At 47.4% G+C, this 561,197-nt stretch overlaps 33 protein-coding genes and 4 pseudogenes across 76 annotated transcripts in view; 32 read left to right on the top strand and 5 right to left on the bottom strand.

Moving 5' to 3' along the window:
- Positions 1-615, bottom strand: part of LOC128421966 (zinc finger protein 160-like) — a 2,250-nt gene extending 1,635 nt beyond the window's left edge. Inside the window, exon 1 of the mRNA XM_053405361.1 lies at positions 1-615. This exon is cut by the window's left edge and continues 1,635 nt beyond it. Coding sequence (XP_053261336.1) covers positions 1-565 — 565 coding nt within the window. The 5' untranslated portion in view covers positions 566-615.
- A 3,781-nt stretch (positions 616-4,396) lies between these two features.
- LOC128422021 (lithostathine-like) lies at positions 4,397-13,353 on the bottom strand. The gene is made up of 8 exons (XM_053405471.1): positions 13,070-13,353; positions 10,946-11,024; positions 10,179-10,254; position 9,675; positions 8,122-8,157; positions 7,219-7,356; positions 6,657-6,768; positions 4,397-4,969 (listed from the first exon to the last, which is right to left on the bottom strand). The coding sequence occupies exons 1-8, from the start codon at positions 13,160-13,162 to the stop codon at positions 4,890-4,892; spliced, it is 615 nt and encodes a 204-aa protein (XP_053261446.1). The 5' UTR covers positions 13,163-13,353; the 3' UTR covers positions 4,397-4,889.
- A 9,745-nt stretch (positions 13,354-23,098) lies between these two features.
- On the top strand, positions 23,099-29,151 carry LOC128422532 (C-type lectin lectoxin-Thr1-like). Its single transcript, XM_053406626.1, has 4 exons — positions 23,099-23,144; positions 25,939-26,016; positions 27,847-27,941; positions 28,975-29,151. The coding sequence occupies exons 2-4, from the start codon at positions 25,959-25,961 to the stop codon at positions 29,149-29,151; spliced, it is 330 nt and encodes a 109-aa protein (XP_053262601.1). The 5' UTR covers positions 23,099-23,144; positions 25,939-25,958.
- Positions 29,152-30,880: 1,729 nt separating this feature from the next.
- On the bottom strand, positions 30,881-38,486 carry LOC128422013 (C-type lectin lectoxin-Thr1-like). The gene is made up of 6 exons (XM_053405462.1): positions 38,367-38,486; positions 36,565-36,642; positions 34,525-34,619; positions 33,401-33,541; positions 31,851-31,965; positions 30,881-31,156 (listed from the first exon to the last, which is right to left on the bottom strand). The coding sequence occupies exons 2-6, from the start codon at positions 36,620-36,622 to the stop codon at positions 31,089-31,091; spliced, it is 477 nt and encodes a 158-aa protein (XP_053261437.1). The 5' UTR covers positions 36,623-36,642; positions 38,367-38,486; the 3' UTR covers positions 30,881-31,088.
- A 2,942-nt stretch (positions 38,487-41,428) lies between these two features.
- Positions 41,429-46,168, top strand: LOC128422531 (lithostathine-like). Its single transcript, XM_053406625.1, has 4 exons — positions 41,429-41,435; positions 41,695-41,930; positions 42,373-42,484; positions 45,596-46,168. The coding sequence occupies exons 1-4, from the start codon at positions 41,429-41,431 to the stop codon at positions 45,673-45,675; spliced, it is 435 nt and encodes a 144-aa protein (XP_053262600.1). The 3' UTR covers positions 45,676-46,168.
- A 1,872-nt stretch (positions 46,169-48,040) lies between these two features.
- Positions 48,041-63,956, top strand: LOC128422016 (zinc finger protein 208-like). Its single transcript, XM_053405467.1, has 4 exons — positions 48,041-48,281; positions 51,352-51,496; positions 52,035-54,581; positions 62,364-63,956. The coding sequence occupies exons 3-4, from the start codon at positions 52,196-52,198 to the stop codon at positions 63,257-63,259; spliced, it is 3,282 nt and encodes a 1,093-aa protein (XP_053261442.1). The 5' UTR covers positions 48,041-48,281; positions 51,352-51,496; positions 52,035-52,195; the 3' UTR covers positions 63,260-63,956.
- Positions 63,957-72,274: 8,318 nt separating this feature from the next.
- LOC128421951 (zinc finger protein 850-like) lies at positions 72,275-74,790 on the top strand. The gene has a single exon (XM_053405328.1). It carries the CDS (start codon positions 72,472-72,474, stop codon positions 74,698-74,700), a length of 2,229 nt encoding a protein of 742 aa, XP_053261303.1. The 5' UTR covers positions 72,275-72,471; the 3' UTR covers positions 74,701-74,790.
- A 7,489-nt stretch (positions 74,791-82,279) lies between these two features.
- LOC128421985 (zinc finger protein OZF-like) lies at positions 82,280-84,607 on the top strand (annotated as a pseudogene).
- Positions 84,608-86,877: 2,270 nt separating this feature from the next.
- Positions 86,878-113,120, top strand: LOC128421952 (oocyte zinc finger protein XlCOF6-like). Of its 3 annotated transcripts, XR_008332409.1 has the most exons (3): positions 88,502-88,607; positions 89,960-92,393; positions 112,842-113,120. XR_008332409.1 is itself a non-coding variant. In XM_053405331.1 (2 exons), exon 2 carries the CDS (start codon positions 90,087-90,089, stop codon positions 92,229-92,231), a length of 2,145 nt encoding a protein of 714 aa, XP_053261306.1. In that variant the 5' UTR covers positions 86,878-87,489; positions 89,960-90,086; the 3' UTR covers positions 92,232-92,502. The 3 variants fall into 3 exon arrangements, 2 of the variants coding, with proteins under 2 accessions (XP_053261306.1, XP_053261304.1); XM_053405331.1 differs by lacking the exons at positions 88,502-88,607; positions 112,842-113,120 and adding an exon at positions 86,878-87,489 and having other exon boundaries at positions 89,960-92,502; XM_053405329.1 differs by lacking the exon at positions 112,842-113,120 and having other exon boundaries at positions 89,960-92,502.
- LOC128422019 (zinc finger protein 729-like) lies at positions 88,546-129,930 on the top strand. Its single transcript, XM_053405470.1, has 4 exons — positions 88,546-88,607; positions 111,457-111,601; positions 118,638-119,707; positions 127,703-129,930. The coding sequence occupies exons 3-4, from the start codon at positions 118,882-118,884 to the stop codon at positions 129,838-129,840; spliced, it is 2,964 nt and encodes a 987-aa protein (XP_053261445.1). The 5' UTR covers positions 88,546-88,607; positions 111,457-111,601; positions 118,638-118,881; the 3' UTR covers positions 129,841-129,930.
- Positions 120,480-153,651, top strand: LOC128422530 (oocyte zinc finger protein XlCOF6-like). The gene is made up of 4 exons (XM_053406624.1): positions 120,480-120,607; positions 132,676-132,765; positions 142,658-143,615; positions 151,887-153,651. Exons 2-4 carry the CDS (start codon positions 132,713-132,715, stop codon positions 152,949-152,951), a joined length of 2,076 nt encoding a protein of 691 aa, XP_053262599.1. The 5' UTR covers positions 120,480-120,607; positions 132,676-132,712; the 3' UTR covers positions 152,952-153,651.
- Positions 153,652-157,833: 4,182 nt separating this feature from the next.
- LOC128421943 (zinc finger protein 91-like) lies at positions 157,834-210,587 on the top strand. Of its 10 annotated transcripts, none has more exons than XM_053405293.1 (4): positions 201,440-201,690; positions 202,855-202,895; positions 205,402-205,546; positions 206,083-210,587. In XM_053405293.1, the coding sequence occupies exon 4, from the start codon at positions 206,267-206,269 to the stop codon at positions 209,282-209,284; it is 3,018 nt and encodes a 1,005-aa protein (XP_053261268.1). In that variant the 5' UTR covers positions 201,440-201,690; positions 202,855-202,895; positions 205,402-205,546; positions 206,083-206,266; the 3' UTR covers positions 209,285-210,587. The 10 variants fall into 10 exon arrangements, 9 of the variants coding, with proteins under 9 accessions (XP_053261274.1, XP_053261268.1, XP_053261267.1 ...); XM_053405292.1 differs by having other exon boundaries at positions 206,059-210,587; XM_053405297.1 differs by lacking the exon at positions 202,855-202,895 and adding an exon at positions 202,519-202,754 and having other exon boundaries at positions 206,059-210,587.
- On the top strand, positions 161,391-163,385 carry LOC128421973 (zinc finger protein 160-like). The gene has a single exon (XM_053405379.1). It carries the CDS (start codon positions 161,435-161,437, stop codon positions 163,112-163,114), a length of 1,680 nt encoding a protein of 559 aa, XP_053261354.1. The 5' UTR covers positions 161,391-161,434; the 3' UTR covers positions 163,115-163,385.
- On the top strand, positions 167,939-184,381 carry LOC128421950 (zinc finger protein 850-like; annotated as a pseudogene).
- On the top strand, positions 170,696-172,480 carry LOC128421981 (oocyte zinc finger protein XlCOF6-like). Its single transcript, XM_053405391.1, has one exon. The coding sequence runs from the start codon at positions 170,750-170,752 to the stop codon at positions 172,388-172,390; it is 1,641 nt and encodes a 546-aa protein (XP_053261366.1). The 5' UTR covers positions 170,696-170,749; the 3' UTR covers positions 172,391-172,480.
- Positions 190,969-196,271, top strand: LOC128421956 (oocyte zinc finger protein XlCOF6-like). Its single transcript, XM_053405336.1, has 3 exons — positions 190,969-191,124; positions 192,708-192,843; positions 194,078-196,271. The coding sequence occupies exon 3, from the start codon at positions 194,205-194,207 to the stop codon at positions 196,179-196,181; it is 1,977 nt and encodes a 658-aa protein (XP_053261311.1). The 5' UTR covers positions 190,969-191,124; positions 192,708-192,843; positions 194,078-194,204; the 3' UTR covers positions 196,182-196,271.
- A 4,223-nt stretch (positions 210,588-214,810) lies between the features above and the next one.
- On the top strand, positions 214,811-253,698 carry LOC128421994 (zinc finger and SCAN domain-containing protein 2-like). Of its 4 annotated transcripts, none has more exons than XM_053405419.1 (4): positions 214,811-214,985; positions 215,959-216,094; positions 251,750-251,894; positions 252,411-253,698. In XM_053405419.1, the coding sequence occupies exon 4, from the start codon at positions 252,559-252,561 to the stop codon at positions 253,627-253,629; it is 1,071 nt and encodes a 356-aa protein (XP_053261394.1). In that variant the 5' UTR covers positions 214,811-214,985; positions 215,959-216,094; positions 251,750-251,894; positions 252,411-252,558; the 3' UTR covers positions 253,630-253,698. The 4 variants fall into 4 exon arrangements, with proteins under 4 accessions (XP_053261394.1, XP_053261395.1, XP_053261397.1 ...); XM_053405420.1 differs by lacking the exons at positions 214,811-214,985; positions 215,959-216,094 and adding exons at positions 247,348-247,572; positions 248,828-248,868; XM_053405422.1 differs by lacking the exons at positions 214,811-214,985; positions 215,959-216,094 and adding an exon at positions 247,348-247,572.
- On the top strand, positions 218,434-220,555 carry LOC128422015 (zinc finger protein 782-like; the record flags this gene model as incomplete). Its single annotated transcript, XM_053405465.1, has 1 exon — positions 218,434-220,555. A coding segment is annotated over one exon (948 nt), but the record flags the coding sequence as incomplete, so codon positions are not given.
- Positions 225,990-232,976, top strand: LOC128421957 (zinc finger protein 850-like). Of its 2 annotated transcripts, XM_053405337.1 has the most exons (3): positions 225,996-226,056; positions 229,029-229,164; positions 230,518-232,976. In XM_053405337.1, the coding sequence occupies exon 3, from the start codon at positions 230,750-230,752 to the stop codon at positions 232,703-232,705; it is 1,956 nt and encodes a 651-aa protein (XP_053261312.1). In that variant the 5' UTR covers positions 225,996-226,056; positions 229,029-229,164; positions 230,518-230,749; the 3' UTR covers positions 232,706-232,976. The 2 variants fall into 2 exon arrangements, with proteins under 2 accessions (XP_053261313.1, XP_053261312.1); XM_053405338.1 differs by lacking the exon at positions 229,029-229,164 and having other exon boundaries at positions 225,990-226,056.
- On the top strand, positions 234,998-245,696 carry LOC128422011 (zinc finger protein 239-like). Its single transcript, XM_053405460.1, has 2 exons — positions 234,998-235,093; positions 245,078-245,696. Exons 1-2 carry the CDS (start codon positions 235,041-235,043, stop codon positions 245,532-245,534), a joined length of 510 nt encoding a protein of 169 aa, XP_053261435.1. The 5' UTR covers positions 234,998-235,040; the 3' UTR covers positions 245,535-245,696.
- LOC128421962 (oocyte zinc finger protein XlCOF6-like) lies at positions 238,229-267,432 on the top strand. Of its 2 annotated transcripts, XM_053405351.1 has the most exons (3): positions 238,229-238,528; positions 239,497-239,669; positions 264,238-267,432. In XM_053405351.1, the coding sequence occupies exon 3, from the start codon at positions 264,365-264,367 to the stop codon at positions 266,255-266,257; it is 1,893 nt and encodes a 630-aa protein (XP_053261326.1). In that variant the 5' UTR covers positions 238,229-238,528; positions 239,497-239,669; positions 264,238-264,364; the 3' UTR covers positions 266,258-267,432. The 2 variants fall into 2 exon arrangements, with proteins under 2 accessions (XP_053261326.1, XP_053261327.1); XM_053405352.1 differs by lacking the exons at positions 238,229-238,528; positions 239,497-239,669 and adding an exon at positions 262,871-263,002.
- Positions 267,433-273,912: 6,480 nt separating this feature from the next.
- Positions 273,913-285,830, top strand: LOC128422529 (zinc finger protein 208-like). Its single transcript, XM_053406623.1, has 3 exons — positions 273,913-276,316; positions 284,272-284,953; positions 285,818-285,830. Exons 1-3 carry the CDS (start codon positions 274,096-274,098, stop codon positions 285,828-285,830), a joined length of 2,916 nt encoding a protein of 971 aa, XP_053262598.1. The 5' UTR covers positions 273,913-274,095.
- Positions 282,264-336,394, top strand: LOC128421997 (zinc finger protein ZFP2-like). 2 transcript variants are annotated; one of them, XM_053405429.1, is made up of 3 exons: positions 282,264-282,289; positions 332,353-332,475; positions 335,112-336,394. In XM_053405429.1, exon 3 carries the CDS (start codon positions 335,260-335,262, stop codon positions 336,148-336,150), a length of 891 nt encoding a protein of 296 aa, XP_053261404.1. In that variant the 5' UTR covers positions 282,264-282,289; positions 332,353-332,475; positions 335,112-335,259; the 3' UTR covers positions 336,151-336,394. The 2 variants fall into 2 exon arrangements, with proteins under 2 accessions (XP_053261404.1, XP_053261403.1); XM_053405428.1 differs by lacking the exon at positions 282,264-282,289 and adding an exon at positions 328,438-328,740 and having other exon boundaries at positions 332,331-332,475.
- On the top strand, positions 296,720-307,768 carry LOC128421949 (oocyte zinc finger protein XlCOF6-like). Its single transcript, XM_053405327.1, has 3 exons — positions 296,720-296,793; positions 303,855-303,990; positions 305,239-307,768. Exon 3 carries the CDS (start codon positions 305,366-305,368, stop codon positions 307,676-307,678), a length of 2,313 nt encoding a protein of 770 aa, XP_053261302.1. The 5' UTR covers positions 296,720-296,793; positions 303,855-303,990; positions 305,239-305,365; the 3' UTR covers positions 307,679-307,768.
- Positions 314,918-356,486, top strand: LOC128421947 (oocyte zinc finger protein XlCOF6-like; annotated as a pseudogene).
- Positions 315,127-321,867, top strand: LOC128421980 (zinc finger protein 160-like; annotated as a pseudogene).
- On the top strand, positions 338,982-382,381 carry LOC128421948 (oocyte zinc finger protein XlCOF6-like). Of its 6 annotated transcripts, none has more exons than XM_053405324.1 (4): positions 338,982-339,038; positions 366,768-366,912; positions 371,305-371,486; positions 379,232-382,381. In XM_053405324.1, exons 3-4 carry the CDS (start codon positions 371,432-371,434, stop codon positions 381,493-381,495), a joined length of 2,319 nt encoding a protein of 772 aa, XP_053261299.1. In that variant the 5' UTR covers positions 338,982-339,038; positions 366,768-366,912; positions 371,305-371,431; the 3' UTR covers positions 381,496-382,381. The 6 variants fall into 6 exon arrangements, with proteins under 6 accessions (XP_053261299.1, XP_053261295.1, XP_053261296.1 ...); XM_053405320.1 differs by having other exon boundaries at positions 338,984-339,038; positions 371,281-371,486; XM_053405321.1 differs by lacking the exon at positions 338,982-339,038 and adding an exon at positions 362,867-363,176 and having other exon boundaries at positions 371,281-371,486.
- On the top strand, positions 375,363-404,999 carry LOC128422014 (zinc finger protein 239-like). Of its 2 annotated transcripts, none has more exons than XM_053405463.1 (3): positions 375,363-375,865; positions 378,369-378,513; positions 379,050-379,145. In XM_053405463.1, exons 1-3 carry the CDS (start codon positions 375,663-375,665, stop codon positions 379,143-379,145), a joined length of 444 nt encoding a protein of 147 aa, XP_053261438.1. In that variant the 5' UTR covers positions 375,363-375,662. The 2 variants fall into 2 exon arrangements, with proteins under 2 accessions (XP_053261438.1, XP_053261439.1); XM_053405464.1 differs by lacking the exon at positions 379,050-379,145 and adding an exon at positions 404,435-404,999 and having other exon boundaries at positions 375,364-375,865.
- Positions 388,954-432,222, top strand: LOC128421945 (zinc finger protein 845-like). Of its 17 annotated transcripts, XM_053405319.1 has the most exons (5): positions 423,472-423,739; positions 425,183-425,345; positions 427,541-427,685; positions 428,665-431,113; positions 431,234-432,222. In XM_053405319.1, the coding sequence occupies exons 4-5, from the start codon at positions 428,790-428,792 to the stop codon at positions 431,271-431,273; spliced, it is 2,364 nt and encodes a 787-aa protein (XP_053261294.1). In that variant the 5' UTR covers positions 423,472-423,739; positions 425,183-425,345; positions 427,541-427,685; positions 428,665-428,789; the 3' UTR covers positions 431,274-432,222. The 17 variants fall into 17 exon arrangements, with proteins under 17 accessions (XP_053261282.1, XP_053261284.1, XP_053261280.1 ...); XM_053405307.1 differs by lacking the exon at positions 423,472-423,739 and adding an exon at positions 388,954-389,066 and having other exon boundaries at positions 428,665-432,222; XM_053405305.1 differs by lacking the exon at positions 423,472-423,739 and adding an exon at positions 400,871-401,076 and having other exon boundaries at positions 428,665-432,222.
- On the top strand, positions 393,137-394,490 carry LOC128422429 (zinc finger protein 345-like). The gene has a single exon (XM_053406454.1). The coding sequence runs from the start codon at positions 393,137-393,139 to the stop codon at positions 394,226-394,228; it is 1,092 nt and encodes a 363-aa protein (XP_053262429.1). The 3' UTR covers positions 394,229-394,490.
- Positions 407,977-413,045, top strand: LOC128422528 (zinc finger protein 25-like). The gene is made up of 2 exons (XM_053406622.1): positions 407,977-408,025; positions 411,555-413,045. The coding sequence occupies exons 1-2, from the start codon at positions 407,977-407,979 to the stop codon at positions 412,169-412,171; spliced, it is 666 nt and encodes a 221-aa protein (XP_053262597.1). The 3' UTR covers positions 412,172-413,045.
- A 7,123-nt stretch (positions 432,223-439,345) lies between the features above and the next one.
- LOC128422007 (zinc finger protein 239-like) lies at positions 439,346-441,244 on the top strand. Its single transcript, XM_053405452.1, has one exon. The coding sequence runs from the start codon at positions 439,581-439,583 to the stop codon at positions 440,244-440,246; it is 666 nt and encodes a 221-aa protein (XP_053261427.1). The 5' UTR covers positions 439,346-439,580; the 3' UTR covers positions 440,247-441,244.
- A 5,976-nt stretch (positions 441,245-447,220) lies between these two features.
- Positions 447,221-487,233, bottom strand: HDAC8 (histone deacetylase 8). 3 transcript variants are annotated; one of them, XM_053405417.1, is made up of 11 exons: positions 487,094-487,233; positions 485,851-485,903; positions 484,790-484,920; positions 483,271-483,412; positions 480,837-480,949; positions 477,669-477,746; positions 475,802-475,910; positions 474,371-474,543; positions 472,497-472,591; positions 465,212-465,317; positions 447,221-447,469 (listed from the first exon to the last, which is right to left on the bottom strand). In XM_053405417.1, the coding sequence occupies exons 1-11, from the start codon at positions 487,193-487,195 to the stop codon at positions 447,447-447,449; spliced, it is 1,125 nt and encodes a 374-aa protein (XP_053261392.1). In that variant the 5' UTR covers positions 487,196-487,233; the 3' UTR covers positions 447,221-447,446. The 3 variants fall into 3 exon arrangements, with proteins under 3 accessions (XP_053261392.1, XP_053261391.1, XP_053261393.1); XM_053405416.1 differs by lacking the exon at positions 447,221-447,469 and adding an exon at positions 461,995-462,380 and having other exon boundaries at positions 487,094-487,232; XM_053405418.1 differs by lacking the exon at positions 447,221-447,469 and having other exon boundaries at positions 472,497-472,595.
- LOC128422008 (lithostathine-like) lies at positions 453,839-460,559 on the top strand. The gene is made up of 6 exons (XM_053405453.1): positions 453,839-453,961; positions 454,885-454,963; positions 456,541-456,653; positions 457,679-457,816; positions 458,912-459,023; positions 460,417-460,559. Exons 1-6 carry the CDS (start codon positions 453,872-453,874, stop codon positions 460,488-460,490), a joined length of 606 nt encoding a protein of 201 aa, XP_053261428.1. The 5' UTR covers positions 453,839-453,871; the 3' UTR covers positions 460,491-460,559.
- A 5,073-nt stretch (positions 487,234-492,306) lies between the features above and the next one.
- LOC128422006 (outer dense fiber protein 3-like) lies at positions 492,307-505,849 on the top strand. 3 transcript variants are annotated; one of them, XM_053405450.1, is made up of 8 exons: positions 492,307-492,554; positions 493,217-493,359; positions 495,991-496,263; positions 497,556-497,759; positions 499,669-499,770; positions 502,415-502,536; positions 504,818-504,958; positions 505,664-505,849. In XM_053405450.1, the coding sequence occupies exons 3-8, from the start codon at positions 496,155-496,157 to the stop codon at positions 505,742-505,744; spliced, it is 759 nt and encodes a 252-aa protein (XP_053261425.1). In that variant the 5' UTR covers positions 492,307-492,554; positions 493,217-493,359; positions 495,991-496,154; the 3' UTR covers positions 505,745-505,849. The 3 variants fall into 3 exon arrangements, with proteins under 3 accessions (XP_053261425.1, XP_053261424.1, XP_053261426.1); XM_053405449.1 differs by having other exon boundaries at positions 495,988-496,263; XM_053405451.1 differs by lacking the exon at positions 492,307-492,554 and having other exon boundaries at positions 492,788-493,359; positions 495,988-496,263.
- An 8,087-nt stretch (positions 505,850-513,936) lies between these two features.
- Positions 513,937-543,624, top strand: TYMP (thymidine phosphorylase). The gene is made up of 9 exons (XM_053405398.1): positions 513,937-514,182; positions 516,367-516,569; positions 516,778-516,876; positions 518,636-518,765; positions 520,638-520,756; positions 522,052-522,214; positions 530,005-530,235; positions 534,538-534,678; positions 543,158-543,624. Exons 1-9 carry the CDS (start codon positions 514,065-514,067, stop codon positions 543,325-543,327), a joined length of 1,374 nt encoding a protein of 457 aa, XP_053261373.1. The 5' UTR covers positions 513,937-514,064; the 3' UTR covers positions 543,328-543,624.
- Positions 543,625-550,606: 6,982 nt separating this feature from the next.
- Positions 550,607-558,492, bottom strand: LOC128422005 (outer dense fiber protein 3-like). The gene is made up of 7 exons (XM_053405447.1): positions 558,413-558,492; positions 556,907-557,047; positions 555,761-555,964; positions 555,301-555,402; positions 553,624-553,745; positions 551,871-552,011; positions 550,607-550,751 (listed from the first exon to the last, which is right to left on the bottom strand). The coding sequence occupies exons 2-7, from the start codon at positions 557,013-557,015 to the stop codon at positions 550,671-550,673; spliced, it is 759 nt and encodes a 252-aa protein (XP_053261422.1). The 5' UTR covers positions 557,016-557,047; positions 558,413-558,492; the 3' UTR covers positions 550,607-550,670.
- Between the last annotated feature and the right edge of the window lie 2,705 nt (positions 558,493-561,197).

Raw genomic sequence — 561,197 nt, 5'->3', positions numbered from 1 at the left:
TGTGAGTCCGTTGATGTCTTCTAAGCTTTCTATTATCACTAAAGCTCTTTCCGCACTCCATACATTTATATGGTTTTTCCCCTGTGTGAATCCGCTGGTGTAATTTAAGGTATCCATTATCACTAAAGCTCTTTCCGCACTCCATACATTTATGTGGCTTCTCCCCTGTGTGAGTTTGTAGATGAATATTGAGGTGGCCACTCTGACTGAAGCTCTTTCCGCACTCCATACATTTAAATGGTTTCTCCCCTGTGTGAGTCCGTTGGTGTATTCTAAGGTCTCCATTCTTACTGAAGCTCTTTCCGCACTCCATACATTTAAATGGTTTCTCCCCTGTGTGAGTTTGTAGATGAATATTGAAGTGTCCACTCTGACGGAAGCTCTTTCCGCACGCCATACATTTACATGGTTTCTCCCCTGTGTGAGTCCGTTGGTGTATTCTAAGGTCTCCATTCTTACTGAAGCTCTTTCCGCACTCCATACAGTTATATGGTTTCTCCCCTGTGTGAGTCCGTTTGTGCTCTTTAAGGTGTCCACTCTGACTGAAGCTCTTTCCGCACGCCATACATTTATATGGTTTCTCCCCTGTGTGAGTCCGTTTGTGCCCTTTAAGGTGTCCACTCTGACGGAAGCTCTTTCCGCACTCCATACATGTAAATGGTTTCTCCCCTGAGTTGATGTATTCTAAGTTTTCCATTTTCACTAAAGCTCTTTCCGCACTCCTTACATTTAAATGGTTTTTCCTGTTGGAGTTCGTTGATGTGAGCTATGTATGCTCATTCAGTGAAGCATATCCCCAATTTGACACATTTTAATTTCTATTCCTATTTAAACTGAAGGTGCCCGATCCCCTGAAGTTTTGACTGTCTTCTCCTTCACCTTCTTCAGAGTGGTAGGAAAGGAAATCCTGTTTGGGTTTCAAGGAAGAGAACAAAGGAAAAGAGAGCACATCAGATGTCATTAGCACCACCTCATATTTCAACATATCCTACATTTCCCCGCATCCTACCCATGTTCCAAACTTTTAGAAAATGAAAATGCAATGTCATCAAATGATAGTAATGCATCAGCAACCTTTCATAATCCTCAATCATTGTTAATAAATCAGAATGATCAAGGAATACAGACTTTTCAAACCAATTGTTTCCTCACAGGAAAGGCAGCTGCTCTCTGTCCATGAAAAGGCCCTCTGTTTCTCTGGTTCATTGTTCCTTTGGACATTCCCCATCCTCTGCATCATAATCCTCCATCCACCTCTGTCTCTTAATGAATCACCTGCACAGTCCCATTGGCCTCTGGAGGTCCATATGGACTATTATGTGAGACCTAGGTCTATGTCTTTTCCAGGGACTGTGGTCTGGGTTAGTCAGAGAACTAGTGACAAGTCTTGGTGTTTCGGGTCAGCTGAATGGGTGCTCAGGGAAGCTCCTGTTTTTGGAGATGGACCTCCATCTAGAAAGCCTTGCATTGCATGGAAAGAGAAGGAGAAGCGAAAGGAAAGCAGCTGGCGCATGGGAATCCCAGGCGGAAAAACCCACCCCCATTGCTCCTTATAAGAATGAGGTGCAGCCTGATCTTGTGCCTGTCTCCTGACGCAGGACTATCCTAAAATGACACTTACAAATCTGAATACTAAAGGCAAATAGATAACTGTACTTAATGGAAACTTCATCCTTGAATATGTAGTATTGATTCATTAACAGCCTGAAGTTATGTTGTTTCTTGAGAAATAAATTTATTCCTGATCTGTCTTAAATATCATAATTATAGGATGGCTTGGGGTGTTAGGGTAGTACCTTTCGTGGACGACATGTAGTCCACCTTGTGGGGTAATTTTTCCACCATTGGTCCCCACCCTGCACTCAGCTCTCACCTTTGGCTTCCAGAAGCTGTCAGCATGCAACAGGGGCAGCGATCCAAGCAACGGCTTCAACGGGCTGGCTAAACCAGGTGAGGATATCTGCTGGGTCTCAAATTCTTGGTGGGTTGGGGAATTCTGCTGCAGGTGAAGGCAGACCCTGGTGGATGGAGAGGAGGAGAACAACAGTGAATCCCACAGTCAAAAAGGCAGATTCCGCCCATGCTGCAGAGGAAAGTGAAGGGCTGATGTGATTGTCAACCAGGGAAGGAAGCCCATCGAGAAGGAAAACTCTGATCCTAAACCTTCACTGCCTTGTGAGTTGTCTTCAGGAGAAGAGAAGGCTATGGGGGAAAAGGAAAGTCTTGGGCCTGAAACTTTTGGAGGTGCAGGACCAGGAAAGCTTCTGCCACCATTATCCTTCCAATTGGGATTCAGGCCTCATCATGGGATGGAAACTGCCTTGGTTGCACTGCTTGATGATCTCCGATGGGCTAGAGACCAAGGGGGGAAAAGCTCTTTCCTGGTTCTGCTGGATCTGTCAGCGGCTTTGGGGACCTTTGACCATGGTATGTGCACCTTTGACCATGTGCAGTGGTTCCCCTCCTTCCTCCTGGGCCATGTCCATAAAGTGGTGTTGGGGGATGAGTGTTCAGACCTCTGGGCTCTCACTTGTGGGGTTCCTGAGGACTCCGTCCTCTCCCCCATGCTTTTTAATATCTATACGAAGTTGCTGGGAGAGATCATCAGGGGGTTTGGGCTGGGTGTTCCCCAGTATGTGGATGATACCAAGCTCTACCTCTCTTTTAAATTGGAACCAGTGAAGGTACTGTATGAGTGTCTGGAGGCAGTTGAAGGATGGATGGCAGCTAACAGACTGAGGTTGAATCTTGATAAGCCAGAAATACTGTCCCAGGGGGAAGGGGGCAGGCAGGTGTGGGAGACTCCCTAGACCTGATGAAGGTAACTGTGCCTCAAAAAGACCAGGTGCACAACCTGGGGGTCATTTTGGACTCACAGCTGTCCATGGAGGGGCAGGTCAATTCTGTTCCAGGGCAGTTGTCTGCCAGCTCCATCTGGTATGCTGGCTGAGACCCTCCATGCCTGGAGACTGTCTCCCCAGAGTGGTGCATATTCTGGTGATCTCCTGCTTGGACTACTGCCATGTGCTACATGGGGCCATCTTTGAAGGTGACTCGTAAACTGCAACTAATCCAGAATGTGGCAGCTAGACAACAGAATGAGAGCAGCCGCTGAGACAACATAACACCAGTCCGAAAGGATCTTCACTGATTTCCAGTACATTTCTGAGCACGATTCACATTGTTGGTGCTGACCTTTAAATTGCTTCGGTTGCATTTTTCAGGCATAGATTCCTGTTATGCCTTCAGTCACAAATTTATTTGCTGAAGGAATTTTTTGCTGTCTCTGAGCTTTCTTTCCTACTCTGCTAATTGTATGTTGGACTTGCTCTGGAGATCATTGTGGAGGAGCAAGATCATTGACCTAAAGCCCCACAGCCTCACTCGCTGTAGACCTGAAGGAGCGTCTCCACCCCCATCGCTCAGTCTGGACACTGAGGTCCTCCTTCGAGGGTCTTCTGCTGGTTCACCCCCCCACACCCCGTGAGAAGCGAAGTTACAGGGAAGCAGGCAGAGGGCAAGGAAATGGGCAACTATCTGACATTTAGAAGACAGCTGAAGGCAGCCCTGTATTGGGAGGTTTTGAATGTCTGATGTTTTACTGTCTTTTATATGTATTGTAAGCTGCCCAGAGTGGCTGGTGAAACCCAGCCAGTTAGGTAAGGTAGAAATACTACAATCATTTTTATTATATTGTTGTTTTTTTGTAGTTATATTGGAATTCGTACTGCAATATCAGTTCATGAAATGTTATGGGTGGAGAAAATCACAGGGATGCCGTAAACTGTAATCCCACCCTCAAACTCTCATTCACACACAGTCTGTAAATTTGGGGAGGTCAGAAATATTGCTTCAGGTTAAGAACTTTGCTTCAGGATGAGAACAGAAAACGTGCTCTGGCAGCGTGGCAGCAGCAGGAGGCCCCATTAGCTAAAGTGGTGCTTCAGGTTCAGAACAGTTTCAGGTTAAGAACAGACCTCTGGAACGAATTAAGTACTTAATCCGAGGTACCACTGTACATTAAAATGTATTGATGGCTGGTTGGGGATCCCTACAGAAGTAGCAAAGGCAGGACTTCAGGTTCTTGTGCTGGTATCCTAAGGCTGGAACACCCGCCCCCCCCCATGGCCTGTGTCCGTGTGGCATTCTGTCTCTAGCACTCATAGGACATGGGAGATGAGGGTTCGAATCCCCACACAGCTACGATGCTCCTGCTGGGTGATCTTGGACCAATCGTGATCTTTCAGCTTGGCCTACCTCACAGGGCTGTAGTGAGGATGGAATGGGGTTGAGGGAGAACCATGCCTGCCACATGGACCTTTGGAGGGGGGAAAGGTGGGATCTGAATGTCACAATAAACAACTATTTCAAGAAGACAGAGGACATGATCACAGAATTGCTTGCACAGAAAGAGGTTTATTGTCACTACGGAGGAAGACGGGAGCTGGCCAGAGAGGGGGGGGCAGACAGCTTGCAAAGGTTTGCATTTCAATGATGTGGTCTGGGAAAAGAGGGTTCCAAAGTTGGCCCCATCACTTTGCAAAGCACAAGGAAAGCTTTGTTTACTCAGCTAACCAGTCCACAAAAGCATCTCATCTCTTTGCAGAAAAGTGAGACAGGTTTCATATCTCATGGGGCAAACTTCCTACTCTGGAGAGATGTACTGTTGCTCACAGCCTCAAGCTTTGGATTAGGCTAGGTCTTAGTGGAATCAAGAGTCCAAACTGGATTTATTTGGGGAAGCCCCTCTTGTTTTTTCTGCTCCAGGCCAATAGAGGAGGGGAGGGAATAGATTTCCTGCAGGTGGACAGAGCAGGTGGGAAAGGGGGCTGGCCTTGGACCTGTTGGGAAGCTGGAGGTCTGTGGGTGTGCCTCTCAGGCCCAGGGTTTCAGGCATAATCGGTGGCCTTGTATTTGCAAAGGTATGGCAAGGTAGTCGTACAGGAACGCTGGATCCATTTCTGGGAACCTGCAGGGCAGAAGGTTGAGAGAGAATGTTAGGGAGTGTCCAGAAACTGAGAGAAAATGTAGACTTCCTTTTGGGTAAATCAAGTATTTCCTTCCCTGTTTTGGAGAGGGAGACAATTACGAGGAAAAGCAATGAAGAGATTTGATAAAAACGTAAGCAGAAGTATTTTGAACAAGCCATTCTGCTTTTGCCAGTAGGGTGTCTGTCTGTCTGTCTGTCTGTCTGTCTGTGTGTCATACAGAACCCTTGGTTTGTGAGATCTTTGTGATGGTTGAGATGTTTTCTAGCATTCCCCATGCCTGCATGAATGAAACTTCACTGAAGCCACCCATCAAAAAGCTGAATTCTGCATTTAAATTAAGTTCCAACTTTTTCCATGGGGCAGAGTTCCCTGTGCCCTATTCTGGGCCAAAGAACCACTCTATACTTTGCCCACCGACCCCAATGGAGGTAACAGTTCTAAAACAAAAATGCAGCCCAGGTGATACGAAGTGCCAAGTGTAAAGAGGAAACTAGTGGAGTTCTCTCTCTGGGGCCCCATCTCTCCCTGTCCTCAGTTTCCTTGCCAAGTCCTTTCTGTACAGGAATAAGTAAGTCTGTCCTTTTCATTTTTTGCCCGTTTCCCATTTCCCCATTCTTGAGTTCTCTATATTTCCACATCAGTTTGTGATTCTTGGTGGGTTTGATTATTTAGCTCCTCCTGAACATTCATCAACATTTTAAGGCCACATGACCCAGAAGCTGTATGCCGGCTCCCTCGGCCCGTAAAGCTAGATGAGCGCCGCAACCCCAGAGTCGGCCACGACTGGACCTAACGGTCAGGGGTGGGTCCCGTTACCTTTACTATCAACCAGTCAACACACTTTTGCAACACAATTTCCCCATATTCTTTTTTTTTTAATAATTTTTTATTGATTTTCCAACATGAATTAAAACACATTAAAACTGACAATACATAGACAAACAAACATATAAACACGTATAATTTCATAACCTCTTTTTCTTAAGCCTTATTTCAACGACTTCCCCATACCTCCCTTTTCTGCATCCCTGTTTTAAACTTTCTCAGCAACCCCTAATTTCAATTTCTTATTATTCACTTTCTTTAATCCTTTTTCTCTTACCCAAGCAATTTCCCCATATTCAACGGACCTTTGCATGTTACTTTTGCAGATGTTAGCATTTTAAAGCACACTGTGGTCTAAACCACAGAGCCTTGGGCTTGCCGATCGGAAGGTCAGCGGATTGAATCCCCACGACGGAGTGAGCTCCCATTATTCTGTCCCAGCTCCTGCCCACCTAGCAGTTCGAAAGCACATCAGTTGCAAGTAGATAAATAGGTACCACTGCAGCAGGAAAGTAAATGGTGTTTCTGTGCACTGCTTTGGTTCGCCAGAAGCGGCTTAGTCATGCTGGCCACATGACCTGGAAGCTGTCTGCGGACAAACACCTGCTCCCTCAGTCAGTAAAGTGAGATGAGCACCGCAACCACAGAGTCGTTCATGACTGGACTTAAATGTCAGGGGTCCTTTACCTTTACCTTTATCCAAGTATATGTGTTTTTGCACACACTTGGTTGGAGAACTGCATTGCAAAATTCAGAGTGTCTGAGGATGGCTTTGTTTTAGTTCCCCTCAATTCCTTGAATGGAATGGGGTTTCCTTCCCCAGTCTCTCTTCCTGCATACCTGAATAAGAAACGGAGACACATTCGTCTGAAGAGATTGAGTTGCTGATGCTCCGGCCATCCCAGAGGGGTTGAGAGAAGACAGATCCATCGCTCCATTTCCAGATCATATTCTGGAGAGAGAGAAGGAGAAAGGAAGGTCTTGTGGTAAAGGGGGAATGCAAGCCCATTGCTCCCCACATCCCCAGAGAGGACACAGCTGGGGAATCAGCACAACTGACAAAGCCAATGAGTTGATTTGAGTATCCAGCAGCTGGAGCCATAAAGATAAAAGGGGACTGACAATTAGTACGGTTTTGGGCAGAATCTGTGACTTTATAGATAGCACAATGAGAGTTGGGAAGGAGGAAAGGCAATGAGGATCTGGAGCTGGAGCTTCTGAACCTCCCACAGAGCCACTCCGAGAAATAATCCCATCTCCAATTGAGGACTTCAAGGTTTGACGTTTGGGGAAGAAGTGGTTTCAGAGTGAAGTGAGAGCCGGTGAGCTACATCTGAAGGACCTCAAGGGAGCTGAGGAGCTCGTACAGTCAGCATCTTCAGAGAGTCCTAAAGGCACCTACCAAGGTACCACGGTCAGCTACCAGGCCGACCCAGACGTTGCTGGAGCCATATTGTCGCAGGTAACTGTAAACCACATTTGCTTCCCTTGCAGAAAGAATGGAGGCCAGCTGGGACCCATGTTTCCTCTGGCAACTGACCTGCAGGGAGAAGAAAGGGGGAAACCAGTGAGATGCTGCCCAGAGCCAGGATTCCCAAGGAGTCGGCCCTTGCTCCTCTCTCTCTCTCTCTCTCTCTCTCTCTCTCTCTTTTAAAACTCTTTTTATCATTATTGCAAAATAAATACATCAATACCAAACCATGCATAAAGAACAATATAAAGAGGGAAAAATAAAGAAGAAAAGGGGGGGGGGAATGCAAAGAAAAGTAGACAGTAAAAGAATAAAGAAAAGTATAATATTTCAATACAATAAACACCATTTTACAAAATAATAGTAGTAATAGACTTCCATCACTCTCACAACATTTACTTTCACATTTAATATTTTATCTGTATTTCAGTATTATTTCATCATAATATATAGGTATGCATATATGTATGTTTCCCCTTTTCCATTCTCAAGGGTCATTCTAGGCACAGCCAAATTTTTACATTAGAACCTTGTCTTTCTAAATAATCATTCAAGCGCTTCCATTCCTTCTTGACTGTAATCACTGGCTTTAGTCTTATTATGTCCGTCAATTTGGCCAGTTCCAAATATTCACATAATTTACATAACCATTCCTCTTTGGTCGGTACCTGGTTCCTCTTCCAGTACTTAGCCACCAGGATTCTCGCCACAGAAAGAATTTAGTATTTTCTCTAGAAATATCACTATTCAATATTCCCAAAAGGTATGTTTCTGGTCTTTTGCTATGTGAAGTTCTTAGTAACTTTCTTATTTCTTCTCATTCCCCCAACTTACCTCAGCATCATCCCATGAGCGGCTGGAGCTAAAATACTCGTAGCAGCATTTGCAGATGATCTAGTCTTGACCTTACAGGAGCCAGAATCTAGTACTAAAAGAGTTTTAGAACTAATTCAAGAATTTGGCCAAGTGGCAGGATTTAAACTGAATAAGTCAAAAACTAAGGTTTTAGAGAAAAACTTAACACCGATTGAAAGAGAGAAGTTTCAGAATGAAACAGGTTTAACGGTTGTGAATAAAGTGAAATACCTGGGGATCATTATGACAGCTAAAAATGGGAATTTGTTTAAAGATAATTATGAAAAATGTTGGATGGAAGTGAAAAAAGATTTAGAAATTTGGTCAAATTTGAAGCTTTCCTTGTTGGGTCGAATTGCAGTTATAAAGATGAATGTATTGCCTAGAATGTTATTTTTGTTTCAAACATTGCAAATTGTGGACAAGATGGACTGTTTCAAGAAGTGGCAGAGAGACATTTCTAAATTTGTCTGGCAGGGCAAGAAACCAAGAATAAAATTTAAGATATTAACTGATGCAAAAGAAAGGGGTGGATTTGCCCTGCCAGACTTAAAACTTTACTATGAAGCAGCAGCATTTTGCTGGCTGAAAGATTGGCTACTTCTTGAGAACACAGACACTTTGGATTTAGAAGGTTTTAACAATGTTTTTGGGTGGCATGCATATCTGTGGTATGACAAGGTTAAAGCACATAAAGCATTTAAAAACCATATTGTCAGGAGAGCATTGTTTAATGTTTGGATAAGATACAAAGACCTATTGGAAAATAAAACCCCAAGGTGGTTGTCACCAATGGAAGCGAAAGCTCAGAAAAAGCTCAATATGGAGGCCAAATGGCCGAAATATTGGGAGATTTTGGAACAAGGAGATAGATGGAAACTTCAGAGTTTTGAGAAATTAAAAAATAAAGTGCGAGACTGGTTACATTATTTTCAGATAATGGAGGCGTTTAATTTGGACAAGAAAATTGGCTTCCAGGTGGAAAAATCAAAATTAGAAACAGAACTGTTAGAACCCAAAACTAAGATTATGTCAAAGATGTATAACTTGCTGTTGAAATGGAATACTCAGGATGAAACGGTGAAATCTGCTATGATTAAATGGGCACAAGATGTTGGACATAACATTATATTTGCTGACTGGGAACAGTTGTGTACCACAGGAATGAAATTTATGGCATGTAATGCCTTAAGAGAAAATATTATGAAAATGATATACAGGTGGTACATGACCCCAGTCAAGCTTGCAAAAATATATCACTTGCCCGATAATAAATGTTGGAAATGTAAAGAAAATGAAGGTACATTTTTTCACCTTTGGTGGACGTGCACTAAGATTAAGGCTTTCTGGGAAATGATTTATAATGAATTGAAAAAGGTATTTAAATATACCTTCCTGAAGAAACCAGAGGCCTTTCTCTTGGGCATGGTCGGCCAATTGGTGTCGAAAAAGGATAGAACTTTCTTTATGTATGCCACAACAGCAGCAAGAATACTCATCGCAAAGTATTGGAAGACGCAAGATCTACCCACTCTGGAAGAATGGCAAACGAAATTGATTGACTTTATGGGATTGGCAGAAATGACTGGCAGAATCCGTGACCAGGGAGAAGAGTCGGCAGAAGAAGAATGGAAGAAATTCAAGGACTATCTACAAAAATATTGCAATATTAATGAATGTTGAATGATGCAGGATTGAAATTAATTGGTTTCTAGCTGTAATGGTAATAAGATTATGAAAAAATTGTCCTTTTTTTCTTGGTATATAATCAAGACTTTAAGATACAATAATATAAGAGGATGGTTAGAAAATAAGGGGTTTAATTGTAATGCTGGGAGATAAGGATTTGCTGGATAAACAATTTGAACTGGAATACAAGAAGGGGAGGTATGAGGAGGTCAGTGAAAGATGTGATTGAAAAATAAGTTTTGAACGTTGTGTGTTTTTTTATTATTTTTTCTTTTTAATTTTTTCTTTTTTATTGTTTGTAAAAAATGGAAAATGCTAATAAATATCTTATAAAAATAAATAAATACTCGTAGCAGTACTTTCTGTAGAAGAGGGCTCCTGCAGGGCAGTGAGCGCGAGGGCTCTGGGTGCGATTGGCGGCACCTGTGAGGAATTGGATTGAGACTGGAATAGATGCCGCAGACCACCAACCCTTTCCTTGACAGATGGAGCCCCTCGAGGAAGCCCTGGCGTTAGGAATCGGGAGGTAACTTCTGGCTCTTTCCAAACTAAGCTTTCCCCCTTGACCTGACATTGGCTCACACCCCTCTTTATGGGAACCCAGACGTTATTGCCAAAATGGTTGCAGCACAGTGTTGTCTATGCCGCTCCAGCAGGGGCTTTTCCACATCTGATTTGTGATATAATAATAATAATAATAATAATAATAATAATAATAATAATAATAATTTATTATTTATATCCCGCCCATCTGGCTGGGTTTCCCCAGCCACTCTGGGAGGCTTCCAACAAAATATTAAAATACAATAGTGTGTCAAACATTAAAAGCTTCCCTAAACAGGGCTGCCTTCACATGTCTTCTAAAAGTTTGGTAGTTATTTTTCTCTTTAACATCTGGTGGGAGGGCGTTCCACAGGGCAGGCACTGCCACTGAGATGGCCCTCTGCCTGGTTCCCTGTAACGTGGCTTCTCACAGCGAGGGAACCACCAGCTGGACCTCAGTGTCTGGGCTCAACAATGGGGGTGGAGATGCTCCTTCAGGTATACTGGACCGAGGCTGCTTAGGGCTTTAAAGGTCAGCACCAACACTTCTTCCCCTTCTACTAATGCTCACCTTCTGCCAAAGGGTTCAGGATAAGGCAGCCCAACAGGCAGAGTCCAAGGTAGACCACTTGCCCCATCTTCTGCTTCTCCTGGGAAAAGAAAGTGTCAGCAACATTCATCCCAGCTAAGGGCATGGCATTTCCAGAAATGATGGGTCCATTGTGTGGCACAGGGTGTGTGTGTATTTTTTGGGCTTTGAGCTTGTGATCATTCAAAATTCAAAAAACAGGCAATGCTAAGTTGCTTATAAGACCCAAACTATCTCATCTGCTTTGACAACATCAAATATTGCTGCAGCACAGCAGCCAGGTTCAATATTTTTCAAGTCATATGAAAAGCAAAGTTAGCTGTGTTGCGGTTTGTAAGAAAAATCTCCAGATGCTTTTGGGGGCAATACCATTTTGAACACTAGGACCCTAAACTGGAAGAAGAGGCTTTTACACCCCCTGAATATGGTACTTTATATTCCACGAGAGAACATCTACTGGGAAAAGTAACCCAGTTTGGTTTCTGTTTCTGGAACACATAAAATTAATTCCTGCCTTTGCTAAAATACGGACTGCCTCTTTCCTCCCCTTTCTGCCTCTCTTTTCTACCTTTCAGGGGACAGAGAGAGACCTAGGGAACAACAACCACTTCTTGTGTTTCCAGAGAGGGGGGAGCAGCCACAGTTATGCGTCTTTCTCCCCAGTGGAACAGTCCAAAATGGTCGGCTTACACTGTGCCTTGGCTCTGCACTGAGGTTATGGGGCTCAGTGTGGGATCATACAAGCCTTTGCAGGCAGCGGCGGAGCAAGCCAATTGGGCACCTGGGGCGGCGTGCATGCCCTGCGCCCAGGGGTGGGGCCAGCGGCCCATGAGACTGGGTGAGCCAGGGCAGGATGCTCCATGGGGCCTCCGAGGAATCTGTCGGACTTGCGTTCGGCCGAGCTATTCCTCCGGTCGAGTCCTCCGACTTTGATTAACGACCTGAGCCTTTGATGAGGCTCCAGGCACGCTCCCCCATTATGCAGAGTATACAGCAGAATGCGGAAGGACGAGAAATATGAGCTACATGCTAAGAGTTTTATTTTCTAACTATGCAGACAGAAAAGAAAAATACATCCTCTCTCTGTGAGAACAGAGAGGCAACGGGAACAAAGGAACAGGAAACCAGTAATATAAACATCCGTCTCCCGTGAGACTTCCAACAGCCTGGAGTCTCTGGAATGTAAACAGAGTCTTGTGACTCCAAGCACTGCACAGTGGCAATAAATAGAAACCTATCAGAATCTGCCTGCCTCCCCCCATTCAGCAGCCTTACAGCTGAGGGGGAGGCAGCGGGCGGACCGTTTGGGGCAGCATGGAGCCCGTGGATGCCCAAGCCACCGTGTCACTCCCAGGAGAGATGCGTGGCTCAGGCGTGCTGCAAGCCCTCCGGTGAGTGTCGCATGCCATTTTGTCACCCCCCTCAGTGGTGATACGCGGGGCGGACTGCCCCCGCCGCCCCCTTCCTCCTCCCCTGCCTCCTCAGTCTTTGTGTTTCAACCTTTCTTTTGCCGCCCCAAGCCCTGCCCAGTGATGCCAGAGAACTCTGCCCAATACAGAAAAGGAATCAGAAATTGCTGCCGCTCCTGAGATGGTTTGTGGTCAGGAATAGCAACCAGTAAAGCAAATGTGAATGATATATTCAGTATTTTTTTTTAAGTTCACAAACGATATGAAACGATGTTTGTGAGGTTTTCCTTTTTTTCTTTTACACTGTTTTGATGTTTCCTTCACATTGGCATGGATGTAAGTTGCATAAATAGTTACACAGCTGACGCTAAAAAGCGGACGGCGAGAGGAACGACAAAAACTGAGACGGAACTGCAGCAGAATGGAAACAGGTCTGCTTGCAAGGAATGCAGGCTATAATAGAAATCGCTGCCATCTTACATTCCCAGTCCTGCCCCGTTCCTGCTGGCCCAGAAGGGGTGCCCATTCGGTTATTGGCTTGCTCTTCCTTCCAGTAAAATACATTCTAGGCCAGTGGAGAATCCTTTTCTCCCCAAGGTCTGTGGCGCTGCTGACCTGTTTTCACGAACCGTTTCTCTGCTAGGAAACGCAAGACTGTTTTGAGGGTTGCAATGGCAAAGAGGTAGATGGGTCTCACCTGTGTCCTTCTCTCCAACTGTCTTGCTGTGGCTGATCTGGAGTCAAGGGCGAATCTTGCAGCCTGTGCAAAGTGCTGTCCACCCCATGGCATATTTATAGGAAGAGGACAATGCAGAAGGTAGACAAAGGTGAAGCCAACAAACCCTACACAACTGACCACAAAGCAAAAAGGGTTGGCTGATGAGCCATTGGGTGTCTTTTCATGAACCTGACAGATGATAAATGAAGGTGTCAAGTGGTCATTAGCCCAGGGAGAAAGGGTGGGGTTCAATTCATTTATTTGATTTGATTGCATAGCCTTTTTTCTAATAACCCTTGGCAGCCCAACCATCACAGCCCAGGGATAACGAGAATCAAGACGTCATTTCCTTGTTCCTTGTGTTGGAGGAACAAAACAGTACTTTGTGCTGTTGCTGGCTTTGTGGTGGTTTTCTTCTTCTGCTTCGCTATTGATACCTCTGACCAGATATTTGCACTGGGGCTCTGTCTATGTTCCCATGGCATAACCACACAAGACATGACATTTCTGGACGCCCAAGTTACGAGAAGTAGTAGGCAAGCAACAGAAGCAATGAATCAAAATTAATGAGCAGCGCCTTCAGCAACAACACTTGCCTTTGTCTGCCTTGGGTCTTCCAACATTCGGTTTCGTTGGATACCTGGCATTCTAGTTTTAGGAGAGAGGCAGAAAAGCTGTTCTCTATCCACTTTCTCTTTACCATTCATAGTTTTATAAATTTCTATCCTGTTACCTCTTATTTGCCTTTTTTACAAACTAGAAATTCTCATATGCACAAGCTTTGTTATTTATTGTTTATACCCCACCCATCTGGGGGTTGTATTAAAATACAATAAAACATCAGACATTAAAAACTTCCCTAAACAGGGCTGCCTTCAAATGTCTTCTAAAAGTCAGATAGTTGTCTATTTCTTTGACATCTGATGGGAGGGTGTTCCACAGGGCGGGTGCCACTACCGAGAAGGCCCTCTGTCTGGTTCCCTGTAACTTGGCTTCTCGCAGGGAGGGAACTGCCAGAAGGCCCTCGGAGCTGGACCTTGGTGTCCGGGCTGAACGATGGGGGTGGAGACGCTCCTTCAGGTATACTGTGCCGAGTGGTTGTGGAACAACTCCAGGCATGGACCTGGAGAATGTGGATCATTTGAATCCCTTTCAGTCGGGATTCAGGCCTCACCATGGGACTGAAACTGCCTTGGTCGCACTGGTCGATGATCTCCGGTGGGATAGGGACAAAGATGAAAGCTGTTTCCTAGTTCTGCTGGATCTCTCAGTGGCCTTTGATACAATCGACCATAACATCCTTCTGGACCGTCTAGAGGGGCTGGGAGCTGGGGGCACTGTTATACGGTGGTTCCCCTCCTTTCTCCTGGGCCGTGTCCAGAAAGTGGTGTTGGGGAATGAGTGTTCGGACCCCTGGGCTCTCACTTGTGGGGTGCCTCAGGGCTCCATCCTCTCCCCCATACTTTTTAACATGTATATGAAGCTGCTGGGGTTTGGGCTGGGTGTCCATCAGTATGCAGATGATACCCAGCTCTATCTCTCCTTTAAATCGGAACGAGTGAAGGCGGTGAAGGTCCTGTGTGAGTGTCTGGAGGTGTTTTGGGGGGACAGGGGGCAGGAGTATGGGGGTGACTCCCTGGTCCTGAATGGGGTAATTGTGCCCCTAAAGGTCCAGGTGCCCCTGAAGGACCAGATCTGCAGCCTGGGAGTCCACCAGGGAAGTGATAGCATGGATGTTAAAATCCCCTAGAACAACCAAACCAGGTGTCTCCAGGAGCACATCCTCCACGACCTGAAGCAGCTTGGCCAGGAAATCCTTGGTGCAGCGGGGAGGTTGGTACACCAGAAGGCATCCTGTACTGCTTCTATTGCCCAACTTCCAGAACATGCAATCTGAAAACTGGGTCTTCCCAATAGGATGCCTGGTATAAACTTGTTGTTTTTATTGTTGTTTAGTCATTTAGTCATGTCCGACTCTTCGTGACCCCATGGACCAGAGCACGCCAGGCACTCCTGTCTTCCACTGCCTCCTGCAGTTTGGACAAACTCATGCTGGTAGCTTCGAGAACACTGTCCCACCATCTTTTCCTCTGTCGTCCCCTTCTCCTTGTGCCCTCCATCTTTCCCAGCATCAGGGTCTTTTCCAGGGAGTCTTCTCTTCTCACGAGGTGGCCAAAGTATTGGCGCCTCAGCTTTAGGATCTGTCCTTCCAGTGAGCACTCAGGGCTGATTTCCTTAAGAATGGAGAGGTTTGATCTTCTTTCAGTCCATGGGACTCTCAAGAGTCTCCTCCAGCACCAGAATTCAAAAGCATCCATTCTTCGGCGATCAGCCTTCTTAATGGTCCAGCTCTCACTTCCATACATCGCTACTGGGAAAACCATACCTTTAACTATAAACTAGTGACTTCCTGAAAATCACTGCAACCCCCCTTCCCCGCCCGTATGACCTGGGCTGCTGTGTGTATGAGAAACCTGGTGGACAAGCAGCGGCAAGGACAGGCCCATCTGCTTCATCCAACCAAGTTTCCATCACACATGTCATAAGGGAGTCTTTCGATCATTTTGTAGATAAAATGCACGGCGCAATCTCATTTCTCAATCACCTAGGTACTGGTCATTGTTATAGGTTTTTTTACAGAAGCAACATTGGAGAATGCAAAAGGGGATTGGGAAGGAATGGTGGTACTTCCTGTATGCCATTTGACTGTTCACAATATCTATGAATTCATTTTATCATCCTGTTGTATTAGCACTCCACACAGCCACCTCCATAGAAACGTGTTTTAAGCCATGTACCTGAACTAATAATCTTCATTAGCATCTGGTATTTGCACAAGTTAATTCCTAGCATTAGCTGAAAATACATACTTTGTCATAAAGTTAACCACAAGTCTGGGCATGGAATGTTTCCCCATTTTAAGGGTCAACACTTAATTTTTTTATGAAGATTGAAAAATCATGATTGTCTTTCAAAAGTGGCAGTGCTACGAGAATGTGAACCTGGAGCACATCATTTTGATCATAAATATCTGAACTTTTCCCAACTCTACAATGTCCTTTTTCAGGCAAAGTCACCTGAAGACCATGCCAAGCATCTGGGAGGATTGGCAGAGTACCAGGAATGTGACCAGGAGATTAGGACTTGCCACCAAGCCTGCGAGGGAAGCCCTGGTGAGTTTGGGGACTGGCACTTCCTCCTTCCTCCTCCATTTCTGCATGTTGGTTCTTTACATGCTCTATTCAGATTCGAAAGCTGGCAGGTGTCCAAGGAGTGCCCAGGTCTCTTTTTACAGCAGCCTGAGTTTTGCATTGCTTATTCCTAATCATAGCATTGCACACCTATTTGCACAGCACTTAGGTAAGGTATTTCGCCTATTTTCATTGTAGAAAGTTTTACCTATCCTTAAAGAAACTGAGGCATGTTGCACATGTGTTCTGCTTGCAGATTTGCCATAACGGGCATCTGGTTGGCCATTGTGAAGAACAGATTGCTGGACCAGATGGGCCCCCTTTGGCCTGATCCAGCAGTCAGGCTCTTCTTAGGTGCAGGGGGACCTGGAAATGGCTTCAACTTTACCTTCCCTGCCCCTACAGGCAGGGCACTCATCTTCCACTCACGTGACATTAATGTTGTCAGGTGAACCAGTTCTGTATAGCACTGTGCATGAAACAGAAGCCCTAAGGTGCTGGGAATCCAAAGTAGCAGAAAGTTGCCCCCAGTTCCAGTTGCCTCACAGAGGCAGCTTAAGGTTCAAAAATGTTTACTGCTACAGAAGATAAGGCTTCAGTAATACAGTTCCGGACGTTGATCTATACATACAGCTTTGCAGATACAGATATAGTGAGGGGGAAAACATATTTGATCCCCTGCTAAATTTGCCCGTTTGCCCTCTGGCAGGTTTTTTTTTGGGGGGGGGGTTCCTGTTATTCTGTCTTTCACAGCTACAGTAAACCTACCATTAAAATTATGGGCTGGTCATTTCTTTGTCAGTGGGCAAACGGGCAAATTTAGCAGGGGATCAAATACTTTCCCCCCTCACTGTGTATACAAGTAGAAAGCATTTCTGTTGCTCCAGCAATCCAAGAGACTCTGACTCACAGATGGATTCACTGACTGACAAATGAGCAGATTTGCCTTAATCATTTATATAGCAACTGGCTTGGCTGATCTTGTACAGGTTGGGTTATATTAGGTGATTTGTGCCCAGGAAAGAGATTACAGTGGTGCCCCGCAAGACGAATGCCTCGTAAGACGAAAAACTCGCTAGACGAAAGAGTTTTTCGTTTTTCGATGTGCTTCGCAAGACGAATTTCCCTATGGGTTTGCTTCACAAGACGAAAACGTCTTGCAAGTTTGTTTCCTTTTTCGTAAAACCTTTAATACCCAGGGTGCATTGCTTGAAGAGGTGCAGTTGCGACTTGACTTCGAGGAGCAACTCATAGCACGCGGTGTGGTAGCCTTTTTTGAGGTTTTTGAACACTTTGCTGATTTTTGAAGATTTTCCAAAACTTCTTTTGCAGCCATTTGGTAAGTTAAACTTTTAAAACTTTTTGGGGGGCTTTTGGATTTTGGGTTGGGGTGTTTGGAATTCAAGGACTTGGTGTTGGGAAGGGGTTTGCAAGAATCTGGGAGCTTGTGTGGTTTTTTTCTGCATTTTTATGATTTTTTGTGACCATTGGGCCACTCTGCTGTTTTTTTTAAAAAAAAATTCTGGGTTTGAATTTCTGTGTGGTGGCTGGCTGGGGGAACAGTTGAGGAGGGGTTTGCAAGAATCTGGGAGCTTGTGTGGTTTTTTTTTTTTTTTGAATTTTTATGATTTTCTGTGACCATTGGGCCATGTTGTTTTTTTAAAAAAAAAATTCTGGATTTGGATTTCTGTGTGGTGGCTGGCTGGGGGAACAGTTGAGGAGGGGTTTGCAAGAATCTGGGAGCTTGTGTGGGTTTTTTTTTTTTTTGAATTTTTATGATTTTCTGTGACCATTGGGCCATGTTGTTTTTTTAAAAAAAAAATTCTGGATTTGGATTTCTGTGTGGTGGCTGGCTGGGGGAACAGTTGAGGAGGGGTTTGCAAGAATCTGGGAGCTTGTGTGGGTTTTTTTGAATTTTTATGATTTTCTGTGACCATTGGGCCACTCTGCTGTTGTTTAAAAAAAATTCTGGATTTGAATTTCTGTGTGGTGGCTGGCTGGGGGAACAGTTGAGGAGGGGTTTGCAAGAATCTGGGAGCTTGTGTGGGTTTTTTCTGCATTTTTATGATTTTCTGTGACCATTGGGCCATGTTTTTTTTTTAAAAAAAAATTCTGGATTTGAATTTCTGTGTGGTGGCTGGCTGGGGGAACAGTTGGGGAGGGGTTTGAAAGAATCTGGGAGCTTGTGTGGTTTTTTCTGCATTTTTATGATTTTCTGTGACCATTGGGCCATGTTGTTTTTTTTTAAAAAAAATTCTGGATTTGAATTTCTGTGTGGTGGCTGGCTGGGGGAACAGTTGGGGAGGGGTTTGCAACAGTTGGGGAGGGGTTTGCAATTTCTGTGTGGTGGGTGGGTGCTGGGGGAACAGTTGAGGTTTTTGAAGACTTTGCTGATTTTTGAAGATTTTCCAAAACTTCTTCTGCAGCCATTTGGTAAGTTAAATTTTTAAAACTTTTTTTGGGGTTTTTGGATTTTGGGTTGGAGTGTTTGGAATTCAAGGACTTGGTTCTGTGTTTGAATTTCTGTGTGGTGGGTGGCTGGGTGTTTTGAATTTTTTGGATGTGAAGCACTGATTCTTTTTTTTCTTTCTGAGTTTGCGAAGGTAGGAGCTGTGCTGCCATGGGACCCAAGAAGACTGCTGCTGCAGAGGCCGGCGAGAGGAAGAAGGAGAAGGTGACGCTGGAAATGAAGAAGGAGATCATCCGGAAGCACGACGGTGGAATGCGTGTGACAGACCTCGCCAGGGAGTACGAGAGGAATCCATCGACCATCGGGACCATCCTGAAGATGAGGGAGAAGATCCTTGCGACTGATGCAGCCAAGGGAGTCACCAGGATCGTGAAGAACCGCCCAGCTGTTCTGGAGGAGGTCGAGAAGTTGCTGCTCATCTGGTTAGAAGAGAAGCAGCATGCAGGGGACACAGTGACTGAGGCCGTCATTTGTGAGAAGGCCAAGGCCTTGCACGCAGACCTCGTCCGGGAACAGCCAGGAACCTTAGGCGAGCCAGAAGTCTTCAAGGCAAGCAGAGGTTGGTTTGACCGGTTCAAGGCAAGATCTGGAATCCACAGCATGGTCAGGCATGGAGAGGCTGCCAGTTCTGATGTTCCTGCGGCTGAAGACTTTGCAGCGGAGTTCCTGGAGGCTGTGAAGACGGAGGGCTACGTTCCACAGCAGGTCTTCAACTGCGACGAGACTGGGCTGTTTTGGGAGAGGATGCCCAAAAGGACTTTCATCACACAGGAGGAGGCCAAGTTGCCTGGCCACAAGCCCATGAAGGACCATCTGACCCTGGTCTTCTGTGCCAACGCAAGCGGCGACCTGAAGATCAAGCCCCTGCTGGTGTACCACTCGGAGAACCCACGGGCCTTCAAGAAACACAAGGTCGACAAGGAGCAGCTGAGTGTCATGTGGCGATCCAACAGCAAGGCTTGGGTCACACGTGTGCTGTTTGTGGACTGGGTCAATCTTGCTTTTGGCCCTGCTGTCAAACAGTACCTGCTGGACAACGACCTGCCGCTGAAGGCTTTGCTTCTGATGGACAATGCTCCTGCTCATCCTAAAGGCCTTGAGGAGGACTTGTTGGAGGAGTTCAGCTTCATCAGATTCATGTTCCTGCCGCCTAACACCACGCCACTGCTCCAGCCGATGGATCAGCAGGTCATCGCCAATTTCAAAAAACTCTACACCAAGGAGCTTTTCAGGCGATGCTTCGAGGTGACTGATTGCACCACCATCACCCTGCGGGAATTCTGGAAGGACCACTTCGACATCGTCACCTGCTTGAAGATGATCACCACGGCCTGGAACGGGATCAGCCAGAGAAATTTGAATTGCGCTTGGCGCAGCCTGTGGCCGGACTGTGTGGCACCAAGTGACTCTGATGCACCAGAGTCAACAGTGGTGCAGGACATTGTTGCCTTGGGGAGGACCATGGGCCTGGAGGTCACAGAGGAGGACGTCAGCGAGCTGGTGGAGGAGCACAACCACGAGCTGACCACCCAGGAGCTGGTCGAACTGCAGGCAGAGGCTGCGCAGGAGCAGGCCTCGCTGGAAGAGGAGGAAGCAACTGAGGAATGGCTGTCCTCCAAAGAACTGAGGGACATTTGCATGAAGTGGAAGGATGTGCAGGCTTTTGCAGAGCGGCAACACCCTGACAAGCACGTGGTACATGACCTCGCGAACTCTTTTGATACGAGGGTCATGTCGCCTTTCAGGGAGGTGCTGAAAAGGCAGATGAAGCAGCAGACCATGGACAAGTTCTTCAGCAAGAAGCAAAGAGTGGAAGAAGAACCTTCTTTGAGTGGTCCCCCAGAATCTTAGAAAATGTACTGTTCACTTTGTTGATTTTTAAATGTTTTTCTGTCATGTTTAGAAACTTAATTTATTGTTCCTTCAGTTTTTGAAATGCTCTTTACAGTATGTGTGACTTTAAAGAGCAGTTAATAAACTCTTGTTGTACCAAATTTGGCTTTGTTTGGACTTTTTTTGACCATAGGAACGCATTAATTGATTTTCAATGCATTCCTATGGGGTTTCGTGCTTCGCAAGATGAAAAATTTGCTAGACGAAAAAACTCGCAGAACGAATTAATTTCATCTTGCGAGGCACCACTGTATCCCCTTCCTCTGTGTCCAGTTCCTCCAACATAAAAATAAGAATCAAGCACAGAAGCCTCCGAGATCAGCTGACTCCTCCATGCCCTTTTCTAACAACCAGGGTGAGCTCAAAACAGCTCATTAGAGCAACAAAGGATTAACAAATTAAAACACTTCCTGGTACAAAATAAATATATAAGAGAGGGGATGTTGGGAGCTGCGATGCAGAGCTCAGGCCTCCAAGAGGGGTGGGGTGAGGGTGCTGCTGACTGGTGATGGGGTTGGGGGGCAGGCTTGGTAAGAAGAGCCGGCTGGATCAGGCCAATGTCCCATCAGGATCTGAGCACCAGAGCAACGCTCTCCCCTCCTGCAGTTTCCAGCAGCTGGAATTTGGAAGGAGCTGTGGGGCAGAACATAGTCTTCATGGCTAGTAGCCATCAATACCCCTTCCAAAATTCAGCTCTGTTGGATGCTCATGAGTTCTAATGTCATGAGAGAGCAGAGAAACTTTCCCTGATTCACTCTCCCCATGCCCTGCGTAATTTCATGAACTTCGACCACATCATTGCTTGCCTGTTCTCTAAAGTGAAAAGTCCCGAATATTTCTCCCTTTTGTCATAGGGGATCTGGAAGCTGAGCCTTATGAGGAATGGTCGAAGGAGCTGGGTATGTTTAGTGTGGGAAAGGGCTGTCGTGTGGAAAAGGGAACAAGCTTGTTTTCTCCTGCTCTGGAAGGGAGGACTCGATCCAATGGCTTCCAGCTACAAGAAAGGAGATTCCAACGACAGTGGTACCTCGGGTTACGAACGCTTCACCTTACGTTTTTTTTGGGTTACGAACGATTGTAACCCAGAAGTAAGTTGTCCGAGCTCTCAGAGGCTGCCGCCGCCTGGCAGCAAACCCGGACATCCACAGGGCCTACGGAGCTCTCAGAGGCCTCCGCGAATGCTGGGAACCAAGCCGATTGTGATTGTGGAAGAGGACCCTGAGTCCCCTCCAAACAGTAAGTGCACGTAAGAAAAGAAATAAATGTTAATTTTTTTCATCTGAAATACTGTCTTATTTATTTTATAGTACAGCACATTGATTATTGCCTTCATTTTATGGGTCACTGGTCTCATTGGACATTAAATTAGTGTTAAATTGCTTTTTTGGGGGTGTTTTTCATCATCTGGAACGGATTAACCCACTTTCCATTACTTTCAGTGGGAAAGTCCGCTTCAGGTTAAGAACAGACTTCTGGAACCAATTAAGTACTTAACCTGAGGTACCACTGTAAACATCAGGAAGAACTTTCCGACAGTAAGAGCCGTACAGCAGTGGAACAGACTCCCATGAGAGCTGGTGGCCTCTCCTTCCTTGGAGGTTTTTAAGCAGATGTTGGGTGGCCAGCTGTCCTGGATGCTTTAGCTGAGATTCCTGCATTGCAGGGGGTTGGACTAGATGACCCCTTCTGACTCTACAATTCTGTGATTCTATGATAGGGGAGTTGCTACATTCCCTAAGGATTTATTTGTTTATTTATGTGCCTCTTTCTGCAGGCTGGTGTTCAGCTTGCTTACTTCAGTGATCTGTTGTGGGCATCAGAGAGCAGTGAGAATTAAGGTGAGAGGTCTCTCCTCTCCCTCTTTCTCTTGGTGAGGAATGTTTGAATAGTCTGGTATGTTTTCCGGGAAAGCCCCAGGCTGCCATCTAGGAAGAATATGCTAAAATTTTGTTAGGCAAATTATTTCAACGGGACTTTGATGTCAGTGGTTGGGACAAGTCTGAGGCATCCACTCACTCAGTTAATTGCCTACAATTGAGACGAACCAAAGGTTTTTCAGGCCACATTTCAGGAAACTATGAGTATTCATAATAATAATAATAATATATTTATAACCTGCCCATCTGTCTGGGTTTCCCCAGCCACTCTGGGCGGTTACCAAAAAAAGATTAAAAATACATTAAAACATCAGTCATTAAAAACTTCCCTAAACAGGAAACGTTATTCATACACTCGTGTTTGTACAACATAAAACTCGTTTGAAGCACACTATTGTCCCACTACAAACAAAATGTTTCCTTATTTCTGGGTCATGTTTGCCCTTAAACAAAAGCCAACTGTGTCCTTTTGTACTTCCTCCTATCTATGCAAATGCAAACCCCCTAGACTCTCACTAAACCCTCAGGAGGATATAAATGACTCGGAACAGTTTGTTTTTGCCTCAGGAGAAGCGTGAGTTGCCACCACAGCAGATACATCATCCATTCGTCCAGGTGGACAGGTGAGTAGCCAATCTGGTCCCTTTGTCCAGGGTTCAACAGCAGCCAAATCCCTGCAGAAGAATCCTACTGCCCTGTGCAAGTGAATTCTCTCAACCTGGGTATGAGTTTTGAGGGCACCTCAATGCCCTAAGATCAGTGGTTTTCAACCAGTGTGCCATGGCACCCTGGGGTGCCTTGAAGGATGGTCGGGTTTCCCGGGCAACACTGGTCTCTGTCCCTCTGTCCTTCCCTTCCTCCCCTGATGCCCTCTCGCGTCTCTGCCTCCCAAAGGCTTGCATAGCTGTTAGTTGCAGCAGCCATGGCTACAAGATCCACAGGCTAATGGTGCCTCTGGGGCTGGCCAGGGGGTGCTGGGTGCCAGAAGCTGAGGTGGCCTCGGAGTAAGCAAGCAAGCGGGTGAGGGAGCACAGCCAGCCAGTCCACCAGCCCTTGCTGTTGTGAATGGATAGACAAGTCCCAGGCCCCTGTGGGGCAGTGTGAGGAGGCACCTCTCCTTGGGGCAGGTGGGGCAGCTCAGAGACCAGGGATGGCAGCAGCAGCAGCTACCCAGAGGACTCCCAAGGAGAGGAGAGGAGATAAGAAGCTGAGGGATCACTCCACAAAGGAGGGTGGGCCCTCAGGTTGGATCTGGCAATTGTCATAACAGATGGGGGGCATTCCAAAGGTTGGGCACCGATCGCCTGTCTCAGCCCCATCTCCTCTTTCTCCTTGACGCGGGACACGGGTGGTGCTGTGGTCTAAACCACGGAGCCTCTTGAACACTTTCAAGAATGTATAACTTGCTGCTAAAATGGAATACGCAGGATGAAACAGTTAAATCTGCTATGATTAAATGGGCACAAGATGTTGGTCATAACATCATGTTTGCCGACTGGGAACAGTTGTGGACCACAGGTATGAAATTTACGGCATGTAGTGCCCTAAGAGAGAATATTATGAAAATGATATACAGGTGGTACATGACACCAGTCAAGCTTGCAAAAATCTATCATTTGCCCGATAATAAATGTTGGAAGTGTAAAGAAAACGAAGGAACATTCTTTCACCTTTGGTGGACGTGCCCAAAGATTAAGGCTTTCTGGGAGATGATTTATAACGAAATGAAAAAAATATTTAAATATACATTCCTTAAGAAGCCAGAGGCCTTTCTCTTGGGCATGGTCGGCCAATTGGTGCCAAAGAAGGACAGAACTATCTTTATGTATGCAACAACAGCAGCAAGAATACTCATTGCAAAGTATTGGAAGACACAAGAGTTACCCACCCTGGAAGAGTGGCAGATGAAGCTGATGGACTATATGGAATTGGCGGAAATGACTGGCAGAATCCGAGACCTGGGAGAAGAGTTGGTGGAAGAAGACTGGAAGAAATTTAAAGACTATCTTTGGAAATATTGTAAAATTAATGAATGTTAAAATTATGCTTGGATTGGTAATAAGTGGTAACTAGTGACAAAAGCTAATAAGATTATGTAAAAAAATGTATTGATAAATGGTTGAAAATATTGGGGTATAATATGTTATGACACAAAGTTAAGATATTTGAAAAAGGATAAGAATTTGCTGAATTAAGTATGTAAATGGGAACACAAAAGGGGGGAGGTGTGAGGAGGTCAAGGATATAAGCATATGACTTTGAGGATATTCAGAAAAATGGATTTGTTTTATCTTTTTAATTTCTTTTTTTTCTTAATTGGCTGTTTTTTGTGTGTTTTATGCGGTTTTTTTTTTGTATTGTCTATTTTTATCTGTGGTTTCTCTTTTGTTATTCTGTAAATCTTTACTTTTTTCTTTTGTAAAACTCTAATAAAAATTTATTTTTTAAAAAAAAAACAACCACGGAGCCTCTTGGGCTTGCCGATCAGAAGGTGGCGGTTCGAATCCCCACGATGGAGTGAGCTCCCGTTGCTCTGTCCGAGCTCCTGCCAACCTAGCAGTTCGAAAGCACACCAGTGCAAGTAGATAAATAGGTACCATTGTGGTGGGAAGGTAAACGACGTTTCCATGCGCTCTGGTTTCCGTCATGGTGTCCCATAGCGCCAGAAGCAGTTTAGTCCTGCTGGCCACATGACCCGGAAAGCTGTCTGTGGACAAACTGTGATAGCCTGGGAATCTGATTCAGAGGCTGAACCGGAGGAATCCCAGCCTGCACAGGAGTCCCCGCCTCCAGGGCCGGCTGAGCTGGGGCAGGGCCTTGAATCTGAAGTGCCTGCACCTGTGCCGGATCCTCAGGAGCAGACACCAGATGAATCCACTCTGGCTCCTGGGGTGATTGAGAACCCATTGCCTACAGGTTCGCCTCTCCTGGCCCTGTCAGGGGAAGGTGAGCCTCCCCCTGGGTCCAGTAACCCTCCAGCCTTTCCTGAGCTGCAGAGGCTCAGGGCACAGAGGCGGAGGGAACTGGTTTCTCTCAGGAGGAGTGCTCGCCTTGAGGCCAGGAGAGGCGGGTCACCTGTGAGCCGGGACCGCCCCTGGCCTCAGAGAAGATAAAGGCCAGTCAGCCCTGTCCCAGGTTACGGGTGCAACGACGTTGGAAACCTGTTTCTGCCAGCACCCAGACCTGTCTTTCCGGAGTTCCCGACCACGCAGCTTCCCCCTTGGTGGACAGTCTCCAGACCCTCGGCCCAGGACCGGACTTTGACCACGCCTCACGGTAACCCCCCCCCCCGGGACCAGCACACAAATGCTGACTCCCTCAGCCTGAAAGTGAGATGAGAGCAGCAACCCCATAGTCGCCTTTGTCTGGACTTAACTGTCATGGGGTCCTTTACCTTTACCCTTTTTCTCCCCACAGAAAAGGAAGGAAAACTGAAGATGGGGCTTTTGGCTTTCTTTGGTCTCAGCTTCCTAATTGCTGCTCCATTTTTGAGAGGTGAGTTCCTTCCTTCCAGACAGAGCTAGGGAGGAACCTTGGGCTCCTTGAGGAAAAGGTGGGATAGAAATGCAACAAACAAACAAGCATTCAGGTCTGTCATGCCAGTTTGGGAAGTGCAGAGTTGCCTCTCCAACTCCAGTTAAGTACAGTTGTGGTGTGCATAAACATTTTGGATTATTATTCCCACAGCTATAGGCGTAGAAAGCCTTATGTCAGCCTGATGATTCTGGGAAAGTCCCAGGAGGAGGATTTTGCCATCTCCCAAATGATTCACGAGATCATTCCAGAAAATCTTGTGCTGCTGAACTGTCTCTGCACAGCCACCACCAATTATGTGCTGCCACAGAAAGAAATCTGTGGGCACAGGGATCTGCAGGAATTTCCCTCTCAAAACTTTGAGAGGGGGGAGCAGGCCAGTTTCTCACACAAAAAACGAGAAGAATGGCACCTGAAACATTTGCCTCATATCTGAGGTGGCCCCATGCAATCCAGGGATAATTTCTTTTGAAAGGGCAAGTTTCTAGCATTCCTAAAACCTTGCTCTCTCTTCAAACATCCATGTCCTTGGATGAAATTATTAAACTGGAAGAAATTCTCTGCTCTTCTGTCCCCACAAGATCACAGGATTCTTCGCTGGTTTCCCTGCACCACTTTCCCGTCTCCTCCACCTGCTTCTCACACCCGCCTGCTTTGTGCAAACCTGGGTGTCATTCCATGGACACCCCTCCCTCCCGTATCACGCCAACATTGCAACCCTCAAGAACTGATTCCTTATGTTTCGCTTCGATCTGTGGGGTCCTTTGATGATTCTGGTGATTCCCCATGTGGCCCTCGAGCTTCAGTCGACCTTCACTGGCTGACTGGGTATTTGGTGTGGCAAATCCTGCCCTGTGGAACTCCCTGCCATTAGAGGCTTGTCAGGAACCACCCCTGCCTTCGTCTGAAAACTGTGCTGCTTTGGCAGGCATTCCCAGTGTGAATTTCTCCTCCCTCTCTCTCCCTCTCTCATTTTTTTATTGGTTTTCCAAATTATTACAGATCAGACCAAATTACTTTAATTTAATACAATTTCTTAGAAAAAAATAGGTTTCCCACTCCTGTTGCAAACATATGTCCATCACTTCCTCATGTAGCCACTTCATCTCTTCTAAGTTGTTGTTTAGTCGTTTGTCGTGTCCGACTCTTCGTGGCCCCCTGGACCAGAGCACACCAGGCACTCCTGTCTTCCACTGCCTCCAGGGAGACTCCAGGGAGTCTTCTCTTCTCATGAGGTGACCAAAGTCTTGGAGCCTCAGCTTCAGGATCTGTCCTTCCAGGGAGCATTCAGGGCTGATTTCCCTCAGAATGGATCGGTTTGATATTCTTGCAGTCCAAGACATCTCTTCTTAATCCTTCTCTTTATGTTAGACCATTCTCGCAGCTGACCATAATTCTTTCCTTACATGCAGCACCTCTGTTATTTCTCATAAATATAAAACCCATTTCACCTGTGTAGTCCTTCATAGACCTTGTTCTCAGACCTGGTGTGTTGAGCCATTTAATTGCTATCTTCCTTTCTTCAGTTCACCACAGTGTTTTCAAGGTCAATTCACATTCCATTCCCTTAGCTCTTTCTCATCTTTAACCAACTGCTATCTGCAGATGTTTCCTTTATGTTTTTAGTTACATTTTATGGATATTCATGGACTGATTTCATTCCGCTTTGTGTGCCGTGAGCTTCCTAGATACAGATGCATGAAAGTGAGGATTGAAAATATCTAAACAAATAAATGAAAATCAATCCCAGGCCAGGTTCTGACTGGGCTTTTCCTTTGACTTCCTGAGCAGGTGCTGAGGCTGCCTGCTGCCACATGGACTGGTTGCCGTACGGTTCCTACTGCTACAAACTCTTCAGCGATAAAGTGAGCTGGGCTGAGGCAGAGGTAAGTGTGGCCTCTTGGCTCTGATCAAGGGCTGATGGATTGATTGATCGGTTTACTTATATGCCGATTTTGCACAACAAGCCCATAATGTCCTGCAGCAAACCTTAAAAACATCCAAACACAGAGCACTAGAAATAGAAATATCTTCATCATCATCATAATAATACCTTTATTGTCAATGTACAAACTGTGTACAATGAAATTAACCAAGCCTCCCCCCCCCATACACTCAATCTCATTGCACTCTGTGCGCTTGTCTCACAACACTCCAACCCTGAAAGTCAGTTGCACTATATTATTTTCCATTCAGCAGCCTAACAGCCCATGGATAGAAACTGTTTTTTAGCCTGTTGGTACGACTGATACTTCTATATCTCCTGCCCGAGGGTAGAAGATTAAAGAGGCGCTGGCCGGGGTGTGAACTGTTCCTGAGAATTTTCCTTGCTCTCCTAAGGCAAAGATCCCTTGCGATGTCATCTAGTGGGCTCAGGGGGCAGCCCATGATATCATGTGCTGTGTTCACCACCCTCTGTAAAGACTTTCTGTCCGTGGCTGTCAAGCCAACGTACCACACTGTGATATAATATGAGAGGACACAAATATACAAATATACAAATATACAAATATGCAAATATACGAAATACAGAATGGGGGGGGGCTGGAAGAGCAATGGTGCAAGCCCTTGTCGCAAATCTGCATATGCTAATTCATAGGTATTGTGGTGCCGAGTAGTGGGGGCTTATGGGTCTTCATCCCCCCATATTTTTCAAGGAGGGGGCTGTCCCTGTCCTTGGCGGGGGGGGTACAGGTCATGTGACATCAGTGCACCAGTTAGGTATACATGCAATTTTAGACGGAGGGCAGGAAAGGCTTACTCTGAGTTTTGGGGTGCCACGAAAGAGCCCAAGATCCTTTTTCACACCTGGAAACTCTTTGGGCTTCCATGCATGTTCCCTCATCCCTTCCCTTTACGGAATCCTCCCTGATTTCCTGCTCTCTGGGTAAAAATGATGTTTCTCTTGCCCTCTCTCAGATTGCCTGCCAAGATTACTTCCTCGGCGGTCACCTGGCCTCCATCCACAGCGCGGAACAATCTGCCGCGCTGGCCAAGTACATCAATAAATACCGCAAAGATGGAAGTTGTGTCTGGATTGGACTGTGTGACCCCCTGAAGGTGGGGGTCTTATTGCTGGCTTATTTTGGCTTCTAAGGTGCTTTTGGACTCCAATGCAGGTTGCGGGGGGGGAGGGGCTTGTAGAAAGATGCTGAACTTAATAAGAGGGCAGGGTGCCCCCAGCCCTGGAATGTCGGTATTTTTCGCTCCATAAGATGCACCTGACCATAGGATGCACCTAGTTTTTAGAGGGGGAGTGCAAGAAAAAAATGTTCTTTAAAGGGGGCGCTGAGCAGAGCCTATATGCATCCCAGGCTCTGCTCAGCACTCCCTTTCACGAGCCACGTGGAGCGTGTGTGTGGCGCTTGCAGGCTTTTCCCCGAGGAGGGAAAGGGCAGCCCATCTCCCTCATTGGGGAAAGAGCCTCCAAGAGCCGCACATACGCTCCGCGTGGCTCTTGCTGGCTTTTACGGGAGGTGGGGGAAGGGGCAGAAGGCGACTAAGCCAGAAGCTAGAAAAGCGAGAGGGAGGCCAGCAATCCCTCTCGGTGTTCTGGCTTCTGGGATAGCTGTGCAGCCTGCATTCGCTCCATAAGACGCACACACATTTCCCCTTACTTTTTAGGAGGGAAAAAGTGCGTCTTATAGAGCGAAAAATACGGTATTTGGAAATTCATTGGGATTCTTCCTTGTTGTGAACCATTTTCATATCTATGTATCAGTAGCAGAATAATTTAACTCTTAAAAATACTATGCACTGCGGCCACACTGGCCGAGTGGTTACTATTTAATTTATTGCATTTGTATCCCGCTTCTCCTCCAAGAAGTGGAAAGTGGTGTACATCACTCTCCTCTTCCCCATTTCATCCTCACAGCAACCCTGTGAGGGAGGCTAGACTGAGAGTGTGTGGCTGCCCTAGAGGGAATGTTCCGTCGCATGTGGTAAAAGAGTATTGGGAAATGATCCATAATGAATTGGGGGGGATGTTTAAAAGTACTACCCCCCCTGCCCCCAAAAAACCCCAGAGTCCTTTCTGTTGGGGATAATTCAGTCAGAAATTCCCAGGTGTCAAAAAAGGTTATTAATGTATGCAACAACTGTGTTTCATTAGCCCCTAAATGGAAAACGAATGGGGTCCCAACTCATAGCTGTCAACTTTTCCCTTTTCTCACGAGTACAGTTTCTGGGTCATGTGGCCAGCATGACTAAGCCGCTTCTGCCGAACCAGAGCAGTGCACAGAAACACTGTTTACCTTCATGCCGGAGCGGTTCCTATTTATCTACTTGGACTTGACATGCTTTCAAACTGCTAGGTTGGCAGGAGCAGGGACTGAGCAATGGGAGCTCACCCCATCATGGAATTCGAACCTCCGACCTTCTGATCAGCAAGTCCTAGGCTCTGTGGTTTAACCCACAGCGCCACCCACTTAAGGGTACTTAAGGCTTAAGTGCTTAAGGGTGATTATTTGTGGTGTCAGTGCAACTGTTATCTGGCTGCATGCTAATGCCTCTGGCTTCAAAGGGGGGTTTATTGGGGACCCACGTGGGCTTTCGACATTTGCTCACCGAGCTGAAGACTTCTTTTGATTTGGCAACCTAACCCACACGTGTCATTTTAACACGCATTTTCATATATTATGCAAGTTTTGCTTCTATTTTGATAAATTTGATAAATTGACTTGCCTTCAGTATTTTTAATGAGCATTTTATATTTTACGTAAATATACATAAGAGGTATGTACGTTAGAAGTCATGGAGGATTAAGTCTTACACAACTCCTTTGAAGTACAGAGAAAGCAGTAAGTAAAATCTTATTCAATGAACAAAGAGATAAAGATGAAGTTTATTGGACGTTACATTTTTCTGATCAACAACCAGGAGACGTAAGCAAGCAAACTAACCACCAATCAACAAGGAGAGATGATAAAAGGATGTAGAGATGGGGTCCTTGCAGGAATATCCCCTTTCCTTTATCTGAAGGGTGTGTCTTCCTGACCCTGCCTTCTCAGGTGATGAGAAACGGGGACTCCATCCTAGAGTTTGTACTGACAGAGGTACGAAAGAGCAGAGTTGCAGTTCTCATCGTTCCACTTCATGTATCCTGGAAAGCAAAAGAGAACCTGTGTCTTGTGCTCCACTCTGAGATTTTCCAAGGTTTAATATTGTAATGGATGTCACTGAGATATTGCTAGGGATATTGGAGAACTCAAGCAAAAACGTGGTCAGTTTTTGCTGCTGCTGCTTCCAAGTCCAGTGTGAAGGTAAACGCCATTTCTGTGCTCTGCTCTGGTTTGCCAGAAGCAGCTTAATCATGCTGGTCACAGGACCCAGAAGCTGTCTGCGGAAAAACGCCGGCTCCAATCAGCCTATAGAGCGAGATGAGTGCGCAACTCCAGAGTTGTCCACGACTGGGCCTAATGGTCAGGCATACCTTTACCTTTACCCTGATGGTTAATAAGATTCAAAGAAATCTCTCATTCTGCAAGCACACCCTCCATTCCTAGCAGGTCCCACAACTGGGCTGCTCAGTTCATTGCCCTCCCCCCGCTCTCGCCAACATGCCCACGTCACCTGGTCTCACCCACTGCACTGGTGGAGGAAGGGGGGTGCGGGGGGTGAGGTTCGCCCCGGGTGTCATTCTGGGGGGGGCGTGATATCACTCGGTGCCCCTGGAATACATGCCACTCACCACGCACCCCCCACGTGCGCCACGCCCCCTGAGACGCGCACAAGCCACATCCCCGCATGTGCGCTGCTCTGGGTGCCAGAGCAGGAAGCTCTCCCTCTGGGCTCACCTGTGTCAGCCCAAAGATCGACGCAGTTCTCGTTGTTGTTGTTGTTGTTGGGTTCTCCAGCATTCCAGTTCTTGTAGCTGTTTGAAGACCGATCCGTCCACTGCCACTGCCGGTTCTGTGTGGACAGAAAAGCAGTTTGTTTGTCAGGGAAGAGAGCAAAGATGCCCAGGCAAGGCTCTCGTTAGGCAGATGGGAGACCTGGAGTCTCCTTGCAGCAGCTGCTCACACTCTTTTTTACATATACGTATATATAATTAAATTTTCTGTTTTACAATTTAAAATACTCATTTTTACATCCTTAAGACGTCAATGGCTTCCCTTCTTCTCTTTCCATGGTTCATTCTGCAAATCATAAACCCCTGCATATTTTACAGAAACTGTACCATTCAGTATTCCATTATTGCATCCATCAAAACTTGTTTACACTGTTGAATTAATCTTAATGCTGCCAGCGTTTTCAGTTGTACACAGTTATTTCCCATATATTCAATCAACGTTTTCCAATCTTCTCTAAACGTGTGTCCTTCTTGTTCTCTTATTCTATACGTTAAGTCTGCAAGCTGCGCATATTCTGTCAACTTAAGTTCCCATTACTCTTTAGTTGGGACCACTTTCCACTCCTTGGAGGAGAGGTGGAATACAAATGCAGTAAATTAAATAGTAACCACTCAGCCAGTGTGACTGCAGTACATAGTATTTTTAAAAGTTAAATTATTCTGCTACTAATGAATAGATATGAAAATGGTTCACAACAATGAAGAATCCCAATGAATTTCCAAATACCGTACTTTTCGCTCTATAAGACACACTTTTTCATTCCTAAAAAGTAAGGGGAAATGTGTTTGCGTCTTATGGAGCGAATGCGGGCTGCGCAGCTATCCTAGAAGCCAGAACAGCGAGAGGGATTGCTGCGCAGCGCTCCCTCTCACTGTTCTAGCTTCTGGCTTAGCCGGGCGCAGCCTCTTCAGGATAGGGGGAGCCTTCATCCTGCTGCCCTGAAGAGGCTGTGCAGCTATCCCAGAAGCCAGAACAACAAGAGGGATCGCTGCGCTCCCTCTCGCTGTTCTAGTTTCTGGCTTAGTCACACTCTGTCCCTTCCCCCACCTCCCGCAAAAGCCAGCAAGAGCCACACTCCCTTTAAAGAGCGCGCGGAGCGTGTGGGGGGCTCTTGGGGGCTTTTCCCTGAGGAGGGAGAAGGGCAACCCATCAGTGATGGGCTGCCCTTCTCCCTCCTCAGGGAAAAGCCTGCAAGTGTCACACACGTGCTCCACGCGGCTCGTGAAAGAGAGCGCTGAGCAGAACCTGGGATGCATACAGGCTCTGCTCAGTGCTCCCTTTAAAGAACATTTTTTTCTTGCATTCCCCCTCTAAAAACTAGGTGCATCTTATGGTTGCGTGCGTCTTATGGAGTGAAAAATACCGACATTCTGGGGGTGGGGGCACCCTGCCCTCTTATTAAGTTCAGCATCTTTCTACAAGCCCCCCCCCCACCGCAACCTGCATTGGAGTCCAAAAGCACCTTAGAAGCTAAAATAAGCCAGCAAACCCACCTTCCGGGGGTCACGCAGTCCAATCCAGACATGGCTTCCAACTTTGCGGTATTTAATGATGTACTTGGCCAGCTCGGCAGATTGTTCCGCGCTGTGGATGGAGGCCAGGTGACCGCCGAGGAAGTAATCTTGGCAGGCAATCTGAGAGAGGGCAAGAGAAACGTCATTTTTACCCAAAGAGCAGGAAATCAGGGAGGATTCAGTAAAGGGCAGGGATGAGGGAACATGCACGGAAGCCCAAAGCGTTTGCAGGTGGGAAAGAGGATCTTGGGCACTTTCGTGCCACCCCAAAACTCAGAGTAAGCCCTGAATGCTGGCGGCAGAGCTTGTTTTCCTACCCTTTGTCTAACATTGCACATATACCTAACTGGGGCACTGACATCACGTGACCCGTTCCCCCCCATCCCTGCCAATAATAGTAATAACTCAGGTGGTTAGGAAGGCCCAACAGAGACTCCATTTCCTCAGGGTCTTATGAAAGAACAATGTTAAACGACAATTGATGACCTCCTTCTACTGGTCCACAATAGAAAGTGCCCTCTCATATTGTATCACAGTGTGGTACTTTGGCTTGACAGCCACGGACAGAAAGTCTCTACAGAGGGTGGTGAACACAGCGCATGATATCATGGGCTTTCCCTGAGCCCGCTAGATGACATTGCAAATGATCGTTGCCTTAGGAGAGTAAGGAAAATTCTCAGGGATGATTCACACCCCGGCCAGCACCTCTTTAATCTTCTACCCTCGGGCAGGAGATATAGAAGTATAATCAGCTGTACCAACAGGCTAAAAAACTGTTTCTATCCGTGGGCTGTTAGGCTGCTAAACAGAAAATAATAATATAGTGCAACTGACTTTTGGGTTTGGTTTGTTGTGTGACAAGCACACAGAGTGCCATGAGACTGTTTGTGTGGTGGGGCTCAGTTAATTTTAGTGTACACAGGTTGTACATTGGCAATAAAGGTATTATTATGAAGAAGATATTTGTATTTCTAGTGCTCTGCGTTTGGATGTTTTTAAGGTTTGCTGCAGGACGTTATGAGCTTGTTGTGCAAAACTGGCATATAAGTAAACTGATCAATCAATCCATCAGCTCTTGACCAAAGCCAAGAGGCCACACTTACCTCTGCCTCAGCCCAGCTCACTTTATCGCTGAAGAGTTTGTAGCAATAGGAACCGTATGGCAACCACTCCATGTGGCAGCAGGCAGCCTCAGCACCTGCTCAGGAAGTCAAAGGAAAAGCCCAGTCAGAACCTGGCCTGGGGTTGATGTTCATTTATCTCTTTAGATATTTGCAATCCTCACTTTCTCATCTGTATCTAGGAAGCTCACAACACACAAAGCGGAATGAAATCAGCCCATGAATATCCATAAAATGTAACTAAAAACATAAAGGAAACATCTGCAGATAGCGGTTGGTTAAAAATGAGAAACAGCTTAGGGAATGGAACGTAAATTGACCTTGTAAACACTGTGGTGAACTGAACAAAGGAAGATAGCAATTAAACGGCTCAGCACACAAGGTCTGAGAAAAACATCTATGAAGGACTACACCGGTGAAATGGGTTTTATATTTATGAGAAATAACAGAGGTGCTGTATGTAAGGAAAGAATTATGGTCAGCTGCAAGAATGGTCTAACATCAAGAGAAGGATTAAATGGTTATTAAAGAAGAGATGTCTTGGACTGCAAGACGATCAACCCTATCCATTCTGAAGGAAATCAGCCCTGAGTGCTCACTGGAAGGACAGATCCTGAAGCCGAGGCTCCAAGACTTTGGCCACCTCATGAGAAGAGAAGACTCCCTGGAAAAGACCCTGATGTTGGGAAAGATGGAGGGCACAAGGAGAAGGGGATGACAGAGGACGAGATGGTGGGGCAGTGTTCTAGAAGCTACCAGCATGAGTTTGACCAAACTGCGAGAGGCAGTGGAAGACAGGAGTGCCTGGCGTGCTCTGGTCCAGGGGGTCACGAAGAGGCGGACACGACTAAATAACTGAACAACAACAAAGAAGAGATGAAGTGGCTACATGAGGAAGTGATGGACATATGTTTGCAACAGGAGCGGGAAACCTATTTTTTTCTAAGAAATTGTATTAAATTAAAGTAATTTGGTCTGGTCTGTAATAATTTGGAAAACCAATAAAAAAAATGAGAGAGGGAGAGAGAGGGAGGAGAAATTCACACTGGGAATGCCTGCCAAAGCAGCACAGTTTTCAGACGAAGGCAGGGGTGGTTCCTGACAAGCCTCTAATGGCAGGGAGTTCCACAGGGCAGGATTTGCCACACCAAATACCCAGTCAGCCAGTGAAGGTCGACTGAACCTCGAGGGCCACATGGGGAATCACCAGAATCATCAAAGGACCCCACAGATCGAAGCGAAACATAAGGAATCAGTTCTTGAGGGTTGCAATGTTGGCGTGATACGGGAGGGAGGGGTGTCCATGGAATGACACCCAGGTTTGCACAAAGCAGGCGGGTGTGAGAAGCAGGTGGAGCAGACAGGAAAGTGGTGCAGGGAAACCAGCGAAGAATCCTGTGATCTTGTGGGGACAGAAGAGCAGAGAATTTCTTCCAGTTTAATAATTTCATCCAAGGACACAGGTGTTTGAAGAGAGAGCAAGGTTTTAGGAATGCTAGAAACTTGCCCTTTCAAAAGAAATTATCCTTGGAGGGCATGGGGCCACCTCAGATATGAGGCAAATGTTTCAGGTGCCATTCTTCTCGTTTTTTGTGTGAGAAACTGGCCTGCTCCCCCCTCTCCATGTTTTGAGAGGGAAATCCCTGCAGATCCCTGTGCCCACAGATTTCTTTCTGTGGCAGCACATAATTGGTGGCGCTTGTGCAGAGACAGTTCAACAAGACAAGATTTTCTGGAATGATCTCGTGAATCATTTGGGAGATGGCAAAATCCTCCTCCTGGGACTTTCCCAGAATCATCAGGCTGACATAAGGCTTTCTACGCCTATAGCTGTGGGAATAATAATCCAAAATGTTTATGCACACCACAACTGTACTTAACTGGAGTTGGAGAGGCAACTCTGCACTTCCCAAACTGGCATGACAGACCTGAATGCTTGTTTGTTTGTTGCATTTCTATCCCATCTTTTCCTCAAGGAGCCCAAGGTTCCTCCCTAGCTCTGTCTGGAAGGAAGGAACTCACCTCTCAAAAATGGAGCAGCAATTAGGAAGCTGAGACCAAAGAAAGCCAAAAGCCCCATCTTCAGTTTTCCTGCCTTTTCTGTGGGGAGAAAAAGGGTAAAGGTAAAGGACCCCATGACAGTTAAGTCCAGACAAAGGCGACTATGGGGTTGCTGCTCTCATCTCACTTTCAGGCTGAGGGAGCCAGCGTTTGTGTGCTGGTCCCGGGGGGGGGGGGGGTTACCGTGAGGCGTGGTCAAAGTCCGGTCCTGGGCCGAGGGTCTGGAGACTGTCCACCAAGGGGGAAGCTGCGTGGTTGGCAACTCCGGAAAGACAGGTCTGGGTGCTGGCAGAAACAGGTTTCCAACGTCGTTGCACCCACAACCTGGGACCGGGCTGACTGGCCTTTATCTTCTCTGAGGCCAGGGGCGGTCCCGGCCCACAGGTGACCCGCCTCTCCTGGCCTTAAGGCGAGCACTCCTCCTGAGAGAAACCAGTTCCCTCCGCCTCTGTGCCCTGAGCCTCTGCAGCTCAGGAGAGGCTGGAGGGTTACTGGACCCAGGGGGAGGCTCACCTTCCCCTGACAGGGCCGGGAGAGGTGTACCTGTAGGCAATGGGTTCTCAATCATCCCAGGAGCCAGAGTGGATTCATCTGGTGTCTGCTCCTGAGGATCCGGCACAGGTGCAGGCACTTCAGATTCAAGGCCCTGCCCCAGCTCAGCCGGCCCTGGAGGCGGGGACTCCTGTGCAGGGTGAGATTCCTCCGGTTCAGCCTCTGAATCAGATTCCCAGGCTATCACAGTTTGTCCACAGACAGCTTTCCGGGTCATGTGGCCAGCAGGACTAAACTGCTTCTGGCGCTATGGGACACCATGACGGAAACCAGAGCGCATGGAAACGTCGTTTACCTTCCCACCACAATGGTACCTATTTATCTACTTGCACTGGTGTGCTTTCGAACTGCTAGGTTGGCAGGAGCTGGGACAGAGCAATGGGAGCTCACTCCATCGCGGGGATTCAAACTGCCACCTTCTGATCGGCAAGCCCAAGAGGCTCCGTGGTTTAGACCACAGCACCACCCGTGTCCCGCGTCAAGGAGAAAGAGGAGATGGGGCTGAGAGAGGCGATCGGTGCCCAACCTTTGGAATGCCCCCCATCTGTGATGACAATTGCCAGATCCAACCTGAGGGCCCACCCTCTTTTGTGGAGTGATCCCTCAGCTTCTTCTCTCGTCTCCTCTCCTCTCCTCTCCTCTCCTCTCCTGGGGAGTCCTCTGGGTAGCTGCTGCTGCTGCCATCCCTGGTCTCTGAGCTGCCCCACCTGCCCCAAGGAGAGGTGCCTCCTCACACTGCCACACAGGGGCCTGGGACTTGTCTATCCATTCACAACAGCAAGGGCTGGTGGACTGGCTGGCTGTGCTCCCTCACCCGCTTGCTTGCTTACTCCGAGGCCACCTCAGCTTCTGGCACCCAGCACCCCCTGGCCAGCCCCAGAGGCACCATTAGCCTGTGGATCTTGTAGCCACGGCTGCTGCAACAAACAGCTATGCAAGCCTTTGGGAGGCAGAGACATGAGAGGGCATCAGGGGAGGAAGGGAAGGACAGAGGGACAGAGCCCAGTGTTGCCTGGGAAACCCGACCATCCTTCAAGGCACCCCAGGGTGCCACGGCACACTGGTTGAAAACCACTGATCTTAGGGCATTGAGGTGCCCCCAAAACTCATACCCAGGTCGAGAGAATTCACTTGCACAGGGCAGTAGGATTCTTCTGCAGGGATTTGGCTGCTGTTGAACCCTGGACAAAGGGACCAGATTGGCTACTCACCTGTCCACCTGGATGAATGGATGATGTATCTGCTGTGGTGGCAACTCACGCTTCTCCTGAGACAAAAACAAACCGTTCCGAGTCATTTATATGCTCTTGAGGGTTTAGTGAGAGTCTAGGGGGTTTGCATTTGCATAGATAGGAGGGAGCACAAAAGGACACAGTTGGCTTTTGTTTAAGGGCAAACTTGACCCAGAAATAAGGAAACATTTTGCTTGTAGTGGGACAATAGTGTGCTTCAAATGAGTTTTATGTTGTACAAACACGAGTGTATGAATAACGTTCCCTGTTTAGGGAAGTTTTTAATGACTGATGTTTTAATGTATTTTTAATCTTTTTTTGGTAACTGCCCAGAGTGGCTGGGGAAACCCAGACAGATGGGCAGGTTATAAATATATTATTATTATTATTATGAATACTCATAGTTTCCTGAAATGTGACCTGAAAGACCTTTGGTTCGTCTCAATGGTAGGCAATTAACTGAGTGAGTGGATGCCTCAGACTTGTCCCAACCACTCACATCAAAGTCCCGTTGAAATAATTTGCCTAATAAAATTTTAGCATATTCTTCCTGGATGGCAGCCTGGGGCTTTCCCTGAAAACATACCAGACTATTCAAACATTCCTCACCAAGAGAAAGAGGGAGAGGAGAGACCTCTCACCTTAATTCTCACTGCTCTCTGATGCCCACACCAGATGACTGAAGTAAGCAAGCCGAACCCCAGGCTGCAGAAAGAGGCACATAAATAAACAAATAAATCCTTAGGGAATGTAGCAACTCCCCTATCATAGAATCACAGAATTGTAGAATCAAAAGGGGTCATCTAGTCCAACCCCCTGCAATGCAGGAATCTCAGCTAAAGCACCCAGGACAGCTGGCCACCCAACATCTGCTTAAAAACCTCCAAGGAAGGAGAGGCCACCAGCTCTCATGGGAGTCTGTTCCACTGCTGAACGGCTCTTACTGTCAGAAAGTTCTTCCTGATGTTTACAGTGGTACCTCAGGTTAAGTACTTAATTGGTTCCGGAAGTCTGTTCTTAACCTGAAGCAGACTTTCCCACTGAAAGTAATGGAAAGTGGGTTGATCCGTTCCAGATGATGAAAAACACCCCCTAAAAAGCAATTTAACACTAATTTAATGTCCAATGAGACCACTGACCCATAAAATGAAGGCAATAATCAATGTGCTGTACTATAAAATAAATAAGACAGTATTTCAGCTGAAAAAAATTAACATTTATTTCTTTTCTTACGTGCACTTACTGTTTGGAGAGGACTCAGGGTCCTCTTCCACAATCACAATCGGCTTGGTTCCCAGCATTCGCGGAGGACTCAGAGAGCTCCGTAGGCCCTGTGGATGTCCAGGTTTGCTGCCAGGCGGCGGCAGCCTCTGAGAGCTCGGACAACTTACTTCTGGGTTACAATTGTTCGTAACCCAAAAAAAACGTAAGGTGTAGCGTTCGTAACCCGAGGTACCACTGTCGTTGGAATCTCCTTTCTTGTAACTGGAAGCCTTGGATCGAGTACTCCCTTCCAGAGCAGGAGAAAACAAGCTTGTTCCCTTTTCCACATGACAGCCCTTTCCCACACTAAACATGTGCAATGCTATGATTAGGAATAAGCAATGCAAAACTCAGGCTGCTGTAAAAAGAGACCTGGGCACTCCTTGGACACCTGCCAGCTTTCGAATCTGAATAGAGGATGTAAAGAACTAACATGCAGAATTGGAGGAGGTAGGAGGAAGTGCCAGTCCCCAAACTCACCAGGGCTTCCCTCGCAGGCTTGGTGGCAAGTCCTAATCTCCTGGTCACATTCCTGGTACTCTGCCAATCCTCCCAGACGCTTGGCATGGTCTTCAGGTGACTTTGCCTGAAAAAGGACATTGTAGAGTTGGGAAAAGTTCAGATATTTATGATCAAAATGATGTGCGCCAGGATCACATTCTCGTAGCACTGCCACTTTTGAAAGACAATCATGATTTTTTCAATCTTCGTAAAAAAATTAAGTGTTGACCCTTAAAATGGGGAAACATTCCATGCCCAGACTTGTGGTTAACTTTATGACAAAGTATGTATTTTCAGCTAATGCTAGGAATTAACTTGTGCAAATACCAGATGCTAATGAAGATTATTAGTTCAGGTACATGGCTTAAAACACGTTTCTATGGAGGTGGCTGTGTGGAGTGCTAATAAAACACGATGATAAAATGAATTCATAAATATTGTGAACAGTCAAATGGCATACAAGAAGTAGCATCATTCCTTCCCAATCCCCTTTTGCATTCTCCAATGTAGCTTCTATAAAAAAACCTATAAAAAGACCAGTACCTAGGTGATTGAGAAATGAGATCGTGCCGTGCATTTTATCTACAAAATGATCTAAAGACTCCCTTATGACATGTGTGATGGAAACTTGTAAAGTAAAGTAACTTTCCTCCGTCCTGATACTGGAGCGGTGGTTTCAGGACCGACGTTTGAAGTTCACTGACCAGAAATAAGTGTTTTTGACAGATAGTGAAAAGAAGAGAAACATAGTGATTCCACTGTTCCTCTTCGCATTTGAAAGGAATTAATATTGACAAAGTATCTTAAAAGGGGAAACTCTGTTGCAAGAACATATAGAAGTTTTCCCCCTAGAAGGAGACTGTGAAACTGTAACCAACTCCAGGGAGTCGGCAGCTGTTATAGATTACAATCGTGGGAACAGACATTTGACCTTGCAGGACAATGTATTCAGAAACCTTGTTGTGTGTCTTTTATAAAACAAATGCCCTACTGGAACAATTACACGAAAAGGTGAATTGGATGGCGACCTCGGCTAGAAATTTGGAACAGGCAGTGGGAAACTTTGAACAGGCAGTGGGAAAATATGTGGAGCCCACTCAGGAATTAAATCAGGAGTGTGTCTTGACAGAACAGGCCCAACAGGAATATGAGCTTTCGGACTTGACAAATGAACTTGGAAAAAGCCACATTTGGAAAGAAAAAGCTTGGTTTGGCTTGGAAATGGGGGGCTGGATTGACCCCCTATGCTGAGATGTCTGGACTTTTCAAATATGGCAATGGGCCGTGAGATGTTTGGGATTGTGGGGGCTCCTAATCTTGGAGGGAAATGTTGTGAGAGTGATGGAAGTCTATTACTACTATTATTTTGTAAAATGGTGTTTATTGTATTGAAATATTATACTTTTCTTTATTCTTTTACTGTCTACTTTTCTTTGCATTTCTCCCCTTTTTCTTCTTTATTCCCCCCCCCCTTTATATTGTTCTTTATGCATGGTTTGGTATTGATGTATTTACTTTGCAATAATAAAAAAGGAGTTGTGAAAAGAGAGAGAGAGAGAGAGAGAAGAGCAAGGGCCGACTCCTTGGGAATCCTGGCTCTGGACAGCATCTCACTGGTTTCCCCCTTTCTTCTCCCTGCAGGTCAGCTGCCAGATGAGACATGGGTTCCAGCTGGCCTCCATTCTTTCTGCAAGGGAAGCAAATGTGGTTTACAGTTACCTGCGACTATATGGCCCTAGCAGCGTCTGGATCGGCCTGGCAGCTGACCGTCGTACCTCAGTAGGTGCCTTTAGAACTCTCTGAAGATGCTGACTGTACGAGCTCCTCACCTCCCTTGAGGTCCTTCAGATGTAGCTCACCGGCTCTCACTTCCCTCTGAAACCACTTTCTTCCCCAAACGTCAAATCCCATTTGGAGATGGGATTATTTCTCGGTCTGGCTGTGTGGGAGGTTCTGAAGCTCCAGCTCCAGCTCCTCATTGCCTTTCCTCCTTCCCAACTCTCACTGTGCTATCTATAAAGTCACAGATTCTGCCCAACACCCTACTAATTGTCAGTCCCCTTTCACCTTTATGGCTCCAGCCGCTGGAGACTCAAACCAACTCATTGGCCTTGTCAGTTGTGCTGATTCCCCAGCTGTGTCCTCTCTGGGGATGTGGGGAGCAATGGGCTTGCATTACCCTTTTATCACAAGACCTTCCTTTCTCCTTCTCTCTCTCCAGAATATGATCTGGGAATGGAGCGATGGATCTGTCTTCTCTCAACCCCTCTGGGATGGCCGGAGAATCAGCAACTCAATCTCTTCAGACGAATGTGTCTCCGTTTCTTATTCAGGTATGCAGGAACAGAGACTGGGGAAGGAAACCCCATTCCATTCAAGGAAGTGAGGGGAACTAAAACAAAGCCATTCTCAGACACTCTGAAAGTTGCAATGCAGTTCTCCAACCAAGTGTGCGCAAAAACACATATACCGTATTTTTCCCTCTATTACACGCAGATTTTTTCTCCTAAAAAGTAAGGGGAAATGTCTGTGCGTGTTATCGAGCGAATGTGTGGTCCCTGGAGCTGACAAGCGCGAGTGAAGGCAAAAATCAGGCAAATATCAAATAGTCCAGAGAAGGGAGGAAAGGAGGAAGTTGCTGCTTTCCTGCATTCTGCCTCAGGGTCTTACTGCCCACCCGCTTCTGTTTCCTTACTGTGTTTGCTCAAACGGAACAAAGAGCAGAGAAAACCCCTCCCCTCCAGGCAAGCAGAGTGGAAAGCTCCTCTCCGTGCGTCTGGGACTCGAAGGCAACATGCAGGTTGGGGGGGGGAGAGAGAGAGAGCTGGCTGGCTTGTGGGGGGGGGGGACTTTTGCCTTCCTTTCCTCCCTCCGGTAAAACCCCTCTCCTGCATTCTTAGCCAGCTGCTTCTCTGCACACCCCTCTCCTTGTCGCTTCTATGTTTTTCCTTCCCTCCCTACTTAAAACGTGGTTCCAATCACGGATCCACATGGATCCTCAGGATCTTTGCATTGAGTCACCCCAAATTCACCATCAGATCACATAGCAATGATCTGATGCAAAAACAGGGCTGCAATGGTGCAAAAACATGGTTACAAAGCACGGATCCACATGGATCCTCAGGATCTTTGCATTGGGTCACCCCAAATTCACCATCAGATCACATAGCATGTCCATGGCTACAGCCTGCACCAAAAAAATCACGCACCCACTGTTGCCTGGGGCTGCAATGGTGCAAAAACGTGGTTACAAAGCATGGATCCACATGGATCCTCAGGATCTTTGCATTGGGTCACCCCAAATTCACCATCAGATCACATAGCATGTCCATGGCTACAGCCTGCACCAAAAAAATCACGCACCCACTGTTGCCTGGGGCTGCAATGGTGCAAAAACGTGGTTACAAAGCACGGATCCACATGGATCCTCAGGATCTTTGCATTGGGTCACCCCAAATTCACCATCAGATCACATAGCATGTCCATGGCTACAGCCTGCACCAAAAAAATCACGCACCCACTGTTGCCTGGGGCTGCAATGGTACAAAAACGTGGTTACAAAGCATGGATCCACATGGATCCTCAGGATCTTTGCATTGGGTCACCCCAAATTCACCATCAGATCACATAGCATGTCCATGGCTACAGCCTGCACCAAAAAAATCACGCACCCACTGTTGCCTGGGGCTGCAATGGTGCAAAAACGTGGTTACAAAGCATGGATCCACATGGATCCTCAGGATCTTTGCATTGGGCTACCCCAAACTCACCGTCAAATCACATGTCTGTGGCCGCAGCATGAAGCACAAAAATGATACATCCACTGTTTCATTCAGAATTTTTTTTTCTTGTTTTCCTCCTCTAAAAACTATGTGCGTGTTATGGTCAGGTGCGTGTTATCGAGCGAAAAATACGGTACTTCCAGTGTGCTTTAAAATGCTAACATCTGCAAAAGTAACATGCAAAAGTTCCTTGTATTGGGGGAAATTGCTTTGCAAAAACACGCTGATTGTTTGGAAATGGCCTTAAAATGTTGATGAATGTTCAGGAGGAGCTAAATAATCAAACCCACCAAGAATCACAAACTGATGTGGAAATATAGAGAACTCAAGAATGGGGAAATGGGAAACGGGCAAAAAATGAAAAGGACAGACTTACTTATTCCTGTGCAGAAAGGACTTGGCAAGGAAACTGAGGACAGGGAAGATGGGGCTCCAGAGAGAGAACCCCACTATTTTCCACTTTATACTTGGCACTTTGTATCACCTGGGCTGCATTTTTGTTGTTGAACTGTTACCTCCATTGGGGTCGGTGGGCAAAGTATAGAGTGGTTCTTTGTCCCAGAGTGTTGTTGTTGTTGTTTAGTTGTGTCCGACTCTTCATGACCCCCTGGACCAGAGCACGCCAGGCACTCCTGTCTTCCACTGCCTCCCGCAGTTTGGTCAGACTCATGTTTGTAGCTTCAAGAACACTGTCCAACCATCTCGTCCTCTGTTGTTCCCTTCTCCTTGTGCCCTCCATCTTTCCCAACATCAGGGTCTTTCCAAGGGAGTCTTCTCTTCTCATGAGGTGGCCAAAGTATTGGAGCCTCAACTTCATGATCTGTCCTTCCGGTGAGCACTCAGGGCTAATTTCCTTAAGAATGGATGCATTTGACCTTCTTGCAGTCCATGGGACTCTCAAGAGTCTCCTCCAGCACCATAATTCAAAAGCATCAATTCTTCGGCGATCAGCCTTCTTAATGGTCCAGCTCTCACTTCCATACATCATTACCAGGAAAACCGTGGCTTTAACTATATGGACCTTTGTTGGCAAGGTCATGCCTCTGCTTTTTAAGATGCTGTCTAGGTTTGTCATCACCTTCTCCCAAAGAGCAGGCGTCTTTTAATTTAGTGACTGCTGTCACCATCTGCAGTGATCATGGAGCCCAAGAAAGTAAAATCTCTCACTGCCTCCATTTCTCCCCCTTCTATTTGCCAGGAGGTGATGGGACCAGTGGCCATGATCTTCGTTGTCCCAGAGTAGGGCACAGGAACTCTGCCCCATTGCAAAGGTGGAACTTAATTTAAATGCAGAATTCAGCTTTTTGATAGGTGGCTTCAGTGAAGTTTCATTCATGCAGGTGTGGGGAATGCTAGAAAATATCTCAAACATGACAAAGATCTCACAAACCATGTGGAAAGGGTTCTGCATCACACACACACACACACACACACACACACACACACACACACACAGACACCCACCCTACTGGCAAAAGTAGAATGGCTTGTTCGAAATACCTCTGCTTATGTATTTATCAAATCTCTTCATTGCTTTTCCTTGTAATTGTCTCCCTCTCCAAAACAGGGAAGGAAATACTTGATTTACTCAAAAGGAAGTCTACATTTTCTCTCAATTTCTGGACACACCCTAACAATCTCTCTCAACCTTCTGCCCTGCAGGTTCCCAGAAATGGATCCAGCGTTCCTGTACGACTACCTTGCCATACCTTTGCAAATACAAGGCCACCGATTATGCCTGAAACCCTGGGCCTGAGAGGAACACCCAAAGACCTCCAGCTTCCCGACAGGTCCAAGGCCAGCCCCCTTTCCCACCTGCTCTGTCCACCTGCAGGAAATCTATTCCCTCCCCTCCTCTATTGGCCTGGAGCAGAAAAAACAAGAGGGGCTTCCCCAAATAAATCCAGTTTGGACTCTTGATTCCACTAAGACCTAGCCAAATCCAGAGCTTGAGGGTGTGAGCAACAGTACAACCCCCCAAACTGGGAAATTTGCCCCATGAGATATGAAACCTGTCTCCCTTTTCTGCAAAGAGATGAGATGCTTTTGTGGACTGGTTAGCTGAGTAAACGAAGCTTTCCTTGTGCTTTGCAAAGTGATGGGGCCAACTTTGGAACCCCCTTTCCCAGACCACATCATGGAAATGCAAACCTTTGCAAGCTGTCTGCCCCCCCTCTCTCTGGCCAGCTCCCGTCTTCCTCCGTAGTGACAATAAACCTCCTTCTGTGCATGCAATTCTGCGTCCATGTCCTCTGTATTCTTGAAATAGTTGTTTATTGTGACATTCAGATCCCACCTTTCCCCCCTCCAAAGGTCCATGTGGCAGGCATGGTTCTCCCTCAACCCCATTCCATCCTCAGAACAGCCCTGTGAGGTAGGCCAAGCTGAAAGATGACGATTGGTCCAAGATCACCCAGCAGGAGCATCGTAGCTGTGTGGGGATTCGAACCCTCATCTCCCAGGTCCTATGAGTGCTAGAGCCAGAATGCCACATGGTCACAGGCCATGGGGGGGCAGGCGTTCCAGCCTTAGGATACCAATACAAGAATCTGGGGTCCTGCCTTTGCAACTTCTGTAGGGATCCCCAACCAGCCATCAAAACATTTTAATGTATTTCTTAATCTTTCTTATTCCTAATCATGATGATGATGATGATGATGATGATCATATTATTATTATCTTATTATTATCAAACATACCCTCCTAAGATTCAGGGTTTGGGAGCACTTCAGTCTGAGGAAAAGAGGCACTCCAGCAACCACAAAATTCCTTCCACACCAGCCTAGTTGCTCCAAACTCAGTCTAGCTAAGTGGCGGCGAACCTACAGTACGCATGCCAGAGTGGGCCCTCTCTGTGGGCACGCTAGCCATCTCCCCTGCAGTGCCATTCCTGGGTGGCTACAAAGTGGGCTCGCCCCCTCACGCTCTCTGGGTGGGAATTGCCGCTCACATAATCGTCAGGTGCAGTTCCGCGTCTGCCAATCAGCTGATTTCCAGCCGTTCTGCTCCAAACCCCCCTTGTGTTTGGTGTGATTGGTCAGTGCCACTATCAGGAGATAGTAAGCAACGTTAGCGTTAGTTGGCTGCGTCAAGGACTTTTCTGTAATACAGTGGTACCTCAGGTTACGGACGCTTCAGGTTACAGACTCCGCTAACCCAGAAATAGTTGTTGTTTAGTCATTTAGTCATGTCCGACTCTTCGTGACCCCCTGGACCAGAGCACGCCAGGCCCTCCTGTCTTCCACTGCCTCCCACAGTTTGGTCAAACTCATGCTGGTAGCTTCGTATCATAGTAAGAAATGACGAAGTTGTCCGTGGTGACCCAGCGCCATCCACTGAGTCCACAGTGTACACACACCAAATCACAAGTTGAATGACCTTATTCCAGTGGTTTCCAAACTTTTTTCAAAGAGGGCCAGATTTGATGAAGTGAAGGGCTGTGAGGGCCAACCAAACTTGTTGACCTTTTTTAGGACTGAAGTTCTTGAGCTTTTTTTTCTTCTTCTTAGGATTGAAGTTGTTGAGGTCTCTTTTTTTTAGGATTTTACCCCATAAAATAAACTGCCACAGAGACTGGATTACTTTATTCCTTGCATGGGCGGGGGGGGGGAAGCCTCTGCCCGCAAACAGATCAACAGCTGGCCTTGCTTTCTTACTGGCCTCATTGTGTTACCTCTGACGGGAGACACAAGGGATGAATTTTACCTGGATGTCTCGTGTGTGTGTGTGTGTGTGTGTGTGTGTGTGTGTGTGTGTGTGCAAAAGTCAGAGCCCCATTTTTCCCCGTAACACAGGAGTCACAGAGTCCAAGCCGCTGCTCAATGTGCACCAATACCTAAAACACGGACGGATCTAATCTCGCGGCGTGGGGTGGGGGAGGGAAGGATTTTGCAATGTAAACATTTTGGGGTGCGAGACCCTACTTTGCGAGTGGATTGCCGGGATCAGCCCCTCCCCCCTCTCCTGATCCACAGACGGAAGAGGGGAGGGGAAAAACCTTCCTGTCTCTCCCCCCAATTCCTCCCCTCCCCTCCCGGCACATCCTTCTCTCACCCCACCCCCCACAACCCCAAATCCCGCCCCCATCCGTTGCACCCATTTCTTCTACTCCTCCTCTTCCTCCTCACCACCATTCGGCTTCTGTTCCGGGAATAAGGGAGGGGTGAGCTCCCTCCCAAACGGCCTGCTTCTCCCGCAAGTGGAGCTTCTGCGCCGGATTGCTGCTCTGCCCGAAGATCTAGGGGCGCGCTCTTTTGGAAAGGGGGGGCGGGGCGTCATGGGAGGGGACCCCCTCCCCCACGTCGACGTTGCAGGGAAGGAAAGGAGAATCGGGAGCGAGGACAAAGAGGTAAAGGGCTCGCGGGGGGGGGGAGAAAAGGACCCAGAGACCCCTCCAGCTCCCCCGAGCGCCTTCCGTGGGGCCTGGATCCCTGCACGTGTGCTGCGAAGGGGGCTTTCCTTGGCCCCTTAGGCGCCTTGGCAGCGGCGGACATGGGGAACCTACGCAGGGGGTCCCTACGAGGGCCCCCTTGCCCCGTTACCCCCGCAAAGCCATCCCTGGGGTCCTGTAGGCTCCGCACGGATACAGGCGGGCCATGAAAGGGTTAACGGGCATGAGGGACGCCTGGATAGAGACCCCCCGTCCCTAATCTGCGCGTCTTGGGGTGGCCCCTCAGGATGGAAAGATGGGGGGGATGAGGAGTGAGCCGCGCCAAGGGGGCCTCTGGGTGCAGGGGAGACTCTGGGACAGAGGGATGGAGTTGAGGAAGTGGGGAGGGGGAGCATTCCTGGGGCAGGGAAGGGCAGCAAATTGGGGGGGGGGGATAAGAAACCGTCTTTGAGCAGACTTCTCCATGGTGGCGCCTGCGGGGATTCTCTGGAGGGGCCGCCTCGCTTCTCCCTCCCACCCAAGAATCGGCCACCCCTTCAAGGTGACCAGAGAGGGATCCCTGGAAAGTGAGGGGTCCAGTCCCCCCACCCCTTCCTTCCTGCAAGCTCCATCCTCTTCCCACCCCATGAGCCCCCATAAGCCCCTGCCCTGTCCAGGAAGAGGGGAAGGGAGAGGTCTTCTCAGAAGCAGCTCTTCGTTTCCACAATCCCACCCAGGAAGCAGCCAGAAACCTTTTCCTCTCTCTCAGGCTTCCATCTTTAAGTTTCTCTTCCACTGCCTGGTTCCAGTACAAATAAAAGGCAGTAAAACATCAGACATTAAAAACCTCCCGAAACAGGGCTGCCTTCAGCTGTCTTCTAAATGTCAGAATGTTGCCCATTTCCTCGCCCTCTGCCTGGTTCCCTGTAACTTCGCTTCTTGCAGGAGGGGAATCAGTAGAAGATCTTCGAAGGAGGACCTCCCTGTCCAGACTGAGCGATGTTGGTGGAGATGCTCCTTGAGGCCTACAGGGTCGAGGCTGTTGAGGGCTTTAGGTTGCAGATCTTGCTGCTCCATAACAATCTATTTCAGCAAATAAATTTATTACTGAAGGCAAAGAAGCATAACAGGATAAAAAAATAGCAAAAACTTAACTTACATAAAACCATAACTTAGCATACCAAAAGCACTCAAGTAAGAATCACAAAAGCAGAGTAGAAAAATAGCAGACTAGGAAGTGGGACCAGGCGCCTTTCAATACTGTAATTTATAAACAATTAAATGTCAGAGTAACCTTGGGACTGGATAGCAAGCCTGGCTCACTCCAGTTTAAACCAGCTTCATCTGGTTCCCCAAAACAAGAAAGGTTCTTCATAACCTCATAGCAACTTATCCCACCACCAGCTCTCAGCAGAAAGGAAACTGCCGAGTTTCAGGAAGCCTGCATTAGATCAATAGTTTTCTATGCCTGGAAAATGCAGCCATGCCACTTAAAGGTCAGCACCAACAGTTTGAATTGTGCTTGGAAATGTGCTGGGAGCCAGGGAAGGTCCTTTAGGGGCAGTGATATGTGGTCTTGGCGGCTGCTCCCATTCAGTAGCACTTTCTGGGTCACCTTCAAAGGTAGCCCCATGTAGACCACATAGCAGTAGTCCAAGCCGGAAATAACCAGAGCATGCACCACTCTGGTGAGACAGTCTGCAGGGAAGGAGGGTCTCAGCCTGCATTCCAGATGGAGATGCTAGACAGCTGCCCTGGACACAGAAGTGATCTGCACCTCCTTGGTCAGCTGTGAGTCCAAAATGACCCCTAGGCTGCACACCTGGTTATTTAGGGGCACAGTTGCCCCATCAGGACCAGGGGGTCCCCCACACCTGCCCATCCCCTTGTTCCCCAGGGACAGTTCTTCTGTCTTGTCAGGATTCAAGCTCAATCTGTTAGCCACCATCCATCTTCAAACCACCTCCAGGCACCAACACAGTGCATTCACCACCTTCACTGGTTCTGATTAAAATGAGAAGAAGATCTGGGTATCACCCAAATATTCGTGAACACCCAGCCCAAAACCCCTGATGATCTCTCCCGGCAGCTTCATATAGATATTAAAAAGCATGGGGGAGAGGACAGAGCCCTGAGGAACCCAACAAATGAGAGCACAGGGGTCTGAACACTCATACCCCAACACCACTTTGTGGACATGGCCCAGGAGGAAGGAGGGGAACCACTGCATAACCATTTCCCCAGCTCTCCTAGAGGTTCCAGAAGGACACCATAGCCAAAGGTCTCCAAAGCCACTGAGAGATCCAACAGAACCAGGAAACAGCTTTCCCCTCAAACTCTAGCGCATCGGAGACCATCAACCAGCACAACCAGGGCAGTTTCTGTCGCATGATGAGGCCTGAATCCCAATTGGAAGGATAATGGTGGAAGAAGCTTTCCTGCTCCTGCACCCCCAAAAGCTCCAGGCACAATATTTTCATTAGCTTTGAAGGGGCCACCGGATACTTGGTGGTCTTTTCTTCAAAAGGCAAATATTTTGAATACTTTTAGAGTGACATATGATGTACATAGGGCTTCTGTATTCCTTGTTCCACATCGGAGAGACTTTGATACACAGGTCTGAGCTCATCTCTCCCGCTGAAACTGCTGTGTTAGCAACATTTCCTGGGCAGTGTGTTTGGGGGGTCCTGGGCTGCCTAGACAACAAGACCCCCTTCTCAGCCTGGCTAATATGTTCCCAAGGAAAGCAGAGCAGTCCGTTAGGCACCAGCGTGGCTGCAGGAGTGGCTGGAAGGAGGTGTGCAGGACACCATCCAACCACCTTAGAGACTCCACTCTGGATTTGTATAGGTTTCCCTAAATTGCCTTTTCGTCTCCTGAAAATAACTCACGAGGCAGCAAAGTATTACGACCAGAGGTTTCCTTCTCGATGGGCTTCCTTCCCTGGTTGACGAGCCCCATCTGCCCTTCACTTTCCTCTGTAGCATGGGCAGAATCTGCCTTCTTGACTGTGGGATTCACTGTTGTTCTCATCCTCTCCATCCACCAGGGTCTGCCTTCACCTGCAGCAGAATTCCCCAACCCACCAAGGATTTGAGGCCCTTCAGGTATCCTCACCTGGTTTAGCCGGCCGGTTGAAGCCGTTCCTGGGATTGTGGCCCCTGTTGCTTGCTGACAGCTTCTGGAAGAAACAGGTGAGAGCTGAGTGCAGGGTGGGGACCAATGGTGGGTAGATTACCCCAGAAGGTGGACAACATGTCCCCCACCAAAGGTACAAACGCTCCCCTAACACCCCATGATATTGTATGATTATGATATTTAAGACAGAACAGGAATAAATTCATGTCCCCAGTAATAACACAACTTCAGTCCATCAATAAATCAATAGTATATATTCAAGGTACTACATATTCCACTAATTACAGTTTATCTATTTGCCTTGAATATCCTGCTTTTCAGTGTCATTTTAGGATAGTTTTGCATCAGAAGACGGGCACGAGATCAGACAGCACATCATTCTTTAAAAAATCAAGCTGCTTTATGAACATTGATTGAGGATTATGAAAGTTGCTCATGAATTACTATCATCTGATGACATTGCAACTTCATTTCCTAAAAATTGGGAACATTGGTTATGAGGTGAGGGATGTAGGAGATGTTGAAAAAGGAGAAGGTGGTAATGGAGCTTGATGTGTTGCCTTTCCCTTAGTTCTCTTCCTTGAAACCCAACAGGATTTCCTTTCCTCCGACTCTGAAGAAGGAAATGGAGAAGACAGTCAAAACTCCAGGGAATGGGGCACCTTTCGTTTCATCAGGAATAGACATTAAAATGTGTGAAATGTGGAATATGCTTCATTGAACGACCTCCAACAGGGGAGAAACCATTTAAAGGTATGGAGTGCAGAAAGAGCTTTAGTGATAATGGAAAACTTAGAACACATCAACGGATTCACATGGGGGAGAAACCATATAAATGTATGGAGTGTGGAAAGAGCTTCAGTCAGATTGGAAACCTTAGAATACATCAACGGACTCACACAGGGGAGAAACCATTTAAATGCCTGGAGTGCGGAAAGAGCTTTAGTGAGAATGGAAAACTTAGAAAACATCAACAGACTCACACTGGGGAGAAACCATATAAATGTATGGAATGTGGAAAGAGCTTTAGTTTAAATGCAACTCTTAGAAGACATCAACGGACTCACACGGGGGAGAAACCATTTAAATGCCTGGAGTGCGGAAAGTGCTTCAGTCAGAGTGCACACCTCAATATACATCAACAGACTCACACAGGAGAGAAACCATTTAAATGTATGGAATGTGGAAAGAGCTTTAGTTTAAATGCAACTCTTAGAATACATCAACGGACTCACACGGGGGAGAAACCATTTAAATGCCTGGAGTGCGGAAAGTGCTTCAGTCAGAATGGAGACCTTAGAAAACATCAACGGACTCACACAGGGGAGAAACCATGTGAATGTATGGAGTGTGGAAAGAGCTTCAGTCAGATTGGAAACCTTAGAATACATCAACAGACTCACACTGGGGAGAAACCATATAAATGTATGGAATGTGGAAAGAGCTTTAGTTTAAATGCAACTCTTAGAAGACATCAACGGACTCACACGGGGGAGAAACCATTTAAATGCCTGGAGTGCGGAAAGTGCTTCAGTCAGAATGGAGAACTTAGAAAACATCAACGGACTCACACAGGGGAGAAACCATTTAAATGCCTGGAGTGCGGAAAGAGCTTTAGTGAGAATGGAAAACTTAGAAAACATCAACAGACTCACACTGGGGAGAAACCATATAAATGTATGGAATGTGGAAAGAGCTTTAGTTTAAATGCAACTCTTAGAAGACATCAATGGACTCACACAGGGGAGAAACCATTTAAATGCCTGGAGTGCGGAAAGTGCTTCAGTCAGAGTGCACACCTCAATATACATCAACAGACTCACACAGGAGAGAAACCATTTAAATGTATGGAGTGCGGAAAGAGCTTTAGTTTCAATGCAACTCTTAGAATACATCAACGGACTCACACGGGGGAGAAACCATTTAAATGCCTGGAGTGCGGAAAGTGCTTCAGTCAGAATGGAGACCTTAGAAAACATCAACGGACTCACACAGGGGAGAAACCATGTGAATGTATGGAGTGTGGAAAGAGCTTCAGTCAGATTGGAAACCTTAGAATACATCAACAGACTCACACTGGGGAGAAACCATATAAATGTATGGAATGTGGAAAGAGCTTTAGTTTAAATGCAACTCTTAGAAGACATCAACGGACTCACACGGGGGAGAAACCATTTAAATGCCTGGAGTGCGGAAAGTGCTTCAGTCAGAGTGCACACCTCAATATACATCAACGGACTCACACAGGGGAGAAACCATTTAAATGCATGGAGTGCGGAAAGAGCTTTCGTGATAATGGCAACCTTAGAAGACATCAACAGACTCACACAGGGGAGAAACCATATGAATGTATGGCGTGCGGAAAGAGCTTTCGTGATAATGGAAACCTTAGAACACATCAACAGATTCACACTGGGGAGAAACCATATAAATGTATGGAATGTGGAAAGAGCTTTAGTTTAAATGCAACTCTTAGAAGACATCAACGGACTCACACGGGGGAGAAACCATTTAAATGCCTGGAGTGCGGAAAGTGCTTCAGTCAGAATGGAGACCTTAGAAAACATCAACGGACTCACACAGGGGAGAAACCATGTGAATGTATGGAGTGTGGAAAGAGCTTCAGTCAGATTGGAAACCTTAGAATACATCAACAGACTCACACTGGGGAGAAACCATATAAATGTATGGAATGTGGAAAGAGCTTTAGTTTAAATGCAACTCTTAGAAGACATCAACGGACTCACACGGGGGAGAAACCATATAAATGCATGGAGTGCGGAAAGTGCTTCAGTCAGAGTGCACACCTCAATATACATCAACAGACTCACACAGGGGAGAAACCATATAATTGTACAGAGTGTGAAAAGAGCTTTAGTGATAATGGAAAACTTAGAAAACATCAACAGACTCACACAGGAGAGAAACCATTTAAATGTATGGAGTGCGGAAAGAGCTTTAGTTTCAATGCAACCCTTAGAATACATCAACGGACTCACACAGGGGAGAAACCATTTAAATGTATGGAGTGTGGAAAGAGCTTTAATTTAAATGCAACCCTTAGAAGACATCAACGGACTCACACGGGGGAGAAACCATTTAAATGCCTGGAGTGCGGAAAGAGCTTCAGTCAGAATGGAAATCTTAGAAAACATCAGCAGACACAGGGGACAAACTGTTTAAATGTATGGACTGTGGAAGGAGCTCCAGTCAGAGTGGAACCCTTGATTTATGTGAAGAAACTCACACAAAACACAAACCTTATAAATATCAAGAAAGTAGATAGAGGTTCAGTCCGGGTGGAAATTCTAAATTAACAGATTCATGGACAGGAAGAAACTTTGGAGTTGAAACCCTACAAACCATCAACAGACTCAAAGAGGAGAAGCAGTTTAAATGAAAAGACTGCAAAAAGTGCTTTATTTTCAATGGAGTGTTTAAGGAAAATCCAGAGACTCTCAGATGTAAGAACCCATTTAGATGTATGGAGTGTTGGAGGTCTTCCTCTCAGAGTCCACTCTTTTCTTCACAGAAATGAACTCAGGAGGAAATCAGTCTTTGACACATGTTGTGTATGTGAAGTTCTGGTTTTTTATGTGTAAAACTCTATCGTAATGAAATACTGAAGGCAATGTCAAACAATGTGATTATGATCTAGGATGTAAAGTACCTTTTGATAGAGAAGGGGAGAGGGTGAATATGGATTGCTGTTTGTGGGTGAGGATTAGGGCTGGGCGATATATTGTCCACACTGGTTTCTAGACCACGTTGTGATAACCTTTCAAAAACAATTGATATGGCAACATACCAAGAATCACAGTGTGTGTTTCCAGGATGCCCATTTGCCTGGAAGCAGCCGGCAGAAAGCTTTGCTTCGTGAAGTCCCTGCAGATGCAAAGTTGCTGACTTCTCTCCCAGACGACAGGAAGCGAAAGACACACATCCATTGCCCTGTGTCCTTCCTGCCTCTTTCCTCCCTTGCTCCCTTCTGCCGGTTTGTGTGCCTGACTTAGATATCCTGTGTGCTGTATTTTTTTACTGCTGAAACTGGGTTTGCTCTCAGGAGCTAAGTTTTGTGCATCACTGGGGACCCAGTGAGAACTGTATGCTTTGAAAGCTCAGTAAACTATTACTGAAGAAGTAGAAGTCCTGCTGCCTCTGTGTGTTTTTTGACATCAGCGTGGGAATTGCTCTACACGTGGCCCCTACCCCACTGATAATTAGCTCATGCTCTGGAGTTGCTGTACTCAAGCATGCAAAATGGGTGCATATGTGTGTGACTGGTTTTTGCACCAAACTTTCTCACCCCCACCACGTGTGATGTCCAAACTCTGCTTCTTCACCAGAACTTCTCCCTTCCTCCTACGCGTTCTGAATAAAACGTAAAATACTGTAATTTAATGGGAGATTTCCCCCAAGCCTTATTGCAAGAGGGGGAAGGAGGGGCTGCAGGTACCAGGGAAGTCTCCTGGGGGTCCCATCATCACTCAAGAACCCCATGGGGCAACCCCAGAGCTCCTGCTTATTCTGGGGTTTGGAGAAGATAGTACTTTTCTATAGTCCCAGAAGTTATTACTCTTCCTGCCAGAGGACCAGTGTGCGTATTATTATCGTACTGAATTTACTGTTGTTGCTGCTGTTGCTGTCATGGGCTGGCTGGGTGAAAGAGGGGGAGGCACCAGCTGGGAAACCCCCAAGGGAAGAAGGCTCAGAGTCCGGATCTTGTATGCCCCCAAAGGCTATGAAAACTCCTAGGTCTGGCCAATAAAGGGCTAATTTGGTGTTACGGGGGAGGGGGACTCAGGTGTGAGGCTCCTCAGCCACCCAGCTTGTTGGGCAGAACCCGTGGGTCCCTGCGGAATAAAGGAAGGAGTCTGGCCACCAACCGGAGCAAATAGCTGTAGACCAAAGTTTATTACGCAACAGGTCCAAAGGGGAATTGTACCCTGAGGATGGGGTGACAAGGACTTTTAAAAGTTTCTATCTTATCCCAGCATGCAGTTCGTGGAGCATCATCACTACATCAGAAAAGGGGAGGGTTATACATGATTCACATAGGAGGAATGTGTCAGGGGAACAGGCAAATACAGGATATGTACTGGGAAGTACATTCTAAGCACCTACTGCAAAAGAACAATAGAACTTTGGTTTGCATAGTCTGGCACCTGGGCAAGTCCAGAGGAGAGCTTTTGCCCAGCGATTGACACCTATGAGTACCTTCCTACCCTCCCGCTTGAGGGATTATGGCGGGGACAGAGTGGTTTCCAAGCCCTTAGCCAATGACGCAAATTGGTGGTGGAATGAAGAGAATTGTTGAAACCAGTGATTTTCTATGAATTTCTAAGCGTTTTTGGCTATTCACAATACAGACAGTGGGTTTGGAAATGACTTGACTTGGCCTCGATACATTGGATCCAGTTTTATGAGTGGATCACAAGGTAATGAGGTTTCGATGAACTTAGTCCATTGTTCTCTCAGCAGGACCTGTTGTCACCTTGTCAGCGCTCGTTGAATCATGGAAGATAGCTGCGCTGAGCAGCTCCTGCAGAGCCATAGCATTGCTGGGATTGGCTGAAGGGCTAGATTTGATTGGTCAGGACGCATCCTCATGCAAATAAATTGTCCATTCATAAAATACATTGTTCGTTCATACTGCTTGCCTGTATATAGCACCGGGATACGCGGTCACAAATGGTGCTTTATTCTTGGGGTGTTGGGGTTTTGTGTGGTGCTTGGTGCAACGTTGTGAAAGGACGAGGGGAGCCCTTGTATAGCGGGGTTACCTTGAGGTCATTGCCTCCGACCCTATGTGGTTTGTTGTTGTTGTTTAGTCCTTTAGTTGTGTCCGACTCTTCGTGACCCCATGGACCAGAGCACGCCAGGCACTCCTGTCTTCCACTGCCTCCCGCAGTTTGGTCAGATTCATGTTTGTAGCTTCGAGAACACTGTCCAACCACCTCGTCCTCTGTCGTCCCCTTCTTCTTGTGCCCTCAATTTTTCCCAACATCAGGGTCTTTTCCAGGGAGTCTTCTCTTCTCATGAGGTGGCCAAAGTTTTGGAGCCTCAGCTTCAGGATCTGTCCTTCCAGTGAGCACTCAGGGCTGATTTCCTTAAGAATGGAGAGGTTGGATCTTCTTGCAGTCCATGGGACTCTCAAGAGTCTCCTCCAGCACCGGAATTCAAAAGCATCCATTCTTCGGCGATCATCCTTGATGGTCCAGCTTTCACTTCCATACATCACTACTGGGAAAACCATGGCTTTCACTATACGGACCTATGTGGTTTACTCGGGAGTAAACCTCTGTTTGTATGCCCCCCCCATTCCGTAACAGTGGAAACCATTGGGGGCCACATTGATTATTTCGTTTTCACCTCTCCTCTGGAAAAGTGCTCTTTCTTTTGGGGTTTGATTACTTTTGCCTCCTTCAGTGCCCACTGCACCATCAGAGAGGTACAATACTGTCCTTTCAACTTCTGTAGCCACGTAGGGCTCTCTCTCAGGACCGCTACACAGGAGTCTGCGTATGCAAACTGCTCCAAACAACCAGGGTGTTTTGTCACGCTTCAAAAGACCTGGTTGGTTAGGTCCAGGTCTCACTGGGGCTCATGGGGGGGTATTCTCAAGGAGTTCTCAGTCATTTGGGGTTCATCGCTCCACCATATTTGCAATTGAATTTGCCAAAATTATTCACCATGCCTTGTAACGGAGTCCGTTCCTCCTGCGAGTGTGACCCCCCCTTATGCCCTCCTGCTTAAGTTGTTACACAAAAGGGACTCCCTGCCCTTCCAACATGTTGCAGATAAAATACAGTAGTACCTTGAAAAGAGACTATAGAAAGAAAAAAGACTCATAAATAAATGCCGCCCTCGGCTGCACAGCCCGTCAGTCCTGGGCAGAGAACTCGCAGTTGTGCCAAGGGGGGAATGAGCCCGATCTCTGCAGCCCCAGCCCTCAGCAGGAGAGGAGCCTTCAAGCAAAACACAAAGTGAGAAAACTCCTCTTTCCTCTCAGCCTCAGCCCCTCTTGGCCGAGATAGAGACAATAAAATACATAGACACACACAGAGCTGGGAGCCTGTTGTTGCTGTGTGGGGGTGTGTGGGGGTGTTTTCCTCTCTCTCTCTCTCTCTCTCTCTCTCTCTCTCTCTCTCACACACACACACACACACACACACACACACACACAGCTGGCCCTCCAGCGCCAGCTCTCCTGGCTGAGCTGGAAACACAAGTCTCAATGCAAAGCACAGAAAAAGAAAGCTTTCCCCTCAAAAATGTGCATTTTAACTACTAGCAAAACACACAGAGCAGCCCCCCCCCCTTTGCCTGAGACACACACACAGAGCCACAGCCCAGGGCTCCCTTCATTTCAAGGAATGGGGGTATTTTGCTTGCTGAGGGCAGGAGTCACAATCCTGTCACATTGCGGGGTGTCAGGCTTTTAGGCAAGGGGGTGAGGCTAGAGTGGGCCAGTCCTGTTCACAGTGAATTCTCAGTCCTTTGGGGTTCATCGCTCCACCACAACCCCACTTTCCCACACCTTTTAACTACCCTCCTCCCCAAAGCACCACAATAGTATTCACACATCCCCCTAGCTGCAAGGCTTTCCTGCGCTTCGCCTTGGAAAGTATCAGGATTCAATCCACCATCCCGATGGATTTCTGTCTTGACTGCGCCTTTCCCCCTTCCTGGATTTAACAGCAGCAATACCTAAAACACGGAGGGATCTAAGCTCGTGGCGTGGGGTGGGGGAGGGAAGGATTTTGCAATATAAACATTGTGGGGGGGGACCCCAATTTGCAGTAGGATTGCCGGGATCAGCCCAGCCCCAATCTCCTGATTTACAGAAGGAAGAGGGGAGGGGGAAACCTTCCTCTCCTCCCCGCCCCCCAAATTCCACCCCTCCCGGCACATCCTTCCCACACCCCGCCTCCGCAAACCCCAAATCCCCTCCCCAATATGTTGCTCCTCTTCCTCGCCATCCGACTTCTGTTCCGGGAATGCGGGGGTGGGGTGAGCCCCCTCCCAAACTGCCTGCTTCTCCCGGAAGAGGAGCTTCTGCGCCGGATTGCTGCTCTGCGCGGCAGCTCTAGGGGCGCGCGCTTTCGAAAAGGGGAGGAGGGGCGGCAGGTAAATCCCCCCCACCCACGTGGATGTTGCAGGAAAGGAAAGGAGAATCGCGAGCGAGGACAAAGAGGTAAAGGGGTCGCAGGGGAGGCGAGAGAAGGATCCAGAGACCCCCTTGAGCTCCCCAAAGCGCCTGTCGTGGATCTGGATCCCTGCACGCGTGCTGCGAAGGGGGTTTATATTGGACCCTTAGGAAGCCCACGCAGGGGATCTCAATGAAGACCCCTCGCCCCATTTCCCCGCGCAGGCATCCCTGGAACTCTGTGGGTTCCGTGCGGAGAGAGGTGGGCCATGAAAGGGTTAACGGGCGTGAGGGACGCCTGGATAGAGACCCCCCCCTGCCCCTCCCCTGCTCGTCGTGGGGGGCCCCTCCGGACGGAGAGATGGGGGCGCAGGGCGACGGGTGAGCCGCGCCAAGGGGGGCCTCTGGGTGCAGGGGAGACTCTGGGACAGAGGGAGGGAGTCGAGGAAGTGGGGAGGGGGAGCATCCCTGGGGCAGGGAAGGGCATCAATTGGGAGGGAGGAGCTAGGAAGACCAGTCTTTGGGGACACGTCTCCATCATGGTGCCCGCTGGGATTCTCTGGAAGGGCCGCTTTGGTTTCCCCCTCCCACTCAGGAATCGGCCACATTATCGGAGGATAATGTACACCTGTCATCAGAAACAGGGGTCCAGAGTACATGAACGGCTCTCAGGCTTGATATAGAAGTTGCACCTCAAAAGCATTTCTGTTCCTCTTATTCTTTGAAGGCAGTGTCAGAGTGACTGACAAGCTGAGATACAACCCATCAGCATCCAATGATAGCCATTGCATGAATCTTTCCAGTCAAGGGACCCATTTTCATGATAGACTGTGACTGGAGGCTCTTCATACAGGGTGTGCCTATACAGGACAAAGACTGCCAGTATTAGCACAGGTGAGGTGTGTGACCCCCCCCCAGCTCCCCTAGAGGGTCCAGAAGGATACCATGGTCAAAGGTCTCCAAAGCCGCTGAGAGATCCAGCAGAACCAGGAAACAGCTTTTCCTCTCAGCCTCTAGACCATCGGAGATCATCAGTGACAGCAACCAGGGTAGTTTCAGTTCCATGATGAGGCCTGAATCCCAATTGGAAGGATAATGATGGAAGAAGCTTTCCTGGTCCTGCACCCCCAAAAGCTCCAGGCACAAGACTTTCATTAAGTTTGAAGGGGCCATACGATACTTGGTGGTCTTTTCTTCAAAAGACAAATAATCTGAATACTTTTAAATTGATGTGTGATATAAACAGCACTTCTGTTTTCCTTGTTCCACTTTGGAGAGACTTTGATACACAGGTCTGAGTTCATCACTCCCCCTGAAACTGCTGTGTTAGCAGCACTGGCTGGACAGTGTGTTTGGGGGTTCAGGGCTGCCTAGACAACAAGAGCCCCTTCTCAGCCTGGCTTATATGGTCCCAAGGAAAGCAGAGCAGTACTTTTGGCACCAGCTTGGCTGCAGGAGTTGCTGGAAGGAGGTGTGCAGGACACCATCCAACCGCCTTAGAGAGTCCACTCGGGATTTGTGTGAGTTTTCCTACAAAGCCTTGTCCTGAATACAACTAAAGAGGGAGCAAAGGAGGTTTTTCTCCACAGCTTTTTCTTCTCCTGAAGCTAACTCAAGAGGAAGTGAGGGAGTGTACCAAAGTATTACGACCAGAGTTTTCCTTCTCGAAGGGTTCCCTTCCCTGGTTGATCAGCCCCATCTGCCCTCACTTTCCTCTGCAGAATGGGCAGAATCTGCCTTCTTGACTGTGGGATTCACTGTTGTTCTCATCTTTTCCATTCACCAGGGCCTGCCTTCACCTGCAACAGAATTCCCTAATACACCAAGGATTTGAGACCCATCATCTATCCTCACCTGCTTTAGCCTGCCGGTTGAAGCTGTTCCTGGGATTGTGGTCCCTATTCCATCCTGACAGTTTCTGGAAGCCACAGGTGAGAGCTGAGTGCAGGGTGGGGACCAATGGTGGGTAGATTACCCCAGAAGGTGGACAACATGTCCCCCACCAAAGGTATTAACGCTCCCCTAACACCCCATGAGATTGTATGATTATGATCTTTAAGAGAGAACAGGAATAAATTCATGTCCCCAGAAATAACACAACTTCAGGCCATTAGTGAATCAATACTACATTTTAAAGGAACTACACATTCCACCAAGTACAGTTTATCTATTTGCCTTGAATATGCTGCTTTTCAGTATCGTTTTAGGATAGTCCTGCGTCAGAAGACGGGCACAAGATGAGACAGCACATCATTTTTTAAAAAAAATCAAGCTGCTTTATGAACATTGATTGAGGATTATGAAAGTTGCTGATGAATTACTATCATTTGATGACATTGCAACTTCATTTCCTAAAAATTGGGAGCATGGGTAGGAGGTGAGGGAATGTAGGAGATGTTGAAATAGGAGAAGGTGCTAATGGAGCTTGATGTGTTCTCTTTCCCTTAGTTCTCTTCCTTGAAACCCAAACAGGATTTCCGTTCCTCCCACTCTGAAGAAGGAGATGGAGAAGACAGTCAGAACTCCAGGGGATGGGTCACCTTTGGTTTCATTAGGAATAGAAATTTAAATGTGTGAAATGTGGAATATGTGTCATTGAATGAGCACACATAGTTCACATCAACGACCTCCAACAGGGGAGAAACCACTTAAAATTATGGAGTGTGGGAAAAGTTTCAGTCGGAGTGGACACCTAAATATGCATCAATGGACACACACAGGGGAGAAACCATATAAATGTATGGAGTGTGGAAAGAGCTTCAGTCGGAGTGGACACCTAAATATGCATCAACGGACTCACACAGGGGAGAAACCATTTAAATGTATGGAGTGTGGAAAGAGCTTCAGTCGAAGTGGAAGCCTTAGAAGACATCAACGGACTCACAGAGGGGAGAAACCATTTAAATGTATGGAGTGCGGAAAGAGCTTCAGTCGGAATGGAGACCTTAAATTACACCAGTGGATTCACACAGGGGAGAAACCATTTAAATGCATGGAGTGCGGAAAGTGCTTCAGTGATAATGGAAGCCTTAGAAGACATCAACGGACTCACACAGGGGAGAAACCATTTAAATGCATGGAGTGTGGAAAAAGCTTCAGTTTCAATGCAACCCTGCGAAGACATCAACAGACTCACAAAGGAGAGAAACCATATAAATGTAAGGAGTGTGGAAAGAGTTTCAGTCAGAGTGGACACCTCAATATACATCAACGGACTCACACGGGTGAAAAACCATATAAATGTATGGAGTGTGGGAAGAGATATAGTGATAATGGACAACTTAGAACACATCAACGGATTCACACAGGGGAGAAACCATTTAAATGCATGGATTGCGAAAAAAGCTTTAGTGATAATGGATCCTTTAGGAAACATCAACGGACTCACACAGGGGAGAAACCATATAAATGTATGGAGTGCGGGAAGAGCTTTAGTGAAAGTGGATCTCTTAGAAAACATCAACGAACTCACACTGGGGAGAAACCATTTAAATGCATGGAGTGTGGGGACAGCTTTAGTGATAATGGAAATCTTAGAAGACATCAACGAACTCACACAGGGGAGAAACCATTTAAATGCATGGATTGCAAAAAAAGCTTTAGTGATAATGGATCCCTTAGAAAACATCAACGGACTCACACAGGGCTGCAGGCAGAGTGGAATCCTTGATTTTCATCAACAAACTCACACAAGAGACAAACCATATAAATGGCAGCAAAGGAGATAAGAGTTTCAGTCCTAGTGGAACATCAACAGACATGCACAGAAAGAACTTTAATAGTTGCCACCCTACAAACCATCAACAACCTCAAAGTGGAGAAGCAGTTTAAATGGAGGGATTACAAAAAGTGCTTTAGTTATAATGGAGTGTTTAGGAAACATCTAGGGAGTCTCACAAGGGAGAACCCATTTAGATGTATGGAGCACGGGACATGTTCCACTCAGAGGAAATCCTTCTTCCGGCTTCAGGGCCCAGCTGAGTGTTGTCATTCTCTCCAACTAGGTAACTCCTGTCTAATCTGCTCTCTGTCTGCGTCTCTCCCTGCTTCTGAGACCACTGGAAACGAGGGGGGCCGTTTCTCCCCCTCCAGCTCCTCTTCTGAGGAAAGCTGATCTGCCTGAGAATGGATTCCCCCATATTTGGCTTCAGACCATTCCCTGACAAAACACATTGCTCTATGTCCTTCCAGCCTCTTTCCTCCCTTGCTCCCTTCTGCCGGTGTGTGTGCCTGACTTAGATATCCTGTGTGCTGTATTTTTTTTACTGCTGAAACTGGATTTGCTCTCAGGAGCAAAGTTTTGTGCCTCACTGGGGACCCAGTGAGAACTGTATGCTTTGAAAGCTCAGTAAACTATTACTGAAGAAGTCCTGCTGCCTCTATGTGTGTTTTTGATGTCAGTGTGGGACTTGCTCTACACGTGACCCCTACCCCGCTGATGCTTGGCTAAGGCCCTGGAGTTGCTGTACTCAAGCATTCAAGATGGGTATTTGTGTGTCAGACTGGTTTTTGCACCAAACTCTGTGTACTGGTCCAGGGGGGAGGTTACTGTGGGGCGAGGTCCAGGACCGGAGTCGAGGGTCGGCAGACAGTCCTCCACGGGCAAAGCGGGGTCCACAGCGAGGGGCCGGGGCAAGGACAGGAACTCTGGGAGAACCGGACTGGGTGCTGGCCGAAACAGCTCTTCAACGACGTTGCTCCCGCTACCTGGGACCGGGCTGACTGGCGTTTATCTTCTCTGAGGCCAGGGGCGATCCCAACCCCCAGGAGACCAGCCTCTCCTGGCCTTAAGGTGAGCACTTAAGGTGTTTTTGCTTGGCAGGGGGTTGGACTCGATGGCCCTTGTGGTCTATTCCAACTCTATGATTCTATGATTCCTCCTGGGAGAAACCAGTTCCCTTCGCCTCTCTGCCCTGAGGCTCTGTAGTTCAGGAGAGGCTGAAGGGTTACTGGACCCAGGGGGAGACTCACCTGCAGGCACTGAGTCCTCAACCACCTCCGGAGCCAGAGTGGATTCACCTGGTGCCTGCTCCTGAGGATCCGGCACAGGTGCAGGTGCTTCAGAATCAAGGCCCTGCCCCAGTTCAGCCGGCCCTGGAGGTGGGGACTCCTGTGCAGGCTGGGATTCCTCCGGTTCAGCCTCTGAATCGGATTCCCAGGCCATCACACTCTGTCTCCCCCACCACCGCATGATCTCCAAACACTACTTATTCAACAGAACTTCATCCCTGCCCCCTGCACGTTCTATAGAAAACTTTAATGGGAGATCCCCCCCAACCTAACTGCAAGAGGGGGAAGGATGGGTTGCAGGTACCAGGAAAGTCTCCTGATGGGCCCATCTTCACTCATGAACCACATAGGGGAACCCCAGAGCTACTGCTTATTCTGGGGTTTGGGGAGGATAATATTTTTCCATAGTCCCAGAAGTTATTAGTCAATCATGCTGCTAGGGAGTCTTCCTGCCAGAGGACCACAGTGCATATTGCTATCCTACTGATTTTACTCTTGTTGTTGCTGTTGCTGTCATGGACTGGCTGGGTTCGGGGGGGAGAGACACCAGTCTGGGGGACCCACAAAGAAAGAAGGCTCAGATCCTGGGGACTGGTGGTGGGATGGCAATGAGAAGATAGAGGGAGAAAATGGAGCAGAGGGGGAGGGGAGGTGTTGCAAGCTGAGGAGGAAACAGGGTTTGGTGAGCAGGCAGGCTCAGAGGGAGGAGAGGAGGGGGGCTAGGAGACCGAGAGGAGGCCGGCTACTGAAGCATCCAGGGAGACTCCCCCTCCTGCTGCGACCACCTCCCCTCTCCCCTGGTCTAGAGCACACAGAGAAATCCAGTTCAGACCCATGAGCCTATACATTATATTAATGGGCGTAGGGTTTTTTTGTCCCAACATGCATCACTTTAATCTCATTGACAATGAACTGTATTGTCTGCCCATTCACCCCATTTGGAGAGGTCCTTTTGGAGCTCCTTGCACCTCTCTTTTTTTGAACAACCCTGGACAATTTACATCGACTTTTAAAACTTCCCCTCTTCACCCAGAATACGTTTCAAGTAGCATCTTCACTAGTATGTCACAAATAGGGAGGGGTATCAAAGGGTTACACAAGTTCAACAGTTGGTCACTCCATCAGATACATCTCTGGACACCTCTCCAGTACCCATCACCCAGAGAACAATAAAACTATTGACATAATACAGTTGTACCTCTGGTTAAGAACCTAAATCATTCCAGAGGTCTGTTCTTAACCTGAGGTACCAGTTTAGCTAATGGGGCCTCTTGCTGCTGGCGCGCCACCATTGCCACCGTGCGATTTCTGTTCTCATCCTGAAGCAAAGTTCTTACCCCGAGGTACTATTTCTGGGTTAGTGGAGTCTGTAACCTGAAGCGTCTATAACCCAAGGTACCACTGTAGTAGTAGCAATAATAATAATATTTATATCCCGCCCGCCCCCCTTGCTGAAGCCGGGCTCAGAGCGGCTAACAACAGTAAAAGTAACACGGTTTACATAAAATCACAATCAATTAATTGAAATACTTTCCAAAATCAATTCATTCTAAAATCAATTCAGAATCAAATTACATCCTTGCCCTCAGGGCTTCTCCTGAGATGGGCTTTTAGAACACCTGGCTTGGTCAACTGCCTCTGTGGAAGTCTATTGTCGCCCCTTGGTCACACCCTGGGTGGGGCGAAGTGTACTCAGGGGATTATGGCAGGAGGCCCTGTTTTTGCTGCCTACGTGGCTATCCACTTCCAGGGTCATGGAGGAGGGTGAAGCCTAAATTTACTTTTTCTTAAGAGTTAAAATGGCGTTGGAATGGGAAGAATCGGTTAAAGTATGGATTTTATATGAATTTACAAATTTAGGTATCATTCCCTGAGCTGTCAAGCTGAAAGGATACATTCAGACACAATCTTTGTAACATTGTAGCAACTTTAGGCAATCAAAACCAAAATGGCTATATTTAATATACTTTGAGCAGCAGGAGGGCGCTGAGACAATCATGCAAAGGCTGAGCTGAAACACTGGTTTGCAGGCAGTTTCAGCCGTCATTGGCTAGCTGTCAAAACATAGTGCTCTTGATTGGTGAGCTTCGGTTATTCATAAATCCCACCGGCAGCACTTGAGCACCAGAGAAGGGGGGAGGCGCATTTCCTCTAGGGACACATTTCTGGGGTCCCCACGTTGCGCCCCAGCCTGGCTCCACTCTGCCAGGGCAGCTGCATTTTGTTTCGCTGCAGGTGAGCCTGCCCCGTGCAACGTGGGGCTCTTAAGGGAACTTCGGGGGGGGGGCGGGGGGACTAGAGCTTCCCCGCACTTGCAAAGGACCAGTAGAAGCGGAGGGGAGGCAGGCAGCAGGAGGGCGATGGGGAGGAACCAGCGAGAAGGAGCTCCTGGAGCCTGGGCAGCCCCCTCCCCGCCTGCTCCCGGAAGGTTTCCCGAGCCCCTCCCCTTTTCATTTCAAGGACTGGGGGACCTCAGCATCCCGGGGTTGCTTTGCTCCGGGGGGGGGAAAGCTATTTTGTTTGCTGAGGGCAGGAGTCACAATCCTGTCACATTGTGTTGTGTCTGGCTTTTAGGTAAGGGGGTGAGGCTCAGGTAGGAAGGAGTTGAGAAGGAAAATATCCCCGGGTGCGGATTTCCTTCGCTGCCCAGCTCGTCAAGATGCCCCTCCCCGGGAGTCCCTCCGGTCAGCAAAAGAAGGAGAATCCAGCCAAGTTAAAGAAGCAAACGGCGGTCAGTTGACCTGATCTTTATTTGTTGCAACAAGGTTCAGACACACCAAACACACCAAGAAACACACCAAGAGTAGGAACCCCGAGAAGATGGTTGCATGGATTTTTAAGACCTCTCCCCATTTCCCACAATACATTTTTCCACAGCATCTTTGATGCATCACAGATTTGTCACAAAGGAGGAGTCTTTGGCATTCAGAAACATGGACCCGTCACCCACCCCTGTCAACAACCCCAGTTTCTCACACCTTTAAACTACCCCCTTCCCCTAAGAACCATAATAGTATTCAGACATCCCTCTAGTTGCAAGGCTGTCCTGGGCGTCTCCTTTGAAAATATCAGGATCCTCCTCCTCCTCCTCCTCCTCCTCCTCCTCCTCCTCCAATCCGGCTTCTGCTCCGGGAATAAGGGAGGGGTGAGCCTCCTCCCAAACTGCCAGCTTCTCCCGGAAGTGGAGCTTCTACGCCGGATTGCCGCTCAGCGCCATAGCTCTAGGGGCGCGTCCTTTCGGAGAGGGGAGGAGGGGCGGCAGGGGACCCCCCAAAAAAACATCGATGTTGCAGGAAAGGAAATGAGAATCGCGAGCGAGGACAAAGAGGTAAAGGGGTCTCGGCGGGGGGGGGGAGAGGGGAGAAAAGGACCCAGAGAGGGACTCCGCGCCAGCTCCCCAAAGCGCCTTCCGTGGGCCCCCCCGGCAGGGCCTGGATCCCGGAACGTGTGCTGCGAAGGGGGCTTTCCTCGGCAGGGGTGGACATGGGGCGCCCACCCACGGGGTCCCACGAGGACTCCCTGGCCCCGTTTCCCCCGCGCAGGCATCCCTGGGGCCCTGTGCGCTCCGCGTGGAGAGAGGCAGACCATGAAAGGGTTAACGGGCACGAAAGACGCCTAGATAGAGACCCCCCATCCCTCCCCATCTCGTCTTGTGGGGCCCCTCCGGGTGGAGAGATGGGTCGCGCATGGCGAGGGGTGAGCCGCGCCAAGGAGGCCTCTGGGTGCAGGGGAGACTCCGGGAGAGAGGGAGGGGGCCAAGGGTGGGGGGAGCCGGGGGGAGGAGGGAGGGGAGCATCCCCGGGACAAGGAAGCGAAGCATTGGCGGGGTTGGGGGGAGGAGACCAGTCTTTGGGGAGACGTCTCCATCGTGCGCCCACGAGGAATCTCCGGAGGGGCCGCCTTGGCTTCTCCCTCCCACCCAGGAATCCGCCACCCTTTCAAGGCGACCAGAGAGGGATCCCTGGAAAGTGGGGGGGGGTCCTGTCCCCCCCACCCCTTCCTTCCTGCATGCTCCATCCTCTTCCCACCCCATAAGCTCCTGCCCTGTCCAGACACAGCGATTCTGCCCAGTCCAACCATTGTTCCCCTGGAGAGGAGAGGAAATCCCGAGAGGAGGGGGGAGGCCTTCTCAGAAGCAGCTCTTTGTTTCCGCAATCCCACCCGGGAAGCAGTCAGAAACCTTTTCCTCTCTCTCAGGCTTCCATCTTCAAGTGTCTTTTCCACTGCATGGTTTATTGAGGATGAGGAAAATGTACACTTGTCATCAGAAACAGGGGTGCAGAACCTATTTAACTGATCTCAGGATTGATATAGAAGGCATTTCTTTTTTTTTTAAATAATATTTTATTAAGTTTTACAAAAAAACAATACAAAAGAAAAACAATACATATTAAAACACCAACAAATACCAACAATTAAAACACAACAAATAGAAAAAGAAAAAGAAAAAAGATATAGCAAACCAGAAAAAAGGAAAAATATATTAAAACATTTAGCACAGAAAAAAGAAAAGAAAAAAGAGAAGAACCTCTTTTCAGATTCTTACCATTCATTGCCTTATTTTCCTGACTTCCACCCGCCTCCCTTTCTTGTATTCCACTTTAAAATTGATCAGCAAATTCATTCTTATTAGTTTTATCCTTAAGTGATTTCCCTCACGTATTATACTTTCCCGATTTTCATCCAATGTCTATCCCTTCTTTCATACTCTTGTTTCCCTTATTTACTAGAACCCCTTCATTTCATTTCAATGTCATCAGCATTCAAAGATTTTACAGTGTTTTTGTAAGTAGGTTTTAAACTTCTTCCAATCCTCCTCCACCCGCTCTTCTCCTTGATCTCGTATTCTGCCGGTCATTTCTGCCATTTCCATGTAGTCCATTACTTGCATCTGCCATTCTTCCAAGGTGGGTAGATCTTGTGTCAGCAAACATAATATTATGTCCGACATCTTGTGCCCATTTTATCATAGCAGATTTTACCGTTTCATCCTCAGTATTCCATTTCAACAGCAAGTTATACATTCTTGACAGTATCTTAGCATTGGGTTCTAACAGTTCTGTTTCTAATTTTGATTTTTCCACCTGGAAGCCAATTTTTTTATCCAAGTTATAGGCCTCTCTTACTTGAAAGTAATGTAACCAATCTCGCACCTTATCTTTAAGTTTCTCATAACTCTGCAGTTTCAATTTATCACCCTCCTGCTCCAAAATTTCCCAATATTTTGGCCAGTTAGTCTCCATGTTAAGTCTTTTCAGGGCCTTTGCTTCCATAGGCGATAACCACCTTGGAGTTTTATTCTCCAATAGATCTTTATATTTAATCCAGACATTAAATAATGCTTAAAGATGCAGAGAAAGCTTTTGACAACATTTCTTGGAGTTTTATGAAGAAGAATCTTCAGGGGATGGGAGTGGGGGGGGGATTTGAAAACGGTATAGGTGCGATTTATTCAGAACAAAAGGCTAAATTAATAGTTAATAATGTGGTGACAGAAGAGGTTAAAATTGAGAAAGGGACACGACAAGGCTGCCCAATTTCCCCATTGCTTTTTATTTCGGTCCTGGAGGTTTTGCTGAATATGATTAGAAGGGACCAACAGATCCAAGGTATCCAGGTCAGAGATAAACAATATAAACTTAAAGCTTTTGCAGATGACCTAGTTCTGACATTGCAGGAGCCAGTTTCTAGCACTAAAAGGGCCCTGGAATTGATCCAGGAATTTGGTCAGGTAGCAGGCTTTAAACTGAATAAGTTAAAAACTAAGGTTTTGGGGGGGGGGAAATTAACGCCAATTGAGAAAGAGAAGTTTCAGAAGGAGACAGATTTATTATTGGTAAAGAAAGTAAAATACCTGGGGGTGAATATGACTTCTAAAAATGTTAACTTGTTTAAAGATAATTATGAGAAGTGTTGGTCAGAAGTGAAAAAAGATCTTGAAATTTGGTCAAATTTGAAGCTTTCCTTACTGGGCTGAATTGCAGTTATTAAGATGAATGTATTGTCGAGAATGTTGTTTTTGTTTCAATCGTTGCAGATCATAGACAAGTTGGACTGTTTCAAGAGGTGGCAAAGAGATATCTCTAGATTTGTCTGGCAGGGCAAAAAGCCCAGAATAAAATTTAAGATACTTACGGACACAAAAGATAGAGGGGGATTTGCCCTGCCGGACTTTAAGTTGTACTATGAAGCAGCAGCTTTTTGCTGGCTGAAAGAATGGCTACTTCTTGAGAACACGGATATTCTAGATTTGGAAGGGTATGACAATGTATTTGGGTGGCATGCATACTTGTGGTATGGTAAGGTTAAAGCACACAAGGCATTCAAAAATCATATCGCCTTAAAGGCATTTCTGTTCCTCTTACTTTTTATAGGCAATGTCAGAGTGACTGACAAGCTGAGATACTTCCCAGTCAAAGGACCCATTTTCATGATAGACAGTGCTTGGGGTTGGAGGCTCTACAGACAGGGTGTGCCTATGCAGGCCAAAGACTGCCAGTATTAGCACAGGTGAGGTGTGTGACCTTCCCAAATTTACAGACTGTATGTGAATGAGAGTGTGTGGGTGGGATTATTGTTTACAGCAACCCTGTGATTTTCTCCACCCAAAACATTTTGTGACCTGCCTGATCTCTTGCACCTCCTAATACAGGTCTCCCTTCAACTATCTTCTAAATGTCAGGTAGTTGTTCATTTCCTTGACCTCTGAAGGGAGGGAACCAGCAGAAGACCCTCAGAGGACGACCTCAGTGTTCAGAGGGAAGGATGGGGCTGGAGACACTCCTTCAGGTCTACAGGGCCGAGGCTGTTTAGGGCTCTAGGTCTCAGATCTTGCTCCTTCATAACGATCTCCTAGACTGACATATAGTTAGCAGAGTAGGAAAAAACACTCAGATCAGGAATAAATTCATATCTCAAGAAATAGCACAACTTCAGGTTGTTAATGAATCAGTACTACATATTCAAGGATGAAGATTCCACTAAGTAAAGTTATCCATTTGCCTTTAATATCCAGCTTTTCAGTGCCAGATTAGGATAGTCCTGTGTCAGAAGACAGTGCAAGAGATCAGGCAGCACATCATTATTATAAAGAACAATTGAGGTGGGTGTTTCCGTCTGGGATTCCCATGCGCCAGCTGCTTTCCTTCTGCTGCTCCTGCTCTCTCCATGCAATGTGAGGCATCTAGACGGAGGTCCATCTCCCAGAACAGGAGCTTCCCTGAGCACCCATTCAGCGGACCCCAAGCACCAAGCCTTGCCACTAGTTCTCCGACTGACCCAGACCAAAGTCCCTGGAAAAGATGTAGACCTGGGTCTCATATAATGGTCCACATGGACTTCCTGAGGCCATTGGGACTGTGCAGGTGATTCATGAAGATCTAGAGGTGGAAACAGGAGTGGATGGAGGATTATGATGCCGATGATGGGAAATGTCCAAAGGAAAGATGAACCAGAGACAGAGAGGGCCTTTTCATGGAGAGAGAGTAGCTGCATTTCCTGTGAGAAAACAATTGATGTGAAAAGGCTGTTTTCCAAGATCATGCTGCTTTATTAATGATGATTGAGGATAATGAAAGGTTGCTGATGCATTACTATCATTTGACATCATTGCATCTTCATTTCCCCAAAATTCGGAACCTGGGTAGGATGAAGGGGAAATATAGGACATGTTGAAATATGAGGTGGTGCTAATTGCATCTGATATGCTCTCTTTTCCTTTGTTCTCTTCCTTGAAACCCAAACAGGATTTCCTTTCCTCCAACGCTGAGGAGGGTCATGGAGAAGAGAGACAGACTTCCAGGGGAAAGGGCACCTTTGGTTTCATTAGATATAGACCTTAAAATGTGTGAAATGTGGAACATGCTTCATTGAATGAGCACACATAGCTCACATAAACAAACCCCAAAAGTGGTGAAACCATTTAAAGGTATGGAGTGTGGAAAGACTTTCACTGATAGAACACATCAGCCGACTCACATGGGCAAGAAAGGATTCAAATGCAAGGAGTGCGGGAAGAACTTCAGTCATAGTGGACACCTCAATATACATCAACGGACTCACACAGGGGAAAAACCATTTAAATGCATGGAGTGCGGAAGGCAATTCAGTCACAGTGGAAGCCTAAATATGCATCAACTGACTCACACAGGGGAGAAACCTTTTCAATGTATGGAGTGTGGAAAGTCCTTTCGTGATAATGGAACCCTTAGAAGACATCAACGGACTCACACAGGGGAGAAACCATTTAAATGCATGGAGTGCAGAAGGAGCTTTAGTGATAGTGGATCCCTTAGAAAACATCAGCGGACACACACAGGGGAGAAACCATATGAATGTATGGAGTGTGGAAAGGGCTTCAGTTTCAATGCAAACCTTAGACGACATCAATGGACTCACACAGGGGAAAAACCATTTAAATGCATTGAGTGCGGAAAGAGATTTAGTGATAATGGAAAACTTAGAACACATCAACGGACACACACAGGGGAGAAACCATATGAATGTATGGAGTGTGGAAAGAGCTTTCATGATAATGGAAACCTTAGAACACATCAACGGACTCACACAGGAGAGAAACCATATGAATGTATGGAGTGTGGAAAGAGCTTTAGTGATAATAGAACCCTTAGAAGACATCAACGGACTCACACAGGGGAGAAACCATATGAATGTATGGAGTGTGGAAAGAGCTTTAGTGATAATGGAACCCTTAGAAGACATCAACAGACTCACACAGGGGAAAAACCATTTAAATGCATGGAATGCGGAAGAAAATTCAGTCAGAGTGGACACCTAAATATGCATCAACTGACTCACACGGGTGAAAAACCTTTTAAATGCATGGAGTGCGGAAAGAACTTTAGTGATAATGGAAAACTTAGAAGACATCAACGGACTCACACAGGGGAGAAACCATTTAAATGTATAGAGTGTGGAACGAGTTTTAGTGATAATGGAACCCTTAGAACACATCAACGGACTCACACAGGGGAGAAATCATATAAATGTATGCATTGTGGAAAGAGCTTCAGTAATAGTGGAAACTTCAATTTACATCAATGGACTCACACAGGGGAGAAACCATATGAATGTATGGAGTGCGGAAAGAGCTTCAGTTTCAAAGGAAGCCTTAGAAGACATCAACGGACTCACACAGAGGAGAAACCATGTGAATGTATGGAGTGTGGAAAGAGCTTTAGTGATAATGGAACCCTTAGAAGACATCAACAGACTCACACAGGGGAAAAACCATTTAAATGCATGGAGTGCGGAAGAAAATTCAGTCGGAGTGGACACCTAAATATGCATCAACTGACTCACACGGGTGAAAAACCTTTTAAATGCATGGAGTGCGGAAAGAGCTTTAGTGATAATGGAACCCTTAGAAGACATCAACGGACTCACACAGGGGAGAAACCATATGAATGTATGGAGTGCGGAAAGAGCTTTCGTGATAATGGAACCCTTAGAACACATCAACGGACTCACACAGGGGAGAAGCCATATGAATGTATGGAGTGCGGAAAGAGCTTCAGTTGCAATGGAAGCCTTAGAATACATCAACGGACTCACACGGGGGAGAAACCATATGAATGTATGGAGTGCGGAAAGAGCTTTCGTGATAATAGAACCCTTAGAACACATCAACGGACTCACACAGGGGAGAAACCATATGAATGTATGGAGTGCGGAAAGAGCTTCAGTTGCAATGGAAGCCTTAGAACACATCAACGGACTCACACAGGGGAGAAACCATGTAAATGTATGGAGTGCGGAAAGAGCTTCAATTTCAATGCAATCCTTAGACGACATCAACGGACTCACACAGGGGAGAAACCATATGAATGTATGGAGTGCGGAAAGAGCTTTCATGATAATGGCAACCTTAGAAGACATCAACGGACTCACACAGGGGAGAAACCATGTAAATGTATGGAGTGTGGAAAGAGCTTTAGTGATAATGGAACCCTTAGAAGACATCAACGGACTCACACAGGGGAAAAACCATTTAATTGCATGGAGTGCGGAAGGAAATTCAGTCAGAGTCGACACCTCAGCGTGCATCAACTGACTCACACAGGGGAGAAACCATATGAATGATTTGTTCTCAGGAGCTAAGTTTTGTGCCTCACTGTGGTCCCAGTCATAACTGTAGCCTTTGAAAGCTCAGTAAACTATTACTGAAGAAGTCCTGTTGCCTGTGTGTGTCTTTTTGACCTCAGTGTGGCACTTGCTCTACACGTGGCCCCTCCCCTGCTGCTACTTAGCTCATGCCCTGGAGTTGCTGTACTCAAGCACACAAGATGGTTTTTGCACCAAACTCTGTCACCCCTACCACTACATGATCTCCAAACACTTCTTCTTCAACAGAACCTCATCTTCAAATACTGAAATTCAATGGGAGATTTCCCCCCAAAGCCTAAGTTCAAGAGGGGGAATGTGGGGCTGCAGGTACCAGGGAAGTCTCCTGGTGGGCCCATCTTCACTTATGAACCCCATGGGGCAACCTGCTTATTCTGGAGTTTGAGAAGCAGTTTAAATGAAAAGATTGTAAAAAGTGCTTTATTTACAATGGAGTGTTTAAGGAACATCCAGGGACTTTCCCATGGAAGAACCCATTTAGATGTATGGAGAGTGGGACGTTTTCCTTTCAGTGTCCACTCTTTCTTCACAGCAATGAACTCAGCAGGAAATCAGTCTTAAACACACAACGTGTATTTGAAGTTCTTGTGTTTATATGTAAAACTGAACAGCAATGAAATATTGAAGGCAATGTCAAACAATGTGAGTATAATCTAAGAGGTAAAGTACCTTTTGATAGAGAGGATGAAACTGGTTTGCTGGTGGTGAGTGAGGATTAGGGCTCGGCAATATATTGATATCTGGTCCAATACTGGTTTCTAGACCACATCTCGATAACCTTCGAAGAACAACTGATATGGCAATACACCACAGATCACAGTGTGTGTTTCTGGGATGTGCCTGCAAGCAGCGGCAGAAAGCTTTTCTTCGTGAAGCCCCTGCAGATGCCGAGTTGCTGACGTCCCTCCAAAACGAGGGGAAACGAAAGACACACATCCATTGCCCTGTGTCGTTCCAGCCTCTTTCCTCGCTTGCTCCCTTCTGCCGGTGTGTGTGCCTGACTTAGATATCCTGTGTGCTGTATTTGTTTACTGCTGAAACTGCTGTACTCAAGCATGAAAAATTGGTGCATATGACTGGTTTTTGCACCAAACTCTCTCACCCCCAACCATGTGTGATCTCCAAACACTGCTTCTTCGCTAGAACATCTCCCAGTCTCCTACACATTCAGAAGAAACTTAAAATACTGTAATTTAATGGGAGATTTCCCCCCAAGCCTTCTTGCAAGAGAGGGAAGGAGGGGTTACAGGTACCAGGGAAGTCTCCTGGGGGCCCCATCTTCACTCATGAACCCCATGGGGCAACCCCAGATCTACTGCTTATTCTGGGATTTGGGGAAGATAATACTTTTCCATAGTCCCAGAAGTTATTAATCTTCCAGCCAGAGGACCAGTGTGCATATTATTATCATACTTAATTTTACTGATGTTGCTGCTGTTGCTGTCATGGACTGGCTGGGTGAAAAGGGGGGGAGGCACCAGCTGGGGAACCCCCAAGGGAAGAAGGCTCGGATCCCGGGTCTTGTAGGCCCCCTAAGTCTACTCCTAGGTCTGTTCAATAAAAGGCTAATTTGGTGTTATGGGGGGGGGACCCAGGTGCGAGGCTGCTCAGCCACCCAGCTCATCAGGCAGAGCCCGTGGGTCCCTGCAGAATAAAGGAAGGAGTCCGGCCACCAACCGGAGCAAATAGCTGTAGATCAAAGTTTATTGCGCAACAGGTCCAAAGAGGAATTGAACCCCCAGGATGGGGTGACAACATCATCGCTACATCAGGAGGTGAAAAAACCTATCTGAGGATGTACAAATTCCAACGCGCTTTAGTTCTGGGCTGCTTCACTCCTTGCATGAATTTTACCTGGGTGTCGGGGCTGTGTGTGCAAAAGCCAAAGCCCCATTTCCCCCCGTAACACAGGAGTCACAGAGTCCAAGCCGCTGCTCAATGTACACCAGTACCTAAAACACGGACGGATCTAATCTCGTGGGGTGGGGTGGGGGAGGGAAGGATTTTGCAATGTAAACATTTTGGGGTGCGAGACCCCACTTTGCGAGTGGATTGCCGGGATCAGCCCCTCCCCCGCTCTCTTGATCCCCAGAAGAAAGAAGGGAGGGGGAAAACCTTCCTCTCCCCAACCCCATTCCTCCCCTCCCGCCCATCCTTCTCTCACCCCGCCCCCACAACCCCAATCCCGCCCCCCTACGTTGCACCTCCTCCTCGCCATCCGACTTCTGTTCTGGGAATGAGGAGGGGGAAAGAGACCCCTCCCAAACTGCCTGCTTCTTCCCGCAAGTGGAGCTTCTGCGCCTGATTCGGGCTCTACCCCACAGCTCTAGGGGCGCGCGCTTTCGGAAAGGGGAGGAGGGGCGGCAGGTAAATCCCCCCACCCACGTGGATGTTGCAGGAAAGGAAAGGAGAATCGCGAGCGAGGACAAAGAGGTAAAGGGGTCGCGGGGGAGGCGAGAGAAGGATCCAGAGACCCCCTTGAGCTCCCCAAAGCGCCTGTCGTGCAACTGGATCCCTGCACGCGTGCTGCGAAGGGGGTTTTCCTTGGGCCCTTAGGAAGCCCACCCAGGGGGTCCCAACGAAGCCCCCTCGCCCCATTTCCCTGCGCAGGCATCCCTGGGGCGCTGTGGGTTCCGCGCGGAGAGAGGTGGGCCATGAAAGGGTTAACGGGCGTGAGGGACGCTTGGATAGAGACCCTCCTGTCCCTCCCCTGCTCGTCTTAGTGGTCCCCTCCGGACGGAGAGACGGGGGGCGCATAGCGTGGGGTGAGCCACGCCAAGGGGGGCCTCTGGGTGCAGGGGAGACTCTGGGACAGAGGGAGGGGGTCGAGGAAGTGGGGAGGGGGCGTATGCCTGGGGCAGGGAAGGGCAGCAATGGGGGGGGGGAGCTAGGAAGACCAGTATTTGGGGAGACGTCTCTGTGGTGTGGCCTGCAGGGATTTTCTGCCTTGGCTTCTCCCTCCCACCCAGGAATCGGCCACCCCTTCAAGGCGACCAGAGAGGGATCCCTGGAAAGTGGGGGGTCGTGTCCCCCCACCCCTTCCTTCATGCAACCTCTATCTACCTCCCACCCCATAAGCCCCCATAAGCCAGTGCCCTGTCCAGACTGTTGCAGTAATTTATGTATAGGTTGGGGGGGGGGAGTTGCCCCTCCAGCAGATATCATGCACATGCAGGCCACTACCTAAATCAGCACCATCACTTTTGTGATTTGTCCCCACAAAGCACTTGATCACAGTTTATTCCTATTTATTCAAAGGGCCTCTCCTGCACGATACCAAATATAAGAATTTACTGATAAATGTCTCTATGTACTGGCTCACTGGGGTAACTTCAGAAATTCCTATAGACATGTGAGCTCAGCTCCTCAGCAGCCCCTCTGCCTGAGTGATAATCCCTGGCCTCCTGATACCTGAGTGCCAGACAGGTATCCATTCCACAAAGAAACAACCCAGATGAAGACAAAAGGGTGTGATTAGCTTGGCTGGGAAACAGGGAATGTCCGCCCACCCTTTCCCACGGGTGGGTGGGGTTTGTGGCACCAAGATAGGGCTCACCTGGGCGGGTGCCTCCCACCAGCTTGGGCCGGCCTTTGACCCGCCCTTGGTCAGGAAGGACAATGGATGGCCAGTCGGGGGTGGGGCAAAGGCCAAAGAAAAGAGGCCGACCCCTTTGTCCAAGCCTCTTTGGGTTTTCTTCCTTCCAGAATCAGGATCCTCAGGAGCGTGTTCTGGCGGCTGGATTAAGGTAAGTTCTGGCCTGATTGGAAGGGACATGGCCCCTCTGCCAGGCTAGGCTGTAATTTTGTGGCTATTCTTTCTGGGCGGGGGGCCAGCTAGGCCGCGGGGGTGGCCTTCTTGTTTTTTTGTAGTGGCGGGGGGGGGAGGCATGGCTCCCTCGCCCCCGCCATCCGCCACCCTCCAGCTGTAGGCCGCATGGCAGCTGATTCCTTTCTTGTGGGGGGGGGGGCATAAGTCAGGCCACGTGGCGGTCGTATTTTTTTGCTCCCCCCCTTCCTGCTCTGGCTACTTACGCACTTCTGCTCCTAGCAGTGAAATGTAAATGTCTCTTTTGTTACACTCGATGGGTGTTTGGTGGAGGACAAGGGGAACTATGGACTATGGTCCAGGATGCTCAGATTACTGCCACCAGACCTTCCCTTTCATGATGTAACCATGATGTAGTTTGGGGGGGTGTAACATTGGGATTAGCAGTGAAATAAATAAATTAAGGTCTTATGTATATAATGAAGGTTCATAAATGTACCAGGCAAACACGTACATAGATATATAGGCCCCATGTCTGAACCTGCACAGGAGCCATTTTGACTCCCAGGCTGACCAGGTGTTTTCTCTGCAAGGTCAAATGGAGCAGCCTCCCCATTGCCTCTTCCTTCACAAATCCTGTCTTAAGGGTTTGAATAGGGTGAGCCTGTGACCTGGCTCAGGAACTAAGTACTTATCATAACAAAAGACTGGCCAGGCTCCCCAGGGTATCAATCAAGTAAGCATTAGCAGGTAACTTGCCAGACGGGGGTAAACAACCCCCTCAGATTTCTGCTTTAGCCCGCCCTTTCTGTGAAGTAGTTATGATGTTTCTGGGGGTGGTCTTGGACTCCAAGGTGGGCAATTTAAAATGTCTATATAAGGGGGGGCACACCTTTGTTCTGGGTCCTCCTCCTTTCCTGCATGTGAAGGGGGCACCCTGTTGCAACACTTCAATAAAGATCAGGCTTACAAGCTGCTTTGCTTCTGAATATTCTCTGGTTGGCCTCTGTTTTTTCCTCTGACCGATGGAGAACCTACAAAGGACTCTATGAGGGCTCTTGTGTCCCCCATAAGGGAATAATGACAGATTTTCGTTTATTACAGCAGCTAATAAAGTTTGGGTTCTCTTTTGTTCAGGGCTTCCATCTTGTTCCACCTGGTGGCAGGTGGGAGTCCTGTCACGACAGTCTTCAATAAAGACCAAGCCTACTGGCTGTTGTTTTGCTCTGGTATTCCTGGCTGCTGTCCTTGTTTTTTGTCCAAGGGAGCCCTCAGATTTCTCCTTTAACAAGACACACCTTCTTTCCTGCAAACTCCACCCAATTCCCACCCCATAAGCCCCTGACCTGTCCAGATAATAATAATAATAATAATAATAATAATAATAATAATAATAATTTATATCCTGCCCTCCCCAGCTGAAGCCAGGCTCAGAGGGGCTTACAACAATAAAAGTAACACAGTTTACATAAAACCACAAGCAATTAATTAAAATGCATTCTAAAATCAATTCGTTCTAATATCGATTCAAAATCAAATTAATGGCAGATACAGGGGTTCTGCCAAGTCCAACCATTGCTTCCCCTGGAGAGGAGAGGAAATTCCAAGAGGAAGAGGGGAGGGGAGAGGCCTTCTCCGAAGCGGCTCTTGGTTTCTGCAATCCCACCCAGGAAGCAGCCAGAAACCTTTCCCTCTCTCTCTCAGGCTTCCATCTTTAAGTGTCTTTTCCACTGCCAGCTTCATTGAGGATGAGGATAATGTACACCTGTCATTAGAAACGGGTGCAGAGTCCATGGAATGGCTCTCCGGATTGATCTAGAAGGTGCACCTCAAAAGCATTTCTGTTCCTCTTATTCTTTGTAGGCAGTGTCAGAGTGACTGACAAGCTGAGATACAACCCATCAGCATCCAATGATAGCCATTGCATGATTCTGCCCAGTCAAAGGACCCATTTTCATGATAGACTGTGGCTGGAGGCTCTACATACAGGGTGTGCCTATACAGGACAAAGACTGCCAGTATTAGCACAGGTGAGGTGTGTGACCCCCCCCCCCAAATTGACAGACTTTGTGTGAATGAGAGTTTGTGGGTGGGATTATTGTTTACGGCAACCCTGTTGCTCCTACAAGGGAGCACCCAGGGGTCTGAACCTTCATCCCCCAACACCAAGTTCTGGACATGGCCCAGGAGGAAGAAGGGGAAACACTGCATAGCAGGGCCCCCAGCTCCCCTAGAGGGTCCAGAAGGATACCATGGTCAAAGGTCTCCAAAGCCGCTGAGAGATCCAGCAGAACCAGGAAACAGCTTTTCCTCTCAGCCTCTAGACCATCGGAGATCATCAGTCACAGCAACCAGGGTGGTTTCAGTTCCATGATGAGGCCTGAATCCCGATTGGAAGGATAATGATGGAAGACGCTTTCCTGGTCCTGCACCCCCAAAAGCTCCAGGCACAAGACTTTCATTAAGTTTGAAGGGGCCATACGATACTTGGTGGTCTTTTCTTCAAAAGACAAATAATCTGAATACTTTTAAATTGATGTGTGATATAAACAGCACTTCTGTTTTCCTTGTTCCACTTTGGAGAGACTTTGATACACAGGTCTGAGTTCATCACTCCCCCTGAAACTGCTGTGTTAGCAGCACTGGCTGGACAGTGTGTTTGGGGGTTCAGGTCTGCCTAGACAACAAGAGCCCCTTCTCAGCCTGGCTTATATGGTCCCAAGGAAAGCAGAGCAGTACTTTTGGCACCAGCTTGGCTGCAGGAGTTGCTGGAAGGAGGTGTGCAGGACACCATCCAACCACCTTAGAGAGTCCACTCAGGATTTGTGTGAGTTTTCCTACAAAGCCTTCTCCTGAATACAACTAAAGAGGGAGCAAAGGAGGTTTTTCTCCGCAGCTTTTTCTTCTCCTGAAGCTAACTCAAGAGGAAGTGAGGGAGTGTACCAAAGTATTACGACCAGAGTTTTCCTTCTCATTGGGTTCCCTTCCCTGGTTGATGAGCCCCATCTGCCCTCACTTTCCTCTGCAGAATGGGCAGAATCTGCCTTCTTGACTGTGGGATTCACTGTTGTTCTCATCCTCTCCATCCACCAGGGCCTGCTTTCACCTGCAGCAGAATTCCCCAACCCACCAAGGATTTGAGACCCATCAGGTATCCTCACCTGGTTTAGCTGGCCGGTTGAAGCCGTTCCTGGGATTGTGGCCCCTGTTCCATGCTGACAGCTTCTGGATGCCACAGGTGAGAGCTGAGTGCAGGCTGGGGACCAATGGTGGATAAATTACCCTATAAGGTGCATTATATTTTCCCCACCAAAGGTACTAACGCTCCCCTAACACCCCATGACATCGTATGATTATCATATTTAAGACAGAACAGGACTAATTTCATCTCCCCAGAAATAACACAACCTCAGTCCATTAGTGAATCAATACTACATTTTCAAGGTACTACACATTCTACTAAGTACAGTTTATCTATTTGCCTTGAATATCCTGCTTTTCAGTGTGATTTTAGGATACTCCTGCATCAGAAGACGGGCACTAGATCAGACAGCACATCATTCTATAAAAAATCGTGCTGCTTTATTAACATTGATTGAGGAATTTGAAAGTTGCTAATGAATTACTATCATTTGATGACATTGCAACTTCACTTCCTAAAAATTGGGAACATGGGTAGAAGGTGGGAGAATGTAGGAGACGTTGACATAGGAGAAGGTGCTAATGGCGGCTGATCTGTTCTCTTTCCCTTTGTTCTCTTCCTTGAAGACAGTCAAAACTCCAGTGAATGGAGCACCTTTCGTTTCATTAGGAATAGACATTAAAATGTGTGAAATGCGGAATATACTTAATTGAATGAGCACACATAGTTCACATCAACGACCTCCAACAGGGGAGAAACCATTTAAAGGTATGGAGTGTGGGAAAAGTTTCGCTGATAGTCGAAAACTTAGAACACATCAGCGGACTAACATGGGCAAGAAAGGATTCCAATGCAGGGAGTGTGGGAAGAGCTTCAGTTTCAATGGAAACCTTAGAAGACATCAACAGACCCACACAGGGGAGAAACCATATAAATGTATGGAGTGTGGAAAGAGCTTCAGTCAGATTGGACAGCTCAATAATCATCAACAGACTCACACCGGGGAGAAACCATTTAAGTGTATGGAGTGCGGAAAGAGCTTTAGTTTCAATGTAACCCTTAGAAGACATCAACGGACTCACACAGAGGAGAAACCATATGAATGTATGGAGTGTGGGAAGAGCTTCAGTCAGAGTGGACATCTCAGTATACATCAACAGACTCACGCAGGGGAGAAACCATTTAAATGTATGGAGTGTGGAAAGAGCTTCAGTTTCAATGGAAACCTTAGAAGACATCGACGGACCCACACAGGGGAGAAACCATATAAATGTATGGAGTGTGGAAAGAGCTTTAGTCAGAGTGGACAACTCAATAATCATCAACGGACTCACACAGGGGAGAAACCATTTAAATGTATGGAGTGCGGAAAGAGCTTTAGTTTCAATGCAAACCTTAGAAGACATCAACTGACTCACACAGGGGAGAAACCATTTGAATGCCTGGAGTGCGGAAAGTGCTTCAGTCAGAATGGAGACCTTAAAGTACACCAGCGGATTCACACAGGGGAGAAACCATTTGAATGCCTGGAGTGCGGAAAGTGCTTCAGTCAGAATGGAGACCTTAAATTACACCAGCGGATTCACACAGGGGAGAAACCATATAAATGTATGGAGTGTGGAAACAGCTTCAGTCAGAGTGGACAGCTCAATAATCATCAACGGACTCACACCGGGGAGAAACCATTTAAGTGTATGGAGTGTGGAAAGAGCTTTAGTTTCAATGTAACCCTTAGAAGACATCAACTGACTCACAGAGGGGAGAAACCATTTGAATGCCTGGAGTGCGGAAAGTGTTTCAGTCGGAATGGAGACCTTAAAGTACACCAGCGGATTCACACAGGGGAGAAACCATATAAATGTATGGAGTGTGGAAAGAGCTTCAGTAAGATTGGAAACCTCAATATACATCAACGGACTCACACAGGGGAGAAACCATTTGAATGCCTGGAGTGCGGAAAGTGCTTCAGTCGGAATGGAGACCTTAAAGTACACCAGCGGATTCACACAGGGGAGAAACCATTTAAATGCATGGGGTGTGGAAAGAGCTTCAGTCAGAATCGAAATCTTAGAAAACATCAGCAGACACACAGGGGACAAACTGTTTAAATGTATGGACTGTGGAAAGAGCTGCAGTCAGAGTGGAACCCTTGATTTATTTGAACAAACTCACACAATACACATACCGTATAAATATCAGGAAAGGCGATACAGGTTCAGTCCTAGTGGAAGTCCTACATCAACAGACTCATGAACAGAAAGAACTTTATGAGTTGAAACCCTACAAACCATCAACAAACTCAAAGAGGAGAAGCAGTTTAAATGAAAAGATTGCAAAAAGTGCTATATTTACAATGAAGTGTTTAAGGAACATCCAGGGACTCTCACAAGGAAGAACCCATTTAGATGTATGGAGAACGGGACGTTTTCCTTTCAGTGTCCACTCTTTCTTCACAGCAATGAACTCATCAGGAAATCAGTCTTAAACCCACGATGTGTATTTGAAGTTCTTGTGTTTATATGTAAAACTGAACAGCAATGAAATATTGAAGGCAATGTCAAACAATGTGAGTAGAATCTAAGAGGTAAAGTACCTTTTGATAGAGAGGATGAATCTGGTTTGCTGGTGGTGAGTGAGGATTAGGGCTGGGCGATATATTGATATCTGGTCCAATACTGGTTTGTAGACCACATTAGAAGAACTACTGATATGGCAATACACCGCGAATTACAGTGTGTGTTTCTGGGATGTGCCTGCAAGCAGCGGCAGAAAGCTTTTCTTCGTGAAGCCCCTGAATATGCTGAGTTGCTGACTTCCCTCCATGACGACATGAAACCAAACACACACATCCATTGCCCTGTGTCCTTCCAGCCTCTTTCCTCCCTTGCTCCCTTCTGCTGGTGTGTGTGCCTGACTTAGATATCCTGTGTGCTGTATTTTTTTTACTGCTGAAACGGGTTTTGCTAAGTTTTGTGCCTCACTGGGTAACCAGTGAGAACTATGCTTTGAAAGCTCAGTAAACTTTACTGAAGAAGGAAGTCCTGCTGCTTCTGTGTGTGTTTTTGACATCAGTGTGGGACTTGCTCTACACATGGCCCCTACCCTGCTGCTACTTAGCTCATGCCCTGGAGTTGCTCTACTCAAGCATGCAAGATGGGCATTTCTATGTCAGACTAGTTTTTACACTAAACTCTGTCACCCCCACCACTGCACGATCTCTACATACATCTTCTTCAACAGAACTTTATCCCTGCCCTCTGCACGTTCTGAAGAAAAGTTAAAATTTAATGGGAGGTTCCCCCCCCAAGCCTAGTTTCAAGAAAGGGAAGGTGGGGCTGCAGGTACCACGGAAGTCTCCTGACGGGCCCATCTTCACTCATGAACCCCATGGGGCAACCCTAGAGCTCCTGCTTATTCTGGGGTTTGGAGAAGATAGTACTTTTCCATAGTCCCAGAAGTTATTATTCTTCCTGCCAGAGGACCAGTGTGCATATTATGATCATACTGATTTTACTGTTGTTGCTGTGTTGCTGTCATGGACTGGCTGGGTTTGGGGAGGGGGAGGCACCAGCTCTGAGACCCACAAAGAAAGAAGGCTCAGTTCCTGGGGACTGGTGGTGGGATGGCAATGAGGAGAAAGAGGGAGAAAAGGGAGCAGAACGGGAGGGGAGGTGTTGCAAGCTTAGGAGGAAACAGGGTTTGCTGAGCAGGAAGAGGCTGGGGCAGAGAGCGGTTCAGGCTCAGAGGGAGGAGGGGAGGGGGCCAGGAGACCCAGAGGAGGCTGGCTACTGAAGCATCCAGGGAGACCCCCCCCCCTCCGTCTGCGACCAGCTCCCCTCTCCCCTGGTCTCCTAGAATACACAGAGAAACCCGGTTCAGACCCCATGATCCTGCACATGATATTAAGAGGGTGTTTCCCTGCCCCCCAACATGCATCACTTTAATCTTGTTGACAATGAACTGTATTTACTGCCCATTCACCCTGTTTGGAGAGATCTGTTTGCAGCTTCTTGCAATCTCTCTTTGTTTGAACAACCCTGGACAGTTTACTGCCACCAGCAAACTTTGCCCCCTCCCTGCTCACTCCTAACTCTAGTTCATTTATGAACAAATTGACAAGTTGACAATGAACTGTATTTTCAGTCCAATCACCCCGTTTGGAGAGATCTTTTTGGAGCTCCTTGCAATCCCTCTTTCTTTGAGCAACTCTGAACAATTTACTGCCTTCAGCAGGATCACCATTTGGCAATGATAGAGCCAAATGGAAGTGGGCGAGGAAGCCCCACACTCACTCCAGTTGGAGAAATAGAGTCACTGACCCCTATATTCAAAGGTGATGGCCACTTCTGGAATCCAGGAAGGAATTCCCCCCCTCACCCTTGTCACTTGCAGCTGGGCTCACTTGCCAGAGCCACCTGGAGAACCTGATGGCAATAGCCATCATCCCTGACCACTGGTCTTGCTAGCTCGGGGTGATGGGAGCTGTAGTTCCAAAACAGCTGGAGACCCAAATTTGGGAAACCCTGTTCTCCCTGAAGGACAAAGGAGGGTTCACTTGCATCAGAACATCAGGTGAGCCCTGCAGGATCATGCCCAAGGGGCCCCTGTCCTGCCAGGGGCCAAGCAGGGGCCTCTTCTGGGAAGCCCACCGGCAGCACTTGAGCACCAGAGAAGGGGGGAGGCGCATTTCTTCTAGGGACACATTTCTGGGGTCCCCACGGTGCGCCTCAGCCTGGCTCCACTCTGCCAGGGCAGCTGCGTTTTGTTTCGCTGCAGGTGAGCCTGCCCCGTGCAATGTGGGGCTCTTAGAAGGAATTTGAGAGGGGCCGGAGGGACTAGAGCTCCGCCGCACTTGCAAAGGACCAGTAGAAGCGGAGGGGAGGCAGGCAGCAGGAGGGCGATGGGGAGGAACCAGCGAGAAGGAGCTCCTGGAGCCTGGGCAGCCCCCTCCCCGCCTGCTCCCTGAAGGTTTCCCGAGCCCCTCCCCTTTTCATTTCAAGGATTGGGGGACCTCAGCATCCCGGGGTTGCTTTGCTCGGGGGGGGGGAGGGGGTCCTATTTTGTTTGCTGAGGGCAGGAGTCACAATCCTGTCACATTGTGTTGTGGCTGGCTTTTAGGTAAGGGGGTGGGGCTCAGGTGGGAAGGAGTTGAGAAGGAAAATATCCCCGGGTGCGGATTTCCTTCGCTGCCCAGCTCGTCAGGGCGCCCCTCCCCGGGGGTCCCTCCGGTCAGCAAAAGAAGGAGAATCCAGCCAAGTTAAAGAAGCAAACAGTGGTCAGTTGACCTGATCTTTATGTGTTGCAACAAGGTTCAAACACACCAAGAGTAGGAACCCCGAGAAGATGGTTGCATGGATTTTTAAGACCTCTCCCCATTTCCCACAATACATTTCCCAATACATTTTCTTCGATGCATCACAGATTTGTCACAAAGTAGGAGTCTTTGGCATTCAGAAACATGGGCCCGTCACCCACCCCTGTCAACAACCCCAGTTTCCCTCTCCTTTTAACTACCCTCTTCCCCTAAGGACCATAATAGTATTTACAGATCCCCCCAGCTGCAAGGCTTTCCTGGGCTTCTCCTTTGGAAGTATCAGGATCCTCCTCCTCCTCCTCCTCCTCCAATCCGGCTTCTGTTCCGGGAATAAGGGAGGGGTGAGCCTCCTCCCAAACTGCCTGCTTCTCCCGGAAGTGGAGCTTCCACTCCGGATTGCTGCTCTGCGCCGTAGCTCTAGGGGCGCGCCCTTTCGGAAAGGGGAGGAGGGGCGGCAGGGGACCCCCCCAACAAAACATCGATGTTGCAGGAAAGGAAAGGAGAATCGGGATCGAGGACAAAGAGGTAAAGGGGTCGCGGCGGGGGGGGGGGAGAGAGGAGAAAAGGACCCAGAGAGGGACTCCGCGCCAGCTCCCCAAAGCGCCTTCCGTGGGCCCCCCCGACAGGGCCTGGATCCCTGCACGCGTGCTGCGAAGGGGGCTTTCCTTGGCAGGGGTGGACATGCGGCGCCCACCCACGGGGTCCCACGAGGACTCCCCGGCCCCGTTTCCCCCGCGCAGGCATCCCTGGGGCCCTGTGCGCTCCGCGCGGAGAGAGGCAGACCATGAAAGGGTTAACGGGCGCGAGAGACGCCTGGATAGAGACCCCCTGTCCCTCCCCATCTCGTCTTGGGGGCCCCTCCGGATGGAGAGATGGGTCGCGCATAGCGAGGGGTGAGCCGCGCCAAGGGGGCATCTAGGTGCAGGGGAGACTCCGGGAGAGAGGGAGGGGGCCAAGGGGCAAGGAAGCGCAGCATTGGCGGGGGGGGGGGGAGACCAGTCTGTAGGGAGACGTCTCCATCGAGGAATCTCCGGAGGGGCCGCCTTGGTTTCTCCCACCCACCCAAGAATCGACCCCCCCCCGTCAAGGCAACCAGAAAAGGATCCCTGGAAAGTGGAGGGTCCAGTCCCCCCCACCCCTTCCTTCCTGCAAGCTCCATCCTCTTCCCACCCCATAAGCTCCTGCCCTGTCCAGACACAGCGTCTGCCCAGTCCAACCATTGTTCGCCCTGGAGAGGAGAGGAAATCCAGAGAGGAAGAGGGGAGGGGAGAGGCCTTCTCAGAAGTGACTCTTTGTTTCTGCAATCCCACCCAGGAAGCAGCCAGAAACCTTTTCCTCTCTCTCAGGCTTCCATCTTCAAGCGTCTTTTCCACTGCATGGTTTATTGAGGATGAGGAAAATGTACACCTGTCATCAGAAACAGGGGTGCAGAACCTATTTAATTGATCTCAGGATTGATATAGAAGGTGTGCCTCAAAGGCATTTCTGTTCCTCTTACTTTTTATAGGCAATGTCAGAGTGACTGACAAGCTGAGATACTTCCCAGTCAAAGGACCCATTTTCATGATAGACAGTGCTTGTGGCTGGAGGCTCTACAGACAGGGTGTGCCTATGCAGGCCAAAGACTGCCAGTATTAGCACAGGTGAGCTGTGTGACCTTCCCAAATTTACAGACTGTATGTGAATGAGAGTTTGTGGGTGGGATTATTGTTTACGGCAACTCTGTGATTTTCTCCACCCAAAACATTTCATGAGCTGATATTGCACTACGAATTCCAAAATAACTACAAAAAAAATCACAAGATAATACAAATGATTGTAGTATTTATACCCTGCCCATCTGGTTGGGTTCCAGTACACATAAAAGACAGTAAAACATCAAACATTAAAAACCTCCTAATACAGGTCTCCCTTCAACTGTCTTCTAAATGTCAGGTAGTTGTTCATTTCCTTGACCTCTGAAGGGAGGGAACCAGCAGAAGACCCTCAGAGGAGGACCTCAGTGTTCAGAGGGAAGGATGGGGTGGAGACACTCCTTCAGGTCTACAGGGCCGAGGCTGTTTAGGGCTCTAGGTCTCAGATCTTGCTCCTTCATAACAATCTCCTAGACTGACATATAGTTAGCAGAGTAGGAAAAAACACTCAGATCAGGAATAAATTCATATCTCAAGAAATAACACAACTTCAGGTTGTTAATGAATTAGTACTACATATTCAAGGATGAGGTTTCCACTAAGTACAGTTATCCGTTTGCCTTTAATATCCAGCTTTTTCAGTGCCAGATTAGGATACTCCTGTGTCAGAAGACAGTGCAAGAGATCAGGCAGCACATCATTATTATAAAGAACAATTGAGGTGGGTGTTTCCGTCTGGGATTCCCATGCGCCAGCTGCTTTCCTTCTGCTGCTCCTGCTCTCTCCATGCAATGTGAGGCATCTAGACGGAGGTCCGTCTCCAAGAACAGGAGCTTCCCTGAGCACCCATTCAGCTGACCCCAAGCACCAAGCCTTGTCACTAGTTCTCTGACTGACCCAGACCACAGTCCCTGGAAAGATGTAGACCTGGGTCTCATATAATGGTCCACATGGACTTCCTGAGGCCATTGGGACTGTGCAGGTGATTCATGAAGATCTAGAGGTGGAAACGGGTGGATGGAGGATTATGATGCCGATGATGGGAAATGTCCAAAGGAATGATGAACCAGAGACAGAGAGGGCCTTTTCATTGAGAGAGAGTAGCTGCATTTCCTGTGAGAAAACAATTGATGTGAAAAGGCTGTTTTCCAAGATCATGCTGCTTTATTAATGATGATTGAGGATAATGAAAGGTTGCTGATGCATTACTATCATTTGACATCATTGCATCTTCATTTCCCCAAAATTTGGAACCTGGGTAGCATGCAGGGGAAATATAGGATATGTTGAAATATGAGGTGGTGCTAATGGCATCTGATATGCTCTCTTTTCCTTTGTTCTCTTCCTTGAAACCCAAACAGGATTTCCTTTCCTCCCACGCTGAGGAGGGTCATGGAGAAGAGAGACAGACTTCCAGGGGAAAGGGCACCTTTGGTTTCATTAGATATAGACCTTAAAATGTGTGAAATGTGGAACATGCTTCATTGAATGAGCACACATAGCTCACATCAACAAACCCCAAAAGTGGTGAAACCATTTAAAGGTATGGAGTGTGGAAAGACTTTCACTGATAGAACACATCAGCCGACTCACATGGGCAAGAAAGGATTCAAATGCAAGGAGTGCGGGAAGAATTTCAGTCAGAGTGGACAACTAAATAAGCATCAACTGACTCACACGGGTGAAAAACCTTTTAAATGCATGGAGTGTGGAAAGAGCTTCAGTTTCAATGCAACCCTTAGAACACATCAACGGACTCACACAGGGGAGAAACCATTTGAATGCCTGCAGTGCGGAAAGAAATTTAGTGATAATGCAAACCTTAGAAGACATCAACAGACTCACACAGGGGAGAAACCATGTAAATGTATGGAGTGTGGAAAGACCTTTCGTGATAATGGAACCCTTAGAGGACATCAAGAGACTCACACAGGGGAGAAACCATATGAATGTATGGAGTGTGGAAAGAGCTTTCGTGATAATGGAAACCTTAGAACACATCAACGGACACACACAGGGGAGAAACCATATGAATGTATGGAGTGTGGAAAGAGCTTTCGTGATAATGGAAACCTTAGAACACATCAACGGACTCACACAGGGGAGAAGCCATATGAATGTATGGAGTGCGGAAAGAGCTTCAGTTTCAATGCAAGCCTTAGACGACATCAACGGACTCACACGGGGGAGAAACCATATGAATGTATGGAGTGCGGAAAGAGCTTTTGTGATAATAGAACCCTTAGAACACATCAACGGACTCACACAGAGGAGAAACCATATGAATGTATGGAGTGTGGAAAGAGCTATCGTGATAATAGAACCCTTAGAACACATCAACGGACTCACACAGGAGAGAAACCATATGAATGTATGGAGTGTGGAAAGAGCTTTAGTGATAATGGAACCCTTAGAACACATCAACGGACTCACACAGGGGAAAAACCATTTAAATGCATGGAGTGCGGAAGAAAATTCAGTCAGAGTGGACACCTAAATATGCATCAACTGACTCACACGGGTGAAAAACCTTTTAAATGCATGGAGTGTGGAAAGAGCTTCAGTTTCAATGCAACCCTTAGAACACATCAACGGACTCACACAGGGGAGAAACCATTTGAATGCCTGGAGTGCGGAAAGAAATTTAGTCATAATGCAAACCTTAGAAGACATCAACAGACTCACACTGGGGAGAAACCATTTAAATGTCTGGAGTGCGGAAATAGCTTTAGTGATAATGGAAAGCTTAGAAGACATCAACGGACTCACACAGGGGGAAAACCATTTAAATGCATGGAGTGCGGAAAGAAATTCCGTCAGAGTGGACACCTCAAAAAGCATCAAATGACTCACACAGGGGAGAACCCATATGAATGTATGGAGTGTGGAAAGAGCTTCAGTTTCAATGCAACCCTTAGAACACATCAACGGACTCACACAGGGGAGAAACCATTTGAATGCCTGGAGTGCGGAAAGAAATTTAGTCATAATGCAAACCTTAGAAGACATCAACGGACTCACACAGGGGAGAAACCATGTATATGTATGGAGTGCGGAAAAAGCTTTTGTGATAATGGAACCCTTAGAAGACATCAACGGACTCACACAGGGGAGAAACCATTTAAATGTATGGAGTGTGGAAAGAGCTTTAATGATAATGGAAACCTTAGAAGACATCAACAGACTCACACAGGGGAAAAACCATTTAAATGCATGGAGTGTGGAAAGAGATTTAGTGATAATGGAAACCTTAGAAGACATCAACGGACTCACACAGGGGAGAAACCTTATAAATGTATGCATTGTGGAAAGGGCTTCAGTCAGAATGGAGACCTTAGAAAACATCAACGGACTCACACAGGGGAGAAACCATATGAATGTATGGAGTGCAGAAAGAGCTTCAGTTTCAATGGAAGCCTTAGAATACATCAACGGACTCACACAGAGGAGAAACCATATGAATGTATGGAGTGTGGAAAGAGCTTTAGTGATAATGGAACCCTTAGAAGACATCAACAGACTCACACAGGGGAAAAACCATTTAAATGCATGGAGTGCGGAAAGAAATTCAGTCACAGTGCACACCTTAATAGACATCAGCTGACTCACACAGGGGAGAAACCATATGAATGAATGGAGTGCGGAGGAGCTTCGGTTTCAGTGAAACCCTTAGAAGACATCAAAGGACTCGCAAAGGGGAAAAACCCTTTAAATGCTTTGAGAGCGGTAAAGCTTCAGGCAGGGTGGAACCCTTGATTTACATTAACAAACTCACACAAGAGACAAACCATATAAGTGTCAGGAAGTTAGATAAAGGTAGAGGTCCAGTTCTAGTGGAAGTTCTAAATCAACAGACTCATGTACAGGATGAACTTTAAGAGCTGAACCCCTACAAACCATCAACAGACATAGACATAGAATCATAGAATCATAGGGTTGGAAGAGACCACAAGGGCCATCGAGTCCAACCCCCAACCCTCAGACATGAGGAGAAGCAGTTTAAATGGAAAGATTACAGAAAGTGATTTAATTATAATGGAATGTTTAAGCAACATCTAGGGACTCTCACAAGGGAGAACCCATTTAGATATGTGGTGTGTGGGACATGTTCCTCTCAGAGTCCACTCTTCTTCCCAGCAATGAACTCCAAAGAAATCCGTATTCCTGCTTCAGGGCCAGCTGAGTCTGTTTCTCTTGTCATTATCTCTTTGCTAGGTAACTCCTGTCTAATCTGTTCTGTATCGGTGTCACTCCCTGCTTCTGAGACCACTGCAAAAGAGGAGGGTCAATTCCCCCCCTCCAGCTCCCAGGAAAGCTGATCTGCCTGAGAATGCATTCCTACATACTCAGCTTCAGACCATTCCCTTACGCATTGCGAGAACCCTTGAAAAAGAAGTGATTTGGCTCACCATTGGAAGCTAAGACCCATAAAAGGTTGAATATGAAAGATACGTGGTTGAGGTATAATGATATTCTGATGGAAGTAGGGGACCAATTTAGATTAAAATCTTGTGATCCGTTGAAAGATAAATTAGATGATAGGTTCCAGTACATCCAGATAAATGAAGTGTTTAAAATGGACAAGAAAATGGGTTTTCAACGAGAAATCCAAACTGGAAATGGAATTATTAGATAAAACCAAAAAACCTATCTAACATGTATAATTTATTGCTGTAATGACTGAGTGGGCCAGGGATGCGGGGCACAATATCATGATTGTAGATTGGGAGAAATTGTGGAACAAAGGAATCAAATTTACATGTTGCAATGTATTAAGAGAAAACTTGATGAAAATGATGTATAGATGGTATTTAACACCAGTGAAGTTTGCAAAAATGTATCATACTCATGATAATAAATGCTGGAAATGTAAAGAAAATGAAGGAACCTTTTACCACATGTGGTGGACGTGCCCCAAGGAAAAAGACTTCTGGGAAAGGATTTATAATGAACTGATGAAAGTATTGAAAACACATTTGTTAAAAAACCAGAAGCCTTTTTACTTGGTATAGTGGGGGGTGAAATACCCAAAAAGGATGTTACTTTTTTTCTGTATGCTGCGAGAATATTGGTAGCAAAGAATTGGAAGAAACTAGATTTACCAACTATCGAAGAATGGCAGATGAAGATGATGGACTATATAAAACTTGCCGAACCGACCTGGAGACTCTGAGACAAGAGAGAAGAGACGGTGGAAGAAGATTGGAAGAAGTTTAAGGAATATTTAAAAAAATATGTTAATATTTAAATCTTAGAATAGCTTTGGAAGTGGATATAGGCGGCAGGCTTAGAAGTAGAAGATAATGTATTTTAAAATAGTATTATTTGTAAGTGATAAAATGTGAAGTTATTTTAAGTGTGATTTAAAAAAAAAGATTGTTAGAAACGTTGATATATGTAAATTGCTAAAGATGAAGTAAAACGAAAATCAGATAGGTGGGACTTGGGGAAGCCCACTTCACAATGTATAGGAAAATAAGGATATGACAAGACTTTGTTTGCATTGTTTGTTTTTCTGTTTGTGTTCTTTATTTGTGTTATAAAATGAATATTTTTTGGAGGGGGACAGAAAAAAACCCATAAAAACAACTGATACGGCAATATAGCACAGATTACAGCATGTGTTTTTGAGTTGCATGTTTGCCTGGAATAGCCAGCAGAAAGCTTTGCTTCATGAAGCCCCTGCAGATGCCGAGTTGCTGACTTCCCTCCCAGGCGACAGGAAGCGACACACACACACATCCATTGCCCTGTGTCCTTCCAGCCTCTTTCCTCCCTTGCTCCCTTCTGCCGGATTGTGTGCCTGACTTAGATATCCTGTGTGCTGTATTTTTCTACTGCTGAAACTGGATTTGCTCTCAGGAGCTAAGTTTTGTGCCTCACTGGGGACCCAGTGAGAACTGTATGCTTTGAAAACTCAGTAAACTATTACTGAAGAAGTCCTGCTGCCTCTGTGTGTGTTTTTGACCTCAGTGTGGGAATTGCTCTACACGTGGCCCCTACCCCGCCGATACTTGACTCAGGCCCTGGAGTTGCTGTACTCAAGCATTCAAGATGGGTGTTTGGGTGTCAGACGGGTTTTTGCACCAAATTCTGCCACCCCCAGCACCGCATGATCTCCAAACAATGCTTCTTCACCAGAACCTCATCCCTGCCTCCTGCACGTTCTGAAGAAAACTTAAAATTTAATGGGAGATTCCTCCTTCCCCACCCACAATAGTGGGAAGGATGGGTTGCAGGTACCAGGGAAGTCTCCTGGGGGGCCCATCTTCCCTCATGAACCCCCTGGAGGAACCCCAGAGCTACTGCTTATTCTGTGGTTTGGGGAAGATAGTATTTTTCCATTGCCCCTGAAGTTCTTATTCTTCCTACTAGAGGACTAGTGTGCATATTATTATCGTACTGAATTTACTGTTGTTGCTGCTGCTGTTGTTGTCATGGACTGGCTGGGTGAAAGGGGGGCACCAGCTTGGGAACCCCCAAGGGAAGAAGGCTCGGCTCCTGGGTCTTGTATCCCCCCTGTCTATCAAAACTCCTAGGTCTGGCCAATAAAAGGCTAATTTGGTGTTGGGGGGGGGCCAGGTGCGAGGCTGCTCAGCCACCCAGCTCATCAGGCAGAGCCCGTGGTTACCTGCAGAATAAAGGAAGGAGTCCGGCCACCAACCGGAGCAAATAGCTATAGATCAAAGTTTATTGCTGGTAGCTTAGAGAACACTGTCCAACCATCTTGTCCTCCGTCGTCCCCTTCTCCTTGTGCCCTCCATCTTTCCCAACATCAGGGTCTTTTCCAGGGAGTCTTCTCTTCTCATGAGGTGGCAAAGTATTGGAGCCTCAGCTTCATGATCTGTCCTTCCAATGAGCACTCATGGCTGATTTCCTTAAGAATTGATAGGTTTGATCTTCTTGCAGTCCATGGGACACTCAAGAGTCTCCTCCAGCACCATGATTCAAAAGCATCAATTCTTTGGCAATCAGCCTTCTTTATGGTCCAGCACTCACTTCCATACATCACTACTGGGAAAACCAGAGCTTTAACGATACGGACCTTTGTTGGCAAGGAGTAAGGTAAAGGTAAAGGGACCCCTGACCATAAGGTCCAGTCGTGGCTGACTCTGGGGTTGCAGCGCTCATCTCGCTTTACTGGCCAAGGGAGCCAGCGTATAGCTTCCGGGTCATGTGGCCAGCATGACTAAGCCACTTCTGGCAAACCAGAGCAGCGCACGGAAACGCCGTTTACCTTCCCGCCGGAGTGGTACCTATTTATCTACTTCCACTTTGATGTGCTTTCGAACTGCTAGGTTGGCAGGAGCAGGGACCCATCACCCCGTCGCAGGGATTTGAACCGCCAACCTTCTGATCAGCAAGTCCTAGGCTCTGTGGTTTTGTGTTGTTGTTTTTTGCAAAAATTTTATTAGTTTTTACAATATCAGTGACAAACAAAAACATAAAACAAACAAAACATAACAAACATAAATCATAACCTTATTGAAAATAACAGTTATTTACTTTGTAAAACAACTTCCTTGTTTCCCCTTAGTTGAATTTCATTGCATGTCCTTATAACGGTTTTCCAAATCCCAATTTTAATACCCTTTAAATTAAACATTAACATCTTTAAATCTTCTCCTTCTTGTATTAAACATATTTTATCAGTTAACATAGATAAGCCCTTTAAGTATCTGGACGCTATTTCCAGTTATTTTAGCTTAACAAATTTAACTAAATAATCATTAAATTTCTTCCATTCTTCATGATGTTCCTCCTCCTTCTGGTCGCGGACTCTTCTGGTTAGGTCGGCTAGCTCCATACAGTCCATCATCTTCATCTGCCATTCTTCTACTGTTGGTAATTCTTGAGTTTTCCACTTTTTAGCTAACAAAATACGAGCCGCAGTTGTGACATACAAAAATAGATTAACATCTTTCTTGGGCAGTTCCGAACCTATTATTCCAAGAAGAAAGGCCTCTGGTTTCTTTATAAATGTATATTTCAACATTTTTTTCAATTCATTATAAATCTTTTCCCAGAAGTCTTTCACCTTGGGGCACGTCCACCACATGTGGTAAAATGTTCCTTCTTTTTCTTTACATTTCCAGCATTTATTATCATGAGTATGATTCATTTTTGTATCATATGATAGCACCTTTCTGTAAATACGTGACCTCCCGCTTGAGGGATTATGGCGGGGACCGAGTGGTTTCAAAGCCCTTAGCCAATGACGCAAATTGTCGGTGGAATGAAGAGAATTGTTGAAACCAGTGATTTTCTATGAATTTCTAAGTGTTTTTGGCTATTCACAATACAAACAGTGGGTTCGGAAATGACCCGACTTGGCCTCGCTACATCGGATCCAGTTTTATGAGTGGATTACAAGATAACGAGGTTTCGATGAATTTAGCCCATTGTTCTCTCAGCAGGAGCTGTCGTCACCTTGTCAGTGCTCATTGAATCCTGCAAGACAGCTGCGCTGAGCTGCTCCTGTAGAGCCATAGCATTGCTGGGATTGGCTGACGGGCTAGATTTGAGGCGATTTGATTGGTCAGGTCGCATCCTCATGCAAATAAATTGTTCATTCATACTGCTTGCCTGTATATAGCACCGGGATACGCCGTCACAAATGGCGCTTTATTCTTGGGGTCTTGGGGTTTTGTGTGGTGCTTGGTGCAACATTGTGAAAGGACGAGGGGAGCCCTTGTATAGCGGGGTTCCCTTGAGGTTATTGCCTCCGACTCTATGTGGTTTACTCGGGAGTAAACCTCTGTTTATATGCTTCCCCCCCATTCTAATAATAATAATAATAATAATAATAATAATAATAATAATAATAATAAAATAATAATAATAATATCTTTATTGTCATTGCTCCCTCTCGGGGACAACGAAATTACTTGACTGCTCCATAAAAACACTAATTAAACAATACAGTATAGTACAGCAAGGAAGATTAGATGACTTTCGAAGTCCAGGTTTCCCATTCAGGGCCGAGATCGCTCTGGAGAAGAAGCTGTGCTTAAGACGGCTCGTTCTTGTCTTCATCGTCCTGTATCTCCGTCCCGACGGCAGGAGCTCGAAGAGAAAGTGACCAGGATGCGATGGATCTTTTACTATGTCCAGTGCCTTCCTATGGCACCTTGTGGCATAAATCTGCTCTAAGGTGGAGAGTGGGCAGCCAACAATGCTCTCTGCTGCCTTAACAACTCTGCACAACCCCATCCTGTCCTGGGTAGTACAGCTTCCGTACCACACACATGTAACATCTGTAACAGTGGGAACCGTTGGGGGCCACATTGGTTATTTCGTTTTCACCCCTCCTCTGGAAAAGTGCTCGCTCTTTTGGGGTTTGATTACTTTTGCCTCCTCCAGTGCCCACTTCACCATCAGAGAGGTACAATACTGTCCTTTCAACTTATGTAGCCACGTAGGGCAATCTCTCAGGACCGCTACCCAGGAGTCTGCATATGCAAACTGCTCCGAACATCCAGGGTGTTTTGTCACGCTTCTAAAGACCTGGTTGGTTACGTCCAGGTCCCACGAGCCCGGGGGGGGGGCTGTTCGCAGGGGGTTCTCAGTCGTTTCGGGTTCATCGCTCCACCGTATTTGTCTTTGAATTTGTCAAAATTATTCATCATGCCTTGTAATGGAGTCCATTATTCCTGTGAGTGTGACCCCCCCATTATGGCCTCCTGCTTAAGTTGTTACACAAGGGGGACTCCCTGCCCTTCCGAACATGTTGCAGATAAAATAAAAGGGGGGGTCCTCTCTCTCTCTCTCTCTCTCTCTCTCTCTCTCACACACACACACACACACACACACACACACACACACAAACAGCTGGCACTCCAGTCCCAGCTCCCCTGGCTGAGCTGGAAACCCAAGTCTCAATGCAAAGCACACAAAAATAAAGCCCCTCCCCCAAATGTGCAATTTAACTGCTAGCAAAACACTCAGAGCAGCACCCCCCCTTTTGCCTGAAACACACACAGAGCCACAGCCCCCGGCTCCCTCCATTTCAAGGAATGGGGGTCCCGCACAGCCCTCGGGGCACCTCAGCATCCCGGAGATTGCCTTGTTCCGGTGGGGGGGGGATATTTTGCTTGCTGAGGGCAAGAGTCACAATCCTGTCACATTGCGGGGTGTCAGGCTTTAGGCAAGGGGGTGAGGCTTGGGTGGGCCAGTCCTGTTCACAGTGAATTCTCAGTCTTTGGGGTTCATCGCTCCACCACAACCCCACTTTCCCACACCTTTTAACTACCCTCTTCCCCAAAGCACCACAATAGTATTCACACATCCCCCTAGCTGCAAGGCTTTCCTGAGCTTCACCTTGGAAAGTATCAGGATTCAACCCACCATCCCGACGGATTTCTGTCTTGACTGCCCCTCCCCACTTCCTGGATTTAACAGCAGCAATACCTAAAACACAAAGGGATCTAAGCTCGTGGCGTGGGGTGGGGGAGGGAAGGATTCTGCAATATAAACATTGTGGGGGGGGAACCCCACTTTGCAGTTGGATTGCTGGGATCAGCCCCTCCCCCACTCTCCTGATTCACAGGAGGAAGAGGGGAGGGGGAAACCTTCCTCTCCTCCCCGCCCCCCAAATTCCACCCCTCCCGGCACATCCTTCCCACACCCCGCCTCCGCAAACCCCAAATACCCTCCCCAATATGTTGCTCCTCCTCCTCGCCACCTGGCTCCTGCTCCGGGAATGTGGGGGGGGGAAGAGCCCCCCTCCCAAACTGCCTGCTTCTCCCGCAAGTGGAGCTTCTGCGCCGGATTGCTGCTCTGCGCCGTAGCTCTAGGGGCGCGCGCTTTCTGAAAGGGGAGGAGGGGCGGCAGGGAAACTCCCCCCCCCCCGGTGGATGTTGCAGGAAAGGAAAGGAGATTCGCGAGCGAGGACTAAGAGGTAAAGGGGTCGCGGGGGGGGGGGGAGGCGAGAGAAGGATCCAGAGTCCCCGCCAGCTCCCCCAAGCGCTTGTTGTGGATCTGGATCCCTGCACGCGTCCTGCGAAGGAGGTTTTCCTTGGACCCTTAGGAAGCCCACCCAGGGGATCCCACGAAGCCCTCTCGCCCAATTTCCCCGCGCAGGCATCCCTGGGACTCTGTGGGTTCTGCGCCGAGATAGGTGAGCCATGACGTGAGGGACGCCTGGATAGAGACCCCCCTTGTCCTCCCCTGCTCGTCTTGGGGGGCCCCGCCGGACGGAGAGATGGGGCCGCAGGGCGTGGGGTGAGTCGCGCCAAGGGGGGCCTCTGGGTGCAGGGGAGACTCTGGGACAGAGGGAGGGGGTCGAGGAAGTGGGGAGGGGGGGCATCCCTGGGGCAGAAAAGTGCAGCAATTGGGGGCGGAGAGCTAGGAAGGCCAGTCTTTGGGGACACGTCTCCATCATGGCGCCCGCCGGGATTCTCTGGAGGGGCCGCCTTGGCTTCTCCCTCCCAGCCAGGAATCGGCCACCCCTTCAAGGCGCCCAGAGGGATCCCTGGAAAGTGGGGGGTCGTGTCCCCCCACCCCTTAGTTCCTGCAACCTCTATCCTCTTCCCACCCCATAAGCCCCTGCCCTGTCCAGACTGTTGCAGGAATTTATGTATAGGTTGGGGGGGGGGGTTTGCCCCTCCAGCAGATGTCATGCACATGCAGCCCACTACCAAAATCAGCACCATCACTTTTGTGATTTGTCCCCACACAGCACTTCATCATAGTTTCTTCCTATCTATTCAAAGGGCCTCTGCTGCACAATACCAAATGTATGAATTCACTGATAAATGTATCTCTGTACTGGCTCACTGGGGAAACTTCAGAAATGCATCTAGACATGTGAGCTCAGCTACTCAGCAGCCCCTCTGCCTGAGTGATAATCCCTGGCATCCTGATACCTGAGTGCCAGACAGGTAGCCATTCCACAAAGAACCAACCCAGATGAAGACAAAAGGGTGTGATTAGCTTGGCTGGGAAACAGGGAATGTCCGCCCACCCTTTCCCGCAGGTGGGTGGGGTTTGTGGCACCAAGATAGGGCTCACCTGGGCGGGTGCCTCCCACCTGCTTGGGCCAGCCTTTGACCCGCCCTTGGTCAGGGAGGACAATGGATGGCCAGCCAGGGGTGGGGCAAAGGCCAAAGAAAAGAGGCCGACCCCTTTGTCCAAGCCCCTTTTGGTTTTCTTCCTTCCAGGATCAGGATCCTCAGGAGCGTGTCCTGGTGGCTGAATTAAGGTAAGGTCTGGCCTGATTGGAAGGGGCATGGCCCCTCCGCCAGGCTAGGCTGCGATTTTGTGGCTTTTCTTTCTGGGCGGGGGGCCAGCTAGGCCTTTTTGTTTTTTTGTAGTGGCGGGGGGGGGGGAGGCATGGCTCCCTCGCCCCCGCCATCCGCCGCCCTCCAGCTGTAGGCCACATGGCGGCCATTTCCTTTCTTGTTGGTGGGGGGGGGCATAAGTCAGGCCACATGGCGGTCATGGTTTTTTGCACCCCTCCCCCTTGTTCTGCTCTGGGTACTGACACACTTCTGCACCTAGCAGGGAAATGTAAATATCTCTTTTGTTACACTTGATAGGTATTTGGTGGAGGGCAAGGGGAACCGTGGGGCAGGGTTCAGGATGCTCAGATTACTGCAACCAGACCTCCCCTTTCATGATGTAACCATGATGCATTAGTGATGTATTTTGGGGGCTGTAACATGGGGATTAGCAGCTAATAAAAGTTTGGGTTCTCTTTTGTTTGGGGCTCCCATCTTGTTCCACCTGGTGGCAGGTGGGAGTCCTGTCATGACAGTCTTCAACAAACACCAAGCCTACTGGCTGCTGTTTTGCTCTGGTATTCCTGGCTGGTGTCCTTGTTTTTTGTCCAGGGGGGCCCTCAGATTTCTCCGTTAACAAGACGCACCTTCCTTCCTGCAAGCTCCACCCAATTCCCACCCCATGAGCCCCTGCCGTGTCCAGATAAAAATAATAATAATAACAATAATAATAATTTTAATATTTATATCTCGCCCTCTGGGCTCAGAGCAGCTAACAACAATAAAAATAACACAGTTTACATAAAATCACAATCAATTAATTAAAATGCATTCTAAAATCAATTCGTTCTAATATCAATTCAAAATCAAATTAATGGCAGATACAGCGGTTCTGCCAAGTCCAACCTTGGGTCCTCCTGGAGAGGAGAGGAAAATCCAAGAGGAAGAGGGGAGGGGAGAAGCCTTCTCAGAAGTGGCTGTTTGTTTCCGCAATCCCACCCAGGAAGCAGCCAGAAACCTTTTCCTCTCTCTCAGGCTTCCATCTTTAATGTCTTTTCCACTGCCTGGTTCACTGAGGATGAGGATAATGTACACCTGTCATCAGAAACAGGGGTGCAGAGTCCATGGAATGTGTCTCAGGATTGATATGGAAGTTGCACCTGAAAAGCATTTCTGTTCCTCTTATTCTTTGAAGGCAGTGTCAGACTGACTGACAAGCTGAGATACAACCCATCATCATCCAATGATAGCCATTGCATGATTCTTCCCAGTCAAAGGACCCATTTTCATGATAGACAGTCCCTGTGTGGCTGGAGGCTCAACACACAGGGTGTGCCTATACAGGCGAAAGACTGCCAGTATTAGCACAGGCGAGGTGTGTGTTCCCCCCACCAAATTGACTGGCTGTGTGTGAATGAGAGTTTGTGGGTGGGACTATCGTTTACGGCAACCTTGCAACCACAAGTGAGCACCCAGGTGTCAGAACACTCACCCACCAACACCACTTTCTGGACATGGCCCAGGAGGAAGGAGGGGAAACACTGCATAGCAGGCCCCCCAGCTCCCCTAGAGGGTCCAGAAGGATACCATGGTCAAAGGTCTCCAAAGCCGCTGAGAGATCCAGCAGAACCAGGAAACAGCTTTCCCCTCGGACTCTAGCGCATCGGAGATCATAATCCAGCGCAACCAGCACAGTTTCAGTCCCATGGTGAGGCCTGAATCCCAATTGGAAGGATAATGGTGGAAGAAGCTTTCGTGGTCCTGCACCCACAAAAGCTCCAGGCACAATATTTTATTAGCTTTGAAGGGGCCATCGGATACTTGGTGGTCTTTTATTCAAAGGACAAATACTCTGATTATTTTTTTTTTTTTTAGTATAATATTTTATTAGGTTTACAACCAAACTTAAAACAATAAAAAACACACATACAAAAAAGAAACACAACAATACATACAATACAAACACAACCAATAACAATAAAACAAACACAGATCACTCTTTTCTGGTTATTCAACTTTGATTAACTTATTTTCCTGACTTCCTCCCGCCTCCCTTTTTTGTATCCTTCTTTAGCAATTAGTTCAGCAAATTCATATCCTAGTACTTTTCCTTAAATATTTTACCTCCCAAAATTATAGTTTCAAATTTTCATCTTTTGTTACTAGAACCCCTTCATTTTATTAGCATGTCATCCACATTCATACATTTTGCAATACTTCTGTAGATAAATTTTAAATTTCCTCCAATCTTCTTCCACCAACTCTTCTCCCTGGTCTCGGATTCTGCCAGTCATCTCAGCCATTTCCATATAGTCAATTACTTGCATCTGCCATTCTTCCAAGGTGGGTAGATCTTGCGTCTTCCAATGCTTCGCAATGAGTATTCTTGCTGCTGCTGTAGCATACATAAAAAAAGTTCTATCCTTCTTTGGCACCAATTGGCCAACTATGCCTAGGAGAAAGGCCTCTGGTTTCTTCACGAAAGTGCATTTAAGCACCTTTTTCATTTCATTATAAATCATTTCCCAGAAAGCCTTAATCCTCGGACATGTCCACCAAAGGTGAAAGAATGTACCTTCAATTTCATTACATTTCCAACATTTGTTCTCGGGCAAATGATAGATTTTTGCAAGCTTGACTGGGGTCATGTACCACCTGTACATCATTTTCATAATATTCTCTCTTAGGGCATTACATGCCGTGAATTTAATCCCAGTGGTCCACAACTGCTCCCAGTCAGCGAACATATTATGTCCTATATCTTGTGCCCATTTAATCATAGCAGATTTTACCGTTTCTTCCTCAGTACTCCATTTCAACAGCAGATTATACATTCTTGATAGTGTCTTAGCATTGGGTTCTAACAGTTCTGATTCCAACTTTGATTTTTCCACCTGAAAACCAATTTTTTTGTCTTGGTTATAAGCCTCTCTTATTTGAAAATAATGTAACCAGTCTCGCACCTTCCCTTTGAGCTTGTCATAGCTCTGCAATTTCAACTTGTCACCTTCCTGTTCCAAAATTTCACAATACTTTGGCCATTTCGCCTCCATATTAAGTTTTTTCATAGCTTTCGCTTCCATAGGTGATAACCACCTTGGGGTTTTGTTCTCTAGAAAATCTTTATATCTTATCCAGACATTAAATAGTGCTTTCCTGACAATATGGTTTTTAAATGCTTTATGCGCTTTAACCTTGCCATACCACAAATATGCATGCCACCCAAATACATTATCATAACCTTCAAGATCTAAGATGTCTGTGTTCTCAAGAAGTAGCCATTCCTTCAACCAGCAGAAAGCTGCTGATTCATAATAAAGTTTGAAGTCCGGCAGGGCGAACCCCCCTCTGTTTTTAGCATCAGTAAGTATCTTAAATTTTATTCTGGGCTTTTTGCCCTGCCAGACAAATCTAGAAATATCTCTTTGCCACCTCTCGAAACAATCCATCTTGTCAATAATTTGTAATGATTGAAACAAAAACAACATTCTCGGCAATACATTCATCTTTATGGCAGCAATCCGACCCAGCAAGGAAAGCTTCAAATTCGACCAAATCTCTAAATCTTTCTTCACTTCTGACCAACATTTCTCATAATTATCTTTAAATAAATTTACATTCTTAGCAGTCATATTCACCCCCAAGTATTTAACCTTCTTTACTAATGTCAAATCTGTCTCTTTCTGAAACCTCTCTCCATCGGCGTCAAATTTTTCTCCAAAACTTTAGTTTTTAACTTATTTAACTTGAAGCCTGCTGTCAGGGAACTGCCATCTGAGACGCAGGTGGTGAAAGGGCTCACAGAGGGTGAGAGAGAACATTCAGCTGAGGAGGGGACCAGCAGGGGGAGAAGTGGAGTTCCAAGGGAAAGTGAGTCGGAGGGAGGGCTCAGAGACACTTCAAGCGAAAATAGTGGGGAGGTTTCAAGACCTCCTGTAGGGACACCCACTCCTCGCCAGAAACTGTCACGCCGAGAGTCCAGAAGACGTGTTTCCGTTAAGGAGCTTTTATGCTGGAAGAAGTTCCGTAAACGCCCACTGTCCGATTCAACGAGCGATTGATGGAGTCATGTTTAAGGAGCTCCATCACAGACAGAGGTTTGGGGACTTAGCCAAACTCTGAGGGATTAGGATTTTACGCACAAGCAGCTCATCATCCCATCACAGCAATCGGACAGTCCCTGAAAGCAGCTTGTGCAGAGAGGCATCATGAGTGACCCAGCCGGAGCCGGAGGAGCAGGAGGAGCTGGAGAAGGTCCAACTCTGGAAGAAAGGTACAGAATGTTGGAACTCCAGCTAGCAATGCAAACGGGGAGGCTAGAAGAAAGGAGGGCGCAGGATGCAGAAAAGGCAAAAGGCGCTACACTAGCAAGAAAGATGCCAGGAATGGTGCAGAAGTTTGGGGGGGACCCCAGGAACTACCAAGCCTTTAGGACAGAGATGCAGTATGCTCTCAAACTGCAGTTTAATGACTTTCCCGATGAGGCATCGCGAGTGGCGTTTGTGATTGGCCATCTCGAAGGAGGGGCGAGAGACTGGGTCAGGCCCCTGATGGCAGGGAATAGTGACATGCTGAAGGACGCGAGGAAGTTTTTCCGCGCCATGGATTTGATGTTCTCCAGCGAGATTGAACAGGGACTGGTGCGCAGACAATTGATGGCTTGCAAACAGGGGAGCCGATCGGTTCGTGAGTACTGGACTGAGTTTACAATGTTGATACATAGATTGGGGTGGGACTTATCGGCGGAACCCATTCAAATGCTATTTGAAGAGGGGCTTTCTTCGGCGGTGAAAGACGAACTTTCCCGGGCGCCCAGGGCGGAGTCTATGGACCAGCTGACCAAATCAGCGCTGACCATTGGTGCGCGCCAGGAGGCAAGAGCCTTGGAGAAGCGGGAGGGGAAAGGAGAGCGTTGGAGGGATTTCCGCATTCCAGAGATTCCAGAGCCAAGTTTCCCGCCCGGAGAGCCGATGGAAGTTGGAACAGCGCGCGCGCGCGCAGTTTCAAATCCCAGTGAAGGGAGGAAGAAGGAGGGAAAGAGCGCCAAGAAATGTTACCTCTGCCAGCAGCCAGGTCACTTTGCCAGAGTCTGCCCGCAAAGAAAGGAATGGCAAGGGATGGCGGGAGCTGTTGGGGGGAAGGAGGAGGAAGTCCAAGAGCCAGTAAACGCCAACGCCTGTCTGCCTCTGTCAGGGCACTGCAGACAGGCCAAGGAGCAGTAAAAGTGCCCACTCCGGAACCTCCAAGACCAGCCCTAGTAATAGAGGTGTTGCTAGAGCTGGCAAACGGATACCCACTAAAGACCAAGGCGCTGTTAGACTCAGGCAGCTCCTGTAATTTTATGAGCAAGGAGTTTGCAGCTGAACACCAGATACAGACACTCCCTTTAAGCAACCCCCTGCAGGTCACCACGATCGATGGAAGGGAGCTGTTGGGGGGAGAAGTTAGCCTACAGACCGTCCCAATGGTTATGAGGGTGGCAAGGCACACCGAAAGGATAGCGTTCAATGTAGCCACCCTGGGAGGGGCGCCAGTCATTTTGGGAATGAGCTGGCTAGCGTTGCATGACCCGCTAGTGGGCTGGCATCAGAGAGTGGTCTCCTTTGGGTCAGCACATTGCCTGGGACACTGCAAAGAGGGAAAGGTGCCAGAAGGGGCAAAAGCCTCCCTAGCAGGAACAGAAGTGGCGAACAAAGGGAAGGTGCCCAAACAATACGCTGACCTGAGCAAGGTCTTCAGCGAAAGGGAAGCAGATAAACTACCACCGCATAGAGACTTTGACTGCCAGATTAACCTGGTCCCTGGGGCCCAGCTCCCCGTGGGCAAGCTGTACGCCATGTCAGACAGGGAAATGCAGGAGTTGAGGGAGTTTATTGACAAAAACCTGAAGAGAGGTTTCATCAGAGAGTCCAGAGCGGTGGGGGGCAGTCCAGTGTTTTTTGTGGACAAAAAACACACGGATAAACCGAGATTGGTCGTGGACTACCGGCGGTTAAATGCCGTGTCAGAACCAGTGACTTTCCCCATGCCACGGATTGATGACATTTTGACCAGGGTGAGGAAGGGAAAGATATTCACGAAACTGGACTTGAGAGGAGCGTACAACCTGATACGAATAAAGAAGGGGGATGAATGGAAGACAACGATGTTCACCCCCCTAGGGGCTTTCGAATATCTCGTTGTGCCTTTTGGATTACAAGGAGGCTCCGCCTGTTTTCAATCGCTCATGAACCATGTACTGGGACCTCTGCTCTACAAGAATTGCGTAGCCTTCCTCGATGATGTGCTGATATATTCCGAGAATGAGGAGCAGCATGTGAAGGATGTCAGGGAAGTGCTGAGCCAGCTGCAAGCAAACCAGTTGTGGGTGAAATTGGAGAAGTGTCAGTTCCACACCAAGGAGGTGGAGTTCCTGGGGTACCGCTTATCAGACAAGGGATTAGCCATGGATCCAGGCAAGGTCCAGGCGGTGCTGGAATGGAAGACACTGAAAACGAAAAAAGATGTGCAAAGGTTCTTAGGGTTTGGGAACTTTTACCGTAAATTCATCAAGAACTTTGCCCACTTAACGGCTCCCATCACGGACTGTTTAAGCAGCAAGAAGAAATTCGTTTGGACGGCAGAGGCGGAGCACGCTTTTGAGGAATTGAAAAAGGCATTCGCTTCGGAAGAACAGCTCCTGCATGTGGATTTACAAAAACCCATGAGAGTGGAAACTGATGCCTCAGACCGGGCGGTGGGAGCAGTGCTGCTTCAGCCAGGGAGCAATAAGTCGGAATGGAGACCTTGTGCCTTCTTTTCGCGTAAGCTGAACAAATCTGAGAGGAACTACACCGTATATGACCGAGAACTACTCGCCATTCACGAAGCGTTCCGGAGATGGAGACACTTACTAATTGGCGCACAGCATAAGGTGCAAGTGTGTACGGACCACAAGAATTTGGAGTATTGGAGAACGGCACGAGTGCTCAACCAACGACAAGTGAGATGGGCCCAGGAGTTCTCCAAATTCCATTTTGAAATCTGCTATGTGCCAGGTCCAGAAAACATCAGAGCGGACGCTCTCTCTCGCAAACCTGAATATTTGGAGGGGGAGGGAGCGCCTGAAGAGAGACATATCATCCCAGAGGACCACTGGGTGTGTGGGGCGGCCTGGGTGGGGCAAAGGGAACTGGTAGAGGGAACGGTAAATGATGAATACGCCCAGGATAAGCTCAGAGGTTTAAGGAGAGAGGGAGAAGACCCCGGAGGTTTTGAAGAAAGAAACGGGGCATTGTATTACAAAGGGGCTCTATATATACCCGAAGGGGAATTGAGGGGGAGAGTACTCAAACAGCTGCACGACAATCCCACAGCGGGGCATTTTGGGCAACACAAGACCATGTGGTTGGTGACCAGGGAGTTTTGGTGGCCCAAGGTGAGGGAGGATGTACGGGAGTATGTGAGAAGGTGTGACCAATGCCAGAGAGCCAAAGGAGAAAGGCGGGCACCAGCGGGGTTATTAGAACCGTTACCCACACCAGAACGACCGTGGGAGGCGGTATCAATAGATTTTATGACGGATCTGCCTAAATCCCAGGGGAAAACCGCCATACTAGTCGTAGTAGACCTGTTAACTAAGATGGGTCACTTTGTAGCTTGCTCACATGCAGTCACGGCGGAAGAGACAGCGAAATTGTTTGTAGAACATATTTTTAGGCTGCATGGCGCCCCCTTGAGGGTGGTCTCTGACAGAGGGAAACAGTTCACGTCCAGATTCTGGAGGAAACTTATGAGCTTGTTGCACGTAGAGGTCAACTTTTCGACTGCCAGGCACCCTGAGACCAATGGGCAGGCGGAGAGGGCAAACGGTATCCTCCAACAATACCTGAGGTGTTATGTCAATGACAGAGAGAACGATTGGGTCGAAAAGTTGGCGCTAGCGGAATTTGCTTACAATAATGCAGAGAATGTGTCCACCGGGATGAGTCCCTTTTTGGCTAATTATGGGTGCCACCCCAGGGCGTTTCCAGGGGGAGGAGGGGAGAGATGGAGTGTCCCGGCCGCTGAACATTTTGTAGAAGAAATGGAAGCGATCCATCGTCAACTCCAACTCAACTTAGAAAGGGCCAAAGAAGAATATAAGAGGCAGGCAGACAAGAGCAGAAGGGAAGGTGAAACCATTAGGGTGGGGAGTCAGGTCTGGCTATCAACCCAAGGGTTGCCGTTCAAGGGGGGTTGCAAGAAATTGAGACCCAAAAGATTGGGACCATTTGAGGTCATCCAACAGGTCAACCCGGTGGCTTTCAGACTCCGGTTACCGAACCACATGAAACTGCACCCAGTATTCCACAGGTCATTACTGTCACCATATAGGGGGGAAGGTGAAGGGGTATCCACACGGGGGCCAGCCATAGAAGAAAGGGAAAGCAGCAACCATGTGGCGGAAATCATCGACTCCAGGTGGAAGGGTAATCAGGTGGAGTATTTGGTCGCGTGGGAAGGGGAACCGGAGTCGGAAAACACCTGGGTGACGGCAGAGGAGGTCCGTGACGAGATCTTGGTCGAAACGTTCCACCAAAGGTTCCCCAGGAAACCCCAGCCAATAGCGAGGTTCCGGAGGGAGTACTTTGGCACCACCGACGATGAGGAGGAACTGGAAGGATTCAGGGAATCGGAGTTGGAAGGAGGAACAGACTCCGATGAGGAGGAGTACTTGGAAACCGGTAACAGCAAGAGGTGGAGGGAAGTGTTCGAAACTTCGGAAGATGAGGGAGGTTCATTCAGGGGTTTTGCTCCCTCGCCTCCCGCAGAGGAGGGGAGGGAAGGGGGTGAAGGGGGCCCTGGAGGGGAGGTGGATGTCAGGGAACTGCCATCTGAGACGCAGGTGGTGAAAGGGCTCACAGAGGGTGAGAGAGAACATTCAGCTGAGGAGGGGACCAGCAGGGGGAGAAGTGGAGTTCCAAGGGAAAGTGAGTCGGAGGGAGGGCTCAGAGACACTTCAAGCGAAAATAGTGGGGAGGTTTCAAGACCTCCTGTAGGGACACCCACTCCTCGCCGGAAACTGTCACGCCGAGAGTCCAGAAGACGCGTTTCCGTTAAGGAGCTTTTATGCTGGAAGAAGTTCCGTAAACGCCCACTGTCCAATTCTACGAGCGACTGATGGAGTCATGTTTAAGGAGCTCCATCACAGACAGAGGTTTGGGGACTTAGCCAAACTCTGAGGGATTAGGATTTTACGCACAAGCAGCTCATCATCCCATCACACCTGCCACATGACCAAACACCTGGATTAATTCTAAAGCTCTCTTAGTACTAGGTACTGGCTCTTGTAATGTTAAGACAAGGTCATCTGCAAAGGCTTTAAGTTTATATTGTTTTGCTCCAACCTGAATACCATGAATCAACTGGTCCCTTCTTATCATATTTAGCAAAACCTCCAGGACCGAAATAAAGAGCAGTGGGGAAATTGGGCAGCCTTGTCGTGTCCCTTTCTCAATTTTGAATTCTTCTGTCACTATATTATTAACTATAAGTTTAGCCTTTTGTTCAGAATAAATCGCACCTATACCATTTTCAAAATTTTGTCCAACCCCCATCCCCTGCAAATGTTTCTTCATAAAAATCCAAGAAATGTTGTCAAAGGCTTTCTCCGCATCTACAAATATCAACACCGCTTTTGTATTGATATTGACTTGTAACTTTTCCAAAATGTTGATTACGTTTCTCATATTATCCGATAAATGTCTACCAGGGAGAAAGCCAGCCTGGTCTTTATGTATCATTTCTGCTAAAACCTTTTTAAGTCTTCTAGCCAAAATATCAGCAAAAATTTTGTAATCCACATTAAGCAGGGATATGGGGCGATAGTTCTTGAGTTGTGTCTTCTCAGACTCAGTTTTAGGTATAAGTGTGATGAAAGCTTCTTTCCACGACTCCGGCGCCTTTCCCCCCTCCATAATTTCATTGCAAACCTCCTTTAGTGGTTGAATCAAATAGTCCTTCAAAGTTTTCTGTAATATTTGGAGGTTAATCCATCTGGCCCTGGAGATTTTCCCAATTGCATGGTCTGTATGGCACCGTCAACCTCTTGTTCTGTTATTTTAGAGTTCAACAATAGTTTATTTTCTTGAGAAACTTTTTAATTGATGTATGATATAAACAGCACTTCTGTTTTACATATTCCACATTGGAGAGATTTTGAAACACAGGTCTGAGATCATCGTTCCCCCTGAAACTGCTGTGTTAGCAGCACCGTGAGCCTGGACAGTGTGTTTGGGGGTTCATGGCTGCCTAGACAACAAGACCCCATTCTCAGCCTGGCTTATATGGTCCCAAAAAAAGCAGAGCAGTACGTTAGGCACCAGCTTGGCTGCAGGAGTGAGTGGAAGGAGGTGTGCAGGGCAGCATCCAACCCTCTTAGACACTCCACTCTGGATTTGTGTAAGTTTTCCTCCATAGCTTTTTCTTCTCCTGAAGATAACTCAAGAGGAAGTGAGGGAGTGCACCAAAGTTTTGCGACCAGAGTTTTCCTTAGCGATGGGCTTCCTTCCCAGGTTGAGGAGCCCCATCTGCCCTCACTTTCCTCTGCAGAATGGGCAGAATCTGCCTTCTTGACTGTGGGATTCACTGTTGTTCTCATCCTCTCCATCCACCAGGGCTTTTCTTCACCTGCAACAGAATTCCCTAATACACCAAGGATTTGAGACCCCTCAGGTATCCTCACCTGGTTTAGCCGGCCGGTTGAAGCCGTTCCTGGGATTGTGGCCCCTATTCCATCCTGACAGCTTCTGGAAGCCACAGGTGAGAGCTGAGTGCAGGGTGTTGACCAATGGTGGGTACAATACCCCAGAAGGTGCACGACATTTCCCCCACCAAAGGTACTAATGCTCCCCTAACACATCGTATGATTATCATATTTAAGACAGAACAGGAATAATTTCATCTCCCCAGAAATAACACAACCTCAGTCCATTAGTGAATCAATACTACATTTTCAAGGTACTACACATTCTACTAAGTACAGTTTATATATTTGCCTTGAATATCCTGCTTTTCAGTGTGATTTTAGGATACTCCTGCATCAGAAGACGGGCATGAGATCAGACAGCACATCATTCTGTAAAAAATCGTGCTGCTTTATTAACATTGATTGAGGAATTTGAAAGTTGCTCATGAATTACTATCATTTGATGACATTGCAACTTCACTTCCTAAAAATTGGGAACATGGGTAGAAGGTGGGAGAATGTAGGAGACGTTGACATAGGAGAAGGTGCTAATGGCGGCTGATCTGTTCTCTTTCCCTTTGTTCTCTTCCTTGAAACCCAAACAGGATTCCCTTTCCTCCCACTCTGAAGAAGGAGATGGAGTAGACACTCAGAACTCCAGTGGATGGGGCACCTTTAGTTTCATTAGGAATAGACATTTAAATGTGTGAAATGCAGAATATGCTTCATTAAATGAGCACACATAGTTCACATCAACGACCTTCAGCAGGGGAGAAACCATATGAATGTATGGAGTGTGGGAAAAGTTTCACTGATAGTTGAAAACTTAGAACACATCAGCGGACTCACATGGGCAAGAAAGGATTCCAATGCAGGGAGTGTGGGAAGAGCTTCAGTCACAGTGGAAACCTCAATATACATCAATGGACTCACACAGAGGAGAAACCATATGAATGTATGGAGTGTGGGAAGAGCTTCAGTCAGAATGGACAGCTCAATATACATCAATGGACTCACGCAGGGGAGAAACCATGTAAATGTATGGAGTGCGGAAAGAGCTTCAGTTTCAATGGAAACCTTAGAAGACATCAACGGACCCACACAGGGGAGAAACCATATAAATGTATGGAGTGTGGAAAGAGCTTCAGTCAGAATCGAAATCTTAGAAAACATCAGCAGACACACAGGGGACAAACTGTTTAAATGTATGGACTGTGGAAGGAGCTGCAGTCAGAGTGGAACCCTTGTTTTATTTGAACAAACTCACCCAATACACATACCATATAAATATCAGGAAAGGCGATACAGGTTCAGTCCTAGTGGAAGTCCTACATCAACAGACTCATGGACAGGAAGAACTTTAGGAGTGAAACCCTACAAACCATCAACAAACTCAAAGAGGAGAAGCAGTTTAAATGAAAAGATTGCAAAAAGTGCTATATTTACAATGAAGTGTTTAAGGAACATCCAGGGACTCTCACAAGGAAGAACCCATTTAGATGTATGGAGAACGGGACGTTTTCCTTTCAGTGTCCTCTCTTTTCTTCACAGCAATGAACTCATCAGGAAATCAGTCTTAAACCCACGACGTGTATTTGAGTGTTTGTTGTGGGGGAGGAAGGGAAAGGATAATGTTAGCTGCTTTGAGACTCCTTCGCTTAGTGATAAAGCAGAATATCAAATCCAAACTCCTCCTCCTCTTCTTCTTTATGGCAACCCTGTGATTTTCTCCACCCATAACATTTTGTGACCTGATATTGCAGTACAGATTCCAAAATAACTACAAAATATACAAGATAATAAGAATGATTGCAGTATTTATACCCCGCCCATCTGGTTGGGTTTCCCCAGCCACTCTGGGCAGCTTCAAGTACATAAAAAAGACAATAAAACATCAAACATTAAAAACATCCCAATGCAGCTGTCTTCTAAATGTCAGAGAGTTGCCCATTTCCTTCCCTCTGATGGGAGGGCATTCCATAGGGCGGGAGGCCCTCTGTCTGGTTCCCTGGAACTTCACTTCTGACAGCAAGGGAACCAGCAAAGACCCTCAGAGGAGGACCTCCCTGCCCGGACTGAGCGATGGGGGTGGAGACGCTCCTTCAGGTTTCCAGCGCCGAGGCTGTTTATGGCTTAAAGTTGCAGATCTTGCTCCTCCTTAACAATCTGCAGAGCAAGTTTGACGTATAATTAGCAGAGTAGCAAAAAAACCCCCACTCAGACGCAGCAAAAAAATAATTTAGCTGAGAAATTGATTACAGTGGTACCTCTGGTTGCGAATGGGATCTGTTCCGGAGGTCCGTTCGCAACATGAGCAGAACACAATCTGCGTCTGCACATACACGGGTCGCGATTCGCCACTTCTGCACATGCGCGTGACATCATTTTGCATGTCTGCGCATGCCCAAGTGGCGAAACCCGGAAGTAACCCTTTCGGGTACTTCTGGGTTGCCTCCGGACGCAACCTGAAAACATGCAACCTGAAGCAAATGTAACATGAGGTATGACTGTACTGAAGCATAACAGGATCCAAAAAATAGCAAAAATATATCGTATTTTTCGCTCCATAGGGCGCACCTGACCATAAGGCGCACCTAGTTTTTAGAGGAGGAAAACACGAAAAAAAATATTCTGAATCAAATGTTGTACTAAACTATTTAAAGCAGCAAAGTGGGTGGCTCCTGTCCGCTTTGCTGCTTTGAAGCGAGCCTCAGAGGAGGGAAGGAAGGGGAACCATGGCTTATCTAAGTCCAGTTAATAATGCTGAGCCTGACTTTATATGCATCTCAAAGCCCTTGACATTTATACATTATAATGACAAGCCGAGATAGGCCTTCTGCAGAGGAGGAGGGGTGGAGAAGGGAGGGAGCCATCATAGCTCAATAGGGAGAACATGGAGAAGATCCCAAGTTCAGTCCTTGAAAGCTTCTCCAGGTAGGGCTGAGGGTTTGTTTCCTGAAACCCTGGTGAGCCTCTGCCCATCAGTGAAGACAAAAGTGAGCTAAATGGACTCAGGGGTCCTGACGTGGTATAGGGAAGGTCCCTCTGTTCCTGCTTAAATTAGCCCTTTCTTCAGAACCATGAGGACCATGAGTTTGTTTTTAAAGGGAACAGCTGTAACCTCAGTGGCTTTGCATGCAGAACACCACACGTTCAATCCCTGGCTTCTCCAGGCCTGAAACTCTGGCAAACTGCTGCCAGTCAGTGTTGACATTACTAAGCTAGATGGAGTAGTGGGTCCAACTCCTTATAAGGCAGCTTCCTAGGTTCCCATTTACCGGTATGCTTCAGATCTGACTGTGAGGCTTGCTGTCACATTTAGTGTTGAGAGGGTGGTTCTTTGCACATCTGGAAGATGACTGTGTCACCTGCCATCACCCTACTGAAGGTGCTTTTATAGCTCAGGGGAAAGGGCAGGCAGTCACAGCATCTGTAGACTGTAGCATCCTGAATTAAGGGAGGAATTCCCCTTGCAGCCAATGGGTTGTTTGATGCCACCACGAAAGAGCTGATCTTAAGCTTGAAACCAGGACTTGCTCTTTAACCATGCTGCTCTTCCAGTTGCCAATGCCATCCATGTAACTTGTGTGAATATCAAACGTGGGTTGTGTCCAGGAACCTGGGAGGATTTCTGTCACGTGTGTGCATGTTTTCGTCTTTAAATAAACAGCCCATGCAAGTTTCCAGCTCTTACGGCCATCGAGATTAACCTGGCCGTCTCAGTGGAAATCTGGGGAGGCTGAGGTGGACTTTCCAGTGGTCAAAGTGTGGTTGTGTCTTCCTGCCTGGCATCTATTTCCTGCCCTCTTTCCCCCCTGCATCCCCGCACCCTGCTTCAAAGCAAGCCACCAGAGAGCCATGGATCCTCTGCTTGCAACTGCAGCGGATTCCTTCCATTTTGAAGCAGGAAAGTGAGAGAGGAGCTGCTTACACGAGTGTAAGCTGCTCCCCTCCCACTTTCTTGCTTCAAAGGGAGCCTGGGAGGAGAGAAGGGAGGAGGGAATCCGCTGCCGTCGCTAGCAGAGGATCCATGGTCCCCTTCCTTCCCTCCTCCGTGGTTGCTTTGAAGCAGGAAAGTGGGAGAGGAGCCGCTTACACGAGTGTAAGCTGCTCCCCTCCCACTTTACTGCTTCAAAGGGAGCCCGGGAAGAGAGAAGGGAGGAGGGAATCTGCTGCCGTCGCTAGCAGAGGATCCATGGTCCCCTTCCTTTCCTTCTCCGTGGTTGCTTTGAAGCAGGAAAGTGGGAGGGGAGCAGCTTACACTCGTTCAAAGCGAGCCACGGAGGAGGGAGGGATGGACAGAATCCCCTTCCCTCCCTCCTGCCTGGCTCAGCTCAGCAGCAGCGGCTCTTGCTGGCTTCGCTCCATAGGACGCACAGACATTTCCCCTTACTTTTTAGGGGAGGAAAAGTGCATCCTATGGAGCGAAAAATACGGTAACATACAGTAAAACCCTGACTTAGCATACTGTTAGGGAAAAATCTAGGTGCGAGGCTGCTCAGTCCCCCAGCTCGTCGGGCAGAGCCCGTGGGTCCCTGCGGAATAAAGGAAGGAGTCCAGCCAACTGGAGCAAATAGCTGTAGACCAAAGTTTATTGCGCAATAGGTTCAAAGAGCAAATTTTGAACCCCGAGGATGGGGTGACAAAGACTTTTAAAACTTTCCCACCACATCCCAGAATACAGTTTGAAGGGGAGGGGTTAACCTTGGCAAACATGTCCAGACAAGTCCTTGGTACAAGATTAGCATAAGCAGACATGGCAGGGCAAGACTCAGGTATAAGATTAGCATAGACAAATATGTCTTAAGTACCCACCACCCAAAAGTCCAATAGAAGTTCCTTTGCATGTCTGGAGCCTGAGGCGAGTCAGGTGCTGAGATTTGGCTTCCTTTGGCTAACAATGAGCCCAGCAATTGTCACCTCTGAGAACTTCCTGGAGTCCTTTTTCAAGGGGAAAATAGCTTTGGAATGGGGGGAACTGGGAAAGGAGATGATTTTATATTATTTTTAAAGCTAGGTGACTTCCCTGAGCTGTCAAGTTGGAAGGATATATTCAGGCATAATATTTGTAATATTTAACTTTAAACATGTGCCCCCCCCGTAATTTCCATAACAATACCAAAACAGTACGCAAGTAAGAAACAGACAAACAGAGTAGAGTAATAACAGAATATGACGTGGGAGCAGGCGCATTTCAATACTGTAATTTATATATAATTCAATGTCAGAGAAACTCTGGGACTTGATAACAAGCCTCCAGGTTGACCAGCCCCATCTGCCCTTCACTTTCCTCTTCAGCACAGGCAGAATCTGCCTTCTGGACTGTGGGATTCACGGTTGTTCTCCTCTCCATCCACCAGGGCTTGACTTCAGGTGCAGCAGAATTCCCTGTCGGAATTCAAGCCTTAGTCAGAGGAATTGGCCACTCTCCAGGTGCCCGGCTTGGATTCCTTGTTGATCTCACCCGTCTCGACTCCCGGCAAGACAAGGCGAGATCTCTATCGGCGATTCTTCCCAAACGTGAGAAGAACACACCACTCCCCCCTTCCATTCCCAGGGAGGGGAGAGAGACAGACAGAAATGTATTTACATGCCTTTATTTCTGTCTTTCCAGCAGTACAGAGAAAACGTGTCTGCACTCTCTCAACATCAACAGCAGAGAGAGAATAACTCCTCCCATGTACTTCCAGTACAGGGTCATGTGACACTCTGTGCTAACATCCGGTGCTCAGTGGAGTGAATAGACTGTTCCTTTGTTCCCACGGTACAGTCCCAAAACAGCAACATTCTGTTTGGCTTTCCAGCCATCTGGAGCACTCAGCTGCAGCATTGCTCCTTTTTCGTAACATTCCCCAGCCCCCCAAGGATTTGAGACCCATCAGCTTTCCTCACCTGGTTTAGCCGGCCGGTTGAAGCCGTTGCTTGAACCCCTTTTGCATGCTGACAGCTTCTGGAAGCCACAGGGGGAGCAGAGTGCAGGGTGGGCACCAAGGGTGCAAAAATGACCCCAGAAGGTGCAGGACATGTCCCCCACCAAAGGAGAACTACTGCTCCCCAACACCCCATGACATCTAGATTCAGGTAGGTAGTCGTGTTGCACACTTCTTCAGATACACTGAAACAGATGTCACCAGACCCTTGTATATCGTGGGAGGGTGGGGTGGGGTTTTCCCCAAAAGGGTACTCCTACTACCATCTCCTACTACCCTTCACTATATGAAGAAGTGTGCATGTACACGAAAGCTTATACCTAGAACAAACATAGTTGGTCTCTAAGATGCTACTGGACTTTAAAAAAAAAAAATTATTTCAACTGCGTCAGACCAGCAATGCTACCTACCATTAAGTACAGTAATCTCTTTGCCTTGAATATCCTGCTTTTCAGTGCCAGATTAGGATAGTCCTGTGTCAGAAGACGGTGCAAGAGATCAGGCAGCACATCATTATTATAAAGAACCATTGTGGTGAGTATTTCCGTCTGGGAATCCCATGCTCCAGCTGCTTTCCTTCTGCTTCTCCTGCTCTCTCCATGCAATGTGAGGCATGTAGACAGAGGTCCATCTCCAAGAACAGGAGCTTCCCTGAGCACCCATTCAGCTGACCCCAAGCACCAAAACTGGTCATTAGTTCTCTGACTGACCCAGACCAAAGTCCCTGGAAAAGATGTAGACCTGGGCCTCCCAAAATGGTCCACATGGATCTTCTGAGGCCAATGGGACTGTGCAGGTGACTGCTGAAGATTTAGAGGTGAAAAGGGGTGGTGGTGGATGGAGGATTATGACGCAGAGGATGGGAATTGTCCAAAGGAACAGTGAACCAGAGAAAGAGAGGGCCATGTCATGGACAGAGAGCAGCTGCCTTTCCTGTAAGGAAACAATTGATTTGAGAAGGCTGCATTCCAAGATCATGCTGCTTCATTAATGATGATTGAGGATTATGAAAGTTTGCTGCTGCATTACTATCATTTGACATCATTGCATCTTTATTTCCTCAAAACTGGGAACATGGGTAGGAGGCGGGGGAATGTAGGAGATGTTGAAATAAGAAAAGCTGCTAATGGCATTTGATGTGCTCTCTTTCCATTTGTTCTCTTCCTTGAAACTCAAACAGGATTTCCTTTCCTCCCACTCTGAAGAAGGAGATGGAGAAGACAGTCAGAACTCCAGGAGATGGGACACCTTTCGTTTCATTAGAAAGAGAAATTAAAATGTGTGAAATGTGGATTATGCTTCATAGAATGAGCACACATAATTCACATCAATGACCTCCGACAGGGGAGGAACCATTGAAAGGTAAGGAGTGTAGAAAGAGTTTCACTGATATTGGAAAACTTAGAATACATCAGCACATTAACATGGGCAAGAAAGGATTCAAATGCATGCAGTGTGGGAAGAACTTCAGTCAGAGTGGAACCCTCAATATACATCAACGGATTCACACAGGAGAGAAACCATACAAATATATGGAGTGTGGAAAGAGCTTTAGTCAGAGTGGACACCTCAATTTACATCACCAGACTCACACAGGGGAGAAACCATTTAAATGTATGGAGTGCGGAAAGAACTTCAGTCAGAGGGGATACTTAACTTTACATCAACGGACTCATACAGGCGAGAAACCATTTAAATGCATGGAGTGTGGAAAGAGCTTTAGTGATAGTCGAAACTGTAGAAAACATCAACAGACTCACACAGGGGAGAAACCATTTAAATGCCTGGAGTGCGGAAAGTGCTTCAGTCAGAATGGAGCCCTTAAATTACACCAGCAGATTCACACAGGGGAGAAACCATATAAATGTATGGAGTGTGGAAACAGCTTTACTGATAATGGAAACCTTAGAAAACATCAACGGACTCATTCAGGGGAGAAACCATTTAAATGTATGGAGTGCGGAAAGAGCTTCAGTCGGAATGGAGCACTTAAATTACACCAGCGGATTCACACAGGGGAGAAACCATATAAATGTATGGAGTGTGGAAAGAGCTTCAGTCGGAGTGGACACCTCAATATACATCAATGGACTCACACAGGGGAGAAACCATTTAAATGTATGGAGTGCGGAAAGAGCTTTCATGATAATGGAAAACTTAGAAAACATCAACAGGCTCACACAGGGGAGAAACCATTTAAATGTATGGAGTGCGGAAAGAGCTTCAGTCAGAATGAAAACCTTAGAAAACATCAGCAGACACACAGGGGAGAAGCTGTTTAAATGTATGGACTGTGAAAGGAGCAGCAGTCAGAGTGGAACCCTTGATTTATGTCAACAAACACACAAAACACAAACCGTATAAATATCAGGAAAATAGATAGAGGTTCAGTCCTAGTGGAAGTTCTAAATCAACAGACTCACGGACAGGAAGAACTTTAGGAGTTGAAACCCTACAAACCATCAACAAAGAGGAGAAGCAGTTTAAATGAAAAGATTTCAAAAAGTGCTTTATTTACAATGGAGTGTTTAAGGAACTTCCAGGGACTCTCACATGGAAGAACCCATTTAGATGTATGGATTGCAGGACGTGTTCCTTTCAGTGTCCACTCTTTTATTCAAAGCAATGAACTCAGCAGGAAATCAGTCTTAAACACATGACGTGTATTTGAAGGCGCTGCAGATGCAGAGTTGCTGACCTCCTTCCAAGACGACAGGAAACGAAACACACACATCCATTGCCCTGTGTCCTTCCAGCCTCTTTCCTCCCTTGCTCCCTTCTGCCGGTGTGTGTGCCTGGCTTAGATATCCTGTGTGCTGTATTTTTTTACTGCTGAAACGGGATTTGCTCTCAGAAGCAAAGTTTTGTGACTGACTGGGGACCCAGGGAGCACTGTATGCTTTGAAAGCTCAGTAAACTATTACTGAAGAAGTCCTGCTGCTTCTGTGTATGCTTTTGACCTCAGCGTGGGACTTGCTCTACATGTGGCCCCTACCCCATCGATGCTTGGCTAAGGCCCTGGAGTTACTGCACTCAAGCATGCAAGATGGGTGTTTGTGTGTCAGAGTGGTTTTTACACCAAACTCTGTCACCCCCACCACCGCATGATCTCCAAACATTACTTATTCAACAGAACTTCATCCCTGCCCCCTCCACGTTCTGAAGAAAACTTAAAATTTAATGAGAGATTCCTCCTCCCCCCCCCCGAAGCCTAACTGCAAGAGGGGGAAGGATGGGTTGCAGGTACCAGGAAAGTCTCCTGGAGGGCCCATTTTCACTCATGAACCACATAGGGGAACCCCAGAGCTACTGCTTATTCTGGGGTTTGGGGAGGATAATATTTTTCCATAATACCAGAGGTTATTAGTCAATCATGCTTAGGGAGTCTTCCTGCCAGAGGACCACAGTCCTTATTACTATCCTACTGATTTTACTGTTGCTGCTGCTTTTGCTGTCATGGACTGGCTGGGTTCAGGGGCGGGGGAGACACCAGTCTGGGGGACCCACAAGGAAGAAGGCTCAGATCCTGGGGACTGGTGGGGGGATGGCGATCAGCAGATAGAGGGAGAAAATGGAGCAGAATGGGAGGGGAGCTGTTGCAAGCTGAGGAGGAAACAGGGTTTGGTGAGCAGGAAGAGGCTGGGACAGAGAGCAGTTCACACTCAGAGGGAGGAGAGGAGGGGGCCAGGAGACCATCAGAGGAGGCCATCAGCTGAAGCATCCAGGGAGACTCCCCCTCCGTCTGCGACCACCTCCCCTCTCCCCTGGTCTAGAGCACACAGAGAAATCCAGTTCAGACCCATGAGCCTATACATTATATTAATGGGTGTAGGTTTTTTTGCATCACTTTATGATGCTGTATTTTCTGCCCATTCACTCCATTTGGAGAGGTCCTTTTGGAGTTCCTTGCATTTCTCTTTGTTTGAGCAACCCTGGACAATTTACACCGACTTTTAAAACTCCTCCCCCCTTCACCCAGAATACTTTTCGAGTAGCATCTTCACTAGGATGTATCAAAGGGTTACACAAGTGCAACAGTTGGTCACTCTATCAGATACATCTCTGGACACCTCTCCAGTACCCATCACCTAAAGATCAAGAAAACTATCGACACAATACAGTAGTACCTCGGGTTAAGTACTTAATTCATTCCGGAGGTCTGTTCTTAACCTGAAACTGTTCTGAACCTGAGGTACCACTTTAGCTAATGGGGCCTCCCGCTGCTGCTGTGCCACCGCCACACGATTTCTGTTCTCATCCTGAAGCGTAGTTCTTACCCCGAGGTACTATTTCTGGGTTAGCAGAGTCTGCAACCTGAAGCATCTGTAACCCGAGGTGCCACTGTTATAATAATATTAATATTATTATTATTAATAATAATAATGAATAAAATAAAATATATTTATATCCCACCCTCCCCAGCCAAAGCCGGGCTCAGAGCGGCTAACAACAGTAAAAGTAACACAGTTTACATAAAATCACAATCAACTAATTGAAATACATTCTAAAATCAATTCATAATCAAATTACATCCTTGCCATCAGGGCTTCTCCTGAGCTGGGCTTTCAGAACACCTGTGTTAACGGAGGAATCCGAGGGCTCCCTTGGACAAAAAAGACACCAACCAGGATAATTTGGAGCAAAACAGCACCCTGTAGGCTTGGCCTTTCTTGGAAACTGTCACGACAGGACTCCCACCCACAAGAAGATGAAGCAAAATGGAAGTCCCGAACAAAAGAAGACCCCAACTTTTATTAGCTACTAATCCCCCAAACTACACCCCTGGAACTACATCACAACTACATCATGACTACATCATTGACACATCACAAACAGGAGGGGTTGTGGAAGTAACCTGAGTATCTTGACACCTTGCTGGTTCCTCTTTCCCCCTCCCCATGAGTCTCTTCCAGAAGACAAAGGGGAGTTGACAGTTTCCTGCCCCCAGAGGGGAAATCTGATCATTGTCCTTTGTTCCAGTCCCTGTTGAATCTACTCCCATATGCAAGTCTGTTGTGTCCTTGATGGTCTTCTGTCTGGGACCATCAAGGTTGCCATGCCAACTGGTCAGGGCTCCTGTGGATGTGCTGGTATGCTGAAGGGATTATGGCTGCCCTGTATCAGACCTTCCCCATTTTGTAGTCCTTCCTTCATGGAGTAAAAAGAAGTGGAACGGTGCAGATTCGATGTATGGTTGATTTTCTATGAATTTATAACAGAAGCGTAGCGTATGTAGTGTGTGGGTGCGTGTGTGTGTCAAGTTTGTAAAAACTGAATGATTGGGGGAGGGGGTTTCTTGCGACACCTGGCTTGGTCAACTCTGTGGAAGTCTGTTGTCACCCCTTGGTCACTCCCTGGGTGGGGCGAAGTGTACGTGCTCTCACGCTCGGGGAATGATGGCAGGAGGCCCAGTTCTCACTGCCTACGTGGCTGTCCGCTTCCAGGGTCATGGAGGAGGGTGAAGCCTAAATGTACTTTTTCTTAAGAGTTAAAACGGCGTTGGAATGGGAAGAATCGGTTAAAGTATGGATTTTATATGAATTTATAAATTTAGGTATCATTCCCTGAGGTGTCAAGCTGAAAGGATACATTCAGACACAATCTTTGTAACATTGTAGCAACCTTAGGAAATCAAAACCAACATGGCTATATTTAATATACTTTGCCCATAGTCTGAGCAGCAAGAGGGTGCTCAGACAATTGTGCAAAGGCTGAGCTGAAAGGCTGGTTTGGAGGCAGTTTCAGCCGTCTACGGATTCGCCCGTTGGCTAGCTGTCAAAATATAGTGCTCTCGATTGGTGAGCTTCGGTTATTCATAAATCCCATTCATAAAACACAAAGTCCGTAAATCCCATTCTTAAAATGCAGAGACCGTGTTTTCTTCTATTTATATGTGAGTCGTGCTTTTGCGACTGAGTGGAAAGGGGTTTGGGGTTCCTCGTCCCAGGGGATAATGTGAGATGGTAACCCCCTCCCCTGTAATTTCCATAAGACCAGGAAGGAATTCCCCCCTCACCCTTGTCACATGCAGCTGGGCTCACTTGCCAGAGCCACCTGGAGGGCATGACTACAATTCCCATCATCCCTGACCACTGGTCTTGCCGGCTAGGGGTGGTGGGAGCTGTAGCCCAAAAACAGCTGGAGACCCAAATTTGGGAAACCCTGTTCGCCTTGAAGGACAAAGGAGGGTTCACTTGCATCAGAACATCAGGTGAGCCCTGCAGGATCAGGCCCAAGGGGCCCCTGTCCTGCCAGGGGCCAAGCAGGGGCCTCTTCTGGGAAGCCCACCGACAGCACTTGAACACCAGAGAAGGAAGGAGGCGCATTTCTTCTAGGGACACATTTCTGGGGTCCCCACGGTGCGCCCCAGCCTGGCTCCAGTCTGCCAGGGCAGCTGCGTTTTGTTTCACTGCAGGTGAGGCTGCCCCGTGCAATGTGGGGCTCTTAGAAGGAATTTGAGGGGGGCCGGAGGGGCTAGAGCTTCCCCGCACTTGCAAAGGACCAGTAGAAGCGGAGGGGAGCCAGGCAGCAGGAGGGCGATGGGGAGGAACCAGCGAGAAGAAGCTTCTGGAGCCTGGGCAGCCCCCTCCCCGCCTGCTCCCGGAAGGTTTCCTCTCCCCATTTCATTTCAAGGATTGGGGGACCTCAGCATCCCGGGGTTGCTTTGCTCCGGGGGGGGGGAGGGGAGCTATTTTGTTTGCTGAAGGCAGGAGTCACAATCCTGTCACATTGTGTTGTGTCTGGCTTTTAGGTAAGGGGGTGAGGCTCAGGTGGGAAGGAGTTGAGAAGGAAAATATCCCCGGGTGCGGATTTACTCCGCTGCCCAGCTCGTCAGGGTGCCCCTCTCCGCGGGTCCCTCCGGTCAGCAAAAGAAGGAGAATCCAGCCAAGTTAAAGAAGCAAACAGTGGTCAGTTGACCTGATCTTTATTTGTTGCAACAAGGTTAAAACACACCAAGAGTAGGAACCCCGAGAAGATGGTTGCATGGATTTTTAAGACCTCTCCCCATTTCCCACAATACATTTTTCAACAGCATCTTCGATGCATCACAGATTTGTCACAAAGTAGGAGTCTTTGGCATTCAGAAACATGAGCCCGTCACCCACCCCTGTCAACAACCCCAGTTTCCCTCTCCTTTTAACTACCCTCTTCCCCTAAGAACCATAATAGTATTTACAGATCCCCCCCATCTGCAAGGCTTTCCTGGGCTTCTCCGTTGGAAGTATCAGGATCCTCCTCCTCCTCCTCCTCCAATCTGGCTTCTGTTCCGGGAATAAGGGAGGGGTGAGCCTCCTCCCAAACTGCCAGCTTCTCCCGGAAGTGGAGCTTCTACGCCGGATTGCCGCTCTGCGCCATAGCTCTAGGGGCGCGCCCTTTCGGAAAGGGGAGGAGGGGCGGCAGGGGACCCCCCCAACAAAACATCGATGTTGCAGGAAAGGAAATGAGAATCGGGATCGAGGACAAAGAGGTAAAGGGGTCACGGGGGGGGGGAGAGGGGAGAGAAGGACCCGGAGAGGGACTCCGCGCCAGCTCCCCAAAGCGCCTTCCGTGGGCCCCCCCGACAGGGCCTGGATCCCTGAACGTGCGCTGCGAAGGGGGCTTTCCTTGGCAGGGGTGGACATGGGGCGCCCACCCACGGGGTCCCACGAGGACTCCCTGGCCCCGTTTCCCCGCGCAGGCATCCCTGGGGCCCTGTGCGCTCCGCGTGGAGAGAGGCAGACCATGAAAGGGTTAACGGGCGCGAGAGACGCCTGGATAGAGACCCCCTGTCCCTCCCCATCTCGACTTGGGGGCCCCTCCGGATGGAGAGATGGGTCGCGCATGGCGAGGGGTGAGCCGCGCCAAGGGGGCAGCTGGGTGCCGGGGAGACTCCGGGAGAGAGGGAGGGGGCCAAGGGGCAAGGAAGCGCAGCATTGGCGGGGTTGGGGGGATCAGACCAGTCTGTAGGGAGACGTCTCCATCGTGCGCCCACGAGGAATCTCGGAGGAGCCGCCTTGGCTTCTCCCTCCCACCCAGGAATCCGCCACCCTTTCAAGGCGACCAGAGAGGGATCCCTGGAAAGTGCGGGGTCCTGTCCCCCCACCCCTTCCTTCCTGCAAGCTCCATCCTCTTCCCACCCCATAAGCTCCTGCCCTGTCCAGACACAGCGATTCTGCCCAGTCCAACCATTGTTCCCCTGGAGAGGAGAGGAAATCCGAGAGGAAGAGGGGAGGGGGGAGGCCTTCTCAGAAGCAGCTCTTTGTTTCCGCAATCCCACCCAGGAAGCAGCCAGAAACCTTTTCCTCTCTCTCAGGCTTCCATCTTCAAGTGTCTTTTCCACTGCATGGTTTATTGAGGATGAGGAAAATGTACACTTGTCATCAGAAACAGGGCTAAAGAACCTATTTAATTGATCTCAGGATTGATATAGAAGGTGTGCCTCAAAGGCATTTCTGTTCCTCTTACTTTTTATAGGCAATGTCAGAGTGACTGACAAGCTGAGATACTTCCCAGTCAAAGGACCCATTTTCATGATAGACAGTGCTTGTGGCTGGAGGCTCTACAGACAGGGTGTGCCTATGCAGGCCAAATACTGCCAGTATTAGCACAGGTGAGCTGTGTGACCTTCCCAAATTTACAGACTGTATGTGAATGAGAGTGTGTGAGTGGGATTATTGTTTACAGCAACCCTGTGATTTTCTGCACCCAAAACATTTCATGACCTGATATTGCACTACGAATTCCAAAATAACTACAAAAAAATCACAAGATCATACAAATGATTGTAGTATTTATACCCTGCCCATCTGGTTGGGTTTCCAGTACACATAAAAGACAGTAAAACATCAAACATTAAAAACCTCCTAATACAGGTCTCCCTTCAACTATCTTCTAAATGTCAGGTAGTTGTTCATTTCCTTGACCTCTGAAGGGAGGGAACCAGCAGAAGACCCTCAGAGGAGGACCTCAGTGTTCAGAGGGAAGGATGGAGGTGGAGACACTCCTTCAGGTCTACATAGCCGAGGCTGTTTAGGGCTCTAGGTCTCAGATCTTGCTCCTTCATAACAATCTCCTAGACTGACATATAGTTAGCAGAGTAGGAAAAAACACTCAGATCAGGAATAAATTCATATCTCAAGAAATAACACAACTTCAGGTTGTTAATGAATCAGTACTACATATTCAAGGATGAGGTTTCCACTAAGTACAGTTATCCGTTTGCCTTTAATATCCAGCTTTTTCAGTGCCAGATTAGGATACTCCTGTGTCAGAAGACAGTGCAAGAGATCAGGCAACACATCATTATTATAAAGAACAATTGAGGTGGGTGTTTCCGTCTGGGATTCCCATGCGCCAGCTGCTTTCCTTCTGCTGCTCCTGCTCTCTCCATGCAATGTGAGGCATCTAGACGGAGGTCCATCTCCAAGAACAGGAGCTTCCCTGAGCACCCATTCAGCTGACCCCAAGCACCAAGCCTTGTCACTAGTTCTCTGACTGACCCAGACCACAGTCCCTGGAAAGATGTAGACCTGGGTCTCATATAATGGTCCACATGGACTTCCTGAGGCCATTGGGACTGTGCAGGTGATTCATGAAGATCTAGAGGTGGAAACGGGTGGATGGAGGATTATGATGCCGATGATGGGAAATGTCCAAAGGAATGATGAACCAGAGACAGAGAGGGCCTTTTCATGGAGAGAGAGTAGCTGCATTTCCTGTGAGAAAACAATTGATGGGAAAAGGCTGTTTTCCAAGATCATGCTGCTTTATTAATGATGATTGAGGATAATGAAAGGTTGCTGATGCATTACTATCATTTGACATCATTGCATCTTCATTTCCCCAAAATTTGGAACCTGGGTAGCATGCAGGGGAAATATAGGATATGTTGAAATATGAGGTGGTGCTAATGGCATCTGATATGCTCTCTTTTCCTTTGTTCTCTTCCTTGAAACCCAAACAGGATTTCCTTTCCTCCCACGCTGAGGAGGGTCATGGAGAAGAGAGACAGACTTCCAGGGGAAAGGGCACCTTTGGTTTCATTAGATATAGACCTTAAAATGTGTGAAATGTGGAACATGCTTCATTGAATGAGCACACATAGCTCACATCAACAAACCCCAAAAGTGGTGAAACCATTTAAAGGTATGGAGTGTGGAAAGACTTTCACTGATAGAACACATCAGCCGACTCACATGGGCAAGAAAGGATTCAAATGCAAGGAGTGCGGGAAGAACTTCAGTCAGAGTGGACACCTCAATATACATCAACGGACTCACACAGGGGAAAAACCATTTAAGTGCATGGAGTGCGGAAGGCAATTCAGTCAGAGTGGAAACCTAAATATGCATCAACTGACTCACACAGGGGAGAAACCTTTTAAATGTATGGAGTGTGGAAAGAGCTTTAGAGATAATGGAAAACTTAGAAGACATCAACGGACTCACACAGGGGAGAAACCATTTAAATGCATGGAGTGCGGAAGGCAATTCAGTCAGAGTGGATACCTTAGAAAACATCAACTGACTCACACAGGGGAGAAACCTTTTAAATGTATGGACTGTGGAAAGAGCTTCTGTTTCATTGGAAACCTTAGAAGACATCAACGGACTCACACAGGGGAGAAACCATATGAATGTATGGAGTGTGGAAAGTCCTTTCGTGATAATGGAACCTTTAGAGGACATCAAGAGACTCACACAGGGGAAAAATCATATAAATGTATGGAGTGCGGAAAGAGCTTCAGTTTCAATGCAATCCTTAGACGACATCAACGGACTCACACAGGGGAGAAACCATATGAATGTATGGAGTGTGGAAAGAGCTTTCGTGATAATGGAAACCTTAGAACACATCAACGGACACACACTGGGGAAAAACCATTTAAATGCATTGAGTGCGGAAAGAGATTTAGTGATAATGGAAAACTTAGACGACATCAACGGACTCACACAGGGGAAAAACCATTTAAATGCATTGAGTGCGGAAAGAGATTTAGTGATAATGGAAACCTTAGAACACATCAACGGACACACACAGGGGAGAAACCATATGAATGTATGGAGTGCGGAAAGAGCTTTCGTGATAATGGAACCCTTAGAACACATCAATGGACACACACAGGGGAGAAACCATATGAATGTATGGAGTGCGGAAAGAGCTTTCGTGATAATATAACCCTTAGAACACATCAACGGACTCACACAGGGGAGAAGCCATATGAATGTATGGAGTGCGGAAAGAGCTTCAGTTGCAATGGAAGCCTTAGAATACATCAACGGACTCACACGGGGGAGAAACCATATGAATGTATGGAGTGCGGAAAGAGCTTTCGTGATAATAGAACCCTTAGAACACATCAACGGACTCACACAGGGGAGAAACCATATGAATGTATGGAATGCGGAAAGAGCTTTCGTGATAATAGAACCCTTAGAACACATCAACGGACTCACACAGGAGAGAAACCATATGAATGTATGGAGTGTGGAAGGAGCTTTCGTAATAATGGAACCCTTAGAACACATCAGTGGACTCACACAGGGGAGAAACCATATGAATGTATGGAGTGTGGAAAGAGCTTTCGTAATAATGGAACCCTTAGAACACATCAACGGACTCACACAGGGGAAAAACCATTTAAATGCATGGAGTGCGGAAGAAAATTCAATCAGAGTGGACAACTAAATATGCATCAACTGACTCACACGGGTGAAAAACCTTTTAAATGCATGGAGTGCGCAAAGAGCTTTAGTGATAATGGAACCCTTAGAACACATCAACGGACTCACACAGGGGAGAAACCATATAAATGTATGCATTGTGGAAAGAGCTTCAGTAATCGTGGAAACTTAAATATACATCAACGGACTCACACAGGGGAGAAACCATATGAATGTATGGAGTGCGGAAAGAGCTTCAGTTTCAAAGGAAGCCTTAGAATACATCAACGGACTCACACAGGGGAGAAACCATATGAATGTATGGAGTGCGGAAAGAGCTTCAGTTGCAATGGAAGCCTTAGAACACATCAACGGACTCACACAGGGGAGAAACCATGTAAATGTATGGAGTGCGGAAAGAGCTTCAGTTTCAAAGGAAGCCTTAGAATACATCAACGGACACACACGGGGGAGAAACCATATGAATGTATGGAGTGCGGAAAGAGCTTTCGTGATAATGGCAACCTTAGAAGACATCAACGGACTCACACAGGGGAGAAACCATGTAAATGTATGGAGTGCGGAAAGAGCTTTTGTGATAATGGAACCCTTAAAAGACATCAACGGACTCACACAGGGGAAAAACCATTTAATTGCATGGAGTGCGGAAGGAAATTCAGTCAGAGTCGACACCTCAGCGTGCATCAACTGACTCACACAGGGGAGAAACCATATGAATGATTTGTTCTCAGGAGCTAAGTTTTGTGCCTCACTGTGGTCCCAGTCATAACTGTAGCCTTTGAAAGCTCAGTAAACTATTACTGAAGAAGTCCTGCTGCCTGTGTGTGTCTTTTTGACCTCAGTGTGGCACTTGCTCTACACGTGGCCCCTCCCCTGCTGCTACTTAGCTCATGCCCTGGAGTTGCTCTACTCAAGCACACAAGATGGTTTTTGCACCAAACTCTGTCACCCCTACCACTACATGATCTCCAAACACTTCTTCTTCAACAGAACCTCATCTTCAAATACTGAAATTCAATGGGAGATTTCCCCCCAAAGCCTAAGTTCAAGATGGGGAATGTGGGGCTGCAGGTACCAGGGAAGTCTCCTGGTGGGCCCATCTTCACTCATGAACCCCATGGGGCAACCTGCTTATTCTGGAGTTTGAGAAGCAGTTTAAATGAAAAGATTGCAAAAAGTGCTTTATTTACAATGGAGTGTTTAAGGAACATCCAGGGACTTTCCCATGGAAGAACCCATTTAGATGTATGGAGAGTGGGACGTTTTCCTTTCAGTGTCCACTCTTTCTTCACAGCAATGAACTCAGCACGAAATCAGTCTTAAACACGCGATGTGTATTTGAAATTCTTGTGTTTATATGTAAAACTGAACAGCAATGAAATATTGAAGGCAATGTCTAACAATGTGAGTATAATCTAAGAGGTAAAGTACCTTTTGATAGAGAGGATGAATCTGGTTTGCTGGTGGTGAGTGAGGATTAGGGCTGGGCTCTATATTGATATCTGGTCCAATACTGGTTTCTAGACCACATCTCGATAACCTTCGAAGAACAACTGATATGGCAATACACTGTCAATCGCAGTGTGTGTTTCTGGGATGTGCCTGCAAGCAGCGGCAGAAAGCTTTTCTTTGTGAAGCCCCTGCAGATGCCGAGTTGCTGACCTCCTTCCAAAACGACGGGAAGCGAAAGACACACCTCCATTGCCCTGTGTCCTTCCAGCCTCTTTCCTCGCTTGCTCCCTTCTGCCGGTGTGTGTGCCTGACTTAGATATCCTGTGTGCTGTATTTTTTTACTGCTGAAACTGGATCTGCTCTCAGGAGCTAAGTTTTGTGCCTCACTGGGGACCCAGTGAGAACCGTATGCTTTGAAATCTCAGTAAACTATTACTATAGACGTCCCGCTGCTTCTGTGTGTGTTTTTGACATCAGTGTGGGACTTGCTCTACATGTGGCCCCTACCCCACCGATGCTTGGCTAAGGCCCTGGAGTTACTGTACTCAAGCATTCAAGATGGGTATTTGTGTGTCAGAGTGGTTTTTACACCAAACTCTGTCACCCCCACCACTGCATGATCTCCAAACATTACTTATTCAACAGAACTTCAACCCTGCCCCCTGCACGTTCTGAAGAAAACTTAAAATTTAATGAGAGATTCCTCCCCCCCCCGAAGCCTAACTGCAAGAGGGGGAAGGATGGGTTGCAGGTACCAGGAATGTCTCCTGGAGGGCCCATCTTCACTCATGAACCACATAGGGGAACCCCAGAGCTACTGCTTATTCTGGGGTTTGGGGAGGATAATATTTTTCCATAATACCAGAGGTTATTAGTCAATCATGCTGCTAGGGAGTCTTCCTGCCAGAGGACCACAGTCCTTATTACTATCCTACTGATTTTACTGTTGCTGCTGCTTTTGCTGTCATGGACTGGCTGGGTTCAGGGGCGGGGGAGACACCAGTCTGGGGGACCCACAAGGAAGAAGGCTCAGATCCTGGGGACTGGTGGGGGGATGGCGATCAGCAGATAGAGGGAGAAAATGGAGCAGAACGGGAGGGGAGGTGTTGCAAGCTGAGGAGGAAACAGGGTTTGGTGAGCAGGAAGAGGCTGGGACAGAGAGCAGTTCAGGCTCAGAGGGAGGAGAGGAGGGGCTAGGAGACCCAGAAGAGCCCGGCTACTGAAGCATCCAGGGAGACTCCCCCTCCGTCTGCGACCAGCTCCCCTCTCCCCTGGTCTCCTAGAGCACACAGAGAAACCCGGTTCAGACCCCATGATCCTGCACATGATATTAAGATCGTGTTTCCCTGCCCCCCAACATGCATCACTTTAATTTTCTTGACAATGAGCTGTATTTTCTGTCCAATCACACCGTTTGGAGAGCTCTTTTTGGAGCTCCTTGCAATCTCTCTTTGTTTGAACAATCCTGGACAATTTACTGCCACCAGCAAACTTTGCCCCCTCCCTGCTCACTCCTATCTGTTGAAAAGCCACGGGTCCCAATACTGATCTATAGGGGACTCCACTTTCTTCTTCTCTCCAGCATGTGTTTTTGAGTTGCATGTTTGCCTGGAATAGCCAGCATAAAGCTTTGCTTCATGAAGCCCCTGCAGATGCCGAGTTGTTGACTTCCCTCCCAGGCGACAGGAAGCGACACACACACACCTCCATTGCCCTGCGTCCTTCCAGCCTCTTTCCTCCCTTGCTCCCTTCTGCCGGTGTGTCTGCCTGACTTAGATATCCTGTGTGCTGTATGATTTTACTGCTGAAACTGGATTTGCTCTCAGGAGCAAAGTTTTGTGCCTCACTGGGGACCCAGGGAGAACTGTATGCTTTGAAAGCTCAGTAAACTATTACTGAAGAATTCCTGCTGCCTCTATGTGTGTTTTTGATGTCAGTGTGGGACTTGCTCTACACGTGACCCCTACCCCGCTGATGCTTGGCTCATGCCCTGGAGTTGCTCTGCTCCAGCATGCAAGATGGTTTTTGCACCAAGCTCTGTCATCCCCACCACTGCATGATCTCCAAACAGTACTTATTTAACAGAACTTCATCCCTGCCCACTACACATTCTGAAAAAAACTTGAAATACTGAAATTGAATGGGAGATTTCCCCCCAAGCCTATTTGCAGGATGGGGAAGGAGGGGCTACAGGTATGAGGGAAGTCTCCTGGGGGGCCCATCTTCACTCATGAACCCCATGGAGCAACCCCAGAGTCGTGCTTATTCTGGAGTTTGGAGAAGATAGTACTTTCCCATATTCCCAGAAGAAGTTATTCAATCATGCTGCTAGGGAGTTTTCCTGCCAGAGTGTATATTACTATCATACTGATTTTACTGCTATGGCTGCTTTTGCTGTCATGGACTGGCTGGGGGAGGGGGGGGGAGGCACCAGCTGGGAGACCCACAAAGGAAGAAGGCTCAGATCCTGTGGACTGGTGGTGGGATGGCAATGAGCAGAAAGATGGAGAAAAGGGAGCAGAATGGGAGGGAAGGTGTTGCAAGCTGAGGAGGAAACCGGGTTTGGTGAGCAGGAAGAGGCTGGGGCAGAGAGCAGTTCAGACCCAGAGGGAGGAGGGGAGGGGGCCAGAAGACCCAGAGGAGGCCGGCTGCTGAAGCATCCAGGGAGACCCCCCCTCCTGCTGCGACCAGCTCCCCTCTCCCCTGGTCTCCTAGAGCACACAGAGAAACCCGGTTCAGACCCCATGATCCTGCACATGATATTAAGATCGTGTTTCCCTGCCCCCCAACATGCATCACTTTAATTTTCTTGACAATGAGCTGTATTTTCTGTCCAATCACACCGTTTGGAGAGCTCTTTTTGGAGCTCCTTGCAATCTCTCTTTGTTTGAACAATCCTGGACAATTTACTGCCACCAGCAAACTTTGCCCCCTCCCTGCTCACTCCTATCTGTTGAAAAGCCACGGGTCCCAATACTGATCTATAGGGGACTCCACTTTCTTCTTCTCTCCATTTATTGGAGTCTCCATTTATTACTGCGTGTTCCTCCCTCCTCCCATCCTTTTGTGCTGCAGAGGGAACCCTGCGGAAAAGTTATGGGGTGAATTTTGCTTCCCCACACATCCAACACTGCTCAGCATTGAGGGAAATGGAAGAGGAAACCTGGCCACAATCCAAGACACTGAGGTCAGCAGAAAGCAAAGCAAAGCCTACTCCAAGGGAAGCCGCTTCAGCTTCCAGCCCGTCTGCTCCCACAATGGCTGAAGAAGAATTGCCCTTTGGGAATGGCGGAGCTGAATGGAAGAGGGCGAGGAAGCCCCACAATCGCTCCTGCTGGAGGAATAGGGGCACTGACCCCTATACTCAAAGGTGATGGCCACTTCTGGAATCCTTGAAGGAATTCCCCCCACCCTGGTCCCATGCAGCTGGGCTCACTTGCCAGAGCCACCTGCATGGCCTGCCAACAATTCCCTTCATCCCTAGTCTTGCTAGCTTGGGATGGTGGGATCTGTAGTCCAAAAACAGCTGGTGACCCAAATTTGGGAAACTCTGTTCTCCCTGAAGGACAAAGGAGGATTCACCTGCATTAGAACATCAGGTGAGCCCTGCAGGATCAGGCCCACGGGGGGCCCTGTCCTCCCAGGGACCAAGCAGGGGCCTCTTCTGGGAAGCCCACTGGCAGCACTTGAGCACCAGAGAAGGACGGCTGCCTCTGATTGGGGAAGCACATTTCTTCTAGGGGCACATTTCTGGGGAAGTTTAGGGAAGTGTTTTAATGTTTAATGCCGTACAGTGGTACCTTGGGTTAAGTACTTAATTCGTTCCGGAGGTCCGTACTTAACCTGAAACTGTTCTTAACCTGAAGCACCACTTTAGCTAATGGGGCCTCCTGCTGCCGCCACACCGCCAGAGCACAATTTCTGTTCTCATCCTGAAGCAAAGTTCTTAACCTGAAGCACTTTTTCTGGGTTAGCGGAGTCTGTAACCTGAAGCGTATGTAACCTGAAGCGTATGTAACCCGAGGTACCACTGTATTGTGTGTTTAGTATTGGGCTGGGAGCCGCCCAGAGTGGCTGGGGAAGCCCAGCCAGATGGGCGGGGGATAAATAAGAAATCATTATATATATTCTTATATGGGGTCCCCACGATGCTCCCCAGCCTGGCTCCAGACTGCCAGGGAAGCTGCGGTGTGTTTTGCTGCAGGTGAGCCTGCCCTGTGCAACGCTGGGCTCTTAAAGGAACTTGGAGCTCCAGGCGGAGGGGCCACAGCTTCCCCACACTTGTGAAGCAGCCATGGGAGTGATGGGGAGGCAGGCGGCTTGCGGTGGGGAGTGGCGTGGAGTGGAGGAATCCGCGAGAAGGAGCTTCTGGAGCCTGGGCACCCCACTCCTTGCTGCTCCCTGAAGGTTTCCTGAGCCTCCCCCCTTTTCATTTCAAGGATTGGGGGACCTCAGCATCCCAGGGTTGCTTAGTTCTGGGGGTGGGGAGTCAGCTATTTTGTTTGCTGAGGGCAGGAGTCACACTCCTGTCACATTGTGTTGTGTCTGTCTTTTAGGTAAGGGGGTGAGGCTCAGGTGGAAATGCAGGGAGAAGCAAAAAATCCTGGGGTGCAGAGTTACTCCGCTGCCCAGCTCATCAGGGTGTCAATCCCCGGGGGTCCCTCTGGTCAGCAAAAGAAGGAGTCTCCAGCCATGTTAAATATGCAATACAGCGGTCAGCAGACCTGATCTTTATTTGTTGAAACAAGGTTCAAACACAAAGATTGTTTGGTTGTGTTATGAGGGGTGGGAAGCTGCTCCTTTATCCCTTATGGGGTATCCAAGAGCCCATATAGGGTCCTTTTGTAGGTTCTCTATTGGTAGGAGGAAATAACAGAGGCCAACCAGAGAATATTGAGAAGCAAAGCAGCTAGTAAGCCTGATCTTTACTGAAGCTGTTGCAACAGGGTGTTCCCCCCACAGGGAGGAGAGAGGAGGACCTCTAACAAAGTAGTGCAAGCCCTTATAAAGACATTTTGAAATTGCCCCCCTGGAGCCCAAGACCGCCCCCCAAAAAAATCATAAATACATCACAGAAGGTGTGTAGCCCAAGACCACCCCCAAGACATCATACCTACATGAGAGAAGGGGTGGACTACAACAGAAATCTGAGTGCAGTGTTTCTCTCCTGTCTGCCAAGTTACCTGATTGGAATACCTGGGCATCCTGGCCACTCTATTGTTATGATAGCTGTTCAGTTCCTGAATCCATGTTACAGGCTCACCCTATTCATATCTTAAATGTGCCCTTAAGACAGGATTTGTGCACAAAGAGACAATGGACAGGTTTCCCACTTTGACCTTGCAGAGAATTTGGGAGGGAGAAAATGGTTCCAGAAATTTTCTGTGCTTCCTTGCTTGGAACATTTATTTTATATATATATTAGACCTTAAAATTCTTACAACAATTGCATATGGTTGCATGAACTTTTAAGACCTCTCCCCATTTCCCACAATACATTTTTTCACAGCATCATCCATACATCACAAATGTGTCACAAAGTAGGAGTGTTTGGAATTTAGAAACATGAGCCCGTCACCCAGCCCTGTCAAGAACCCCAATTTCCCACACCTTTTAACTACCCTCTTCCCAAAGAACCATAATAGTATTTACACATCCCCCTATCTGCAAGGCTTTCCTGCGCTTCTCCTCTGAATGCATCAGGATTCAATCCACCATCCGGATGGATTTCTGCCTGGGGCATGTGCTGCCCTTGATCGCCTCCTGCCTCCTAAGGGATTCTGGATTATGAATTGGATCCCCCAATTCCAGATGAGTCATCAGGCGTTGGAAACCAGGAAATCGGTCAAACCGTTGACTTGGCTATTATTTGACGTTTCTACAGTTTTCTATACAGTATTGGAGAGTCGGAGGAAACAGTCCGATTCATGGTATCCGCTTCTTGCTACAATTGTATAGGATGCTTCTCTGAGCCTCTTTGCTGTTGTGCATTGAAGGTGCCTGTGCAAATGGTCATTGTCCTGGCCTTAGTCAGAGGCTGTGGTGGGGACTTGGGGTTTTGGGGGAGTCGTATAACTGTCCCCCCATCCTGGTTTGAAGAGCACCAATACCTAAAGCACGGACGCACGGCTCGTGGCGTGGGGTGGGCGAGGGAAGGATTTTGCAATGTAAACATTGGGGGGGGGGAACCCACTTTGTAATTATATTGCGGGATCAGCCCCTCCCCCGCTCTCCTGATATACAGGTGGAAGGGGGGGGGACAAACCTTCCTCCCCGCCCCCGCTCAATTCTTTCCCTCCCCTCCCTGCACATCCTTCTCCCACCCCGCCCCCACAACCCCAAATCCCCTCCCCAATATGTTGCTCCTCCTCCTCGCCATCCGACCTCTGTTCCGTGAATGGGGGGGGGATGAGCCCCCCTCCCAAACTGCCTGCTTCTCCCGGAAGTGGAGCTTCTGCTCCGGATTGCTGATTTGCGCCGTAGCTCTAGGGGCGCGCGCTTTCGGAAAGGGGAGGAGAGGCGGCAGGGGGGGGACACCCCCCCCGTGGATATTGCAGGAAAGGAAAGGAGAATCTGGAGCGAGGACAAAGAGGTAATATGGTTGCGGGGGGAGGGGAGAAAAGGACCCAGAGACCCCCGCCAGCTCCCGAAAGCATCTTTCGTGGGCCCCTTAGGCGCCTTGGCAGCGGCGGACATGGGGCCCCCACCCAGGGGGTCCCCACGAAGGCCTCCTTCCCCGTTTCCCCCGCACAGGCATCCCTGGGGCCCTGTGGGATCTGCACGGAGAAAGGCGGGCCATGAAAGGGTTAACGGGCGCGAGAGACCCCTGGATAGAGACCCCCTTGTGACTCGTGTTCGGGGGGAGTCCTCTGGATGGAGAGATGGGGCGCGCAGGGCGAGGGGTGAGCCCCGCCAAGTCGGCCTCTGGGTGCAGGGGAGACTCCGGGAAAGAGGGAGGGGGTCGAATAAGTCGGGGGGAGCATCCCTGGGGCGGGGAAGGGCAGCATTGGCGTGGGGGCGGGGAGAGAGAAAGGAAGACCAGTCCTTGGGGAGACGTCTCCATCGTGGCGCCCGCGGGGAATCTCCAGAGCGGCCACCTTGGCTTCTCCCTGCGGCCCAGGAATCGACCCCCCCTTCAAGGCGACCAAAGAGGGATCCCTGGAAAGTGGGGGGTCCTGTCCCCCCACCCCTTCCTTCCTGCAAGCTCCATCCTCTGCCCGCCCCCATAAGCCCCTGCCCAGACGCAGCGCTTCTGCCCAGTCCAACCATTGGTCCCCTGGAGAGGAGAGGAAATCCCGAGAGGAAGAGCGGAGGGGGGAGGCCTTCTCAGAAGCGGCTCTTTGTTTCCGCAATCCCACCCAGGAAGCAGCCAGAAAATTTTTCCTCTCTCTCAGGCTTCCATCTTTATTGTCTTTTCCTCTGCCTGGTTCATTGAGGATGAGGATAATGTACACCTGTCATCAGAAACAGGGGTGCAGAGTCCATGGAATGGCTCTCAGGCTTGATATAGAAGGTGCACCTCAAAAGCATTTCTGTTCCTCTTATTCTTTTTAGGTAGTGTCAGAGTGACTGACAAGCTGAGATACAACCCATCAGCATCCGGTGATAGTGATTGCATGAATCTTCCCAGTCAAAGGACCCATTTTCATGATAGACAATATCTCTGACTGGAGGCTCAACACACAGGGTGCGCCAGCTTTGAATCACAAAGAGTAAAACCACCAGAACCTTCTTGAACCAATAGACCAAGAATGATCTGTATGCATTAGATCAACACTTTTCTTTTTCTGAAAAATGGAGCCATGACACTTAAAGGTCAGCACCAACAGTGTGAATTGTGCTTGGAAACACACTGGAAGCCAGGGAAGATCCTTTAGGACCAATGATATGTGGTCTTGGTGGCAGCTCCCAGTTACTAGTCCAGCTCCCCCATTCTGGATTAGTTGCAGTTTTTGGGTCACCTTCAAAGGTAGCACCACGTAGAGGCGCATGGCAGTGGTCCAGGCAGGAGATAACCAGAGCATGCACCACTTTAGTGAGACAGTGTGCAGGCTGGTAGGGTCTGCCTGTCACCTGTCCCACAGGGACAGTGCTTCCGTCTTGTCAGGATTTAACCTCAATCTGTTAGCCACCATCTATCCTCAAACCACCTACAGGTACCAACACAGGGCATTCACTGGTTCATCTTCACTGGTTCCAATTTAAAAGAGAAGAGCCTGGTATCATCCACATGCGTGTGAACACCAGCCAAAACTCCCTCAGCGGCTTCATATAGATATTAAAAAGCATGGGGAGAGGACAGAGCCCTGAGGCACCCCACAAGTGAGCACCCAGGGGTCTGAACACTTATCCCCCAACACCACTTTCTGGACATGGCCCAGGAGGAAGGAGGGGAACCACTGCACAGCAGTGCCCCCAGCTCCCCTAGAGGGTCCAGAAGGATACCATGGTCAAAGGTCTCCAAAGCCGCTGAGAGATCCAGCAGAACCAGGAAACAGCGCAACCAGGGCAATTTCAGTCCCATGATGAGGCCTGAATCCCAATTGGAAGGATAATGGTGGCAGAAGCTTTCCTGGTCCTGCACCCCCAAAAGCTCCAAGCACAAGACTTTCATTAGCTTTGAAGGGGCCATCGGATACTTGGTGGCCTTTTCTTCAAAAGACAAATATTCTGAATACTTTTTAATTGATGTATGATATAAATAGCACTTCTGTTTTACATATTTCACATTGGAGAGATTTTGCTACACAGGTCTGAGTTCATTGCTGCCTGAAACTGCTGTGTTAGCAGTACAGCAAGTGTGGACAGTGTGTTTGGGGGTTCAGGGCTGCCTAGACAACAAGAGCCCCTTCTCAGCCTGGCTTATATGGTCCCAAGGAAAGCAGAGCAGTACGTTAGGCACCAACTTGGCTGCAGGAGTGGCTGGAAGGAGGTGTACAGGACACCATCCAACCCTCTTAGAGACTTTTCTTTTCCTAAAGAAAACCAGGCAGCAAAGGTTTAGGACCACAGTTTTCCTTCTCGAGGACCTCGCTTCCCAGGTTGACGAGCTCCATCTGCCCTTCACTTTCCTCTGCAGTATGGGCAGAATCTGCCTTCCTGACTGTGGGATTCACTGTTGTTCTCATCCTCTCCATCCACCAGGGCCTGCCTTCACCTGCAGCAGAATTCCCCAACCCACCAAGGATTTGAGACCCATCAGGTATCCTCACCTGGTTTAGCCGGCCGGTTGAAACTGTTCCTGGGATTGTGACCCCTATTCTATCCTGACAGCTTCTGGAAGCCACGGGTGAGAACTGAGTGCAGGTTGGGGACCATTGATGGATAGATTGCCCCATAAGGAGCATGACATGACCGCCAGCAAAGGAACTAATGCTCTCCTAACACCCCAAGACATCGTATAATTATGATATTTGAGACAGAACCGCAATAAATTCGTCTCTAGAAATAACATATCTTCAGGCCATAAATAAATTAATACTACTTATTCAAGGTACTACATATTCCACTAAGTACAGTTTATCTATTTGCCTTGAATATCACCTTTTTTAAAAAAAAATAAATTTTTATTAAGATTTTAAAGGTTACAGGAAAAAAAGAGCAATCAAAAATGAAGAAAAAAAATGAAAAACAATACACATCCAAAAACCAAAAAAAGAGAAAAACAAATAAAAAACAAGTCAAACCTTTAACTCACTTACTTACATCCACTTATTTTCTTGACTTCCTCACACCTCCCATTTTTGTATTCTAATTCAATTAGATATTCCAGCAAATCCTTCCAGCTTTATTTTAATCCCAATAATTTATCTTAACATACTATAATTCCCCTCTTTATATTCTAATTCATATAAATATTCCAACCAGTCCTTCATCTTATTTTTATCCTTATATCTTATCTTATTATACTATAATTTCCCATTCTTTCTTTCACCAAATAACCATCCACTTTTACTTTATCCAATCTTAACTCTCATCCAAACCTATATATCTATACTTATTCTTAAGACGTTTCCCTAAGGTCAAAAAAGATTCCATTCCACGAATTTCCCATCTCTCATTAAGAAAACAAAAAACAAATTATATTATATACACTTTAAATTCCCAATTTCCTTCCACCAGATCCCCTCCCCGGTTTCGGTCCCCAGCAAAAGTCCATCAATCTCGTAAAGCCATCAACCCAGAGATCTTAAATCCGAGGCTCTTAAATCTCTTTCATGTCCCCTCTGCCGGTCTTTTTGATAGTCTTTGGTATTGAAAACCAGATCTCGGGGAAGCTCCAACCCAACGGTAATCATATTCCTTCCTGCCAAACTTCCATGGTTAAAAATAGAGCCTATAGGATATTCCAAATCTTGTTTCACGCTCCTTTCAAATCCAAAGGCCCCCGAAACTCCAACCTCCACCTGGCTCAGATTTGTAATCCAAAGGCCATCTGATCTCCACATAAAGTGATCTCTCCATCTTTCATTTTCCAAACCAGGCCAGGCTTCCATCTCCAAAAATTTGCTTCTCCTTGTTGCCATCATGTCAGGCCTCAAATTGTAGTTCACCATTTGCATCTGTAGGGTTACAGCTCCCCCTTTCTTCACTTCAATCACAACATAATTCTCCTTCTCAAATTTTCCGGTTTGTTCAGTTGAAGGAGGTTCCTGTGCCGAATTCTTATCGAGTTCTTTACTAATACCCACTTTTGTTCCCAAAGTTATAACATTAGTAGTCAAAACATTTATCTGGTCTTGCAGCTTTCCCAAGAGAAAAAATGTCCTGTTCAATTCAGACTCAATTTCCTTCCCGACCGCCATCCTTAAACAGTCCAAGGTCAAAAAACAATTTCCCAGCTGCTCCTTAAAACAATGTCCCAAAGCTCCCTCTAGAGGGATTCAAGTTCCTTTTCACTCCTTTCAGCACAGACCCAAAAGTCCCATACGTTAAATTGTAACAGTCCTTCCTTCGTTTTAAACATAAGCTTGTAACAAAGATAGACAATAGAAACAAAGTCCTCTTTTGTATCTTGACAGCTAACTTGACAGCTGTCAAATTGATCTATTCATCGTCAATGGGCTCTCACGGACCACTCCCGGGTTCAGGGAAGTGGCACTTCAAATCCCAAATTTTGTCCTTCTCCTGCAGGCTCCCCTGCTTCCAAGAAAAATTGATGGTAATTTCAATCAGTAGAATTAAAATCCTTTACATAAAACTCCACGACCTTAGTTGACAGGTTCTTTGCTTCAGTTTATTTACAGAAAGGGGAGGCGGACTTCCTGTTTGGACATTCCCCGATCGGTGCCAATTTAAAAATACTTTAAAAGTCCAATTTCCGTTCTACTCACGGGTTGTTGTTTGAAATCCAATTGTCCACAAGAAAAAGTCAGCGCTCTCCGGCAACGGCTGTGTGGCTTCACTCCGTAAAAATAGCAGTCAATTCGAAACACCGCCCCGCTCACCCCACATCACTTCGGAACCCCCGAAAAGGGGTTTCCCTGTGGCTGGGGGGGCTCCTGGTGTCAGCCAAATCCCACGTTCCCAGGCTTCCTCCGCCTGGGATTTTTAAAGGGTCTCCGCCTTCGCTGCGGCGGCAAGACCCGATTTTCGCGGAGCGGGTTCCTCTGGATCAGAGAAATTCCGCCATTGCCGATGGTGCTAACCCGGAAGTCCTGAATATCACCTTTAAAGTGTCATTTTAGGATAGTTCTGTATCAGAAGACGGGCACGAGATCAGACAGTACATTCTTTTAAAAATCATGCTGCTTTATTAACTTTGATTGAGGATTATGAAAGTTGCTAATGAATTACTATCATTTAATGACATTGCAACTTCATCTCCTAAAAATTAGGAACATGGGTAGGAGGTGGGGGAATGTAGGAGACGTTGAAATAGGAGAAGGTGCTAATGGAGCTTGATGTGTTCCCCTTCCCTTAGTTCTCTTCCTTGAAACCCAAACAGGATTTCCTTTCCTCCCACTCTGAAGAAGGAGATGAAGACAGTCAGAACTCCAGTGAATGGGGCACCTTTCGTTTCATTAGGAATAGACATTAAAATGTGTGAAATGTGGAATATGCTTCAATGAATGAGCACACATAGTTCACATCAACGACCTCCAACAGGGGAGAAACCATTTAAAGGTATGGAGTGCGGAAAGAGCTTTAGTGATAATGGAAAACTTAGAACACATCAACGGACACATACAGGGGAGAAACCATATAAATGTATGGAGTGTGGAAAGAGCTTCAGTCAGAGTGGAGACCTCAATATACATCAACGGACTCACACAGGGGAGAAACCATATAAATGTATGGAGTGTGGAAAGAGCTTCAGTATCAGTGGAAACCTTAGAACACATCAACGGATTCACACAGGGGAGAAACCATATAAATGTATGGAGTGTGGAAACAGCTTCAGTCAGAGTAGACACCTCAATATACATCAACGGACGCACACAGGAGAGAAACCATTTAAATGCCTGGAGTGCGGAAAGAGCTTTAGTGAGAATGGAAAACTTAAAACGCATCAACGGACTCACACAGGGGAGAAACCATTTAAATGTATGGAGTGTGGAAAGATCTTCAGTAAGAATGGAAACCTTAGAACACATCAACGGATTCACACAGGGGAGAAACCATATAAATGCATGGAGTGCGGAAAGTGCTTCAGTCAGAGTGGACACCTTGATATACATCAACGGACTCACACAGGGGAGAAATCATATAAATGTATGGAGTGTGGAAAGAGCTTTAGTGATAATGGAAAACTTAGAAAACATCAGCGGACTCACACAGGGGAGAAACCATTTAAATGCATGGAGTGCGGAATGAGCTTTGGTGATAATGGAACACTTAAAAAACATCAGCGGACTCACACAGGGGAGAAACCATTTAAATGCCTGGAGTGCGGAAAGTGCTGCAGTCAGAATGGAGACCTTAGAAAACATCAACGGACTCACACAGGGGAGAAACCATTTAAATGCATGGAGTGCGGAAAGAGCTTCAGTCAGAGTGGAAATCTTAGAAAACATCAGCAGACACACAGGGGAGAAACTGTTTAAATGTATGGAGTGCGGAAAGAGCTTCAGTCAGAGTGGAAATCTTAGAAAACATCAGCAGACACACAGGGGAGAAACTGTTTAAATGTGTGGACTGTGGAAGGAGCTCCAGTCAGAGTGGAACCCTTGATTTATGTGAACAAACTCACACAAAACACAAACCTTATAAATATCAGGAAAGTAGATAGAGGTTCAGTCTTGGTGGAAATTCTAAATCAACAGATTCATGGACAGGAAGAACCCTACAAACCATCAACAGACTCAAAGAGGAGAAGCAGTTTAAATGAAAAGATTGCAAAAAGTGCTTTATTTACAATGGAGTGTTTAAGGAAAACCCAGAGACTCTCAGATGTAAGAACCCATTTAGATGTATGGAGTGTTGGAGGTCTTCCTCTCAGAGTCCACTCTTTTCTTCACAGAAATGAACTCAGGAGGAAATCAGTCTTTGACACATGTTGTGTATGTGAAGTTCTGGTTTTTTATGTGTAAAACTCTATCGTAATAAAATATTGAAGGCAATGTCAAACAATGTGATTATGATCTAAGATGTAAAGTGCCTTTTGATAGAGAAGGGGAGAGCGTTTGTCTGGATTGATGGTGGTCAATGAGGATTAGGGCTGGGCGATATATTGTCCAAACTGGTTTCTAGACCACATCATGATAACCTTTCAAAAACAATTGATATGGCAACACACCAAGAATCACAGTGTGTGTTTCCAGGATCCTCATTTGCCTGGAAGCTGCTGGCAGAAAGCTTTGCTTCGTGAAGCCCCTGAATATGCTGAGTTCCTGACTTCCCTCCCAGGCGACAGGAAGCGAAAGACACACCTCCATTGCCCTGTCTCCTTCCAGCCTCTTTCCTCCCTTCCTCCCTTCTGCCAGTTTGTGTGCCTGACCTAGATATCCTGTGTGCTGTATTTGTTTACTGCTGAAACTGCTGTACTCAAGCATGAAAAATTGGTGCATATGACTGGTTTTTGCACCAAACTTTCTCACCCCCAACCATGTATGATCTCCAAACACTGCTTCTTCGCTAGAACCTCTCCCTGTCTCCTACACATTCAGAAAAAACTTAAAATACTGTAATTTAATGGGAGATTTCCCCCCAAGCCTTCTTGCAAGAGAGGGAAGGAGGGGCTGCAGGTACCAGGGAAGTCTCCTGGGGGCCCCATCTTCACTCATGAACCCCATGGGGCCACCCCAGATCTACTGCTTATTCTGGGATTTGGGGAAGATAGTACTTTTCCATAGTCCCAGAAGTTATTAATCTTCCAGCCAGAGGACCAGTGTGCATATTATTATCATACTTATTTTACTGATGTTGCTGCTGTTGCTGTCATGGACTGGCTGGGTGAAAAGGGGGGGAGGCACCAGCTGGGGAACCCCCAAGGGAAGAAGGCTCGGAGTCCGGGTGCTGTATGCCCCCTAAGTCTACTCCTAGGTCTGTTCAATAAAAGGCTAATTTGGTGTTATTGGGGGGGGGGCCCAGGTGCGAGGCTGCTCAGCCACCCAGCTCATCAGGCAGAGCCCGTGGGTCCCTGCAGAATAAAGGAAGGAGTCCGGCCACCAACCGGAGCAAATAGCTGTAGATCAAAGTTTATTGCGCAACAGGTCCAAAGAGGAATTGAACCCCGAGGATGGGGTGACAAGGACTTTTAAAAGTTTCTATCTTATCCCAGCACGCAGTTCGTGGAGCATCATCACTACATCATCACTACATCAGGAGGTGAAAAAACCTATCTGAGGATGAACTGTAGCAGGAACCCCCCCACCCCAATCATTCTGTTTGTACAAACTTCACACACACACACACACTCACACACTACATACGCCACATTTCTGTTATAAATTCATAGAAAAGCAACCATACATCGGATTTGCACTGTTCCATTTTATTTTACTCCATATGACAAGAACTATCAAAGGGGGGTGGCTTGTTCCTGGTCAGCCATAATCCCTTCACCGTCTCAGCACATCCACAGGAGCCCTGCCCAGTTGCTATGCCAACCCTGATGATCCCAGACAGAAGACAATCAAGATCACAAAGAACTTGTATATGGGCAGGAAACTGCAAACTCCCCTTTGTCTCCTGGAAGTGACTCATGGGGAGGGGGAAAAGGAGGAACCAGCCAGGTGACAAGACACTCAGGTTACCACCAACTCCTCCCTCAACCCCTCCTTTCTGTAATGTATGCATGATGTTTCTGGGGGTGGGCTTGACCTAGAGGAGGGGAATTTCAAAAAGTTTTTATAAGACCTTGCACACTATTTTTCGGGGTCTTTCCTCTCTCTTGCAAGTGAGTGGAACACCCTGTTGCAACAGTTCAATAAAGGCCAAGCCTACAGGCTGCTGTTTTGCTCCAATTTATCCTGGTTGGTGTCTTTACTTTTTGTCCAAGGGAGCCCTCGGATTTTTCCGGTAACAGTACAAATTCCAACGCGCTTTAGTTCTGGGCTGCTTCACTCCTTGCATGAATTTTACCTGGGTGTCGGGGCTGTGTGCGCAAAAGCCAAAGCCCCATTTTCCCCCGTAACGCAGGAGTCACAGAGTCCAAGCCGCTGCTCAATGTACACCAGTACCTAAAACACGGACGGATCTAATCTCGTGGCGTGGGGTGGGGGAGGGAAGGATTTTGCAATGTAAACATTTTGGGGTGGGAGACCCCACTTTGCGAGTGGATTGCCGGGATCCGCCCCTCCCCCGCTCTCTTGATCCCCAGAAGAAAGAAGGGAGGGGGAAAACCTTCCTCTCCTTCGTCCCCCTCAATTCCTCCCCTCCCGGCACATCCTTCTCTCACCCCGCCCCCACAACCCCAAATCCCTCCCCCATACGTTGCACCTCCTCCTCCTCTTCCTCCTCCTCGCCATCCGACCTCTGTTCCGTGAATGGGGGGGGGGATGAGCCCCCCTCCCAACCTGCCTGCTTCTCCCGGAAGTGGCTCTTCTGCGCCGGATTGCTGCTCTGCACCGCAGCTCTAGGGGCGCGCGCTTTCGGAAAGGGGAGGAGGGGCGGCAGGTAAATCCCACCCACCCACGTGGATGTTGCAGGAAAGGAAAGGAGAATCGGGAGCGAGGCCAAAGAGGTAAAGGGGTCGCGGGGGAGGCGAGAGAAGGATCCAGAGACCCCCTTGAGCTCCCCAAAGCGCCTGTCGTGCATCTGGATCCCTGCACGCGTGCTGCGAAGGGGGTTTTCCTTGGGCCCTTAGGAAGCCCACCCAGGGGGTCCCAACGAAGCCCCCTCGCCCCATTTCCCTGCGCAGGCATACCTGGGACTCTGTGGGTTCCGCACGGAGAGAGGTGGGCCATGAAAGGATTAACGGGCGTGAGGGACGCTTGGATAAAGACCCTCCTGTCCCTCCCCTGCTCGTCTTGGGGGGGCCCTCCGGACGGAGAGATGGGGGCGCAGGGCGTGGGGTGAGCCGCGCCAAGGGGGGCATCTGGGTTCAGGGGAGACTCTGGGACAGAGGGAGGGGGTCGAGGAAGTGGGGAGGGGGAGCATCACTGGGGCAGGGAAGGGCAGCAATTGGGGGGGGGAGAGCTAGGAAGACCAGTATTTGGGGAGACGTCTCCGTGTTGGCGCCTGCAGGGATTCTCTGCCTTGGCTTCTCCCTCCCACCCAGGAATCGGCCACCCCTTCAAGGCGACCAGAGAGGGATCCCTGGAAAGTGGGGGGTCGTGTCCCCCCACCCCTTCCTTCCTGCAATCTCTATACTTTTCCCACCCCTTAAGCCCCTGCCCTGTCCAGACTGTTGCAGGAATTTATGTATAAGTTGGGGGGGGGGTTGCCCCTTCAGCAGATATCATGCACATGCAGCCCACTACCTAAATCAGCACCATCACTTTTGTGAGTTGTCCCCACAAAGCACTTCACCACATTCTTCCTATCTATTCAAAGGGCCTTTGCTGCACAATACCAAATGTAAGAAGTCACAGATCAATGTCTCTATGTACTGGCTCACTGGGGTAACTTCAGAAATTCCTATAGACATGTGAGCTCAGCTCCTCAGCAGCCCCTCTGCCTGAGGGATAATCCCTGGCCTCCTGATACCTGAGTGCCAGACAGGTAGCCATTCCACAAAGAACCAACCCAGATGAAGACAAAAGGGTGTGATTAGCTTGGCTGGGAAACAGGGAATGTCCGCCCACCCTTTCCCACAGGTGGGTGGGGTTTGTGGCACCAAGATAGGGCTCACCTGGGCGGGTGCCTCCCACCTGCTTGGGCCGGCCTTTGACCCGCCCTTGGTCAGGAAGGACAATGGATGGCCAGCCGGGGGTGGGGCAAAGGCCAAAGAAAAGAGGCTGACCCCTTTGTCCAAGCCTCTTTGGGTTTTCTTCCTTCCAGAATCAGGATCCTCAGGAGCGTGTTCTGGCGGCTGGATTAAGGTAAGTTCTGGCCTGATTGGAAGGGACATGGCCCCTCTGCCAGGCTAGGCTGTAATTTTGTGGCTCTTCTTTCTGGGCGGGGGGCCAGCTAGGCCGCAGGGGCGGCCTTCTTTTTTTTTGTAGTGGGGGGGGAAGGCATGGCTCCCTCGCCCCCGCCATCCGCCACCCTCCAGCTGTAGGCCGCATGGCAGCTGATTCCTTTCTTGTTGGGGGGGGGGCATAAGTCAGGCCACGTGGCGGTCGTATTTTTTTGCTCCCCCCCTTCCTGCTCTGGCTACTTACGCACTTCTGCTCCTAGCAGGGAAATGTAAATGTCTCTTTTGTTACACTCGATGGGTGTTTGGTGGAGGACAAGGGGAACTATGGACTATGGTCCAGGATGCTCAGATTACTGCCACCAGACCTTCCCTTTCATGATGTAACCATGATGTAGTTTGGGGGGGTGTAACATTGGGATTAGCAGTGAAATAAATAAATTAAAGTCTTATGTATATAATGAAGGTTCATAAATGTACCAGGCAAACACGTACATAGATATATAGGCCCCATGTCTGAACCTGCACAGGAGAGCAGCCATGGAGCCATTTTGACTCCCAGGCTGGCCAGGTGTTTTCTCTGCAAGGTCAAATGGAGCAGCCTCCCCATTGCCTCTTCCTTCACAAATCCTGTCTTAAGGGTTTGAATAGGGTGAGCCTGTGACCTGGCTCAGGAACTAAGTACTTATCATTACAAAAGACTGGCCAGGCTCCCCAGGGTATCAATCAAGTAAGCATTAGCAGGTAACTTGCCAGACAGGGGGTAAACAACCCCCTCAGATTTCTGCTTTAGCCCGCCCTTTCTGTGAAGTAGTTATGATGTTTCTGGGGCTGGTTTGGACTCCAAGGTGGGCAATTTAAAATGTCTATATAAGGGGGGGGCACACCTTTGTTCTGGGTCCTCCTCCTTTCCTGCATGTGAAGGGGGCACCCTGTTGCAACACTTCAATAAAGATCAGGCTTACAAGCTGCTTTGCTTCTGAATATTCTCTGGTTGGCCTCTGTTTTTTCCTCTGACCGATGGAGAACCTACAAAGGACTCTATGAGGGCTCTTGTGTCCCCCATAAGGGAGTAATGGCAGATTTTCGTTTATTACAGCAGCTAATAAAGTTTGGGTTCTCTTTTGTTCAGGGCTTCCATCTTGTTCCACCTGGTGGCAGGTGGGAGTCCTGTCACGACAGTCTTCAATAAAGACCAAGCCTACTGGCTGTTGTTTTGCTCTGGTATTCCTGGCTGCTGTCCTTGTTTTTTGTCCAAGGGAGCCCTCAGATTTCTCCTTTAACAAGACACACCTTCTTTCCTGCAAGCTCCACCCAATTCCCACCCCATAAGCCCCTGACCTGTCCAGATAATAATAATAATAATAATAATAATAATAATAATAATAATAATAATTTATATCCTGCCCTCCCCAGCTGAAGCCAGGCTCAGAGGGGCTTACAGCAATAAAAGTAACACAGTTTACATAAAACCAGAAGCAATTAATTAAAATGCATTCTAAAATCAATTCGTTCTAATATCAATTCAAAATCAAATTAATGGCAGATACAGGGGTTCTGCCAAGTCCAACCATTGGTCCTCCTGGAGAGGAGGGGAAATTCCAAGAGGAAGAGGGGAGGGGAGAGGCCTTCTCCGAAGCGGCTCTTGGTTTCCGCAATCCCACCCAGGAAGCAGCCAGAAACCTTTTCCTCTCTCTCAGGCTTCCATCTTTAAGTGTCTTTTCCACTGCCAGCTTCATTGAGGATGAGGATAATGTACACCTGTCATTAGAAACGGGTGCAGAGTCCATGGAATGGCTCTCCGGATTGATCTAGAAGGTGCACCTCAAAAGCATTTCTGTTCCTCTTATTCTTTGTAGGCAGTGTCAGAGTGACTGACAAGCTGAGATACAACCCATCAGCATCCAATGATAGCCATTGCATGATTCTTCCCAGTCAAAGGACCCATTTTCATGATAGACTGTGGCTGGAGGCTCTACATACAGGGTGTGCCTATACAGGACAAAGACTGCCAGTATTAGCACAGGTGAGGTGTGTGACCTCCCCCCCAAATTGACAGACTTTGTGTGAATGAGAGTTTGTGGGTGGGATTATTGTTTACGGCAACCCTGTTGCTCCTACAAGGGAGCACCCAAGGGTCTGAACCTTCATCCCCCAACACCAAGTTCTGGACATGGCCCAGGAGGAAGAAGGGGAAACACTGCATAGCAGGGCCCCCAGCTCCCCTAGAGGGTCCAGAAGGATACCATGGTCAAAGGTCTCCAAAGCCGCTGAGAGATCCAGCAGAACCAGGAAACAGCTTTTCCTCTCAGCCTCTAGACCATCGGAGATCATGAGTCACAGCAACCAGGGTAGTTTCAGTTCCATGATGAGGCCTGAATCCGGATTGGAAGGATAATGATGGAAGAAGCTTTCCTGGTCCTGCACCCCCAAAAGCTCCAGGCACAAGACTTTCATTAAGTTTGAAGGGGCCATACGATACTTGGTGGTCTTTTCTTCAAAAGACAAATAATCTGAATACTTTTAAATTGATGCGTGATATAAACAGCACTTCTGTTTTCCTTGTTCCACTTTGGAGAGACTTTGATACACAGGTCTGAGTTCATCGCTCCCCCTGAAACTGCTTTGTTAGCAGCACTGGCTGGACAGTGTGTTTGGGGGTTCAGGGCTGCCTAGACAACAAGAGCCCCTTCTCAGCCTGGCTTATATGGTCCCAAGGAAAGCAGAGCAGTACGTTAGGCACCAACTTGGCTGCAGGAGTGGCTGGAAGGAGGTGTGCAGGACACCATCCAACCGCCTTAGAGAGTCCACTCTGGATTTGTGTAGGTTTTTCTCCGCAGCTTATTCTTCTCCTGAAGCTAACTCAAGAGGAAGTGAGGGAGTGTACCAAAGTATTACGACCAGAGTTTTCCTTCTCGAAGGGTTCCCTTCCCTGGTTGATCAGCCCCATCTGCCCTCACTTTCCTCTGCAGAATGGGCAGAATCTGCCTTCTTGACTGTGGGATTCACTGTTGTTCTCATCTTTTCCATTCACCAGGGCCTGCCTTCACCTGCAACAGAATTCCCTAATACACCAAGGATTTGAGACCCATCAACTATCCTCACCTGTTTTAGCTTGCCGGTTGAAGCTGTTCCTGGGATTGTGGTCCCTATTCCATCCTGACAGTTTCTGGAAGCCACAGGTGAGAGCTGAGTGCAGGGTGGGGACCAATGGTGGGTAGATTACCCCAGAAGGTGGACAACATGTCCCCCACCAAAGGTACTAACGCTCCCCTAACACCCCATGAGATTGTATGATTATGATCTTTAAGAGAGAACAGGAATAAATTCATGTCCCCAGAAATAACACAACTTCAGGCCATTAGTGAATCAATACTACATTTTAAAGGAACTACACATTCCACCAAGTACAGTTTATCTATTTGCCTTGAATATCCTGCTTTTCAGTGTCGTTTTAGGATAGTCCTGCGTCAGAAGACGGGCACAAGATGAGACAGCACATCATTTTTTAAAAAAAATCAAGCTGCTTTATGAACATTGATTGAGGATTATGAAAGTTGCTGATGAATTACTATCATTTGATGACATTGCAACTTCATTTCCTAAAAATTGGGAGCATGGGTAGGAGGTGAGGGAATGTAGGAGACGTTGAAATAGGAGAAGGTGCTAATGGAGCTTGATGTGTTCTCTTTCCCTTAGTTCTCTTCCTTGAAACCCAAACAGGATTTCCGTTCCTCCCACTCTGAAGGAGATGGAGAAGACAGTCAGAACTCCAGGGGATGGGTCACCTTTGGTTTCATTAGGAATAGAAATTTAAATGTGTGAAATGTGGAATATGCGTCATTGAATGAGCACACATAGTTCACATCAACGACCTCCAACAGGGGAGAAACCACTTAAAATTATGGAGTGTGGGAAAAGTTTCATTCGGAGTGGACACCTAAATATGCATCAATGGACACACACAGGGGAGAAACCATATAAATGTATGGAGTGTGGAAAGAGCTTCAGTAAGAGTGGACACCTCAATATGCATCAACGGACTCACACAGGGGAGAAACCATTTAAATGTATGGAGTGTGGAAAGAGCTTCAGTCGAAGTGGAAGCCTTAGAAGACATCAACGGACTCACAGAGGGGAGAAACCATTTAAATGTATGGAGTGCGGAAAGAGCTTCAGTCGGAATGGAGACCTTAAATTACACCAGTGGATTCACACAGGGGAGAAACCATTTAAATGCATGGAGTGCGGAAAGTGCTTCAGTGATAATGGAAGCCTTAGAAGACATCAACGGACTCACACAGGGGAGAAACCATTTAAATGCATGGAGTGTGGAAAAAGCTTCAGTTTCAATGCAACCCTGCGAAGACATCAACAGACTCACAAAGGAGAGAAACCATATAAATGTAAGGAGTGTGGAAAGAGTTTCAGTCAGAGTGGACACCTCAATATACATCAACGGACTCACACGGGTGAAAAACCATATAAATGTATGGAGTGTGGGAAGAGATATAGTGATAATGGACAACTTAGAACACATCAACGGATTCACACAGGGGAGAAACCATTTAAATGCATGGATTGCGAAAAAAGCTTTAGTGATAATGGATCCTTTAGGAAACATCAACGGACTCACACAGGGGAGAAACCATATAAATGTATGGAGTGCGGGAAGAGCTTTAGTGAAAGTGGATCTCTTAGAAAACATCAACGGACTCACACTGGGGAGAAACCATTTAAATGCATGGAGTGTGGGGACAGCTTTAGTGATAATGGAAATCTTAGAAGACATCAACGAACTCACACAGGGGAGAAACCATTTAAATGCATGGATTGCAAAAAAAGCTTTAGTGATAATGGATCCCTTAGAAAACATCAACGGACTCACACAGGGCTGCAGGCAGAGTGGAATCCTTGATTTTCATCAACAAACTCACACAAGAGACAAACCATATAAATGGCAGCAAAGGAGATAAGAGTTTCAGTCCTAGTGGAACATCAACAGACATGCACAGAAAGAACTTTAATAGTTGCCACCCTACAAACCATCAACAACCTCAAAGTGGAGAAGCAGTTTAAATGGAGGGATTACAAAAAGTGCTTTAGTTATAATGGAGTGTTTAGGAAACATCTAGGGAGTCTCACAAGGGAGAACCCATTTAGATGTATGGAGCACGGGACATGTTCCACTCAGAGGAAATCCTTCTTCCGGCTTCAGGGCCCAGCTGAGTGTTGTCATTCTCTCCAACTAGGTAACTCCTGTCTAATCTGCTCTCTGTCTGCGTCTCTCCCTGCTTCTGAGACCACTGGAAACGAGGTGGGCCGTTTCTCCCCCTCCAGCTCCTCTTCTGAGGAAAGCTGATCTGCCTGAGAATGGATTCCCCCATATTTGGCTTCAGACCATTCCCTGACAAAACACATTGCTCTATGTCCTTCCAGCCTCTTTCCTCCCTTGCTCCCTTCTGCCGGTGTGTGTGCCTGACTTAGATATCCTGTGTGCTGTATTTTTTTTACTGCTGAAACTGGATTTGCTCTCAGGAGCTAAGTTTTGTGCCTCACTGGGGACCCAGTGAGAACTGTATGCTTTGAAAGCTCAGTAAACTATTACTGAAGAAGTCCTGCTGCCTCTATGTGTGTTTTTGATGTCAGTGTGGGACTTGCTCTACACGTGACCCCTACCCCACCGATGCTTGGCTAAGGCCCTGGAGTTGCTGTACTCAAGCATTCAAGATGGGTATTTGTGTGTCAGAGTGGTTTTTGCACCAAACTCTGTGTACTGGTCCAGGGGGGAGGTTACTGTGGGGCAAGGTCGAGGACCTGAGTCGAGGGTCGGCAGACAGTCCTCCACGGGCAAAGCGGGGCCCACAGCGAGGGGCCAGGCAAGGACAGGAACTCTGGGAGAACCGGACTGGGTGCTGGCCGAAACAGCTCTTCAACGACGTTGCTCCCGCAACCTGGGACCGGGCTGACTGGCGTTTATCTTCTCTGAGGCCAGGGGCGGTCCCAGCCCCCAGGAGACCAGCCTCTCCTGGCCTTAAGGCGAGCACTTAAGGTGTTTTTGCTTGGCAGGGGGTTGGACTCGATGGCCCTTGTGGTCTATTCCAACTATGATTCTATGATTCCTCCTGGGAGAAACCAGTTCCCTTCGCCTCTCTGCCCTGAGCCTCTGTAGTTCAGGAGAGGCTGAAGGGTTACTGGACCCTGGGGGACACACACCTGCAGGCACTGAGTCCTCAACCACCTCCGGAGCCAGAGTGGATTCACCTGGTGCCTGCTCCTGAGGATCCGGCACAGGTGCAGGTGCTTCAGAATCAAGGCCCTGCCCCAGTTCAGCTGGCCCTGGAGGCGGGGACTCCTGTGCAGGCTGGGATTCCTCCGGTTCAGCCTCTGAATCGGATTCCCAGGCCATCACACTCTGTCTCCCCCACCACCGCATGATCTCCAAACACTACTTATTTAACAGAACTTCATCCCTGCCCCCTGCATGTTCTGAAGAAAACTTTAATGGGAGATCCCCCCCAACCTAACTGCAAGAGGGGGAAGGATGGGTTGCAGGTACCAGGAAAGTCTCCTGGAGGGCCCATCTTCAGTCATGAACCACTTAGGGGAACCCCAGAGCTACTGCTTATTCTGGGGTTTGGGGAGGATAATATTTTTCCATAGTCCCAGAAGTTATTAGTCAATCATGCTGCTAGGGAGTCTTCCTGCCCGAGGACCACAGTCCTTATTACTATCCTACTGATTTTACTCTTGTTGTTGCTGTTGCTGTCATGGACTGGCTGGGTTCGGGGGGGGGGGAGACACCAGTCTGGGGGACCCACAAGGAAGAAGGCTCAGATCCTGGGGACTGGTGGTGGGATGGCGATGAGAAGATAGAGGGAGAAAATGGAGCAGAGGGGGAGAAGAGGTGTTGCAAGCTGAGGAGGAAACAGGGTTTGGTGAGCAGGCAGGCTCAGAGGGAGGAGAGGAGGGGGGCTAGGAGACCGAGAGGAGGCCGGCTACTGAAGCATCCAGGGAGACTCCCCCTCCTGCTGCGACCACCTCCCCTCTCCTGGTCTAGAGCACACAGAGAAATCCAGTTCAGACCCATGAGCCTATACATTATATTAATGGGCGTAGGGTTTTTTGTCCCAACATGCATCACTTTAATCTCATTGACAATGAACTGTATTGTCTGCCCATTCACCCCATTTGGAGAGGTCCTTTTGGAGCTCCCTGCACCTCTCTTTTTTTGAACAACCCTGGACAATTTACATCGACTTTTAAAACTTCCCCTCTTCACCCAGAATACGTTTCGAGTAGCATCTTCACTAGTATGTCACAAATAGGGAGGGGTATCAAAGGGTTACACAAGTTCAACAGTTGGTCACTCCATCAGATACATCTCTGGACACCTCTCCAGTACCCATCACCCAGAGAACAATAAAACTATTGACATAATACAGTTGTACCTCTGGTTAAGAACCTAAATCATTCCAGAGGTCTGTTCTTAACCTGAGGTACCAGTTAGCTAATGGGGCCTCTTGCTGCTGGCGCGCCACCATTGCCACCGTGCGAGTTCTGTTCTCATCCTGAAGCAAAGTTCTTACCCCGAGGTACTATTTCTGGGTTAGTGGAGTCTGTAACCTGAAGCGTCTATAACCCAAGGTACCACTGTAGTAGTAGCAATAATAATAATATTTATATCCCGCCCGCCCCCCTTGCCGAAGCCGGGCTCAGAGCGGCTAACAACAGTAAAAGTAACACGGTTTACATAAAATCACAATCAATTAATTGAAATACTTTCCAAAATCAATTCAGAATCAAATTACATCCTTGCCCTCAGGGCTTCTCCTGAGATGGGCTTTCAGAACACCTGGCTTGGTCAACTGCCTCTGTGGAAGTCTATTGTCGCCCCTTGGTCACACCCTGGGTGGGGCGAAGTGTACTCAGGGGATCATGGCAGGAGGCCCTGTTTTTGCTGCCTACGTGGCTATCCGCTTCCAGGGTCATGGAGGAGGGTGAAGCCTAAATTTACTTTTTCTTAAGAGTTAAAATGGCGTTGGAATGGGAAGAATCGGTTAAAGTATGGATTTTATATGAATTTACAAATTTAGGAATCATTCCCAGAGCTGTCAAGCTGAAAGGATACATTCAGACACAATCTTTGTAACATTGTAGCAACTTTAGGCAATCAAAACCAAAATGGCTATATTTAATATACTTTGAGCAGCAGGAGGGCGCTGAGACAATCGTGCAAAGGCTGAGCTGAAACACTGGTTTGCAGGCAGTTTCAGCCGTCATTGGCTAGCTGTCAAAACATAGTGCTCTTGATTGGTGAGCTTCGGTTATTGATAAATCCCATTCATAAAACACAAAGTCCGTAAATCCCATCCATAATATGCAGAGACCGTGTTTTCTTGTATTTATACAATGTGTGAGTCGTGCATTTGCGACTGAAGAGAGAGGGGTCTGGGGTTCCTCGTCCCAGGGGATAATGTCAGATAATACCTCCCCTGTAATGGCCGTAACACCAGGACGGAATTCCCCCACTCTTGTCACATGCAGCTGGGCTCACTTGCCAGAGCCACCTGTAGATCCTGATGGCAATTCCCATCATCCCTGACCACTGGTCTTGCCTGCTAGGGGTGATGGGAGCTGTAGTCCAAAAGCAGCTGGAGACCCAAATTTGGGAAACCCTGTTCTCCCTGAAGGACAAAGGAGGGTTCACTTGCATCAGAACATCAGGTGAGCCCTACAGGATCAGGCCCAAGGGGCCCCTGTCCTCCCAGGGGCCAAGCAGGGGCCTCTTCTGGGAAGCCCACCGGCAGCACTTGAGCACCAGAGAAGGGGGGAGGCGCATTTCTTCTAGGGACACATTTCTGGGGTCCCCACGGTGCCCCCAGCCTGGCTCCACTATGCCAGGGCAGCTGCGTTTTGTTTCGCTGCAGGTGAGCCTGCCCCGTGCAACGTGGGGCTCTTAAGGGAACTTCGGGGGGGCGGGGGGACTAGAGCTTCCCCGCACTTGCAAAGGACCAGTAGAAGCGGAGGGGAGGCAGGCAGCAGGAGGGCGATGGGGAGGAACCAGCGAGAAGGAGCTCCTGGAGCCTGGGCAGCCCCCTCCCCGCCTGCTCCCGGAAGGTTTCCTCTCCCCATTTCATTTCAAGGACTGGGGGACCTCAGCATCCCGGGGTTGCTTTGCTCCGGGGGGGGGAAAGCTATTTTGTTTGCTGAGGGCAGGAGTCACAATCCTGTCACCTTGTGTTGTGTCGGGCTTTTAGGTAAGGGGGTGAGGCTCAGGTGGGAAGGAGTTGAGAAGGAAAATATCCCCGGGTGCGGATTTCCTCCGCTGCCCAGCTCGTCAGGGCGCCCCTCCCCGGGGGTCCCTCCGGTCAGCAAAAGAAGGAGAATCCAGCCAAGTTAAAGAAGCAAACTGTGGTCAGTTGACCTGATCTTTATTTGTTGCAACAAGGTTCAAACACACCAAGAGTAGGAACCCCGAGAAGATGGTTGCATGGATTTTTAAGACCTCTCCCCATTTCCCACAATACATTTTTCAACAGCATCACAGATTTGTCCCAAAGTAGGAGTCTTTGGCATTCAGAAACATGGACCCGTCACCCACCCCTGTCAACAACCCCAGTTTCTCACACCTTTTAACTGCCCTCTTCCAATAAGAACCATAATAGTATTCAGACATCCCTCTAGCTGCAAGGCTGTCCTGGGCGTCTCCTTTGGAAGTATCAGGATCCTCCTCCTCCTCCTCCTCCTCCTCCTCCAATCCGGCTTCTGTTCCGGGAATAAGGGAGGGGTGAGCCTCCTCCCAAACTGCCAGTTTCTCCCGGAAGTGGAGCTTCTACGCCGGATTGCCGCTCAGCGCCATAGCTCTAGGGGCGCGCCCTTTCGGAAAGGGGAGGAGGGGCGGCAGGGGACCCCCCAAAAAACATCGATGTTGCAGGAAAGGAATTGAGAATCGGGAGCGAGGACAAAGAGGTAAAGGGGTCGCGGGGGGGGGAGAGGGGAGAGAAGGACCCGGAGAGGGCCTGGATCCCTGAACGTGTGCTGCGAAGGGGGCTTTCCTCGGCAGGGGAGGACATGGGGCGCCCACCCACGGGGTCCCACGAGGACTCCCCGGCCCCGTTTCCCCCGCGCAGGCATCCCTGGGGCCCTGTGCGCTCCGCGCGGAGAGAGGCAGACCATGAAAGGGTTAAGGGGCGCGAGAGACGCCTAGATAGAGACCCCCCGTCCCTCCCCATCTCGTCTTGGGGGGCCACTCCGGATGGAGAGATGGGTCGCGCATGGCGAGGGGTGAGCCGCGCCAAAGGGGCCTCTGGGTGCAGGGGAGACTCCGGGAGAGAGGGAGGGGGCCAAGGGTGGGGGGAGCCGGGGGAGGAGGTTACTTTATCTTCCTTCCAGTTCAAATCCAAAAATCAAGTTAGTTTGTATCAGTTCTTCCTTGTTTTCAACAAAATATAACCAAATTGTAGCAAATATATCCAGCAGAGACAGCAGAAACAAAGTTCTCTTTTTCCTTCTTGACAGCTAATTTGACAGCTGTGAAACTCTTCTATATCTCCTCAACAGGCTCTCTCGCGGATCACTCCCGGGTCCGGGGGGGGTGGCACTTCAGCTCTCAAAATTAGCTCTTATCCGCCAGTGAAATTACTTATACTGCCAAATCGTGAAATTAATGTCTTTTACCCAATAAAGAAGAAGAAATTCTCTCGACCTTAGTTAGCTAGTCCTTGCTTTAGATTATTTATAAGACGGGGAGACGGACTTCCTGTTTGCGCCTTCCCCGATCATGCCTAATTCAAAAAAAAATTTTTTTTTCTTTACAAATCCAATTTCCGTATTACTCACGGGTTGTTGCTTTTAGAGTCCAATTGTTCACAAGAAGAAGTCAGCGCTCTCCGACCATGGCGTGCGGCTTCACTCCGCAGGAGAAGCAGTCGACTCTCAGCACCGCGCCGCTCACCCCGTCCCCCGTTCCGAAGCCTTTAAAAAGGCTCCTTCGCGGGTCGGGGGGCGCAAATGGTGCCCGCCGAGTCACCAAGTTCACAGGCTTCAGTGCCTGTGATTTCTGAGGGTCCCCGCGTCGCCGCAGCGGCAAGACCCGATTCCTGCGGAGCCGATTCCCTCCGGAGCTCGGAAGGAATCCGCCATTAGCCGTTGGCGCTAACCCGGAAGTCCGATCTCAGGATTGCTATAGAAGGTGCACCTCAAAGGCATTTCTGTTCCTCTTACTTTTTGTAGGCAATGTCAGAGTGACTGACAAGCTGAGATTCTTCCCAGTCAAAGGACCCATTTTCATGATAGACAGTGCTTGTGGCTGGAGGCTCTACAGACAGGGTGCGCCTATGGAGGCCAAAGACTACCAATATTAGCACAGGTGAGCTGTGTGACCTTCCCAAATTTACAGACTGTATGTGAATGAGAGTTTGTGGGTGGGATTATTGTTTACGGCAACCCTGTGATTTTCTCCACCCAAAACATTTCATGACCTGATATTGCACTACGAATTCCAAAATAACTACAAAAAAATCACAAGATAATACAACTGATTGTAGTATTTATACCCTGCCCATCTGGTTGGGTTTCCAGTACACATAAAAGACAGTAAAACATCAAACATTAAAACCTCCTAATACAGGTCTCCCTTCAACTGTCTTCTAAATGTCAGGTAGTTGTTCATTTCCTTGACCTCTGAAGGGAGGGAACCAGCAGAAGACCCTCAGAGGAGAACCTCAGTGTTCAGAGTGAAGGATGGAGGTGGAGACACTCCTTCAGGTCTACAGGGCCGAGGCTGTTTAGGGCTCTAGGTTGCAGAACTTGCTCCTTCATAACGATCTCCTAGACTGACATATAGTTAGGAGAGTAGGAAAAAACGCTCAGATCAGGAATAAATTCATATCTCAAGAAATAACACAACTTCAGGTTGTTAATGAATCAGTACTACATATTCAAGGATGAAGTTTCCACTAAGTAGAGTTATCCATTTGCTTTTAATATCCAGCTTTTCAGTGCCAGATTAGGATAGTCCTGTGTCAGAAGACGGTGCAAGAGATCAGGCAGCACATCATTATTATAAGGAACAATGGGGGGGTGTTACCCGTTTGCCAGCTGCTTTCCTTCTGCTTCTCCTGCTCTCTCCATGCAATGCAAGGCATGTAGACAGAGGTCCATCTCCCAGAACAGGAGCTTCCCTGAGCACCCATTCAGCTGACCTCAAGCACCAAGCCTTGCCACTAGTTCTCCGACTGACCCAGACCAAAGTCCCTGGAAAAGATGTAGACCTGGGTCTCATATAATGGTCTCAAATAATGGTCCACATGGACTTCCTGAGGCCATTGGGACTGTGCAGGTGATTCATGAAGATCTAGGGGTGGAAACAGGGGTGGATGGAGGATTATGATGCCGATGATGGGAAATGTCCAAAGGAAAGATGAACCAGAGACAGAGAGGGCCTTTTCATGGAGAGAGAGTAGCTGCATTTCCTGTGAGAAAACAATTGATGTGAAAAGGCTGTTTTCCAAGATCATGCTGCTTTATTAATGATGATTGAGGATAATGAAAGGTTGCTGATGCATTACTATCATTTGACATCATTGCATCTTCATTTCCTAAAAATTTGGAACCTGGGTAGGATTCAGGGGAAATATAGGACATGTTGAAATATGAGGTGGTGCTAATGGCATCTGATATGCTCTCTTTTCCTTTGTTCTCTTCCTTGAAACCCAAACAGAATTTCCTTTCCTCCCACGCTGAGGAGGGTCATGGAGAAGAGAGACAGACTTCGAGGGGAAAGGGCACCTTTGGTTTCCACTAGATATAGACCTTAAAATGTGTGAAATCTAGAACATGCTTCATTGAATGAACACACATAGCTCATATCAACAAACCCCAAAAGTGGCGAAACCATTTAAAGGTATGGAGTGTGAAAAGACTTTCACTGATAGAACACATCAGCCGACTCACATGGGCAAGAAAGGATTCAAATGCAAGGAGTGTGGGAAGAACTTCAGTCAGAGTGGACACCTCAATATACATCAACGGACTCACACAGGGGAAAAACCATTTAAATGCATGGAGTGTGGAAGGCAATTCAGTCAGAGTGGAAGCCTAAATATGCATCAACGGACTCACACAGGGGAGAAACCTTTTAAATGTATGGAGTGTGAAAAGAGCTTCCGTTTCATTGGAAACCTTAGAAGACATCAACAGACTCACACAGGGGAGAAACCATATGAATGTATGGAGTGCGGAAAGACCTTTCGTGATAATGGAACCCTTAGAGGACATCAAGTGACTCACACAGAGGAGAAACCATATGAATGTATGGAGTGCGGAAAGAGCCTTCGTGATAATAGAACCCTTAGACAACATCAACGGACTCACACAGGGGAGAAACCATATGAATGTATGGAGTGCGGAAAGAGCTTCAGTTTCAATGGAAGCCTTAGAAGACATCAACGGACTCACACAGGGGAGAAATCATATAAATGTATGGAGTGCGGAAAGAGCTTCAGTTTAAATGCAATCCTTAGACGACATCAACGGACTCACACAGGGGAGAAACCATATGAATGTATGGAGTGCGGAAAGAGCTTCCATGATAATGGAAACCTTAGAACACATCAACGGACTCACACAGGGGAGAAACCATATGAATGTATGGAGTGTGGAAAGAACTTTAGTTTAAATGCAATCCTTAGACGACATCAACGGACTCACACAGGGGAAAAACCATTTAAATGCATTGAGTGTGGAAAGAGATTTAGTGATAATGGAAAACTTAGAAGACATCAACAGACTCACACAGGGGAGAAACCATGTAAATGTATGGAGTGTGGAAAGACCTTTGATGATAATGGAACCCTTAGAGGACATCAAGCGACTCACACAGGGGAGAAACCATATGAATGTTTGGAGTGCGGAAAGAGCTTCAGTTTAAATGCAATCCTTAGACGACATCAACGGACTCACACAGGGGAGAAACCATATGAATGTATGGAGTGTGGAAAGAGCTTTAGTTTCAATGCAAACCTTACACGACATCAACGGACTCACACAGGGGAAAAACCATTTAAATGCATTGAGTGTGGAAAGAGATTTAGTGATAATGGAAAACTTAGAAGACATCAACAGACTCACACAGGGGAGAAACCATGTAAATGTATGGAGTGTGGAAAGACCTTCCGTGATAATGGAACCCTTAGAGGACATCAAGCGACTCACACAGGGGAGAAACCATATGAATGTATGGAGTGCGGAAAGAGCTTCAGTTTCAATGGAAGCCTTAGAAGACATCAACGGACTCACACAGGGGAGAAACCACTTAAATGCATTGAGTGTGGAATGAGATTTAGTGATAATGGAAAACTTAGAAGACATCAACAGACTCACACAGGGGAGAAACCATTTAAATGCATGGAGTGTGGAAAGAGATTTAGTGATAATGGAAACCTTAGAAGACATCAACAGACTCACACAGGGGAGAAACCATTTAAATGTATGGAGTGTGGAAAGACCTTTCGTGATAATGGAACCCTTAGAGGACATCAACGGACTCACACAGGGGAGAAACCATATGAATGTATGGAGTGCGGAAAGAGCTTCAGTTTCAATGCAAACCTTACACGACATCAACGGACTCACACAGGGGAAAAATCATTTAAATGCATTGAGTGTGGAAAGAGCTTCAGTCAGAATGGAGCCCTTAGAAAACATCAACGGACTCACACAGGGGAGAAACCTTATAAATGTATGCATTGTGGAAAGGGCTTCAGTCAGAATGGAGACCTTAGAAAACATCAACGGACTCACACAGGGGAGAAACCATATGAATGTATGGAGTGCGGAAAGAGCTTCAGTTTCAATGGAAGCCTTAGAATACATCAACGGACTCACACAGAGGAGAAACCATATGAATGTATGGAGTGTGGAAAGAGCTTTATTGATAATGGAAACCTTAGAAGACATCAACAGACTCACACAGGGGAAAAACCATTTAAATGCATGGAGTGCGGAAAGAAATTCAGTCAGAGTGGACAGCTTAATAGACATCAACTGACTCACACAGGGGAGAAACCATATGAATGAATGGAGTGCGGAGGAGCTTCGGTTTCAGTGAAACCCTTAGAAGACATCAAAGGACTCGCAAAGGGGAAAAACCCTTTAAATGCATTGAGAGCGATAAAGCTTCAGGCAGAGTGGAACCCTTGATTTACATTAACAAACTCACACAAGAGACAAACCATATAAGTGCCAGGAAGTTAGATAAAGGTAGAGGTCCAGTTCTAGTGGAAGTTCTAAATCAACAGACTCATGTACAGGATGAACTTTAAGAGCTGAACCCCTACAAACCATCAACAGACATAGACATAGAATCATAGAATCATAGGGTTGGAAGAGACCACAAGGGCCATTGAGTCCAACCCCCAACCCTCAGACATGAGGAGAAGCAGTTTAAATGGAAAGATTACAGAAAGTGATTTAATTATAATGGAATGTTTAAGCAACATCTAGGGACTCTCACAAGGGAGAACCCATTTAGATATGTGGAGTGTGGGACATGTTCCTCTCAGAGTCCACTCTTCTTCCCAGCAGTGAACTCCAAAGAAATCCGTATTCCTGCTTCAGGGCCAGCTGAGTCTGTTTCTCTTGTCCTTATCTCTTAGCTAGGTAACTCCTGTCTAATCTGCTCTGTATCGGTGTCACTCCCTGCTTCTGAGACCACTGGAAAAGAGGAGGGTCAATTCCCCCCCTCCAGCTCCCAGGAAAGCTGATCTGCCTGAGAATGCATTCCTACATACTCAGCTTCAGACCATTCCCTTACGCATTGCGAGAACCCTTGAAAAAGAAGTGATTTGGCTAAGACCCGTAAAAGGTTGAATATGAAAGATACGTGGTTGAAGTATAATGCTATTCTGATGGAAGTAGGGGACCTTGTGATCCGTTGAAAGATAAATTAGATGATAGGTTCCAGTACATCCAGATAAATGAAGTGTTTAAAATGGATAAGAAAATTGGTTTTCAAAGAGAGAAATCCAAACTGGAAATGGAATTATTAGATACAAAACCAAAAAACCTATCTAACATGTATAATTTATTGCTGGAATGGCATACAAAAGATGAACAAGTGAAATCTGTAATGACTGAATGGGCCAGGGATGTGGGGCACAATATCATGATGGTAGATTGGGAGAAATTGTGGAACAAAGGAATCAAATTTACATGTTGCAATGTATTAAGAGAAAACTTGATGAAAATGATGTATAGATGGTATTTAACACCAGTGAAGTTTGCAAAAATGTATCATACTCATGATAATAAATGCTGGAAATGTAAAGAAAAAGAAGGAACCTTTTACCACATGTGGTGGACGTGCCCCAAGGAAAAAGACTTCTGGGAAAGTATTTACAATGAACTGATGAAAGTATTGAAAGAAGTATTGAAAGAATTGGAAGAAGTATAAGGAATATTTGAAAAAATATGTTAATATTTAAATCTTAGAATAGCTTTGGAAGTGGATATAGGCTGCAGGCTTAGAAGTAGAAGATAGTGTATTTTAAAATAGTATTATTTGTAAGTGATAAAATGTGAAGTTATTTTAAGTGTGATTTAAAAAAAAAAGATGGTTAGAAACGTTGATATATGTAAATTGCTAAAGATGAAGTAAAATGAAAATCAGATAGGTGGGACTTGAGGAAGCCCACTTCACAATGTATAGGAAAATAAGGATATGACAAGACTTTGTTTGTATTGTTTGTTTTTCTGTTTGTGTTCTTTATTTGTGTTATAAAATGAATATTTTGGGGGGGGACAGAAAAAACCCCATAAAAACAACTGATATGGCAATATAGCACAGATCACAGCATGTGTTTTTGAGTTGCATGTTTGCCTGGAATAGCCAGCATAAAGCTTTGCTTCATGAAGCCCCTGCAGATGCCGAGTTGTTGACTTCCCTCCCAGGCGACAGGAAGCTACACACACACACATCCATTGCTCTGTGTCCTTCCAGCCTCTCTCCTCCCTTGCTCCCTTCTGCCGGTGTGTGTGCCTGACTTAGATATCCTGTGTGCTGTATGATTTTACTGCTGAAACTGGATTTGCTCTCAGGAGCAAAGTTTTGTGCCTCACTGGGGACCCAGGGAGAACTGTATGCTTTGAAAGCTCAGTAAACTATTACTGAAGAAGTCCTGCTGCCTCTGTGTGCGTTTTTGACCTCAGTGTGGGACTTGCTCTACACGTGGCCCCTACCCTGCTGCTACTTAGCTCATGCCCTGGAGTTGCTCTGCTCCAGCATGCAAGATGGTTTTTGCACCAAGCTCTGTCACCCCCACCACTGCATGATCTCCAAACACTACTTATTTAACAGAACTTCATCCCTGCCCACTACACATTCTGGAAAAAAACTTGAAATACTGAAATTGAATGGGAGATTTCCCCCCAAGCCTATTTGCAGGATGGGGAAGGAGGGGCTACAGGTATGAGGGAAGTCTCCTGGGGGGCCCATCTTCACTCATGAACCCCATGGAGCAACCCCAGAGTCGTGCTTCAGCTTCCAGCCCGTCTGCTCCCACAATGGCTGAAGAAGAATTGCCCTTTGGGAATGGCGGAGCTGAATGGAAGAGGGCGAGGAAGCCCCACAATCGCTCCTGCTGGAGGAATAGGGGCACTGACCCCTATACTCAAAGGTGATGACCACTTCTGGAATCCTTGAAGGAATTCCCCCCACCCTGGTCCCATGCAGCTGGGCTCACTTGCCAGAGCCACCTGCATGGCCTGCCAACAATTCCCATCATCCCTAGTCTTGCTAGCTTGGGATGGTGGGATCTGTAGTCCAAAAACAGCTGGTGACCCAAATTTGGGGAACTCTGTTCTCCCTGAAGGACAAAGGAGGATTCACCTGCATTAGAACATCAGGTGAGCCCTGCAGGATCAGGCCCACGGGGGGGCCCTGTCCTCCCAGGGACCAAGCAGGGGCCTCTTCTGGGAAGCCCACTGGCAGCACTTGAGCACCAGAGAAGGACGGCTGCCTCTGATTGGGGAAGCACATTTCTTCTAGGGGCACATTTCTGGGGAAGTTTAGGGAAGTGTTTTAATGTTTAATGCCGTACAGTGGTACCTTGGGTTAAGTACTTAATTCGTTCCGGAGGTCCGTACTTAACCTGAAACTGTTCTTAACCTGAAGCACCACTTTAGCTAATGGGGCCTCCTGCTGCCGCCACACTGCCAGAGCACAATTTCTGTTCTCATCCTGAAGCAAAGTTCTTAACCTGAAGCACTTTTTCTGGGTTAGCGGAGTCTGTAACCTGAAGCGTATGTAACCTGAATCATATGTAACCCGAGGTACCACTGTATTGTGTGTTTAGTATTGGGCTGGGAGCCGCCCAGAGTGGCTGGGGAAGCCCAGCCAGATGGGCGGGGGATAAATAATAAATCATTATATATATTCTTATATGGGGTCCCCACGATGCTCCCCAGCCTGGCTCCAGACTGCCAGGGAAGCTGCGGTGTGTTTTGCTGCAGGTGAGCCTGCCCTGTGCAACGCTGGGCTCTTAAAGGAACTTGGAGCTCCAGGCGGAGGGGCCACAGCTTCCCCACACTTGTGAAGCAGCCATGGGAGTGATGGGGAGGCAGGCGGCTTGCGGTGGGGAGTGGCGTGGAGTGGAGGAATCCGCGAGAAGGAGCTTCTGGAGCCTGTGCACCCCACTCCTTGCCTGCTCCCTGAAGGTTTCCTGAGCCTCCCCCCTTTTCATTTCAAGGATTGGGGGACCTCAGCATCCCAGGGTTGCTTTGTTCTGGGGGTGGGGAGTCAGCTATTTTGTTTGCTGAGGGCAGGAGTCACACTCCTGTCACATTGTGTTGTGTCTGTCTTTTAGGTAAGGGGGTGAGGCTCAGGTGGAAATGCAGGGAGAAGCAAAAAATCCTGGGGTGCAGAGTTACTCCGCTGCCCAGCTCATCAGGGTGTCACTCCCCGGGGGTCCCTCTGGTCAGCAAAAGAAGGAGTCTCCAGCCATGTTAAATATGCAAAACAGCAGCCAATTGACCTGATCTTTATTTGTTGCAACAAGGTTCAAACACAAAGGGGGGGGAAGCTGCTCCTTTATCCCTTATGGGGTATCCAAGAGCCCATATAGGGTCCTTTTGTAGGTTCTCTATTGGTAGGAGGAAATAACAGAGGCCAAGCAGAGAATATTGAGAAGCAAAGCAGCTAGTAAGCCTGATCTTTACTGAAGCTGTTGCAACAGGGTGTTCCCCCCACAGGGAGGAGAGAGGAGGACCTCTAACAAAGTAGTGCAAGCCCTTATAAAGACATTTTGAAATTGCCCCCCCTGGAGCCCAAGACCGCCCCCCCAAAAAAAAATCATAAATACATCACAGAAGGGGTGTAGCCCAAGACCACCCCCAAGACATCATACCTACATGAGAGAAGGGGTGGACTACAACAGAAATCTGAGTGCAGTGTTTCTCTCCTGTCTGCCAAGTTACCTGATTGGAATACCTGGGCATCCTGGCCACTCTATTGTTATGATAGCTATTCAGTTCCTGAATCCATGTCACAGGCTCACCCTATTCATATCTTAAATGTGCCCTTAAGACAGGATTTGTGCGCAAAGAGACAATGGACAGGTTTCCCACTTTGACCTTGCAGAGAATTTGGGAGGGAGAAAATGGTTCCAGAAATTTTCTGTGCTCGTCACCCACCCCTGTCAACAACCCCAGTTTCCCACACCTTTAAACTACCCTCTTCCAATAAGAACCATAATAGTATTCAGACATCCCTCTAGCTGCAAGGCTGTCCTGGGCTTCTCCTTTGAAAATATCAGGATCCTCCTCCTCCTCCTCCTCCTCCTCCTCCAATCCGGCTTCTGCTCCGGGAATAAGGGAGGGGTGACCCCCCTCCCAACCTGACTGCTTCTCCCGGAAGTGGAGCTTCTACGCCGGATTGCCGCTCAGCGCCATAGCTCTAGGGGCGCGCCCTTTCGGAAAGGGGAGGAGGGGCGGCAGGGGACCCCCCCAAAAAACATCGATGTTGCAGGAAAGGAAATGAGAATCGGGATCGAGGACAAAGAGGTAAAGGGGTCGCGGCGGGGGGGGGGAGAGGGGAGAAAGGGACCCGGAGAGGGACCCCGCGCCAGCTCCCCAAAGCGCCTTCCGTGGGCCCCCCCGGCAGGGCCTGGATCCCTGAACGTGTGCTGCGAAGGGGGCTTTCCTCGGCAGGGGTAGACATGGGGCGCCCACCCACGAGGACTCCCTGGCCCCGTTTCCCCCGCGCAGGCATCCCTGGGGCCCGGTGCGCTCCGCGCGGAGAGAGGCAGACCATGAAAGGGTTAAGGGGCGCGAGAGACGCCTAGATAGAGACCCCCCGTCCCTCCCCATCTCGTCTTGGGGGCCCCTCCGGATGGAGAGATGGGTCGCGCATGGCGAGGGGTGAGCCGTGCCAAGGGGGCCTCTGGGTGCAGGGGAGACTCCGGGAGAGAGGGAGGGGGCCAAGGGTGGGGGGAGCCGGGGGGAGGAGGGAGGGGAGCATCCCTGGGGTAAGGAAGCGAAGCACTGGCGGGGTTGGGGGGAGGAGACCAGTCTTTGGGGAGACGTCTCCATCGTGCGCCCACGAGTAATCTCCGGAGGGGCCGCCTTGGCTTCTCCCTCCCACCCAAGAATCGACCCCCCCCTTCAAGGCAACCAGAAAAGGATCCCTGGAAAGTGGGGGGTCCTGTCCCCCCACCCCTTCCTTCCTGCAAGCTCCATCCTCTTCCCACCCCATAAGCTCCTGCCCTGTCCAGACCCAGCGAATCTGCCCAGTCCAACCATTGTTCGTCCTGGAGAGGAGAGGGAAGAGGAAGAGGAAGAGGGGAGAGGAGGGGCCTTCTCAGAAGCGGCTCTTGGTTTCCGCAATCCCCCCCAGGAAGCAGTCAGAAACCTTTTCCTCTCTCTCAGGCTTTTATCTTCAAGTGTCTTTTCCACTGCATGGTTCATTGAGGATGAGGAAAATGTACACTTGTCATCAGAAACAGGGGTGCAGAACCTATTTAATTGATCTCAGGATTGCTATAGAAGGTGCGCCTCAAAGGCATTTCTGTTCCTCTTACTTTTTATAGGCAATGTCAGAGTGACTGACAAGCTGAGATACTTCCCAGTCAAAGGACCCATTTTCATGATAGACAGTGCTTGTGGCTGGAGGCTCTACAGACAGGCTGTGCCTATGGAGGCCAAAGACTGGCAGTATTAGCACAGGTGAGCTGTGTGACCTTCCCAAATTTACAGACTGTATGTGAATGAGGGTGTGTGGGTGGGATTATTGTTTACGGCAACCCTGTGATTTTCTCCACCCAAAACATTTCATGACCTGATATTGCACTACGAATTCCAAAATAACTACAAAAAAATCACAAGATAATACAACTGATTGTAGTATTTATACCCTGCCCATCTGGTTGGTTTTCCAGTACACATAAAAGACAGTAAAACATCAAACATTATAAACCTCCTAATACAGGTCTCCCTTCAACTGTCTTCTAAATGTCAGGTAGTTGTTCATTTCCTTGACCTCTGAAGGGAGGGAACCAGCAGAAGACCCTCAGAGGAGAACCTCAGTGTTCAGAGTGAAGGATGGAGGTGGAGACACTCCTTCAGGTCTACAGGGCCGAGGCTGTTTAGGGCTCTAGGTTGCAGAACTTTCTCCTTCATAACGATCTCCTAGACTGACATATAGTTAGGAGAGTAGGAAAAAACGCTCAGATCAGGAATAAATTCATATCTCAAGAAATAACACAACTTCAGGTTGTTAATGAATCAGTACTACATATTCAAGGATGAAGTTTACACTAAGTAGAGTTATCCATTTGCTTTTAATATCCAGCTTTTCAGTGCCAGATTAGGATAGTCCTGTGTCAGAAGACAGTGCAAGAGATCAGGCAGCACATCATTATTATAAAGAACAATTGAGGTGGGTGTTTCCGTCTGGGATTCCCATGCGCCAGCTGCTTTCCTTCTGCTGCTCCTGCTCTCTCCATGCAATGTGAGGCATCTAGACAGAGGTCCATCTCCAAGAACAGGAGCTTCCCTGAGCACCCATTCAGCGGACCCCAAGCACCAAGCCTTGTCACTAGTTCTCCGACTGACCCAGACCAAAGTCCCTGGAAAAGATGTAGACCTGGGTCTCATATAATGGTCTCATATAATGGTCCACATGGACTTCCTGAGGCCATTGGGACTGTGCAGGTGATTCATGAAGATCTAGGGGTGTAAACAGGGGTGGATGGAGGACTATGATGCGGATGATGGGAAATGTCCAAAGGAAAGATAAACCAGAGACAGAGAGGGCCTTTTCATGGAGAGAGAGTAGCTGCATTTCCTGTGAGAAAACAATTGATGTGAAAAGGCTGTTTTCCAAGATCATGCTGCTTTATTAATGATGATTGAGGATAACGAAAGGTTGCTGATGCATTACTATCATTTGACATCATTGCATCTTCATTTCCTAAAAATTTGGAACCTGGGTAGGATGCAGGGGAAATATAGGACATGTTGAAATATGAGGTGGTGCTAATTGCATCTGATATGCTCTCTTTTCCTTTGTTCTCTTCCTTGAAACCCAAACAGGATTTCCTTTCCTACAACGCTGAGGAGGGTTATGGTGAAGAGAGACAGACTTCCAGGGGAAAGGGCACCTTTGGTTTCACTAGATATAGACTTAAAATGTGTGAAATCTGGAACATGCTTCATTGAATGAACACACATAGCTCACATCAACAAACCCCAAAAGTGGCGAAACCATTTAAAGGTATAGAGTGTGAAAAGACTTTCACTGATAGAACACATCAGCCGACTAACATGGGCAAGAAAGGATTCAAATGCAAGGAGTGCGGGAAGAACTTCAGTCAGAGTGGACACCTCAATATACATCAACGGACTCACACAGGGGATAAACCATTTAAATGCATGGAGTGTGGAAAGACCTTTCGTGATAATGGAAACCTTAGAACACATCAACGGACACACACAGGGGAGAAACCATATGAATGTATGGAGTGTAGAAAGAGCTTCAGTTTCAGTGCAAACCTTAGACGACATCAACGGACTCACACAGGGGAAAAACCATTTAAATGCATTGAGTGCGGAAAGAGATTTAGTGATAATGGAAAACTTAGAAGACATCAAGAGACTCACACAGGGGAGAAACCATTTAAATGTATAGAGTGTGGAAAGAGCTTTTGTGATAATAGAACCCTTAGAACACATCAACGGACTCACACAGGAGAGAAACCATATGAATGTATGGAGTGCGGAAAGAGCTTTTGTGATAATAGAACCCTTAGAAGACATCAACGGACTCACACAGGGGAGAAACCATATGAATGTATGGAGTGTGGAAAGAGCTTTAGTGATAATGGAACCCTTAGAAGACATCAACGGACTCACACAGGAGAGAAACCATATAAATGTATGGAGTGCGGAAAGAGCTTTCGTAATAATGGAACCCTTAGAACACATCAGTGGACTCACACAGGGGAGAAACCATATGAATGTATGGAGTGTCGAAAGAGCTTTAGTGATAATGGAACCCTTAGAACACATCAACGGACTCACACAGGGGAAAAACCATTTAAATGCATGGAGTGCGGAAGAAAATTCAGTCAGAGTGGACACCTAAATATGCATCTACTGACTCACACGGGTGAAAAACCTTTTAAATGCATGGAGTGCGGAAAGAGCTTTAGAGATAATGGAAAACTTAGAAGACATCAACGGACTCACACAGGGGAGAAACCATTTAAATGTATAGAGTGTGGAAAGAGCTTTAGTGATAATGGAAAACTTAGAACACATCAACGGACTCACACAGGGGAGAAACCATATAAATGTATGCATTGTGGAAAGAGCTTCAGTAATAGTGGAAACTTCAATATACACCAACGGACTCACACAGGGGAGAAACCATATGAATGTATGGAGTGCGGAAAGAGCTTCAGAGATAATGGAAGCCTTAGAATGCATCAACGGACACACACGGGGGAGAAACCATATGAATGTATGGAGTGCGGAAAGAGCTTTCGTGATAATGGAATCCTTAGAACACATCAACGGACTCACACAGGGGAGAAACCATATGAATGTATGGCGTGCGGAAAGAGCTTTCGTGCTAATGGCAACCTTAGAAGACATCAACAGACTCACACAGGGGAGAAACCATGTAAATGTATGGAGTGCGGAAAGAGCTTTCGTGATAATGGAACCCTTAGAAGACATCAACGGACTCACACAGGGGAAAAACCATTTAAATGCATGGAGTGCGGAAGGAAATTCAGTCAGAGTGGACACCTCAGCGTGCATCAACTGACTCACACAGGGGAGAAACCATATGAATGATTTGTTCTCAGGAGCTAAGTTTTGTGCCTCACTGTGGTCCCAGTCATAACTGTAGCCTTTGAAAGCTCAGTAAACTATTACTGAAGAAGTCCTGCTGCCTGTGTGTGTCTTTTTGACCTCAGTGTGGCACTTGCTCTACACGTGGCCCCTCCCCTGCTGCTACTTAGCTCATGCCCTGGAGTTGCTGTACTCAAGCACACAAGATGGTTTTTGCACCAAACTCTGTCACCCCTACCACTACATGATCTCCAAACACTTCTTCTTCAACAGAACCTCATCTTGAAATACTGAAATTCAATGGGAGATTTCCCCCCAAAGCCTAAGTTCAAGATGGGGAATGTGGGGCTGCAGGTACCAGGGAAGTCTCCTGGTGGGCCCATCTTCACTCATGAACCCCATGGGGCAACCTGCTTATTCTGGAGTTTGAGAAGCAGTTTAAATGAAAAGATTGCAAAAAGTGCTTTATTTACAATGGAGTGTTTAAGGAACATCCAGGGACTTTCCCATGGAAGAACCCATTTAGATGTATGGAGAGTGGGACGTTTTCCTTTCAGTGTCCACTCTTTCTTCACAGCAATGAACTCAGCAGGAAATCAGTCTTAAACACGCGATGTGTATTTGAAATTCTTGTGTTTATATGTAAAACTGAACAGCAATGAAATATTGAAGGCAATGTCTAACAATGTGAGTATAATCTAAGAGGTAAAGTACCTTTTGATAGAGAGGATGAATCTGGTTTGCTGGTGGTGAGTGAGGATTAGGGCTCGGCGATATATTGATATCTGGTCCAATACTGGTTTCTAGACCACATCTCGATAACCTTCGAAGAACAACTGATATGGCAATACACTGTCAATCGCAGTGTGTGTTTCTGGGATGTGCCTGCAAGCAGCGGCAGAAAGCTTTTCTTTGTGAAGCCCCTGCAGATGCCGAGTTGCTGACCTCCTTCCAAAACGACGGGAAGCGAAAGACACACCTCCATTGCCCTGTGTCCTTCCAGCCTCTTTCCTCGCTTGCTCCCTTCTGCCGGTGTGTGTGCCTGACTTAGATATCCTGTGTGCTGTATTTTTTTACTGCTGAAACTGGATCTGCTCTCAGGAGCTAAGTTTTGTGCCTCACTGGGGACCCAGTGAGAACCGTATGCTTTGAAATCTCAGTAAACTATTACTATAGACGTCCCGCTGCTTCTGTGTGTGTTTTTGACATCAGTGTGGGACTTGCTCTACATGTGGCCCCTACCCCACCGATGCTTGGCTAAGGCTCTGGAGTTACTGTACTCAAGCATTCAAGATGGGTATTTGTGTGTCAGAGTGGTTTTTACACCAAACTCTGTCACCCCCACCACTGCATGATCTCCAAACACTACTTATTCAACAGAACTTCATCCCTGCCCCCTGCACGTTCTGAAGAAAACTTAAAATTTAATGAGAGATTCCTCCCCCCCCCAAGCCTAACTGCAAGAGGGGGAAGGATGGGTTGCAGGTACCAGGAAAGTCTCCTGGAGGGCCCATCTTCACTCATGAACCACATAGGGGAACCCCAGAGCTACTGCTTATTCTGGGGTTGGGGAGGATAATATTTTTCCAGAGGTTATTAGTCAATCATGCTTAGGGAGTCTTCCTGCCAGAGGACCACAGTCCTTATTACTATCCTACTGATTTTACTGTTGCTGCTGCTTTTGCTGTCATGGACTGGCTGGGTTCAGGGGCGGGGGAGACACCAGTCTGGGGGACCCACAAGGAAGAAGGCTCAGATCCTGGGGACTGGTGGGGGGATGGCGATCAGCAGATAGAGGGAGAAAAGGGAGCAGAACGGGAGGGGAGGTGTTGCAAGCTGAGGAGGAAACAGGGTTTGGTGAGCAGGAAGAGGCTGGGACAGAGAGCAGTTCAGGCTCAGAGGGAGGAGAGGAGGGGCTAGGAGACCCAGAAGAGCCCGGCTACTGAAGCATCCAGGGAGACTCCCCCTCCGTCTGCGACCAGCTCCCCTCTCCCCTGGTCTCCTAGAGCACACAGAGAAATCCAGTTCAGACCCATGAGCCTATACATTATATTAATGGGTGTAGGTTTTTTTGCATCACTTTATGATGCTGTATTTTCTGCCCATTCGCCCCATTTGGAGAGGTCCTTTTGGAGCTCCTTGCATCTCTCTTTGTTTGAGCAACCCTGGACAATTTACATCGACTTTTAAAACTTCCCCCCTTCACCCAGAATACTTTTCAAGTAGCATCTTCACTAGTATGTATCAAAGGGTTACACAAGTGCAACAGTTGGTCACTCTATCAGATACATCTCTGGACACCTCTCCAGTACCCATCACCTAAACATCAAGAAAACTATTGACACAATACAGTAGTACCTCGGGTTAAGAACTTAATTCATTCCGGAGTTCTGTTCTTAACCTGAAACTGTTCTGAACCTGAGGTACCACTTTAGCTAATGGGGCCTCCCGCTGCTGCTGTGCCACCACTGCACGATTTCTGTTCTCATCCTGAAGCATAGTTCTTACCCCAAGGTACTATTTCTGGGTTAGCAGAGTCTGTAACCTGAAGCGTCTGTAACCCGAGCTGCCACTCTAATAATAATAATGATGATGATGATGATGATGATGATGATGAATAAAATAAAATATATTTATTTCCCACCCTCCCCAGGCAAAGCCGGGCTCAGAGCAGCTAACAACAGTAAAAGTAACACAGTTTACATAAAATCACAATCAATTAATTGAAATACATTCTAAAATCAATTCATAATCAAATTACATCCTTGCCCTCAGGGCTTCTCCTGAGCTGGGCTTTCAGAACACCTGTGTTAAAGGAATCCGAGGGCTCCCTTGGACAAAAAAGACACCAACCAGGACAGTTTGGAGCAAAACAGCAGCCTGTAGGCTTGGCCTTTATTGGAAACTGTCACGACAGGACTCCCAGCCACAAGAAGATGAAGCAAAATGGAAGTCCCGAACAAAAGAAGACCCCAACTTTTATTAGCTACTAATCCCCCAAACTACACCCCTGGAACTACATCACAACTACATCATGACTACATCATTGACACATCACAAACAGGAGGGGTTGAGGGAGGGGTTGTGGAAGTAACCTGAGTATCTTGACACCTGGCTGGTTCCTCTTTCCCCCTCCCCACCAGTCTCTTCCAGAAGACAAAGGGGAGTTGACAGTTTCCTGCCCCCAGAGGGGAGATCTGATCATTGTCCTTTGTTCCAGTCTGTGTTGAATCTACTCCCATATGCAAGTCCGTTGTGTCCTTGATGATCTTCTGTCAGGGACCATCAAGGTTGCCATGCCAACTGGTCAGGGCTCCTGTGGATGTGCTGGTATGCTGAAGGGATTGTGGCTGCCCTGTATCAGACCTTCCCCATTTTGTAGTCCTTCCTTCATGGAGTAAAAAGAAGTGGAACGGTGCAGATTCGATGTATGGTTGATTTTCTATGAATTTATAACAGAAGCGTAGCGTATGTAGTGTGTGGGTGCGTGTGTGTGTCAAGTTTGTAAAAACTGAATGATTGGGGGAGGGGGTTTCTTGCGACACCTGGCTTGGTCAGCTGCCTCTGTGGAAGTCTGTTGTCGCCCCTTGGTCACTCCCTGGGTGGGGCGAAGTGTACGTGCTCTCACGCTCAGGGGATTTTGGCAGGAGGCCCTGTTCTCACTGCCTACGTGGCTATCCGCTTCCAAGGTCATGGAGGAGGGTGAAGCCTAAATTTACTTTTTCTTAAGAGTGAAAATGGCATTGGAATGGGAAGAATCGGTTAAAGTATGGATTTTATATGAATTTACAAATTTAGGTATCATTCTCTGAGCTGTCAAGTTGAAAGGATACATTCAGACACAATCTTTGTAACTTTAGGCAATCGAAACCAAAATGGCTTTAATATACAGTACCCATAGTTTGAGCAGCAGGAAGGTACTCAGAAAAGCATGCAAAGGCTGAGCTGAAAGGCTGGTTTGGAGGCAGTTTCAGCCGTCTACGGATTCCCCCATTGGCTAGCTGTCAAAACACAGCGCTCTTGATTGGTGAGCTTCAGTTATTCATAAATCTCATTCATAAAACACAAAGTCCGTAAATCCCATCCATAATATGCAGAGACCGTGTTTTCCTGTATTTATAAGATGTGTGAGTCGTGCTTTTGCGACTGAGGGGAGAGGCGTTTGGGGTTCCTCGTTCCAGGGCATAATGTCAGATCGTAACCCCCTCCCCTGTAATTTCCGTAACACCAGGAAGGAATCCCCCTCACCCTTGTCATACGCAGCTGGGCTCACTTGCCAGAGCCACCTGGAGGGCCTGACTACAATTCCCATCATCCCTGACCACTGGTCCTGCTAGGTAGGGGTGACGGGAGCTGTACTCCAAAAACAGCTGGAGACCCAAATTTGGGAAACCCAGTTCTCCCTGAAGGACAAAGGAGGGTTCACTTGCACCAGAACGTAAGGTGAGCCCTGCAGGATCAGGCCCAAGGGGCCCCTGTCCTCCCAGGAGCCAAGCAGGGGCCTCTTCTGGGAAGCCCACCGGCAGCACTTGAGCACCAGAGAAGGGGGGAGGCGCATTTCTTCTAGGGACACATTTCTGGGGTCCCCACGTTGCGCCCCAGCCTGGCTCCACTCGGCCAGGGCAGCTGCGTTTTGTTTCGCTGCAGGTGAGTCTGCCCCGTGCAACGTGGGGCTCTTAAGGGAACTTCGGGGGGGGGCGGAGGGACTAGAGCTCCGCCGCACTTGCAAAGGACCAGTAGAAGCGGAGGGGAGGCAGGCAGCAGGAGGGCGATGGGGAGGAACCAGCGAGAAGGAGCTTCTGGAGCCTGGGCAGCCCCCTCCCCGCCTGCTCCCGGAAGGTTTCTCGAGCCCCTCCCCTTTTCATTTCAAGGACTGGGGGACCTCAGCATCCCGGGGTTGCTTTGCTCCGGGGGGGAAGCTATTTTGTTTGCTGAGGGCAGGAGTCACAATCCTGTCACATTGTGCTGTGTCTGGCTTTTAGGTAAGGGGGTGAGGCTCAGGTGGGAAGGAGTTGAGAAGGAAAATATCCCCGGGTGCGGATTTCCTCCGCTGCCCAGATCGTCAGGGTGCCCCTCTCCGCGGGTCCCTCCGGTCAGCAAAAGAATGAGTCTCCAGCCAAGTTAAAGAAGCAAACGGCGGTCAGTTGACGTGAACTTTATGTGTTGCAACAAGGTTCAAACACACCAAGAGTAGGAACCCCGAGAAGATGGTTGCATGGATTTTTAAGACCTCTCCCCATTTCCCACAATACATTTTTCCACAGCATCTTTGATGCATCACAGATTTGTCACAAAGGAGGAGTCTTTGGCATTCAGAAACATGGACCCGTCACCCACCCCTGTCAACAACCCCAGTTTCTCACACCTTTTAACTGCCCTCTTCCAATAAGAACCATAATAGTATTCAGACATCCCTCTAGCTGCAAGGCTGTCCTGGGCTTCTCCTTTGGAAGTATCAGGATCCTCCTCCTCCTCCTCCTCCTCCTCCAATCCGGCTTCTGTTCTGGGAATAAGGGAGGGGTGACCCCCCTCCCAACCTGCCTGCTTCTCCCGGAAGTGGAGCTTCTACGCCGGATTGCCGCTCAGCGCCATAGCTCTAGGGGCGCGCCCTTTCGGAAAGGGGAGGAGGGGCGGCAGGGGACCCCCCCAAAAAACATCGATGTTGCAGGAAAGGAAATGAGAATCGGGATCGAGGACAAAGAGGTAAAGGGGTCGCGGGGGGGGGGGAGAGGGGAGAGAAGGACCCAGAGAGGGACCCCGCGCCAGCTCCCCAAAGCGCCTTCCGTGGGCCCCCCCGGCAGGGCCTGGATCCCTGAACGTGTGCTGCGAAGGGGGCTTTCCTCGGCAGGGGTAGACATGGGGCGCCCACCCACGGGGTCCCACGAGGACTCCCTGGCCCCGTTTCCCCCGCGCAGGCATCCCTGGGGCCCTGTGCGCTCCGCGCGGAGAGAGGCAGACCATGAAAGGGTTAACGGGCACGAAAGACGCCTAGAGACACCCCCGTCCCTCCCCATCTCGTCTTGGGGGGACCCTCCGGGTGGAGAGATGGGTCGCGCATGGCGAGGGGTGAGCCGCGCCAAGGGGGCCTCTGGGTGCAGGGGAGACTCCGGGAGAGAGGGAGGGGGCCAAGGGTGGGGGGAGCCAGGGGGGAGGAGGGAGGGGAGCATCCCCGGGGCAAGGAAGCGAAGCATTGGCGGGGTTGGGGGGAGGAGACCAGTCTTTGGGGAGACGTCTCCATCGTGCGCCCACGAGGAATCTCCAGAGGGGCGGCCTTGGCTTCTCCCTCCCACCCAATAATCGACCCCCCCCTCAAGGCAACCAGAAAAGGATCCCTGGAAAGTGGGGGGTCCTTTCCCCGCACCCCTTCCTTCCTGCAAGCTCCATCCTCTTCCCACCCCATAAGCTCCTGCCCTGTCCAGACACAGCGAATCTGCCCAGTCCAACCATTGTTCGTCCTGGAGAGGAGAGGGAAGAGGAAGAGAGGGGGGGGGCCTTCTCAGAAGTGACTCTTTGTTTCCTCAGTCCCCCCCAGGAAGCAGCCAGAAACCTTTTCCTCTCTCTCAGGCTTCCATCTTTAAGTGTCTTTTCCACTGCATGGTTTATTGAGGATGAGGAAAATGTACACCTTTCATCAGAAACAGGGGTGCAGAACCTGTTTAATTGATCTCAGGATTGCTATATTTTTTTTAAAAAGATACTTATTGAATTTTTCCACCTTTATGAATTAAAAAATCAAAAAAACAAAGAACAAAAAAGTTAAAAACACATAAAGTTTACAATCCTTATTTTCAATAACATATTTCCCTGACTTCCCCACACCTCCCCTTCTTATATTCCAATTCAAATTGTTAATTCAACAAGTTCTTGTCCCCAATTTTTGACCTTTTTATATTTAATTCATTTTAGAAAAACCAATTTTAACTTATAAACATCAGTATTTAAACATCAGTGCTCATTCTTAAAACTTTTTTCTAAAGTCGACCCAAATTCCCTTCCACGAATTCCCCAATTTTCATACTAATAACAAAACAAAATAAAAAAAACAAATTATAATTCTGCACCCTTTGGATTCCCAAACCCCACCCCCCCTTTCCCGGTTTCAATCCCCAACAAATGTCCATCAGTCTTAGTCTACTATCAGCCTGGAGACCTCACGTCCGAGGCTCTTAATTCTCTCTCAATTCCTCTCTGCCGGTTTTTTTGGTAGTCCTTAATATTAAACACCAGATCTCGGAGAAGCTCTGTCCCGATAGGGTCCATATTTCTTCCAGCCAGACCTCCATACTTAAAAGTGGAGCCCGAATCTTGTTTCTTACTCCTTTTAAGTCCAAATGTCCCAAAAGCTCCAACTTTCACCTTAGTCAAATTTGTAATCCATAGGTCTTCAGATCTCCACATAAGGAGATCTCTCCATTCTTCAATCTTCAATTCAAAACAGATTTTCATCATCCAATACTTATTTTCCTTTGTAGCCATCATGTCAGGCCTCTGGCTCTCCTTTGTCATCTGCAACATTACATCTCCTCCTTCCTTTTCCTCAGAAACAACATATATCTCTTTCTCCACACTCTCAAATCTTTCAAGTTTCTCTTCTTGTCCAGCTGCATGGACTTCATGAGTCAAGTCCTTATCAAATGCAATGAATTTGTTTACTGTTAAGTCCAGAGTTGCAACATTTATAGCCAAAACATCAATTTGGCCTTGTAACTTTCCCAAGAGAAGAAACACTCTGTCCAATTTAGCTTGAATTTTTCCTGCTTCAGCCATTCTTGTAATGTCCCAAAATCCCCTCTAGAAGGATTTTGGTTACTTTATCTTCCTTCCAGTTCAAATCCAAAAATCCAGTTAGTTTGTATCAGTTCTTCCTTGTTTTCAACAAAATATAACCAAATTGTAGCAAATATATCCAGCAGAGACAGCAGAAACAAAGTTCTCTTTTTCCTTCTTGACAGCTAATTTGACAGCTGTCAAACTCTTCTATATCTCCTCAACAGGCTCTCTCGCGGATCACTCCCGGGTCCGGGGGGGTGGCACTTCAGCTCTCAAAATTAGCTCTTATCCTCCAGTGAAATTACTTATACTGCCAAATCGTGAAATTAATGTCTTTTACCCAATAAAGAAGAAGAAATTCTCTCGACCTTAGTTAGCTAGTCCTTGCTGTGCCTCAAAGGCATTTCTGTTCCTCTTACTTTTTATAGGCAATGTCAGAGTGACTGACAAGCTGAGATACTTCCCAGTCAAAGGACCCATTTTCATGATAGACAGTGCTTGTGGCTGGAGGCTCTACAGACAGGGTGCGCCTATGGACGCCAAAGACTACCAGTATTAGCACAGGTGAGGTGTGTGACCTTCCCAAATTTACAGACTGTATGTGAATGAGAGTTTGTGGGTGGGATTATTGTTTACGGCAACCCTGTGATTTTCTCCACCCAAAACATTTCATGACCTGATATTGCACTACGAATTCCAAAATAACTACAAAAAAATCACAAGATAATACAACTGATTGTAGTATTTATACCCTGCCCATCTGGTTGGGTTTCCAGTACACATAAAAGACAGTAAAACATCAGACATTAAAACCTCCTAATACAGGTCTCCCTTCAACTATCTTCTAAATGTCAGATAGTTGTTCATTTCCTTGACCTCTGAAAGGAGGGAACCAGCAGAAGACCCTCAGAGGAGAACCTCAGTGTGCAAAGTGAAGGATGGAGCTGGAGACACTCCTTCAGGTCTACAGGGCCGAGCCTGTTTAGGGCTCTAGGTCTCAGATCTTGCTCCTTCATAACGATCTCCTAGACTGACATATAGTTAGGAGAGTAGGAAAAAACGCTCAGATCAGGTCCTGTGTCAGAAGGTCCTGTGTCAGAAGACGGTGCAAGAGATCAGGCAGCACATCATTATTATAAGGAACAATGGGGGTGTGTTACCCATTTGCCAGCTGCTTTCCTTCTGCTTCTCCTGCTCTCTCCATGCAATGTGAGGCATCTAGACGGAGGTCCATCTCCAAGAACAGGAGCTTCCCTGAGCACCCATTCAGCTGACCCCAAGCACCAAGCCTTGTCACTAGTTCTCCGACTGACCCAGACCAAAGTCCCTGGAAAAGATGTAGACCTGGGTCTCATATAATGGTCCACATGGACTTCCTGAAGCCATTGGGACTGTGCAGGTGATTCATGAAGATCTAGGGGTGTAAACAGGGGTGGATGGAGGATTATGATGCCGATGATGGGAAATGTCCAAAGGAAAGATGAACCAGAGACAGAGAGGGCCTTTTCATGGAGAGAGAGTAGCTGCATTTCCTGTGAGAAAACAATTGATGGGAAAAGGCTGTTTTCCAAGATCATGCTGCTTTATTAATGATGATTGAGGATAATGAAAGGTTGCTGATGCATTACTATCATTTGACATCATTGCATCTTCATTTCCCCAAAATTTGGAACCTGAGTAGCATGCAGGGGAAATATAGGATATGTTGAAATATGAGGTGGTGCTAATGGCATCTGATATGCTCTCTTTTCCTTTGTTCTCTTCCTTGAAACCCAAACAGGATTTCCTTTCCTCCCACGCTGAGGAGGGTCATGGAGAAGAGAGACAGACTTCCAGGGGAAAGGGCACCTTTGGTTTCATTAGATATAGACCTTAAAATGTGTGAAATGTGGAACATGCTTCATTGAATGAGCACACATAGCTCACATAAACAAACCCCAAAAGTGGCGAAACCATTTAAAGGTATGGAGTGTGGAAAGACTTTCACTGATAGAACACATCAGCCGACTCACATGGGCAAGAAAGGATTCAAATGCAAGGAGTGCGGGAAGAACTTCAGTCAGAGTGGAAACCTCAATATACATCAACGGACTCACACAGGGGAAAAACCATTTAAATGCATGGAGTGTGGAAGGCAATTCAGTCAGAGTGGAAACCTAAATATGCATCAACTGACTCACACAGGGGAGAAACCTTTTAAATGTATGGAGTGTGGAAAGAGCTTTAGAGATAATGGAAAACTTAGAAGACATCAACGGACTCACACAGGGGAGAAACCATATGAATGTATGGAGTGTGGAAAGTCCTTTCGTGATAATGGAACCTTTAGAGGACATCAAGAGACTCACACAGGGGAGAAATCATATAAATGTATGGAGTGCGGAAAGAGCTTCAGTTTCAATGCAATCCTTAGATGACATCAACGGACTCACACAGGGGAGAAACCCTATGAATGTATGGAGTGTGGAAAGAGATTTAGTGATAATGGAAACCTTAGACGACATCAACGGACTCACACAGGGGAAAAACCATTTAAATGCATTGAGTGCGGAAAGAGATTTAGTGATAATGGAAAACTTAGAACACATCAACGGACACACACAGGGGAGAAACCATTTAAATGCATTGAGTGCGGAAAGAGATTTAGTGATAATGGAAAACTTAGAACACATCAACGGACACACACAGGGGAGAAACCATATGAATGTATGGAGTGCGGAAAGACCTTTCGTAATAATGGAACCCTTAGAACACATCAGTGGACTCACACAGGGGAGAAACCATATGAATGTATGGAGGGCGGAAAGAGCTTTCGTGATAATATAACCCTTAGAACACATCAATGGACTCACACAGGGGAGAAGCCATATGAATGTATGGAGTGCGGAAAGAGCTTCAGTTGCAATGGAAGCCTTAGAATACATCAACGGACTCACACGGGGGAGAAACCATATGAATGTATGGAGTGCGGAAAGAGCTTTCGTGATAATAGAACCCTTAGAACACATCAACGGACTCACACAGGGGAGAAACCATATGAATGTATGGAATGCGGAAAGAGCTTTCGTGATAATAGAACCCTTAGAACACATCAACGGACTCACAGGAGAGAAACCATATGAATGTATGGAGTGTGGAAGGAGCTTTCGTAATAATGGAACCCTTAGAACACATCAGTGGACTCACACAGGGGAGAAACCATATGAATGTATGGAGTGTGGAAAGAGCTTTCGTAATAATGGAACCCTTAGAACACATCAGTGGACTCACACAGGGGAGAAACCATATGAATGTATGGAGTGTGGAAAGAGCTTTCGTAATAATGGAACCCTTAGAACACATCAACGGACTCACACAGGGGAAAAACCATTTAAATGCATGGAGTGCGGAAGAAAATTCAGTCAGAGTGGACAACTAAATATGCATCAACTGACTCACACGGGTGAAAAACCTTTTAAATGCATGGAGTGCGGAAAGAGCTTTAGTGATAATGGAACCCTTAGAACACATCAACGGACTCACACAGGGGAGAAACCATATAAATGTATGCATTGTGGAAAGAGCTTCAGTAATAGTGGAAACTTAAATATACATCAACGGACTCACACAGGGGAGAAACCATATGAATGTATGGAGTGCGGAAAGAGCTTCAGTTTCAAAGGAAGCCTTAGAATACATCAACGGACTCACACAGGGGAGAAACCATATGAATGTATGGAGTGCGGAAAGAGCTTCAGTTGCAATGGAAGCCTTAGAACACATCAACGGACTCACACAGGGGAGAAACCATGTAAATGTATGGAGTGCGGAAAGAGCTTCAGTTTCAAAGGAAGCCTTAGAATACATCAACGGACACACACGGGGGAGAAACCATATGAATGTATGGAGTGCGGAAAGAGCTTTCGTGATAATGGCAACCTTAGAAGACATCAACGGACTCACACAGGGGAGAAACCATGTAAACGTATGGAGTGCGGAAAGAGCTTTTGTGATAATGGAACCCTTAGAACACATCAACGGACTCACACAGGGGAAAAACCATTTAATTGCATGGAGTGCGGAAGGAAATTCAGTCAGAGTCGAAACCTCAGCGTGCATCAACTGACTCACACAGGGGAGAAACCATATGAATGATTTGTTCTCAGGAGCTAAGTTTTGTGCCTCACTGTGGTCCCAGTCATAACTGTAGCCTTTGAAAGCTCAGTAAACTATTACTGAAGAAGTCCTGCTGCCTGTGTGTGTCTTTTTGACCTCAGTGTGGCACTTGCTCTACACGTGGCCCCTCCCCTGCTGCTACTTAGCTCATGCCCTGGAGTTGCTGTACTCAAGCACACAAGATGGTTTTTGCACCAAGCTCTGTCACCCTTACCACTACATGATCTCCAAACACTTCTTCTTCAACAGAACCTCATCTTGAAATACTGAAATTCAATGGGAGATTTCCCCCCAAAGCCTAAGTTCAAGACGGGGAATGTGGGGCTGCAGGTACCAGGGAAGTCTCCTGGTGGGCCCATCTTCACTCATGAACCCCATGGGGCAACCTGCTTATTCTGGAGTTTGAGAAGCAGTTTAAATGAAAAGATTGCAAAAAGTGCTTTATTTACAATGGAGTGTTTAAGGAACATCCAGGGACTTTCCCATGGAAGAACCCATTTAGATGTATGGAGAGTGGGACGTTTTTCTTTCAGTGTCCACTCTTTCTTCACAGCAATGAACTCAGCAGGAAATCAGTCTTAAACACGCGATGTGTATTTGAAATTCTTGTGTTTATATGTAAAACTGAACAGCAATGAAATATTGAAGGCAATGTCTAACAATGTGAGTATAATCTAAGAGGTAAAGTACCTTTTGATAGAGAGGATGAATCTGGTTTGCTGGTGGTGAGTGAGGATTAGGGCTCGGCGATATATTGATATCTGGTCCAATACTGGTTTCTAGACCACATCTCGATAACCTTTGAAAAACAATTGATATGTCAATACACTGCGAATCACAGTGTGTATTTTGGGATGTGCCTGCAAGCAGCGGCAAAAAGCTTTTCTTCGTGAAGCCCCTGCAGATGCCGAGTTGCTGACGTCCCTCCAAAACGAGGGGAAACGAAAGACACACATCCATTGCCCTGTGTCGTTCCAGCCTCTTTCCACGCTTGCTCCGTTCTGCCGGTGTGTGTGCCTGACTTCGATATCCTGTGTGCTGTATTTTTTTACTGCTGAAACTGGATCTGCTCTCAGGAGCTAAGTTTTGTGCCTCACTGGGGACCCAGTGAGAACTGTATGCTTTGAAAGCTCAGTAAAGTATTACGGAAGAATTCCTGCTGCTTCTGTTTGTGTTTTTGACGTCAGTGTGGGAATTGTTCTACACGTGGCCCCTACCCCGCCGATACTTGGCTAAGGCCCTGGAGTCACTGTACTCAAGCATGAAAGATGGGTATTTTTGTGTCAGAGTGGTTTTTACACCAAACTCTGTCATCCCCACCACCGCATGATCCCCAAACATTCAACAGAACTTCATCCCTGCCCCCTGCACGTTCTGAAGAAAACTTAAAATTTAATGAGAGATTCCTCCCCCCCCCCCCCAAGCCTAACTGCAAGATGGGGAAGGATGGGTTGTAGGTACCAGGAAAGTCTCCTGGAGGGCCCATCTTCACTCATGAACCACATAGGGGAACCCCAGCGCTACTGCTTATTCTGGGGTTGGGGAGGATAATATTTTTCCAGAGGTTATTAGTCAATCATGCTTAGGGAGTCTTCCTGCCAGAGGACCACAGTCCTTATTACTATCCTACTGATTTTACTGTTGCTGCTGCTTTTGCTGTCATGGACTGGCTGGGTTCAGGGGCGGGGGAGACACCAGTCTGGGGGACCCACAAGGAAGAAGGCTCAGATCCTGGGGACTGGTGGTGGGATGGCGATCAGCAGATAGAGGGAGAAAATGGAGCAGAACGGGAGGGGAGGTGTTGCAAGCTGAGGAGGAAACAGGGTTTGGTGAGCAGGAAGAGGCTGGGACAGAGAGCAGTTCAGGCTCAGAGGGAGGAGAAGAGGGCAGTGGCGTAGCGTGGGGGTGCCAGGGGTGCCGGCCGCACCGGGCGCAACATCTGGGGGGGGCGCGAGTCCAGAGGGAAGGCGACAGCGATTTCCATAGTTCAACTGGACCCCGCATGAAGGAGGTTTGCCGTTTTTCTGCCTCTGGAGAGGGCGAAGAAAAGCTTCTCCCCGGCCATTTTCTCTGCTCCGGGCATCGCTCTCGTCCCGGCGCGTGGAGAAGAGACGGGGAGCGCGGCGCCCGAAGGGGCTGGCGAGGAAGGGAAGCCGCCTGGGCTCGAGGGGGGCTGATCCTGCCTGGGGCGGAGGAGCAGGGCAAGCAGGCGCGCGGCTGGAGGAAAGGGGCTACTCACTGGGGGCGGCGGCGGCGGCGGGGCGCGCAGCTGAACGGACGATCGGGCAGGCGGGCAAGCAAGCAAGGGCGCACGCCGAGGCTGCCTCCGGGACAGGAGCTCGTGCGCCGGGCAGGCGGGGAGGAGGTGGATCCGCTGCTGCTGCCGCCGCCGCCGCCGTTCCCGGCTGCTGGTCCTGTGGTGCGGCCCAGTCCGGGGCGCCTCCTGCCGGCTTTTGGCGGAACAATCCCGGGCGACCGCGGCCAGCTTCGCGCTCCCACCGCTCTCCTCGGCAGACAGCAGACTGCAAGTCTCCACCCGCTGACCTGGAACAAAGAGGCCCGGTGGACAACGCAATGGGTGGCGATCCCGAGGATGCTCTAGAAATAATATAGAAGTGCGTTTTCCTTCTGGGCATCCTGCAGGCGCCTAAGCTAAGAAACCAGGGAGAGGCTCATCTTTGGAAAGGGTTAAGAAAGTGATCGATCACTGCAGATGGTGACAGCAGTCACGAAATTAAAAGACGCCTGCTCCTTGGGAGAAAGGCAATGGCAAACCTAGACAGCATCTTAAAAAGCAGAGACATCACCTTGCCAACAAAGGTCCGTATAGTTAAAGCTCTGGTTTTCCCAGTAGTGATGTATGCAGTGGCGTAGCGTGGGGGGTGCAGGGGGGGCTGGCCGCACCGGGTGCAACATCTGGGGGTTAGGGTTAGGGGGCGCAAATCCACGGGTTAGGGGGCGCAAATTACTTGCCTTGCCCCGGGTGCTGACAACCCACGCTACGCCACTGGAAGAGGGGCTAGGAGACCCAGAAGAGCCCGGCTACTGAAGCATCCAGGGAGACTCCCCCTCCGTCTGCGACCAGCTCCCCTCTCCCCTGGTCTCCTAGAGCACACAGAGAAATCCAGTTCAGACCCATGAGCCTATACATTATATTAATGGGTGTAGGTTTTTTTGCATCACTTTATGATGTTGTATTTTCTGCCCATTCACCCCATTTGGAGAGGTCCTTTTGGAGCTCCTTGCATCTCTCTTTGTTTGAGCAACCCTGGACAATTTACATCGACTTTTAAAACTTCCCCCCTTCACCCAGAATACTTTTCAAGTAGCATCTTCACTAGTATGTATCAAAGGGTTACACAAGTGCAACAATTGGTCACTCTATCAGATACATCTCTGGACACCTCTCCAGTACCCATCACCTAAACATCAAGAAAACTATCGACACAATACAGTAGTACCTCGGGTTAAGAACTTAATTCATTCCGGAGTTCTGTTCTTAACCTGAAACTGTTCTGAACCTGAGGTACCACTTTAGCTAATGGGGCCTCCCGCTGCTGCTGTGCCACCACTGCACGATTTCTGTTCTCATCCTGAAGCATAGTTCTTACCCCAAGGTACTATTTCTGGGTTAGCAGAGTCTGTAACCTGAAGCGTCTGTAACCCGAGCTGCCACTCTAATAATAATAATAATGATGATGATGATGATGGATAAAATAAAATATATTTATTTCCCACCCTCCCCGGCCAAAGCCGGGCTCAGAGCAGCTAACAACAGTAAAAGTAACACAGTTTACATAAAATCACAATCAATTAATTGAAATACATTCTAAAATCAATTCATAATCAAATTACATCCTTGCCCTCAGGGCTTCTCCTGAGCTGGGCTTTCAGAACACCTGTGTTAAAGGAATCTGAGGGCTCCCTTGGACAAAAAAGACACCAACTAGGACAATTTGGAGCAAAACAGCAGCCTGTAGGCTTGGCCTTTATTGGAAACTGTCGCAACAGGACTCCCACCCACAAGAAGATGAAGCAAAATGGAAGTCCCGAACAAAAGAAGACCCCAACTTTTATTAGCTACTAATCCCCCAAACTACACCCCTGGAACTACATCACAACTACATCATGACTACATCATTGACACATCACAAACAGGAGGGGTTGAGGGAGGGGTTGTGGAAGTAACCTGAGTATCTTGACACCTGGCTGGTTCCTCTTTCCCCCTCCCCACGAGTCTCTTCCAGAAGACAAAGGGGAGTTGACAGTTTCCTGCCCCCAGAGGGGAGATCTGATCATTGTCCTTTGTTCCAGTCTGTGTTGAATCTACTCCCATATGCAAGTCCGTTGTGTCCTTGATGGTCTTCTGTCTGGGACCATCAAGGTTGCCATGCCAACTGGTCAGGGCTCCTGTGGATGTGCTGGTATGCTGAAGGGATTGTGGCTGCCCTGTATCAGACCTTCCCCATTTTGTAGTCCTTCCTTCATGGAGTAAAAAGAAGTGGAACGGTGCAGATTCGATGTATGCTTGATTTTCTATGAATTTATAACAGAAGCGTAGCGTATGTAGTGTGTGGGTGCGTGTGTGTGTCAAGTTTGTAAAAACTGAATGATTGGGGGAGGGGGTTTCCTGCGACACCTGGCTTGGTCAGCTGCCTCTGTGGAAGTCTGTTGTCGCCCCTTGGTCACTCCCTGGGTGGGGCGAAGTGTACGTGCTCTCACGCTCAGGGGATTTTGGCAGGAGGCCCTGTTCTCACTGCCTACGTGGCTATCCGCTTCCAAGGTCATGGAGGAGGGTGAAGCCTAAATTTACTTTTTCTTAAGAGTGAAAATGGCGTTGGAATGGGAAGAATCGGTTAAAGTATGGATTTTATATGAATTTACAAATTTAGGTATCATTCTCTGAGCTGTCAAGTTGAAAGGATACATTCAGACACAATCTTTGTAACTTTAGGCAATCGAAACCAAAATGGCTTTAATATACCCATAGTTTGAGCAGCAGGAAGGTGCTCAGAAAATCGTGCAGAGGCTGAGCTGAAAGGCTGGTTAGGAGGCAGTTTCAGCCGTCTACGGATTCCCCCATTGGCTAGCTGTCAAAACACAGCGCTCTTGATTGGTGAGCTTCAGTTATTCATAAATCTCATTCATAAAACACGAAGTCCGTAAATCCCATCCATAATATGCAGAGACCGTGTTTTCCTGTATTTATAAGATGTGTGAGTCGTGCTTTTGCGACTGAGGGGAGAGGCGTTTGGGGTTCCTCGTTCCAGGGCATAATGTCAGATCGTAACCCCCTCCCCTGTAATTTCCGTAACACCAGGAAGGAATCCCCCCCCCTCACCCTTGTCATACGCAGCTGGGCTCACTTGCCAGAGCCACCTGGAGGGCCTGACTACAATTCCCATCATCCCTGACCACTGGTCCTGCTAGGTAGGGGTGATGGGAGCTGTACTCCAAAAACAGCTGGAGACCCAAATTTGGGAAACCCAGTTCTCCCTGAAGGACAAAGGAGGGTTCACTTGCACCAGAACGTAAGGTGAGCCCTGCAGGATCAGGCCCAAGGGGCCCCTGTCCTCCCAGGAGCCAAGCAGGGGCCTCTTCTGGGAAGCCCACCGGCAGCACTTGAGCACCAGAGAAGGGGGGAGGCGCATTTCCTCTAGGGACACATTTCTGGGGTCCCCACGGTGCCCCCCAGCCTGGCTCCACTCTGCCAGGGCAGCTGCGTTTTGTTTCGCTGCAGGTGAGCCGGCCACGTGCAATGTGGGGCTCTTAGCAGGAATTTGAGGGGGGCCGGGGGACTAGAGCTTCCCCGCACTTGCAAAGGACCAGTAGAAGCGGAGGGGAGGCAGGCAGCAGGAGGGCGATGGGGAGGAACCAGCGAGAAGGAGCTCCTGGAGCCTGGGCAGCCCCCTCCCCGCCTGCTCCCTGAAGGTTTCTCGAGCCCCTCCCCTTTTCATTTCAAGGATTGGGGGACCTCAGCATCCCGGGGTTGCTTTGCTCGGGGGGGGGTGTCCTATTTTGTTTGCTGAGGGCAGGAGTCACAATCCTGTCACATTGTGCTGTGTCTGGCTTTTAGGTAAGGGGGTGAGGCTCAGGTGGGAAGGAGTTGAGAAGGAAAATATCCCCGGGTGCGGATTTCCTCCGCTGCCCAGCTCGTCAGGGCGCCCCTCCCCGGGGGTCCCTCCGGTCAGCAAAAGAAGGAGAATCCAGCCAAGTTAAAGAAGCAAACGGCGGGCAGTTGACCTGATCTTTATTTGTTGCAACAAGGTTCAAACACACCAAGAGTAGGAACCCCGAGAAGATGGTTGCATGGATTTTTAAGACCTCTCCCCATTTCCCACAATACATTTTTCCACAGCATCTTTGATGCATCACAGATTTGTCCCAAAGTAGGAGTCTTTGGCATTCAGAAACATGGACCCGTCACCCACCCCTGTCAACAACCCCAGTTTCCCTCTCCTTTTAACTGCCCTCTTCCAATAAGAACCATAATAGTATTCAGACATCCCTCTAGCTGCAAGGCTGTCCTGGGCGTCTCCTTTGAAAATATCAGGATCTTCATCCTCCTCCTCCTCCTCCTCCTCCTCCTCCTCCTCCAATCCGGATTCTGTTCCGGGAATAAGGGAGGGGTGACCCCCCTCCCAACCTGACTGCTTCTCCCGGAAGTGGAGCTTCTACGCCGGATTGCCGCTCAGCGCCATAGCTCTAGGGGCGCGCCCTTTCGGAAAGGGGAGGAGGGGCGGCAGGGGACCCCCCCAAAAAACATCGATGTTGCAGGAAAGGAAATGAGAATCGGGATCGAGGACAAAGAGGTAAAGGGGTCGCGGGGGTGGGGAGAGGGGAGAGGAGGACCCGGAGAGGGACCCCGCGCCAGCTCCCCAAAGCGCCTTCCGTGGGCCCCCCCGGCAGGGCCTGGATCCCTGAACGTGTGCTGCGAAGGGGGCTTTCCTCGGCAGGGGTGGACATGGGGCGCCCACGCACGGGGTCCCACGAGGACTCCCTGGCCCCCTTTCCCCCGCGCAGGCATCCCTGGGGCCCTGTGCGCTCCGCGCGGAGAGAGGCAGACCATGAAAGGGTTAACGGGCACGAAAGACGCCTAGATAGAGACCCCCCGTCCCTCCCCATCTCGTCTTGGGGGGACCCTCCGGGTGGAGAGATGGGTCGCGCATGGCGAGGGGTGAGCCGCGCCAAAGGGGCCTCTGGGTGCAGGAGAGACTCCGGGAGAGAGGGAGGGGGCCAAGGGTGGGGGGAGCTGGGGGGAGGAGGGAGGGGAGCATCCCCGGGTAAGGAAGCGAAGCATTGGCGGGGTTGGGGGGAGGAGACCAGTCTTTGGGGAGACGTCTCCATCGTGCGCCCACGAGGAATCTCCAGAGGGGCCGCCTTGGCTTCTCCCTCCCACCCAAGAATCGACCCCCCCTTCAAGGCAACCAGAGAGGGATCCCTGGAAAGTGGGGGGTCCTGTCCCCCCACCCCTTCCTTCCTGCAAGCTCCATCCTCTTCCCACCCCATAAGCTCCTGCCCTGTCCAGACACAGCGAATCTGCCCAGTCCAACCATTGTTCGTCCTGGAGAGGAGAGGAAAGAGGAAGAGGAAGAGGGGAGGGGGGAGGCCTTCTCAGAAGCGGCTCTTTGTTTCCTCAGTCCCCCCCAGGAAGCAGCCAGAAACCTTTTCCTCTCTCTCAGGCTTCCATCTTTAAGTGTCTTTTCCACTGCCTGGTTCATTGAGGATGAGGATAATGTACACCTTTCATCAGAAACAGGGGTGCAGAACCTGTTTAATTGATCTCAGGATTGCTATATTTTTTAAAAAAAGATATTTATTGAATTTTTCCACCTTTATACATTAAAAAAACAAAAAAACAAAAAAGTTAAAAACACATAAAGTTTACAATCCTTATTTTCAATAACATATTTCCCTGACTTCCCCACACCTCCCCTTCTTATATTCCAATTCAAATTGTTAATTCAACAAGTTCTTGTCCCCAATTTTTGACCTTTTTATATTTAATTCATTTTAGAAAAACCAATTTTAACTTATAAACATCAGTATTTAAACATCAGTGCTCATTCTTAAAACTTTTTTCTAAAGTCGACCCAAATTCCCTTCCACGAATTCCCCAATTTTCATACTAATAACAAAACAAAATTAAAAAAATATATATAATTCTGCACCCTTTGGACCCGCCGAGTCACCAAGTTCACAGGCTTCAGTGCCTGTGATTTCTGAGGGTCCCCGCATCGCCGCAGCGGCAAGACCCGATTCCTGCGGAGCCGATTCCCTCCGGAGCTTGGAAGGAATCCGCCATTAGCCGATGGCGCTAACCCGGAAGTCCGATCTCAGGATTGCTATAGAAGGTGCACCTCAAAGGCATTTCTGTTCCTCTTACTTTTTGTAGGCAATGTCAGAGTGACTGACAAGCTGAGATTCTTCCCAGTCAAAGGACCCATTTTCATGATAGACAGTGCTTGTGGCTGGAGGCTCTACACACCGGGTGTGCCTATGCAGGCCAAAGACTGCCAGTATTAGCACAGGTGAGGTGTGTGACCTTCCCAAATTTACAGACTGTATGTGAATGAGAGTGTGTGGGTGGGATTATTGTTTACAGCAACCCTGTGATTTTCTCCACCCAAAACATTTTGTGACCTGCCTGATCTCTTGCACCTCCTAATACAGGTCTCCCTTCAACTATCTTCTAAATGTCAGGTAATTGTTCATTTCCTTGACCTCTGAAGGGAGGGAACCAGCAGAAGACCCTCAGAGGAGAACCTCAGTGTGCAGAGTGAAGGATGGGGCTGGAGACACTCCTTCAGGTCTACTGGGCCGAGCCTGTTTAGGGCTCTAGGTCTCAGATCTTGCTCCTTCATAACGATCTCCTAGACTGACATATAGTTAGCAGAGTAGGAAAAAACACTCAGATCAGGAATAAATTCATATCTCAAGAAATAGCACAACTTCAGGTTGTTAATGAATCAGTACTACATATTCAAGGATGAAGTTTCCACTAAGTAGAGTTATCCATTTGCCTTTAATATCCAGCTTTTCAGTGCCAGATTAGGATAGTCCTGTGTCAGAAGACGGTGCAAGAGATCAGGCAGCACATCATTATTATAAGGAACAATGGGGGGGTGTTCCCCATTTGCCAGCTGCTTTCCTTCTGCTTCTCCTGCTCTCTCCATGCAATGCAAGGCATGTAGACAGAGGTCCATCTCCCAGAACAGGAGCTTCCCTGAGCACCCATTCAGCTGACCCCAAGCACCAAGCCTTGCCACTAGTTCTCTGACTGACCCAGACCAAAGTCCCTGGAAAAGATGTAGACCTGGGTTTCATATAATGGTCTCAAATAATGGTCCACATGGACTTCCTGAGGCCATTGGGACTGTGCAGGTGATTCATGAAGATCTAGGGGTGTAAACAGGGGTGGATGGAGGATTATGATGCGGATGATGGGAAATGTCCAAAGAAAAGATGAACCAGAGACAGAGAGGGCCTTTTCATGGAGAGAGAGTAGCTGCATTTCCTGTGAGAAAACAATTGATGTGAAAAGGCTGTTTTCCAAGATCATGCTGCTTTATTAATGATGATTGAGGATAATGAAAGGTTGCTGATGCATTACTATCATTTGACATCATTGCATCTTCATTTCCCCAAAATTTGGAACCTGGGTAGCATGCAGGGGAAATATAGGATATGTTGAAATATGAGGTGGTGCTAATGGCATCTGATATGCTCTCTTTTCCTTTGTTCTCTTCCTTGAAACCCAAACAGGATTTCCTTTCCTCCCACGCTGAGGAGGGTCATGGAGAAGAGAGACAGACTTCGAGGGGAAAGGGCACCTTTGGTTTCATTAGATATAGACCTTAAAATGTGTGAAATGTGGAACATGCTTCATTGAATGAGCACACATAGCTCACATAAACAAACCCCAAAAGTGGTGAAACCATTTAAAGGTATGGAGTGTGGAAAGACTTTCACTGATAGAACACATCAGCCGACTCACATGGGCAAGAAAGGATTCAAATGCAAGGAGTGTGGGAAGAACTTCAGTCAGAGTGGACACCTCAATATACATCAACGGACTCACACAGGGGAAAAACCATTTAAATGCATGGAGTGTGGAAGGCAATTCAGTCAGAGTGGAAGCCTAAATATGCATCAACTGACTCACACAGGGGAGAAACCTTTTAAATGTATGGAGTGTGCAAAGAGCTTCCGTTTCATTGGAAACCTTAGAAGACATCAACAGACTCACACAGGGGAGAAACCATGTAAATGTATGGAGTGTGGAAAGACCTTTCGTGATAATGGAACCCTTAGAGGACATCAAGTGACTCACACAGAGGAGAAACCATATGAATGTATGGAGTGCGGAAAGAGCTTCAGTTTAAATGCAATCCTTAGACGACATCAACGGACTCACACAGGGGAGAAACCATATGAATGTATGGAGTGCGGAAAGAGCTTTCGTGATAATGGAAACCTTAGAACACATCAACGGACTCACACAGGGGAGAAACCATATGAATGTATGGAGTGTGGAAAGAGCTTTAGTTTCAATGCAAACCTTACACGACATCAACGGACTCACACAGGGGAAAAACCATTTAAATGCATTGAGTGTGGAAAGAGATTTAGTGATAATGGAAAACTTAGAAGACATCAACAGACTCACACAGGGGAGAAACCATTTAAATGTATGAAGTGTGGAAAGACCTTTCGTGATAATGGAACCTTTAGAGGACATCAAGAGACTCACACAGGGGAGAAACCATTTAAATGTTTAGAGTGTGGAAAGAGCTTCAGTCAGAATGGAGACCTTAGAAAACATCAACGGACTCACACAGGGGAGAAACCTTATAAATGTATGCATTGTGGAAAGAGCTTCAGTAAGAGTGGAGACCTTAGAAAACATCAACGGACTCACACAGGGGAGAAACCATATGAATGTATGGAGTGCGGAAAGAGCTTCAGTTTAAAAGGAAGCCTTAGAATACATCAACGGACTCACACAGAGGAGAAACCATATGAATGTATGGAGTGTGGAAAGAGCTTTAGTGATAATGGAACCCTTAGAACACATCAACGGACTCACACAGGGGAAAAACCATTTAAATGCATGGAGTGCGGAAGAAAATTCAGTCAGAGTGGACACCTAAATATGCACCAACTGACTCACACGGGTGAAAAACCTTTTAAATGCATGGAGTGCGGAAAGAGCTTTAGTGATAATGGAAATCTTAGAAGACATCAACGGACTCACACAGGGGAGAAACCATTTAAATGTATAGAGTGTGGAAAGAGCTTTAGTGATAATGGAACCCTTAGAACACATCAACGGACTCACACAGGGGAGAAACCATATAAATGTATGCATTGTGGAAAGAGCTTCAGTAATAGTGGAAACTTCAATATACATCAACGGACTCACACAGGCGAGAAACCATATGAATGTATGGAGTGCGGAAAGAGCTTCAGTTTCAAAGGAAGCCTTAGAATACATCAACGGACACACACGGGGGAGAAACCATATGAATGTATGGAGTGCGGAAAGAGCTTTTGTGATAATGGAACCCTTAGAACACATCAACGGACTCACACAGGGGAGAAACCATATGAATGTATGGAGTGCGGAAAGAGCTTTCGTGATAATGGCAACCTTAGAAGACATCAACAGACTCACACAGGGGAGAAACCATGTAAATGTATGGAGTGCGGAAAGAGCTTTCGTGATAATGGAACCCTTAGAACACATCAACGGACTCACACAGGGGAAAAACCATTTAAATGCATGGAGTGCGGAAGGAAATTCAGTCAGAGTGGACACCTCAGCGTGCATCAACTGACTCACACAGGGGAGAAACCATATGAATGATTTGTTCTCAGGAGCTAAGTTTTGTGCCTCACTGTGGTCCCAGTCATAACTGTAGCCTTTGAAAGCTCAGTAAACTATTACTGAAGAAGTCCTGCTGCCTGTGTGTGTCTTTTTGACCTCAGTGTGGCACTTGCTCTACACGTGGCCGCTCCCCTGCTGCTACTTAGCTCATGCCCTGGAGTTGCTGTACTCAAGCACACAAGATGGTTTTTGCTCCAAACTCTGTCACCCCTACCACTACATGATCTCCAAACATTTCTTCTTCAACAGAACCTCATCTTGAAATACTGAAATTCAGTGGGAGATTTCCCCCCAAAGCCTAAGTTCAAGACTGGGATGGTGGGGCTGCAGGTACCAGGGAAGTCTCCTGGTGGGTCCATCTTCACTCATGAACCCCATGGGGCAACCTGCTTATTCTGGAGTTTGAGAAGCAGTTTAAATGAAAAGATTGCAAAAAGTGCTTTATTTACAATGGAGTGTTTAAGGAACATCCAGGGACTTTCCCATGGAAGAACCCATTTAGATGTATGGAGAGTGGGACGTTTTCCTTTCAGTGTCCACTCTTTCTTCACAGCAATGAACTCAGCAGGAAATCAGTCTTAAACACGCGATGTGTATTTGAAATTCTTGTGTTTATATGTAAAACTGAACAGCAATGAAATATTGAAGGCAATGTCTAACAATGTGAGTATAATCTAAGAGGTAAAGTACCTTTTGATAGAGAGGATGAATCTGGTTTGCTGGTGGTGAGTGAGGATTAGGGCTCGGCTCTATATTGATATCTGGTCCAATACTGGTTTCTAGACCACATCTCGATAACCTTCGAAGAACAACTGATATGGCAATACACCACAGATCACAGTGTGTGTTTCTGGGATGTGCCTGCAAGCAGCGGCAGAAAGCTTTTCTTCGTGAAGCCCCTGCAGATGCCGAGTTGCTGACGTCCCTCCAAAACGAGGGGAAACGAAAGACACACATCCATTGCCCTGTGTCGTTCCAGCCTCTTTCCTCGCTTGCTCCCTTCTGCCGGTGTGTGTGCCTGACTTAGATATCCTGTGTGTTGTATTTTTTTACTGCTGAAACTGGATCTGCTCTCAGGAGCAAAGTTTTGTGCCTCACTGGGGACCCAGTGAGAACCGTATGCTTTGAAAGCTCAGTAAAGTATTACGGAAGAAGTCCTGCTGCTTCTGTTTGTGTTTTTGGCGTCAGTGTGGGAATTGATCTACACGTGGCCCCTACCCCGCCGATACTTGGCTAAGGCCCTGGAGTCACTGTACTCAAGCATGAAAGATGGGTATTTTTGTGTCAGAGTGGTTTTTACACCAAACTCTGTCATCCCCACCACCGCATGATCCCCAAACATTCAACAGAACTTCATCCCTGCCCCCTGCACGTTCTGAAGAAAACTTAAAATTTAATGGGAGATCCCCCCCCCCCAAGCCTAACTGCAAGAGGGGGAAGGATGGGTTGCAGGTACCAGGAAAGTCTCCTGGAGGGCCCATCTTCAGTCATGAACCACATAGGGGAACCCCAGCGCTACTGCTTATTCTGGGGTTGGGGAGGATAATATTTTTCCAGAGGTTATTAGTCAATCATGCTTAGGGAGTCTTCCTACCAGAGGACCACAGTGCATATTGCTATCCTACTGATTTTACTGTTGTTGCTGCTGCTTTTGCTGTCATGGACTGGCTGGGGGAGGGGGGGAGGCACCAGTCTGGGGGACCCACAAGGGAAGAAGGCTCAGATCCTGGGGACTGGTGGTGGGATGGCGATGAGCAGAAAGAGGGAGAAAAGGGAGCAGAATGGGAGGGGAGGTGTTGCAAGCTGAGGAGGAAACAGGGTTTGGTGAGCAGGAAGAGGCTGGGGCAGAGAGCAGTTCAGGCTCAGAGGGAGGATAGGAGGGGGCCAGGAGACCCAGAGGAGGCCATCAGCTGAAGCATCCAGTGAGACTCCCCCTCCTGCTGCGACCAGCTCCCCTCTCCCCTGGTCTCCTAGAGCACACAGAGAAATCCAGTTCAGACCTCATGATCCTGTGCCTGATATTAAGAGGGGTTTTTTGTGTGTGTGTCACAAAATGCATCACTTTAATCTTGTTGACAGTGAACTGTATTTACTGCCCATTCACCCTGTTTGGAGATATCTTTTTGGAGCTCCTTGCAATCCCTCTTTGTTTGAGCAATTCTGAACAATTTACATCGACTTTTAAAACCTCCCCTCTTCACCTGGAATACTTTTCGAGTAGCATCTTCACTAGTATGGCACAAATAGGGAAGGGTATCAAAGGGTTACACAAGTTCAACAGTTGGTCACTCTATCAGATACATCTCTGGACATCTGTCCAGTACCCATCACCTACAGAACAATAAAAATATTGACATAATACAGTAGTACCTTGGGTTAACAACTTAATTTGTTCCAGAGGTCTGTTCTTAACCTGAAACTGTTCTTAACCTGAGGTACCACTTTAGCTAATGGAAGTCCCGAACAAAAGAAGACCCCAACTTTTATTAGCTACTAATCCCCCAAACTACACCCCTGGAACTACATCACAAGTACATCATGACTACATCATTGACACATCACAAACAGGAGGGGTTGAGGGAGGGGTTGTGGAAGTAACCTGAGTATCTTGACACCTGGCTGGTTCCTCTTTCCCCCTTCCCATGAGTCACTTCCAGAAGACAAAGGGGAGTTGACAGTTTCCTGCCCCCAGAGGGGAGATCTGATCATTGTCCTTTGTTCCAGTCTGTGTTGAATCTACTCCCATATGCAAGTCCGTTGTGTCCTTGATGGTCTTCTGTCTGGGACCATCAAGGTTGCCATGCCAACTGGTCAGGGCTTCTGTCTATGTGCTGGTATGCTCAAGGCATTATGGCTGCCCTGTATCAAACCTTCCCCATTTTGTAGTCCTTCCTTCATGAAGTAAAAAGAAGTGGAACAGTGCAGATCCAATGTATGGTTGATTTTCTATGAATTTATAACAACCCTTAGAATTCATCAACGGACTCACACAAGGGAGAAACCATTTAAATGCCTGGAGTGCGGAAAGTGCTTCAGTCAGAGTGCACACCTCAATATACATCAACAGACTCACACAGGGGAGAAACCATTTAAATGCCTGGAGTGCGGAAAGAGCTTCAGTCGGAGTGGAAATCTTACAAAACATCAGCAGACACACAGGGGAGAAACTGTTTAAATGTATGGACTGTGGAAGGAGCTCCAGTCAGAGTGGAACCCTTGATTTATGTGAAAAAACTCACACAAAACACAAACCTTATAAATATCATGAAAGTAGATAGAGGTTCAGTCTTGGTGGAAATTCTAAATCAACAGATTCACGGACAGGAAGAACCTTTGGAGTTGAAACCCTACAAACCATCAACAGACTCAAAGAGGAGAAGCAGTTTAAATGAAAAGATTGCAAAAAGTGCTTTATTTACAATGGAGTGTTTAAGGAAAACCCAGAGACTCTCAGATGTAAGAACCCATTTAGATGTATGGAGTATTGGAGGTCTTCCTCTCAGAGTTCACTCTTTTCTTCACAGAAATGAACTCAGGAGGAAATCAGTCTTTGACACATGTTGTGTATGTGAAGTTCTGGTTTTTTATGTGTAAAACTATCGTAATAAAATATTGAAGGCAATGTCAAACAATGTGATTATGATCTAAGATGTAAAGTGCCTTTTGATAGAGAAGGGGAGAGCGTTTGTCTGGATTGTTGGTGGTCAATGAGGATTAGGGCTGGGCGATATATTGTCCAAACTGGTTTCTAGACCACATCATGATAACCTTTCAAAAACAATTGATATGGCAACACACCAAGAATCACAGTGTGTGTTTCTGGGATGCCCATTTGCCTGGAAGCAGCTGGCAGAAAGCTTTGCTTCGTGAAGCCCCTGAATATGCTGAGTTGCTGACTTCCCTCCCAGGCGACAGGAAGCGAAAGACACACATCCATTGCTCTGCGTCGTTCCAGCCTCTTTCCTCCCTTGCTCCCTTCTGCTGGTTTGTGTGCCTGACTTAGATATCCTGTGTGCTGTATTTGTTTACTGCTGAAACTGCTGTACTTAAGCATGAAAAATTGGTGCATATGTGTGTGACTGGTTTTTGCACCAAACTTTCTCACCCCCACCACGTGTGATCTCCAAACACTGCTTCTTCGCTAGAACCTCTCCCTGTTTCCTACACATTCAGAAAAAACTTAAAATACTGTAATTTAATGGGAGATTTCCCCCCAAGCCTTCTTGCAAGAGAGGGAAGGAGGGGCTGCAGGTACCAGGGAAGTCTCCTGGGGGCCCCATCTTCACTCATGAACCCCGTGGGGCAACCCCAGATCTACTGCTTATTCTGGGATTTGGGGAAGATAGTACTTTTCCATAGTCCCAGAAGTTATTAATCTTCCAGCCAGAGGACCAGTGTGCATATTATTATCATACTTATTTTACTGATGTTGCTGCTGTTGCTGTCATGGACTGGCTGGGTGAAAAGGGGGGGAGGCACCAGCTGGGGAACCCCCAAGGGAAGAAGGCTCGGATCCCGGATCTTGTATGCCCCCTAAGTCTACTCCTAGGTCTGTTCAATAAAAGGCTAATTTGGTGTTATGGGGGGGGGACCCAGGTGCGAGGCTGCTCAGCCACCCAGCTCATCAGGCAGAGCCCGTGGGTCCCTGCAGAATAAAGGAAGGAGTCCGGCCACCAACCGGAGCAAATAGCTGTAGATCAAAGTTTATTGCGCAACAGGTCCAAAGAGGAATTGAACCCCGAGGATGGGGTGACAAGGACTTTTAAAAGTTTCTATCTTATCCCAGCATGCAGTTCGTGGAGCATCATCACCACATCATCGCTACATCAGGAGGTGAAAAAACCTATCTGAGGATGTACAAATTCCAACGCGCTTTAGTTCTGGGCTGCTTCACTCCTTGCATGAATTTTACCTGGGTGTCGGGGCTGTGTGTGCAAAAGCCAAAGCCCCATTTTCCCCCGTAACACAGGAGTCACAGAGTCCAAGCCGCTGCTCAATGTACACCAGTACCTAAAACACGGACGGATCTAATCTCGTGGGGTGGGGGAGGGAAGGATTTTGCAATGTAAACATTTTGGGGTGCGAGACCCCACTTTGCGAGTGGATTGCCGGGATCAGCCCCTCCCCCGCTCTCTTGATCCCCAGAAGAAAGAAGGGAGGGGGAAAACCTTCCTCTCCCCAACCCCATTCCTCCCCTCCCGCCCATCCTTCTCTCACCCCGCCCCCTCAACCCCAATCCCGCCCCCCTACGTTGCACCTCCTCCTCGCCATCCGACTTCTGTTCCGGGAGTGGGGAGGGGGGAAAGAGACCCCTCCCAAACTGCCTGCTTCTTCCCGCAAGTGGAGCTTCTGCGCCGGATTGGGGCTCTACCCCACAGCTCTAGGGGCGGGCGCTTTCGGAAAGGGGAGGAGGGGCGGCAGGTAAATCCCCCCCACCCACGTGGATGTTGCAGGAAAGGAAAGGAGAATCGCGAGCGAGGACAAAGAGGTAAAGGGGTCGCGGGGGGAGGCGAGAGAAGGATCCAGAGACCCCCTTGAGCTCCCCAAAGCGCCTGTCGTGCATCTGGATCCCTACACGCGTGCTGCGAAGGGGGTTTTCCTTGAGCCCTTAGGAAGCCCACCCAGGGGGTCCCAACGAAGCCCCCTCGCCCCGTTTCATCGCGCAGGCATCCCTGGGGCGCTGTGGGTTCCGCGCGGAAAGAGGTGGGCCATGAAAGGGTTAACGGGCGTGAGGGACGCTTGGATAGAGACCCTCCTGTCCCTCCCCTGCTCGTCTTAGTGGTCCCCTCCGGACGGAGAGACGGGGGGCGCAGGGCGTGGGGTGAGCCACGCCAAGGGGGGGCCTCTGGGTGCAGGGGAGACTCTGGGACAGAGGGAGGGAGTCGAGGAAGTGGGGAGGGGGCGTATCCCTGGGGCAGGGAAGGGCAGCAATGGGGGGGGGGAGAGCTAGGAAGACCAGTATTTGGGGAGACGTCTCCGTGGTGGGGCCTGCAGGGATTCTCTGCCTTGGCTTCTCCCTCCCACCCAGGAATCGGCCACCCCTTCAAGGCGACCAGAGAGGGATCCCTGGAAAGTGGGGGGTCGTGTCCCCCCACCCCTTCCTTCCTGCAATCTCTATACTCTTCCCACCTCATAGGCCCCTGCCCTGCCCAGACTGTTGCAGGAATGCAGGAATGTATGTATAGGTTGGGGAGGGGGTTGCCCCTCCAGCAGATATCATGCACATGCAGCCCACTACCAAAATCAGCACCATCACTTTTGTGACTTTTCTGATTTGTCCCCACAATCATCCCAGTTTCTTCCTACCTATTCAAAGGGCCTTTGTTGCACAATACCAAATGTAAGAAGTCACTGATAAATGTCTCTATGTACTGGCTCACTGGGGTAACTTCAGAAATTCATATATGCATGTGAGCTCATATACTCAGCAGCCCCTCTGCCTGAGTGATAATCCCTGGCATCCTGATACCTGAGTGCCAGACAGGTAGCCATGCCAGAAATAACAAACCCAGATGAAGACAAAAGGGTGGGATTAACTTGGCTGGGAAACAGGTCAGGGAGGACAATGGATGGCTGGCTGGGGGTGGGGCAAAGGCCAAAGAAAAGAGGCCGACCCCTTTGTCCAAGCCCCTTTTGGTTTTCTTCCTTCCAGGATCAGGATCCTCAGGAGCGTGTGCTGGCAGCCGGATTAAGGTAAGTTCTGGCCTGATTGGAAGGGGCATGGCCCCTCCGCCAAGTTAGGGTGCAATTTTCTTTCTGGGCAGGCGCCCAGCTAGACCGCGGAGGGTGGCCTTCTTGTTTTTGTAGCGGCGGGGGGGGGATGGCTCCCCCGAGGCCGCCATTCGCCACCCTCCAGCTGTAGGCCACATTTCAGCTGTTTCCTTTTTGCAGGCGTGGGGGAGCATGGCCGTGGGCTCCACTGGCCATGAATGGTGGTGTGCGACCCCAGACGTAGGCCACACGGCAGCTTTTAATTCTGCTGACGCCGCTTTAAACAACAGGCCGCATTTCTGCCATTTCCTTTCTTGTTGGGGGGGGATAAGTCAGGCTGCATGGTGGTTATGTTTTTTTGCACTCCCCCCATCCCCCCCCATCTCGCACTTCTGCTCCTAGCAGGGAAATGTAAATATCTCTTTTGTTACACTTGATGGGTGTTTGGTGGAGGGCAAGGAGAACTATGGGGCAGGGTCCAGGATGCTCAGATTACTGCCACCAGACGTCCCCTTTCATGATGTAAAAATGATGTAGTTTGGGGGGGGGTGTAACATTGGCATCAGCAGCTAATAAGAGTTTGGGTTCTCTTTTGTTCAGGGCTTCCATCTTGTTCCACCTGGTGGCAGGTGGGAGTCCTGTCACGACAGTCTTCAATAAAGACCAAGCCGACTGGCTGCTGTTTTGCTCTGCTCTTCCTGGCTGGTGTCCTTGTTTTTTGTCCAGGGGGGCCCGTTAACAAGACACACCTTCCTTCCTGCAAGCTCCACCCAATTCCCACCCCATAAGCCCCTGACCTGTCCAGATAATAATAATAATAATAATAATAATAATAATAATAATTTATATCCCGCCCTTCCCAGCCGAAGCTGGGCTCAGAGTAGCTAACAACAATCAAAGTAACACAGTTTACATATAATCACAATCAGTTAATTAAAATGCATTCTAAAATCAATTCAATTCAAAATCAAAATCAAATTAATGGTAGATACAGCGGTTTTGCCAAGTCCAACCATTGGTCTCCCTGGAGAGGACAGGAAAATCCCGAGAGAAAGTGGGCGGGGCGGGGGGGGGCTTCTTGGAAATGGCTCTTTCTTTCCGCAATCCCACCCAGGAAGCAGCCAGAAACCTTTCCCTCTCTCTCAGACTTCCATCTTTTAAGTGTCTCTTCCACTGCCTGGCTCATTGAGGCTGAGGATAATGTACACCTGTCATCAGAAACAGGGGTGCAGAACCTATTTAATTGATCTCAGGATTGATATAGAAAGTGCACCTCAAAAGCATTTCTGATCCTCTTAAACTTCGAAGGCAATGTCAGAGTGACTGAGAAGGTGAGATAAAACCCATCAGCATCCAATGATAGCCATTGCATGAATCTGCCCAGTCAAAGGACCCATTTTCATGATAGACAGTGCCTGTGGCTGGAGGCTCTACATGCTCTACATACAGGCCAAAGACTGCCAGTATTAGCACAGACGAGGTGTCTGACCCCCCCCCCCAAATTGACAGACTTTGTGTGAATGAGAGTTTGTGGGTGGGATTATTGTTTATGGCAACCCTGTTGCTCCTACAAGGGAGCAGCCAGGGGTCTGAACCTTCACCCCCCAACGTCACATTCTGTACATGGCCCAGAAGGAAGGACAGGAACCGCTACAAAGCAGGGCTGCCAGCTCCCCTAGAGGGTCCAGAAGGATACCATGGTCAAAGGTCTCCAAAGCCGCTGAGAGATCCAGCAGAACCAGGAAACAGCTTTTCCTCTCAGCCATATAGACCATCGAAGATCATCAGTAACAGCAACCCCGGCAGTTTGAGTTCCATGATGAGGCCTGAATCCCAATTGGAAGGATAATGGTGGAAGAAGCTTTTCTGGTCCTGCACCCCCAAAAGCTCCAGGCACAATACTTTCATGAGCTTTGAAAGGGCCATCGTATACTTGGTGGCCTTTTATTAAAAAGACAAATATTCTGACTAGTTTTTAATTGATGTATGATATAAACAGCACTTCTTTTTTACATATTCCACATTGGAGAGATTTTGATACACAGGTCTGAGCTCATCTCTCTGCCTGAAACTGCTGTGTTAGCAGCACTGCCTAGGCAGTGTGTTTCGGGGTTCAGGGCTGCCTAGACAACAAGACCCCCTTCTCAGCCTGGCTTATATGATCCCAAGGAAAGCCGAGGAGTACGTTAGGCACCAGCTTGGCTGCAGGAGTGGCTGGAAGGAGGTGTGCAGGGCACCATCCAACCGCCTTAGAGACTCCACTCTGGATTTCTGTAGGTTTTCCTCCATAGCAATTTCTTCTCCTGAAGATAACTCAATAGGAAGTGAGGGAGTGTAACAAAGTATTACGACCAGAGTTTTCCTTCTCGAGGACCTCCCTTCCCTGGTTGATGATCCCCATCTGCCCTCACTTTCCTCTGCAGAATGGGCAGAATCTGCCTTCTTGACTGTGGAATTCACTGTTTTTCTCCTCCTCTCGATCCACCAGGGCCTGCCTTCACCTGCAGCAGAATTCCCCAACCCACCAAGGATTTGAGACCCTTCAGGTATACTCAACTGGTTTAGCCGGCCGGTTGAAGCTGTTCCTGGGATTGTGGCCCCTGTTCCATGCTGACAGCTTCTGGAAGCCACAGGTGAGAGCTGAGTGCAGGGTGGGGACCAATGGTGGATAAATTACCCCATAAGGTGCATGACATTTCCCCCACCAAAGGTTCTACCACTCCCCTAACACCCCATGACATCGTATGATTATGATATTTAAGACAGAACAGGAACAAATTCATGTCCCCAGAAATAACACAACTTCAGGCCATTAGTGGATCAATACAATATTTTCAAGGTACTACACATTCCACTAAGTACAGTTTATCTATTTGCCTTGAATATCCTGCTTTTCAGTGTCATTTTAGGATAGTTCTGCATCAGAAGACAGGCACGAGATCAGACAGCAAATCATTCTTTTAAAAATCAAGCTGCTTTATGAACATTGATTGAGGATTTTGAAAGTTGCTCAAGAATTACTATCATTTGACATTCCAACTTCAGCTCCTAAAAATTGGGAACATGGGTAGGATGTGAGGGAATGTAGGAGACGTTGAAATAGGAGAAGGTGCTAATGGAGCTTGATGTGTTCTCTGTCCCTTAGTTCTCTTCCTTTAAACCCAAACAGGATTCCCTTTCCTCCCACTCTGAACAAGGAGATGGAGAAGACAGTCAGAACTCCAGGGGATGGGTCACCTTTGGTTTCATTAGGAATAGAAATTAAAATGTGTGAAATGTTGAATATGCTTCATTGAATGAGCGCACATACTTCACATCAATGACCTTCAGCAGGGGAGAAAAGACTTAAAGTTATGGAGTGTAGGAAAAGTTTCAGTCAGAGTGGACACCTCAATATGCATCAACGGACACACACAGGGGAGAAACCATTTAAATGCATGGAGTGTGGAAAGCGCTTCATTAAGAGTGGACACCTCAATATACATCAACGGACTCACACAGGGGAGAAACCATTTAAATGCATGGATTGCGAAAAAAGCTTTATTGATAATGGATCCCTTAGAAAACATCAACGGACTCACACAGGGGAGAAACCATATAAATGTATGGAATGCGGAAAGAGCTTTAGTGAAAGTGGATCTCTTAGAAAACATCAACGGACTCACACAGGGGAGAAACCATTTAAATGCATGGAGTGTGGGGAGAGCTTTAGTGATAATGGAAAACTTAGAAGACATCAACGGACTCACACAGGGGAAAAACCATTTAAATGTATGGAGTGCGGAAAGAGCTTTAGTGATAGTGAAACCCTTAGAAGACATCAACGGACTCACACAGGGGAGAAACCATTTAAATGCATGGATTGCGAAAAAAGCTTTAGTGATAATGCATCCCTTAGAAAACATCAGCGGACTCACACAGGGGAGAAACCATATAAATGTATCGAATGCGGAAAGAGCTTTAGTGAAAGTGGATCTCTTAGAAAACATCAACAGACTCACACAGGGGAGAAACCATTTAAATGTATGGAGTGCGGAAAGAGCTTTAGTGAAAGTGGAACCCTTAGAACACATCAACGGACTCACACAGGGGAGAAACCATATAAATGTATGGAGTGCGGGAAGAGTTTTAGTGTTAGTGGATCCCTTAGAAAACATCAACGGACTCACACAGGGGAGAAACCATTTAAATTCATGGAGTGCAGAAGGAGCTTTAGTGATAGTGGATCCCTTAGAAAACATCAGCGGACACACACAGGGGAGAAACCATTTAAAAGTATGGAGTGCGGAAAGAGCTTTAGTGATAATGGAAAACTTAGAAGACATCAATGGACTCACACAGGGGAGAAACCATTTAAATGTGTGGAGGGTGGAAAGAGCTTCAGTCAGAATGGAGACCTTAAATTACATCAGCGGATTCACACAGGGGAGAAACCATTTAAATGCATGGAGTGTGGAAAGAGCTTCAGTTTCAATGCAACCCTCCGAAGACATCAACAGACTCACACAGGGGAGAAACCATATAAATGTATGGAGTGCGGAAAGAGTTTCAGTCAGAGTGGACAACTCAATATACATCAACGGACTCACACAGGGGAGAAACCATATAAATGTATGGGGTGCGGAAAGAGTTTCAGTCAGAGTGGACACCTCAATATACATCAACGGACTCACACAGGGGAGAAACCATTTAAATGCATGGATTGCGAAAAAAGCTTTAGTGATAATGCATCCCTTAGAAAACATCAACGGACTCACACAGGGGAGAAACCATATAAATGTATCGAATGCGGAAAGAGCTTTTGTGAAAGTGGATCTCTTAGAAAACATCAACGGACTCACACAGGGGAGAAACCATTTAAATGTATGGAGTGCGGAAAGAGCTTTAGTGAAAGTGGAACCCTTAGAACACATCAACGGACTCACACAGGGGAGAAACCATATAAATGTATGGAGTGTGGAAAGAGCTTTAGTGATAGTGGATCCCTTAGAAAACATCAACGGACTCACACAGGGGAGAAACCATTTAAATACATGGAGTGTGGGGAGAGCTTTAGTGATAATGGAAAACTTAGAAGACATCAAAGGACTCACACAGGGGAAAAACCATATAAATGTATGGAGTGCGGAAAGAGCTTTAGTGATAGTGAAACCCTTAGAAGACATCAACGGACTCACACAGGGGAGAAACCATTTAAATGCATGGATTGCGAAAAAAGCTTTAGTGATAATGCATCCCTTAGAAAACATCAACGGACTCACACAGGGGAGAAACCATATAAATGTATCGAATGCGGAAAGAGCTTTAGTGAAAGTGGATCTCTTAGAACACATCAACGGACTCACACAGGGGAGAAACCATATAAATGTATGGAGTGCGGAAAGAGCTTTAGTGTTAGTGGATCCCTTAGAAAACATCAACAGACTCACACAGGGGAGAAACCATTTAAATGCATGGAGTGCAGAAGGAGCTTTAGTGATAGTGGATCCCTTAGAAAACATCAGTGGACACACACAGGGGAGAAACCATTTAAAAGTATGGAGTGCGGAAAGAGCTTCAGTTTCAATACAACCCTTAGAAGACATCCGCGGACTCACTCAGGGGAGAAACCATTTAAATGCATGGAGTGTGGAAAGAGCTTTAGTGATAATGGAAAACTTAGAAGACATCAATGGACTCACACAGGGGAGAAACCATTTAAATGTGTGGAGGGTGGAAAGAGCTTCAGTCAGAATGGAGACCTTAAATTACATCAGCGGATTCACACAGGGGAGAAACCATTTAAATGCATGGAGTGTGGAAAGAGCTTCAGTAAGAGTGGACACCTCAATATACACCAACAGACTCACATAGGGGAGAAACCATTTAAATGTATGGAGTGTGGAAAAAGTTTCAGTTTCAATGCAACCCTCCGAAGACATCAACAGACTCACACAGGGGAGAAACCATATAAATGTATGGGGTGCGGAAAGAGTTTCAGTCAGAGTGGACACCTCAATATACATCAACGGACTCACACAGGGGAGAAACCATTTAAATGCATGGATTGCGAAAAAAGCTTTAGTGATAATGCATCCCTTAGAAAACATCAACGGACTCACACAGGGGAGAAACCATATAAATGTATCGAATGCGGAAAGAGCTTTTGTGAAAGTGGATCTCTTAGAAAACATCAACGGACTCACACAGGGGAGAAACCATTTAAATGTATGGAGTGCGGAAAGAGCTTTAGTGAAAGTGGAACCCTTAGAACACATCAACGGACTCACACAGGGGAGAAACCATATAAATGTATGGAGTGTGGAAAGAGCTTCAGTCAGAGTGGACACCTCAATATACATCAACGGACTCACACGGGAGAAACCATATAAATGTATGGAATGCGGAAAGAGCTTTAGTGAAAGTGGATCCCTTAGAAAACATCAACGGACTCACACAGGAGAGAAAACATTTAAATGCATGGAGTGCGGAAGGAGCTTTAGTGATAGTGGAACCTGCAGAAAACATCAACAGACTCACACAGGAGAGAAAACATTTAAATGCATGGAGTGTGGAAAGAGCTTTAGTGATAATGGAAAACTTAGAACACATCAACGGCCTCACACAGGGGAGAAACCATTTAAATGCCTGGAGTGCGGAAAGAGTTTCAGTCAGAATTTTGGACCTTCAATAACACCAGTGGATTCACACAGGGGAGAAACCATTTAACTGTATGGAGTGTGGAAAGAGCTTTAGTGAAAATGGAACCCTTAGAACACATCATGGACTCCCACAGGTGAAAAACCATATAAATTTATGGAGTGTGGAAATGTCTTCGATCGGAGTGGAAATTTTAGAAAACATCAGCAGACTTACATTGGAGAAACCATTTAAATGTATGGAGTGTGGAAGGAGCTTTAATGATAATGGAAAACTTAGAACACATCAACGGACTCACACAGGGCTGCAGGCAGAGTGGAATCCTTGATTTTCATCAACAAACTCACACAAGAGACAAACCATATAAATGGCAGCAAAGGAGATAAGAGTTTCAGTCCTAGTGAAAGTCCTGCATCAACAGACTCATGCACAGGAAGAACTTCAATATTTGCCACCCTACAAACTATCAACAAACTCAAAGAGGAGAAGCAGTTTAAATGGAAGGATTACAGAAAGAGCTTTAGTTATAATGGAGTGTTTAGGAAACATCTAGGGAGTCTCACAAGGGAGAACCCATTTAGATGTATGGAGCACGGGACATGTTCCACTCAGAGGAAATCCTTCTTCCGGCTTCAGGGCCCAGCTGAGTGTTGTCATTCTCTCCAACTAAGTAACTCCTGTCTAATCTGCTCTCTGTCTGCATCTCTCCCTGCTTCTGAGACCACTGGAAACGAGGGGGGGCATTTCTCCCCCTCCAGCTCCTCTTCTGAGGAAAGCTGATCTGCCTGAGAATGGATTCCCCCATATTTGGCTTCAGACCATTCCCTGACAAAACACATTGCCCTGTGTCGTTACTGCCTCTTTCCTCTCTTGCTCCCTTCTGCCGGTGTGTGTGCCTGACTTAGATATCCTGTGTGCTGTATTTTTTTTACTGCTGAAACTGGATTTGCTCTCAGGAGCTAAGTTTTGTGCCTCACTGGGGACCCAGTGAGAACTGTATGCTTTGAAAGCTCAGTAAACTATTACGGAAGAAGTCCTGCTGCCTCTATGTGTGTTTTTGATGTCAGTGTGGGACTTGCTCTACACGTGGCCCCTACCCCGCTGATGCTTGGCTAAGGCCCTGGAGTTGCTGTACTCAAGCATTCAAGATGGGTATTTGTGTGTCAGACTGGTTTTTGCACCAAACTCTGTGTACTGGTCCAGGGGGGAGGTTACTGTGGGGCGAGGTCCAGGACCGGAGTCGAGGGTCGGCAGACAGTCCTCCACGGGCAAAGCGGGGCCCACAGCGAGGGGCCGGGCAAGGACAGGAACTCTGGGAGAACCGGACTGGGTGCTGGCCGAAACAGCTCTTCAACGACGTTGCTCCCGCAACCTGGGACCGGGCTGACTGGCGTTTATCTTCTCTGAGGCCAGGGGCGGTCCCAACCCCCAGGAGACCAGCCTCTCCTGGCCTTAAGGCGAGCACTTAAGGTGTTTTTGCTTGGCAGGGGGTTGGACTCGATGGCCCTTGTGGTCTATTCCAACTCTATGATTCTATGATTCCTCCTGGGAGAAACCAGTTCCCTTCGCCTCTCTGCCCTGAGCCTCTATACTTCAGGAGAGGCTGAAGGGTTACTGGACCCAGGGGGAGACTCACCTGCAGGCACTGAGTCCTCAACCACCTCCGGAGCCAGAGTGGATTCACCTGGTGCCTGCTCCTGAGGATCCGGCACAGGTGCAGGTGCTTCAGAATCAAGGCCCTGCCCCAGTTCAGCCGGCCCTGGAGGCGGGGACTCCTGTGCAGGCTGGGATTCCTCCGGTTCAGCCTCTGAATCGGATTCCCAGGCCATCACACTCTGTCTCCCCCACCACCGCATGATCTCCAAACACTACTTATTTAACAGAACTTCATCCCTGCCCCCTGCACGTTCTGAAGAAAACTTTAATGGGAGATCCCCCCCCCAACCTAACTGCAAGAGGGGGAAGGATGGGTTGCAGGTACCAGGAAAGTCTCCTGATGGGCCCATCTTCACTCATGAACCACTTAGGGGAAACCCAGAGCTACTGCTTATTCTGGGGTTTGGGGAGGATAATATTTTTCCATAGTCCCAGAAGTTATTAGTCAATCATGCTGCTAGGGAGTCTTCCTGCCAGAGGACCACAGTGCATATTACTATCCTACTGATTTTACTCTTGTTGTTGCTGTTGCTGTCATGGACTGGAGGGGTGCAGGGGGGGGGAGACACCAGTCTGGGGGACCCACAAAGAAAGAAGGCTCAGATCCTGGGGACTGGTGGTGGGATGGCGATGAGAAGATAGAGGGCGAAAATGGAGCAGAATGGGAGAAGAGGTGTTGCAAGCTGAGGAGGAAACAGGGTTTGGTGAGCAGGCAGGCTCAGAGGGAGGAGAGGAGGGGGGCTAGGAGACCGAGAGGAGGCCGGCTACTGAAGCATCCAGGGAGACTCCCCCTCCTGCTGCGACCACCTCCCCTCTCCCCTGGTCTAGAGCACACAGAGAAATCCAGTTCAGACCCATGAGCCTATACATTATATTAATGGGTGTAGGGTTTTTTTGTCCCAACATGCATCACTTTAATCTCATTGACAATGAACTGTATTGTCTGCCCATTCACCCCATTTGGAGAGGTCCTTTTGGAGCTCCTTGCACCTCTCATTTTTGAACAACCCTGGACAATTTACATCGACTTTTAAAACTTCCCCTCTTCACCCAGAATACGTTTCGAGTAGCATCTTCACTAGTATGTCACAAATAGGGAGGGGTATCAAAGGGTTACACAAGTTCAACAGTTGGTCACTCCATCAGATACATCTCTGGACACCTCTCCAGTACCCATCACCCAGAGAACAATAAAACTATCGACATAATACAGTTGTATCTCTGGTTAAGAACCTAAATCATTCCAGAGGTCTGTTCTTAACCTGAGGTACCAGTTTAGCTAATGGGGCCTCTTGCTGCTGGCGCGCCACCATTGCCACCGTGCGATTTCTGTTCTCATCCTGAAGCAAAGTTCTTACCCCGAGGTACTATTTCTGGGTTAGTGGAGTCTTTAACCTGAAGCGTCTATAACCCAAAGTACCACTGTAGTAGTAGCAATAATAATAATATTTATATCCCGCCCGCCCCCCTTGCCGAAGCCGGGCTCAGAGTGGCTAACAACAGTAAAAGTAACACGGTTTACATAAAATCACAATCAATTAATTGAAATACTTTCCAAAATCAATTCATTCTAAAATCAATTCAGAATCAAATTACATCCTTGCCCTCAGGGCTTCTCCTGAGATGGGCTTTCAGAACACCTGGCTTGGTCAACTGCCTCTGTGGAAGTCTATTGTCGCCCCTTGGTCACACCCTGGGTGGGGCGAAGTGTACGTGCTCTCACGCTCAGGGGATTATGGCAGAAGGCCCTGTTTTTGCTGCCTACGTGGCTATCCGCTTCCAGGGTCATGGAGGAGGGTGAAGCCTAAATTTACTTTTTCTTAAGAGTGAAAATGGCGTTGGAATGGGAAGAATCGGTTAAAGTATGGATTTTATATGAATTTACAAATTTAGGTATCATTCCCTGAGCTGTCAAGCTGAAAGGATACATTCAGACACAATCTTTGTAACATTGTAGCAACTTTAGGCAATCAAAACCAAAATGGCTATATTTAATATACTTTGAGCAGCAGGAGGGCGCTGAGACAATCGTGCAAAGGCTGAGCTGAAACACTGGTTTGCAGGCAGTTTCAGCCGTCATTGGCTAGCTGTCGAAACATAGTGCTCTTGATTGGTGAGCTTCGGTTATTCATAAATCCCATTCATAAAACACAAAGTCCGTAAATCCCATCCATAATATGCAGAGACCGTGTTTTCTTGTATTTATACAATGTGTGAGTCGTGCATTTGCGACTGAAGAGAGAGGGGTCTGGGGTTCCTCGTCCCAGGGGATAATGTCAGATAATACCTCCCCTGTAATGGCCGTAACACCAGGACGGAATTCCCCCACTCTTGTCACATGCAGCTGGGCTCACTTGCCAGAGCCACCTGGAGATCCTGATGGCAATTCCCATCATCCCTGACCACTGGTCTTGCCTGCTAGGGATGATGGGAACTGTAGTCCAAAAGCAGCTGGAGACCCAAATTTGGGAAACCCTGTTCTCCCTGAAGGACAAAGGAGGGTTCACTTGCATCTGAACATCAGGTGAGCCCTACAGGATCAGGCCCAAGGGGCCCCTGTCCTCCCAGGGGCCAAGCAGGGGCCTCTTCTGGGAAGCCCACCGGCAGCACTTGACCCCAGAGAAGGGGGGAGGCGCATTTCTTCTAGGGACACATTTCTGGGGTCCCCGTGGTTCCCCCAACCTGGCTCCACTCTGCCAGGGCAGCTGCGTTTTGTTTCGCTGCAGGTGAGCCTGCCCCGTGCAACGTGGGGCTCTTAAGGGAACTTCGGGGGGGCGGGGGGACTAGAGCTCCGCCGCACTTGCAAAGGACCAGTAGAAGCGGAGGGGAGGCAGGCAGCAGGAGGGCGATGGGGAGGAACCAGCGAGAAGGAGCTTCTGGAGCCTAGGCAGCCCCCTCCCCGCCTGCTCCCGGAAGGTTTCCCGAGCCCCTCCCCTTTTCATTTCAAGGACTGGGGGACCTCAGCATCCCGGGGTTGCTTTGCTCTGGGGGGGAGGGGTCCTATTTTGTTTGCTGAGGGCAGGAGTCACAATCCTGTCACATTGTGTTGTGTCTCGCTTTTAGGTAAGGGGGTGGGGCTCAGGTGGGAAAGAGTTGAGAAGGAAAATATCCCGGGGTGCGGATTTACTCCGCTGCCCAGCTCGTCAGGGTGCCACTCCCCGCGGGTCCCTCTGGTCAGCAAAAGAAGGAGTCTCCAGCCAAGTTAAAGATGCAAAACAGCAGTCAGTTGACCTGATCTTTATTTGCTGCAACTAGGTTCAAACACACCAAGAGTAGGAACCCTGAGAAGATGGTTGCATGGATTTTTAAGACCTCTCCCCATTTCCCACAATACATTTTTCCACAGCATCTTTGATGCATCACAGATTTGTCACAAACTAGGAGTCTTTGGCATTCAGAAACATGGACCCGTCACCCACCCCTGTGTCAACAACCCCAGTTTCCCTCTCCTTTTAACTACCCTCTTCCCCTAAGAACAATAATAGTATCTACAGATCCCCCCTAGATGCAAGGCTTTCCTGGGCTTCTCCTTTGGAAGTATCAGGATCCTCCTCCTCCAATCTGGCTTCTGTTCCGGGAATAAGGGAGGAGTGAGCCTCCTCCCAAACTGCCAGCTTCTCCCGGAAGTGGAGCTTCTACACCGGATTGCCGCTCTGCGCCATAGCTCTAGGGGCGCGCCCTTTCGGAAAGGGGAGGAGGGGCGGCAGGGGACCCCCCCCCCAACAAAACATCGATGTTGCAGGAAAGGAAATGAGAATCGGGATCGAGGACAAAGAGGTAAAGGGGTCGCGGCGGGGGGGGGAAGAGGGGAGAGAAGGACCCAGAGAGGGACTCCGCGCCAGCTCCCCAAAGCGCCTTCCGTGGGCCCCCCCGACAGGGCCTGGATCCCTGAACGTGCGCTGCGACGGGGGCTTTCCTTGGCAGGGGTGGACATGGGGCGCCCACCCACGGGGTCCCAGGAGGTCTCCCCGGCCCCGTTTCCCCGCGCAGGCATCCCTGGGGCCCTGTGCGCTCCGCGTGGAGAGAGGCAGACCATGAAAGGGTTAACGGGCGCGAGAGACGCCTGGATAGAGACCCCCTGTCCCTCCCCATCTCGACTTGGGGGCCCCTCGCATGGCGAGGGGTGAGCCGCGCCAAGGGGGCAGCTGGGTGCCGGGGAGACTCCGGGAGAGAGGGAAGGGGCCAAGGGGCAAGGAAGCGCAGCATTGGCGGGGTTGGGGGGATCAGACCAGTCTGTAGGGAGACGTCTCCATCGTGCGCCCACGAGGAATCTCGGAGGGGCTGCCTTGGCTTCTCCCTCCCACCCAGGAATCCGCCACCCTTTCAAGGCGACCAGAGAGGGATCCCTGAAAAGTGGGGGGTCCTGTCCCCCCCCACCCCTTCCTTCTTGCAAGCTCCATCCTCTTCCCACCCCATAAGCTCCTGCCCTGTCCAGACACAGCGATTCTGCCCAGTCCAACCATTGTTCGCCCTGGAGAGGAGAGGAAATCCAGAGGGGAAGAGGGGAGGGGAGAGGCCTTCTCAGAAGCAGCTCTTTGTTTCCGCAATCCCACCCAGGAAGCAGCCAGAAACCTTTTCCTCTCTCTCAGGCTTCCATCTTCAAGTGTCTTTTCCACTGCATGGTTTATTGAGGATGAGGAAAATGTACACCTGTCATCAGAAACAGGGGTGCAGAACCTATTTAATTGATCTCAGGATTGCTATAGAAGGTGCGCCTCAAAGGCATTTCTGTTCCTCTTACTTTTTATAGGCAATGTCAGAGTGACTGACAAGCTGAGATACTTCCCAGTCAAAGGACCCATTTTCATGATAGACAGTGCTTGTGGCTGGAGGCTCTACAGACAGGGTGTGCCTATGCAGGCCAAAGACTGCCAGTATTAGCACAGGTGAGGTGTGTGACCTTCCCAAATTTACAGACTGTATGTGAATGAGAGTTTGTGGGTGGGATTATTGTTTACGGCCACCCTGTGATTTTCTCCACCCAAAACATTTCATGACCTGATATTGCACTACGAATTCCAAAATAACTACAAAAAAATCACAAGATAATACAAATGATTGTAGTATTTATACCCTGCCCATCTGGTTGGGTTTCCAGTACACATAAAAGACAGTAAAACATCAAACATTAAAAACCTCCTAATACAGGTCTCCCTTCAACTATCTTCTAAATGTCAGGTAGTTGTTCATTTCCTTGACCTCTGAAGGGAGGGAACCAGCAGAAGACCCTCAGAGGAGGACCTCAGTGTTCAGAGGGAAGGATGGAGGTGGAGACACTCCTTCAGGTCTACATAGCCGAGGCTGTTTAGGGCTCTAGGTCTCAGATCTTGCTCCTTCATAACAATCTCCTAGACTGACATATAGTTAGCAGAGTAGGAAAAAACACTCAGATCAGGAATAAATTCATATCTCAAGAAATAACACAACTTCAGGTTGTTAATGAATCAGTACTACATATTCAAGGATGAGGTTTCCACTAAGTACAGTTATCCGTTTGCCTTTAATATCCAGCTTTTTCAGTGCCAGATTAGGATACTCCTGTGTCAGAAGACAGTGCAAGAGATCAGGCAACACATCATTATTATAAAGAACAATTGAGGTGGGTGTTTCCGTCTGGGATTCCCATGCGCCAGCTGCTTTCCTTCTGCTGCTCCTGCTCTCTCCATGCAATGTGAGGCATCTAGACGGAGGTCCATCTCCAAGAACAGGAGCTTCCCTGAGCACCCATTCAGCTGACCCCAAGCACCAAGCCTTGTCACTAGTTCTCTGACTGACCCAGACCACAGTCCCTGGAAAGATGTAGACCTGGGTCCCATATAATGGTCCACATGGACTTCCTGAGGCCATTGGGACTGTGCAGGTGATTCATGAAGATCTAGAGGTGGAAACGGGTGGATGGAGGATTATGATGCCGATGATGGGAAATGTCCAAAGGAAAGATGAACCAGAGACAGAGAGGGCCTTTTCATGGAGAGAGAGTAGCTGCATTTCCTGTGAGAAAACAATTGATGTGAAAAGGCTGTTTTCCAAGATCATGCTGCTTTATTAATGATGATTGAGGATAATGAAAGGTTGCTGATGCATTACTATCATTTGACATCATTGCATCTTCATTTCCTAAAAATTTGGAACCTGGGTAGGATGCAGGGGAAATATAGGATATGTTGAAATATGAGGTGGTGCTAATGGCATCTGATATGCTCTCTTTTCCTTTGTTCTCTTCCTTGAAACCCAAACAGGATTTCCTTTCCTCCCACGCTGAGGAGGGTCATGGAGAAGAGAGACAGACTTCCAGGGGAAAGGGCACCTTTGGTTTCATTAGATATAGACCTTAAAATGTGTGAAATGTGGAACATGCTTCATTGAATGAGCACACATAGCTCACATAAACAAACCCCAAAAGTGGCGAAACCATTTAAAGGTATGGAGTGTGGAAAGACTTTCACTGATAGAACACATCAGCCGACTCACATGGGCAAGAAAGGATTCAAATGCAAGGAGTGCGGGAAGAACTTCAGTCAGAGTGGACAACTAAATAAGCATCAACTGACTCACACAGGGGAAAAACCATTTAAATGCATGGAGTGCGGAAGAAAATTCAGTCAGAGTGGACAACTAAATAAGCATCAACTGACTCACACAGGGGAAAAACCTTTTAAATGTATGGAGTGTGGAAAGAGCTTCAGTAAGAGTGGACACCTCAATATACATCAACGGACTCACACAGGGGAGAAACCATTTAAATGTCTGGATTGTGGAAAGAGCTTCAGTCAGAATGGAAAACTTAAAACACATCAATGGACTCACACAGGGGAGAAACCTTTTAAATGTATGGAGTGTGGAAAGAGCTTCCGTTTCATTGGAAACCTTAGAACACATCAACGGACACACACAGTGGAGAAACCATTTAAATGCATTGAGTGCGGAAAGAGATTTAGTGATAATGGAAAACTTAGAAGACATCAAGAGACTCACGCAGGGGAGAAACCATTTAAATGTATAGTGTGTGGAAAGAGCTTTCGTGATAATGGAAACCTTAGACGACATCAACGGACTCACACAGGGGAGAAACCATATGAATGTATGGAGTGCGGAAAGAGCTTTCGTGATAATAGAACCCTTAGAACACATCAACGGACTCACAGGAGAGAAACCATATGAATGTATGGAGTGTGGAAGGAGCTTTCGTAATAATGGAACCCTTAGAACACATCAGTGGACTCACACAGGGGAGAAACCATATGAATGTATGGAGTGTGGAAAGAGCTTTCGTAATAATGGAACCCTTAGAACACATCAGTGGACTCACACAGGGGAGAAACCATATGAATGTATGGAGTGTGGAAAGAGCTTTCGTAATAATGGAACCCTTAGAACACATCAACGGACTCACACAGGGGAAAAACCATTTAAATGCATGGAGTGCGGAAGAAAATTCAGTCAGAGTGGACAACTAAATATGCATCAACTGACTCACACGGGTGAAAAACCTTTTAAATGCATGGAGTGCGGAAAGAGCTTTAGTGATAATGGAACCCTTAGAACACATCAACGGACTCACACAGGGGAGAAACCATATAAATGTATGCATTGTGGAAAGAGCTTCAGTAATAGTGGAAACTTAAATATACATCAACGGACTCACACAGGGGAGAAACCATATGAATGTATGGAGTGCGGAAAGAGCTTCAGTTTCAAAGGAAGCCTTAGAATACATCAACGGACTCACACAGGGGAGAAACCATATGAATGTATGGAGTGCGGAAAGAGCTTCAGTTGCAATGGAAGCCTTAGAACACATCAACGGACTCACACAGGGGAGAAACCATGTAAATGTATGGAGTGCGGAAAGAGCTTCAGTTTCAAAGGAAGCCTTAGAATACATCAACGGACACACACGGGGGAGAAACCATATGAATGTATGGAGTGCGGAAAGAGCTTTCGTGATAATGGCAACCTTAGAAGACATCAACGGACTCACACAGGGGAGAAACCATGTAAACGTATGGAGTGCGGAAAGAGCTTTTGTGATAATGGAACCCTTAGAACACATCAACGGACTCACACAGGGGAAAAACCATTTAATTGCATGGAGTGCGGAAGGAAATTCAGTCAGAGTCGAAACCTCAGCGTGCATCAACTGACTCACACAGGGGAGAAACCATATGAATGATTTGTTCTCAGGAGCTAAGTTTTGTGCCTCACTGTGGTCCCAGTCATAACTGTAGCCTTTGAAAGCTCAGTAAACTATTACTGAAGAAGTCCTGCTGCCTGTGTGTGTCTTTTTGACCTCAGTGTGGCACTTGCTCTACACGTGGCCCCTCCCCTGCTGCTACTTAGCTCATGCCCTGGAGTTGCTGTACTCAAGCACACAAGATGGTTTTTGCACCAAGCTCTGTCACCCTTACCACTACATGATCTCCAAACACTTCTTCTTCAACAGAACCTCATCTTGAAATACTGAAATTCAATGGGAGATTTCCCCCCAAAGCCTAAGTTCAAGACGGGGAATGTGGGGCTGCAGGTACCAGGGAAGTCTCCTGGTGGGCCCATCTTCACTCATGAACCCCATGGGGCAACCTGCTTATTCTGGAGTTTGAGAAGCAGTTTAAATGAAAAGATTGCAAAAAGTGCTTTATTTACAATGGAGTGTTTAAGGAACATCCAGGGACTTTCCCATGGAAGAACCCATTTAGATGTATGGAGAGTGGGACGTTTTTCTTTCAGTGTCCACTCTTTCTTCACAGCAATGAACTCAGCAGGAAATCAGTCTTAAACACGCGATGTGTATTTGAAATTCTTGTGTTTATATGTAAAACTGAACAGCAATGAAATATTGAAGGCAATGTCTAACAATGTGAGTATAATCTAAGAGGTAAAGTACCTTTTGATAGAGAGGATGAATCTGGTTTGCTGGTGGTGAGTGAGGATTAGGGCTCGGCGATATATTGATATCTGGTCCAATACTGGTTTCTAGACCACATCTCGATAACCTTTGAAAAACAATTGATATGTCAATACACTGCGAATCACAGTGTGTATTTTGGGATGTGCCTGCAAGCAGCGGCAAAAAGCTTTTCTTCGTGAAGCCCCTGCAGATGCCGAGTTGCTGACGTCCCTCCAAAACGAGGGGAAACGAAAGACACACATCCATTGCCCTGTGTCGTTCCAGCCTCTTTCCACGCTTGCTCCGTTCTGCCGGTGTGTGTGCCTGACTTCGATATCCTGTGTGCTGTATTTTTTTACTGCTGAAACTGGATCTGCTCTCAGGAGCTAAGTTTTGTGCCTCACTGGGGACCCAGTGAGAACTGTATGCTTTGAAAGCTCAGTAAAGTATTACGGAAGAATTCCTGCTGCTTCTGTTTGTGTTTTTGACGTCAGTGTGGGAATTGTTCTACACGTGGCCCCTACCCCGCCGATACTTGGCTAAGGCCCTGGAGTCACTGTACTCAAGCATGAAAGATGGGTATTTTTGTGTCAGAGTGGTTTTTACACCAAACTCTGTCATCCCCACCACCGCATGATCCCCAAACATTCAACAGAACTTCATCCCTGCCCCCTGCACGTTCTGAAGAAAACTTAAAATTTAATGAGAGATTCCTCCCCCCCCCCCCAAGCCTAACTGCAAGATGGGGAAGGATGGGTTGTAGGTACCAGGAAAGTCTCCTGGAGGGCCCATCTTCACTCATGAACCACATAGGGGAACCCCAGCGCTACTGCTTATTCTGGGGTTGGGGAGGATAATATTTTTCCAGAGGTTATTAGTCAATCATGCTTAGGGAGTCTTCCTGCCAGAGGACCACAGTCCTTATTACTATCCTACTGATTTTACTGTTGCTGCTGCTTTTGCTGTCATGGACTGGCTGGGTTCAGGGGCGGGGGAGACACCAGTCTGGGGGACCCACAAGGAAGAAGGCTCAGATCCTGGGGACTGGTGGTGGGATGGCGATCAGCAGATAGAGGGAGAAAATGGAGCAGAACGGGAGGGGAGGTGTTGCAAGCTGAGGAGGAAACAGGGTTTGGTGAGCAGGAAGAGGCTGGGACAGAGAGCAGTTCAGGCTCAGAGGGAGGAGAAGAGGGCAGTGGCGTAGCGTGGGGGTGCCAGGGGTGCCGGCCGCACCGGGCGCAACATCTGGGGGGGGCGCGAGTCCAGAGGGAAGGCGACAGCGATTTCCATAGTTCAACTGGACCCCGCATGAAGGAGGTTTGCCGTTTTTCTGCCTCTGGAGAGGGCGAAGAAAAGCTTCTCCCCGGCCATTTTCTCTGCTCCGGGCATCGCTCTCGTCCCGGCGCGTGGAGAAGAGACGGGGAGCGCGGCGCCCGAAGGGGCTGGCGAGGAAGGGAAGCCGCCTGGGCTCGAGGGGGGCTGATCCTGCCTGGGGCGGAGGAGCAGGGCAAGCAGGCGCGCGGCTGGAGGAAAGGGGCTACTCACTGGGGGCGGCGGCGGCGGCGGGGCGCGCAGCTGAACGGACGATCGGGCAGGCGGGCAAGCAAGCAAGGGCGCACGCCGAGGCTGCCTCCGGGACAGGAGCTCGTGCGCCGGGCAGGCGGGGAGGAGGTGGATCCGCTGCTGCTGCCGCCGCCGCCGCCGTTCCCGGCTGCTGGTCCTGTGGTGCGGCCCAGTCCGGGGCGCCTCCTGCCGGCTTTTGGCGGAACAATCCCGGGCGACCGCGGCCAGCTTCGCGCTCCCACCGCTCTCCTCGGCAGACAGCAGACTGCAAGTCTCCACCCGCTGACCTGGAACAAAGAGGCCCGGTGGACAACGCAATGGGTGGCGATCCCGAGGATGCTCTAGAAATAATATAGAAGTGCGTTTTCCTTCTGGGCATCCTGCAGGCGCCTAAGCTAAGAAACCAGGGAGAGGCTCATCTTTGGAAAGGGTTAAGAAAGTGATCGATCACTGCAGATGGTGACAGCAGTCACGAAATTAAAAGACGCCTGCTCCTTGGGAGAAAGGCAATGGCAAACCTAGACAGCATCTTAAAAAGCAGAGACATCACCTTGCCAACAAAGGTCCGTATAGTTAAAGCTCTGGTTTTCCCAGTAGTGATGTATGCAGTGGCGTAGCGTGGGGGGTGCAGGGGGGGCTGGCCGCACCGGGTGCAACATCTGGGGGTTAGGGTTAGGGGGCGCAAATCCACGGGTTAGGGGGCGCAAATTACTTGCCTTGCCCCGGGTGCTGACAACCCACGCTACGCCACTGGAAGAGGGGCTAGGAGACCCAGAAGAGCCCGGCTACTGAAGCATCCAGGGAGACTCCCCCTCCGTCTGCGACCAGCTCCCCTCTCCCCTGGTCTCCTAGAGCACACAGAGAAATCCAGTTCAGACCCATGAGCCTATACATTATATTAATGGGTGTAGGTTTTTTTGCATCACTTTATGATGTTGTATTTTCTGCCCATTCACCCCATTTGGAGAGGTCCTTTTGGAGCTCCTTGCATCTCTCTTTGTTTGAGCAACCCTGGACAATTTACACCGACTTTTAAAACACCCCCCCCCTTCACCCAGAATACTTTTCGAGTAGCATCTTCACTAGTATGTATCAAAGGGTTACACAAGTGCAACAGTTGGTCACTCTATCAGATACATCTCTGGACACCTCTCCAGTACCCATCACCTAAAGATCAAGAAAACTATCGACACAATACAGTAGTACCTCGGGTTAAGAACTTAATTCATTCCGGAGGTCTGTTCTTAACCTGAAACTGTTCTTAACCTGAAGCACCACTTTAGCTAATGGAGCCTCCCACTGCTGCTGTGCCACCGCCACACGATTTCTGTTCTCATCCTGAAGCAAAGTTCTTACCCTGAGGTACTATTTCTGGGTTAGCAGAGTCTGTAACCTGAAGTGTCTGTAACCCGAGGTGCCACTTTAATAATAATAATAATAATAATAATAATGAATAAAATAAAATATATTTATATCCCACCCTCCCCAGCCAAAGCCGGGCTCAGAGCGGCTAACAACAGTAAAAGTAACACAGTTTACATAAAATCACAATCAACTAATTGAAATACATTCTAAAATCAATTCATAATCAAATTACATCCTTGCCCTCAGGGCTTCTCCTGAGCTGGGCTTTCAGAACACCTGTGTTAACGGAGGAATCCGAGGGCTCCCTTGGACAAAAAAGACACCAACCAGGACAATTTGGAGCAAAACAGCAGCCTGTAGGCTTGGCCTTTATTGGAAACTGTCACGACAGGACTCCCACCCACAACACGATGAAGTAAAATGGAAGTCCCGACAAAAGAAGACCCCAACTTTTATTAGCTACTAATCCCCCAAACTACACCCCTGGAACTACATCACAACTACATCATTGACACATCACAAACAGGAGGGGTTGAGGGAGGGGTTATGGAAGTAACCTGAATATCTTGACACCTTGCTGGTTCCTCTTTCCCCCTCCCCACGAGTCTCTTCCAGAAGACAAAGGGGAGTTGACAGTTTCCTGCCCCCAGAGGGGAGATCTGATCATTGTCCTTTGTTCCAGTCTGTGTTGAATCTACTCCCATATGCAAGTCCGTTGTGTCCTTGATGGTCTTCTGTCTGGGACCATCAAGGTTGCCATGCCAACTGGTCAGGGCTCCTGTGTATGTGCTGGTATGGTTAAGGGATTATGGCTGCCCTGTATCAGACCTTCCCCATTTTGTAGTCCTTCCTTCATGGAGTAAAAAGAAGTGGAACGGTGCAGATTCGATGTATGGTTGATTTTCTATGAATTTATAACAGAAGTGTAGCGTATGTAGTGTGTGGGTGCGTGGGTGTGTCAAGTTTGTAAAAACTGAATGATTGGGGGAGGGGGTTTCTTGCGACACCTGGCTTGGTCAACCAGTGTGGTGTAGTGGTTAAGAGCGGTAGTCTCGTAATCTGGGAAACCGGGTTCGCGTCTCCGCTCCTCCACATGCAGCTGCTGGGTGACCTTGGGCCAGTCACACTTCTTTGAAGTCTCTCAGCCCCACTCACCTCACAGAGTGTTTGTTGTGGGGGAGGAAGGGAAAGGAGAATGTTAGCTGCTTTGAGACTCCTTAAAGGGAGTGAAAGGCGGGATATCAAATCCAAACTCTTCTTCTTCTTCTTCTTCTCTGTGGAAGTCTGTTGTTGCCCCTTGGTCACTCCCTGGGTGGGGCGAAGTGTACGTGCTCTCACGCTCGGGGGATTATGGCAGGAGGCCCTGTTCTCACTGCCTACGTGGCTATCCGCTTCCAGGGTCATGGAGAAGGGTGAAGCCTAAATTTACTTTTTCTTAAGAGTTAAAACGGCATTGGAATGGGAAGAATCGGTTAAAGTATGGATTTTATATGAATTTATAAATTTAGGTAACCCCCTCCCCTGTAATTTCCATAAGACCAGGAAGGAATTCCCCCCTCACCCTTGTCACATGCAGCTGGGCTCACTTGCCAGAGCCACCTGGAGGGCCTGACTACAATTCCCATCATCCCTGACCACTGGTCCTGCTAGGTAGGGGTGATGGGATCTGTACTCCAAAAACAGCTGGAGACCCAAATTTGGGAAACCCAGTTCTCCCTGAAGGACAAAGGAGGGTTCACTTGCACCAGAACGTAAGGTGAGCCCTGCAGGATCAGGCCCAAGGGGCCCCTGTCCTCCCAGGGGCCAAGCAGGGGCCTCTTCTGGGAAGCCCACCGGCAGCACTTGAGCACCAGAGAAGGGGGGAGGCGCATTTCCTCTAGGGACACATTTCTGGGGTCCCCACGTTGCGCCCCAGCCTGGCTCCACTCTGCCAGGGCAGCTGCGTTTTGTTTCGCTGCAGGTGAGCCGGCCACGTGCAACGTGGGGCTCTTAGAAGGAATTTGAGGGGGGCCGGGGGGACTAGAGCTTCCCCGCACTTGCAAAGGGCCAGTAGAAGCGGAGGGGAGGCAGGCAGCAGGAGGGCGATGGGGAGGAACCAGCGAGAAGGAGCTCCTGGAGCCTGGGCAGCCCCCTCCCCGCCTGCTCCCTGAAGGTGTCCCGAGCCCCTCCCCTTTTCATTTCAAGGACTGGGGGACCTCAGCATCCCGGGGTTGCTTTGCTCCGGGGGGGGGGGAGCTATTTTGTTCGCTGAGGGCAGGAGTCACAATCCTGTCACATTGTGTTGTGTCTGGCTTTTAGGTAAGGGGGTGAGGCTCAGGTGGGAAGGAGTTGAGAAGGAAAATATCCCCGGGTGCGGATTTCCTCCGCTGCCCAGCTCGTCAGGGCGCCCCTCCCCGGGGGTCCCTCCGGTCAGCAAAAGAAGGAGAATCCAGCCAAGTTAAAGAAGCAAACGGCGGGCAGTTGACCTGATCTTTATTTGTTGCAACAAGGTTCAAACACACCAAGAGTAGGAACCCCGAGAAGATGGTTGCATGGATTTTTAAGAGCTCTCCCCATTTCCCACAATACATTTTTCCACAGCATCTTTGATGCATCACAGATTTGTCACAAAGGAGGAGTCTTTGGCATTCAGAAACATGAGCCCGTCACCCACCCCTGTCAACAACCCCAGTTTCTCACACCTTTTAACTGCCCTCTTCCAATAAGAACCATAATAGTATTCAGACATCCCTCTGGCTGCAAGGCTGTCCTGGGCGTCTCCTTTGGAAGTATCAGGATCCTCCTCCTCCTCCTCCTCCTCCTCCTCCTCCTCCTCCTCCAATCCGGCTTCTGCTCCGGGAATAAGGGAGGGGTGACCCCCCTCCCAACCTGACTGCTTCTCCCGGAAGTGGAGCTTCTACGCCGGATTGCAGCTCAGCGCCATAGCTCTAGGGGCGCGCCCTTTCGGAAAGGGGAGGAGGGGCGGGAGGGGACCCCTCAAAAAACATCGATGTTGCAGGAAAGGAAATGAGAATCGGGATCGAGGACAAAGAGGTAAAGGGGTCGCGGGGGGGGGGGAGAGGGGAGAAAGGGACCCAGAGAGGGACTCCGCGCCAGCTCCCCAAAGCGCCTTCCGTGGGCCCCCCCGGCAGGGCCTGGATCCCTGAACGTGTGCTGCGAAGGGGGCTTTCCTCGGCAGGGGTAGACATGGGGCGCCCACCCACGGGGTCCCACGAGGACTCCCTGGCCCCGTTTCCCCCGCGCAGGCATCCCTGGGGCCCTGTGCGCTCCGCGCGGAGAGAGGCAGACCATGAAAGGGTTAACGGGCGCGAGAGACGCCTAGATAGAGACCCCCCGTCCCTCCCCATCTCGTCTTGGGGGGACCCTCCGGGTGGAGAGATGGTTCGCGCATGGCGAGGGGTGAGCCGCGCCAAGGGGGCCTCTGGGTGCAGGGGAGACTCCGGGAGAGAGGGAGGGGGCCAAGGGTGGGGGGAGCCGGGGGGAGGAGTTAGGGGAGGGGAGCATCCCCGGGGAATGAAGCGAAGCATTGGCCGGGGGGGGGGGAGACCAGTCTTTGGGGAGACATCTCCATCGTGCGCCCACGAGGAATCTCCGGAGGGGCCGGCTCGGCTTCTCCCTCCCACCCAAGAATCGACCCCACCCTTCAAGGCAACCAGAAAAGGATCCCTGGAAAGTGGGGGGTCCTGTCCCCCCACCCCTTCCTTCCTGCAACCTCCATCCTCTTCCCACCCCATAAGCGCCTGCCCTGTCCAGACACAGCGAATCTGCCCAGTCCAACCATTGTTCGTCCTGGAGAGGAGAGGGAAGAGGAAGAGGGGGGGGGGCCTTCTCAGAAGTGACTCTTTGTTTCCTCAGTCCCCCCCAGGAAGCAGCCAGAAACCTTTTCCTCTCTCTCAGGCTTTTATCTTCAAGTGTCTTTTCCACTGCATGGTTTATTGAGGATGAGGAAAATGTACACCTGTCATCAGAAACAGGGGTGCAGAACCTGTTTAATTGATCTCAGGATTGCTATATTTTTTAAAAAAAGATACTTATTGAATTTTTCCACCTTTATGCATTAAAAAATCAAAAAAACAAAAAACAAAAAAGTTAAAAACACATAAAGTTTACAATCCTTATTTTCAATAACATATTTCCCTGACTTCCCCACACCTCCCCTTCTTATATTCCAATTCAAATTGTTAATTCAACAAGTTCTTGTCCCCAATTTTTGACCTTTTTATATTTAATTCATTTTAGAAAAACCAATTTTAACTTATAAACATCAGTATTTAAACATCAGTGCTCATTCTTAAAACTTTTTTCTAAAGTCGACCCAAATTCCCTTCCACGAATTCCCCAATTTTCATACTAATAACAAAACAAAATAAAAAAAAAACAAATTATAATTCTGCACCCTTTGGATTCCCAAACCCCACCCCCCCTTTCCCGGTTTCAATCCCCAACAAATGTCCATCAGTCTTAGTCTACTATCAGCCTGGAGACCTCACGTCTGAGGCTCTTAATTCTCTCTCAATTCCTCTCTGCCGGTTTTTTTGGTAGTCCTTAATATTAAACACCAGATCTTGGAGAAGCTCTGTCCCGATAGGGTCCATATTTCTTCCAGCCAGACCTCCATACTTAAAAGTGGAGCCCGAATCTTGTTTCTTACTCCTTTTAAGTCCAAATGTCCCAAAAGCTCCAACTTTCACCTTAGTCAAATTTGTAATCCATAGGTCTTCAGATCTCCACATAAGGAGATCTCTCCATTCTTCAATCTTCAATTCAAAACAGATTTTCATCATCCAATACTTATTTTCCTTTGTAGCCATCATGCCAGGCCTCTGGCTCTCCTTTGTCATCTGCAACATTACATCTCCTCCTTCCTTTTCCTCAGAAACAACATATATCTCTTTCTCCACATTCTCAAATCTTTCAAGTTTCTCTTCTTGTCCAGCTGCATGGACTTCATGAGTCAAGTCCTTATCAAATGCAATGAATTTGTTTACTGTTAAGTCCAGAGTTGCAACATTTATAGCCAAAACATCAATTTGGCCTTGTAACTTTCCCAAGAGAAGAAACACTCTGTCCAATTTAGCTTGAATTTTTCCTCCTTCAGCCATTCTTGTAATGTCCCAAAATCCCCTCTAGAAGGATTTTGGTTACTTTATCTTCCTTCCAGTTCAAATCCAAAAATCAAGTTAGTTTGTATCAGTTCTTCCTTGTTTTCAACAAAATATAACCAAATTGTAGCAAATATATCCAGCAGAGACAGCAGAAACAAAGTTCTCTTTTTCCTTCTTGACAGCTAATTTGACAGCTGTCAAACTCTTCTATATCTCCTCAACAGGCTCTCTCGCGAATCACTCCTGGGTCCGGGGGGGGGGGTGGCACTTCAGCTCTCAAAATTAGCTCTTATCCTCCAGTGAAATTACTTACACTGCCAAATCGTGAAATTAATGTCTTTTACCCAATAAAGAAGAAGAAATTCTCTCGACCTTAGTTAGCTAGTCCTTGCTTTAGATTATTTATAAGACGGGGAGACGGACTTCCTGTTTGCGCCTTCCCCGATCATGCCTAATTCAAAAAAAAAATTTTTTTTCTTTACAAATCCAATTTCCGTATTACTCACGGGTTGTTGCTTTTAGAGTCCAATTGTTCACAAGAAGAAGTCAGCGCTCTCCGACCATGGCGTGCGGCTTCACTCCGCAGGAGAAGCAGTCGACTCTCAGCACCGCGCCGCTCACCCCGTCCCCCGTTCCGAAGCCTTTAAAAAGGCTCCTTCGCGGGTCGGGGGGGTGCAAATGGTGCCCGCCGAGTCACCAAATTCACAGGCTTCAGTGCCTGTGATTTCTGAGGGTCCCCGCGTCGCCGCAGCGGCAAGACCCGATTCCTGCGCAGCCGATTCCCTCCGGAGCTTGGAAGGAATCCGCCATTAGCCGATGGCGCTAACCCGGAAGTCCGATCTCAGGATTGCTATAGAAGGTGCACCTCAAAGGCATTTCTGTTCCTCTTACTTTTTGTAGGCAATGTCAGAGTGACTGACAAGCTGAGATTCTTCCCAGTCAAAGGACCCATTTTCATGATAGACAGTGCTTGTGGCTGGAGGCTCTACAGACAGGGTGCGCCTATGGAGGCCAAAGACTACCAGTATTAGCACAGGTGAGCTGTGTGACCTTCCCAAATTTACAGACTGTATGTGAATGAGAGTTTGTGGGTGGGATTATTGTTTACGGCCACCCTGTGATTTTCTCCACCCAAAACATTTCGTGACCTGATATTGCACTACGAATTCCAAAATAACTACAAAAAAATCACAAGATAATACAACTGATTGTAGTATTTATACCCTGCCCATCTGGTTGGGTTTCCAGTACACATAAAAGACAGTAAAACATCAAACATTAAAACCTCCTAACACAGGTCTCCCTTCAACTATCTTCTAAATGTCAGATAGTTGTTCATTTCCTTGACCTCTGAAGGGAGGGAACCAGCAGAAGACCCTCAGAGGAGAACCTCAGTGTGCAGAGTGAAGGATGGGGCTGGAGACACTCCTTCAGGTCTACAGGGCCGAGCCTGTTTAGGGCTCTAGGTCTCAGATCTTGCTCCTTCATAACGATCTCCTAGACTGACATATAGTTAGCAGAGTAGGAAAAAACACTCAGATCAGGAATAAATTCATATCTCAAGAAATAGCACAACTTCAGGTTGTTAATGAATCAATACTACATATTCAAGGATGAAGTTTCCACTAAGTAGAGTTATCCATTTGCCTTTAATATCCAGCTATTCAGTGCCAGATTAGGATAGTCCTGCGTCAGAAGACGGTGCAAGAGATCAGGCAGCACATCATTATTATAAGGAACAATGGGGGGGTGTTTCCCATTTGCCAGCTGCTTTCCTTCTGCTTCTCCTGCTCTCTCCATGCAATGCAAGGCATGTAGACAGAGGTCCATCTCCAAGAACAGGAGCTTCCCTGAGCACCCATTCAGCTGACCCCAAGCACCAAGCCTTGCCACTAGTTCTCTGACTGACCCAGACCAAAGTCCCTGGAAAAGATGTAGACCTGGGTCTCATATAATGGTCTCAAATAATGGTCCACATGGACTTCCTGAGGCCATTGGGACTGTGCAGGTGATTCATGAAGATCTAGGGGTGGAAACAGGGGTGGATGGAGGATTATGATGCGGATGATGGGAAATGTCCAAAGGAAAGATGAACCAGAGACAGAGAGGGCCTTTTCATGGAGAGAGAGTAGCTGCATTTCCTGTGAGAAAACAATTGATGTGAAAAGGCTGTATTCCAAGATCATGCTGCTTTATTAATGATGATTGAGGATAATGAAAGGTTGCTGATGCATTACTATCATTTGACATCATTGCATCTTCATTTCCTAAAAATTTGGAACCTGGGTAGGATGCAGGGGAAATATAGGACATGTTGAAATATGAGGTGGTGCTAATGGCATCTGATATGCTCTCTTTTCCTTTGTTCTCTTCCTTGAAACCCAAACAGGATTTCCTTTCCTCCCACGCTGAGGAGGGTCATGGAGAAGAGAGACAGACTTCGAGGGGAAAGGGCACCTTTGGTTTCACTAGATAGAGACATTAAAATGTGTGAAATCTGGAACATGCTTCATTGAATGAGCACACATAGCTCACATCAACAAACCCCAAAAGTGGCGAAACCATTTATAGGTATGGAGTGTGGAAAGACTTTCACTGATTGAACACATCAGCCGACTAACATGGGCAAGAAAGGATTCAAATGCAAGGAGTGTGGGAAGAACTTCAGTCAGAGTGGACACCTCAATATACATCAACTGACTCACACAGGGGAGAAACCTTTTAAATGTATGGAGTGTGAAAAGAGCTTCCGTTTCATTGGAAACCTTAGAAGACATCAACAGACTCACACAGGGGAGAAACCATATGAATGTATGGAGTGCGGAAAGACCTTTCGTGATAATGGAACCCTTAGAGGACATCAAGTGACTCACACAGAGGAGAAACCATATGAATGTATGGAGTGCGGAAAGAGCCTTCGTGATAATAGAACCCTTAGACAACATCAACGGACTCACACAGGGGAGAAACCATATGAATGTATGGAGTGCGGAAAGAGCTTCAGTTTCAATGGAAGCCTTAGAAGACATCAACGGACTCACACAGGGGAGAAATCATATAAATGTATGGAGTGCGGAAAGAGCTTCAGTTTAAATGCAATCCTTAGACGACATCAACGGACTCACACAGGGGAGAAACCATATGAATGTATGGAGTGCGGAAAGAGCTTTCATGATAATGGAAACCTTAGAACACATCAACGGACTCACACAGGGGAGAAACCATATGAATGTATGGAGTGTGGAAAGAGCTTTAGTTTAAATGCAATCCTTAGACGACATCAACGGACTCACAGAGGGGAAAAACCATTTAAATGCATTGAGTGTGGAAAGAGATTTAGTGATAATGGAACCCTTAGAAGACATCAACAGACTCACACAGGGGAGAAACCATGTAAATGTATGGAGTGTGGAAAGACCTTTCGTGATAATGGAACCCTTAGAGGACATCAAGCGACTCACACAGGGGAGAAACCATATGAATGTTTGGAGTGCGGAAAGAGCTTCAGTTTAAATGCAATCCTTAGACGACATCAACGGACTCACACAGGGGGGAAACCATATGAATGTATGGAGTGTGGAAAGAGCTTTAGTTTCAATGCAAACCTTACACGACATCAACGGACTCACACAGGGGAAAAACCATTTAAATGCATTGAGTGTGGAAAGAGATTTAGTGATAATGGAAAACTTAGAAGACATCAACAGACTCACACAGGGGAGAAACCATATGAATGTATGGAGTGCGGAAAGAGCTTCAGTTTCAATGCAAACTTTACACAACATCAACGGACTCACACAGGGGAAAAACCACTTAAATGCATTGAGTGTGGAATGAGATTTAGTGATAATGGAAAACTTAGAAGACATCAACGGACTCACACAGGGGAAAAACCATTTAAATGCATTGAGTGTGGAAAGAGATTTAGTGATAATGGAAAACTTAGAAGACATCAACAGACTCACACAGGGGAGAAACCATGTAAATGTATGGAGTGTGGAAAGACCTTTCGTGATAATGGAACCCTTAGAGGACATCAACGGACTCACACAGGGGAGAAACCATATGAATGTATGGAGTGCGGAAAGAGCTTCAGTTTCAATGCAAACCTTACACGACATCAACGGACTCACACAGGGGAAAAATCATTTAAATGCATTGAGTGTGGAAAGAGCTTCAGTCAGAATGTAGCCCTTAGAAAACATCAACGGACTCACACAGGGGAGAAACCTTATAAATGTATGCATTGTGGAAAGGGCTTCAGTCAGAATGGAGACCTTAGAAAACATCAACGGACTCACACAGGGGAGAAACCATATGAATGTATGGAGTGCGGAAAGAGCTTCAGTTTCAATGGAAGCCTTAGAATACATCAACGGACTCACACAGAGGAGAAACCATATGAATGTATGGAGTGTGGAAAGAGCTTTATTGATAATGGAAACCTTAGAAGACATCAACAGACTCACACAGGGGAAAAACCATTTAAATGCATGGAGTGCGGAAAGAAATTCAGTCAGAGTGGACAGCTTAATAGACATCAACTGACTCACACAGGGGAGAAACCATATGAATGAATGGAGTGCGGAGGAGCTTCGGTTTCAGTGAAACCCTTAGAAGACATCAAAGGACTCGCAAAGGGGAAAAACCCTTTAAATGCATTGAGAGCGATAAAGCTTCAGGCAGAGTGGAACCCTTGATTTACATTAACAAACTCACACAAGAGACAAACCATATAAGTGCCAGGAAGTTAGATAAAGGTAGAGGTCCAGTTCTAGTGGAAGTTCTAAATCAACAGACTCATGTACAGGATGAACTTTAAGAGCTGAACCCCTACAAACCATCAACAGACATAGACATAGAATTATAGAATCATAGGGTTGGAAGAGACCACAAGGGCCATCGAGTCCAACCCCCAACCCTCAGACATGAGGAGAAGCAGTTTAAATGGAAAGATTACAGAAAGTGATTTAATTATAATGGAATGTTTAAGCAACATCTAGGGACTCTCACAAGGGAGAACCCATTTAGATATGTGGAGTGTGGGACATGTTCCTCTCAGAGTCCACTCTTCTTCCCAGCAGTGAACTCCAAAGAAATCCGTATTCCTGCTTCAGGGCCAGCTGAGTCTGTTTCTCTTGTCCTTATCTCTTAGCTAGGTAACTCCTGTCTAATCTGCTCTGTATCGGTGTCACTCCCTGCTTCTGAGACCACTGGAAAAGAGGAGGGCCAATTCCCCCCCTCCAGCTCCCAGGAAAGCTGATCTGCCTGAGAATGCATTCCTACATACTCAGCTTCAGACCATTCCCTTACACATTGCGAGAACCCTTGAAAAAGAAGTGATTTGGCTAAGACCCGTAAAAGGTTGAATATGAAAGATACGTGGTTGAAGTATAATGCTATTCTGATGGAAGTAGGGGACCTTGTGATCCGTTGAAAGATAAATTAGATGATAGGTTCCAGTACATCCAGATAAATGAAGTGTTTAAAATGGATAAGAAAATTGGTTTTCAAAGAGAGAAATCCAAACTGGAAATGGAATTATTAGATACAAAACCAAAAAACCTATCTAACATGTATAATTTATTGCTGGAATGGCATACAAAAGATGAACAAGTGAAATCTGTAATGACTGAATGGGCCAGGGATGTGGGGCACAATATCATGGTGGTAGATTGGGAGAAATTGTGGAACAAAGGAATCAAATTTACATGTTGCAATGTATTAAGAGAAAACTTGATGAAAATGATGTATAGATGGTATTTAACACCAGTGAAGTTTGCAAAAATGTATCATACTCATGATAATAAATGCTGGAAATGTAAAGAAAAAGAAGGAACCTTTTACCACATGTGGTGGACGTGCCCCAAGGAAAAAGACTTCTGGGAAAGTATTTACAATGAACTGATGAAAGTATTGAAAGAAGTATTGAAAGAATTGGAAGAAGTTTAAGGAATATTTGAAAAAATATGTTAATATTTAAATCTTAGAATAGCTTTGGAAGTGGATATAGGCTGCAGGCTTAGAAGTAGAAGATAGTGTATTTTAAAATAGTATTATTTGTAAGTGATAAAATGTGAAGTTATTTTAAGTGTGATTTAAAAAAAAAAGATGGTTAGAAACGTTGATATATGTAGATTGCTAAAGATGAAGTAAAATGAAAATCAGATAGGTGGGACTTGGGGAAGCCCACTTCACAATGTATAGGAAAATAAGGATATGACAAGACTTTGTTTGTATTGTTTGTTTTTCTGTTTGTGTTCTTTATTTGTGTTATAAAATGAATATTTTGGGGGGGGGACAGAAAAAACCCCATAAAAACAACTGATACGGCAATATAGCACAGATCACAGCATGTGTTTTTGAGTTGCATGTTTGCCTGGAATAGCCAGCATAAAGCTTTGCTTCATGAAGCCCCTGCAGATGCCGAGTTGTTGACTTCCCTCCCAGGCGACAGGAAGCGACACACACACACATCCATTGCTCTGTGTCCTTCCAGCCTCTTTCCTCCCTTGCTCCCTTCTGCCGGTGTGTCTGCCTGACTTAGATATCCTGTGTGCTGTATAATTTTACTGCTGAAACTGGATTTGCTCTCAGGAGCAAAGTTTTGTGCCTCACTGGGGACCCAGGGAGAACTGTATGCTTTGAAAGCTCAGTAAACTATTACTGAAGAAGTCCTGCTGCCTCTGTGTGCGTTTTTGACCTCAGTGTGGGACTTGCTCTACACGTGGCCCCTACCCTGCTGCTACTTAGCTCATGCCCTGGAGTTGCTCTGCTCCAGCATGCAAGATGGTTTTTGCACCAAGCTCTGTCATCCCCACCACTGCATGATCTCCAAACAGTACTTATTTAACAGAACTTCATCCCTGCCCACTACACATTCTGGAAAAAAACTTGAAATACTGAAATTGAATGGGAGATTTCCCCCCAAGCCTATTTGCAGGATGGGGAAGGAGGGGCTACAGGTATGAGGGAAGTCTCCTGGGGGGCCCATCTTCACTCATGAACCCCATGGAGCAACCCCAGAGTCGTGCTTCAGCTTCCAGCCCGTCTGCTCCCACAATGGCTGAAGAAGAATTGCCCTTTGGGAATGGCGGAGCTGAATGGAAGAGGGTGAGGAAGCCCCACAATCGCTCCTGCTGGAGGAATAGGGGCACTGACCCCTATACTCAAAGGTGATGGCCACTTCTGGAATCCTTGAAGGAATTCCCCCCACCCTGGTCCCATGCAGCTGGGCTCACTTTCCAGAGCCACCTGCATGGCCTGCCAACAATTCCCATCATCCCTAGTCTTGCTAGCTTGGGATGGTGGGATCTGTAGTCCAAAAACAGCTGGAGACCCAAATTTGGGAAACTCTGTTCTCCCTGAAGGACAAAGGAGGATTCACCTGCATTAGAACATCAGGTGAGCCCTGCAGGATCAGGCCCACGGGGGGCCCTGTCCTCCCAGGGGCCAAGCAGGGGCCTCTTCTGGGAAGCCCACTGGCAGCACTTGAGCACCAGAGAAGGACGGCTGCCTCTGACTGGGGAAGCACATTTCTTCGTGGGGCACATTTCTGGGGAAGTTTAGGGAAGTGTTTTAATGTTTAATGCCGTACAGTGGTACCTTGGGTTAAGTACTTAATTCATTCCGGAGGTCCGTACTTAACCTGAAACTGTTCTTAACCTGAAGCACCACTTTAGCTAATGGGGCCTCCTGCTGCTGCCACACTGCCAGAGCACAATTTCTGTTCTCATCCTGAAGCAAAGTTCTTAACCTGAAGCACTTTTTCTGGGTTAGCAGAGTCTGTAACCTGAAGCGTATGTAACCTGAAGCGTATGTAACCCGAGGTACCACTGTATTGTGTGTTTAGTATTGGGCTGGGAGCCTCCCAGAGTGGCTGGGGAAGCCCAGCCAGATGGGCGGGGGATAAATAATAAATCATTATATATATTCTTATATGGGGTCCCCACGATGCTCCCCAGCCTGGCTCCAGACTGCCAGGGAAGCTGCGTTTTGTTCTGCTGCAGGTGAGCCTGCCCTGTGCAACGCTGGGCTCTTAAAGGAACTTGGAGCTCCAGGCGGAGGGGCCACAGCTTCCCCACACTTGTGAAGCAGCCATGGGAGTGATGGGGAGGCAGGCGGCTTGCGGTGGGGAGTGGCGTGGAGTGGAGGAATCCGCGAGAAGGAGCTTCTGGAGCCTGTGCACCCCACTCCTTGCCTGCTCCCTGAAGGTTTCCTGAGCCTCTCCCCTTTTCATTTCAAGGATTGGGGGACCTCAGCATCCCAGGGTTTGCTGAGGGCAGGAGTCACACTCCTGTCACATTGTGTTGTGTCTGTCTTTTAGGTAAGGGGGTGAGGCTCAGGTGGAAATGCAGGGAGAAGCAAAAAATCCTGCGGTGCAGAGTTACTCCGCTGCCCAGCTCATCAGGGTGTCACTCCCCGGGGGTCCCTCTGGTCAGCAAAAGAAGGAGTCTCCAGCCATGTTAAATATGCAAAACAGCAGCCAATTGACCTGATCTTTATTTGTTGCAACAAGGTTCAAACACAAAGGGGGGGGAAGCTGCTCCTTTATCCCTTATGGGGTATCCAAGAGCCCATATAGGGTCCTTTTGTAGGTTCTCTATTGGTAGGAGGAAATAACAGAGGCCAACCAGAGAATATTGAGAAGCAAAGCAGCTAGTAAGCCTGATCTTTACTGAAGCTGTTGCAACAGGGTGTTCCCCCCACAGGCAGGAGAGAGGAGGACCTCTAACAAAGTAGTGCAAGCCCTTATAAAGACATTTTGAAATTGCCCCCCCTGGAGCCCAAGACCGCCCCCCCCAAAAAAAATCATAAATACATCACAGAAGGGGTGTAGCCCAAGACCACCCCCAAGACATCATACCTACATGAGAGAAGGGGTGGACTACAACAGAAATCTGAGTGCAGTGTTTCCCTCCTGTCTGCCAAGTTACCTGATTGGAATACCTGGGCATCCTGGCCACTCTATTGTTATGATAGCTGTTCAGTTCCTGAATCCATGTCACAGGCTCACCCTATTCATATCTTAAATGTGCCCTTAAGACAGGATTTGTGCGCAAAGAGACAATGGGGAGATTTCCCACTTTGACCTTGCAGAGAATTTGGGAGGGAGAAAATGGTTCCAGAAATTTTCTGTGCTCTTCAGACATGTGGTGGGTGTGTATGTGTACACACACACACACACACACACACACACTTGCTTCCTTGCTTGGAACATTTATTTTATATATATTAGACCTTAAAATTCTTACAACAATTGCATATGGTTGCATGAACTTTTAAGACCTCTCCCCATTTCCCACAATACATTTTTTCACAGCATCATCCATACATCACAAATGTGTCACATAGTAGGAGTGTTTGGAATTTAGAAACATGAGCCCGTCACCCTGCCCGTCAGTAACCCCATTTTCCCACACCTTTTAACTACCCTCTTCCCAAAGAACCATAATAGTATTTACACATCCCTTAGCTGCAAGGCTTTCCTGCGATTCTCCTTCGAAAGTATCAGGATTCAATCTGCCATCCGGATGGATTTCTGCCTGGGGCATGTGTTGCCCTTGATCGCCTCCTGCCTCCTAAGGGATTATGGATTATGAATTGGATCCCCCAATTCCAGATGAGTCATCAGGCGTTGGAAACCAGGAAATCGGTCAAACCGTTGACTTGGCTATTATTTGACGTTTCTACAGTTTTCTATACAGTATTGGGAGAGTCGGAGGAAACAGTCCGATTCATGGTATCCGCTTCTTGCTACAATTGTATAGGCTGCTTTTCTGAGCCTCTTTGCTGTTGTGCATGGAAGGTGCCTGTGCAAATGGTCATTGTCCTGGCCTTAGTCCGAGGCTGTGGTGGGGACTTGGGGTTTTGGGGGAGTCGTATAACTGTCCCCCCTTCCTGGTCTGAAGAGCACCAATACCTAAAGCACGGACGCACGGCTCGTGGCGTGGGGTGGGCGAGGGAAGGATTTTACAATGTAAACATTGGGGGGGGGAACCCACTTTGTAATTATATTGCGGGATCAGCCCCTCCCCCGCTCTCCTGATATACAGGTGGAAGGGGGGGGACAAACCTTCCTCCCCGCCCCCGCTCAATTCTTTCCCTCCCCTCCCGGCACATCCTTCCCTCACCCCGCCCCCACAATCCCAAATCCCCACCCCAATATGTTGCTCCTCCTCCTCGCCATCCGATCTCTCCTCCGTGAATGGGGGGTGAGAGCCCCCCTCCCAAACTGCCTGCTTCTCCCGGAAGTGGAGCTTCTGCTCCGGATTGCTGATTTGCGCCGTAGCTCTAGGGGCGCGCGCTTTCGGAAAGGGGAGGAGGGGCGGCAGGGGAGGACACCCCCCCCCGTGGATATTGCAGGAAAGGAAAGGAGAATCTGGAGCGAGGACAAAGAGGTAATGGGGTTGCGGGGGGAGGGGAGAAAAGGACCCAGAGACCCCCGCCAGCTCCCGAAAGCATCTTTCGTGGGCCCCTTAGGCGCCTTGGCAGCGGCGGACATGGGGCCCCCACCCAGGGGGTCCCCGCGAAGGCCTCCTTGCCCCGTTTCCCCCGCACAGGCATCCCTGGGGCCCTGTGGGATCTGCACGGAGAAAGGCGGGCCATGAAAGGGTTAACGGGCGCGAGAGACCCCTGGATAGAGACCCCCTTGTGGCTCGTGTTCGGGGGGAGTCCTCTGGATGGAGAGATGGGGCGCGCAGGGCGAGGGGTGAGCCCCGCCAAGTCGGCCTCTGGGTGCAGGGGAGACTCAGGGAAAGAGGGAGGGGGTCGAGGAAGTCGGGGGGAGCATCCCTGGGGCGGGGAAGGGCAGCATTGGCATGGGGGGGGGGAGAGAGAGATACAGGAAGACCAGTCCTTGGGGAGACGTCTCCATCGTGGCGCCCACGAGGAATCTCCAGAGCGGCCACCTTGGCTTCTCCCTGCGGCCCAGGAATCCACCACCCTTTCAAGGCGACCAAAGAGGGATCCCTGGAAAGTGGGGGGTCCTGTCCCCCCACCCCTTCCTTCCTGCAAGCTCCATCCTCTGCCCGCCCCCATAAGCCCCTGCCCAGACACAGCGATTCTGCCCAGTCCAACCATTGGTCCCCTGGAGAGAAGAGGAAATCCCAAGAGGAAGAGCGGAGGGGAGAGGCCTTCTCAGAAGCGGCTCTTTGTTTCCGCAATCCCACCCAGGAAGCAGCCAGAAACCTTTTCCTCTCTCTCAGGCTTCCATCTTTAAGTGTCTTTTCCTCTGCCTGTTTCATTGAGGATGAGGATAATGTACACCTGTCATCAGAAACAGGGGTGCAGAGTCCATGGAATGGCTCTCAGGCTTGATATAGAAGTTGCACCTCAAAAGCATTTCTGTTCCTCTTATTCTTTGAAGGCAGTGTCAGAGTGACTGACAAGGTGAGATACAACCCATCAGCATCCAATGATAGCCATTGCATGATTCTTCCCAGTCAAAGGACCCATTTTCATGATAGACAATACCTCTGACTGGAGGCTCAACACACAGGGTGTGCCTATGCAGGCCAAAGACTACCAGTATTAGCACAGGTGAGCTGTGTGACCTTCCCAAATTTACAGACTGTATGTGAATGAGAGTTTGTACGACAACCCTGTGATTTTCTCCACCCGTAACATTTTGTGAGTTGATATTGCAGTACGAATTCCAAAATAATTACAAAAAATCACAAGATGATAAGAATGATTGTAGTATTTATATCCTGTCCATCTGGTTGGGCTTCCACAGTCACTCTGGGCAGCTTCCAGTACACATAAAATATATTAAAACATCAAACATTAAAAACCTCTGAATACAGGTCTACCTTTTACTATCTTCTAAATGTCAGATAGTTGTTCATTTCCTTGACCTCTAAAGGGAGGGCGTTCCACAGGGTGGGCGCCACCACCAAGAAGGCCCTCTGCCTGGTTCCCTGTACCCTCACTTCTTGCAGGGAGGTAACCAGCAGAAGACCCTCAGAGAAGGACCTCAGTGTTCAGACTGAAGGATGGGGGTGGAGACGCTCCTTCAGGGCTACAGTGCCAAGGCTGTTTAGGGCTTTAGGTCGCAGATCTTGCTCCTCCATAATGATCTCCAAGACCGACATACGGTTAGCAGAGTAGGAAAAAACATTCAGAGGCAGCAAAAAATTCATTTAGCAGAGAAATTTAGTACCTAAGGCAAAAGATAGGAAAAACTTAACTTACAGTAAAACCCTAACTTAGTATATCAAAACAGCACTCAAGTAAGAAACACACAAGCAGAGTAGAGAATAGCAGAATAGGAAGTGGGACCAGGCGCCTTTCAATACTGCGATTTATAAAAAATTCCATGTCAGAGTAACCTTGGGACTGGATAACAAGCCTGACTCACTCCAGTTTAAACCAGTTTCTTCTGGTTCCCAAAGACAAGAAGGTTCAGCATAATCTCATTACAACTGATCCCACCACCTGCTCTCAGCAGATAGGAAACTCCCTTATCAGCTAAAATGTTCCTGCTGGAGAAAACACCACTTTGAATCACAAAGAGTAAAACCACCAGAACCTTCTTAAACCAATAGATGAGGAATGATCTCTATACATTAGATCAACACTTTTCTTTTCCTGAAAAATGCAGCCATGACACTTAAAGGTCAGCACCAACAGTGTGAATTGTGCTTGGAAATGCACTGGGAGCCAGGGAAGATCCTTTAGGACCAATGATATGTGGTCTTGGCGGCTGCTCCCAGTTACTAGTCCAGCTGCCGCATTCTGGATTAGTTGCAGTTTTGGGGTCACCTTCAAAGGTAGCACCATGTAGAGCGCATAGCAGTGGTCCAAGCAGGAGATAACCAGAGCATGCACCACTTTAGTGAGACAGTGTGCAGGCTGGTAGGGTCTGCCTGCCACCTGTCCCACAGGGACAGTGCTTCCGTCTTGTCAGGATTTAACCTCAATCTGTTAACCACCATCTATCCTCAAACCACCTACAGGCACCAACACAGGGCATTCACTGGTTCATCTTCACTGGTTCCAATTTAAAAGAGAAGAGCCTGGTATCATCCACATGCGTGTGAACACCAGCCAAAACTCCCCCAGCGGCTTCATATAGATATTAAAAAGCATGGGGAGAGGACAGAGCCCTGAGGCACCCCACAAGTGAGCACCCAGGGGCCTGAACACTCATCCCCCAACACCACTTTCTGGACATGGCCCAGGAGGAAGGGTGGGAACCACTGCACAGCAGTGCCCCCAGCTCCCCTAGAGGGTCCAGAAGGATACCATGGTCAAAGGTCTCCAAAGCAGAGATCCAGCAGAACCAGGAAAGAGCTTTGCCCTTGGTCTCTAGCCTATTGGAGATCATCAACCAGCGCAACCAGGGTAGTTTCTGTCGTATGATGAGGCCTGAATCCAAATTGGAAGGATAATGGTGGCAGAAGCTTTCCTGGTCCTGCACCCCCAAAAGCTCCAGGCACAAGACTTTCATTAGCTTTGAAGGGGCCATCGGATACTTGGTGGTCTTTTCTTCAAAAGACAAATATTCTGAATACTTTTTAATTGATGTATGATATAAACAGCACTTCTGTTTTACATATTCCACATTGGAGAGATTTTGCTACACAGCTCTGAGTTCATTGCTGCCCCCGAAACTGCTGTGTTAGCAGTACAGCAAGTGTGGACAGTGTGTTTGGGGGTTCAGGGCTGCCTAGACAACAAGAGCCCCTTCTCAGCCTGGCTTATATGGTCCCAAGGAAAGCAGAGCAGTACGTTAGGCACCAACTTGGCTGCAGGAGTGGCTGGAAGGAGGTGTACAGGACACCATCCAACCCTCTTAGAGACTTTTCTTTTCCTAAAGAAAACCAGGCAGCAAAGGTTTAGGACCACAGTTTTCCTTCTCGAGGACCTCGCTTCCCAGGTTGACGAGCTCCGTCTGCCCTTCACTTTCCTCTTCAGTATGGGCAGAATCTGCCTTCCTGACTGTGGGATTCACTGTTGTTCTCATCCTCTCCATCCACCAGGGCCTGCTTTCACCTGCAGCAGAATTCCCCAACCCACCAAGGATTGGAGACCCATCAGGTATCCTCACCTGGTTTAGCCGGCCGGTTGAAACCATTCCTGGGCTTGTGGCCCCTATTCTATCCTGACAGCTTCTGGAAGCCACGGGTGAGAGCTGAGTGCAGGTTGGGGACCATTGCTGGATAGATTGCCCCATAAGGAGCATGACATGACCCCCACCAAAGGAACTAATGCTCTCCTAGCATCCCAAGACATCGTATAATTATGATATTTGAGACAGAACCGCAATAAATTCGTCTCTAGAAATAACATATCTTCAGGCCATAAATAAATTAATACTACTTATTCAAGGTACTACATATTCCACTAAGTACAGTTTATCTATTTGCCTTGAATATCACCTTTTTTAAAAAAAAATAAATTTTTATTAAGATTTTAAAGGTTACAGGAAAAAAAGAAGAAAAAGAGCAATCAAAAATGAAGAAAAAAATGAAAAACAATACACATCCAAAAACCAAAAAAAGAGAAAAAAGAGAAAAACAAATAAAAAACAAGTCAAACCTTTAACTCACTTACTTACATCCACTTATTTTCTTGACTTCCTCACACCTCCCATTTTTGTATTCTAATTCAATTAGATATTCCAGCAAATCCTTCCAGCTTTATTTTAATCCCAATAATTTATCTTAACATACTATAATTCCCCTCTTTATATTCTAATTCATATAAATATTCCAACCAGTACTTCATCTTAATTTTGTCCTTATATCTTATCTTATTATACTATAATTTCCCATTCTTTCTTTCACCAAATAACCATCCACTTTTACTTTATCCAATCTTAACTCTCATCCAAACCTATATATCTATACTTATTCTTAAGACGTTTCCCTAAGGTCAAAAAAGATTCCATTCCACGAATTTCCCATCTCTCATTAAGAAAACAAAAAACAAATTATATTCTATACACTTTAAATTCCCAATTTCCTTCGACCAGATCCCCTCCCCGGTTTCGGTCCCCAGCAAAAGTCCATCAATCTCGTAAAGCCATCAACCCGGAGATCTTAAATCCGAGGCTCTTAAATCTCTTTCATGTCCCCTCTGCCGGTCTTTTTGATAGTCTTTGGTATTGAAAACCAGATCTCGGGGAAGCTCCAACCCAACGGTAATCATATTCCTTCCTGCCAAACTTCCATGGTTAAAAATAGAGCCTATAGGATATTCCAAATCTTGTTTCACGCTCCTTTCAAATCCAAAGGCCCCCGAAACTCCAATCTCCACCTGGCTCAGATTTGTAATCCAAAGGCCATCTGATCTCCACATAAGGTGATCTCTCCATCTTTCATTTTCCAAACCAGGCCAGGCTTCCATCTCCAAAAATTTGCTTCTCCTTGTTGCCATCATGTCAGGCCTCAAATTGTAGTTCACCATTTGCATCTGTAGGGTTACGGCTCCCCCTTTCTTCACTTCAATCACAACATAATTCTCCTTCTCAAATTTTCCGGTTTGTTCACTTGAAGGAGGTTCCTGTGCCGAATTCTTATCGAGTTCTTTACTAATACCCACTTTTGTTCCCAAAGTTATAACATTAGTAGTCAAAACATTTGTCTGGTCTTGCAGCTTTCCCAAGAGAAAAAATGTCCTGTTCAATTCAGACTCAATTTCCTTCCCGACCGCCATCCTTAAACAGTCCAAGGTCAAAAAACAATTTCCCAGCTGTTCCTTAAAACAATGTCCCAAAGCTCCCTCTAGAGGGATTCAAGTTCCTTTTCACTCCTTTCAGCACAGACCCAAAAGTCCCATACGTTAAATTGTAGCAGTCCTTCCTTCGTTTTAAACATAAGCTTGTAACAAAGATAGACAATAGAAACAAAGTCCTCTTTTGTATCTTGACAGCTAACTTGACAGCTGTCAAATTGATCTATTCATCGTCAATGGGCTCTCACGGACCACTCCCGGGTTCAGGGAAGTGGCACTTCAAATCCCAAATTTTGTCCTTCTCCTGCAGGCTCCCCTGCTTCCAAGAAAAATTGATGGTAATTTCAATCAGTAGAATTAAAATCCTTTACATAAAACTCCACGACCTTAGTTGACAGGTTCTTTGCTTCAGTTTATTTACAGAAAGGGGAGGCGGAATTCCTGTTTGGACCTTCCCCGATCGGTGCCAATTTAAAAATACTTTAAAAGTCCAATTTCCGTTCTACTCACGGGTTGTTGTTTGAAATCCAATTGTCCACAAGAAAAAGTCAGCGCTCTCCGGCAATGGCTGTGCGGCTTCACTCCGTAAAAATAGCGGTCGATTCGAAACACCGCGCCGCTCACCCCACATCACTTCGGAACCCCCGAAAAGGGGTTTCCCTGTGGGTAGGGGGGGCGCTCCTGGTGTCAGCCGAATCCCACGTTCCCAGGCTTCCTCTGCCTGGGATTTTTAAAGGGTCTCCGCCTTCGCTGCGGCGGCAAGACCCGATTTTCGCGGAGCGGGTTCCTCTGGATCAGAGGAATTCCGCCATTGCCGATGGCGCTAACCCGGAAGTCCTGAATATCACCTTTAAAGTGTCATTTTAGGATAGTTCTGTATCAGAAGACGGGCACGAGATCAGACAGTACATTCTTTTAAAAATCATGCTGCTTTATTAACATTGATTGAGGATTATGAAAGTTGCTAATGAATTACTATCATTTGATGACATTGCAACTTCATCTCCTAAAAATTGGGAACATGGGTAGGAGGTGGGGGAATGTAGGAGACGTTGAAATAGGAGAAGGTGCTAATGGAGCTTGATGTGTTCCCCTTCCCCTAGTTCTCTTCCTTGAAACCCAAACAGGATTTCCTTTCCTCCCACTCTGAAGAAGGAGATGGAGAAGACAGTCAGAACTCCAGTGAATGGGGCACCTTTCGTTTCATTAGGAATAGACAGTAAAATGTGTGAAATGTGGAATATGCTTCATTGAATGAGCACACATAGTTCACATCAACGACCTCCAACAGGGGAGAAACCATTTAAAGGTATGGAGTGCGGAAAGAGCTTTAGTGATAATGGAAAACTTAGAACACATCAACGGACACATACAGGGGAGAAACCATATAAATGTATGGAGTGTGGAAAGAGCTTCAGTCAGAGTGGAGACCTCAATATACATCAACGGACTCACACAGGGGAGAAACCATATAAATGTATGGAGTGTGGAAAGAGCTTCAGTATCAGTGGAAACCTTAGAACACATCAACGGATTCACACAGGGGAGAAACCATTTAAATGCCTGGAGTGCGGAAAGTGCTGCAGTCAGAATGGAGACCTTAGAAAACATCAACGGACTCACACAGGGGAGAAACCATTTAAATGCATGGAGTGCGGAAAGAGCTTCAGTCAGAGTGGAAATCTTAGAAAACATCAGCAGACACACAGGGGAGAAACTGTTTAAATGTATGGACTGTGGAAGGAGCTCCAGTCAGAGTGGAACCCTTGATTTATGTGAACAAACTCACACAAAACACAAACCTTATAAATATCAGGAAAGTAGATAAAGGTTCAGTCTTGGTGGAAATTCTAAATCAACAGATTCACGGACAGGAAGAACCCTACAAACCATCAACAGACTCAAAGAGGAGAAGCAGTTTAAATGAAAAGATTGCAAAAAGTGCTTTATTTACAATGGAGTGTTTAAGGAAAACCCAGAGACTCTCAGATGTAAGAACCCATTTAGATGTATGGAGTGTTGGAGGTCTTCCTCTCAGAGTCCACTCTTTTCTTCACAGAAATGAACTCAGGAGGAAATCATTCTTTAACACATGTTGTGTATGTGAAGTTCTGGTTTTTTATGTGTAAAACTCTATCGTAATAAAATATTGAAGGCAATGTCAAACAATGTGATTATGAACTAAGATGTAAAGTGCCTTTTGATAGAGAAGGGGAGAGCGTTTGTCTGGATTGTTGGTGGTCAGTGAGGATTAGGGCTGGGCGATATATTGTCCAAACTGGTTTCTAGACCACATCATGATAACCTTTCAAAAACAATTGATATGGCAACACACCAAGAATCACAGTGTGTGTTTCCAGGATCCTCATTTGCCTGGAAGCTGCTGGCAGAAAGCTTTGCTTCGTGAAGCCCCTGAATATGCTGAGTTGCTGACTTCCCTCCCAGGCGACAGGAAGCGAAAGACACACATCCATTGCCCTGTCTCCTTCCCGCCTCTTTCCTCCCTTGCTCCCTTCTGCCGGTTTGTGTGCCTGACTTAGATATCCTGTGTGCTGTATTTGTTTACTGCTGAAACTGCTGTACTCAAGCATGAAAAATTGGTGCATATGACTGGTTTTGCACTTTTCCATCGTCCCAGAAGTTATTAATCTTCCAGCCAGAGGACCAGTGTGCATATTATTATCATACTTATTTTACTGATGTTGCTGCTGTTGCTGTCTTGGACTGGCTGGGTGAAAAGGGGGGGAGGCACCAGCTGGGGAACCCCCAAGGGAAGAAGGCTCGGATCCCGGGTCTTGTATGCCCCCTAAGTCTACTCCTAGGTCTGTTCAATAAAAGGCTAATTTGGTGTTATGGGGGGGGGGGACCCAGGTGCGAGGCTGCTCAGCCACCCAGCTCATCAGGCAGAGCCCGTGGGTCCCTGCAGAATAAAGGAAGGAGTCCGGCCACCAACCGGAGCAAATAGCTGTAGATCAAAGTTTATTGCGCAACAGGTCCAAAGAGGAATTGAACCCCGAGGATGGGGTGACAAGGACTTTTAAAAGTTTCTATCTTATCCCAGCATGCAGTTCGTGGAGCATCATCACTACATCATCGCTACATCAGGAGGTGAAAAAACCTATCTGAGGATGTACAAATTCCAACGCGCTTTAGTTCTGGGCTGCTTCACTCCTTGCATGAATTTTACCTGGGTGTCGGGGCTGTGTGCGCAAAAACCAAAGCCCCATTTCCCCCCCGTAACACAGGAGTCACAGAGTCCAAGCTGCTGCTCAATGTACACCAGTACCTAAAACACGGACGGATCTAATCTCGTGGGGTGGGAGAGGGAAGGATTTTGCAATGTAAACATTTTGGGGTGCGAGACCCCACTTTGCGAGTGGATTGCCGGGATCAGCCCCTCCCCCGCTCTCTTGATCCCCAGAAGAAAGAAGGGAGGGGGAAAACCTTCCTCTCCCCAACCCCATTCCTCCCCTCCCGCCCATCCTTCTCTCACCCCGCCCCCTCAACCCAAATCCCGCCCCCATACGTTGCACCTCCTCCTTGCCATCCGACTTCTGTTCCGGGAATGAAGAGGGGGGAAAGAGACCCCTCCCAAACTGCCTGCTTCTCCCGCAAGTGGAGCTTTTGCGCCGGATTCAGGCTCTACCCCGCAGCTCTAGGGGCGGGCGCTTTCGGAAAGGGGAGGAGGGGCGGCAGGTAAATCCCCCCCACCCACGTGGATGTTGCAGGAAAGGAAAGGAGAATCGGGAGCGAGGCCAAAGAGGTAAAGGGGTCGCGGGGGAGGCGAGAGAAGGATCCAGAGACCCCCTTGAGCTCCCCAAAGCGCCTGTCATGGATCTGGATCCCTGCCCGCGTGCTGCGAAGGGGGTTTTCCTTGGGCCCTTAGGAAGCCCACCCAGGGGGTCCCAACGAAGCCCCCTCGCCCCATTTCCCTGCGCAGGCATACCTGGGACTCTGTGGGTTCCGTGCGGAGAGAGGTGAGCCATGAAAGGGTTAACGGGCGTGAGGGACGCTTGGATAGAGACCCTCCTGTCCCTCCCCTGCTCGTCGTGGGGGGCCCCTCCGGACGGAGAGATGGGGGCACAGGGCGTGGGGTGAGCCGCGCCAAGGGGGGCCTCTGGGTTCAGGGGAGACTCTGGGACAGAGGGAGGGGGTCGAGGAAGTGGGGAGGGGGAGCATACCTGGGGCAGGGAAGGGCAGGAATTGGGGGGGGAAAGCTAGGAAGACCAGTATTTGGGGAGACGTCTCCGTGGTGGCGCCTGCAGGGATTCTCTGCCTTGGCTTCTCCCTCCCACCCAGGAATCGGCCACGCCTTCAAGGCGACCAGAGAGGGATCCCTGGAAAGTGGGGGGTCGTGTCCCCCCACCCCTTCCTTCCTGCAATCTCTATACTCTTCCCACCCCATAAGCCCCTGCCCTGTCCAGACTGTTGCAGGAATTTATGTATAAGTTGGGGGGGTTGCCCCTTCAGCAGATATCATGCACATGCAGCCCACTACCTAAATCAGCACCATCACTTTTGTGAGTTGTCCCCACAAAGCACTTCACCACATTCTTCCTATCTATTCAAAGGGCCTTTGCTGCACAATACCAAATGTAAGAAGTCACAGATCAATGTCTCTATGTACTGGCTCACTGGGGTAACTTCAGAAATTCCTATAGACATGTGAGCTCAGCTCCTCAGCAACCCCTCTGCCTGAGTGATAATCCCTGGCCTCCTGATACCTGAGTGCCAGACAGGTAGCCATTCCAGAAAGAACCAACCCAGATGAAGACAAAAGGGTGTGATTAGCTTGGCTGGGAAACAGGGAATGTCCGCCCACCCTTTCCCACAGGTGGGTGGGGTTTGTGGCACCAAGATAGGGCTCACCTGGGCGGGTGCCTCCCACCTGCTTGGGCCGGCCTTTGACCCGCCCTTGGTCAGGAAGGACAATGGATGGCCAGCCGGGGGTGGGGCAAAGGCCAAAGAAAAGAGGCCGACCCCTTTGTCCAAGCCTCTTTGGGTTTTCTTCCTTCCAGAATCAGGATCCTCAGGAGCGTGTTCTGGCGGCTGGATTAAGGTAAGTTCTGGCCTGATTGGAAGGGACATGGCCCCTCCGCCATGCTAGGCTGTAATTTTGTGGCTATTCTTTCTGGGTGGGGGGCCAGCTAGGCTGCGGGGCGGCCTTCTTGGTTTTTAGTAGTGGCGGGGGGGGGGAGGCATGGCTCCCTCGCCCCCGCCATCCGCCACCCTCCAGCTGTAGGCCGCATGGCAGCTGATTCCTTTCTTGTGGGGGGGGGGCATAAGTCAGGCCACGTGGCGGTCGTATTTTTTTGCTCCCCCCCTTCCTGCTCTGGCTACTTACGCACTTCTGCTCCTAGCAGTGAAATGTAAATGTCTCTTTTGTTACACTCGATGGGTGTTTGGTGGAGGACAAGGGGAACTATGGACTATGGTCCAGGATGCTCAGATTACTGCCACCAGACCTTCCCTTTCATGATGTAACCATGATGTAGTTTTGGGGGGGTGTAACATTGGGATTAGCAGTGAAATAAATAAATTAAGGTCTTATGTATATAATGAAGGGTCATAAATGTACCAGGCAAACACGTACATAGATATATAGGCCCCATGTCTGAACCTGCACAGGAGCCATTTTGACTCCCAGGCTGACCAGGTGTTTTCTCTGCAAGGTCAAATGGAGCAGCCTCCCCATTGCCTCTTCCTTCACAAATCCTGTCTTAAGGGTTTGAATAGGGTGAGCCTGTGACCTGGCTCAGGAACTAAGTACTTATCATTACAAAAGACTGGCCAGGCTCCCCAGGGTATCAATCAAGTAAGCATTAGCAGGTAACTTGCCAGACAGGGGGTAAACAACCCCCTCAGATTTCTGCTTTAGCCCGCCCTTTCTGTGAAGTAGTTATGATGTTTCTGGGGCTGGTTTGGACTCCAAGGTGGGCAATTTAAAATGTCTATATAAGGGGGGGCACACCTTTGTTCTGGGTCCTCCTCCTTTCCTGCATGTGAAGGGGGCACCCTGTTGCAACACTTCAATAAAGATCAGGGTTACAAGCTGCTTTGCTTCTGAATATTCTCTGGTTGGCCTCTGTTTTTTCCTCTGACCGATGGAGAACCTACAAAGGACTCTATGAGGGCTCTTGTGTCCCCCATAAGGGAATAATGGCAGATTTTCGTTTATTACAGCAGCTAATAAAGTTTGGGTTCTCTTTTGTTCAGGGCTTCCATCTTGTTCCACCTGGTGGCAGGTGGGAGTCGTGTCACGACAGTCTTCAATAAAGACCAAGCCTACCGGCTGCTGTTTTGCTCTGGTATTCCTGGCTGCTGTCCTTGTTTTTTGTCCAAGGGAGCCCTCAGATTTCTCCTTTAACAAGACACAACTTCTTTCCTGCAAGCTCCACCCAATTCCCACCCCATAAGCCCCTGACCTGTCCAGATAATAATAATAATAATAATAATAATAATAATAATAATAATAATAATTTATATCCTGCCCTCCCCAGCTGAAGCCAGGCTCAGAGCGGCTTACAACAATAAAAGTAAAACAGTTTACATAAAATCACAAGCAATTAATTAAAATGCATTCTAAAATCAATTCGTTCTAATATCAATTCAAAATCAAATTAATGGCAGATACAGCGGTTCTGCCAAGTCCTGGAGAGGAGAGGAAATTCCAAGAGGAAGAGGGGAGGGGAGAGGCCTTCTCAGAAGCGGCTCTTGGTTTCCGCAATCCCACCCAGGAAGCAGCCAGAAACCTTTTCCTCTCTCTCTCAGGCTTCCATCTTTAAGTGTCTTTTCCTCTGCCTGTTTCATTGAGGATGAGGATAATGTACACCTGTCATCAGAAACAGGGGTCCAGAGTCCATGAACGGCTCTCAGGCTTGATATAGAAGTTGCACCTCAAAAGCATTTCTGTTCCTCTTATTCTTTGTAGGCAGTGTCAGAGTGACTGACAAGCTGAGATACAACCCATCAGCATCCAATGATAGCCATTGCACGATTCTTCCCAGTCAAAGGACCCATTTTCATGATAGACTGCGGCTGGAGGCTCTACATACAGGATGTGCCTATACAGGACAAAGACTGCCAGTATTAGCACAGGTGAGGTGTGTGACCTCCCCCCCAGCTCCCCTAGAGGGTCCAGAAGGATACCATGGTCAAAGGTCTCCAAAGCCGCTGAGAGATCCAGCAGAACCAGGAAACAGCTTTTCCTCTCAGCCTCTAGACCATCGGAGATCATCAGTCACAGCAACCAGGGTGGTTTCAGTTCCATGATGAGGCCTGAATCCTGATTGGAAGGATAATGATGGAAGAAGCTTTCCTGGTCCTGCAACCCCAAAAGCTCCAGGCACAAGACTTTCATTAAGTTTGAAGGGGCCATACGATACTTGGTGGTCTTTTCTTCAAAAGACAAATAATCTGAATACTTTTAAATTGATGTGTGATATAAACAGCACTTTTGTTTTCCTTGTTCCACTTTAGAGAGACTTTGATACACAGGTCTGAGTTCATCACTCCCCCTGAAACTGCTGTGTTAGCAGCACTGGCTGGACAGTGTGTTTGGGGGTTCAGGGCTGCCTAGACAACAAGAGCCCCTTCTCAGCCTGGCTTATATGGTCCCAAGGAAAGCAGAGCAGTACGTTAGGCATCAGCTTGGCTGCAGGAGTGGCTGGAAGGAGGTGTGCAGGACACCATCCAACCGCCTTAGAGAGTCCACTCTGGATTTGTGTAGGTTTTTCTCCGCAGCTTTTTCTTCTCCTGAAGCTAACTCAAGAGGAAGTGAGGGAGTGTACCAAAGTATTACGACCAGAGTTTTCCTTCTCGATGGGCTTCCTTCCCTGGTTGATCAGCCCCATCTGCCCTCACTTTCCTCTGCAGAATGGGCAGAATCTGCCTTCTTGACTGTGGGATTCACTGTTGTTCTCATCCTCTCCATCCACCAGGGCCTGCCTTCACCTGCAACAGAATTCCCTAATACACCAAGGATTTGAGACCCATCATCTATCCTCACCTGCTTTAGCCTGCCGGTTGAAGCTGTTCCTGGGATTGTGGTCCCTATTCCATCCTGACAGTTTCTGGAAGCCACAGGTGAGAGCTGAGTGCAGGGTGGGGACCAATGGTGGGTAGATTACCCCAGAAGGTGCACAACATGTCCCCCACCAAAGGTACTAACACTCCCCTAACACCCCATGAGATTGTATGATTATGATCTTTAAGAGAGAACAGGAATAAATTCATGTCCCCAGAAATAACACAACTTCAGGCCATTAGTGAATCAATACTACATTTTAAAGGAACTACACATTCCACCAAGTACAGTTTATCTATTTGCCTTGAATATCCTGCTTTTCAGTGTCGTTTTAGGATAGTCCTGCATCAGAAGACGGGCACAAGATGAGACAGCACATCATTTTTTAAAAAAATCAAGCTGCTTTATGAACATTGATTGAGGATTATGAAAGTTGCTGATGAATTACTATCATTTGATGACATTGCAACTTCATTTCCTAAAAATTGGGAGCATGGGTAGGAGGTGAGGGAATGTAGGAGACGTTGAAATAGGAGAAGGTGCTAATGGAGCTTGATGTGTTCTCTTTCCCTTAGTTCTCTTCCTTGAAACCCAAACAGGATTTCCGTTCCTCCCACTCTGAAGGAGATGGAGAAGACAGTCAGAACTCCAGGGGATGTGTCACCTTTGGTTTCATTAGGAATAGAAATTAAAATGTGTGAAATGTGGAACATGCGTCATTGAATGAGCACACATAGTTCACATCAACGACCTCCAACAGGGGAGAAACCACTTAAAATTATGGAGTGTGGGAAAAGTTTCAGTCGGAGTGGACACCTAAATATGCATCAATGGACACACACAGGGGAGAAACCATATAAATGTATGGAGTGTGGAAAGAGCTTCAGTAAGAGTGGACACCTCAATATGCATCAACGGACTCACACAGGGGAGAAACCATTTAAATGTATGGAGTGTGGAAAGAGCTTCAGTCGAAGTGGAAATCTTATAAGACATCAACGGACTCACAGAGGGGAGAAACCATTTAAATGTGTGGAGTGTGGAAAGAGCTTCAGTCAGAATGGAGACCTTAAATTACACCAGTGGATTCACACAGGGGAGAAACCATTTAAATGCATGGAGTGCGGAAAGTGCTTCAGTGATAATGGAAGCCTTAGAAGACATCAACGGACTCACACAGGGGAGAAACCATTTAAATGCATGGAGTGTGGAAAAAGCTTCAGTTTCAATGCAACCCTGCGAAGACATCAACAGACTCACAAAGGAGAGAAACCATATAAATGTAAGGAGTGTGGAAAGAGTTTCAGTCAGAGTGGACACCTCAATATACATCAACGGACTCACACGGGTGAAAAACCATATAAATGTATGGTTTGTGGGAAAAGATATAGTGATAATGGACAACTTAGAACACATCAACGGATTCACACAGGGGAGAAACCATTTAAATGCATGGATTGCGAAAAAAGCTTTAGTGATAATGGATCCTTTAGGAAACATCAACGGACTCACACAGGGGAGAAACCATATAAATGTATGGAGTGCGGGAAGAGCTTTAGTGAAAGTGGATCTCTTAGAAGACATCAACGAACTCACACTGGGGAGAAACCATTTAAATGCATGGAGTGTGGGGACAGCTTTAGTGATAATGGAAATCTTAGAAGACATCAACGAACTCACACAGGGGAGAAACCATTTAAATGCATGGATTGCAAAAAAAGCTTTAGTGATAATGGATCCCTTAGAAAACATCAACGGACTCACACAGGGCTGCAGGCAGAGTGGAATCCTTGATTTTCATCAACAAACTCACACAAGAGACAAACCATATAAATGGCAGCAAAGGAGATAAGAGTTTCAGTCCTAGTGGAACATCAACAGACATGCACAGAAAGAACTTTAATAGTTGCCACCCTACAAACCATCAACAACCTCAAAGTGGAGAAGCAGTTTAAATGGAGGGATTACAAAAAGTGCTTTAGTTATAATGGAGTGTTTAGGAAACATCTAGGGAGTCTCACAAGGGAGAACCCATTTAGATGTATGGAGCACGGGACATGTTCCACTCAGAGGAAATCCTTCTTCCGGCTTCAGGGCCCAGCTGAGTGTTGTCATTCTCTCCAACTAGGTAACTCCTGTCTAATCTGCTCTCTGTCTGGGTCTCTCCCTGCTTCTGAGACCACTGGAAACGAGGGGGGCCGTTTCTCCCCCTCCAGCTCCTCTTCTGAGGAAAGCTGATCTGCCTGAGAATGGATTCCCCCATATTTGGCTTCAGACCATTCCCTGACAAAACACATTGCCCTGTGTCGTTCCTGCCTATTTCCTCCCTTGCTCCCTTCTGCCGGTGTGTGTGCCTGACTTAGATATCCTGTGTGCTGTATTTTTTTTACTGCTGAAACTGGATTTGCTCTCAGGAGCTAAGTTTTGTGCCTCACTGGGGACCCAGTGAGAACTGTATGCTTTGAAAGCTCAGTAAACTATTACTGAAGAAGTCCTGCTGCCTCTATGTGTGTTTTTGATGTCAGTGTGGGACTTGCTCTACACGTGACCCCTACCCCGCTGATGCTTGGCTAAGGCCCTGGAGTTGCTGTACTCAAGCATTCAAGATGGGTATTTGTGTGTCAGACTGGTTTTTGCACCAAACTCTGTGTACTGGTCCAGGGGGGAGGTTACTGTGGGGCGAGGTCCAGGACCGGAGTCGAGGGTCGGCAGACAGTCCTCCATGGGCAAAGCGGGGTCCACAGTGAGGGGCCGGGCAAGGACAGGAACTCTGGGGGAACCGGACTGGGTGCTGGCCGAAACAGCTCTTCAACGACGTTGCTCCCACAACCTGGGACCGGGCTGACTGGCGTTTATCTTCTCTGAGGCCAGAGGCGATCCCAGCCCCCAGGAGACCAGCCTCTCCTGGCCTTAAGGCGAGCACTTAAGGTGTTTTTGCTTGGCAGGGGGTTGGACTCGATGGCCCTTGTGGTCTATTCCAACTCTATGATTCTATGATTCCTCCTGGGAGAAACCAGTTCCCTTCGCCTCTCTGCCCTGAGCCTCTGTAGTTCAGGAGAGGCTGAAGGGTTACTGGACCCAGGGGGAGACTCACCTGCAGGCACTGAGTCCTCAACCACCTCCGGAGCCAGAGTGGATTCACCTGGTGCCTGCTCCTGAGGATCCGGCACAGGTGCAGGTGCTTCAGAATCAAGGCCCTGCCCCAGTTCAGCCGGCCCTGGAGGCGGGGACTCCTGTGCAGGCTGGGATTCCTCCAGTTCAGCCTCTGAATCAGATTCCCAGGCCATCACACTCTGTCTCCCCCACCACCGCATGATCTCCAAACACTACTTATTTAACAGAACTTCATCCCTGCCCCCTGCACGTTCTGAAGAAAACTTTAATGGGAGATCCCCCCCCCCAACCTAACTGCAAGAGGGGGAAGGATGGGTTGCAGGTACCAGGAAAGTCTCCTGATGGGCCCATCTTCACTCATGAACCACATAGGGGAAACCCAGAGCTACTGCTTATTCTGGGGTTTGGGGAGGATAATATTTTTCCATAGTCCCAGAAGTTATTAGTCAATCATGCTGCTAGGGAGTCTTCCTGCCAGAGGACCACAGTGCATATTGCTATGCTACTGATTTTACTCTTGTTGTTGCTGTTGCTGTCATGGACTGGCTGGGTTCGGGGGGGGGGAGACACCAGTCTGGGGGACCCACAAGGAAGAAGGCTCAGATCCTGGGGACTGGTGGTGGGATGGCGATGAGAAGATAGAGGTAGAAAATGGAGCAGAGTGGCTGGGGAAGTGTTGCAAGCTGAGGAGGAAACAGGGTTTGGTGAGCAGGCAGGCTCAGAGGGAGGAGAGGAGGGGGGCTAGGAGACGGAGAGGAGGCCGGCTACTGAAGCATCCAGGGAGACTCCCCCTCCTGCTGCGACCACCTCCCCTCTCCCCACACAGAGAAATCCAGTTCAGACACATGAGCCTATACATTATATTAATGGGCGTAGGGTTTTTTTGTCCCAACATGCATCACTTTAATCTCATTGACAATGAACTGTATTGTCTGCACATTCACCCCATTTGGAGAGGTCCTTTTGGAGCTCCTTGCACCTCTCTTTTTTTGAACAACCCTGGACAATTTACATCGACTTTTAAAACTTCCCCTCTTCACCCAGAATACGTTTCGAGTAGCATCTTCACTAGTATGTCACAAATAGGGAGGGGTATCAAAGGGTTACACAAGTTCAACAGTTGGTCACTCCATCAGATACATCTCTGGACACCTCTCCAGTACCCATCACCCAGAGAACAATAAAACTATCGACATAATACAGTTGTATCTCTGGTTAAGAACCTAAATCATTCCAGAGGTCTGTTCTTAACCTGAGGTACCAGTTAGCTAATGGGGCCTCTTGCTGCTGGCGCGCCACCATTGCCACCGTGCGAGTTCTGTTCTCATCCTGAAGCAAAGTTCTTACCCCGAGGTACTATTTCTGGGTTAGTGGAGTCTGTAACCTGAAGCGTCTATAACCCAAGGTACCACTGTAGTAGTAGCAATAATAATAATATTTATATCCCGCCCGCCCCCCTTGCCGAAGCCGGGCTCAGAGCGGCTAACAACAGTAAAAGTAACACGGTTTACATAAAATCACAATCAATTAATTGAAATACTTTCCAAAATCAATTCAGAATCAAATTACATCCTTGCCCTCAGGGCTTCTCCTGAGATGGGCTTTCAGAACACCTGGCTTGGTCAACTGCCTCTGTGGAAGTCTATTGTCGCCCCTTGGTCACACCCTGGGTGGGGCGAAGTGTACTCAGGGGATCATGGCAGGAGGCCCTGTTTTTGCTGCCTACGTGGCTATCCGCTTCCAGGGTCATGGAGGAGGGTGAAGCCTAAATTTACTTTTTCTTAAGAGTTAAAATGGCGTTGGAATGGGAAGAATCGGTTAAAGTATGGATTTTATATGAATTTACAAATTTAGGTATCATTCCCAGAGCTGTCAAGCTGAAAGGATACATTCAGACACAATCTTTGTAACATTGTAGCAACTTTAGGCAATCAAAACCAAAATGGCTATATTTAATATACTTTGAGCAGCAGGAGGGCGCTGAGACAATCGTGCAAAGGCTGAGCTGAAACACTGGTTTGCAGGCAGTTTCAGCCGTCATTGGCTAGCTGTCAAAACATAGTGCTCTTGATTGGTGAGCTTCGGTTATTGATAAATCCCATTCATAAAACACAAAGTCCATAAATCCCATCCATAATATGCAGAGACCGTGTTTTCTTGTATTTATACAATGTGTGAGTCGTGCATTTGCGACTGAAGAGAGAGGGGTCTGGGGTTCCTCGTCCCAGGGGATAATGTCAGATAATACCTCCCCTGTAATGGCCGTAACACCAGGACGGAATTCCCCCACTCTTGTCACATGCAGCTGGGCTCACTTGCCAGAGCCACCTGTAGATCCTGATGGCAATTCCCATCATCCCTGACCACTGGTCTTGCCTGCTAGGGGTGATGGGAGCTGTACTCCAAAAGCAGCTGGAGACCCAAATTTGGGAAACCCTGTTCTCCCTGAAGGACAAAGGAGGGTTCACTTGCATCAGAACATCAGGTGAGCCCTACAGGATCAGGCCCAAGGGGCCCCTGTCCTCCCAGGGGCCAAGCAGGGGCCTCTTCTGGGAAGCCCACCGGCAGCACTTGAGCACCAGAGAAGGGGGGAGGCGCATTTCTTCTAGGGACACATTTCTGGGGTCCCCACGGTGCCCCCAGCCTGGCTCCACTCTGCCAGGGCAGCTGCGTTTTGTTTCACTGCAGGTGAGCCTGCCCCGTGCAACGTGGGGCTCTTAAGGGAACTTCGGGGGGGCGGGGGGACTAGAGCTCCGCCGCACTTGCAAAGGACCAGTAGAAGCGGAGGGGAGGCAGGCAGCAGGAGGGCGATGGGGAGGAACCAGCGAGAAGGAGCTCCTGGAGCCTGGGCAGCCCCCTCCCCGCCTGCTCCCGGAAGGTTTCCCGAGCCCCTCCCCTTTTCATTTCAAGGATAGGGGGACCTCAGCATCCCGGGGTTGCTTTGCTCTGGGGGGGGAGGGGATCCTATTTTGTTTGCTGAGGGCAGGAGTCACAATCCTGTCACCTTGTGTTGTGTCTGGCTTTTAGGTAAGGGGGGGGGAGGCTCAGAGGGGGTGAGGCTCAGGGGGTGGGAAAGAGTTGAGAAGGAAAATATCCCCGGGTGCGGATTTCCTTCGCTGCCCAGCTCGTCAGGGCGCCCCTCCCCGGGGGTCCCTCCGGTCAGCAAAAGAAGGAGAATCCAGCCAAGTTAAAGAAGCAAACGGCGGTCAGTTGACGTGAACTTTATGTGTTGCAACAAGGTTCAAACACACCAAGAGTAGGAACCCCGAGAAGATGGTTGCATGGATTTTTAAGACCTCTCCCCATTTCCCACAATACATTTTTCCACAGCATCTTTGATGCATCACAGATTTGTCACAAAGTAGGAGTCTTTGGCATTCAGAAACACGGACCCGTCACCCACCCCTGTCAACAACCCCAGTTTCTCACACCTTTTAACTGCCCTCTTCCAATAAGAACCATAATAGTATTCAGACATCCCTCTAGCTGCAAGGCTGTCCTGGGCGTCTCCTTTGAAAATATCAGGATCCTCCTCCTCCTCTTCCTCCTCCTCCTCCTCCTCCAATCCGGCTTCTGCTCCGGGAATAAGGGAGGGGTGAGCCTCCTCCCAAACTGCCAGTTTCTCGCGGAAGTGGAGCTTCTACGCCGGATTGCCGCTCAGCGCCATAGCTCTAGGGGCGCGCCCTTTCGGAAAGGGGAGGAGGGGCGGCAGGGGCGGCAGGGGACCCCCCCCAAAAAAAAAACATCGACGTTGCAGGAAAGGAAATTAGAATCGGGATTGAGGACAAAGAGGTAAAGGGGTCGCGGGGGGGGGGGGAGAGGGGAGAGGAGGACCCGGAGAGGGACTCCGCGCCAGCTCCCCAAAGCGCCTTCCGTGGGCCCCCCCGGCAGGGCCTGGATCCCTGAACGTGTGCTGCGAAGGGGGCTTTCCTCGGCAGGGGTGGACGTGGGGCGCCCACCCACGGGGTCCCACGAGGACTCCCTGGCCCCGTTTCCCCCGCGCAGGCATCCCTGGGGCCCTGTGCGCTCCGCGCGGAGAGAGGCAGACCATGAAAGGGTTAAGGGGCGCGAGAGACGCCTAGATAGAGACCCCCGTCCCTCCCCATCTCGTCTTGGGGGGCCCCTCCGGGTGGAGAGATGGGTCGCGCATGGCGAGGGGTGAGCCGCGCCAAAGGGGCCTCTGGGTGCAGGGGAGACTCCGGGAGAGAGGGAGGGGGCTAAGGGTGGGGGGAGCCGGGGGGAGGAGTGTAGCAGGAACCCCCCCACCCCAATCATTCTGTTTGTACAAACTTCACACACACACACCCTCACACACTACATTCGCCACATTTCTGTTATAAATTCATAGAAAATCAACCATACATCGGATTTGCACTGTTCCATTTTATTTTACTCCATATGACAAGAACTATCAAAGGGGGGTGCCTTGGTCCTGGTCAGCCATAATCCCTTCACCGTCTCAGCACATCCACAGGAGCCCTGCCCAGTTGCTATGCCAACCCTGATGATCCCAGACAGAAGACAATCAAGATCACAAAGAACTTGCATATGGGAGTGGATTCAGCATGGACTGAAACAATGGACAATGATCAGATCTTCCCTCAGGGGGCAGGAAACTGCAAACTCCCCTTTGTCTCCTGGAAGTGACTCATGGGGAGGGGGGAAAGGAGGAACCAGCCAGGTGACAAGACACTCAGGTTACCACCAACTCCTCCCTCAACCCCTCCTTTCTGTAATGTATGCATGATGTTTCTGGGGGTGGGCTTGACCTAGAGGAGGGGAATTTCAAAAAGTTTTTATAAGACCTTGCACACTATTTTTCTGGGTCTTTCCTCTCTCTTGCAAGTGAGGGGAACACCCTGTTGCAACAGTTCAATAAAGGCCAAGCCTACAGGCTGCTGTTTTGCTCCAAGTTATCCTGGTTGGTGTCTTTACTTTTTGTCCAAGGGAGCCCTCGGATATTTCCGGCAACAGGAGGGAGGGGAGCATCCCTGGGGTAAGGAAGCGAAGCATTGGCGGGGTTGGGGGAGGAGACCAGTCTTTGGGGAGACGAGGAATCTCCGAAGGGGCCGGCTCGGCTTCTCCCTCCCACCCAAGAATCGACCCCCCCTTCAAGGCAACCAGAGAGAGATCCCTGGAAAGTGGGGGGTCCTGTCCCCACCACCCCTTCCTTCCTGCAAGCTCCATCCTCTTCCCACCCCATAAGCTCCTGCCCTGTCCAGACACAGCGAATCTGCCCAGTCCAACCACTGTTCACCCTGGAGAGGAGAGGGAAGAGGAAGAGGGGGGGGCCTTCTCAGAAGCGGCTCTTTGTTTCCGCAATCCCCCCCAGGAAGCAGTCAGAAACCTTTTCCTCTCTCTCAGGCTTTTATCTTCAAGTGTCTTTTCCACTGCATGGTTTATTGAGGATGAGGAAAATGTACACTTGTCATCAGAAACAGGGGTGCAGAACCTATTTAACTGATCTCAGGATTGATATAGAAGGCATTTCTTTTTTTTTTAAATAATATTTTATTAAGTTTTACAAAAAAACAATACAAAAGAAAAACAATACATATTAAAACACCAACAAATACCAACAATTAAAACACAACAAATAGAAAAAGAAAAAGAAAAAAGATATAGCAAACCAGAAAAAAGGAAAAAGATATTAAAACATTTAGCACAAAAAAAGAAAAGAAAAAAGAGAAGAACCTCTTTTCAGATTCTTACCATTCATTGCCTTATTTTCCTGACTTCCACCCGCCTCCCTTTCTTGTATTCCACTTTAAAATTGATCAGCAAATTCATTCTTATTAGTTTTATCCTTAAGTGATTTCCCTCACGTATTATACTTTCCCGATTTTCATCCAATGTCTATCCCTTCTTTCATACTCTTGTTTCCCTTATTTACTAGAACCCCTTCATTTCATTTCAATGTCATCAGCATTCAAAGATTTGACAGTGTTTTTGTAAGTAGGTTTTAAACTTCTTCCAATCCTCCTCCTCCACCCGCTCTTCTCCTTGATCTCGTATTCTGCCGGTCATTTCTGCCATTTCCATGTAGTCCATTACTTGCATCTGCCATTCTTCCAAGGTGGGTAGATCTTGTGTCTTCCAATGCTTTGCAATAAGTATTCTTGCTGCTGCTGTAGCGTACATAAAGAAAGTCCTATCCTTCTTTGACACCAATTGGCCGACCATGCCCAGGAGAAAGGCCTCTGGTTTCTTCAGGAAGGTATACTTAAATACCTTTTTCATTTCATTATAAATCATCTCCCAGAAGGCCTTGATCCTTGGGCATGTCCACCAAAGGTGAAAAAATGTACCTTCAGTTTCTTTACATTTCCAACATTTATTATCGGGCAAATGATAAATTCTTGCAAGCTTGACTGGGGTCATGTACCACCTGTACATCATTTTCATAATCTTCTCTCTTAAGGCATTACATGCCGTAAATTTAATTCCAGTGGTCCATAACTGTTCCCAGTCAGCAAACATAATATTATGTCCGACATCTTGTGCCCATTTTATCATAGCAGATTTTACCGTTTCATCCTCAGTATTCCATTTCAACAGCAAGTTATACATTCTTGACAGTATCTTAGCATTGGGTTCTAACAGTTCTGTTTCTAATTTTGGTTTTTCCACCTGGAAGCCAATTTTTTTATCCAAGTTATAGGCCTCTCTTACTTGAAAGTAATGTAACCAATCTCGCACCTTATCTTTAAGTTTCTCATAACTCTGCAGTTTCAATTTATCACCCTCCTGCTCCAAAATTTCCCAATATTTTGGCCAGTTAGTCTCCATGTTAAGTCTTTTCAGGGCCTTTGCTTCCATAGGCGATAACCACCTTGGAGTTTTATTCTCCAATAGATCTTTATATTTAATCCAGACATTAAATAATGCTTAAAGATGCAGAGAAAGCTTTTGACAACATTTCTTGGAGTTTTATGAAGGAGAATCTTCAGGGGATGGGAGTGGGGGGGAAATTTGAAAACGGTATAGGTGCGATTTATTCAGAACAAAAGGCTAAATTAATAGTTAATAATGTGGTGACAGAAGAGGTTAAAATTGAGAAAGGGACACGACAAGGCTGCCCAATTTCCCCATTGCTTTTTATTTCGGTCCTGGAGGTTTTGCTGAATATGATTAGAAGGGACCAACAGATCCAAGGTATCCAGGTCGGAGATAAACAATATAAACTTAAAGCTTTTGCAGATGACCTAGTTCTGACATTGCAGGAGCCAGTTTCTAGCACTAAAAGGGCCCTGGAATTGATCCAGGAATTTGGTCAGGTAGCAGGCTTTAAACTGAATAAGTTAAAAACTAAGGTTTTGGGGGGGAAATTAACGCCAATTGAGAAAGAGAAGTTTCAGAAGGAGACAGATTTATTATTGGTAAAGAAAGTAAAATACCTGGGGGTGAATATGACTTCTAAAAATGTTAACTTGTTTAAAGATAATTATGAGAAGTGTTGGTCAGAAGTGAAAAAAGATCTTGAAATTTGGTCAAATTTGAAGCTTTCCTTACTGGGCCGAATTGCAGTTATTAAGATGAATGTATTGTCGAGAATGTTGTTTTTGTTTCAATCGTTGCAGATCATAGACAAGTTGGACTGTTTCAAGAGGTGGCAAAGAGATATCTCTAGATTTGTCTGGCAGGGCAAAAAGCCCAGAATAAAATTTAAGATACTTACGGACACAAAAGATAGAGGGGGATTTGCCCTGCCGGACTTTAAGTTGTACTATGAAGCAGCAGCTTTTTGCTGGCTGAAAGAATGGCTACTTCTTGAGAACACGGATATTCTAGATTTGGAAGGGTATGACAATGTATTTGGGTGGCATGCATACTTGTGGTATGGTAACGTTAAAGCACACAAGGCATTCAAAAATCATATCGCCTTAAAGGCATTTCTGTTCCTCTTACTTTTTATAGGCAATGTCAGAGTGACTGACAAGCTGAGATACTTCCCAGTCAAAGGACCCATTTTCATGATAGACAGTGCTTGGGGCTGGAGGCTCTACACACCGGGTGTGCCTATGCAGGCCAAAGACTGCCAGTATTAGCACAGGTGAGGTGTGTGACCTTCCCAAATTTACAGACTGTATGTGAATGAGAGTGTGTGGGTGGGATTATTGATTACAGCAACCCTGTGATTTTCTCCACCCAAAACATTTTGTGACCTGCCTGATCTCTTGCACCTCCTAATACAGGTCTCCCTTCAACTATCTTCTAAATGTCAGGTAGTTGTTCATTTCCTTGACCTCTGAAGGGAGGGAACCAGCAGAAGACCCTCAGAGGAGGACCTCAGTGTTCAGAGGGAAGGATGGGGCTGGAGACACTCCTTCAGGTCTACAGGGCCGAGGCTGTTTAGGGCTCTAGGTCTCAGATCTTGCTCCTTCATAACGATCTCCTAGACTGACATCTAGTTAGCAGAGTAGGAAAAAACGCTCAGATCAGGAATAAATTCATATCTCAAGAAATAGCACAACTTCAGGTTGTTAATGAATCAGTACTACATATTCAAGGATGAAGTTTCCACTAAGTAAAGTTATCCATTTGCCTTTAATATCCAGCTTTTCAGTGCCAAATTAGGATAGTCCTGTGTCAGAAGACAGTGCAAGAGATCAGGCAGCACATCATTATTATAAAGAACAATTGAGGTGGGTGTTTCCGTCTGGGATTCCCATGCGCCAGCTGCTTTCCTTCTGCTGCTCCTGCTCTCTCCATGCAATGCAAGGCATGTAGACGGAGGTCCATCTCCAAGAACAGGAGCTTCCCTGAGCACCCATTCAGCGGACCCCAAGCACCAAGCCTTGTCACTAGTTCTCTGACTGACCCAGACCACAGTCCCTGGAAAAGATGTAGACCTGGGTCTCATATAATGGTCCACATGGACTTCCTGAGGCCATTGGGACTGTGCAGGTGATTCATGAAGACCTAGGGGTGTAAACAGGAGTGGATGGAGGATTATGATGCCGATGATGGGAAATGTCCAAAGGAAAGATGAACCAGAGACAGAGAGGGCCTTTTCATGGAGAGAGAGTAGCTGCATTTCCTGTGAGAAAACAATTGATGTGAAAAGGCTGTTTTCCAAGATCATGCTGCTTTATTAATGATGACTGAGGATAATGAAAGGTTGCTGATGCATTACTATCATTTGACATCATTGCATCTTCATTTCCCCAAAATTCGGAACCTGGGTAGGATGAAGGGGAAATATAGGATATGTTGAAATATGAGGTGCTGCTAATGGCATCTGATATGCTCTCTTTTCCTTTGTTCTCTTCCTTGAAACCCAAACAGGATTTCCTTTCCTCCCACGCTGAGGAGGGTCATGGAGAAGAGAGACAGACTTCCAGGGGAAAGGGCACCTTTGGTTTCATTAGATATAGACCTTAAAATGTGTGAAATGTGGAACATGCTTCATTGAATGGGCACACATAGCTCACATAAACAAACCCCAAAAGTGGTGAAACCATTTAAAGGTATGGAGTGTGGAAAGACTTTCACTGATAGAACACATCAGCCGACTCACATGGGCAAGAAAGGATTCAAATACAAGGAGTGTGGGAAAAACTTCAGTCAGAGTGGACACCTCAATATACATCAACGGACTCACACAGGGGAGAAACCATTTAAATGCATGGAGTGCGGAAGGAAATTCAGTCAGAGTGGACAACTAAATATGCATCAACTGACTCACACAGGGGAGAAACCTTTTAAATGTATGGAGTGTGGAAAGACCTTTCGTGATAATGGAACCCTTAGAGGACATCAAGAGACTCACACAGGGGAGAAATCATATGAATGTATGGAGTGCGGAAAGAGCTTCAGTTTCAATGCAATCCTTAGACGACATGAACGGACTCACACAGGGGAGAAACCATATGAATGTATGGAGTGTGGAAAGAGCTTTTGTGATAATGGAAACCTTAGAACACATCATCGGACACACACAGGGGAGAAACCATATGAATGTATGGAGTGTGGAAAGAGCTTCAGTTTCAATGCAAACCTTAGACGACATCAACGGACTCACACAGGGGAAAAACCATTTAAATGCATTGAGTGCGGAAAGAGATTTAGTGATAATGGAAAACTTAGAAGACATCAAGAGACTCACACAGGGGAGAAACCATTTAAATGTATAGAGTGTGGAAAGAGCTTTTGTGATAATAGAACCCTTAGAACACATCAACGGACTCACACAGGAGAGAAACCATATGAATGTATGGAGTGCGGAAAGAGCTTTCGTGATAATAGAACCCTTAGAACACATCAACGGACTCACACAGGAGAGAAACCATATGAATGTATGGAGTGCGGAAAGAGCTTTCGTAATAATGGAACCCTTAGAACACATCAACGGACTCACACAGGGGAGAAACCATATGAATGTATGGAATGCGGAAAGAGCTTTCGTGATAATAGAACCCTTAGAACACATCAGTGGACTCACACAGGGGAGAAACCATATGAATGTATGGAGTGTGGAAAGAGCTTTAGTGATAATGGAACCCTTAGAACACATCAACGGACTCACACAGGGGAAAAACCATTTAAATGCATGGAGTGCGGAAGAAAATTCAGTCAGAGTGGACACCTAAATATGCATCTACTGACTCACACGGGTGAAAAACCTTTTAAATGCATGGAGTGCGGAAAGAGCTTTAGAGATAATGGAAAACTTAGAAGACATCAACGGACTCACACAGGGGAGAAACCATTTAAATGTATAGAGTGTGGAAAGAGCTTTAGTGATAATGAAAAACTTAGAACACATCAACGGACTCACACAGGGGAGAAACCATATAAATGTATGCATTGTGGAAAGAGCTTCAGTAATAGTGGAAACTTCAATATACATCAACGGACTCACACAGGGGAGAAACCATATGAATGTATGGAGTGCGGAAAGAGCTTCAGAGATAGTGGAAGCCTTAGAATACATCAACGGACTCACACAGGGGAGAAACCATATGAATGTATGGAATGCGGAAAGAGCTTTCGTGATAATGGAATCCTTAGAACACATCAACGGACTCACACAGGGGAGAAACCATATGAATGTATGGCGTGCGGAAAGAGCTTTCGTGCTAATGGCAACCTTAGAAGACATCAACAGACTCACACAGGGGAGAAACCATGTAAATGTATGGAGTGCGGAAAGAGCTTTCGTGATAATGGAACCCTTAGAAGACATCAACGGACTCACACAGGGGAAAAACCATTTAAATGCATGGAGTGCGGAAGGAAATTCAGTCAGAGTGGACACCTCAGCGTGCATCAACTGACTCACACAGGGGAGAAACCATATGAATGATTTGTTCTCGGGAGCTAAGTTTTGTGCCTCACTGTGGTCCCAGTCATAACTGTAGCCTTTGAAAGCTCAGTAAACTATTACTGAAGAAGTCCTGCTGCCTGTGTGTGTCTTTTTGACCTCAGTGTGGCACTTGCTCTACACGTGGCCCCTCCCCTGCTGCTACTTAGCTCATGCCCTGGAGTTGCTGTACTCAAGCACACAAGATGGTTTTTGCACCAAACTCTGTCACCCCTACCACTACATGATCTCCAAACACTTCTTCTTCAACAGAACCTCATCTTGAAATACTGAAATTCAATGGGAGATTTCCCCCCAAAGCCTAAGTTCAAGACGGGGAATGTGGGGCTGCAGGTACCAGGGAAGTCTCCTGGTGGGTCCATCTTCACTCATGAACCCCATGGGACAACCTGCTTATTCTGGAGTTTGAGAAGCAGTTTAAATGAAAAGATTGCAAAAAGTGCTTTATTTACAATGGAGTGTTTAAGGAACATCCAGGGACTTTCCCATGGAAGAACCCATTTAGATGTATGGAGAGTGGGATGTTTTCCTTTCAGTGTCCACTCTTTCTTCACAGCAATGAACTCAGCACGAAATCAGTCTTAAACACGCGATGTGTATTTGAAATTCTTGTGTTTATATGTAAAACTGAACAGCAATGAAATATTGAAGGCAATGTCTAACAATGTGAGTATAATCTAAGAGGTAAAGTACCTTTTGATAGAGAGGATGAATCTGGTTTGCTGGTGGTGAGTGAGGATTAGGGCTGGGCTCTATATTGATATCTGGTCCAATACTGGTTTCTAGACCACATCTCGATAACCTTCGAAGAACAACTGATATGGCAATACACTGTCAATCGCAGTGTGTGTTTCTGGGATGTGCCTGCAAGCAGCGGCAAAAAGCTTTTCTTCGTGAAGCCCCTGCAGATGCCGAGTTGCTGACGTCCCTCCAAAACGAGGGGAAACGAAAGACACACATCCATTGCCCTGTGTCGTTCCAGCCTCTTTCCTCGCTTGCTCCCTTCTGCCGGTGTGTGTGCCTGACTTAGATATCCTGTGTGCTGTATTTTTTTACTGCTGAAACTGGATCTGCTCTCAGGAGCTAAGTTTTGTGCCTCACTGGGGACCCAGTGAGAACTGTATGCTTTGAAAGCTCAGTAAAGTATTACGGAAGAATTTCTGCTGCTTCTGTTTGTGTTTTTGACGTCAGTGTGGGAATTGTTCTACACGTGGCCCCTACCCCGCCGATACTTGGCTAAGGCCCTGGAGTCACTGTACTCAAGCATGAAAGATGGGTACTTTTGTGTCAGAGTGGTTTTTACACCAAACTCTGTCATCCCCACCACCGCATGATCCCCAAACATTCAACAGAACTTCATCCCTGCCCCCTGCACGTTCTGAAGAAAACTTAAAATTTAATGAGAGATTCCTCCCCCCCCCCAAGCCTAACTGCAAGATGGGGAAGGATGGGTTGTAGGTACCAGGAAAGTCTCCTGGAGGGCCCATCTTCACTCATGAACCACATAGGGGAACCCCAGCGCTACTGCTTATTCTGGGGTTGGGGAGGATAATATTTTTCCAGAGGTTATTAGTCAATCATGCTTAGGGAGTCTTCCTGCCAGAGGACCACAGTCCTTATTACTATCCTACTGATTTTACTGTTGCTGCTGCTTTTGCTGTCATGGACTGGCTGTGTACAGGGGTGGAGGAGACACCAGTCTGGGGGACCCACAAGGAAGAAGGCTCAGATCCTGGGGACTGGTGGTGGGATGGCGATCAGCAGATAGAGGGTGAAAATGGAGCAGAACGGGAGGGGAGGTGTTGCAAGCTGAGGAGGAAACAGGGTTTGGTGAGCAGGAAGAGGCTGGGACAGAGAGCAGTTCAGGCTCAGAGGGAGGAGAAGAGGGGCCAGGAGACCCAGAAGAGCCTGGCTACTGAAGCATCCAGGGAGACTCCCCCTCTGTCTGCGACCAGCTCCCCTCTCCCCTGGTCTCCTAGAGCACACAGAGAAATCCAGTTCAGACCCATGAGCCTATACATTATATTAATGGGTGTAGGTTTTTTTGCATCACTTTATGATGCTGTATTTTCTGCCCATTCACCCCATTTGGAGAGGTCCTTTTGGAGCTCCTTGCATCTCTCTTTGTTTGAGCAACCCTGGACAATTTACATCGACTTTTAAAACTTCCCCCCTTCACCCAGAATACTTTTCAAGTAGCATCTTCACTAGTATGTATCAAAGGGTTACACAAGTGCAACAATTGGTCACTCTATCAGATACATCTCTGGACACCTCTCCAGTACCCATCACCTAAACATCAAGAAAACTATCGACACAATACAGTAGTACATCGGGTTAAGAACTTAATTCATTCCGGAGTTCTGTTCTTAACCTGAAACTGTTCTGAACCTGAGGTACCACTTTAGCTAATGGGGCCTCCCGCTGCTGCTGTGCCACCACTGCACGATTTCTGTTCTCATCCTGAAGCATAGTTCTTACCCCAAGGTACTATTTCTGGGTTAGCAGAGTCTGTAACCTGAAGCGTCTGTAACCCGAGCTGCCACTCTAATAATAATAATAATATTATTATTAATGATGATGATGAATAAAATAAAATATATTTATTTCCCACCCTCCCCAGCCAAAGCCGGGCTCAGAGCAGCTAACAACAGTAAAAGTAACACAGTTTACATAAAATCACAATCAATTAATTGAAATACATTCTAAAATCAATTCATAATCAAATTACATCCTTGCCCTCAGGGCTTCTCCTGAGCTGGGCTTTCAGAACACCTGTGTTAACGGAGGAATCCGAGGGCTCCCTTGGACAAAAAAGAAACCAACTAGGACAATTTGGAGCAAAACAGCAGCCTGTAGGCTTGGCCTTTATTGGAAACTGTCGCAACAGGACTCCCACCCACAAGAAGATGAAGCAAAATGGAAGTCCCGAACAAAAGAAGACCCCAACTTTTATTAGCTACTAATCCCCCAAACTACACCCCTGGAACTACATCAAAACTACATCATGACTACATCATTGACACATCACAAACAGGAGGGGTTGAGGGAGGGGTTGTGGAAGTAACCTGAGTATCTTGACACCTGGCTGGTTCCTCTTTCCCCCTCCCCACGAGTCTCTTCCAGAAGACAAAGGGGAGTTGACAGTTTCCTGCCCCCAGAGGGGAGATCTGATCATTGTCCTTTGTTCCAGTCCGTGTTGAATCTACTCCCATATGCAAGTCCGTTGTGTCCTTGATGGTCTTCTGTCTGGGACCATCAAGGTTGCCATGCCAACTGGTCAGGGCTCCTGTGGATGTGCTGGTATGCTGAAGGGATTATGGCTGCCCTGTATCAGACCTTCCCCATTTTGTAGTCCTTCCTTCATGGAGTAAAAAGAAGTGGAACGGTGCAGATTCGATGTATGCTTGATTTTCTATGAATTTATAACAGAAGCGTAGCGTATGTAGTGTGTGGGTGCGTGTGTGTGTCAAGTTTGTAAAAACTGAATGATTGGGGGAGGGGGTTTCCTGCGACACCTGGCTTGGTCAGCTGCCTCTGTGGAAGTCTGTTGTCGCCCCTTGGTCACTCCCTGGGTGGGGCGAAGTGTACGTGCTCTCACGCTCAGGGGATTTTGGCAGGAGGCCTTGTTCTCACTGCCTACGTGGCTATCCGCTTCCAAGGTCATGGAGGAGGGTGAAGCCTAAATTTGCTTTTTCTTAAGAGTGAAAATGGCGTTGGAATGGGAAGAATCGGTTAAAGTATGGATTTTATATGAATTTACAAATTTAGGTATCATTCTCTGAGCTGTCAAGTTGAAAGGATACATTCAGACACAATCTTTGTAACTTTAGGCAATCGAAACCAAAATGGCTTTAATATACAGTACCCATAGTTTGAGCAGCAGGAAGGTGCTCAGAAAAGCATGCAAAGGCTGAGCTGAAAGGCTGGTTTGGAGGCAGTTTCAGCCGTCTACGGATTCCCCCATTGGCTAGCTGTCAAAACACAGCGCTCTTGATTGGTGAGCTTCAGTTATTCATAAATCTCATTCATAAAACACAAAGTCCGTAAATCCCATCCATAATATGCAGAGACCGTGTTTTCCTGTATTTATAAGATGGGTGAGTCGTGCTTTTGCGACTGAGGGGAGAGGCGTTTGGGGTTCCTCGTTCCAGGGCATAATGTCAGATGGTAACCCCCTCCCCTGTAATTTCCGTAACACCAGGAAGGAATCCCCCCCCTCACCCTTGTCACTTGCAGCTGGGCTCAGTTGCCAGAGCCACCTGGAGGGCCTGACTACAATTCCCATCATCCCTGACCACTGGTCTTGCTAGCTCGGGGTGATGGGAGCTGTACTCCAAAAGCAGCTGGAGACCTAAGTTTGGGAAATCCTGTTCTCCCTGAAGGACAAAGGAGGGTTCACGTGCATCAGAACGTCAGGTGAGCCCTGCAGGATCAGGCCCACGGGGGCCCCTGTCCTCCCAGGGGCCAAGCAGGGGCCTCTTCTGGGAAGCCCACCGGCAGCACTTGAGCACCAGAGAAGGGGGGAGGCGCATTTCTTCTAGGGACACATTTCTGGGGTCCCCACGGTGCCCCCAGCCTGGCTCCACTCTGCCAGGGCAGCTGCGTTTTGTTTCGCTGCAGGTGAGCCTGCCCCGTGCAACGTGGGGCTCTTAAGGGAACTTCGGGGGGGCCGGGGGGACTAGAGCTCCGCCGCACTTGCAAAGGACCAGTAGAAGCGGAGGGGAGGCAGGCAGCAGGAGGGCGATGGGGAGGAACCAGCGAGAAGGAGCTTCTGGGGCCTGGGCAGCCCCCTCCCCGCCTGCTCCCGGAAGGTTTCCCGAGCCCCTCCCCTTTTCATTTCAAGGATTGGGGGACCTCAGCATCCCGGGGTTGCTTTGCTGGGGGGGGGGAAAGCTATTTTGTTTGCTGAGGGCAGGAGTCACAATCCTGTCACATTGTGCTGTGTCTGGCTTTTAGGTAAGGGGGTGAGGCTCAGGTGGGAAGGAGTTGAGAAGGAAGATATCCCCGGGTGCGGATTTCCTTCGCTGCCCAGCTCGTCAGGGTGCCACTCCCCGGGGGTCCCTCCGGTCAGCAAAAGAAGGAGAATCCAGCCAAGTTAAAGAAGCAAACGGCAGTCAGTTGACGTGAACATTATGTGTTGCAACAAGGTTCAAACACACCAAGAGTAGGAACCCCGAGAAGATGGTTGCATGGATTTTTAAGACCTCTCCCCATTTCCCACAATACATTTTTCCACAGCATCTTTGATGCATCACAGATTTGTCCCAAAGTAGGAGTCTTTGGCATTCAGAAACATGGACCCGTCACCCACCCCTGTCAACAACCCCAGTTTCTCACACCTTTAAACTGCCCTCTTCCAATAAGAACCATAATAGTATTCAGACATCCCTCTAGCTGCAAGGCTGTCCTGGGCGTCTCCTTTGAAAATATCAGGATCCTCCTCCTCCTCCTCCTCCTCCTCCTCCTCCTCCTCCTCCAATCCGGCTTCTGCTCCGGGAATAAGGGAGGGGTGAGCCTCCTCCCAACCTGACTGCTTCTCCCGGAAGTGGAGCTTCTACGCCGGATTGCCGCTCAGCGCCATAGCTCTAGGGGCGCGCCCTTTCGGAAAGGGGAGGAGGGGCGGCAGGGGACCCCCCCAAAAAACATCGATGTTGCAGGAAAGGAATTGAGAATCGGGAGCGAGGACAAAGAGGTAAAGGGGTCGCGGGGGGGGGGGAGAGGAGGACCCAGAGAGGGCCTGGACCCCTGAACGTGTGCTGCGAAGGGGGCTTTCCTCGGCAGGGGAGGACATGGGCGCCCACCCACGGGGTCCCACGAGGACTCCCTGGCCCCGTTTCCCCCGCGCAGGCATCCCTGGGTCGCGCATGGCGAGGGGTGAGCCGCGCCAAAGGGGCCTCTGGGTGCAGGGGAGACTCCGGGAGAGAGGGAGGGGGCCAAGGGTGGGGGGAGCCGGGGGGAGGAGGGAGGGGAGCATCCCTGGGGTAAGGAAGCGAAGCACTGGCGGGGGGCGGGGGGGAGACCAGTCTTTGGGGAGACGTCTCCATCGTGCGCCCACGAGGAATCTCCGGAGGGGCGGCCTTGCCTTCTCCCTCCCACCCAAGGAGGTGCAGAACCTATTTAATTGATCTCAGGATTGCTATAGAAGGTGCGCCTCAAAGGCATTTCTGTTCCTCTTACTTTTTATGGGCAATGTCAGAGTGACTGACAAGCTGAGATACTTCCCAGTCAAAGGACCCATTTTCATGATAGACAGTACTTGTGGCTGGAGGCTCTACAGACAGGGTGTGCCTATGCAAGCCAAAGACTGCCAGTATTAGCACAGGTGAGGTGTGTGACCTCCCCAAATTTACAGACTGTATGTGAATGAGGGTGTGTGGGTGGGATTATTGTTTACGGCAACCCTGTGATTTTCTCCACCCAAAACATTTCATGACCTGATATTGCACTACGAATTCCAAAATAACTACAAAAAAATCACAAGATAATACAACTGATTGTAGTATTTATACCCTGCCCATCTGGTTGGGTTTCCAGTACACATAAAAGACAGTAAAACATCAAACATTATAAACCTCCTAATACAGGTCTCCCTTCAACTGTCTTCTAAATGTCAGGTAGTTGTTCATTTCCTTGACCTCTGAAGGGAGGGAACCAGCAGAAGACCCTCAGAGGAGAACCTCAGTGTTCAGAGGGAAGGATGGAGCTGGAGACACTCCTTCAGGTCTACAGGGCCGAGCCTGTTTAGGGCTCTAGGTCTCAGATCTTGCTCCTTCATAACGATCTCCTAGACTGACATATAGTTAGCAGAGTAGGAAAAAACGCTCAGATCAGGAATAAATTCATATCTCAAGAAATAGCACAACTTCAGGTTGTTAATGAATCAGTACTACATATTCAAGGATGAAGTTTCCACTAAGTAGAGTTATCCATTTGCTTTTAATATCCAGCTTTTCAGTGCCAGATTAGGATAGTCCTGTGTCAGAAGACGGTGCAAGAGATCAGGCAGCACATCATTATTATAAAGAACAATTGAGGTGGGTGTTTCCGTCTGGGATTCCCATGCGCCAGCTGCTTTCCTTCTGCTGCTCCTGCTCTCTCCATGCAATGTGAGGCATCTAGACGGAGGTCCATCTCCAAGAACAGGAGCTTCCCTGAGCACCCATTCAGAGGACCCCAAGCACCAAGCCTTGTCACTAGTTCTCCGACTGACCCAGACCAAAGTCCCTGGAAAAGATGTAGACCTGGGTCTCATATAATGGTCTCATATAATGGTCCACATGGACTTCCTGAGGCCATTGGGACTGTGCAGGTGATTCATGAAGATCTAGGGGTGTAAACAGGGGTGGATGTAGGATTATGATGCCGATGATGGGAAATGTCCAAAGGAAAGATGAACCAGAGACAGAGAGGGCCTTTTCATGGAGAGAGAGTAGCTGCATTTCCTGTGAGAAAACAATTGATGTGAAAAGGCTGTTTTCCAAGATCATGCTGCTTTATTAATGATGACTGAGGATAATGAAAGGTTGCTGATGCATTACTATCATTTGACATCATTGCATCTTCATTTCCCCAAAATTTGGAACCTGGGTAGCATGAAGGGGAAATATAGGATATGTTGAAATATGAGGTGGTGCTAATGGCATCTGATATGCTCTCTTTTCCTTTGTTCTCTTCCTTGAAACCCAAACAGGATTTCCTTTCCTCCCACGCTGAGGAGGGTCATGGAGAAGAGAGACAGACTTCCAGGGGAAAGGGCACCTTTGGTTTCATTAGATATAGACCTTAAAATGTGTGAAATGTGGAACATGCTTCATTGAATGAGCACACATAGCTCACATAAACAAACCCCAAAAGTGGCGAAACCATTTAAAGGTATGGAGTGTGGAAAGACTTTCATTGATAGAACACATCAGCCGACTCACATGGGCAAGAAAGGATTCAAATGCAAGGAGTGCGGGAAGAACTTCAGTCGGAGTGGACACCTCAATATACATCAACGGACTCACACAGGGGAAAAACCATTTAAATGCATGGAGTGCGGAAGGCAATTCAGTCAGAGTGGAAGCCTAAATATGCATCAACTGACTCACACAGGGGAGAAACCTTTTAAATGTATGGAGTGTGGAAAGAGCTTCCGTTTCATTGGAAACCTTAGAAGACATCAACAGACTCACACAGGGGAGAAACCATGTAAATGTATGGAGTGTGGAAAGTCCTTTCGTGATAATGGAACCCTTAGAGGACATCAAGGGACTCACACAGGGGAGAAACCATATAAATGTATGGAGTGTGGAAAGAGCTTTAGTGATAGTGGATCCCTTAGAAAACATCAACGGACTCACACAGGGGAGAAACCATTTAAATGCATGGAGTGCAGAAGGATCTTTAGTGATAGTGGATCCCTTAGAAAACATCAGCGGACACACACAGGGGAGAAACCATATGAATGTATGGAGTGTGGAAAGGGCTTCAGTTTCAATGCAAACCTTAGACGACATCAATGGACTCACACAGGGGAAAAACCATTTAAATGCATTGAGTGCGGAAAGAGATTTAGTGATAATGGAAAACTTAGAACACATCAACGGACACACACAGGGGAGAAACCATATGAATGTATGGAGTGTGGAAAGAGCTTTCATGATAATGGAAACCTTAGAACACATCAACGGACTCACACAGGAGAGAAACCATATGAATGTATGGAGTGTGGAAAGAGCTTTAGTGATAATAGAACCCTTAGAAGACATCAACGGACTCACACAGGGGAGAAACCATATGAATGTATGGAGTGTGGAAAGAGCTTTAGTGATAATGGAACCCTTAGAAGACATCAACAGACTCACACAGGGGAAAAACCATTTAAATGCATGGAATGCGGAAGAAAATTCAGTCAGAGTGGACACCTAAATATGCATCAACTGACTCACACGGGTGAAAAACCTTTTAAATGCATGGAGTGCGGAAAGAACTTTAGTGATAATGGAAAACTTAGAAGACATCAACGGACTCACACAGGGGAGAAACCATTTAAATGTATAGAGTGTGGAACGAGTTTTAGTGATAATGGAACCCTTAGAACACATCAACGGACTCACACAGGGGAGAAATCATATAAATGTATGCATTGTGGAAAGAGCTTCAGTAATAGTGGAAACTTCAATTTACATCAATGGACTCACACAGGGGAGAAACCATATGAATGTATGGAGTGCGGAAAGAGCTTCAGTTTCAAAGGAAGCCTTAGAAGACATCAACGGACTCACACAGAGGAGAAACCATGTGAATGTATGGAGTGTGGAAAGAGCTTTAGTGATAATGGAACCCTTAGAAGACATCAACAGACTCACACAGGGGAAAAACCATTTAAATGCATGGAGTGCGGAAGAAAATTCAGTCGGAGTGGACACCTAAATATGCATCAACTGACTCACACGGGTGAAAAACCTTTTAAATGCATGGAGTGCGGAAAGAGCTTTAGTGATAATGGAACCCTTAGAAGACATCAACGGACTCACACAGGGGAGAAACCATATGAATGTATGGAGTGCGGAAAGAGCTTTCGTGATAATGGAACCCTTAGAACACATCAACGGACTCACATAGGGGAGAAACCATGTAAATGTATGGAGTGCGGAAAGAGCTTCAGTTTCAAAAGAAGCCTTAGAATACATCAACGGACTCACACAGGGGAGAAACCATATGAATGTATGGAGTGCGGAAAGAGCTTCAGTTTCAAAGGAAGCCTTAGAATACATCAACGGACTCACACAGGGGAGAAACCATATGAATGTATGGAGTGCGGAAAGAGCTTCAGTTGCAATGGAAGCCTTAGAACACATCAACGGACTCACACAGGGGAGAAACCATGTAAATGTATGGAGTGCGGAAAGAGCTTCAGTTTCAAAGGAAGCCTTAGAATACATCAACGGACACACACGGGGGAGAAACCATGTAAATGTATGGAGTGCGGAAAGAGCTTTCATGATAATGGCAACCTTAGAAGACATCAACGGACTCACACAGGGGAGAAACCATGTAAATGTATGGAGTGCGGAAAGAGCTTTAGTGATAATGGAACCCTTAGAACACATCAACGGACTCACACAGGGGAAAAACCATTTAATTGCATGGAGTGCGGAAGGAAATTCAGTCAGAGTCGACACCTCAGCGTGCATCAACTGACTCACACAGGGGAGAAACCATATGAATGATTTGTTCTCAGGAGCTAAGTTTTGTGCCTCACTGTGGTCCCAGTCATAACTGTAGCCTTTGAAAGCTCAGTAAACTATTACTGAAGAAGTCCTGCTGCCTGTGTGTGTCTTTTTGACCTCAGTGTGGCACTTGCTCTACACGTGGCCCCTCCCCTGCTGCTACTTAGCTCATGCCCTGGAGTTGCTGTACTCAAGCACACAAGATGGTTTTTGCACCAAACTCTGTCACCCCTACCACTACATGATCTCCAAACACTTCTTCTTCAACAGAACCTCATCTTCAAATACTGAAATTCAATGGGAGATTTCCCCCCAAAGCCTAAGTTCAAGAGGGGGAATATGGGGCTGCAGGTACCAGGGAAGTCTCCTGGTGGGCCCATCTTCACTTATGAACCCCATGGGGCAACCTGCTTATTCTGGAGTTTGAGAAGCAGTTTAAATGAAAAGATTGTAAAAAGTGCTTTATTTACAATGGAGTGTTTAAGGAACATCCAGGGACTTTCCCATGGAAGAACCCATTTAGATGTATGGAGAGTGGGACGTTTTCCTTTCAGTGTCCACTCTTTCTTCACAGCAATGAACTCAGCAGGAAATCAGTCTTAAACACACAACGTGTATTTGAAGTTCTTGTGTTTATATGTAAAACTGAACAGCAATGAAATATTGAAGGCAATGTCAAACAATGTGAGTATAATCTAAGAGGTAAAGTACCTTTTGATAGAGAGGATGAAACTGGTTTGCTGGTGGTGAGTGAGGATTAGGGCTCGGCAATATATTGATATCTGGTCCAATACTGGTTTCTAGACCACATCTCGATAACCTTCGAAGAACAACTGATATGGCAATACACCACAGATCACAGTGTGTGTTTCTGGGATGTGCCTGCAAGCAGCGGCAGAAAGCTTTTCTTCGTGAAGCCCCTGCAGATGCCGAGTTGCTGACGTCCCTCCAAAACGAGGGGAAACGAAAGACACACATCCATTGCCCTGTGTCGTTCCAGCCTCTTTCCTCGCTTGCTCCCTTCTGCTGGTTTGTGTGCCTGACTTAGATATCCTGTGTGCTGTATTTGTTTACTGCTGAAACTGCTGTACTCAAGCATGAAAAATTGGTGCATATGACTGGTTTTTGCACCAAACTCTCTCACCCCCAACCATGTGTGATCTCCAAACACTGCTTCTTCGCTAGAACATCTCCCAGTCTCCTACACATTCAGAAGAAACTTAAAATACTGTAATTTAATGGGAGATTTCCCCCCAAGCCTTCTTGCAAGAGAGGGAAGGAGGGGTTACAGGTACCAGGGAAGTCTCCTGGGGGCCCCATCTTCACTCATGAACCCCATGGGGCAACCACAGATCTACTGCTTATTCTGGGATTTGGGGAAGATAATACTTTTCCATAGTCCCAGAAGTTATTAATCTTCCAGCCAGAGGACCAGTGTGCATATTATTATCATACTTATTTTACTGATGTTGCTGCTGTTGCTGTCATGGACTGGCTGGGTGAAAAGGGGGGGAGGCACCAGCTGGGGAACCCCCAAGGGAAGAAGGCTCGGATCCCGGGTCTTGTATGCCCCCTAAGTCTACTCCTAGGTCTGTTCAATAAAAGGCTAATTTGGTGTTATGGGGGGGGGGCCCAGGTGCGAGGCTGCTCAGCCACCCAGCTCATCAGGCAGAGCCCGTGGGTCCCTGCAGAATAAAGGAAGGAGTCCGGCCACCAACCGGAGCAAATAGCTGTAGATCAAAGTTTATTGCGCAACAGGTCCAAAGAGGAATTGAACCCCGAGGATGGGGTGACAAGGGACTTTTAAAAGTTTCTATCTTATCCCAGCATGCAGTTCGTGGAGCATCATAACTACATCATCGCTACATCAGGAGGTGAAAAAACCTATCTGAGGATGTACAAATTCCAACGCGCTTTAGTTCTGGGCTGCTTCACTCCTTGCATGAATTTTACCTGGGTGTCGGGGCTGTGTGCGCAAAAGCCAAAGCCCCATTTCCCCCCGTAACACAGGAGTCACAGAGTCCAAGCCGCTGCTCAATGTGCACCAGTACCTAAAACACGGACGGATCTAATCTCGTGGGGTGGGGGAGGGAAGGATTTTGCAATGTAAACATTTTGGGGTGCGAGACCCCACTTTGCGAGTGTATTGCCGGGATCCGCCCCTCCCCCGCTCTCTTGATCCCCAGAAGAAAGAAGGGAGGGGAAAAACCTTCCTCTCCCCAACCCCATTCCTCCCCTCCCGCCCATCCTTCTCTCACCCCGCCCCCTCAACCCCAATCCCGCCCCCCTACGTTGCACCTCCTCCTCGCCATCCGACTTCTGTTCTGGGAATGAGGAGGGGGAAAGAGACCCCTCCCAAATTGCCTGCTTCTTCCCGCAAGTGGAGCTTCTGCGCCGGATTGCTGCTCTGCCCCACAGCTCTACGGGCGCGCGCTTTCGGAAAGGGAAGGAGGGGCGGCAGGTAAATCCCCCCACCCACGTGGATGTTGCAGGAAGGAGAATCACGAGCGTGGACAAAGAGGTAAAGGGGTCGCGGGGGGAGGCGAGAGAAGGATCCAGAGACCCCCTTGAGCTCCCCAAAGCGCCTGTCGTGCATCTGGATCCCTGCACGCGTCCTGCGAAGGGGGTTTTCCTTGGGCCCTTAGGAAGCCCACCCAGGGGGTCCCACGAAGCCCCCTCGCCCCATTTCCCCGCGCAGGCATCCCAGGGACTCTGTTAGTTCAGCACGGAGAGAGGTGGGCCATGAAAGGGTTAACGGGCGTGAGGCACGCTTGGATAGAGACCCCCCTGTCCCTCCCCTGCTCGTCTTTGGGGGGGGGCTCCGGACGGAGAGATGGGGGGCGTAGGGCGTGGGGTGAGCCGCGCCAAGGGGGGGCCTCTGGGTTCAGGGGAGACTCTGGGACAGAGGAAGGGGGTCGAGGAAGTGGGGAGGGGGAGCATCCCTGGGGCAGGGAAGGGCAGCAATTGGGGGGGAGAGCTAGGAAGACCAGTATTTGGGGAGACGTCTCCGTGGTGGCGCCTGCAGGGATTCTCTGCCTTGGCTTCTCCCTCCCACCCAGGAATCGGCCACCCCTTCAAGGCGACCAGAGAGGGATCCCTGGAAAGTGGGGGGTCGTGTCCCCCCACCCCTTCCTTCCTGCAATCTCTATACTCTTCCCACCCCATAAGCCCCTGCCCTGTCCAGACTGTTGCAGGAATTTATGTATAAGTTGGGGGGGTTGCCCCTTCAGCAGATATCATGCACATGCAGCCCACTACCTAAATCAGCACCATCACTTTTGTGAGTTGTCCCCACAAAGCACTTCACCACATTCTTCCTATCTATTCAAAGGGCCTTTGCTGCACAATACCAAATGTAAGAAGTCACTGATAAATGTCTCTATGTACTGGCTCACTGGGGTAACTTCAGAAATTCCTATAGACATGTGAGCTCAGCTCCTCAGCAGCCCCTCTGCCTGAGGGATAATCCCTGGCCTCCTGATACCTGAGTGCCAGACAGGTAGCCATTCCACAAAGAACCAACCCAGATGAAGACAAAATGGTGTGATTAGCTTGGCTGGGAAACAGGGAATGTCCGCCCACCCTTTCCCGCAGGTGGGTGGGGTTTGTGGCACCAAGATAGGGCTCACCTGGGCGGGTGCCTCCCACCTGCTTGGGCCGGCCTTTGACCCGCCCTTGGTCAGGAAGGACAATGGATGGCCAGCCGGGGGTGGGGCAAAGGCCAAAGAAAAGAGGCCGACCCCTTTGTCCAAGCCTCTTTGGGTTTTCTTCCTTCCAAAATCAGGATCCTCAGGAGTGTGTTCTGGCGGCTGGATTAAGGTAAGTTCTGGCCTGATTGGAAGGGACATGGCCCCTCTGCCAGGCTAGGCTGTAATTTTGTGGCTATTCTTTCTGGGCGGGGGGCCTTCTTGGTTTTTAGTAGTGGCGGGGGGGGAGGCATGGCTCCCTCGCCCCCGCCATCCGCCACCCTCCAGCTGTAGGCCGCATGGCAGCTGATTCCTTTCTTGTTGGGGGGGGGCATAAGTCAGGCCACGTGGCGGTCGTATTTTTTTGCTCCCTCCCTTCCTGCTCTGGCTACTTACGCACTTCTGCTCCTAGCAGTGAAATGTAAATTTCTCTTTTGTTACACTCGATGGGTGTTTGGTGGAGGACAAGGGGAACTATGGACTATGGTCCAGGATGCTCAGATTACTGCCACTAGATCTTCCCTTTCATGATGTAACCATGATGTAGTTTGGAGGGGTGTAACATTGGGATTAGCAGTGAAATAAATAAATTAAGGTCTTATGTATATAATGAAGGTTCATAAATGTACCAGGCAAACACGTACATAGATATATAGGCCCCATGTCTGAACCTGCACAGGAGCCATTTTGACTCCCAGGCTGACCAGGTGTTTTCTCTGCAAGGTCAAATGGAGCAGCCTCCCCATTGCCTCTTCCTTCACAAATCCTGTCTTAAGGGTTTGAATAGGGTGAGCCTGTGACCTGGCTCAGGAACTAAGTACTTATCATTACAAAAGACTGGCCAGGCTCCCCAGGGTATCAATCAAGTAAGCATTAGCAGGTAACTTGCCAGACAGGGGGTAAACAACCCCCTCAGATTTCTGCTTTAGCCCACCCTTTCTGTGAAGTAGTTATGATGTTTCTGGGGGTGGTCTTGGACTCCAAGGTGGGCAATTTAAAATGTCTATATAAGGGCAGACACATCTTGGTTTGGGGTCCTTCTCCTCTCCTGCGTGTGAGGGGAGACCCTGTCGCAACAGTTCAGTAAAGATCAGGCTTACTGGCTGCTTTGCTTCTCATTATTCTCTGGTTGGCCTCTGTTTTTTCCTCTGACCAATGGAGAACTACAAAGGACTCTATGAGGGCTCTTGTGTCCCCCATAAGGGAATAATGGCAGATTTTCGTTTATTGTAGCAGCTAATAAAGTTTGGGTTCTCTTTTGTTTGGGGCTTCCATCTTGTTCCACCTGGTGGCAGGTGGGAGTCCTGTCACGACAGTCTTCAATAAAGACCAAGCCTACCGGCTGCTGTTTTGCTCTGGTATTCCTGGCTGGTGTCCTTGTTTTTTGTCCAGGGGGTCCTCAGATTTCTCCTTTAACAAGACACAACTTCTTTCCTGCAAGCTCCACCCAATTCCCACCCCATAAGCCCCTGACCTGTCCAAATAATAATAATAATAATAATAATAATAATAATAATAATAATAATAATAATAATTTATATCCTGCCCTCCCCAGCTGAAGCCAGGCTCAGAGGGGCTTACAACAATAAAAGTAAAACAGTTTACATAAAATCATAAGCAATTAATTAAAATGCATTCTAAAATCAATTCGTTCTAATATCAATTCAAAATCAAATTAATGGCAGATACAGCGGTTCTGCCAAGTCCTGGAGAGGAGAGGAAATTCCAAGAGGAAGAGGGGAGGGGAGAGGCCTTCTCCGAAGCGGCTCTTGGTTTCCGCAATCCCACCCAGGAAGCAGCCAGAAACCTTTTTCTCTCTCTCAGGCTTCCATCATTATTGTCTTTTCCACTGCCAGCTTCATTGAAGATGAGGATAATGTACACCTGTCATCAGAAACAGGGGTGCAGAGTCCGTGGAATGGCTCTCAGGCTTGATATAGAAGTTGCACCTCAAAAGCATTTCTGTTCCTCTTATTCTTTGTAGGCAGTGTCAGAGTGACTGACAAGCTGAGATACAACCCATCAGCATCCAATGATAGCCATTGCATGATTCTTCGCAGTCAAAGGACCCATTTTCATGATAGACTGTGGCTGGAGGCTCTACATACAGGGTGTGCCTATACAGGACAAAGACTGCCAGTATTAGCACAGGTGAGGTGTGTGGACCCCCCCCCCCCAAATTGACAGACTTTGTGTGAATGAGAGTTTGTGGGTGGGATTATTGTTTACGGCAACCCTGTTGCTCCTACAAGGGAGCACCCAAGGGTCTGAACCTTCATCCCCCAACACCAAGTTCTGGACATGGCCCAGGAGGAAGAAGGGGAAACACTGCATAGCAGGGCCCCCAGCTCCCCTAGAGGGTCCAGAAGGATACCATGGTCAAAGGTCTCCAAAGCCGCTGAGAGATCCAGCAGAACCAGGAAACAGCTTTTCCTCTCAGCCTCTAGACCATCGGAGATCATGAGTCACAGCAACCAGGGTAGTTTCAGTTCCATGATGAGGCCTGAATTCCGATTGGAAGGATAATGATGGAAGAAGCTTTCCTGGTCCTGCACCCCCAAAAGCTCCAGGCACAAGACTTTCATTAAGTTTGAAGGGGCCATACGATACTTGGTGGTCTTTTCTTCAAAAGACAAATAATCTGAATACTTTTAAATTGATGTGTGATATAAACAGCACTTCTGTTTTCCTTGTTCCACATTGGAGAGACTTTGATACACAGGTCTGAGTTCATCGCTCCCCCTGAAACTGCTGTGTTAGCAGCACTGGCTGGACAGTGTGTTTGGGGGTTCAGGGCTGCCTAGACAAGACCCCCTTCTCAGCCTGGCTTATATGGTCCCAAGGAAAGCAGAGCAGTACGTTAGGCATCAGCTTGGCTGCAGGAGTGGCTGGAAGGAGGTGTGCAGGACACCATCCAACCGCCTTAGAGAGTCCACTCTGGATTTGTGTAGGTTTTTCTCCGCAGCTTATTCTTCTCCTGAAGCTAACTCAAGAGGAAGTGAGGGAGTGTACCAAAGTATTACGACCAGAGTTTTCCTTCTCGAAGGGTTCCCTTCCCTGGTTGATCAGCCCCATCTGCCCTCACTTTCCTCTGCAGAATGGGCAGAATCTGCCTTCTTGACTGTGGGATTCACTGTTGTTCTCATCCTTTCCATTCACCAGGGCCTGCCTTCACCTGCAACAGAATTCCCTAATACACCAAGGATTTGAGACCCATCAACTATCCTCACCTGTTTTAGCTTGCCGGTTGAAGCTGTTCCTGGGATTGTGGTCCCTATTCCATCCTGACAGTTTCTGGAAGCCACAGGTGAGAGCTGAGTGCAGGGTGGGGACCAATGGTGGGTAGATTACCCCAGAAGGTGCACAACATGTCCCCCACCAAAGGTACTAACACTCCCCTAACACCCCATGAGATTGTATGATTATGATCTTTAAGAGAGAACAGGAATAAATTCATGTCCCCAGAAATAACACAACTTCAGGCCATTAGTGAATCAATACTACATTTTAAAGGAACTACACATTCCACCAAGTACAGTTTATCTATTTGCCTTGAATATCCTGCTTTTCAGTGTCGTTTTAGGATAGTCCTGCGTCAGAAGACGGGCACAAGATGAGACAGCACATCATTTTTTAAAAAAAATCAAGCTGCTTTATGAACATTGATTGAGGATTATGAAAGTTGCTGATGAATTACTATCATTTGATGACATTGCAACTTCATTTCCTAAAAATTGGGAGCATGGATAGGAGGTGAGGGAATGTAGGAGACGTTGAAATAGGAGAAGGTGCTAATGGAGCTTGATGTGTTCTCTTTCCCTTAGTTCTCTTCCTTGAAACCCAAACAGGATTTCCGTTCCTCCCACTCTGAAGGAGATGGAGAAGACAGTCAGAACTCCAGGGGATGGGTCACCTTTGGTTTCATTAGGAATAGAAATTTAAATGTGTGAAATGTGGAATATGCGTCATTGAATGAGCACACATAGTTCACATCAACGACCTCCAACAGGGGAGAAACCACTTAAAATTATGGAGTGTGGGAAAAGTTTCAGTCGGAGTGGACACCTAAATATGCATCAATGGACACACACAGGGGAGAAACCATATAAATGTATGGAGTGTGGAAAGAGCTTCAGTAAGAGTGGACACCTCAATATGCATCAACGGACTCACACAGGGGAGAAACCATTTAAATGTATGGAGTGTGGAAAGAGCTTCAATCGAAGTGGAAGCCTTAGAAGACATCAACGGACTCACAGAGGGGAGAAACCATTTAAATGTATGGAGTGCGGAAAGAGCTTCAGTCGAAGTGGAAGCCTTAGAAGACATCAACGGACTCACAGAGGGGAGAAACCATTTAAATGTATGGAGTGTGGAAAGAGCTTCAGTCGGAATGGAGACCTTAAATTACACCAGTGGATTCACACAGGGGAGAAACCATTTAAATGCATGGAGTGCGGAAAGTGCTTCAGTGATAATGGAAGCCTTAGAAGACATCAACGGACTCACACAGGGGAGAAACCATTTAAATGCATGGAGTGTGGAAAAAGCTTCAGTTTCAATGCAACCCTGCGAAGACATCAACGGACTCACAGAGGGGAGAAACCATATAAATGTAAGGAGTGTGGAAAGAGTTTCAGTCGAAGTGGAAGCCTTAGAAGACATCAACGGACTCACAGAGGGGAGAAACCATTTAAATGTATGGAGTGCGGAAAGAGCTTCAGTCGGAATGGAGACCTTAAATTACACCAGTGGATTCACACAGGGGAGAAACCATTTAAGGACTTCCGGGTTAGCGCCAGCGCTGAATGGCGGATTTCTCCCGGAGCTCCGGGAGAGATCTGCTTCGCGGGTTCGGGTCTTGTTGCTCACGGCGGAGCAAAGACCCTTAAAAGTCACAGGCGCGTAGCCTGTGAACCGGAGACTCGGGGGGCACCTTCGCCCCCCCCGACGTTGGGAAATAGCCTTTTTAAAGGCTATAGATCAGCGGAGGGGTGCGTGGAGCGGTGCTGAGAGTCGCTTTTACCCAGCCTGCGAAGCGAAGCCGCGTCGCCATCAGCGGAGAGCGCTGACTTCTTCCGAAGATTTTGGACTAAAAAAGAGCAACTTTCCGTGAGTAGGACTGAGTTTGCATTACAAATTGGACGTCAAAATTAATGAATTTGGGCACCGAGACGGATAAGTACTAAAAAGGAAGTCTGCTTACCGTCCTGCAGCAAGATTAAAGCGAAAGACAGTGAAGCTGTAACTTTTGACAGGAGCTTTTATGAGCTAAGAAACCCAACACCAAGCAAAGAACTCCCCCCCAAAAGGCAGGGGAGGGGGGGAAGAAGATTTTAAAGGGATTTCCTGCCTAATTTAAAGGAGATTGAACTGATTACCGCTGCTTAACTACCTGGGGGTCGGACTGCCGGAGGAAAGACACCGTTAAAGACGGTTGCTACAAATAAGGTTAGAAAGTAACTGACATACAGACTTTGGTTACTCTCAACTTGAAACATCGTATTTGGTTACATAGTAAGTCATTTGCAGGACACTTTTAACTTGGATCTTTTACAAAGTAAGGGACTTGGAGGGCTTTTGCTTTTTGGAAGTGTGGGAACAATTTAAAGTTCAGAAACTGATTTTGCGCCCTCTAGAGGATTTGGCTAGCTTCAGCAATTAAGTGGAATTTAAAACCTGAGAACTTTTTATTGTTGACAGTTTAAGAGTGTGGGAATGACCTTGAACGAAAAACTTTGTTATGGCAGATGGTAAACAGAAAGAAGATCCACAAGAAACAACTTTGAGATCTGGTAGACAATACAAAGTGGACTCTTCTATGCAAAGAAGGGCCTCTGTATCAGGGGCCCCGGGAACTGCAGCTGCAACAAAGGCAAGAGTGAAAACAATGTCTTCAGAAGATGCATTTACAAAGGCCTTGGGAAAAATAAGTGATTCTCTAGAGGAATTAAAGAAGCAAGGTGCTGAAACAAATAAGAAAATTGAAGAAATCTCTGGGAAAATTGATTTAAATACTAAAAGTATAACTGACCTTGGGAATAAAGTGAACTCTAATGCAGAAGCAATTGGGAAACTACTGGAAGATTCATCTACAACGCGAAAGATAGCTGAAGAAGCTAAGGAAATTGCCACTGCTGTTGAAGGGAAACTTCCACCGGTGTACAGGAAACTGGATGAGTATGAACTGACACTTTCTATGCAGGATATGCAACGCAAGGAGAAAAACCTGAGGATTAGACTTGTGCCGGAAAAGGAAGGAGATAACTTGGTGGATTATTTGACAAAAGAGTTTTCTGACTTCTGGAAGCAAGATCTGAAAGAAGAAGAGTTCAAAATAGAGAGTGCATTCAGGTTGGGAATAAGGCAGAAGAAGAATAGACCCAGAGATTGCTTGATAACTCTAAGATCCAAAGAAGAGCGAGATAAAATATTGAACCTGCACTACCAAACAACCCTTCGAATTGAGGATTTTCATATTGAGATCTTTAAAGATATCCCTAAAAGTATCTTGGATGCAAGAGGTCCTTACAAGGATCTGGTGACACTACTGAAGAGGAACTACATACTATTCAGGTGGGAGTTTCCCCAAGGCCTGTCTTTTAAATACAAGGGGAAGAAAAGAAGAATAAAAACAGTGAGTGATAAAGACAAGTTCCTGGGAGAACACGAAGAAGACCTACAGAAAGAGACCTATCCAGGAGAAGGACATCCTTCAAGACTAGATACGGACACAGAACCACCGACAAAGGACGAACAACAATTGGGAGCTGTAGGAGGAACTAAATAACCCCATCATGGCTTTGCAACTTCTAACTTGGAATTGTAATGGTCTAAACAACCCCCGAAAAAGAAAAAATATATTTCATGCATTAAAGAAAGATCATTTGGACTTGATTTGTTTACAAGAGACCCATGTGACAAGAGCACATAGAAAATTGTTAATAAATAAGAGACTGGGACAAGAATTTATATCTTCAGATAAAGTAAAAAAGAGAGGAGTGGTGATTTACGTAAAGGAAAATCTGCAGCCGAAACAAATCTTTAAAGATGACCAAGGAAGATATTTGGCAATTGAAATTCAATTTCAAGGAGAAAAATTTCTGATAGTGGGGGTATATGCACCAAATGAAGGGAAAACAGAATTCTTTAAGAAGTTGTATGAGACTTTAACGGACTATATGGACTATAAACTGATTATGATGGGAGACATGAATGGAGTAGTTTCAACAAATATGGACAAAGCACAAAGACAGGTAGTCACAAAAGATGGAAGACTACCAAAAACCTTTTTTGAAATGACTGACAATATGGATTTGATAGACATTTGGAGAACAAAACACCCATTAGAGAGAGAGGGAACCTTCTTTTCTGAAGCCAAAATGACATGGACTAGGATCGACCAAATTTGGGTGACTAGCGGTATGGCGTCGAATATAAAGAAAGTGGAAATCTGCCCAAAAACTCTCTCCGACCATAATGCAGTAAAGATGGTGATGAAGCAAACAACAACTGGCTCTTTCAGATGGAGAATGAATGACACCTTATTTAGAGACGAGGAGATCTGTAAAAAGGCCCAAAAAACCCTGAAAGATTATTTTGAAATTAATCTAAGGACTAAAGTAGAAAAAAGAATAGTATGGGACGCAAGCAAAGCCGTGATGAGAGGGTTTTTGATACAACAAAATACATTAAGGAGAAGAAAGCAAAATGAGAGGAAGGAGAAAATTTTGGATAAGATAAAAGAAGGGGAAAGGAAATTAAGATTGAAGCCAAAATCGCAAGAGATTCTAAGAGAAATTAAATTGTACCAAACACAATATATGGAACTGATGAATCAAGAAATAGAATGGAAAATTAAACAAATGAGACAAAAGACTTTTGAATCTGCAGATAAATGTGGCAAGTTATTGGCTTGGCAAATAAAGAAGAGACAAAAACTCAACACGGTAACAAACTTGGAAGTGGAGGGAAAGAACATATGTAACCCAGTGGAAATTAGGAACCGTTTTCAGAGCTACTTTAGACAACTGTATACACAAGGGCCGCAGAAAGAAACAGATATACAACAATTCCTCGAGAAAAATGGGCTGAAAAAGATTTCGCAGGAAAGTAAGACAATTTTGAACCAGGAGATATCAGCACAGGAAATAGAAGATGCCATTCAAAACATGACGTTGGGCAAATCACCTGGACCGGATGGACTGACTTCCAAATATTACAAAGTTTTGAAGGAAGGGCTTATACAACCTTTGAAGGAAGTCTGTAACGAGATTATGAAGGGGAAAAGGGCACCCGATACGTGGAAAGAGGCCTACATTACACTTATACCAAAGACAGAGACTGAAAAGACCCAACTTAAGAACTACCGACCCATCTCCTTACTAAATGTGGATTACAAAATCTTTGCTGATGTTTTAGCAAAGAGATTGAAAAGAGTTTTGATGGAGGAGATTCATGGGGACCAAGCGGGCTTTCTCCCGAAAAGGCATTTGTCGGACAATGTAAGGAATATAATTGACATTTTGGAGAAGTTGGAAGTGAATATAAACACTAAGGCTGTTTTGATATTTGTGGATGCCGAGAAAGCCTTTGACAACATTTCTTGGAGTTTTATGTTGAAGAACCTCCGGGGGATGGGGGTAGGCCAAGGGTTTGAAAATGGTATAGGTGCAATATATTCTGAACAGAAAGCAAAATTAATTGTAAATAATGTTGTAACAGAAGAGTTTAAGATTGAAAAAGGGACACGACAGGGGTGCCCTATCTCCCCATTACTTTTTATATCGGTCCTTGAGGTTTTGCTTAATATGATCAGGAGGGACCAGTTGGTTAAAGGGATTCAGGTCGGAGTCAAACAATACAAATTGAGAGCATTTGCAGATGACCTGGTACTTACATTACAGGAGCCAGAAGCTAGCACGAAAAGAGTTTTGGAAATAATCCAAGAGTTTGGTCAATTGGCAGGATTTAAATTGAATAAGTTAAAGACTAAGGTATTGGAGAAAAATCTAACACAGATTGAAAAAGAAAGGTTTCAGAATGAGACGGGGTTGACTGTGGTTAAAAAAGTGAAATATTTGGGTGTGAATATGACAGCTAAGAATGTGAATTTATTTAAAGACAATTATGAAAAAACTTGGACAGAAGTGAAAAAAGATCTAGAGATATGGTCAAACTTGAAGCTTTCCTTGTTAGGTCGAATTGCAGTTATAAAAATGAATGTATTGCCAAGAATGTTGTTTTTATTTCAAGCATTACAAATAATGGATAAAATGGACTGTTTCAAGAAGTGGCAGAAAGATATATCTAAATTTGTCTGGCAGGGCAAGAAGCCCAGAATAAAATTTAAGATATTAACGGATTCAAAGGAAAGAGGGGGGTTTGCCCTGCCAGACTTCAAACTGTACTATGAAGCGGCAGCTTTCTGCTGGCTAAAAGAATGGCTGCTTCTTGAAAACACAGACATTTTGGACTTGGAAGGATTTAACAATATTTTTGGGTGGCATGCATATTTGTGGTATGACAAGGTTAAAGCGCATAAAAGTTTCAAAAATCATATTGTCAGAAAAGCACTGCTGAATGTCTGGGTTAGATATAAGGACTTGCTGGAAAATAAGACTCCAAGATGGTTATCACCAATGGAAGCTAAGGCAGTTAAAAAGTTAAATATGGAGTCGAAATGGCCAAGATATTGGGAAATCTTGGAAAAGGAAGGGGACAAACTGAGATTGCAGAGTTTTGAAAAATTAAAAGGGAAGGTGAGAGATTGGTTACATTATCACCAAATAAATGAAGTGTTTAAACTAGACAGAAAAATAGGCTTCCAGGTGGAAAAGTCAAAATTAGAGACTGAACTGTTAGAATCCAGTACTAAGAATTTGTCAAAAATGTACAATTTGCTGCTGAAATGGAACACACAAGATGAAACGGTTAAATCAACTATGATTACATGGGCCCAGGACATTGGTCATAACATCATGTTTGCTGACTGGGAAAAGTTGTGGACCACCGGGTTGAAGTTTACGGCGTGTAACGCCTTAAGAGAAAATATAATGAAAATGATTTATAGGTGGTACATAACCCCAGTCAAGCTTGCAAAGATCTACCATTTGCCTGATAATAAATGTTGGAAATGTAAGGAAAAGGAAGGCACATTTTTTCACCTCTGGTGGACATGCCCGAAGATTAAGGCATTCTGGGAAATGATTTATAATGAACTGAAAAAGGTATTTAAATATACTTTCCCCAAGAAACCAGAGGCCTTTCTCTTGGGTATTGTCGGCCAGGGGGTGCTAAAGACAGATACAAACTTCTTTATGTATGCTACAACAGCAGCTAGAATACTCATTGCAAAGTACTGGAAGACACAGGATCTACCCACACTGGAAGAATGGCAGATGAAGGTGATGGACTATATGAGCTTGGCAGAGATGACGAGCAGAATCCGAGACCAGGGAAGAGAAGCGGCGGAAGAAGAATGGAAAAAGTTCAAGGACTATTTAAAGAAATATCATAAAATTGGAGACAGTTAGAATGATGTTGGATTAAAATAAATGGTTACTATCAGTAATGGTTATGACAAAGAGAATAAGGGTGATTAGCATAAATTTATAATAAAATAAGGCAAGATTTCGCTGAATAACTGTAAGAATCTGGAATACAGAAACGGGAAGTAAGAGGAGGTCGAGGAAGTAAGGTTTAGAAATTGGGTTATGAAAGGGTACTTGTTTTATGTTTTATTATTGTTGAATGTTTGTTCATGTATGTTTTGTTTCTGTTATATAAAAAAATTGTTCAATAAAAATATTATAAAAAAAAAAAAAAGAGAAACCATTTAAATGCATGGAGTGCGGAAAGTGCTTCAGTGATAATGGAAGCCTTAGAAGACATCAACGGACTCACACAGGGGAGAAACCATTTAAATGCATGGAGTGTGGAAAAAGCTTCAGTTTCAATGCAACCCTGCGAAGACATCAACAGACTCACAAAGGAGAGAAACCATATAAATGTAAGGAGTGTGGAAAGAGTTTCAGTCAGAGTGGACACCTCAATATACATCAACGGACTCACACGGGTGAAAAACCATATAAATGTATGGAGTGTGGGAAGAGATATAGTGATAATGGACAACTTAGAACACATCAACGGATTCACACAGGGGAGAAACCATTTAAATGCATGGATTGCAAAAAAAGCTTTAGTTATAATGGATCCTTTAGGAAACATCAACGGACTCACACAGGGGAGAAACCATATAAATGTATGGAGTGCGGGAAGAGCTTTAGTGAAAGTGGATCTCTTAGAAAACATCAACGAACTCACACTGGGGAGAAACCATTTAAATGCATGGAGTGTGGGGACAGCTTTAGTGATAATGGAAATCTTAGAAGACATCAACGAACTCACACAGGGGAGAAACCATTTAAATGCATGGATTGCAAAAAAAGCTTTAGTGATAATGGATCCCTTAGAAAACATCAACGGACTCACACAGGGCTGCAGGCAGAGTGGAATCCTTGATTTTCATCAACAAACTCACACAAGAGACAAACCATATAAATGGCAGCAAAGGAGATAAGAGTTTCAGTCCTAGTGGAACATCAACAGACATGCACAGAAAGAACTTTAATAGTTGCCACCCTACAAACCATCAACAACCTCAAAGTGGAGAAGCAGTTTAAATGGAGGGATTACAAAAAGTGCTTTAGTTATAATGGAGTGTTTAGGAAACATCTAGGGAGTCTCACAAGGGAGAACCCATTTAGATGTATGGAGCACGGGACATGTTCCACTCAGAGGAAATCCTTCTTCCGGCTTCAGGGCCCAGCTGAGTGTTGTCATTCTCTCCAACTAGGTAACTCCTGTCTAATCTGCTCTCTGTCTGGGTCTCTCCCTGCTTCTGAGACCACTGGAAACGAGGGGGGCCGTTTCTCCCCCTCCAGCTCCTCTTCTGAGGAAAGCTGATCTGCCTGAGAATGGATTCCCCCATATTTGGCTTCAGACCATTCCCTGACAAAACACATTGCTCTATGTCCTTCTAGCCTCTTTCCTCCCTTGCTCCCTTCTGCCGGTGTGTGTGCCTGACTTAGATATCCTGTGTGCTGTATTTTTTTTACTACTGAAACTGGATTTGCTCTCAGGAGCTAAGTTTTGTGCCTCACTGGGGACCCAGTGAGAACTGTATGCTTTGAAAGCTCAGTAAACTATTACTGAAGAAGTCCTGCTGCCTCTATGTGTGTTTTTGATGTCAGTGTGGGACTTGCTCTACACGTGACCCCTACCCTGCTGATGCTTGGCTAAGGCCCTGGAGTTGCTGTACTCAAGCATTCAAGATGGGTATTTGTGTGTCAGAGTGGTTTTTGCACCAAACTCTGTGTACTGGTCCAGGGGGGAGGTTACTGTGGGGCGAGGTCCAGGACCGGAGTCGAGGGTCGGCAGACAGTCCTCCACGGGCAAAGCGGGGTCCACAGCGAGGGGCCGGGGCAAGGACAGGAACTCTGGGAGAACCGGACTGGGTGCTGGCCGAAACAGCTCTTCAACGACGTTGCTCCCGCAACCTGGGACCGGGCTGACTGGCGTTTATCTTCTCTGAGGCCAGGGGCGATCCCAACCCCCAGGAGACCAGCCTCTCCTGGCCTTAAAGTGAGCGCTTAAGGTGTTTTTGCTTGGCAGGGGGTTGGACTCGATGGCCCTTGTGGTCTATTCCAACTCTATGATTCTATGATTCCTCCTGGGAGAAACCAGTTCCCTTCGCCTCTCTGCCCTGAGCCTCTGTAGTTCAGGAGAGGCTGAAGGGTTACTGGACCCAGGGGGAGACTCACCTGCAGGCACTGAGTCCTCAACCACCTCCGGAGCCAGAGTGGATTCACCTGGTGCCTGCTCCTGAGGATCCGGCACAGGTGCAGGTGCTTCAGAATCAAGGCCCTGCCCCAGTTCAGCCGGCCCTGGAGGCGGGGACTCCTGTGCAGGCTGGGATTCCTCCGGTTCAGCCTCTGAATCGGATTCCCAGGCCATCACACTCTGTCTCCCCCACCACCGCATGATCTCCAAACACTACTTATTTAACAGAACTTCATCCCTGCCCCCTGCACGTTCTGAAGAAAACTTTAATGGGAGATCCCCCCCCCCAACCTAACTGCAAGAGGGGGAAGGATGGGTTGCAGGTACCAGGAAAGTCTCCTGACGGGCCCATCTTCAGTCATGAACCACTTAGGGGAAACCCAGAGCTACTGCTTATTCTGGGGTTTGGGGAGGATAATATTTTTCCCTAGTCCCAGAAGTTATTAGTCAATCATGCTGCTAGGGAGTCTTCCTGCCAGAGGACCACAGTGCATATTGCTATCCTACTGATTTTACTCTTGTTGTTGCTGTTGCTGTCATGGACTGGCTGGGTTCGGGGGGGGGGGAGACACCAGTCTGGGGGACCCACAAAGAAAGAAGGCTCAGATCCTGGGGACTGGTGGTGGGATGGCGATCAGCAGATAGAGGGAGAAAATGGAGCAGAATGGGAGAAGAGGTGTTGCAAGCTGAGGAGGAAACAGGGTTTGGTGAGCAGGCAGGCTCAGAGGGAGGAGAGGAGGGGGGCTAGGAGACCGAGAGGAGGCCGGCTACTGAAGCATCCAGGGAGACTCCCCCTCCTGCTGCGACCACCTCCCCTCTCCCCTGGTCTAGAGCACACAGAGAAATCCAGTTCAGACCCATGAGCCTATACATTATATTAATGGGCGTAGGGTTTTTTTGTCCCAACATGCATCACTTTAATCTCATTGACAATGAACTGTATTGTCTGCCCATTCACCCCATTTGGAGAGGTCCTTTTGGAGCTCCTTGCACCTCTCTTTTTTTGAACAACCCTGGACAATTTACATCGACTTTTAAAACTTCCCCTCTTCACCCAGAATACGTTTCGAGTAGCATCTTCACTAGTATGTCACAAATAGGGAGGGGTATCAAAGGGTTACACAAGTTCAACAGTTGGTCACTCCATCAGATACATCTCTGGACACCTCTCCAGTACCCATCACCCAGAGAACAATAAAACTATCGACATAATACAGTTGTACCTCTGGTTAAGAACCTAAATCATTCCAGAGGTCTGTTCTTAACCTGAGGTACCAGTTAGCTAATGGGGCCTCTTGCTGCTGGCGCGCCACCATTGCCACCGTGCGATTTCTGTTCTCATCCTGAAGCAAAGTTCTTACCCCGAGGTACTATTTCTGGGTTAGTGGAGTCTGTAACCTGAAGCGTCTATAACCCAAGGTACCACTGTAGTAGTAGCAATAATAATAATATTTATATCCCGCCCGCCCCCCTTGCCGAAGCCGGGCTCAGAGCGGCTAACAACAGTAAAAGTAACACGGTTTACATAAAATCACAATCAATTAATTGAAATACTTTCCAAAATCAATTCAGAATCAAATTACATCCTTGCCCTCAGGGCTTCTCCTGAGATGGGCTTTTAGAACACCTGGCTTGGTCAACTGCCTCTGTGGAAGTCTATTGTCGCCCCTTGGTCACACCCTGGGTGGGGCGAAGTGTACTCAGGGGATCATGGCAGGAGGCCCTGTTTTTGCTGCCTACGTGGCTATCCGCTTCCAGGGTCATGGAGGAGGGTGAAGCCTAAATTTACTTTTTCTTAAGAGTTAAAATGGCGTTGGAATGGGAAGAATCGGTTAAAGTATGGATTTTATATGAATTTACAAATTTAGGTATCATTCCCAGAGCTGTCAAGCTGAAAGGATACATTCAGACACAATCTTTGTAACATTGTAGCAACTTTAGGCAATCAAAACCAAAATGGCTATATTTAATATACTTTGAGCAGCAGGAGGGCGCTGAGACAATCGTGCAAAGGCTGAGCTGAAACACTGGTTTGCAGGCAGTTTCAGCCGTCATTGGCTAGCTGTCGAAACATAGTGCTCTTGATTGGTGAGCTTCGGTTATTCATAAATCCCATTCATAAAACACAAAGTCCATAAATCCCATCCATAATATGCAGAGACCGTGTTTTCTTGTATTTATACGATATGTGAGTCGTGCATTTGCGACTGAAGAGAGAGGGGTCTGGGGTTCCTCGTCCCAGGGGATAATGTCAGATAATACCTCCCCTGTAATGGCCGTAACACCAGGACGGAATTCCCCCACTCTTGTCACATGCAGCTGGGCTCACTTGCCAGAGCCACCTGTAGATCCTGATGGCAATTCCCATCATCCCTGACCACTGGTCTTGCCTGCTAGGGGTGATGGGAGCTGTAGTCCAAAAGCAGCTGGAGACCCAAATTTGGGAAACCCTGTTCTCCCTGAAGGACAAAGGAGGGTTCACTTGCATCTGAACATCAGGTGAGCCCTACAGGATCAGGCCCAAGGGGCCCCTGTCCTCCCAGGGGCCAAGCAGGGGCCTCTTCTGGGAAGCCCACCGACAGCACTTGAACACCAGAGAAGGAAGGAGGCGCATTTCTTCTAGGGACACATTTCTGGGGTCCCCACGGTGCGCCCCAGCCTGGCTCCAGTCTGCCAGGGCAGCTGCGTTTTGTTTCACTGCAGGTGAGGCTGCCCCGTGCAATGTGGGGCTCTTAGAAGGAATTTGAGGGGGGCCGGAGGGACTAGAGCTTCCCCGCACTTGCAAAGGACCAGTAGAAGCGGAGGGGAGGCAGGCAGCAGGAGGGCGATGGGGAGGAACCAGCGAGAAGGAGCTTCTGGAGCCTGGGCAGCCCCCTCCCCGCCTGCTCCCGGAAGGTTTCCCGAGCCCCTCCCCTTTTCACTTCAAGGACTGGGGGACCTCAGCATCCCGGGGTTGCTTTGCTCCGGGGGGGGAGGGGGAGCTATTTTGTTTGCTGAAGGCAGGAGTCACAATCCTGTCACCTTGTGTTGTGTCTGGCTTTTAGGTAAGGGGGTGAGGCTCAGGTGAGAAAGAGTTGAGAAGGAAAATATCCCCGGGTGCGGATTTCCTCCGCTGCCCAGCTCGTCAGGGTGCCACTCCCCGGGGGTCCCTCCGGTCAGCAAAAGAAGGAGAATCCAGCCAAGTTAAAGAAGCAAACGGCGGTCAGTTGACCTGATCTTTATTTGCTGCAACAAGGTTCAAACACACCAAGAGTAGGAACCCCGAGAAGATGGTTGCATGGATTTTTAAGAGCTCTCCCCATTTCCCACAATACATTTTTCCACAGCATCTTTGATGCATCACAGATTTGTCACAAAGTAGGAGTCTTTGGCATTCAGAAACATGGACCCGTCACCCACCCCTGTCAACAGCCCGAGTTTCTCACACCTTTTAACTGCCCTCTTCCAATAAGAACCATAATAGTATTCAGACATCCCTCTAGCTGCAAGGCTGTCCTGGGCGTCTCCTTTGAAAATATCAGGATCCTCCTCCTCCTCCTCCTCCTCCTCCTCCTCCAATCCGGCTTCTGTTCCGGGAATAAGGGAGGGGTGACCCCCCCTCCCAAACTGCCAGCTTCTCGTGGAAGTGGAGCTTCTACGCCGGATTGCCGCTCAGCGCCATAGCTCTAGGGGCGCGCCCTTTCGGAAAGGGGAGGAGGGGCGGGAGGGGACCCCCCCAAAAAACATCGATGTGGCAGGAAAGGAAATGAGAATCGGGAGCGAGGACAAAGAGGTAAAGGGGTCGCGGCGGGGGGGAGAGGGGAGAGAAGGACCCGGAGAGGGACTCCGCGCCAGCTCCCCAAAGCGCCTTCCGTGGGCCCCCCCCCGGCAGGGCCTGGATCCCTGAACGTGTGCTGCGAAGGGGGCTTTCCTCGGCAGGGGTGGACATGGGGCGCCCACCCACGGGGTCCCACGAGGACTCCCTGGCCCCGTTTCCCCCGCGCAGGCATCCCTGGGGCCCTGTGCGCTCCGCGCGGAGAGAGGCAGACCATGAAAGGGTTAACGGGCACGAAAGACGCCTAGAGACCCCCCCCGTCCCTCCCCATCTCGTCTTGGGGGGCCCCTCCGGATGGAGAGATGGGTCGCGCATGGCGAGGGGTGAGCCGCGCCAAGGAGGCCTCTGGGTGCAGGGGAGACTCCGGGAGAGAGGGAGGGGGCCAAGGGTGGGGGAGCCGGGGGGAGGAGGGAGGGGAGCATCCCTGGGGTAAGGAAGCGAAGCATTGGCGGGGTTGGGGGGGGAGACCAGTCTTTGGGGAGACATCTCCATCGTGCGCCCACGAGGAATCTCCAGAGGGGCCGCCTTGGCTTCTCCCTCCCACCCAAGAATCGACCCCCCCCCTTCAAGGCAACCAGAAAAGGATCCGTGGAAAGTGGGGGGTCCTGTCCCCCCACCCCTTCCTTCCTGCAAGCTCCATCCTCTTCCCACCCCATAAGCTCCTGCCCTGTCCAGACACAGCGAATCTGCCCAGTCAAACCATTGTTCACCCTGGAGAGGAGAGGGAAGAGGAAGAGGGGGGGGCCTTCTCAGAAGCGGCTCTTTGTTTCCGCAATCCCACCCGGGAAGCAGCCAGAAACCTTTTCCTCTCTCTCAGGCTTTTATCTTCAAGTGTCTTTTCCACTGCATGGTTTATTGAGGATGAGGAAAATGTACACTTGTCATCAGAAACAGGGGTGCAGAACCTATTTAACTGATCTCAGGATTGATATAGAAGGCATTTCTTTTTTTTTTAAATAATATTTTATTAAGTTTTACAAAAAACAATACAAAATAAAAACAATACATATTAAAACACCAACAAATACCAACAATTAAAACACAACAAATAGAAAAAGAAAAAGAAAAAAGATATAGCAAACCAGAAAAAAGGAAAAAGATATTAAAACATTTAGCACAGAAAAAAGAAAAGAAAAAAGAGAAGAACCTCTTTTCAGATTCTTACCATTCATTGCCTTATTTTCCTGACTTCCACCCGCCTCCCTTTCTTGTATTCCACTTTAAAATTGATCAGCAAATTCATTCTTATTAGTTTTATCCTTAAGTGATTTCCCTCACGTATTATACTTTCCCGATTTTCATCCAATGTCTATCCCTTCTTTCATACTCTTGTTTCCCTTATTTACTAGAACCCCTTCATTTCATTTCAATGTCATCAGCATTCAAAGATTTGACAGTGTTTTTGTAAGTAGGTTTTAAACTTCTTCCAATCCTCCTCCTCCACCCGCTCTTCTCCTTGATCTCGTATTCTGCCGGTCATTTCTGCCATTTCCATGTAGTCCATTACTTGCATCTGCCATTCTTCCAAGGTGGGTAGATCTTGTGTCTTCCAATGCTTTGCAATAAGTATTCTTGCTGCTGCTGTAGTGTACATAAAGAAAGTCCTATCCCTCTTTGACACCAATTGGCCGACCATGCCCAGGAGAAAGGCCTCTGGTTTCTTCAGGAATGTATACTTAAATACCTTTTTCATTTCATTATAAATCATCTCCCAGAAGGCCTTGATCCTTGGGCATGTCCACCAAAGGTGAAAAAATGTACCTTCAGTTTCTTTACATTTCCAACATTTATTATCGGGCAAATGATAAATTCTTGCAAGCTTGACTGGGGTCATGTACCACCTGTACATCATTTTCATAATCTTCTCTCTTAAGGCATTACATGCCGTAAATTTAATTCCAGTGGTCCATAACTGTTCCCAGTCAGCAAACATAATATTATGTCCGACATCTTGTGCCCATTTTATCATAGCAGATTTTACCGTTTCATCCTCAGTATTCCATTTCAACAGCAAGTTATACATTCTTGACAGTATCTTAGCATTGGGTTCTAACAGTTCTGTTTCTAATTTTGATTTTTCCACCTGGAAGCCAATTTTTTTATCCAAGTTATAGGCCTCTCTTACTTGAAAGTAATGTAACCAATCTCGCACCTTATCTTTAAGTTTCTCATAACTCTGCAGTTTCAATTTATCACCCTCCTGCTCCAAAATTTCCCAATATTTTGGCCAGTTAGTCTCCATGTTAAGTCTTTTCAGGGCCTTTGCTTCCATAGGCGATAACCACCTTGGAGTTTTATTCTCCAATAGATCTTTATATTTAATCCAGACATTAAATAATGCTTAAAGATGCAGAGAAAGCTTTTGACAACATTTCTTGGAGTTTTATGAAGGAGAATCTTCAGGGGATGGGAGTGGGGGGGAAATTTGAAAACGGTATAGGTGCGATTTATTCAGAACAAAAGGCTAAATTAATAGTTAATAATGTGGTGACAGAAGAGGTTAAAATTGAGAAAGGGACACGACAAGGCTGCCCAATTTCCCCATTGCTTTTTATTTCGGTCCTGGAGGTTTTGCTGAATATGATTAGAAGGGACCAACAGATCCAAGGTATCCAGGTCGGAGATAAACAATATAAACTTAAAGCTTTTGCAGATGACCTAGTTCTGACATTGCAGGAGCCAGTTTCTAGCACTAAAAGGGCCCTGGAATTGATCCAGGAATTTGGTCAGGTAGCAGGCTTTAAACTGAATAAGTTAAAAACTAAGGTTTTGGGGGGGAAATTAGCGCCAATTGAGAAAGAGAAGTTTCAGAAGGAGACAGATTTTTTATTGGTAAAGAAAGTAAAATACCTGGGGGTGAATATGACTTCTAAAAATGTTAACTTGTTTAAAGATAATTATGAGACGTGTTGGTCAGAAGTGAAAAAAGATCTTGAAATTTGGTCAAATTTGAAGCTTTCCTTACTGGGCCGAATTGCAGTTATTAAGATGAATGTATTGTCGAGAATGTTGTTTTTGTTCCCTTAATATCTTAAATTTAATTCTGGGCTTTTTGCCCTGCCAGACAAATTTAGATATGTCTTTTTGCCACTTCTTGAAACAGTCCATTTTATCCATTATTTGCAATGCTTGAAACAAAAACAACATTCTTGGCAATACATTCATTTTTATAACTGCAATTCGACCTAACAAGGAAAGCTTCAAGTTTGACCATATCTCTAGATCTTTTTTCACTTCTGTCCAAGTTTTTTCATAATTGTCTTTAAATAAATTCACATTCTTGGCTGTCATGTTTATACCCAAGTATTTCACTTTTTTAACCACAGTCAACCCTGTCTCATTCTGAAACCTTTCTTTTTCAACCTGTGTTAGATTTTTCTCCAATACCTTTGTTTTTGACTTATTCAATTTAAAACCCGCCAATTGACCAAACTCTTGGATTATTTCCAAAACTCTTTTCGTACTAGCTTCTGGCTCTTGCAATGTAAGTACTAGGTCATCTGCAAATGCTCTCAGTTTGTATTGTTTAGCTCCGACCTGAATCCCTTTAACCAACTGGTCCCTCCTGATCATATTAAGCAAAACCTCCAGGACCGATATAAAAAGTAATGGGGAGATAGGGCACCCCTGTCGTGTCCCTTTTTCAATCTTGAACTCTTCTGTAACCACATTATTTACAATTAATTTTGCTTTCTGTTCAGAATAAATTGCACCTATACCATTCTCAAACCCTTGGCCTACCCCCATCCCCCGGAGGTTCTTCAACATAAAGCTCCAAGAAATGTTGTCAAAGGCTTTCTCGGCGTCCACAAATATCAGAACAGCCTTAGTATTTATGTTCACTTCCAACTTCTCCAAAATGTCAATTATATTCCTTACATTGTCCGACAAATGCCTTTTCGGGAGAAAGCCCGCTTGGTCCCCATGAATCTCCTCCATCAAAACTCTTTTCAGTCTCTTTGCTAAAACATCAGCAAAGATTTTGTAATCCACATTTAGTAACGAGATGGGTCGGTAGTTCTTAAGTTGGGTCTTTTCAGTCTCTGTCTTTGGTATAAGTGTAATATAGGCCTCTCTCCACGTATCGGGTGCCTTCCTCCCCTCCATAATCTCGTTGCAGACTTCCTTCAAAGGTTGTATAAGCCCTTCCTTCAAAACTTTGTAATATTTGGAAGTCAGTCCATCCGGTCCAGGTGATTTGCCCAACGTCATGTTTTGAATGGCATCTTCTATTTCCTGTGCTGATATCTCCTGGTTCAAAATTGTCTTACTTTCCTGCGAAATCTTTTTCAGCCCATTTTTCTCGAGGAATTGTTGTATATCTGTTTCTTTTTGCGGCCCTTGTGTGTAAAGTTGTCTAAAGTAGTTCTGAAAACAGTTCCTGATTTCAGCTGGGTTACTTATATTCTTTCCTTCCACTTCTATGTTTGTTACCGTGTTGAGTTTTTGTCTCTTCTTTATTTGCCAAGCCAATAGCTTGCCACATTTGTCAGCAGATTCAAAAGTCTTTTGTCTCATTTGCTTAATTTTCCACTCTAATTCTTGATTCGTCAGTTCCATATATTGTGTTTGATAAAATTTGATTTCTCTTAAAATCTCTTGTGATTTTGGCTTCAATCTTAGTTTCTTTTCCCCTTCTTTTATCTTTTCCAGAATTTTTTCCTTCCTCTCATTTTGTTTTCTTTTCTTTAATGTATTTTGTTGTATCAGAAACCCTCTCATCACGGCTTTGCTTGCGTCCCATACTATTCTTTTTTCTACTTTAGTCCTTAGATTAATTTCAAAATAGTCTTTCAAAGTTTTTTGGGCCTTCTTGCAAATCTCCTCATCTCTAAGTAAGGTGTCATTCATTCTCCATCTGAAGGAGCCAGTTGTTGTTTGCCTCATCACCATCTTTACTGCATTATGGTCGGAGAAAGTTTTTGGGCAGATTTCCACTCTCTTTATGTTCTGCGCCATACTGCTAGTCACCCAAATTTGGTCGATCCTTGTCCATGTCATTTTGGCTTCAGAAAAGAAGGTTCCCTCTCTTTCTAATGGGTGTTTTGTTCTCCAGATGTCTATCAAATCCATATTGTCAGTCATTTCAAAAAAGGTCTTTGGTAGTCTTCCATCTTTTGTTACTACCCGTCTTTGTGCTTTGTCCATATTTGTTGAAACCACTCCAAAGGAAGGATTCAAAGGAAAGAGGGGGGTTTGCCCTGCCAGACTTCAAACTGTACTATGAAGCGGCAGCTTTCTGCTGGCTGAAAGAATGGCTGCTTCTTGAAAACACAGACATTTTGGATTTGGAAGGTTTTAACAATATTTTTGGGTGGCATGCATATCTGTGGTATGACAAGGTTAAAGCACATAAAAGTTTTAAAAACCATATTGTCAGAAAAGCACTATTAAATGTCTGGGTCAGATATAAAGACTTGCTGGAAAACAAAACTCCAAGGTGGCTATCGCCAATGGAAGCAAAGGCTGTTAAAAAGTCTAATATGGAGTCAAAGTGGCCAAGATACTGGGAAATCCTGGAAAAGGAAGGGGACAAATGGAGATTGCAGAGTTTTGAGAAATTAAAAGGGAAGGTGAGAGATTGGTTGCATTATCATCAAATAAATGAAGTGTTTAAAATGGACAGTAAAATTGGCTTCCAGGTGGAAAAATCAAAATTGGAGACAGAACTGTTAGAACCCAGTACTAGAAATTTGTCAAAAATGTATAATTTGCTGCTGAAATGGAATACACAGGATGAAACGGTTAAATCAAGTATGATTAAATGGGCTCAGGACATTGGTCATAACATCATGTTTGCTGACTGGGAAAAGTTGTGGACCACCGGGATGAAATTTACGGCATGTAATGCCTTAAGAGAAAATATTATGAAAATGATCTATAGGTGGTACATAACCCCAGTCAAGCTTGCAAAGATTTACCATTTGCCTGACAATAAATGTTGGAAATGTAAAGAAAAGGAAGGTACATTCTTTCACCTTTGGTGGACGTGCCCGAAGATTAAGGCATTCTGGGAAATGATCTATAATGAACTTAAAAAGGTATTTAAATATACTTTCACCAAGAAACCAGAGGCCTTTCTCTTGGGTATTGTCGGCCAAGGGGTGTTAAAGACAGATACAACTTTCTTTATGTATGCTACAACAGCAGCTAGAATACTCATTGCGAAGTACTGGAAGACGCAAGATCTACCCACACTGGAAGAATGGCAGATGAAGGTGATAGACTACATGGGCTTGGCAGAAATGACGAGCAGAATCCGAAACCAGGGAAGAGAAGCAGCGCAAGAAGATTGGAAAAAGTTTAAGGACTATTTAAAGAAATACTACAAAATTAATGAGAGTTAGAATGATGTTGGATTGGAAAGTAAATGGTTACTATTAGTAATGGTTAAGACAAGGAGAATAAGGAAGATTAGCCTGAATTTTTATTAAAATAAGGGAAGATTTGCTGAACAATTGATTAGAATTTGGAATACAGAAACGGGAGGCATGAGGAAGTCGAAGAAGAAAGGTTTAAGAAATTAGGACATGAAATGGTACTTGTTTTTTTGTTTTGTTTTTGTCTTTTGTTTGTTTATATATGTTTATATATGTTTGGTTTGTATGAATATAAAATTGTTTAATAAAAATATTATTAAAAAAAAAAAAAGAGAATGTTGTTTTTGTTTCAATTGTTGCAGATCATAGACAAGTTGGACTGTTTCAAGAGGTGGCAAAGAGATATCTCTAGATTTGTCTGGCAGGGCAAAAAGCCCAGAATAAAATTTAAGATACTTACGGACACAAAAGATAGAGGGGGATTTGCCCTGCCGGACTTTAAGTTGTACTATGAAGCAGCAGCTTTTTGCTGGCTGAAAGAATGGCTACTTCTTGAGAACACGGATATTCTAGATTTGGAAGGGTATGACAATGTATTTGGGTGGCATGCATACTTGTGGTATGGTAACGTTAAAGCACACAAGGCATTCAAAAATCATATCGCCTTAAAGGCATTTCTGTTCCTCTTACTTTTTATAGGCAATGTCAGAGTGACTGACAAGCTGAGATACTTCCCAGTCAAAGGACCCATTTTCATGATAGACAGTGCTTGGGGCTGGAGGCTCTACACACCGGGTGTGCCTATGCAGGCCAAAGACTGCCAGTATTAGCACAGGTGAGGTGTGTGACCTTCCCAAATTTACAGACTGTATGTGAATGAGAGTGTGTGGGTGGGATTATTGTTTACAGCAACCCTGTGATTTTCTCCACCCAAAACATTTTGTGACCTGCCTGATCTCTTGCACCTCCTAATACAGGTCTCCCTTCAACTATCTTCTAAATGTCAGGTAGTTGTTCATTTCCTTGACCTCTGAAGGGAGGGAACCAGCAGAAGACCCTCAGAGGACGACCTCAGTGTTCAGAGGGAAGGATGGGGCTGGAGACACTCCTTCAGGTCTACAGGGCCGAGGCTGTTTAGGGCTCTAGGTCTCAGATCTTGCTCCTTCATAATGATCTCCTAGACTGACATCTAGTTAGCAGAGTAGGAAAAAACGCTCAGATCAGGAATAAATTCATATCTCAAGAAATAGCACAACTTCAGGTTGGTAATGAATCAGTACTACATATTCAAGGATGAAGTTTCCACTAAGTAAAGTTATCCATTTGCCTTTAATATCCAGCTTTTCAGTGCCAGATTAGGATAGTCCTGTGTCAGAAGACAGTGCAAGAGATCAGGCAGCACATCATTATTATAAAGAACAATTGAGGTGGGTGTTTCCGTCTGGGATTCCCATGCGCCAGCTGCTTTCCTTCTGCTGCTCCTGCTCTCTCCATGCAATGTGAGGCATCTAGACGGAGGTCCATCTCCAAGAACAGGAGCTTCCCTGAGCACCCATTCAGCTGACCCCAAGCACCAAGCCTTGTCACTAGTTCTCCGACTGACCCAGACCACAGTCCCTGGAAAAGATGTAGACCTGGGTCTCATATAATGGTCTCATATAATGGTCCACATGGACTTCCTGAGGCCATTGGGACTGTGCAGGTGATTCATGAAGATCTAGAGGTGGAAACAGGAGTGGATGGAGGATTATGATGCCGATGATGGGAAATGTCCAAAGGAAAGATGAACCAGAGACAGAGAGGGCCTTTTCATGGAGAGAGAGTAGCTGCATTTCCTGTGAGAAAACAATTGATGTGAAAAGGCTGTTTTCCAAGATCATGCTGCTTTATTAATGATGATTGAGGATAATGAAAGGTTGCTGATGCATTACTATCATTTGACATCATTGCATCTTCATTTCCCCAAAATTTGGAACCTGGGTAGGATGCAGGGGAAATATAGGATATGTTGAAATATGAGGTGGTGCTAATGGCATCTGATATGCTCTCTTTTCCTTTGTTCTCTTCCTTGAAACCCAAACAGGATTTCCTTTCCTCCCACGCTGAGGAGGGTCATGGAGAAGAGAGACAGACTTCCAGGGGAAAGGGCACCTTTGGTTTCATTAGATATAGACCTTAAAATGTGTGAAATGTGGAACATGCTTCATTGAATGAGCACACATAGCTCACATAAACAAACCCCAAAAGTGGCGAAACCATTTAAAGGTATGGAGTGTGGAAAGACTTTCACTGATAGAACACATCAGCCGACTCACATGGGCAAGAAAGGATTCAAATGCAAGGAGTGCGGGAAGAACTTCAGTCAGAGTGGACACCTCAATATACATCAACGGACTCACACAGGGGAGAAACCATTTAAGTGCATGGAGTGCGGAAGGCAATTCAGTCAGAGTGGAAACCTAAATATGCATCAACTGACTCACACAGGGGAGAAACCTTTTAAATGTATGGAGTGTGAAAAGAGCTTTAGAGATAATGGAAAACTTAGAAGACATCAACGGACTCACACAGGGGAGAAACCATATGAATGTATGGAGTGTGGAAAGTCCTTTCGTGATAATGGAACCCTTAGAGGACATCAAGAGACTCACACAGGGGAGAAATCATATAAATGTATGGAGTGCGGAAAGAGCTTCAGTTTCAATGCAATCCTTAGACGACATCAACGGACTCACACACGGGAGAAACCATATGAATGTATGGAGTGTGGAAAGAGATTTAGTGATAATGGAAACCTTAGACGACATCAACGGACTCACACAGGGGAAAAACCATTTAAATGCATGGAGTGCGGAAAGAGATTTAGTGATAATGGAAACCTTAGAACACATCAACGGACACACACAGGGGAGAAACCATTTAAATGCATTGAGTGCGGAAAGAGATTTAGTGATAATGGAAAACTTAGAACACATCAACGGACACACACAGGGGAGAAACCATATGAATGTATGGAGTGCGGAAAGAGCTTTCGTAATAATGGAACCCTTAGAACACATCAGTGGACTCACACAGGGGAGAAACCATATGAATGTATGGAGTGCGGAAAGAGCTTTCGTGATAATATAACCCTTAGAACACATCAATGGACTCACACAGGGGAGAAGCCATATGAATGTATGGAGTGCGGAAAGAGCTTCAGTTGCAATGGAAGCCTTAGAATACATCAACGGACTCACACGGGGGAGAAACCATATGAATGTATGGAGTGCGGAAAGAGCTTTCGTGATAATAGAACCTTTAGAACACATCAACGGACTCACACAGGGGAGAAACCATATGAATGTATGGAATGCGGAAAGAGCTTTCGTGATAATAGAACCCTTAGAACACATCAACGGACTCACACAGGAGAGAAACCATATGAATGTATGGAGTGCGGAAAGAGCTTTCGTAATAATGGAACCCTTAGAACACATCAGTGGACTCACACAGGGGAGAAACCATATGAATGTATAGAGTGTGGAAAGAGCTTTCGTAATAATGGAACCCTTAGAACACATCAACGGACTCACACAGGGGAAAAACCATTTAAATGCATGGAGTGCGGAAGAAAATTCAGTCAGAGTGGACAACTAAATATGCATCAACTGACTCACACGGGTGAAAAACCTTTTAAATGCATGGAGTGCGGAAAGAGCTTTAGTGATAATGGAACCCTTAGAACACATCAACGGACTCACACAGGGGAGAAACCATATAAATGTATGCATTGTGGAAAGAGCTTCAGTAATAGTGGAAACTTAAATATACATCAACGGACTCACACAGGGGAGAAACCATATGAATGTATGGAGTGCGGAAAGAGCTTCAGTTTCAAAGGAAGCCTTAGAATACATCAACGGACTCACACAGGGGAGAAACCATATAAATGTATGCATTGTGGAAAGAGCTTCAGTAATAGTGGAAACTTAAATATACATCAACGGACTCACACAGGGGAGAAACCATATGAATGTATGGAGTGCGGAAAGAGCTTCAGTTTCAAAGGAAGCCTTAGAATACATCAACGGACTCACACAGGGGAGAAACCATATGAATGTATGGAGTGCGGAAAGAGCTTCAGTTGCAATGGAAGCCTTAGAACACATCAACGGACTCACACAGGGGAGAAACCATGTAAATGTATGGAGTGCGGAAAGAGCTTCAGTTTCCAAGGAAGCCTTAGAATACATCAACGGACACACACGGGGGAGAAACCATATGAATGTATGGAGTGCGGAAAGAGCTTTCGTGATAATGGCAACCTTAGAAGACATCAACGGACTCACACAGGGGAGAAACCATGTAAATGTATGGAGTGCGGAAAGAGCTTTAGTGATAATGGAACCCTTAGAACACATCAACGGACTCACACAGGGGAAAAACCATTTAATTGCATGGAGTGCGGAAGGAAATTCAGTCAGAGTCGACACCTCAGCGTGCATCAACTGACTCACACAGGGGAGCAACCATATGAATGATTTGTTCTCAGGAGCTAAGTTTTGTGCCTCACTGTGGTCCCAGTCATAACTGTAGCCTTTGAAAGCTCAGTAAACTATTACTGAAGAAGTCCTGCTGCCTGTGTGTGTCTTTTTGACCTCAGTGTGGCACTTGCTCTACACGTGGCCCCTCCCCTGCTGCTACTTAGCTCATGCCCTGGAGTTGCTGTACTCAAGCACACAAGATGGTTTTTGCACCAAACTCTGTCACCCCTACCACTACATGATCTCCAAACACTTCTTCTTCAACAGAACCTCATCTTGAAATACTGAAATTCAATGGGAGATTTCCCCCCAAAGCCTAAGTTCAAGACGGGGAATGTGGGGCTGCAGGTACCAGGGAAGTCTCCTGGTGGGCCCATCTTCACTCATGAACCCCATGGGGCAACCTGCTTATTCTGGAGTTTGAGAAGCAGTTTAAATGAAAAGATTGCAAAAAGTGCTTTATTTACAATGGAGTGTTTAAGGAACATCCAGGGACTTTCCCATGGAAGAACCCATTTAGATGTATGGAGAGTGGGACGTTTTCCTTTCAGTGTCCACTCTTTCTTCACAGCAATGAACTCAGCACGAAATCAGTCTTAAACACGCGATGTGTATTTGAAATTCTTGTGTTTATATGTAAAACTGAACAGCAATGAAATATTGAAGGCAATGTCTAACAATGTGAGTATAATCCAAGAGGTAAAGTACCTTTTGATAGAGAGGATGAATCTGGTTTGCTGGTGGTGAGTGAGGATTAGGGCTGGGCTCTATATTGATATCTGGTCCAATACTGGTTTCTAGACCACATCTCGATAACCTTCGAAGAACAACTGATATGGCAATACACTGTCAATCGCAGTGTGTGTTTCTGGGATGTGCCTGCAAGCAGCGGCAGAAAGCTTTTCTTCGTGAAGCCCCTGCAGATGCCGAGTTGCTGACCTCCTTCCAAAACGACGGGAAGTGAAAAACACACCTCCATTGCCCTGTGTCCTTCCAGCCTCTTTACTCGCTTGCTCCCTTCTGCCGGTGTGTGTGCCTGACTTAGATATCCTGTGTGCTGTATTTTTTTACTGCTGAAACTGGATCTGCTCTCAGGAGCTAAGTTTTGTGCCTCACTGGGGACCCAGTGAGAACCGTATGCTTTGAAATCTCAGTAAACTATTACTATAGACGTCCCGCTGCTTCTGTGTGTGTTTTTGACATCAGTGTGGGACTTGCTCTACATGTGGCCCCTACCCCACCGATGCTTGGCTAAGGCTCTGGAGTTACTGTACTCAAGCATTCAAGATGGGTATTTGTGTGTCAGAGTGGTTTTTACACCAAACTCTGTCTCCCCCACCACTGCATGATCTCCAAACATTACTTATTCAACAGAACTTCAACCCTGCCCCCTGCACGTTCTGAAGAAAACTTAAAATTTAATGAGAGATTCCTCCTCCCGCCCCCGAAGCCTAACTGCAAGAGGGGGAACGATGGGTTGCAGGTACCAGGAATGTCTCCTGGAGGGCCCATCTTCACTCATGAACCACATAGGGGAACCCCAGAGCTACTGCTTATTCTGGGGTTTGGGGAGGATAATATTTTTCCATAATACCAGAGGTTGTTAGTCAATCATGCTGCTAGGGAGTCTTCCTGCCAGAGGACCACAGTCCTTATTACTATCCTACTGATTTTACTGTTGCTGCTGCTTTTGCTGTCATGGACTGGCTGGGTTCAGGGGCGGGGGAGACACCAGTCTGGGGGACCCACAAGGAAGAAGGCTCAGATCCTGGGGACTGGTGGTGGGATGGCGATCAGCAGATAGAGGGAGAAAATGGAGCAGAACGGGAGGGGAGGTGTTGCAAGCTGAGGAGGAAACAGGGTTTGGTGAGCAGGAAGAGACTGGGACAGAGAGCAGTTCAGGCTCAGAGGGAGGAGAGGAGGGGCTAGGAGACCCAGAAGAGCCCGGCTACTGAAGCATCCAGGGAGACTCCCCCTCCGTCTGCGACCAGCTCCCCTCTCCCCTGGTCTCCTAGAGCACACAGAGAAATCCAGTTCAGACCCATGAGCCTATACATTATATTAATGGGTGTAGGTTTTTTTGCATCACTTTATGATGCTGTATTTTCTGCCCATTCACCCCATTTGGAGAGGTCCTTTTGGAGCTCCTTGCATCTCTCTTTGTTTGAGCAACCCTGGACAATTTACATCGACTTTTAAAACTTCCCCCCTTCACCCAGAATACTTTTCAAGTAGCATCTTCACTAATGTGTATCAAAGGGTTATGTAATGGGAAATGGTGTTGCTCATGCGTAAAACTCCAAACTGCTCCAAGCAGGTTATATAGCTCAAACTTTCCCTGGTTTGACAGCGCCTTGCAAACGCGACTGTCTTAATCACTGCCAGAATCCGTCAGTGGGCGTTTCCTGAACTTCTTCCAACATAAAAATTCCTTGACCGCCAATCTCCGCCTAGCTTCTCTGCGCGGAAGCCTTCTGCGCAGAGTAGGCGTGCCAAGCGGAGGTCCTGCGCTCTCCCCACTGGTCTCACTGGCAGAGTCTCGGAGCCTTCCCTCCGAAGTACTCTCAGCCTCCCCTTTCTTCCTGGTGTCACCTTGGTTTCCTTCCCCAGCGGAAGCTCTCCCTCTCTCCTTGCTGGTTCCCTCCCCTGCATCCTCGGAGCGACTTCCCTCTCCGTTGATCTTTGATGTCAGTTCCCTGACAGGTTACACAAGTGCAACAGTTGGTCACTCTATCAGATACATCTCTGGACACCTCTCCAGTACCCATCACCTAAAGAACAAGAAAACTATTGACACAATACAGTAGTACCTCGGGTTAAGAACTTAATTCATTCCGGAGTTCTGTTCTTAACCTGAAACTGTTCTCAACCTGAGGTACCACTTTAGCTAATGGGACCTCCCGCTGCTGCTGTGCCACCACCACACGATTTCTGTTCTCATCCTGAAGCATAGTTCTTACCCCGAGGTACTATTTCTGGGTTAGCAGAGTCTGTAACCTGAAGCGTCTGTAACCCGAGGTGCCACTCTAATAATAATAATAATAATAATAATAAAATAAATAAATAAATAAATAAATATCCCACCCTCCCCAGCCAAAGCCGGGCTCAGAGCGGCTAACAACAGTAAAAGTAACACAGTATACATAAAATCACAATCAATTAATTGAAATACATTCTAAAATCAATTCATAATCAAATTACATCCTTGCCCTCAGGGCTTCTCCTGAGCTGGGCTTTCAGAACACCTGTGTTAACGGAGGAATCCGAGGGCTCCCTTAGACAAAAAAGACACCAACTAGGACAATTTGGAGCAAAACAGCAGCCTGTAGGCTTGGCCTTTATTGGAAACTGTCGCGACAGGACTCCCACCCACAAGAAGATGAAGCAAAATGGAAGTCCCGAACAAAAGAAGACCCCAACTTTTATTAGCTACTAAACCCCCAAACTACACCCCTGCAACTACATCACAACTACATCATGACTACATCATTGACACATCACAAACAGGAGGGGTTGAGGGAGGGGTTGTGGAAGTAACCTGAGTATCTTGACGCCTGGCTGGTTCCTCTTTCCCCCTCCCCACGAGTCTCTTCCAGAAGACAAAGGGGAGTTGACAGTTTCCTGCCCCCAGAGGGGAGATCTGATCATTGTCCTTTGTTCCAGTCTGTGTTGAATCTACTCCCATATGCAAGTCCGTTGTGTCCTTGATGGTCTTCTGTCTGGGACCATCAAGGTTGCCATGCCAACTGGTCAGGGCTCCTGTGGATGTGCTGGTATGCTGAAGGGATTATGGCTGCCCTGTATCAGACCTTCCCCATTTTGTGGTCCTTCCTTCATGGAGTAAAAAGAAGTGGAACGGTGCAGATTCGATGTATGGTTGATTTTCTATGAATTTATAACAGAAGCGTAGCGTATGTAGTGTGTGGGTGCGTGTGTGTGTCAAGTTTGTAAAAACTGAATGATTGGGGGAGGGGGTTTCCTGCGACACCTGGCTTGGTCAGCTGCCTCTGTGGAAGTCTGTTGTCGCCCCTTGGTCACTCCCTGGGTGGGGCGAAGTGTACGTGCTCTCACGCTCAGGGGATTTTGGCAGGAGGCCCTGTTCTCACTGCCTACGTGGCTATCCGCTTCCAAGGTCATGGAGGAGGGTGAAGCCTAAATTTACTTTTTCTTAAGAGTGAAAATGGCGTTGGAATGGGAAGAATCGGTTAAAGTATGGATTTTATATGAATTTACAAATTTAGGTATCATTCTCTGAGCTGTCAAGTTGAAAGGATACATTCAGACACAATCTTTGTAACTTTAGGCAATCGAAACCAAAATGGCTTTAATATACCCATAGTTTGAGCAGCAGGAAGGTGCTCAGAAAAGCATGCAAAGGCTGAGCTGAAAGGCTGGTTTGGAGGCAGTTTCAGCCGTCTACGGATTCCCCCATTGGCTAGCTGTCAAAACACAGCGCTCTTGATTGGTGAGCTTCAGTTATTCATAAATCTCATTCATAAAACACAAAGTCCGTAAATCCCATCCATAATATGCAGAGACCGTGTTTTCCTGTATTTATAAGATGTGTGAGTCGTGCTTTTGCGACTGAGGGGAGAGGCGTTTGGGGTTCCTCGTTCCAGGGCATAATGTCAGATGGTAACCCCCTCCCCTGTAATTTCCGTAACACCAGGAAGGAATCCCCCCCCCTCACCCTTGTCATTTGCAGCTGGGCTCACTTGCCAGAGCCACCTGGAGGGCCTGACGACAAAAGCCATCATCCCTGACCACTGGTCTTGCTAGCTCGGGGTGATGGGAGCTGTACTCCAAAAACAGCTGGAGACCTAAGTTTGGGAAATCCTGTTCTCCCTGAAGGACAAAGGAGGGTTCACGTGCATCTGAACGTCAGGTGAGCCCTGCAGGATCAGGCCCACGGGGGGCCCTGTCCTCCCAGGGGCCAAGCAGGGGCCTCTTCTGGGAAGCCCACCGGCAGCACTTGAGCACCAGAGAAGGGGGGAGGCGCATTTCCTCTAGAGACACATTTCTGGGGTCCCCACGGTGCGCCTCAGCCTGGCTCCACTCTGGCAGGGCAGCTGCGTTTTGTGTCGCTGCAGGTGAGCCTGCCCCGTGCAATGTGGGGCTCTCAGAAGGAATTTGAGGGGGGCCGGGGGGACTAGAGCTCCGCCGCACTTGCAGAGGACCAGTAGAAGCGGAGAAGGAGCTTCTGGGGCCTGGGCAGCCCCCTCCCCGCCTGCTCCCTGAAGGTTTCCCGAGCCCCTCCCCTTTTCATTTCAAGGATAGGGGGACCTCAGCATCCCGGGGTTGCTTTGCTCCGGAGGGGGGGGAAAGCTATTTTTGACAGATTGAAACTGCAGAGTTTTGAGAAACTAAAAGACAAAGTGCGAGATTGGCTTCATTATTATCAAATAAGAGAGGCCTACAATTTGGATAAAAAAATTGGCTTCCAGGTGGAGAAATCAAAATTGGAAACAGAATTGTTAGAACCAAAAACTAAGATTTTGTCAAAGATGTATAACTTGCTGTTAAAATGGAACACACAGGATGAAATGGTCAAATCAGCGATGATTAAATGGGCGCAGGACATAGGTCATGACATTATGTTTGCTGACTGGGAGCAGTTGTGGACCACCGGTATGAAGTTTACGGCATGTATTGCCTTAAAGGAGAATATTATGAAAATGATTTACAGGTGGTACATGACCCCAGTCAAGCTTGCAAAAATTTATCACCTACCTGACAACAAAAGCTGGAAATGCAAAGAAGCTGAGGGAACATTCTTTCACCTTTGGTGGACGTGCCCAAGGGTTAAGGCTTACTGGGAAACGATATATAATGAACTGAAGAAGGTATTTAAATTTACCTTTCCTAAGAAACCAGAGGCCTTCCTTTTGGGCATAGTTGGCCAACGGGTGCCAAAGAAAGATAGAACATTTTTTATGTATGCAACAACAGCAGCAAGAATACTTCTTGCCAAGTATTGGAAGACACAAGATCTACCCACCGTGGAGGAATGGCAGACGCAAGTGATTGACTACATGGAGATGGCTGAAATGACTGGCAGAATCCGTGATCAGGGAGAAGAACTGATTGAACAGGACTGGAAAAAGTTTAAGGACTATTTACAAAAATACTGCAAAATGTTTGAGTGTTAATATGATGTGGGAAGTGAAGGTAACAGGGTTTGTGTGATTTGGCTAAATGTGAATGAAAAGAAGAATGTTAAAAAGGACAAGGGGTTATGAACAGAACATTATTATGTCATAGTATATAAGATGAGGTATGGGCTAAAATAATGAAAAATTGGGACATAATAATTAGAAGAATATAACATTAAGCATGGTTTAAATAAGGTTTTGAACTTGCTGAATTTGATTGGAATAAAGAGGAACACAAAAAAGGGGGATGTGAGGAGGTCAAGACAGAGGGGTATGGAACTTTATAAATCTAAGAAAGTGGATTTTTCTTTTTTCTCTTTTTTCTATTTTTTCTTTTTTTTGCTATATATCTTTGTCTTTCTGTTGTTTCTGTTTTCTATGTGAACTTCATTTATGGTAATGATATATTTGAAATGATGAATTTTTTGATTTGTAAAACCTTAATAAACATTTATTTAAAAAAAAAAAGGAAAGCTATTTTGTTTGCTGAGGGCAGGAGTCACAATCCTGTCACCCTGTGTTGTGGCTGGCTTTTAGGTAAGGGGGTGAGGCTCAGGTGGGAAGGAGTTGAGAAGGAAAATATCCCCGGGTGCGGATTTCCTCCGCTGCCCAGCTCGTCAGGGTGCCACTTCCCGGGGGTCCCTCCGGTCAGCAAAAGAAGGAGAATCCAGCCAAGTTAAAGATGCAAAACAGCAGTCAGTTGACCTGATCTTTATTTGCTGCAACAAGGTTCAAACACACCAAGAGTAGGAACCCCGAGAAGATGGTTGCATGGATTTTTAAGACCTCTCCCCATTTCCCACAATACATTTTTCCACAGCATCTTTGATGCATCACAGATTTGTCACAAAGTAGGAGTCTTTGGCTTTCAGAAACATGAGCCCGTCACCCACCCCTGTCAACAACCCCAGTTTCTCACACCTTTTAACTGCCCTCTTCCAATAAGAACCATAATAGTATTCAGACATCCCTCTAGCTGCAAGGCTTTCCTGGGCTTCTCCTTTGGAAGTATCAGGATCCTCCTCCTCCTCCTCCTCCTCCTCCTCCAATCTGGCTTCTGCTCCGGGAATAAGGGAGGGGTGAGCCTCCTCCCAAACTGCCAGCTTCTCCCGGAAGTGGAGCTTCTACGCCGGATTGCCGCTCAGCGCCGTAGCTCTAGGGGCGCGCCCTTTCGGAAAGGGGAGGAGGGGCGGGAGGGGACCCCCCAAAAAACATCGATGTTGCAGGAAAGGAAATGAGAATCGGGATCGAGGACAAAGAGGTAAAGGGGTCGCGGCGGGGGGGAGAGAGGGGAGAGAAGGACCGAGAGAGGGACTCCGCGCCAGCTCCCCAAAGCGCCTTCCGTGGGCCCCCCCGGCAGGGCCTGGATCCCTGAACGTGTGCTGCGAAGGGGGCTTTCCTCGGCAGGGGTGGACATGGGGCGCCCACCCACGGGGTCCCACGAGGACTCCCCGGCCCCGTTTCCCCCGCGCAGGCATCCCTGGGGCCCTGTGCGCTCCGCGCGGAGAGAGGCAGACCATGAAAGGGTTAAGGGGCGCGAGAGACGCCTAGATAGAGACCCCCCGTCCCTCCCCATCTCGTCTTGGGGGGCCCCTCCGGATGGAGAGATGGGTCGCGCATGGCGAGGGGTGAGCCGCGCCAAGGAGGCCTCTGGGTGCAGGGGAGACTCCGGGAGAGAGGGAGGGGGCCAAGGGTGGGGGGAGCCGGGGGGAGGAGGGAGGGGAGCATCCCTGGGGTAAGGAAGCGAAGCATTGGCGGGGTTGGGGGGGGAGACCAGTCTTTGGGGAGACATCTCCATCGTGCGCCCACGAGGAATCTCCAGAGGGGCCGCCTTGGCTTCTCCCTCCCACCCAAGAATCGACCCCCCCCTTCAAGGCAACCAGAAAAGGATCCGTGGAAAGTGGGGGGTCCTGTCCCCGCACCCCTTCCTTCCTGCAAGCTCCATCCTCTTCCCACCCCATAAGCCCCTGCCCAGATTCAGCGCTTCTGCCCAGTCCAACCACTGGTCCCCTGGAGAGGAGAGGAAATCCCGAGAGGAAGAGGGGAGGGGAGAGGCCTTCTCAGAAGTGACCCTTTGTTTCCTCAGTCCCACCCAGGAAGCAGCCAGAAACCTTTTCCTCTCTCTCTCAGGCTTCCATCTTTAAGTGTCTTTTCCACTGCCTGGTTCATTGAGGATGAGGATAATGTACACCTGTCATCAGAAACAGGGGTGCAGAACCTATTTAATTGATCTCACGATTGCTATTTTTTAAAAAAAGATATTTATTGAGTTTTTCCACCTTTATACATTAAAAAATCAAAAAAAAAAACAAAAAACAAAAAAGTTAAAAACACATAAAGTTTACAATCCTTATTTTCAATAACATATTTCCCTGACTTCCCCACACCTCCCCTTCTTATATTCCAATTCAAATTGTTAATTCAACAAGTTCTTGTCCCCAATTTTTGACCTTTTTATATTTAATTCATTTTAGAAAAAACAATTTTAACTTATAAACATCAGTATTTAAACATCAGTGCTCATTCTTAAAACTTTTTTCTAAAGTCGACCCAAATTCCCTTCCACGAATTCCCCAATTTTCATACTAATAACAAAACAAAATAAAAAAAAACAAATTATAATTCTGCACCCTTTGGATTCCCAAACCCCACCCCACCCTTTCCCGGTTTCAATCCCCAACAAATGTCCATCAGTCTTAGTCTACTATCAGCCTGGAGACCTCACGTCCGAGGCTCTTAATTCTCTCTCAATTCCTCTCTGCCGGTTTTTTTGGTAGTCCTTAATATTAAACACCAGATCTTGGAGAAGCTCTGTCCCGATAGGGTCCATATTTCTTCCAGCCAGACCTCCATACTTAAAAGTGGAGCCCAAATCTTGTTTCTTACTCCTTTTAAGTCCAAATGTCCCAAAAGCTCCAACTTTCACCTTAGTCAAATTTGTAATCCGTAGGTCTTCAGATCTCCACATAAGGAGATCTCTCCATTCTTCAATCTTCAATTCAAAACAGATTTTCATCATCCAATACTTATTTTCCTTTGTAGCCATCATGTCAGGCCTCTGGCTCTCCTTTGTCATCTGCAACATTACATCTCCTCCTTCCTTTTCCTAAGAAACAACATATATCTCTTTCTCCACACTCTCAAATCTTTCAAGTTTCTCTTCTTGTCCAGCTGCATGGACTTCATGAGTCCATGAGTCCTTATTAAATTCAATGAATTTGTTTACTGTTAAGTCCAGAGTTGCAACATTTGTAGCCAAAACATCAATTTGGCCTTGTAACTTTCCCAAGAGAAGAAACACTCTGTCCAATTTAGCTTGAATTTTTCCTCCTTCAGCCATTCTTGTAATGTCCCAAAATCCCCTCTAGAGGGATTTTGGTTACCGTATTTTTTGCTCTATAAGACTCACTTTTTCCCTCCTAAAAAGTAAGGGGAAATGTTGTGCGTCTTATGGAGCGAATGCAGGCTGCGCAGCTATCCCAGAAGCCAGAACAGCAAGAGGGATTGCTGCTTTCACTGCGCAGCGATCCCTCTTGCTGTTCTGGCTTCTGAGATTCAGAATATTTTTTTTCTTGTTTTCCTCCTCCAAAAACTAGGTGCGTCTTGTGGTCTGGTGCGTCTTATAGAGCGAAAAATACGGTACTTTATCTTCCTTCCAGTTCAAATCCAAAAATCAAGTTAGTTTGTATCAGTTCTTCCTTGTTTTCAACAAAATATAACCAAATTGTAGCAAATATATCCAGCAGAGACAGCAGAAACAAAGTTCTCTTTTTCCTTCTTGACAGCTAATTTGACAGCTGTCAAACTCTTCTATATCTCCTCAACAGGCTCTCTCGTGGATCACTCCCGGGTCCGGGGGGGGGGTGGCACTTCAGCTCTCAAAATTAGCTCTTATCCTCCAGTGAAATTACTTATACTGCCAAATCGTGAAATTAATGTCTTTTACCCAATAAAGAAGAAGAAATTCTCTCGACCTTAGTTAGCTAGTCCTTGCTTTAGATTATTTATAAGACGGGGAGACGGACTTCCTGTTTGCGCCTTCCCCGATCGTGCCTAATTCAAAAAAAAATTTTTTCTTTACAAATCCAATTTCCGTATTACTCACGGGTTGTTGCTTTTAGAGTCCAATTGTTCACAAGAAGAAGTCAGCACTCTCCGACCATGGCATGCGGCTTCACTCCGCAGGAAAAGCAGTCGACTCTCAGCACCGCACCGCTCACCCCGTCCCCCGTTCCGAAGCCTTTAAAAAGGCTCCTTCGCGGGTCAGGGGGCGCAAATGGTGCCCGCCGAGTCACCAAGTTCACAGGCTTCAGTGCCTGTGATTTCTGAGGGTCCCCGCGTCGCTGCAGCGGCAAGACCCGGTTCCTGCGGAGCCGATTCCCTCCGGAGCTCGGAGGGAGTCCGCCATTAGCCGATGGCGCTAACCCGGAAGTCCGATCTCAGGATTGCTATAGAAGGTGCACCTCAAAGGCATTTCTGTTCCTTTTACTTTTTGTAGGCAATGTCAGAGTGACTGACAAGCTGAGATTCTTCCCAGTCAAAGGACCCATTTTCATGATAGACAGTGCTTGTGGCTGGAGGCTCTACAGACAGGGTGCGCCTATGGAGGCCAAAGACTACCAGTATTAGCACAGGTGAGCTGTGTGACCTTCCCAAATTTACAGACTGTATGTGAATGAGAGTTTGTGGGTGGGATTATTGTTTACGGCAACCCTGTGATTTTCTCCACCCAAAACATTTCGTGACCTGATATTGCACTACGAATTCCAAAATAACTACAAAAAAATCACAAGATAATACAACTGATTGTAGTATTTATACCCTGCCCATCTGGTTGGGTTTCCAGTACACATAAAAGACAGTAAAACATCAAACATTAAAAACCTTCTAATACAGGTCTCCCTTCAACTATCTTCTAAATGTCAGATAGTTGTTCATTTCCTTGACCTCTGAAAGGAGGGAACCAGCAGAAGACCCTCAGAGGAGAACCTCAGCGTGCAGAGTGAAGGATGGGGCTGGAGACACTCCTTCAGGTCTACAGGGCCGAGGCTGTTTAGGGCTCTAGGTTGCAGAACTTTCTCCTTCATAACGATCTCCTAGACTGACATATAGTTAGGAGAGTAGGAAAAAACGCTCAGATCAGGAATAAATTCATATCTCAAGAAATAACACAACTTCAGGTTGTTAATGAATCAGTACTACATATTCAAGGATGAAGTTTCCACTAAGTAGAGTTATCCATTTGCCTTTAATATCCAGCTTTTCAGTGCCAGATTAGGATAGTCCTGTGTCAGAAGACGGTGCAAGAGATCAGGCAGCACATGATTATTATAAGGAACAATGGGGGGGGGGTGTTTCCCATTTGCCAGCTGCTTTCTTTCTGCTTCTCCTGCTCTCTCCATGCAATGTGAGGCATGTAGACGGAGGTCCATCTCCCAGAACAGGAGCTTCCCTGAGCACCCATTCAGCTGACCCCAAGCACCAAGCCTTGTCACTAGTTCTCTGACTGACCCAGACCAAAGTCCCTGGAAAAGATGTAGACCTGGGTCTCATATAATGGTCTCAAATAATGGTCCACATGGACTTCCTGAGGCCATTGGGACTGTGCAGGTGATTCATGAAGATCTAGGGGTGTAAACAGGGGTGGATGGAGGATTATGATGTGGATGATGGGAAATGTCCAAAGAAAAGATGAACCAGAGACAGAGAGGGCCTTTTCATGGAGAGAGAGTAGCTGCATTTCCTGTGAGAAAACAATTGATGTGAAAAGGCTGTTTTCCAAGATCATGCTGCTTTATTAATGATGATTGAGGATAATGAAAGGTTGCTGATGCATTACTATCATTTGACATCATTGCATCTTCATTTCCTAAAAATTTGGAACCTGGGTAGGATGCAGGGGAAATATAGGACATGTTGAAATATGAGGTGGTGCTAATTGCATCTGATATGCTCTCTTTTCCTTTGTTCTCTTCCTTGAAACCCAAACAGGATTTCCTTTCCTCCAACGCTGAGGAGGGTCATGGAGAAGAGAGACAGACTTCCAGGGGAAAGGGCACCTTTGGTTTCATTAGATATAGACCTTAAAATGTGTGAAATGTGGAACATGCTTCATTGAATGAACACACATAGCTCACATAAACAAACCCCAAAAGTGGCGAAACCATTTAAAGGTATGGAGTGTGGAAAGACTTTCACTGATAGAACACATCAGCCGACTCACATGGGCAAGAAAGGATTCAAATGCAAAGAGTGTGGGAAGATCTTCAGTCAGAGTGGAAACCTCAATATACATCAACTGACTCACACAGGGGAGAAACCTTTTAAATGTATGGAGTGCGGAAGGCAATTCAGTCAGAGTGGAAGCCTAAATATGCATCAACTGACTCACACAGGGGAGAAACCTTTTAAATGTATGGAGTGTGGAAAGACCTTTCGTGATAATGGAACCCTTAGAAGACATCAACAGACTCACACAGGGGAGAAACCATTTAAATGCATGGAGTGCGGAAGGCAATTCAGTCAGAGTGGAAGCCTAAATATGCATCAACTGACTCACACAGGGGAGAAACCTTTTAAATGTATGGAGTGTGGAAAGACCTTTCGTGATAATGGAAACCTTAGAAGACATCAACAGACTCACACAGGGGAGAAACCATTTAAATGTATGGAGTGTGGAAAGACCTTTCGTGATAATGGAAACCTTAGAAGACATCAACAGACTCACACAGGGGAGAAACCATTTAAATGCATGGAGTGTGGAAAGAGATTTAGTGATAATGGAAACCTTAGAAGACATCAACGGACTCACACAGGGGAGAAACCTTATAAATGTATGCATTGTGGAAAGGGCTTCAGTCAGAATGGAGACCTTAGAACACATCAACGGACACACACGGGGGAGAAACCATATGAATGTAGGGAGTGCGGAAAGAGCTTCAGTTTCAATGGAAGCCTTAGAATACATCAACGGACTCACACAGAGGAGAAACCATATGAATGAATGTATGGAGTGTGGAAAGAGATTTAGTGATAATGGAAACCTTAGAAGACATCAACAGACTCACACAGGGGAGAAACCATTTAAATGCATGGAGTGCGGAAAGAGCTTCAGTTTCAATGGAAGCCTTAGAATACATCAACGGACTCACACAGGGGAGAAACCATATGAATGTATGGAGTGTGGGAAGAGCTTCAGTTACCATGCAGGCCTTAGATCACATCAACGGACTCACACAGGGGAGAAACCATATGAATGTATGGAGTGTGGGAAGAGCTTCAGTTACCATGCAGGCCTTAGATCACATCAACGGACTCACACAGGGGAGAAACCATATGAATGTATGGAGTGTGGGAAGAGCTTCAGTTACCATGCAGGCCTTAGATCACATCAACGGACTCACACAGAGGAGAAACCATATGAATGTATGGAGTGTGGAAAGAGCTTTAGTGATAATGGAACCCTTAGAAAACATCAACGGACTCACACAGGGGAAAAACCATTTAAATGCATGGAGTGCGGAAAGAAATTCAGTCAGAGTGGACACCTCAATATACATCAACTGACTCACACAGGGGAGAAACCATATGAATGTATGGAGTGCGGAAAGAGCTTCAGTTTCAATGGAAGCCTTAGAATACATCAACGGACTCACACAGAGGAGAAACCATATGAATGTATGGAGTGTGGAAAGAGCTTTAGTGATAATGGAACCCTTAGAAAACATCAACGGACTCACACAGGGGAGAAACCATATGAATGAATGGAGTGCGGAGGAGCTTCGGTTTCAGTGAAACCCTTAGAAGACATCAAAGGACTCGCAAAGGGTGAAAACCCTTTAAATGCATTGAGAGCGATAAAGCTTCAGGCAGAGTGGAACCCTTGATTTACATTAACAAACTCACACAAGAGACAAACCACATAAGTGCCAGGAAGTTAGATAAAGGTAGAGGTCCAGTTCTAGTGGAAGTTCTAAATCAACAGACTCATGTACAGGATGAACTTTAAGAGCTGAACCCCTACAAACCATCAACAGACATAGACATAGAATCATAGAATCATAGGGTTGGAAGAGACCACAAGGGCCATCGAGTCCAACCCCCAACCCTCAGACATGAGGAGAAGCAGTTTAAATGGAAAGATTACAGAAAGTGATTTAATTATAATGGAATGTTTAAGAAACATCTAGGGACTCTCACAAGGGAGAACCCATTTAGATATGTGGAGTGTGGGACATGTTCCTCTCAGAGTCCACTCTTCTTCCCAGCAGTGAATTCCAAAGAAATCCGTATTCCTCCAGCAGTGAACTCCAAAGAAATCCGTATTCCTGCTTCAGGACCAGCTGAGTCTGTTTCTCTTGTCATTATCTCTTAGCTAGGTAACTCCTGTCTAATCTGCTCTGTATCAGTGTCACTCCCTGCTTCTGAGACCACTGCAAAAGAGGAGGGTCAATTCCCCCCCTCCAGCTCCCAGGAAAGCTGATCTGCCTGAGAATGCATTCCTACATACTCAGCTTCAGACCATTCCCTGACGCATTGCGAGAACCCTTGAAAAAGAAGTGATTTGGCTCACCATTGGAAGCTAAGACCCGTAAAAGGTTGAATATGAAAGATACGTGGTTGAAGTATAATGATATTCTGATGGAAGTAGGGGACGAATTTAGATTAAAATCTTGTGATCCGTTGAAAGATAAATTAGATGATAGGTTCCAGTACATCCAGATAAATGAAGTGTTTAAAATGGACAAGAAAATGGGTTTTCAAAGAGAGAAATCCAAACTGGAAGTGGAATTATTAGATACAAAACCAAAAAACCTATCTAACATGTATAATTTATTGCTGGAATGGCATACAAAAGATGAACAAGTGAAATCTGTAGTGACTGAATGGGCCAGGGATGTGGGGCACAATATCATGATGGTAGATTGGGAGAAATTGTGGAACAAAGGAATCAAATTTACAGCTTGCAATGTATTAAGAGAAAACTTGATGAAAATGATGTATAGATGGTATTTAACACCAGTGAAGTTTGCAAAAATGTATCATACTCATGATAATAAATGCTGGAAATGTAAAGAAAAAGAAGGAACCTTTTACCACATGTGGTGGACGTGCCCCAAGGAAAAAGACTTCCTGGAAAGGATTTATAATGAACTGATGAAAGTATTGGAAAACACATTTGTTAAAAAACCAGAAGCCTTTTTACTTGGTATAGTGGGGGGTGAAATACCCAAAAAGGATGTTACTTTTTTTCTGTATGCCACAACAGCTGCGAGAATATTGCTAGCAAAGAATTGGAAGAAACTAGATTTACCAACTATCGAAGAATGGCAGATGAAGATGATGGACTATATGAAACTTGCCGAACCGACCGGGAGACTCCGAGACAAGAGAGAAGAGACGGTGGAAGAAGATTGGAAGAAGTTTAAGGAATATTTGAAAAAATATGTTAATATTTAAATCTTAGAATAGCTTTGGAATTGGATATATGCTGCAGGCTTAGAAGTAGAAGATAATGTATTTTAAAATAGTATTATTTGTAAGTGATAAAATGTGAAGTTATTTTAAGTGTGATTTAAAAAAAAAAGATGGTTAGAAACGTTGATATATGTAAATTGCTAAAGATGAAGTAAAATGAAAATCAGATAGGTGGGACTTGGGGAAGCCCACTTCACAATGTATAGGAAAATAAGGATATGACAAGACTTTGTTTGTATTGTTTGTTTTTCTGTTTGTGTTCTTTATTTGTGTTATAAAATGAATATTTTTTTGGGGGGGACAGAAAAAACCCCATAAAAACAACTGATACGGCAATATAGCACAGATCACAGCATGTGTTTTTGAGTTGCATGTTTGCCTGGAATAGCCAGCATAAAGCTTTGCTTCATGAAGCCCCTGCAGATGCCGAGTTGTTGACTTCCCTCCCAGGCGACAGGAAGCGACACACACACACCTCCATTCCCCTGCGTCCTTCCAGCCTCTTTCCTCCCTTGCTCCCTTCTGCCGGTGTGTCTGCCTGACTTAGATATCCTGTGTGCTGTATTTTTTTTACTGCTGAAACTGGATTTGCTCTCAGGAGCAAAGTTTTGTGCCTCACTGGGGACCCAGGGAGAACTGTATGCTTTGAAAGCTCAGTAAACTATTACTGAAGAAGTCCTGCTGCCTCTGTGTGCGTTTTTGACCTCAGTGTGGGACTTGCTCTACACGTGGCCCCTACCCTGCTGCTACTTAGCTCATGCCCTGGAGTTGCTCTGCTCCAGCATGCAAGATGGTTTTTGCACCAAGCTCTGTCATCCCCACCACTGCATGATCTCCAAACAGTACTTATTTAACAGAACTTCATCCCTGCCCACTACACATTCTGAAAAAAACTTGAAATACTGAAATTGAATGGGAGATTTCCCCCCAAGCCTATTTGCAGGATGGGGAAGGAGGGGCTACAGGTATGAGGGAAGTCTCCTGGGGGGCCCATCTTCACTCATGAACCCCATGGAGCAACCCCAGAGTCGTGCTTATTCTGGAGTTTGGAGAAGATAGTACTTTCCCATATTCCCAGAAGAAGTTATTCAATCATGCTGCTAGGGAGTTTTCCTGCCAGAGTGTATATTACTATCATACTGATTTTACTGCTATGGCTGCTTTTGCTGTCATGGACTGGCTCGGGGAGGGGGGGAGGCACCAGCTGGGAGACCCACAAAGGAAGAAGGCTCAGATCCTGGGGACTGGTGGTGGGATGGCAATGAGCAGAAAGATGGAGAAAAGGGAGCAGAATGGGAGGGAAGGTGTTGCAAGCTGAGGAGGAAACCGGGTTTGGTGAGCAGGAAGAGGCTGGGGCAGAGAGCAGTTCAGACCCAGAGGGAGGAGAGGAGGGGGCCAGAAGACCCAGAGGAGGCCGACTGCTGAAGCATCCAGGGAGACCCCCCCTCCGTCTGCGACCAGCTCCCCTCTCCCCTGGTCTCCTAGAGCACACAGAGAAACCCGGTTCAGACCCCATGATCCTGCACATGATATTAAGAGGGTGTTTCCCTGCCCCCCAACATGCATCACTTTAATTTTCTTGACAATGAGCTGTATTTTCTGTCCAATCACACCGTTTGGAGAGCTCTTTTTGGAGCTCCTTGCAATCTCTCTTTGTTTGAACAATCCTGGACAATTTACTGCCACCAGCAAACTTTGCCCCCTCCCTGCTCACTCCTATCTGTTGAAAAGCCACGGGTCCCAATACTGATCTATAGGGGACTCCACTTTCTTCTTCTCTCCATTTATTGGAGTCTCCATTTATTACTGCGTGTTCCTCCCTCCTCCCATCCTTTTGTGCTGCAGAGGGAACCCTGCGGAAAAGTTATGGGGTGAATTTTGCTTCCCCACACATCCAACACTGCTCAGCATTGAGGGAAATGGAAGAGGAAACCTGGCCACAATCCAAGACACTGAGGTCAGCAGAAAGCAAAGCAAAGCCTACTCCAAGGGAAGCCGCTTCAGCTTCCAGCCCGTCTGCTCCCACAATGGCTGAAGAAGAATTGCCCTTTGGGAATGGCGGAGCTGAATGGAAGAGGGCGAGGAAGCCCCACAATCGCTCCTGCTGGAGGAATAGGGGCACTGACCCCTATACTCAAAGGTGATGGCCACTTCTGGAATCCTTGAAGGAATTCCCCCCACCCTGGTCCCATGCAGCTGGGCTCACTTTCCAGAGCCACCTGCATGGCCTGCCAACAATTCCCATCATCCCTAGTCTTGCTAGCTTGGGATGGTGGGATCTGTAGTCCAAAAACAGCTGGTGACCCAAATTTGGGAAACTCTGTTCTCCCTGAAGGACAAAGGAGGATTCACCTGCATTAGAACATCAGGTGAGCCCTGCAGGATCAGGCCCACGGGGGGCCCTGTCCTCCCAGGGACCAAGCAGGGGCCTCTTCTGGGAAGCCCACTGGCAGCACTTGAGCACCAGAGAAGGACGGCTGCCTCTGATTGGGGAAGCACATTTCTTCTAGGGGCACATTTCTGGAGAAGTTTAGGGAAGTGTTTTAATGTTTAATGCCGTACAGTGGTACCTTGGGTTAAGTACTTAATTCGTTCCGGAGGTCCGTACTTAACCTGAAACTGTTCTTAACCTGAAGCACCACTTTAGCTAATGGGGCCTCCTGCTGCCGCCACACCGCCAGAGCACAATTTCTGTTCTCATCCTGAAGCAAAGTTCTTAACCTGAAGCACTTTTTCTGGGTTAGCGGAGTCTGTAACCTGAAGCGTATGTAACCTGAAGCGTATGTAACCCGAGGTACCACTGTATTGTGTGTTTAGTATTGGGCTGGGAGCCGCCCAGAGTGGCTGGGGAAGCCCAGCCAGATGGGCGGGGGATAAATAATAAATCATTATATATATTCTTATATGGGGTCCCCACGATGCTCCCCAGCCTGGCTCCATACTGCCAGGGAAGCTGCGTTTTGTTCTGCTGCAGGTGAGCCTGCCCTGTGCAACGCTGGGCTCTTAAAGGAACTTGGAGCTCCAGGCGGAGGGGCCACAGCTTCCCCACACTTGTGAAGCAGCCATGGGAGTGATGGGGAGGCAGGCGGCTTGCGGTGGGGAGTGGCGTGGAGTGGAGGAATCCGCGAGAAGGAGCTTCTGGAGCCTGGGCACCCCACTCCTTGCTGCTCCCTGAAGGTTTCCTGAGCCTCCCCCCTTTTCATTTCAAGGATTGGGGGACCTCAGCATCCCAGTGTTGCTTAGTTCTTTGGGTGGGGAGTCAGCTATTTTGTTTGCTGAGGGCAGGAGTCACACTCCTGTCACATTGTGTTGTGTCTGTCTTTTAGGTAAGGGGGTGAGGCTCAGGTGCAGGGAGAAGCAAAAAATCCTGGGGTGCAGAGTTACTCCGCTGCCCAGCTCATCAGGGTGTCACTCCCCGGGGGTCCCTCTGGTCAGCAAAAGAAGGAGTCTCCAGCCATGTTAAATATGCAATACAGCGGTCAGCAGACCTGATCTTTATTTGTTGAAACAAGGTTCAAACACAAAGATTGTTTGGTTGTGTTATGAGGGGTGGGAAGCTGCTCCTTTATCCCTTATGGGGTATCCAAGAGCCCATATAGGGTCCTTTTGTAGGTTCTCTATTGGTAGGAGGAAATAACAGAGGCCAACTAGAGAATATTGAGAAGCAAAGCAGCTAGTAAGCCTGATCTTTACTGAAGCTGTTGCAACAGGGTGTTCCCCCCACAGGGAGGAGAGAGGAGGACCTCTAACAAAGTAGTGCAAGCCCTTATAAAGACATTTTGAAATTGCCCCCCTTGGAGCCCAAGACCGCCCCCCCCCCCGAAACATCATAAATACATCACAGAAGGGGTGTAGCCCAAGACCACCCCCAAGACATCATACCTACATGAGAGAAGGGGTGGACTACAACAGAAATCTGAGTGCAGTGTTTCTCTCCTGTCTGCCAAGTTACCTGATTGGAATACCTGGGCATCCTGGCCACTCTATTGTTATGATAGCTGTTCAGTTCCTGAATCCATGTCACAGGCTCACCCTATTCATATCTTAAATGTGCCCTTAAGACAGGATTTGTGCGCAAAGAGACAATGGACAGGTTTCCCACTTTGACCTTGCAGAGAATTTGGGAGGGAGAAAATGGTTCCAGAAATTTTCTGTGCTCTTCAGACATGTGTTGGGTGATTGGGTGTGTATGTGTACACACACACACACACACACACACACACACTTGCTTCCTTGCTTGGAACATTTATTTTATATATATTAGACCTTAAAATTCTTACAACAATTGCATATGGTTGCATGAACTTTTAAGACCTCTCCCCATTTCCCACAATACATTCTTTCACAGCATCATCCATACATCACAAATGTGTCACAAAGTAGGAGTGTTTGGAATTTAGAAACATGAGCCCGTCACCCAGCCCTGTCAAGAACCCCAATTTCCTACACCTTTTAACTACCCTCTTCCCCAAAAAACCAGAATAGTTTTTACACATCCCCCTATCTGCAAGGCTTTCCTCCGCTTCTCCTCTGAATGCATCAGGATTCAATCCACCATCCGGATGGATTTCTGCCTGGGGCATGTGCTGCCCTTGATCGCCTCCTGCCTCCTAAGGGATTATGGATTATGAATTGGATCCCCCAATTCCAGATGAGTCATCAGGCGTTGGAAACCAGGAAATCGGTCAAACCGTTGACTTGGCTATTATTTGACGTTTCTACAGTTTTCTTTGCAGTATTGGAGAGTCGGAGGAAACAGTCCGATTCATGGTACCCGCTTCTTGCTACAATTGTATAGGCTGCTTCTCTGAGCCTCTTTGCTGTTGTGCATGGAAGGTGCCTGTGCAAATGGTCATTGTCCTGGCCTTAGTCCGAGGCTGTGGTGGGGACTTGGGGTTTTGGGGGAGTCGTATAACTGTCCCCCCATCCTGGTCTGAAGAGCACCAATACCTAAAGCACGGACGCACGGCTCGTGGCGTGGGGTGGGCGAGGGAAGGATTTAGCAATGTAAACATTGGGGGGGGGAACCCACTTTGTAATTAGATTGCGGGATCAGCCCCTCCCCCGCTCTCCTGATATACAGGTGGAAGGGGGGGGAACAAACCTTCCTCCCCGCCCCCGCTCAATTCTTTCCCTCCCCTCCCGGCACATCCTTCCCTCACCCCGCCCCCACAACCCCAAATCCCGTCCCCAATATGTTGCTCCTCCTCCTCGCCATCCGACCTCTCCTCCGTGAATGGGGGGGTGAGAGCCCCCCTCCCAAACTGCCTGCTTCTCCCGGAAGTGGAGCTTCTGCGCCGGATTGCTGATTTGCGCCGTAGCTCTAGGGGCGCGCGCTTTCGGAAAGTGGAGGAGGGGCGGCAGGGGAGGACACCCCCCCCCGTGGATATTGCAGGAAAGGAAAGGAGAATTGGGAGCGAGGACAAAGAGGTAAAGGGGTTGCGGGGGGAGGGGAGAAAAGGACCCAGAGACCCCGGCCAGCTCCCAAAAGCTTTCGTGGGCCCCTTAGGCGCCTTGGCAGCGGCGGACATGGGGCCCCCACCCAGGGAGTCCCCACGAAGGCCTCCTTGCCCCGTTTCCCCCGCACAGGCATCCCTGGGGCCCTGTGGGATCTGCACGGAGAAAGGCGGGCCATGAAAGGGTTAACGGGCGCGAGAGACCCCTGGATAGAGACCCCCGTGTGGCTCGTGTTGGGGGGGTGTCCTCTGGATGGAGAAATGGGGCACGCAGGGCGAGGGGTGAGCCCCGCCAAGTCGGCCTCTGGGTGCAGGGGAGACTCCGGGAAAGAGGGAGGGGGTCGAGGAAGTCGGGAGGAGCATCCCTGGGGCAGGGAAGGGCAGCATTGGCGTGGGGGGGGGAGATCAAGGAAGACCAGTTCTTGGGGAGACGTCTCCATCGTGGCGCCCGCGGGGAATCTCTGGAGGGGCCACCTTGGCTTCTCCCTGCGGCCCAGGAATCCACCACCCTTTCAAGGCGACCAGAGAGGGATCCCTGGAAAGTGGGGGGTCCTGTCCCCCCACCCCTTCCTTCCTGCAAGCTCCATCCTCTGCCCGCCCCCATAAGCCCCTGCCCAGACACAGCGCTTCTGCCCAGTCCAACCATTGGTCCCCTGGAGAGGAGAGGAAATCCCGAAAGGAAGAGGGGAGGGGAGAGGCCTTCTCAGAAGTGGCTCTTTGTTTCCGCAATCCCACCCAGGAAGCAGCCAGAAACCTTTTCCTCTCTCTCAGGCTTCCATCTTTATTGTCTTTTCCTCTGCCTGTTTCATTGAGGATGAGGATAATGTACACCTGTCATCAGAAACAGGGGTGCAGAGTCCATGGAATGGCTCTCAGGCTTGATATAGAAGTTGCACCTCAAAAGCATTTCTGTTCCTCTTATTCTTTTTAGGTAGTGTCAGAGTGACTGACAAGCTGAGATACAACCCATCAGCATCCGGTGATAGTGATTGCATGAATCTTCCCAGTCAAAGGACCCATTTTCATGATAGACAATACCTGTGACAGGAGGCTCAACACACAGGGTGTGCCTATGCAGGCCAAAGACTACCAGTATTAGCACAGGTGAGGTGTGTGACCTTCCCAAATTTACAGACTGTATGTGAATGAGAGTTTGTGGGTGGGATTACAGTGTCCGGCAACCCTGTGATTTTCTCCACCCGTAACATTTTGTGAGTTGATATTGCAGTACGAATTCCAAAATAATTACAAAAAATCACAAGATGATAAGAATGATTGTAGTATTTATATCCTGTCCATCTGGTTGGGTTGCCACAGTCACTCTGGGCAGCTTCCAGTACACATAAAATATATTAAAACATCAAACATAAAAAACCTCTGAATACAGGTCTACCTTTTACTATCTTCTAAATGTCAGATAGTTGTTCATTTCCTTGACCTCTGAAGGGAGGGCGTTCCACAGGGTGGGCGCCACCACCAAGAAGGCCCTCTGCCTGGTTCCCTGTACCCTCACTTCTTGCAGGGAGGTAACCAGCAGAAGACCCTCAGAGAAGGACCTCAGTGTTCAGACTGAAGGATGGGGGTGGAGACGCTCCTTCAGGGCTACAGTGCCAAGGCTGTTTAGGGCTTTAGGTCGCAGATCTTGCTCCTCCATAATGATCTCCAAGACCGACATACAGTTAGCAGAGTAGGAAAAACCATTCAGAGGCAGCAAAAAATTCATTCAGCAGAGAAATTTAGTACCTAAGGCAAAAGATAGGAAAAACTTAACTTACAGTAAAACCCTAACTTAGTATATCAAAACAGCACTCATGTAAGAAACACACAAGCAGAGTAGAGAATAGCAGAATAGGAAGTGGGACCAGGCGCCTTTCAATACTGCGATTTATAAAAAATTCCATGTCAGAGTAACCTTGGGACTGGATAACAAGCCTGACTCACTCCAGTTTAAACCAGTTTCTTCTGGTTCCCAAAAACAAGAAGGTTCAGCATAATCTCATTACAACTGATCCCACCACCTGCTCTCAGCAGAAAGGAAACTCCCTTATCAGCTAAAATGTTCCAGCTGGAGAAAACACCACTTTGAATCACAAAGAGTAAAACCACCAGAACCTTCTTGAACCAATAGACGAGGAATGATCTCTATACATTAGATCAACACTTTTCTTTTCCTGAAAAATGCAGCCATGACACTTAAAGGTCAGCACCAACAGTGTGAATTGTGCTTGGAAATGCACTGGGAGCCAGGGAAGATCCTTTAGGACCAATGATATGTGGTCTTGGCGGCTGCTCCCAGTTACTAGTCCAGCTGCCGCATTCTGGATTAGTTGCAGTTTTTGGGTCACCTTCAAAGGTAGCACCATGTAGAGCGCATGGCAGTGGTCCAAGCAGGAGATAACCAGAGCATGCACCACTTTAGTGAGACAGTGTGCAGGCTGGTAGAGTCTGTCTGCCACCTGTCCCACAGGGACAGTGCTTCCGTCTTGTCAGGATTTAACCTCAATCTGTTAGCCACCATCTATCCTCAAACCACCTACAGGCACCAACACAGGGCATTCACTGGTTCATCTTCACTGGTTCCAATTTAAAAGAGAAGAGCTGGGTATCATCCACATGCGTGTGAACACCAGCCAAAACTCCCCCAGCGGCTTCATATAGATATTAAAAAGCATGGGGAGAGGACAGAGCCCTGAGGCACCCCACAAGTGAGCACCCAGGGGCCTGAACACTCATCCCCCAACACCACTTTCTGGACATGGCCCAGGAGGAAGGGTGGAAACCACTACACAGCAGTGCCCCAGCTCCCCTAGAGGGTCCAGAAGGATACCATGGTCAAAGGTCTCCAAAGCAGAGATCCAGCAGAACCAGGAAAGAGCTTTGCCCTTGGTCTCTAGCCTATTGGAGATCATCAACCAGCGCAACCAGGGTAGTTTCTGTCGTATGATGAGGCCTGAATCCCAATTGGAAGGATAATGGTGGCAGAAGCTTTTCTGGTCCTGCACCCCCAAAAGCTCCAGGCACAAGACTTTCATTAGCTTTGAAGGGGCCATCGGATACTTGGTGGTCTTTTCTTCAAAAGACAAATATTCTGAATACTTTTTAATTGATGTATGATATAAACAGCACTTCTGTTTTACATATTCCACATTGGAGAGATTTTGCTACACAGGTCTGAGTTCATCGCTCCCCCTGAAACTGCTGTGTTAGCAGTACAGCAAGTGTGGACAGTGTGTTTGGGGGTTCAGGGCTGCCTAGACAACAAGAGCCCCTTCTCAGCCTGGCTTATATGGTCCCAAGGAAAGCAGAGCAGTACGTTAGGCACCAACTTGGCTGCAGGAGTGGCTGGAAGGAGGTGTGCAGGACACCATCCAACCCTCTTAGAGACTTTTCTTTTCCTAAAGAAAACCAGGCAGCAAAGGTTTAGGACCACAGTTTTCCTTCTCGAGGACCTCGCTTCCCAGGTTGACGAGCTCCATCTGCCCTTCACTTTCCTCTGCAGTATGGGCAGAATCTGCCTTCCTGACTGTGGGATTCACTGTTGTTCTCATCCTCTCCATCCACCAGGGTCTGCCTTCACCTGCAGCAGAATTCCCCAACCCACCAAGGATTTGAGACCCATCAGGTATCCTCACCTGGTTTAGCCGGCCGGTTGAAACCGTTCCTGGGCTTGTGGCCCCTATTCTATCCTGACAGCTTCTGGAAGCCACAGGTGAGAACTGAGTGCAGGTTGGGGACCATTGATGGATAGATTACCCCATAAGGAGCATGACATGACCCCCACCAAAGGAACTAATGCTCTCCTAACACCCCAAGACATCGTATAATTATGATATTTGAGACAGAACCGCAATAAATTCGTCTCTAGAAATAACACATCTTCAGGCCATAAATAAATTAATACTACTTATTCAAGGTACTACATATTCCACTAAGTACAGTTTATCTATTTGCCTTGAATATCACCTTTTTAAAAAAAAAAAAAAAAATTATTAAGATTTTAAAGGTTACAGAAAAAAAGAGCAATCAAAAATGAAGAAAAAAATGAAAAACAATACACATCCAAAAACAGAAAAAAGAGAAAAACAAATAAAAAACAAGTCAAACCTTTAACTCACTTACTTACATTCACTTATTTTCTTGACTTCCTCACACCTCCCATTTTTGTATTCTAATTCAATTAGATATTCCAGCAAATCCTTCCAACTTTATTTTAATCCCAATAATTTATCTTAACATACTATAATTCCCCTCTTTATATTCTAATTCATATAAATATTCCAACCAGTCCTTCATCTTATTTTTATCCTTATATCTTATCTTATTATACTATAATTTCCCATTCTTTCTTTCACCAAATAACCATCCACTTTTACTTTATCCAATCTTAACTCTCATCCAAACCTATATATCTATACTTATTCTTAAGACGTTTCCCTAAGGTCAAAAAAGATTCCATTCCACAAATTTCCCATCTCTCATTAAGAAAACAAAAAAACAAATTATATTATATACACTTTAAATTCCCAATTTCCTTCCACCAGATCCCCTCCCCGGTTTCGGTCCCCAGCAAAAGTCCATCAATCTCGTAAAGCCATCAACCCGGAGATCTTAAATCCGAGGCTCTTAAATCTCTTTCGTGTCACCTCTGCCGGTCTTTTTGATAGTCTTTGGTATTGAAAACCAGATCTCGGGGAAGCTCCAACCCAACGGTAATCATATTCCTTCCTGCCAAACTTCCATGGTTAAAAATGGAGCCTATAGGATATTCCAAATCTTGTTTCACGCTCCTTTCAAATCCAAAGGCCCCCGAAACTCCAACCTCCACCTGGCTCAGATTTGTAATCCAAAGGCTATCTGATCTCCACATAAAGTGATCTCTCCATCTTTCATTTTCCAAACCAGGCCAGGCTTCCATCTCCAAAAATTTGCTTCTCCTTGTTGCCATCATGTCAGGCCTCAAATTGTAGTTCACCATTTGCATCTGTAGGGTTACGGCTCCCCATTTCTTCACTTCAATCACAACATAATTCTCCTTCTCAAATTTTCCGGTTTGTTCAGTTGAAGGAGGTTCCTGTGCCGAATTCTTATCGAGTTCTTTACTAATACCCACTTTTGTTCCCAAAGTTATAACATTAGTAGTCAAAACATTTATCTGGTCTTGCAGCTTTCCCAAGAGAAAAAATGTCCTGTTCAATTCAGACTCAATTTCCTTCCCAACCGCCATCCTTAAACAGTCTAAGGTCAAAAAACAATTTCCCAGCTGCTCCTTAAAACAATGTCCCAAAGCTCCCTCTAGAGGGATTCAAGTTCCTTTTCACTCCTTTCAGCACAGACCCAAAAGTCCCATACGTTAAATTGTAACAGTCCTTCCTTCGTTTTAAACATAAGCTTGTAACAAAGATAGACAATAGAAACAAAGTCCTCTTTTGTATCTTGACAGCTAACTTTACAGCTGTCAAATTAATCTATTCATCGTCAATGGGCTCTCACGGACCACTCCCGGGTTCAGGGAAGTGGCACTTCAAATCCCAAATTTTGTCCTTCTCCTGCAGGCTCCCCTGCTTCCAAGAAAAATTGATGGTAATTTCAATCAGTAGAATTAAAATCCTTTACATAAAACTCCACAACCTTAGTTGACAGGTTCTTTACTTCAGTTTATTTACAGAAAGGGGAGGCGGACTTCCTGTTTGGACCTTCCCCGATCGGTGCAAATTTAAAAATACTTTAAAAGTCCAATTTCCATTCTACTCACGGGTTGTTGTTTGAAATCCAATTGTCCACAAGAAAAAGTCAGCGCTCTCCGGCAACAGCTGTGCGGCTTCACTCCGTAAAAATAGCGGTAAATTCGAAACACCGCGCCGCTCACCCCACATCACTTCGGAACCCCCGAAAAGGGGTTTCCCTGTGGGTAGGGGGGCCGCTCCTGGTGTCAGCCGAATCCCACGTTCCCAGGCTTCCTCCGCCTGGGATTTTTAAAGGGTCTCCGCCTTCGCTGCGGCGGCAAGACCCGATTTTCGCGGAGCGGGTTCCTCTGGATCAGAGGAATTCCGCCATTGCCGATGGCGCTAACCCGGAAGTCCTGAATATCACCTTTAAAGTGTCATTTTAGGATAGTTCTGTATCAGAAGACGGGCACGAGATCAGACAGTACATTCTTTTAAAAATCATGCTGCTTTATTAACATTGATTGAGGATTATGAAAGTTGCTAATGAATTACTATCATTTGATGACATTGCAACTTCATCTCCTAAAAATTGGGAACATGGGTAGGAGGTGGGGGAATGTAGGAGACGTTGAAATAGGAGAAGGTGCTAATGGAGCTTGATGTGTTCTCTTTCCCTTAGTTCTCTTCCTTGAAACCCAAACAGGATTTCCTTTCCTCCCACTCTGAAGAAGGAGATGAAGACAGTCAGAACTCCAGTGAATGGGGCACCTTTCGTTTCATTAGGAATAGACATTAAAATGTGTGAAATGTGGAATATGCTTCATTGAATGAGCACACATAGTTCACATCAACGACCTCCAACAGGGGAGAAACCATTTAAAGGTATGGAGTGCGGAAAGAGCTTTAGTGATAATGGAAAACTTAGAACACATCAACGGACACATACAGGGGAGAAACCATATAAATGTATGGAGTGTGGAAAGAGCTTCAGTATCAGTGGAAACCTTAGAACACATCAACGGATTCACACAGGGGAGAAACCATATAAATGTATGGAGTGTGGAAACAGCTTCAGTCAGAGTAGACACCTCAATATACATCAACGGACGCACACAGGAGAGAAACCATTTAAATGCCTGGAGTGCGGAAAGAGCTTTAGTGAGAATGGAAAACTTAAAACGCATCAACGGACTCACACAGGGGAGAAACCATTTAAATGTATGGAGTGTGGAAAGATCTTCAGTAAGAATGGAAACCTTAGAACACATCAACGGATTCACACAGGGGAGAAACCATATAAATGCATGGAGTGCGGAAAGTGCTTCAGTCAGAGTGGACACCTTGATATACATCAACGGACTCACACAGGGGAGAAATCATATAAATGTATGGAGTGTGGAAAGAGCTTTAGTGATAATGGAAAACTTAGAAAACATCAGCGGACTCACACAGGGGAGAAACCATTTAAATGCATGGAGTGCGGAATGAGCTTTGGTGATAATGGAACACTTAAAAAACATCAGCGGACTCACACAGGGGAGAAACCATTTAAATGCCTGGAGTGCGGAAAGTGCTGCAGTCAGAATGGAGACCTTAGAAAACATCAACGGATTCACACAGGGGAGAAACCATTTAAATGCATGGAGTGCGGAAAGAGCTTCAGTCAGAGTGGAAATCTTAGAAAACATCAGCAGACACACAGGGGAGAAACTGTTTAAATGTATGGAGTGCGGAAAGAGTTTCAGTCAGAGTGGAAATCTTAGAAAACATCAGCAGACACACAGGGGAGAAACTGTTTAAATGTGTGGACTGTGGAAGGAGCTCCAGTCAGAGTGGAACCCTTGATTTATGTGAACAAACTCACACAAAACACAAACCTTATAAATATCAGGAAAGTAGATAGAGGTTCAGTCTTGGTGGAAATTCTAAATCAACAGATTCATGGACAGGAAGAACCCTACAAACCATCAACAGACTCAAAGAGGAGAAGCAGTTTAAATGAAAAGATTGCAAAAAGTGCTTTATTTACAATGGAGTGTTTAAGGAAAACCCAGAGACTCTCAGATGTAAGAACCCATTTAGATGTATGGAGTGTTGGAGGTCTTCCTCTCAGAGTCCACTCTTTTCTTCACAGAAATGAACTCAGGAGGAAATCAGTCTTTGACACATGTTGTGTATGTGAAGTTCTGGTTTTTTATGTGTAAAACTCTATCGTAATAAAATATTGAAGGCAATGTCAAACAATGTGATTATGATCTAAGATGTAAAGTGCCTTTTGATAGAGAAGGGGAGAGCGTTTGTCTGGATTGATGGTGGTCAATGAGGATTAGGGCTGGGCGATATATTGTCCAAACTGGTTTCTAGACCACATCATGATAACCTTTCAAAAACAATTGATATGGCAACACACCAAGAATCACAGTGTGTGTTTCCAGGATCCTCATTTGCCTGGAAGCTGCTGGCAGAAAGCTTTGCTTCGTGAAGCCCCTGAATATGCTGAGTTCCTGACTTCCCTCCCAGGCGACAGGAAGCGAAAGACACACCTCCATTGCCCTGTCTCCTTCCAGCCTCTTTCCTCCCTTCCTCCCTTCTGCCGGTGTGTGTGCCTGACCTAGATATCCTGTGTGCTGTATTTGTTTACTGCTGAAACTGCTGTACTCAAGCATGAAAAATTGGTGCATATGACTGGTTTTTGCACCAAACTTTCTCACCCCCAACCATGTATGATCTCCAAACACTGCTTCTTCGCTAGAACCTCTCCCTGTCTCCTACACATTCAGAAAAAACTTAAAATACTGTAATTTAATGGGAGATTTCCCCCCAAGCCTTCTTGCAAGAGAGGGAAGGAGGGGCTGCAGGTACCAGGGAAGTCTCCTGGGGGCCCCATCTTCACTCATGAACCCCGTGGGGCCACCCCAGATCTACTGCTTATTCTGGGATTTGGGGAAGATAGTACTTTTCCATAGTCCCAGAAGTTATTAATCTTCCAGCCAGAGGACCAGTGTGCATATTATTATCATACTTATTTTACTGATGTTGCTGCTGTTGCTGTCATGGACTGGCTGGGTGAAAAGGGGGGGAGGCACCAGCTGGGGAACCCCCAAGGGAAGAAGGCTCGGAGTCCGGGTGCTGTATGCCCCCTAAGTCTACTCCTAGGTCTGTTCAATAAAAGGCTAATTTGGTGTTATGGGGGGGACCCAGGTGCGAGGCTGCTCAGCCACCCAGCTCATCAGGCAGAGCCCGTGGGTCCCTGCAGAATAAAGGAAGGAGTCCGGCCACCAACCGGAGCAAATAGCTGTAGATCAAAGTTTATTGCGCAACAGGTCCAAAGAGGAATTGAACCCCGAGGATGGGGTGACAAGGACTTTTAAAAGTTTCTATCTTATCCCAGCACGCAGTTCGTGGAGCATCATCACTACATCATCACTACATCAGGAGGTGAAAAAACCTATCTGAGGATGAACTGTAGCAGGAACCCCCCCACCCCAATCATTCTGTTTGTACAAACTTCACACACACACACACACTCACACACTACATACGCCACATTTCTGTTATAAATTCATAGAAAAGCAACCATACATCGGATTTGCACTGTTCCATTTTATTTTACTCCATATGACAAGAACTATCAAAGGGGGGTGGCTTGTTCCTGGTCAGCCATAATCCCTTCACCGTCTCAGCACATCCACAGGAGCCCTGCCCAGTTGCTATGCCAACCCTGATGATCCCAGACAGAAGACAATCAAGATCACAAAGAACTTGTATATGGGCAGGAAACTGCAAACTCCCCTTTGTCTCCTGGAAGTGACTCATGGGGAGGGGGAAAAGGAGGAACCAGCCAGGTGACAAGACACTCAGGTTACCACCAACTCCTCCCTCAACCCCTCCTTTCTGTAATGTATGCATGATGTTTCTGGGGGTGGGCTTGACCTAGAGGAGGGGAATTTCAAAAAGTTTTTATAAGACCTTGCACACTATTTTTCGGGGTCTTTCCTCTCTCTTGCAAGTGAGTGGAACACCCTGTTGCAACAGTTCAATAAAGGCCAAGCCTACAGGCTGCTGTTTTGCTCCAATTTATCCTGGTTGGTGTCTTTACTTTTTGTCCAAGGGAGCCCTCGGATTTTTCCGGTAACAGTACAAATTCCAACGCGCTTTAGTTCTGGGCTGCTTCACTCCTTGCATGAATTTTACCTGGGTGTCGGGGCTGTGTGCGCAAAAGCCAAAGCCCCATTTTCACCCGTAACGCAGGAGTCACAGAGTCCTGATACCTGAGTGCCAGACAGGTAGCCATTCCACAAAGAACCAACCCAGATGAAGACAAAAGGGTGTGATTAGCTTGGCTGGGAAACAGGGAATGTCCGCCCACCCTTTCTCACAGGTGGGTGGGGTTTGTGGCACCAAGATAGGGCTCACCTGGGCGGGTGCCTCCCACCTGCTTGGGCCGGCCTTTGACCCGCCCTTGGTCAGGAAGGACAATGGATGGCCAGCCGGGGGTGGGGCAAAGGCCAAAGAAAAGAGGCTGACCCCTTTGTCCAAGCCTCTTTGGGTTTTCTTCCTTCCAGAATCAGGATCCTCAGGAGCCTGTTCTGGCGGCTGGATTAAGGTAAGTTCTGGCCTGATTGGAAGGGACATGGCCCCTCTGCCAGGCTAGGCTGTAATTTTGTGGCTCTTCTTTCTGGGCGGGGGGCCAGCTAGGCCGCAGGGGCGGCCTTCTTTTTTTTTGTAGTGGGGGGGGAAGGCATGGCTCCCTCGCCCCCGCCATCCGCCACCCTCCAGCTGTAGGCCGCATGGCAGCTGATTCCTTTCTTGTTGGGGGGGGGGCATAAGTCAGGCCACGTGGCGGTCGTATTTTTTTGCTCCCCCCCTTCCTGCTCTGGCTACTTACGCACTTCTGCTCCTAGCAGGGAAATGTAAATGTCTCTTTTGTTACACTCGATGGGTGTTTGGTGGAGGACAAGGGGAACTATGGACTATGGTCCAGGATGCTCAGATTACTGCCACCAGACCTTCCCTTTCATGATGTAACCATGATGTAGTTTGGGGGGGTGTAACATTGGGATTAGCAGTGAAATAAATAAATTAAAGTCTTATGTATATAATGAAGGTTCATAAATGTACCAGGCAAACACGTACATAGATATATAGGCCCCATGTCTGAACCTGCACAGGAGAGCAGCCATGGAGCCATTTTGACTCCCAGGCTGGCCAGGTGTTTTCTCTGCAAGGTCAAATGGAGCAGCCTCCCCATTGCCTCTTCCTTCACAAATCCTGTCTTAAGGGTTTGAATAGGGTGAGCCTGTGACCTGGCTCAGGAACTAAGTACTTATCATTACAAAAGACTGTCCAGGCTCCCCAGGGTATCAATCAAGTAAGCATTAGCAGGTAACTTGCCAGACAGGGGGTAAACAACCCCCTCAGATTTCTGCTTTAGCCCGCCCTTTCTGTGAAGTAGTTATGATGTTTCTGGGGCTGGTTTGGACTCCAAGGTGGGCAATTTAAAATGTCTATATAAGGGGGGGGGCACACCTTTGTTCTGGGTCCTCCTCCTTTCCTGCATGTGAAGGGGGCACCCTGTTGCAACACTTCAATAAAGATCAGGCTTACAAGCTGCTTTGCTTCTGAATATTCTCTGGTTGGCCTCTGTTTTTTCCTCTGACCGATGGAGAACCTACAAAGGACTCTATGAGGGCTCTTGTGTCCCCCATAAGGGAATAATGGCAGATTTTCGTTTATTGTAGCAGCTAATAAAGTTTGGGTTCTCTTTTGTTCAGGGCTTCCATCTTGTTCCACCTGGTGGCAGGTGGGAGTCCTGTCACGACAGTCTTCAATAAAGACCAAGCCTACTGGCTGTTGTTTTGCTCTGGTATTCCTGGCTGCTGTCCTTGTTTTTTGTCCAAGGGAGCCCTCAGATTTCTCCTTTAACAAGACACACCTTCTTTCCTGCAAGCTCCACCTAATTCCCACCCCATAAGCCCCTGACCTGTCCAGATAATAATAATAATAATAATAATAATAATAATAATAATAATAATAATAATAATAATTTATATCCTGCCCTCCCCAGCTGAAGCCAGGCTCAGAGGGGCTTACAGCAATAAAAGTAACACAGTTTACATAAAACCAGAAGCAATTAATTAAAATGCATTCTAAAATCAATTCGTTCTAATATCAATTCAAAATCAAATTAATGGCAGATACAGGGGTTCAGCCAAGTCCAACCATTGGTCCCCCTGGAGAGGAGAGGAAATTCCAAGAGGAAGAGGGGAGGGGAGAGGCCTTCTCCGAAGTGGCTCTTGGTTTCCGCAATCCCACCCAGGAAGCAGCCAGAAACCTTTTCCTCTCTCTCAGGCTTCCATCTTTAAGTGTCTTTTCCACTGCCAGCTTCATTGAGGATGAGGATAATGTACACCTGTCATTAGAAACGGGTGCAGAGTCCATGGAATGGCTCTCAGGCTTGATCTAGAAGGTGCACCTCAAAAGCATTTCTGTTCCTCTTATTCTTTGAAGGCAGTGTCAGAGTGACTGACAAGCTGAGATACAACCCATCAGCATCCAATGATAGCCATTGCATGATTCTTCCCAGTCAAAGGACCCATTTTCATGATAGACTGTGGCTGGAGGCTCTACATGCTCTACATACAGGCCAAAGACTGCCAGTATTAGCACAGATGAGGTGTGTGACCCCCCCCCCCCAAATTGACAGACTGTGTGTGAATGAGAGTTTGTGGGTGGGATTATTGTTTACGGCAACCCTTGCTCCCACAAGGGAGCACCCAGGGGTCAGAACACTCATTCCCCAACACCACTTTCTGGACATGACCTAGGAGGAAGGAGGGGAACCACTGCATAGCAGGGCCCCCAGCTGCCCTAGTGGGTCCAGAAGGATACCATGGTCAAAGGTCTCCAAAGCCGCTGAGAGATCCAGCAGAACCAGGAAACAGCTTTTCCTCTCAGCCTCTAGACCATCGGAGATCATGAGTCACAGCAACCAGGGTGGTTTCAGTTCCATGATGAGGCCTGAATCCCGATTGGAAGGATAATGATGGAAGAAGCTTTCCTGGTCCTGCACCCCCAAAAGCTCCAGGCACAAGACTTTCATTAAGTTTGAAGGGGCCATACGATACTTGGTGGTCTTTTCTTCAAAAGACAAATAATCTGAATACTTTTAAATTGATGTGTGATATAAACAGCACTTCTGTTTTCCTTGTTCCACTTTGGAGAGACTTTGATACACAGGTCTGAGTTCATCGCTCCCCCTGAAACTGCTGTGTTAGCAGCACTGGCTGGACAGTGTGTTTGGGGGTTCAGGGCTGCCTAGACAACAAGAGCCCCTTCTCAGCCTGGCTTATATGGTCCCAAGGAAAGCAGAGCAGTACGTTAGGCATCAGCTTGGCTGCAGGAGTGGCTGGAAGGAGGTGTGCAGGACACCATCCAACCACCTTAGAGAGTCCACTCTGGATTTGTGTAGGTTTTTCTCCGCAGCTTTTTCTTCTCCTGAAGCTAACTCAAGAGGAAGTGAGGGAGTGTACCAAAGTATTACGACCAGAGTTTTCCTTCTCGATGGGCTTCCTTCCCTGGTTGATCAGCCCCATCTGCCCTCACTTTCCTCTGCAGAATGGGCAGAATCTGCCTTCTTGACTGTGGGATTCACTGTTGTTCTCATCCTTTCCATTCACCAGGGCCTGCCTTCACCTGCAACAGAATTCCCTAATACACCAAGGATTTGAGACCCATCATCTATCCTCACCTGCTTTAGCCTGCCGGTTGAAGCTGTTCCTGGGATTGTGGTCCCTATTCCATCCTGACAGTTTCTGGAAGCCACAGGTGAGAGCTGAGTGCAGGGTGGGGACCAATGGTGGGTAGATTACCCCAGAAGGTGGACAACATGTCCCCCACCAAAGGTATTAACGCTCCCCTAACACCCCATGAGATTGTATGATTATGATCTTTAAGAGAGAACAGGAATAAATTCATGTCCCCAGAAATAACACAACTTCAGGCCATTAGTGAATCAATACTACATTTTAAAGGAACTACACATTCCACCAAGTACAGTTTATCTATTTGCCTTGAATATGCTGCTTTTCAGTATCGTTTTAGGATAGTCCTGCGTCAGAAGACGGGCACAAGATGAGACAGCACATCATTTTTTAAAAAAAATCAAGCTGCTTTATGAACATTGATTGAGGATTATGAAAGTTGCTGATGAATTACTATCATTTGATGACATTGCAACTTCATTTCCTAAAAATTGGGAGCATGGGTAGGAGGTGAGGGAATGTAGGAGACGTTGAAATAGGAGAAGGTGCTAATGGAGCTTGATGTGTTCTCTTTCCCTTAGTTCTCTTCCTTGAAACCCAAACAGGATTTCCGTTCCTCCCACTCTGAAGAAGGAGATGGAGAAGACAGTCAGAACTCCAGGGGATGGGTCACCTTTGGTTTCATTAGGAATAGAAATTTAAATGTGTGAAATGTGGAATATGCGTCATTGAATGAGCACACATAGTTCACATCAACGACCTCCAACAGGGGAGAAACCACTTAAAATTATGGAGTGTGGGAAAAGTTTCAGTCGGAGTGGACACCTAAATATGCATCAATGGACACACACAGGGGAGAAACCATATAAATGTGTGGAGTGTGGAAAGAGCTTCAGTAAGAGTGGACACCTCAATATGCATCAACGGACTCACACAGGGGAGAAACCATTTAAATGTATGGAGTGTGGAAAGAGCTTCAGTCGAAGTGGAAGCCTTAGAAGACATCAACGGACTCACAGAGGGGAGAAACCATTTAAATGTATGAAGTGCGGAAAGAGCTTCAGTCGGAATGGAGACCTTAAATTACACCAGTGGATTCACAGAGGGGAGAAACCATTTAAATGCATGGAGTGCGGAAAGTGCTTCAGTGATAATGGAAGCCTTAGAAGACATCAACGGACTCACACAGGGGAGAAACCATTTAAATGCATGGAGTGTGGAAAAAGCTTCAGTTTCAATGCAACCCTGCGAAGACATCAACAGACTCACAAAGGAGAGAAACCATATAAATGTAAGGAGTGTGGAAAGAGTTTCAGTCAGAGTGGACACCTCAATATACATCAACGGACTCACATGGGTGAAAAACCATATAAATGTATGGAGTGTGGAAAGAGATATAGTGATAATGGACAACTTAGAACACATCAACGGATTCACACAGGGGAGAAACCATTTAAATGCATGGATTGCGAAAAAAGCTTTAGTGATAATGGATCCTTTAGGAAACATCAACGGACTCACACAGGGGAGAAACCATATAAATGTATGGAGTGCGGGAAGAGCTTTAGTGAAAGTGGATCTCTTAGAAAACATCAACGGACTCACACTGGGGAGAAACCATTTAAATGCATGGAGTGTGGGGACAGCTTTAGTGATAATGGAAATCTTAGAAGACATCAACGAACTCACACAGGGGAGAAACCATTTAAATGCATGGATTGCAAAAAAAGCTTTAGTGATAATGGATCCCTTAGAAAACATCAACGGACTCACACAGGGCTGCAGGCAGAGTGGAATCCTTGATTTTCATCAACAAACTCACACAAGAGACAAACCATATAAATGGCAGCAAAGGAGATAAGAGTTTCAGTCCTAGTGGAACATCAACAGACATGCACAGAAAGAACTTTAATAGTTGCCACCCTACAAACCATCAACAACCTCAAAGTGGAGAAGCAGTTTAAATGGAGGGATTACAAAAAGTGCTTTAGTTATAATGGAGTGTTTAGGAAACATCTAGGGAGTCTCACAAGGGAGAACCCATTTAGATGTATGGAGCACGGGACATGTTCCACTCAGAGGAAATCCTTCTTCCGGCTTCAGGGCCCAGCTGAGTGTTGTCATTCTCTCCAACCAAGTAACTCCTGTCTAATCTGCTCTCTGTCTGCATCTCTCCCTGCTTCTGAGACCACTGGAAACGAGGGGGGCCGTTTCTCCCCCTCCAGCTCCGCTTCTGAGGAAAGCTGATCTGCCTGAGAATGGATTCCCCCATATTTGGCTTCAGACCATTCCCTGACAAAACACATTGCCCTGTGTCGTTCCTGCCTCTTTCCTCTCTTGCTCCCTTCTGCCGGTGTGTGTGCCTGACTTAGATATCCTGTGTGCTGTATTTTTTTTACTGCTGAAACTGGATTTGCTCTCAGGAGCTAAGTTTTGTGCCTCACTGGGGACCCAGTGAGAACTGTATGCTTTGAAAGCTCAGTAAACTATTACGGAAGAAGTCCTGCTGCTTCTATGTGTGTTTTTGATGTCAGTGTGGGACTTGCTCTACACGTGACCCCTACCCCACCGATGCTTGGCTAAGGCCCTGGAGTTGCTGTACTCAAGCATTCAAGATGGGTATTTGTGTGTCAGAGTGGTTTTTGCACCAAACTCTGTGTACTGGTCCAGGGGGGAGGTTACTGTGGGGCGAGGTCCAGGACCGGAGTCGAGGGTTGGCAGACAGTCCTCCACGGGCAAAGCGGGGTCCACAGTGAGGGGCCGGGGCAAGGACAGGAACTCTGGGGGAACCGGACTGGGTGCTGGCCGAAACAGCTCTTCAACGACGTTGCTCCCGCAACCTGGGACCGGGCTGACTGGCGTTTATCGTCTCTGAGGCCAGGGGCGATCCCAACCCCCAGGAGACCAGCCTCTCCTGGCCTTAAGGTGAGCACTTAAGGTGTTTTTGCTTGGCAGGGGGTTGGACTCGATGGCCCTTGTGGTCTATTCCAACTCTATGATTCCTCCTGGGAGAAACCAGTTTCCTTCGCCTCTCTGCCCTGAGCCTCTATAGTTCAGGAGAGGCTGAAGGGTTACTGGACCCAGGGGGAGACTCACCTGCAGGCACTGAGTCCTCAACCACCTCCGGAGCCAGAGTGGATTCACCTGGTGCCTGCTCCTGAGGATCCGGCACAGGTGCAGGTGCTTCAGAATCAAGGCCCTGCCCCAGTTCAGCCGGCCCTGGAGGCGGGGACTCCTGTGCAGGCTGGGATTCCTCCGGTTCAGCCTCTGAATCAGATTCCCAGGCCATCACACTCTGTCTCCCCCACCACCGCATGATCTCCAAACACTACTTATTTAACAGAACTTCATCCCTGCCCCCTGCACGTTCTGAAGAAAACTTTAATGGGAGATCCCCCCCCCCAACCTAACTGCAAGAGGGGGAAGGATGGGTTGCAGGTACCAGGAAAGTCTCCTGGAGGGCCCATCTTCACTCATGAACCACATAGGGGAAACCCAGAGCTACTGCTTATTCTGGGGTTTGGGGAGGATAATATTTTTCCATAGTCCCAGAAGTTATTAGTCAATCATGCTGCTAGGGAGTCTTCCTGCCAGAGGACCACAGTGCATATTGCTATCCTACTGATTTTACTCTTGTTGTTGCTGTTGCTGTCATGGACTGGAGGGGTGCAGGGGGGGGAGACACCAGTCTGGGGGACCCACAAAGAAAGAAGGCTCAGATCCTGGGGACTGGTGGTGGGATGGCGATGAGAAGATAGAGGGAGAAAATGGAGCAGAATGGGAGAAGAGGTGTTGCAAGCTGAGGAGGAAACAGGGTTTGGTGAGCAGGCAGGCTCAGAGGGAGGAGAGGAGGGGGGCTACTGAAGCATCCAGGGAGACTCCCCCTCCTGCTGCGACCACCTCCCCTCTCCCCTGGTCTAGAGCACACAGAGAAATCCAGTTCAGACCCATGAGCCTATACATTATATTAATGGGCGTAGGGTTTTTTTGTCCCAACATGCATCACTTTAATCTCATTGACAATGAGCTGTATTGTCTGCCCATTCACCCCATTTGGAGAGGTCCTTTTGGAGCTCCTTGCACCTCTCTTTTTTTGAACAACCCTGGACAATTTACATTGACTTTTAAAACTTCCCCTCTTCACCCAGAATACGTTTCGAGTAGCATCTTCACTAGTATGTCACAAATAGGGAGGGGTATCAAAGGGTTACACAAGTTCAACAGTTGGTCACTCCATCAGATACATCTCTGGACACCTCTCCAGTACCCATCACCCAGAGAACAATAAAACTATCGACATAATACAGTTGTACCTCTGGTTAAGAACCTAAATCATTCCAGAGGTCTGTTCTTAACCTGAGGTACCAGTTTAGCTAATGGGGCCTCTTGCTGCTGGCGCGCCACCATTGCCACCGTGCGATTTCTGTTCTCATCCTGAAGCAAAGTTCTTACCCCGAGGTACTATTTCTGGGTTAGTGGAGTCTGTAACCTGAAGCGTCTATAACCCAAGGTACCACTGTAGTAGTAGCAATAATAATAATATTTATATCCCGCCCGCCCCCCTTGCCGAAGCCGGGCTCAGAGCGGCTAACAACAGTAAAAGTAACACGGTTTACATAAAATCACAATCAATTAATTGAAATACTTTCCAAAATCAATTCATTCTAAAATCAATTCAGAATCAAATTACATCCTTGCCCTCAGGGCTTCTCCTGAGATGGGCTTTTAGAACACCTGGCTTGGTCAACTGCCTCTGTGGAAGTCTATTGTCGCCCCTTGGTCACACCCTGGGTGGGGCGAAGTGTACTCAGGGGATTATGGCAGGAGGCCCTGTTTTTGCTGCCTACGTGGCTATCCACTTCCAGGGTCATGGAGGAGGGTGAAGCCTAAATTTACTTTTTCTTAAGAGTTAAAATGGCGTTGGAATGGGAAGAATCGGTTAAAGTATGGATTTTATATGAATTTACAAATTTAGGTATCATTCCCTGAGCTGTCAAGCTGAAAGGATACATTCAGACACAATCTTTGTAACATTGTAGCAACTTTAGGCAATCAAAACCAAAATGGCTATATTTAATATACTTTGAGCAGCAGGAGGGCGCTGAGACAATCGTGCAAAGGCTGAGCTGAAACACTGGTTTGCAGGCAGTTTCAGCCGTCATTGGCTAGCTGTCGAAACATAGTGCTCTTGATTGGTGAGCTTCGGTTATTCATAAATCCCATTCATAAAACACAAAGTCCGTAAATCCCATCCATAATATGCAGAGACCGTGTTTTCTTGTATTTATACAATGTGTGAGTCGTGCATTTGCGACTGAAGAGAGAGGGGTCTGGGGTTCCTCGTCCCAGGGGATAATGTCAGATAATACCTCCCCTGTAATGGCCGTAACACCAGGACGGAATTCCCCCACTCTTGTCACATGCAGCTGGGCTCACTTGCCAGAGCCACCTGGAGATCCTGATGGCAATTCCCATCATCCCTGACCACTGGTCTTGCCTGCTAGGGGTGATGGGAGCTGTAGTCCAAAAGCAGCTGGAGACCCAAATTTGGGAAACCCTGTTCTCCCTGAAGGACAAAGGAGGGTTCACTTGCATCAGAACATCAGGTGAGCCCTGCAGGATCAGGCCCAAGGGGCCCCTGTCCTCCCAGGGGCCAAGCAGGGGCCTCTTCTGGGAAGCCCACCGGCAGCACTTGACCCCAGAGAAGGGGGGAGGCGCATTTCTTCTAGGGACACATTTCTGGGGTCCCCACGTTGCGCCCCAGCCTGGCTCCACTCGGCCAGGGCAGCTGTGTGTTGTTTTGCTGCAGGTGAGCCTGCCCCGTGCAATGTGGGGCTCTTAGAAGGAATTTGAGGGGGGCCGGAGGGGCTAGAGCTTCCCCGCACTTGCAAAGGACCAGTAGAAGCGGAGGGGAGGCAGGCAGCAGGAGGGCGATGGGGAGGAACCAGCGAGAAGGAGCTTCTGGGGCCTGGGCAGCCCCCTCCCCGCCTGCTCCCGGAAGGTTTCCCGAGCCCCTCCCCTTTTCATTTCAAGGATAGGGGGACCTCAGCATCCCGGGGTTGCTTTGCTCTGGGGGGGGGGAGGGGTCCTATTTTGTTTGCTGAGGGCAGGAGTCACAATCCTGTCACATTGTGCTGTGTCTGGCTTTTAGGTAAGGGGGTGGGGCTCAGGTGGGAAGGAGTTGAGAAGGAAAATATCCCCGGGTGCGGATTTCCTTCGCTGCCCAGCTCGTCAGGGCGCCACTCCCCGGGGGTCCCTCCGGTCAGCAAAAGAAGGAGAATCCAGCCAAGTTAAAGAAGCAAACGGCGGTCAGTTGACCTGATCTTTATTTGTTGCAACAAGGTTCAGACACACCAAGAGTAGGAACCCCGAGAAGATGGTTGCATGGATTTTTAAGACCTCTCCCCATTTCCCACAATACATTTTTCCACAGCATCTTTGATGCATCACAGATTTGTCACAAAGGAGGAGTCTTTGGCATTCAGAAACATGGACCCGTCACCCACCCCTGTCAAGAACCCCAGTTTCTCACACCTTTTAACTGCCCTCTTCCAATAAGAACCATAATAGTATTCAGACATCCCTCTAGCTGCAAGGCTGTCCTGGGCTTCTCCTTTGAAAATATCAGGATCCTCCTCCTCCTCCTCCTCCTCCTCCTCCAATCCGGCTTCTGCTCCGGGAATAAGGGAGGGGTGAGCCTCCTCCCAAACTGCCAGTTTCTCCCGGAAGTGGAGCTTCTACGCCGGATTGCCGCTCAGCGCCATAGCCCTAGGGGCGCGCCCTTTCGGAAAGGGGAGGAGGGGCGGCAGGGGACCCCCCCAAAAAAAACATCGATGTTGCAGGAAAGGAATTGAGAATCAGGAGCGAGGACAAAGAGGTAAAGGGGTCGCGGGGGGGGGGAGAGGGGAGAGAAGGACCCCGAGAGGGACTCCGCGCCAGCTCCCCAAAGCGCCTTCCGTTGAACGTGTGCTGCGAAGGGGGCTTTCCTCGGCAGGGGTGGACATGGGGCGCCCACCCACGGGGTCCCACGAGGACTCCCCGGCCCCGTTTCCCCCGCGCAGGCATCCCTGGGGCCCTGTGCGCTCCGCGCGGAGAGAGGCAGACCATGAAAGGGTTAAGGGGCACGAAAGACGCCTGGATAGAGACCCCCCCTTTCCCTGCCCATATCCTCTTGTGGGGCCCCTCCGGATGGAGAGATGGGTCGCGCATGGCGAGGGGTGAGCCGCGCCAAGGAGGCCTCTGGGTGCAGACTCCGGGAGAGAGGGAGGGGGCTAAGGGGGGGGAGCCGGGGGGGAGGAGGGAGGGCAGCATCCCTGGGGTAAGGAAGCGAAGCACTGGCGGGGGGCGGGGAAGGAAGACCAGTCTTTGGGGAGACGTCTCCATCCATCGTGCGCCCACGAGGAATCTCCTTGGCTTCTCCCTCCCACCCAAGAATCGACCCCCCCTCCAAGGCAACCAGAAAAGGATCCCTGGAAAGTGGGGGGTCCTGTCCCCCCACCCCTTCCTTCCTGCAAGCTCCATCCTCTTCCCACCCCATAAGCTCCTGCCCTGCCCAGACACAGCGAATCTGCCCAGTCCAACCATTGTTCGTCCTGGAGAGGAGAGGAAAGAGGAAGAGGAAGAGGGGAGAGGAGGGGCCTTCTCAGAAGCGGCTCTTTGTTTCCGCAATCCCCCCCAGGAAGCAGTCAGAAACCTTTTCCTCTCTCTCAGGCTTTTATCTTCAAGTGTCTTTTCCACTGCATGGTTTATTGAGGATGAGGAAAATGTACACCTGTCATCAGAAACAGGGGTGCAGAACCTATTTAATTGATCTCAGAATTGCTATAGAAGGTGCGCCTCAAAGGCATTTCTGTTCCTCTTACTTTTTATAGGCAATGTCAGAGTGACTGACAAGCTGAGATACTTCCCAATCAAAGGACCGATTTTCATGATAGACAGTGCTTGTGGCTGGAGGCTCTACAGACAGGCTGTGCCTATGCAAGCCAAAGACTGCCAGTATTAGCACAGGTGAGGTGTGTGACCTTCCCAAATTTACAGACTGTATGTGAATGAGGGTGTGTGGGTGGGATTATTGTTTACGGCAACCCTGTGATTTTCTCCACCCAAAACATTTCATGACCTGATATTGCACTACGAATTCCAAAATAACTACAAAAAAATCACAAGATAATACAACTGATTGTAGTATTTATACCCTGCCCATCTGGTTGGGTTTCCGGTACACATAAAAGACAGTAAAACATCAAACATTATAAACCTCCTAATACAGGTCTCCCTTCAACTGTCTTCTAAATGTCAGGTAGTTGTTCATTTCCTTGACCTCTGAAGGGAGGGAACCAGCAGAAGACCCTCAGAGGAGAACCTCAGTGTTCAGAGTGAAGGATGGAGGTGGAGACACTCCTTCAGGTCTATAGGGCCGAGGCTGTTTAGGGCTCTAGGTTGCAGAACTTTCTCCTTCATAACGATCTCCTAGACTGACATATAGTTAGGAGAGTAGGAAAAAAACCCTCAGATCAGGAATAAATTCATATCTCCAGAAATAACACAACTTCAGGTTGTTAATGAATCAGTACTACATATTCAAGGATGAAGTTTCCACTAAGTAGAGTTATCCATTTGCTTTTAATATCCAGCTTTTCAGTGCCAGATTAGGATAGTCCTGTGTCAGAAGACGGTGCAAGAGATCAGGCAGCACATCATTATTATAAAGAACAATTGAGGTGGGTGTTTCCGTCTGGGATTCCCATGCGCCAGCTGCTTTCCTTCTGCTGCTCCTGCTCTCTCCATGCAATGCAAGGCATGTAGACAGAGGTCCATCTCCAAGAACAGGAGCTTCCCTGAGCACCCATTCAGCTGACCCCAAGCACCAAGCCTTGCCACTAGTTCTCCGACTGACCCAGACCAAAGTCCCTGGAAAAGATGTAGACCTGGGTCTCATATAATGGTCCACATGGACTTCCTGAGGCCATTGGGACTGTGCAGGTGATTCATGAAGATCTAGAGGTGGAAACAGGAGTGGATGGAGGATTATGATGCCGATGATGGGAAATGTCCAAAGGAAAGATGAACCAGAGACAGAGAGGGCCTTTTCATGGAGAGAGAGTAGCTGCATTTCCTGTGAGAAAACAATTGATGTGAAAAGGCTGTTTTCCAAGATCTTTTTTTTTTTTTTTTATAAATTTTTATTGGTTTTTTCCACACATAATACAAGACAATACATCACAATACAAGACATACAAACATATAAACACGTATAATTTCTTAACCTTTCATTTCATAAGCCTTCTTTCAACGACTTCCCCATACCTCCCCTTTCTGCATCCCTGTTATCAATCTTTTCAGCATCCCCTAATTTCAATATATAATTTCAATACTTTCTTTAGATCTTATTTCTCATATCCAATTGCTAATCGCTGCAATTCTTTTTTGCATTACCCAAAACATTTTAGCATTCATTAATTTTACAACAGTTCTTAAGATAAATTTTAAATTTCTTCCAATCTTCTTCCACCGTCTCTTTCCCTTGGTCACGGATTCTGCCGGTCATCTCAGCCAGTCCCATATAGTCAATTACCTTAGTCTGCCATTCTTCCAATGTGGGTAGTTCTTGTGTCTTCCAATACTTCGCTAATAGTACTCTTGCTGCTGTTGTAGCGTACATAAAAAACGTCCTATCTTTCCTTGACACCAATTGGCCCACCATGCCCAGGAGGAAGGCTTCTGGTTTCTTCACGAACGTGCATTTGAGCACCTTTTTCATTTCATTATAAATCATTTCCCAGAATACCTTGATCCTTGGGCACGTCCACCAAAGGTGGTAGAAAGTACCTTCAGTTTCCTTACATTTCCAACATTTATTATCGGGCATATGATAAATTTTTGCGAGCTTGACTGGGGTCATGTACCACCTATAAATCATTTTCATAATGTTCTCTCTCAAGGCATTACATGCCGTAAACTTTATACCGGTGGTCCATAACTGTTCCCAGTCAGCAAACATAATGTTATGACCAATGTCTTGTGCCCATTTAATCATAACTGATTTAACCATCTCATCCTGTGTATTCCATTTCAACAGCAGGTTATACATTCTTGACAAGTTCTTAGTATTGGGTTCCAATAGCTCTGTTTCTAATTTTGACCTCTCCACCTGGAAGCCAATTTTCCTGTCCTGTTTGAAGACTTCATTTATCTGATAGTAATGAAGCCAATCTCTTACTTTTGACTTCAGTTTCTCATAACTCTGCAATTTCACTTTTCCCTCCTCCTGTTCTATAATTTCCCAGTACTTTGGCCATTTAGATTCCATATTAAGTTTTTTCACTTCCTTAGCCTCCATTGGTGACAGCCACCTGGGGGTTTTGTTTTCCGGCTGTTTTCCAAGATCATGCTGCTTTATTAATGATGACTGAGGATAATGAAAGGTTGCTGATGCATTACTATCATTTGACATCATTGCATCTTCATTTCCTAAAAATTTGGAACCTGGGTAGCATGCAGGGGAAATATAGTATATGTTGAAATATGAGGTGGTGCTAATGGCATCTGATATGCTCTCTTTTCCTTTGTTCTCTTCCTTGAAACCCAAACAGGATTTCCTTTCCTCCCACGCTGAGGAGGGTCATGGAGAAGAGAGACAGACTTCCAGGGGAAAGGGCACCTTTGGTTTCATTAGATATAGACCTTAAAATGTGTGAAATGTGGAACATGCTTCATTGAATGAGCACACATAGCTCACATAAACAAACCCCAAAAGTGGTGAAACCATTTAAAGGTATGGAGTGTGGAAAGACTTTCACTGATAGAACACATCAGCCGACTCACATGGGCAAAAAAGGATTCAAATGCAAGGAGTGCGGGAAGATCTTCAGTCAGAGTGGAAACCTCAATATACATCAACGGACTCACACAGGGGAAAAACCATTTAAATGCATGGAGTGCGGAAGGCAATTCAGTCAGAGTGGAAGCCTAAATATGCATCAACTGACTCACACAGGGGAGAAACCTTTTAAATGTATGGAGTGTGGAAAGTCCTTTCGTGATAATGGAACCCTTAGAGGACATCAAGAGACTCACACAGGGGAGAAATCATATGAATGTATGGAGTGCGGAAAGAGCTTCAGTTTCAATGCAATCCTTAGACGACATCAACGCACTCACACAGGGGAGAAACCATATGAATGTATGGAGTGTGGAAAGAGCTTTTGTGATAATAGAACCCTTAGAACACATCAACGGACACACACAGGGGAGAAACCATATGAATGTATGGAGTGTGGAAAGAGCTTTCGTGATAATAGAACCCTTAGAACACATCAACGGACTCACACAGGGGAGAAACCATATGAATGTATGGAGTGTGGAAAGAGCTTTAGTGATAATGGAACCCTTAGAAGACATCAACAGACTCACACAGGGGAAAAACCATTTAAATGCATGGAGTGCGGAAGAAAATTCAGTCAGAGTGGACACCTAAATATGCATCAACTGACTCACACGGGTGAAAAACCTTTTAAATGCATGGAGTGCGGAAAGAACTTTAGTGATAATGGAAAACTTAGAAGACATCAACGGACTCACACAGGGGAGAAACCATTTAAATGTATAGAGTGTGGAACGAGCTTTAGTGATAATGGAACCCTTAGAACACATCAACGGACTCACACAGGGGAGAAACCATATAAATGTATGCATTGTGGAAAGAGCTTCAGTAATAGTGGAAACTTCAATTTACATCAACGGACTCACACAGGGGAGAAACCATATGAATGTATGGAGTGCGGAAAGAGCTTCAGTTTCAAAGGAAGCCTTAGAAGACATCAACGGACTCACACAGAGGAGAAACCATGTGAATGTATGGAGTGTGGAAAGAGCTTTAGTGATAATGGAACCCTTAGAAGACACCAACTGACTCACACAGGGGAAAAACCATTTAAATGCATGGAGTGCGGAAGAAAATTCAGTCGGAGTGGACACCTAAATATGCATCAACTGACCCACACGGGTGAAAAACCTTTTAAATGCATGGAGTGCGGAAAGAGCTTTAGTGATAATGGAACCCTTAGAAGACATCAACGGACTCACACAGGGGAGAAACCATTTACATGTATAGAGTGTGGAAAGAGCTTCCGTTTCATTGGAAACCTTAGAAGACATCAAAAGACTCACACAGGGGAGAAACCATGTAAATGTATGGAGTGTGGAAAGTCCTTTCGTGATAATGGAACCCTTAGAACACATCAACGGACACACACAGGGGAGAAACCATATGAATGTATGGAGTGTGGAAAGAGCTTTTGTGATAATGGAAACCTTAGAACACATCAACGGACACACACAGGGGAGAAACCATATGAATGTATGGAGTGTGGAAAGAGCTTCAGTTTCAATGCAAACCTTAGACGACATCAACGGACTCACACAGGGGAAAAACCATTTAAATGCATTGAGTGCGGAAAGAGATTTAGTGATAATGGAAAACTTAGAACACATCAACGGTCACACAGATGAGAGAAACCATATGAATGCATGGAGTGTGGAAAGAGCTTTCGTGATAATAGAACCCTTAGAACACATCAACGGACTCACACAGGGGAGAAACCATATGAATGTATGGAGTGTGGAAAGAGCTTTAGTGATAATGGAACCCTTAGAAGACATCAACATACTCACACAGGGGAAAAACCATTTAAATGCATGGAGTGCGGAAGAAAATTCAGTCAGAGTGGACACCTAAATATGCATCAACTGACTCACACGGGTGAAAAACCTTTTAAATGCATGGAGTGCGGAAAGAACTTTAGTGATAATGGAAAACTTAGAAGACATCAACGGACTCACACAGGGGAGAAACCATTTAAATGTATAGAGTGTGGAACGAGCTTTAGTGATAATGGAACCCTTAGAACACATCAACGGACTCACACAGGGGAGAAACCATATAAATGTATGCATTGTGGAAAGAGCTTCAGTAATAGTGGAAACTTCAATATACATCAACGGACTCACACAGGGGAGAAACCATTTAATTGCATGGAGTGCGGAAGGAAATTCAGTCAGAGTCGACACCTCAGCGTGCATCAACTGACTCACACAGGGGAGAAACCATATGAATGATTTGTTCTCAGGAGCTAAGTTTTGTGCCTCACTGTGGTCCCAGTCATAACTGTAGCCTTTGAAAGCTCAGTAAACTATTACTGAAGAAGTCCTGCTGCCTGTGTGTGTCTTTTTGACCTCAGTGTGGCACTTGCTCTACACGTGGCCCCTCCCCTGCTGCTACTTAGCTCATGCCCTGGAGTTGCTGTACTCAAGCACACAAGATGGTTTTTGCACCAAACTCTGTCACCCCTACCACTACATGATCTCCAAACACTTCTTCTTCAACAGAACCTCATCTTGAAATACTGAAATTCAATGGGAGATTTCCCCCCAAAGCCTAAGTTCAAGACGGGGAATGTGGGGCTGCAGGTACCAGGGAAGTCTCCTGGTGGGCCCATCTTCACTCATGAACCCCATGGGGCAACCTGCTTATTCTGGAGTTTGAGAAGCAGTTTAAATGAAAAGATTGCAAAAAGTGCTTTATTTACAATGGAGTGTTTAAGGAACATCCAGGGACTTTCCCATGGAAGAACCCATTTAGATGTATGGAGAGTGGGACGTTTTCCTTTCAGTGTCCACTCTTTCTTCACAGCAATGAACTCAGCACGAAATCAGTCTTAAACACGCGATGTGTATTTGATGTTCTTGTGTTTATATGTAAAACTGAACAGCAATGAAATATTGAAGGCAATGTCTAACAATGTGAGTATAATCTAAGAGGTAAAGTACCTTTTGATAGAGAGGATGAATCTGGTTTGCTGGTGGTGAGTGAGGATTAGGGCTGGGCTCTATATTGATATCTGGTCCAATACTGGTTTCTAGACCACATCTCGATAACCTTTGAAGAACAACTGATATGGCAATACACTGTCAATCGCAGTGTGTGTTTCTGGGATGTGCCTGCAAGCAGCGGCAGAAAGCTTTTCTTCGTGAAGCCCCTGCAGATGCCGAGTTGCTGACCTCCTTCCAAAACGACGGGAAGTGAAAAACACACCTCCATTGCCCTGTGTCCTTCCAGCCTCTTTCCTCGCTTGCTCCCTTCTGCCGGTGTGTGTGCCTGACTTAGATATCCTGTGTGCTGTATTTTTTTACTGCTGAAACTGGATCTGCTCTCAGGAGCTAAGTTTTGTGCCTCACTGGGGACCCAGTGAGAACTGTATGCTTTGAAAGCTCAGTAAAGTATTACGGAAGAATTCCTGCTGCTTCTGTTTGTGTTTTTGACGTCAGTGTGGGAATTGTTCTACACGTGGCCCCTACCCCGCCGATACTTGGCTAAGGCCCTGGAGTCACTGTACTCAAGCATGAAAGATGGGTATTTTTGTGTCAGAGTGGTTTTTACACCAAACTCTCTCATCCCCCACCACCGCATGATCCCCAAACATTCAACAGAACTTCATCCCTGCCCCCTGCACGTTCTGAAGAAAACTTAAAATTTAATGAGAGATTCCTCCCCCCCCCCAAGCCTAACTGCAAGAGGGGGAAGGATGGGTTGCAGGTACCAGGAAAGTCTCCTGGAGGGCCCATCTTCACTCATGAACCACATAGGGGAACCCCAGAGCTACCGCTTATTCTGGGGTTGGGGAGGATAATATTTTTCCAGAGGTTATTAGTCAATCATGCTTAGGGAGTCTTCCTGCCAGAGGACCACAGTGCATATTGCTATCCTACTGATTTTACTGTTGCTGCTGCTTTTGCTGTCATGGACTGGCTGTGTACAGGGGTGGAGGAGACACCAGTCTGGGGGACCCACAAGGAAGAAGGCTCAGATCCTGGGGACTGGTGGTGGGATGGCGATCAGCAGATAGAGGGAGAAAATGGAGCAGAACGGGAGGGGAGGTGTTGCAAGCTGAGGAGGAAACAGGGTTTGGTGAGCAGGAAGAGGCTGGGACAGAGAGCAGTTCAGGCTCAGAGGGAGGAGAAGAGGGGCTAGGAGACCCAGAAGAGCCCGGCTACTGAAGCATCCAGGGAGACTCCCCCTCCGTCTGCGACCAGCTCCCCTCTCCCCTGGTCTCCTAGAGCACACAGAGAAATCCAGTTCAGACCCATGAGCCTATACATTATATTAATGGGTGTAGGTTTTTTTGCATCACTTTATGATGCTGTATTTTCTGCCCATTCACCCCATTTGGAGAGGTCCTTTTGGAGCTCCTTGCATCTCTCTTTCTTTGAGCAACCCTGGACAATTTACATCGACTTTTAAAACTTCCCCCCTTCACCCAGAATACTTTTCGAGTAGCATCTTCACTAGTATGTATCAAAGGGTTACACAAGTGCAACAATTGGTCACTCTATCAGATACATCTCTGGACACCTCTCCAGTACCCATCAGCTAAACATCAAGAAAACTATCGACACAATACAGTAGTACCTCGGGTTAAGAACTTAATTCATTCCGGAGTTCTGTTCTTAACCTGAAACTGTTCTGAACCTGAGGTACCACTTTAGCTAATGGGGCCTCCCGCTGCTGCTGTGCCACTACTGCACGATTTCTGTTCTCATCCTGAAGCATAGTTCTTACCCCGAGGTACTATTTCTGGGTTAGAAGTAGAAGATAATGTATTTTAAAATAGTATTATTTGTAAGTGATAAAATGTGAAGTTATTTTAAGTGTGATTTAAAAAAAAAAAGATGGTTAGAAACGTTGATATATGTAAATTGCTAAAGATGAAGTAAAATGAAAATCAGATAGGTGGGACTTGGGGAAGCCCACTTCACAATGTATAGGAAAATAAGGATATGACAAGACTTTGTTTGTATTGTTTGTTTTTCTGTTTGTGTTCTTTATTTGTGTTATAAAATGAATATTTTTTGGGGGGGACAGAAAAAACCCCATAAAAACAACTGATACGGCATATGTTTTTGAGTTGCATGTTTGCCTGGAATAGCCAGCATAAAGCTTTGCTTCATGAAGCCCCTGCAGATGCCGAGTTGTTGACTTCCCTCCCAGGCGACAGGAAGCGACACACACGCACATCCATTGCCCTGTGTTGTTCCAGCCTCTTTCCTCCCTTGCTCCCTTCTGCCGGTGTGTCTGCCTGACTTAGATATCCTGTGTGCTGTATGATTTTACTGCTGAAACTGGATTTGCTCTCAGGAGCAAAGTTTTGTGCCTCACTGGGGACCCAGGGAGAACTGTATGCTTTGAAAGCTCAGTAAACTATTACTGAAGAAGTCCTGCTGCCTCTGTGTGCGTTTTTGACCTCAGTGTGGGACTTGCTCTACACGTGGCCCCTACCCTGCTGCTACTTAGCTCATGCCCTGGAGTTGCTCTGCTCCAGCATGCAAGATGGTTTTTGCACCAAGCTCTGTCATCCCCACCACTGCATGATCTCCAAACAGTACTTATTTAACAGAACTTCATCCCTGCCCACTACACATTCTGGAAAAAAACTTGAAATACTGAAATTGAATGGGAGATTTCCCCCCAAGCCTATTTGCAGGATGGGGAAGGAGGGGCTACAGGAAGTCTCCTGGGGGGCCCATCTTCACTCATGAACCCCATGGAGCAACCCCAGAGTCGTGCTTATTCTGGAGTTTGGAGAAGATAGTACTTTCCCATATTCCCAGAAGAAGTTATTCAATCATGCTGCTAGGGAGTTTTCCTGCCAGAGTGTATATTACTATCATACTGATTTTACTGCTATGGCTGCTTTTGCTGTCATGGACTGGCTGGGGGAGGGGGGGAGGCACCAGCTGGGAGACCCACAAAGGAAGAAGGCTCAGTTCCTGGGGACTGGTGGTGGGATGGCAATGAGCAGAAAGAGGGAGAAAAGGGAGCAGAACGGGAGGGGAGGTGTTGCAAGCTGAGGAGGAAACAGGGTTTGGTGAGCAGGAAGAGACTGGGACAGAGAGCAGTTCAGACCCAGAGGGAGGAGAGGAGGGGCTAGGAGACCCAGAAGAGCCCGGCTACTGAAGCATCCAGGGAGACTCCCCCTCCGTCTGCGACCAGCTCCCCTCTCCCCTGGTCTCCTAGAGCACACAGAGAAACCCAGTTCAGACCCCATGATCCTGCACATGATATTAAGATCGTGTTTCCCTGCCCCCCAACATGCATCACTTTAATTTTCTTGACAATGAGCTGTATTTTCTGTCCAATCACACCGTTTGGAGAGCTCTTTTTGGAGCTCCTTGCAATCTCTCTTTGAACAATCCTGGACAATTTACTGCCACCAGCAAACTTTGCCCCCTCCCTGCTCACTCCTATCTGTTGAAAAGCCACGGGTCCCAATACTGATCTATAGGGGACTCCACTTTCTTCTTCTCTCCATTTATTGGAGTCTCCATTTATTACTATGTGTTCCTCCCTCCTCCCATCCTTTTGTGCTGCAGAGGGAACCCTGCGGAAAAGTTATGGGGTGAATTTTGCTTCCCCACACATCCAACACTGCTCAGCATTCAGGGAAATGGAAGAGGAAACCTGGCCACAATCCAAGAGACTGAGGTCAGCAGAAAGCAAAGCAAAGCCTACTCAAAGGGAAGCCGCTTCAGCTTCCAGCCGGTCTGCTCCCACAATGGCTGAAGAAGAATTGCCCTTTGGGAATGGCGGAGCTGAATGGAAGAGGGTGAGGAAGCCCCACAATCGCTCCTGCTGGAGGAATAGGGGCACTGACCCCTATACTCAAAGGTGATGGCCACTTCTGGAATCCTTGAAGGAATTCCCCCCACCCTGGTCCCATGCAGCTGGGCTCACTTGCCAGAGCCACCTGCATGGCCTGCCAACAATTCCCATCATCCCTAGTCTTGCTAGCTTGGGATGGTGGGATCTGTAGTCCAAAAACAGCTGGTGACCCAAATTTGGGAAACTCTGTTCTCCCTGAAGGACAAAGGAGGATTCACCTGCATTAGAACATCAGGTGAGCCCTGCAGGATCAGGCCCAAGGGGGGCCCTGTCCTCCCAGGGACCAAGCAGGGGCCTCTTCTGGGAAGCCCACTGGCAGCACTTGAGCACCAGAGAAGGACGGCTGCCTCTGATTGGGGAAGCACATTTCTTCTAGGGGCACATTTCTGGGGAAGTTTAGGGAAGTGTTTTAATGTTTAATGCCGTACAGTGGTACCTTGGGTTAAGTACTTAATTTGTTCCGGAGGTCCGTACTTAACCTGAAACTGTTCTTAACCTGAAGCACCACTTTAGCTAATGGGGCCTCCTGCTGCCGCCACACCACCAGAGCACAATTTCTGTTCTCATCCTGAAGCAAAGTTCTTAACCTGAAGCACTTTTTCTGGGTTAGCGGAGTCTGTAACCTGAAGCGTATGTAACCTGAAGCGTATGTAACCCGAGGTACCACTGTATTGTGTGTTTAGTATTGGGCTGGGAGCCGCCCAGAGTGGCTGGGGAGGCCCAGCCAGATGGGCGGGGGATAAATAATAAATCATTATATATATTCTTATATGGGGTCCCCACGATGCTCCCCAGCCTGGCTCCAGACTGCCAGGGAAGCTGCGTTGTGTTTTGTTGCAGGTGAGCCTGCCCTGTGCAACGCTGGGCTCTTAAAGGAACTTGGAGCTCCAGGCGGAGGGGCCACAGCTTCCCCACACTTGTGAAGCAGCCATGGGAGTGATGGGGAGGCAGGCGGCTTGCGGTGGGGAGTGGCGTGGAGTGGAGGAATCCGCGAGAAGGAGCTTCTGGAGCCTGGGCACCCCACTCCTTGCCTGCTCCCTGAAGGTTTCCTGAGCCTCCCCCCTTTTCATTTCAAGGATTGGGGGACCTCAGCATCCCAGGGTTGCTTTGTTCTGGGGGTGGGGAGTGAGCTATTTTGTTTGCTGAGGGCAGGAGTCACACTCCTGTCACATTGTGTTGTGTCTGTCTTTTAGGTAAGGGGGTGAGGCTCAGGTGGAAATGCAGGGAGAAGCAAAAAATCCTGGGGTGCAGAGTTACTCCGCTGCCCAGCTCATCAGGGTGTCACTCCCCGGGGGTCCCTCTGGTCAGCAAAAGAAGGAGTCTCCAGCCATGTTAAATATGCAAAACAGCAGCCAATTGACCTGATCTTTATTTGTTGCAACAAGGTTCAAACACAAAGGGGGGGGGAAGCTGCTCCTTTATCCCTTATGGGGTATCCAAGAGCCCATATAGGGTCCTTTTGTAGGTTCTCTATTGGTAGGAGGAAATAACAGAGGCCAAGCAGAGAATATTGAGAAGCAAAGCAGCTAGTAAGCCTGATCTTTACTGAAGCTGTTGCAACAGGGTGTTCCCCCCACAGGGAGGAGAGAGGAGGACCTCTAACAAAGTAGTGCAAGCCCTTATAAAGACATTTTGAAATTGCCCCCCCTGGAGCCCAAGACCGCCCCCCCGAAACATCATAAATACATCACAGAAGGGGTGTAGCCCAAGACCACCCCCAAGACATCATACCTACATGAGAGAAGGGGTGCACTACAACAGAAATCTGAGTGCAGTGTTTCTCTCCTGTCTGCCAAGTTACCTGATTGGAATACCTGGGCATCCTGGCCACTCTATTGTTATGATAGCTGTTCAGTTCCTGAATCCATGTCACAGGCTCACCCTATTCATATCTTAAATGTGCCCTTAAGACAGGATTTGTGCGCAAAGAGACATGGACAGGTTTCCCACTTTGACCTTGCAGAGAATTTGGGAGGGAGAAAATGGTTCCAGAAATTTTCTGTGCTCTTCAGACATGTGGTGGGTGTGTATGTGTACACACACACACACACACACACACTTGCTTCCTTGCTTGGAACATTTATTTTATATATATTAGACCTTAAAATTCTTACAACAATTGCATATGGTTGCATGAACTTTTAAGACCTCTCCCCATTTCCCACAATACATTTTTTCACAGCATCATCCATACATCACAAATGTGTCACATAGTAGGAGTGTTTGGAATTTAGAAACATGAGCCCATCACCCACCCCTGTCACAACCCCAGTTTCCCACACCTTTTAACTACCCTCTTCCCCAAAAAACCAGAATAGTTTTTACACATCCCCCTATCTGCAAGGCTTTCCTCCGCTTCTCCTCTAAAAGCATCAGGATTCAATCCACCATCCGGATGGATTTCTGCCTGGGGCATGTGCTGCCCTTGATCGCCTCCTGCCTCCTAAGGGATTCTGGAGTCAGGGGGAGCCCTGGAGACCCCAATTCCACAGGAGTCATTAGCCACTGGAAGCAGGTAAACCATTTAATTTTTGAGATTCTTTGACGTTTCAACAGTTTTCTATACAGTATTGGAGAGTCGGAGGAAACAGTCCGATTCATGGTATCCGCTTCTTGCTACAATTGTATAGGCTGCTTCTCTGAGCCTCTTTGCTGCTGTGCATGGAAGGTGCCTGTGCAAATGGTCATTGTCCTGGCCTTAGTCCGAGGCTGTGGTGGGGACTTGGGGTTTTGGGGGAGTCGTATAACTGTCCCCCCATCCTGGTCTGAAGAGCACCAATACCTAAAGCACGGACGCACGGCTCGTGGCGTGGGGTGGGCGAGGGAAGGATTTTACAATGTAAACATTGGGGGGGGGGAACCCACTTTGTAATTATATTGCGGGATCAGCCCCTCCCCCGCTCTCCTGATATACAGGTGGAAGGGGGGGGGGACAAACCTTCCTCCCCGCCCCCGCTCAATTCTTTCCCTCCCCTCCCGGCACATCCTTCCCTCACCCCGCCCCCACAACCCCAAATCCCGTCCCCAATATGTTGCTCCTCCTCCTCGCCATCCGACCTCTCCTCCGTGAATGGGGGGGTGAGAGCCCCCCTCCCAAACTGCCTGCTTCTCCCGGAAGTGGAGCTTCTGCTCCGGTTTGCTGCTCTGCGCCGTAGCTCTAGGGGCGCGCGCTTTCGGAAAGGGGAGGAGGGGCGGCAGGGGAGGACACCCCCCCCCCGTGGATATTGCAGGAAAGGAAAGGAGAATCGGGAGCGAGGACAAAGAGGTAATGGGGTTGCGGGGGTAGGGGAGAAAAGGACCCAGAGACCCCCGCCAGCTCCCAAAAGCGTCTTTCGTGGGCCCTCTTAGGCGCCTTGGCAGCGGCGGACATGGGGCCCCCACCCAGGGGGTCCCCGCGAAGGCCTCCTTGCCCCGTTTCCCCCGCACAGGGATCCCTGGGGCCCTGTGGGATCTGCACGGAGAAAGGCGGGCCATGAAAGGGTTAACGGGCGCGAGAGACGCCTGGATAGAGACCCCCGTGTGGCTCGTGTTCGGGGGGGTGCTCTTGATGGAGATGTGGGGCGCGCAGGGCGAGCGGTGGGTGAGCCCCGATAAGGCGGCCTCTGAGTGCAGGGGAGACTCAGGGAAAGAGGGAGGGGGTCGAGGAAGTCGGGGGGGGAGCATCCCTGGGGCGGGGAAGGGCAGCATTGGCATGGGGGGGGAGAGAGAGATACAGGAAGACCAGTCCTTGGGGAGACGTCTCCATCGTGGCGCCCGCGGGGAATCTCCAGAGCGGCCACCTTGGCTTCTCCCTGCGGCCCAGGAATCCACCACCCTTTCAAGGCGACCAGAGAGGGATCCCTGGAAAGTGGGGGGTCCTGTCCCCCCACCCTTCCTTCCTGCAAGCTCCATCCTCTGCTCGCCCCCATAAACGCCTGTCGAGACGCAGCGCTTCTGCCCAGTCCAACCACTGGTCCCCTGGAGAGGAGAGGAAATCCCGAGAGGAAGAGCGGAGGGGAGAGGCCTTCTCAGAAGCGGCTCTTTGTTTCCGCAATCCCACCCAGGAAGCAGCCAGAAACCTTTTCCTCTCTCTCAGGCTTCCATCTTTAATGTCTTTTCTGCTGAGGGTGAGGATAATGTACACCTGTCATCAGAAACCGGGGTGCAGAGTCCATGGAATGGCTCTCCGGCTTGATATAGAAGTTGCACCTCAAAAGCATTTCTGTTCCTCTTATTCTTTTTAGGTAGTGTCAGAGTGACTGACAAGCTGAGATACAACCCATCAGCATCCAGTGATAGTGATTGCATGAATCTTCCCAGTCAAAGGACCCATTTTCATGATAGACAATACCTCTGACTGGAGGCTCAACACACAGGGTGTGCCTATGCAGGCCAAAGACTACCAGTATTAGCACAGGTGAGCTGTGTGACCTTCCCAAATTTACAGACTGTATGTGAATGAGAGTTTGTGGGTGGGATTACAGTGTACGGCAACCCTGTGATTTTCTCCACCCGTAACATTTTGTGAGTTGATATTGCAGTACGAATTCCAAAATAATTACAAAAAATCACAAGATGATAAGAATGATTGTAGTATTTATATCCTGTCCATCTGGTTGGGTTTCCACAGTCACTCTGGGCAGCTTCCAGTACACATAAAATATATTAAAACATCAAACATTAAAAACCTCTGAATACAGGTCTACCTTTTACTATCTTCTAAATGTCAGATAGTTGTTCATTTCCTTGACCTCTGAAGGGAGGGCATTCCACAGGGTGGGTGCCACCACCAAGAAGGCCTTCTGCCTGGTTCCCTGTACCCTCACTTCTTGCAGGGAGGTAACCAGCAGAAGACCCTCAGAGGAGGACCTCAGTGTTCAGAGTGAAGGATGGGGGTGGAGACGCTTCTTCAGGGCTACAGGGTCGAGGCTGTTTAGGGCTTTAGGTCGCAGATCTTGCTCCTCCATAATGATCTCCAAGACCGACATACAGTTAGCAGAGTAGGAAAAAACATTCAGAGGCAGCAAAAAATTCATTTAGCAGAGAAATTTAGTACCTAAGGCAAAATATAGGAAAAACTTAACTTACAGTAAAACCCTAACTTAGTATATCAAATCAGCACTCAAGTAAGAAACACACAAGCAGAGTAGAGAATAGCAGAATAGGAAGTGGGACCAGGAGACTTTCAATAGTGCGATTTATAAAAAAATCCATGTCAGAGTAACCTTGGGACTGGATAACAAGCCTGACTCACTCCAGTTTAAACCAGTTTCTTCTGGTTCCCAAAGACAAGAAGGTTCAGCATAATGTCATTACAACTGATCCCACCACCTGCTTTCAGCAGAAAGGAAACTCCCTTATCAGCTAAAATGTTCCAGCTGGAGAAAACACCACTTTGAATCACAAAGAGTAAAACCACCAGAACCTTCTTGAACCAATAGACGAGGAATGATCTCTATACATTAGATCAACACTTTTCTTTTCCTGAAAAATGCAGCCATGACACTTAAAGGTCAGCACCAGCAGTGTGAATTGTGCTTGGAAACACACTGGAAGCCAGGGAAGATCCTTTAGGACCAATGATATATGGTCTTGATGGCAGCTCCCAGTTACTAGTCCAGCTGCCGCATTCTGGATTAGTTGCAGTTTTTGGGTCACCTTCAAAGGTAGCACCATGTAGAGCGCATGGCAGTGGTCCAAGCAGGAGATAACCAGAGCATGCACCACTTTAGTGAGACAGTGTGCAGGCTGGTAGCGTCTGCCTGCCACCTGTCCCACAGGGACAGTGCTTCTGTCTTGTCAGGATTTAACCTCAATCTGTTAACTACCATCTATCCTCAAACCACCTACAGGCATCAACACAGGGCATTCACTGGTTCATCTTCACTGGTTCCAATTTAAAAGAGAAGAGCTGGGTATCATCCACATGCGTGTGAACACCAGCCAAAACTCCCCCAGCGGCTTCATATAGATATTAAAAAGCATGGGGAGAGGACAGAGCCCTGAGGCACCCCACAAGTGAGCACCCAGGGGCCTGAACACTCATCCCCCAACACCACTTTCTGGACATGGCCCAGGAGGAAGGGTGGAAACCACTACACAGCAGTGCCCCAGCTCCCCTAGAGGGTCCAGAAGGATACCATGGTCAAAGGTCTCCAAAGCAGAGATCCAGCAGAACCAGGAAAGAGCTTTGCCCTTGGTCTCTAGCCTATTGGAGATCATCAACCAGCGCAACCAGGGTAGTTTCTGTCGTATGATGAGGCCTGAATCCCAATTGGAAGGATAATGGTGGCAGAAGCTTTTCTGGTCCTGCACCCCCAAAAGCTCCAGGCACAAGACTTTCATTAGCTTTGAAGGGGCCATCGGATACTTGGTGGTCTTTTCTTCAAAAGACAAATATTCTGAATACTTTATAATTGATGTATGATATAAACAGCACTTCTGTTTTACATATTCCACATTGGAGAGATTTTGCTACACAGGTCTGAGTTCATCGCTCCCCCTGAAACTGCTGTGTTAGCAGTACAGCAAGTGTGGACAGTGTGTTTGGGGGTTCAGGGCTGCCTAGACAACAAGAGCCCCTTCTCAGCCTGGCTTATATGGTCCCAAGGAAAGCAGAGCAGTACGTTAGGCACCAACTTGGCTGCAGGAGTGGCTGGAAGGAGGTGTGCAGGACACCATCCAACCCTCTTAGAGACTTTTCTTTTCCTAAAGAAAACCAGGCAGCGAAGGTTTAGGACCACAGTTTTCCTTCTCGAGGACCTCGCTTCCCAGGTTGACGAGCTCCATCTGCCCTTCACTTTCCTCTGCAGTATGGGCAGAATCTGCCTTCCTGACTGTGGGATTCACTGTTGTTCTCATCCTCTCCATCCACCAGGGCTTGCTTTCACCTGCAGCAGAATTCCCCAACCCACCAAGGATTGGAGACCCATCAGGTATCCTCACCTGGTTTAGCCGGCCGGTTGAAACCGTTCCTGGGCTTGTGGCCCCTATTCTATCCTGACAGCTTCTGGAAGCCACAGGTGAGAACTGAGTGCAGGTTGGGGACCATTGATGGATAGATTACCCCATAAGGAGCATGACATGACCCCCACCAAAGGAACTAATGCTCTCCTAACACCCCAAGACATCGTATAATTATGATATTTGAGACAGAACCGCAATAAATTCGTCTCTAGAAATAACACATCTTCAGGCCATAAATAAATTAATACTACTTATTCAAGGTACTACATATTCCACTAAGTACAGTTTATCTATTTGCCTTGAATATCACCTTTTTTAAAAAAAATAAATTTTTATTAAGATTTTAAAGGTTACAGGAAAAAAAGAGCAATCAAAAATGAAGGGAAAAAATGAAAAAAAATACACATCCAAAAACCAAAAAAAGAGAAAAAAGAGAAAAACAAATAAAAAACAAGTCAAACCTTTAACTCACTTACTTACATTCACTTATTTTCTTGACTTCCTCACACCTCCCATTTTTGTATTCTAATTCAATTAGATATTCCAGCAAATCCTTCCAGCTTTATTTTAATCCCAATAATTTATCTTAACATACTATAATTCCCCTCTTTATATTCTAATTCATATAAATATTCCAACCAGTCCTTCATCTTATTTTTATCCTTATATCTTATCATACTATAATTTCCCATTCTTTCTTTCACCAAATAACCATCCACTTTTACTTTATCCAATCTTAACTCTCATCCAAACCTATATATCTATACTTATATAATAATAATAATAATAATTTATTATTTATACCCCGCCCATCTGGCTGAGTTTCCCCAGCCACTCTGGGCGGCTCCCAATCAGTGTTAAAAACAGTACTGCGTTACATATTAAAAACTTCCCTGAACAGGGCTGCCTTAAGATGTCTTCTGAATGACAGGTAATTATTTATCTCTTTGACATCTGATGGGAGGGCGTTCCACAGGGCGGGCGCCACTACCGAGAAGGCCCTCTGTCTGGTTCCCTGTAGCCTCACTTCTCGCAATGAGGGAACCGCCAGAAGGCCCTCTGCGCTGGATCTCAGTGTCCGGGCTGAACGATGGGGGTGGAGACGCTCCTTCAGGTATACAGGACCGAGGCCATTTAGGGCTTTAAAGGTCAGCACCAACACTTTGAATCGTGCTCGGAAACGTACTGGGAGCCAATGCAGATCTCTCAGAACCGGTGTTATGTGGTCCCGGCGGCCACTCCCAGTCACCAGTCTAGCTGCAGCATTCTGGATTAATTGCAGTTTCCGGGTCACCTTCAAAGGTAGCCCCACGTAGAGCGCGTTGCAGTAGTCCAAGCGTGAGATAACTAGAGCATGCACCACTCTGGCGAGACAGTTCGCGGGCAGGTAGGGTCTTAGCCTGCGTACCAGGTGGAGCTGGTAGACAGCTGCCCTGGACACAGAACTGACCTGTGCCTCCATGGACAGCTGTGAGTCCAAAATGACTCCCAGGCTGCGCACCTGGTCCTTCAGGGGCACAGTTACCCCATTCAAGACCAGGGAATCCCCCACACCAACCCGCTCCCTGTCCCCCAAAAACAGTACTTCTGTCTTGTCAGGATTCAACCTCAATCTGTTAGCCGCCATCCATCCTCCAACCGCCTCCAGGCACTCACACAGGACCTTCACCACCTTCACTGGTTCTGATTTAAAGGAGAGGTAGACTGGGTGTCATCTGCATACTGATGAACACCCAGTCCAAACCCCCTGATGATCTCTCCCAGCGGCTTCATATAGATATTAAAAAGCATGGGGGAGAGGACAGAACCCTGAGGCACCCCACAAGTGAGAGCCCAGGGGTCTGAACACTCATCCCCCACCACCACTTTCTGGACACGGCCCAGGAGGAAGGAGCGGAACCACTGTATGACAGTGCCCCCAGCTCCCAGCCCCTCTAGACGGTCCAGAAGGATGTTATGGTCGATGGTGTCAAAGGCCGCTGAGAGATCCAGCAGAACTAGGAAACAGCTCTCACCTTTGTCCCTAGCCCGCCGGAGATCATCAACCAGCGCGACCAAGGCAGTTTCAGTCCCATGGTGAGGCCTGAATCCCGATTGGAAGGGATCCAAATGGTCCGTTTCCTCCAGGCGTGCTTGGAGTTGTTCAGCAACCACCCACTCAATCACCTTGCCCAAGAATGGCAGATTTGAGACTGGGCGATAGTTGGCCAAATTGGCCGGGTCTAAAGATGTTTTTTTAAGAAGCGGTTTAATGACCGCCTCTTTCAGCGGGTCTGGGAAGGCTCCCTCACAGAGGGAAGCATTCACCACCCCGCAGAGCCCATCGCCCAGCCCTTCCCGGCTCGCTTTTATCAGCCAGGATGGGCAAGGATCAAGGAGACAGGTGGTCGGTTTCACTTGTCCAAGCAGCCTGTCCACATCCTCGGAGGTAACAGATTGGAATTGATCCCATGTAACAGGACCAGACAGAACTCTAGCACTCTCCCGCCCTGGCCCTGCTCTTATTCTTAAGATGTTTCCCTAAGGTCAAAAAAGATTCCATTCCACGAATTTCCCATCTCTCATTAAGAAAACAAAAAACAAATTATATTCTATACACTTTAAATTCCCAATTTCCTTCCACCAGATCCCCTCCCCGGTTTCGGTCCCTAGCAAAAGTCCATCAATCTCGTAAAGCCATCAACCCGGAGATCTTAAATCCGAGGCTCTTAAATCTCTTTCATGTCCCCTCTGCCGGTCTTTTTGATAGTCTTTGGTATTGAAAACCAGATCTCGGGGAAGCTCCAACCCAACGGTAATCATATTCCTTCCTGCCAAACTTCCATGGTTAAAAATAGAGCCTATAGGATATTCCAAATCTTGTTTCACGCTCCTTTCAAATCCAAAGGCCCCCGAAACTCCAACCTCCACCTGGCTCAGATTTGTAATCCAAAGGCCATCTGATCTCCACATAAGGTGATCTCTCCATCTTTCATTTTCCAAACCAGGCCAGGCTTCCATCTCCAAAAATTTGCTTCTCCTTGTTGCCATCATGTCAGGCCTCAAATTGTAGTTCACCATTTGCATCTGTAGGGTTACGGCTCCCCCTTTCTTCACTTCAATCACAACATAGTTCTCCTTCTCAAATTTTCCGGTTTGTTCAGTTGAAGGAGATTCCTGTGCTGAATTCTTATCGAGTTCTTTACTAATACCCACTTTTGTTCCCAAAGTTATAACATTAGTAGTCAAAACATTTATCTGGTCTTGCAGCTTTCCCAAGAGAAAAAATGTCCTGTTCAATTCAGACTCAATTTCCTTCCCGACCGCCATCCTTAAACAGTCCAAGGTCAAAAAACAATTTCCCAGCTGCTCCTTAAAACAATGTCCCAAAGCTCCCTCTAGAGGGATTCAAGTTCCTTTTCACTCCTTTCAGCACAGACCCAAAAGTCCCATACCTTAAATTGTAACAGTCCTTCCTTCGTTTTAAACATAAGCTTGTAACAAAGATAGACAATAGAAACAAAGTCCTCTTTTGTATCTTGACAGCTAACTTGACAGCTGTCAAATTAATGTATTCATCGTCAATGGGCTCTCACGGACCAATCCCGGGTTCAGGGAAGTGGCACTTCAAATCCCAAATTTTGTCCTTCTCCTGCAGGCTCCCCTGCTTCCAAGAAAAATTGATGGTAATTTCAATCAGTAGAATTAAAATCCTTTACATAAAACTCCACGACCTTAGTTGACAGGTTCTTTGCTTCAGTTTATTTACAGAAAGGGGAGGCGGACTTCCTGTTTGGACCTTCCCCGATCGGTGCCAATTTAAAAATACTTTAAAAGTCCAATTTCCGTTCTACTCACGGGTTGTTGTTTGAAATCCAATTGTCCACAAGAAAAAGTCAGCGCTCTCCGGCAATGGCTGTGCGGCTTCACTCCGTAAAAATAGCGGTCAATTCGAAACACCGCGCCGCTCACCCCACATCACTTCGGAACCCCCGAAAAGGGGTTTCCCTGTGGGTAGGGCTCCTGGTGTCAGCCGAATCCCACATTCCCAGGCTTCCTCCGCCTGGGATTTTTAAAGGGTCTCCGCCTTCGCTGCGGCGGCAAGACCCGATTTTCGCGGAGCGGGTTCCTCTGGATCAGAGGAATTCCGCCATTGCCGATGGTGCTAACCCGGAAGTCCTGAATATAACCTTTAAAGTGTCATTTTAGGATAGTTCTGTATCAGAAGACGGGCACGAGATCAGACAGTACATTCTTTTAAAAATCATGCTGCTTTATTAACATTGATTGAGGATTATGAAAGTTGCTAATGAATTACTATCATTTGATGACATTGCAACTTCATCTCCTAAAAATTGGGAACATGGGTAGGAGGTGGGGGAATGTAGGAGACGTTGAAATAGGAGAAGGTGCTAATGGAGCTTGATGTGTTCCCCTTCCCTTAGTTCTCTTCCTTGAAACCCAAACAGGATTTCCTTTCCTCCCACTCTGAAGAAGGAGATGGAGAAGACAGTCAGAACTCCAGTGAATGGGGCACCTTTCGTTTCATTAGGAATAGACAGTAAAATGTGTGAAATGTGGAATATGCTTCATTGAATGAGCACACATAGTTCACATCAACGACCTCCAACAGGGGAGAAACCATTTAAAGGTATGGAGTGCGGAAAGAGCTTTAGTGATAATGGAAAACTTAGAACACATCAACGGACACATACAGGGGAGAAACCATATAAATGTATGGAGTGTGGAAAGAGCTTCAGTCAGAGTGGAGACCTCAATATACATCAACGGACTCACACAGGGGAGAAACCATATAAATGTATGGAGTGTGGAAAGAGCTTCAGTATCAGTGGAAACCTTAGAACACATCAACGGATTCACACAGGGGAGAAACCATATCAATGTATGGAGTGCGGAAAGTGCTTCAGTCAGAGTAGACACCTCAATATACATCAACGGACGCACACAGGAGAGAAACCATTTAAATGCCTGGAGTGCGGAAAGAGCTTTAGTGAGAATGGAAAACTTAAAACGCATCAACGGACTCACACAGGGGAGAAACCATTTAAATGTATGGAGTGTGGAAAGATCTTCAGTGAGAATGGAAACCTTAGAACACATCAACCGATTCACACAGGGGAGAAACCATATAAATGCATGGAGTGCGGAAAGTGCTTCAGTCAGAGTGGACACCTCGATATACATCAACGGACTCACACAGGGGAGAAATCATATAAATGTATGGAGTGTGGAAAGAGCTTTAGTGCTAATGGAAAACTTAGAAAACATCAGCGGACTCACACAGGGGAGAAACCAGTTAAATGCATGGAGTGCGGAATGAGCTTTGGTGATAATGGAACCCTTAAAAAACATCAGCGGACTCACACAGGGGAGAAACCATTTAAATGCCTGGAGTGCGGAAAGTGCTGCAGTCAGAATGGAGACCTTAGAAAACATCAACGGACTCACACAGGGAAGAAACCATTTAAATGCATGGAGTGCGGAAAGAGCTTCAGTCAGAGTGGAAATCTTAGAAAACATCAGCAGACACACAGGGGAGAAACTGTTTAAATGTATGGACTGTGGAAGGAGCTCCAGTCAGAGTGGAACCCTTGATTTATGAGAACAAACTCACACAAAACACAAACCTTATAAATATCAGGAAAGTAGATAGAGGTTCAGTCTTGGTGGAAATTCTAAATCAACAGATTCACGGACAGGAAGAACCTTTGGAGTCGAAACCCTACAAACCATCAACAGACTCAAAGAGGAGAAGCAGTTTAAATGAAAAGATTGCAAAAAGTGCTTTATTTACAATGGAGTGTTTAAGGAAAATCCAGAGACTCTCAGATGTAAGAACCCATTTAGATGTATGGAGTGTTGGAGGTCTTCCTCTCAGAGTCCACTCTTTTCTTCACAGAAATGAACTCAGGAGGAAATCAGTCTTTAACACATGTTGTGTATGTGAAGTTCTTGTTTTTTATGTGTAAAACTCTATCGTAATAAAATATTGAAGGCAATGTCAAACAATGTGATTATGATCTAAGATGTAAAGTGCCTTTTGATAGAGAAGGGGAGAGCGTTTGTCTGGATTGTTGGTGGTCAATGAGGATTAGGGCTGGGCGATATATTGTCCAAACTGGTTTCTAGACCACATCATGATAACCTTTCAAAAACAATTGATATGGCAACACACCAAGAATCACAGTGTGTGTTTCTGGGATGCTCATTTGCCTGGAAGCAGCCGGCAGAAAGCTTTGCTTCATGAAGCCCTTGCAGATGCTGAATTGCTGACTTCTCTCCCAGGCGACAGGAAGCGAAGGACACACCTCCATTGCTCTGCGTCGTTCCAGCCTCTTTCCTCCCTTGCTCCCTTCTGCCGGTTTGTGTGCCTGACTTAGATATCCTGTGTGCTGTATTTGTTTACTGCTGAAACTGCTGTACTCAAGCATGAAAAATTGGTGCATATGACTGGTTTTTGCACCAAACTTTCTCACCCTCACCACGTGTGATCTCCAAACACTGCTTCTTCGCTAGAACCTCTCCCTGTCTCCTACACATTCAGAAGAAAACTTAAAATACTGTAATTTAATGGGAGATTTCCCCCCAAGCCTTCTTGCAAGAGAGGGAAGGAGGGGCTGCAGGTACCAGGGAAGTCTCCTGGGGGCCCCATCTTCACTCATGAACCCCGTGGGGCAACCCCAGATCTACTGCTTATTCTGGGGTTTGGGGAAGATAGTACTTTTCCATAGTCCCAGAAGTTAGTAATCTTCCAGCCAGAGGACCAGTGTGCATATTATTATCATACTTATTTTACTGATGTTGCTGCTGTTGCTGTCATGGACTGGCTGGGTGGGAAAGGGGGGGAGGCACCAGCTGGGGAACCCCCAAGGGAAGAAGGCTCGGATCCCGGATCTTGTATGCCCCCTAAGTCTACTCCTAGGTCTGTTCAATAAAAGGCTAATTTGGTGTTATGGGGGGGGACCCAGGTGCGAGGCTCCTCAGCCACCCAGCTCATCAGGCAGAGCCCGTGGGTCCCTGCAGAATAAAGGAAGGAGTCCGGCCACCAACCGGAGCAAATAGCTGTAGATCAAGGTTTATTGCGCAACAGGTCCAAAGAGGAATTGAACCCCGAGGATGGGGTGACAACATCATCGCTACATCAGGAGGTGAAAAAACCTATCTGAGGATGTACAAATTCCAACGCGCTTTAGTTCTGGGCTGCTTCACTCCTTGCATGAATTTTACCTGGGTGTCGGGGCTGTGTGTGCAAAAGCCAAAGCCCCATTTTCCCCCGTAACACAGGAGTCACAGAGTCCAAGCCGCTGCTCAATGTACACCAGTACCTAAAACACGGACGGATCTAATCTCGTGGCGTGGGGGAGGGAAGGATTTTGCAATGTAAACATTTTGCGGTGGGAGACCCCACTTTGCGAGTGGATTGCCGGGATCAGCCCCTCCCCCGCTCTCTTGATCCCCAGAAGAAAGAAGGGAGGGGGAAAACCTTCCTCTCCCCAACCCCATTCCTCCCCTCCCGGCACATCCTTCTCTCACCCCGCCCCCTCAACCCCAATCCCGCCCCCCTACGTTGCACCTCCTCCTCGCCATCCGACTTCTGTTCTGGGAATGAGGAGGGGGAAAGAGACCCCTCCCAAACTGCCTGCTTCTTCCCGCAAGTGGAGCTTCTGCGCCGGATTGCTGCTCTACCCCACAGATCTAGGGGCGCGCGCTTTCGGAAAGGGGAGGAGGGGCGGCAGGTAAATCCCCCCACCCATGTGGATGTTGCAGGAAAGGAAAGGAGAATCGCGAGCGAGGACTAAGAGGTAAAGGGGTCGCGGGGGAGGCGAGAGAAGGATCCAGAGACCCCCTTGAGCTCCCCAAAGCGCCTGTCGTGCAACTGGATCCCTGCACGCGTGCTGCGAAGGGGGTTTTCCTTGGGCCCTTAGGAAGCCCACCCAGGGGGTCCCAACGAAGCCCCCTCGCCCCATTTTCCCCGCGCAGGCATACCTGGGACTCTGTGGGTTCCGTGCGGAGAGAGGTGGGCCATGAAAGGGTTAACGGGCGTGAGGGACGCTTGGATAGAGACCCTCCTGTCCCTCCCCTGCTCGTCTTAGTGGTCCCCTCCGGACGGAGAGACGGGGGGCGCAGGGCGTGGGGTGAGCCACGCCAAGGGGGGCCTCTGGGTGCAGGGGAGACTCTGGGACAGAGGGAGGGGGTCGAGGAAGTGGGGAGGGGGAGCATCACTGGGGCAGGGAAGGGCAGCAATTGGGGGGGGGGGAAGAGCTAGGAAGACCAGTATTTGGGGAGACGTCTCCGTGGTGGGGCCTGCAGGGATTCTCTGCCTTGGCCTCTCCCTCCCACCCAGGAATCGGCCACCCCTTCAAGGCGACCAGAGAGGGATCCCTGGAAAGTGGGGGGTCGTGTCCCCCCACCCCTTCCTTCCTGCAATCTCTATACTCTTCCCACCTCATAGGCCCCTGCCCTGCCCAGACTGTTGCAGGAATGCAGGAATGTATGTATAGGTTGGGGAGGGGGTTGCCCCTCCAGCAGATATCATGCACATGCAGCCCACTACCAAAATCAGCACCATCACTTTTGTGACTTTTCTGATTTGTCCCCACAATCATCCCAGTTTCTTCCTACCTATTCAAAGGGCCTTTGTTGCACAATACCAAATGTAAGAAGTCACTGATAAATGTCTCTATGTACTGGCTCACTGGGGTAACTTCAGAAATTCATATATGCATGTGAGCTCATATACTCAGCAGCCCCTCTGCCTGAGTGATAATCCCTGGCATCCTGGTACCTGAGTGCCAGACAGGTAGCCATGACAGAAATAACAAACCCAGATGAAGACAAAAGGGTGGGATTAACTTGGCTGGGAAACAGGTCAGGGAGGACAATGGATGGCTGGCTGGGGGTGGGGCAAAGGCCAAAGAAAAGAGGCCGACCCCTTTGTCCAAGCCCCTTTTGGTTTTCTTCCTTCCAGGATCAGGATCCTCAGGAGCGTGTGCTGGCAGCCGGATTAAGGTAAGTTCTGGCCTGATTGGAAGGGGCATGGCCCCTCCGCCAAGTTAGGGTGCAATTTTCTTTCTGGGCAGGCGCCCAGCTAGACCGCGGAGGGTGGCCTTCTTGTTTTTGTAGTGGCGGGGGGGGGGGATGGCTCCCCCGAGGCCGCCATTCGCCACCCTCCAGCTGTAGGCCACATTTCAGCTGTTTCCTTTTTGCAGGCGTGGGGGAGCATGGCCATGGGCTCCACTGGCCATGAATGGTGGTGTGCGACCCCAGACGTAGGCCACACGGCAGCTTTTAATTCTGCTGATGCCGCTTTAAACAACAGGCCGCATTTCTGCCATTTCCTTTCTTGTTGGGGGGGATAAGTCAGGCTGCATGGTGGTTATGTTTTTTTGCACTCCCCCCATCCCCCCCCATCTCGCACTTCTGCTCCTAGCAGGGAAATGTAAATATCTCTTTTGTTACACTTGATGGGTGTTTGGTGGAGGGCAAGGGGAGCCATGGGGCAGGGTCCAGGATGCTCAGATTACTGCCACCAGACCTCCCCTTTCATGATGTAAACATGATGTGGTTTAGGGGGGTGTAACATTGGCATCAGCAGCTAATAAGAGTTTGGGTTCTCTTTTGTTTGGGGCTTCCATCTTGTTCCACCTGGTGGCAGGTGGGAGTCCTGTCACGACAGTCTTCAATAAAGACCAAGCCGACTGGCTGCTGTTTTGCTCTGCTCTTCCTGGCTGGTGTCCTTGTTTTTTGTCCAGGGGGGCCCGTTAACAAGACACACCTTCCTTCCTGCAAGCTCCACCCAATTCCCACCCCATAAGCCCCTGACCTGTCCAGATAATAATAATAATAATAATAATAATAATAATAATTTATATCCCGCCCTTCCCAGCCGAAGCTGGGCTCAGAGTAGCTAACAACAATCAAAGTAACACAGTTTACATATAATCACAATCAGTTAATTAAAATGCATTCTAAAATCAATTCAATTCAAAATCAAAATCAAATTAATGGTAGATACAGCGGTTTTGCCAAGTCCAACCATTGGTCTCCCTGGAGAGGACAGGAAAATCCCGAGAGAAAGTGGGCGGGGCGGGGGGGGGCTTCTTGGAAATGGCTCTTTCTTTCCGCAATCCCACCCAGGAAGCAGCCAGAAACCTTTCCCTCTCTCTCAGACTTCCATCTTTTAAGTGTCTCTTCCACTGCCTGGTTCATTGAGGCTGAGGATAATGTACACCTGTCATCAGAAACAGGGGTGCAGAACCTATTTAATTGATCTCAGGATTGATATAGAAAGTGCACCTCAAAAGCATTTCTGATCCTCTTAAACTTCGAAGGCAATGTCAGAGTGACTGAGAAGGTGAGATAAAACCCATCAGCATCCAATGATAGCCATTGCATGAATCTGCCCAGTCAAAGGACCCATTTTCATGATAGACAGTGCCTGTGGCTGGAGGCTCTACATGCTCTACATACAGGCCAAAGACTGCCAGTATTAGCACAGACGAGGTGTCTGACCCCCCCCCCCCAAATTGACAGACTTTGTGTGAATGAGAGTTTGTGGGTGGGATTATTGTTTATGGCAACCCTGTTGCTCCTACAAGGGAGCAGCCAGGGGTCTGAACCTTCACCCCCCAACGTCACATTCTGTACATGGCCCAGAAGGAAGGACGGGAACCGCTACAAAGCAGGGCTGCCAGCTCCCCTAGAGGGTCCAGAAGGATACCATGGTCAAAGGTCTCCAAAGCCGCTGAGAGATCCAGCAGAACCAGGAAACAGCTTTTAATCTCAGCCATATAGACCATCGAAGATCATCAGTAACAGCAACCCCGGCAGTTTGAGTTCCATGATGAGGCCTGAATCCCAATTGGAAGGATAATGGTGGAAGAAGCTTTTCTGGTCCTGCACCCCCAAAAGCTCCAGGCACAATACTTTCATGAGCTTTGAAAGGGCCATCGTATACTTGGTGGCCTTTTATTAAAAAGACAAATATTCTGACTAGTTTTTAATTGATGTATGATATAAACAGCACTTCTTTTTTACATATTCCACATTGGAGAGATTTTGATACACAGGTCTGAGCTCATCTCTCTGCCTGAAACTGCTGTGTTAGCAGCACTGCCTAGGCAGTGTGTTTCGGGGTTCAGGGCTGCCTAGACAACAAGAGCCCCTTCTCAGCCTGGCTTATATGATCCCAAGGAAAGCCGAGGAGTACGTTAGGCACCAGCTTGGCTGCAGGAGTTGCTGGAAGGAGGTGTGCAGGGCACCATCTAACCGCCTTAGAGAGTCCACTCTGGATTTCTGTAGGTTTTCCTCCATAGCAATTTCTTCTCCTGAAGATAACTCAATAGGAAGTGAGGGAGTGTAACAAAGTATTACGACCAGAGTTTTCCTTCTCGAGGACCTCCCTTCCCTGGTTGATGATCCCCATCTGCCCTCACTTTCCTCTGCAGAATGGGCAGAATTTGCCTTCTTGACTGTGGAATTCATTGTTGTTCTCATCCTCTCCATCCACCAGGGCCTGCCTTCACCTGCAGCAGAATTCCCCAACCCACCAAGGATTTGAGACCCTTCAGGTATACTCAACTGGTTTAGCCGGCCGGTTGAAGCTGTTCCTGGGATTGTGGCCCCTGTTCCATGCTGACAGCTTCTGGAAGCCACAGGTGAGAGCTGAGTGCAGGGTGGGGACCAATGGTGGATAAATTACCCCATAAGGTGCATGACATTTCCCCCACCAAAGGTTCTACCGCTCCCCTAACACCCCATGACATCGTATGATTATGATATTTAAGACAGAACAGGAACAAATTCATGTCCCCAGAAATAACACAACTTCAGGCCATTAGTGGATCAATACAATATTTTCAAGGTACTACACATTCCACTAAGTACAGTTTATCTATTTGCCTTGAATATCCTGCTTTTCAGTGTCATTTTAGGATAGTTCTGCATCAGAAGACAGGCACGAGATCAGACAGCAAATCATTCTTTAAAAAATCAAGCTGCTTTATGAACATTGATTGAGGATTTTGAAAGTTGCTCAAGAATTACTATCATTTGACATTCCAACTTCAGCTCCTAAAAATTGGGAACATGGGTAGGATGTGAGGGAATGTAGGAGACGTTGAAATAGGAGAAGGTGCTAATGGAGCTTGATGTGTTCTCTGTCCCTTAGTTCTCTTCCTTTAAACCCAAACAGGATTCCCTTTCCTCCCACTCTGAACAAGGAGATGGAGAAGACAGTCAGAACTCCAGGGGATGGGTCACCTTTGGTTTCATTAGGAATAGAAATTAAAATGTGTGAAATGTTGAATATGCTTCATTGAATGAGCGCACATAGTTCACATCAATGACCTTCAGCAGGGGAGAAAAGACTTAAAGTTATGGAGTGTAGGAAAAGTTTCAGTCAGAGTGGACACCTCAATATGCATCAACGGACACACACAGGGGAGAAACCATTTAAATGCATGGAGTGTGGAAAGCGCTTCATTAAGAGTGGACACCTCAATATACATCAACGGACTCACACAGGGGAGAAACCATTTAAATGCATGGATTGCGAAAAAAGCTTTATTGATAATGGATCCCTTAGAAAACATCAACGGACTCACACAGGGGAGAAACCATATAAATGTATGGAATGCGGAAAGAGCTTTAGTGAAAGTGGATCTCTTAGAAAACATCAACGGACTCACACAGGGGAGAAACCATTTAAATGCATGGAGTGTGGAAAGAGCTTTAGTGATAATGGAAAACTTAGAAGACATCAACGGACTCACACAGGGGAAAAACCATTTAAATGTATGGAGTGCGGAAAGAGCTTTAGTGATAGTGAAACCCTTAGAAGACATCAACGGACTCACACAGGGGAGAAACCATTTAAATGCATGGATTGCGAAAAAAGCTTTAGTGATAATGCATCCCTTAGAAAACATCAGCGGACTCACACAGGGGAGAAACCATATAAATGTATCGAATGCGGAAAGAGCTTTAGTGAAAGTGGAACCCTTAGAACACATCAACGGACTCACACAGGGGAGAAACCATATAAATGTATGGAGTGCGGGAAGAGTTTTAGTGTTAGTGGATCCCTTAGAAAACATCAACGGACTCACACAGGGGAGAAACCATTTAAATTCATGGAGTGCAGAAGGAGCTTTAGTGATAGTGGATCCCTTAGAAAACATCAGCGGACACACACAGGGGAGAAACCATTTAAAAGTATGGAGTGCGGAAAGAGCTTTAGTGATAATGGAAAACTTAGAAGACATCAATGGACTCACACAGGGGAGAAACCATTTAAATGTGTGGAGGGTGGAAAGAGCTTCAGTCAGAATGGAGACCTTAAATTACATCAGCGGATTCACACAGGGGAGAAACCATTTAAATGCATGGAGTGTGGAAAGAGCTTCAGTTTCAATGCAACCCTCCGAAGACATCAACAGACTCACACAGGGGAGAAACCATATAATTGTATGGAGTGCGGAAAGAGTTTCAGTCAGAGTGGACAACTCAATATACATCAACGGACTCACACAGGGGAGAAACCATATAAATGTATGGGGTGCGGAAAGAGTTTCAGTCAGAGTGGACACCTCAATATACATCAACGGACTCACACAGGGGAGAAACCATTTAAATGCATGGATTGCGAAAAAAGCTTTAGTGATAATGCATCCCTTAGAAAACATCAACGGACTCACACAGGGGAGAAACCATATAAATGTATCGAATGCGGAAAGAGCTTTTGTGAAAGTGGATCTCTTAGAAAACATCAACGGACTCACACAGGGGAGAAACCATTTAAATGTATGGAGTGCGGAAAGAGCTTTAGTGAAAGTGGAACCCTTAGAACACATCAACGGACTCACACAGGGGAGAAACCATTTAAATGCATGGAGTGTGGGGAGAGCTTTAGTGATAATGGAAAACTTAGAAGACATCAAAGGACTCACACAGGGGAAAAACCATATAAATGTATGGAGTGCGGAAAGAGCTTTAGTGATAGTGAAACCCTTAGAAGACATCAACGGACTCACACAGGGGAGAAACCATTTAAATGCATGGATTGCGAAAAAAGCTTTAGTGATAATGCATCCCTTAGAAAACATCAACGGACTCACACAGGGGAGAAACCATATAAATGTATCGAATGCGGAAAGAGCTTTAGTGAAAGTGGATCTCTTAGAACACATCAACGGACTCACACAGGGGAGAAACCATATAAATGTATGGAGTGCGGAAAGAGCTTTAGTGTTAGTGGATCCCTTAGAAAACATCAACAGACTCACACAGGGGAGAAACCATTTAAATGCATGGAGTGCAGAAGGAGCTTTAGTGATAGTGGATCCCTTAGAAAACATCAGTGGACACACACAGGGGAGAAACCATTTAAAAGTATGGAGTGCGGAAAGAGCTTCAGTTTCAATACAACCCTTAGAAGACATCCGCGGACTCACTCAGGGGAGAAACCATTTAAATGCATGGAGTGTGGAAAGAGCTTTAGTGATAATGGAAAACTTAGAAGACATCAATGGACTCACACAGGGGAGAAACCATTTAAATGTGTGGAGGGTGGAAAGAGCTTCAGTAAGAGTGGACACCTCAATATACATCAACGGACTCACACGGGAGAAACCATATAAATGTATGGAATGCGGAAAGAGCTTTAGTGAAAGTGGATCCCTTAGAAAACATCAACGGACTCACACAGGAGAGAAAACATTTAAATGCATGGAGTGCGGAAGGAGCTTTAGTGATAGTGGAACCTGCAGAAAACATCAACAGACTCACACAGGAGAGAAAACATTTAAATGCATGGAGTGTGGAAAGAGCTTTAGTGATAATGGAAAACTTAGAACACATCAACGGCCTCACACAGGGGAGAAACCATTTAAATGCCTGGAGTGCGGAAAGAGTTTCAGTCAGAATTTTGGACCTTCAATAACACCAGTGGATTCACACAGGGGAGAAACCATTTAACTGTATGGAGTGTGGAAAGAGCTTTAGTGAAAATGGAACCCTTAGAACACATCATGGACTCCCACAGGTGAAAAACCATATAAATTTATGGAGTGTGGAAATGTCTTCGATCGGAGTGGAAATTTTAGAAAACATCAGCAGACTTACATTGGAGAAACCATTTAAATGTATGGAGTGTGGAAGGAGCTTTAATGATAATGGAAAACTTAGAACACATCAACGGACTCACACAGGGCTGCAGGCAGAGTGGAATCCTTGATTTTCATCAACAAACTCACACAAGAGACAAACCATATAAATGGCAGCAAAGGAGATAAGAGTTTCAGTCCTAGTGAAAGTCCTGCATCAACAGACTCATGCACAGGAAGAACTTCAATATTTGCCACCCTACAAACTATCAACAAACTCAAAGAGGAGAAGCAGTTTAAATGGAAGGATTACAGAAAGAGCTTTAGTTATAATGGAGTGTTTAGGAAACATCTAGGGAGTCTCACAAGGGAGAACCCATTTAGATGTATGGAGCACGGGACATGTTCCACTCAGAGGAAATCCTTCTTCCGTCTTCAGGGCCCAGCTGAGTGTTGTCATTCTCTCCAACTAAGTAACTCCTGTCTAATCTGCTCTCTGTCTGCATCTCTCCCTGCTTCTGAGACCACTGGAAACGAGGGGGGGCATTTCTCCCCCTCCAGCTCCTCTTCTGAGGAAAGCTGATCTGCCTGAGAATGGATTCCCCCATATTTGGCTTCAGACCATTCCCTGACAAAACACATTGCTCTATGTCCTTCCTGCCTCTTTCGTCCCTTGCTCCCTTCTGCCGGTGTGTGTGCCTGACTTAGATATCCTGTGTGCTGTATTTTTTTTACTGCTGAAACTGGATTTGCTCTCAGGAGCTAAGTTTTGTGCCTCACTGGGGACCCAGTGAGAACTGTATGCTTTGAAAGCTCAGTAAACTATTACGGAAGAAGTCCTGCTGCCTCTATGTGTGTTTTTGATGTCAGTGTGGGACTTGCTCTACACGTGACCCCTACCCCGCTGATGCTTGGCTAAGGCCCTGGAGTTGCTGTACTCAAGCATTCAAGATGGGTATTTGTGTGTCAGACTGGTTTTTGCACCAAACTCTGTGTACTGGTCCAGGGGGGAGGTTACTGTGGGGCGAGGTCCAGGACCGGAGTCGAGGGTCGGCAGACAGTCCTCCACGGGCAAAGCGGGGTCCACAGCGAGGGGCCGGGGCAAGGACAGGAACTCTGGGAGAACCGGACTGGGTGCTGGCCGAAACAGCTCTTCAACGACGTTGCTCCCGCAACCTGGGACCGGGCTGACTGGCGTTTATCTTCTCTGAGGCCAGGGGCGGTCCCAACCCCCAGGAGACCAGCCTCTCCTGGCCTTAAGGCGAGCACTTAAGGTGTTTTTGCTTGGCAGGGGGTTGGACTCGATGGCCCTTGTGGTCTATTCCAACTCTATGATTCTATGATTCCTCCTGGGAGAAACCAGTTCCCTTCGCCTCTCTGCCCTGAGCCTCTATACTTCAGGAGAGGCTGAAGGGTTACTGGACCCAGGGGGAGACTCACCTGCAGGCACTGAGTCCTCAACCACCTCCGGAGCCAGAGTGGATTCACCTGGTGCCTGCTCCTGAGGATCCGGCACAGGTGCAGGTGCTTCAGAATCAAGGCCCTGCCCCAGTTCAGCCGGCCCTGGAGGCGGGGACTCCTGTGCAGGCTGGGATTCCTCCGGTTCAGCCTCTGAATCGGATTCCCAGGCCATCACACTCTGTCTCCCCCACCACCGCATGATCTCCAAACACTACTTATTTAACAGAACTTCATCCCTGCCCCCTGCACGTTCTGAAGAAAACTTTAATGGGAGATCCCCCCCCCAACCTAACTGCAAGAGGGGGAAGGATGGGTTGCAGGTACCAGGAAAGTCTCCTGACGGGCCCATCTTCAGTCATGAACCACTTAGGGGAAACCCAGAGCTACTGCTTATTCTGGGGTTTGGGGAGGATAATATTTTTCCATAGTCCCAGAAGTTATTAGTCAATCATGCTGCTAGGGAGTCTTCCTGCCAGAGGACCACAGTGCATATTGCTATCCTACTGATTTTACTCTTGTTGTTGCTGTTGCTGTCATGGACTGGCTGGGTTCGGGGGGGGGATACACCAGTCTGGGGGACCCACAAGGAAGAAGGCTCAGATCCTGGGGACTGGTGGTGGGATGGCGATGAGAAGATAGAGGGAGAAAATGGAGCAGAATGGGAGAAGAGGTGTTGCAAGCTGAGGAGGAAACAGGGTTTGGTGAGCAGGCAGGCTCAGAGGGAGGAGAGGAGGGGGGCTAGGAGACGGAGAGGAGGCCGACTGCTGAAGCATCCAGGGAGACTCCCCCTCCTGCTGCGACCACCTCCCCTCTCCCCTGGTCTAGAGCACACAGAGAAATCCAGTTCAGACCCATGAGCCTATACATTATATTAATGGGCGTAGGGTTTTTTTGTCCCAACATGCATCACTTTAATCTCATTGACAATGAACTGTATTGTCTGCCCATTCACCCCATTTGGAGAGGTCCTTTTGGAGCTCCTTGCACCTCTCTTTTTTTGAACAACCCTGGACAATTTACATCGACTTTTAAAACTTCCCCTCTTCACCCAGAATACGTTTCGAGTAGCATCTTCACTAGTATGTCACAAATAGGGAGGGGTATCAAAGGGTTACACAAGTTCAACAGTTGGTCACTCCATCAGATACATCTCTGGACACCTCTCCAGTACCCATCACCCAGAGAACAAGAAAACTATCGACATAATACAGTTGTACCTCTGGTTAAGAACCTAATTCATTCCAGAGGTCTGTTCTTAACCTGAGGTACCAGTTTAGCTAATGGGGCCTCTTGCTGCTGGCGCGCCACCATTGCCACCGTGCGATTTCTGTTCTCATCCTGAAGCAAAGTTCTTACCCCGAGGTACTATTTCTGGGTTAGTGGAGTCTGTAACCTGAAGCATCTATAACCCAAGGTACCACTGTAGTAGTAGCAATAATAATAATATTTATATCCCGCCCGCCCCCCTTGTCGAAGCCGGGCTCAGAGCGGCTAACAACAGTAAAAGTAACACGGTTTACATAAAATCACAATCAATTAATTGAAATACTTTCCAAAATCAATTCATTCTAAAATCAATTCAGAATCAAATTACATCCTTGCCCTCAGGGCTTCTCCTGAGATGGGCTTTTAGAACACCTGGCTTGGTCAACTGCCTCTGTGGAAGTCTATTGTCGCCCCTTGGTCACACCCTGGGTGGGGCGAAGTGTACTCAGGGGATTATGGCAGGAGGCCCTGTTTTTGCTGCCCACGTGGCTATCCACTTCCAGGGTCATGGAGGAGGGTGAAGCCTAAATTTACTTTTTCTTAAGAGTTAAAATGGCGTTGGAATGGGAAGAATCGGTTAAAGTATGGATTTTATATGAATTTACAAATTTAGGTATCATTCCCTGAGCTGTCAAGCTGAAAGGATACATTCAGACACAATCTTTGTAACATTGTAGCAACTTTAGGCAATCAAAACCAAAATGGCTATATTTAATATACTTTGAGCAGCAGGAGGGCGCTGAGACAATCGTGCAAAGGCTGAGCTGAAACACTGGTTTGCAGGCAGTTTCAGCCGTCATTGGCTAGCTGTCAAAACATAGTGCTCTTGATTGGTGAGCTTCGGTTATTCATAAATCCCATTCATAAAACACAAAGTCCGTAAATCCCATCCATAATATGCAGAGACCGTGTTTTCTTGTATTTATACAATGTGTGAGTCGTGCATTTGCGACTGAAGAGAGAGGGGTCTGGGGTTCCTCGTCCCAGGGGATCATGTCAGATAATACCTCCCCTGTAATTGCCGTAACACCAGGATGGAATTCCCCCACTCTTGTCACATGCAGCTGGGCTCACTTGCCAGAGCCACCTGGAGATCCTGATGGCAATTCCCATCATCCCTGACCACTGGTCCTGCTAGCTAGGGGTGATGGGAGCTGTAGTCCAAAAGCAGCTGGAGACCCAAATTTGGGAAACCCTGTTCTCCCTGAAGGAGAAAGGAGGGTTCACTTGCATCAGAAAATCAGGTGAGCCCTACAGGATCAGGCCCAAGGGGCCCCTGTCCTCCCAGGGGCCAAGCAGGGGCCTCTTCTGGGAAGCCCACCGGCAGCACTTGAGCACCAGAGAAGGGGGGAGGCGCATTTCCTCTAGGGACACATTTCTGGGGTCCCCACGGTGCGCCTCAGCCTGGCTCCACTCGGCCAGGGCAGCTGTGTGTTGTTTCGCTGCAGGTGAGCCTGCCCCGTGCAACGTGGGGCTCTTAAGGGAACTTCGGGGGGGGGCGGGGGGACTAGAGCTTCCCCGCACTTGCAAAGGACCAGTAGAAGCGGAGGGGAGGCAGGCAGCAGGAGGGCGATGGGGAGGAACCAGCGAGAAGGAGCTCCTGGAGCCTGGGCAGCCCCCTCCCCGCCTGCTCCCGGAAGGTTTCCCGCGCCCCTTCCCTTTTCATTTCCAGGACTGGGGGACCTCAGCATCCCGGGGTTGCTTTGCTCCGGGGGGGGGAAGCTATTTTGTTTGCTGAGGGCAGGAGTCACAATCCTGTCACCTTGTGTTGTGTCTGGCTTTTAGGTAAGGGGGTGAGGCTCAGGTGAGAAAGAGTTGAGAAGGAAAATATCCCCGGGTGCGGATTTCCTCCGCTGCCCAGCTCGTCAGGGTGCCACTTCCCGGGGGTCCCTCCGGTCAGCAAAAGAAGGAGAATCCAGCCAAGTTAAAGAAGCAAACGGCGGGCAGTTGACGTGAACTTTATTTGTTGCAACAAGGTTCAGACACACCAAGAGTAGGAACCCCGAGAAGATGGTTGCATGGATTTTTAAGACCTCTCCCCATTTCCCACAATACATTTTTCAACAGCATCTTCGATGCATCACAGATTTGTCACAAAGGAGGAGTCTTTGGCATTCAGAAACATGGACCCGTCACCCACCCCTGTCAACAACCCCAGTTTCTCACACCTTTTAACTGCCCTCTTCCAATAAGAACCATAATAGTATTCAGACATCCCTCTAGCTGCAAGGCTGTCCTGGGCGTCTCCTTTGGAAGTATCAGGATCATCCTCCTCCTCCTCCTCCTCCTCCTCCAATCCGGCTTCTGCTCCGGGAATAAGGGAGGGGTGAGCCTCCTCCCAAACTGCCAGTTTCTCCCGGAAGTGGAGCTTCTACGCCGGATTGCCGCTCAGCGCCATAGCTCTAGGGGCGCGCCCTTTCGGAAAGGGGAGGAGGGGCGGCAGGGGACCCCCCCAACAAAACATCGATGTTGCAGGAAAGGAATTGAGAATCGGGAGCGAGGACAAAGAGGTAAAGGGGTCGCGGGGGGGGGGAGAGGAGGACCCAGAGAGGGCCTGGATCCCTGAACGTGTGCTGCGAAGGGGGCTTTCCTCGGCAGGGGAGGACATGGGGCGCCCACCCACGGGGTCCCACGAGGACTCCCCGGCCCCGTTTCCCCCGCGCAGGCATCCCTGGGTCGCGCATGGCGAGGGGTGAGCCGCGCCAAAGGGGCCTCTGGGTGCAGGGGAGACTCCGGGAGAGAGGGAGGGGGCCAAGGGTGGGGGGAGCCGGGGGGAGGAGGGAGGGGAGCATCCCTGGGGTAAGGAAGCGAAGCACTGGCGGGGGGCGGGGGGGAGACCAGTCTTTGGGGAGACGTCTCCATCGTGCGCCCACGAGGAATCTCCGGAGGGGCCGGCTCGGCTTCTCCCTCCCACCCAAGAATCGACCCCCCCTCCAAGGCAACCAGAAAAGGATCCCTGGAAAGTGGGGGGTCCTGTCCCCCCACCCCTTCCTTCCTGCAAGCTCCATCCTCTTCCCACCCCATAAGCTCCTGCCCTGTCCAGACACAGCGAATCTGCCCAGTCCAACCATTGTTCGTCCTGGAGAGGAGAGGGAAGAGGAAGAGGAAGAGGGGAGAGGAGGGGCCTTCTCAGAAGCGGCTCTTTGTTTCCGCAATCCCCCCCAGGAAGCAGCCAGAAACCTTTTCCTCTCTCTCAGGCTTTTATCTTCAAGTGTCTTTTCCACTGCATGGTTTATTGAGGATGAGGAAAATGTACACTTGTCATCAGAAACAGGGGTGCAGAACCTATTTAACTGATCTCAGGATTGCTATAGAAGGTGCACCTCAAAGGCATTTCTGTTCCTCTTACTTTTTATAGGCAATGTCAGAGTGACTGACAAGCTGAGATACTTCCCAGTCAAAGGACCCATTTTCATGATAGACAGTGCTTGTGGCTGGAGGCTCTACAGACAGGCTGTGCCTATGGAGGCCAAAGACTGCCAGTATTAGCACAGGTGAGCTGTGTGACCTTCCCAAATTTACAGACTGTATGTGAATGAGGGTGTGTGGGTGGGATTATTGTTTACGGCAACCCTGTGATTTTCTCCACCCAAAACATTTCATGACCTGATATTGCACTACGAATTCCAAAATAACTACAAAAAAATCACAAGATAATACAACTGATTGTAGTATTTATACCCTGCCCATCTGGTTGGGTTTCCAGTACACATAAAAGACAGTAAAACATCAAACATTATAAACCTCCTAATACAGGTCTCCCTTCAACTGTCTTCTAAATGTCAGGTAGTTGTTCATTTCCTTGACCTCTGAAGGGAGGGACCCAGCAGAAGACCCTCAGAGGAGAACCTCAGTGTTCAGAGTGAAGGATGGAGGTGGAGACACTCCTTCAGGTCTACAGGGCCGAGGCTGTTTAGGGCTCTAGGTTGCAGAACTTTCTCCTTCATAACGATCTCCTAGACTGACATATAGTTAGGAGAGTAGGAAAAAACGCTCAGATCAGGAATAAATTCATATCTCCAGAAATAACACAACTTCAGGTTGTTAATGAATCAGTACTACATATTCAAGGATGAAGTTTCCACTAAGTAGAGTTATCCATTTGCTTTTAATATCCAGCTTTTCAATGCCAGATTAGGATAGTCCTGCGTCAGAAGATGGCTCCAATCCGGCTTCTGTTCCGGGAATAAGGGAGGGGTGACCCCCCTCCCAAACTGCCAGTTTCTCGCGGAAGTGGAGCTTCTACGCCGGATTGCCGCTCAGCGCCATAGCTCTAGGGGCGTGCCCTTTCGGAAAGGGGAGGAGGGGCGGCAGGGGACCCCCCCAAAAAAATCGATGTTGCAGGAAAGGAAATGAGAATCGGGATCGAGGACAAAGAGGTAAAGGGGTCGCGGCGGGGGGGGGAGAGGGGAGAGAAGGACCCAGAGAGGGACCCCGCGCCAGCTCCCCAAAGCGCCTTCCGTGGGCCCCCCCCGGCAGGGCCTGGATCCCTGAACGTGTGCTGCGAAGGGGGCTTTCCTCGGCAGGGGTGGACATGGGGCGCCCACCCACGGGGTCCCACGAGGACTCCCTGGCCCCGTTTCCCCCGCGCAGGCATCCCTGGGGCCCTGTGCGCTCCGCGCGGAGAGAGGCAGACCATGAAAGGGTTAAGGGGCGCGAGAGACGCCTAGATAGAGACCCCCCGTCCCTCCCCATCTCGTCTTGGGGGGCCACTCCGGATGGAGAGATGGGTCGCGCATGGCAAGGGGTGAGCCGCGCCAAAGGGGCCTCTGGGTGCAGGGGAGACTCCGGGAGAGAGGGAGGGGGCCAAGGGTGGGGGGAGCCGGGGGAGGAGGTTACTTTATCTTCCTTCCAGTTCAAATCCAAAAATCAAGTTAGTTTGTATCAGTTCTTCCTTGTTTTCAACAAAATATAACCAAATTGTAGCAAATATATCCAGCAGAGACAGCAGAAACAAAGTTCTCTTTTTCCTTCTTGACAGCTAATTTGACAGCTGTCAAACTCTTCTATATCTCCTCAACAGGCTCTCTCGCGGATCACTCCCGGGTCCGGGGGGGGTGGCACTTCAGCTCTCAAAATTAGCTCTTATCCGCCAGTGAAATTACTTATACTGCCAAATCGTGAAATTAATGTCTTTTACCCAATAAAGAAGAAGAAATTCTCTCGACCTTAGTTAGCTAGTCCTTGCTTTAGATTATTTATAAGACGGGGAGACGGACTTCCTGTTTGCGCCTTCCCCGATCATGCCTAATTCAAAAAAAAAATTTTTTTTCTTTACAAATCCAATTTCCGTATTACTCACGGGTTGTTGCTTTTAGAGTCCAATTGTTCACAAGAAGAAGTCAGCGCTCTCCGACCATGGCGTGCGGCTTCACTCCGCAGGAGAAGCAGTCGACTCTCAGCACCGCGCCGCTCACCCCGTCCCCCGTTCCGAAGCCTTTAAAAAGGCTCCTTCGCGGGTCGGGGGGCGCAAATGGTGCCCGCCGAGTCACCAAGTTCACAGGCTTCAGTGCCTGTGATTTCTGAGGGTCCCCGCGTCGCCGCAGCGGCAAGACCCGATTCCTGCGGAGCCGATTCCCTCCGGAGCTCGGAAGGAATCCACCATTAGCCGTTGGCGCTAACCCGGAAGTCCGATCTCAGGATTGCTATAGAAGGTGCACCTCAAAGGCATTTCTGTTCCTCTTACTTTTTGTAGGCAATGTCAGAGTGACTGACAAGCTGAGATTCTTCCCAGTCAAAGGACCCATTTTCATGATAGACAGTGCTTGTGGCTGGAGGCTCTACAGACAGGGTGCGCCTATGGAGGCCAAAGACTACCAATATTAGCACAGGTGAGCTGTGTGACCTTCCCAAATTTACAGACTGTATGTGAATGAGAGTTTGTGGGTGGGATTATTGTTTACGGCAACCCTGTGATTTTCTCCACCCAAAACATTTCATGACCTGATATTGCACTACGAATTCCAAAATAACTACAAAAAAATCACAAGATAATACAACTGATTGTAGTATTTATACCCTGCCCATCTGGTTGGGTTTCCAGTACACATAAAAGACAGTAAAACATCAAACATTAAAACCTCCTAATACAGGTCTCCCTTCAACTGTCTTCTAAATGTCAGGTAGTTGTTCATTTCCTTGACCTCTGAAGGGAGGGAACCAGCAGAAGACCCTCAGAGGAGAACCTCAGTGTTCAGAGTGAAGGATGGAGGTGGAGACACTCCTTCAGGTCTACAGGGCCGAGGCTGTTTAGGGCTCTAGGTTGCAGAACTTGCTCCTTCATAACGATCTCCTAGACTGACATATAGTTAGGAGAGTAGGAAAAAACACTCAGATCAGGAATAAATTCATATCTCAAGAAATAACACAACTTCAGGTTGTTAATGAATCAGTACTACATATTCAAGGATGAAGTTTCCACTAAGTAGAGTTATCCATTTGCTTTTAATATCCAGCTTTTCAGTGCCAGATTAGGATAGTCCTGTGTCAGAAGACGGTGCAAGAGATCAGGCAGCACATCATTATTATAAGGAACAATGGGGGGGGTGTTACCCGTTTGCCAGCTGCTTTCCTTCTGCTTCTCCTGCTCTCTCCATGCAATGCAAGGCATGTAGACAGAGGTCCATCTCCCAGAACAGGAGCTTCCCTGAGCACCCATTCAGCTGACCCCAAGCACCAAGCCTTGCCACTAGTTCTCTGACTGACCCAGACCAAAGTCCCTGGAAAAGATGTAGACCTGGGTCTCATATAATGGTCTCAAATAATGGTCCACATGGACTTCCTGAGGCCATTGGGACTGTGCAGGTGATTCATGAAGATCTAGGGGTGGAAACAGGGGTGGATGGAGGATTATGATGCGGATGATGGGAAATGTCCAAAGGAAAGATGAACCAGAGACAGAGAGGGCCTTTTCATGGAGAGAGAGTAGCTGCATTTCCTGTGAGAAAACAATTGATGTGAAAAGGCTGTTTTCCAAGATCATGCTGCTTTATTAATGATGATTGAGGATAATGAAAGGTTGCTGATGCATTACTATCATTTGACATCATTGCATCTTCATTTCCTAAAAATTTGGAACCTGGGTAGGATGCAGGGGAAATATAGGACATGTTGAAATATAAGGTGGTGCTAATTGCATCTGATATGCTCTCTTTTCCTTTGTTCTCTTCCTTGAAACCCAAACAGAATTTCCTTTCCTCCCACGCTGAGGAGGGTCATGGAGAAGAGAGACAGACTTCGAGGGGAAAGGGCACCTTTGGTTTCACTAGATAGAGACATTAAAATGTGTGAAATCTGGAACATGCTTCATTGAATGAACACACATAGCTCACATCAACAAACCCCAAAAGTGGCGAAACCATTTAAAGGTATGGAGTGTGGAAAGACTTTCACTGATAGAACACATCAGCCGACTAACATGGGCAAGAAAGGATTCAAATGCAAGGAGTGTGGGAAGAACTTCAGTCAGAGTGGACACCTCAATATACATCAACGGACTCACACAGGGGAAAAACCATTTAAATGCATGGAGTGTGGAAGGCAATTCAGTCAGAGTGGAAGCCTAAATATGCATCAACGGACTCACACAGGGGAGAAACCTTTTAAATGTATGGAGTGTGAAAAGAGCTTCCGTTTCATTGGAAACCTTAGAAGACATCAACAGACTCACACAGGGGAGAAACCATATGAATGTATGGAGTGCGGAAAGACCTTTCGTGATAATGGAACCCTTAGAGGACATCAAGTGACTCACACAGAGGAGAAACCATATGAATGTATGGAGTGCGGAAAGAGCCTTCGTGATAATAGAACCCTTAGACAACATCAACGGACTCACACAGGGGAGAAACCATATGAATGTATGGAGTGCGGAAAGAGCTTCAGTTTCAATGGAAGCCTTAGAAGACATCAACGGACTCACACAGGGGAGAAATCATATAAATGTGTGGAGTGCGGAAAGAGCTTCAGTTTAAATGCAATCCTTAGACGACATCAACGGACTCACACAGGGGAGAAACCATATGAATGTATGGAGTGCGGAAAGAGCTTCCATGATAATGGAAACCTTAGAACACATCAACGGACTCACACAGGGGAGAAACCATATGAATGTATGGAGTGTGGAAAGAACTTTAGTTTAAATGCAATCCTTAGACGACATCAACGGACTCACACAGGGGAAAAACCATTTAAATGCATTGAGTGTGGAAAGAGATTTAGTGATAATGGAAAACTTAGAAGACATCAACAGACTCACACAGGGGAGAAACCATGTAAATGTATGGAGTGTGGAAAGACCTTTCATGATAATGGAACCCTTAGAGGACATCAAGCGACTCACACAGGGGAGAAACCATATGAATGTTTGGAGTGCGGAAAGAGCTTCAGTTTAAATGCAATCCTTAGACGACATCAACGGACTCACACAGGGGAGAAACCATATGAATGTATGGAGTGTGGAAATTGCTTTAGTTTCAATGCAAACCTTACACGACATCAACGGACTCACACAGGGGAAAAACCATTTAAATGCATTGAGTGTGGAAAGAGATTTAGTGATAATGGAAAACTTAGAAGACATCAACAGACTCACACAGGGGAGAAACCATGTAAATGTATGGAGTGTGGAAAGACCTTCCGTGATAATGGAACCCTTAGAGGACATCAAGCGACTCACACAGGGGAGAAACCATATGAATGTATGGAGTGCGGAAAGAGCTTCAGTTTCAATGGAAGCCTTAGAAGACATCAACGGACTCACACAGGGGAGAAACCACTTAAATGCATTGAGTGTGGAATGAGATTTAGTGATAATGGAAAACTTAGAAGACATCAACAGACTCACACAGGGGAGAAACCATTTAAATGCATGGAGTGTGGAAAGAGATTTAGTGATAATGGAAACCTTAGAAGACATCAACAGACTCACACAGGGGAGAAACCATTTAAATGTATGGAGTGTGGAAAGACCTTTCGTGATAATGGAACCCTTAGAGGACATCAACAGACTCACACAGGGGAGAAACCATATGAATGTATGGAGTGCGGAAAGAGCTTCAGTTTCAATGCAAACCTTACACGACATCAACGGACTCACACAGGGGAAAAATCATTTAAATGCATTGAGTGTGGAAAGAGATTTAGTGATAATGGAGCCCTTAGAAGACATCAACGGACTCACACAGGGGAGAAACCTTATAAATGTATGCATTGTGGAAAGGGCTTCAGTCAGAATGGAGACCTTAGAAAACATCAACGGACTCACACAGGGGAGAAACCATATGAATGTATGGAGTGCGGAAAGAGCTTCAGTTTCAATGGAAGCCTTAGAATACATCAACGGACTCACACAGAGGAGAAACCATATGAATGTATGGAGTGTGGAAAGAGCTTTATTGATAATGGAAACCTTAGAAGACATCAACAGACTCACACAGGGGAAAAACCATTTAAATGCATGGAGTGCGGAAAGAAATTCAGTCAGAGTGGACAGCTTAATAGACATCAACTGACTCACACAGGGGAGAAACCATATGAATGAATGGAGTGCGGAGGAGCTTCGGTTTCAGTGAAACCCTTAGAAGACATCAAAGGACTCGCAAAGGGGAAAAACCCTTTAAATGCATTGAGAGCGATAAAGCTTCAGGCAGAGTGGAACCCTTGATTTACATTAACAAACTCACACAAGAGACAAACCATATAAGTGCCAGGAAGTTAGATAAAGGTAGAGGTCCAGTTCTAGTGGAAGTTCTAAATCAACAGACTCATGTACAGGATGAACTTTAAGAGCTGAACCCCTACAAACCATCAGCAGACATAGACATAGAATCATAGAATCATAGGGTTGGAAGAGACCACAAGGGCCATCGAGTCCAACCCCCAACCCTCAGACATGAGGAGAAGCAGTTTAAATGGAAAGATTACAGAAAGTGATTTAATTATAATGGAATGTTTAAGCAACATCTAGGGACTCTCACAAGGGAGAACCCATTTAGATATGTGGAGTGTGGGACATGTTCCTCTCAGAGTCCACTCTTCTTCCCAGCAGTGAACTCCAAAGAAATCCGTATTCCTGCTTCAGGGCCAGCTGAGTCTGTTTCTCTTGTCCTTATCTCTTAGCTAGGTAACTCCTGTCTAATCTGCTCTGTATCGGTGTCACTCCCTGCTTCTGAGACCACTGCAAAAGAGGAGGGTCAATTCCCCCCCTCCAGCTCCCAGGAAAGCTGATCTGCCTGAGAATGCATTCCTACATACTCAGCTTCAGACCATTCCCTGACGCATTGCGAGAACCCTTGAAAAAGAAGTGATTTGGCTCACCATTGGAAGCTAAGACCCGTAAAAGGTTGAATATGAAAGATACGTGGTTGAAGTATAATGCTATTCTGATGGAAGTAGGGGACCTTGTGATCCGTTGAAAGATAAATTAGATGATAGGTTCCAGTACATCCAGATAAATGAAGTGTTTAAAATGGATAAGAAAATTGGTTTTCAAAGAGAGAAATCCAAACTGGAAATGGAATTATTAGATACAAAACCAAAAAACCTATCTAACATGTATAATTTATTGCTGGAATGGCATACAAAAGATGAACAAGTGAAATCTGTAATGACTGAATGGGCCAGGGATGTGGGGCACAATATCATGATGGTAGATTGGGAGAAATTGTGGAACAAAGGAATCAAATTTACATGTTGCAATGTATTAAGAGAAAACTTGATGAAAATGATGTATAGATGGTATTTAACACCAGTGAAGTTTGCAAAAATGTATCATACTCATGATAATAAATGCTGGAAATGTAAAGAAAAAGAAGGAACCTTTTACCACATGTGGTGGACGTGCCCCAAGGAAAAAGACTTCTGGGAAAGTATTTACAATGAACTGATGAAAGTATTGAAAGAAGTATTGAAAGAATTGGAAGAAGTTTAAGGAATATTTGAAAAAATATGTTAATATTTAAATCTTAGAATAGCTTTGGAAGTGGATATAGGCTGCAGGCTTAGAAGTAGAAGATAGTGTATTTTAAAATAGTATTATTTGTAAGTGATAAAATGTGAAGTTATTTTAAGTGTGATTTAAAAAAAAAAGATGGTTAGAAACGTTGATATATGTAAATTGCTAAAGATGAAGTAAAATGAAAATCAGATAGGTGGGACTTGGGGAAGCCCACTTCACAATGTATAGGAAAATAAGGATATGACAAGACTTTGTTTGTATTGTTTGTTTTTCTGTTTGTGTTCTTTATTTGTGTTATAAAATGAATATTTTGGGGGGGGGACAGAAAAAACCCCATAAAAACAACTGATATGGCAATATAGCACAGATCACAGCATGTGTTTTTGAGTTGCATGTTTGCCTGGAATAGCCAGCATAAAGCTTTGCTTCATGAAGCCCCTGCAGATGCCGAGTTGTTGACTTCCCTCCCAGGCGACAGGAAGCGACACAAACACACATCCATTGCTCTGTGTCCTTCCAGCCTCTTTCCTCCCTTGCTCCCTTCTGCCGGTGTGTCTGCCTGACTTAGATATCCTGTGTGCTGTATGATTTTACTGCTGAAACTGGATTTGCTCTCAGGAGCTAAGTTTTGTGCCTCACTGGGGACCCAGTGAGAACTGTATGCTTTGAAAGCTCAGTGAACCATTACTGAAGAAGTAAGTCCTGCTGCCTCTGTGTGTGTTTTTGACCTCAGCATGGGACTTGCTCTACACGTGGCCCCTACCCTGCTGCTACTTAGCTCATGCCCTGGAGTTGCTCTGCTCCAGCATGCAAGATGGTTTTTGCACCAAGCTCTGTCATCCCCACCACTGCATGATCTCCAAACAGTACTTATTTAACAGAACTTCATCCCTGCCCACTACACATTCTGAAAAAAAACTTGAAATACTGAAATTGAATGGGAGATTTCCCCCCAAGCCTATTTGCAGGATGGGGAGGGAGGGGCTACAGGTATGAGGGAAGTCTCCTGGGGGGCCCATCTTCACTCATGAACCCCATGGAGCAACCCCAGAGTCGTGCTTATTCTGGAGTTTGGAGAAGATAGTACTTTCCCATATTCCCAGAAGAAGTTATTCAATCATGCTGCTAGGGAGTTTTCCTGCCAGAGTGTATATTACTATCATACTGATTTTACTGCTATGGCTGCTTTTGCTGTCATGGACTGGCTGGGGGAGGGGGGGAGGCACCAGCTGGGAGACCCACAAAGGAAGAAGGCTCAGATCCTGTGGACTGGTGGTGGGATGGCAATGAGCAGAAAGATGGAGAAAAGGGAGCAGAATGGGAGGGAAGGTGTTGCAAGCTGAGGAGGAAACCGGGTTTGGTGAGCAGGAAGAGGCTGGGGCAGAGAGCAGTTCAGACCCAGAGGGAGGAGAGGAGGGGGCCAGAAGACCTAGAGGAGGCCGGCTACTGAAGCATCCAGGGAGACCCCCCCTCCGTCTGCGACCAGCTCCCCTCTCCCCTGGTCTCCTAGAGCACAGAGAGAAACCCACTTCAGACCCCATGATCCTGCACATGATATTAAGAGGGTGTTTCCCTGCCCCCCAACATGCATCACTTTAATTTTCTTGACAATGACCAGTATTTTCTGTCCAATCACACCGTTTGGAGAGCTCTTTTTGGAGCTTCTTGCAATCTCTCTTTGTTTGAACAATCCTGGACAATTTACTGCCACCAGCAAACTTTGCCCCCTCCCTGCTCACTCCTATCTGTTGAAAAGCCACGGGTCCCAATACTGATCTATAGGGGACTCCACTTTCTTCTTCTCTCCATTTATTGGAGTCTCCATTTATTACTACGTGTTCCTCCCTCCTCCCATCCTTTTGTGCTGCAGAGGGAACCCTGCGGAAAAGTTATGGGGTGAATTTTGCTTCCCCACACATCCAACACTGCTCAGCATTGAGGGAAATGGAAGAGGAAACCTGGCCACAATCCAAGAGACTGAGGTCAGCAGAAAGCAAAGCAAAGCCTACTCCAAGGGAAGCCGCTTCAGCTTCCAGCCCGTCTGCTCCCACAATGGCTGAAGAAGAATTGCCCTTTGGGAATGGCGGAGCTGAATGGAAGAGGGCGAGGAAGCCCCACAATCGCTCCTGCTGGAGGAATAGGGGCACTGACCCCTATACTCAAAGGTGATGGCCACTTCTGGAATCCTTGAAGGAATTCCCCCCACCCTGGTCCCATGCAGCTGGGCTCACTTGCCAGAGCCACCTGCATGGCCTGCCAACAATTCCCATCATCCCTAGTCTTGCTAGCTTGGGATGGTGGGATCTGTAGTCCAAAAACAGCTGGTGACCCAAATTTGGGAAACTCTGTTCTCCCTGAAGGACAAAGGAGTATTCACCTGCATTAGAACATCAGGTGAGCCCTGCAGGATCAGGCCCACGGGGGGCCCTGTCCTCCCAGGGACCAAGCAGGGGCCTCTTCTGGGAAGCCCACTGGCAGCACTTGAGCACCAGAGAAGGACGGCTGCCTCTGATTGGGGAAGCACATTTCTTCTAGGGGCACATTTCTGGGGAAGTTTAGGGAAGTGTTTTAATGTTTAATGCCGTACAGTGGTACCTTGGGTTAAGTACTTAATTCGTTCCGGAGGTCCGTACTTAACCTGAAACTGTTCTTAACCTGAAGCACCACTTTAGCTAATGGGGCCTCCTGCTGCCGCCACACCGCCAGAGCACAATTTCTGTTCTCATCCTGAAGCAAAGTTCTTAACCTGAAGCACTTTTTCTGGGTTAGTGGAGTCTGTGACCTGAAGCGTATGTAACCTGAAGCGTATGTAACCCGAGGTACCACTGTATTGTGTGTTTAGTATTGGGCTGGGAGCCGCCCAGAGTGGCTGGGGAAGCCCAGCCAGATGGGCGGGGGATAAATATTAAATCATTATATATATTCTTATATGGGGTCCCCACGATACTCCCCAGCCTGGCTCCAGACTGCCAGGGAAGCTGCGTTTTGTTCTGCTGCAGGTGAGCCTGCCCTGTGCAACGCTGGGCTCTTAAAGGAACTTGGAGCTCCAGGCGGAGGGGCCACAGCTTCCCCACACTTGTGAAGCAGCCATGGGAGTGATGGGGAGGCAGGCGGCTTGCGGTGGGGAGTGGCGTGGAGTGGAGGAATCCGCGAGAAGGAGCTTCTGGAGCCTGGGCACCCCACTCCTTGCCTGCTCCCTGAAGGTTTCCTGAGCCTCCCCCCTTTTCATTTCAAGGATTGGGGGACCTCAGCATCCCAGGGTTGCTTTGTTCTGGGGGTGGGGAGTCAGCTATTTTGTTTGCTGAGGGCAGGAGTCACACTCCTGTCACATTGTGTTGTGTCTGTCTTTTAGGTAAGGGGGTGAGGCTCAGGTGGAAATGCAGGGAGAAGCAAAAAATCCTGGGGTGCAGAGTTACTCCGCTGCCCGGCTCATCAGGGTGTCCCTCCCCGGGGGTCCCTCTGGTCAGCAAAAGAAGGAGTCTCCAGCCATGTTAAATATGCAAAACAGCAGCCAATTGACCTGATCTTTATTTGTTGAAACAAGGTTCAAACACAAAGATTGTTTGGTTGCGTTATGGGGGGGGGGAAGCTGCTCCTTTATCCCTTATGGGGTATCCAAGAGCCCATATAGGGTCCTTTTGTAGGTTCTCTATTGGTAGGAGGAAATAACAGAGGCCAACCAGAGAATATTGAGAAGCAAAGCAGCTAGTAAGCCTGATCTTTACTGAAGCTGTTGCAACAGGGTGTTCCCCCCACAGGGAGGAGAGAGGAGGACCTCTAACAAAGTAGTGCAAGCCCTTATAAAAACATTTTGAAATTGCCCCCCCTGGAGCCCAAGACCGCCCCCCCCCAAAAAAAATCATAAATACATCACAGAAGGGGTGTAGCCCAAGACCACCCCCAAGACATCATACCTACATGAGAGAAGGGGTGGACTACAACAGAAATCTGAGTGCAGTGTTTCTCTCCTGTCTGCCAAGTTACCTGATTGGAATACCTGGGCATCCTGGCCACTCTATTGTTATGATAGCTGTTCAGTTCCTGAATCCATGTCACAGGCTCACCCTATTCATATCTTAAATGTGCCCTTAAGACAGGATTTGTGCGCAAAGAGACAATGGAAAGGTTTCCCACTTTGACCTTGCAGAGAATTTGGGAGGGAGAAAATGGTTCCAGAAATTTTCTGTGCTCTTCAGACATGTGGTGGGTGTGTATGTGTACACACACACACACACACACACTTGCTTCCTTGCTTGGAACATTTATTTTATATATATATTAGACCTTAAAATTCTTACAACAATTGCATATGGTTGCATGAACTTTTAAGACCTCTCCCCATTTCCCACAATACATTTTTTCACAGCATCATCCATACATCACAAATGTGTCACATAGTAGGAGTGTTTGGAATTTAGAAACATGAGCCCGTCAGTAACCCCATTTTCCCACACCTTTTAACTACCCTCTTCCCAAAGAACCATAATAGTATTTACACATCCCTTAGCTGCAAGGCTTTCCTGCGATTCTCCTTCGAAAGTATCAGGATTCAATCCACCATCCGGATGGATTTCTGCCTGGGGCATGTGCTGCCCTTGATCGCCTCCTGCCTCCTAAGGGATTATGGATTATGAATTGGATCCCCCAATTCCAGATGAGTCATCAGGCGTTGGAAACCAGGAAATCGGTCAAACCGTTGACTTGGCTATTATTTGACGTTTCTACAGTTTTCTATACAGTATTGGAGAGTCGGAGGAAACAGTTCGATTCATGGTATCCGCTTCTTGCTACAATTGTATAGGATGCTTCTCTGAGCCTCTTTGCTGCTGTGCATGGAAGGTGCCTGTGCAAATGGTCATTGTCCTGGCCTTAGTCCGAGGCTGTGGTGGGGACTTGGGGTTTTGGGGGAGTCGTATAACTGTCCCCCCATCCTGGTCTGAAGAGCACCAATACCTAAAGCACGGACGCACGGCTCGTGGCGTGGGGTGGGCGAGGGAAGGATTTAGCAATGTAAACATTGGGGGGGGGGGAACCCACTTTGTAATTATATTGCGGGATCAGCCCCTCCCCCGCTCTCCTGATATACAGGTGGAAGGGGGGGACAAACCTTCCTCCCCGCCCCCGCTCAATTCTTTCCCTCCCCTCCCGGCACATCCTTCCCTCACCCCGCCCCCACAACCCCAAATCACCACCCCAATATGTTGCTCCTCCTCCTCGCCATCCGACCTCTGTTCCGTGAATGGGGGGGGGATGAGCCCCCCTCCCAAACTGCCTGCTTCTCCCGGAAGTGGAGCTTCTGCGCCGGATTGCTGATTTGCGCCGTAGCTCTAGGGGCGCGCGCTTTCGGAAAGGGGAGGAGGGGCGGCAGGGGGAGACACCCCCCCGTGGATGTTGCTGGAAAGGAAAGGAGAATCGGGAGCGAGGACAAAGAGGTAATGGGGTTGCGGGGGGAGGGGAGAAAAGGATCCAGAGACCCCCGCCAGCTCCCGAAAGCATCTTTCGTGGGCCCCTTAGGCGCCTTGGCAGCGGCGGACATGGGGCCCCCACCCAGGGGGTCCCCACGAAGGCCTCCTTCCCCGTTTCCCCCGCACAGGCATCCCTGGGGCCCTGTGGGATCTGCACGGAGAAAGGCGGGCCATGAAAGGGTTAACGGGCGCGAGAGACCCCTGGATAGAGACCCCCGTGGGGCTCGTGTTCGGGGGGGGGTGTCCTCTGGATGGAGAGATGGGGCGCGCAGGGCGAGGGGTGAGCCCCGCCAAGTCGGCCTCTGGGTGCAGGGGAGACTCCGGGAAAGAGGGAGGGGGTCGAGGAAGTCGGGGGGAGCATCCCTGGGGCGGGGAAGGGCAGCATTGGCGTGGGGGGGGGGAGAGAGATACAGGAAGACCAGTCCTTGGGGAGACGTCTCCATCGTGGCGCCCGCGGGGAATCTCCAGAGCGGCCACCTTGGCTTCTCCCTGCGGCCCAGGAATCCACCACCCTTTCAAGGCGACCAAAGAGGGATCCCTGGAAAGTGGGGGGTCCTGTCCTCCCACCCCTTCCTTCCTGCAAGCTCCATCCTCTGCCCGCCCCCATAAGCCCCTGCCCAGATGCAGCGCTTCTGCCCAGTCCAACCACTGGTCCCCTGGAGAGGAGAGGAAATCCCGAGAGGAAGAGGGGAGGGGAGAGGCCTTCTCAGAAGCGGCTCTTTGTTTCCGCAATCCCACCCAGGAAGCAGGCAGAAACCTTTTCCTCTCTCTCAGGCTTCCATCTTTATTGTCTTTTCCTCTGCCTGGTTCATTGAGGATGAGGATAATGTACACCTGTCATCAGAAACAGGGGTGCAGAGTCCGTGGAATGCCTCTCAGGCTTGATATAGAAGTTGCACCTCAAAAGCATTTCTGTTCCTCTTATTCTTTTTAGGTAGTGTCAGAGTGACTGACAAGCTGAGATACAACCCATCAGCATCCGGTGATAGTGATTGCATGAATCTTCCCAGTCAAAGGACCCATTTTCATGATAGACAATACCTCTGACTGGAGGCTCAACACACAGGGTGCGCCAGCTTTGAATCACAAAGAGTAAAACCACCAGAACCTTCTTGAACCAATAGACCAAGAATGATCTGTATGCATTAGATCAACACTTTTCTTTTTCTGAAAAATGGAGCCATGACACTTAAAGGTCAGCACCAACAGTGTGAATTGTGCTTGGAAACACACTGGAAGCCAGGGAAGATACTTTAGGACCAATGATATGTGGTCTTGATGGCAGCTCCCAGTTACTAGTCCAGCTCCCCCATTCTGGATTAGTTGCAGTTTTTGGGTCACCTTCAAAGGTAGCACCATGTAGAGCGCATGGCAGTGGTCCAAGCAGGAGATAACCAGAGCATGCACCACTTTAGTGAGACAGTGTGCAGGCTGGTAGCGTCTGCCTGCCACCTGTCCCACAGGGACAGTGCTTCCGTCTTGTCAGGATTTAACCTCAATCTGTTAGCCACCATCTATCCTCAAACCACCTACAGGTACCAACACAGGGCATTCACTGGTTCATCTTCACTGGTTCCAATTTAAAAGAGAAGAGCCTGGTATCATTCACATGCGTGTGAACACCAGCCAAAACTCCCTCAGCGGCTTCATATAGATATTAAAAAGCATGGGGAGAGGACAGAGCCCTGAGGCACCCCACAAGTGAGCACCCAGGGGCCTGAACACTCATCCCCCAACAACACTTTCTGGACATGGCCCAGGAGGAAGGGTGGGAACCACTGCACAGCAGTGCCCCCAGCTCCCCTAGAGGGTCCAGAAGGATACCATGGTCAAAGGTCTCCAAAGCAGAGATCCAGCAGAACCAGGAAAGAGCTTTGCCCTTGGTCTCTAGCCTATTGGAGATCATCAACCAGCGCAACCAGGGTAGTTTCTGTCGTATGATGAGGCCTGAATCCCAATTGGAAGGATAATGGTGGCAGAAGCTTTTCTGGTCCTGCACCCCCAAAAGCTCCAGGCACAAGACTTTCATTAGCTTTGAAGGGGCCATCGGATACTTGGTGGTCTTTTCTTCAAAAGACAAATATTCTGAATACTTTTTAATTGATGTATGATATAAACAGCACTTCTGTTTTACATATTCCACATTGGAGAGATTTTGCTACACAGGTCTGAGTTCATCGCTCCCCCTGAAACTGCTGTGTTAGCAGTACAGCAAGTGTGGACAGTGTTTTGGGGGGTTCAGGGCTGCCTAGACAACAAGAGCCCCTTCTCAGCCTGGCTTATATGGTCCCAAGGAAAGCAGAGCAGTACGTTAGGCACCAACTTGGCTGCAGGAGTGGCTGGAAGGAGGTGTGCAGGACACCATCCAACCGCCTTAGAGAGTCCACTCGGGATTTGTGTGAGTTTTCCTACAAAGCCTTCTCCTGAATACAACTAAAGAGGGAGCAAAGGAGGATTTTCTCCGCAGCTTTTTCTTCTCCTGAAGCTAACTCAAGAGGAAGTGAGGGAGTGTACCAAAGTATTACGACCAGAGTTTTCCTTCTCAATGGGCTCCCTTCCCTGGTTGTTGAGCCCCATCTGCCCTCACTTTCCTCTGCAGAATGGGCAGAATCTGCCTTCTTGACTGTGGGATTCACTGTTGTTCTCATCCTCTCCATCCACCAGGGCCTGCCTTCACCTGCAACAGAATTCCCTAATACACCAAGGATTTGAGACCCATCAACTATCCTCACCTGTTTTAGCTTGCCGGTTGAAGCTGTTCCTGGGATTGTGGTCCCTATTCCATCCTGACAGTTTCTGGAAGCCACAGGTGAGAGCTGAGTGCAGGGTGGGGACCAATGGTGGGTAGATTACCCCAGAAGGTGGACAACATGTCCCCCACCAAAGGTATTAACACTCCCCTAACACCCCATGAGATTGTATGATTATGATCTTTAAGAGAGAACAGGAATAAATTCATGTCCCCAGAAATAACACAACTTCAGGCCATTAGTGAATCAATACTACATTTTAAAGGAACTACACATTCCACCAAGTACAGTTTATCTATTTGCCTTGAATATCCTGCTTTTCAGTGTCGTTTTGGGATAGTCCTGCGTCAGAAGACGGGCACAAGATGAGACAGCACATCATTTTTTTAAAAAAACAAGCTGCTTTATGAACATTGATTGAGGATTATGAAAGTTGCTGATGAATTACTATCATTTGATGACATTGCAACTTCATTTCCTAAAAATTGGGAGCATGGGTAGGAGGTGAGGGAATGTAGGAGACGTTGAAATAGGAGAAGGTGCTAATGGAGCTTGATGTGTTCTCTTTCCCTTAGTTCTCTTCCTTGAAACGCAAACAGGATTTCCGTTCCTCCCACTCTGAAGAAGGAGATGGAGAAGACAGTCAGAACTCCAGGGGATGGGTCACCTTTGGTTTCATTAGGAATAGAAATTAAAATGTGTGAAATGTGGAATATGCGTCATTGAATGAGCACACATAGTTCACATCAACGACCTCCAACAGGGGAGAAACCACTTAAAATTATGGAGTGTGGGAAAAGTTTCAGTCGGAGTGGACACCTAAATATGCATCAATGGACACACACAGGGGAGAAACCATATAAATGTATGGAGTGTGGAAAGAGCTTCAGTAAGAGTGGACACCTCAATATGCATCAACGGACTCACACAGGGGAGAAACCATTTAAATGTATGGAGTGTGGAAAGAGCTTCAGTCGAAGTGGAAGCCTTAGAAGACATCAACGGACTCACAGAGGGGAGAAACCATATAAATGTATGAAGTGCGGAAAGAGCTTCAGTCGGAATGGAGACCTTAAATTACACCAGTGAATTCACACAGGGGAGAAACCATTTAAATGCATGGAGTGCGGAAAGTGCTTCAGTGATAATGGAAGCCTTAGAAGACATCAACGGAGACTTCCGGCGGCGCGCGTCTCCGGTGCGGGAAGGGATTCGGCCAGGAGCGCGAACCCAGTCCGATAAACAGGGGGAAAAGGGGGTGCTAGAGGGCGAGAGCACCCCAGAAACACATCCGGAGGGTGTCCGGAGGTACAGGGAGCCAGCAGAGACCGAGCGCGGCTCACCCCGCTGTCAGGTAACCTTTGTAAGGCGAGGAGAACAGCGAGGAGAGCAGCAGGTCCTCGGCAGCCATTTCCTCCCCCCGAGCAACGGACAGCCCAGACCCCGCTGGTGATTAGCGCACCGTTTCAGTGAACAAGAAACCCGGGGGTGGTTAAAACGTGAAGGTTAAACTATTTCGGAAAAAAAAAAAAAACCTGGAGTGAGAAAGAAGGGAATTCTAGAGGTTCTGCCGTTACCAGGGATCGGTGGCTACGCAGAGAGAAACTGCAGAGCAAGGCAAGTGTATTGAGCTACCACCGGTGATTACTTCGTTTCCCTGAAGGACTTTACGCTAAAAATTATTCGACCCCCTTTAGAAAAAGGGGTGACTCAACAGGGAACAGAGGACGAAGTTATTAAATTAGAACCATCTATTAAAACGAAGGGCGCCGGAAACGCCATCCCCACCGCGGAAGAGAAAAGTGGAAGAGAAGCGCTGGCGGCGCCATTAAGGAGAATAAAACGTATCAGGGACTAATCTACAACTCCACAACAGGTCTAACCTGATCTAAAACTTGGTGGCTGTGCTCTTGTCTTTCTCTTGGTACTATAGTGAAGAGCTGGGCACATCTCTGTTCTGAACTTTTTGCTACTTGCTCAGCATTTGGGAAACAACTATTACCGGGTGTTGACGGACTCTTTGGTTAATTTACTTCGAAAGCCTGCCTTCAGCGACAGAGAGCGCCATCTAGCGGATAAAGTGTTTATAACGCTTGGGAACTTCTATTTCTATCCTGACCTTACTTTTTACTTTTTGGTTACCTCTTCCCCAGTATCTCTGTACCCCCCCTTCCCCCCCGCCTCCCTTTCTTTCTTTTCTCTCCTTTCTTTCCTTTCTTCCCTTTTCCCCAACTCCAGGAAAAATGGAATGGAGACTCTGAGTGAATTTTCTGGGAGACTCTGATGGTGTGGACCTTCCATCCACTATCTGGAGAACAAACTTTCCCAATATAACCTCTACAAGACTATACGGTGCTGTTTGAAAGCACACATCACTCTGAGGATATAAGAGCTCTCAAACCCCTGAACTTTGGTGCTGCTTGAAAGCACACATCACTTTGCGGACATAAGTTTTTTCAAACTCCTGAACTTTAAAACTACAGGACCTTCCCTGATACCCCAAAGTCACAATACGGTAAAAAAGGAATTAATAGACTACTGTGCAACCGAAAGACTGTTAGAAAAGACTGTTAAAACAGGGGACCAGGTTAAATAGGAAATTGAAACCCGGTCAGAAGTGTTATAATTATACTGTTGGGTGTAGTTAATATCTGATAAAACAAAGAATGTCAAACACAGGGAAAAGACCAGAAGGGGGAACACCAGTGGACAGAAAGGGATCAAAGCAGGAAGGGGAGTTTAGGGCAGAGATATTAAGAATGTTTGCGGAGATAAGGGAGAGTGAGAAAAATGTAGAATGTAAGCTAGAACAAGTAGAGCACAGAATTGGGGAGGTAGATAAGAAGTTAGACGAAACAGTTAATGAACTAAAGAGTCAACTCAAAGAGGTATTCAGGAGGACACAGTCAGTGGAGGAAGGGATGAAAAAGACCAGAGCAGAACTAAAGGAAGTAAGACGTGAGGAGGAGAAAATTAAAGCTGAGATACTGGATTTGAACAAGAGCCAAGAGGATATGAAAGATTGGATTGCTTTGAATGAACTCAGACAGAGGGAGGCTAACCTTAGGATGAGAGGTATACCTGAAGTTCAGGGAGAAAACATAAAAGAGAAATTAATAACAGAATTAGCCCTTTGGTTGGAAACATCACCAGAAGAGGTAGAAAGGGCAGTGCAATCGGCTTTCAGACTAAAAACTAAGCCTCCAGGGAACAAAAAATTTGTAGGAGACTGCCTGATAATATTCAAAGACAGGGAAATAAGAAACAGAATTCTCTCTAAAAACAGAGAGAAAAGGTTAAACATTGAAGGAAACAACATAATAATTTTTAAAGACATTCCTGTCAGGCTTTTAAAACGTAGAGATTCCTACAAAGAATTGGTACAGATACTTAAAAGAAATAACATTGTGTTCAAATGGGAGTTTCCTGAAGGCATTTCCTTTACATATAGGAGCAAGAGACAAAAATTGACAAATCCAGGAGAAACAGATAAATTCTTAAGGAAATACAAAGAACTTAAACCACAAAAGGAAAAGGGTAAAGACGGGGGAATAGGATCGGAAGGAGTTCTGGAGGGGGAGACGGGAAGTTCGGGGGGGGAGGAGGGAGAGGGGGGAGGGACGGGGGAGGAAGCGTAAGAGGAAGGTCAAAAGGAAATTATAGCTGTTCACTTTTCTTTTTTCTCCCTACAAATTAAATCACAATGGTGTTAAAGGTATACAGTTGGAATGTTAATGGGATGAATGACAGGGGAAAGAGGAATCGAATTGAACATATCTTGAAGAAGGAAAGTCTGGATGTTATCTGTCTCCAAGAGACACATATTGCGAGAAAGCACAAAAGGATTCTGATTAATCAAAGATTGGGGAACGAGTTTGTATCCTCAGACCAGAAGAAAAAAAGGGGGGTGGTGATTTATATAAAAAAACAAATTGAAGCGAAACAGTTATTTAAAGACGAGGAAGGAAGGATAATAGCAGTAAAAATAAATTGGCAGGGAGAAAAGATAATAATAGTGGGAATATATGCTCCCAATGATAACAAGTCAGAGTTCTATGGGAGATTGGAAGAAAAGTTGTATGACTATGCCGATGAGAAAATTATACTATTGGGAGACATGAACGGAGTGACGTCGTTAGAAATGGATAGATTGAGGGACACAAAGGGTAGAGAAGGGAAGTTACCTAGAGCGTTTTTTTCCCTTATCCAAAATTGCAATTTGGTAGACATTTGGAGATTCAATCATCCCATGGAAAAACAATATACCTACCACTCGGAACCCAATGATTCATCATCAAGATTGGATCAGATGTGGATTTCGAAAGAGATAACTACTAGAGCGGTACGGGTGGAGATTCAGGTTAGAACAATTTCAGACCACAATCCATTAATTATGGAACTAAGAGGGCAGGAAAGCAGATCAAATAGATGGAAACTTAAAGATTACTTATTGGACGACCAAGAGGTAGTAGAAAAAGCCCAAACCAGATTAAAAGAATATTTTGAGGACAATTTAGACAACAACACAAAATTGAAGGTGGTGTGGGACGCGGGTAAGGCGGTGATGCGGGGTTTTTTTATCCAGCAGAGCGCAATCAAGAATAAAAAGAGAGAAAAAGGGAAAAAAGAAATTATACAACAACTAGCAGAGAATGAGCAGAAATTAACTCAAAACCCAAAAAATAAGAAAATAAAAGAGAACATAAAAATTTTACAATCACAATACACAATGCTGGTAAATAGAGAGATAGAATGGAAAATCAAAAGACTGAGACAGAGGAGTTTCGAACATGCCAACAAAACGGGAAAGCTACTATCCTGGCAACTGAAAAAAAGGAAGGAACAGAATACGATAAACAGGATAGTGGTGGAAGGAGAAGAGATAAACAAACCTAAGGAAATAAGGAGAGCTTTTTTGGATTTCTATGGAGAGCTCTTTAGAAATACTGGAAAGAATAGGACCAGAAAAATAGAGAGATATTTAACGATTAAGAACATCAATAAGATCCCCCCAGCAGATAAAGAGAAATTAAATGCCCCAATTGAGATAGAGGAAATCAAAGCAATAATAACAGATTTAAAAAACGGGAAAGCCCCAGGCCCAGATGGGTTTAGTAGTAGATATTATAAAGAAATGGCACCGGTTCTACTGACTCCACTACAAGAAGTAATGAACAACATTCTTAATGAAAGAGAAATACCGGAGACGTGGAAGGAGGCGCTGATTACATTAATCCCAAAACAAGATTCAGATTTAGAACAAATTAAAAATTACAGACCTATTTCCCTATTAAATATAGATTATAAGATCTTCGCGGGAGTCCTTGCAAGAAGATACAAGGCCATCTTAGTAAAAAATATCCACAGAGACCAAGCCGGCTTTCTGCCGGGTAGGCAAATGAAAGATAATATAAGAAACATTATTAATATAATAGAATATTTAACAGAAAGATGCGACAAACAAGGCATATTGTTATTCGTGGACGCTGAGAAGGCGTTTGACAACGTAAACTGGGAATTTTTGCTGAGACAACTGGAACACATGGAAGTAGGTACTGAATTTTACAACGGGATAAAAGCAATCTACACGGAACAAAGGGCAAAACTGTTGATAAACAATGTGGAGACAGAAGAAATAACAGTAACTAAAGGAACAAGACAGGGATGCCCACTGTCCCCACTGTTATTTATAACGATATTAGAAGTACTACTAAACTCCATCAGAGATAATAAAGGAATAAAAGGAATCAGGGTCGGCCATCACGAACACAAAACTAAAGTCTTCGCAGACGATCTGGTTGTAACAATGGAAGACCCACTGGATTCAATAAAAGAGGTACTTAGAGAATTTGACCAATTTGGGGAAGTAGCGGGCTTCAAATTAAACAAAAGGAAAACAAAAATAATAGCTAAGAATATGCAATTAGACAAATTGGAGGAATTACAAAGAGAAGCAGAAATAGAAGTGACAAAAAAGCTGAAATATTTAGGGGTATGGATAACACCAAAAAATATAGACTTATTTAAAAACAACTATGAAACTGTATGGAAAGGGGTCAAGAAGGATATAGAAACGTGGGGTCGGCTCAAATTGCTATTCTGGGGAAGAATAGCTACAATTAAAATGTCGGTACTGCCAAGAATCCTATTTCTTTTTCAAAATATCCCGATCATTAAAGATATAAAGATATTTAAAACCTGGCACAAAGAAATTTCTAGATACATCTGGCAGGGGAGGAAGCCGAGAGTAAAATTTAAATTATTAACGGATATAAAAGAGAGGGGAGGCTTCGCTCTCCCAGACCTAAAATTATATTACGAGGCATCCTGCTTATGCTGGGTCAAAACATGGATAAAACTGGAAGATACGGAAGTGTTAGACTTAGAGGGCCACGACAATAGATCAGGGTGGCATGCCTATCTGTGGCATGGGAGGAAGAAAGGACATAAGGGATTCGGGAATCATATATTTAGAGGTCCCCTGATAGAGGTTTGGGAAAGATATAAGGATGTGTTAGAACCCAAAACACCCCAATGGCTGTCTCCATTAGAGGTTATGTCGGTTAAAAAGACCAACATGAGAGCCAATTGGGCAACTTACGAACAACTCCTAATGAAGGCGGAAGGAAAGTGGAAAATGAGGCCGTTTGAGCAGGTCAAATCCCAAGTATATGACTGGCTACATTATCATCAGATAAACGATATGTTTAAGAAAGACGTTAAAGGCAAAGGATATGCTGACAAAAAGTCCAGATTCCAATCTGAGATTTTGGAGAATAACATAAAAACTCTATCCAAAATGTATAAACAACTATTAGATTGGAATTTAGGTGACGAGGAGGTTAAGGCGGTAATGACACACTGGGCTAAAGATTTTGGCCGTAACATTTATTTTGAAGAGTGGGAAAAACTTTGGAAACATCACCTCAATTTCACGGCCTGTGTGTCACTAAAAGAGAACTTAATGAAAATGTTCTACCGCTGGTATCTGACCCCGGTAAAATTAGCCAGAATGTACGGATCTTGCAACAAATGTTGGAAGTGCAAAGAAAGGGAAGGGACTTTCTACCACATGTGGTGGGAATGCCAAAAGGTCAAAGAGTTCTGGGAAAGCATACACAATGAAATAAAGAAAATGTTAAGATATACTTTTGCTAAAAGACCAGAGGCGTTCTTACTAGGTTTGGTAGGAAAGGAGATAAAAAAGAAGGACTGCAAACTGTTCCAATATGCTATAACGGCAGCAAGGGTGTTGATAGCCAAAAACTGGAAACAAGAGAGTTTGCCGACTATAGAGGAATGGAGAGCCAAACTACTAGATTATGTGGAGATGGACAGGATGTCAGGAAAAGTTAGATATAAAAAAGATCAGAGGTTTGTCAAAGATTGGGAAAGTTTTACGGAATATCTGAAAAGCTTAACTGATGAACAGATAACACTAGTGGGTTTCAAAGGTGCTCTGTAGAAGCAAAGGGTAATGCCTATGGAAAAAGGAAGAATGAGAGTGACTTATGGCACTACATACAAAGGAATGCGGATTTATTTATTTTTTTGTTATTATGGACGATTCGTGGAATGGCAGAAGGAAGTCCTTTTTATTTTCTCTGTAAAAAACAAGAGTATTGATATAATTTGATTTGTATTTTGATTTTTACAAATTAATAAAAATTATGCACGGAAAAAATAGAAGACATCAACGGACTCACACAGGGGAGAAACCATTTAAATGCATGGAGTGTGGAAAAAGCTTCAGTTTCAATGCAACCCTCCGAAGACATCAACAGACTCACAAAGGAGAGAAACCATATAAATGTAAGGAGTGTGGAAAGAGTTTCAGTCAGAGTGGACACCTCAATATACATCAACGGACTCACACGGGTGAAAAACCATATAAATGTATGGAGTGTGGGAAGAGATATAGTGATAATGGACAACTTAGAACACATCAACGGATTCACACAGGGGAGAAACCATTTAAATGCATGGATTGCGAAAAAAGCTTTAGTGATAATGGATCCTTTAGGAAACATCAACGGACTCACACAGGGGAGAAACCATATAAATGTATGGAGTGCGGGAAGAGTTTTAGTGATAGTGGATCCCTTATAAAACATCAACGGACTCACACAGGGGAGAAACCATATAAATGTATAGAGTGCGGGAAGAGTTTTAGTGTTAGTGGATCCCTTAGAAAACATCAACGGACTCACACAGGGGAGAAACCATATAAATGCATGGAGTGTGGAAAGAGCTTTAGTGATAATGGATCCCTTAGAACACATCAACCGACTCACAGGGGAGAAACCATTTAAATGCCTGGAGTGTGGAAAGAGCTTCAGTTTCAATGCAACCCTTAGAAGACATCAACAGACTCACACAGGTGAAAAACCATATAAATGTATGGAGTGTGGAAAGATCTTCGATCAGAGTGGAAATCTTAGAAAACATCAGCAGACTTACTTTGGAGAAACCATTTTACTGTATGGCGTGTGGAAAGAGCTGCAGGCAGAGTGGAATGCTTGATTTTCATCAACAAACTCACACAAGAGACAAACCATATAAATGTCAGCAAAGGCGATAAGAGTTTCAGTCCTAGTGGAACATCAACAGACATGCACAGTAAGAACTTTAATAGTTGCCACCCTACAAACCAACAACAACCTTAAAGAGGAGAAGCAGTTTAAATGGAAGGATTACAGAAAGTGCTTTAGTTATAATGGAGTGTTTAGGAAACATCTAGGGAGTCTCACAAGGGAGAACCCATTTAGATGTATGGAGCGCGGGACATGTTCCACTCAGAGGAAATCTGTCTTCCTGCTACAGGGCCAGCTGAGTCTGTTTCTCTTGTCATTATCTCCAACTAGGTAACTCCTGTCTAATCTGCTCTCTGTCTGCGTCTCTCCCTGCTTCTGAGACCACTGGAAACGAGGGGGGGCCGTTTCTCCCCCTCCAGCTCCACTTCTGAGGAAAGCTAATCTGCTTGAGAATGGATTCCCCCATATTTGGCTTCAGACCATTCCCTGACAAAACACATTGCTCTATGTCCTTCCAGCCTCTTTCCTCCCTTGCTCCCTTCTGCCGGTTTGTGTGCCAGACTTAGATTTCCTGTCTGCTAAAATTTTTTACTGCTGAAAGTGGATCTGCTCTCAGGAGCTAAGTTTTTTGCCTCACTGGGGACCCAGTGGGAACTGTATGCTTTGTTTTTTGTTTTTTTTAATGATATTTTATTAAATTTTAAGAATCACGACAAACAAAAATAAAGAAGAAAACAAAAACAAAACACATACACAAGAATATAAAATACAAAAGATACAAATACTTAACTTAGAAAAAGAAAAAAAAAAGAAAAAGGGGGAAAAAACCATTAGAGAAAAACACAAAAATCCCTCTTTTTAGTTCCACTTTCTTTGATTCACTTATTTTCCTGACTTCCTCACATCTCCCTTTTTTGTATCCCTTTTAAAAATTAGTTCAGCAAATTCATATCCAATTAATTTATCTATTATCAATCCAATCTTATTTTTTATCTTGTTGCTAGAACCCCTTCAATTCATTTCAATGTCATTAACATTCAAAAATGTTACAGTGTTTCTGTAAATAGATTTTAAATTTCTTCCAATCTTCTTCCACCGACTCTTCTCCCTGGTCTCGGATTCTGCCAGTCATTTCCGCCATTTCCATATAGTCCATTACGTGCATCTGCCATTCTTCCAGGGTGGGTAGATCTTGTGTCTTCCAATGCTTTGCAATAAGTATTCTTGCTGCTGCTGTAGCATACATAAAAAAAGTTCTATCCTTCTTTAACACCAATTGGCCGACTATGCCCAGGAGAAAGGCCTCTGGTTTCTTAGGAAAAGTGTACTTAAGTACCTTCTTCAATTCATTATATATCATTTCCCAGAAAGCCTTAATCCTTGGGCACGTCCACCAAAGGTGAAAGAATGTACCTTCAGTTTCTTTACATTTCCAGCATTTATTATCGGGCAGATGATAAATTTTTGCAAGCTTGACTGGGGTCATGTACCACCTGTACATCATTTTCATAATATTCTCTCTTAAGGCATTACATGCCGTAAATTTAATCCCGGTGGTCCACAACTTCTCCCAGTCAGCAAACATGATATTATAGCCTATATCTTGTGCCCATTTTATCATTGCCGATTTTACTGTTTCTTCCTCTGTGTTCCATTTCAGCAGCAAATTATACATTCTTGATAGAATCTTAGCATTGGGTTCTAACAATTCTGTCTCTAACTTTGATCTTTCCACCTGGAAACCCACTTTTCTATCTTGGTTAAAAACCTCTCTTATTTGAAAGTAGTGTAACCAGTCTCGCACCTTCTCTTTAAGCTTCTCATAACTCTGTAATTTCAATTTGTCACCTTCCTGTTCTAAAATTTCCCAATATTTTGGCCACTTGTCCTCCATATTAAGTTTTTTCAAAGCTTTCGCTTCCATAGGTGAAAGCCACCTTGGGGTTTTATTCTCCAAAAAGTCTTTATATCTAATCCAGACATTAAACAATGCTTTCCTGACAATGTGGTTTTTAAATGCCTTATGCGATTTTACCTTGCCGTACCACAAGTATGCATGCCACCCAAATACATTATCATACCCCTCAAGATCTAAAACATCTGTATTCTCAAGAAGTAGCCATTCCTTCAGCCAGCAAAAAGCTGCTGATTCATAATAGAGTTTCAAATCTGGCAGGGCAAACCCCCCTCTATCTTTAGCATCAGTAAGTATCTTATATTTTATTCTGGGCTTTTTGCCCTGCCAGACAAATCTAGATATATCTCTCTGCCACTTCTTAAAACAATCCATCTTGTCAATAATTTGCAATGATTGAAATAAAAATAACATTCTCGGCAATACATTCATTTTGATAACAGCAATACGACCCAGCAAGGAAAGCTTCAAATTTGACCAAATTTCTAAATCTTTTTTAACTTCTGACCAACATTTCTCATAATTATATTTAAATAGGTTCACATTCTTAGCGGTCATATTCACCCCCAGGTATTTTACCTTTTTTAACCAATGTTAAATCTGTCTCCTTCTGAAACCTCTCCCTCTCTATTGGTGTCAAATTCTTCTCCAAGACCTTAGTTTTTAACTTATTCAGCTTAAAACCTGCTACTTGACCAAATTCCTGGATTACTTCTAGAGCCCTCTTGGTGCTAGTTTCTGGCTCTTGCAAGGTCAATACTAGGTCATCTGCAAAGGCCTTAGGTTTATATTGTTTAACTCCGACCTGAATACCCTGGATCAACTGGTCCCTTCATGTTCATGTTCAGCAAAACCTCCAGAACCGAAATAAAGAGCAATGGGGAAATTGGGCAGCCTTGTCGTGTCCCTTTCTCTATTTTAAATTCCTCTGTCACCACATTGTTCACTATCAGTTTAGCCTTTTGTTCAGAGTAGATCGCACCTATACCATTTTCAAAATTTTGTCCGACCCCCATCCCCTGAAGATTCTTCTTCATAAAACTCCAAGAAATATTGTCGAAGGCTTTCTCCGCATCTATAAATATCAACACTGCTTTAGTGTTGATATTCACCTGCAGTTTTTCTAGAATATTAATTATATTCCTCATATTGTCCGATAGATGTCTGCCAGGGAGAAAGCCTGCCTGATCTTTATGTATAACTTCTGCCAATACTCTTTTCAGTCTTTTAGCCAAAATGTCAGCAAAAATTTTATAATCCACATTAAGCAAGGATATGGGGCGGTAGTTCTTAAGTTGTGTCTTTTCAGACTCAGTTTTCGGTATAAGTGTGATATAAGCTTCTTGCCACGACTCAGACGCTTTTTCCCCGTCCATAATATCATTGCACACCTCTTTTAGTGGTTGAATTAGATAGTCTTTCAAAGTTCTATAATATTTAGCGGTCAATCCATCAGGCCCTGGAGATTTGCCTAATTGCATGTTCTGAATCACACCTTCCACCTCTTGTTCAGTTATTTTATGGTTCAATAACACTTTATTTTCTTGAGAAATTTTTTGTAATCCATTAACTTTCAAAAATTGGTCAATTTTTGTCTCCATCTGTGGCCCTTGTGTGTAAAGTTGTTTAAAATATCTCTGGAAGCAACTTCTAATTTCCTGTGGGTTCTGTATGTTCTTTCCTTCCACCTCAAGATTTGTAACTGTATTTAGCTTTTGTCTCTTCTTCAACTGCCACGCTAGCAGCTTCCCACATTTTTCACTGATTCAAAAGTCTTTTGTCTCATCAGTTTAATTTTCCATTCAATATCTTGATTAATCATTTTCATATATTGTACTTGATGTAGTTTAATTTCTCTCAAAATCTCTTGTGATTTTGGTTTAGCTGTAAGTCTCTTTTCTCCTTCCCTTATCTTCTCCAAAATCTTTTCTTTTTTCTCCTCTTGAGTTCTCCTTTTTATTGCATTCTGTTGTATCAGAAACCCTCTCATTACGGCTTTACTTGCGTCCCAGATTACTCTTTTTTCAACCGATGTCTTCAAATTTATCTCAAAATAATCCTTTATAGTTTTTTGGGCCTTTTTGGTAATTTCTGTGTCTCTGAACAAGGTGTCATTCATTCTCCATCTAAAGGAACCAGTCGGTGTTAATCTCATTTCCATTTTCACAGAGTTATGGTCGGAGCAGATTTTAGGGCAGATTTCCACTTTCCGGATCTTGGGAGCCATTCCTCTAGTTATCCAGATTTGGTCAATTCTTGTCCAGGTCTTTTGGGCTTCAGAAAAGAAGGTCCCCTCTCTACCTAGGGGATTCTTAGTTCTCCAAGAGTCAATCAAGTCCATATTGTCTGTCATTTCAAAGAAGGTTTTCGGTAGTCTTCCATCTTTTGTCACCACCTGTCTTTCTGACTTATCCATATTAGTCGATACCACTCCATTCATATCTCCGAGCATAATAATGTTGTAGTCCATAAAGTCCAACAATGTCTCATGCAGTTTCTTAAAAAATTCTGATTTCCCCTCATTTGGTGCATAAACCCCTACTATTAAAAGTCTCTCACCTTGAGATTGTATCTCAATTGCCACAAGTCTTCCTTGGTCATCTTTAAAAATAAATTTTGGTGATAAACTTTCTTTTGCATAGATCACAACTCCTCTTTTTTTTACTTTGTCTGATGAAATAAATTCTTGGCCTAATCTTTTATTAATTAATACTTTCCTGTGTGTTCTGGTCACATGAGTTTCTTGCAAACAAATCAAGTCCAATTTTTCCTTTTTTAATAAATGAAAGATTCTTTTCCTTTTGTCAGGGGAGTTCAAACCACGAATGTTCCAGCTTAATACCCGCAGAGACATTGTGAAAATTATTCTCAATTCCCTCCTACAGCTCTCAACAGTTGTTCTTGGTCTGTGGGTGGTATCACTTTCTCTGATTTATCCGGTCCCAATGGTGTCTTCCCTAAATCCAAAGCTCCTGGTCTTGGTATCTTCGGTTCTCTTTCCTCTGCCTCTTTTTGAAGGTTTTCTTCTTGGTCTTTCAGAAATCTCACTTTATCTTCCTCCGATCTTATCTTCACCTTTTCCCCTCTGTAAGTAAAAGACAGGCCTTGTGGAAACTCCCACCTAAAAATGATGCTGTTTCTTCTTAACAGATACACTAGATCTCCGTATTTTGCTCTGAGGTCTAAAAGATGTTTTGGGATATCTTTAAAAATTTCAATCCTTGCATCTTGTATCTCCAATGATTTCTGATAGTGAAGGCCCAATATTTTGTCTCTCTCTTCTTTAAACCTGAGTGTAATCAGGCAATCTCTTGCCCTATTTTTTCTTCCCCCTCTGCCTTTACCCAGTCTAAAGGCGGTCACTATCTTAAAGTCTTTATCCTGTTCAATCCCCCAAAAATCTTCAAATTCCTGTGTCAATAATTCACTTAAATTTTCTTGTTCCTGTTCTGGTTCCGACCTGATCCTTAAATTAGTCTGTTTATGTCTCAATTCAATCAAGGACAGTTGTGCCTTATGGTCCTCAAGTTCTTTATTAATTGGCTGTATCCTTTCTTCTATCGCCTGCACCTTCTCTTTCGCCTCCTCAGCAATTTTTCTTGTCAATTTAGATTCCTGCAGCAAACGGTCAATAGCCTGTGTGTTGGAGTGTTGGAGTGTTTACATCGATTTTAGCTGACAGTTTTTCCAAAGCTCCAAATATTTTGTCTAATGATGCACTTAATGTCTCTTCAGACCCCCCACCTTTTGCTCCAGGCTGTCCAAATTCTTCCTTTTCTAAAACAGGTGGGGCTACTACTGATTGTCTTCGTTGCTGCAGCCTGGTTTTTATCTTGGAGGATTTTTCCTGGGATTTTTCCTGTGGTTGAAGTTGATCCATTACTTAATCTTTGAAACTCAAGGTCGCTCTCACAGTTCAGGTTCTTTAGTGGTGGGGAAATTTCCTGGCCAGCTGTAATGGAAAGTCCCCAGTTGTATCACAAGCCTCCTCTAGGGGAGCTCCTTGGCAACAATGTTCTTTTCAAAATGACTTATTTCTATAGGCAGTGGTAACTTCAGTCAAAAGCAACAGTTACCAATAAAGTCCTTCTGCAATATCAGTTCAGTTACAGAGTAATCTCATATAGTAACAATGTCTTTAAATGGTGCAAAACTTTCCCTGCTGTCTCTGGCAGTCCAATATCAGGGATTAAGCGGTGGTCTTTATTTCCCCTCACCCTTTTTCAATTCAATCCAAGATTTTCTTCTCCTCCCCCCCACTCTTAGGGGGGGTACTAATTCTAGACATTAAAGTTTAACTCCTTTTAAGTTACCTTTCCAAGTTCTCAGCTTCAGAAGTCTTTGCTTCAATCCTATCTACAAAACCGAAAGACGGACTTCCTCTTTACGCCTTCCCGCTTCAGTGCCAAATTCAAGTTCTTTGCGTCGATCAAAGCAAACAAATCCTTTGATCTTCCCCTTTTAAAAGATCTTACTCACGGGTTGTAGTTTTAGAGCCAAATTTTCAGAGGAAAGAGGTCAGCGCTCTCCGGCATCAGCTGTGCAGCTTCGCTCCGCAGAAGTAGCGATTAACTCTCAACACCGCGCAACACACCCCCGTCTCGCTCCGGAGCTTTTTAACGAGCCCCTTTACCAAACGGGGGGGGGGGCGCAAAGGTGCCCGCCGAGTCCCACGGTCGCAGGCTTTACTCGCCTGCGGTTTTTGGAAGGGTCTCCGCTTCGCTGCAGCGGATAGACCCGATTTCCGCGGAGCTTCCTCCTCTACATCAGAAGAGGACCGCCATTGCCGATGGCGCCGCCTCCGGAAGCCCGAGAACTGTATGCTTTGAAAGCTCAGTAAAGTATAACTGAAGAAGTCCTGCTGCCTCTGTGTGTTTTTGACCTCAGTGTGGGACTTGCTCTACACGTGGCCCGTACTCCGGTTATACTTAGCTCATGCCCTGGAGTTGCTCTACTCAAACATGCAAGAAGGTTTTTGCCGCAAACTCTGCATGATCTCCAAACACTTCTTCTTCTCCAGAACTTCATCCCTGCCTCCTGTGCGTTCTGAAGAAAACTTGAAATACTGAAATTGAATGGGAGATTTCCCCCCAAGCCTAATTTCAAGAGGGGGAAGGAGGGGCTGCAGGTACGAGGGAAGTCTCCTGGTGGGTCCCATATTCACTCATGAACCCCATGGGGCAACCCCAGAGTTCATGCTTATTCTGGGGATTGGAGAAGATAGTACTTTTCCATAGTCCAAGAAGTTATTATTCAGTCATGCTACTAGGGAGTTTTGCTACCAGAGGACCAGAGTGCATATTACTATCATACTGATTTTACTGCTATGGTTGCTTTTGCTGTCATGGACTGGCTGGGTGTGGGGAGGGGGAGGCACCAGCTGGGGAACCCCCAAGGGAAGAAGGCTCAGATCCTGGGGACTGGTGGTGGGATGGCAATGAGCAGAAAGAGGGAGAAAATGGAGCAGAACGGGAGGGAAGGTGTTGCAAGCTGGAGGAAACCGGGTTTGGTGAGCAGGAAGAGGCTGGGGCAGAGAGCGGTTCAGGCTCAGAGGGAGGAGAGGAGGGGGCCAGAAGACCCAGAGGAGGCCGACTGCTGAAGCATCCAGGGAGACCCCCCCTCCTGCTGCGACCAGCTCCCCTCTCCCCTGGTCTCCTAGAATACACAGAGAAACCCGGTTCAGACCCCATGATCCTGCACATGATATTAAGAGGGTGTTTCCCTGCCCCCCAACATGCATCACTTTAATTTTCTTGACAATGAGCTGTATTTTCTGTCCAATCACCCCGTTTGGAGAGCTCTTTTTGGAGCTCCTTGCAATCTCTCTTTGTTTGAACAATCCTGGACGATTTACTGCCACCAGCAAACTTTGCCCCCTCCTTGCTCACTCCTAACTCTAGATCATTTATGAACAAGTTGAAAACCCATGGGTCCCCAATCTATAGGGGACTCCACTTTCTGCTTCTCTCCATTCATAGGAGTGTTCGTTTATTAGTATGTGTTCCTCCCTCCCCCCATCCTTCTGTGCTGTGGAGGGAACCCTGCAGAAAAGTTATGGAGTGAATTTCGCTTCCCTACACATCCAACACTGCTCAGCATTGAGGGAAATGGAAGAGGAAACCTGGCCACAATCCAAGAGACTGAGGTCAACAGAAAGCAAAGCAAAGCCTACTCAAAGGAAAGCCGCTTCAGCTTCCAGCCCGTCTGCTCCCACAATGGCTAAAGAAGAATTGCCCTTTGGGAATGGCAGAGCTGAATGGAAGTGGGCGAGGAAGCCCCACAATCGCTCCTGCTGGAGGAATAGGGGCACTGACCCCAATACTCAAAGGTGATGACCTGGTCCTTTAGGGGCACTGTTACGCCATCAGGAACCGGGAGTCCCCCACACCTGCCTCCCCCACACCTGCCTCCCTTGTCTGGATTCAACCTCAATCTCAGCTGCCATCCATTCTCCAACCACCGAGAGGAAGAGATGGGAGAAGCCTCCCCATTGTCTTTTCCTTCACAAATCCTGTCTTAAGGGCACATTTAAGATATGAATAGGGTGTGAGGCTGTGACCTGGCACAGGAACTAAGTATTTATCATCACAGAAGACTGGCCAGGCTCCCCAGGCAATCCAATCAAATGACCATTAAACAGGTAACCTGGCAGACAGGAGGTAAACAAACCACTCAGATTTCTGCTGTAAACCGCCCTTTCTGTGATGTAGGTATGATGTATCTGGGGGGGGGTGGTGGTCTTGGGTTACACCCCTTCTGTGATGTATTTATGATGTATGGAGGGATGGTCTTGAGCTCCAGGGCAGGGCATTTAAAATGTCTATATAAGGCCTTGTGTGCCATTGTTCTGGGTTCCACCTCCCTCCTGCGTCTGGTGAGTGAGGACCCTGTTCCAACAGATCAATAAAGATCAGGCTTACTAGCTGCTTTGCTTCTCAATATTCTCTGGTTGGCCCCTGTTATTTTCTCCTACCAATAGGGAACCTACGTAAGGACTCTATATGGGCTCTTGGATACCCCAAAAGGGAAAAAGGGCAGGTTTTTTGTTTACAACATTTGCTTGGAACATTTATTTTATATATATTAGACCTTAAAATTCTTACAACAATTGCATATGGTTGCATGAACTTTTAAGACCTCTCCCCATTTCCCACAATACATTCTTTCACAGCATCATCCATACATCACAAATGTGTCACAAAGTAGGAGTGTTTGGAATTTAGAAACATGAGCCCATCACCCACCCCTGTCACAACCCCAATTTCCTACACCTTTTAACTACCCTCTTCCCCAAAAAACCAGAATAGTTTTTACACATCCCCCTATCTGCAAGTCTTTCCTGCGCTTCTCCTTTGAATGCATCAGGATTCAATCCACCATCCGGATGGATTTCTGCCTGGGGCATGTGCTGCCCTTGATCGCCTCCTGCCTCCTAAGGGATTATGGAGTCAGGGGGAGCCCTGGAGACCCCAATTCCACAGGAGTCATTAGCCATTGGAAGCAAGTAAACCGTTTAATTTTGGAGATTATTTGACGTTTCTACAGTTTTCTATACAGCATTGGAGAGTCGGAGGAAACAGTCTGATTCATGGTATCCGCTTCTTGCTACAACTGTATAGGCTGCTTCTCTGAGCCTCTTTGCTGTTGTGCATGGAAGGTGCCTGTGTCAACGGTCATTGTCCTGGCCTTAGTCTGAGTGTGCGGTGGGGACTTGGGGTTTTTGGGGAGTCGTATAATTGTCCCCCCTTCCTGGTTTGAAGAGCACCAATACCTAAAACACGGATGGATGACTCGTGGTGTAGAGTGGGGGAAGGAAGGATTTTGCAATATAAAGTGTTATGGAAAAATCTAGGTGCGAGGCTGCTCAGTCCCCCAGCTGGTCGGGCAGAGCCCGCGGGTCCCTGCGGAATAAAGGAAGGAGTCCAGCCAACCGGAGCAAATAGCTGTAGACCAAAGTTTATTGCGCAATAGGTTCAAAAAGCAAATTTGAACCCCGAGGATGGGGTGACAAGGACTTTTAAAACTTTCCCACCATATCCCAGAATACAGTTAATACAGCATCATTGCTACATCACTGACATGTCACAGAAGGGGAGGGGTTAACCTTGGCAAACATGCCCAAAGATTAGCATAAGCAGACATGGCAGGGCAAGACTCAGGTATAAGATTAGCATAGACAAATATGTCTTAAGTACCCACCACCCAGAAGTCCAATAGAAGTTCCTTTGCATGTCTGGAGCCTGAGGCGAGTCAGATGATGAGATTGGGCTTCCTTTGGCTAACAATGAGCCCAGCAATTGCCACCTGTGGGAACGTCCTGGAGTCCTTTTTCAAGGGGAAAATAGCTTTGGAATGAAGAAAACTGGGAAAGGAGATGATTTTATATTATTTTTAAAGCTAGGTAACTTCCCTGAGCTGTCACGTTGAAAGGATACATTCAGGTATAATATTTATAATATTTAACTTTAAGATGTGCCCCCCCGTAATTTCCGTAACATTTAGATTGTGGGGTGGGGGACCCCACTTTGCAAGTGGATTGCCGGGATCAGCCCCTCCCTTCTCTCCTGATCCACTAGGAAGAGGGGAGGGGAAAAACCTTCCTCCCCCCCCACTAAATTCCTCCCCTTCCGGTACATCATTGTCGCACCCCGCCCTCACAACCTCAAATTGCCCCCATACGTTGCACCTCTTCCTCCTCCTCGGAATCCGAACTCTGTTCCGGGAAGGGGGGGGGGGGTGAGTCCACCTCCCAAACTGCCTGCTTCTCCCGGAAGTGGAGCTTCTGCGCCAAATTGCTGCTCTGCGCCGTAGCTCTAGGGGCGCGCGCTTTCGGAAAGGGGAGGAGGGGCGGCAGGGGGGGACACCCCCCCCGTGGATATTGCAGGAAAGGAAAGGAGAATCTGGAGCGAGGACAAAGAGGTAATGGGGTCGCGGGGGGGGGGAGAAGGACCCAGAGACCCCCGCCAGCTCCCAAAAGCATCTTTCGTGGGCCCCTTAGGCATGGGCTGGATCCCTGCACGAGTGCTGCGAAGGGGGCTTTCCTTAGGCGCCTTGGCAGCGGCGGACATGGGGCCCCCACCTAGGGGGTCCCCACGAGGACCCCTTGCCCCGTTTCCCCCACGCAGGGATCCCCCCTCCCCTCCCGGCACATCCTTCTCCCACCCCGCCCCCACAACCCCAAATCCCCTCCCCAATATGTTGCTCCTCCTCCTCGCCATCCGACCTCTCTTCCGGGAATGGGGGGGGGATGAGCCCCCCTCCCAAATTGCCTGCTTCTCCCGGAAGTGGAGCTTCTGCGCCGGATTGCTGCTCTGCGCCGTAGCTCTAGGGGCGCGCGCTTTCGGAAAGGGGAGGAGGGGCGGCAGGGGGGGACACCCCCCCCCCGTGGATGTTCCAGGAAGGAAAGGAGAATCTGGAGCGAGGACAAAGAGGTAAAGGGGTCGCGGGGGGGGGGACACAGAAAAGGACCCAGAGACCCCCGAAAGCGCCATTGGTGGGTCCCGTCGGCATGGCCTAGATCCCTGCACCCGTGCTGCGCTTTGGCAGCGGCGGACATGGGGCGCCCACCGAGGGGGTCCCAAGAGGGCCCCTTTGCCCCGTTTCCCCCACGCAGGGATCCCCCCTCCCCTCCCGGCACATCCTTCCCTCTCCCCGCCCCCACAACCCCAAATCCCCTCCCCAATATGTTGCTCCTCCTCCTCGCCATCCGACCTCTGTTCCAGGAATGAGCCCTCCTCCCAACCTGCCTGCTTCTCCCGGAAGTGGAGCTTCCACTCCGGATTGCTGCTCTGCGCCGTAGCTCTAGGGGCGCGCGCTTTCGGAAAGGGGAGGAGGGGCGGCAGGTAAATCCCCCCCCACCCACGTGGATGTTGCAGGAAAGGAAAGGAGAATCTGAAGCGAGGACAAAGAGGTAAAAGGGTCGCGGGGGGAGGGGAGAGAAGGACCCAGAGACCCCCGCCAGCTCCCCAAAGCGCTATTCGTGGGTCGCGTCGGCATGGCCTAGATCCCTGGACCCGTGCTGCGCCTTGGCAGCGGCGGACATGGGGCGCCAACGGAGGGGGTCCCCACGAGGGCCCCTTTGCCCCGTTTCCGCCACGCAGGGATCCCTTGAGCCCTGTGGGCTCCGCTCGGAGAAAGGCGGGTCATGAAAGGGTTAACGGGCGCGAGGGACGCCTGGATAGAGACCCCCGTGTGGCTCGTGTTGGGGGGGGTTGTCCTCTGGATGGGGAGGTGGGGCGCGCAGGGTGAGGGGTGAGCCCCGCCAAGGCGGCCTCTGGGTGCAGGGGAGACTCCGGGAAAGAGGGAGGGGGTCGAGGAAGTGGGGGGGAGCATCCCTGGGGCAGGGAAGGGCAGCATTGGCGTGGGGGGGGGGGAAGATCAAGGAAGACCAGTCCTTGGGGAGATGTCTCCATCGTGGCGCCCGCCGGGAATCTCCAGAGGGGCCTCCTTGGCTTCTCCCTCCCAGCCAAGAATCGGCCACCCCTTCAAGGCTACCAGAGAGGGATCCCTGGAAAGTGGGGGAGGGGTCCAGTCCCCCCACCCCTTCCTTCCTGCAAGCTCCATCCTCTTCACGCCCACATAAGCCCCTGCCCCGCCCAGACACAGTGGTTCAAATCCTGAGGAGAAGAGAGGAGGGGAAAGGCTTTCTGAGAAGCGGCGCTTTGTTTCCGCAATCCCACCCAGGAAGCAGCCAGAAACCTCTTCCTCTCTCTCAGGCTTCCATCTTTAATGTCTTTTCCACTGCCAGCTTCATTGAGGATGAGGAAATGTACACCTGTCATCAGAAACAGGGGTGCAGAGTCCATGGAATGGCTCTCAGGATTGGTATAGAAGTTGCACCTCAAAAGCATTTCTGTTCCTCTTATTTTTGGTAGGCAGTGTCAGAGTGATTGACAAGCTGAGATACAATCCTTCAGCATCTGATGATAGCAATTGCATGAATCTTCCCAGTCAAAGGACCCATTTTCATGCTATACAGTGCCTGTGGCTGGAGGCTCTACATGCAAGGTGTGCCTATACAGGCCAGTATTGGCACAGGTGAGGTGTGTGACCTTCTCAAATTTATAGACTGTATGTGAATGAGAAGTTGTGGGTGGGATTACAGTTTATGGCACCCCTGTGATTTTCTCCCCTCATAACATTTCGTGAGCTGATATTGCAGAACGAATTCCAAAATAACTACAAAAATAACTACAAAAGAATCACAATATAATAAGAATGATTGTAGTATTTCCACGCTGCCTATCTGGCTGGGTTTCCCCAGACACTCTGGGCAAATTGCAGTACATATAAAAGACAGTAAAACATCAGACATTCAAAACCTCCCAATACAGGGCTGCCTTCAGCTGTCTTCTAAATGTCAGATAGTTGCCCATTTCCTTGCCCTCTGACTGCTTCCCTGTAACTTTGCTTCTCACGGGGGGGGGGGGCGGGCAGCAGAAGACCCTCGAAGGAGGACCTCAGTGTCCAGAATGAGCGATGGGGGTGGAGACATTAGTTCAGGTCTACATAACCAAGGTTGTTTAGGGCTTTAGGTTGCAGATCTTCCTCCTCCACAATGATCTCCAGAGCAAGTCCAACATACATTTAGCAGAGTAGGAAAAAAAGCTCAGAGACAGCAAAAAATTCCTTCAACAAATAAATTTGTGACTGAAGGCATAACAGGATTCTGGCCTGAAAAATGCAACCACAGCAATTTAAAGGTAAGCACCAACATTGTGAATTGTGCTCAGAAATGTACGAGAGTCAGTGACTATCCTTTAGGACTGGTGTTATGTTGTCTCAGCTGCTGCTCCCATTCTGTTGTCTAGCTAACACATTCTGGATTAGTTGCAGTTTACGAGTCACCTCCAAAGGTAGCCTCATGTATCACATGGCAATAATCCAAGTGGGAGATAACCAGAGCATGCACCACTCTGGTGAAATAGTCAGCAGGCTGGTAGGATCTCATCCTGCGTACCAGATGGAGCTGGCTGACAGCTGCCCTGGACACAGAACTGACCTGTACCTCCATGGGCAGCTGTGAGTCCAAAATGACGCCCAGGCTGCGCACCTGGTCCTTCAGGGCCACAGTTACCCCATTCAGGACCAGGGAGTCCCCCACACCTGCCTGCCCCCTGTCCCCCTGGAACAGTATTTCTGTCTTGTCAAAATTCAACCTCAGTCTGTTAGCCGCCATCCATCCTCCAACTGCCTCCAGAAACTCACACAGGACCTTCACTGGTTCCAATTTAAAAGAGAGGAAGAGCTGGGTGCCATCCACATACTGGGGAACACCCAGCGCAAACCCCCTGATGATCTCTCCCAGCGACTTCATATAGACATTAAAAAGCATGGGGGAGAGGACGGAGCCCTGAGGCACCCCACAAGTGAGAGCCCAGGGGTCTGAACCTTCATCCCCCAACACCACTTTCTGGACATGGCCCAGGAGGAAGGAGGGGAACCACTGCATAGCAGGGCCCCCAGCTCCCCTAGAGGGTCCAGAAGGATACCATGGTCAAAGGTCTCCAAAGCCGCTGAGAGATCCAGCAGAACCAGGAAACAGCGCAACCAGGGCAATTTCAGTCCCATGATGAGGCCTGAAGCCCAATTGGAAGGATAATGGTGGCAGAAGCTTTCCTGGTCCTGCAGCCCACAAAAGCTCCAGGCACCAGATGTTCATTAGCTTTGAAGGGGCCATTGGATAATTGGTGGTCTTTTCTTCAAAAGACAAATATTTTGAATACCTTTACAGTGACATATGATGTAAATAGCGCTTCTGTTTTCCTTGTTTCACATTGGAGAGACTTTGATACATAGGTCTGAGCTCATTTCTCGGCCTGAAACTGCTGTGTTAGCAGCACTGTGAGCCTGGACAGTGTGTTTGGGGGTTCAGGGCTGCCTAGACAACAAGACCCCATTCTCAGCCTGGCTTATATGGTCCCAAGGAAAGCAGAGCAGTACTTTTGGCACCAGCTTGGCTGCAGGAGTTGCTGGAAGGAGGTGTGCAGGACACCATCTAACCGTCTTAGAGACTCTACTCTGGATTTGTGTAGGTTTTCCTCCACAGCTTTTACTTCTCCTGAAGATAACTCAAGAGGCAATGAAGGTTTAGGACCAAAGTTTTCCTTCTCGAGGACCTCCCTTCCCTGGTTGATGATCCCCATCTGCCCTTCACTTTCCTCTACAGCATGGGCAGAATCTGCCTTCTTGACTGTGGGATTCACTGTTGTTCTCATCCTCTCATCCACCAGGGCCTGCCGTCACTGGCAGCAGAATTCCCCAACCCACCAAGGATTTGAGACCCTTCAGGTATCCTCACCTGGTTTAGCCGGCCGGTTGAAGTCGTTCCTCAGATTGCGGCCCATTTTGCAAGCTGACAGCTTCTGGAAGCCACAGGTGAGAGCTGAGTGCAGGGTGGGGACCAATGGTGGGTGGGGACCAATGGTGGATAAATTACCCCCACCAAAGGTACTACCGCTCCCCTAACACCCCAAGACATCCTATAATTATGATATTTAAGACAGAGCAGGAATAAATTCATATCTCAAGAAATAACACAACTTCAGGTTGTTAATGAATCAATACCACATATTCAAGGATGAAGTTCCCGCTAAGTACAGTTATCCATTTGCCTTTAATATCCAGCTTTTTCAGTGTCAGATTAGGATAGTCTTGTGTCAGGAGACGGGCACAAGATCAGGCAGCACATCATTCTAATAAGGAGCAATGGGGGTGGATTGTTTCCATCTGGGATTCCCATGCGCCACCTGCTTTCCTTCTGCTTCTCCTGCTCTCTCCATGCAATGTGAGGCATGTAGACTGAGGTCCATTTCCAAGAACAGGAGTTTCCCGGAGCACCCATTCAGCTGACGCCAAGCACCAAGCCTTGTCACTAGTTCTCTGACTGACCCAGACCACAGTCCCTGGAAAAGATGAAGACCTGAGTCTCACAAAATGGTTTATATGGACCTCCTGAGGCCAATGGGACTGTGCAGGTGATTCATAAAGATCTAGAGGTGGAAACTGGGGTGGATGGAGGATTATGATGCCGATGATGGGAAATGTCCAAAGGAAAGATGAACCAGAGACAGAGTGAGTCTTTTCATAGACAGAGAGCAGCTGCCTTTCCTTTGAGGAAACAATTGATTTGAAAAGGCTGTATTCCAAGTTCATGCTGCTATATTAACGATGACTAAGGATTATGAAAGGTTCCTGATGCATTACTATCGTTTGGTGACATTGCATCTTCGTTTCCTCAAAACCGGGAACATGGGTAGGAGGCAGGGGAATGTAGGAGATGTTGAAATAGGAGAAGGTGCTAATGGCGCTTGCTGTGTTCTCTTCCCCTTTCTTCTCTTCCTTGAAACCCAAACAGGATTTCCTTTCCTCCCACTTTGAAGAAGCTGATGGAGAAGACATTCAGAATTCTGAGGGATGGGACACTTTATTTCATTAGGTATAGACATTAAAATGTGTGAAATGTGGAATATACTTCACTGAATGAGCACACATAGCTCACATCAGCGATCTCAAGAAGGGGAGAAACCATTTAAAGGTATGGAGAGTGAGAAAAGTTTCACTGATAGTGAAAAACTTAGAACACATCAGCGGACTCACATGGGCAAGAAAGGATTCCAATGCAGGGAGTGTGGGAAGAACTTCAGTCAACATGGACACTTAAGTTTACATCAACGGACTCACACAGGGGAGAAGCCATTTAAATGTATGGAATATGGAAAAAGCTTCAGTCAGAGAGGACAACTCAATATACATCAACAGACTCACACAGGGGAAAAACCATTTAAATGTATGGAGTGTGGAAAGTGCTTCAGTCAGAATGGAGACCTTAAATTACACAAGCGGATTCACACAGGGGAGAAACCATATAAATGTATGGAGTGTGGAAAGAGCTTCAGTTTCAATGCAAACCTTAGAAAACATCAGCGGACTCACACAGGAGAGAAACCATTTAAATGCATGGAGTGTGGAAAGAGCTTCAGTTTCAATGCAAACCTTAGAACACATCAGCGGACTCACACAGGAGAGAAACCATTTAAATGCATGGAGTGTGGAAAGAGCTTCAGTCAGAGTGGACACCTCAATATACATCAACTGACTCACACAGGGGAGAAACCATATAAATGTATGGAGTGTGGAAAGAGCTTTAGTGATAATGGAACCCTTAGAACACATCAGCGGACTCACACAGGAGAGAAACCATTTAAATGCATGCAGTGTGGAAAGAGCTTCAGTCAGAGTGGACACCTCAATATACATCAACGGACTCACACAGGGGAGAAACCATTTGAATGCATGGAATGCGGAAAGAGCTTCGGTCAGAATGGAGACCTTAAATTACACCAGCGGATTCACACAGGGGAGAAACCATATAAATGTATGGAGTGTGGAAAGAGCTTCAGTACGAGTGGACAACTCAATAGGCATCAACAGACTCACACAGGGGGAAAACCACTTAAATGTATGGAGTGTGGAAACAGCTTTAGTGATAATGGAACCCTTAGAACACATCAGCGGACTCACACAGGAGAGAAACCATTTAAATGCATGCAGTGTGGAAAGAGCTTCAATCAGAGTGGACACCTCAATGTACATCAACGGACTCACACAGGGGAGAAACCATTTGAATGCATGGAATGCGGAAAGAGCTTCGGTCAGAATGGAGACCTTAAATTACACCAGCGGATTCACACAGGGGAGAAACCATATAAATGTATGGAGTGTGGAAAGAGCTTCAGTTTAAATGGAAACCTTAGAATACATCAACGGACTCATACAGGAGAGAAACCATATAAATGTATGGAGTGTGGAAACAGCTTTAGTGATAATGGAAACCTTAGAACACATCAGCGGACTCACACAGGAGAGAAACCATTTAAATGCATGGAGTGTGGAAAGAGCTTCAGTCAGAGTGGACACCTCAATATACATCAACGGACTCACACAGGGGAGAAACCATATAAATGTATGGAGTGTGGAAACAGCTTTAGTGATAATGGAAACCTTAGAACACATCAGCGGACTCACACAGGAGAGAAACCATTTAAATGCATGGAGTGTGGAAAGAGCTTCAGTCAGAGTGGGAACCTCAATATACATCAACGGACTCACACAGGGGAGAAACCATATAAATGTATGGAGTGTGGAAGGAGCTTTAGTGATAATGGATACCTTAGAACACATCAACAGACACACACAGGGGAGAAACCATATAAATGTATGGAGTGTGGAAAGAGCTTCAGTTTAAATGGAAACCTTAGAAGACATCAACAGACTCACACAGGGGAGAAACCATTTAAATGCATGGAGTGTGGAAAGAGCTTCAGTCATAGTGGACACCTCAATATACACCAACGGACTCACACTGGGGATAAACCATTTAAATGCATGGAGTGCGGAAAGAGCTTCAGTCAGAATGGAAACCTCAATATACATCAACTGACTCACACAGGGGAAAAGCCATTTGAATGCCTGGAGTGCGGAAAGTGCTTCAGTCAGAATGGAGACCTTAAATTACACCAGCGGATTCACACAGGAGAGAAACCATTTAAATGTATGGAGTGCGGAAAGAGCTTCAGTAAGAGTGGAAAGCTCAATATACATCAACGGACTCACACAGGGGAGAAACCATTTGAATGCCTGGAGTGCGGAAAGTGCTTCAGTCAGAATGGAGATCTGAAATTACACCAGTGGATTCACATGGGGAGAAACCATATAAATGTATGGAGTGTGGAAAGAGCTTCAGTAAGAGTGGAAAGCTCAATATACATCAACGGACTCACACAGGGGAGAAACCATTTGAATGCCTGGAGTGCGGAAAGTGCTTCAGTCAGAATGGAGACCTTAAATTACACCAGTGGATTCACACAGAGGAGAAACCATTTAAATGCATGGAGTGCGGAAAGAGCTTCAGGCAGAATGGACACCTTAGAAAACATCAGCAGACACATGCGAGAAACTGTTTAAATGTATGGACTGTGGAAGGAGCTGCACTCAGAGCGGAACCCTTGATTTCTGTCAACAAACTCACACAAAAGACAAACCGTATAAATATCAGGAAAGTAGATACAGGTTCAGTCCTAGTGGAAGTTCTAAATCAACAGACTCATGAACAGGAAGAACTTTAGGACTTGAAACCCTACAAACCATCAAGAAACTCTAAGAGGAGCAGTATAAATGAAAAGATTGCAAAAAGTGCTTTATTTACAATTGATTGTTTAAGGAACATCCAGGGACTCTCACAAGGAAGAACCCATTTAGATGTATGGAGAACGGGACATTTTCCTTTCAGTGTCCACTCTTTCTTCACAGCAATGAACTCATCAGGAAATCAGGCTTAAACACATGACGTGTATTTGAAGTGCTTGTGTATATATGTAAAACTGAACAGCAACGAAATTTTGAAGGCAATGTCAAACAATGTGAGTATAATCTAAGCGGTAAAGTACCTTTTGAGAGAGAGGATGAATCTGGTTTGCTGGTGGTGAGTGAGGATTAGGGCTGGGCGATATATTGATATCTTGTCCAATACCGGTTTCTAGACCAAATCATGATAACCTTTGAAGAACAACTGATATGGCAATACACCGTGAATCACAGTGTGTGTTTCTGGGATGTGCCTGCAAGCAGCGGCAGAAAGCTTTTCTTCGTGAAGTCCTTGCAGATGCTGAGTTGCTGACTTCTCTCCCAGACGACAGGAAGCGACACACACACATCCTTTGCCCTGTGTCCTTCCAGCCTCTTTCCTCCCTTGCTCCCTTCTGCCGGTGTGTCTGCCTGACTTAGATATCCTGTGTGCTGTATTTTTTTTCTGCTGAAACTGGATTTGCTCTCAGGAGCTAAGTTTTGTGCCTCTCTGGGGACCCAGTGAGAACTGTATGCTTTGAAAGCTCAGTAAACTATTACTGAAGAAGTCCTGCTGCCTCTGTGTGTGTTTTTGACCTCAGCATGGGAATTGCTCTACACGTGGCCCCTACCCTGCTGCTACGTGCCTCATGCCCTGGAGTTGGTCTACTCAAGCATGCAAGATGGCATTCACCAAACTCTGTCACCCCACTACTGCATGATCTCCAAACACTACTTATTCAACAGAACTTCATCCCTGCCCTCTGCACATTCTGAAAAAAACTTGAAATACGGAAATTGAATGGGAGATTTTTCCCCAAGCCTATTTGTAGGATGGGGAAGGTGGGGCTGCAGGTACCAGGGAAGTCACCTGGGGGGCCCATCTTCAATCATGAACCCCATGGGCAACCCCAGAGCTCCTGCTTATTCTGGGGTTTGGAGAAGATAGTACTTTTCCATATTCCCAGAAGTTATTATTCAATCCTGCTGCTAGGGAGTATTCCTACCAGAGGACCAGAGTGTATATTACTGTCATACTGATTTTACTGCTATGGCTGTTCTTGCTGTCACGGACTGGCTGGATGGGGGGGGTGAGGCACCAGCTGGGGAACCCCCAAGGGAAGAAGGCTCAGAGCCTGGGGACTGGTGGTGGGATGGCAATGAGCAGAAAGAGGGAGAAAATGGAGCAGAATGGGAGGGGAGGTGTTGCAAGCTTAGGAGGAAACGGTTTGGTGAGCAGGAAGAGGCTGGGGCAGAGAGCAGTTCAGGCTCAGAGGGAGGAGAGGAGGGGGCCAGGAGACCATCAGAGGAGGCCGGCTACTGAAGCATCCAGGGAGACGACGACTCCTGCTGCGACCAGCTCCCCTCTCCCCTGGTCTCCTAAAGCACACAGAGAAACCCAGTTCAGACCCCATGATCCTGCACATGATATTAAGAGGGTGTTTCCCTGCCCCCCAACATGCATCACTTTAATCTTGTTGACAATGAACTGTATTTTCAGCCCATTCTCCCCGTTTGGAGAGCTCTTTTTGGTGCTCCTTACAATCTCTCTTTGTTTGAACAACTGCCATCAGCAAACTTTGCCCCCTCCCTACTCATTCCTAACTCTAGATCATTTATGAAGAAGTTGAAAAGCCACAGGTCCCAATACTGATCTTGAGGGGACTCCACTTTATGCTTCTCTCCATTTATCGGAGTCTCCGTTTATTTCTACGTGTTCCTCCCTCCCCCCATCCTTCTGTGCTGCGGAGGGAAGCGTGCGGAAAAGTTCTGGGGTGAATTTTGCTTCCCTACACATCCAACACAGCTCAGCATTCAGGAAAATGGAAGAGGAAAGCTGGCCACAATCCAAGAGACTGAGGTCAGCAGAAAGGGAAACAAAGCCTACTCCAAGGGAAGCCGCTTCAGCTTCCAGCCCGTCTGCTCCCACAATGGCTAAAGAAGAATTGCCATTTGGGAATGGCGGAGCTGAATGGAAGCGGGCGAGGAAGCCCCACAATCGCTCCTGCTGGAGGAATAGGGGCACTGACCCCTATACTCAAAGGTGATGACCTGGTCCTTTAGGGGCACTGTTACGCCATCAGGAACTGGGAGTCCCCCACACCTGCCTCCCCCACACCTGCCTCCCTCGTCTGGATTCAACCTCAATCCCTTAGCTGCCACCCATCCTCCAACCACCTCCAGAAAAGCACAAAGGGAATTCATTGCCTTCACTGGTTCCAATTTAAAAGAGAGGAAGAGATAGGAAGAGCCTCTCCATTGTCTTTTCCTTCACAAATCCTTTCTTAAGGGCACATTTAAGATATGAATAGGGTGTGAGCCTGTGACCTGGCACAGGAACTAAGTATTCATCATTGCAAAAGACTGACCAGGCTCCCCAGGCAATCCAATCAAGTGATCATTAAACATGTAACCTGGCAGACAGGAGGTAAACAAACCACTCAGATTTCTGCTGTAAACCGCCCTTTCTGTGATGTAGGTATGATGTATCTGGGGGGGGGGGTCTTGGGTTACACCCCTTCCGTGATGTATTTATGATGTATGGAGGGATGGTCTTGAGCTCCAGGGCAGGGCATTTAAAATGTCTATATAAGGCCTTGCGCGCCACTGTTCTGGGTTCCTCCTCCCTCCTGCGCGTGGTGAGTGAGGACCCTGTTCCAACAGATCAATAAAGATCAGGCTTACTAGCTGCTTTGCTTCTCAATATTCTCTGGTTGGCCTCTGTTATTTTCTCCTACCAATAGGGAACCTACGTAAGGACTCTATATAGGCTCTTGGATACCCCATAAGGGGAAAAGGGCAGATTTCTTGCTTGGAACATTTATTTTATATATATTAGACCTTAAAATTCTTACAACAATTGCATATGGTTGCATGAACTTTTAAGACCTCTCCCCATTTCCCACAATACATTTTTTCACAGCATCATCCATACATCACAAATGTGTCACATAGTAGGAGTGTTTGGAATTTAGAAACATGAGCCCGTCACCCAGCCCTGTCAAGACTGCAGGGTGGCACTTTCAAAAGTCTTTATAAGCCCCTTGCACAGCATTTTTGTGGGTCCTCCTTTCCTGCGAGTGAGGGGAGCACTCTGTTGCAACAGATCAGTAAAGATCAGGCTTACTAGCTGCTTTGCTTCTCAATATTCTCTGGTTGGCCTCTGTTATTTTCTCCCTATTTCCCACAATACATTTTTTCACAGCAACATCCATACATCACAAATGTGTCACAAAGTAGTTTTGGGCAGTAGTATAACTGTCCCCCCATTCCTGGTCTGAAGAGCACCAATACCTAAAACACAGACGCACGGCTCGTGGCGTGGGGTGGGCGAGGGAAGGATTTTGCAATGTAAACATTGGGGGGGGGAACCCCACTTTGTAATTGGATTGCCGGGGTCAGCCCCTCCCCCGCTCTCCTGATATACAGGAGGAAGAGACGAGGGGAAAAACCTTCCTCCCCACCCCCGCTCAATTCTTTCCCTCCCCTCCCGGCACATCCTTCCCTCACCCCGCCCCCACAATCCCAAATCCCCTCCCCAATATGTTGCTCCTCCTCCTCGCCATCCGACCTCTGTTCCGTGAATGGGGGGGGGATGAGCCCCCCTCCCAAACTGCCTGCTTCTCCCGCAAGTGGAGCTTCTGCGCCGGATTGCTGATTTGCGCCGTAGCTCTAGGGGCGCGCGCTTTCGGAAAGGGGAGGAGGGGCGGCAGGGAAGGACACCCCCCCACCCACGTGGATGTTGCAGGAAAGGAAAGGAGAATCTGGAGCGAGGACAAAGGTAAAGAAGTCGTGGGGGGGGGAGGGAAGGACCCAGAGACCCCCGCCAGGTCCCCAAAGCGCCTTTCGCGGGCCCCATAGGCATGGGCTGGATCCCTGCACGCGTGCTGCGAAGGGGGCTTTCCTTGGCCCCTTAGGTGCCTTGGCAGCAGCGGACATGGGGCCCCCACCCAGGGGGTCCCCACGAAGGCCTCCTTGCCCCGTTTCCCCCGCACAGGCATCCCTGGGGCCCTGTGGGATCTGCACGGAGAAAGGCGGGCCATGAAAGGGTTAACGGGCGCGAGAGACCCCTGGATAGAGACCCCCTTGTGGCTCGTGTTCGGGGGGGGGGTGTCCTCTAGATGGAGAGATGGGGCGCGCAGGGCGAGGGGTGAGCCCCGCCAAGTCGGCCTCTGGGTGCAGGGGAGACTCCGGGAAAGAGGGAGGGGGTCGAGGAAGTCGGGGGGAGCATCCCTGGGGTGAGGAAGGGCAGCATTGGCGTGGGGGCGGGGAGAGAGAGATACAGGAAGACCAGTCCTTGAGGAGACGTCTCCATCGTGGCGCCCGCGGGGAATCTCTGGAGGGGCCTCCTTCTCCATCCAGCCCAGGAATCGGCCACTCCTTCAAAGCGACTAGAGAGGGATCCCTGGAAAGTGGGGGGTCCTGTCCCCCCACCCCTTCCTTCCTGCAATCTCCATCCTCTTCCCGCCCCATAAGTCCCTGCCCAGACACAGCGATTCTGCCCAGTCCAACCTTGGGTCCCCCTGGAGAGGAGAGGAAATCCCGAGAGGAAGAGGGGAGGGGAGAGGCCTTCTCAGAAGTGGCTGTTTGTTTCCGCAATCCCACCCAGGAAGCAGCCAGAAACCTTTTCCTCTCTCTCAGGCTTCCATCTTCAATGTCTTTTCCACTGCCTGGTTCATTGAGGATGAGGATAATGTACACCTGTCATCAGAAAGAGGGGTGCAGAGTCCATGGAATGGCTCTCAGGCTTGATATAGAAGTTGCACCTCAAAAGCATTTCTGTTCCTCTTATTCTTTCATTAGCTTTGAAAGGGCCACCGGATACTTGGTGATCTTTTCTTCAAAAGACAAATATTTCAAATACTTTTACAGTGACGTGCGCTGTGGGTTGAACCACAGAGCCTAGGACTTACCGATCAGAAGGTTGGCAGTTCGAATCCCTGCAATGGGGTGAGCTCCCGTTGCTCGGTCCCTGCTCCTGCCCACCTAGCAGTTCGAAAGCATGTCAAAGTGCAAGTAGATAAATAGGTACCGCTCCGGCGGGAAGGGAAACGGCGTTTCCGTGCCCTGTTCTGGTTCACCAGAAGAGGCTTAGTCATGCTGACCACATGACCCGGAAGCTGTACGCCGGCTCCCTTGGCCAATAAAGCGAGATGAGCGCCACAACCCCAGAGTCGGCCACAACTGGACCTAATGGTCAGGGGTCCCTTTACCTTTTTATGATGTAAATAGTGCTTCGTTTTCCTTGTTCCACATTGGAGAGAGTTTGATACACAAGTCTGAGTTCATCCCTCCCCCTGAAACTGCTGTGTTAGCAGCACTGCCTGGACAGTGTGTTTGGGGGTCCTGGGCTGCCTAGAGAACAAGACCCCCTTCTCAGCCTGGCTTATATGGTCCCAAGGAAAGCAGAGCAGTACGTTTGGCACCAGCTTGGCTGCAGGAGTGGCTGGAAGGAGGTGTGCAGGACACCATCTAACCGTCTTAGAGACTGGATTTGTGTGAGTTTTTCTTTTCCTGAAGATAACTCACGAGGCAGCAAAGGGTTAGGGCCAGAGTTTTCTTTCTCGATGGCCTTCCTTCCCAGGTTGATGAACCCCATCTGCCCTTCACTTTCCTCTGCAGCATGGGCAGAATCTGCCTTCTTGACTGTGGGATTCACTGTTTTTCTCCTCCTCTCCATCCACCAGGGCCTGCCTTCACCTGCACCAGAATTCCCCAACCCACCAAGGATTTGAGGCCCATCAGGTATCCTCACCTGGTTTAGCCGGCCGGTTGAAGCCGTACCTGGGTTTGTGGCCCCTGTTGCATGCTGATAGCTTCTGGAAGCCACAGGTGAGAGCTGAGTGCAGGGTGGGGACCAATGGTGGATAAATTACCCCATAGGTTGCATGACATTTCCCCCACCAAAGGTACTACCGCTCCCCTAACACCCCATGACATCGTATGATTATGATATTTAAGACAGAAGAGGAATAAATTCATGTCCACAGAAATAGCACAACTTCAGGCCATAAATAAATCAATAGTACATTTTCAAGGTACTACATATTCCACTAAGTACAGTTTATCTATTTGCCTTGAATACCCTGTTTTTCAGTGTCATTTCAGGATAGACCTGCGTCAGAAGACGGGCACAAGATCAGAGAGCACATCATTTTTAAAAATATGCTGCTTTATTAACATTGATTGAGGATTTTGAAAGTTGCTCATTAATTACTATCATTTGATGACATTGCAACTGTTACGATATAGAAGCAATGCAGCTGCAAACTGCTAGCTTGAAAAGTAAACATGATGGGAATGTTGGGACTGCCCGTGGGAAACAGAAGGACAGTCAATTCACAGTGCGAAGCACCGGAATTAGCTCAGAGTGTAATATGAGCTCTTCCGTTTGTTCCTGTCCAGGAAGTACAGGAAGTGTTTGTCTCTTCACTGCTGGAGTTTGAAGAGAGCAGTCATGTTTTTGTTTTGTTTTTAAAGAATATTTATTACATTTTCCAATTTTTTAAACAAACAAACAAAAACAGAACAAACAAAAACATTAAAAAAGGCATAAAATTCATAAACCATACTTTTAAATAACAAATTTCTCAGACCTCCTCATACTTCTCCTTCTTGTATCCCAATTAAAGTTATTTGTTCAGCAAATCCTTCATTTAAAGCATTACAGCTTATAACATTATCTTATTTTTCAAACCCTTTTCCCCCCCATCTATGTTCCTTTGTATCATTGCAGCTCGAAACCTCTCAATTTCAATCCAACACCATCTAACTTTCTTTAATTTTACAGTATTTCTGTAAATAGTCCTTGAATTTTTTCCAATCTTCTTCAGCCGACTCTTCTCCCTGGTCACGGATTCTGCTCGTCAATTCTGCCAGTCCCATACAGTCAATCAATTTCATCTGCCATTCTTCCAGAGTGGGTAGATCTTGCGTCTTCCAATACTTTGCGATGAGTATTCTTGCTGCTGTTGTAGCATACATAAAAAAAGTTCTGTCCTTCTTTGGCACCACTTGGCCAACCATGCCCAAGAGAAAGGCCTCTGGCTTCTTCAAGAAGGTATATTTAAATACCTTTTTCAATTCATTATATATCATTTCCCAGAAAGCAGTCATGTTTTTGTAATGCTGCAAAGACAGAAATAAAAGCATGTAAATACATTTCTGTCTATCTCTTTCCCCAGCCAGGGGGGGGCAGGAAAGAGGGGGGGGTGTTCTTCCCACGTTTGAGAAGAATCGCCTATCGAGACCTAGCCTGGATCTTGCTGGGGAATGCAGCCAGGGAGGTCAACAGGGAATCAAGCCTGGTGCCTGGGAGAGTTGCCAGTTTCTCCTGATAAAGGCTTGATTTCCGACATCAACTTCACTTCCTAAAAATTGGGAACATTTGTAGGAGGTGGGGGAATGTAGGAGACGTTGAAATAGGAGAAGGTGCTAATGGCGGCTGATGTGTTCTCTTTCCCTTTGTTCTCTTCCTTGAAACCCAAACAGGATTTCCTTTGCTCCCACTCTGAAGAAGGTGATGGAGTAGAGAGTCAGAATTCCGAGAGATGGGGCACCTTTAATTTCATTAGGAATACAAGAAGAAGAGTTTGGATTTGATATCCCGCTTTATCAATACCCCAAGGAGTCTCAAAGCGGCCAGCATTCTCCTTTCTTTTCCTCCCCCACAATAAACACTATGTGAGGTGAGTGGGGTTGATAGACTTCCTTGAAAGAAGTGTGACTAGCCCAAGGTCACCCAGCAGCTGCATCTGGAGGAGTGGAGACGCGAACCCGGTTCACCAGATTACAAGTCCAACGCTCTTAACCACTACACCACACTGGCTCTCATAGAAATTAAAATGTGGGAAATGTGGGATATACTTCATTGAATGAGCACATATAGTTCACATCAATGACCTCCAATGGGATAAACCATTTAAAGCTATGGGGAGTGGAAAAAATTTCACTGATAGTGGAAAACTTGGAACACATCAATGGACTCACATGGGCAAAAAACAATTTAAATGCAAGGAGTGCGGGAAGAACTTCAGTCAGAATGGACACCTTTATATACATCAACAGACTCACACAGGGGAGAAACCATTTAAATGCATGGAGTGTGGGAAGAGCTTCAGTCAGAATGGAGACCTTAAATTACACCAACGGACTCACACCGGTGAAAAACCATTTAAATGCATGGAGTGTGGGAAGTGCTTCAGTAAGAGTGGAAACCTCAATATACATCAACGGACTCACACAGGGGAGAAACCATTTAAATGCCTGGAGTGCGGAAAGAGCTTTAGTGAGAATGGAAAACTTAGAAGACATCAACAGACTCACACGGGAGAAAAACCATTTAAATGTATGGAGTGTGGAAAGAGTTTTAGTGAGAATACAAGCCTTAGAATTCACCAACGGACTCACACAGGGGAGAAACCATTTAAATGCATGGAGTGTGGAAAGAGCTTCAGTAAGAGTGGACACCTCAATATACATCACCGGACTCACACAGCGCAGAAACCATTTAAATGCATGGAGTGCGGAAAGAGCTTTAGTTTGAATGCAACCCTTAGAAGACATCAACACTCACACAGGGGAGAAACCTTTTAAATGCATTCAGTGTGGAAAGAGCTTCAGGCAGAATGGACACCTTAGAAAACATCAGCAGACACACAGGGGAGAAACTGTTTAAATGTATGGCGTGTGGTAGGTGCTGCAGTCAGAGCGGAACCCTTGATTTTCGTCAACAAACTCACACAAAAGACAAACCATATAAATGTCAGGAAAGTAGGTAGAGGTTCAGTCCTAGTGGAAGTCCTACATCCACAGACTTATGGACAGGAAGAGCTTTAATAGTTGAAACCCTACAAACCAGCAACAACTCAGAGGAGCAGCAGTTTAAATGGAAAGATTGCAGAAAGTGCTTTACTTATAACAGAGTGTTTATGAAACATGTTTGGACTCTCAGAGGCGAGAACTCAGATGTATGGAGTGTGGGATGTCTTCCTCTCAGAGTCCACTCTTTTCTTCCCAGCAATGAACTCAGCAGGAAATCAGTCTTAAATACATGGCGTGTATGTGAACTTTTATTTTACACCATGAAGGAAGGACTATCAAAGGGGAGAGATTTGACTCAAGGCAGCCAACACCCCTGCAGCTCCAGCGAGACCTACCCAGTTGGCATGCCAACCTTGATGGTCCTAGACAGAAGATCATTGCCCTCACAAAGGACCTGCATATGGGAGTGGATTCAGCATGGACTGAAACAAAGGACAGTGATCAGCTCTTCCTTCTGGAGACAGGAAACTGCAAATTCCCCTTTGTCTTCCGGAAAGTACTCATGGGGGAGGAGGAACCAGCCAAGTGACAAGACATTCAGGTTACCACCACAACTCCTCCCTAAACCCCTCCTTTTTGTGATGTGTCAATGATGTAGTCATGATGTAGTCATGATGTAGGGATGTAGCATGGGGGATTAGTAGCTAATAAAAGTTGGGGTCTCCTTTTGTTCAGGGCTTCCATCTTCTTCCACCTGGTAGCAGGTGGGAGTCCTGTCGCGACAGTCTTCAATAAAGACCAAGCCTACTGGCTGCTGTTTTGCTCTGGTATTCCTGGCTGGTGTCCTTGTTTTTTGTCCAGCGAGGCCCTCAGATTTCTCCATTAACAACACACACACAGCTGGCCCTCCAGCCACAGCTGCCTTGGCTGAGCTGGAAACACAAGTCTCAATGCAAAGCACACAAAAAGAAAGATCTCCCCCCCCCCAAAAAAATGTGCAGTTTAACTGCTAGTAAAACACACAGAGCAGCCTGCCCCTTTGCCTGTGTTTTGGAAAAATCTGGGTGTGAGGCTGCTCAGTCACCCAGCTCGTCGGACAGAGCCCGCGGGTCCCTGCGGAATAAAGGAAGGAGTCCAGCCACCAACCGGTGTAGACCAAAGTTTATTGCACAACAGGTTCAAAGAGGAATTTTGAACCCCGAGGTTGGGGCGACAATGACTTTTAAAAGTTTCTACCTTATCCCAGCCCCTTCATGGATCACTGCCTTGCCGTGGCAAAGGGGCTTGAATAACTCGGAGAAGCTATGAACTATGCCGTGCAGGGCCACCCAAGATGGACAGGTCAGAGTGGAGAGTTTTGACCAAACGTGATCCACCTGGAACAGGAACCGGCAAGCCATTCCAGTATCCCTGCCAAGAAAACTCCATGGACAAAGAAAACAGGCATATAAAAGTTATGACGCTGGAAGATGAGCCCCTCAGGTTGGAAGGCGTCCAACATGCTACTGAGGAAGAGTGGAGGACAAGTACAAGTAGATTCAGAGCTGATGAAGTGGCTGGGCCAAAGCCGAAAGGATGCTCAGTTGTGGATATGCCTGGAAGTGAAAGGAAAGTCCAATGCTGTAAAGAAAAATATTGCATAGGAACCTGGAATGTAAGAAACACGAACCTTGGTAAGTTGGATGTGGTCAAAAATGAGATGGCAAGAATAAATATTGACATCCTGGGCATCAGTAAACTAAAATGGACAGGAATGGGCGAATTCAGCTCGGATGACCATCATATCTACTACTGTGGGCAAGAATCCCATAAAAGAAATGGAGTGGCCTTCATAGTCAACAAAAGAGTGGCGAAAGCTGTACTGGGATGCAATCTCAAAAATGATAGAATGATCTTGATACGAATCCAAGGCAGACCTTTTAACATCACAGTAATCCAAGTTTATGCACCAACTATTGGTGCTGAAGAAACTGAAACTGACCAATTCTATGAAGACTTACAACACCTTATAGAAATGACACCAAAGAAGGATGTTCTTCACATTATAGGGGATTGGAATGCTAAAGTAGGGAGTCAAGAGATAAAAGGAACAACTGGCAAGTTTGGCCTTGGAGTTCAAGACGAAGCAGGGCAAAGGCTAATAGAGTTCTGCCAAGAGAACAAGCTGGTCATCACAAACACTCTTTTCCAACGACACAAGAGACGACTCTACACATGGACATCACCAGATGGGCAGCATTGAAATCAGGTTGATTATATTCTCTGCAGCCAAAGATGGAGAAGCTCTATACAGTCAGCAAAAACAAGATCTGGAGCTGACTGTGGCTCAGATCATCAGCTTCTTATAGCAAAATTCAAGCTTAAACTGAAGAAAGTAGGGAAAACTACTGGGCCGGTAAGATACAATCTAAATCAAATCCCTTATGAATACACAGTGGAAGTGAGGAACAGGTTTAAGGACTTAGATTTGGTGGACAGAGTGCCTGGATGGAGGCTCATAACATTAAACAGGAGGCAGCAACGAAAACCATCCCAATGAAAAGGAAATGCAAGAAAGCAAAGTGGCTGTCCAACGAGGCCTTAAAAATAGCAGGGGAGAGAAGGCAAGCAAAATGCGAGGGAGATAGTGAAAGATACAAGAAATTGAATGCAGATTTCCAAAAAATAGCAAGGAGAGACAAGAAGGCCTTCTTAAACGAGCAATGCAAAGAAATAGAGGAAAACAATAGAATGGTAAAAACCAGAGATTTGTACAAGAAAATTGGAGATATGAAAGGAACATTTCGTACAAAGATTTCCGTAATAAAGGACAAAAGTGGAAAGGACCTAACAGAAGCAGAAGACATCAAGAAGAGGTGGCAAGAATACACAGAGGAATTATACCAGAAAGAAATGGATGTCTCGTACACCCCAGGTAGTGTGGTTGCTGACCTTGAGCCAGACATCCTGAGAGTGAAGTCAAATGGGCCTTAGAAAGCACTGCTAATAACAAGGCCAGTGGAAGTGATGATATTCCAGCTGAACTATTTAAAGTTTTAAAAGATGATGCTGTTAAGGTGCTACACTCAATATGCCAGGAAATTTGGAAAACTCAGCAGTGGCCAGAGGATTGGAGAAGATCAGTCTACATCCCAATCCCAGAGAAGGGCAGTGCCAAAGAAAGCTCCAACTACCGCACAATTGCACTCATCTCACACGCTAGCAAGGTTGTGCTTAAAATTCTACAAGGCAGGCTTAAGCAGTATGTGGACCGAGAACTCCCAGAAGTGCAAGCTGGATTTCAAAGGGACAGAGGAACCAGAGACCAAATTGCAAACATGCGCTGGATTACGGAGAAAGCTAGAGAGTTCCAGAAAGACATCTACCGTATTTTTCGCTCTATAACACGCACCTGACCATAACACGCACATCGTTTTTAGAGGAGGAAAACAAGGGAAAAAACATTCTGAATGAAACAGTGGATGTATCATTTTTGTGCTTCATGCTGTGGCCACAGACATGTGATCTGATGGTGAATTTGGGGTGACCCAATGCAAAAATCCTGAGAATTCCTGTGGATCCATGCTTTGTAACCACGTTTTTGCACCATTGCAGCCCCAGGCAACAGTGGGTGCGTGATTTTTCTGGTGCAGGCTGTAGCCATGGACATGCTATGTGATCTGATGGTGAATTTGGGGTGACCCAATGCAAAGATCCTGAGAATCCCTGTGGATCCATGCTTTGTAACCACATTTTTGCACCATTGCAGCCCCAGGCAACAGTGGGTGCGTGATTTTTTGGTGCAGGCTGTAGCCATGGACATGCTATGTGATCTGATGGTGAATTTGGGGTGACCCAATGCAAAGATCCTGAGAATCCCTGTGGATCCATGCTTTGTAACCACATTTTTGCACCATTGCAACCCCAGGCAACAGTGGGTGCGTGATTTTTTTGGTGCAGGCTGTAGCCATGGACATGCTATGTGATCTGATGGTCAATTTGGGGTGACCCAATGCAAAGATCCTGAGGATCCATGTGGATCTATGCTTTGTAACCACATTTTAAGTGGGGAGCGAAGGAAAAACAAAGAAGGGACATGAGAGGGGTGTGCAGAGAAGCAGCTGGCTAAGAATGCAGGAGAGGGATTTAACGGGGAGGGAGGAAAGAAAGGCAAAAGTTTCCCCCCACCCAAGCCAGCCATCTCTCTCTCTCTCTCTCTCTCTCTCTCTCTCTCTCTCTCTCTCTCTCTCCCTCTCTCCCCCTCCCCCCCTCTCTCTCCCTCCCCCCTCTCTCCCTCCCCCCCTCTCTCCCTCTCCCCCAACAGCACCGGAGCACAGAGAGGAATTAGCTTTCCCCTCTGCTTGCCTGGAGGGGAGGGGCTTTCCCTGCTCTTTGTTCCGTTTCAGCAAACACAGCAACGAAACAGAGGAGGGTGGGCAGTAAGACCCTGAGGCAGAATGCAGGAAAGCAGCCGCTTCCTCTTTTCAGGTTTCCCTTCTCCGTGAAGCGCGATTTGATTTTTGCCTGATTTTTCGGCTCCAGGGACCACACATTCGCTCAATAACACGCACAGACATTTCCCCTTCCTTTTTAGGAGAAAAAATCTGTGTGTTATAGAGGGGAAAATACGGTACTTCTGCTTCATTGACTATGCAAAAGCCTTTGACTGTGTTGACCACAGCAAACTATGGCAAGTTCTTAAAGAAATGGGAGTGCCTGATCACCTCATCTGTCTCCTGAGAAATCTCTATGTGGGACAAGAAGCTACAGTTAGAACTGGATATGGAACAACTGATTGGTTCAAAATTGGGAAAGGAGTACGACAAGGCTGTATATTGTCTCCCTGCTTATTTAACTTATATGCAGAATTCATCATGCAAAAGGCTGGGCTGGATGAATCCCAAGCCAGAATTAAGATTGCTGGAAGAAATATCCAACCTTAGATATGCAGACCACACAACCTTGATGGCAGAAAGTGAGGAGGAATTAAAGAACCTTTTAATGAGGGTGAAAGAGGAGAGTACAAAATATGGTCTGAAGCTCAACATCAAAAAAATGAAGATCATGGCCACTGGTCCCATCACCTCCTGGCAAATAGAAGGGGAAGAAATGGAGGCAGTGAGAGATTTTACTTTCTTGGGCTCCATGATCACTGCAGATGGTGACAGCAGTCACGAAATTAAAAGACGCCTGCTTCTTGGGAGAAAAGCAATAACAAACCTAAACAGCATCTTAAAAAGCAGACATCACCTTGCCAACAAAGGTCCGTATAGTTAAAGCTATGGTTTTCCCAGTAGTGATGTATGGAAGTGAGAGCTGGACCATAAAGAAGGCTGATTGCCGAAGAATTTATGCTTTTGAATTATGGTGCTGGAGGAGACTCTTGAGAGCCCATGGACTGCAAGAAGATCAAACCTCTCCCTTCTTAAGGAAATCAGCCCTGAGTGCTCACTGGAAGGACAGATCCTGAAGCTGAGACTCCAATACTTTGGCCACCTCATGAGAAGAGAAGACTCCCTGGAAAAGAGCCTGTTGGGAAAGATTGAGGGCACAAGGAGAAGGACAGAGGACGAGATGGTTGGATAGTGTTCTCGAAGCGACCAGCATGACTTTGACCAAACTGCGGGAGGCAGTGGAAGACAGGAGTGCATGGCGTGCTCTGGTCCATGGGGTCACGAAGAGTCGGACACGACTAAATGACTAAACAGCAACCTTACCCCAGCATACAGTTCGTGGAGCATCATCGCTACATCATTGTTACATCACTAAAGGGGAGGGTTATACATGATTAACATAGGAGAAAACTCACAGCCTCAGCCCCTCTTGGCTAAGCTAGAGAAAATATGTAGGCATACACAGAGTTGGGAGCCTCTTGTTGTCTGGGTGGATGGGTGAGTGGTTTCTGTTATAAGAATTTTAAGGTCTTAGATATATAATAAACGTTCATAAATGTACCAAGCAAACACGTACATAAATATATAAACCACCTGTCGGACAGTCCTGAAACAATTTTGACTCCCAAGCTGACCAAACGTTTCTCTGCAAGGAAGGAGGAAGTGGGAAAAGAAACCTTCCTTGTTACAGGAATTGGGTAATCACCATTTCAAAGGAATGGGCAGACTACCAGGAAAAGACAATCAGATAAGGCATGATCAGATAACCTGGCAGACAGGAAAAGCAACAACATTCACATTTCTGTTTTGTATGTATGATGTATGGAGGGGTGGTCTTGAGCTCCGGGGGGGGGGGGATTTAAAATGTCTATATAAGGCCTTGCGCACCATTGTTCTGGGTTCCTCCTCCCTCCTGCGTGTGGTGAGTGAGGACCCTGTTCCAACAGATCAATAAAGATCAGGCTTACTAGCTGCTTTGCATCTCAATATTCTCTGGTTGGCCTCTGTTATTTTCTCTTACCAATAGAGAGCCCACGTAAGGACTCTATAAGGGCTCTTGTGTCCCCCATAAGGGAAGAAGGGCAGATTTTGTTTACAACATTTACACACACACACACACACACACACACACACACACACACGACACACACAGCTGGCTCAGCCTTCCAGCCCCAGCTCCCCTGGCTGAGCTGGAGACACAAGCCTCAATGCAAAACACACAAAAAGAAAGCTCCCCCACAAAATGTGCAATTTAACTTCTAGCAAAACACCCAAGCAGCCCCCCCCTTTCCCTGAGGGACACACACAGAGCTGGGAGGCAGCTGCTCCCTGCTTGAGGCACCCACAACTGGCTGAGACACAGACGAAAAGGAAATATATCAAACACTTTTATTTTCAGAGCAGACAACCAACGAGAAGACACAACCCAAATGACCCCTCCTTGGTTAAAAAAAGAACCAGCTCCAACGCCATCAAACTCCTCCCAAGAACCGGCCGCTTTATAAAAGGGGGCAATGAGTCGGAGCCGTGATGGGTTGGTGGCCAGGGGGCTTCCTGAGACCCCCAGAGGATTTCTTCAAGGATCCGGCAGTGACAACCAGCGAATTTGCTCTCCCAGGAGGCCTTCGGCAGGTGCGAAGACAGGATCCGTCCTCTTCCGCTACACCACATTCTTCAGGTTGCCTGCAAACAGAGCAACATTCGCAAAGCCCTCCCTTTTACCTGGAGAAGAAAGGCAGGCTCTCCTTCATGGGGGGTTTTTAAGGAGAGGTTGGACCAATTCTTTAGCTGAGATTCCTGCACTGCAGCGGGTTGGACTAGATGGCCCCCGGGACCCCTTTCACCTCTACAATCCCATCTGGAGACCATGGGGCTTGAACCCTTCTGAGCACAAGGCAGAAGGGCTCCCTACATTGGCTCCCAGTACGTTTCCAAGCACAATTCAAAGTGTTGGTGCTGACCTTGAAAGCCCTAAACGGCCTCAGCCCACTAGACCTGAAAGAGCGGTGAAGGTCCTGTGTGAGTTTCTGGAGCAGTTGAAGGATGGATGGTGGCTAACAGATTGAGGTTGAATCCTGACAAGACAGAAGTACTGTTTTGGGGAAAAGGGGGCGGGGGTAGGTGTGGAGGACTCCCTGGTCCTGAATGGGGTAACTGTGCCCCTGAAGGACCAAGTGCGCAGCCTGGTAGTCATTTTGGACTCACAGCTGTCCATGGAGTCGCAGGTCAATTCTGTGTCCAGGGCAGCTGTCTATCAGCTCCATCTGGTACGCAGGTTGAGACACTCCCTGCCCGCAGACCATCTTGCCAGAGTGGTGCATGCTCTGGTTATCTCACGCTTGAACTACTGCAATGTGCTCTATGTGGGGCTACCTTTGAAGGTGACCCAGAAACTACAACTAATCCGGAATGTGGCAGCTAGATTGGTGACTGGGGGTGGCCGCCGAGACCACATGACACCGGTCTTGAAAGACCTACATTGGCTCCCAGGATGTTTCCGAGCACAATTCAAAGTGTTGGTGCTGACCTTTAAAGCCCTAAACAGCCTTGGTCCAGTATACCTGAAGGAGCATCTCCACCTCCATCGTTCTGCCCGGACACTGAGGTCCAGCTCCGAGGGCCTTCTGGCGATTCCCTCACTGTGAGAGGCCAAGTTACAGGGAACCAGGCAGAGGGCCTTCTCGGTAGTGGCGCCCTCCCTGTGGAACAGCCTCCCATCAGCTGTTAAGCAAATAAACAACTACAGTGGTACCTCGGGATACGAACGGGATCCGTTCCGGAGCCCCGTTCACATCCTGAATAGAACATAAGACACAACGTCGCATCTGCGCATGCACGGCTTTGCATTTTGCCACTTCTGCGCATGCGAGTGATGTCATTTTGAGCTTCTGCATATGCGCGAGCGGCGAAACCCGGAAGTAACGTGCTCTGTTACTTCCGGGTTGCCATGGAGCGCAACCTAAAAGCGCTCAACCTGAAGCACATTCAATCCGAGGTATGACTGTATCTGACTTTTAGAAGACATCTGAAGGCAGCCCTGTTTAGGGAAGTTTTTAATGTTTGATGTTTTATCATGTTTTTAATGTTATGTCGGGAGCCGCCCAGAATGGCTGGGGAAACCCAGCCAGATGGGCGAGGTATAAATAATAAATATTATTATTATTATTATTATTATTATTATTATTATTATTCAGTATTTGATGTTTAAAATGGGACCCCATGGAGGGGGGGCGGTCCTGAGATTTTATATGGATGTACCTTTTGATTCTTTGTTTATAACATTGTATTCGTAAAACCAAATAAAGACGATTTCAAAAATATATATAAGGAAAAATAAAGTTGACTCTTACAAAGACAATGGGATACATAGCCATGACCCTGAGATTAAGTCTCATACTCTACCAACTGAACTATTCCAGGGGCTGGTATTAGAACAAAAGAAGGAACTCAAATATTATGCTAACTATAATCAGAAGAGGGAAAAGAATATCATAGAACGTCCACTTATGTATTATATATTTGTTAGTTGCTTTTACAGTGACCCCAAATGACTTACATTAAAACTAATGAACAAGATGGCGCCTCCTCACAGGAAGAGGTCAACGCACAAATCTGTATGCTGCTCTTTTGAGGGGGGGGCACAAAAAAGCCTTGCAATACCTTAAGAAGTAACAAATTGAGTGTTGGGTGAAATAAAAAAAATAAGGTCTTATATATATAATAAATGTTCACAAATGTACCAAGCAAACACATACATAAATATATAAACCACATGTCTGAAGCGGCACAGGAAAACAGCCATGAAGCCATTTTGGCTCCCAGACTGACCAAATGTTTTCTCTGCAAAATCAAAGGAAAATAGAAAAGCCTCCCCATTGTCTTTTCCTTCACAAATCCTGTCTTAAGGGTATGTCTGTCTGTGTATGAATAGGGTGAGCCTGTGACCTGGCTCAGGAACTAAGTATTTATCACTACAAATGACTGGCCAAGCTCCCCAGAGTATCCAATCAAGTAAGCATTAACAGGTAACCTGCCAGACAGGAGATAAACAACAGGAGGCAACCAACGCACTCAAATTTCTGTTGTAGACCACCCCTTTCTGTGATGTATGTATGATGTTTCTGGAGGGTGGTCTTGGATGCCAGGGCAGGAAATTTAAAATGTCTATATAAGGGCGGGTACATCTGGGTTCTGGGTCCTCCTCCTTTCCTGTGTGTGAAGGGGGCACCCTGTTGCAACACTTCAATAAAGATCAGGTTTACAAGCTGCTTTACTTCTCGATATTCTCTGATTGGCCTCTGTTATTTTCTCTGACCGATGGAGAACCTGCAAAGGACTCTATAAGGGCTCTTGTGTCCCCCATAAAGGAATAAGGGCAGATTTTCATTTATTACATTGGTACTAATGAAGAACACCCAATTAAGTCTAAAAACAGCTTGTATAAAGAGCAGGAGTTACTGATCCCATCCCACTAAACGAGGCCACAATGGCTCGTTTTCAGACTGAGAAGCCTGGGGGGAAAGGAAGGTCTTTGGTTGCTGCCCAAAATATATAAAGATCTTAAGCTTCCACAAAACATCCATCTTAGCATCTTCAAAGACAGATATAAGTAGAAATGCCCTGACCAAGACAACTACGCCGAAAGGGTCATAGGCTACCTGTGGCAACCCTTTCACGGGTTACAATGTGCATTTATCCATCTATAGAGCCTGCCTTTCTGTAAGAAATTCAAGCTGGAGGATTCTTACAAATGAAAATGCAAAGCATCAAATTTAAAAGCCAACAAACCTAACTATAAAACAGCAGTAAAACAGGACCGTAAAACACCCATAATCAAAAGCCTTATCAGCAACTGCAGACTACAAAGGACCATTGGATGAGCCGACTGAAAACAGCACCCTGGGATAAAAGGTTCTTTTATACCCAGCCTGAAGAGGGCAAAGAACGGCCGTACCAATGTAATAAATGAAAATCTGCCCTTATTCCTTTATGGGGGACACAAGAGCCCTTATAGAGTCCTTTGCAGGTTCTCCATCGGTCAGAGAAAATAACAGAGGCCAATCAGAGAATATTGAGAAGTAAAGCAGCTCGTAAACCTGATCTTTATTGAACTGTTGCAACAGGGTGCCCCCTTCACACGCAGGAAAGGAGGAGAACCCAGAACCAGATGTGCCTGCCCTTATATAGACATTTTAAATTTCCTGCCCTGGCATCCAAGACCACCCTCCAGAAACATCATACATACATCACAGAAAGGGGTGGTCTACAACAGAAATTTGAGTGCGTTGGTTGCCTCCTGTTGTTGTTTATCTCCTGTCTGGCAGGTTACCTGTTAATGCTTACTTGATTGGATACTCTGGGGAGCTTGGCCAGTCGTTTGTGATGATAAATACTTAGTTCCTGAGCCAGGTCACAGGCTCACCCTATTCATACACAGACAGACATACCCTTAAGACAGGATTTGTGAAGGAAAAGACAACGGGGAGGCTTTTCTATTTTCCTTTGACTTTGCAGAGAAAACATTTGGTCAGTCTGGGAGCCAAAATGGCTTCATGGCTGTTTTCCTGTGCCGCTTCAGACATGTGGTTTATATATTTATGTACGTGTTTGCTTGGTACATTTGTGAACATTTATTATATATATAAGACCTTAATTGTTTTATTTCACCCAACACTCAATTTGTTACTTCTTAAGGTATTACAAGGCTTTTTTGTGCGCCCCCCCCTCAAAAGAGCAGCATACAGATTTGTGCGTTGACCTCTTCCTGTGAGGAGGCGCCATCTTGTCCTCTGCCTTGGGCCACAAAATGTCTTGAGGTGGTCCTGTCTCTTTTGGCGTTTTGGAAAACGCAGCATTGCCTTTTCTGTTAGGTAAAGCTCCTCTGGTACAAGAGATGCCCGATCACAGTGTTATAGGAATTCTAAGGTCTCATATATATATAAATATATGTTCATAAATTTACAAGGCAAACACATACATAAGTGTATAAACCATGTGTCTGAAATAGTACAGGAGAGCAAGCCTGAAACCATTTTGACTCTCCCAAATTGACCTCAAATATTTCTCTGCAAGGAGGAAGGAAATGGGAAAATCTCCCCATTGTCTCTTTGCTCACAACTCCTGTTTTAAGGGCGTATCTGTGTCTGAATAGGGTGAGCCTGTGACCTGGATTCAGGAACTAAAGTATTTACCATCACAAAAGGAATGGCCAGGATGCCCAGGTAAAAGCAATCAGTGACCATTATCAGGTATTCTGGCAGACAGGATTTTGCTGTAGACCACGCCTTCTGTGATGTATGTATGATGCTTCAGGGGGTGGTCTTGAGCTACGGGGAGACAATTTCAAAAGTCTGTATAAGAGCTTGCACACCATTGTTCTGGATGCCTCTCCATCTCTGCGTGGGGTGAGCAGGGGACCCTGTTGCAACAGTTTAATAAAAGATCAAGCTTACTAGTCGCTTTGCTTCTCAATATTCTCTGGTTGACCTGTTATTTTCTCCTACCGATAGGGAACCAACTTAAGGACTCTATACGGGCTCTTGGATACCCCATAAGGGAAAAGGAGCAGTTTTTTTTCTTATAACAACAGTCTTCTTCTTCTCTTTTGGTGATCCCTCGTAGCCAAGTAAGATTGTCTTCCATAAACACGGTTTAAACAATGAGTCTGTAAGTGACTGTGGAGGCCAATTCTGGATCCCCACCTCCTTCCACAGTGGGGACAGAGGTTTCCAGGCAGGAGTTGATCACGGTGTGGATTTGCCAAGCATGCTTTCCTCTTAGCACATTTTTCCCTTGCGTCCTGAGTTCGAGTGTCTTCAAAGCCCATGACACCTTTGGTAAAGGCTGTTCTCCAACTGGAGCGCTCGCAGGCCAGTGTTTCCCAGTTGTCGGTGTTTATACTACATCTTTTTAAGATTTGCCTTGAGAGAGTCTTTAAACCTCTTTTGTTAACCACCAGTATTACGCTTTCCGTTTTTAAGTTCGGAGAAGAGTACCGTATTTTTTGCTCTATAAGACTCACTTTTTACCTCCTAAAAAGTAAGGGGAAATGTGTGTGCGTCTTATGGAGCGAGTGCAGGCTGCGCAGCTATCCCAGAAGCCAGACCAGCAAGAGGGATTGCTGCTTTCACTGCGCAGCGATCCCTCTTGTTGTTCTGGCTTCTGAGATTCAGAATATTTTTTTTCTTGTTTTCCTCCTCCAAAAACTAGGTGCGTCTTGTGGTCTGGTGCGTCTTATAGAGCGAAAAATACGGTAGTTGCTTTGGAAGATGATCATCAGGCATGTGGACAACATGACCAGTCCAACGAAGTTGCTTTTGAAGAATCATCGCTTTAACACTGGTGATCTTCGCTTCTTCCAGTACACTGGCATTAGTTTGCCTGTCTTCCCAAGTGATGTGTAAAATTTTTTGGAGACACCGTTGATGGAATCTTTCGAGAAGTTGGAGATGGCGTTTATAAGTGGTCCATGTTTCACAAGCAGACAGTAAGGTTGGTAGAGAACCTACATAAGGACTCTATACAGGTTCTTGGATACCCCATAAGGAAAAGGAGCAGATTTTTTTTTTCTTATAACAACAGTATCTGTTCCTGGAAGGTAGCAGAATTGGGCAGAGAACCCTTTCTTGTCCCTCTCAACCCGGGATGGTGGAGTTTCCTGAGATGAAAGGGCTGTTGAAAGAGCTCAGATCAAAGGGGAGGAGAGCAGGTGGAATCCACAAAGAGGGATTAGCAGAGCTGGACAAGAATGATAAGGGAAAGGATTCTGCACATCCCAGCTGTGGGTCTCCAAGGTAAAGGAGCATTGTTTGCCAATTGCGTTTCTCGCTATTTCTTTGCAATATTTCCTGTAATTCTGAGAACTGGAACATATCATTCCCTGCCACAAATCATTCTCAGCTTATCTCCCAGCTGGTACCTCTGAAAGTGAGCCTTGCATGTTGTCTCACCATAAAATGGTGTTTTTCAGGAGCAAATTTTCCTGCTGGTATCAGTCGTGTGCTTTCTCACCTGTTTGCTTTCTGACATGTGGGATGCTGGGGTTTGTTTGCTTAGAAGCCATCATCACCACCCCCTTCCTTTAAAATGGTCCAAGGGTGGGTGAGTATCCTTCAGAATTTGGTCCTCGGACTGCGCCACTCCAGAGCAACCGCCCAGGAAGGGACAAGCAGAGAGGTGAGTCTTGGCAGCCCCCAAATTCCCTCCTTCCTCGCTTGACATCCTTGTGTTTCTTGTTAAGGCACTCGTAATGGAAACAGGTAAGCAATGAGCTCCTTGCTTACTAGGAGTAAAAATGGTGGGAGGGAGATCTGCGTTCTGGAGATTTTTCTTACAAACCGCAACGCAGTTAACTTTGCTTTTCGTATGACTTGGAAAATACCGAACCTGGCTGCTGTGCTGCAGCAATATTTGATGTTGTCAAAGCAGGTGAGATAGTCTGGGTCTTCAATGGTGGCCGCCAGGATTTTGTTAGTGCAAAACTGGAAAACTTCCAATATCCCCACCATTAGAGAATGGCAAATGAAATTATATGAGTATATAGAATTAGCTAGAATGTCACAAAAAATTAGGCATCAAAAAATCGTTAAGTTTACGAACGACTGGAGTAAATTTGTAAGTTACATTGAAATCAATCTAGGTATTACCAAAATCACAGTGGGCGGAATCTAAAACCTGCGATGTAAAGAGCTGATATAATACAATCTGCAGATAAGCTATGAGTTTATTTTGCCTAAACTGAGATGGAAGGAAGTCAATTGAGTGATGTTATGTTGGTTTGTTTGTTTTATGTTTATAGGCGTTGTTGTTGTTGTTGTTTGTTTGTTTGTTTGCTTTTCTTCTTTTCAGTCTTTTTTCTTTTTTGTATTGTTTGATGTCGTTTCCAAAATATCAATAAAAAGATTAGTAAAAAAAAAAAAAAAAGAGATAGTCTGGGTCTTATAAGCAACTTAGCATTGCCTGTTTTTTGAATTTTGAATGATCACAAGCTCAAAGCCCAAAAAATACAAACACATCCTGCGCCACACAATGGACCCATCATTTCTGGAAATGCCATGCCCTTAGCTGGGGTGAATGTTGCTGACACTTTCTTTTCCCAGGAGAACCAGAAGATGGGGCAAGTGGTCTACCTTGGACTCTGCCTGTTGGGCTGCCTTATCCTGAACCCTATGGCAGAAGGTAAGCATTAGGAGAAGGGGCAGACCCAGCTGCTGTAGCTGTTAGTTTTGCAACTTTGCTGTGCGGTACAACGGGTCGGGGCTTCTGGCTCTTAAGCAGGAGGTTGGGGGTTCAAGCCCAACTTTGGGCAGGATCCTGCAGCGCAGGGAGTAGGGGGGATCTCTTCCAACTCTACAATTCTGTGGTTCTGTTTCTAATCAGTTCAGTAGATCTGTTTAGGTTTGCCTATGTAAAGTTGGCAGCTTTTTCCTGGCCTTCCTGCTCTTGGTAGTGGCTCCCCACCTGTGGAATCTCCTCCCAGAGGGGGGATTTATTGGTCCCCGCTGTGGAAATTAAAAACGTTCTTGCTTTATGCTTTAAGACTTTGCAGCATGTTTATTTTAAAGAGGCAGTTCTATATATTGTAAATTATTAGAAGGTATGAGTTACCACTTTTGCTTGGATGAATAAATAAAGAAAATGATTGTTCCTAATTGGGAAAAGCACTAAGTCTCTTCCAACAAGTTGTCTGCCTGGAGCTGCTCTCTGCCCCTTTTAAAAATTATGGAAGAGCAGCACTCAAAGGCTGGGGGGGGGGGTAAAGATGTTGGCTGTTTGCAGTATGGTAGCGCTGCAGAGAGCTTGCTGGGGAGACCATGCATTTTAAAAAAAGGACTCAAAAATAACTTAAACAAGGTTTTAATAAGAAAAACAAAAACTCCTTTTACACTAAGTACATTAACAACCAAACCAGACCCAACCACCAACCCATCCCCCAGGGTAATGGGAGAGCTAGGTGCTGCTCCTTATATACTACACCCAAATGCTGACACACCTTAATCAAATACAACTCAGCAGCACCTGCTACGTTTCACAGCTGTAAAGCTGGGTCTCGTTATCTTACTCTGGCCCTTGCTCTGGCCCCTTAAAGACATACACATCGGGTGGAACAATGATGAACCTTTACATTTAAAGAAACCATTCAACAGCACCAGCCTCCCATTCTCCTGAAATCTGTCCCCTTCTGGCATAAGTTTTGGGTCTTCCCTTTCGTCCTGTGCATGTTTGTTAAATCACCGGTGCGCTTCTTCCATCACCATCACTAAGTAAATCATTCCCTGCCCTTTCCATTAATCCAGAAAGAGTGCTCTTTTGCAATAATAGAAATCTTTCAGCTTGATATAACCATTTTACACTTAAGTGTATATGTCTGTGTTGTTGTTTTTTTAAAAAAACATGTTTACTTTTTGAAAATTTGAAAAGAATATCTAGATAAAAGAGTATAACCATTTTATTTGAAAGCACCAGCGGCGTCTTATCTTGCCACACTAGCTGGATGGCTGTTGCAATTGCACTGGACATTGGCTCCCAGTACATTTCTGAGCACAATTCAAAGTGTTGGTGCTGACTTTTAAAGCCCTAAGCGGCCTGGGTCCAGTAGACCTGAAGGAGCATCTCCACCCCCATTGCCAGAAGCAACCTCCAGATTCCTAACGCCAGGGCTTCCTTGTCAAGGAAGGCATCTGTCAAGGAAAGGGTTGGTGGTCTGGGGCATCTATTCCCAATTCTAATCCAATTCCTAATCCAATTCCTCACAGGTGCCGCCAATCGCACCCAGAGCGCTCGCGCTCACTGCCCTGCAGGAGCCGTCTTCTACAGAAAGTACTGCTACCAGTATTTTAGCTCTAGCCTCTCGTGGGATGATGCCGAGGTAAGTTTCACCAGGGGGAATGAGAAGAAAGAATAAAGTTACTAAGAACTTCACATAACAAAAGACCAGAAATATACCTTTTGGGGAATATTGAATAGTGATATTTCTAGAGAAAATACTAAATTCTTTCTGTGGCGAGAATCCTGGTGGCTAAGTACTGGAAGGGTAACCAGGTACTGACCAAAGAGGAATGGTTATGTAAATTATGTGAATATTTGGAACTGGCCAAACTGATGGATATAATAAAACTAAAGCCAATGAATACAGTCAAGAACGACTGGAAGTGTTTGAATGATTATTTAGAAAGACAAGGTTCTAATGTAAAAATTTGGCTGTCTCTAGAATGACCTCGTGAATGGAAAAGGGGAAACATACATATATACATGGGATGCGGGTGGCGCTGTGGTCTAAATCACTGAGCCTCTTGGGCTTGCCGATCAGGTCGGCGGTTTGAATCCCTGCGACGGGGTGAGCTCCCATTGCTCGGTTCCTGCTCCTGCCAACCTAGCAGTTCAAAAGCACGTCAAAATGCAAGTAGATAAATAGGTACCGCTCCGGCGGGAAGGTGGCTCCCTCGGCCATTAAAGCAAGATGAGCGCCGCAACCCCAGAGTCGGCCACGACTGGACCTAATGGTCAGCGGTCCCTTTACCTTTACCTATATACATATCTATATATTAAGATGAAAATAATACTGAAATACAGATAAAATATGAAATGTGAAAGGAAGTGTTGTGAGAGTGATGGAAGCCTATTACTACTATTATTTTGTAAAATAGTGTTTATTGTACTGAAATTTTATGCTTTGCTTTATTTTTTTACTTTCTACTGTTCTTTGCATTCCCCCCCTTATTATTCCCCCCCTTTATATTATTCTTTATGCATGCTTTGGTACTGATGTATTTACTTTGCAATAATAAAAAAATAGTTGTAAAAAAGAGAGAGAGAGAAGAACAAGGGCATCCTTGTTGGGAAACCTGGCTCTGGGCAGCATCTCACTGGTTTCCCCCTTTCTTCTCCCTGCAGGTCAGCTGCCAGAGGAGACATGGGTCCCAGCTGGCCTCCATTCTTTCTGCAAGGGAAGCAAATGTGGTTTACAGTTACCTGCGACAATATGGCTCTAGCAACGTCTGGATCGGTCTGGTAGCTGACCGTGGTACTTCGGTAGGTGCCTTTAGGACTCTCTGAAGATGCTGACTGTACAAGCCCCTCAGCTCCCTTGAGGTCCTTCAGATGTAGCTCACCGGCTCTCACTTCCCTCTGAAACCACTTTGTTCCTCAAACGTCAAATCCCATTTGGAGATGGCATTATTTCTCGGAGTGGCTCTGTGGGAGGTTTTGAAGCTCCAGCTCCAGATCCTCATTGTCTTTCCTCCTTCCCAACTCTCATTGCGCTATCTATAAAGTCACAGATTCTGTGACATCTCCCCAACACCGTACAAATTGTCAGTCCCCTTTCACTTTTATGGCTCCAGCAAAAATAAATTGACACTGAAATCCTATACATGTCCTGAGTAAAGCCCAGTTGAGTTCAGTGTTACTTACTCCTGGGTAAGTATACATGGGATTGCAGGTTCTGATCATGAAAATAAAAATATATGTAAATTCAGATGAGTGGAAGGAGTGTTAGATGAGACCTTTTCTATCATCTTTGTGGGACAATATAACTCTACTATAATTCACATTGCAATTTATAGCTTCCTCCATTTAATACATTTGCATCTTATATGATGCACACATTGAAGTATGCCCAATATCCCAATCAGGTACTGACCAGACCCAGATCCTTTTAGCAGCAGCAATGTGGCTCTTATTAGCACGCCCTTAGACCTTATCCTGGGCAAAAGGTGTAATTATGATGACTTGTAGTTCATAGCCTTCTGAGAGCTGGTGTGGTGTAGGGACTACACAACAAATCTTTGTGGATATTCAAATCTTCCCGACTATACAGCTAACTAGTTGGCCTTGGAGAAGCCACTTCTTCCAGCCTACCTAACCAAGCGCTTGTCAAGCTAAAATGCTGCTCTGATCTCCTGCAGTGGAGGCCAGGACAGAAATAACAACATTTCTTAGGGGAAGTGTGGTGGTTCAACAATATGTTCTAAAGGATGCAGGAACCTTCCTGAAGCTAAGATGGGAACCCCTTGGCCTTGTCAGTTGCGCTGATTCCCCAGCTGTGTCCTCTCTGGGGATGTGGAGAGCAATGGGCTTGCATTCCCCTTTTATCACAAGACCTTCCTTTCTCCTCTCTCTCTCCAGAATATGATCTGGGAATGGAGCGATGGATCTGTCTTCTCTCAACCCCTCTGGGACGGCCGGAGCATCAGCCACTCAATCTCTTCAAGTGAATGTGTCTCTCTTTCTTATTCAGGTATGCAGGAGGAGAGACTGGGGAAGGAGGAGGAAACCCCATTCCGTTCAAGGAATTGAGCGAAACTAAAACAAATCCATCCTCAGACACTCTGAAAGTTGCAATGCAGTTCTCCAACCAAGTGTGTGCAAAAACATATACTTGGGTAAAAGACCCCTGACAGTTAAGTCCAGTGACAAACGACTCTGGGGTTGCGGCGCTCATCTCACTCTATAGGCCGATGGAGCTGGCGTTTGTCCACAGACAGTTTTTCCGGGTCATGTGGCCAGCATGACCAAGCTGCTTCTGGCGAACCAGAGCAGTGTATCGAAACGTCGTTTACCTTCCCACCAGAGCGATATCTATTTATCTACTTGCACTTGAGGTGCTTTTGAGCTGCTAGGTTGGCAGGAGCAGGTAGCTCACTCCGTCGCAGGGAATTGAACCGCTGACCTTCTGATCGGCAAGCCCAAGGCTCAGTGGTTTAGACCAGTGTGCTTTAAAATGCTAAGGTCTGCAAAAGTATCATGCAAAGGTCTGTTGTATTTGGGGAAATTGCCCTGCAAAAGTGTGTTGACTGGTTGATAATAAAGGTAAAGGGACCCCTGACCGTTAGGTCCAGTCACGGATGATTCTGGGGTTGCGGCACTCATCTCACTTTACTGGCCAAGGGAGGCAGTGTACAGCTTCCAGGTCACGTGGCCTTAAAATGCTGATGAATGTCCAGGAAGAGTTAAAATACGGTAACCAAACCCACCATGAACCACAAACTGATGTGGAAATATAGAGAACTCAAGAATGGGGAAATGGGAAACTGGCAAAAAATGAGAAGGACAGACTTAACTTATTCCTGTGCAGAAAGGGCTTGGCAAGGAAACTGAGGACAGGGAGAGATGGGGCTCCAGAGAGAGAACTCCACTAGTTTCCTCTTTACATTTGGCACTTCGTATCACCTGGGCTGCATTTTTGTTTTTGAACTGTCACCTCCATTGGGGTCGGTGGGCAAAGTCTAGAGTGGTTCTTTGGCCCAGAATAGGGCACAGGGAACTCTGCCCCATGGAAAAAGTTGGAACTTAATTTAAATGCAGAATTCAGCTTTTTGATAGGCGGCTTCAGTGAAGTTTCATTCATGCAGGTGTGGGGAATGCTAGAAAACATCTCAACCATCACAAAGATCTCACAAACCAAGGGTTCTGTATGACACACACACACACACACTCTACTGGCAAAAGCAGAATGGCTTGTTCAAAATACATCTGCTTACGTATTTATCAAATCTCTTCGTTGCTTTTCATCGTAATTGTTTCCTTCTCCAAAACAGGGAAGGAAATACTTGATTTACTCAAAAGGAAGTCTACATTCTCTCCCAATTTCTGGACACTCCCTAACATTCTCTCAACCTTCTGCTCTGCAGGTTCCCAGAAATGGATCCAGCGTTCCTGCACGACTACCTTGCCATACCTTTGCAAATACAAGGCCACCTATTAGGCCTGAAACCCTGGGCCTGAGAGGAACACCCACAGACCTCCAACTTCCTGACAGGTCCAAGGCCAGCCCCCTTTCTGGGAAATTTGCCCCATGAGATATGAAAACTGTCTCACTTTTCTGCAAAGAGATGCTTTTGTGGACTGGTTAGCTGAGTAAACGAGGCTTTCCTTGTGCTTTGCAAAGTGATGGGGCCAAATTTGGAACCCCTTTTCCCAGACCACATCATGGAAATGCAAACCTTTGCAAGCTGTCTGCCCCCTCTCTCTCTCTGGCCAGCTCCCGTCTTCCTCCGTAGTGACAATAAACCTCTTTCTGTGCATGCAATTCTGCAATCATGTCCTCTGTATTCTTGAAATAGTTGTTTATTGTGACATTCAGATCCTACCTTTCCCCCAAGAAGGTCCATGTAGCAGCCATGGTTCTCCCCAACCCTAGTTTGGAGAGTCGCTCCGGAAGGATATCACAGTTGATGGTATTGAAAGGCACTGAGAAGCTGAGGAGAATTAACAGGGACATGTTTCCCTTGTCTCTCTCTCGACGGAGGTCATCATACAGGGAGACCAAAGCAGTTTCTGTGCTGAAACGGGGCTTAAACCCCAATTGAAATAAATCCAGAAAACCAGTTTCTTCCAAAAGTGCCTGGATCTGGTCTGTGAACATTTGCTCCAGAACCTTGCCCAAGAAAGAGAGATTAGAAAGTGGCCAGCAGTTGGTTAGGTTTTCTGAATCCAGGGAAGGTTTCTTAAGGAATACAGTGGAACCTTGGTTCTCAAACCATTTTACTATCTAACAAGACCAGATCCATAAAATGAAAGCAATAAACAATGTACTGCAGTCACACAATCAATCAATCAATCAATCAATCAATCAATCAATCAGTAGCTGAATTGGGTTCCACTCAGTCACAAAAACAAAAGAAAAAGAACCATAAAAACGCAAAATAAATAGCAAAAACAGACAGACCTCAGCGTAACACTCAAAACGGAAGTGTGGCACTCAAAACGGAGGATGTTTGGCTTCTGAAAACAGTTCGCAAACCGGAACACTTACTTCCGGGTTTGCAGTGTTTGGGTTCCAAGTTGTTTGAATACCAAGGCGTTTGAGAACCAAGGTGCCACTGTAGTTTTACCACTGCCTCCTTCAAACAGGCAGGAACCTAGTACTTACAGGAATTAGAGGACAAATTCCGGTCAGGCTTTTTGGGCAGGAGTTTGAGACTCAAAAGAGTTTGAGAGACAAAATATTTAGAACAACAACAACAAAAACCTTAAGAGTAACCCAACCTCTTTTTATCAGTGCATTATTCATATTCTAAACCTAAATCACTTAGGTCTAAACTAGATGTTGGAGGCAAGCATGTAACTGTAGCCCTCCTTAAAAGTTGAAAATTCACTTTGGGATGAAGAGAGTAGAGATTGGAGATGCTTAGACTTTTCGCTGCTGCAAATCATTTCCCCAACCAACTGGGGAAACGGCAGAGAACCGAGGAAGGATGAAAAGGAAATATATCAAACACTTTTATTTTCAGAGCAGACAACCAACAAGAAGACACAACCCACCTCGGCTGCGCAGGACATTTTAGTTAGCTGAGGGGGAGAGAACGCTTTTCTAACAGCCAAACCAGGCCATGGAAGGAAATGACCCCTCCTTGGTTAAAAAAAGAACCTGCTCCAACCCCATCAAACTCCTCCCAAGAACCAGCCGCTTTATAAAAGGGGGCAATGAGTCGGAGCCGTGATGGGTTGGGGGCCAGGGGGCTTCCAGAGACCCCCAGAGGATTTCTTCAAGGATCCGGCAGTGGCAGCCAGCGAATTTGCTCTCCCAGGAGGCCTTCGGCAGGTGCGAAGACAGGATCCGTCCTCTTCCACTACACCACATTCTTCAGGTTGCCTGCAAACATTATTATTATTATTTATTCAACTTATACACCGCCCTATACCCGGAGGTCCCAACAAGACCACAACATATAAAACCAAACCAAAAGTAATAACCCAATAACCCCCATAAAGCCACATTCTAAAAGGGTTTGGATGTCAATAAGATCAACCAAAGGCCTGGTTAAAAAGGAACGTTTTTGCCTGGTGACTAAAGGTGTATAATGAAGGGGCCAGGTGAACTTCCCTGGGGAGAGCATTCCACAGACGGGGAGCCACTGCAGAGAAGGCCCTGTTTTCATGTTGCCACCCTTCAGACATCTCAAGGAGGCGGCACACAGAGGAGGGCCTCAGAAGGTGATCTCAGGGTCCGGGTAGGCTCATATGGAAAGAGGCGGTCCTTGAGGTACTGCGGACTTGAGCGGTTTAAGGCTTTATAGGTCAAAACCAGCACTTTGAATTGGGCCCGGAAACTAATTGGTAGCCAGTGCAGTCAGACCAGGATTGGTGTAATAGGCTCAAACCGTCTTGCTCTGGTGAACAACCTGGCTCTGAATTCTGCACCAGCTGAAGTTTCTGAAACATCTTCAAAGGCAGCCCTACATATAACGCATTGAAGTAATCTAACCTTGAGGTTACCAGAGCACAGACAACAGTAATTTGGCTATCCCAGATAAGGCATGGATAGCCAAATTGGGCCCAGAAGCTAATCGGTAGCCAGTGCAGTCGGATCAGGATCAGTGTAACCGTCGGGTAAGCAACTTGACTGCTGAATTCTGCACTAGCTGGAGTTTCTGAATCATCTTCAAAGGCAGCCCTACGTATAACGCATTGCAGTAATCTAACTTTGATGTTAGATGTTAATAAGATCAACCAAAGGCTTGAGTTAGATTACTGGGAGAAAAGCAATGACAAACCTGGTCAGCATCTTAAAAAGCAGACACATCACCTTGCCAACAAAGGTCCGTATAGTTCAAGCTATGGTTTCCCCAGTAGTGATGTAAGGAAGTGAGAGCTGGACCATAAAGAAGGCTGATCGCCGAAGAATGGATGCTTTTGAATTCTGGTGCTGGAGGAGTCTCTTAAGAGTCCCATGGACTGCAAGAAGATCAAACCGATCCACTCTTAAGGGAATCAGCCCTGAGTGCTCACTGGAAGGACAGATCCTGAAGCTGAGGCTCCAAGACTTTGGCCACCTCATGAGAAGAGAAGACTCCCTGGAAAAGACCCTGATGTTGGGAAAGATGGAGGGCACAAGGAGAAGGGGACGACAGAGGACAAGATGGTGGGACAGTGTTCTCGAAGCTACCAGCATGAGTTTGACCAATGTGGGAGGCAGTGGAAGACAGGAGGGCCTGGCGTGCTCTGGTCCAGGAGGTCACAAAGAGGCAGACATGATTAACGACTAAACAACAACAACAACCTTGAGGTTACCAGAGCACAGACAACAGTAGTTTGGCTATCCCTGTCCAGATAGGGCAGGGATAGTCAAATTGGGTCCAGAAACTAATCGGTAGCCAGAGCAGTCGGATCAGGATCAGTGAAACCGTCTTGTAAGCAACCTGGCTGCTGAATTCTGCACTAGCTGGAATTTCCGAACCGTCTTCAGAGGCAGCCTGGCATTTAATGCATTGCAGTGATCTAACCTTGAAGTCACCAGAGCATAGACAACAGTAGTTAGGCTATCCCTGTCCAGATAGGGGCGTAGCTGGGCCACCAGCCGAAGCTGATGGAAGGCACTCCGGGCCACTGAGCAACATTTGCAAAGCCCTCCCTTTTACCTGGGGAAGAAAGGCGGGAGGTTTTTTAAAGGAGGGGCTGGAGCAATTCTTTAGCTGAGATTCCTGCACTGCAGGGGGTTGGACTAGATGGCCCCAGGGATCCCTTCCACCTCTACAATCCCATCTGGAGACACTGGTGTCAGGAGTGCATGCAGGAGCCAGGTACTGCGACCAGTAGGGCCTCCCAGGACTGGGGCTTTCCTAAGTTTGTTCAGAAGAGGCAAGGCGTGGCCACACAGGTGAGGCCAACTGGTAACTCAAAGCACCTGGTGGCAAGAGCTGGGAAGGGATATAAGGTCAGCATTTCCCTTTGACTCTTTGCCACAGCAACATGTTCCCTGCTTTGTTGTGTTTGGTTCCTTGACTCCTTGACCCTCAGACCCCTGCCTTCGTGACTCCTTCCTTCTTGACCCTCAGACCCCTGCCTTCGTGACTCCTTCCTTCTTGACCCTCAGACCCCTGCCTTCGTGACTCCTTCCTTCTTGACCCTCAGACCCCTGCCTTCGTGACTCCTTCCTTCTTGACCCTCAGACCCCTGACTTTGAGACTCCTTCCTTCTTGACCCTCAGACCCCTGCCTTCGTGACTCCTTCCTTCTTGACCCTCAGACCCCTGCCTTCGTGACTCCTTCCTTCTTGACCCTCAGACCCCTGCCTTCGTGACTCCTTCCTTCTTGACCCTCAGACCCCTGACTTTGAGACTCCTTCCTTCTTGACCCTCAGACCCCTGCCTTCGTGACCCCCTGCTCCCTGCCTTTGTGACTCCTTGCTTCTTGATCCTCGGACTCCTGCCTTCGTGACTCCTTGCTTCCTGACCCTTGGAGCCTTGGCTTCCTGACTCCTGGCTTCTAGCTTCCTGTTCCTGCTCCCTCCCCACCATCTTGTCCCCGGTCCTGACATCCCCAGCCAGGACTTCCATCGCCCATGAACCGGACCGTGACAACTGGGATTTGATCCCTTCTGCGCACAATTCAGTTGCTCTGCCAGTGGACGGTGCCCTTTCGCTGGGAGCCAGGCTCATTGGCAACCTTTAACCTCCTTCTCCCAGGTGAAGAGGGCAGGACTCACCTTTAATGCAGCCCAGGATTTCTTGGATTCTCTGCGGCTCGTTGCGGTCCAGCCTGCAGCTTGGCGTGACTTCCAAGACGTAATCAGGGCCGTATTCTGTGAAGTACTGCCAGAGGAGGAAGGAAAGGGTGAAAGAAGGAAACAGGAGCTGCTCCTGGCAGATCTAAGAGAGGCAAGACGCACCCAGGGAGGTAACCCATGTTGCATGCGAGCCTCTGACTTCACAAGCAAAGGGCTGTTTCCTCTCCCTGGGAAAAGAAACCTACCCTCTTGCCCTAATCACCCACCGACCTTGCATATGGCAAACTCTTATATGCTAATAATAATATTATTATCCTGGTATGCCCCTTAAGGTCCACAAATGACAACACTTTGGAGGTCCCAAGTCGCAAGGTGGTTAGATTGGTCTCAACTAGGGCCAGGGCCTTTTCAGTACTGGCCCCGACTTGGTGGATCACTCTGTCACAAGAGACTAGGGCCCTGCGGGACTTGACATCTTTCCGCAGGGCCTGCAAGACAGAGCTGTTCCGCCTGGCCTTTGGTTTGGACTCGGTCTGACCCTTATGTTTCCCTCCCCTTATGGTTTTGATCTATGGGCTACTTTTACAATGAGGCTGCATTTTAAATTGCATTTTAACTCGTATTTTAAATTGCCCCCCCCCCAAAAAAATTATGTTTTTACTGTAATTTTACTGGTGTTAGCCGCCCTTACCCGGCTCTGGCTGGGGAGGGGAGCGTATAAATAAAATGTATTATTATTATTATTATTATTATTATTATTATTATTATTATTATTATTTATTTTATACCCCGCCCATCTGGCTGGGTTTCCCCAGCCACTCTGGGGGGCTTCCAACAGAATATTAAAAACATTACTGTTGAGGGGGCTCAGAACTTACAGGGTTAAGAGTTCTGAGTGATGACGCCTCACATTCTGAGGGCGGGCAGAGAACACGGAAGGGGCGTGGATTTCTCCGTGTGCTTTCAGTCTGCGTGTTAGGCTCCATGGAGAAAGGAGCAACATGAGCTGCGTCTCACCGGGAAGATTTACGATGTGTTGATTTGTACAGCAATAAAGACTTTAAGATAAGGAGAGCTGCGTGTCAGCCTGAGTTATTGCCACCACACGACAGAACGTTCCTGCTTCTGCTTCTGCTGTGTTTACTCTGCTGGAGTCAAAGGTTCCAGGGGGGAAGAGCAGAGCTGCGCGGAGGAAGTGTGCCGGACCCCCTGGACGAACTTGACCCCCCCGCATAGGTTATGGGAGACCAGCAATAAAGATAAGCAACGTTCGTGCGTGTGAGGAGGCGGCAGCCGGAGGCCAGCCGATGAGAAGGCCAGCTAAGAAGTAGCTGGAGCCAGCCGAAGGGAGCTCGCTGGGAAGGATCTGCCGGACCGGGAGGTACCTGTAGGTAATCTGGGCCCCCGGGGAGAGATGGCAGACAGCCAGAAGTCGTCAATCCCTTTTGATAAGGTGGACGGGAGCAAGCCCTGGGCCGGGAGAAGGCAGGCACTGGAGAGAGTGGGAGCCAGGCCAGAGGGGGCTGAGAATTGCTCTGAGGAAGCACCATGCCCAGGAGGGGCTGGTGGATGCCCAAGAAGCCCAGAGGGACGCCCAGAGGGGGCCAAGAGCTGCACAGAAGCTGAGGAATGCCCAGAAGGCCCAGAGGGGGCTGGGACTGTGTTGGAGGGCTGCCGGAATGCCCCTACGTATGAGCTGCATGCTGGAAAGCTGCTGGAAGCTGGGAAGAGGAAAGCAGAGGCAAGCTGTTCCTCTGAAGGCTGTGCACCCAAGTTTGGTGGTGCAGGCCAGAAAGGCCATTCCAAGAGTCTTGAGAGTGCCCAGGCTGTTTGGCAGGAGCTGAGAGGGGTTTGCAGAGAAACCACAGCAGAAGCCAAAAGCCATTTTCCCAACGGCAGAAAAGCCTCAAGGAGGATTGCTGCTGGAGAGGTTGGGGGGGCAGTGAAGACCAAAGGCACTAGGCGATGTTTTGTTTGTGCCTCGGCTGAACACCTGCGTCGCAACTGCCCACAGAGAGCGAGAGAGCCAAGGCAGGATGCGCCCAAGGTCACTTCCCATGGGAACCAGCCGGGTTTCCATGGCAACAGTGGGAGCAGACGTGGGAGCGTTTTTCAACTGTCTGCTTCGATGGCGGTTCTGGAGAACACCTGCAGCGAGTGCTCCAAGGTCGGGAGGAGCAGGAAGTCAGTTGCTAAGGCAACAAAGAAGGACAACTCCAGTGGGGGGAGGGTCCTACGTTGGGTTGTTGACTCAGCTGCGAATGCCCATTTGGTAACAGCGCCACCTGATGGACAAATGTGGAACTGCAAAGCTGTTTCAACTGAGAAAACTGTTAGATTTGCTACAGGTGCACAGGGCCGTGTAACCCATATTTCTAACTTGTTTGTCTCTTTTTTACAGGCTGAATTGAAGGTTTATGTTCTCCCTGAGATAAAGCATTGCTTGCTTTCTGTACCTTCTCTTTTACAGGAGGGATATTCTGTGAGTTTTGAAAATGATGTTTGTACAATTTCCAGAGGTGGAGAGCAACTGGTACGTGTTGAAAGAAATCAGAACAACCTCTTTGTTCTGGAATCACCTCTCGAGGGTGAGGGGAAAGCCACTGACCACACTCATGTGTCGTGTGCTTGCGTGTGGCACAAGAGGATGTCACATGGGTCCTGTGAGGACGTCCAGATGTTATCAGAGTGCACCAAAGGTTGCAAGGTAAAAGAATGTGGTAAACCTTTGAAGTGCAAGGCTTGCAGGAAAGCCAGAAACAAGGGGTTTGATGATCCCAGTGAAGAGAGAGTCACCACAAAGCCTTTTGAGCTTATGCATGCAGACCTTGTAGGTATGCCACAGCCAAGTCTGGGCAAGGCCAAGTGGCTGATGGTGCTGACAGATGATTTTACTAGGAACGCATGGGCGTTCACGCTGAGAACGAAGGATGAAGCAGCGCAACTGATCAAAGATTGGGTTGCAGAGGTGGAACAGAGGTTCTCCACCAAGGTGCAAGGTTTCCAGTTTGACCGTGGTTCTGAGGTCACTGGGTCTGCTCTAAAGGGTTTCTTTCGCCAGAGGGGGATACGTCACAAGGTGACTTCTCCTCAGAAGAGTGGCGTGGCAGAGCTGAGGAGTAAAGCTCTGGTCCGAGCATCCGAGATTCTACTGGATGACTCTGGTTTGCCTCACAGTTTTTTGGGGGAGGCGGTAAAAACGGCCAATTTCACGATGAACAGATGCTACAATGCAGAGGTAGGTGACACCCCGTATTTCCTGCTTCATCGGCAGAAGCCGCTTGTGCATTTCTTCCGCACTTTTGGTTGCAGGGCCATGGTGCCTGTACCACAGTGGTTGCAGCAAGAAGGTGGTCCGAAGTACCAGGAAATGATCTTCTGTGGATACGAACCCGCGACCAAGGGGTGGAGATTCGCATACCCAGAAGGTGATCAGACCAAGCTTCTGGTCAGTAAACAGGCTGAGTTCTTTGAGCAGGATGGCTGGGCTAGGCGCAAAGTGCGCTCTGACGTTCACTCAGATTGTCTGTCTGACTCTGAGGAGGAAAGAGAGCCAGAGCCTGAACCTGCTGGTGGAGACCAGGTCCCTGAACAGAGTAGGGCGTCTCCACAGGTTGTTAAGGGAGTGTCCAAGAGTGAGCCCTCATCTCCTGTGCGCATAATGGAGAAAGCTCACAGACGTGTCAAGTCAGAGGGGGAGTCTTCTGATGAGGAAGACGCACATGCTGGCCCCAGTGGGTCAGGAGAAGAACCCCAGTTTGTGCCCAGGCGGTCTTCAAGGGCTACAAAGGGAATTCCACCTGAGAGGTTTCAGGTCACAAATGCGTGGGTTGGTTTCGCACAGTGCGAACCTGAGGTTTGTGAGGTTCAACAGGTGCCTGACAACGATGCCAGGAAGGGGCGGAAGGCAATGGGGAAGGTGTTGAACACTCAGAAGTCCCCTCAGAACGTGATTCGAGAGGGGGTGTTGAGGGGGCTCAGAACTTACAGGGTTAAGAGTTCTGAGTGATGACGCCTCACATTCTGAGGGCGGGCAGAGAACACGGAAGGGGCGTGGATTTCTCCGTGTGCTTTCAGTCTGCGTGTTAGGCTCCATGGAGAAAGGAGCAACATGAGCTGCGTCTCACCGGGAAGATTTACGATGTGTTGATTTGTACAGCAATAAAGACTTTAAGATAAGGAGAGCTGCGTGTCAGCCTGAGTTATTGCCACCACACGACAGAACGTTCCTGCTTCTGCTTCTGCTGTGTTTACTCTGCTGGAGTCAAAGGTTCCAGGGGGGAAGAGCAGAGCTGCGCGGAGGAAGTGTGCCGGACCCCCTGGACGAACTTGACCCCCCCGCATAATTACAGCATCAAACATTAAAAACTTCCCTAAACAGGGCCGCCTTCAGTTGTCATTTAAAAGTAAAATAGTTGCTTATTGCCTTGACATCTGCTGGGAGGGTGTTCCACAGGGCAGGCACCACCACCGAGAAGGCCCTCTGCCTGGTTCCCTGTAACTTGGCTTCTCGCATGGAGGGAACCGCCAGAAGGCCCTCGGTGCTGGACCTCAGTGTCCAGGGAGAACGATGGGGGTGGAGACGCTCCTTCAGGTCTACTGGACCGAGGCCGTTTAGGGCTTTAAAGGTCAACACCAACTCTTTGAATTGTGCTCGGAAACGTACAGGGAGCCAATGAAGATCTTTCAGGACTGGTGTTATTTGGTCTCAGTGGCCGCTCCCAGCACCAGTCTAGCTGCTGCATTCTGGATTAATTGCAGTTTCCGAGTCACCTTCAAAGGGAGCCCCACGTAGAGCGCATGGCAGTAGTCCAAGCGGGAGATAACCAGAGCATGCACCACTCTGGATAGACAGTCCACAGGCAGGCAGGGTCTCATCCTGGGTACCAGATGGAGCTGGCAGACAGCTGCCCTGGACACAGAATTGACCTGCGCCTCCATGGACAGCTGTGAGTCCAAAATGACTGATCTTCTGACGCTGATCTTCTGTATATGTGCTGCCGAAGCGAGCACCTGACGCTGATCTTCTGTTCCAGGGGGAGGAGGATGTGAATGAGGGGGACTTGTTGTTTGGTTTATACGTTGACAAAAACCAATTTATTACAATCATAGAATCATAGAGTTGGAAGAGACCACAAGGGCCATCGAGTCCAACCCCCTGCCAAGCAGGAAACACCATCAGAGCACTCCTGACATATGGTTGTCAAGCCTCTGCTTAAAGACCTCCAAAGAAGGAGACTCCACCACACTCCTTGGCAGCAAATTCCACTGTCAAACAGCTCTTACTGTCAGGAAGTTCTTCCTAATGTTTGGTGGAATCTTCTTTCTTGTAGTTTGGATCCATTGCTCCGTGTCCGCTTCTCTGGAGCAGCAGAAAACAACCTTTCTCCCTCCTCTATGTGACATCCTTTTATATATTTGAACATGGCTATCATATCACCCCTTAACCTCCTCTTCTCCAGGCTAAACATGCCCAGCTCCCTTAGCCGTTCCTCATAAGGCATCGTTTCCAGGCCTTTGACCATTTTGGTTGCCCTCCTCTGGACACGTTCCAGTTTGTCAGTGTCCTTCTTGAACTGTGGTGCCCAGAACTGGACACAGTACTCCAGGTGAGGTCTGACCAGAGCAGAATACAGTGGCACTATTACTTCCCTTGATCGAGGTTAAAAGGGGACTGGAAGCTCTGGCTTTTGCATTTTTGTTTCTGAGTAGCTAATGCTAATCCTTCAAGACAATTTTGCGCAAGCAAGCAAGGGAACCTCCTCTCAACACAGCCCATCTGATTTGGGCTGTCTTCTGAAACCCTTTGGAGAGGATGGCAATGTAACAAGGCAGCGTGACTTAGAGGTACCTTAGTTCTCATACGCTTTGGTTCTCAAACTCCGAAAACCCAGAAGTAAGTGTTCCCGTTTGCGAACGTTTCTTGGAAGCCAAACATCTGTTTCGGCTGTCGGCTATTGTTTCCGGGGCACCTGCACCAATCAGAAGCTGCGCCTTGGTTTTTGAACATTTTGGAAGTCGAATGGACTTCCGGAATGGATTAAGTTTGATGCTTTTGTTTTTGCCATTTATTTGTGTTTTTGAGACATTTCAGTTCTTTTTTATTTTTGGGACTGCGTGGAACCTAGTTCAGCTACTGACTGATTGATTGTGTGACTGTGGAAATGGATAAAAGCCCCCCATCCAAACACTGACTATCATCAGTGCAGGGAAGAAAATAATTAAATTTTCATTTTTATCATCTACAATACTGTCTTATTTATTTTATAGTACAGTACATTGATTATTATGGGACACAGGTGGCGCTGTGGGTAAAACCTCAGTGCCTATGGCTTGCCGATCGAAAGGTCGGCGGTTCGAATCCCTGCGGCGGGGTGAGCTCCCGTCTTTCGGTCCCAGCTCCTGCCCACCTAGCAGTTCGAAAGCACCCCTAAGTGCAAGTAGATAAATAGGGACCGCTTTATAGCGGGAAGGTAAACGGCGTTTCCGTGTGCTGCGCTGGTGCTGGCTTGCCAGAGCAGCGATGTCACGCTGGCCACGGGACCCGGAAGTGTCTCCGGACAGCGCTGGCCCCCGGCCTCTTAAGTGAGATGGGCGCACAACCCCAGAGTCGGACACGACTGACCCGTACGGGCAGGGGTACCTTTACCTTTACCTTACATTGATTATTGCTTTCATTTTATGGATCAACGTTCTCATTAGTAAAATTAATGTTAAACTGCTGTTTTAGGGGTTGTTTTTAAAAGTCTGGAACAGATTAATTAATTTTGCATTACTTTCTATGGGAAAGCGCACCTCGGTTTTGGAACGTTTTGGTTTTGGAACGGACTTCCAGAACAGATTGAGTTTGAGAACCAAGGTACCACTGTATTGTTACTGAGGTCCACTTCCAAGAGCCTTCTGGCAGTTCCCCTGATGTGAGAAGCGAAGTCACAGCGAAACAGGCAGAGGGCCTTCTCGGTAGTGGCACCTGCATTCTGGAGTGCCCTCCCATCAGATGCCAAGGAAATAAGCAGCTGTGTTACATTCACCCTGTATTGGGAAGTTTTCAATGTCTGACACTTCACTATTTTTATATATGTTCTGTTGGAAGCCACCCAGAGTGGCAGGGGCAACTCAGCCAGATAGGCGGGATAGAAATAAGATTATAATATTATTATTGTTACTGGAATGACTCTTGGCAAAAGGCTGGGAGGGGTTTCTGCCCAAGAGGAACGGGTCGGTTTTTCTGCGCAGCGAAGGGACCGGCTAGCTAAGGCCTCACCTTGTGATCCGGGATTTCAGAGGGCAGCGTTTTCCCTAAGATGACCGCCGTCAAATACGCCCAGCAGCGAGCCGTGTTGGCGAGATGGTAGCCTCCTGCCTCCAGGAGCGAAGGAGCAGGAAGTCCAGAAAGGGAAGAAAGAGGAGTTAAAGAATGAGTTAAAGAAATTGTATAAAAGCACATTTGTTAAAAAAACCAGAAGCATTTCTATTAGGTATAGTAGCAGGTGAAGAAATTTCAAAGTGAGACCAAAAACTGTTCATGTATGCAACAATGGCAGCAAAGACTCTTTTAGCCCCAAACCGGAAGCAACAGGAATTACAGACGATAAAAGACTGGCAGGTGTGGATGACTGAATATGCAGAACTGGCGAAACTGCCGGGGGAAATCCGAAACCAATGCAATCAAGCTTTCCAAAAAGAGGGGGGTAAATTTGTACAATATTTGTTTTTGTTTTTTCATAAATCATTTTTATTAGTTTTCCAATAAGAACATCCAATTAACAAATCCATCAAATCATAATCCAATTAAAAAGAATAAAATAAAATACAAAACAGCCAAATTATTAATTTAAAAAAATTGTACAATATTTGAAGGACAATTGCAAACAGTTAACAACATCAGCAGGGTTGAGCTAAGAAGACTTGTAATGTTAAGGATTCTTACCTTTTTATATTTAATGAAAAACGTGATAATTGGAAGGAACGAAAAGTAAACAGAAAGAGGTACAAATGCTATGACATAGAAAGGAATTATGAAAACCACGAGGCGGGAAAGAGGGAAGTCGACCAGCTCCTATGAGCAAAAACCAGTGTGATTAACAAGGATGTATTCAACTATCATGAAACGGAAACCTGATAAAAATATTATTAAAAAAAGAGAGAGGAGGAATGAGGGGTGTGGAGGAAAGGAGCCCGTTGCGAGTGGCTCTGCCTATCCTCTGCTTTTGCAGGTGAGGCGACAGGTGAGCTGGACTGCTGTCTTGCCTCGATAATGGACCGGATGACAGCCAAGAAACTGAAGCTCCATGCAGGTAAGACAGATGCTAAACTGGATGGGTGGGAAATCACCTGCCCTTGATGTGGTTACACTCCCTCTGAAGGAGCAGGTACATAGCTTGGGGGCACTCCTGGGTCCTTTGCTGTCGCTTGAGGCCAGGGTGGATAAAAATCAATGTGTTTTTTTTTTAAAAAAAAAATTAAAATCGGATTTTTAAAAATTCAAATCGGATTTTTTAAAAAAATTAATTGGATTTTTAAAATAAAATGCTTTTGGAGGAAAAACCTTTCTAAAGATAGTTTTCTACTGAAGTTGCATTATACAAAAGTTAGTAATTTGAAGAAGTTAATTTTATTAGAAAGTGGATATTGGAAAACTGCTAAAATGAGATTTAATGAAAATCAGTTAGGAAGGATTTGAGGAAGTCATTTAACACTGGAATTTAATTTGGATCTTTGATTGGAAGATGTATGTTTGTTTTTTGTTTGTTTTATATATGTTTTGTTTTTTGTGTTGTGCTGTATTTGTAATAAATTTGGAAAATTAATTTAAAAATTGGAAAAAAAGAAGAAGTTGCATTATACAGTGGATGCTCGGGTTGTGAACGTGATCTGTGCGGGATGCACGTTCGCAACCTGCAGCGGCGCGTCTGCACACACGTGGGTTGAGATTTGGCGCGTCTGCACATGTGCAAAGCGCGATTCCCCAAACCCGGAATTAACCTGTTCTGGTACTTCCGGGTTTTGGCAGGTCCATAACCCGAACAAACGCAACCTGGAAACGTCTGTAACCAGAGGTATGACTGTAGTCCAAAGGAAATAAGGATTTGTTCTAGGTTTTTCATGTGTGCTAAAACTGCGACCTCCTCCACTCACCTCCTCCCAGAACGAGGGTCGGGCGCTGCCACTGTAACACGTACTTCAGGCACCGGCCGACCCCTTCGGGGGTCAAGTTGAAGGAGCACATGGGGTCACCAGCGATGGTGTCCGCCCCCAACTGCAGGACGACGGCCTCAGGGCTGAACGCTGCGTAGACCTCCTTCAGGACACTGCAGAGAGAGGAACGAAGACCCCCGTTACCCAGAGAGCAGACAGGTAGGGAGCCACTGGCAGCAGAGGTTAATAATAATAATAATAATAATTTATTATCCCACCTTTCTTTTTTCTTTTTTCTTCTCCCCCTAATGCCTCAACAAATGAAACGGATTTGTAAAAATGTTACATGGAAGAAGAAGAAAAAAATACGAGGCACTACACTTCTGTAAAACAAGAAAATCCTTAATAAAAAATATTTAAAAAAAATGCATAGTGCAGATGAGGCCTAATAATAATAATAATAATAATAATTTATTATTTATACCCCGCCCATCTGGCTGGGCTTCACCAGCCACTCTAAATACACTAAATTACTCTAAAAACACTAAAATACAATAGCCTATTAAACATTAAAAGCTTCTCTAAACAGGGCTGCCTTCAGATGTCTTCTAAAAGTCTGGTAGTTATTTTTCTCTTTGACATCTGGTGGGAGGGCGTTCCACAGGGCGGGCGCCACCACCGAGAAGGCCCTCTGCTTGGTTCCCTGTAACCTCGCTTCCTGCAGGGAGGGAAAAGCCAGAAGGCCCTCAGCACTGGACCTCAGCGTCCGGGCAGAACGATGGGGGTGGAGACGCTCCTTCAGGTCTACTGGACCAAGGCCGTTTAGGGCTTTCAAGGTCAACACCAACACTTTGAATTGTGGTCGGAAACGTCCTGGGAGCCAGTGTGGTTTTTCAAGACCGGTGTTATATGGTCTTGGTGGCCACTCCCAGTCACCATTCTGAAGCTGACTGGACATGGGTTAGAGCTCAATGTCGAGCCTACCAAGTGGCGGTAGCGACGGTGAAGACGACTTCCCACCAGATGTGAAGGAAATAAGCAGCTATCCTATCTTTAAAAGACATCTGAAGGCAGCCCTGTTTAGGGAAGTTTTTAATATTTAATGCTGTATTGTTTTTAACACTTGATTAGGATCCGCCCAGAGTGACTGGGGAAACTCAGCCAGATGAGCGGCGTATAAATCATTATTATTATTATTATTATTATTATTATTATTATTATTAATGCTAAAGACGGCCCTGCTTTCTCGTGGAGCCTGGACATGTTTCAAAAGCCGCAGGGCCAATTCCAGCAGCTCGGCTAGAACAATCTGATTGGGAGACAGAGCGAGCCCCGAGTGCGAGTTATGCCAGGTGGGGCAGAAAGGAGGAACTGCAGGAGAACCACCGAAAACATTTCCTCCCAAAGGGCCACCGGGTGGTGGGTTCTTACGTCTCGCAGATCTGGAAGTATCTGTCGTCCTGGATGCCATCTTGAATGGGGACGTTGACGCTGTAGTAACGCCCCTTCCCCAGGCCCACGTCCGTCACATCGCCTGTTCCTGAGCAAGAGGCAGAAGAGAGATTTTTTACTGACTTGGGACCAGGAAGCAGGACCGTGAAGGATGCTTTGTGCCTCAGTGTAGTGATCAGGTGGGATTGCTATGAGGAATTATGAAAATATGGAGCAAGCCATTGTGTCCGCAATGAAAGCATTGCATTGACTGGGCTTGAGCCATTGACCATAATTTCTGATCAAATCCCACAAGCCTCTTCATCTCTGCCTATTTCTCTACGTCTGACAAGCACGTATAAGCATTCTAAAACACAAAACAGTTGCTTCCCCAGGCATCCTCAGTACATAAAGATAGTAGTTAGCTTTGATGTAGCTTTCCGTGGTTTTGTTAATCTTAGGGCCAGGAAATAGAGTTTCACATAGAGGTGATAATGCTTTTGAATTCTGGTGCTGGAGGAGACTCTTGAGAGTCCCATGGACTGCAAGAAGATCAAACCTCTCCATTCTGAAGGAAATCAGCCCTGAGTGCTCACTGGAAGGACAGATTGTGAAGCTGAGGCTCCAATACTTTGGCCACCTCATGAGAAGAGAAGACTCCCTGGAAAAGACCCTGATGTTGGGAAAGATGGAGGGCACAAGGAGAAGGGGACGACAGAGGACGAGATGGTGGGACAGTGTTCTCGAAGCTACCAACATGAGTTTGACCAAACTGCGGGAGGCAGTGGAAGACAGGAGTGTCTGGCGTGCTCTGGTTCAGGGGGTCACGAAGAGGCGGACAGAACTAAACAGCAACAATCTTTCCTTGCCATCCTTTCTCTCCTGTTTACGGCCTCTGGGGTTCGCTAAAAGCATTCCTCACTGATTCCTTTTTTATTTACTCTGAACTATGTATGCATGCTGAAGTAGGAAATAGTTTCTTTGCAGTTAAAAAGATTTCTTTGATCAACTTTGTACCCACATGGTAGGTTTTTGAAATGCTCAGAGGACATCTGATTGGTTCTTACAAGCACTGCGCTATAAGTTCTTTTGTTAATAAAAGGGGCCTGGGACAGGGTGTGACAGATTATTCCTGGCACTCCCCCCAGAGTCTTGCTAGTCAAGCCTCATGTGTATTTTATTAATCAGGGTCCAATCCTTCCTTCCTTTTGGAACGCAACACCTCAGGTGCTGCCTGTGAGCTGTCCATCGAGGGGCCTCCGGTTGGCCATTACGATAGCAGGATGCTGGCCATTTGGCCTGATTCAGCAGCCTCTTTTCAGGTTCTTATGCCTCTCGGGATTCAGAGAATGGTATGAACAGAGAAAAGGGGAAATAAACAGTGGGTACTGTTTGCGTATTTACATACACAAAATATAAATATACAAGGTGTATAAAAAACTAAAAAGGTAAAGGGGGACGCGGGTGGCGCTGTGGGTTAAACCACAGAGCCTCTTGGGCTGGCCAATCAGAAGGTCAGCGGTTCGAATCCCCCCCCACGGGGTGAGCTCCCGTTGCTCGGTCCCTGCTCCTGCCCACCTAGCAGTTTGAAAGCACAACAAAGTGCAAGTAGATAAATAGGTACCGCTCCAGCGGGAAGGTAAACGGCGTTTCCGTGCGCTGCTCTGGTTTTGCCAGAAGTGGCTTAGTCATGCTGGCCACATGACCTGGAAGCTGTACGCCGGCTCCCTCGGCCAATAAAGCGAGATGAGCGCTGCAACCCCAGAGTCGGCCACGACTGGACCTAATGGTCAGGGGCCCCTTTACTTTTACCTTTAAGGGAAGCAACACTCAAGTACAGTAAAAGAAATAGATAATAATCACTTACCTGGGAAAAACCCTGGAGAGAACTTATGCAGAGACACCGTCATCACTTTGGAGGTGAAGATGAAGGCATCTTCTACACCTGTGTGGAAAGAGACAGACAGAAGTGAAATAATTTCGACAGGCTCCTTGCCCATCAGCCGCAGAGTCTGGTCCTGGAGGCCAGAGACCCTATAGCCAGAACAGAAGGGGGGCTTATCAGGGAAGGAAGCTGAAAGACAACACAATCTCATAGCTTTTTTTGACAGAGTTGCAAGCTTGATGGATCAGGGGAATGCTGCGGGGACATAGTGTATCTTGATTTCAGTAAGGCTCCGGACAAAATGCCCCATGATATTATAATAATAAATTTTTATTTATACCCCGCCCTCCCCGGCCTAGACCAGGCTCAGGGCAGCTAACATAGGCTATATATACAGTAAAAACATTAAAAACAAAACAACCCCCCCACCAAAAAACCCAAACAAACAGTTGATTAAAATATAATGATGATACAGATGATATAACGGTGGTTGTTTTAAGAGGGGGAGGCGGCGTATAGGAAGGAAGTTGGAGTGGTGCAGGAAAAACAACTTACTCCTTAACTTAAAGAAAACAAAACAGATTATTGTGGACTTTAGGAAACGTAAGTAGAATATTCAGCCACTCATTATTGAGGGGAAGTGTGTGGAACAGGTCTTGGTGTTTCGATTTCTGGGAATGGAGTTGAGAGACGAACTAACCTGGGGAGAAAACAGTAACATATACCATATGTGTTGGATGTAACACACCGAGATTTGCCCTTGTGTACAGAAACCGAAAGTGGCGTCACTGAGGACTTTGGATTACAATAGGAAAATAAAGAAGAAGAAAAGTAAAAATATTTCACACAGAACTACAAACTCGCTTCCTAAACCAATTCAGTAACTGTTAAAAATAAATGAAGGATCAACATCGGAAATGTTTTATTTTTCTACTTGGACTAATTAAGAAATGCAATATGATATTAGATCATCACTCCCCGAACTTCAGAGCATGGGAAGTCACCCAAAAGATATATAATTCGGCATTGAATATTTGGCTTTTTTTATTGTATTATAACTTGGAATGTTGTGGTTTTTATTGGAATGCTAAAATGGAAATTTAATAAAAAACATATTATTTAAAATAATAATAATAATACCACCTTTATTGTCAATATACAACCTGTGTACAATGAAATTAACTGAGCCCCACCACACAAACACTCAATCTCATTGCACTCTGTGTGCTTGTCGCACAACACACCAACCCCGAAAGTCAGTTGCACTATATTATTTTCCATTCAGCAGCCTAACAGCCCATGGATAGAAGCTGTTTTTTAGCCTGTTGGTACGACTGATTATACTTCTATATCTCCTGCCCGAGGGTGGAAGATTAAAGAGGTGCTGGCCAGGTTGTGAATTGTCCCTGAGAATTTTCCTCACTCTCCTAAGGCAACGATTCCTTGCGATGTCATCTAGCGGGCTCAGGGGACAGACCATGATATCATGCACTGTGTTCACCACCCTCTGTAAAGACTTTCTGTCCATGGCTGTCAAGCCAACGTACCACACTGTTATACAATATGAGAGGGCACTTTCTGCTGTGGACCGGTCGAAGGAGGTCATCAATTGTCGTTTAACATTGTTCTTTCGCAAGACCCTGAGAAAATGGAGTCTCGGTTGAGCCTTCCTAACCACCTGGGTTGTACTGAATTTCCAAGTGAGGTCTTCACTAAGGTAAACTCACAGGAATTTAAAGGAAGAGACTCTCTCCACACAACACCCCCTGATATACAACGGGGCTAGTTGGCCTCCTAGGATGGGTAAAGGGTTAAAATGGGTGTGATGTGATTGGCCAGTGAGAATGCAAGAGGGGAGTAAAAGATAGAGTGGGAGGTTTTGAAAGTCAGTTGAGGTCTGGGGGTTGATGGTTGAGGTCTGGGGGTTGATGGTTGAGGTCTGGGGGTTGAGGCTTGGGTGTTGGAGAAGGAAGAGGGAAGCTTAGGTGTGGGATTGGCAGAGTTGTATTGTAAGAGAGTGAGAGGAATTGTTTGTTAGGGTGTGAAACCTAAGACGCTGGCAAGTTAGCAATGTCATGTGACTTTAAGTAGTCAAGCTTGTTAAGTTGTTAAGTTGCTCAGTATATAAAGAGTGTTTGTTTTCTCTGCCTGTGGGGCGTGAAGCAAAAATGTCTGAAAGCTCCGGAGGTGTTTCTGTTATCTTTCTGCAATAAACCCGTCTTTGGAAAGACAGGCTTCCCTGTGTCGTTATTTCTTTGCTGCTGAGACTTTGAAGCTTGTACTGCAACAAGAATCTCTGCACTGCACTTAATTAAAGCTCTGCAAAGAGAACTGTTGCTGGTGGCGCAGCGGAAGCGTTTACTGGACCAGTACACAGGCTCTCTTATTGTTAGGTTGAGTCAGATAGATAGTTGGGAATAATTCAGTTTGAGGTTGTTAGGAACTAAGATTAGGAAACTGACAAGAGAAAAGTAAACTGTAACCATAAGCTTGTTCCTGCATTTAAAAATAATCTTGATTATTTGTTTATGTTTACAACTGTCTGGACTCCGTGTCCCCCCGTGAGAAGCGGGGTGGGGGCAACGAAGAAAGCTAACGCAGTGGTGGCACAGGGTCAATAGACCGTCAAATGTCCGGGGACCCTGTGTGGTCGCCACAGCTTCCTCCGAAGGTCCAACACCATCTCCTTTGTCTTGCTAATATTTAGGTGCAAGCTATTCTCTAAGCACCATGTAGCTACTTTTTGAACCTCCCCCCATACGCTGATTCTTCTTCTCCTTCTTTGGCGATCCCTCGTAGCCAAGTAAGACTGTCTTCCATAAACGCAGTTTTAACAATGAATCATAAGTGACTGTGGAGGCCAATTCTAGATCCACACGTCCTTCCACAGTGGGGACATTGGTTTCCAGGCGGGAGTTGATCCCGGTTGGCAAATACAAATATACCAATAGAAATACAAATATGAAAATATGAAACATGAAAAAACCTGGAGGTAACCTGTTCCATTACTTCCGGGTCACCGCAGGACGCAACCTGAAAACGCTCAACCTGAAGCGTCCTTAACCCGAGGTATGACTGTATTTAGGTGCAAGTTATTCTCTAAACACCATGTAGAAAAAACACACAAAACCAAAGCAGCAGGAACCTTACCATCCCCGTGATGCAGATCTAGGTCCACATAGAGAACGCGGCCAAATTTCTGCCGGAGCCGCAAGATGCCCAGGACGGCGTCGTTCAGGTAGCAGAAGCCAGACGCTTCATCTCTGCAAATAAAACATGACTGGTGAAATGTGAAGGTTCGGAAGCTGCCAAACGAAGCTGGCCTCAAGCCAAGAACGTGGCGCTCTTCGCCGCTCTGGCTAGTGAGCGGGCAGATTTTGTAGAAGAAAATTAGGCATAGGGAGAGGAAGAAGTTATAGTGACATTAATCTTATAGTGATATAAGATTTTGGATATAATATCCAGTTAGAATCCAGGGAAAGGTTGTGGAAGGAAGGTATCAATTTCACTGCAGGCAGCGCACTTGAAGAAAATGTTATGAAAATGATGTACTGATGGTATTTAACACCAGCTAAATTGGCTAAAATGTACAAGACAAGAACTAATGCGTACTGGAAATGTAAAGAAAAGGAAGGTATCTTCTACCACATGTGGTGGTCTTGCAAAGAGGGAAAAAGGCTTTCTGGGAAATGGTATATAATGAGCTAAGGAAAATGTTTAAAAATACTTTTGTTACAAAACCTACTGGGTATAGTGGGTGAAGAGATACCAAGGGAAGATAAAAGACTATGCATGTGACAACTGCGGCATGAATTATTTTAGCCCAAAAATGAAAACAACAAGAAGTACCAACGAAAGAAGAGGGGCAGGTGAAGACAATGGACGTTGCAGAACTGGCGAAGCTGGCAGGAAAAATCTGAAACCAGCATGATCAAGTATTCCAAAAGGACTGGAGTAAATTTATACAATATTTGAAAGATTATTGCAAGCAATTAAACATCACCAGCGGGGTTGCCCGATGACTTGTAAGGAGAAGTTTTCTATCTTCCTATATTTATTTAAATTTTGAGCCATTTTGTAAAGAGTGTCGTTAGAATTGGAAAATGCATAAAATGCTATGATGTAAAGGTTAATTTTGAAAGCCATAAGACGGGAGGGAAGGAAGTCAACAGGCTCTAGAGAGCCAGAGAGGTAAAGTAATAATGGTGGATAATAATGATGTGATTAAAGGTACAGGTAAAGGAACCCCTGACCATCAGGTCCAGTCGTGGCTGACTCTGGGGTTGCGGCGCTCATCTTGCTATATTGGCCGAGGGAGCCGGCGTACAGCTTCCGGGTCGTGTGGCCAGCCACTTCCGGCAAACCAGAGCAGTGCATGGAAACACCGTTTGCCTTCCCACCGGAGCGGTACCTATTTATCTACTTGCACTTTGACGTGCTTTCGAACTGCTAGGTTGGCAGGAGCAGGGACTGAGCAACGGGAGCTCACCCCGTCACGGGGATTCGAACAACCAACCTTCTGATCGGCAAGTCCTAGGCTCTGTGGTTTAACCCACAGCACCACCCGCGTCCCAATGATGTGATTAGATATTGATAAATGGAAAACTCATAAAAATTATAAATATATATAGTAACAAACCAGAAGACGGAACATTTTTGATGGCAAGTCTCCCCCTCTGGTAGGCAAGAGGAACATTCCCAGCTGCAGAAATGACCTCAGTCATGTTTCTAACCAGCTAGGACTGCTTGCCCTCCTTCTTGGCCATCACCCTGAACTGCTTAGCTAGCTGAGAGGAAATATGATAGACATCTTCAGGTATCTCAAGGGGGCTGCCCCATGGAAGATGGAGCAAGCTTGCTTTTCTCCGGCTCTGGAGGGTAGGACCCAAACCAACGGCTTCAGGTTATGAGAAACGAGATTCTGACTCAACATCAGGAAGAACTTTCTGACAGTAGAAGCCGTTCGACCGCAGAACAGCCTCCCTCAGACACTGGTGGTGTTTTAAAAATTATTATTAGGTTTCTACATTAGCAGGATTATTGTAGTAACCTGCAGTTTTATAAGTGTATCTATTTACAGTCGATAAATCAAACGAGCAAGTTAAATGAATTTGGATATGCAGAAGGTATTAAAAAATAAATTTAAGGAACCATAGAAAGAGGGGGAAGGAAGTCAAATTTTGAAATGTTAAATGGATTGTAAAACTAATGAAATGTATAAATTTGAAAAGTATAAATAAAAAATTATTAAGTTTTCACATCAAGTTTAAGGTGCATGAAAGTAAAACGAATGGAAAGACAAACAACCAAAACAGACAAATGCAGGACAATGAAATTTCGAATTAACGGTGAGTAGGTTCCAAATCTATGTCAAATTTAGAGGTTGGATGGACACCTGTCATGGATGCTTGAGATTCCCGCCTTGCAGGCGGGTTGGAATAGATGACCACTGGGGTTCCTTCCAACTCTACAGCCCTGTGATTCTCTGATTCCTCTCCCCGCAGGCCTGACGGATGCCAAGGTGGAATAGGCCTAACAGCGCAGGCTCTGGGAGAAGCAACAAGATAAGGCAGAACTTCCTTACTTCTTTGCATGATGCCAGCCTCCAGGCCAGTTGATGGCAACTTGACAGTCACCGTTCACCAAACACTGGGCGGCTGTGATGGTGGCTCCTCCCACGGCGGCCGCATAGTCAAAGATCCCTTCAGAGGTCGGGCAGTCGTAACCTGGAGGGAGCAGGAGAAAGGGATTAGAACGATAGAAGACTCAGAGACACCAGGTGCATATTTTTATTATTTGGACCATTTTTCACTTTAATTGCATTTGACCTTTTACAGTGGAGCCTTGGTTCTCAAACGCCTTGGTACTCAAACAACTTGGAACCCAAACACTGCAAACCCGGAAGTAAGTGTTTCGGTTTGCGAACTTTTTTTGGAAGCCAAACTTGCTCTGCTTTGAGTGTTACGCTGAGGCCTGTCTGTTTTTGATATTTATTTTGCGTTCTTGTGGCTCTTTTTTTTCCTTTTCGTTTTTGTGACCGTGTAGAACCCAGTTCCACTCCTGATTGATTGTGTGACTGCAGTAACATCGTTTATTCCAGAGGGATACGTAAGCAGAGGTACTTCTTAATTGTATTTCAGTTCGACAACTACTTTGATAAAATACGTATTTTGTTATGTGCAAATGGCTTTATTATTATTATAAACTCCATCTCCTCAGAGTCTTGCGGAAGAACAATGTCAATCAACATCTGATGATCTCCTTCTACCAATCAACAATAGAAAGTGTCCTTTCCTACTGCATCACGGTGTGGTACGCTGGTTTGACATCATCTGATAGGAAGTGCCTACAGAGGGTGGTGAATACAGCACAAGATATTATGGGCTGTCCTGTGAATCTGCTGGATGAAATAGTGGAAGAACATTGCCTCAGGAAAGTGAGGAAAATTATCGGGGATGATGATTCACACCCTGGCTGGCACTTTCTTGATCTCCTGCCCTCGGGCAGAAGATATAGAAGCAGGATTAGTCGCACCAACAGGGTAAAGAACAGTTTCTATCCGTGGGCTGTTAGGCTGCTGAATGAAAAGATAACAACAGGGCAACTGACTTTTGGGTTTGGTGTGTGTGTGTCAGTAAACGAGGGGAATTAAGACTAAGAGAGCTGAGTGGGGGGTGCTCGTGTAATCTCACTGTATACAAGTTGTACAAGTGACAATAAAGTATTTCAATTTAGATACCTGTTAGGTCCATAAATTTCCATATAGCATATATTCAACACATAAAACAGTGACAATGTGTTGTTGACAGATGGACATATAAAGGGCCCCATTACCTCCAGTAGATTAAGGGAAGGCATCCAGAACCTTCGGCCCTCCAGATGTTTTGGACTACAATTCCCATCATCCTTGACCACTGGTCCTGTTAGCTAGGGATCATGGGAGTTGTAGGCCAAAACATCTGGAGGGCTGCAGGTTGGGGATGCCTGGCTTAGGGCCTCATCAAACCTAAATCCGGTCCTGGCTGTGAGCCTGGCAGCAGATCTTCCCTGGCACCTTGTCTGGAGTTCTCCAGGGAAAAAACCCCAAATAGCCTAGTCCTCACCTAGTCCAAATCCCACCGATTCTGGATGGTCATCGTCGCCTTCCTCGCTCACTTTCTGCAGGTGCTGCAGGTAGGCATCAGTGTGGAAGCCGGCCATCTCCTCCATGGAAGCTACTTTGGGAGGGACAATCCTACGGAAATGAAGAACTTGGTGGGTGGGGCAGACACAGAATATGGAAGGCAGCACCTCAACCGCTCCAGGGGCTCGCCCAAACTTCCCGTGGTCCCCTTGCCCTGCTCCTCCGCAAGGAAAACCTGCTCTTTGGCTTTAAATTGGAATAAACGGCAATCCATTAAAAAAAACCCTAACTGCTGTTTGCTCCGATTGAGCGCCAAAGAGCGGTTTTTTGCTCCGACTGAGCGGCAAAGTGCGTTTTTTTGTGATTGAGCACTTTTTTGCTCTGACTGAGCACCAAAGAGCCTTTTTTGCTCCGATTGAGCACCAAAGAGCGTTTTTTGCTCCGATTGAGCACCAAAGAGCGTTTTTTTGCTCCGATTGAACACCAAAGAGTGTTTTTTTGCTCCGATTGAGCACCAAAGAGTGGTTTTTTGCTCCAATTGAGCGCCAAAGAGTGGTTTTTTGCTCCAATTGAGCGCCAAAGAGCAGTTTTCTCAGGAGGAAAACCGTGGGACAAGAAGAAGGATGGATAAGCCTCAAACCGAGCAGGTGTTGCTATGGGATGGGTTAGGAGCAGAAGAGAAGTCCTCTGAGGCTGCCTCTCTGTATCTCCTGGACTACAGCAAAGTTCCCCCCAGGGCAATGTCCCCCTGTTGTCAGTCAAAGAGATCTCAGCTGCTTAGCAAGTATTCTTCAAGAGCTCTGAGAAACGTGTCCTAAAGGAAATATTTTTATCATCAATTTCATTTCTATGCCACTTTGTATTTTTAAGGAAAAAATCCGAGCGGTTTGCAACTGGCCTTAAAGCATCAAACAAAAGAATCTGGAATAAAATGCCTTTTTCCAGAACAGGTGGAAGCTGCAGGAGCCCCTGGCAGAGACCACCCCCCTTGCCCAAAAGACCCCCACCTGCCCCATGGCAAGCTGTGCCGCTTGTGCCTACCTCATGTGATCAAGCAGCGAGTAGGATTTGATCAAGGAATGCACCATGCTGGCCTGCGGGGAAAGGGAGGGAGGGAGTAAGTAAGCCAAACCAGACCATCCTCACGGAATCAGAGACCTGCAGCGCTGGAAGGGACACCCTGTGGTCATCTAGCCCAACCCCTTGCAAAGCCGGAATCTCAACCATAGCACCCCCTGAACTTCTGCTTAAAACCCTCCAAGGAAGGAGAGGCCATAGAATCGTAGAGTGGGGAGGGATCCACCCCAGGGGTCATCTAGTCCAACCCGCTCAGGACTAGTGCCTTGGGGAGGTGGGTTATCCCCCCCCCACGCATATCCCCTCCTTTCCAGCCCCCCCCCTCTGGGACTGCCCTCTGTCCCCCCCCCCTCCTGGCCCAAAGGATCCCGCTGAGGACTAGCGCCTTGGGTAGGTGGGTGGGGTGTCTCCCCCCTCCATATACCCCCTTCCAGCCCCCCCAGGGACTGCCCTCTGCCCCCCCTTTGCTGGCCCAAAGGATCCCGCTGAGAATTAGCGGCTGGGGGGGGTGTCTACCCCCTCCCCCCTCATGTCCCCCTCCCAGCCCCCCTCCCTTCTAGCCCAAAGGATCTTGCTGAGGACTAGCGCCTTTGTCTCCCCCCTCCCCATGCATATCCCCCCCTCCCAAGGTCTGCCCTCTGCCCAAAGGATCTCGCTGAGGACTAGCGCCTTTGTCTCCCCCCTCCCCATGCATATCCCCCCCCTCCCAAGGTCTGCCCTCTGCCCAAAGGATCTCGCTGAGGACTAGCGCCTTTGTCTCCCCCCTCCCCATGCATATCCCCCCCTCCCAAGGTCTGCCCTCTGCCCAAAGGATCTCGCTGAGGACTAGCGCCTTTGTCTCCCCCCTCCCCATGCATATCCCCCCCCTCCCAAGGTCTGCCCTCTGCCCAAAGGATCTCGCTGAGGACTAGCGCCTTTGTCTCCCCCCTCCCCATGCATATCCCCCCCCTCCCAAGGTCTGCCCTCTGCCCAAAGGATCTCGCTGAGGACTAGCGCCTTTGTCTCCCCCCTCCCCATGCATATCCCCCCCCTCCCAAGGTCTGCCCTCTGCCCAAAGGATCTCGCTGAGGACTAGCGCCTTTGTCTCCCCCCTCCCCATGCATATCCCCCCCCTCCCAAGGTCTGCCCTCTGCCCAAAGGATCCCGCTGAGGACTAGCGCCTTGGCAAGTGCGCCTCCCCCCCTCGCCCGCCCCCCCGGCCCCGCACCCGCTCGGGGACTTTGCAGAGGGCGTCGCATCGCGCCAGGTACTCGGCGCTGTGCACGTAGACCGGCGGCGGCGGAGGCGGAGGGGCCGCCTGCTCGGCCATGGGCGCCACGGGAACCGCGCTTCCGGGCGCCGGTTGCAGCCCGGGCGCACTTCCGGGACGGGCTTCCTGACGCCGCGCAGCATGACGGGAGTGGTAGTTCGCGTGGGGAGACTGGAGGCTAGGGAGCGGGGCGAGGGGAGGGCGGAGCTACTGCAAGAGAGGCGGGGCTTTCCACCCGCCCTTTCTGGAGCAATAATAAAATAAAATAAAATCTGCAAGCGAAGCGATGCTCTCCCCGCTCTTTCTGGAGAAATAAAATTAAAAAGAATAAAATAAATATTGCAAGCGAAGCGATGCTCTCCCCGCTCTTTCTGGAGCAATAATTAAATAAAGTAAAATAATAAAAATAAAATAAAATCTGCAAGCGAAGCGATGCTCTCCCCGCTCTTTCTGGAGAAATAAAATAAAATAAAATAAATACTGCAAGCAAAGCTCTCCATAGTTTTCAGTTAAGTGCTAAGTTGTAATTCAGCTCATCTAGCCCAGCATCTTGTTCTTTCCCTTGTCCACCAGATGCTCGTGGAGAAGCCCATAAGCAGGAATGGAGCCTGAGTGGCCTCTCCTCTCCTGTTGTTCTTAAATCTGGAAGCTCAAGACCTCATCTTGAGGTCAACATCCCTAAAAAAATGCAGAAAAATACAGGCAGCTGCACTGTTGAGTCTATATATTGCTGCAAGCTTGGGGTGCGTGTGTGTGTGTGTGTGTGTGTGTGTGTTAGTCTAGATGTCATCCTCTCTAAACCCATACAATGGGGATTCTGCTAGGAAAAACGTACAGTAGAATCCTGGTTCTTGAACGTCTTAGTTGACAAACAAATCGGCTCCCAAACGTCGAAAACCCAGAAATAAGTGTTCTGGTTTTCAAACATTTTTCAGAAGCCGAACGTCTGATGCGACTGTCGGCTATTGTTTCTGGGGCACCTGAGCCAATCGGAAGCCACGCCTTGGTTTTTGAACGTTTTAAAAGTCGAACGGACTTCCGGAACGGATTACGTTCAAGAACCAAGGTACCACTGTGCTTCTAAAATGGTATAACCATCAACATCAGGGTTTTTTTCAGCCAGAACGCGCTAGAACTCTCAGGTTGGCGCCATTGCTCTTCTAAGAGAATGAGGGAGGTATTCACGATAAGTTCCAGCACCTCTTTTTCTGGGAAAATAGCAGAAAAGAAAAGAAAATAGCAGTCCTTTTTCTGGGACGCGGGTGGCGCTGTGGGTTAAAAAACAGAGCCTAGGGCTTGCCGATCAGAAGGTCAGCGGTTCAAATCCCCGTGATGGGGTGAGCTCCCGTTGCTCGGTCCCTGCTCCTGCCAACCTAGCAATTCAAAAGCACGTCAAAGTGCAAGTAGATAAATAGGTACCACTCCGGCAGGAAGGTAAACAGCATTTCCGTGCGCTGCTCTGGTTCGCCAGAAGCGGCTTAGTCATGCTGGCCACATGACCCGGAAGCTATACACCAGCTCCCTTGGCCAATAAAGCGAGATGAGCGCTGCAACCCCACAGTCGGCCACGACTGGACCTAGTGTTCAGGGGTCCCCTTTACCTTTACCTTTATTGTTATTTTGAGCATATATTTTGCTCCTCCCATCCAGAGGGCACAAGGTTGGGGCAAGCTGTCCTAATTCTTCTGAAATCAAGTCACACCCCTAGCCAGGGCAGGACCCTGTGTTTCAATGCCAAGTTGTGGCATTTAGGTAAAGTTCTGTGGCATTTATCTGCAATGAACAAGCCCTGGCGTGAAGCCTCTGCTCCAGGAACATGGATTGAGAATTATCAGCCGACATGCACATTGGTGATTTCCTTGTTCCTGGTCCTTTATTCCCTGTGCCCAGGTGCTTAATCTGAGAACAACAGAGAGTGCCCACAGATGTTTTGTTGTTGTTGTTGTTTAGTCGTTTAGTCGTGTCCGACTCTTCGTGACCCCATGAACCAGAGCACGCCAGGCACTTCTGTCTTCCCCACAGATGCTAGAAACTGATAATTGCCTGGTCCTCCATTCTTTGCCACAGTGCTATGTGCTCTGTTCTAAAGGCTCAGTTCAGGTAAAATCAGCATACATTCCAGCTGACCTGCCCTCAAGGGCTGGGTCCCAGCATGACCCAGTAGATGGCTCCTGGCCAACTGTTCTATAAAGTGGCAGAGGCATAAATCAATCGAGGCCATGATTTGATTCCGAAACCACCTGCCGTATAAAAGCCATTGCAAGGAACTGTCCTAAAAATCAATAATATTAACTTACAGAACCACCTAAAATCAATCATATCAACTTACAGAATCACCAGGCAAGAGTATGCATCACAATACATTGGCAGGGTTATTGCAATAACCTGAAGTTTTATAAGGCCTCGGTCCAGTATACCTGAAGAAGTGTCTCCACCCCCATCATTCTGCCCGGACACTGAGGTCCAGTGCTGAGGGCCTTCTGGTGGTTCCCTCGCTGTGAGAAGTGAGGCTACAGGGAGCCAGGCAGAGGGCCTTCTTGGTGGTGGCACCCACACATCAGATGTCAAAGAGAAGAACAGCCACCAGACTTTTAGAAGACATCTGAAGGCAGCCCTGTTTAGGGAAGCTTTTAATGCTTAATAGATTATTGTATTTTAATATTCTTTTGGAAGCCGTCCAGAGTGGCTGGGGAAACCCAGCCAGATGGGCGGGGTATAAATAAATTATTATTATTATTATTATTATTATTATTATTATTAATTTAAAATAGATAAATAAATGAGCAAATTAAGTTACCGTATTTTTCGGCCCATAGGGCGCACTGGCCCATAGGGCACACCTAGTTTTTTTTGGGGGGAATAAAGAAAAAAATTTTTATTTCCCACCCCCATGTGCGGGGCTGGGGCGGGGAAAGCCCGAGCTTCCCCCGACCCCAGCCCCCAGAACAGGCTGCTATCCGCAAGCCCTGGGAGAGCTGCGCGACTTCGCGCAGCTCTCCCACGGCTTGCACAGAGCTTCCTGAAGCCTGGAGAGTGAGAGGGGTCGGTGCGCACCGACCCCTCTCGCTCTCCAGGTTTCAGCGAAAGCCTGCATTCGCCCCATAGGACGCACAAACATTTCCCCTTCATTTTTGGAGGGGGAAAAGTGCGTCCTATAGGGTGAAAAATACGGTAATTTGGATATGCAGAAAGTATTAATAAATTTAAGGAATCGCAGAAAGAGAGGGAAGGAAGTCAAGTTTTAAAATGATTGGAAAATTAATGAAATGCATAAACCCAAAAAGCTTATATATATATATATATATATATTAAGGAACGCAGTAGTTTTAATGACACAACAGGTCTCATTTCTGAGCAGACGCGTAGAGGGTTGGACTTGAGTCTGCCCATTGTTTCCCCAGAAGGTGCCTGTAGCACAGGCAGAGGCAAACTCGGCCCTCCAGCTGTTTTGGGACTACAACTCCCATCATCCCTAGCCAACAGGACCAGTGGTCAGGGATGATGGGAATTGTAGTCCCAAAAAACATCTGGAGGGCCGAGTTTGCCTGTGCCTGGTGTAGCAGAAGCGAGTTGTGTGACCCTATTTTACGGTTGTAGGATTGGAAGGGACTCCATGGGTCATCTAGTCTAACCCCCTGCAAGGCAGGGATCTCAGCTCTCGAATCCAGGACAGGTGGTCATCCAACCTCTGCTTAAAAACCTCCAAGGAAGCAGAGTCCGTCACATACCAAGGGAGACCGTTCCGCTGTTCGACAGCTCTTGCCATCAACTCGGATGTGAGTTCATTTGCAAAGAAAACGGAAAAGGCAGTTCTCTGAGCATGTGTAGAATGCCCTTCCCTCTCTGCGTAACTCCAGCCAGCGGTTTTCGTTTCTTTAAATTTATATAGCGTTATTCACAGTGCTTTTTTCTGGGGGTGGCGTACGCAGGGGTACGCATACCCCTAAACGTTTTGTGAATCTTTGTACTTTTGTCCACTTACTGTATTTATTTTCCCCGATTCGAACCATAAAATGGTGGTTCTCTTGAGTCAAAAGGAGAGTTGTTGTTGTTGTTGTTTAGTCGTTTAGTCGTGTCCGACTCTTTGTGACCCCCTGGACCAGAGCACGCCAGGCACTCCTGTCCTCCACTGCCTCCCGCAGTTTGATCAAACTCATGCTGGTAGCTTCAAGAACACCATCCAACCATCTCATCCTCTGCCGTCCCCTTCTCCTTGTGCCCTCCATCTTTCCCAACATCAGGGTCTTCTCCAGGGAGTCTTCTCTTCTCATGAGGTGGCCAAAGTCTTGGAGCCTCAGCTTCAGGATCTGTCCTTCCAGTGAGCACTCAGGGCTGATTTCCTTAAGAATGGAGAGGTTTGATCTTCTTGCAGTCCATGGGACTCTCAAGAGTTTCCTCCAGCACCAGAATTCAAAAGCATCCATTCTTCGGCGATCAGCCTTCTTTGTGGTCCAGCTCTCACTTCCATACATCATGACTGGGAAAACCAGAGCTTTAGCTATACGGACCTTTGTCGGCAAGGTGATGTCTCTGCTTTTGAAGATGCTGTCTAGGTTTGTCATTGCTTTTCTCCCAAGAAGCAGGCGTCTTTTAATTTCGTGGCTGCTGTCACCATCTGCAGTGATCATGGAGCCCAAGAAAGTAAAATCTCCCACTGCCTCCATTTCTTCCCCTTCTACATTTTTAAAAAAGAAATAAAGTACAGTGGTACCTCGGTTTACATCCACTTCAGGTTACATACGCTTCAGGTTACAGATTCCGCTAACCCAGAAATAGTGCTTCAGGTTAAGAACTTTGCTTCAGGATGAGAACAGAAATCGCGCGGCGGCAGCGGGAGGCCCCATTAGCTAAAGTGGTGCTTCAGGTTAAGAACAGTTTCAGGTTAAGAACGGACCTCCGGAACGAATTAAGTACTTAACCCGTGGTACCACTGTACTGAGTTATTCATAAAACCAAACTAAACCAGAGCCGCTTGCAACAATTGTTCATAAAACCATTCGATGGGGAAACCTGTTTTAAAAATCTGGAAACTCAATTACAATCACATTGCAACAAAAGAGAAACCCCGTAAAAATGTTACAATAAGAAACCTGAGACTTACTAGGAGCCCGCCTGACACCTCCCCTCCCCGCCCGATCTCTTGAACCCAGGACAGTCTTTACGCAGGCAGAGCAGAGGCGCTGGTTAGGGACGCAGCGGGCGCTGCGCTGGAGCCGCCCGACGGAGCCGCCCCGGGACCGGGGAAAGGAGGAGGCGCCGTTGCCGGGAAACAGCGTACACACTGCGGGCCGGAGGGACGGAGGTTGGGGCACTTCTGGGGCCGGCTCAATCGGGCTGCCTCTCTTTCTCTCTCTCCGCGGTCCGCCTTGCGCCGAGCGGCGGTCCAGCAGCTCTCCCTGCCGTCCGCTCCCAGCCCCAGGTCGGTGCTCCGGGATTCCAGCCCCGTCCCCCGCAGGATCCATCCCTTCTCCGCCTCTTCAGTGGCTAAGCGGTGGGGATCCCACATCCCCTCGGGGATCGCTTTTCTGAAAGGCTCCCCCTCTCCTTCCAAGATCTCCCCATCCCAACCCCGCTGGATCTCCTGGGATCTGTCCTCTCCTGGTTGGAAAGGCGGTGGGGGTGCCCTCGTCCGTTGCCCCATGTCTGGCTGGGATGAGTGGCAGAATATTGGGGGAGAAACTGTGGGGTGGAATCGAGGCAACTGTGTTGCCAGGGGTTCTTTAGCCGAGATTCCTTCATGGCGCGTAGGGTGGGTGTGTGGACTAGATCAGGCATCCCCAAACTCGGCCCCTCCAGCTGTTTTGGGAGTACAGTTCCCATCATCCTTGACCACTGGGCCTGTTAGCTAGGGATGATGGGATTTGTAGTCCCAAAACAGCTGGAGGGCCGAGTTTGGGGGTGCCTGGACTAGATGGTTCTTGGGTCTCTTCCTGCTCTACGATTCCCTGATTCTAGAGATTCCTCGGAGGTTTTTCAGCAGAGGCTGGGGTTTTTAAGCTGTCCTCCCCGCATTTGCAAAGAGCTTGGGGTCCCTTCCGACGTTACAGTTCCAAGATTCCTTGAAATGACTCTCCCTTGCAGGGACCTCCTCGCCTGGACCGTCCACGGAAGGGACGCATCCAAACGGCTAGGCGAGTTTAGCTGAGGCTGCCCCGGCGCCAACGCTTCCCTGCTTACACCTGAGGACCTGGCCAGGTGATCCTCCAATAGCCTCAAGAGATCAGGTGAGGGATCCTTCGGAAACACCGCCTTAGAACTAAATTGCAATAAGATCTATATGCTTTATATAGGGGTCTATCATGTTCCCTGCATCTCTCTCTAGCCGTGATTCCTGCATTACAGGGTGGGGTGTGTATGTGTGAGTGGACACTTTGGGTTCCTTATAACCAGCGCTTTTTTCATGGAGGTACGCAGGGGTACGCATACCGTAAACCTTTTGTGAATCTAAGTTTGCCCCCACTGAGGGGCAGCGTTTCAATATGAGTAGGAAAATGAGAGTACCCCTAAACATTTGTTTAGAGAGAAAGAAAGCACTGCTTATAAACTACTATGGTCTTTCTCTCATTGAAACATTTCCCTCTCTCACACACACGCATGAAGATGATTAGGAGTTTCTCATGGCCCTAGGCAACGCCACCATCTCAAGCAGGAACCTGGTGCCCTCCATTTTTAAATTTATTTCTTACAGCTCTTTTTTTTGTGCTTCAGCTTCCAGAGGTAGGCTGGCTGGGTCTCTCTCTCTCTGTGTGTGATGAATTAAAATAAGATCGCACAAAATACTTTGAAGCAACAGAAAACCCAAGGACTTAAAAATGTGAAATACCACATTTTTTGCTCTATAAGACTACTTTTTCCCTCCTAAAAAGTAAGGGGAAATGTGTGTGCGTCTTATGGAGTGAATGCAGGCTGCGCAGCTATCCCAGAAGCCAGAACAGCAAGAGGGATTGCTGCTTTCACTGCGCAGCGATCCCTCTTGCTGTTCTGGCTTCTGAGATTCAGAATGTTTTTTTTCTTGTTTTCCTCCTCCAAAAACTAGGTGCGTCTTGTAGTCTGGTGTGTCTTATAGAGCGAAAAATAAGGTAATTGTTTTAATAATCAGACTTGCCATTAATTATTATTATTATTATTATTATTATTATTATTATTATTATTATTATTACCAGATAGGATCCTGGGGATTCCTCGTTGCCTGGTATCCAAACAACTCACTTGTCCAGGACAGATCTGACTTTGGCTAAAAAAAAACAAACTAATTTAGAGGCAGGAGAAGCCAGGCTGGGTCACATCTTGCTTACTACACATTTTGTGTAGTAATTCTCCTTCCAGGAGGGCTAGAGACTGCCTTTTTATTATTATTTAAAAAAAATTAGATTCCTGTATTTCTGGATGGGTTAGACTGGATGGCTTTCGTGGCCCCTTCCAACTCTACAGTCCTGTGATTCCAGGAAGTTTTAAAGGGCAGGGGTTGGGTGGCCATCTGCCAGGCATTCTTTAGCTGTGTATGTGGGTGCTTTTGTGCAAAGAAGGACACTGCTGCGGCTGCCGCCAGCGCATGGTCAATCTCTGTTTTGCTGTCCCCGCTGGCATGGCAACTGGGCTAGAGAGAGGAGGGAGAGAGAGAGACCCAGACAATGGCGTGTGTTTGCTGGTTTTGTTTGGAAACCATGTGGGAGACTAACCTGGCAGGCACAGTGAAAGAAGCAAATACAAAGCGCATTAAGGAATATCACACTGATTATAGCATGAGCTTCTTCTACTTCATCAGATGCCTGGAGTTATCTAAGGTCCCGGGCCCTAAGGAAGTCAGATTATCCTCCACCAGGGACAGGGCCTTCTCAGTGATGGCTCCGACCTAGTGGAATGCTCTGTCCCACGAGACCAGGGCCCTGCAGGATTTAACCTCCTTCCGCAGGGCCTGTAAGACAGAGCCATTCCACCTGGCTTTCAATTTGAACTTAGCCTGATCGTTTATTCCGCTTCCTTCCCTCCCCCTCCCCTTTTTATGAAGATTACCCACTCTGGGACCCCACAGCTAATTCTCCCCTGGTCTCCTCGCTGGCCCAAATAGGACTGATTTAGCCAGCTAGAGCCCTGGTGATCATCTAATGTTTATTGGATGGATTTCCCCCCTAAGTTGATTTTGAATTTATTGTTATTCATGTTCTATACTGTATTATATGATGTTTTTTCTTGCATCAATTGCTTTAAATTTGTTGTTAGCTGCCCTGAGCCCAGTTTTCTGAACCGAGAAGGGCGGGGTATAAATAAAAAAATATTATTAAATTATTATTATCATTATGCATGCATAGAATCGTAGAGTTGGAAGGGACCCCCTGAGTCATCTAGTCCAGCCCTCTGCAATGCAGGAATCTCAGCTAAAGCATCCACAACTAACCCCACAACTAAGAGGCGAGGGAGCTGGGAGTGTCAATGACTATCAGACTTTGAACAGCTGGAGCCAATTCATCAGATTTGTTGCATTAATTGAAATAAATAGTTGGATTTTGCAGCGTTGTTTGTTGGCAGCCATATTTCTCGGGAGGCAACAGAAGAGTGCGCCTTTGGGGGGTGAATACAAACTGATAGTAGTTTGTAGAGACCAATGGGGGAGAGACATGTTTTGTTGCAGCTCAGGCAGAGGAAGGTGTCTGATGTACAGCTGTGGATGCACCATGACATTTCTTATCTTTGCGCTCCTCTCAGCAGTCATTCGTCCCCGGTCACTGCTGTGGATGCATGACTTTGTGGGAATGTTGTGAGTAACAGGAGAGGATATATTGATTAGTATTATCCTTCCTAACTCACGCTAGCAAGTTTCTTCACTTAGCAGAGTGCATTCCCCTATTATACAGCAGGAAGAAGAAGAAGAAGAAGAAGAAGAAGAAGAAGAAGAAGAGGAGGAGGAGGAGGAGGAGGAGGAGGAGGAGGAGTTTGGATTTGATATCTCGCTTTATCACTACCCAAAGGAGTCTCAAAGCAGCTCACAATCTCCTTTCCCTTCCTCTCCCAAGACCGGAACATGTCGACAGATGTTTGGGTGGGGTCCTGGCGCCCCCACCGGCCCAGAGGGCCAATTGCTGCCCTCTACAGCAGCCCCGGGCCCAAATATGCTCTCCCATCAAACGTAGGTGAGTGAATTTGGGGTGGGGACAAAGTCCAGCTTTCAAACCCTAGAATGGGCTAAACAGGAGCAGCCCACTCAGCACAGAAACGACTTGTGGAACTGCTTGCCGCTGGGTGTTGCGGTGGGCATGGGAATAAAAGGCTGAAAAAGGACAGGAGGTGTCAGCTCAGGAAGGAAATGTCAGCCACTTGCAGAAAACAAAAACCAGTTCTCCAAGACAGCGTCGCTCTTGGGACAAGCAAGAGGGGGCAGCCAGTTGTCATTTCTCTCCCTGCTTATGAGCTTTGCTGTGATTGCTCACAGGATTTTAAAAACTGGTTCTTGAAAAGTGGTGGTTGGGAAGAAACTGTACCAAAACAATATTTTATGCTAAAAATTCCCTTCCCCCATATATTTTCATTAGGGAGAATGCATAAAAATATTTCTCATGCAATATCTTGTATTAAACTTAATTTTTTTAAAATCGACTAAATGCTTTCAATTCGATTTTGAGCAAATGTGCAATTAATGGTTACTGTTTTGAATTTTGTTGGGTTATTAGCTTCCCTAGCGGGTGATGAAAGCCGCTATTCTGCATAATGTATTTATAATAATAATAATAATAATAATAATAATAATAATAATAATAATAATAGTATCCCGCCCGCCCGGCTGGGCTTCCCCAGCCACTCTGGGCGGCTTCCAACAAAACATTAAAATACAGTAATGCATCAAACATTAAAAGCTTCCCTAAACAGGGCTGCCTTCAGATGTCTTCTAAAAGTCTGGTAGTTGTTTTTCTCTTTGACATCTGGTGGGAGAGCATTCCACAGGGCGGGTGCCACTACCGAGAAGGCCCTCTGCCTGGTTCCCTGTAGCTTTGCTTCTCACAGTGAGGGAACCGCCAGAAGGCCCTTGGCTCTGGAACTCAGTGTCCGGGCAGAACGATGGGGGTGGAGACACTCCTTCAGGTCTACTGGACCGAGGCCGTTTAGGGCTTTCAAGGTCAGCACCAACACTTTGAATTGTGCTCGGAAACATAATGGGAGCCAATGTAGGTCTTTCAAGACTAGTGTTATGTGGTCTCGGCAGCCGTTCCCAGTTACCAGTCTAGCTGCTGCATTCTGGGTAAGTTGCAGTTTCCGGGTCACCTTCATAGGGTTTGGGAGGGGGCCCTAGGGTGTGTTTATGGAACCTAGCGGGCAGTGGCCCCAAAATGTTTGGCAACCACTGGGGTAGAGCATCACCCACCCACCCCCGCCATCTCTCTCTGGCTCAACGTCTAACCTTCCATCCCTGCTGCTGCTCTCCTTGCAGGCTACCAACTGCATGACCCTTCTCGCACCCGGGCCCCGGCCTACAGCTTTGGCACTCGCCACTCCCAGGACCAAGAGAACTGCTCCCCCGGCCCGGGCTACCTCATCCCAACCAACATGACCGTGAGGGGCAGGGCCGGGATTCCTGCTTATTCCATCTACGGACGCCCCAAGGACGTGCCGCCTTTTAGGACCCCGGGGCCAGGTCTGTCTTGAAATCTGGGCCTGAGGCATCCCATTTGTGCTGGTCCCGGGGGGGGGGGGGTTACAGTGCGGCGTGGTCTAAGTCTGGTCCTAGGTTGAGGGTATGGAGGCTGTCCGTCAAGGGCGAAGCGAGGTCCAAAGCGAGGAGTCAGGCATGGTCAGGAACTCTGGCAGGAGAGCAGGTCAGGGTATCAGCAGGAACACGTTACCAATGATGTTGCTCCCGCAACCTGGGACTGGGCTAGCTGGCCTTTATCTCCTCTGAGGCACAGGGCGGCCCCGGTCCACAGGTGACTCGCCTCTCCTGGCCTGAAGGCAAGCACTCCTCCTGCGAGAACTTAGTTCCCTCCGCCTCTTTGCCCTGAGCCTCTGCAGCTCCGGAGAGGCTGGACGGTTACTGGACCCAGACGCAACCTCACCTTCCCCTGACAGGGCTGAGAGAGGCACACCTGCAGGCAATGGGTCCTCCATCACCTCCGGAGCCAGAGCGGATTCTGCTGGTGTCTGCTCCTGAGGATCCGGCACAGGTGAGGGCACTTCAGGTTCAAGCCCCAGCCCCAGCTCAGCTGGTTCTGGAGGCGGGGAATCCTGTGCAGGCTGGGATTCCTCAGGTTCAGCCTCTGAATCCGATTCCCAGGCCATCACACCATTGTAGGAATAACGAGGACGACGGGAGGTTGAATGCAAGTGAGCTGTGCAGATGCACTCTGGCAAGCATGCTCCAAGCAAGCTGCCGACTAGCACTGCAGAGGCTCCTTTTATTAGCAGAAGTCAACAATTGGAAACAGTAGTGAGACAGGGGGTTCAACGGGGGTTAGAGTTAGCGAAGAGGCACTTCCCAAGCTGGTCGCCCCATTTTTCTTTTGGGAAGAAAGGGAGCAGCCGCAAGACCAAAAGTCCCTTTCTAACCCTTGAAGCTGTCCCAGAAACTCCCGTGGGTGCAGAATGCTGCAGTGAGGTTCCTCAGGGGGTCTCTGCCATGGGAGCATATTCACCCAGTGCTTTTCAAGCTGCACTGGCTCCCGGTGGAGTACAGGGTCAGATTTAAGGTGCTGCTTTTGACCTTTAAAGCCCTTCACGGCCTAGGACCCTCGTACCTATGGGACCGCCTCTACTGGTATGCCCCACGGAGATCCTCAAGGTCCATAAAGAGCAACACCCTAGTGGTCCCAGGCCCTAAGGAAGTTAGATTAGCTTCAACCAGAGCCAGGGCCTTTTCAACTCTGGCTCCGGGGCCTGGTGGAACGCTCTGCCTCATGAGACCAGGGCCCTGCAGGATCTGATTTCTTTCCGCAGGGCCTGTAAGACAGAGTTGTTCCGCCTGGCCTTTGGCTTGGAGCCAGTTTGATTCCCTCCCTCTTTCTTTTTTCTTTTCCTTCTCCTCCTGCGATGAGGCTACATTTTAATATTTTAATGTTCCATTATTTTAATGTTGTTTTTTATTTTTGTTTTTAAGTTGTAATCATTCATCTTGTTTTTATTATTCCTTGTAAGCTGCCCTGAGCCTGGCCTTGGCTGGGGAGGGCGGGGTATAAATAAAAATTATTATTATTATTATTAATATTATTATTATTATCATTATTATTATTATTAACATCTCAGCAGTATTCCAGTGTTCTTTCATTGGGAAAGGTGGAGCAAACTTGCTTTTCTGCAGCTCTGGAGGAGATGGAATCAAGTTACAAGAAGGGAGATTGTGACTGAGCCTTAGGAATAACTTCCTGGTGGTAAAGAACTGTTCATCAATGGAACAGATTCCTTCAGAAGGTGTGGACTCTCCATCAGAGGTTTTTAACAGGGGTTCATATGGAGAATCATAGAGTTAAGGAGCTGGAAGGGACTGCTGAATGTCAACCCTCCTCTGTGCCCTTCTGCATCCTGATCAGATTGTGGCTCTCTGCTTCCAACAGGCTGCTATTCTCCGGAGAAAGCTGGGAGATGGGCTTACCGCTCTGCCCCCATGTACTCCCTTGCCTACCGGACGAAGGAATTCCAGAACAACCAGACACCAGGTGAGAGAGTGGACGCCAGATGGGAAGGGTGTTTGCAGACAAAGGTAAAAATGACATTTATTGGTTATAAGAAAAAAACTGCTCCTTTTCCCTTATGGGGTATCCAAGAGCCTGTATAGAGTCCTTAAGCGGGTTCCCTATCAGTAGGAGAAAATAACAGAGGCCAACCAGAGAATATTGAGAAGCAAAGTGGCTAGTAAGCCTGATCTTTATTCAAGGAACTGTTGCAACAGGGTCCCCACTCACCAGACGCAGGAGGGAGGAGAACCCTGAACAATGGTGCACAAGCCCTTATATAGACTTTTGAAACTGCCCACCCTGTAGCCCAAGACCACCCCCAGAAACATCATACATACATCACAGAAGGATGTGGTCTACAGCAGAAATCCTGTTTGCCAGGACATCTGTTAATGGTTACTGACTGCATTACCTGGGCAGCCTGGCCATTCTTTTGTGATGGTAAATACTTTAGTTCCTGAATCCAGGTCACAGGCTCACCTTATTCATACACAAATACACCCTTAAGACAGGTAAGCAAAAGACTTTTCCCATTTCCTTCCTCCTTTCAGAGAAATATTTGATGTCAATTTGGGAGAGTCCAAATGGCTTCAGTATTGCTCTCCTGTACTATTTCAGACACATGGTTTATATACAGTGGTACCTTGGTTTACGAACTTAATCTGTTCCGGAAGTCTGTTCTTAAACCAAGGTGTTCTTAAACCAAGGTGTGCTTTCCCATAGCAGTGGGGGACTCAATTTACAAATGGAACACACTCAACATGTTCTGCTTCCAAGGCAAAGTTCACAAACCAAAACACCTACTTCCGGGTTTGCAGTGTTCTTAATCCAAACTGTTCATAAACTAAGCTGCTCTTAAACCAAGGTACCAGTGTACTTACATATGTGTTTGCCTTGTACATTTATGAACATTTAATTTATATTTGAGACCTTAGAATTCTTATAACACCTCTTTGGCCTGAGTGACATGGACCCAGTGGAGGACTATTGCCTCTCAAATTTCAGTGGTGCCCCCTGACAAGAGAAAAATAAACCGAAACCAATTTTGTGGCGATCACACAGGGCCCCTGGACGTTTCATGGTCTATTGACCCTGTGCCACCACTGCGGTTGCTTTCTTCGCTGCCACCACCCCGCTTCTCAGACAGTCCAGACAGTTGTTAACATTAACAAATAATCAAGTTTATTTTTAAGTGCAGGAATAAGCATATGGTTTCGGTTTATTTTTCTCTTGTCAGTTTCTTAAACCTTACTTCAAACTGAATTATTCCCAACTATCTATCTAACTCCCTAACAATTCCTCTCACTCTCTCACAATACAACTTGACCAACCCACTGCGTATTCCACCCTCTTCCTTCTCCAACACCCAAGCCTCAACTCCCAGCTCCCAAACCTCAACTCCCAACTCCCAAACCTCAACTGTCTCTTTCACTCCCCCCTTGCATTCTCACTGGCCAATCACATCACACCCATTTTAACACTTTCCTTGACCCATGCTAGGAGGCAAACGCCACATTCCTCCCCCCTTAAGAAGATTGACTCAGGAGGGATAACTTAATCTAGTTATTCTCCTGATCAATCAGCAGTACATCTTTATGGCAAATAAACATTTCCTAACCTGTCATTTCACCCTTCACATCACACCTAACCTTTGTATATCAAATACAGTGGTGCCTCGTAAGACGAAATTAATTCGTTCCGCAAGTTTTTTCTTCTTGCGAGTTTTTCGTCTTGCGAAGCACGGTTTCCCATAGGAATGCATTGAAAATCAATTAATGCGTTCCTATGGAGACCGCTTGCCAGGCTGGCGGTGCGGAGAAGGGCTTTTCTCCCCACCGCAAGCCTTCAGGACAGGTACGGGAACAGAGGGGAAGGCGCGCAACGCTTCTCCTCTGTTCCCGGGGCTTGCGGTGGGAGGAGGGTTTTTCCTCCCCACCGCCAACATTAAGAACAGCATTCTGAATGTTGGCGGTGGGAAGGAAAACCCTCCTCCCACCGCAAGTCTTCAGGACAGCCTTCCGAAGGCTGGCGGCGGGAGGAGGTCTCTCCGCCCCACCACCAGCCTTCGGAGGAGGTCCGAGGACAGTGGGGAAGACGCGCTGCGCTTCCCCGCTGTCCCGGAGATTTCCCTATGGGCTTTCGTCTTGCGAAGGAAGCCCATAGGGAAATTCGTTTTGCGAAGCGCCTCCAAAACAGAAAACCCTTTCGTCTAGCGGGTTTTTCATCTTGCGAGGCGTTCGTCTTGCGGGGCACCACTGTACTGTGTTCTGGTAAAATATACATATATACAAAAACCTGTTACATGTTAGGAGAGATTTTTGAAAATTCAGTGCCCCCCTCAGCTTTCGCTCTCCATTCTATAGCATTATGGTGGCGCCCCCAGCGGCGCGGTGCCCAGTGCTGTCAAACCGGCCGCGCTACCCTTAAAATACCTCTGTTGGACTTGGACCGGTGGTTTGGCTCCATATGGGGTAGTTACACACATCTCTATTTTGGAAAGGCCATTGCGGCTCAGCAATAGATGGTTTGCTTTGAGCGCAGAAGGTTCCAGGTTCTCACCCGCTTCTATTTGTTCCCATGTGCCCCACTGAATCTCTTCTCTCCACTTCCTGCCCCCCACCTCTAGGGCCTGCAGCCTACTGGCTCCCCCCCATGCTGGGGCCCAATGTGGTTGGCAAGACCTCAGCCCCCAATTTCTCCATTTATGGGCGCAAGTCAATCGGCAGCTTCTATGAGGACCTCAGCAAGGTGAGTGTCAGAACGGACAGGTTTTGAAGACCCTGGATTGAGAGATTTAGGAAATCCTCTTCCCCCTTGCAGGTGACCTTGACATTGTCTGATGAATGCACAACCAAGAAATCCAGGGTAGTTATTTTACTACATGCATCGATCTGGTTCTTAAACAAAAGAGTAACAATATTTTCAAATAGGAGATTATTTTCAAACATTTAAGTCAGAGGTCAGCAACCTAAGGCCCATGGGCCAGAAGTGGCCCATGGGGTCGCTTAACCAGCCCATGAGCCGCCCCCGAAGCATGCCCCCGAAGCATGCCCAACTTTCTGATCGGCAAGTCCTAGGCTCTGTGGTTTAACCCACAGTGCCACCCGTGTCCCTTATGCTGTACATTAAAGCTTCTTTAGATTAGGAAGAAGCCATGTACGGACTGTTATTTTTGCACCTACACAAGGCACACACCGTTGCTGCGATGCTCTGCTTGCAGCTGGGAGAAGCCCAAAGGCACAGAGGAAGCGTGCCGGATGCCAGAAAACTACATAGGTCACGACAGTTGCCTGCGTAACCCAACAGAGTCTTCCCATCCCTTTGGTAACTTCACAGATAAGAATTAACAAGCAGCTGATAGATTTATAGTCCTTTTATTACAGCAACCATGCTGCAAGCACAAATGCACAGCTCTCTGCAAGAAGGGCAGTTGGCTAGTCTAATCCTCCTTCTGGCTTCCACAGCATTTGGGGCACCAATGGGAATTTCCTCCCTCCCTCTGACTCCTTTGCTCTCTGATACGTTTGGACCTCCGTGTCCTTGATAAGGGGGTGTTCCCCATGCTCTCAAGTGATGTCCTAGCTAGCTGCTCCCTCCCTTCTCGTTCTGTCTTCATTATCTCGTAACTCCCCTATAAGCTGTTCAGCTTCTGCCTCTCTCTCTGTTTCTCAACACGCTGTGGACAAGGGGTGGGAGTGACTCTTTCCCTTCCAGCTCTCCATCAGAGAGAAGCTGGTCTGCTGTAATAAATGAAAATCTGCCCTTATTCCCTTATGGGGAACACAAGAGCCCTTATAGAGTCCTTTGTAGGTTCTCCATCAGTTGGAGAAAATAGCAGAGGCCAACCAGAGAATATTGAGAAGCAAAGCAGCTCGTAAGCCTGATCTTTATTGAACTGTTGCAACAGGGTGCCCCCTTCACACACAGGAAAGGAGGAGGAACCCAGAACCCAGGTGTGTCCGCCCTTATATAGACATTTTAAATTGCCCACCCTGGAGTCCAAGACCACCCCCAGAAACACCATACATACATCACCGAAGGGGCGTAGCTTAAGACCACTCCCCAAACATATCATACCTACATCACAAAAAGGGCGGTCTACGACAGAAATCTGAGTGCATTGTTTATCTCCTGTCTGGCAGGTTACCTGTTAATGGTTACTTGATTGGATACCCTGGGGTGGGGAGCCTGGCCAGTCTTTTGTAATGATAAATACTTAGTTCCTGAGCCAGGTCACAGGCTCACCCTATTCATACACAGACAGACATATCCTTAAGACAGGATTTGTGAAGGAAAAGACAATGGGGAGGCTTTTCCATTTTCCTTCGACCTTGCAAAGAAAACATTTGGTCAGTTTGGGAGTCAAAATGGTTTCAGGGATGTTTTCCTGTGCTGCTTCAGACATGTGGTTTATATATTTATGTACATGTTTGCTTGGTACATTTATGAACATTTATTATATATATAAAGGTAAAGGGACCCCTGACCATTAGGTCCAGTTGTGGCCGACTCTGGGGTTGTGGCGCTCATCTCGCTCTACTGGCCAAGGGAGCCGGCGTACAGCTTCCAGGTTATGTGGCCAGCAGGACTAAGCCGCCTTTGGCGAACCAGTGCAGCACACGGAAATGCCGTTTACCGTCCCGCTGGAGCAGTACCTATTTATCTACTTGCACTTTGACGTGCTTTTGAACTGCTAGGTTGGCAGGAGCAGGGACCGAGCAATGGGAGCTCACCCCGTTGCAGGGATTCGAACCGCCAACCTTCTGATTGGCAAGCCCTAGGCTCTGTGGTTTAACCCACAGCGCCACCTGCGTCCCTTTATTTTATATATATATATATATATATATATATATATATATATATATATATATATATGTATATGTGTGTGTGTGTGTGTGTGTATATATATATATATATATATGGGACCTTAAATTTTTTATTTCACTACCATAGAAGGCATTCCCCAGTCCTTGTCTCCTGACCATTCCCTGACACCTAGTGACCCTTTCCCCCCCTCCTTGCACGACAGACGCCAGGGCCCTGCAACTACCGCCTGGTGGATCCCAGCGTCTACAAGAAACGGCCGCCGCAGTTCAGCATGCTAGCGCGCAACATGCCCCCAGGAGACAACACTTTGAAGCCGGGTCCAGGAGCCTACAGCCCCGAGAAGGTGAGGGCAGGTGGCAGCAGAAGGCATTATGGGGGGGGGCTTTTTTGGGGGTGCAGCTGTCCTGCAGCAAAGATGTGGGTCTTATGGGTGGTGGGAGAGGGGGACCACAGCAGGAGAACTGGAGTCGGCAAGGTGAGCTTCATCAGCCTCTCCCTCCTCTGAGGAACCAACCTCTGCATGCAGGAGCAGGTCCGCAGATGACCTGGCCAGGAACATGACACTTTATGTGTTTATTCAATTTATATCCTGGATGGTATGGGGTTGGAATAGATGACCCTTGGGGGTGTTGTAAACAAAAGGGGTACCTTCCAACTCTACAATTCCTTGATTCTATGATATCCCACATTCCCTCCAACAAGCTCAAGGTGGCACGCATAGTTCTCCCCTTTTTTAAATCTTCACAACAACCCTGCAAGCTAGGTGAGTCTGAGAGGCTGTGACTAGCCTTAGGCCATACAACCGTAGCATTGTAGAGTCGGAAGGGACCCCCAGCGCTCATCTAGCCAACCCCCGGTAGTGCAGATCACACCCCGTGAGCTTCATGGTCAAGTAGGGGCAATTTGAGGCCTGGTTTCCAAGGTCCTAGTCTGACGCTCTAACCACTGCACCAGCTTTCCAGCCATTCTCCATTGTTCGGTGCCTCCACCCCTTCCCTTCTGCTGGCGGTTTCTAACCCTGCCCCTCCATCTCTCCTTCCTCCTGCAGCACACCCAGCAACGTGGCTTGACCTTTGGGATCCGCCACTCGGACTACGTGGCTCCTCTCATTGTGGAGGTGGCGGATTAAACTGGCTCCATCGGCGAAGACGGTCTGGACAAGAAAGATTCCTTTGGAAACATATGGATCTCTGGGTGCTTTGTGTTGCTGCTGGGGATTGGGGCCTGGGGAGGGAAGTGGGGCGGGCAGCATCCAAGGCCTGCGGGGGGGGGGTCCTCAGAGCTGGGGGGGCTGGGTTCAGTGAGGCTCATAGCCTACCCTCTCAGTTCCTTTGGGAAACTGTTGCACCTTTGATTCTCCCTGTTCCCAGATCCTTTGACTGCATTGCTCTGATCCATTCACCCCTTAGACACCCCAGTTTTCTCTAAGGATGTGTGAGCTGAGGAAGGTCCAGGAAGGCTGTGCAGTGAGATGGGGGCAGGAGGGAAATATCTTCCTATTTGTACCTCACAGCTATTACAGCAGAACCTCGGTTTTCAAACCTAATCCATTCCAGAAGACTTGCGAAATGTTCGAAAACCAAGGATCAATGGGTGGTTCCATTGAAAAAATGGAAAAACACACACCGGAAGCCGTTTGACTTCCGAGGCGTGTTCAAAAATGGAAGCAATCACTTATGGGTTTTTGGCGTTCGGCTTCTGAGACGCTCAAAAACCAAGGTTCCACTGTACAGTCATATCTCATGTTACGTTTGCTTCATGTTACGTCTTTTCAGGTCGTGTCCTGTGGCGACCCAGAAGTACCGGAAAGGGTTACTTCTGGGTTTTGCTGCTCGCGCACGCGCACAAGCAGCAAATCATGCCACGCACCTGCGCAGATACGGCGCTTCAGGTTGCGGGCTTTTCATGTTGCGATTGCGAATGGGCCTCTGGAACAGATCCCATTCGCAACCAGAGGTACCACTGCATCTCGGTTTTGTGTGCTTGAATCCAAATTCTGTGCCCAGAAAGGCTGAATTCTGCAATCTGTATGAATTACATAGTTAGAAAACATTACGGATCTTCCCCAGTTTGCATCCTCTGCTCTCCTTCCGCCAGTCAAGGGATCCCACCTCAGTTTTGTGCCAAACTGGCCTCTCCAGACTCCATGCCTCCGAGGTAGACTCACATCCCAGAAGTGAAATGACCTTTCCTTGGCTCTGACTCCCTGCATTCATCACCCTAAGCCCATTTGCCAGGTGCTAGCCCTGCAGACCTCTTCTTCCCAAGACTGTGCAAAGGTTGCTGCTTGTATAGTCCCTGGTTCATTGATTAAAAAGAAACGGTGCCAACAAAATACTTTGCAAGACGATTGGGATGATACAAATGGTGTGTGACTCTTTCTTGTCTTGGGGTTGTTGTACGAAAATCCTTGGGCTCACTTGGATTTGACAAACAAAGATACCAGCCAAGAATATTGGAGCAAAACAGCAGTTTGCGGGCACACACGCTAAACCCTGTCTGTGGTGCCTACCCCTTTCCCCCAAATGATGAGATAAGAGACCAGAGTATGGGTTCAAATTGGCCACAACTTTATTGAGCTTCAGAAGTGGGAAACTTGGCACAGGCCTTGGCAGGTAACCCTCTCAGCCCACCTGGCTGAGGATATGCAGGCAGATGAGGCCCGGTGAGAGGGGACTGCGAAGCGCAAACTTACACAGCATGCCCTTCCACCGCTGCTCTAGGGCCAGGGACTCGCGGGTTTTGCCCTTTAATGGGCCCTGCAAATGCCACCGCATGGGGAGGGAACATGAATGCATCACCCCCGACTTGATGCTAGACTAAAGGATACCTTGCCAAGGCCTAAAACCGGCAAGGTTGTGACGAAATGCTATGGGGAAGGCGAAACCTGCCAATGCAGGGAAAGTTCCTTCCCGGTTCTGAATACAGCAACCATCTTACGACCGCAGCAGTGCCTGCTGACCTGAAACACAAAATATTAGCCTAAACAAAAAATTTTTTTTCCTTCCAGTAGCACCTTAAAGACCAACTAAGTTAGTTCTTGGTATGAGCTTTCGTGTGCATGCACACTTCTTCAGATACTGAAACAGAAGTTGCCAGATCCTTCTATATAGTGAGAAGGTGGGGAGGGGTATTACTCAGAAGGGTGGTGGGAATGGGTGATTGGCAGATAGCTGTGATGAGCCTGTTGACGACTCTTAACGACTGCAACAGGCTCATCACAGCTATCTGCCAATCACCCATTCCCACCACCCTTCTGAGTAATACCCCTCCCCACCTTCTCACTATATAGAAGGATCTGGCAACTTCTGTTTCAGTATCTGAAGAAGTGTGCATGCACACGAAAGCTCATACCAAGAACTAACTTAGTTGGTCTTTAAGGTGCTACTGGAAGGAAAAAAATTTTTTTGTTTTGACTATGGCAGACCAACACGGCTACCTATCTGTAACTGAAAATATTAGCCTGTAAGGAAAGAATCATTAATTTGAAGACCGCTGACCTAGGATGAAATTATGGAGGCAAGAAATTATTAATTTGAGGGAGGGTGGGTGGGTGATCCTGGAAGGAAGAACAGCAAAAGAGTCAGCCTCTTTTCTTTTGGCTGAGGGCAGGTCAAAGGCCGGTCCAAGCAGGTGGGTCTTCTACCCACCTCATGGAAGAGGCAGGATGAAGCCTCAAACAAAGGATGGCTCTCACTTTTATAAGTTTCCCCTTATACCCATAACACCCTTAGTGAAGCATCATGCATACATCACAAATACATCATGGTTATGTAACATTATGGGAGGGGGTTTCCGGCAGAAACCTGATCATCAGGTTTGCCCCCATCTCTCCCTTGCCCTCCACCTCACACCCATCAAGTGATACAATAGGAATATTGACATGTCCCTGGTTTTCCCTGTCAGGTAATCACACTTCTTTGTCCTGACCGAGAGGACAACCCACCCACATCCCTGCTCTATCTTACAATCATAGAATTGCAGAGTTGTCCACAGGGCTCCCCAGACATTCATTTTCTCCTCTCATGAAATGATTGAGCAACGATAGCCAAGACCAGTGCAATAATTGATTGCGGCAGGTTAATCGACAGCCCAACCTCCTGGGAGCCAATGAGAAAAGGAGAAAGCAAGAGGTGGACTCCTGGCCACAGATGACCTTTGCTTTGTAAGTGACAGGATGGAACAAAGGCACTCTCGGGGGGTCGGTGCTGCAAGAGAAACCATTGGCTTTTGCACTTTGCAAGCAGACCAACTTGCAACCTTCTTTCTGGGTTGATGACCAGCTTGTGGGAGAGGGAATCTGGGGCTCAGAGAGGCTGAGAGAGCTACAATGGGCCCCAGAAGGTCCTGGTGGGCAGTGCACTTAGGGCTGCGGCAGACTTAAAGCAACACCCTCTCCTTCCGTTGAACTTTGTGACCTCCCCAAATGAGCTGTTATCTCACAGAGGGCTTGCAATAGCTGGGATTGTTGTTGTTTAGTCGTTGAGTTGTGTCCGACTCTTCGTGACCCCGTGGACCAGAGCACGCCAGGCACTCCTGTCTTCCACTGCCTCCCGCAGTTTGGTCAAACTCATCCTGGTACCTTCGAGAACACTGTCCCACCATCATGTCCTCTGTCGTCCCCTTCTCCTTGTGCCCTCCATCTTTCCCAACATCAGGGTCTTTTCCAGTGAGTCTTCTCTTCTCATGAGGTGGCCAAAGTCTTGGAGCCTCAGCTTCAGGATCTGTCCTTCCAGTGAGCACTCAGCACTCAGAGGCTGGGATTAGCCTCTGGGAGAATTTGCCCTCATCAGAACATAAGAAGAGCTTGCTGGATCAGGCCAATGGACCATCATCTAGTTCAGCATCCTGTGTTCACAGTGACAACCTAGAGGCCTGGGGTAAACCCACAAGCAGGGTCCAAGCACAACAGTAACACTCATTCAAAGTGCTGGTACTGACCTTTAAAGCCCTAAACGGCCTCGGCCCAGTAGACCTGAAGAAGCATCTCCACCCCCAACTTCCATCCCAGACACTGAGGTCCAGCGCCGAGGCTCTTCTGGCGGTTCCCTCCCTGTGAGATGTGAGGTTACAGGGAACCAGGCAGAGGGCCTTCTCGGTGGTGGCTCCCTCCCTGTGGAACACCCTCCCATCAGATGTCAAGGAAATAAACAACTATCTGGCTTTTAGAATACAATCCTGGCAGCCATTATTGCATGTGGAAAGACTCTTTTATTATCCTTTGGGCCGTCTGTTGTGAATATACCTAACAAGAAAAACTCTTAAGACACACCTTTCTACTCCCATTTCTGGTCCCAAATCTTGTTTGGGCCTCAAATCTCATTCTGTTCGGACTTTAGCATTTTGCGGTGCAAGGGGAGAACCTGCGGCTGAGTGGACAAGCTTGGCACAGAGCCAGCCACAAGTCACTGACCTGCCTTGGCTGCGTGTGGAACGAGCAGCTTGTTGCTTGAACAAGTAGGTGGGATCAAGTGCAAAGAGCAATCTGTTCAAGAGCCATCATCTCCATGTCCTGGCAGGGGAACGGACTCTTTCAGAAGGTGATGGACTTGCCTTCATTGGGGGTGTTCTAAACAGAGGTCAAATGGCCCGCCACTGAGGATGCTTCAGCTGTGATTCCTGCATTGCTAGATGGTCCTTGGAAGTCCCTTCTGACTCTACAGCTCTATGATTCTAGGCTGTGTGCCTAGTCCTGAATGGGTACCAGGCCTGGAGACCTCAGAGGATGACAGCAGGTCAACAGCCTTGAGGAGGAAGCAGGGCCTTCTGAATCGAGTGATAGGAGGTCAAATGGCCCGCCACTGAGGATGCTTCAGCTGTGGAGCCCTCTGGGCTGACGTCTGGTGAAGAACCTATGGAGGTGGAGCTGCTGGAGAAGGTGGAGTCCCCACCACCCAGTCCTTGAGAGGGTGCCAGAAGCTTCAGGTCGGCGTTGAAGGGCGACTGCACAGCATGCGCCAACAGACCCAGGGTTCTGCACAAGGGAGATACTCACGAGGAAGCAATCCCTGCCAGAATTTGTGACCAGGGTGTGGTTCAGGATGACAGAAGATATATTGTCTGCCTTTCGAGTCTTCTAATTCTTGGAAATGCTACTGAGTCAAGGCGCCCAGGCACTTTTGCCTGAATTCCCCCAGGTTCTAGGTCTTGGACAGTTGTGTCTGGCTTCATCTCTGCTTGGACCTGGACAGATTCACTGTGCTTGACCACGCAGGATTGGATTGGGGTTCATTGGCAAACCCTGCCCTTGCTGGTGAGTACTTCAGGGAAGCATTGTATCCTCAGTGCCTGGAACTTTATCCCTGGGGGTATTCTCTAGAGCAGCGATGTCCAACAGGTCGATCGCAATATACTGGTCGATCCCTGAGTGATCGCTGTCAATTGCGGTCGATTGCGGACTCCCTTCCAACTGCAGGCTCCCTTCTGAGCACTTCCTTCCAATTGCTTGTTGGAAAAAGCATTGTGTCTAAAGTCTCCCCTTCACCTCCGCCCTCGCTCTGCCCGTCTGTTACGTGAAATGGGCGGTCGTTATTGCTAGTTTAGTTTCCTGTATTGCTGCACTCGCCTGTGTTGGTTTTGCGCGTCTTATGACACCCCCTTAAAAAGCTAGGCAACTTTGTCACCCCCCCCACAAAAGCTCAACAACTTTAAAGGTAAAGGTAAAGGTAAAGGGACCCTGACCACTAGGTCCAGTTGTGACTGACTCTGGGGTTGCGGCGCTCATCTCGCTTTACTGGCCGAGGGAGCCGGCGTACAGCTTCCGGGTCATGCAGCCAGCAGGACTAAGCCGCTTCTGGCGAAACAGAGCAGCGCACGGAAATGCCGTTTACCTTCCCACCGGAGCGGTACCTATTTATCTACTTGCACTTTGACGTGCTTTCGAACTGCTAGGTTGGCAGGAGCAGGGACAGAGCAACGGGAGCTCACCCCATCGTGGGGATTCGAACCGCCGACCTTCTGATCGGCAAGTCCTAGGCTCTGTGGTTTAACCCACAGCGCCACCCACGTCCCTTTTGGCCTGTAAAAGCCAATGCCAATTTTCTTAGGACATCACTTTTCTTTACTCCAAGGGGCTGAAGGTGGCAAATATGGTTCTCCTCCTCATTTAAACTCCCAGTGCTGCTGCTCTCACCAGTTTCCTCCCCCCCCCCCACACTCTATAGAATCTACTGGAGTTAAACTCAGGAAACGGACAAGGGGAGCAGTTAGTCATTTCTCACTAGGTTTATACTCTTTCCACTCCTAGCAAAGCAGAGTAAACATAATAGGACACAGGCACGAACTTTCAGGAAGAGACAACAGAACAATAGAAAAGAGGTTTTATAAGAAATTAGTCATCCCAAAGACTAACTTCTCCTCCTCGTAACCTCTGAATAGTGTAAAATCCCTAGATTAGTGGCTCACAAAGTGGGTGGTTCCATCTCCTGGAGGGGGGGGGAGGGGGGAAGTCTGGAGTGTAAGCCAGGCTTTAGAAGAAGAAGAAGAGTTTTGGATTTGATATCCCGCTTTATCACTACCTGAAGGAGTCTCAAAGCGGCTAACATTCTCCTTTCCCTTCCTCCCCCACAACAAACACTCTGTGAGGTGAGTGGGGCTGAGAGACTTCAGAGAAGTGTGACTGGCCCAAGGTCACCCAGCAGCTGCATGTGGAGGAGCGGGGAAGCGAACCCGGTTCACCAGATTACAAGTTCACTGCTCTTAACCACTACACCACAGTGGCTCTCCCAGCTGCACAGAAGCTGGTGGTGGAGAGAACTTGTTGATATTTTGTATTTTTATATTTTTAAATGGTAATAAGAACAAGCAGAGGGGAGGACTGTTGGGGCTCCTGGATGAGGAACAGTGAGAGGGGCAGCAAGCTCATAATAATAATATAATAATTTATTATTTGTACCCCGCCCATCTGGCTGGGTCTCCCCAGCCACTCTGGGCGGCTTCCAACAAAGATTAAAAATACATTAAAATGTCACACATTTATAACTTCCCTGAACAGGGCTGCCTTCAGATGTGTTCTAAATGTCAGGTAGTTGTTTATCTCTTTAACATCTGATAGGAGGGTGTTCCACAGGGTGGGTGCCACTACAGAGAATGCCCTCTGCCTGGTTCCCTGTAGCTTTGCTTCTTGCAGTGAGGGACCCGCCAGAAGGCCCTCGGTGCTGGACCTCCGTGTCCGGGCAGAACGATAGGGGTGGAGATGCTCCCTCAGGTATACTGGGCCGAGGCCGTTTAGGGCTTTAAAGGTCAACACCAACACTTTGAATTGTGCTCGGAAATGTACTGGGAGCCAATGTAGGTCTTTCAAGACCAGTGTTATGTGGTCTCGGCTGCCACTCCCAGTCACCAGTATAGCTCAGTGACCGCCCCGGGCAGCAGAAACCCAGCTATGCCACTGGCAAGAACTTAGGTTTAGCTTGGAAAAGGGAAATTGAGGGGCGATATGAGAGCCATCTTCAAATATCTAAAGGGCTGTCCCATGGAAGATGGAGCATACTTGTTTTCTCCTGCTCTGGAGGGTAGGACTCAAACCAATGACTTCAGGTGACAAGAAAGGAGATCCCGACTAAACGTCAGGAAGAACTTTCTGATGGTAAGAGCTGTTCAACCGTGGAATGGTCTCCCTCTGGAGGTTAGGTGGCCCTCTATCAGCGATTCTGTAGTTGAGATTCCTGTGTTGCAGTGGGTTGGAATAGATGACCACTGGGAGTGATTTCCAGCTCTATGATTCTATGAATCCTTGCAGGACACGTCCAGTATAAGGACTTCTACCAGGGTCTACAATATCCTTTTTGACCCAAGGCAACCAGAACCGGACACAGTACTCCCGATGTGGTTGCACCATAGATTTGAAGAATGGCACTCAGATTTTCAATTCCTTTCCTAATAATCCCTAGCATGGAATTTGCCCTTTTCACAGTTGCCACACAATGGAGAAATGTCTTCATTGAGCTATTCACTACAACCACCTCAAGTCCCTGACAGGAAAGAATGCATAAATAAATAAATTAAATTAAAGCCTAACGCTCTGTCACCAGAGACTAGGGCCCTGCGGGACTTGATATCTTTCCGCAGGGCCTGCAAGACAGAGCTGTTCCGCCTGACCTTCGCTTTGGACTCAGTCTGACCCTTATGTTTCCCTCCCCTTATGGTCTTGATCTATGGGCTATTTTAATATGAGGTTGCATTTAAATTGCATTATAACCTGTATTTTAAATTGTTTCCCCCCCATTATGTTTTTACCTTAATTTTACTGGTGTTAGCCACCCTGAGCCTGGCTCTGGCCAGGAAGGGCGGGGTATAAATAAAATTTATTATTATTATTAGTGAAATTAAGATTTTTAAAATCCTCACTTTACACTTGTTTCCACTGAATTGCATATGCCATTGCATATACCCCTGCAGTTTCTGGACCCACCACCAGCTCTGGCTCTGGAGCCCCCGATTCTGGCAGCATGCTCAGCATCCCAGAAATAATCCGGAAGAAGCGGGATGGGGAGAAGCTGCAGCAGGAGGAGATCTTCTACTTTGTCCAGGCTGTGTCCAGGAAGGCCTTGCAGGAAGGGCAAATTGGTAAGGAAGGTTCTGGGGCTGGGGGGTGGGATTGTGGGTGGGGGAAAGAGGAGGATGCATTCAAGAATGAGGAGGAAACTCTGCAAACAGGCACAGCCAAGGCAACCCTTCCCATGGCTTCCTATGTGGGGAGGGAATTTAGCTAGAACCGCTCTCCAAGAATAATGCTACAGGGTTCAAATGAGGAAGAAGAGAAGAAGAAGAAGAGTTTGGATTTGATATCCTGCCTTTCACTCCCTTTAAGGAGTCTCAAAGCGGCTAACATTCTCCTTTCCCTTCCTCCCCCACAACAAACACTCTGTGAGGTGAGTGGGGCTGAGAGACTTCAGAGAAGTGTGACTGGCCCAAGGTCACCCAGCAGCTGCACGTGGAGGAGCGGAGACGCGAACCCAGTTCCCCAGATTAGGAGACTACAGCTCTTAACCATTACACCACACTGGCTCTCAAAGCAGAGAGACTTAGGCTGTCTTCATAGGGTTTGCTTAACTTACAAGGAGGCCCTAGTGGAAGCAGACTGACATTCCTGCAGCAGAAAACACAACCACTGGTCCTGCCTTCTTGTCTCTCCTTGCTATATTTTGGAAATCTGCATTCAATTTCTGTATCTTTCACTGTCTCCCTCGCATTTTGCTTGCCTTCTCTCCCCCGCTATTTGTAAGGCCTCGTTGGACAGCCACTTTGCTTTCTTGCATGTCCTTTTCATTGGGATGGTTTTCGTTGCTACCTCCTATATAATGTTGCGAGCCTCCATCCATAGTTCTTCAGGCACTCTGTCCACCAAGGAAAGAATTACTTCAAAGGAATTATGGAAACCAAGAGCTGGTTGATTTCATCTTGAGCAGCTGGATAGCATTCTCCTGAAATCTTGCATGCTTTTCCTTATTATATAGTTGCAAGTAGAATATCCAATGATTACTTTAAAACTAAAAAAGGGGAAAAACTACCTAAAACTTGTGCAATCATATCTGTACAAATATCTCTTTTTAGCCATGTCTTTACAAATAAAGCTTTGGGTTAGCAGCCACAACAGAAGACCTTCTTGTGGCCTAGAATAATCACCTTGCTAGTGATCAAAAGAATTGATGCCAAAGAATTGATGCTTTTGAATTGTGGTGCTGGAGGAGACTCTTGAGAGTCCCATGGACTGCAAAAAGATCAAACCTCTCCATTCTGAAGGAAATCAGCCCTGAGTGCTCACTGGAAGGACAGATCCTGAAGCAGAGGCTCCAATACTTTGGCCACCTCATGAGAAGAGAGGACTCCCTGGAAAAGACCCTGATGTTGGGAAAGATGGAGGGCACAAGGAGAAGGGGACGACGGAGGACGAGATGGTGGGACAGTGTTCTCGAAGCTACCAGCATGAGTTTGACCCAACTGTGGGAGGCAGTGGAAGAGAGGAGTGCCTAGCGTGCTCTGGTTCATGGGGTCACAAAGAGTTGGACACGGCTAAACGACGAAACAACAACAACAACAACAACAACAACAACAACAACAACAACAACAAAAGTGATCCAACTCTGCTGTTCTCAGAATCAGAATGGTCAAGGTTCCACAGTATGGGCAGGTTCCTGAAACAATACAAAATATTTTATTATTTATTTATTTATTTATTTATTTATTTATTTATATCCCACCCTCCCCAGCCGAAGCCGGGCTCAGAGCGGCTAACAATAATAAAAATAACACAGTTTACATAAAATGACAATCAATTAATTGAAATGCATTTTAAATTCAATTCAAAATCAAATTAATGACAACCATTGGGCTAGAGTTCTATGTGGATTACCGAAGGAGGGGGTCAGACTGTGCCTTGGCCAAAGGCCTGGTGGAACAGCTCCGTCTTGCAGGCCCTGCGGAAAGATGTCAAGTCCCTCAGGGCCCTGGTCTCTTGGGACAGAGCGTTCCACCAAGTCAGGGCCATGGACGACAAAGCTCTGGCTCTGGTTGAGGCCAGCCTAACTTCCCTGTGGCCCGGGACCTCCAAGATGTTTTATTTGAAGACCGTAAGGTCCTCTGTGGGACATACCAGGAGAGGCGGTCCCATAGGGACGACCTGCACAATCTGCTGACTGAACCAAATCCAGCATGTGTGACATGCCAGGCCATGTCTGTGGATTGTGCTAGACCCTCTCAGAATATCCCTCTGGCTTAAGCACCTAACCCGCATCACCTGTTGTCTTCTAGGAGCGATGCTGATGACCATCCGACTACAGGGCATGGAGCCTGACGAGACTCTGGTGCTGACGCAGGCAATGGCTACATCAGGGAGGGTCCTTGAGTGGCCGGAGAAATGGCAAGGGCTCCTGGTGGACAAGCACTCCACTGGGGGAGTGGGCGACAAAGTCAGCCTTCCTCTGGCACCAGCCTTGGCTGCCTGTGGCTGTAAGGTGAGTTGAGAAGGTTCTTCCAACCTCTCTGGTTCCCGGGCAAAAATTAAAGAGGCCCACAGCCGGTTCTCAAGCCATGATGCTGAACTAGGTCAGACATTAAGCAAACTCCGCTGAGGTTCTTAAAGAAACACCTTCTCCCCTACCCAACTTCCTATACTGCTCACAACCTAAGGCAACCCAGACTTTCCTCTTTTCCTTTCAACAGGTGCCCATGATCAGTGGCCGAGGTCTGGGCCACACCGGAGGCACCCTGGACAAGCTGGAGTCCATACCTAGCTTCATGGTCTGCCAGAGCCCAGAACAGGTGAGGTGTCCTAGGCTGTGATGGAGCCAAAGGGGCTTATGGGGTGTGTGTTGAGGGTATGTGGCTGTCTGTTTGTGTTGGCCGAGAAGAGTAGGCATGGGTGGAGGGAGGAAAAGGCATAACCCAGGGAGACAATGCTAGCAAAAGGGTTTCTGACACTATACAAAGTGTTAGTGCTGACCTTTAAAGCCCTAAACAGCCTCGGTCCAGTATACCTGAAGGAGCGTCTCCACCTCCATTGTTCTGCCCGGACACTGAAGTCCAGTGGGCCTACTGGTGGTTCCCTCACTTCCAGAAGCCAAGTTCCAGGGAACCAGGCAGAGGGCCTTCTCGGTGGTGACACCCGCCCTGTGGAACGCCCTCCCACCAGATGTCAAAGAGAACAACAACTACCAGACTTTTAGAAGACATCTGAAGGCAGCCCTGTTTAGGGAAGCTTTTAATGTTTGCCTGGCGTGCTCTGATCCATGGGGTCACGAAGAGTCGGACACGACTAAATGAATAAACGACAACAGGTTATTGTATTTTAGTGTTCTGTTGGAAGCTGCCCAGAGTGGCTGGGGAAACCCAGCCAGATGGGCGGGATATAAATAATACATCATCATGATCATCATCATCATCATCATTATTATTATTACAGTGGTACCTCGGGTTAAGTACTTAATTTGTTCCAGAGGTCCGTACTTAACCTGAAACTGTTCTTAACCTGAAGCACCACTTTAGCTAATGGGGCCTCCTGCTGCCACCGCGCCGCCGGAGCACGATTTCTGTTCTCATCCTGAAGCAAAGTTCTTAACCCGAGGTACTACTTCTGGGTTAGCAGAGTCTGTAACCTGAAGCGTATGTAACCTGAAGCGTATGTAACCTGAGGTACCACTGTATTATTATTATTATTATTATTATTATTATTATTATTATTATTATTATTATTCTGCTCTCCTAAGAGAGAAGAGAGAAGCAAGAACCTGTTCTAAACTGCAGGAAAGTTCATTTAAGCTGCGCCTGATCTAAATTGGGACTATGGTTGGAGGAGAAACTCAATTCAGTTCAGAGTTGTTGATGAACTTACCTGATTTGCACCGGATTTGAACTGAAGCACAGGGACCCTTTAAAATTTGCTCTAATCCAGATTTTACAATGCAGTTTTGCAGCCGAGTAATTTGCACAGAAATACACATAGTCCAGTGGATCCCCAAGTGGACAGTAGCATTCTCTGGGGAACAGTGGGATTACTTAGGGGGCGCTAAAAGACAAGAGGTTGGCAGGGAGCACTGGAGGTGGTGATTTAAGACTCCTTCTAAGTGACTTTAAGCCAGACATTGGGGAGCTGGGATCAGTCCATGAAGCCCCCACATCACATTAAGAATTTACAGAACAGTGAAGCTCATTCTTGGTAAATGACTATCAGCCATTGAAAAGCTGGCATCAATGGACCAAGCTGATCAGTTTTTGTTGAATCAATTAAACAAAATGGTTTTGATTAAATCTAATAAACAGTTGTAACTGTTTTGAATTTTATTGTATTATCTTCCTTAGTGGGTCATGCAAACCATTATCCTGAATAAAGCTTTTGATAGAGTAGGGTGGGGTGAATTTATGGAACCCAGGAGGCAGTGGTCTGAAAAAGTTTGGAAATCACTGCGCTAGACTTTTCTCCCTCTGTACTAGCTACTTGGCAGCAAAGGGAGGTGGTGGGGTTCCTGGGTGGAGCTGATGACGAGTGGCCCCTGCAGACAGCCTAGGACTTGTTCTCTTGCAGATGAAGCAGATCCTGGAACAGGTTGGTTGCTGCATTGTGGAGCAGAGTTCAGAGCTGGTCCCAGCAGACAAGGCCCTCTATGCCCTGAGAGACGTAACAGCCACAGTGGACAGCTTGCCCCTCATCACAGGTATGGGGTGAGATCCAGTTGCAGGAGAAATCCCGGGTGCTGAGGCCCTGGCTGTGGGCTCCTTCCAATCAGGCAGCAGTTATGTGCCTGTAGCATAACTGACTTCATTATTCTTCATAATTGAAGAATTCCTTACTATTGCCAATACCTGCTCATTACATCTGTGCCATGCCTTTTTCTCCAAAGAACTCAAAGAGGCGTAACATGGCTGTCTCCCTTATTTAACCCAAAGTAGGTATGTTATGCCAAGAAGCAGTGACTGGCCCCCCAGGTCACCCGGTGAGCTTCATGGCCGAGTGGGGGATTTGAACCCAGGTCCTAGTCCAACACTCTGTCACTATGCCACATAGGCAGCTCCCCACATGGTTAACACAGCAGGGGCACAGATGGGCTGGGGGTCCTCAAGTGGGAAGGAGACAGGTATCGCTAGGTTCAAAAGGGCTTTCTGGTGGATTTTGCCAGATCTCAGCAACCACTCTCGGCATGCACCACTCTGGCGAGACAGTCTGTGGGCTGGTAGGGTTTCTATACTGCCCTATACCCGGGGGTCTCAGGGCGGTTCACAGAATACAATCAAGATAGAAAACCACATAGTAATTGGTGTGTTCTCTGGGTCTAGGTTTTGAAATGCATTTATTTATCTTCTCAAGCTAATCATTTTAAATGTGTTTGTGGGATGGGGTGGGTTATTGTTTTGTTTTTATTACGTACTTTGTGGTTTCAGTCTGTGAACCACCCTGAGATCTTGGGATGAAGGGCAGGATACATATTTAAACAGGCAAGCAAGCAAGCAAGCAAGCAAATTGATCATTGGGCCTACCAGTCAAGGCGGAGGAGCTGTGGACTCAGATACACTAGTAAAGAAAAAGCATTTTATACGTGCTATAACACTGTGAAGGGACGCGGGTGGCGCTGTGGGTTAAAGCCTCAGCGCCTAGGACTTGACGATCGAAAGGTCGGCGGTTCGAATCCCCGCAGCGGGGTGCGCTCCCGTTGCTCGGTCCCAGCGCCTGCCAACCTAGCAGTTCGAAAGCACCCCCGGGTGCAAGTAGATAAATAGGGACCGCTTACTAGCGGGAAGGTAAACGGCGTTCCGTGTGCGGCTCTGGCTCGCCAGAGCAGCGATGTCACGCTGGCCACGTGACCCGGAAGTGTTTGCGGACAGTGCTGGCCCCCCGGCCTATAGAGTGAGATGGGCGCACAACCCTAGAGTCTGGCAAGACTGGCCCGTACGGGCAGGGGTACCTTTACCTTTATAACACTGTGATGCCAGATGGCGCTGTGGAGTCCCATCTTTCGCCAATGTGATTTCCCATAATGAAGTTTACAATGTGTTTTATTGAAACCTTTTTTTGATTTGTACTGTACAAACTATCCTGCTCTGTAGGAGGTTGGAATAGATCAGGGGTCAGCAAACTTTTTCAGCAGGGGGCTGGTCCACTGTCCCTCAGACCTTGTGGGGAGCCGGACTATATTTTGGGGGAAAAATAAATATTGAACAAATTCCTATGCCCCACAAATAACCCAGAGATGCATTTTAAATAAAAGGACACATTCTGGTCATGTAAAAACACACTGGTTCCCGGACTGTCTGCAGGCCGGATTGAGAAGGCGATTGGGCTGGATCTGGCCCCCGGGCCTTACAGTAGTTTGCTTACCCATGGAATAGATGATGCTTTGGGACCAATCCTACCGCACCCCCCAGGAGATGGTATTGCCCACTTTGGGAAACACTAGCCTAGATGAACCCAACACTTTTTAATTTTGTGAATAAAAGCCAATAGCACTTCATGTCTCGAGTCCGCTTCCTGACCTGCGGATGTACCTGCATTCCTGACAGCCCCTTGACACTGCCTCTCTCTTGCCTCACAGGTTCCATCCTGAGCAAGAAGGCTGCGGAGAACATCTCTGCCCTGGTTCTGGATGTGAAGTTTGGCAGCGCAGCCCTTTACCCCACTCTGGAGAGTGCCCAGCAGCTGGCTGAGAGCCTGGTGAGTCCTCAGAGAAGGGCCATTGGCTTCTGGAGGCTTTCAACTCCTTCAGGGAGGAGAGGGCTATTGAGGGGCTACCAGCCAGGATGGCTTTGCCCTGCTGCCATAGTCGGGGGGCAGCAGTGCTTCTGAATCCCAGTTGCTCTTGAATCCTGCTTATGGGCTGGCCACAGGCATCTGGTCAGCCACCATGAGAACAACAGGATGCTGGTCTAGATGGGCCATTGGCCTGATCCAGGAAGCCCTCCTTGTGTTCTGCTTCTTGGGATGGGGATTTGGAGACCGAATGTTCTCCTTAAATCCTTCCAGCGGCAGACAAAGATGATGGACTATGCGGAATTAGCCAAGCTGACCAGTAGAATCCAGAACCAAGGCAACCGAAAGTTTCAAAGAGACTGGAGTAAATTTATTGGGTATATGAATAATTATTGTAAAAATGGGAAGACACTGTTGTTGTTGTTGTTTAGTCGTGTCCGACTCTTCATGACCCCATGGACCAGAGCACGCCAGGTACTCCTGTCTTCCACTGCCCCCCGCAGTTTGGTCAGACTCATGCTGCTAGCTTCGAGAACACTGTCCCACCATCTTGTCCTCTGTCGTCCCCTTCTCCTTGTGCCCTCCATCTTTCCCAACATCAGGGTCTTTTCCAGGGAGTCTTCTCTTCTCATAAGGTCTTGGAGCCTCTGCTTCAGGATCTGTCCTTCCAGTGAGCACTCAGGGCTGATTTCCTTCAGAATGGAGAGGTCTGATCTTCTTGCAGTCCATGGGACTCTCAAGAGTCTCCTCCAGCACCAGAATTCAAAAGCATCCATTCTTCGGCAATCAGCACTAGTGGGATTGAAATAAATCCTGCAATGAAATTTAAAACATTTCTAGACCAAAGAGACAGAGTTGACTATAAGGACATAAAAGTCAGAAGTGGAGGTTTTAAAGTGCAATATAAAGTCTTGAAAACAAAAAAAACCAGTTGAAGAGATGGAGGGAAGCCACGAGCTCAGCAGAGCAAAGAGCATTTTTATATGCTATTGTAATCATCATCCCACAGAGTGGGAGTGTTGGGAGGGGGCACGGAGTGCTCGGTTCCGAATATAAGCCGCACCTTAACTTTCCACAGTAGGAACTTAGAAAAAAAGTGCGGTTTATATTCAGGCCAATACGGTACTAATAATAACACTTTAAACTTGGCCTGGAAGCAAATCGGCAACAAATGCAGTTCTCTGAGCACAAACATAGACATTCATTCACTCACTCATTCATTCATTCTCTCTCTCTCTCTCTCTCTCTCTCTGTCAAAGGTGTCTGTTGGGACCCAGCTAGGGATAAGCACATCAGCGGTGCTCAGCAAGATGGACGGACCTTTGGGGTTTCGAGTGGGTCACTCCTTGGAGGTCCTTGAATCCTTGGAGTGCTTGGAAGGACAAGGACCCAGGGATCTCCGTGAGCTGGTGACCACGCTAGGTCTGCATTGGGGGGGGGCACCTGAGTGGCAACGTAAAACGTTTCAGTGTGTTGTGTGTGAGAGGAAGGGAGGGAGGGAAGGAAGCAACAAACCCCAAGGCCCACTTGCTGCGGTGAGGTCCAGTGGCACCCACAAGGGCCCCGACTCCCAGGGGGTTTTCTCAACCAGCACCCACAAGTCCACTCTGGACTTTAAGAAGGCCAATTTCCAAAAGCTGAAGGAGCTGCTGGGTGTGATCCCGTGGTCAGAAATACTCATTGAGAAGGGAGTCGATGAAGGATGGGAGTTTCTAAAAGGAGAAATATTGAAGCCCCCAAAGCAGACTGTCATGTTACGAAAAAGGAGCAATGCAGAAGCGAGCTCCAGGTGGCTGGGATGCAAAACAGGATGTTGACGTTATGGGACTGTACCGTGGGAACCAGGGACAGTCTAATCTGTGCACTGAGCGCCGGATGTTAGCTCAGAGTGGCACATGACCCTGTACTGGAAGTACATGGGAGGAGTTATTCTCTCTCTGCAGTTGGGATGAGAGAGTACAGACATGATTTCTCTGTACTGCTGGAAAGACAGGAATAAAGGCATGTAAATATATTTCTGTCTGTCTCTATCCCCTCCCTAGCAATGGGAGGGGGAGGAGTGGTGTGTTCTTCTTCACGTTGGGAAGAATCGCCGATTGGAGACCTCCCCTGGTCTTGCTGGGAGTCGCTGGATTCAAGCCAGGCACCTGGAGGGTGGCCAATTCCTCTGGACTTCGCTGGTTTTGTTGGCTTGAATCAACATGTCAGGGGTCTGCTTTCAGGGAAGGGGGGAGAGACAGGAATGTACAGACAGCCTCCTCTGTTGAGCAGCTGCACTTTGTCAGAGTCTGGGGACGGGGAGCCTTCAGGAGACACGGACGACGAGAGAAAGGGGGGCGGGCGATGCAAAGGCTCAGTCAGGCTGAGGGGAGCCAAGACACCGCTCCCAGGGAAGTGGATGTGCCTCTTCCATCGCATAGTTTTCGCCAGGGAATTTCACGTAAGGAAAAGAGGAGAGGGGAGTTTCCCAGGCTTTTCTGCTGGAGGGCAAACAGGAAGAAGACACTTCCGGAATCTGCTAGCGATTAAGGCAGAGATGGTTTTTGGACTTCTGCACTGTACATAAGTTTTTGCACTCAATAAATCTTGTAAAGACAGGCCAGAGTCCTGGCTGTTATCTTCGTGAGCAACCACACCCTCCCCTCACACAGACAATACCAACAAGAAAGAAAAGTGGGAGACATCTAAGGAAACTGGTGTGGCTGCATAAGGACCTTACAGATGAACTGAGAGTTAAGAAGGGCATGTATAAGAAACGGAAGAAAGGGGAAATCACAAAGGAGAAGTAGAAACGAGTAGCCAACAGTTGCAGGAGGAAAACCAGGCTGGCTCAAGCTCAGAATGAGCTCAGGCTTGCAAGAGAGGTTAATAATAATAATAATAATAATAAAGGGTTGTGGGGTTTTTTGCTATGTTCGAAGTAAGAGGAAGAGCAAGCAAGTGGTAGATCCTTTGCGTGGGGAAGACGGAGAAATGCTATTGGGTGACAGAGAAAAGGTGGAACTACTCAACACCTACTTTGCCTCTGTCTTCACCCAAAAAGAAAGTGATGCCCAACTTGGTGATAACAGAATAAATTATGCAAGGAGGGAAAAGAGGTAATAAGGAAACATCTAGCTACTTTAAATGAATTCAGATCTCCAGGGCTTGATGAACTGCATCCAAGGGTACTAAAGGAGCTTGGGGATATAATATCAGAGCCTTTGTCTTTGACCTTGACAGATTGGAGAACTGGGCAGAAGCTCACACAATGAATTTCAATAGGGACAAATGTCAGGTTCTGCACTTAGGCAGGAAGAACCAGATGCACAAATACATGATGGGGGACATCTGGCTTACTAGCAGGACATGTGACAAGGATCTGGGGGTCTTGGTGGACCACAAGCTGAACATGAGTCCACAGTGTGATGCAGCAGCAAAAAAGGCCAATTTTATTCTCGGCTACATCAACAGAAGTCTAGTGTCCAGATCAAGGGAAGTCATAGTCCCACTCTATTCTGCTTTGGTCAGACCACACCTGGAATACGGTGTCCAGTTCTGGGCACCACAATTTAAGAAGGAAGTTGACAAGCTGGCAGGTGTGCAGAGGAGGGCGACCAAGATGATCAAGGGTCTGGAAACTAAGCCTGATGAGGAACGGTTGAAGGAGCTGGATATGTTTAACCTGGAAAAGAGGAGACTGAGAGGAGATATGAGAGCCATCTTCAAATATCTTAAGGGCTGTCACATTGAGGAGGGGAGCATGCTTGTTTTCTCTTCCTCTGGAGGGTAGGATTGTGAAGTAATGAGGGGAGTCTGGTATGAGGAGATTTCACCCCTCCCATATCCAAGAATCTCCGGAGGATCCAGGACAAGGGCATCCTTCAAGCAAGGGACCATTAGACACGGATACGGAACCACCGACAAAAGAGGAACAACAACTGGGAGCTGTAGGAGGAAAGAGTAAATAACCCCATCATGGCTCTGCAACTTTTAACCTGGAATTGTAACGGTTTAAATATTCCCAGAAAAAGAAAAAATATATTTCATGCTTTAAAGAAAGACCAATTGGACTTGATTTGTTTACAAGAGACTCATGTGACAAGAGCACATAGAAAATTATTAATAAATAAAAGATTGGGACAAGAATTTATATCTTCAGACAGAGTAAAAAAGAGAGGAGTGGTGATCTATGCAAAGGAAAGTTTGCAACCGAAACAAATTTTTAAAGATGATCAAGGAAGATATTTGGCAATAGAAATTCAATCTCAAGGAGAAAAGTTTTTGATAGTGGGAATCTATGCACCAAATGAAGGGAAAGCTGAATTCTTTAAGAAGTTGCATGAGACTTTGATGGACTACATGGATTACAATTTAATTATGATGGGTGACATGAATGGAGTAGTTTCAACAAATATGGACAAAGCACAAAGACAGGTAGTTACAAAAGACGGAAGACTACCAAAAACTTTCTTTGAAATGACTGACAATATGGACTTGATCGACATTTGGAGAACAAAACACCCATTAGAAAGAGAGGGAACCTTCTTTTCTGAAGCCAAAATGACATGGACACGGATTGACCAAATTTGGGTGACTAGCAGTATGGCGCAGAACATAAAGAAAGTGGAAATCTGCCCAAAAACTTTCTCCGACCATAACGCAGTAAAGATGGTGATGAAGCAAACAACAACTGGCTCCTTCAGATGGAGAATGAATGACACCTTATTTAGAGACGAGGAGATTTGTAAGAAGGCCCAAAAAACTTTGAAAGATTATTTTGAAATTAACTTAAGGACTAAAGTAGAAAAAAGAATAGTATGGGACGCAAGTAAAGCCGTGATGAGAGGGTTTTTGATACAACAAAATACATTAAAGAAAAGAAAGCAAAATGAGAGGAAAGAGAAAATCTTGGAAAAGATAAAAGAAGGGGAAAGGAAATGAAGATTGAAGCCAAAATCGCAAGAGATTTTAAGAGAAATTAAATTATATCAAACACAATACATGGAACTGATGAATCAAGAAATAGAATGGAAAATTAAACAAATGAGACAAAAGATTTTTGAATCTGCAGATAAATGTGGCAAGTTATTGGCTTGGCAAATAAAGAAGAGACAAAAACTCAACACGGTAACAAACATAGAAGTGGAAGGAAAGAACATATGTAACCCAGTGGAAATTAGGAACTGTTTTCAGAGCTACTTTAGACAACTGTACACACAAGAGCCGCAGAAAGAAATGGATATACAACAATTCCTTGAGAAAAATGGGCTGAAAAAGATTTCGCAGGAAAGTAAGATAATTTTGAACCAGGAGATATCAGCACAAGAAATAGAAGATGCCATTCAAAGTATGACGTTGGGCAAATCTCCTGGACCGGATGGACTGACTTCCAAATATTACAAAGTTTTGAAGGAAGGGTTGATACAACCTTTGAAGGAAGTCTGCAACGAGATCATGGAGGGGAGAAGGGCACCCGACACGTGGAGAGAGGCCTACATTACACTTATACCAAAGACAGAGACTGAAAAGACTCAACTTAAGAACTACCGACCCATCTCGTTACTAAATGTGGATTACAAAATCTTTGCTGATATTTTAGCAAAGAGATTGAAAAGAGTTTTGATGGAGGAGATTCATGGGGACCAAGCGGGCTTTCTCCCGAAAAGGCATTTGTCGGATAACGTAAGGAATATAATTGACATTTTGGAGAAGTTGGAAGTGAATATAAACACTAAGGCTGTTTTGATATTTGTGGACGCCGAGAAAGCCTTTGACAATATATCTTGGAGTTTTATGTTGAAGAACCTCCGGGGGATGGGGGTAGGCCAAGGGTTTGAAAATGGTATAGGTGCAATATACTCTGAACAGAAAGCAAAATTAATTGTAAATAATGTGGTTACAGAAGAGTTCAAGATTGAAAAAGGGACACGTCAGGGGTGCCCTATCTCCCCACTACTTTTTATATCGGTCTTGGAGGTTTTGCTTAACATGATTAGGAGGGACCAGTTGGTTAAAGGGATTCAGGTCGGAGCTAAACAATATAAATTGAAAGCATTTGCAGATGACCTAGTACTTACATTACAAGAGCCAGAAGCTAGTACGAAAAGAGTTTTGGAAATAATTCAAGAGTTTGGTCAAATGGCAGGATTTAAATTGAACAAGTTAAAGACTAAGGTATTGGAGAAAAACTTAACACAGGTTGAAAAAGAAAGGTTTCAGAACGAGACAGGGTTGACTGTGGTTAAAAAAGTGAAATATTTGGGTATAAATATGACAGCTAAGAATGTGAACCTATTTAAAGATAATTATGAAAAAACTTGGACAGAAGTGAAAAAAGATTTGGAGATTTGGTCAAACTTGAAGCTTTCCTTGTTAGGTCGAATTGCAGTTATAAAAATGAATGTATTGCCAAGAATGTTGTTTTTGTTCCAAGCATTACAAATAATGGATAAAATGGACTGTTTCAAGAAGTGGCAAAAAGATATATCTAAATTTGTCTGGCAGGGCAAGAAGCCCAGAATTAAATTTAAGATATTAACGGATTCAAAGGAAAGAGGGGGGTTTGCCCTGCCAGACTTTAAACTGTACTATGAAGCGGCAGCTTTCTGCTGGCTAAAAGATTGGCTGCTTCTTGAAAATACAGACATTTTGGATTTGGAAGGTTTTAACAATATTTTTGGGTGGCATGCATATTTGTGGTATGACAAGGTTAAAGCACATAAAAGTTTTAAAAACCATATTGTCAGAAAAGCACTATTAAATGTCTGGGTCAGATATAAAGATTTGCTGGAAAACAAAACTCCAAGGTGGCTGTCGCCAATGGAAGCCAAGGCAGTTAAAAAGTTAAATATGGAGTCGAAGTGGCCAAGATATTGGGAAATCCTGGAAAAGGAAGGGGACAAACTGAGATTGCAGAGTTTTGAGAAATTAAAAGGGAAGGTGAGAGATTGGTTGCACTATCATCAAATAAATGAAGTGTTTAAATTGGACAGTAAAATTGGCTTCCAGGTGGAAAAATCAAAATTGGAGACTGAATTGTTAGAATCCAGTACTAAGAATTTGTCAAAAATGTACAATTTGCTGCTGAAATGGAATACACAAGATGAAACGGTGAAATCAACTATGATTAAATGGGCTCAGGACATTGGTCATAATATTTTGTTTGCTGATTGGGAAAAGTTGTGGACCACCGGGATGAAATTCACGGCATGTAATGCCTTAAGAGAAAATATTATGAAAATGATCTATAGGTGGTACATAACCCCAGTCAAGCTTGCAAAGATTTACCATTTGCCTGATAATAAATGTTGGAAATGTAAAGAAAAGGAAGGTACATTTTTTCACCTTTGGTGGACGTGCCCGAAGATTAAGGCATTCTGGGAAATGATCTATAATGAACTTAAAAAGGTATTTAAATATACCTTCCCTAAGAAACCAGAGGCCTTTCTCTTGGGTATTGTCGGCCAAGGGGTGTTAAAGACGGATTTAACTTTCTTTATGTATGCTACAACAGCAGCTAGAATACTCATTGCAAAGTACTGGAAGACACAAGATTTACCCACACTGGAAGAATGGCAGATGAAGGTGATTGACTACATGGGCTTGGCAGAAATGACGAGCAGAATCCGAAACCAGGGAAGAGAAGCAGCGGAAGAAGAATGGAAAAAGTTCAAGGACTATCTAAAGAAATATTACAAAATGAATGAAAGTTAGAATGATGTTGGACTGGAAAGTAAATGGTTACTATTAGCAATGGTTAAGACAAGGAGAATAAGGAAGATTAGCTTAAATTTAAAGTAAAATAAGGCAAGATTTGCTGAGTAATTGATTAGAATCTGGAATACAGAAAAGGGAGGCATGAGGAAGTCGGGGAAGAAAGGTATAAGAAATTAAGATATGAAATGGTACTTGTTTTTTGTGTTGTTTTTGTTTTTGTTTGTTTATGTATTTGTTGTATTTATGTTATGTCTGTGTGGTCATAAAAACTGTTTAATAAAAAATATTAAAAAAAAAAAAAGAATCTCCTGAGGAGTCTGCTGATTCTCCAGAGAGGAGGAGGCATGTTCTGCTCTCTACTTATTCTGCGCCAGCACCACATCAAAGAGTCAGTCAGTCAGTGTGTCGGAGAGAGAGAGACTGAGTGTTAGAGATCGTGTGTATAGATAAGGTTGCTGCTAAGAGCAGCTGCAGGCACTCAGTGCAGTTCAGCGTTCATTTATGCAAAGACCTCATTTAGCTCTGTATATAGTTGTGTATTATAGTTGTAGATAGAATAAAAGAAGATATTCTACAGAGCTGCTCTCCGAGTCGTTTATGCTCTGCTATACTCTGCTATACTCTGCTGTGCGACGACTGTCTACTTGTGGAAGTGAAGCAACAACACTTACCCCAAAAGCAACCCTGCACAGAACTCACTGTGCCTCTGGAAACCCAAAGGTTTAGTAAACCCATCTGCCAGATTCTGCTGGCTTGGACAGTACTGCAGCTTCACCAAGCCTGTCTGGACACTCTGACACACATTTTGGAAACGGATGTCTAGATGCTTGGTTCTGGACTTGAACTGTCCAGACCCTGCCAACTTCGGACAGGGTTGATTGTCTTCCCAAACAGTGATGGGCAAACAACAATCCCCTACTGGAAGTAGGAGCATACGCCCTGATTCTCTTCACAAGGACTCGAGTCAATGGCTTCAAGTTGCAAGAAAGGAGATTCCGACTAAACATTCGGAAAAACTTTCTGACAGTAAGAGCTTCTCAGCAGTGGAACAGACTCCCACGAGAGATGGTGGACTCTCCTTCCTTGGAGGTTTTTAAGCAGAGGTTGGGTGGCCATCTGTCATGGATGCTTTAGCTGAAATCCCCGCATTGCAGGGGGTTGGACTAGATGACCCTTGGGTCCCTTCCAAGAATCTATGATTCTATGATTTTATTTTCAGTATAAACAGGACTCCGTTTTCGCAGCTACACACACTCACACAGCAAAGGCTCCCGTTTCCAAAAAGGACAGGAGGGGGGTGGTCTTATCTCTCCACCACTTTTAATTGTGGAGGGGAGGAAAAAAGGAAAGTTAGGACATTATGGGATCAAATCAGAAACCAGGATGGCTTCTGTGTTTCTGGGAAATCGGGACGCTTGGAGGGCATGAGGGTGTGAGTCGGGGTGGGGGTGGGGAAAGGAAGTCTCTCTCTCCATGGACCACCCAACTCATCCATTTTTCTTCCATCTCTCCAGGAGGAACCTTACTGTGGCAGTGTGGGAGAGCCAGCTCTGTTTCCCAAGGCGCTGCCCGCATTGCCAAAGCCCTGGACGATGGCTCTGCCCTGAGGACTTTCCAGGCCATGCTGGAAGCGCAAGGAGTGGAGGCCAACGTGGCCCATGCCCTATGTGCCAGGGGTCAGGAAGAGCGATTCCAGGTGCTGGGGCAAGCCTGGGCGCAGGAGGAACTGGTGGCTCTGCGTGATGGTAAGGAAGGGGGTGAGCTGTTAGGGATTTTTATCCACCCGTGCTGCTCCAGCAAGTAGCACTATGTACGTTTATATCATGTGAGTGCCTGAGAGCGTGAGCAGGAAGTCTCAGCACTGTTATAAAGTTAATAATAATAATAATAATAATAATAATAATAATAATAATTTATTTATACCCCGCCCATCTGGCGGAGTTTCCCCAGCCACTCTGGGCGGCTTCCAATCAAGTGTTAAAAACAACACAGCATTAAATATTATAAACTTCCCTAAACAGGGCTGCCTTCAGATGTCTTTTAAAAAGAAGATAGCTGCTTATTTCCTTCACACCTGAAGGGAGGGCGTTCCACAGGGCAGGCGCCACTACCGAGAAGGCCCTCTGCCTGGTTCCCTGTAACCTCATTTCTCACAATGAGGGAACTGCCAGAAGGCCCTCGGAGCTGGATCTCAGTGTCCGGGCGGAACGATGGGGGTGGAGACGCTCCTTCAGGTATACTGGGCCGAGGCTTTCAAGGTCAGCACCAACACTTTGAATTGTGCCCGGAAATGTACTGGGAGCCAATGTAGGACTTTCAAGACCGGTGTTATGTGGCCCCGGCGGCCACTCCCAGTCACCAGTCTAGCTGCCACATTCTGGATTAATTGCAGTTTCCGGGTCACCTTCAAAGGTAGCCCCACGAAGAGCGTGTTGCAGTAGTCCAAGCGGGAGATACCCAGAGCATGCACCACTCTGGCAAGACAGTCCGCAGGCAGGTAGGGTCTCAGCCTGCTTACCAGATGGAGCTGCTACACAGCTGCCCTGGACACAGAACTGACCTGCGCCTCCATGGACAGCTGTGAGTCTAAAATGACTCCCAGGCTGCACACCTGGTGCTTCAGGGGCACAGTTACCCAATTCAGGACCAGGGAGTCCTCCACACCCACCCGCCTCCTGTCCCCCCAAAACAGTACTTCTGTCTTGTCAGGATTCAACCTCAATCTGTTAGCTGCCATCCATCCTCCAACCGCCTCCAGGCACTCACATAGGACCTTCACCGCCTTCACTGGTTCTGATTTAAAAGAGAGGTAGAGCTGGGTGTCATCTGCATAAGTTCCACTTCTGTGTGTGATGCTTTTCTGTACTGCTGCTGAAAGAGCACAGATATGGGACTTCCGGGTTAGCGCCATCGGCGAATGGCGGAGTTCCTCCGACTGGAGGAACGGGCTCCGTGGAAATTGGGTCTTCCCGCCGCGGCGAAGGCGGGGGCCCGTTAGAAATCCCAGGCGGAGGAAGCCTGGGAACGTGGGGTTCGGCAGAGCACCAAGAGCGCCTCCCCTACTCACGAGGAAACCCTTTTTCGGGGCTCCGGAGTGAAGTGGGGTGAGTAGCGCGGTGCATCGAACCGATTGCTATTTCCATGGAGGGAAGCCACGTAGCCATCGCCGGAGAGCGCTGACCTTTTCCTGATGACATTTGGACTCTAAATCAAGTACCCATGAGTAAACGGAGATTCGGATTACGAAATCTGCAAATTTATGAATTAGACACAAAGCGGGAAGGTGTAAACAGGAAGTCCACCTCCCGTTCTTGTATACAGATTGAAGCAAAGACCTTGCAACCTAATAGCCTAAAAAGTTCTTTTAAAGTTGGAAATTTCCTGCACCCATAACCAACAAAACCCCCTTGGAAGCAGGAGAAAAGGGGGGGGGGAATTTGACTGTTTAATCCTGCAGGAAGTGAGAAAAGGAATATAAGTTTCCACCGTCCCAAACCTGGGGATGGGGTGTCGGGACAGAAACTGTTTGAGACGTCCATCGATTGAAAGTGGAGTATTTTGACAGACAGAAAAAATAAAAAGAGAAACAATCTAACTTCAACGCTACCTTCTGCATTTTTGCTCTTTAAAGAAACAAAGTATTTGAAATCGAAAGGACTTGAAATCGAAAGTAATTTTCTTTGTTCGATACTTTCTTAAAAAAAATAAAAATGGATACAAATAGAAATTGTGTCCCCTAGAGGGAGCCTGTCAGTTTGCGGTCGCAGCTTACATATGAGAGATTTGGACCGTGGGAACAGCTGTTTGACCTTGCTTTTGAACAGAAATGTGTGGCCAGGAAGGTTTGGTGTCTGCCCTTGGCAGGACTAGTGCTTTGCTGGAGCAGCTGTGCGACAAAATGAGCCTGATGAATGAAAAATTGGACTTCATGAGTGCTGTGGCCAGTGAATATGATTTAACAGGGAACAAGGATAAAGAAGCTACACAGCGATCAACTCGGGAGTTCGGTTTGACAGGGCAAGTCCAAGGGCAGATAGAGAAGGAAGAGGCAGTAGCTATTCCCCATACAACACAAATGGAAAGATTTAAAGTTCTGCAGGAACAAAAGCTACTGCATTGGAGGATTGAACTTGGAGAGTGCTGGGAAGTATTTGAAGTCAAGGAAGCTTTTTTACTCTAGTGGGAAGTATTTGAAGTCAAGGAAGCTTTTTACTCTAGTGGGACAAATACTTTTTGGACTATAAAGATTAAGACTGGGACTGGGACTGGGGGGAAGGGGTCAATTGGATCAAGGGAAATGGAAATCAGTACTGGATGGAACCCCCCCGGAGACCCACTCCCCCAGAAATTAACAATAGACAGAGAACTGCGTAAGCACAAACAAGAACAAAAAAATTTGCAGAAGGGGCCTAGAAGAGATTTAAGGTCCTCGGACATTAGAACACCAGATTGATGGACTATGTAATGGACAGAAAGGACTGATATGACCCGAAACCAGGAAGAAGGGACGTTGGATGAAAATCAGAGATATGAAGGGAAATTCTATGTTAATTTTGGAATTAGTGTAATATTATTGAAATTTGAGGGATTATGCTGGAAAGGAACTAAATTGGCTTTAGTAGAAATGATTTTAATGAGAAATGCATGAATGTGATGTGATTTTGAAATTTTAAGATTTTTAAGATAAGATAAGGTTAAAGAGAGTAAGGTAAATTGATTAACAGATAATATTAAAAGAGGGAAAGGTTATGTTGATTAATAAATAAGGTAGAGTGTGAAGATTAATTACGTAAACTAAAATTGAGAAATATGGGAAGAATTTGCTGAAATAACGAACTAGAATACAAAAAGGGAGGCGTGAGGAGGTTCAAGAATTAAGCAAATGAAAAAATGTAATTTGAGATTTGTATTTTTTCTTTTTCTATTTTTATTGTTTTCCTTTTTGGGTTAGGGTTGGGGTTTTATATATGTATTGATGAAACTTTGAATAAATATCATTTGGAAAAAAAAATGAAAGAGCACAGATATGCTGATGGATTCTTTGTATATAGACTGTAAAATAAAGTAATTTAGAGCTACTGATTGACTCTTTCTTCTGTGATGAGATGCCAGAAGATGAGTGTGCTCTGCTCAGGAGGGAGGGGTTGCTTATCACCGGTCTCTCTGGATTGAGGCGAGATTTACAGCCAGAGAGTGACCATCGGAGAAACGCAATCATTCCACAACCTCCCAGGCGCTGGCGGAATGGCGTTCTCAATAACATCAAATAGTCTCAGACGCACAAGCATGGCCTCCATCTTGAGTGCCCAGCACCTGACGCAAAGTGAGATATAGGTCCTCCTTCAACTTCTCTGACTAGGGTATTTAGCCATAAAACAAGGGAGCAGGGCCTTTTCTGTGGTGGCTCCCCTTTCACAGAATGCTCTCCCCAGAGAGGCCCACCTGGCACCATCATTACATGTCTTTAGGCACCAGGCAAAAGCATTCCTCTTTACCCAGGCCTATGGCTCTTAAATAATCTATAGCCTGTGAAAATGTGGGGGAGAGGACTGCTATTGTGATGATTGTTCTATTTTTATGCTGTATTTTATTATGCTTTTTATTATGTTTTTATTATTGATGCTCTGTAATGTGTTTACACACACACACACACACACACACACACACACAGCTGGTCACCCAACCTCTGCTTAAAAACCTCCACGGAAGCAGAGCCCACTAACCGTAAGTCAGGCTTCGTCAAACTCTGCCCTCCAGAATATTTTGGCCTACAACTCCCATGATCCCTAGCTAGCAGGACCAGTGGTCAGGGATGATGGGAACTGTAGTCTCAAAACATCTGAAGGGCCGAGTTTGAGGAAGCCTGCTGTAAGCAATTTGCTCCACTGTCAAATGTCTCTCACTCTTAAAATGTTCTTCCAAATGTTCAGTTGGAATCTCCTTTCTTGGAATCTGAGTCCATCGGTTCAGGTCCTACCTTCCGGAGCAGGAGAAAACAAGCTCGCTCCTTCTTCCATGTTAACCACCGTCCTGACTTTCCTTCACAGGGACAGTCCAGCAGATCCTTGGCCTCCCCATTGCCCGGGTAATACATGGTCTGGGAGGTGGCCGCAGCCAGAAGGGGCAAATGATCAATCACAGAGTGGGAGCTGAGGTGCTGGTCTCTGTGGGGCAGAAAGTGAGGAAAGGTAAGGACTTCAAGCGGGGTGTGTGTGGGTGTGTGAGAGAGGGGGTGTGTTCATCTTCTAGTTTGGTCCGCTTTTGTACATGGGATGGGGCAGTCGGGTGTTGTAGGAATTCTAAGGTCCCAAATATAAAATAAACGTTCTTAAATGTACAAGGCAAACACATACATAAGATAAATAAAGGTAAACGGTAAAGGGACCTGTTATGTTCTGAGTTGAATAGGATCCAAACTGCAGCAGTCTGATTGGTCCTAGAACAATAGGATTCAGAATGCAGCAGTCTGATTGGTCCTAGAACAATGCAGCAGTATGATTGGTTGGCAGGAACTACCCAATCATGCTCCAGATAGAAGTGAATCCACAACCTGATTGGCTTACAGTAGAATTCCGGAATTAGCCAATCATGTGCAGCCCATTGTGTAAATAATGTATATAAAGCAGATACTTTGAGGGGACTTTCATTCATTCCTCCTCACCACTATGAGCTGAATAAAGAGCATGAAATCACTTCGCGACTCTGAGTATATTTCACTGGCGACGAAGGTGGGATCCCGCTGAGCTGACTGCCACACACAGCACCGCAGCACCGCCACCTGCCACACCGCTGCCTCGCACCGTGTTCCAGGCTTCAGCTCCGGGACACAAGGAACTCAGAATGGCAACCGACAACAGCTTCTCGCCATTCAACCCAGCATCTGGAGACTGGGAAGCGTACGCCTCCCGTTTCACCTTTCTCCTAGAAGCCAAAGGGGTCACCGACGAAGAAGACGCCAAGAAGAGGGCGATATTCTTCAGCGTCTGCGGAGAGGAGACGTTTGAAATCGCCCGGGCTCTCCTTGCGCCTGAAGACGTCGCTACTGTTCCATACAAAACAATAATGGAACAGCTGAAGGGGCACTTTTCGCCGCAGCCCTCAGTGGTGGCTCGTCGAAATGCCTTCTACGCAAAGCGGCAAGCCCCTGGGGAAACCATAACTGGGTTTGTGACCTCTCTCCGCCAAGCCGCCCGGTTCTGCAACTTCTCAGAGCTGGAGAACATGCTTCGTGACCGCCTCGTCGGTGGCCTGAAGGATGAGAAGCTGCAACGACGCCTCTATGCTAAGAAGGACCTAACGTTCCAGGTCGCTCTGGAGGAGGCCCTGGCAACGGAAGCTGCCGAGAGGTCGACGCAAGAGGCACGGCCGAGCCAGCTGTCCCAACCGAGGGTCCACCACGAAGACCTCACCGACGACTCAGGATCCGACAGGGAGGAGGTGCACCGAGTACAGCAGCGCACTCAAGCAGCCCACATACCACAGCTGCCTCGACGAGAAGGAGGGAACTGCGCAAGCTGTGGAGAAAGTCACGAGAGGAGGACCTGCCGTTTCCGCAACGCAGAGTGCAGGCAGTGCAGAAAATTGGGACACATCGCCCGGGTGTGTCGGGCTCGGCCCACCCGATGCCAGGCATCAGATGACCAATCCAAGAGCCCCAGGTCCCAGGGCCCAACGCACCAAGGCAACTCGACAGAGCTCACGGACTTCCAGGTATACCAGTTGCCCCACCCCAACGTAGAGAAAATTTATGTTGACGTACAGATAGAGGGGGCCCCATGCCGCATGGAGCTTGACACGGGTTCAACTCTATCCATAATCTCGGCAAGGACCTTAAGGAAACTGTGTCCTACTGGGGGTCCCAAACTCAGGCCGGCCCCATTCACCCTCTGGGACTTCCAAAAACGTAAGGTCCCCACAATGGGGGTGGGGACCTTCAGGGTGCAATACCGAGGGCGGACGCGGCAACTGGACTTGCTTGTGGTCAAGGGCCCCTACATTAGCTTACTGGGATTGGCATGGTTTGGACCACTGGGGCTAGCCGTCACCGGGGTGAACCACACTAGCTTACAAGTGGACGTGGACGCCATATGCAAGGAATTTCCGGGGGTTTTCGATGGGAAATTGGGACAGTATACGGGCCCCCCCATTGCTCTACAGCTTGACCCCGCAGTACGACCGGTCAGGCTCAAGGCCCGCCGGGTTCCGTTCGCCCTGAAACCCCGTATAGACGAAGAATTGGACCGGCTCGTGGAGCAAGGAGTGCTGGAGCCGGTGCCTAATGCCCCCTGGGAAACCCCAATCGTCACGCCTGTCAAGCCTAATGGTTCAGTCCGCATCTGCGCAGACTACAAATGTACCATAAACAAGGCCCTCACGGCCCATGCATACCCAGTGCCAGTGGTCAGCCATGTTCTTGCCACCCTGGCTGGGTCGAAAATTTTTGGCAAGCTGGACTTGGCCCAAGCATATCAACAGCTGCCAGTAGATGAGGCCACAGCAGAGGCACAGACGATTGTGACGCACAGAGGAGCATTCAGGGTAAAGCGGCTGCAATTCGGTGTCAGCGTGGCACCAGGCATATTCCAGAATCTAATGGACTCTCTACTTAAAGGGATTCCTGGCGTCACCCCCTTCTTCGATGATGTGTTGATTGCCGGGCCCACACCAGAGGAGTTTGAGGACCGCCTCCGCACCGTTCTGCACCGTTTCCAGACGGCGGGTCTCAAGGTGAAGCGGGAAAAATGTCTACTAGGAGTGCCTGAGGTGGACTTTCTGGGATTTATGGTGGACGCAGAAGGGGTCCACCCGACTGGGGACAAGGTACGGGCCATTTGTGATGCCCCAGCGCCCAAGAACAAGACTGAACTTCAGGCCTTCTTGGGACTATTGAACTTTTACCATTCCTTCCTTCCCCACAAGGCGGCGGTAGCAGAGCCCCTACACAGACTCCTGGACAAGCGGGCCCCTTGGGTGTGGGGCCAGCGCCAGGAGGCCGCATTCCAGGCAGTCAAGGACTTGCTTGTCTCAAACTCGGTCTTGGCACACTTCGACGAGAGGCTGCCGGTGGTGCTAGCATGCGATGCCTCGCCCTATGGAATTGGCGCTGTCCTGGGACACCAACTCCCGGATGGAAGAGAGGTACCGGTGGCATACTTTTCCCAGACACTCAACGCAACCGAGCGGAACTACTCGCAAATCGACAAGGAGGGTCTGGCAATCGTGAAGGGAGTAAAAAAATTCCATGATTTCTTGTACGGGCGGCCCTTCACCGTGGTGACTGACCACAAGCCGTTGCTTGGCTTATTTGCCCCTGAAAAGCAGACCCCCCAAGTGCTGTCTCCTCGCGTCCTCAGGTGGTCAATTTTCCTTGCCAGCTACCAGTATGCACTGATTCACTGTCCGGGGAAGGCGATGGGCCATGCGGATGCCCTCAGCAGGCTACCACTACCGGAAACAGGCCCCGACCCAGCACCTGCACAAGAGGTTATGAGCCTGGAGCTGCTTCCCGACCGCCCCATTCAGGCACAAGAAGTTGCACACCATTCCAAGAAAGATAGGGTCATCTCCCGGGTCCTGGACTGGGTGTGGAGGGGATGGCCCAGCAGCAGCCCCGGGCCAGAATTCGCCGGCTACACAACCCGCAAACATGAACTGTCGGCCCACAAGGGGTGCCTGTTATGGGGAAGCAGGGTCGTTGTTCCCCAGCCCCTCCACAAAAGGGTCCTCACAGCCCTACACGAGACACACCCAGGGGTAGTAAAAATGAAGGCCCTTGCCAGGAGTTATGTGTGGTGGCCGGGGATCGACGGAGAGATAGAGGCCTGGGACAAAAACTGCCAGGCCTGCCAAGAATCCCGCCCAGATCCCCCAAGGGCCCCAGTCCAGTCCTGGGAGTCCGCCCGAGCACCATGGTCACGCCTGCATGTGGACTTCGCTGGCCCCTTTCAGGGGAAAACATTCTTCATAGTGGTAGACTCCTACACCAAATGGCTGGAAGTCGCACTGGTACCGTCCACTTCTACGTCCGCAGCCATCCGGGTACTACGCAGGCTGTTTGCAACCCACGGGCTCCCTGACACTCTCGTCTCAGACAACGGGACTGCATTTACATCAGGAGAATTCCAAACCTTCACAGTGCAGAACGCCATCCGCCACATCCGTTCGGCGCCATTCCATCCTGCCACCAATGGCCAAGCAGAACGCATGGTGCGGACCACCAAGGACACCCTTCGCCGCATGACGCAAGGGGATTGGGAGTACCGCCTTGCCACATTGCTTCTAGCACAGCACAGCACCCCCCAGCTCAACGACTGGCCGGAGCCCCGCTGAACTACTAATGGGTCGGCGCCTTGCAATCAGATTGGACCGCCTTCACCCCGATAGAGCTCAGGATGAGGTAGTGGTGGGGGAAGGCAGGAACCCCTGGACCTTCGAGGCCCAGGACCCAGTGTACGCAAAGAATTTTGGGGCAGGCCCAGCATGGGTACCCGCCACAGTCACCAGGGTCACTGGCCCCGTGTCGTACGAGGTGCTAACAGATGGGGGGCAATGCTGGCGCCGCCACTGCGACCAGATACGGTGACGATTCCCGGGAGAAAACCAGGAGGAGGAAAGGTCAGAGGAGTCCCAAGGGAACAGAGGGGCAGTGAGGCCCATAGAGCACGAGGGGCCAGCAGGAGAGGCAGAATCAGTAAATACAGAGAGGACCTGCGAGGCCGAAAGGACACCGGAACCAGAACCACGACTGAGCGAGCCGGTTGCGCCAGACCAAATAGCCCCATCACAGCCAGCATCCTTGGAACACGAGCCAGAACCTGAACCCCGGACCAGGGAACACCCCAGGCCGCAACGCACACGTAGGCCGCCAGCGTACCTCGAGGACTATGAATGCGACCTCCCGGGCAGGACTGGAACTTAGAGGGGAGGGGTGTTATGTACTGAGTTGAATAGGATCCAAACTGCAGCAGTCTGATTGGTCCTAGAACAATAGGATCCAAAAGGCAGCAGTCTGATTGGTCCTAGAACAATAGGATTCAGAATGCAGCAGTCTGATTGGTCCTAGAACAATGCAGCAGTATGATTGGTTGGCAGGAACTACCCAATCATGCTCCAGATAGAAGTGAATCCACAACCTGATTGGCTTACAGTAGAATTCCGGAATTAGCCAATCATGTGCAGCCCATTGTGTAAATAATGTATATAAAGCAGATACTTTGAGGGGACTTTCATTCATTCCTCCTCACCACTATGAGCTGAATAAAGAGCATGAAATCACTTCGCGACTCTGAGTATATTTCAGGACCCCTGACCATTAGGTCCAGTCACGGCCGACTCTGGGGTTGAAGAAGAAGAAGAAGAAGAGTTTGGATTTGATATCCCGCTTTATCACTCCCCTTCAGGAGTCTCCAAGCGGCTAACATTCTCCTTTCCCTTCCTCCCCCACAACAAACACTCTGTGAGGTGAGTGGGGCTGAGAGACTTCAGAGAAGTGTGACTGGCCCAAGGTCACCCAGCAGCTCCATGTGGAGGAGCGGAGACGTGAACCCGGTTCCCCAGATTACGAGACTACCGCTCCTAGCCACTACACCACACTGGCTCATCTCACTTTACTGGCCGAGGGAGCCGGCGTACAGCTTCTGGATCATGTGGCCAGCATGAATAAGCCGCTTCTGGCGAACCAGAGCAGCGCACGGAAACGCCGTTTACCTTCCCGCCGGAGCGGTACCTATTTATCTACTTGCACTTTGACGTGCTTTCGAACTGCTAGGTTGGCAGGAGCAAGGACTGAGCAACGGGAGCTCACCCCGTCACGGGGATTTGATCCGCCGACCTTCTGATCAGCAAGTCCTAGGCTCTGCGGTTTAACCCACAGCGCCACCAGCATCCCATTTAGGTACATACATAAGTATATAAACCACATTTCTGAAACAGTACAGGAGAGCAATCTTAAAGCCATTTTGACTCTCCCAAATTGACCTCAAATATTTCTCTGCAAGGAGGAAGGAAGTGGGAAAGCCCTTCCATTGTCTTTTGCTTACCTGTCTTAAGGGCATATTTGCATATGAATAGGGTGAGCCTGTGACCTGGACTCAGGAACTAAAGTATTAGCCATCACAAAAGAATGGCCAGGCTGCCCAAGTAAAGCAATCAGTGACCATTAACAGACCTTTTTTGATGTATGCATGATGTTTCGGGGGGGGCGTGGTGGTCTTGGGCTACAGGGTGGGCAATTTCAAAAGTCTATATAAGGGCCTGTGCACCATTGTTCTGGGTTCCTCCTCCCTCCTGCGTGGGGTGAGTGGGGACCCTGTTGCAACAGTTTAATAACGATCAGGCTTACCAGCTGCTTTGCTTCTCAATATACTCTGGTTGGCCTCTGTTATTTTCCTCTTCCGATAGGGGTCCCACTTAAGGACTCTATACGGGCTCTTGGGTACCCCATAAGGGAAAAGGAGCAGTTTTTTTTCTTATAATGTGGGGGACGCACAATCTTGATTCAGACAGCAGAGTTTCTTGGTCCACCCCTGTCAATAGGGTGTCCTCCCAAGTGTTTTGCGTCACAACTTCCATCAGCCCTAGCGCGTGTGTATAGGGGTCATGGTGTTAGAATTCCTGCTCCATGATTGCAGTCATGGGATTGTTGTCTATCACATGACGGTATATAGAATCATAGAATCATAGAGTTGGAAGAGACCACAAGGGCCATCAAGTCCAACCCCCTGCCAAGCAGGAAACACCATCAGAGCACTCCTGACATATGGTTGTCAAGCCTCTGCTTAAAGACCTCCAAAGAAGGAGACTCCACCACACTCCTTGGCAGCAAATTCCACTGTCGAACAGCTCTTACTGTCAGGAAGTTCTTCCTAATGTTTAGGTGGAATCTTCTTTCTTGTAGTTTGGATCCATTGCTCCGTGTCCGCTTCTCTGGAGCAGCAGAAAATAACCTTTCTCCCTCCTCTATGTGACATCCTTTTATATATTTGAACATGGCTATCATATCACCCCTTAGCCTCCTCTTCTCCAGGCTAAACATGCCCAGCTCCCTTAGCCGTTCCTCATAAGGCATCGTTTCCAGGCCTTTGACCATTTTGGTTGCCCTCCTCTGGACACGTTCCAGTTTGTCAGTGTCCTTCTTGAACTGTGGTGCCCAGAACTGGACACAGTACTCCAGGTGAGGTCTGACCAGAGCAGAATACAGTGGCACTATTACTTCCCTTGATCTAGATGCTATACTCCTATTGATGCAGCCCAGAATTGCATTGGCTTTTTTAGCTGCTGCGTCACACTGTTGGCTCATGTCAAGTTTGTGGTCAACCAAGACTCCTAGATCCTTTTCACATGTACTGCTCTGAAGCCACGTGTCACCCATCTTGTATTTGTGCCTCTCGTTTTTTTATGTTTTGACTCCACAGAGTGGGAAGTGATGGAGACAGGATGTTTGTGTTACTGCGTTCTGTGAAGTGGGACTATTGTCCTTTGTTCTTTTTCTCTTTGCTGTCTGATGCTAGAGAGAGAGGGAGCCATGTTGCAGTGCTCCGTGTGTGTTTATGTGTGAATAAAGTAGATTAGCCAACTGGCTGGCTTCAGGAGCTGCTCAGAAGTCCCCATATGATGGTGGTGCCAGGGGCTCTAAGATGCAGCTTCCGGGCTGCCTCCACCTTCCCTGAGCCCAGCAACTAAGCTGCAAAGAGAGGCTTCATGCTGCCTTTCGGAGCAGCCTCACAACTCCTACTTGCGTGCAAGCAGGTATCTCTCAGCTGTGAAGGGAGGCTTCATGCTGCCTATCAGAGCTTGCGTGCAAGCAGGAGCGGGGCGGGGATCTCTCAGTTAGGCAACGGAAAGCCTCCCTTCCCAGCTGAGAGATCCCCACCCCCTCCTGCTTTCATGCAAGTAGGAATGCGATTGGGGCTGCTCTGATGGAAAGGGAGGCATCGCGCACCACTTCCCTAAGAGAGTCTGTGTACTGGTCCAGTAAACGCTTCCGCTGCGCCACCAGCAACAGTTCTCTTTGCAGAGCTTTAATTAAGTCCAGTGCAGAGATTCTTGTTGCAGTACAAGCTTCAAAGTCTCAGCAGCAAAGAAATAACGACACAGGGAAGCCTGTCTTTCCAAAGACGGGTTTATTGCAGAAAGATAACAGAAACACCTCCGGAGCTTTCAGACATTTTTGCTTCACGCCCCACAGGCAGAGAAAACACACTCTTTATATACTGAGCAACTTAACAACTTAACGAGCTTGACTACTTAAAGTCACATGACATTGCTAACTTGCCAGCGTCTTAGGTTTCACACCCTAACATTCCCCACCACCAAAGAACCCACAACTCAGGGGCTCCCCAGGCTCATGGAGAAAGGAGACAGAAGCCTCGGAGGAAGGGGAAATGTGGCGGTCGAAGTCAAGGCGGCAGCCACCCCTCTGCCACCGCCATCACTGCATCATCAATGTCCCGAACATGTAGTATTTATTTATTTATTTAAAGTCATTGAAGTCATTGAAAAAAAAAATCTGGTAACCTTAGGATAGGAGATTTGCTCTTGTGCTTGAATCCTGCTTGTGGCATTTGTTTGGCCCCCGTGAGAACAGGATCCTGGGCTGGTCAGGCCATTGGCCTGATCCAGCACGCTCTTCTTATGTCCTTACAACTACTTCTTTCCCCTCCCTTCCAGGGGATCCGTGGATCCGGATCCATTATGAGAATCCAGAGTTGGGTGATGCTGGCCGGCATGAATTGCAGGAGGCATTGATCCTGGAAGACTCTGAGCCCTTCGTTCCTGGCTCAAAGGTGGCAAGAACTATTCTCCCGCAGGGCAAATGGGCCAGGGCAGATAAAGATTAGCAGGCCTGAAGTGGGCTGAACAAAGTCAGCCCCCTGTTGACTGTTCACAGGATGCGGGACGAGATGGGCCATGCGACCGATCATGTTAGGATCACTGTGCTTAGCTCTTGAATCACCTACAGCCTTGGAACGGGGGGCTTCTTCTATTTTTACTGAACCCATGGCAGGATGAGAGAATGTGATTTTTGATTTGGCAGGATTTGAGTAATACTTGTAACTTGATAGGGCTTAATCTAACTGACTTTGAAAATTCTGACCCCAAAGATACTTGGAAAATTATCAGGAAGAATTTTACAGAAAAAAAGGGTTCTCTCCACTCTTGAGGTTGCAAAGCACAATACTTGCTCTCCTTTCTATTTAAATCTCCCTTTGTGTAGAGGTTTTCAAAAGGGATACATAACAAATCTGAAGAATCATGAATGGTGCAGGCTGTTTATGTTAGCCAGATTTAATATGTTTCCCTCAGTGAGAGTGAGAGGAAGATATTTAGCTCTCCCAGAATCAGAGCGTCTCTGCATATGTAGTAAAAAGGAACCTGATACTTTGGAGCGTATTTTCTTTTCTTGTGATTTGGCATTTATGCCAGAAGAAAATTATTAGAGGCCTTACAACTTAATAGGCAGATTTCTATGCTACCAACAGTTCAGGACCAGCTTTCGGACAGGAATGATCAAATTACTTTAATAGTGGCTGAATTTCTGAGTGCTGTCCATGTAGAAAGACTGGGCCGTTATAAAGAGAATTAGTGGTTCTTAATTGATCGGGGATTCGGTAGCGCTGTATTGTATTATTTATGCAAATTGATTTTCTCTGGAGTCAAAAATCTGACTGGGACGAACCTTGTTATGTTGAGTTCGTATTTTGCACAATTTGTATATGGTGTCTGTTTGATAATGTGTGGTTTGCTATGCCTAATAAAGGATCTTGATTGATTGATTGAGTAATGCTTGTAATATACTAAAAAACTAAGGTAAAAATGGATTACTTTCAGAAAAATGGAGAAATTATATGATGCAGTAGACAAAGTTTGATGATGGAAACCATGGAGGGGTGGAAGGAATCCTAAATGTTGATGATTATGATTACCCTTTGAATTCAAATGTATAGCGTAAAACTGAATAAAAAAAATTAAAAAGAGAAAATGTGAGTTTTGCAATGCCGCCCTTTCCCTTATAGAGGTGGCACAATGCAATTTTTGTTGCATGTTTTGAAATTTGTAGTATACTTCCATGTCCCTGTGTCGTCATAATGCCCATTCTTGAATGGCACTCAGGTCCATTTCTGAGAAGTTTCTGCTGTGTATGCTTAAGAAAACTGTTATTAGGGGCACCTTCAGAATTCTGCTACTATGCGGGTGGAATTTAGTCATGTCCTGGTGTGATAAGAATTTTAAGGTCTCAGATATATATTAAATGTTCATAAATGTACCAACCAAGCACATACATAGATCAGCACAGGAAGACCTGAAATCATTTTTGATTCCCAAACTGACCAAATGTTTTCTCTGCAAGGTCAAAGGAAAATGGAAAAGCCTCCCCATTGTCTTTTCCTTCACAAATCCTGTCTTAAGGGCACATTTAAGATATGAATAGGGTGTGAGTCTGAGACCTGGCTCGGGAACTAAGTATTTATCATTACAAAAGACTGGCCAGGCTCTCCAGGCAATCCAGTCAAGTGACCATTAAACAGGTAACCTGTCAGACGAGATAAACAACGCACTCAGATTTCTGCTGTAGACCACCTTTTCTGTTATGTAGGTATGATGTATCTGGGGGGTGGTCTTAGGTTACACCCTTCTGTGATTTATGTATGATGTATGGAGGGATGGTCTTGAGCTCCAGGGCAGGGAATTTAAAATATCTATATAAGGCCTTGTGCGCCATTGTTCTGGGTTCCTCCTCCTTTCCTGCGGGTGAGGGGATCATCCTGTTGCAACAAATCAATAAAGATCAGGCTTACTAGCTGCTTTGCTTCTCAACATTCTCTGGTTGGCCTCTGTTATTTTCTCCTACCAATAGGGAACCTACGTAAGGACTCTATAAGGGCTCTTGGATTACCCCCAAAGGGAAAAGGGCAGAGTTTTGTTTACAACACTGGCAAATTCAGGTTGTGTACTTTAAAGGACTTTCTAGCCAAGTTTGTGGATAGGCCCTGGATTCTACAGAGCAAAAAGAACAGATGGTGCTGTTAGGCACGCAGTTCAGCTTCTTAAGAAAATCGCTTTCCCTTTGAAACAATCCCAAGAACCTTGCCCAAATGGCTGTGGAGATATTCTTAGGAGCACTGGAGCCATGGCAAGCACATTGTAGGAAGCCAGAGGATTGGCTGATTAAGGCTTCCTGTGGTCAGAGGTGTGGGAAATATGACTGCAGTGCCCGATTTATGCATAAGCTAAACGAGCTACAGCTTAGGGCCTCACTCTCTTGGGGACCCCAAAAAATTTAAAGGAAAAAAAAACCTGGATGCACATTTCCAAAACATAAGATAAAAAACAAATGAAATAAAACCTACCTACAGCAACAATGTTTTGTGTTGTGTAGGCTCCTATGATGTAAGTCATGGGCCCCGCCTGCTCCCTCAAATATCACTGCTTTTCTCCTTTCTATATATAGGGTGCCTACATTCGGCTCTTTATAATTATTAGTATATAATTAGTATATAATTAGTATATAATTATTAGGCCAATGGCGTCCGGGGGGTCCGGCACACTTCTCTGCGCGGCTTCGCTCTTCCCCCAGGGACCTTTGACTCAGCAGAGTTAAACACAGCGGAACAGAAGCAGGAAACGTTCTTCGTGTGAGGGCAATAATTCAGGCTGAAACGCAGCAGTCTCCTTATCTTTAAAGTCTTTATTCCTTAGCAAAACACAACAGCTATAAATCTCCTGGCGACAGTTCGCTCATCGCTGCTCGCTTCACGGAGCAAACACGCACACTGAGAGACGCAGTAAAACCCTCCCTTCAGTGTTCTAAACCCGCCCTCAGAATGTGAGGCGTCATCACTCAGAACTCTTAACCCTGTAAGTTCTGAGCCTCTCCTAACACCCCCTCTCGAATCACGTTCTGAGAGGACTTCTGAGTGTTCAACACTTTTCCCATTGCCTTCCGCCCCTTCCTGGCATCGTTAGGCACCTGTTGAACCTCACAAACCTTAGGTTCGCACTGTGCGAAACCAGCCCACGCATTTGTGACCTGAAACCTCTCAGGTGGAATTCCCTTTGTAGCCCGCGATGACCGCCTGGGCACAAACTGGGGTGCTCCTTTTGACCCACTGGGGCCAGCGTGTGCGTCTTCCTCATCAGACGACTCCCCCTCTGACTTGACACGTCTGTGAGCTTTCTCCATTATGCGCACAGGAGATGAGGGCTCACTCTTGGACACTCCCTTAACAACCTGTGGAGACGCCCTACTCTGTTCAGGGACCTGGTCTCCACCAGCAGGTTCAGGCTCTGGCTCTCCTTCCTCCTCTGGGTCAGACAGACAATCTGGGTGAACGTCAGAGCGCACTTTGCGCCTTGTCCAACCATCCTGCTCAAAGAACTCAGCCTGTTTACTGACCAGAAGCTTGGTCTGATCACCTTCTGGATATGCGAATCTCCACCCTTTTGTCGCAGGCTCATATCCACAGAAGATCATTTCCTGGTACCTTGGGCCACCCTCCTGCTGCAGAAACTTTGGTACAGGCACCATGGCTCTGCTACCAAAAGTGCGAAAGAAATGCACAAGCGGCTTCTGCCGATGAAGCAGGAAATACGGGGTGTCACCTACCACTGCATTGTAGCACCTGTTCATCGTGAAATTGGCTGTCTTTACCGCCTCCCCCCAAAAACTTTGAGGCAAACCAGAGTCATCCAGTAGAATCTCTGATGCTTGAACCAGAACTTTACTCCTAAGCTCTGCCACGCCACTGTCCTGAGGAGAAGTCACCTTGTGACGTATCCCCCTCTGGCGAAAGAAACCCTTTAGAGCAGACCCAGTGACCTCTGAACCTCGGTCACACTTGAACCCCTGCACCTTGGTGGAGAACCTTAGTTCCACCTCTGCAACCCAATCTTTGATAAGTTGTGTTGCCTCCTCCTTTGTTTTCAGCGTGAAAGCCCATGCGTTCCGCGTATAATCATCTGTCAGCACCGCCAGCCACTTGGCCTTGCCCAGACTTGGCTGTGGCATATCAGAAAGGTCTGCATGCACAAGCGCAAAAGGCTTTGTGGTTACTCTCTCCACCCTGGGATCATTAAATCCCTTGTTTCTGGCTTTTCTGCAAGCTTTGCAATTCAAAGGTTGACCACATTCTTTTACCTTGCATCCTTTGGTGCACTCTGATAACATCTGAACGTCCTCACAGGACCCATGTGACATTCTCTTGTGCCACACGCAAGCACACGACACATGAGTGTGATCAGTGGCTTTCCCAGTATTCCCCTCACCCTCCAGAGGTGTTTCCAGAACAAAGAGGTTGTTCTGATCTTTTTCAACACTTATTAGCTGTTTCCCCCCTCTGGAAATTGTGCAAACATTTTTTTCAAAACTCACTGAATATCCCTCCTGTAAAAGACACGGTACAGACAACAGGCAATGTTTTATCTCAGGGACGAAATAAACCTTCAATTCAGCCTGTAAGAAAGAAACAAACATGTTAGCAACATGGGTCACATGTCCCTGTGAACCTGTAGCAAATTTAACTGTTTTCTCAGTTGAAACAGCCTTGCAGTTCCACATTTGTCCATCAGGTGGCGCTGTTACCAGATGGGCATTCGCAGCCGAGTCAACAACCCAACGTAGGACCCTCCCCCCTCTGGAGTTGTCCTTCTTTGTTGCCTTAGCAACTGACTTCCTGCTGCCCCCGACCTTGGGGCTCTCGCTGCAGGTGGTGTTGTTGTCCAAAACAGCCATAGAGGCAGTCAGCTGATAAGCGTTTTCCTCTCCTTCTGGAGCGCGTAGCGTAAGCGCTTTCCCACGCCTGCCGTCTCTGCAGGCCCAGTTGCCATGGAAACCCGGCTGGTTCCCATGGGAAGCGACCTTGGACACATCCTGCCCTGTCTCCCTTGCTCTCTGTGGGCAGCTGCGACGCAGATGGTCAGCCGAAGCACAAACAAAACATCGCCGAGTGGAAAACTTTGCAAACTTGCCTTTGGTCTTCTCTGCCCCCCCAACCTTTCCAGCAGCACTCCCTGAGGCTTTTCTGCTGTTGGGAAAATGGCCTTTGGCTTCTGCTGTGGTTTCTCTGCAAACCCCCTCCAGCTCCTGCCAAACAGCCTGGGCACTCTCAAGACCCTTGGAATGGCCTGCACCCCCATTCTCTGGTGCAAAGCTCTTCTCTTCTCTCAGCCGCTCTCCAGCTCGCAGCTCATATGTAGGGGCATTCCGGCAGCCCTCCAACACAGTCCCAGCCCCCTCTGGGCTTTCTGGGCGTCCCTCAGCCCCTCTTGGACTTCCAGCCCCCTCTGGGCTTCTTGGGCGTCCCTCAGCCCCTCCTGGGCTTGGTGCCTCCTTTGAGTAGCTCTCAGCCCCTCCTGGGCTTGGTGCTTCCTCAGAGCAATTCTCAGCCCCCTCTGGCCTGGCTCCCACTGCTTTCTTCAGTGCCTGCCTTCTGCCCCAGGGCTTGCTCCCGTCCATCTTATCAAAAGGGATTGACGACTTCTGGCTGTCTGCCATCTCTCCCCGGGGCCCAGCCTACTTACGATACAGTAGCACCTCCCGGTCCGGCAGATCCTTCCCAGCGAGCTCCCTTCGCTCTAGCTGGCTCCAGCTACTCCTTAGCTGGCCTTTGGCTGCTGGCCTCTCACTCACACGAACGTTGCTTATCTTTATTGCTGATCTCCCATAACCTTTGGAGGCCAATGGCGTCTGGGGGGTCCGGCACACTTCTCTGCGCGGCTTCGCTCTTCCCCCAGGGACCTTTGACTCAGCAGAGTTAAACACAGCGGAACAGAAGCAGGAAACGTTCTTCGTGTGAGGGCAATAATTCAGGCTGAAACGCAGCAGTCTCCTTATCTTTAAAGTCTTTATTCCTTAGCAAAACACAACAGCTATAAATCTCCTGGCGACAGTTCGCTCATCGCTGCTCTCTTCACGGAGCAAACACGCACACTGAGAGACGCAGTAAAACCCTCCCTTCAGTGTTCTAAACCCGCCCTCAGAATGTGAGGCGTCATCACTCAGAACTCTTAACCCTGTAAGTTCTGAGCCTCTCCTAACAGTTTGCATCACATATTTACACCCATTATTATTTCATGTTATAGCAAGTTTCTAGAGACTAGATTACGAGTCTTTGTAAATTGTGTTTCTAAAGGAACTTTTGTTATTGCCAAATGCCAATGTGTTTGCATTATTAAGTTTGTTATTAATAAAAAATCATTTTAAGTTAGAGCCTAATAATTATTTCACTATTAATATACTTCTTAATTGTATTTCAGTTCAACAATTACATTGATAAAATACAGAAAGGTAGCCGTGTTGGTCTGCCATAGTCAAAACAAAAAAAATTTTTTCTTTCCAGTAGCACCTTAAAGACCAACTAAGTTAGTTCTTGGTATGAGCTTTCGTGTATCTGAAGAAGTGTGCATGCACACGAAAGCTCATACCAAGAACTAACTTAGTTGGTCTTTAAGGTGCTACTGGAAAGAAAAAAAAAATTGTATTGATAAAATACATTTTTGTAATGTGCAAATGTCTTTAGAAACCTATTAGGTCCATAAATTATTGTATAGCATATATTCAAGACAAAAAACAGCGACCATTTGTTGTTAACAAAGGACAGCTGGACATATCAAGGGCCCCATTGCCTTCAGTAGCTGAGGGCCTCATCAAACCTAAATCTGACCTTGTGTGACTGGCAGAAGGAGAGCACATGATGCAAATTGGGAAAGGTATGTGTAGTTTTCTCAGGCTCCATAATTTATACAGATTGCAGAATTTCACCCTTTTGGGCACAGAATTTTGATTTTTTTGCTTCAAGCTCACAAAATAGGGAAATTAGCAAATGTTGCAGTTATGGGGATCTTTGCCTCCCTGCCCCCTATAAAGCCCACCATGCAGAAATGGGAAAACCCACACTTCCCAGCCCCGCTTCAACTCACCCACACTTAAGACAACTGGATGGACTTAGGGGTGATTCAGCCAGGGGAATCCAGTCAAAGAATCCGGGAACAGGGAGACCCAAAGGTGCAGCCGCCTCGCTGAACCCAGCTCCCCAGCTCTGAGGACCTTCCCCGGCCTTGGATGTTGCCCACCCCAGTTCCCTCCCCAGGCCCCAATCTCCAGCAACAACACAAAGCATCGAGAGATCCACGTGTTTCCAAAGGAACATTTCTTGTCCAGACCATCTCTGCCGGTGGGGCCAGCTTAATCTGCCACGTCCACAATGAGAGGAGCCACGTAGTCCGAGTGGCGGATCCCAAAGGTCAAGCCACGTTGAGGGGTGTGCTGTAGGAGGAAGGAGAGACGGAGGGGCAGGGTTAGGCACCGCGAGCGGAAGGGAAGGGGTGGAGGCGTGGAAGGCTCTTGCCAGGCCAAGATCTCAAATCACACTCTGTTCTGTCAGACCACACCCAGAGTACTTAGTCCAATTCTGAGCACCACAATTTAAGAAGGATGTTGACAAGCTGGAAGGTGTGCAGAGGAGGGCGACCAAGAGTATATTTAATTTCTGGTTAGGTTGTCAACATGCATGCTCCTGCTTGCAGAGATTGTGGAGGGATAATAATAATAATAATAATAATAATAATAATAATAATAATAATAATAATAATTTATTTATATCCCGCCCTCCCCAGCCGAAGCCGGGCTCAGAGTTGCTAACAACAGTAAAAGGAACACAGTTTACATAAAATCACAACCAATTAATAGAAATACATTCTAAAATCAATTCATCCTAAAATCAATTGAGAATCAAATTAATGGCAACCATTGGGCTAGAGTTCTATGAGGATTACCAAAGGAGAGATGGGGTCAGACTGTGTCCTGGCCAAAGGCCTGGAGGAACAGCTCTGTCTTGCAGGCCCTGTGGAAAGATGTCAAGTCTCGCAGGGCCCTAGTCTCTTGGGACAGAGCGTTCCACCAGATCGGGGCCACGGCCGAAAAAGCCCTGGCTCTGGTCAAGGCCAGCCTAACCTCCGTGTGGCCCAGGAACTCCAAGATGTTTTTGCTTGAAGACTGTAAGGTCCTCCATGGGACATACCAGGAGAGGCGTTGTATAGGGCTTTAAAGGTCAAGATCAGCACCTTAAACCTGACCCTGTACTCCACCGGGAGCCAGTGCAGCTGGGATAGCACCGAGTGAATGTGATCCTGCAGCGAGGACCCCGTAAGGAGTCTCTCCGTGGCATTCTGCACCTGCTGGAGTTTCTGGATCAGTCTCAAGGGCAGCCCCACGTACAGTGAGTTAGAATAATCAAGCCTGGAGGTGATGCTAATGAAGATCACCTTGCCCATCACATTTGAATGTTGGGGCAAGAGCTGTCCGCCTCTCCCACCATCCCATAAGACCCATATCTTTGCTGCAGAACAACTGCACCCCTCGCCTTCTGGTGCCACTTGTCCTCACCTTCTCGGGGCTGTAGGCTCCTGGACCCGGCTTCAAAGTGTTGTCTCCTGGGGGCATGTTGCGGGCCAGCATGCTGAAGTGGGGTGGGCGGTTCTTGTAGACGCTGGGATCCACCAGGCGGTAGTTGCAGGGCCCTGGCGTCTGTCGTGCAAGGAGGGGGGGGGGAAAGGTCACTAGGCCAGACATGCCCAAGAGCAGTCCCAGCCACCCACCTTGGACCTCTCCAGCCCTTTCTAGGGTGCTTCAATGTCCTCTGATTATGGGCATGTGAAAGTCATTGAGCGGAACCCCATTTCCCTTCTCATCATGGTTGGCATCTGTCTGTCTTGAGAGACAATGGAGTGCACTTTTGAGGGTGAAGCCAAACCGCTCCGTTAGCAGCCCCAAAGGGACTGCTCTGGGGCGCAAGCCTGGGCTGTGTGTCTGGAGGTCCTGGGCTGTCCAAGCGACAAGACCTCTCAGCCTCGCTAATGTGGTCCGAAGATGTTTGGTCCCAGCTTGGCTGCAGGAGGTGAAGAAGGAGGAGGAGGAGGAGGAGGAGGAGGAGGAGGAGGAGAAGAAGAAGAAGAAGAAGAAGAAGAAGAAGAAGAAGAAGAAGAAGAGGAGGAGGAGTTTGGATTTGATATCCCGCTTTTCACTCCCTTTAAGGAGTCTCAAAGCGGCTAACATTCTCCTTTCCCTTCCTCCCCCACAACAAACACTCTGTGAGGTGAGTGGGGCTGAGAGACTTCAGAGAAGTGTGACTGGCCCAAGGTCACCCAGCAGCTGCATGTGGAGGAGCGGGGAAGCGAACCCGGTTCACCAGATTACGAGTCCACTGCTCTTAACCACTACACCACACTGACCACAAGGCACTATCCAACAGTCTTGGAGACTCCACACTGGATTGTATAAGGCATGCTTGGCAAATCCACACCGTGATCAACTCCTGCCTGGAAACCTGTGTCCCCACTGTGGAAGGACATGTGGATCCAGAATTGGCCTCCACAGTCACTTATGGACTCATTGTTAAAACTGTGTTTATGGAAGACAATCTTACTTGGCTACGAGGGATCGCCAAAGAAGAAGGAGAAGAAGAAAGAAGATTCTATTCTATTCTATTCTATTCTATTCTATTCTATTCTATTCTATTCTACAGTCGTACCTCGGGATGAATACACTTCAGGTTGAGCATTTTCGGGGTCTGCTCTGTGGTGACCCAGAAGTAACAGAACACGTTACTTCCAGGTTTCACTGCTTGCACATGCACAGACGCTCAAAATGATGTCACGCGCATGCGCGGAAGCAGCTAACGTGACCTGTGCACACGCAGACACCCAGTCGTGTCTTACGTTCCTTTCAGGATGCGAATGGGGCTCCGGAACGGATCCCATTCGCATCCAGAAGTACCACTGTATTCTATTCTATTCCATATTCTACTTATTCTGCTTGTGTTTTTTGTGCAGCCGTTTTTTTAGATTAGTTTTCTATATCTTATTGCATTATGAAAGTTTCAGTTAAAAATTTTACATGCAAAAAAATGAAGGAACATTGAACACAAAGCATAGCCCCCCACTTTGTCCTACATATTCCTCACACACCAGCCCCAAGAAAACTTCACACTTGAGCCCCTTGGTCGCCGAAGAAGCAGAAGAAGCAGAAGAAGACATCTTGGCACATATTTAAAGAACACCCCCTGTTTTCTTGATTTTGCTTTCATCAAATCATTTCAGGGTCTCCTAAATCTCCCACTCCTGGCTGTTCGGCTGCTTACCTTGCTGAGGTCCTCATAGAAACTCCCAATCATGCTGCGTCCAAAAATGGAGTAATTGGGGGCGGTGCTCTTGCCAATCACCTTGGGCCCAAGCATGGGAGGGAGGCCATAGGCTGCAGGCCCTAGAGGAAGAAAATGGGAGGGAAGGGATTCAGTGCATTACGGCATCTGGGGAATTTTCCTATTCCACTACCCCCTGCAAATTGCTCTGTTTATCTCGTCTCTGGAAGAGTTCCAGAGAACTTGAATGCTTGCACAGTATTTTGTCGAAATATATATACAGTCATACCTCTTGTTACGTTTGCACGTTTTTTCAGGTTGCGCCCCACGGCGACCCGGAAGTACCGGAAAGGGTTACTTCTGGGTTTCGCCACATGCCCATGCTCAGACACGCAAAATGACGTCATGCGCATGCGCAGAAGCGGAGAATCACGACCCGCACATGCAAAGATGTGCAGACGCGGGTTGCGTTCCTTTCAGGTTGTTAACTGGGCTCCGGAACGGAGGTACCACTGTGTGTGTGTGTGTGTGTGTGTGTGTGTGTGTGTGTATATAATTGTCCAGTAGCACCTTAGAGACCAACTAAGTTTGTTCTTGGTATAAGCTTCCGTGTGCATGCACACTTCTTCAGATACGTATTTTGTGATATTCTTACTTGGCTAAATAAAGAGATCCTGCACCCAGACAGGATCTACATGTGACTGAAATCCAACAGGGGTAGTTGATTTAGATCAAAAATCACCCGAGGGGAAGTTCTGTTAAGAAAGAAAAACCTCTGAGACTTCTGAATTCTTCCCCTTAGCTCAAGGGATCTATGATTCCCCTCAAGGTCCTCTTGTTGGTCAGAAGAAATCAGAGATGGCAACCAAGTATATAAAAAGCAAGGTGGCAACTAAGCCTTTGAGCTTTATTGATCTGTTGCAACAGAGGCCCTGGCACCCACAAACAAGAGGAAGGGTAAAAAGTCCAAACAAAGTATGCCACAATTTTAAAATTCTTGGACAGTGTCTAAAAACCACCCAGAAAACACAATAGTCGCAATAATGGGTTGTACAGGTAAATCAGGACATGCCACAGAATATATATTTTTTCTCCAATATTTGCAATTCTGTCATTCGAGGTGCTCGACCTGCTCAAAGCTTTTCCTGGGCTGCCCCAGACATCCTTTAGAAATGTTGAACAACCTGGCTCCAGAATCCGTTGACAAAGGCAGCTTTCATTCGTACACAGCGATCTGCCCTTTTAGACTGGTATGCTTGGATAGTTATTGATGCTTGTTAAACCAGTTTCACAGAGGGGAGACTCAGGAAGAATTTCCTGAGGTCGACTGGCTATACATCTGTATATTTGCTTGCTTTAATCAAGTAAAGTATTGTTTCATTGATAAATTGGCCCTTTCATTGAGAAAAAGGGATTGATTGACAGTACCTGCAAGCAACTGACAGATAAGTGGAGACATTGTAAGTTTCAGCTCAGCTGAGCTCTTTTGCAGATTGCCTTTGCAAAGGGATCTTGTTGCAGCCTGTAGATGGGGCTGTTTTGCAATTGATCTTGTTCTTTTAAGCTTAGGGGATATGCATTTACAGATCAGCACTGATGCACATCCACCCTATATTAGTATAACAGCAGGTCAGCAGCCAGATGGAGAGAGATTCTCTGTGGTTGCTGCTCTCTCACCTGGTGACTGGTCATAATCGAAGTTCTTCGTCCGGGAAGCGAGAGAGTAGTTGGGGGCAGAAGGGTAGGCCAAATTCTTTGCTTTCTCTGGCGAATACCGACCTGCAAAAAGCAAAGCACACAGGGGAAGGCTGAATTCACAACACTGCCCTGCATTTCTGTTACTATTTTTTATTAAATTTATACACCTCTCTTCATCCTAGGATCGCGAGAGCAGTTTACAGTACAAAAACACAAACACGCATAACATAACAATGAACAAAGCAACAACTTCCCCCCACAACACATTTAAAAAGGTAAAGGATGCCTGACAGTTAAGTCCAGTTGCGAACGACTCTGGGGTTGTCATGCTCATTTCGCTTTACTGGCTGAGGGAGCCTATTCTAGTAAAATTGTCCTTTATATTCATAAGCCAGTTTTGGTGTTGTTGGTTTGTTGTATAACAGATTTCAAGACTGACCTGGGCCTGGAGTCATAAAAGACATCACATCCCTGGGGCGTCCGTAGATGGAGAATGCAGGGATTCCGTCCTTGCCCCTCATAGTCATGTTGGTTGGGATGAGGTAGCCTGGCCCAGGGGAGCAACCCACTAGCTCTTGGGGCCGGCGGATCCCAAAGCTGTACGCGGGAGCCCGGTAGCGAGAAGGGTCGTGTAGCGGGTAGCCTGCAAGGAAGAGCGAGCACAGAGAGGGAAGAGGAGAACTTGAGGTGGATAGAATCCATCTTGTCCATTAACAGCAACCAAGGGCAAAATGGCAACTTCCAACCCCCCCTTTTTTCTCCATGAGATGGAGGAGCTATACTGCCTCAGAGCAGGGACAATCTTTTCATTTTTGCAACTAGTAGACCTTTCCACCCTCCACTATTTGTTCAGCCTTCTATACCCCTGCGCATCACAACATCCAGTGGTGAGGAGTTCTATGAGTTGATTTGATGCTGGGCAGCTGTTAAGTATATTTGCTTAATTCACACTGAAATGGAGAGTGCCTGTGTGTTTTGCTGAAAGGGTTTAACTGGAAGATTCCGTTGGAGCTAAAGAAGAGCTCTCTATGCACCTGGATGAGCTGATAACTGTTATTGTTCTCTGCCAACTAACACTTGAGTGTTTAACCTTAGATCAGGTGATTAAAGTATTCAGTTGCAAATCAGCATCTTGGGGAGTTGGGCTTTGGTCTTTTGTTTTCAGCCAAAGTGGGAGTAAGATGTGATAATGAAGCTCTCCAGGAGATGCATTGCCCTAGGCAGGTGAATGCAGCCTAGAACGGGAGAGAGATATGGTTTTGATTTCTGGAAGAAATAAAGTTATTTCTTATAAAATGCTGAGCTTGTGCTGGACATGCTCTCGATATTAAGGAACTGTTTCGATGTATCATTTACTGCTTTTTGATCTGTATGGAAGAAAGTTCTGCAAGTAAAGCTTTGAATCAATGTTTTACCCCCAAAGGAGTTGTTTTTTATGCATCCAGTTGCTTCAAGCTGCACAATATTAATATCTGCAAAAGCAGCAACCCAGACTTCTCCCATTCTAGGATTTTGATGCTGGACTATATCACCTCTTACAGAAACGGGCTAGGGCCAGTATCTGGACTCCTTGATTTTCACTTACCTACATTTGTTGGGAGAGCATATTTGGGTCCGGGGCTGCTGTAGAGGGCAGCGATTGGCCCTCTGGGTCGGTGAGGGCGCCAGGACCCCACCCACACATCTGCAGACATGTTCAAATCTTTGTACTATTCTTCTTCTTGCCCTGAAAGGAGATCAGGAGGAGAAAGGAGATTATCAGGGCTGTGAAACTAATGGATGCAAATCCTGAACTGAATCTGATCGATTTGAGTCAAATGCATATCATTCTGAGGCAGCTACAGTTGCTGCAGAGCAGGACAAATGGACCCAAATCAACTGGTCATGAATTATGCTGTTACAGAACTGAAAAAGCTTTCTGGGGGGAAATAAACAAGAGTGTTGTAGTTATTAATCACATCCTGTAAGGTAAATCCTGGGGTAGGGAGATGGGGAAAAGGAGGTGAGCTGGATTTTGCTTCCATCTAGTTTCTAACCCAGGCCACACTCTCATGAAACAACCTTGACTCACAATGCTTGTTGAAAGAGATGGTGGGACACATCTTTAGTCCAAACATGTCTTTGGGATTTCTTGATTTGTACCATATACATGAACGGTGATATGTTGGGAATCTGAATACGTGCAGCTACTCACACAGAGGCAATTAAGGTTTGGCAGACAGCCAGAAGGCAATCTGAAGGAGTAAGTCTGCCTGGTGATAACAGAGACATGGAGACAGCCTCCTGATTGGTCAGGTTCTCTCAAGGGAGTGATAATTAATGGTCCACTAACTGGAATGTGTTGGTTCAGTAGTTCAGAGTTCTGTGTGTCAGCGTAGGAGTTGTGAGTCGTGTATGAGAGAGCTAGCTAAAGATCCGTGTTCTGTTCCTGTAAATAGTCCATTGTATATAATAAACACCTAACTACAAGTTCCTGGTCCCTGCTTCGTCTATCCTGTCTGCAGCCAAGTCACCAATTGCTTCCGTGGATTCTGCGTTTACTCTGCTAGGTCTGGCTAAGGCCCTGCAACTGGTCAGAAAGTTGCGAAACACCAATAGGTTTTGCCGGTAGATAGTGCTATCATTGCACATCATCTTTAGGTTAGGCTGTGGTCCAGAGTCACACACCACCCAATGGGCCAGAGGACCGCAGAGTGCCAGGATTCCACTTAAGTTGTGCTCTGTGCAGACCAGAGGAACACCAGAAGAGCCTTCTGAATTAGGCCAATGGCCCACCTAGCCCAGAATCCTGTTCTTGCAGGGGCCAGCCAGCCACATGCCTGTGCAAGTCGGAGCCAAATAAATAACAACTAATTGCACATTTATTCCAAATCCAGTTATTCAGAAGAGATTCACACAGGCAATTTGCTTGCCTTTACAAGCCCTTTGGCTGCATTGCTGGTTTAAAATATTCAGCCTTCTCTTCTCCACCCACCACCCTGTTTTTTTGGTACATAATATTTTGCTTCCCTTTTCTTGCTTGTGTTAGAATATTTCTTTTCCAAAGGGAGGGGGGAAAACCTTCAACATCTTTTTAGAAAAAGAATCCAACCTCAGTCACAGCAAAGAAGATGGTCGTGTGCTCTTAGAGTTGCCCACCTCAGTTTAGAGACTGTTCCCGTCCACTCTGGCCTGTGCCTGCCTGCTTGCCAGGGGAGGTGCTTTGGTCGCATTGTGACCTCATGCTGATGACACTTCCCTGAAAAAGGACTGGCCTGCAAATAGACACCTGCAAGTAAAGGTAAAGGTAAAGGTAGAGGGACCCCTGACCATTAGGTCCAGTCACGGACGACTCTGGGGTTGCGACGCTCATCTCGCTTTATTGGCCGAGGGAGCCGGCGTATAGCTTCCGAGTCATGTGGCCAGCATGACTAAGCCGCTTCTGGCAAACCAGAGCAGTGCACGGAAATGCCGTTTACCTTACCGCCGGAGTGGTACCTATTTATCTACTTGCACTTTGTGCTTTCGAACTGCTAGGTTGGCAGGAACAGGGACCGAGCAATGGGAGCTCACCCCGTCGCAGGGATTCGAACCGCTGACCTTCTGATTGGCAAGCCCTATGCTCTGTGGTTTAACCCACAGCACCACCCACGTCCTGCAAGTAGGAAGTACCATAGAAAGCTGCCAGGCACTGAGCCAGACCCATTGGTCTATCTAGCTCAATCCTTTCTATGCCGACTGTCAGGGGTTCTCCAGGATTCCACACAATATTCTCTCCCAGTCCCAGCTGGCGAATGTGGGAGTGAACCTGCGAGCTTCTGAATGCAGGACAGATTCTCGGCCACTGAGTTATGTGTTATTGAAATTCTACTCAGTATGATCCAGAGCAGAACTCCAGCATATACCGTATTTTTCGCTCCGCAAGACGCGCCCGACCATAAGACGCACCTAGTTTTTAGAGGAGGAAAACAAGAAAAAAAATATTCTGAATGAAACAGTGGACGTATGATTTTTGTGGTTCATGCTGTGGCCGCAGACATGTGATTTGACGGTGAGTTTGGGGTAGCCCAGTGCAAAAATCCTTAGAATCCATGTGGATCTGTGCTTTGTAACCACGTTTTTGCGCCCCACGAAACAGTGGATGCATGGTTTTTTGGGTGCAGGCTGTAGCCATGGACATGCTATGTGATCTGATGGTGAATTTGGGGTGACCCAATGCAAAAATCCTGAGGATCTGCTTTTTGCCCCTAGGCAATTTGGCTCCAGGGACCACACATTCGCTCCATAAGATGCACAGACATTTCCCCTTACTTTTTAGGAAGAAAAAAGTGCGTCTTATGGAGCAAAAAATATGCAGAGTTAGCAGAGCAACAAGTTTAACACATTGCAGGATTCACAAAAACAGTCCAGAGGCAATTGTAATTCGTCCAGTAGAGCTTTACTGCTGCTGAAAGCAAATGAGCGTAATGGTCACAAATCCAATACATTCAGGATTGGCACTGACCATAAGAAATCCAGTTGCAGCAGACTTAACTGAAACTTACAATAACTTATAATAAGTCTAAACCTTAACACTAAGCATACAGTGGTACCTTGAGATAAGTACTTAATTTGTTCCAGAGGTCTGTTCTTAACCTGAAACTGTGCTTAACCTGAAGCACCACTTTAGATAATGGGGCCTCCTGCTGCTGCCGTGCCGCTGGAGCATAATTTCTGTTCTTATCCTGAAGCAAAGTACTTAACCCAAGGTACTATTTCTGGGTTGGCGGAGTCTGTAACCTGAAGCGTATGTAACCTGAAGCATATGTAACCCAAGGTACCACTGTACTGTGTATAGAACACCACATCAGAAGGAAAAGAGTCCTGGACCATGCTTCATGGGTTACCCCTGGGCCCAGCACAATTGTGCTCAAGGAAGATTCTGAGAATGCAGAGAACATGAATGTGTGCATGGAGCTGGGAGGCCCAAATGTACAGTACCCTCCTCAGGTAGGGATGGGGGGCCTCTCCATTTTGGTTCTTCTCCGGTTCTCATTTTTCAGTTCTTAAATTCACTTCTCTGCACGTCTGCAGCCAGTTCTCTCTCTCTCTCTCTCTCTCTCTCTCTCTCTCTCTCTCTCTCTCTCTCTCTCATATCCTCGCCTGCCCTGTGGAACGCCCTCCCATCAAATGTCAAGGAAATAAACAACGACCTGACAGCAAACCAAGCCTTATGAGGAATGGTTGAAGGAGCTGGGTATGTTTAGCATGGAAAAGAGGAGACTGAGAGATGATAGCTATCTTCCAATATCTAAAGAGCAGTGCCTATCCCCATGGCACCACTGGCTGTTGTGGTTCTGGACAGTCAGGAATTAACACTCCAGGAGCGTTCTGATTCACTGGGTGCATTGCCCACATGACCCGGGCATTTTCCTTTGATCTGTGCTCTGTGGGGGCTGAGCTCTCTCTGGAGAGCAGTCTGTCTGTCTGAGAATGTGAGCAAGGTAGCTTCGTTTTTGTTAGAGACATAAATCTGCGAACATGCAGCTAGATTCTGTCGGTTTTCTTTTCTGTTTGTTATGCTTCTAAATAAAGAGTGTTAGATTAGAAGCACTGGTGTCGAGCTGAGTTATTGAAGACACCACGTCAACACAGACAAGCCATTTTACGCTGCATGTGAACTCTGCTATTATCAGGCAACTGAGAAGAGTGGCAGCGTGCGAGTGGAAGCATGTGGGCACCATTTAAGTTTGTCGGAGTGGCAATAAATCAAATTTATTGCAGGGCCGTTGCAGCAGACTCAGTGGGTCAAAGGATTTACGACCCACAAACTTTAACACTGGCTTCCCAAATACAGTTCTGATTTTGGGGATACTTGAAGGGGAGACTCCCTGAGATGCCTCCGAGGCGTTCCCAAA

The sequence above is a fragment of the Podarcis raffonei genome, chromosome 10 (assembly GCF_027172205.1).
Source record: "Podarcis raffonei isolate rPodRaf1 chromosome 10, rPodRaf1.pri, whole genome shotgun sequence".
Lineage (NCBI taxonomy): Eukaryota > Metazoa > Chordata > Lepidosauria > Squamata > Lacertidae > Podarcis > Podarcis raffonei.
This window is presented reverse-complemented; position numbering and strand designations above follow the sequence as displayed.

What these genes read in the sequence shown, in the direction of transcription:
- LOC128422021 (XM_053405471.1), bottom strand. Translation starts at nt 13,162, where the DNA reads ATGCCATGGGGTGGACAGCACTTTGCACAGGCTGCAAGATTCGCCCTT. An exon ending in GCTCATGGGATGATGCTGAG is followed by an intron (nt 7,357 to 8,121) that starts GTAAGTTGGGGG and finishes TTCTCCCTGCAG; the next exon opens with GTCAGTTGCCAGAGGAAACA. An exon ending in TGTCTCCGTTTCTTATTCAG is followed by an intron (nt 4,970 to 6,656) that starts GTATGCAGGAAG and finishes TCTGCCCTGCAG; the next exon opens with GTTCCCAGAAATGGATCCAG.
- LOC128422532 (XM_053406626.1), top strand. Translation starts at nt 25,959, where the DNA reads ATGGGGCTTTTGGCTTTCTTTGGTCTCAGCTTCCTAATTGCTGCTCCA. An exon ending in TGCTGCTCCATTTTTGAGAG is followed by an intron (nt 26,017 to 27,846) that starts GTGAGTTCCTTC and finishes CTTCCTGAGCAG; the next exon opens with GTGCTGAGGCTGCCTGCTGC. An exon ending in TGAGCTGGGCTGAGGCAGAG is followed by an intron (nt 27,942 to 28,974) that starts GTAAGTGTGGCC and finishes GCCCTCTCTCAG; the next exon opens with ATTGCCTGCCAAGATTACTT.
- LOC128422013 (XM_053405462.1), bottom strand. Translation starts at nt 36,622, where the DNA reads ATGGGGCTTTTGGCTTTCTTTGGTCTCAGCTTCCTAATTGCTGCTCCA. An exon ending in TGCTGCTCCATTTTTGAGAG is followed by an intron (nt 34,620 to 36,564) that starts GTGAGTTCCTTC and finishes CTTCCTGAGCAG; the next exon opens with GTGCTGAGGCTGCCTGCTGC. An exon ending in TGAGCTGGGCTGAGGCAGAG is followed by an intron (nt 33,542 to 34,524) that starts GTAAGTGTGGCC and finishes GCCCTCTCTCAG; the next exon opens with ATTGCCTGCCAAGATTACTT.
- LOC128422531 (XM_053406625.1), top strand. An exon ending in CAGCTGACCGTCGTACCTCA is followed by an intron (nt 41,931 to 42,372) that starts GTAGGTGCCTTT and finishes CTCTCTCTCCAG; the next exon opens with AATATGATCTGGGAATGGAG. An exon ending in TGTCTCCGTTTCTTATTCAG is followed by an intron (nt 42,485 to 45,595) that starts GTATGCAGGAAC and finishes TCTGCCCTGCAG; the next exon opens with GTTCCCAGAAATGGATCCAG.
- LOC128422016 (XM_053405467.1), top strand. Translation starts at nt 52,196, where the DNA reads ATGGAGTGCAGAAAGAGCTTTAGTGATAATGGAAAACTTAGAACACAT. An exon ending in GAGCTTCAGTCAGAATGGAA is followed by an intron (nt 54,582 to 62,363) that starts ATCTTAGAAAAC and finishes GTCGGAGTGGAC; the next exon opens with ACCTAAATATGCATCAACGG.
- LOC128421951 (XM_053405328.1), top strand. Translation starts at nt 72,472, where the DNA reads ATGAGCACACATAGCTCACATAAACAAACCCCAAAAGTGGTGAAACCA.
- LOC128421952 (XM_053405331.1), top strand. Translation starts at nt 90,087, where the DNA reads ATGAGCACACATAGCTCACATCAACAAACCCCAAAAGTGGTGAAACCA.
- LOC128422019 (XM_053405470.1), top strand. Translation starts at nt 118,882, where the DNA reads ATGGGCAAGAAAGGATTCAAATGCATGCAGTGTGGGAAGAACTTCAGT. An exon ending in GAATGAAAACCTTAGAAAAC is followed by an intron (nt 119,708 to 127,702) that starts ATCAGCAGACAC and finishes ACCTCAATATAC; the next exon opens with ATCAACGGACTCACACAGGG.
- LOC128422530 (XM_053406624.1), top strand. Translation starts at nt 132,713, where the DNA reads ATGGGAGATTTCCCCCCAAGCCTATTTGCAGGATGGGGAAGGAGGGGC. An exon ending in TGGGGAAGGAGGGGCTACAG is followed by an intron (nt 132,766 to 142,657) that starts GTATGAGGGAAG and finishes GAGCACACATAG; the next exon opens with TTCACATCAACGACCTCCAA. An exon ending in CACACAGGGGAGAAACTGTT is followed by an intron (nt 143,616 to 151,886) that starts TAAATGTATGGA and finishes CATTGAATGAGC; the next exon opens with ACACATAGTTCACATCAACG.
- LOC128421973 (XM_053405379.1), top strand. Translation starts at nt 161,435, where the DNA reads ATGGAGTGCGGAAAGAGCTTCAGTTTCAATGGAAGCCTTAGAAGACAT.
- LOC128421981 (XM_053405391.1), top strand. Translation starts at nt 170,750, where the DNA reads ATGAACACACATAGCTCACATCAACAAACCCCAAAAGTGGCGAAACCA.
- LOC128421956 (XM_053405336.1), top strand. Translation starts at nt 194,205, where the DNA reads ATGAGCACACATAGCTCACATAAACAAACCCCAAAAGTGGTGAAACCA.
- LOC128421943 (XM_053405299.1), top strand. Translation starts at nt 206,267, where the DNA reads ATGGAGTGTAGGAAAAGTTTCAGTCAGAGTGGACACCTCAATATGCAT.
- LOC128421957 (XM_053405338.1), top strand. Translation starts at nt 230,750, where the DNA reads ATGGGCAAGAAAGGATTCAAATGCAAGGAGTGTGGGAAGAACTTCAGT.
- LOC128422011 (XM_053405460.1), top strand. Translation starts at nt 235,041, where the DNA reads ATGGGAGATTTCCCCCCAAGCCTATTTGCAGGATGGGGAAGGAGGGGC. An exon ending in TGGGGAAGGAGGGGCTACAG is followed by an intron (nt 235,094 to 245,077) that starts GTATGAGGGAAG and finishes GAGCACACATAG; the next exon opens with TTCACATCAACGACCTCCAA.
- LOC128421994 (XM_053405419.1), top strand. Translation starts at nt 252,559, where the DNA reads ATGAGCACACATAGTTCACATCAACGACCTCCAACAGGGGAGAAACCA.
- LOC128421962 (XM_053405351.1), top strand. Translation starts at nt 264,365, where the DNA reads ATGGGCACACATAGCTCACATAAACAAACCCCAAAAGTGGTGAAACCA.
- LOC128422529 (XM_053406623.1), top strand. Translation starts at nt 274,096, where the DNA reads ATGAGCACACATAGCTCACATAAACAAACCCCAAAAGTGGCGAAACCA. An exon ending in TCACACAGGGGAGAAACCAT is followed by an intron (nt 276,317 to 284,271) that starts GTAAATGTATGG and finishes GGACACACACAG; the next exon opens with GGGAGAAACCATATAAATGT.
- LOC128421949 (XM_053405327.1), top strand. Translation starts at nt 305,366, where the DNA reads ATGAGCACACATAGCTCACATAAACAAACCCCAAAAGTGGCGAAACCA.
- LOC128421997 (XM_053405429.1), top strand. Translation starts at nt 335,260, where the DNA reads ATGAGCACACATAGTTCACATCAACGACCTCCAACAGGGGAGAAACCA.
- LOC128421948 (XM_053405324.1), top strand. Translation starts at nt 371,432, where the DNA reads ATGAGCACACATAGTTCACATCAACGACCTCCAACAGGGGAGAAACCA. An exon ending in AGGGGAGAAACCATTTAAAG is followed by an intron (nt 371,487 to 379,231) that starts GTATGGAGTGCG and finishes AAAGACTTAAAG; the next exon opens with TTATGGAGTGTAGGAAAAGT.
- LOC128422014 (XM_053405463.1), top strand. Translation starts at nt 375,663, where the DNA reads ATGACAGAAATAACAAACCCAGATGAAGACAAAAGGGTGGGATTAACT. An exon ending in GTGCTGGCAGCCGGATTAAG is followed by an intron (nt 375,866 to 378,368) that starts GTAAGTTCTGGC and finishes TCCATCCACCAG; the next exon opens with GGCCTGCCTTCACCTGCAGC. An exon ending in ACAGCTTCTGGAAGCCACAG is followed by an intron (nt 378,514 to 379,049) that starts GTGAGAGCTGAG and finishes AAACCCAAACAG; the next exon opens with GATTCCCTTTCCTCCCACTC.
- LOC128422429 (XM_053406454.1), top strand. Translation starts at nt 393,137, where the DNA reads ATGGAGTGTGGAAATTGCTTTAGTTTCAATGCAAACCTTACACGACAT.
- LOC128422528 (XM_053406622.1), top strand. Translation starts at nt 407,977, where the DNA reads ATGAACGGAGTGACGTCGTTAGAAATGGATAGATTGAGGGACACAAAG. An exon ending in TAGATTGAGGGACACAAAGG is followed by an intron (nt 408,026 to 411,554) that starts GTAGAGAAGGGA and finishes ATAGAAGACATC; the next exon opens with AACGGACTCACACAGGGGAG.
- LOC128421945 (XM_053405309.1), top strand. Translation starts at nt 428,790, where the DNA reads ATGAGCACACATAGCTCACATCAGCGATCTCAAGAAGGGGAGAAACCA.
- LOC128422007 (XM_053405452.1), top strand. Translation starts at nt 439,581, where the DNA reads ATGGGGAGTGGAAAAAATTTCACTGATAGTGGAAAACTTGGAACACAT.
- LOC128422008 (XM_053405453.1), top strand. Translation starts at nt 453,872, where the DNA reads ATGGTCCAAGGGTGGGTGAGTATCCTTCAGAATTTGGTCCTCGGACTG. An exon ending in TCTCGTGGGATGATGCCGAG is followed by an intron (nt 456,654 to 457,678) that starts GTAAGTTTCACC and finishes TTCTCCCTGCAG; the next exon opens with GTCAGCTGCCAGAGGAGACA. An exon ending in TGTCTCTCTTTCTTATTCAG is followed by an intron (nt 459,024 to 460,416) that starts GTATGCAGGAGG and finishes TCTGCTCTGCAG; the next exon opens with GTTCCCAGAAATGGATCCAG.
- HDAC8 (XM_053405417.1), bottom strand. Translation starts at nt 487,195, where the DNA reads ATGGCCGAGCAGGCGGCCCCTCCGCCTCCGCCGCCGCCGGTCTACGTG. An exon ending in GGCTGGCATCATGCAAAGAA is followed by an intron (nt 480,950 to 483,270) that starts GTAAGGAAGTTC and finishes TTTTATTTGCAG; the next exon opens with AGATGAAGCGTCTGGCTTCT. An exon ending in AATCCTGGGCTGCATTAAAG is followed by an intron (nt 447,470 to 465,211) that starts GTGAGTCCTGCC and finishes CTCTGTTTGCAG; the next exon opens with GCAACCTGAAGAATGTGGTG.
- LOC128422006 (XM_053405450.1), top strand. Translation starts at nt 496,155, where the DNA reads ATGTCGACAGATGTTTGGGTGGGGTCCTGGCGCCCCCACCGGCCCAGA. An exon ending in CCAGAACAACCAGACACCAG is followed by an intron (nt 499,771 to 502,414) that starts GTGAGAGAGTGG and finishes CCCCACCTCTAG; the next exon opens with GGCCTGCAGCCTACTGGCTC. An exon ending in TCTATGAGGACCTCAGCAAG is followed by an intron (nt 502,537 to 504,817) that starts GTGAGTGTCAGA and finishes CTTGCACGACAG; the next exon opens with ACGCCAGGGCCCTGCAACTA.
- TYMP (XM_053405398.1), top strand. Translation starts at nt 514,065, where the DNA reads ATGCTCAGCATCCCAGAAATAATCCGGAAGAAGCGGGATGGGGAGAAG. An exon ending in TGGCTGCCTGTGGCTGTAAG is followed by an intron (nt 516,570 to 516,777) that starts GTGAGTTGAGAA and finishes TCCTTTCAACAG; the next exon opens with GTGCCCATGATCAGTGGCCG. An exon ending in AGCAGCTGGCTGAGAGCCTG is followed by an intron (nt 520,757 to 522,051) that starts GTGAGTCCTCAG and finishes TCTCTGTCAAAG; the next exon opens with GTGTCTGTTGGGACCCAGCT.
- LOC128422005 (XM_053405447.1), bottom strand. Translation starts at nt 557,015, where the DNA reads ATGTCTGCAGATGTGTGGGTGGGGTCCTGGCGCCCTCACCGACCCAGA. An exon ending in CGATTATGACCAGTCACCAG is followed by an intron (nt 553,746 to 555,300) that starts GTGAGAGAGCAG and finishes TTCTTCCTCTAG; the next exon opens with GGCCTGCAGCCTATGGCCTC. An exon ending in GAGCCTACAGCCCCGAGAAG is followed by an intron (nt 550,752 to 551,870) that starts GTGAGGACAAGT and finishes TTCCTCCTACAG; the next exon opens with CACACCCCTCAACGTGGCTT.